The sequence below is a fragment of the Ovis canadensis genome, chromosome 11, assembly GCF_042477335.2.
Source record: "Ovis canadensis isolate MfBH-ARS-UI-01 breed Bighorn chromosome 11, ARS-UI_OviCan_v2, whole genome shotgun sequence".
NCBI classification, from domain to species: domain Eukaryota; kingdom Metazoa; phylum Chordata; class Mammalia; order Artiodactyla; family Bovidae; genus Ovis; species Ovis canadensis.
The window spans coordinates 47,943,107-48,502,670 of record NC_091255.1 but is presented as its reverse complement, the minus strand read 5'-3'; the positions used below and the strand labels follow the sequence as shown (position 1 = coordinate 48,502,670).

Genomic DNA, 559,564 nt, shown 5'->3' with positions numbered 1-559,564 from the left:
ACTGGAGAGTAGCCCCAGCTTGCTGCAACCAGAGAAAAGCCCAAGCAAAGCAACGAAGACCCAGCGGCAGTCAAAATAAAAAGAAATCAAAGGATCACACAAATAATAAGAGATGACGGGAGACAGCTATGCTGGGAAAACACACAGGGAGTTAGGGAAGACTTCTCCATGGAAGTGACAGTTGAGCAGAGGGGAAGTTGTCTGGATTGAAGGATTTGGATTGGTGGATGCGAAGGGGGAGCACCTTTCATGATGATGAAACAAGTGCCAAAACACTTGACAAAAGGGGACAGAGCATGCAGAGGCAGAGCAGGGTGGAGAAGGGAGAGGAGCCCACAGGTGTGGCTGAGCACGTGTGAGAGGTGTGGGGAAAGGCTTTGTACTCAACTGTGTCCCTCAAAGTGTGGCCTCCAAATCTGCCTGGGCTTGTGTAAAAACACAGATCCCTGGGTTTCCCTGGTGGTCCAGTGGGTAAGACTCCTCCTGCCAATGCAGGGAACACAGCTTCGATCCCCGGTCCAGGAAAATTCCACATGCCATTGGGCAACTAAGCCTGTGAGCCGCAACTACTGAGCCAGCCTGCCTAGAGCCCATGATCCACAACAGGAGAAGCCATGGAAGTGAGAAGCCTGGGAATCGCAAGTGGAGAAAAGCCCAAGCGCCAACAAAGACCCAGCACAACCAAAAATAAATAAAATGCAACTTTAAAAAACCAAGCAAACAACAACAAAGAAACAGATCCCTGGGCCCCTCCCCAACTACTGAAACTTGGTCTCTGGGGACAAGACCCAGGAATGTATGGTATTGACAAGCCCTCAGGTGGTTGTTCTGTAAACCAGGTTTAAGAGCCATCCATCCTGTCTGTCCAGACCAGCAGGAACTATGGGCAGAGGCCAGACCCTGCAGGGTCCATCTGAGCTTAAGTAGAGGCCCAAAGGAGCGGGCAGATTTATATTTCGAAAAATCACTCTGGATGTTGAAGGACAGGATAAGTTGGAAAGAGAAACCAGACTCAAGAGGGCTCAGTGCTATAGGAGTCCATTTATATGACTTTCTAGAGGGGGCAGAATGCTAAGGACAGAAAACAGATCTGGAGTTGAGGAGGAGGGAGAGCGGTTGACAGCAGAGAAGCTTGTGAGGAGGTAATGGAGTTGTTGTGTATCTTGGTCCTGGTGGTAGAAGTACAACGGTATGTGTCAGGACTGACAGAAAGGTACACTCCAGAGGATGTGTATTACTGTGTATAAGTTATATCTAAATCTATTTTAAAAAGAAACGACAATGAAAAAGAATAGATTTATATATCAATATGGAGAAGGAAATGGCAACCCACTCCAGTGTTCTTGCCTGGAGAATCCCAGGGACGGGGGAGCCTGGTGGGCTGCCGTCTGTGGGGTCGCACAGAGTTGGACACGACTGAAGCGACTTAGTAGTAGTAGTAGTATATATCAATAGGACAGCTTCAAGAGTCCAAGTAAAAATCCTTACATTTCTGGTCAATTGATTTTTTTTTAAACATTTTAACTTTTTTTTTCATGTGGATCATTTTTAAAGTCTTTATTGAATTTGTTACAATATTGCTTGTTTTACGTTCTGGTTTTTTGTTTGTGAGACATGTGGGATCTTAGTTCCCCAACCAGGGATCGAACCCGAACCCTCTACACTGGAAGACGAAGTCTTAACCACTGGACCTACTGGTTAATTGATTTTTGACAAAGGTGCCAAGACAATTCAGCGAGCGAAAGAATAGTGTTTTTGATAAATGGTTCTGGGACAGATTGAATAGCCACATGGCAAAAGATGAATTTAGATCCTCCTTTACACCAGGGCTTCCCTGGTGGTGCGGAGGTTAAAGCATCTGCCTCCAATGCGGGAGACCTGGGTTCGATCCCTGGGTTGGGAAGATCCCCTGGAGAAGGAAATGGCAATCCACTCTAGTATTCTTGCCTGAAGAATCCCATGGACGGAGAAGCCTAGTAGGGTACCGTCCACAGGGTCGCAAAGAGTCAGACACGACTGAGCGACTTCACCTTCCCCTTCACCTTACACAATTTACAAATATTAACTCAAAACAGATCATGGATTTACAAGTAAGAGCTAAAACTATAAAACTCTAGAAGAAGTTATGGGAGAAAATCTTTGTACCTTGAGTTAGGCAGAGATCTCAGATGCAAATGAGACAGCAAGAGCACAAATGACAAAATAAAAAGTTGATAAACTATACTTGGCCAAAATTTTAAAATTTTGCACTTCGAAAATTAAATTTAAAAAAATACTTGTGGAAGACTGGAGGAAAATAATTACAAGTCATACATTTAATTAGGAACTTTGTATCCAGAATACAGTTGCTCATTGAACAATGCAGGGCTTAGAGGTACCAATGACCCAGAGCAGTTGAAAATCTGAATATAACTTTACAGTCAGCCCCCCATCTGGTTTTCACCTTCAGATTGACACAAACTTGTATTGTGTGGTACTTACTATGTATTTACCGAAAAAAATCCACATGTAAGTAGACCCACGCAGTTCAAACCTGTGTTGTACAAGGGTCAACTGTATATAAGGAACTCCTACAAATCAACACTAAAGAGACAAACAACCCAATTAGAAGTGGGCAAAAGATTTGAATAGACGTTTTTCCAAATTAAGATATATGAATGGCTCATAAGCACGTGAAAAGGTGCTCAAGACCATTAGAGAAATGCAAATTAAAACCTCCTCACTCCCATCAGGATGGCTATAATGAAAGAGACAGACAGCAAGTGTTGACAAGGATATAGGGAAACAAATCATCATATATTGCTAGTAGGAATGTAAAATGGTACAGCCACTTTGAAAAACATTTTGGCCATTTCTTAAGTTAAACATAAACTTTCCACACGACCTAGCAATTCTACTGGTAGGAACCTACCCACAAGAAGTAAGAACACATGTACATACAAAGACACACAAACATTCATGGCAGCATTATTCAAAATACCCCAAAACTGGAAACTCAAATATCCATCAACTGGTATTGAATAAACAAAACATTTCATCCATACACTGGGATATTTCTCCGCAACAAAAAGGAACCACTGCTGCTGCTAAGTCTCTTCAGTCGTGTCCGACTCTATGCAGCCCCATAGACGGCAGCCCACCAGGCTCCCCCGTCCCTGGGATTCTCCAGGCAAGAACACTGGAGTGGGTTGCCATTTCCTTCTCCAATACATTAAAGAGAAAAGTGAAAGTGAAGACTCTCAGTCGCGTCCGACTCTTAGTGACCCCATGGACTGCAGCCTACCCAGGCTCCTCCATCCATGGGATTTTCCAGGCAACCACTAGTACATGCTATAACATGGATGAACCTCAAAAACTTTAAAAGGAGTGCAAGAAGTCAGAAGCAAAAGACTACATAGTATTTCATTTATATGAAACATCCAGGAAAGGCAAATTGATAGAAAGCAGATCCGTGGTTGCTTAGGGCTGGAGCAGGTAGCTGGAAAGATTGAAAATACGCAGGTGGGACTTTTTTTTATGTCGGTGGAAATGTGTGGAGATGGCTTCACAACTCCGTAAGTCACTGAATCGTTTAGAAATGAATGTTTTAAAGGGATGCTAGAGTGGGTGACCTGAGAGGATCCTTTGGTGGGGGCCCAGGGAAAGAAGAGGCAAGGAGACAGTCTCCGTTTCTAGAGCTGCAAAACGGGAATAAAAAAGCCAGCTCGGTGGCGGGGTAGGATGAGATGGGGAGGTGGAGGAACTGGGTGCACGGGACGGCCGCACAAAGCCTGCGGAATAGAAGCCTTAAAGCCTAAAGGTTTCTGAAGGCATGAGACACACGGAAACTACCCAGGCTGTGCCTGCAGTTTAGCGCTTAAGAGTAAGAAGTACCTGAGTGTGTAACTGTGGAATGCTTTAGAATGCCATCAGCAAGACAGGATAAACGGCAACTATTCTATATCATCCGTCAACCCCGGGCCCTCTGCAGTCTAAGATATGTCATTAGATTAAATAAGACCGTGAAGTCCAGCGGACACTAGATGTGGGGCAAGACCAGCGCTCCGAGAACTCGGGCCCGGAAAGGTGGTCTAGGCCGATCGGCCCAGCCCAAGCTCTCCAGCTGGTAGGTAACACGGTCAGAACGCAGTAGCAGCCGCCTGCAGGGGGCGACCCGACGTCACGCGCGGCCCCGCCCCATCACGTGCCCGCGGCGTCGCGTCACACCCGGAAGCAGCGGCTGTAGGGAGCTGGCAGCAATGAGCGGGGATACGGGGACGACGGCCGTAGCGCCCCCTCCCGGGGAGACCGAACCGGGCCATGGGGTCCGCATTGTGGTTGAGTACTGGTGAGCGGCCCCTGCCAGTGACGGGGATCCGGGCCGGACGAGGGTGGGTCCACCGGAGGTACCTTTTCCGAAACCCAACCGGACCTCCGGTATCTTCTCCCTAGCGAACCCTGCGGCTTCGAAGCGACCTACCTGGAGCTGGCGAGTGCCGTGAAGGAGCAGTATCCAGGCATCGAGATCGAGTCGCGCCTGGGGGGCACAGGTGAGGCTGCGGAACACCTGCTGAGTCAGTGTTCTAAATCCCAGCTCCATCACTTTCTAGCTCTGGCATTGGCTGCTTTATAGTGTCCCCAGTACCTGGCACATAGTAAAATGTCCAGCCCGCTTGAGTCCCCTTCCATAGGTGAGGGGAGTCACACTTGAAGCCTACTGGGAGAAACGGGTGAGACCGAAGTGTTGGAGGGAAGGGAAACTTCCATTGAGTTACCAGGTGTTCAAAGGAAGGGCACACGGGTGATGCCTCCCTTCAGTTTCATTGGCTTGACCCTAGGCTAGGAAATGGCTTGAAGAATCTCTAATGTAGCTGAGGGAGCTTGTATGAAGTCTAAGGAGTGTGGAAGGCCCCCTTTTGTAGAACTTCCCGCCTTTTGCCTGTGCTCAGCATACAGTTCATTCATACGTTTATTTAATACTAGGGGCCTTTGAGATTGAAATCAATGGACAGCTGGTGTTCTCCAAGCTGGAGAATGGGGGCTTTCCTTATGAGAAAGATGTGAGTACTTGCAATACCGGGAATAACCCTAGTTCAGCTTGCCCCTCCAAGGGACACATCATCCCATTCCACATCTCTGCCCTCTAGCTCATTGAGGCTATCCGAAGAGCCAGTAACGGAGAACCCCTCGAAAAGATCACCAACAGCCGCCCTCCTTGTGTCATCCTGTGACTGGATGTGATTGTCGGTTCCTGCTCTCTTCTGGGATCCAAGCCTTGGTTGCCCTACTTTGATCCTGCTGAGGGCTCCCCACTGCCTGTCTCACCTCACTGAGCTCCTGGCAGCTAAGAGACCCTGGCCTCCACTTTGCCCCTTTGGTGGGCACCAGGAGGGAGGAGATGGTTCTGTGGTCTTAGGGGTGGAAGAGATGCTCTCCATGGACATTTCCACAGCCACCTTACACCCCTTCCCTAAGATCAGTGCCCACAAAAACCTGCTCCCCTCTCCAGCTTAGCCATACCTGTCAGATGTTACCATAGTTCTAATTTATTTTCCACTGGCCCCAGGCAATGTCAGCTATTGGCAATAAAGTGGCACTGCAAACTCCTGTGCCCACTAGTGTGTGTCTTATGTCCAGTTTGGGACTGTGGGGAGGGAGGAAAGGGGGACAGAGGCCAGCCCAACCTTTGTGCCACCAACATGACTGTGCTGGCTGGGTGGGTGGGTTTTTTCTGGATTTGTTTAGTCACTAAGTCATGTCTGACTCTTTGCGACCCCATGGACTGCACGATTCCCTGTCCCTAGCTACTCTTAAGAAAAATGAGTCAACAGTGCATCTTGTTTCCTCTGTCCTTCCCTGACTCCCCCTACCTACAGAGAGGAAATTACCCCATTCTGGTGGGTGGGTGGCCTTAGGAGTTCTTTTTTTTCCTAAGAATGATCTTTTCAAAGAGCTCTCATATCAGAATCCCAATTCCCAGTTTCCCCGCAACCCAAGAGCCAGAAAACTGGAAGTAGGCTCCTAATTCAAACTTTCCCAAGATTCCTAGCCAGTCCCTCCAGGAAAGATGAACTGAATGTAAGTTAGGAGGTGAGCAGTAAAGGGACAGCTCCAAGCCACCCCTAGACATAGGCTGGTGTCCAGCTGTTTTCCAAAATATATTTGCAAATGGAGAAAGTGAGTGTGGAGGACATCCCTCCCCCAACCCCAGGGATGCCCCTGCTCCAATACCCACTCTCCACCGAGTCCTTATTTCATTTTTAAAAAAAACAAATAAACAAAAAAACATAAGTAAAAACAAAACCAAAAAAGTCTGTACAAAGGCTGGATCTGGGTGCTGCTGCTGCTCCCTCCTTCCCAGGGACAGAGCTGGGTCTCAGGGACAGTCTCTGAATGGGTTGCTGTAGTTCCTAGACACCCCCTTGGGGCCTTCTTCGCACTCGGCCCAGCCTCCCTAAGTCGTTCAGTGCCAAGGGTCTGGAAGAAGTCAGGCTGGGCCGCTCTCAGCCACCTAGGAGTTGAAGTAGGAAAGGAGATTTCTGGCATGGCAGGCTCCCCTGGACGTGATCCAAGGGCCTGCTCCCTGCCTGGTGCCGACGTGGGCCAGAAGTCAGGCCTTCCACATGCCCTGAGGGTTCAGCAGGGCCTCAGTGGCCCTGGCCTTTTGGCTCATACTGGCATGTCCAGGCCCAGGTACTCAGGGTTCTCTGCCGTAGGGGTCCCTTCAAAGGAGCTGGATGGAGTGCCCCGCTCTGATGGGTCCTGGTCCCAGTAGTAGAGGTTGTCAAAGGCTGGGCTGAAGGCTGGAGAAGGGTGGGACTGAGGGGCGGCCCTGCCCCGGGGTGCCAAGTACTCGGGGTTCTCCACGGCAGCCCCAAAGGCAAAAACGTCTTTGACAACCCCATTCTTCCCAGGGGAGAGCGTCTTGGGCCTTTCCAGAGTGGAACCTGCAGGTCGAGGAGGCGGCAGAGGACCCTCTAGGGGTGACGGGGGCTGTGGGCGAACCTCTGGCTGGTTCACGTATTCTGAAAGGACAAGAGAAGGAATCGTAAGAGGGTGAAATCTGTGTGTCCCAGCTGCTACAACTGCCCTGCAGCAGGCCCTGGGCAGAGCACCCCCAATCCCCACCTCTCAGCTCGAGCCTGACTTCATACCGGGCTGGGGGCTGCAGGTCAAGGGGGCAACGTAGCCATCAGCCTCGGGAGAAAGGGGTACTGTGGGGTCCTCGCTGTACCGCTGTAGAGGGCTAGAGTCGTGTTGGGGGAGGGGCTGCAGCCCCTTGGCCGCCCCCATTCCCAAGTCGCCATCAAACACATCAGAGCCTGCCCCTTCGGAAGGTGCCAGCGGAGATCTGGGGGGCTCCTCCTCAGACGGCTCCAGCCCCAGTGTCAGCTCACCACCACCACTCTGAGGATAAGAGAAGGTCAAAAGGGAGGTCATTCATGGATCTGAGATGGAGGTTCCATGGGAAGTGACAGAGTCCCAGGAGATAAATCATCTCTGATGTATGACAGAGGCATGGTAGAAAGAATGGGATCACGGTTGGAAAGCAGTAAGAATCCTTCTTAGGGAAAATGGGGCCTCCTTCATGAGAGGTAACAGCTGGAGGACATCGGAGGAAGGAACCCTGGTCCGCTGGAGTCGGGAGGTAACCAACGACACCCACCCCATGCGATGGGAGCACTAACCCTGGTGGATGTGCTGCGGTGCCTGCGGTGGGCCGTGCCTCCAGCTCCTGGGGCAGGGTCTGGGCAGAAGAAGCCCTGCTGGGGTACCAGGTACTCCTCCGCATCCACCAGGTCGCCCATGTCGTCATCCTCCAGCAGGGAGCGGTAGAAGGTGCTATCCAGGGGGCTAGCAGGGCCCAAGTCTTCATTCTGGGGAGGAGGGAGATGCATGGCAGCCTCTCCCCAGCCCAGTACGCAGCCTCCTAGGGGTGGCTCAGGGAGGGCTAGAAGTCTGATGAGTCAGGCAGGAGCCTGGAAGCCTGGGACCCAGGAATCATTCTTCCTTTCCTCCCTTCTAAGGGAGAGTGCTCTTAGCCATAGGCAGGGATGGGGTGAAAGGTTCAGTACCTGGATGACCACAAAGCGCTGGGGGTCCCTGGCCATGCGGGAGAATTCAGTCACTAACTCCCGGAACCTCGGCCGACATTCAGAGTCAATCATCCAACCTGGGGGTGGGCAAGAGCCTGGCATCTCAGTTCTGGCTGCAGCCTGCATGCAGCGCCCCTCACCCTCACGCCCAGTCTAGACAACACTAGAGTCCAAAGCCCTCTGATGATAGAGAATCTACCAGTTTCTCCTTTTTACTTTGGATCAGTCTTTTTTCCTAGCTGGCCCTCGCTAGCTCCTCTGGACTGGTACTGTAAAAGGGCAGGGAGAGCCTTCTGAGACTCCATTAACCATATCACCATGCTCTTGGCCCATGCCCCTTGTAGGCCCATCCGCCCAGGACCACCCACCCCTCCTCCAAGCAGCCAACACAGCTCAAGAACGTACATTTGACCATGATCATGTAGACATCAATGGTGCAGATGGGGGGCTGGGGCAGCCGTTCTCCCTTCTCCAGCAGGTCAGGAATCTCCCGGGCTGGGATCCCATCATAAGGTTTGGCCCCAAAAGTCATCAGCTCCCACACAGTCACACCTGGGGCATAGATGGGGTGGGAGGACCAGAGGCAGCTTTAGTGTACGGAGCCTCAGAGGCTCTGCCGAAGAGCCTGGCACCATGGGGGAAGGAGGAAAGATGCAATGCCAAAGGACAGGAGATAACTTGGTCTTTTCCCAGTCCCTGGGAAGCACACACACTCTGGCAGCCTGAGGCACTGGCAGCCACTTCCTTCCTTCTCACATTTATACCAAAGGTGTCTATCAGTTCACCCCATCCTTCCACCCACATTCTCCCCAGGGCCATGGCTCCTTGTCCACCCTCCCTACCCACTCCATCACACACCATAGCTCCACACGTCACTCTGGTGGGTGAACCGCCGGCGGAGAATGGACTCCAATGCCATCCACTTGATGGGCACCTGGTAGAGCAGAGAAGGAAGTCCTCCAACCAGGTCTGAGTTCTCCCAGGGGCCAGACCCCACTCCCCCTTGTTTCGGTTTGCTCCTCTAACCTTGCCCCCATCTGCGTGGTACTCTGTCTCGTCAATGTCTAGCAGTCGAGCTAGCCCGAAGTCTGTAATCTTCACATGGTTGGGACTCTTGACCAGCACGTTCCGGGCAGCCAGGTCCCTATGCACGAGCCGCACATCCTCCAAGTAGCTCATCCCCTGGGGTCAGAGGCATCAGTGTGGACCTCGCTCTGCCAAAACTCTCCCAGGAAACCTCCCTATCCAGAGGCTTGCTCCCCAAGGGCACCTGCAGAGCCCTGGCCCCCAAAGTGCATACCTTGGCAATCTGCACACACCAGTTCAGCAGGTCCTGGGAGCCCAGGCGCCCACGGTGTTCTCGGACGTGGTCGAGGAGGCAGCCATAGGGCATAAGCTGTGTCACCAGCTGCACTGTGGATGTCAGGCAGATGCCCAGGAGGCGGGACACATATGGGGAGCCTACACCAGCCATCACATATGCTTCCTGGAAACAAGGGCACACACTGAGAGGGTATGGGAAACCACTAACCCCCAACCACCACACACCCCTCCCAAGGGCTAAGCCATGATAACGGGCCCTCCGCCAATCCAATCCCATTCATCACAAATCGGAACCATGGCCCACAGACTAGGGAGGGTAAGAGCAGACATTTGGGGGAATCACAGGGTGTCCCCCAAAACCCCAGTGAAAAGAGAGAGAGCCCAGTCCCCCATACCCCCAGCTGGACAGGGTGGAAGGGCTTACGTCCAAGATTTCCTTGTTGGCTTTGGGAGATGTGTTTTCCCTCAACACCTTGATGGCCACAGGGATTTTCACATTTTCCCCATCAGGGATCCAGATGCCCTGGGCAGAGAGGAGGATGTGAGCAGAAGGACCGGCCAGACCAACCTGCAGCCGTCCTACTTGGGGTCACTGCTTGTGCTCCCAATTCCCTCCCCAACCCTTGGGCCAATCCCATTATTTAGCAGCAGCCTCACCATTTAGACCCACTGGCCACTCCCAATCCCCTATCCTTAAGTGCCTACTCAACTGCACCACCCGCGGTCCCTGGCTGTTGTCCCAGCACACCCTCCGCCACACCCTGCAGCATCCTCTAGGACCGCCCACCCGGGGACTTTGGCCCCACCCCTGACCTTGTAGACGGTGCCAAAAGCTCCAGATCCTAGCACCTTCACTTTCCTCAGCTCTGTCTCTTTTAAGATCCGCATCTGAGCCTGATTGGGCATCGCTCCGCTGGGCGTCAGGGGCTCCACCAGCTGGGGTGAGGGGGTAGTGGGTCAGTGCTGCAGGTTGGGCCGCAGACCCCAGAGCTCACGAGAGACCCTCAGGTCGCCTCACCTCCGTCTCCTGCAGCAGCCGCCGCATTGTATACTTCCGGATCTTCTGCCGCCTTCGCTTAATGAGGATGCCGAACACCAGCCCCACAAGGACAACCAGCAGAACGCCCACCACAGCGGCAATGATGGATGTCACAGGGCTGGGGGCAGGAGCCAGGATCATGGATTGGGGACCAGTCTGGGGCAGGGGGGATGAAGGGGTCCCACAGTGGGGCGCGGTGGGGTGGGGGGAGGAGGGAGAGGGGGCTGACTGTCACTGGCATTTGGAAAGGGAAGTCAGAAGGGTGACCCACAGGCTCCCATCCTGTCTGACCTACTCTAAAATCTATCTTGGCTCCTTACTGTCTGGGAAATAAAGTCCAGACTCCTTGCTAAGATTCAAAACCCTCTACACCTACATCTCCAAGTTGTCTATGCTCTTGCCCATGGCTCTAGCCCAGGGTTCTTGTCAACCTGTGAGAGTACGGAGCTCCACCCTCCAGAGACTTTGACTGTGGTATGAGGTGGGGCCCAGGAATGTGCACACAGAGATTCTGATGTTCTAGCCAGAATTTTCACCCATAGGTCACGATTTCCAAATCTCCCAGCCGTTGTTATAATACTTCTGCCTGGATCACCATTTCTGCATGAGGTCATCTTTCAAGACTCTGCTTATCCTAGGATAGAAGGATCTCCTGGGCACTGACCCTACATCCTTGTCATCCTTGTTCCCCTCCCTTGCTTAGCCAAGGGCTGGCTTATCACAGACCTCAAATGGACCCTTATGTTATGGACAAATGCTTACTCAGGACACACTCCGATCTTTTTCTCCCTAAAACCCTTCCCAAAACACCCCTCTGCCTAGAAATCAAGTCCAGCGATGGTAGTGATGGACATCACAGGGCCTGTGGCCTCATGGTAGGGGAGAGCCTATGCCCTCCAGATCCGGCCCTGAACTGACTCAGACTTCACCCCCTACTCCTTCCTCTGTGCTTAGTCAGTTACCCACCACAGCAGAATCTTCAGCAAATACATCCTAGACTTTCTGGACACCTCTTACCATGCTGCCTGGTTGCTTTCCTAATACAAGTGACATTTCGCGCCCCTCTTTCAAAACCTAGCTCATGTGCCTGAAGCCTCCCACTGACCCCAGGGAAGTAGTCACTGTCTCTCCCTCAATGCTGCAGCCATGCTCTCTTCTCAACGTGCCTCAAGTCCCAGGGAGTTGAAGGCTGCCTGTGTCCCTTATGAGACCCCCAGCTATACAGGGAGGGTGGGGAGGTGCTGGGTGTCTTCCTACCCCCTGACCCCCAAGCAAGCCGAGCAGGCCTTCCACCCACTGCATGTGTGTGTGCATATGTGCTGAGCCTCTCAGTTGTGTCCACCTCTCTGCAACCCCGTTGAGTGTAGCCAGCCAGGCCTCTCTGTCCATGGGATTTCCCAGGCAAGAATACTGGAGTAGGTCGTTATTTCTTACTCCAGGGGATGTTCGCAGCCCAGAGATTGAACCCCAGTCTCTTGTGTCTCCTGCACTAGCAGGCCAATTGACCCCTGCACCACCTGGGAAGCCCCTCCATCCCCTAGTTGACGCTAACTGAAAGAAGCATCCACAGTGGAAAAGTGGGCTGGGGAGGACACGTGTCATGTCAGGACATGACACCTAGCAGCAGGGACCACCCAGGGGTCAGTGGGGAACTGAGGGCAATGTGGGGTGCATTCTGGGGACCAGGCTGACCTGGCTCTCTGCTCGGCGGGACAGCCCTTGTCATCCAAGTCCACACAGCTGCAGGAGAGAGAGAGTCCCGTCAACAAGGCTGGGAACCACCTCCTGCACTCACTCCAGCCTCACAGGATCCCAGGAGGTGGGTGTGACTGGGTTAGGATCCCCACTTGACAAAGGCAGAAACTGGGTTCGAGGTCACCAGGGCTCTTTCTACCATCCCACGGGGGAGTCCTCCAGTCTGTAAACCCATATCATTTGCACCTCCCTGTGGTGGGAAGGAAGTGGTGGCACTCAAAGGAGCATCGAGTTCAAGAGCTTAGCCATCTCCTCTGTAGAGGAAGCCAGTGTAAACTACTACTATAGTCGGGCAAACTCCTGCGGTTCCTCCTGTCCTCCCAGCGGTTCCACCTCTGGGGATAAACCCTGAAAATGCCAACACCTGTACACTAGGGGGCATGTACAAGATGCTCACTTGTACGTGGAGCTCAAGTGCAATAAACTGCCAAAAAGAGAAAAAAGGAAACAAGTTCAGTCAGTACTCTCAGGCAGGGACACAACCAAATAACCCTACATCCATACTGCAGATTGAGTAGTTAAAAAAAAAGGAATTAGATTGATATGCATTCACAGGAAAGGACCTCCAAGATACATAAAGGGGGGAAGGTGTGGGGGAGCAAAGTGTATATGAGTCAAATAAATTGCTGAGAAATAGATGAGCTAGATGAAACTGTTGTTTCTTGATCATTTTTGACTTCTAAAAACAGCAATCTTATATGACTCAACGTAACATATACGTAAAATGCACTTATGTAAATATGTGCAGAAAAGCCTGGAGGAATGCACATTCCAGAGTGACCTGGTAGTTCTCTCCAGGGAGGGGAGGGGCAGTGGGAGAAAGGGCACTTCTGCTTTACACTGTTTACTTTGATACTGCTAAAAATATGTCTTACAAGAATGTATGCACGTGTTCCACGTGCTATCAAAAACAACTAAGTAAAAAAATAAAAAGAGCAGGGCGGATCACTATATTAGCACATGAAAAAGCATTGCAAGAAAAACTGCAGTGTTACGTGAGAAAAAGCAATTTGCAAACAATAGGTATGGTCTATGCTCCTATTTTTGTAAAAAGAAATATAGACTAGAACGTGCACAGATAAGAATTGGAGAATAAAAATATATAAACATATTTTATATATTATATAATAATACATGTTAGCATGTGCACATATAAACTGGAGGGAAAATATGGCAAGTTATTAACAGTGGAATAGAACTGTTAATACTATTAATTTATCCTTCATGCTTTAATTTAAAAAATTTTAACAATATGTATTACTTTTGTGATCAGGAAAAAAAAAAGATAAAAATGTTAAGGGCCTTGGGGTAAGCAAAGGCAGAGATGTCCCACTTTTTACAATAAGAGCCTCAGAGAGTCTCCTGGAACAAGCCCTTCTTTATATGGGGAAGGCCCTCAGACTCACGAGTGGGTGCAGTTGATGGGGCATGGCTGGCATATGCCCTCCTCATCTGGAAACTTCCAGATGGGCATGAAGGAGAGGTCAGGCTTCACACCACTGGGGCAGCGAGCCACGCAGAAGGGAGGATCCTTGTAGTGGGCACAAGCCACACATTGGTCAGCCTCCTGGGAGGGAAGAAAGGGTTTGTGGGAGGCTGGCACCGATACCCCCGGGGCAGCAAGATCAGGCCCCTGGGTCCCCTTGGTGCTTCCCATGGCCACTCAGCAGCACTTTTCACCTTGCTTTTGGAACAGCCCCAGACCTGCTATGTCTGCTGCCCCTGTTCTGCACCCAGCTCCCTGGTGCTCAGACACAGTGCCAAACCCTATTTTAAGTTAATTCTTACTATATCCTAATGGGGTGGGTACTAGCATAACATTGATTTCACGAATGAGCCAACTGAGGTTGGAAGTGACACCTGGATTTGAATCCAGGTAATCTGATGCCTGAGCGCCCAGGTCTAAGCGCCTTGGCACTGCCACAACCACGCGCACAGGCCTCCCTGGGCCTTCTGCATGGTCGGAAGGGTCTCAGGGTCCACAGTTCTTGCCGTTCCCAGCATCCCAGCCTCCTTCCACTCTCCTGCTGTTCAGGCCTGGGCTTGGAGCCCTCCCCAGGGATATTTCACTGGACTTGGCCAGGTCCCTGGCAGCTGACCCCTCAACCCCGCCCTGCTTCCCACCACTCAGCTCTGAGCCCACAAGCACCTCACCGAGCCAAAGCAGGTCACTGAGCCATTCTGGGGAAGACACTCGGGGTGGCACGGCAGACAGTACCTGTCCTTCACGTACTCCCGGGGAAGCCTGAGGGGAGCACAGCCAGTGAAGGGGTCTGGAAGGAGCCCCTGCGCACCTCCCCCACCTCCTGGCCGCCCCCTCCTCCGCCCGGCGTACCCCTGTAGTCCCTGTAGTACTCGACATTCCTCCACGCATTCCTGGCCCCGAAGGAACTGGCTGCAGTTGACGCACTGGGTGGGCCCGGGACCCCAGCAGTGCCCTTGGGCGCACAGTGGGTAGCAGGCCAGGCCCTCACCCACTGCAGTGAGGAGGAAGGGGTCAGAGGGGACTCTTGGGAAGTTCCAGGTCCCACGGAGGCGGGGGTGGGGGGTGGGGAGCGGGGTTTATGGGCGTGGCTCTGGGCTAGAGAGGCGGGATAGCTGCCGAGCACAGCAGGGAGAAAGTTCTGAGGTTCCAGGAACAGAGGAAAGGGAGGGGAGGGATGCCAAGGCAGTGTGGCCGGACCCAGCTAGAAGCCACGCCGAGAGGCCAGGCCAGCCAGAGCTGGGTCAGCGATGGTGCACCTGGGACGGGCAGTACACATGCACAAGGGAAGTCCCAGATTGCTGCCCCCAGAGGCCCCTGGGCGCACCCGCGCGCTGGCAGACGCGGAGCATGCAGCACCGGGCTGTCTTACCGCACTCATTCTCTGGCCTGTTGGCGCTGTGGAGCAGAGCCTGGTGGGGGTTCTGGAAGAGCTGGTCCCAGGGCACCGTGTGTACGAAGCAGAGGCGGGCGTTGCGGTGGATGAGGGCCAGCCCGCTGCTCAGTTCCCGCAGCGAGCGCAGCCCCAGCCAGCTGATGCCCAGCCCTTGCAGGGTCAGCGAGTAGGCACCACTGTGGGAGGGGAGGTGGTGCTCAAATGCAAGGGGGCAGCGCACCGCTGACCACCCCCATCAGCCAGAACTGCCCTCGCCTTCCTCCTGTCCCCAGCACACACTGCAAACTCCCATGGAAAGGTTGCTGCTGGAGTTCTCGGAGAACAGGAACCCCCTTCTCTTCACTATACATACACCCAAAACTTCTCCCAGGCCTCCCTGGGCAGCTCCTCTCTCGGCACGGACCCCCTCCCCTGGTGCTCACTCATGCAGAACTCGTCCCCGGATTACTCGCAGGTTCTGGAAGACGCTGAGGTCAGGCAGGCTGTCTGGCCACGCTGAGATGTACAGGTAACCTGCAGGCACAGGGTGAGGCTAGGGTATGGGGCCAGGATGAGAACCCCCAGCCCCATGAGAGCAGGCTTCAGAGAGACAGGGCCCACCTGTGATCTCCTCCAGAGACTCAAACACTTTGAGCTGCTCAGCCTGCAGTGGGGTGATGTTAGAGTCTGGGTCCCTAGAAGAAGGATTAGGGAAGGAGTCAGCAGGGCCAGGCGGAAAAGGCAATGGCACCCCACTCCAGTATTCTTGCCTGGAAAATCCCATGGACAGAGGAGCCTGGTAGGCTGCAGTCCATGGGGTCGCTAAGAGTTGGACACGACTGAGCGAGTTCACTTTCACGCATTGGAGAAGGAAATGGCAACCCACTCCAGTGTTCTTGCCTGGAGAATCCCAGAGACAGGGGAGCCTGGTGGGCTGCCGTCTATGGGGTTGCACAGAGTCGGACACAACAAAAGCAACTTAGCAGCAGCAGCAGGGCCAGGAAGGGGGTGGGTACAACCTGCTCCACAAGCTGGCCCTGTCACCCTCCCCCACGTCCCCTCCACTTAAACCCTTTGCCCATCAAGGCTGGCTGTTCTCATCCTGAGCTTCAAAGCCCAGGCCCTAGTTTGGCAGGATCTATCAAAATAATACTTACATCCTTTGATCTAGAAATTCTACTTCTAGGAATGTGCCCTAGAGAGACACTGGCCCCTGTTTCCAGAGGCATGTACAAGGGAGAACTGTTTGTTAGAGGGACAATAAAAAACGTAAAGAAATTAAAAATTTTTTTAATGTTTTAAATTAAATACCTAAATATTCCATCAGTAAATGAGGAGCTGTTAAATGTAACCCTGATCTATTCAGACTATTGATGAAAAATTCACATTTAGGAGCATGTGTTGGATTGGTCAACAAGTTTGTTTGGGATTTTCCATATGATGTTATGGAAAAACTTGAATGAACTTTTTGGCCAAACAAGTAGTATTTTCTGGGCAAGAAAATACTATTAAGAGCTTTACAAATATTAACTCATTTAAACTTTATAACAACCTTATGAGGGCAAGACTATTTCTGCCCCCATTTAAGAGATGAGGAAGCTGAGACACAGCAAGAAGGCCACATGACTAGTAAGTGGTAGAAGACAGGTGTCAAACCCAGGCAGGCTGGGCTCTTAGCTGCTACTGTTGGCTGCCACCTGCTTCATCACTGTTGAAAGAACAAGGCAGCTGAACATGAACTAACTGTCATAACCAGCTCTCCAAAGCTATGGGCAGACAATATTCACAGCAGGCTCACATTTTAAATCAACCTCTCCCCCCCAAAATTATTAGACCTACATTTCTCCGTGCATGCATGTCTATATAGGTATGAATGGTCTAGAAGAATACACACAAACTGTTACCAGTGGTCTCCTCCTGAAAGGGGAGTAGAGGTGGAGGAAGTGAAGAGAATTTTCTCCTTTTTGTAATACATACTTTTACTGAAGTATAATTCACATACAAAAAACCACACAGATTCTTAGTGTGCAGCTTGATGAGTTTCGTCAAATGCATCCACCTCCACCAGTGATTTACAGAATATGTTCATCACCCTAGAAATTTCCTTTGCGTTCCTTTCCAGGCCCTCACCCCGGCACAATCACTGTTCTGATTTGTGTTACCACACAGTGGTTCTGCCTATGCTAGAACAACGGCAATCACATAGTGTGGACCTCTCATCTGACTTATTTCACTTTTCATAATATTTTTAAGATTTTTTTTTGATGTGGACCATTTTCAAAGTCTTTATTGAATTTGTTACAATAGCGTTTATTGTTGTTTATGTTCCTTTTTTTTTTTTTTGGCCAAAAGTCATGGGGGAATCTTAGCTCCCCAGAGATGGAACCCACACCCCCTGCATTGGAAAGCGAAGTCTTAACCACTGGACCACCAGGAAAGTCCTAACATAATGTTGTTCTGTGTATCCATAGGCTGTTTCTTTAATTGCTGAGAATTTCACTCTAAGGATATATCATTTCTTACAGTTAACCTTTGAACAATGCCTGGGTTAGGGGCACCAAACCCGTCTATGAAGTTGAAAACCCCGGTATAACTATATAGTCAGCCCTCTGTATCCACAGTTTCAGATTCAAGCAACTCCAGACTGTGCAGTACTGCAGTATGGATTTACTGGGAAAAGTTCATATTTAAATGGACCCGAGCAGTTCAAAGGCCTTCCCAGGTGGTGCTAGTGGTAAAGAACCCACCTGCCAATGCAGAAGGCATAAGATACATGGGTTCGATCCCAGGGTTGGGAAGATCCCCTAGAGGAGGGCGTGGCAACCCACTCCAGTATTCTTGCCTAGAGAATCTAATGGACAGAGGAGCCTGGCAGGCTATAGTCCATAGTGTCTCAGAGTCAGACATGACTGAAGTGACTTAGCACACACACAAGCAGTTCAAACCCATGAGGTCCAAGGGTAAGCTGGGTTTATTCATTCAGCTACTGATGTTGTTGGTTTAGTCACTAAGTTATGTCCAACTCTTTGGCTACACAGTGAGCTGTAGCCCTCTAGGCTCCTCTGACCATAGGATTTCCCAAGCAATACTGGAGTGGGCTGCCATTTCCTCCTGCAGGGGATCTTCCCAGCCCAGGGATCAAACTGGCATCCTCTGCACTGGCAGGTGGATTCTTTACCACTGAGCCACCAGGGAAGTCCAGCTGTTGATAAGACATTTGCATTCTTTTCAGTTTGCAGCCATTCTGAATAAAGCTACTATGAACTCACAGAGAATTTTACTTTATCTGGATGGCGTAACCTCCATACAAGCAAGTGCATGTTTATAGATAACATGTCATTTATGAGAAAAACTCCAGGAATTCCCTGGTGGTCCATTTAGGACTCCTCCCCTTCATTGCCAAGGGCCCAGAATTCAATCCCTGGTCTGGGCACTAAGATCCAGCCAGTCACATGATGTGGCCCAAAACAACAAACAAACAAAAACCAAAAACAAAGAGAAAACCCTTCCCCCGCCCCCGCCCCCACCCCCCAGCCAAGCTGGGCTTCCCCAGTTTCCTTTGTATCCTGGGTCTCCCACCACCCCCTAGAAACACTGCCACTTCAGGATTCAGTGACTGCCCTAATGCTCTCTCAGGCTGTGAGTCCACCCTTCACTTTGAGTATACTTACCCTGCAAAGCTCTCTGGCAGAAACGCCAGGCTCCCAAAAATCTTCTTGCAGCCGGCAAACTCCTGAATGTTGGCACTGGTGACTGCCTTCACCTCCCGCAGGTGTTCCATGCCCAGACCGTAGCACACTGTGGGGAGGAGGCAGGAGCATTCAGCCTCCACATGGAGCACCAGGAACTCAACCTCCCGGATTCTGTCCACAGTCCCCTCCTGGGTCCACATGCCCCCTCCCCACATTAACAAGAGACACAGGGGAACTTGTGGGAAGCTCGGGGAAGGGCCAGGGGCAATTAGCGGGAGAAAAGGACTGGGTCCCAGGGACAGTCTGAGGAAGGGTGGTGCAGCGGGCTAGGCCAGGCCAGCTGTTTCGGGGGGCAACCACTGGGTACCTGGGGCACAGGGCTTGCTGCATTTCTCACACCTCTGGGTTCCATCCTCAGCTGTCACCTCTTGGTTGTTCAGGGGACAAACCAGGGTGCAGGATCCCACATCCGTAGACAGGTAGTTGTCTGAGGAGGTCAAGATCGTGTGTCCATGTATCCTGGCCTTTCACCCCCACACCCACCACGAGTCGTGTCACCATGCCCAAGCAGTACAATAAGAATGATATCAACTGAGGCTGAAATGCCCTGACAACATGCCTGGACACTCATCCTTTCCTCACGGAAGCCCTATGTGATAGGCACAGTTAGATTACCATTTTGCCAAAAGGGAAATCAAAGCACAGAGTTTCCTGTAAATTACTCAAGGTCATTGCGCTAGAAAGTGGAGGAGCCAGGATGTGAACCCAAATGGCCTGACCCTACACTTTGTACTCAAGCCCACCATGGGAAAGTTATGACCAGCACCCAAGAGCCCACTGCTGTCTCCCACAAGAGGAGAAAAGAAGTCCTCAGATCCAAAGCCAGTCTCTGAATGCTTATCAGTAAACAGGGGAGCTAATAAATCAAACTCAGATCCATCTGACCATAGAATAAAAGTTAACATTTAGGGGTGCTGAGTATTGGCTGGGCACAGTTGTAAGAGCTTCACAAATATTAACTCATTTAAACTTTATGACCACCTTACGAGAGCAGGACTGCTTTTGCCCCCATTTAACAGATGAGGAAACCGAGATGCAGCAAGAAGCTCACATGACTAGTAAGTGGCAGAGCCAGGTCTTGAACACAAGCCTCCTGAGCATGGGCTCTTAGCTGCTCCTATTTGCCGCCACCTGCTCCGCTGCTGTTTAAAGAACTGGGCAGCTTGACACAAACTGCCATGACGAGCTCTCCAAAGCCAGTGGCAGACACTAATCACAACATGCTCCCATTTATATAAACCAAACTCCCCAGCAAAATTACTAAGACTGTGTTTCTCCCCAGCACTTACAAGGACAGGCGGTCACACAGCTGGCACCGAAGGTATAACGCCCCTCGGGGTTGGGCATCGACTCGAAGGTGTCCGTGTTGTAGGTGACCAGAGCTGGGCAGTGCAGCTCACAGATACCGCTGTGGTTGAAGTGGAGGCAGGCCTGGGGGACAGGCAGTGGGTGGGCACTGGGTTGTTTGGCCCTGATGTGCCAAGAGCCATAGAACAACACTGGATGGGATGCCCCTCCCCTTGCAGCCTGAGGGCTGGGGCCCAGGGGGCACATACCAGGCAGTCAGAGTGCTTGGGGCCAGTACAGCCGGCAGCGCACTGCTCGTGGCAGCAGTCGGTGGGCTGTGGGCCCTTACAGCGGGCACAGCCACTGGCACAGACGGTCCGCGTCACTGTCAAGGCGGGATGAGGGCTGGGCGGCAGTCTAGGCACCAGCCCCTCACCAGCACCACCTTCTGGGGAGACTTCCTGCCCCAGGGAAGAGGCCGAGGGCTGGCACAGCCCCTCCCGTGTCACTCAGCCCCCGCCCTCCAGGCCCTGGGCCGCCCTGTAACTCACAGCTCTGACAGTCCTCAGAACTTTCTCCCCAGCAGTTGGGAGCTTTACAAGCTGGAGAACAGGGTGCGCCTGGAGGAAGAAACAGAGAGGCAGTGAGAGAGACCGAGACCAGGACGTGAAATGCACAGTGAAGGGCAGACCCAGGCAGGAAAAGAGAACCTCAAAGCCAGAGGCATGATCTAGAAGCAGAGAAAAACAGGACAGAGACCCACAGAGATGAAGAGATGCAGAGAAAGGGGAGACGGGTGCTGTTAGTGCGGCAGCAGAGGGGCACAAGGAGTAAGCCAGGAGTCTGGGGTCGCTGGGCTGCGTGAAAAAGGGTGGCGGCTGCAGGCAGGGGGCAGCGAGGCTTACAGGCCCGTGAGCGGTTGGTGTCTATCTGCTTGAGGGGCAGCTGGTTGTTCTTGTGGAAGATATCCTCCCACAAAATCGTGTCCTGGTGGCAGAGCTGGGGGTTCCGCTGGATCAAGACCCCTCCCTTGAGGATCTCTGTGGGGTGGGCAATAATCAGGGGCTTCTTCCCCCATCTGGCATCTTATCTCCCCTGGGGCCTGCCTGCCTTCTAAAAGTGGAGCAGGCCTCTGAAACACACCCCAGGTTCCTCAGGGAGCAGAGAACACCCCTTCAGCATCTTTGAGCCTTGTCAATACCACCCACAAACAAAGATCCAGGGGGGAGTGACTTGCCCATGCCGCCGCCTCCTCTCCTCCACCTCTACTGTGTGCTCACGGCTTAGCAATTAAAAGAGTGTGAAACCCAGCCTCACCACCACTACCTAGCTGTGTGACTTATCCTCCATAAACCTGTTTCCTCATTTGTAAAATGAGAACATTGATGTTTCCCTTGCAGGATTATGGCAGGAGTGATGGGATTATGCATGCAAAGCACCGGGCACTCAGAGTCTGAAACACTGTCTGTTTCAGGGCTGCCACGTACAGTTACACAGGTTGTTCACTGTACATGTGCACTCAGCCAAGACGTGGGCAAAAATCCAGCCTGCATCCTAATCATCAAACTATGCGGGCTGGTGCAAGCTGTGACTTCCTGGGAAGAGGGGAAATCTTTTTGAATCTTCACAAGGGCGCCTTTCCTAGTTCCACCTGCATCCGTCCCCAGGACGCCAGTTCTGACAGGACCCCAGTTCTGACTCACAGTCACCCCTTGGCTAGTAGGGACCCCTGGCCAGCTCTCAGTAACCAGCAGAAAGTTTCAAGGATAAAGATGGTCACCTGTGAGGCTTCGCAGCTGCAGCTCCTGCAGCCCTCCTGAGGCCGTGCCCGCAGCAGGGGCAGCACCTTCCAGAAAGTCTCCATTGTCCAGCACGGCCAGGGCGTAGTGTTCCTCAAAGAGCTGAGTGCCTCGCACGATTCGCAGTCTCTGCAGTGGGACCTGACTCACTCGATTGTGAGCGATGAGCACATAGCCCTGCACCTCCTGGATTTCCTGGAAAAGGGACAGAGGAGGAGAGGGCTGAGGAAGGTCAGGCCCTGGACCACTACCATCCAACCCCCAAGACCTCCTCAAGGTCCCCTGTGCTTGGGGATCTTGGGCAAGGGCCCAGCTGCCAAGCAGTCTGCCCACCACCTCCCCAAACCAGGTTCTAGGACCAAATTCTAGTATGATCAAGAAAGAAAATGAGGGGGTGGGGGCAGCACTCTGTAAACTGTGGGCACCCCACCCTCTCTACACCTCAGCTGTTCCATCTGTAAAGGAAATGCCTGGACGTGATGATGTCTGGGATTCAATGGACTAAGTGTCGCACACCTGGCCCCACGCTGGGACACAACACAGAGGCTGGCTTCCACTCGCTCGCCTGTTCCTGACCCTTTCACATATATTTCCCACATGATATTCTAAATGGGCTCCCCAGGAGGAGTCCAAGTATGCCTATGGCTCCCAATGTAGTATTAGTCACTCAGTCGTGTCCAGTTCTTTGCAACCCCATGGACTGTAGCCCACCAGGCTCCTCTGTCCATGGGATTCTCCAGGCAGGAATACTGGAGTGGGTAGCCAATTCCTTCTCGAAGGGATCTTTCTGACCCAGAGATTGCATCCGGGTTTCCTGTACTGCGGGTGGATTCTTTACCATCTGAGCCACCAGAGAAGCACTCATGGCTCCCAATATACAGACAGGGAAACTGAGATCCAGTGAAACCAGGGGCTAGACCACATTCACAGGGCTTGTCAATGGCAGAACTGGACTCAGAACCTGCCAGGGCTTTCATTACTCCAGATAGGAGGGGGACAGTGGCTGGGACAGTTGGACAAGGGAAGGTGATTGTGCTGGTGAGAGAGCAAAAAATATAGCCCAGGAATAGATGCATTCCACCCAGAGATGTCCACAGTCAGCCACACTGTAGACAGAGAGTCAGCTGGTCTTAGTGTAGGACAGATGGGGTGAGACATCAGAAATGACTTCCCGGTTCAGGAGCCACAACGAAAGAGAAAATGTAAGGCGGGGAACCTTCTTCTACCACCCATCTGCAGGCAGAGGGCTCAGCCCAGCAGGAAGCAGGGCCTGGCTGGGTCTTGCCCATGGGCCTCACCTGCAGGAAGGAGAGGCTGGCATCAGCAGGCAGATAGGTGAGCTCCAGGTTACCCTGCACCACCTGACAGCCTTGGTAGAGGTGGCGTAGCATGTCCAGGTGGGTCTCGGGACTGGCTGGCAGCCGCAGCTTCATGTCTGTGCCCGTGCACACTGGCAGAACAGAGAAGATGGGTCAAAAGGCCTGCGCAGTGAGCTTCTCCAACCGGCCACGTGCAACAGCAAAAGAAAGTGTGCAAGTTTGGGAAAAGGAGGGAAATCAGAGAGGAGGTTCCCCCCGCCAACTTGCCCCATCCTGAGCATCCAGAGGGGGTCCCACTGGGCCAGCCTTAGGGAGCTTGCCCATTCAATCCAGGGTGTTGGCTGGCAAAGAAAGCCTTCTTTTGTCCCAAAGGCACGACTCAGGGCCAATGGGTAAAAATCCCCCAAGAGAGGCGATGATGAATCATGAATCCTCTGGATACCCCCTGCCCCTTTCCCGAGCAAACAATGCCACTCACATGCCAACCTCCTGGCAAGGCATACCCACCCCCGCAATGCCACCCAGAAAGTGGGGAAGGAGGGTCAGCTCGAGTCATAGTTGGGGCCTGGGGACCACCAGTGGCCTGGTCACTGCAGGGACTTCTGGGATTTCCCCAGGCAGAGCAAAGGAGTGTCAGATCCCAACTGGGTATCTGGACCCAAGCTGCAGACGCTGAGCCAGAGTGCTGCCTGCTCCAAAGCCTCCTCTGCTGGTACCTCACCCTTGTCACCTCTTCAGGGCAAGACTCCAGAACCAGCTGGCAGAATCTGTGCCACGAAACTCCTGCCACAAGGGCACTACGTCAGCCCTGTGTACCTGCCCACTGTCAACCACCAGCCAAGCGGCATCAAGACGAACTGCTACCCAGCCCACCTGGACCACAGTCCAGTGTCCCTGAGACCAGAAGTACCCACTAAGTCCAGGGACACTAGAAAGGGTGAACTACCCCTGGTAAGGGGGCACTCTGGCAGCAGCTGGCACCATGCCTACCAGCAGGGGGGAGATTAAAGGGCCCAGTGGAACTCGTTTTTCTGCTCTGGTGAGAAGATGAATCACCTGGCGCGTCCTGCCCAGGAGGGTGTGCCGGGGGAGGTGGGTGGAGGGCACCCCCTGATCCACAGATCCACAGGTGCCTGAGCTGTCTGGAATTCCTGTTGGTCTCCACTCCACCTCCCATGGACTACGTGCAGATTCAGGGGGACAGCACAATGGCTGACCATGGGGTCTGACACCAGGGCTTCCTTCTGCTTTCCCCACAACTTGGAGCCTAAGGTCAAATCCTGAGAGGTAATAAGAGATACCCTCTGCCCCCAGAAATCGGAGGAAAGGCTGGGGAAACAAGCCCCAGGGGTCCGGCCTGGGTCAACAGCTACAAGCGGGCAGCCTCCCAGAAACACCCAGAGTGGTCTCTCTTCCCACCCCTCTGGCCAGGGAGGGAAGGAAGCAAAGAGGGAGGAAGGGGAGGGCCCAGAAATAGAACTTAAGGGTCCCTCCCCGCAGACTTCCAAGAGAAACAGGATCCGGGGGTGGCCGGCCAGGCCCAAAATAACGCCCGCTGCCAGGACCTCCCCCGGCCTCAGCAGCTTCAGCTGCTTTGTAGGCACAGCTGTCTCCAGGTCTGGACCCCAAGGCCCTAGCCCAGGCCAGGGACAGGGACCGCCAGAGCTGGGGCAGGGGCCGTCTCCACCCCCTGCGGCCTCTGCCGCCTGGAAGGGACACACCAGCTGCGGTAGCCGGGCAATAGGAAAACAACAACAGGAACCCTGGGGGCAACAGGGGCAACTGAGCATGTACTGTGTGCTGGGCAGGCACTCTGGGTGGAGCCTCAGCCCCCAGAGGCTGGGATCTGCAACCCTGATTTTGCAAAGAAGGAAACTGAGGCTGCCAGGAATTATGCTTCCAAGATCATAAAGCTGTGAGCAATAGAGGCATGATTTGAATTGGAGTCTGCCCGACTTTAGATCCCACATTCCTTCCACTAGGCCTAACTGCACACACGCCCCACCCCACACCCTGTGCAAAGGTAAATACACACCAGCTCTGTTGATGCCACTGATTACAACAGGCTCCAGGCCTGAGTGGCTGAGCTGGGCGGGAGGACCAGAAAGAGAGGGAGCCCCGCCCCACGGGTTTGTTTGTGGCCGTTTAGAATCTGATTAAGACTAAGTGCTTGTGGGAACTTCCCTGGAGGTCTAGTGATAAGACTGAGCTTCCAATACAGGGGGTATGGGTTCGATCCCTGGTTGGGGAATGAAGATCCCACATGCGGCCAAAAAATAAAGACTAATTGTTTGCAACAGGTGGTAAAGTTGGGACTCTGAGACCTACTCCCTGGAGGACTGGGGACTAATAACCCCCAACCTGACATGAAACCAAGAAGCACTCCTACACCCCCATCTTCTCACTCATATCCTCTCCTCAGTCCTCACCGTGGTCCCCAAATCCACTCTCCCTCAGTGATTTCCTCCAGAATAGGAGGTCCTGTCCCACACAGGAGAGCTTTGTCTCCAGAGCACCTGCCCTTCAGGAGCCAAATCTCTGGAGCAAAGACAGTGTGAGGCAGGACCAGACCAGAGCCAAGAACACAATGAGCCCTGGATAAGTGTTTGTGGAATGAAAGAATGAACTCCAAGCAAGAGTCTCCAAACCAGCGCTTTCCTGGTGGTCTGTTGGTTAAGAATCCACCTGTCAATGCTGGGGACACAGGTTCAATCCCTGCTCCAGGACGATCCCACATGCCACGAGGCAACTAACCCCGTGTGCCACAACTACTGAGTCCGCACTCTACAGCCTGTGAGCCACAACTACTGAAGTCCATGTACTTTAGAGCCCGTCTTCCACAATGAGACACTACTGCAGTGAGAAGCCTTAGGTCTGCAACTAGAGAGTAGCCCACTGCTCACCGCAACTAGAGAAAGCCTACACGCGACAACCAAGACCCAGCACAGCCAAAAATTAATTAATTAGTTAAAAACAAAAAAGAGTCTCCAAACCAAAAGGGACCAGCTGAGGTCACTGTGACCAGCCCTCTGCCCAGAGGCTGGTCACAGCCCCCAAGTTTCTCTAACTGAATGTCAGTGGTCAGGTCCCAGCTCTAGGGGGCTCTCAAGTGGGTTCTCTCCTTTTCACCAGCCTTCAGCCTCACCTGCCTCTCTTGCTCACCAGCACAAAAGCCAACACTTCTTTTTTTCCATGAACACTGCCTGCGTCCCCAAAGCTCACCTGCCTTAGACCCACGGGGCCAGAGCCCATTCCAGTGACACCAAGGTTCACCTAGCACACACACCTGGTGGATCAGACCGGGGCCTGGGCTCAGCTCATTAGGCCGGAACCCTGGAGGGGCTGCTCACAGTGTAACCCTGATAAAGTCCCTGGATTTCCAGGGCAGAGGTCAAATCAGATCCATCTGTATGCCTAGCAGTGCCTATGACGTAGCAGGTGCTCAGTGAATATTTGCTGACCTGACTGGCTGTAAGGCGAGGATAATAAACAATAACAACTCTTACTCTCTGCAGAGAAATTACATGAAAGTTAAATGAGATAATGAATCAAGAAACAGTGTGCAAACATGACAAGCCTTTGTCAACAGAGCTGGGGCAACACAACCATTGGCTATATTTCTCCCACTCCTTAAGAGAGCACACACCCCTCTCCCTACCTTGCCTCTCATCCCAGGGATGGGGAGAAAAGGTGGCCTACTGAAAGATGGAGGTGTCAACATGGAGGGGCTTCCCACAGGACAGACGGGAGGAATCTCTTTGCCGATCATGCTAGCACCAGGGGAAGGAACACCCAGCCTGGCCCTATACCAGCCCCAGCGCCAGCCCAACACCGGTCCTTCCCTCGCCTGCAGCCCTGTCGGTCCCACTGGCCTCTGCCCCACTCTGGCCTTCCATCCCCTGCCAATCCTAGAGGGCACAAGAGGAGGGCAGACATGGCCTGGACGTGGAAGGGAGGAACCCCAAAGTCAAGAGGGAAACTAGGGCTGGGGGCGCAGCTCAGCCTTATTTTCACCACAATAACAAAACAGCACCTCTGCCCTAGTCTGGCCACCTGACTGCCCCTGAGGCTTTGCGTAACACTTTGATCAACAATTTTTTTTTGGCTCTGTCTGGTCTTAGTTGCAGCATGCGGGATCTTTCCTTGTGGTGTGTGGGCTTCTCTCTAGTTGTGGCGTGCTTGGGCTCCAGAGTGCAGGGGCTCTTGGGCTCACTAGTTGCCCCGAGACATGAGAGAACCTTAGTTCCCCAAGCAGAGATCTAAGGTGTGTTCCCAGCATTGGAAGGCAGATTCTTAACCACTGAAATACCAGAGAAGTCCCTCTGATCAACTCTAATGACTCCTCACCAGAGTCCCAAAATGCCCTGGACATTACTGGGTTGCTGAGAAGCCTTGGCTAAGTCACTTTGTTTCTCTGAACTTCAGAGAAGTTTCTCATCTGTGCTCCTACTTCACAGGATTGTTGCAGAGAAGCAATGATGCTGTAATGGATGAGAACTTGGCAAATAGGAAGCATGCCGCACTTTTCTAAAAGTTAAGTCCATAAAGCAGGAGTCTGGGTAATTCCAAACCAAGAGAAAATGAAAAGCGCTTTGTATTTGACTTTGTAATACAATGTATTTTCTCTTTTGGCATTTGAGCCTAGCTTTCAATTATTATTTTTTATTGAATAGTAGAACGAGGTTACTTTCTCTAAGTATAGCAAAAACAAGGAAGGAGGCTGTGGGGGAGAATCCTTCAGGAATTAAACTATGGTCTGTCCAAGATGTGTTCGCTGCACTTTACAAAACCTTGACTGTAAGAAAAGAAAATCCCAGACCCCTGGGCTTTTCCCCCATCTCCCTTTCCCCCTCAGCCTGGCATATAAGGGGAATGCTGGAGGCAGCTGGGTGGGTCTCTGCCATTTTAGCCATCCCCCTGCACAACATGCCTCTCACAGCACCCAGCACTGTGGGCCGAGGAGTGAGGAAGCCTTGAGGAGCCCCCAGTACCCAAAACTGCAGCAACCTAGCTGGGCTCCACCTGCTCAACTCCCAGGCCCAGGTAAGGAGGGCAGCGGCTCGGCCTGGCAGCCCAGACTTGCCTCACTCTTCTCCGCCAAAAGCCCGCCTGGGAAACAGGGAAGGAATGGGGAGGAGGCTCCTTGCTCAGAGAGAAGGTGGCGTGGGGCCACCTCCCGCTGTTTACAGCAGCTCTAGAGGGAGTTCCTTGAGAGGGCAGAGTTCAGCAGGGTGACCGCCGTGAGGCCACACAAAGCCCAGACACACAAACACATAGACCACACAACTCAAGAACACCCTGACACAGCAGCCCCTCAGATAACACAGCAAAGCTCTGACAGAGGGGCCCTCGGGCACACACAAACAGGCCAACACCCACCCCTTCTCCAGACTCCCTGATCGGTGGAGACCAGCCTCCACTCCTAATACATTCTCATTCTGGCTTCCCCACAACCCGGCGATGCAGGGCCCAGTGTCCCCCAGTGTTCAAGGTAGATGAATACAGTGCTTTCCAAGGTGTGGCTGGGGGTCCAACTGCCTGGATCTCATCTGTTGTTGTTTAGACACTAAGTAGTGTCCGACTCTTCTGCGACCCTATGGACTGTAGCCCACCAGGCTCCTCTGTCCATGGATTTTCCAAGCAAGAATACTGGAGTGGACTGCCAATCTTCCTGACCCAGGGATCGAACCTGCATCTCCTGCACTGGCAGGTAGATTCTTTACCGCTGAGCTGGTGGGGAAGCTGGAGTCTAATCCAGGACCCACCAATTACTTGCTGCCACTTCACCTCTTGAAGCCCAGGTCTTTGCCTGGAAATTGGGAACACTGGTAGGACTTCTCTTATAGGGTTGTGCTGAGGATAAAAGGAGGGAACCCAGGCAAACATGCACAGCACCTAGTACAGGGTGCATTTCCCATACGTGTTAGCTTTAATCATTATGCATCTAGATGGACAGATGGGGAAGACACATAGTCCCCCCCCCCCCCACTTCCCTACATACAGCATAAAGGAAAAGCAGACGGGCCTGGCGCCCAGCACACCTGTGTCTCTCCCTGTTCCTTAGCTACCCCCTCTCCCTCCCACTGCCCAGCAGTCCCTCCCTCAGAATCCTCCCGTTTTAATGCCCCAGACCAGAAAACACACGGCCACCCCACCGTGGCCCACGCTTTCCAAGTGACAAAGCACACAGTCCCTAGGTCGGCCCTAAGGAAACCTGTTCAAAACAAACTTCTTCCCCTTCCCCCACCCCCGGCTCCGGTGAGGCAACGCTGCAGTCGGACTGGCCACCCTCGGCTCCCCGGCTCCGACTGGACAGGTTGCTTTCCCCACCTCGCCCTTCCGCACCCCAATCCTGCCCGAAGCCGGAGTAACTCAAGCCACTTGGCCGAAAGGGGGCGGGGAGGGGGCCGGGCAGAAGGGACCCCCAGGAATCCAGCCCAGTCCAGTCTGGAGGCGGAGGTTGCCAACTGGAAAGGCTTTGAGAGAGGAGCTTGAGGGGCTCGAGAAAGGGGAAAACACACACACACCATGCAATTCACCCTTTGAGGGAAACTTTCTGAATAACTTCAGAGAACTTTTATGACAAGTTCACGGAGCTTGCAAAGCGCCGCTCCCATCTAGAGTCGCTCCGGCGTAATCGCCCCCTTACCCCACTTTCTCTGGCCCCTCCGAGCCCAGGGCCGGCGGCTCCGAGCGCCCCGACTATCTGAAACCTGGGATCAGGGAGCTCCGATGCCCCCCGCTACCCGCGCCTGCCCGGGGACATCGGCAGGGATCCCAGGCGGCAGGGTCCCCAGGCGGCAGGGTCCTGTCGCCGCTCCCTGCCCTCCCCACCCCAGACCCACCTTGGGTGCCCGCGGCTCCGGGGGGCAGGAGGGCGAGGAGGAGCCCCCAGCGGCACCAGGCCGCCAGCTCCATGGTGCTCACTGCCGCTCCTGCCCCATGGCTCCGGCTGGACCGGGCGGGGAGGGCGCCTGGCGGGCGAGTGGCGGGGGCCGGGCGCTAGCGCCGGAAAGGGCACCGGGCCCTGGAGCGGTCGGCGGCCTCAGCGGCTCGTCTTGGCTCCGTGGGCACGACGGAGGGGAATCTCAGCTCCACAACTTCATTCTTGTACTTCCTCAAGGCAGCCCTCCTCCTCCTCCTCCTCCTCCTCCTTCTCCTGTGCTTGGGAGCAAGCGCGCTCTCAGCTCGCCCCCCCCACCACCCCCTCCAACCGCATTCCAGCAAGTCCCTGGGAGTGGCAACTCCCAGCTTCACTTTCTCCCTCTCTCCGCGCAGGCCTGGGTGCGTCGCTCCCAGCGCCTGGACGCCGGCAGCAATTTTCGCCCGTTTCCATGGAGGAACCCCCCCCATCCCCCAAGAAGAACCCCCCCCCCAAGGAGAGGAGGGTGATCGCGCCTCCCTTCCCCGAGAGTCTGGGGCAAACACTTCAGCTTGCCATCCTGAACTTTCTTTTAAATCACAGGTTTTATCTTAAAACATTCCTGGCCGTTTGCATCCTACTCCATCAGATGCCTATTTAATACCAAGTAATGGTTTTCCTAGCACATCCTCAAGTGAAAATGTTAGTCAAGGAGGGGGATGTTTTGCCTTTAATCTGTGGCATCCAGGACTCACTGGCATACCTTTCTGGAATCTTTTAGGTATATTTTCCACTTTGAAAAGCATGGTTTTAAGGGAGTCTACAAGTTTGGAGATGGAGAGGGCAATGGGGGAGCCTGGTGGGCTGCCGTCTATGGGGTCGCACAGAGTCGGACACCACTGAAGCGGCTTAGCAGCAGCAGCACAAGTTTGGAGAAAGAGTCAAATTGGAGAAACCTACATCTCAATCCTTCAAAGAGCATCCTTGTTACTTTATGGGGCACTCAGCACCCAACTCATCCAAGATTCCTTCTCTGACCTTTGTCTTTTATTAGCCTGCTCCATTCGACCTCCCCACCCCTCATTCTACCTGGAGCCCCTGACTCAGTTGCTAAGATTGGGTGGAGGGTGGAGTGGGGGTGGGGATGGAAGGAAAGCTAGGTTTTTGTTGGGAATGCCAACAAAATATTGCACGAGATATACCTGCCCTAACAAATGACTTGTTGTCTATCTGAAATTCAAATTTAACTGGGCATCCTTATTTTTATTTGCTAAAACTGGCAACTCTAGTTGGAATGCTGAAATGTTCAGCCTAGAGCAGGACTGTGCTGCTCAGAGGGGATCAGAGGCACTTACTGGGGGTGGAGAAGAAGGACATTAGCATCTCTTAAACTGCTTCCTTATTCCTAGCGTGGTTCTAGGCCAGCACTTTCACGGTAAGGTCCAGAGAACAGGGCGGTCTGGGATCAGGATGACCTCAGTTCAAATCTCAACTCCACCACGTGTTAGCTGTGTGACCTTGGGCAAGTGACTGAGCCTCTCTGTGTCTCAGCTGGCTCACTTGTAAAATAGTATCTGACAGACTACTAGGGGTTAAAGGAGATAATACTCCCGAAGCTCTCAGCATAGTATCTAGCACATAGTAAAAGGAAATCAAACCCTGAATATTCACTGGAAGGACTGATGCTGAAGTTCCAATACTTTGGCTACTCAATGCAAAGAGTCAACTCATTGGGAAAGACTGTGATATTGGGAAAGATTGAGGGCAGGAGGAGAAGAGGGCTACAGAAGATGAGATGGTTGGATGGCATCACGGACTCAAGGGACATGACTTTGAGCAAACTCCAGGAGATCATGAAGAACAGGCAAGCCTGGCATGCTGCAGTTCATGGGGTGGCAAAGAGCCAGACACGACTTAGTGACTGAACAACGACAACAAAACTGCCCAATAAGTGGTCTCAGGTTTAGTTATACTGGGCAAACCTAGGTTCTGTGGGGCCTGAAGTTAGGAAATTTGAGGAACTCTCTTTAAGAAAAGGAAAACAAAGTTGTTAGTACAAAATTAGACACATACATGCAGATGAGGAGCCTGAAACTTACCCCACTTTATTTATTTTTTGGCCATTCCCTGTAGCAAACAGGGATGGAACCCATGCCGCCTGCAGTGGACTCAAGGAGTTTTAGCCACTGGATGACCAGGAAAATCCCCCTTACTCCTCTTTAAGACCATAGTAAGTCCACCTCCGGCCCTAACCAGTAATGTTCAAACAACTGTAGATCAGTAAACACTGGGTTGGTGGTGAAACTAATTTCAGTAATCAGGACAAAAACTTTCTTGTTGTTGTTAAGAAATAGAATGCAATCGAAAAGGTTCACTACAAGTAAGTGGGGTAAGTCATGGGTGTCCTGGGTGATGAGGTACAATGGATTTATTCTTTGGAATACAGTCACATATGTTCAAGAAATACTGCTGTATGGGGGGACACAGTGACCCTTCATAATGGGCATCAATAATATCCCTATTTTCTCTAGGGGTGAGGAAACGGTGGCTCAAACACATTAACAAATTTGCCCAAGACATTGTCGGGGCTAACGAGGGAAAAGCAGAACAGCCAGCACAACCAGCCCCTCATTCTCACCCCAGCCCAGGCCCTAGTCAAGGAGCTTCTCAGACCCGTGGCCTCTCAGCCCTTCAGAGAGAGGAGGCGCTGCTCTGGCTCCAAGAGTCATTTGCTGGCCACACGCAGGAGGGCTTGCACCTGCGCCAGGCACCCAAGCTTGTGGCTTCAAGAGCATCAGGGTGTTAGAGTCAGGGCTGAAGACGCCCCCTGGCCCCCGGGCCCAGTGCTCCCTGCCATGGTGGAGGGTTCATCCTGCCAGCCAGATTGCTGTGGTGCCGCCTTCACGTGATCCCCACTGTGTGCCACCCTCTGTCTCAGAGCCACACTCCTCATCTCTCTGAGTCCTCGGGCACCAAGAAAGGGGATGTTGTCCTTCCCCATTTTGCAGAAGAGGAGCCCTGAGACTTTGGCTTTATCCATTCAGCTCCAGAGCCTTGAACCCACTCTCCCTGAGGTCCCGACAAAGGAGTCAAAGGAGGCTCCTCCAAGAAATCCGGGGAAAAACTGGTCCCTCCTTCCACAAAAATTCGCCTCCCCACCCCCTACTCCGGTCTGGCCACACAAGCCCACCCTCTCTGCATCTCAGATCTCAGGGGGAAACTTGGGCTGGAGACAATGCCCGGTCCTGGAGGGCTGCTGGGGGAGGGCGGAGTCACTGGTGGGGGGGCGGTGGGAGCCGGAGTCGGGGGGAGGAGCGGCGGGGGGTGGGGGTGGGGGGGGTGGCGGTGGGGGTGGGGGGTGGTGGCGGTGGGGGTGGGGGGTGGTGGCGGTGGGGGTGGGGGGTGGTGGCGGTGGGGGTGGGGGGTGGTGGCGGTGGGGGTGGGGGTGGGGTCAGAACTTCACGCCCCGGGAGGAGGCTCCAGAGGGGCTGAGTTTCCCAAAGAGAAAGAGCCCATTCAGAGCCAGGAAGGAAGGGGAGAAAACCTTGTCTGGTGTTTGACAAGAGGAGAGGAAGGGGGGCAGGGGTGGGCGCTGCTGATTCGCTTCTCCCCTCAACTGCCCCTCCAGCAGGGCCTGGCAGGACAGCCAAGGAAAGGGGATGTCTGAGGGACAAAGACAGAGGGGGGGCCTCAGGGGGAGCAAGGGGGGCTGGGGACTGCTGGGGTTGCTGGAGGAACCTGAGAGTTTGCCAGAAGGATCTGGTGAGGGGCCTGGGGAGTCAGAGACAATTGCAGAGGAAGAGGGTGACTGAAGGACAGAGGGCAGCGCATCAGATCTGCCTGAGCGGGTCTTTGGCTGCAGGTACTGGGTCCACAGGCAGTGGAGGTGACCACCAGCACTGAAGAGGCAGGAAGGGGCTCTGGCTCAGGGAGGTGACCTCGAAGGGTCAACAGGCTGGGGGCTGGAACCAGCAGCCTGTGAAATACCAGTCAATCATTGACCAGCCACTGACACTGGGGGCACAGGAGGCCTTGTGTGTGTGTGTGCATGTGTGTGTGTGCACGTGTGTATGTGTGTGTATGCATGTGTTGGCACCAGAGTCTCGTCCTCTCTGGCTACCTCAACAGCCAGCCTGGGGTCAGAGGACTGAAAACAAACAGAAAAAGGGAGGAGACGCAGGCCACAGTCCAAGGTCCAGGTCACAAACTGGGGCCTACCCCACAAGGCCTCTAGTCTGGGGCAAGGTTTGCTGGGGAAGTATCTGTATGAATTAGTTTGTTGGAAGGATTCCCCAAAAGTAGGCACAAGGCCTCTCTGGGGCCACAGGAGAGTAATTTGGAAGTTTCTGGTCAGAAAACCTATCCTTAACTTGCAACCTAACCTCTGGGAGGCCAGTCTGTTAACCCCAGTCCCCAGGTTAGCAAAGGGGCAGAGCCCAGAGGGACACACCAGACATGTGAGGCACTGGGCTTGCCCGATCGCCTCCCTCAGCCCCTCAGCCCCTCTCAGGAATGCAGGCCAAGGCCTGGGGAGTTGGCCTTCCTCCCTCTCTAGGCTGCCCGAGCTCTCATCTGGCTTTGATGCAGATGCATGGAGCAGCCGTGGCTTCCATCTTGGCCTGGGCACGCACAGCTGTCCCGGCTTATGATCCCGTGTCCTGTGCTATCAGTGTGTTGGTGCTAACTGCTCACCGTGTGCCTTAAGTGCATCTGAGGGGCTGTCCTCAAGTGGTAACTGGGCTGTGTGGCCTTGAATAAGGCTTCACTTTGCCATCTGAAATATGAGATTTGCCCTGAATGGTTCCTGGTCACAGTATTGTGGGTTTGGTGTGGGAGTAGTGACCCTTTCAACCCCTACAACTTGTCCCTTGAAAGCACCATTGAGTCATCTTTTTGGCGGATTCCAGATTCCTTGTTTCACAAGCACTGGGTCTTCATGCTCTTTTCAAGCCTTGAGGACCCCATGCACACCCCACTTGCTGCTGTAGATACAGACGACTGGGGTGTGAATGAGGACATTCTTACCTCTGGCTTTCGGTTTGGGGAAGAAGAGACTAGGAGGCTTTCAGAAGCATCAAGCTGTGGCAATCATGAAGTCTTGATACGGGGGGTGGGGGGTAATTCCAGTTTCAGATGATTTCGTTGACTGAACCCATGCCTCTCTTTCCTTGCACTTCCCATACAGTCATCTTTTAAAATCCATCAATTCCTCTTCCAATTCATCTAATCTTTTCCCAATGCCAGCACCAGCTGGTCTAAGCTTCCATGAGTTCCATAGGCAAAAGCATGGGTCTGTGATCTTGGATCTTGCCCGCTTTCAATCCTTCCTTTCTCCCATACAATACCAAAGAAAATGTTTTTGACATAAATCACATCATTTCATTAGCTCCGGTGCTAAAACACCTCCTAATGGCTTCCTGTTGCCTAAACTTTTCACCTTGACCTGAGACCTGCCAGAACCTGGTCTCAGAGCCTTCCAGTCATGCAGCTTTCTTTTCTGTCTTTCAAAGATGCCAAGCTTGTTTCTGCCTTAGGGCCTTTGCACCGGCTGTTCCCTCAGCCTAGAACAATCTGCCCCCAGGGGTTAGCATGGCTGGCTTCTTCTGGTCAAGCAGGTTTCAGCTCAAATGTCACTTTCTCGGAAAGGTCTCTGACCACCTAATCCAAAGTGGCCTCCTCCTCCTCCCTCCTTTGCCTTCTTCCCTCATTCAGGTTGTTTTCCAATTATATTACTCAGTGCTTGTGACTATGTGAAACGGAGTTTTTACGTTATTCCTGTTTTCAAACTGATGACATACAAATGGCACAAAGTTTTCAAAGGACAAGAATAAAAAACATCTCTCACTTCCTTGTCACCCAGATACACAGTTCCACCTCTCCCCAGAGGCAACAATTATTTCCACTTTCTAAGTATAGTCTCTAAAAATGACAAACATAATATATGTACTCTTGTTTTTCCTCACACGAGGTAATGTGTAGACACACACATATTGTTCAGTATTTTGCTTTTTTATACTTACCAAAAATATCATGATGGTTTTTCCATGTCAGGATATTATAAATCTGCCCCATTCTCATTAATTTCTATTTTGTGTTCTATGATAATTATCTGGATCTTCCTCAATTTATGTAATTCATTCCCTATAGCTGGACATTTAGTTTTTTCTTTTTTTTTTTTCTGCTTTGAAAATAATGAATAATGCTGCCTTGACTAGCTTTGTACTTTACCCCATTTTGCACTTGTGCAGGTATACCTAGAGATTGTGTACATGTAGATATACCTAGGAGAGAAATTGCTGGTTAGAGAGTCTATGGAAATTATTGGATTAAAGGGTATGTATATTTTACACAGTGCTAAACAGTCCTACAAGGAGATCCAACCAGTCCGTTCTAAAGGCTATCAGCCCTGGATGTTCTTTGGAAGGAATGATGCTAAAGCTGAAACTCCAGTACTTTGGCCACCTCATGCGAAGAGTTAACTCATTGGAAAAGACTCTGATGCTGGGAGGGATGGGGGGCAGGAGGAGAAGGGGACAACAGAGGATGAGATGGCTGAATGGCATCACCCGACTCGATGGGCGTGAGTTTGAGTGAACTCCAGGAGATGGTGGTGGACAAGGGAGGCCTGGCGTGCTGCAATTCATGGGGATGCAAAGAGTTGGACACAACTGAGCGACTGAACTGAACTGAACTGAAACAGTCCTACATAATGATCATACCAATGTGCTCTTGGTATTAGCAGTTAAATTATCCTGGTCTTTTGTTTAACATTCATTTATTGCCTGTCTTCCTCCTCTGACCATGGGAAAAATGGTACCTTGGTCATTGCTCTGTCCCCAGAGACTTGCACATGGTAAACTGCAATACCTATTTGATAAATTAGGAGGAATCCTCACTGTAGCTGCTGCTGCTGCTAAGTCACCTCAGTCGTGTCTGACTCTGTGCGACCCCATAGACGGCAGCCTACCAGGCTTCACTGTCCCTGGGATTCTCCAGGCAAGAAGGAGTGGGTTGCCATTTCCCTCTCCAATGCATGAAAGTGAAAAGTGAAAGCCTCACTGTAGACTATCCCTCAATTTTTTATTCTAAGAATATGGTCAGTTTGCCTATGAGCCCTCAGTACACTGTAATGTTTGCTCTTGTCTTTCTCCTCCCTAGACTTGGAAGGATTTCTGATTCATTTATTTTTTTCCTAGTGCAATTGCTAACACCCAGTAGGGCTCAATAAGGCTGAGTTGAAGGAATGAATCAATGACTTTGCAGGCTGTGACTCACATAAAAAACCAAATCCAAGTTAGGAAACAGATTAAGATGAGGGAGCTCTTGAGCAAGGAAAGGAGGACCTCTGGGCTGAAAAGTGGGGCGATGGAGAAGCCTGGTAATTGTTTCTTCTGGCAGGAAAAGTTCTCAAGAGATGTCCCAAAGAAACATCTCGTCTCCCATCAGGACAACATGACAGACCTCTCCACCTTTAATCTAGGATTGTTTTCTCCATTGGATAGCCATGAATTTTCAAGGACCTAAAAAATGTTTGAGGCGTGAAAAAATTTTCAATGCTAGCTCCAAAATACGATAAGAAAACTGCAGAAAAACAATTAATATTTTATTAAAGATGTACAAAATATAGCAATATGTAAACTATTTACATAAACTCAATTCAATTTATATATCAGTTCAGTTCAGTTCAGTCGCTCAGTCGTGTCCGAATCTTTGCGACCCCATGAATCGCAGCACACCAGGCCTCCCTGTCCCTCCAAAGTAATCCCAGGGCTGATCTCCTTTAGAATGGACTAGTTGGATCTCCTTGCAGTCCAAGGGACTCTCAAGAGTCTTCTCCAACGCCACAGTTCAAAAGCATCAATTCTTCGGTGCTCAGCCTTCTTCACAGTCCAACTTTCATGTCCATACATGACCACAGGAAAAACCATAGCCTTGACTAGACGGACCTTAGTCGGCAAAGTAATGTCTCTGTTTTTGAATATACTATCTAGGTTGGTCATAACTTTTCTTCCAAGGAGTAAGCGTCTTTTAATTTCAGGGCTGCAATCACCATCTGCAGTGATTTTGGAGCCCCCAAAAATAAAGTCTGACACTGTTTCCACTGTTTCCGCTCTTTCCCCATCTATTTCCCATGAAGTGACTATTTATAATTTTTATTTAATGTGCATGCTGCCGCATTTTAAGATGTTTGATATAGGATGAGGCTTCCTAAATTGGAACCTTGAAAGTTTTAAGAGCTCTGTTTCTCAGAAGGAGAATCCGTACTCTGTCAGTATTACATCTTCTTTAATCCTAAATTTCCTCATTTTTAAGTGGGGATCTTAGTAAAAATTTCATCCAAGCGTTATAGTAAGGACAAAATAAAATATTGTATTATAAAAGAACTAGTCTATCACACATACTTCAACTATTTTTAACTTTTAAAGGGAGTGAGAAAAAAGAAAGAACTGATCCATCAGATGCAAAACAGTATTAGCACTCGATTATTTTCAGTCAGCTCCTGGAGGGCTGAGTGGTTATTTTATTCATTTCAGTTTCCCAATCAGTATCAAACTGGGTGCCCAACTCCAGGGGACACTATTCATGTCATATTGAACTGAAAAAGGTACCATTTGCTGGAAAATATAATGTGAATGGGCACCCCTGAGCGCCATTCACAGAACATAAAATATGAATGGTGCCTCCTGGAGCTGGGCCTTACCTTGGTGCTAGGGCTAGGGGCTCAGGAAATGTTTGCTGACAGAGTGAAAGAGTAGAATGCAGGGACTTCCCTGGTGGTCCAGTGGCTAAGACTCCGAGCTCCTGGTGCAGGGGCCGTGGGTTCAATCCCTGGTCAGGGCACTAGATCCCACATGCCAAATCAAAGACCCGCTTCAGTCAAATAAATAAATCAATTTAAAAAAAGAAAGAATAGAATCCAGAGAGTGGAGTGGAGGAAAAGGCAATCATTACACACACACTAATTATGCTTCAATCCCTGGGTTGGGAAGATCCCCTGGAGAAGGGAATGGCTACCCACTACAGTATTCTTGCATGGACAATTCCATGAACAGAGGAGCCTAGTGGGCTACACAGTCAGACAGGACTGAGCAACTAACACTTTCACTTTCACTTCCTATTCCCAAAGATCCTCTTAATTTTTCTTGAAATAGGATATCTCTCTTATCTCAGAGTAGTCTGAATCATGCTGGTGATTTGATAGCCCAGCTTTGGCACCCAAATTCTTATGATGAATTACATTGTTCATTCACTTAAACAAACACAACACCAAAAAACTCCATGTTCGGTCTTAGCAAGTGCCTTTGTGTGTGTGTGTGTGTGTGTGTGTGTGTGTGTGTGTGTGTGTGTGTACTCAGTCGTGTCCAACTGTTTGCAACCTCATGGACTGTAGTCCACCAGGCTTGTCTGTCTATGGAATTTTCCAGGCACAAATGCTGGAGTGGGTTACCATACCCTTCTCCAGAGGATCGTCCCGATCCAGAGATCAAACCCGTGTCTCCTGCATTGGCAGGCCAATTCTTTACCACTGAGCCACCTGGGAAGCCATAAACCAGGTTTAATAAAATTCAAAAGAGATGACCCCAAAAGCTTTCTCATTATCACTTTGTGTGGTCCATAGTCATCTAGATTATGCATATATCCACCTTCACTCTATCATGTCCCTCCTTTGTATGCTTCCCAATGGGGGACGTGTTCCTTCTATTCGAAAAACACCTTTTAGTATCCCTTTCACTAAAGGTCTGCAGTGACAAATTCTCTTTGTTTCTGTTTGTCAGAAAACATAATTAGTCTTCATTTTTGAGTCATATATATTTTTATATATCAAACTCTAGGTTTTAACAGTTAATTTTCCTTCTGCATTTTAAATATGTGGCTCCATTGTCTTCTGAATTTCATTTTTACTGAAAGTCAACTGCAAGTCTTAGTATGGCTTCTTTCAATTCAAATGTCATTTTTGTTTTTTTCAACCGTTTGTTGATGATAGATGCGATCTCCTGCTAGGCCTACCCTGAGGCAAATTCTGTACTAGTGCTGGCAGTAGAGTAGTAAACAAGACAGCAAAGTCCCCCCACAATCTTGCCTGGGAACAGAGACCACCATATGTTATATTCCCTCCAGGTGTTATTACTCCTAGAAGCAGTGTTTCAGTTGAGACTAAAAGAATCAGCAGGAGTAAGAATGATATGGACGAGGGGACGAGGGAAAGCCAAGGGTCATGGCCTCTTGAGGGAAGTCTGGAGCAGAGAAGTGAGGGAGATCAGTAGGCAGGAGTCAAGATTATGCAGGGCTTGTGGAATTATGATTTTATCTTGAGGCAAGTAGGAGCCAGTAAAGAATTTTAAGGAGAATGATATGGTCAAGTTTCGATATTTGGAAACGGAGCATGAGCTGGAGGGGTGTAAGCAGAAGTAGGGGGTTGTGTTAAGAGGATACTTTGGATGCCTGGACGACAGATGATGATTTCTTTAACTGGAGTGGTGGTGCCAGTGGAGTTGGAAGATAAATAGACACTTCCAGGTACGAGTGCGGAAATCCGATTAAACTGGGGACAGAAAAATAGCCCTAGCTCAAACAAAGAGGTCCTGGAGAAGAAAGAAGACAGATGTTGATAAAATACCACTTTATTTTGCTTCTTAACCTATCCGGTGTCTCCCTTACCCTAACCCTGTCGCCTTGTTATATGCAGATAACATCTAGGCGAGGGGCGGGGCAGGCGCAAACAAAAACCCGGGAACTTGTATTTAAACTGGGGTGGACGTCAGAGGAGAGCAGATGAAAGAACACAAGGCACTTCCGCTTACTCCGGAAGTGAAAGCTCCTAAGCTCCTCCGCAGGCGGAGGGCCAGGGTGGAAGGATGGCCGGGCGGACTGCGCGGCTGGTACTGTTGGCTGGAGCAGCCGCGCTAGCAAGCGGCTCCCAGGGCGACCGCGAGCCAGTGTACCGCGACTGCGTGCTTCGGTGCGAAGAGCGGAACTGCTCGGGGGGTGCACTGAAGCACTTCCGCTCCCGCCAGCCAATCTACATGAGTCTAGCAGGTAAGCCACACCCCGCGGTAGGCCCCGCCCAATGATCTTGGCCCCGCCCCCTAATGCCACTCTGTAATGATGTACCTTAGTTCCTCCCTCGGGTCCATTATGGGTGTGAGTGAGTGGAGCCCCAGAGTGATGATAGCCTGTCAGCCAGGAGCTTCGTTTACTTTTTATTCATTCAGTCAAATGGGCATTTACTACCGCCTGGGTACAAAGTACTGGAATGACACCGAAATCAGACCAGGGTCCTGCCATTGGGGGCTCATAATGCAAGGAGACGGCATTTCGAGCCCCCAGGGATTCTTAGATTAGATAGCATGTAGGGAGGAAGGAATCATTTCTGACTTTGAAGAGCTGGGGACACTGATTATCTTGGACATTCCTGAGAGGAAGGTCCTCCCGATGGATGCATTAAATTTAGGCCTGTGGCCATAGTGGGCACTTAGAGTGTGACAGGTGTCAAAATAGTTATTTTTCACAACAACCCTTTGAGGTTGATTCTCTTAACCTGATTTTTACAAATGAGGAGACTCAGAGAGGTTAGGTGTCCTGCTCAAAGTCACACAGCCAATAACTAGTAGAGTTTTCAGTTCTGGTCTGTTTGACTACAAGTTTGTTCTCTTTACTGTCCTTTGTTAACCAGACAGAAAGAACAGAGAATGGAGGCCCTGGGTAGATATGGACACATCCTGCAGCTTGGTTTACTCAGGGTGCAGGGTGCCTGAAAAGGAGTCATGGGAAATAAAGTTTAAAAGGCAATGTGGGGCCTCCAAAGTCAGAGTGAAGAACCTGAACTTCATTTTCATAGGCGGGGGTTAAGATGACAAGGGTTTCTCCCTGGGGAGTGAGAGCAAATCCTGTATTCAGGAAGAGCAAACGTGAACCCACATGTCCACAGATGAGTCCATCAGATGCCGAAATCTCCATCTTGAGTGAAAGAAGAGACATCTCTATTTGCTCACTGTACACTCTAACACACACACACACGCACGCACCTTTCCCTTGTGTGTATGTTGCACCATCACTCATCCGTCCAAGCAGAAAGTTAGAATTTTCAGATTTCTTCTGGTTTTCTCCAACCTGCAGGCCCTCTTGGCTTGTGTTTGGGTTTGAGCCCCTTTCGGGCTATCTCTGTGCCTCCCCATGCTGGGGAATCCACCAGGCCATATTTATCTGTTTCAGGTTGGACCTGTCGGGACGACTGTAAGTATGAGTGTATGTGGGTCACCGTTGGCCTCTACCTCCAGGAAGGTCACAAAGTGCCTCAGTTCCATGGCAAGGTGAGCTGGAGGGTCAGGTTAAGTATATGGTGGGAGTAAGATGCCTCTAGCTGGATCACGCTGTTGAAGCAAGCCAAAGTGTGGGGTGATGAGTGTGTGTTTCCCATCCTCAAAACATGCTGGTTTTCCTGTTATCAGATGGGAACAATGTGTCCTGCCTCTGGATTTGAGGTAACAAGATCTGGGAGGTTTTGGGGTCTCCTCAGGGAGTGGTGCTGGGCTGCTTCGAGTGGTTGAGATGCCCACCTTTCTACAAGGACAAATTCCCAGAGTGTCCTCTTGGTATGCTCTCTGTTGCTTCTTCAGTAGGGGTCTGGATTTAAAATAAAAATACCCCTCAGATTGCCCAGTGAGGCACAGAGGCTCAGCTTGCTGATACCCTTTGATCCAATAAGATCTTATTCTAGACTATTGCAGTTGGTAAGAATTATTCTCCCCAGCTTCTCACAGAGTAAGGTGAGGCTCAGAGGGCTGTGGTCAGTGGTAGAAGATGGATTAGTTCTTGTGTCTTCTAGATGACAGGTCTGTGCTGCTTCCACCAACTATACTGAGGCCATCAGCACTGGCCTGCCTGGTCTTCCCGGTGCTGTGAATGCTGACCAGGATAGAGGAATGACTCTCAGCCAGGGAGCGCAGGGGAGCTCGTTGACCTGAAGAGGGACTGCATCTGAGGCTTTGGCCAAGGTCCAGAGCTGAGGAGCTGGCTGGGGACCTGGGGATGCAGCAGGTCAGGCAGAAGTGGGTGGGGCCAGCTGGGCATCGCCTGCCCCTCAGGCCCCCTCCATGTGCTCCTTTTACAGTGGCCCTTCTCCCGGTTCCTGTGCTTCCAAGAGCCAGCTTCTGCTGTGGCCTCTTTCCTCAATGGCCTAGCCAGCCTGGTGATGCTTTGTCGCTACCGCACCTCCGTGCCAGCCTCCTCCCCTATGTACCCCACCTGCGTGGCCTTTGCTTGGGTAGGTAACCTGGCAGGATTCCTGTTCTACACCCTCATCTGAGAAAGAGGAAGCCTTAGATCCCCATTCTCACCCACCTCGCTTCCCCTCAATTTTCCAGGGTTAAACCTGCAGCTGTGGGGTGGTCCAGCCTAGGGAGAGCAGGGAAGGTGCTGAATCAGGCCTTCACCTTCTAGAAGATCCTGGGTCAGGCTGTCTGAGGGGGAGGGAGAGAGGAAAGAGACCTTGATCTCGTCCTGAAGCAGGAAGCTGCTCAAACACCCAGTAGGACAGTTAACAGACACAGAAGGGAGATGGGTGGTAGGAGCATGCTGGGACCACAGGTCTTTCCCAGGACCCCTGTGGAGGGTTCAAAGCCCTGTCAACCCCAGGCGGGGCCTAGAGGCAGTGGCAGCAACAGTACTCCATCTAGAGCTTAGACCATCCCTGGAGAAGCTGAAGTATGTTCCATCTGAGTATCCAGAGAGGTCTCTGAGCTTCACAGAGTGGCTGGTCAGAAGAGCCAGCATCTGGGGCCTGGAGCTGCATGAGCAACAGGGACTGTGGTACAGATATGAACCACAATCACCTTGGGGAGGGCATGAGAGGTTGCAATGGATGTCTCTGGATCAGAACTACCATGGTAAACCTTAGGGAAACAGCCCCCACTCACTCACCTTGCTTCCATCAAAGCAGCCATTTGTTCAGGTGTTGAGTGCCTACTATGTGTGAGAGATCCAAAAGCATATATTAACACATGGGTCGCCACCCTCCGGTACCAGTCACATAAGTACACGGTTGAATGTAAAAGGTCAGCTATGAACAAGTCCAGTGAAGGCTAGATCAGGGCTGTGGGGGGTGTGATGGGGTCTAGACCAGCACGGGGCAATCCAAGAAGGCTTCCGTGAGGAAGGGGTATGTGAGGTCAAATCAGAATGATGGGTGAATATGCACTGGCAGGACAGAGTGCAGGTTATCTGAGGACATGAACGCCAGGAGGCTGACCAGGCAGGAAGCTGGGATGGGGTGTGAGCCAGGCGAGCGGGTGGGCAGCAGCTGGAGCCTGGAGATGGATAGAGGTGGAGAGCCTGCAGGCATAGTAACACTTTAGATCTTGACTCTCAAAACCTCATAGTAACACTTTAGGTCTTGACTCTCAAAACCTCATAGTAACACTTTAGATCTTGACTCCCAAAACCTCAGGAAGCAATGAGGGCTGCAGAGAAGGAGCTTTGTGAATACATTTGCCGTTCTGGCCTCTGTGTAGAGGCCAGGTTGGAGGGGGCAGGAGTGGATGCAGGGCCTATTTGGTAATTTTCATGTAGGGCACAGTAGCTAGGCTAGAGAAGTGGCACAGATCTGGGGAAGAAGGGGCATTAAAGAGAAGTGTGTTTGAGCTATGTTTTGGAGGTAACATTAAAATTTTTTCATGTGTTTCTTTAACAAGCCCATACACAGCTCTTAGTCTGTGCCAGGTATCATTCTAAGCATTTTATAAATATTAACCTTGTCAATCCTGTAAAAAGCTTATGAGGTAGGGAGTATTATTGTCCTCAGTTTACATCAAGGAAACCAAGGACTGGAAAGTTTAAATTACCTGCCCCAGGAGCCAGGGTTTGGCCTGGCATCTGGCTCCAGAGCTTACACTCTTACACCACCTTGGCTGTGAGGCGACCTAAGATGAGAAGTGAGGAATCAAGGACAAGTCCTGTGCTTCTGCTTAGAAGACAGTGATAGAAACTAAGTGTGGATGTCATCACCGGGGGGAGCTTGGTGAGAAGAGAAGGGATCTGGGATGGAGACCTGAGAAACCCCAAAACTTAACGGCTGAATAGGGGAGGAGGAGCCAGCAATGCAGACAGAAGGAGTGGCCAGAGGGGCAGGTGGAAAACCACAAGGCCATCATGTGGCCGGGGGAGCCCTGGGACAGGGATAGGAAGGAGTCGGCCATTCTCCTGAATTCTGCCTCAGTCAAATAGGATGAGACTGAAGGTCTCTGCGGACCTTGGGGAAGCTGATCGTGTCAGGGGCCGGACGTCTAGGCCAAACCTTGGACTTCAGAGATGGGGACTAGAAGGAGGACCAGAAGGAGGCTGTGGAACCTCTGGGAAATGGTGCTCCTCCCTAATACTTGCCATTCATAATCTTTATCAGTTATAGAACTCAGATCACAAGATGGGCATGGTCCTAAGTTCTATACGTATATTTTCTCATTTAATCCTCATGATACCACTGCAAGCCCTGTGGAAGGCTCAGAGCGGGGAAACATACCCAAAGTTATCAGCTCACAGGGTGGTAACTAGTGCAGACAGGCTGGCCCCCAGGGCTGTCTGGGCCTGAGCACCTACCCCTCTGGGCTGTCTCCACGTGTGCTGCTGCATGTTTGCTGGGTATCTGCTGTGGGTAGAGACAGGGGTTCGTGCTTGTGGTGGGTGAAGCCCCCATCCCAAGGAGCTGAGCTGAGTGGGAGGTGCAGGCCCGGCCAGTCTGGGAGGCAGGGTGGAGGCCGAGGCGAAGAGGGCTCAGGGAGCGCGCGAGCGATCTATGAGGTGGAGACCACATGGTCTGCGTGGAAGAGTCTCTCAGGGAAGCGCAGGGAGGAGGGGAGCCTGCATCTCCTTCTACAGGATCTGTAGGCCTGGTCAGGCTTAGACATGTGCCCAGAGGGGAGAGGACGTTGGATTCCCACCTCCTGAGCTGGGGGCCCAGCAGGAGTGAAGGTGCAGAAGCTGGTCAGTGTGGGGCCCGGACCAGCATCCTTGGGAAGGTCAGCCTGACCGCTGTGGCTGGCTGAAGGGCAGACGAGGGAGTTAAGAGGGAGCAGAGAGGGCTCTGAGTGCCAGACTGAGGGGCCAGAATTCTTGTGTAGACTGGGGCCTGGCATCATCCCAGCCTGTCACCGAGTGGGACAGAGCCACCACTTCCTGTTTTCGGCCTCACGCAGAGAAGCGAATTTGGTTCTGGCTAGACGGTGACTCCTTGGAAGGAAAGTTATGACCAACCCAGACAGCATATTAAAAAGCAGAGACATTACTTTGCCAACAAAGGTCTGTCTAGTCAAGGCTAGAGTTTTTCCAGTGGTCATGTATGGATGTGAGAGTTGGACTGTGAAGAAACCTGAGCGCTGAAGAATTGATGCTTTTGAACTGTGGTGTTGGAGAAGACTCTTGAGAGTCTGCAAGGAGACTGCAAGGAGATCCAACCAGTCCCTCCTAAAAGGGATCAGTCCTGGGTGTTCATCGGAAGGACTGATGTTGAAGCTGAAACACCAATATTTTGGCCACTTGATGGGAAGAGCTGACTCATTTGAAAAGACTCTGATGCTGGGAGGGATTGGGGGCAGGAGGAGAAGGGGACAACAGAGGATGAGGATGAGAGGGTTGGATGGCGTCACTGACTCGATGGACATGGGTTTGGGTGGACTCCGGGAGTTGGTGATGGACAGGGAGGCCTGGCGTGCTGCGGTTCATGGGGTCGCAGAGTTGGACACGACTGAGCAAGTGAACTGAACTGAATGCAAGCAAGAAAGGTAGGGAAACTGAGGAGAGTTCACTTGTCCCCTTTCCCTTGGCGTCTTCCAGGGACACAGATGCCTGCCCTTACTGCCCCCTCGTCCCTGCCCCTGTTATCACAGGACAGTGCTGCCTGAACTGTCGGAACCAAACTCAGAGCCTCCTTGGGTAGACACGCTGGTCTGAGGGGACCTCAGAGTTCCTGCCTTCATCTTCATAACATGTGCCAGAGGCCGGTGGTCACTTCACAGCTCTCACTTTGATTCCGCCTGATTCTGGGGCCTTTCGTCTCACTGGCACCTGCCACTCAGCTTCCGTCTTGGTGAGGATCATACCTCCCAGGTGTGTCCTGCAGTCCAGCATGACAGGTGATACCAGGTTGGGAGAGGACAGATACCTACAGCCTGTGTCTTAGGACACCCTGAGGACATGCGGCCCCCTCTCCGTGCCACCAAGAGGCGCTCGAGGGACAGAGTCTCAGTGCCCACACTCTCTTTGATGATCCAGTGTGGATTTTACCCTCAATCTTTAGTCCTGCGTGCATTTGCAAGAGGGAAAAATCCCAAGCTGTATGGAGGTTGTAACTGTGGACTTTGTTGTAGGCTGGGTTTTCTGGAGCGACTGGGGCTCCTGATTTTTAGTGAGTTGGGGTGGGAAGGCCCCCCAACCTGCTCCAGGTGAGGTCTTGGGGATGGGGAGGGGTCTCTGCGGCTTTTTCTCCAGCACTTAGCAGTGCTGACGAAGCTTTGGCGTAAGAAGTCAACCCTTGCCTTGACATTTAGACCTGGACTTGGGCTGGGCAGCAGCCAGGCTTTGGAGGAGCCCACCACAGACCTTTGACTTCATGGAACTGGGGGCCCCTGCTCGCTGCCAAAGCTACGAGGCTAAACCGGTTCTCTGTCCCTTCATCCAACAAGGAAAGGTCCTTGGGGTAGCGTGAGGATGGGGTGCCAGGAAAGGCCAGACTGTCTCTTCAGGGTGATTTATGGTGGTGGGGACTAACTGTACCCCACCTCTGCTGAGGAAACTGGGAGAAGAGACAGCAGAATGATGGCTAGACTTCTGGGGATGTCCCTATGCTCAGACAAGCGCCAGTGCAACAGGCAATGGCAGGAAATCAAGGAATCTTTTTTGATGGTGGAAAAAGTCCCCCTCCTCCCGTCTCCATCCACTTCTTGCCCACTTCTCTCTCAGGAGTGAACTGGGGCTGGCTTGCCCTGCCTGAGGCCTTGGGAGAGGGGGGCAGGATGGCAGCAGGCATCATATTTAACATTCTGCCTCCCCCACTTCTGAGACAGCGAGCTATTTAAAGACCCACTTGTCCCCACCGCGGTGGTGTCAATGACAGCCCCGAGCACTGGGGCTTAGCACTGGGGTCGAATTCTTGACAGATCTGGCTCACTTGGCATCCAACCAGTTTCACGGCTGTGATATTTTTGTCTCAATTTTCTTATTTTCCAACAGACTGAAGCAGCCTCCTGCTCTCCACCCAGCCTGTCGTGTCCCCTCCAGTTCCGCCCTCCTGGGCACCCTGCCCCTGGCCTCCCCCTTTCCTCAGTGTTTATGCAAAGTTCTTGGCGCCCATGGCCTTCCTGGCCTGCCTGATTGGCCAGTTACCACCCCCCACTCCTGGCTCCCCCATTCTACTCAGGCTTGGCCGAGGAGCCTGGGAGCAGCCATACACTTGGGCCCTCCCGTCCTTCACATCCTTTTGTTCCTAAACTTGAGCCTTAATGACAAACTCTGAGTGAAGAGAAGTAGTCTCTTTTCAGTGCATCCTGGGAGGGTCGCTCAGGAGCAGGGAGAAAGGGGCTCAGAGGGGGCTCTTCCTACAGCTGCGGCGTCTGTGTACTGGGACCAAGAGACCCTGGGGCTCCGTGGTTTTCCCTGGAACATTGTGACCTTTGAGGAAGGGCAGTGGTGGTGGTCAGTCCCTGGACATGATGAAGGAAACAGATACTTCTGGGCTACCTATTGTGTTCCAGGCCCAGGAATAGCCACCACGTACTGAATGGTTTTGTTGTGCCTGGTATCTTGCAGACATCATCCTCAGGACCCTCTTACGCAGCAGGTGCTATTCTGAACCCTGTTTTGTACGTGAGGCAACTAAGGCTCAGAGAAGCTATTATTTGCTCAAGATCACACAGCTGTTTAGGGGCTGAGACAGAATTTGAACCCAGAGTCCATCTCATGATGGAGGCTCCAGACATCCTGCCCCCAGCCTGGAACTGTGGCTGGGCCAAGGCAGATTTGGAGAGACCACCCTTTCTCAGACTAGACTTCCCTGGCCACCAAGGAGAGTGGGAGACAGACTTGGGCTCTTTGGCCTTGGTTCTGTGAAGGGGTGTGAGAATCCTACGCTGGTCAGCAAGGTAGGGAGAAATAAGTCCTAATGTTTAACCCTGTCCTGAGCACTGTGCTGTACATTGTACTTGTTTTGTTGGTTAAATCCTTATCATTACTATGACTATTCCCATTTTACAGATGAGAAAACTGAGGCCCAACAAGGCTAAATAACTTGCCCAAGGACACACAGGAAATGCAGAGGCAGGATTTGAACCCTGGCAGTCTGGCCCTAGGGCCTGCACTCTTAATGACACTATCTCCCCAGTCTGAGGAGAGGGTCAGAAGAGGAGCCCCCCATAATGAGATACTCCCCAGGGGAAAGGGGACTTTTCAGGGTGCAGAGTCCAGGCTTCAGGTGGGTCTCTGTAAGTGGAAGGCACCCCGGGGAGGCAGTTGGACAGGGGACCAAACAACCCCAATCCCTGTCCCATAGAGCGAAAACAACCCCAATCCCTGTCCCATAGAGCGAAGCCCTAGCCCTGTGCGTTCCCCCACAACCCTCCAGGCCACTTAGTCTGCCTGTTACCTCCCCCTTCCTGCCACGGGTGACAAGGAGACCTGGCTGGCTGCCATTGCCTGCTGCCTTCCCCTCTGCCTCCCTGTCACGTTGGCTTTCAGGGCCACTTCCCTCCCCAAGGATGTCCCTGAGCCTGGACTGCCCAGGAGACCTGGCCCACGTGATCACCTGGGCCCCGTCTCCAGCACTGAGCCTGCTTCTCTCCCTACTCTGACCCAAGCATCACAGACTTCGCAGAAGCAGAGTCTGAGGAAGGACTTCATCCTGTTCCATTTTCCAGCCTCCAGACCAGCGCCCATTACCATCTCTGGGGAAGGGGTCCAGTCTCCAGGGATGGGACAGGATGGCTGTCCTCAAAAGACCTGGATTAATCACCTGACATCAGGGTTGGAAAGGGAACAGAGGATCACTTTGGGTGCCCCCTGATTTGTCCCACGGGGGAGCTTGGGCCCAGAAGGGCAGGGCCTGTGCCCAGGTCATGAGGAGCAGAAGCTGCAAGAGTCAGCCCTGAACCCAGGCCAGAAGGCTTCACCAGGCCCCCTGAGCCTCCAGAGACTTCCAGGCTTGAGCAGCTTTGCAGTAGAGCTTAGGCCTCCACCCCATTGCTCTCCCCATTTCTTCACAAGCCCCCTCAAGCCTGTGTTAGGGAACTCATCCTACCACCTACCTTCCTGCTGCATACCAGGAGGAGAGTGGGTTTTTTACCCTGCTCCCTTTGTTTTCCTGGTACACTGGACCCAAGTGAGCAGCTCCTGGCCTTTACCCATCTCTGGCAGGACTGTACCACCCTAGCGCATCCCTCCCCACCCCTAGGGCCTTCCAGGCCAGACCTTGGCCGTCTCTTCCTTTGACTGTTTTCCCAGCCCTCTCACCCAGCCCAGTGTTGTGTGTCTCCACCCCAGCCCACCCTTCTTTCAGTAAGTTGGGTTTCAGCAGTCCCTGAAAAAAATTGCCACCACCAACTCCACGAGAGTGAGGGCTTATTTGCCAGATGATTTGTACTCTCTCCTTGCAGTTAATTTCCAGGAGAAAGGCCTCCAGCAGTCCCTTGGGCCCTTGCCCACCACAGCCCCTCCAGCCCTGCTCCTCCGCTCCTCCCAGATCCAAGCAGCAGCCACTGGCCTGGCGGGTTGGGCCGGCCCAGCCAGGGGAAGGCTGGGCTTCCTCCTCAGAGACTTGGGCCCAGTGGGATCTGCTTGATCTCCCTCCCTTGCTTGCTTGCTCCAGACACACCCCAAGCTGGCTCAAGCCCCTCCACCCCACCCACTTCATTCCCGCCCCCAGAGGCTGAGGTCACCGGCTCCCCTGGCCCGGGTGGGGCTGTCATCACCTGCCAGTTGGGGCAGGAGGTGAGGTTCCCTGGGGGCTGTTGTCTTAGCCATTGAGTAACCAGGGAACTTGACTGCCGGAACTGGTTCCCAGGCCAGGCCGGAACCTGTGGAGGCTGCAGCGTCGCAGCCTTGGGGGAGTTCAGGGGTGGGAAGATTGAGTCTGAGGGACCCAGACTGGGTGGGGTGGAGGGGCATGGGTTTGTTCAGGACCCAGGGAAGCATGTTGTTTCTCAGCTCCCCTTCCCCAAAGTGAGATGGAGGTAGACCCTCTGGGGGGTCTTCCCCGCCTCTGGGCGCCATGCTCACTGGCTGCCTCTCTCCTCAGGTCTCCCTCAATGCTTGGTTCTGGTCCACAGTCTTCCACACCAGGGACACCGACCTCACAGAGGTGAGCGCCCTCCCACTCCATCTTCTGCTGGGGACAGTCCCGGAGGACCAGGGACAGCGGTGGGGCAGCCCTGGCTCTTAGTTCTCCTCCTGACTGGGTTCACAGGACACTTGCTTTGTGCAGAGCCTTTTCAGCCTGTTAGTGCACTTGAGCCTCACTTGACCCTTGTGAGGCAGGTGTGATCACTAGCTCTTCTTAACTGATGCGGCAGCTGAGCCTTTGACAGGTGAGATCACTTGCCCAGGATCCCTCAGCCAGTGAAGGGGGGCAATCCAGACTCAAGCCCACAGCTGTTGAACCCAGACTGCACTCTGAAGTCCGCGCACGCTGTTCCATTCTGGAGTCTTGGCCGGCACACCTCTAAACCCTTGCTGCTGAGTACATTTTTTTTTTCAATTGTATAATGTGAATACAAGGGTCAGTCTATTGAATTCAGACATAAAACAGCGATAGAGGAAAGGAACATGAGACGTCCCCACTGGCCGTAGACCTGGGACTCCCACAGTCGACTCTGGCTGGCTCTCCGCCACCCCCATCCCTGGTGGGTCTTCTCTGGGCCCTGCCTTCCATGAAGCCTTGTCCACGGCCTACTGCCCTCACACTGGCCCCTCATCCAGCTCTCCTTGCCCGCAGAAAATGGACTACTTCTGTGCCTCCACTGTCATCCTGCACTCCATCTATCTGTGCTGTGTCAGGTGAGCCCATTCTGGCTGCTCTGGGGGTAAAATCAGGCCCCGGGGGCGGAAAGTGGTCACCAATCTCCCGGCCTGCTGGGGTTGCTGTTCCAGGGCTTTCACCACGCATGCACATAGCATCCAGATGGATCTGGAGGGGACTCCGTGATGGGATGGGGGCCCTGGCTCTTTCCAAGGAGCTATATAGCACAAGGTCACAGGCTGCCCCTCGGGGATTGGAAGCCTGCCCTGCTGGCCTGGCTCCCCTGCACGGCTGCTGGGGTGAGGGGGTGCTTCAGGGCATGCTGCCGTGGGGACAGGCCACTCAGTCTGAGCAGCTCTGGGCGGCGGGGCAGGACCGTGGGGCTGCAGCGCCCGGCCGTGGCCAGTGCCTTCCGGGCCCTCCTGCTGCTCATGCTGACGGCGCACGTCTCCTACCTGAGTCTCATCCGCTTCGACTACGGCTACAACATGGCGGCTAACGTGGCGATCGGTGAGGCGGGATGGGCTCTCTGGGAGGGCGGGGCCGTCTGCGGAACTGCTGCCTCGGGGTGGAGGTGGGCATTGGTGCCCACCAGAGAAGGAGGTTCTAGAGAGACCCTTAGGGTGAAGGAAGAGGGAAGAATTTGGGGGTGGGAGAGAGGGGCAGTTCGGGGGGAGGCTCCTGAGGGTGGCCCTGGGGTCACAGAGGGGAGACTTGGGGAGGAGAGGAGGAGGCCAGGGAGTGAGCCTCTCCCCACCGCCGCCCGTGCCCAGGCCTGCTGAACGCGGCGTGGTGGCTGGCCTGGTGCCTGCGGAACCAGCGGCTGCCGCATGTGCACAAGTGCGTGGCGGTGGTCCTGCTGCTGCAGGGGCTGTCCCTGCTCGAGCTGCTGGACTTCCCGCCTCTCTTCTGGGTCCTGGATGCCCACGCCATCTGGCACATCAGCACCATCCCGGTTCACGTCCTTTTCTTCAGGTGGGTGCCTCTCCCTGCCCAGCACTCACCTCCTCTGTGCCTCTGCCTCCCACCCACCCAGCCAGCTTGCCTGCACCACCCGCCCCCGCCCCCAGGGGACGCTCTCAGAGCTGTGCCTTGCCTCAGTGGGCTCCCCCCTCCACCCACAGCTTCCTGGAAGATGACAGCCTCTACCTGCTGAAGGAGTCAGAGGCCAAGGTCAAGCTGGACTGAAGGCCCTGGAAGCAGATCTGCCCTCTTGAGAATCCTGTCCATCCCTGCTGGCTCCCCTTCTTCCCCGAAGTCCTTGAGATGATTTGTTTTCCTTTCAGCATCTTGAACTTGGACATGAAGGGTGTGGGCCCAGAATCATGTAACCTGCCCACCCCTTGCTCACCCCCACATGACCCCCACAGGCCTTGGCCTCCCAGCAGACCTGGGCTAGAAAATGGGCAACCCCTCTGGTCCCTGGAGCTGAACTGGACTGGAACTGTGTTCTTAGCTCCACCGAGAGGAGGCTGTCTCTCCCTCCCTGTCAGCCTCCTCCTCACATCTCCTCACTGCCGGGGTGGTTCCCAGAACCCTCTGTCTAGCTGGGAGACCAGGTACCATGGCCTTTGGGGATATAGTGAGGTCCCTTCTGTTACCCCTGTGCCCTCCTCAGGGCACCGCTAGGTGGCACTAGATGCTTGCTCTTCAGCTGCCCAAGTTTCCCAGCAGATCTTCTCATGGGATCTAGAGGCAGTAAGCTGTTGGGACTGGGGAGCAGTCTCATTCAGACTTACTCCAGTCAGACCCCCGGGAGGCCTCACCGCACTCCCTCTTTGGAGCCAGGACCCCAGAGACCGTAGGACAGGAATCCCTCTGGCCCCTGAGCTGCTCTTCTGGTTGGGAGCCCACACATGAGTGTGTGAGGGAGAACAAGTGTGTAGGTTGATGGGGTGGTGGGCACAGATCTGGGGTGTGTGGGATGCGGGTGGGGTGGTGAGCATTGGCCTTGCTGCAGTGCGGATGTGTGTGAGTGGTCTTGAAGTGTGTGTGTTGGGGGACAGGCGGGTTAGTGTGGGTTAGGGGAATGTGCAGAGACTGAACGTGAGTGCAAGGGAGTGTGAGTGGGGGGTGGGCAGGATCAAGTCATGTGGCCAACCACTGACTGAACACCAGCTCTGCACACAGCCCAGGCCAGGCAGAGAGCCAGGCTGTCCTCAGATCTGGCAGGGGTAAGGGTGTCCAGGTTGCATGTGTGTTTGTGTTCCTTTCTTTTGCACTCCCCTCTCTTTACAAACCTCATAGGGCTCCCACACAACTCAAGATCACCCCCAGAATCAGCCCCTTGGGAGGCAGAGGGAGGAAGGAAAATGGGGATCCTCCTTGCCTAGACATGGTTCGCCATCCCCTACTCCAGTGCTCTGCCTGCTAAGCCCCTTTGCCGGTTCCTGAGCCAGGGCAGGGGGTGGGGAAGGAGCAATCTGGGGGCAGAGGGGAGAAGACCTCGGCTGGGTCTACTCTCTGATCTTCCCAGAAGCAGGCAGGGGCAGTGCTGTGTCTACGCTGTGGCAAAGGTGACCCCTGCCAGTTGCCAGCAGCCATAGCACATTCCTGCTCCACACGGATAGAACATGGAGCTCCAGAAACTTTCCATCCCACGGCCGTCTCTGATTGGAGCAGGGAGTCTGCTCCTCTTCCCCTCCCTGGGAGTAAGGGCGCTGAGCTAGGACTCCAACCTCAGGGACTTGGGCGGCCTGTGTTAACTTCTTTTGATACTAAGAACGATTTTAAGGTGAGGAGGGTGGCAAGGGACATTCTTAATAAACCAATTCTCACCTCACCTACTCTTTTCGATCTCATTTGTGTGAGTAGGATGGGCTGGAGGGAAGAAGACAGGGCTGGCTGGAGGCAGCAGAGGGGCAGAGGGGTCTCCAGCTAGGAACATGGGCTTGGGGATGGCAGGAACTAGATCCAGGGCAACAGCAGATATGGATGGAGCTCCTGTCCCACTTATCCTGGGGGCTGGAGGAGGGAGCTGGTGCCTCTTTTTCTCCCCTGCCATCGCTGCGTCTTTGGGACTGGATGGAAGCTCCACTGGCCACAAGTGCCACTTACATCTGCCTCCCCTTCTGGGTTCCACTAAGCTCCACTACTGTTTATTGGTTCTTAACTTTTCTGAGCTTCACCTGCAAGTAGCGTACTGCTGAGTGTGAGGATGGAAGGGAACTAGCAGGTGCGGGGCACACGGCAGATGCTGAAGGAGCTCCCTGTGACCCCAGCCTTCCTTAGTTTGGAAAGAATGAGTGTACAGAAACTAACCTTTCTGGAAGCTTCCAGGGAGGGAAAGGCCAGGGCCGATGCCTCCCATACCCCCACAACACAAGTCAGAACCCTTCCCTGGAGAGCCACAGACGGCACTTACACCAACTGACAGGGACTTATTTCTTTATTAGAGGCCACCTCAGACAACAGGGAATCTAGGCAGGTGAGGGCCATTGGCCCTGCGTGCACAGGGGCCTCACACCCCCACCTTCTTCTGGGCCCAGGTGAAGAAGATGCCCTTGACATCGTCTACACCCGTCCGAAGGTGGGCAGGCATGGTGTAGGTGCGCAGATCCCGCAGCTCATAGCCGCTCCGCACCAGGGCCTCCCTCACCTCCTCCTCGCGCACGGGCACCACTGCCAGCGTGGCTTTCCCAGCCAGGTACCATGACTCCTCCAGGGCCCCGATGAGGAGGAGGTGCCCCCCAGGCCTCAGCAGTGTGGTGATGTGATCCAGGGCCCGCTGGAAGCTGGCCAGGTCTGGACTCACAGCCTCCAGGCAGAAGGCAGAGACCAGGGCGTCGGCAGGCAGGGGTGCCAGGCCTCCAGCGCCCAGGGGCTGGGGCTGGTGCACATCGATGGGCAGGATCCTCTTTACCCTGGCTCGCAGCTGGCGCTCCTTCTCCTGCCAGGATTCCCTGTTTGGGGGCAGAAGGCAGGGTCAGGACCAGGGTTCCGGCCCCCCACACTCAGTTCTCTGTTGGCTCCCACCAGCCACTCCCGGGAAACCCCCTACCCAACCCTCACCCCTCAGCCCTTACCCCTTGCCCTCGATGAGACAGACATGCTGGCTGTACACGCTCCAGTCGAAAGCCCCAGGCTCTTCTCGCAGCCAGAGCCTCAGCTCCTGGCGGTTCACCTCCAGGAAATCTGTCATGGTGATGTCCTCAAAGTGGGCACAGGCACTGAGCAGCTGGTATATAGTGGGGCCTGAACCGATGTCAATGAGGGTGCAGCCAGACACCTCACCTGGGTGGGCAGAGGAAGCGGGCCCTGGTGCTAGGCCTGCAGCCCCCAGCCTCAGTCACTGCCTCCCTTTCCTGCTTCTTTCCCGCTTCTCTCTGTTCCTTCTCCTGGTGGTGCTGCTGCTGCTAAGTTGCTTCAGTCGTGTCCGACTCTGTGCGACCCCATAGACGGCAGCCCACCAGGCTCCCTTTTCCCTGGGATTCTCCAGGCAAGAACACTGGAGTGGGTTGCCATTTCCTTCTCCAAAGCATGAAAGTGAAAAGTGAAAGGGAAGTTGCTCAGTCGTGTCCAACTCTTAGCAACCCCATGAACTGCAGCCCACCAGGCTCCTCCGCCCATGGGATTTTCCAGGCAACAGTACTGGAGTGGGGTGCCGTTGCCTTCTGGTGTTAAGTGAGTCTCTATGTGGAAAAAGAGTTAGCTCTGGAGTTAGACGGACCAGGGGCTGAGTCCTGGCTCTAGGGACGGCTGACTTACCTTGGGAAATGAACTTAACCTTTCTGAGACTCAGGTTCCGCAACCATAAACTATGCCTACCAGTGAGGATTAAGTTGGGGGAAACTCAGATGCCTGGCAGCGCCTCTCCTCCCGCCTCTCCTCTGCCTGCCCCCAGCGTTTGCCTTCCCCACCTCTCCTCTCAGTTCTGTGTTCTCAGCTCCGAACCCCTCTCCTCATCTCCCTCCTCTCACGTGAGGGTTCCTGCTTCTCTTCCTCTTCTATTTCACCTCTTAATTTGACCTTGGGCTCTCGCGTGCTGCCCCTCTGGTTCCCTGATGACTTTTTGTCTCGTTTCCCCCGCGCTCACCGGTGGCGAAGGTCTGAGCCAAGCAGCGCAGCTTCCAAGGCCCGACGCCGTCGGGGCAGCTCAGGTCCCCCCTCGGGGGCGCGTAGTTGTTGCTGAGGTAGGCGCGGGGCTCAAAGCGCTGGTAGGCCGAGGCGACCGCCGCCAGGCCCGGGTCTGAGTCGGGCACCGCGCCCGCCGCCTGACTCCGGTCTGTCCCGCTCATGCTGCTGCGGTGGCCGCCCTTGTGCCCCGCTCGCCTTTATCTGCGGCCCGACCCCCGCCCGCCCGCCCTGGCCCCTCCGGTGCGGGGGCGGCGGCTGAGCGATGAGCTGCCTGGGGCCACGCGCTGCGTCTTCCCTATCCCATCCATCTCCTTTAATGTCCCAGAAGCAGACGCACGGGGGTGGGATGGAGGGGAGCATCCGTCCCCGCCCCTGCTCCACCATTGCTCCCGGCTGCCCTCCACTCTTTGCCTCCCCTCCCTTCCAAGACCAGCTCCAGCGCCCTACCCCTCAGGCTTCCTACCCCCAGACTCCATAGACCCCCGCAGCCGCCAGTCCCAGGACCTCCATGTCGCTCTTCTCCAGTCTCGCATTCACCCCTTTTGCCTGGCATCCCTCCCCTTCTCTTTTGCCAGGGTTCAAATTAGCCCTCTCCCCAGTTCCCAGCTCCCAGCGCTCTCCACCAAGGGCCCAGTCCCCCGCCAGGCTCCCCATCTCCGGGACACCCTGTCCAACATCTACCCCCTTTCTTAGTAGGGCTCCCCCAGCTCCCCTCCTCCAGGCCTCTCTTCCGTCCCAGCATTCTCTAGCATTCCCATCCCACCCCCGCCCCGTTCCCCACCCTGACTCCAGAAAGGACAGTCCGTTCTGGCCTCCCCCACGGTCTCGGTAGCCCTGGAGCTGCACAGTAGAGCTCCAACCCCGCCCGTCAGATGGCAGTGATGATAGGGGAGTGGGGCTACTGCACGCAGCGGAGGGAACAGCCCGGCCTCCCCTGCAGGCCCTGCGGGCTTCCAGCCTCGTATCTCGCGGAAGGCTCAGGATGTTCCCGACACAGGGCGAGGGGCCCAGGTGAGGACGGAAGGGCGCAGGGTGCATTCTCCAGGCTGCCAAGGCTCCCAGGGGACACGAGCCCAGCCTCGGACGCCAAGGGATTAGGTGTGTCGCCTGGTCTGGAGTCTGACCCCTCTCATCTCACAGCCCAAACTCCAGCCCCCTCTGGGGGAGCAGGACCAGGCCAGGCCTGCAGACTGCTTGGCACTCCAGGTATCAGACTGTCAAGATGCCAGGTTCTCCCCTCCTATCCCCGCAAATAGGAAGTAGATTCTGCAGAGGCCATCTCCATGGTCTTCCTGGAGTGGGACCCCGCTCTGACCAAGTCTAGTGCCTCTCCACCCTGGGTGGGCTACCAGTCCCTGCCAAGATGGGGCCCAGGCCTCCTCCGTGCCACCCGCCCCCCACACCTTGTCCAAGAGAAACTGTCTTCTAGTTAGGCCGGGCAGCCAGGTTGGGGCATGAGTTACTGCAACAGCTGCAGAGGTCACAGACAGGAACCTGACCCTCTACACACTCACCCTACCCCCAACAACCCACCTTGGGCTCCCAGGCCAGGGAGGGTGGAACACCTGACTCCAGCCAAGGATTGATTCTGTCTGGATTCAGAACCAAGAGACCTGGGGTCACTGACCCCATCCACACCCTGGCACAGCTGACAGTCCTGGTGCCAGCCCCCTCCTTATTCTCCATGAGATCATTTCAATAAACCCTGGATGCCAACTGGCCTCCTGGGCACTGCACAGTGCCAGAGGACTAGAGGCAGAGGCCAGGGCTCACGGCAGTCAGGGGGCCTCGGCAGATAGCCACCCTGTTTACAGCTCTGTCCCTACAGCCCCTCCCCTCAAGCATGGGGTGACCCACTAATTCTGCCATATTTAGCTGAGATGCAGGGCCTGTTCCCAGAAGCGAGCACTGGGGGGGACACCAACGGGTGGGCCCCTCAACCACAAGGAAAGAGACGAAACTCTGGCACGTGATTGAGCATTTATTGCAGCACTAACAGAGGGTGCTGGGGGCTCCACCCTGCCTCTGCCCTCTTCACGTCCCCCTCCCTCCAGTCTCCTTCCCAGAGCACTCCAGATCCTCTTACAGTTTTTCTTCATCCTTTTCTGAAGCTGAAATCTGGACTGGGGTTACTCCTCTCAGGAACCTCTTGCCCTCATCAGCTTCTTCAGCCCTTCCTCCTAGGGCTGGGGGTACTTGGCTGTGCTGGCCCCCAGCTCTTCACCTTTTGTGCCCATCGTCCACTCCCCTCCCTCCGGGAACTCAGGAGATCCAGGCATCCTGGCCTCTGGCTCCCTCCTCCCCTAGCCCCCAACTCTGGGCAAACTACGAAGCATCCGTGACCAGCAGCTCCCCTCCATGGTCCTAGCCAGGAAGGGCCCAGCCCAGGGCAGGCACAGTGGAGCCCAAGTCACAGTCCCTCTCAGCCTCTCTGTGCTTCCTGAGACATGGAGCGAGACAGGGAGCGACGAAGGGTGCCGGGCTTGCTGACAGGCACCACGGGAGGCAGCTGCTTGGTGATCTCGGCCACGTCCTGGCGGTCCACACACTGGCCTCCCAGGGCTGTTTCCAGTGCCAGCAGCTCCTGCAGCTGGATGGGTGTCTCCTCGCGCTCCTCCTTGGTGGCGCCCACCTTGGCGGGAGTGAAGATGGGCAGAGGCAGCACCCGCTGGTAGGGCAGCTGGTATTCCTGCAGCCCACGGCCGAGGATGCCCATCCGCATCACCAGCCAGGGGGAACGCTGCACCAGCGCCTGGCACTGCCCCTGCCGGTGGTAGGTCTCATGGCGCTGGGCATCCTCCTCATGCAGGGAGCAACTGGGAAGGAGAAGCGGAGGGACACTCAACCCCTGAGAGCTGCTGCCCGCCACTCACCGGCGGGGCGACAGAGCTCCCTGGGGCTGCTGGAGGGGCGACTCCACTTTCCCCAGCAGGCACCCTCCTGGCCCCCACCCCCAGAACCCCTCAGGCCTTGTGCTCTGGTCTCATGAGTCTCAGGAAGGGTGCTCTGAGGGAGAGGACGGGGCACTCCTGACTGGCCAGCACTCACCCCTCCTCAGGCCTTGTGGACAGCGTCAGATCCTTCCACTCCGCCCAGAAGGCCTCTCGGCGCTCACAGTTCTCCTCCGACAGCTGGCAGCTCAGCTCTGAAGTGGCCATGATGGCTGCTCACTCCCTCTGGGCTCTCCTCCTCCCAGGCCCTTTAAATAGCCCCCTCCTCCCCCTCTTTCAGGGGCTATTTTCAGCCCCTCTGGCGTCAGATGCTATAAGCAGAGCCAAGACTCACTGATGGGGGACTCTGAGCCCAGGGCGGGGCTGGGGGGGTACCTGGATTCTGGCTGCCCCCAGGTCAGAGGTCAGCTTCTGAAGAGATCAAGATGCTCCCGTGGGGGCGGGGGTCCCCAGAGTGACACCTCCAGGTGTCTGACACTCCTCAAGACACTACCCATGACCAGGCACATGCCCAGCCTCGTGCCACCTTGGCACTTGCCGTCTGCCCCACCCCTTCCCCTCTCCCATGGAGGACATGTCTGTAAACAGAGCGGGAAACAGTAGGAACCAAGGGCCCCTCTGGGCGCTGTACCAGGCCGTCAGGTCCTGTCCCTGCTGCTCTCCTCTGCCTGGGCTCAAGGGCACATCACCCCCTGGACCGTGCCCCCCCACCGAAAGGGACAGTGCCATTCCTCAGGCGTCTGCCCCCAAAGGCCTGGCTCCCAACTGCCACCACCTCACTGGCAAGGGCATCGGAAGTTAATTCCACCCCTGGGATCCTGGACACGAACGAGGAGGGAGGCGGCCCCCGACTCTACCCCACTCCTCAGCTGGGGTGAGATGGGACTCCAGCGGTTCCAGTGGGTGGCAGCCAGTTCTGGCTCCAGCCCCCAAATCAGCCATAATGAGGCTGTGGAGTAGGGGGCGGCGTCCACCCGCTCTGGGCCTCGTTTTCCTCACTTTCTGTTCACAGTGGCCTTACCAGAAGAGCTCTGGGGGCTGCCAGCTCCAAGGTGCCACCAGGCGGGGCCTGGCTCTGGTCCCCAGGGAGCAGGCCAGTTGAAGGGCTTGCAGGGACAGCCCCGCCCCCCAGAGCAGCAGCATGTGCGACAGGAGGCTGGCACACAGGGAGGAGGGCGTGGGGGAGGAGCAGCGGGGGTGTCACTGAGTGGACAAAGCAAAGGGCACCAGGAAGGCCAGGGGCAGAGGCTGTGATGAGACCCTAGCAGGCAGGCCCGTGGGCACCCTCTTGATTACTGAGCACTATACCCGATCCTTGGTGCCTTCATCTTACACAGCTTTAGCAAAGTGGGAAATGGAGGCTCAGGCAGGCAGACCTGCCCGGGGGTCACATGCCTAGCCGGGCCCAAGAGGCAACACCCCCACCCCTGAGTCTATGCAAGTTAGCACCTCAGGAAGCCTGCAGGGAGGGAAGGAGGGCCATTCCCTGGTGGTCCCAAGTGTGACGGGCAGAGAGAGGAGGTGAGCAGAGCCCAGAGGTGCCTCAGTGACCCAGAAGCCCAGGCCTCGCCTCCAGGCTCCTCCCAGCCAAACCTTCAGACCCCAGTATCAGCTGAGGCCTACTCTGGCTCCTTCCAGGTCTCCCCCTACCTCCCGCCTCCCCATCCTGGGCTGGAGACCTTAACCTAACCTTCCTAGCAGGAGACCTGGCTGGGAGGCAGGGAATTTTTACCACTTATCTATCTGACCAGCTGAATGGGGCGGGGGCGGCGGCGGGGGGGGGGCCACTTCGAGAACTGGGTCCCCAGCTGGCTCTATTCTGGCTCTGAGTGGGTAGGAAAGGGTCATGTGTAGGCTGTAGCAGGGTTCCTTCCCCTAGGCCCTAAGTGCTGCCCTTTTTTTTTCACTCTCAAGAGGCCAGGCTGCAGGGGCTGTGTTTTGAGTTCCTGTTTTTAATTGGCTCAAATTACAAAGGTCCCCAAGGAGGCACTGGGGGGTGTGGGTGGAGGACCGCAACCTGGAGAGAACCTGGGAGGCGCAGGCTCCCTGCCAGTGCCCACCACCCCCACCTGCCACCCACACCCCTACAAGTGGAAGTGCAAGTGGAGAAAGGTCCCAGACCCTTTAAATAATCCTAAAAAACCATGATGAGCGCGGAGCTCCCACACCTTCACACTGGTGACGAGCTGCCCCAACTTCGGTCCTGCCCAGGGTCCTCTCCCGCTGAGCCCATGGCTCCCATTCCAGACCCTGCCCTGGGCCAGGTAGGGGACAGTGGGTCTCTTCCTCCCAGAGGCAGGGAGGCCGTGTAACCATTGGCAGGAAAGACCCATTCGGCGCAGCGGCAGAGTCCCAGAGCTTGAGCCCTCAGCCGGCTCATGGCCGCCCCCAGGCGCAGTGAGGCTCGGTGCAGGGCGGGAGCTCAGGTCACAGCGCAGCTGTGGAGGAAGCTCCCCCCTCCCCACTGCCGAGGCCAGGTCCTCAGTGGGCAGCGGGAAGCCCGAGCGGTGCCCCCTCTGGCTCTGGAGGCCGTGGCGACAGGACCCTGGCCCGCAGGGTGGCGAGGAGGCACCCTTATGCCCGGGCACCCAGCTCTCCGATGCGCTGCCGCAGGTGGAAGGCAAATTCGAACATGGTGGCTGCGAGGCTCTGGTGGATGAGGTACCGGGGCAGGCGGCCCTGGGGGAGGCGAGGAGAAGTTCCAGGAAGGCTGGCCCTCGGCAGGGGCTCCCCCTCAACAACTGGCGCCCGAATGCAGGTGCAGCTCTGGCATGCAGCCGAGGCCGCCCTCTCCCCCACCCCTGGCAGGAAGAACATGCTGTGCCCGGGTCTTGGCAAGAGTCACACAAACAGACCTGGGAGGGGGTGGGCTGGCAACCTTTCCTCGGGCCTCAGGAGTCAGAGGTAAAGAGGGGAGGCACAGGGCCTCAGGGCGAGAAGACCATCTGGACCCTGCCCCCAGTTTCAGAGGAAGAAAGGAGGCGGAGAGCAGGGACGCCCAAGGTCACACAGCACAGTCCCCTCCACTCCGCAGAGCCTGCTTCGGGGCCCCAGCACGCCCACCTTGAGATCTGTATTAAGGATCCAGATGAAGGTGCAGACTCGCGGGTTACTGGCTGACTTGAGCACGATGAAGCCCCCAGGACCATTCTCTCCCCTGAGGAGAGAGGCATTGGTGGGGGACCTTGGAGCCAGGCGAAACCCCTGATTCCTGCTCTGCCCTGACCCACCTTGGACTGGGGTAGAAGGGGGAAGGGAGCTGCTGGTTTGAGCAGGGCCAGAACGGGTATCCCAGAGGCCACAGGATACAGGCCCCCACCCCACCTGCCATGGGGTGCTCGAATCCTCCTCCAACAGTCGATGTTTGCACAGCCCCAGGGGCAGGGCGTTTACCACCTTCCAGCTCCAGCTCTGGGAGCAGTGCAGAGCCGCGGGGCTCCACGAGGGGGCGCCTTCTTGGGAGGCCTCAGGCCTGAGCGGTAGGATTCCCATCCCATCAGCTCCCCTGCCTCCACAGATAAGGGAGCTGGCGCCAGGAGGGGAAACAAGCTTGCCCATCACCCAGCAAACACTGTGGTGGTGGTGAGACCAGAGCCCCGGGCTGACACGCAAAGAACAGCGCTCTCTGTGGAACCCCAAGACAGAAGGGTATGTGGGAGGAGGCCACCCACAGCGCTAGGACTAGAGACCAGGAGGGGCTGGAGGAGGCCGTGGAACAGGCAGCCGAGGACTCATGCTTCTTCCTTTGGGTACCTCCAAGCACCATGAGGGTAATGCAAGGCCAAGGGACGGGGAGAACGGGATGAAAGGCAGGAAGGTGATGCTTCAGAACACAGAGCCTCCTGCTGTGCTGGTCCCCTAGACCAGCCACCTCATGGCTCCCAGCCCTCTTCCCGGCTGGTCCCTATTCATCGCCATCCTTGGTCTACTCTGGAGCTCCCCTGAGCCTGGTGGTGGTTCCAGATAAGCAGGATTAAGGACAGTGGGACCGGGTACAGGAAGGCGCCCTCAGCAGGAGAAAGTGCACAGCTGTATACACCAGTCCTGCCCTATTCTCACGGCCACGAGGGGAGGAGCCAGTGCGCATGACCCTAGGCAAAGGTCAGCTCACCTGACGTATTTGTGCGTTGGGGGCTTGGTACAGTGCGTGGTAGCGATGCCCGAGGACAGGTATCGGTCTCGGCGCCGCTCGATGCGTCGGACATTCACAAAGTCCCTGGAGGGGGATGATTAGATGATGATTAGATGATTAGATGCGTAGAAGGTCCAAGGGCAGGAGGCCTGCCTGAGGGGGCGGGTAGGGGGGCTTACCTGGGAGAGACCACGCCACCCGCGGCCCCTGAAGACACATCATAGGAGATGAGGGTGTTGTCTTCTACTCGCTGTAGGATCTGCGGGCATCAGGGCTGACGTAAGGTGCAGCCACCCCCAGGAAAACCCCAGGGAAGGGCCCAGCATCTCAGGAAAGCCCCCAGGTCAGACGGCTCTCTGCTCAGGCCCCATAATTAGGAGCCACTTCCATTCACGGGCGCTGGGACCAACACTCTGAGCATTTCATCCTTCCATCTTCTGGACCCTCTCTTGGAGGAAACTATTACCACCATCCCCATTTTACAAATGGGAAAGCGGAGGCCCAGAGTAGTTCAGTGATGCGACCCGGGTCTCCAGGGGGTTCACTGTTCACACTGGACCACGCCCTCACCTGCCACGTGGCTCTGCCCCGAGGGGTGCCGGGCCTGGGCTGCCGGCTCAGCTCACCTGGCAGGCGGTCACAGTCTTGTTCCACAGCACCATCCTCTCAGGCTGTAGGATCACCTCCTGATATACCAGCTCCGCGGGGCAGGGCAGGAAGGTCTGGGGCGGGGCGGGCAGAGGGCTGGATGGTGCCAGATGTACTTGGGCACACCAGCCCCTTCCTATTGGGTGGGAGAAACCTGCAGGAGGGTCCCCACACCACCAGGCCCTTCCTGGAGTCCCAGGCAGAGCAAGAGGCTCCAGAGCACTCTTTCCATCACCCACCTTCAGAATGAAGGTCTTGCCGTGAAAGGGAACCTCGATGGTGTACACAGTGTCCCCATATTCCTAAGGCAGGGACAGAAGGGCAGCAGGGAGGTGAGTGGAGGGCAGAAGAGAGCCGGGGTGGGGCAGGAATGGGTGACGGGCAGGGCAGGATTTTAACAGCCCAGAGGAGAAAACTTTATAGGAGTTTGGGGGATGTCTGAGCAGCCATTAAAAAACATTGGTTCTGACAAATGTCCTGCCATGAGGAGAGAAAGGCTTTTGATATCAAGTTAAAAGGTAGGAGCACAGCTGCAGCTGCAACCACGAAGGCCCGTGTCTCCGGGCCGCCGAGGCTGCCAGGGGAACTGGCCAGAGAAAGGGACCGGGATGTTTTCCCCCTGTTTTCCAAGCTCTCTGCCATCTTTCTAGATAATATTGTTTTGATCATGAAACAAAACACCGGACACAGCACAGAAGCCTGGCTTCCCCTTCAAAGCTGGAGCTGAGGCAGCAGAGCAGCAGGGGCGGGGCCGGGGGGGGAGCAAGGGGAGGGGCGCTAGAAATGTCCAATCCAGGCCAAGGGGCTGACTCCAGGGCCCAGCCCCCTCCCCTGGGCAGAAATAGGGTTCCAACCCGCGCAATCTTTGGGCTTCTTTCTCAGGCCTCGGAAGAGGGAGGGAAAACGCCCTACAAGCCAACTCTCAGGGTCCCGTGGGAGAAAGGTTTCTTACGTTATTCTTCTCAAACTTCCAGTTCTCTTCTTGGGCCAAGATCTGGTCCACCACCGTCATGGCCTCCTTCCCCTGAAGGATGTACTCCCGTTCCTGGCCAGGGAGGGGAGGCAGGAAGCGGTCAGCCTGGGAGCTGCACCCCTCTGGGTCTTTCTCTAGACACTCCACACATCTCTTTCAAAGGCCTGATTCAGCTGGATGTCCAGATGCAGGGTCTGGGCTGGTCTCCTGTACCCTGTGAGCTCCTGGGGACCAGGTGCTGTAGTTGTTACCCCGGGGACCAGGTGCTGTAGTTGTTACCCCGGGGCCCAGGCAGGAAGGAGACCACTGGGCCTGATTGACGGTGAGCCAGACACTCAGATGGACACTGACAGGCCTTCAGGCTGCCTAAGGTCTGCCCTCCTCTGGGAAGCCCCTGCCCACCTGGCCGAGCCCAGTTCTGGCTCCTGTCTGGGGTGCCCACCCCAGGTAGCGGTAGGCAGCCAAATACCTGGGCAGAAAAGCTTTTCTTCCCAACAATTTCTTCATCGGATTCATTGTCAGACCCTGCAGAAAAACAAGTATGGGGGACAATGGGAAGAGGTGGGGAGGAGGGGTGGGGAGGTGAGGGATTGGGGTACAAGTGCAATGGTGTATAGGGGGATAAGATAGTGTGTGGGAGAGGACTGCTCGCTCTCCCCAGGGTGCTATAGGACGAGAAAGCATAGACCCAGCCATCCTGCTCCTCATAAAGCCCCTCCCTGGAGGTAGTTCCCCTACCCACCAACCCTCACCTGCAAAGGATTCTGGGGGTGAATAGAACTGGCCCTCAGACAGAGCGCCGGAGAAGAGCAGGGGTCCTCGGGCAACAGCAGCCTGGGCGGCAAGGTACCCTGGGGGGCAGACATGGGCAGCCATCGTCCCAGACCAAGGACAACCATGCCTTGGCAGCCTAGGGTCCCCCGGCCCGGGCTCTCTTTAAGGCTCTTGGAGGCAGAGTTGGCAAGAGAGCTCAGAACTGGCCCTCATGCCAGAAACTCTCCTCTCTTGGGTGGGGGTGACCCTCGCTGCATCCCCTCACCCCCCAGCACTCACATCGCTCCTCCTCAGCCTCCTGAGGTAGGACTTTGAAGTCAAGGAACCAGGTCTCCAGCCAGGCGAGGACAAAGGAGACGATGGGGAGCAAGTAGCCGAAGGCCCCTTTGCTGAGCAGCTGCGGAGGGAGGGGGCTGAGCGCCACAGCCGGGGGTCACCCTGGACCCAGAGCCCCACCCCGGAGCTGCTGACTCTGGCCTACACCCCACTCCTGGTACCAGCTGCTTGGGCACCCCCTGTGGCACATGCCTCTGAGATGGAGGGATTAATGAATTCTACAGCAAGATACAGTAAGGTCAGGCTGGAGGAGGAACTTTTTGTTCTTAGGGTTTCCGCAGGGCAAGTGGGAAAAGCCAGTGAAGCTGACCCCTTAGAAAAAGCCAAGGGCAGGAATCCCCCTCACCCAACCCTGACAACAGGAATAGAAACCCGAAGTCAGAGAAGCAGTCCCTTCTTGGGACGAGCCCATCCCACAGGCTGGATGCCCACCAGACCAGCCAGACCCCGAGCCACTGACCTCAGAGAGGATGACCTTGACGATGAGGAATGCACTGGACACCAGTGTGGTGACCTGCCCAGGGGAGGGAGAGACAAACAGACAGAGCAAAGACGGAGCCTGGGGAGTAAGTCCTCCTCCATCCCATCCCATGAGCCAGCCCCACCAGGGCCCGAGAGCTGCCAGGAAAGTGGCATCTTACCGCAATCACCCACCAGTGCCGGAGCCGCAGCACGGCATAGCCCAGGAGCAGTCCGGAGAAGCGGAAGAAGGCCAGGACCTAGCAGGGGAGTGGGGGAGCCGTCACAGGCAGCCACGGGCCCCACCTCGGCTGAAGGCTGGCCGCCCCTCCAACCTGCTCCCCCAGGCTCCCCAAGCAGTGTGCACGCCCCAGCAGAGAATGGCTGAGGCCAAGCCAGTGCTTCTTTGGGGATTACATGTGACCTCCTTGGACGGGGGTCTTGTCTTCCCCTCCCACTTGGGGCTCTCTGAAAGCGGGACCTCATTTGGGAACAGGCTTGAATACAGAGGGCTCCCTGATCAGATTAGGATGCGTGCTGCAGGAAGAAGGAAATCCAGCCAAAGACCCCTGTCCCTGCTCCCTCTCTGCCCGCAGGATCTCCAAGGCCACTCACAAAGATGTCAAAGAAGGAAGTTTTAAAGTTGTAGTTGATGACCTCCTGCTCCAGGTTCTTCTGGATGCCTGTGTTGGTCTGGAAGAGAGAGGTGGGTAGGACCAAGTCCCCAAGGCTGCCCTTTGTCCTCCCAGAGGGAGCAGGTGGAACTTGGAGGAGGGGCTGTAAATGCTCAGCTACCACCGAGGAGCCCTGAGGCACCAGGCGAGCTCAGCCAGGGGCCTGAGACCCCAGTGCTGAGACTGTTCCTCTAAGGATCCAGGCAGTCCAGACAGGCAGAGCTGAGCCTCCTGACACTCGTGAGCACACTGCCTAGGAAGGGGCAAGCCTGGAGGGCCTTGGGAGGTGATGGGCCCTATGCAGGCGCTATGCTGGCAGACAGGGAGCTGGGAGCCGGCCTCTCCCATAATTTCCTCTCCCTCCCACCGGTGCAGTGCTCCATCTTCCCAGGCAAGCATCCATCTGGGGTGACGGGGGCCAAGGGTGGGCAGTGGTATCAGACGGAGCCCCAGGTGGCAAATCGATAGATTAGGTTTGTACTTAATGGGCAAAATCCATCAAGCTGCTAGAGAGGATGGCATGCAGAGTGAGCAGCCTGGTCCTTGCCTCTGCCCCTGCCCTAGCCACCCACACATTTTCAATGGGATCCCTGAGAGCCTGGCTGGGGAGTAAGGAGTCAGGATGCCCATTGAGAGCTAGACTGCAGCCTGATGCCTCAGGCAGAATGGGGTGGCAGGCCCGTGCCTCTGCAGGTGGGGTGCCAGCCCCCAGAATAGAGGGGTACAAGGGGACTCTGGGGGATGGAGTTTGGGAGCCCTGAAGGGGAAGACCCTTCACGATTACCTAGATCAGGGCTTCTGATCTCTGGAAGAGGATCTGAACTGGGGCGGTGGTGGGGGGATGAGGTGTTAAAGATACACAAGGTTGAGACACTGGGTCTGAATCTCGGGGTGAGCTGAGCATCTGGAATGGCTGTAAAGCTCCTGAGTGATTCTGATGCTCAGGGCAAAAGCCAGCCATCTGGACAGCCCCTCACTGAGTCTCGAGCCCTGGTGCATCCCCACCCAATGCCTCAGCCTCAAGACCATTCTGCACCCCATGGGGTCAAACGCCTTGCTGACATCACAACCCACCCCAGCCTGATCCTCCTCTTACTCCTCAGACTACGCCCTCTTGGGCTCCAGAGTCACTGTCCACAGAGCTCTCTCTTCCATGGTTTTTCTCTTTACAGAGAACTCTCCCTTGCCTGCATACCCACTGGCCAGCCCACTGCATCAGGACTCAGGACAGTACAGTTCCTGCCCGTTTTGCCAGCTCTGGCTGCAAGACCTTGGCGCTGGTCCTACAGCCTGGTCAGGGTCCTTGCATACACTGGGCAACACACAGTCTGATAGAAAACTGAGAACAGGGGCTTCCCTGGTGGTCACCTGGTGGAGCCGCCAGGGAAGCCCAAGGGGGTCGTCCAAAGGAATAAGGCTTAAGACCTCAGAAACTCTTCAAATGGCCCTGAACCTCGCTGAGCCTCCTCTCTCATCAGTAAGATGGTCCTTAAGGACCAGTGGCTAAGAGTCTGTGCTCCTAATGCAGGGGGCCTCGGCTCAATCCCTGGTCAAGGAACTAGATCCCATGTGCCACAACTAAGACCCAGTCAAATAAGTGCGGTGCGCTCAGCCGTGTCCGACTCTTTGCGACCCCATGGACCGTAGCCCACCAGGCTCCTCTGTCCATGGCATTCTTCAGACAAGAATACTGGAGTGGGTTGCCATTTCTTTCCCCAAGTAAGTAAGTAACGTCAAACTAAGTAAATAAATATTAAAAAAAAAAACTAAAAATACATGTTTCAAAGTATGAAAATGGCAAAATTGAAAAACTAGTAAAACTTTAATTGGCCACCAAGAGAAACATGATGTTAATTCTATGAACTGTTAAATTCAGCATTCTGAAACTCTTTGTCAAATTTGAAAATAACTTGGACGTTAGATTTTCTCACTCCACAAGGATTTTCACGTCTGCATGACGACTGCTGAGCTATTACAGCCAGTATAGCCATACCGTTGCCAAAGTAAAATCGCCAAACATTTTTTCAGCTCTTTTCTGTCAAGAAAATATTATACATACATTTAATGAAGGATGTGTGTGAATTTTAGTGCCCGCTTTGACGCTGGAAAGCAAAAGTGTTAGTTGCTCAGTCGTGTCCGATTCTTTGTGACCCCATGGACTGTATCCTGCTAGGCTCCTCTGTCCATGGGATTCTCCAGGCAAGAATACTGGAGTGGGTTGCCATTCCGTTCTTCAGGGGATCTTCTCAACCCAGGGATCAAACCTGGGTCTCCTCCACTGCAGACAGATCCTTTACTAGAGAAGCCCAAGGGGATTGTCCAAAGGAATAAGGCTTAAGACCTCAGAAACTCTTCAAATGGCCCTAAACCTCGCTGAGCCTCAGCTCTCTCATCAGTAAGATGGTCCTTAAGGTCACGGCTGTGGCTCCTTCTGGCTAAAGGTGCCAGCTCACCTCTGTGCACAAAGGAGCATCACCCTCAGAGCCTTGCCTTGCCTTCCAGCTCAACATGCCCAGAATCAAACTTCACCCCTGAACCAGCTCCTTCTCTAAGCTCCTCCTTTGTAACAACAGTCATTGTTTTCCTGACCCCTGAGATTGAGACGGAGGTTTGTGACATTGTACAGGGAGCAGTGATCAAGACCATCCCCAAGAAAAAGAAATGCAAAAAGGCAAAACGGTTGTCTTAGGAGGCCTTACAAACAGCTGTGAAAAGAAAAGATGCAAAAGGCAAAGGAGAAAAAGAAAGATACACTCATTTGAATGCAGAGTTCCAAAGAACAGCAAGGAGAGATAAGAAAGCCCTCCTCAGTGATCAATGCAAAGAAATAGAGGAAAACAACAGAGTGGGAATGACTAGAGATCTCTTCAAGAAAACTAGAGATCTCTTCCAGAAAACCAGAGATACCAAGGAAATACTTCATGCAAAGATGGGCACAGTAAAAGACAGAAACAGACAGAAACCTAACAGAAACAGACGATATTAAGAAGAGGTGGCAAGAACACACAGAACCACACAAAAAAGATATTCATGACCCAGATAATCATGAAGGTATGATCATTCACCTAGAGCCAGGCATCCTGGAATGCAAAGGCCTAAGGCCAAAGGCCTAAGGTAGCACCACTACCAACAAAGCTAGTGGAAGTGATGGGATTCCAGTTGAGCTATTTCAAATCCTGAAAGATGATGCTGTGAAAGTGCTGCACTCAATATGCCAGCAAATTTGGAAAACTCAGCAGTGGCCACAGGACCAGAAAAGGTCAGTTTTTATTCCAATCCCAAAGGAAGGCAATGCCAAAGAATGCTCAAACTACCACACAATTGCACTCATCTCACATGCTAGCAAAGTAATGCTCAAAATTCTCCAAGCCAGGCTTCCACTGTGAAATTCCAGATGCTCAACCTGGATTTAGAAAAGGCAGAGGAAACAGAGATTAAATTGCCAACATCTGTTGGCATCCATTGAAAAAGCAAGAGAGCTCGAGAAAAACATTTGCTTTATTGACTACGCCAAAGCCTTTGACTGTGTGAATCACAACAAACTGTGGAAAATTCTTAAAGAGATGTGAATACCAGACCACCTTACCTACCTCCTGAGAAATCTGTATGCAGGTCAAGAAGCAACAGTTAGAACCGGACATGGAACAACAGACTGGTTCCAAATAAGGAAAGGAGTATGTCGAGGCTATATATTGTCACCCTGCTTATTTAACTATAGGCAGAGTATATCATCAGAAATGCTGGGCTGGATGAAGCACAAGCTGGAATCAAGACTGCTGGGAGAAATATCAATAACCTCAGATATGCAGATGATACCACCCTTATGGCAGAAAGCGAAGAACTAAAGAGCCTCTTGATGAAACTGAAAGAGGAGAGTGAAAAAGTTGGCTTAAAACTCAACATTTAGAAAATTAAGATCATGGCATCCGGTCCTATCACTTCATGGCAAATAGATGGGGAAACAATGGAAACAGTGGGAGACTTTATTTTTTTGAGCTCCAAAATGACTGCAGATGGTGACTGCGGCCATGAAATTAAAAGACGCTTACTCCTTGGAAGAAAAGCTATGACCAACCTAGATAGCATATTCAAAAGCAGAGACATTACTTTGTCGACAAAGGTTCGTCTAGTCAAGGCTATGGTTTGTCCAGTGGTTATGTATGGATGTGAGAGTTGGACTATAAAGAAAGCTAAGCACCAAAGAATTGATGCCTTTGAAATGTGGTGTTGGAGAAAACTCTTGAGAGACCCTAGGATTTCAAGGAGATCCGACCAGTCCATCCTAAAGGAAATCAGTCCAGAATATTCATTGGAAGGACTGATGCTGAAGCTGAAACTCCAATACTTTGGCCACCTGATGTGAAGAACTGACTGATTGGAAAAGACCCTGATGCTGGGAAAGATTGAAGGCAGGAGGAGAAGGGGATGACAGAGGATGAGGTGATTGGATGGCACCACCGACTCTATGGACATGAGTTTGAGTAAGCTCCGGGAGTTAGTGATGGACAGGGAAGCCTGGCGTGCTGCAGTCCATGGGGTCGCAAAGAGTCAGACACGACTGAGCGACTGAACTGACTGAGCTTGAGACCTGGAGGAAGGACACGTGCCATCCATAACTCTGACCCACTTTGCACAAAGAGAACAAGGGGAGGCTCGGAGAGGCTGAGTCCCTCGCTGAGCTCACACAGTTGCTACAGAGCAGAAGCTGGGACAGGGGACCAAGCCCAGGATGCCCTCTCCATGCTCCTACCTCTGCATCAGGTCCTGCTCTGCCCTGTCAGCACCTGGAGATTAGGTCCCACTGCCAGCTGGCCAAGCACTGCATGGCAGGGGTTGGGGGTGGTGGTGGGGGGGTGGGCAGACTCCACCCTGACAGGCAGCTCTGTCTCCAGACCATTAGGTGGAATCTCACCAAAACCAAAAGGCCAAAACTGGGGACACTGGAAGAATGCCCAAGGTGGGGAAGGAAAGCTGGGCGTCACTGGGAGTCTTTACAGATTGCCACCCACTGTTCCCTCTGCGTTCGGCACAGCGCCTGGGACACAGCCGGGACTCAGAAATGTTTGCTGAATGAATGAATGAACTAAGCCAGAGAGCAATGTAGGGCAGAAAGAAGACAAAGGCTCTGATAGCTCCACGAGAGCCCTCTGGGATCCGCCTCCTTTCTCAAGTGTGTCCACTAGGGGCCAGTGTGGTGCAGAGGTGTGAGTTCTGGGGCTGGAGTCTGGGTTCAAACCTTGCCTTCTTCACACGCTTGCTGAGAGACCTCCGATAAGCAACATAACGTCTCTGTGTTTCTCTCTCTGGAAAATGAGAACCGCTATTCTTCTAGTCTCATTCTTCATTTTACCCGGAAATCAATACACCCCCAGATGCAACCCTCCAAGGCCCAAGCAATACCCCTCCCCCAACCTGACCTGCGCCCCCAGCCTCAGCCCCACTCACGTTCAGCTCAATGATCCAGAGCAGGGAGATGAAGAGCAGGTCGAAGGTGACGAACAGACAGAAGGTGCGGCGGACGTCGGAGATGGCCCGGCGCTTCTCCGGCAGTGGCGGTGGGAGGAGGTGCGAGGAGAGGCTCTGGCTGTGGGATAGCGATGAGCCCAGGGAGGCCACGGCCGGCAGGCTGCGCTCCAGGTCGCGGCCCAGCAGGTCCCCGGACAGCTTGCTCATCCTGGTGGGCCCCCACCTCCAGCCGGGGTGGGCTGGGCCTCAGTAGCAGGGCTGCAGGGAGGCAGGGTGGCTGGTCAGGTCCTGGGGTCAGGGTCCAGGAGTGCCCGGGAACCTCCTTCGTCCGTTCGAACACAGCCCCAGGACCCCCATTTGTTTCCAAACACATCTGCCCCCAACCCTCGGCCTAACTCTGTGGCCCAGGGCCCTCTCTGCCTCATTTCCCTCTGCCTGACTTCCAGGCTGGAGGCGTCTGAGCATCCTTCTCCCTCTGTCCTGCTTCTTCACCCCCCCACCCCAGGCAAAGTCCTGCAGCCCCATGGTCACCCTTTGGGGCCTCCTGGGTCTTCCCTAACGTCTGGGGCCACAGCTTGCTCCTGCCAAGCCCTGCCCTGTAGTTCAGCCTCTGGGCCTGTCAGCAGCCTCTGGGCCGGCCCCCACCCCCAGGAGAAGTCAGCCCCAAGCTCTGTTCTTTGTTTTCCAAGCACAAAGCCACATTCCCTCCCAGCAGCCAGCCCTACCCTCCCACCCCCTGATCCATGGCAACTGGGAGGGACTTCCTAGAGCAGTGTCTCTGCACAGGCCAGCCCTGGAGGAATGGTGGGATGACATCTTGGTCCCTTCTCTCCGCCACCCCCGCCTCAGGCCCAACCAGCTCTCTCCAGCATGCTCCTAATGGGTGGGCGCGTCTCCAGGCTTTCTCTCCCCCCACCCACAGCAACCACCTCCACGTGACAGCCAGAGAAAGCTTTTCAGAACATGAATCAGATCCTGCCATTCCCTGTTCACAACCCTCCAAGGGCTCCCCGCTGGTCTGAGGATAATACACCCTCCTCATGGTGGCCCTCGCAGGAACGAGGCCTGCCTGGTTCCTCTTACCGCTACTCTTACAAGGCAGGGCCCCATCATCTCACTAGGACAGCCACCCTGGCCTTCTCGGTCCCTTCAGGCGGCAGCCTGGTCCTGCCTTGGGGGCCTTACACCCAAGTCTCCCCAGTCCTTTCAAGCGGCAGCCCCAAGGCCCTCTCCTCAGAGCCTCACACCCTCCTTCCCCAGTCCCAGTGAATTTACCGGCATTCACCTTCTCCCCTGGTGGCTCAGAGGTTAAAGCTTCTGCCTAGAATGCGGGAGACCTGGGTTCGATCCCTGGGTTGGGAAGATTCCCTGGAGAAGGAAATGGCAACCCACTCCAGTACTCTTGCCTGGAGAATCCCATGGAGGGTGGAGCCTGGTAGGCTACAGTCCATGGGGTCACAAGGAGTCGGACACGACTGAGTGACTTTACTTACTTGCTTGCTTACTTCACCTTCTCCAGTCATCTCACTGCGTTCCAGGTCCACACAGGGCAGAATGGTTCCTCCTATCCTCACACAAGACAGCCAAGGCTCCAGGAGGTGAATGGATGTGATCATCCATCCCTTACCTGCCCGTGTGACCGTGAGGTTGAAATCCTCATAAACACGCGAGACGAAGTGGGCAGTGGGGCACTCCCTCCCTGCTGAGCAGCCCCCAGGCCTATGGTCCTTGCCCTAGCAGTCTGCTGGCAGGGGCCCTCAGAGGCCCTGTCCCCCAGGCGGGGGAAGGAAAGGTTTAGGCTAGAGCAGAGGGGAGCTGAAGCAGCATGGTGGGGCCTGAGTCTCTGGGACCCCATGAAGAGTCTCCGAGTCTTCCCACATGCAGAACCAGGGTGCAGGTCTTGGGGGCTACTGGAAGGGGAGCCCTGGATCTTTGTGCTTGATCCTGGGAAGGCCAAGATCTAACCGGTCCCCGCTCCATAGCCGTCCGTCCTCTCCACACATTTGCTGTCTGGTCTCTTCCATGCTTCAGCTACTAAGTCGAAAACAAGCCCCCATTCTGTGGCCAGCAGGGTTTCTGAGCAAGCCGGCTCACCCGTCCCTCTACCTCCGTGCCAACCCAACAGTCAGGACCGACTGTTCTCCGCAGAAGCACCAGCCGCTACTACTCTTTCGAGGTGCCCATGCTAAGCTCATCTGGAGGACGCTGAAGGAAAGCTGGACCAGCTCTGGAAGGCGGGGCCAGAAGAGGCTGCTGGCAACAGGACCCCCCAGCATCTATCAGCCGGATCTGGTGTCAGGCCCCACGCTCAGCACCCCTCACTGTGACACAGCCGCAGCCCTAGGGCGGGTGACATTTCCTTGTCTCCAATAGCCCGCTTGTCTTCTGCTAGACCTGTCTCCATCTCTCCTCTCTCCTGTCTCTCTCACAAGCCACCTCTTCACCATTCTCTGGAACTGTCTCTGTACCCCCTCCCACGTCTGTCTTTATTCCGCCCCCTCTCTGGGTCTTCCTCTCCACCTCTCTCCCATCTGCGAGTGTCTCTCCACCCCCATCAGATTCCTCTCTGGTTTTCTCTTACGTGTCTCTCTCCTTTCCTACCTGCCTCTTCCCTGTCTCACTGCAGGGCGCTGTGGCCTCCCCACTCCCCCTCTGCCCCAGGGTCTGTCTAGTCTTGCCCCCTGGCTTTCTCCCTCGCTCTCTGGGGACAGGACTTGGGTGGCAGCAGCTTGGGTGTGAGACTCACTTGGAGTGCAAACAGCACTGACACTCACACCTCCAGACGTCCACGTGGAAGTGAGAGACACAGAGTGGGGCTGAGAGCAGAGGTGTTGGGGGAGCCCGAGAGAGCTGCTGACGCGGGGGGTGGGGTGGTGAGGGAGCCAAGCACCGGGGGCTCTACAGCAGGGGTGAGGGCTTCCAGCCAACAGTCGGAGAGAGCAGGGTTCTGCGTGACCCTCCTCCATGAAAGAAACTGAGCATCCAAATAAGCAAGAGCTGGAAGAGGTGAATGAGTTCAGGGGCAGCCATTAGCCTGAATAACTTTGGGCAAGTCCTTCTTAGCAAGCCTCCATTTCCCTATCTCGGAGAAAAGTCCTTTTTTTTTTTTTTAATGTATTCATTTTTTAACTGTAGGATAACTGCTTTACAGAATTTTGCTGTTTTCTGTCAAACATCAACACGAATCAGCCACAGGTATACATATGTCCCTTCCCTCTTGAACCTCCAGGGAAAAGGTCCGGAAAAAAAAAAAAAAAAAACCCTTTTAAACAAGAGAAACTTAAAACAACATCAACCAAAAAACCTTACCTAGGATCTCAATATATAAAACAGATACATTTGCAGGGCAGCAAAGGAGATGCAAACATAAGGAATCGGCTCACGGCCACAGCAGGTGCGGAAGAGCGTGGGATGGCTTGAGAGAGTAGTATTGAGAGAGACCATACGTAAAACTGATAGCCAGTGGGAATTTGCCCTATGATGCAGCGAACCGAAGCTGGTGCTCCGTCACATCCTAGAGGGGTGGGATTGGGAGGGAGGCGGGAGGGAGGTTTAAGAGGGAGGGCACATGTTTCTACTTCTGGTTCATACTGATGTATAGTAGGAACCACCAAAATATTGTAAAGTAATTATCCTCCAATTAAAAATAAAATGATTTTTTAATTAAAAAAAATAAATGTTGATGTTTGGCAGAAACCAGCACAATTTCTGTAAAGCAATTATCCTTCAATTAAAAAACAAATTAATTTAAAAAAAAGAAAACAGATAAAAACTGGGAATTCCCTGATGGTTCAGGGGTTAAGACCCCACACCTTCACTGCCAAGAGCGCATGTTCAGACCCTGGTCGGGGAACTAAGATGCCACAAGCTTCGAAGTGCAGACAGTAAATAAATAAAATGAATAAAAACAGGACTGTATAGGTCCTGCCATAGGATGTGGCCACAGAGAGCCCCACAAGTCAGCCTTCCCTCAAACTCCATCCAGGGTCACCCTGAGGAACCTCCATGGGTGTGGTTTGAAAAACTCACTCAGATGACATCAGAAAGTTTTGAGTTCCCTGAGACCACCTGCCAGCTCCAGATATGAAAACCACCTTGGCCTAGAACTGCTCTCTACAGTCCTCAGAACACTGGCCTGGGGGGATGGAGGGAGGCGGCTGCCGGCAGAGCAGGCTGGCCTCCACCCTCCCGACAGGGGAGGCAAGAACGAGGGTCAGGGGGCTGCTGCCACCCAGCCCCCTGGGAGCAGCGCCCCCCTGCCAAGCCCACCGCCTGCTGTCACCAGCCCCTCCCCAGCACCTTCAGAGGTGTCAGGAGGGGAGCAGCACGTGTGGCGTGAAGAAGTCGGCCTGGGCTGGCTGCAGACAAGACACCTGATGTGCTTGTGGAAGCTCAGCTGCTTGGAGAGAGTGGGGTAGGCGGGGTGGGCGGACCGGTGGCTTTTCTCATCCTGGGTCAGAAGGGTAAGAGGGGTCGGGAGGAGGCGGCCAGGCAGGTCTCTGAGCACAGGGAAAGCTCTGGGGGCCCCTCACGCCCCTTCCCAGGCCTTCTCTGACTGGCCCCAGGAAACGCTAGCCTGGGGGCAGCAGGAGCTTTTGGGTGGGTCCCCACTCAGCAGAGGACAGCAGGCAGCTGGTACCTCTGAGGCCGGGGTTTGAGTCTCGGTCCGCTCTCACCAGTCTTGCGACTGGGGCAAACAGAACATTCTGAGAATCGGCTTCTTCAGTTGCATTAAATAAGGGGAATGATAATATACTTAGTGCCACAGAACTGTCCACTTAAAAGTGGCTAAAATGGTAAATGTCATGCTATGTATGCTTTCCCACAATAAAAGGCAGCATCTCCCATCTGTGATTGCTACCGGTGATTGCTGCCCCATAGGCATTTATGGATGGAGAAGGCAATGGCACCCCACTCCAGTATTCTTGCCTGGAAAATCCCATGGACAGGGGAGCCTGGTGGGCTGCAGTCCATGGGGTTGCTAAGAGTCGGACAAGACTGAGCGACTTCACTTTCACTTTTCACTTTCATGTATTGGAGAAGGAAATGGCAACCCACTCCAGCGTTCTTGCCTGGAGAATCCCAGGGACGGGGGAGCCTGGTGGGCTGCCATCTCTGGGGTCGCACAGAGTCGGACACGACTGAAGCGACTTAGCAGCAGCAGGCATTTATAGAAGTGTCAGGGGAAGGATGGCTGCTGTTTGGCCAGTGGGGGTGGAGATGGAGCAAGCGAGTGGGCAAGGCCGTTCAGGTGAGAGGTGTGGGGGCTTACACACGACAGTGATGTGTAATAAACTGCCCTCAAAGGCCTGAGTTGAAATCTGAGCTCCACAGTTCATGTGCCGGATGTCCCAGAGCAAGCTGTCCAAGGCTTCAGTGTAGGCTTCCTCCTCTGTGTGCACTATGGGCCAAGTTACAGAGGCTCCAGGCAAGCGTGAGCTCCTGGGGAGGGGGGAGGTGTCCTGGCTCCCTGCACAGGCTCTCGGGGGAAGCCCGGACTGACCTCTGATGCTACCCCTTCCCACTTGTGCCTGCCCCCTCAACCTCCCCCAGGGCCCGATCTCCAGTTCTTGGGTGGCTGGGGCACAGACAGGGCCCTTCCCAGGCCTCAGTCACACCCTGGGCTGGAAGCTCCAACCATCTCTCTGCCAGTCTCTGGCTGACATTTCCTGACCAAAGCAAGTCTGTAATGTGCCTATGTCTGTCACTCACTCAGCAAGACTCCAAGGCTGCACCTGGAAACGGGGACTGGGGGATACCTGTATGGACCCTGGGCCGCCTGGTGGATCAGAGGAGACAGCGGTGAGTGGAGAGCTCGGACAACAGCCCCTGACGCCACAGAGTAAGGCCTTCATAGATGGGAGCCATGGCCACCGCCGCCACCTCTGTGGGCCTCTCCCCCTCTCCTGTGCCCAGCTTTCCACGGATGGTCAGGCCAACCTACACAAGTTCCAGCTAGAGCTCCCTCCACCAGCTCTGTGACCCTGAGCAGACGAACACCTCATCTATGTCCAGAAATGATTCTCACCTCAGAGCAGTGCAGCATCTCCAAACCCTCTCCCCAGGCCAAGGGGGCAGGAGACATGGGTTCAAAACATGTGCCCCCCCTTGTATGTGCGAGCATGCTGTCGCTTCAGTCATGTCCAACTCTTTGCAACCCTGTGGACTGCAGCATGCCACACTCCCCTGTCCATGGGATTCTCCAGGCAAGAATACTGGAGTAGTTGTCACGTCCTCCTCCAGGGGATGGTCCCCACCCAGGAACTGAACCTGGGTCTCCTGCGACTCCTGCATTGCAGGTGGGTTCTTTACGGCTGAGCCACTGGGGAAGCCCGGATTCCCACCTTACTAGTCACTGAACCTTTCTGTGCCTCGGTTTTCCCCTCTATAAAATGGGATAATGGTAGTATCTACTTCTTAGAGGTATTATAAGGTTTAGGCGACTTATTACACGTAAGGACCCAGAACAGTCCCCGACAAAGAGTGACTGCTGTGGAAGGGCTAGCTAACGTGGCCCCTGTCTTATCTTAGGTGGAAACAGTCTCGAGTTCAGCCTCTGTGGGATGGCTGCAGGCCAGGGCTGGGGTTGCTCTGGATTGAGACTCTGATGATGCCCAGGTTAATGGAGAATCCACAGATGGGCAGGAGACAGAGGCTCTGGGTGCGGAAGAGGCTGGCCTCGGGTTGTATTCTGCCACTGGCCAGCCTGGGAGGAAGCTGGCTCAGGGAAGGAGGACAGCAGACCAAAGAGGCCGCACACCACCCAGACGGGCCAGGAGAAAGCAATCCGGCTGGCAGTGGCCCCGGCCGGCCCCCTGCAGACATCCTCTCCTTCACTCCTGGCGTCCGTTGCCGGGAGCTGTGGAAATGACAAGACTGGAGCTTGGAGAGGCCTGCCCACAGCCTGCCCTGGACAGGGCGGAGCCGACCCCAGGGGCACGTGGGCTTCCCCCAGTGCTGGGCTAAACCCAAATGTGGCCACCTTCAGGGCCTGTGGGGAGCGAGGTGTCAAAAGACCCCAGAGCCTGTAGAGAGCTCAGCGCCTTCCCCTCCACACCCGAACCATGAACAAATCCTTCCAAGTCTAGCCAGTGTCCGCTGCTGCTCACCACTAACAGCACCCTGCCTGAGCCACCATCTCACATTTGCTACAGCTTCCTGACTGCCTCCTTGCCCTGGTCCCAAGTCTGTTCTCAACACAGCAGACAGAGAAACCCCAGTAAACGTCAGGCTGCACCTCCTTGACATCCCAAACTTCCAACAGCCTCCAGCTCCCCCACAGTAAAGGCCAAAGTCCCTGCCCTGGCCTACAAGCCTCCTCTTCCCCTGGTACCTTCCGCTCCAGCCACACTGCTCTGTGGACGCGTCCAGCACGCTCCTACCCCAGGACCCTTGCTCCTGCTGTCGTGTCTGGATTTCCTCCCCTTGGTCTCTGCAATGTTCCCTCCCTCTGGAGAGGCTTTCCCTGAACCCTCCATTCAGCCACATCCTGTATCCCCTCACCCTGCTTCCTTCTTGACAGCACCCATCACCGCAGACATTATACGTTTACTGGTCTGCTTCCTGCCTGTCTTCTCCCACTGGATCAGGGACACCCTGCCTGCTCACGGCCGCTTGTCCGGTTCCAGCACCAGTCTCACAGCAAATACTGAGGAAGTGTGCTGAACGCCCGCAGCGTCACATGTACAGGTGCTCCTGCACACACTCACACCCAATCCTGGAGGAGCGGCCCCACTGGACCAGCCTCTGCTGGACTGGACTCCACCCTCAGTTGGAGTCTCATGTTACCCAGAGCCCGGGCCCTTCCTCCACCAGCAGGCAAGGGGGAGGACTGGTTTCCCAGGCAGCCTCAGGCAGGGTGGCTGCTCCCCTCCTCTCCTCTGAGCCCAGACTCACAGGGACAGGCCTGGGGGCAGGTTTAAACCCCTAGGATAGCCACTCCTCTCTTGTGACGGGACTGACACCCCTCCCCCAATACTCTCCAGACACTGGCTGTTCCCAGGACACCCCATGGCCACTTGGTCTCCCTTCACGCCTCCAGTTCCCCAGGGGTGGGGTGGGGGGGGGACACTCTTAACTCTTTAGAGACCAGTTCAAACGTTGCCTCCTGGACAAACCTCACTCTCAGCGCAGGCTTCCCCAAGCCCAGATCTCGGGACCCTGGCTCAGCCCTTCAATCCCCACAACCCTAGACTTGAACCTCAAACTCATCTCTCCTCCAGCCCTTGAGGCCCAGGTCACAGTGTTTGGCCATGCACACGTCAAGTAGGTTCACTGGCCTGTGGACCACCCTGGAATAAGGGAAAGGGCACAGATTTGGGGGTTGGTCAGGAGACCTGGAGTCAAAAGCCAAAGGCCATTCTTTATTATACTGTGTGCCTTTGAGTCTCTCTGAAACTCAGTCTTCTCATCTGTAAAACGGGGATGGTAGAGTGCCCACATCACAGAGCTATTGAAAGAATTAGAAATGACAGCTGCAATGTGCCTGTGTTTAATTAACAGCAGCTATGACTACCATCGGCGGCCATGGGAACAGTGTTAGAGGCAGGGCCCTGCGTCAGGCACATGCAGCACGGCACTCTGCCCAAACTGAGGGTCCATCAGTACTGCTGGATGGCAGGATGGGCCCTGATCTCAGGGAGCTGCCCCAGGATGATACATATTAGGCTCTCCTGTAGTTCAGGGATCGGTGGCCTATGCCATCAGCCTCGGCACAGTTGGCTTCCCGGTCCCTACTCTGCCCCACCAGAGGGCTTGGGAAGTTCCCTGGAGAAGCAGGGAACTGTGTCCCTAGAGAGCCCAGGACACAGCAGCAGTGACAAGTAAGATCTCAGAGGCCAAGCCGGGCTCTTTCCCTTTTCCTTCTGAGGAAGTGAACAGGCCCCAGTCAAGCCAAAAGAGAAACCGTACTCATCACGGGACGCTCCCACACTGCCCTAGCCCAGGAGGCTCTGAAGTACAGTTTACAGGGCTTTCCTTGCGGCTCAGCTGGTAAAGAATCCACCTGCAATGTGGGAGACCTAGGTTTGATCCCCGGGTTGGGAAGATCCCCTGGAGAAGGGAAAGGCTACCCACTCCAGTATTCTGGCCTGGAGAATTCCATGGACAGAGGAGCCTGGTAGGCTACAGTCCATGGGGTCGCAAAGAGTCGGACACACTGATCCACTTCACTTTCACTTTCTTTCACTTTCACTTACTGGAAAATCCTATCAAACTGAGATCTACTCAGCGCTTCAGCTCCCTCCACATGCCAGGCCCTATTAAATGTCAGAGATGTCCCTAGCTCTGTGACTCTATAACCCCAGCCTACTCAAGGGCTGGTGAGTCAGGCCCCACCCCACCCCTCAGTGCTGTTGGATAAAACAGGACTAATGAGGTTGAGTTCTCAAGGTCAGTTTGGAAAGGGCTGGTCCATCTTCCAGGGCAATCTCAGTCCTATGAGCCTAGATGACAGAAGGCCCTGCAGGGGTGGGCGTGGTTCAGAACAGACTCTTCCCAGCACTGGCCCTGACCAGCCCCTTCCCAGGCAGAAAAAGCTCAGAAAAGCATACAACAGGCAGGATGGTATACCTCCCTTGTCCCTTGTCCCACTGATGTGGCAGCTGTCCCTTTGGGGACTGGGAGCCCAGGGCAGTTTCTGGGACATGATTGTAGACCAGCAGTCAGAAGACAGTTCCTGCTGAGTGAACCTGACCTCACCTCCCAAGTCTCAGCTTCTCTGTCTGTAAAATGGGGACAACAATCTCTGTCGTTGAATGCAACAAGCGTGAGCTGTCAAATGTACAGAATTTCTGGTCTCACCCACACCCTTTCCCCTAAACAAGTCTGAGTGTCGGAGAGCTCGGTTTACCACAGCAGGTAAACTGAGAGCCTACAGCATGCCAGCCACTGTGTTGGTCCCTGGGGTTATTCACTCAGGGGGTCCGGGTCTGGGAAGGGAGGCTGACAGATAAAGGCAGAGTGCCACGCTGCGATCAGCACTTTCAGGGAGGGATGAACAAAGGACTGTGGGCTCCCAGAGAAAGGAGCATCTGACCCAGGCTAGAGTTGGGGAGGTCGGGAAAGCCACAGGGAGGAGGAGCCATCTGACCCAGGCTTCTGCATCTATCAGCCGGAGGCAAGGAAGATGGGCACTCCGGGCTTGAACAGAAGCCCAGAATCTGGCTTATAACACAGGTCCAGCCCACAGGCATGCGTGCTGACCTTACCCCTAGGGCCCTGCCCTCAAACTTGGGTACCAAGCCTCCAGACCTCCCCAGGGCATGGTCTCTGCAGGTTCCTAATCTAAGGGGATACTTCTTCGTGGCCAGGTGAAGAAAGGAATCTGCCCTCATGCCCACCTCAGCCCCCTCCCCTGAAGGAGCTCTTCAACTGGAGGATACAGCTTTCCTTTCTTTGAGCCCACCCTGGTCTCTGCCTCCCGCTGGTACTCATTCTCTCATTGAGGGCCCCTAACTGTCAGCTCCTCTGGAAAGTCACTCTTGGCCTTTTTCTTCCTTGGGTTCCCAGAGTTCTGTGTACATTTCTCTAGAACTCATGCTTGAAAGTGAAAGCAAAAGTGAAGTTGCTCAGTCATGTCCGACTCTTTGCGACCCCGTGGACTGTAGCCTACTAGGCTCCTCCATCCATGGGATTCTCCAGGCAAGAGTACTGGAGTGGGTTGCCATTTCCTTCTCCAGGGGATCTTCCCAACCCAGGGATCAGACTCGGGTCTCCCTCATTGGAGGCAGACGCTTTAATCTCTGAGCCAACAGCTTGGCCTCTAACATTTATCCATTTCCAGATTCATTTCCTGAGCAGAATGGCATGGTATCTAGGTCTTCTACTGTTTTGAATCCTCACCAGTCAAACCCAGATCCTGCCCCTAATGCCCTCTACCCCAGCATTTTATTTACTGACAAAGAGTCAGGCTTTGGAGCTCTGAGACAGAATGAGAAGCCACATCAACTGTTCTCAGCAGTTGATAAAATTAAAAGTCAGAATCACTGTTCTTTATCCTTCTTATGTAAACAGTAATAATAGTTAACACTCATTTACTGAGCACGCCTGTGCTCACTGTTTTAAGCCCTAAACATACACTATTTCATTTAATCCTCATGATAACTGTACCAGATAGGCACAGAACTATCTCCATTTGACAAACAAAACTGAAGCACTGCCTTCATCAATATCATAATAGTCCTGCGACCCAGGAAGTCCAGTTCAGGAGTCTGTATCCTCCATCATCACGCTATTATGGACAGGGTGCTGCAGGGACTCAGATGGGACAATATTTAGCCTTGGGCAGGGGCGGTGATCCAGAGGTGATGCTGCCTGAGCAGAGCACTAAAGGTCAAGTAGAAGGTAGACAGCAGCTAAGAGGAGAAGGGACTTTCTAGGCAGTGGGGCTGGTGCCTGCAAAGCCATGGAGACACAAAATGGCAAGGTGTAGGCAAGCGCATCCTGCAATGTCATATTATTGGACCTCAGGGTACACATAGGGTAGGAAAGAGAGCCGTGTAATCTGTGCTAAAGATTCAGCCTTTCCCATAGGGACTGGGAAACCATTCAAGGGTTTTAAGCAAGGAAGTGACGTTATGAGACATCTTTTTCAAGGACCACAAGAGTTACAGTTGGAAGACTGGGTTGCAGGCGGCCGTGAACTGGAAGTTCCTGCAAAGTCACCGCAATAATCCTGGTCAGAAACATATCAACAAGGGTGCTGACAACAGGGCCAGAGGCATGGGACCAGGTGCGAAGCATTTTAAGGAAGTTACTGGACTAGGTCACCTCTTAGATATGAGAACTGAGAAAGAAGAGGAAGTATAAGATAATTCTCAGGTTTCTGGCTAGGATGGGGTAGTTCAACTTCAGACAGACTGAGTGGCAGCTGAAGGAGAGCCATCCAACTGGTAGCTGGATGGCCAAGCCTGAGGCTCCAGGGAGGGGCTTGGCTGAAGCTAGAGATCTGGGTGCCTTTTTGGTACCCTAAAGTTGAAGCTAGGCTTCCCAGGTGGCTCAGTGGTAAAGAAGAATCCGCCTGCCAATACAGGAGCCGCAGGACACTCAGGTTCGGTCCCTCGAGGAGGAAATGACAACCCACTCCAGTATTCTTGCTGGGATAACCCCATTGACAGAGGAGCCTGGAGAACTACAGTCCAAGAGGTCACAGTTACACACGACTGAGCCACTGAACACAGGGACGCAAAGCTGAAACCATGAGAGTAGACGGGACCATTCAGATTCAGTGTACAGAGTAACGGGCTGGGGCAAGAGGAGACTGTGAAACGGTACTTCTGCAGTCAGAGGAGTGGGAAGAAAATAAGGGGATGCTGACGCGGAGGAAGCCAAAAGGGGGGGAAGGGGCACATATCCACTATTTCAATTACGGGTTAGTGTCACTCGTGTTATGCACCTTTAAGAACTCAAGAAAGATATCCAAGAGCCCTCCTGATGTCCATTAAGAAGTCATTCATTGCCATTTCCAAAGGAAGTTGAGGGAGCCCGGATGACAGTGAGACGGAGACCTACAGGAACTTGCAGATATTTTCCTGCTCATTCTTAACCCTGACACCTCCCCATAACCAGTTCTTGCTCTTAATACCCAGACACCACCCCCTCACAGTGAAAAGAAAAGCTATGGAGGGCGATCCGGAGCGCCCTTCCCGGACTCTTTCGAGTGGGCGGGGCCGCGGACTGTCAGCGCCGAAGACCCCTGAACCTCGCGCGGGGTGGAGCTGAGGAAGGGGGCGGAACGTGGGGCGCAGGGGGTGTGGGAAGGGTCGGACGGAACCAGGAACGGACACCCGCTAGGGAGACGGGATCCGCTGGCAAGACGTAGCTCTCGTACCACCACCTGGTCCCAGTGACCTCTTGCGGACCCACCTGCTCCATGTCAGCCACGACCCCAGCTCTTCCTACCCGCAACCGCAACCTGACTCCGCCGCCCCAGCAGCGCCTCCGAGCGGAAAGGGATCTCCCGACGCCACTTCCGCCACTGAGTCCGCCCCCGAGAGCGATCCGGGACGTGCGTAGGCCTGCAGCCCCGCCCCTTCTCCTCAGCCCCGCCCCCAAGCCCTCGGGCCCCACCCCCCAAAGTCCGGAAGTGGGGACTGAAGCCAAAGTTAGGCTTGAAAAGAGCTTCCTAACGGTAGGGGGAATTGGAAAGAAGCCCAGAGACATCATCCTTGTTGGGTCACGAAAGCCTGGCACTATGGAGAAAAAAGGATCTTCCCCAGGGGAGGCCTGTGGGGAGCGGGGTGGGGACGGGTCCTTTGTAGGATTTCTTTTACTCTTGAAGGACTCCTCTCCCCCACCCTCTTTCAGCCATCCTTAGCGGGATCTAGAACTCCTAAGGTCTTTCCCAAGAGGGTTTGGAGCTTGTCTGCAGTCAAGGCTCCAAGTTAGAGGACTGGACACTAAGGGTCGAGGACCTGACTCTTGGATGACCACCACACAGGGAAACCTGTTACCTCCTCCCTCTCCTTTCCCCTGAAAGAGAAGTCTCAGCACAGTTATTTACAAAGATTTATTACAGGTTCAGGCCGGGAGTCAGGGAAGAGGGGAAGGGGACAGAGCAGCTGGAGGACAAGGAGAGCTTGGCTCCCCCACCATGTGCCCCCCTAAGGACTTATTATACTAGGCGACATTCCTGGCATCAAAGCACACATAAAATGCGACAAAGCAGTCTCTGCCAGTCCATCTTCCAGGCACCCAGGCTGGGGAGCAGGTGATAAGGGGAAGATTTACCAAAAGCTGAGGCCTGAATTCTGGGCCCTGGTAGAAGGCAGTGAAGGGATGATGACTTGGAATTGCCCAGGGAATGGAGAAAGATCTATGGGCACTTACAAGTTCTCAGTATCCCTTTTGCCCAGATCTTAGGGTCCTGCCCTGTGGGTTTCCTATGCCCAGGGGAGAGGGTCTAGGGAGTAGAATTGTGAAGGATGGATCTTTGTCCCCCATTTACTGGATCTCCCAATGCAAGCTCTCCCATCCCACCTCCCGCTGGGTGTGTGGGGGAATGACTGGCAGGGGCAGGCATCAGGCAGCAAGTGCCCAGGGACTCTGGGCATCAGCCGAAGTTGGGCAGACAAGCAAACACAGACCAGCCTTAGTCTTCTAAAAGTCAGAAGCCGCAGCCCTAGCAAGTGAGAAGCAGGGTACAAAATCGGGTGTGAACAGAATGGATTTCTGGAGAACATCAATGCCTCCTCCCACTTCCTTCCAGGAGATGTAGGGCTGGGTGCCTATGTGCCAGGCTCAGGGTGGGCAGGGCGCTGTGGCTCCTCCCCAGGTTCTGCAAAGCAAGCAGAGGGACTTAGGGCCTGGCCATGCCCACCAAGATCCCAGCCCTGCCTCCTCAGCCCCCAACTCCCAAGTCTCACCATTCAATGCTGGGTCTTCCACTTGGTCCTCAGAGCTTCCGTCTCTCTGGGGCCCATCCAGAGGAGGCGGGCGCTCCCAGGGACCCTCCAGACCTTGGCCATAAGTTGTCTTCTGCCCAGCTGGGGACAGGAAAGAAGGGATAAAAACACGAGCTCTGAGTATCCAGCTGGCTGTCCTAGAACATGAGCCAAGTCCAGCTGCTGGCTGAGACTAAGCTTTCTGAGGGTGTCACAGTGTAGTGGAGTGAGCACTGGACTAAGACAGTGCCTCCAGTGACTAACCGCATGTCCTAGATAAGTCATTGTTACCTCTCCGAAGGGGCTGGTAGGAGGGAAGTTCTGTAGACTGCCTTAAATAAGATAATAGTTAACACCCAGTGCCAGCACCTAGGAGCTGCTCCAGGCTGGGTGGCAACTGATATTTGTTCCTTGGTCATCTTGCCATTTGACCCACTACCTTGCTGCTTTCCTGAGAGAACAGTCTCCTCTCACCTCCTCTTCACCTGTTCTGGGAGTGTCAGTGGGAGTCAATTCAACTCTTCCAGCTGAAGAGTGTGCATTCAGAGGGTTAGAAGTGGCCAGGCATGGGAAAAATAGCCCTGGGAGGGGCTGAGATCTTCCTGCCTAGGAATTCTTTGGGTCTTGGGACCCGGCTGTGTAGATTTTGGGATCTGGGGTGTCTAGCTCTGAGGCCTTCTGTGTAGCTCTTAGGCCCTTCACTGGCCTCTCTCTTCCCAGGCAGTTGGGGTTGGTTCTTGAATCCTAGATTCTCCATCCAGACACTAGAGGGCACCCTCTCACCTCCAGCCTAGGAAATTAGAAAAGAGGGAGAGAATCACAGGTTCCTGGAGAAATCAATCAAGCAGTCCTATGTCTCCCAGCAGAGACCACATCCTGTATCCAGAAATGTAGGCGATGGGGGCCCTGGACACTCTTAGTCCTCTATCCCTCATCTCTTTACACCTCCCAACGGCCATGGATGGGAAGTCCTTTCTTGGGTCTAGCCTCAAACCTCATGTAGCCTTGCCTTAATTCTTAGGGAAGAGAGGAATTACTAGGAAAAACCTGATAGGGAGAGGGACAGAGTCAAGGATGGGAATAGCCCAGGTGTCAGGTAAGGCTGACTGCGAGGCATCCTGTAGGGTGAAAGAGTGAGAAGGCCCTTTACACGTGGGAGAAATTGTAAACTGGGAGAGGTGTCCCAGGACACTCAAGGAGGACCCCACCCAAGCCCATGGTTGGTGAAACTCTGGCTTCACAGCCCCTTCCGCTTACCAGACCCCCTGCTGCCCTTCAGGACTTCCGCCTGGCTGTCCTCCTCCTCCTCCTCTTCATCCTCCTCCTCTTCCTCCTCCTCTTCCTCTCTCGGGTAGCCCAGTTCCCGCAGCTCCCCCAGCTCATCCTCCTCCTCCGAGGCCTGGTTCTCACCCACATTGCTGATGGACTGCAGGTGAGACTCAGCAATGCGCTGCACAGCTGGCACAGACGGACCGGGAAGGCACAGGTCAGCCAGGCCCGAGAAGCAGCCCACGGCGCAGGAGAGGCATGCGGCCCAACCCCCAGCCTCCTTCCTGGGGGCCTGGGGCAGAGCTCACCCCCTCAGGGGTCTAGTTCAAACACTACAGGCTGCTGGTCAGCCTGCTGGGGGCCAGACCAGGGCAGAAGCAGCAGGGGGTAGACTCTTGATCATGTTTTGCTCTTAAGCTGTCCACAGATGCTGGGCCCCAGAGGCCAGCCCCAGGCATCTCCCCACGCCATAGGGTGCCAAGCTGGACAAGACCAGGCGGGCACAGCAACAGCTTAACATTCCTTGGCTGGGGAGCTTGTCTACCAGCTATGGCCGCTGGAGAAGGTACTGGACTGGTGGGCCGGGCCCTGGGCCATTTGTCCCTTTCAGTTTCTAGGGGAGTGCCCAGCCTGCTCACTGCTCACCCGGATCCTGCCTGCCACCCCATACTGGGCTTGGTCCCCACTCCCTGGCACCGCTCCATCATAGATGTTACTCCACACACCCCTGCCCCAGGCTCTAAGAGGCAGGAACAGTTCTGAGACTGAGGACATAACAGTCTGCAGCCAGTGACGTCCTTGCCTGGGGATGCAGCCTGCTCAGACAGGGCCCCCACAATCTTGACCCACATCCCCAAGCTTCAGCTCCCTGTGCAGTGACCTAGAAAGCGGCAACCACCACCCACCCCCCCAACACCACCAAGGCCTGCTGGGATAGGACCTAGGAAGGGAACAGTGTGGGCAGCTGGAGAGAAGTTTCCAAAAGATGGAAAGGACGAAGGGGTTCAGAGAAAAAGGCCAGGGCTGGAGGACTCTGGGAGAAAGGGAGGGGTGAAGGGGACCCTGGGAGGCGTGGCCAGGGCAGAGGCAGCAGGGGGCCAGGAGCTGGTGGGATTTTAGGGCTACTAAACCAGATGCTGAGGGGCTAGGGGCTGGGGTTGCTGCAGCTGCTTCCTAATCCGTAGGCAGCCCCTCCCCTCAGAAAGCCCGAGAGGGCAGATCCAGGCTGGAAACCTCCTGTACAGGGAGCAGGGCCTGGCGCTCCTGCCAACTCGGGGACAGGCACAGAGGGTGTATTGTGCCTGCCTGCTGCCCCGTCTGGCCCAGACCTCCACCCGGTGCTTCCTGCTAACTCTGGGCAAACTACCCAGGCAATAAAAGTGCAATAAATTGCCCTGCCCTGTCCTTGGGGACTCAGCAAATCTTCACCTTGAGCCAAGTGCAAGAGCTCGGCCTTGGAGAGCCCCCTTCAAGCCAAGACTCGGCGTCCGCCCTTCCTTGCAGACTCTAGGCTTCTCCCCCAACAAATCCCCTGCCAGGGGCTTTCCTCTGCCCAGAAAGGGGCGAAACCCACAACATACAGTGCCCTGGAAGTTCAGAAGGGTCCTCTGAGGGTTGGGGAAAGGAGGAAGAGGGAGAGGAGGTGCCAGCTCAAGCAGCCGGGGGAGGAGAGTTCAGTTCTTCAGTTTGTGAGCCGCAGTGACAATAGGTGCGTGCAGCCCTGTGCAGCGCCCCGTGAGAGCCTCCCGCGTGCCTCGCCTGCCTCGTGCCTCTCAGGGCTCTCTGGGGTCTTCCCCCCTCTCCCTCCCGACTACCTCCTTCTCACTCTGTCTCCAGCTCTGGGACCCTGAACTCTCCCCAACTCAAGTCTCCCTTTTGGAAGCTCCAAGGTCCCCAGCACAGCCCCTCTCCTGGCCCCCTCCCATGGCCCTGCTTCTCCCTACTCAGACCCTCCCAAGTCGCAGCCCAATGGGGCCGTGGGCATGGGGCGGGGCGGGGGGGGGGGGCACATTTCTGGCCAAGGGAGGCTGCCTGGGAAGCACCCTGGTCTGTTCTCTTTACCACCACCCCCCCACCCTGCTCACAACCAAGAGTCCAAGGGTGGTTCTTCCCTCTCACGTCCACTTGCCCCCTACTCAGCCCAGGGTGCAGAGGAGAGAGACTTCTCATGTTCTCTCCTGAGAAGACGGCACCTCCTCCCTCATGCCTCCTTCAGGGGCTGGCCTTCCCCACATCCCCACAGGTTGGAAGGCCTTCCAAAAGTTACACCCAGTGCCCACTTGCCGTGTCTCCGCATCCCCTCTCCTCTCCTCTCCTCAGTCTCTCTGCCCCCAACTGAGGCAGGCAGGCTGACAGCTGCACCTGTTGACCTCAGCCGGTGGTTGGGAGCTCACTAAACCCAACAAAGGAGCTCTCAGCACATCCTTCCAGCCTCCCTCTCTCCCTCCATGGGAGGAGGGGGCCGGCCAGGCCAGAAGAGCTGGAGCTGAGCTGGGGGTGGGAAGGCATCCTAAGGCTTAGCGAGGAAGGGACCCTCCCCACACCCCCACCTGGCCCACCTACTCCACCAGGTGTCTCTGCCTCAGCTCCTCCGCTGGAAGCCAAGTCTCCAGGCAGCCCTGAAGACCCCCTGTGATCTCACACCTGCTCCTCCCTCTTCCTGGAATACCCTTCCGTGCCTGGCTTGCCTGTTGAATTCTTATCCATCCTTCAAATCCCCTCTCCCAGATGCTTTGAGGTGAAGGGCCCCAGCAGGGCTGAGGCTAGATCTTACCCTTATTCCACCCCCACCAGGGGGGCCTGGCATACACTGGGTGCTCCATAAGAGAGTGCTATAGGAATGACCTGCCTTTGGGGATTGAAAGGAAAAGCAGGAACAGAAGAAGCATTGGTGTGCAGACCTGTGCAAAAGGCCTGGGAACGGGAAGGGAGAGCAAGGGGTGTGACCCAAAGAAGGTGCCCTAGGAGCGGGGAGGCGGTGGAGGTGGTTCAGCGCATGCTTGCAAAGGTGGCAGAGAGCTGAGTCTCTATCTCGAGGCCTACTTGTTGGGCACCTCTTTTCTTTCAACCCCGAAACCTGATTTTCAGACCCACACCACCCTTTTCAGCCTCGGGGCGCCTTGTTTTTCCAAGGCCACATTAAGAAAGAATTGGTCTCTAGTAGGGGTTGGGGTGGGTGCACAGGACAATCCCTCCCCATCAACAAAAGCTCAGTGCTCCCCCCACCCCGCCCTGCACACCCAATGTCAGCCCAGTTCCAGGGGTCAAGGGGACAGGCAGACCATGGGTTGGGGGAGTACCTTTCAGCGAGGGGGGTGTGTAGGCACAGGGATTGGGTCTCTTCGACTTGAGGTGGTGCCCCTCTCCTGAGGCTCTCTGCCGGGGAAGTGCCAGGTTAAATGGGCTCACAGAGACCCTTCCTGTAACCCTCCCTCCACTCCATTCCCCCCGACCCCGCCAGCTGCCCAGGGCAGCTGCGTTGACTGGTCCAGCCTTGGCTCTAGGTCCGGCGCTGCTCCCACCCAGGCTGAGGCCGCCTGGTGGCACCATAGCCTGAGCCAGGCTGGGACCCTGGATTCTGGAGGCCCAGCCTGAGTCTGAGCAGAGCAAAGACAAGGGGTGGAGATCTGCATCCTGGCACCAGGCGTTCTCACCAAGGTGCCAGTTGATATGCTAATGTCTTCCTGGGTGGCACCGTGAGCTAGCTGGGAAGTAATCCCCTCCATCCCATCACAAAGGGCCTGGCGGCCCTCCTTCCAGCTGCCCCTGGAAACTCACCTGGTGGGGTGAGGCCTCCTCCTCTGAGGGAGGCCACCGGTGACCGAGCCAGGAAAAAGAAGAGAGAAAGAATCCGAATTATTGGTATTTTCCCCCAAATTCAGTCAGTCTCTGGGCCCTTTCCTTCCTAGTGTTGGGAGGTGCCTGGTCAATAAATGAGCCCAGTGGAGTTGGGCTCCTGAACCTTAACCCCCCATTCTCCATTCAGTCTCCTACTCAAGGGACTTTGGCAGGGGCCCCCAGAAGGCATCACAGTTAGGGTGGGGCCAGGACTGGGGGGCAGGGAAGGGGCCCACCTGGTGAGGAGTGCTCTGAGAGCCGGAACAGCATGGCAGGCGTTGGTCTCCTGCGCCGGATCTAAGGAGACAGAGACGGGAGAAGGGAGGGCAGGACAGACCCTTGCAGCCCGCTCCCCACCCCCACCCCGGCAGCAGGGAACAAACTGTGCTTTGGAGTCCCCAGGGAGCCTTTGAATCAAAGACTGTCAGAGCTGAAAGGGACTCCAGAGCTCACCGAACCCCCTCGTTTTACTGAGGTGAAAACCCAAGGCTCAGAGACTTTCCGCAAAGAGCTCAAAGCCACACAGCATGCCAAGGCAGAGAAGAGCAAGAAAAGCCCACCAGTGGCTGCCAGCCAGTGCCCATCTCTCTCCATGGCTACTCCAGATCCACCTCCCTTCATATCGTCCCCTGCCATGGCCCTCCCTCTCCCCGTTATGAAGACATCAGACCTCAGGACCCGATGCTGACTGTGGAAGATGGCATTCACGTGGCCCTGCCCACCTAAGGTCGCCTCAAGGGCTCCAAAGAAACCAGACCAAGCTGCAGAGGGAGGCTGAGCCTGAACAGCAGGCACCTCCAACCTCACTCTGAGGCTCAGGTGTGCGCCTGAGCCCCGGACTGCCCTGGGCCTGGGTCTGGGCCCCTCTAGCAGTATCACTCAGGCTGTGGAACTCTTCACCCAGTCCTCATAAAACCTCCAAAGTCGCCCTCCTTGGTACATGAGCCAAGCTGAACAGTGGAGGGGGGGGGCACTGAGTACTCCCAGTAACTCCCCCACCCTTCCCCCTAGCTTGGCAATCAGATCAACAGTCAGTTAATTAGGTCCTCTTTGAGCTCCAGGGAAATGCACAAAGAGAACCAGGTGAATTAAACTGAAACTGCCACCTCCCCCTGCCAATCTCCCAACACTGCCCTCCAGATCAAAAGCTGCTTGGGCTGGGGATCAAACCGGTAGCCCAGGCCCACCCCCTCTCCACGCGGTCTCTCTGCAACACGACATGCCCCTGCCCCCCATCCACTGCTCTGTTGGGTGCCAGCTGCTTCTCAACAACAGCAACAAGTGAATGGCTAAGTGGAAGAGGGGAGGCGCCCGCAAAAAACTCATGTCTCTTTCCCCATCACGCCCCACATCTCATGCCCACCTTTGGAGGCCTCTGGTACCCAGTGCCCAGGAAGGCTGTCCAGAGGACTCAGATGTCTGTGTGAGGACTTCTGGCTTCTGGGATGACTGGTCATCATTTCCCTCTCCACCCGCACCCCCCGCCCCGCCTATGTTGTGGCTTTATCTAGAGGTCAGGACAAAGCTCGGGTGATCCCAGCCCAGGTGTGCAGGGTGGGACTAGAGAGATGGCCAGAGCGCGCGGCAGGCGGGCGCAGGCCCGCTCTGTGTAACGGGTCAGGGGGCCATGTTTGTCACACCAGTGGTCCCCGGGGGACCCCAGGGAAGGAGGACACTGCAGGGTCCAGAGGACAGTCCTCCCCCTCCAGGGCCGCCAGGGATTCCCCAGCCCCGGGATCAGGTGCGAGGCCCCGGGAAAAAGTTACAGGAGTCTCCGGCGAACTTCACGCGCTGCCCCGCGCCCTCGCGCCGTCAGAGGCGGGCCGGGGGCCCGCGTCTCCCAGGCCAGTTCCGATCCCGGAGCGCAGAGGAGTCGGGGAGAGGGGGTTAGGGTAGGGGGGCGCTGCCAGGGGTGGGGCGCAGCCCCCTTACCATCTCCACCTGGCGGGGGTCGAGCTGGCTGGGGGGCGCGGGCACGGAGAACTGGATCTTCTTGCGGTCTTTGGGGTCCATGGCGGGCGGGGCGCGCGTCGTGGGGTCTCGGGCTGCGATCCCGGCTCCGCTCCCCGGCGCTGCTCCGGGCGCCGCGGCGGCAGCGGGTTGAGTGTGGCAGAGAGGAGCTGGAGGGCTGTGCACGCACAGATAAAGATACCGCGCCGGCGAGGGGAGGGCGCGCGGGGGTGGGGGGCGGCCGCCGGCTCGCGGCTCTGGGGCTCCTGGGAGCCTCGGTCCCCCGGCGCCCGCGCCTCGGGCTCGCGGGGCTGGTCTCTGTCCCTCCTTCCCTCGCTCTCTCTGTGCCTCTCCAACCTTCCTCTATCTCCCTTGCTCCCTCTCCGCGAGTCTCCCTCCGTCTCTGCCTCGCTCCGTCTCTCCGGGTCTCGCCCTCCGGCCCCAGCCTTGGGGTCCCCAGCCCGCCCCCTCGGCCTGGGACTGGCGCCCGGGCGCTTGGTGGGAGGGCTCAGGAGACAGTGGCCAATGAGCGCCGAGGAGCGTGTTCTCGGCCGGGAGGAGGGCGGGGAGTGCGAGCCGGGACCGCGGGAGCGGCCTGGGGGCCCCCTGCCGACTCCCCAGAACTTGAAGCTGCATTATTGATGGAGTCCAGCAGGGAGGATAATGGGGGGAGCCCGAGGGGAGAGGGGCCGCGGGGACCTGGGACTCTGACTTTAACCCCTTCCTGGCCTGGGTGCTTGGAGTTTCATGGGGAGGCTGTGAGGTCGTGGAGAGAATAGCACCAGCGTGTCACGCTGTGAAGGGGGGTATCCTAAAAAGCGAGTGAGCGTGAAGGAGCGGGGTGTGCGTGGGAGGACACATGTCAGTCATCATGGCAGGGAGTGTGTGAAAGTGAGTGCCAAAGGCCCTTGGTGCCTAAAGCTGGGGAGTGTGTGTGTGTGGTGGGGGGGGGGGGGGCGGTCTGTGTGGTGAGAGAGTCTATGTGAGTAAGTGTGTCAGAGTGTCAAGGATGCAGGTGTGAGTGGCAGGGTGTGGGAAGACCGTGTGTGCACGGGGGAGGGGGCAGAGTGGGGGAGGATGTCAGAGGCTGTCAAGGTGATGGGCAGGCTGTGCCAGCTCGCAAGGGGGGTGGGAGTACCCTCTGCACAGGTCCAGCCTGAAGAGTAGAGGGGGGTAAGGTTGTGATCCTGGGAGGGCTCTCGTGGGGGCAGGGGAATGTGTCCATGCTGTGAGGTACCCTGGATCCACGTGTCTCCTGCCTGTTCTCCCCAGATATGATGTGGGGGAGACAGAGCCAGCTCAGGGGGATAGAGTTGGGGGAGTTGGGGTGTACACGTGCCATCACGTGTGAGTTTGGTGCAGGAATAAAGCAAGGGGGAGAGGTGTGTGTGTGCTCATTTCAGAGGTGTGAGCCTCTCTCTCTGCAGAGGTGTTTGCATGTGCTCTGAAGGGGGGAAAGGGGAGGAGATGGCCCTGTCGTTTGGAGTGTCCCTGTTTATTTATCGTCTGGTGCTGGATGCCTTTGCAGGAACCAGTGTTTCCCTCTTCTTTGGGCCTGGGGGCGAGGGTCTGAATGCCGCTCTGAGCGGGTGTGTGTGTGTAGACTTGTACGTGTGTGTCTTCCTGGGACTCTGTTTGCCTTGGCTCTCTCCTCTCCTGGTCACACTTAGGCCTGGAACAATCAGGAGCCCCCCTCCCCCAGCCAGCAACTTTTACACTCCCAGGCCAAGCATGCTGGGCCCTTGGCAGAGCGAGAAGGAAGCAAAAGGCCAGTGGAGTCTTGTGAAAGTGGGGTCAGGGGCACGGTGCAACACCCCAGAGTCAGCGCCTACCCTGGGGATGAGGCGAGGGAACGGGAACACAGAGCTTTGCCCATGGGTGCTGGGAGGCCTGGCCGCGGGGCGCACTGCTCCCCCACCCTCAGGCCTGGCCCAAGTCCTGCTGTGTTTGTTGACTTCTATGCTTGTGGGGAAACAGCCAGATGCCAGGTCCCTAGCCCTGGGGTGTTGCCTCCCTGGCAGTCCCTGGCTTGGCCCAGACCCCTCTGTCAGAGGGTTGTGGTGGGAGGTAGTAAACACCAATTTGGCAGTGCCCTGGGAGGCAAATGAGGAGGTCACGAGGGTCAGAAGGGGCACAGGAAAGGCACGGCCCAGGCAGTAACCTGTGTGGCCACTAGGAGAGAAGGCTGAGAGGTCTGTGGTTTCCAGTGCTAGGCAGGTAGGAAGGTCCAGTGTAGGGTGAGGGGGACAGAAGACAGCTGGACAGTTAATGAGGGGACAAGGAGAGGGAGTCATCACTCCCAGGGGAACCTCAGGGCCCATTGGAGCTGAGAGGGCCTTTGGGACCACGGTTGATGAGGCTCCTTTGGCCAGGGAGGGCCTGTTGACAGAGGTTCTGCCGAAAGGATTGGAGTTCTGGGTGGCCCTGAATCAGGAAAAGTTCCCTAGACCCAGGCTGGGGCAGCTGGAAGGGAGACTCTCCTCTCCTGGGTAACCCTGAAAGAGGGGGTCTTTGCTGTTTCTTCCAACATTTACCCAGGCACCTACAGCTCTGGCTGCTAAACCCTGGGGTCAAGCGGGATGGGGGAACTTGGCTCACAGGGGTACAGGCACAAGGAACAGACAGAAAGGAGAAGGAAGGAAGGCAGAGACAGGAGGTGAGAGAGAGAGAGGAGGGGGAGGTAGGAAGTGTGGAAAAGAAAGAGCGAGAAAACACATGTGAGAGATGGAGAGACAAAGGGAGAGAGAGGAAGCCTCACGACAGAGAGAGGCAGGAGACAGAGATGGAGAGAGTAAAAATAGCTCCGCATTAAGATAATTGCAGCTCACAGCTCTGCCCTCCGTTAGGAATTAAATGAGGTTTTATTACTTTGATTTTTCTCTCCTGGATCCTACGCGACTTCTCAAGAACTTGGGGAAAAGTTTTTCAGGTGGGCGGCCAGGTGGCTGGGGCTGCGTGGGTGACAGAGGAGGAAGGGACAGGGACTTCTGGGGGCTGAGGGAAGTGTGGGCAGGGGCAAGGAGTGGGGAGGGTGTTGTGAGGATGGGGGAGTCCAGCTGGGGCTGGGAGAGGTGGCCAGGGTCAGGCATATCCCAGAGCAGCTGAGAAGCTAGGGGCCAGGGTGACCTCCATTCTCTCTTAGAATTAATCATATGCAAATAAGATGTAAAAATAACGTGCCACTCCTTGGTTATTATTCTTGAGTTAGAAGCACAGGCAGTTGGGTCCAAGGAACAAATTCAAGACCTTGTTTGACTTAACTCCAATTAAACAATGGGTCTTTCTGCTTGGACTAACCAAAAAAGCTTGTCATAGGGTGTCTGTTAATGTACAGAGCAGGTCTGATCACACTATTTTGAGCTCACCATTTCTCTCACATCATTGCCTGTTGCCTGCCACAGCGCCCGGCATACAGAAGGCACTACATTCACCTTCTCTGGAAGCCTGAAGCCTTTGCTGTCTTCTGGGGAGGTAGGGAGAGTGGCCAATCGTGAATATTCCCTCCCTTCTCCCAGGCAAGATACAGTCTCGTGGACAGAACATAAACTGCGGAATTGGACAGACCTGGGTACTGTGTGATTTTAGACAATAAATGTCTTAGCCTCACTGTGCCTGTTTCCTCCTGCCCCCAAACCTACCTCACATGGTACCTGTGACGATTCAAAAATATAAAATTAATACAGTCCCCAGCCCAATGCAGGGCTCCTGGTCAGTATTCAGTAAAGGTTCCAGCTTCTCTAGAGGGTTTCTCTGATGGCTCAGATGGTAGAGAGTCTGCCTGCAACGCAGGAGACCCGGGTTCAATCCCTGGGTCAGGAAGATCCCCTGCAGAAGGGAATGGCTACCCACTCCAGTATTCTTGCCTGGAGAATCCCCATGGACAGAGCAGCCTGGCCGGATACAGTCCGTGGGGTCGCAAAGAGTAGGACACAATTGAGCGACTAACACTTTCTCAAGAGCGCTATGGATGCAGTTCCGGAAATGGCCAGCAGGTGGCAGGGTTGACCAGGGTTTGGGCTGCCGAGCTGTTGGCATTGCGGGTCGGTGGCTGGACATCACACTCCTGACCTTGGCACCACGGAATTGAGTTTAGCTGGCTGGGTTGACATGTGGCAGCTGGAAAGGAGGTCCCCCGAAGTCCTGGGAAGCAATCTTAGAGAAGCCAGGGAGCGTTAGCAGGGCACACTGGGGCATCTTTCCCTGCCACTGCTGGTAATGGGGAGGGGGAAGAGGATGTTGGGGACTCCAAGACCCGCCTCTGAGAAAACCCCTGGACACCGAGAGGATAGAGCAAGGGCACTCGCAGTAGGGACACTGGTGACACCAAGACAGGTGGCAATCATCTGAGCATTCACTGACACACTCATTCATTCATCCATCATCCAACCCTTGGCCCATTCAATAAATTCACATTGAGTGCTTTTTAAAAAAACTATTGAATTACAGTTTATATACTATAGAATGGATCAGTAAAATGTAAATTAAAAATACATTTCTATGAGTTTTTTAAAATTTTATTCAACACATGACCACTAGCAACATAGATACAGAACATTTTCATCACCCTCAAATGTTCTCTTTTGGCCTATCCAAGTCAATCTCCCCTCCCCCCTTCACTGGGTGTATCTTAACTCTTAGCACACTATTTGGAGACATGTCCTACCCACTATCCGTCTTTGCATCATCACCTTCCTGCTATAATGCCCAGAATATAGCAGCACAAATGCTGTAGAGGCAATGGCTTGAGGAGTGAATCAATAGATAAACACATAAGTCATAAAACTGGCAACGCATGGCATATAGAGAGCACTACTCTGTAGTGGACACTGGGCTAGACCTGTTATATGCATTAGCTCATTTAATCCTCAGGAGATTCGCTCCATTTTACGGATGAGGGAAATGAGGCTCAGAGCTTCTGCCCACAGCCTGGGTTCAAAGGCAGACCATCTGACTCCAGCATTCCCACTCTTACTGCTCTTTAATACATTCAGGATGGGCGAGTAGAACTCTTACATGCACTGAACTGGGCTTCTGTCTTGCTCAACATTGGTCCCAGTTTCTCTCTCAGCCCAGGTTGGACAGATCTGGGTGGGAAGCAAAGATCAATGTGTGGAGGCTGCCCTCTGGTGGCAGATATGAGTACAGCGGTATCTGTGCCCTCTGGCGCCCCCAGGTGGGATGCTGATGAGAAGAATGAGCAAGCCGACAGCCCACAGCGGGGGCAGCCTCGGCCCGGGCACCTGGAGACCCCCTGCTCTGGCCACTGCCTGGTGCCCCCCGAGGTGCCAGCTGAGGCTGCCCCCAAAGAACGCCAGCTGCCGGAGCCTGCCGCCTCCCACCCCCTCCACCAGCCTCACACACACTCCAATCCCGGTCCAGTCGGCTGCTTCCATTCCCTGAAGAAGAGGCCCTAAAGTTAAAACAGCTGTTAATTTATAAACCAATTTTTCCGTGACTGCTTAATAAATCGCCAGCAGCTGCTCTGCCCCCCCTCCTGCCCAGGCACCCGGCCCCGAGGGCTGCATGGAGAAGCTCAGAGCCGCCAGCCTGCCCCTCCTGCCTCCTTCCCCCAACTCCCTAACTTGCCCCCAATCTCCCAGGACCTGGGCATGTGTGGGGAAAACCCCGATGAAACCCCAGCTTCTCTGGGCTTCAGTGGAGTGGAGAGGGGAGGGGGATTTTTCTGTAGCCCAAAGGCCATTCCAATACCCTCTAACCCCCAACCCACGACTGCATGTTCCAGAGGGTAGGTGTCAAAAGTTTCTTAGTTCTTGGGGAGATGCAGTGTCCCTATCCCCTAGAGAAGTTCCCTGAGCAACTGGGAGGTGAAGGGACCCTGGACTCATCCCTGAGTGCACTGGAATCTCAGTTCCCAAATCAGGGTGGTCTCCCTGACAGATGCTAACAGACTCACTGACCCTGCTGTTCTCTCAAGGCGGGAAATGGTGGGGGGCGGGGAGAAGGAATGCTGAGAGAGCTCCCCGTTCTGGGGAGATGCCCACACACACTCAGTCCCAGGATAATGAGAGGAGGGATCTGGGGCTTTAGAATATACACTTTGCTCAATTTCCACTAGCATATAAAAGGCACCATGAAAATCCACACGGGGTCAGGGGTGGGGGATCTTGTAAATGGCAGACAGGAGGCATGTTCTTTTTATCTGCAAGTTCCAGGTGAAATGCCTGCTGCTACTGTATTCTGCTACTGACTCTGCTAGGCAAAAGGGTCAATCCGGCCATGCCCCTGTAGATACAAGGAGCTCAGCTGGAAATGGGGAATTGTGTAGTAAAGCACATCAGATTGGGAGTTCGAATCCCCGTCTCCCACCTACTAGCTGTGTGACCTTGGGCAAAGAGCTTCTCTTTCCTTCCTCAGTGTCTCCATTTATAAAATAGGGATAATAATTACACAACTGTAGTGAAAATCAGAGGCATACAAAGTTCCTGGCACATAGTAGGTGCTAACAGTCATGTAACAGTGTTAGCTTTCTCATCCCTCTGCTGAGAAGAGAGCAGAGATTGGATCTCCTAGCTCCCCACAAATAGCAAATCTTGGGGTGGGGGTGCTCGGGAGGTTTCCAGGGGTTGGGGCAGATAGGCTGTCTGGGGACAAAATTAAGAAAACTAACCAGGATTTCTGACTTCTATGGTTCTGACTGGGCTCTCTCATTCTGGGCCTTTCTGTTCCCTCACACTCCTCTATCCCCACCTCCTCCTGACTCAGGTAGCCATGGCCTTTCCTGAAGGAAGAGCTTCTACCCCACCCTACTCCTGGAGCCCACACCTCTCAAAAACCAAGTTGTTGAAATGAATCGCCAGTCCAGGTTCGATGCATGTCGCAGGATGCTCGGGGCTGGTGCACTGGGATGACTCAGAGAGATGGAATGGGGAGGGAGGTGGGAAGGGGTTCAGGATGGGGAACACGTGTACACCAGTGGCGGATTCATACTGATGTACAGCAAAACCAATACAATATTGTAAAGTAATTAGCCTCTAATTAAAATAAATAAAATTATATTTTTTAAAAAAGCAAGTTGTCCCCACAGTCTGTCTAACTGAAATCCCTTCCATTTCTTCTCTTGTTCTAGTAGCTGTCAGGCCCTTTCCTGCCCCACCCCCAGAGACCTGCTGGCCTCCGTGGCTCACGGCCCGCAGTGTGAGCCTGGCTGACTACATCCTCCCTGTGTACCCAGAGCAACTTAGTCACCCTCTCTGAGCCTTGGGTTCCCCAGCTCTAGATTGGGGAGAATCCCAGTCCCTCCCTCTTGGGTTGCATGAGACACCACCCATGAAGTTCTTATCCTTACCACAGGGCCTGGCTCTCTGCAGGTGCTGAGGACATGATGGTGGAGAGAGAGGTGGCAAAGGGTGGCAAAAAGAACCTGGCTGTCAAATCCCACTCCACTCCTCGAAGCTGAGTGACCTTGGGCAGATTGCTTAACTGTCTTGTGCCTGAGTTTGTGTTTCTCCATCCATGAAAGGGCCTACGTCTACGTCACTAGGGCGTTGTGAGCCACCTAGAATTCTCAGAACAGGTCTCCAGCTGAATAAATGTTCCCCCGAATTAACAGTATGGTGAGCTGCTGTCACTATTACGGGCCCCACTAGAGCACTGATTCTCTTTAAGCCTTGCCCCACTAGGGGCATGCCGATGCAGAAGGTTGGAGGGTGGGTAGAACTGGACTAGAGACTCTGGTATTGGGGATCCTGGCTCAGGACAGGCCCGAAGCCTCCACTTCCTCAATGTTCCCACCTCTGACCTCCCCCTAGACCCTGGCTTGGGCTCAGTCAGGAGGCACAACCGTCTGCCTCCCTGAGTCAATGCTCCTATGAAGCTGCCAGCCCCCTTCCTGTGCTGAGGTCCTGACTACCTCCCAGAAAAAAAGAAGAGTCCCAGGGGCCCACTCAAGCCTAGGACTGCTCTGCCAGGGTGCCAGCTGGTGCCCATGGGGGCGGGGCAGCAGCTTGATCATGTGGAAAGGAAAAGTTGGAGGTACCCCCAGCCTTGGTGGCCCCCATCAGAGACAGGACAAAACAAGATTAGGGCACCCAAGACATCCTAGAGGCTTTCTGCCCCTGGGGATCCGCTGGGGTGAGAGCTTAGCTTGGCCTTCCTGGTGCCTTAGTTTACTCAGCCATCCTGGAGACAGAGTCTTCATTTCTGTTTTCCTGGGGCCCCAAAGGCCTTGGCATTGGCCTCTCACAGCTCCTTGCCCTCTTTCCTTTCTTAAAGCAGCCAAGCTCAGCCTCCTCCTCCTCCTCCTCCTCGCCAAGATTGTCTCCTTAGAAAGCACCCAGGAGTACCCTTAGCCGGGAGGGGAGGAGAAAAGCCAGCCCGGTGCCGGAGACCGCCTCTGCAGGGCGCAGGGCTGCACCTGCGAAAGTGCCCTGGGCCGGGGTCGCCCCGCGCTCCGTGCCCCGTGCCCCTTCTCGCCGCCACTGGCCCTTTAAGAGCCTCTCCTCGCGCTGCCGTCCCGGATCAGCCAGAGAGACCATTAAAATTTTATGCAGAATGAAAATGGGCCAGGTCTCCAGCTTCCTCGCTCCCATCCAATGATTTATTACTCGCAAATACCACAGAACTAATTAGTATAGTAATTAATTAATACGCATTTGCATATTTGCATGTGCAATTAGTGCAGTGGAGTGATTACTGGGAGAATGAGGGGCCCCGGATTGTCAGATGTGAGGGGGAAGTGGCCTGGAAAAGAGTTAGTGGGAATGAACTTTGTAGGGAGCGCGAAGGCGGGGAGGGAGAGGGAGGCGAGCGGGGCGAGGCGGGGGGACGCCGGGGCGCTGGGCCACCTCTCGGGGCGCGGAGCGGCCGCGCGGGGCAGCGCAGGGTCCCGGCCCGCCCGCGGCCACCGGACGCCGGTCGAGGGTCGCGACCTGGGCGCCCCCCGGCCCGCCCGCGGCCCCGCCCTCCCCCGCCGCGTGGCACAGCTCCAAGTGCGCGCCTGATTGTTATGCATTGTGTTTCTTGTTGCGAGCGGAGCCGGGCGGAATGGGGCTGGCACAAGCTGTTTCCCTGCCACGCGGCGGTGGCACCTTAAAGGGGCAGCGTCCTCTTCCCGCAGCCGCCCGCTGCCGCCTCCGCCCACCCCACCTCCCAGCTGCCCGTCTGACCCCTTTCCCGGAGACGACTGGCGGCCGGAGCCGGGCTCGAGGCGAGAGGGCGCGTGCCGAGGCCTCCCGGGAGGCGACGCGGCCCCACGGGGCTCGGGGCGCGTGCCGAGGGAGCCCAGCGGCGGTAGGGCAGGCTGCGAGCCGGGAACCGGCGGCCGGGGCGCGCCAGGTCCTCTGCCGGGCGCGCGGCGGGGGTGATGAGGAGAGATCCGGGAGAGAGCTGGAGTAAGAAGGACAAGCAGGAGGAGTGCCCGGAGCTTCCTCATAAGACACCGCTTGGCTTCCAGTCCTCACAAAGATTCTGTGCGGCGGGGCTCTTTATTCCCATTTTACAGAGGGAGAAACAGAACGACCTGGCAGGTGGCTAGTGACCAAGCTGTAAACCCGGGGTTCCAGTTGGTCCGTCCATCCCCAGTGCTCAAGTTGGAGCCAAGGCCAGAGGAAAGAACGACATTTTCCCAGGGGGCATCAGGGAGGACTTCCTGGTGAAGGAAGCATCTCACCAAACCGGCAAAAGTGAGGAGGGCACCTCCTAAAGGAGCTGAAGGAACAGGGATACTGGATGTATAAACCCCATGTTTGATGTGACTGCACCTTTCACTGTTCAGAGGAACACCCCCCACCACCACCACCTACCCATGAATAGAACTGCAGAGACCCAGGCAGGGACACTGGCTCCCATTATGTGGGGTCCTGGACAAAAGGCAAACTCTCGGCACTATATCTTCCAAGGGCACCCTCCTTTCCCTCTCTACTGTAGAGTCTACTGGTTCCACGTGCTAAGCCACTTCCGTCGTGCCTGACTCTTTGCTGCGACCCTATGAACTGTACCTGTCCAGGCTCCTCTGTCCATGGGATTCTCCAGGCAAGGATACTGGAGTGGGTTTCCGTGTCCTCCTCCAGGGGATCTCGTCTCATGTCTCCTGCACTGGCAGGCGGGTTCTTTACCACTAGTGCCACCTGGAAAGCCCACTGGTTGGTCCCACCGGGTAGAGATAACCTGGGTTTCAGAGAAAGGAACACCGTATGTAAAAGTGAGCAAGGCTGGACTCAGGCAGAGCTTGGTTCAAATCCAGGCTCTGCCACTTACTAGCTATGTGACTTTGGCACAGCAGCCTTAACCTTAACCTCTCTGTGCTTCAGCGTCTTGTCTTCAAGTGGAGTTAACAGTCATCCCACATCTGAGGTCATGGTGAGAATGAAATAAGATTGTATGTGAGTGAAGCCAGGGCCCAGCACCGATAACTCTACAGCTGTCTTTTCATTATTATGGATTATGAAATATTTCATTATTACAGAGAGCGCTGAAGCCTGAGGGACAGGAGGACCCACAGGAGGTAATCAGGTCCTCATTTCTAGTCCCAGCTCTGTCACCACTTGTGTGACACCAGGCAGGTTGCGTCCCCTCTCTGTGATGTGGGGTTTTTTTATTTGTAAGGTGGGGCATTGGGCCACGAGGCTCCTACCCCTCAGCTGTTCCCTTCTTTCCTCATGCCCCCTGACCCTTCAGGGTACTGAACTAAGGAAGTAACAGCTAAGTCTCATTCACACTGTCCTGGGCTCCAGTTTCCCAGGGTCTAAACCAGGAGGTTAAATTATGACCTCCTGCCCTGCTGGCCCTGCTCTCTAGGTGCACCCTCCATGCATGGCTTTTTGAGGCAGTGGCCACCCACCTCTGCAGCTGTGGGTCATCTGTGCCCACTGCCAGCCTCAGGTGCCACCATGCACCCATAGGGGCTCAGGCATCTGAGAACTTTCCAGTGCCAGGCTCCCACGAGTCCCCAGCCCAGCTCCCGGGTGGTTCTGATTTCCAGGGGAGGAAATCAGAACATGCCCAAGTCATGGGCATGTCAGAGAGCCTGGCACGCACACTGTCCTGGGCTCTTCCCACCGCCCCGCACTGCCCCGTTGGGTGCCCACCCACCATCATTCAGGAGTTAACCACCCCGAGTGCTATCCTTTTGTCCCCCCATCAGTGCTGAGAGAGGCAGCAGGTGGACATGTGGCACTATTCCCATTTTACAGATGAAGCAGAGGGCTACGTGATTTGATCAAGGTTGAGACCCTGCTAAGTCTGGTGCTCTTTTGCCTACCTTGAGCTCCCTCTTCGTCTGATTGCCTTCCTCTGCGGGCCGGACCCGTGGAGGGGCAGGGGCAGGGGCAGGACATCCCAACTGCTCACTTGGAAAAGTGACAAGAAAAGCAGAACAAAGATGTGCTGATGAACAGAACTTCAGGAACAAAGTTTTGGTTTTTTTCTTAAATACAGTTGATCGGGAGCTTGAGGCCAAACCAGCCAAACCTGGATGGGGCAGTGCTGGATGAGGCAGCACTTCCACACCTGTTTGTTCATTTGATGCTCAGCAGGCGTCTTATTGTAATGATCACGCCCATTTTACAGAGGGGAAGGCTGAAGTTCTATGTCAGTGCTGGGGTTGGGGGGAGACTGAGGGGAATGGAAGAGGAGCTTCCCACAGGCCGGTGTCCTGCCCTGGCTCCAGCATTCAGTTTCTGGGCAACGAGGGGACAGGCCTTTGTTGCCACAAACACTTATTGAGGATATCATGGCTGTTAGGCCCTTTACCTACTTACTGCCTACCGGGTGAGAGAGACCTGTGCGGCAAAGGTCATGGCCTGCACCTCCCTGTCATCATCATTTAGTTGCTGAGTTGTGTCTGACTCTTTACCATCCCAAGGACTGTAGCCCACCAGGCTCCTCTGTCCATGGGATTTTCCAGGCAAGAATACTGAAGTGGGTTTCCATTTCCTTCTCCAGTGGAGCTTCCCGACCCAGGGATCGAACCTGTGTCTCCTGCATTGGCAGGCACATTCTTTACTGCTGAGCCACCAGGGAAGCCCGTGCCTCCCTAGAGGTGTGCAAAAGGCATTAGGGGAGTCAGAGGAGGGCATCTAACCCAGAGAGGCTTCCTGGAGGAGGTGATGCTTAGGCTTAAAAGGTGAAGAACGTGGAGGGTGCTCCAGGCAGAGGGGACAGCCTGAGCAAGCTCACAGGCAGGAGGCTGGTGAAAGCTGGAGGAGCTTAGAGTGGCTGAGGCGCAGAGTTCAAGGCAGGGACAAACGTACACAGAGAACGCCACAGCAGTAGTGGCGTAGTAGTCCAGATTCAGTAGTCCCTAAGGAGCAAGGCCTGATCCTAGGGGTGATGGGGAGCCACTGAAGGTGCCCGACAAGGGGAATACTACATTCAGATTTGACTTTTCCATAGAATGGGCAGGATGAACACCCCTAGTCCTTCTGAGGAAGCTAGAGGAGCAAGGGCCTGTGGGAAGTCAGAAATTTCCAGGGAGGAGAGGCTGAGCCAGACCCACAGAAGAGGGTTGAGGTAGTGGAGGTGGCTTTGGAGAGTAGCATCAGCAAAGAAGAAACGGCAGTGGGAGTTGGACAACTCTGCGGCGTCCTGGGACCTCATCTCCCGTCCCTGTGGCAAGCTGCCTTTACCCCATGCAAGGAAGGTGTGGGGTATGACAAGGGGTAGGAGAGGGGCTCTGAGCCTGCTGAGAGATATGAGGCCCAAGAAGGGGATCTGCTGCTGGGCAGGAATCCCCCAGGAGGCGGAGGCAGTGAGGGACCTCATGTGGCCTGAGTCTGAGCTTCGTGCCCAGGGAATGGGGGCCCAGCACCCCCAGACTCAGCCTCCATGCACGGAACCCCCCTCTCTGAGAGCCACTAAAAGGAAAACCTGTGACCCAACCCCCCATCCCAAGTCCTCCTCCCCAGACTGAAATTTGTGCAGAAGGCAGGAGGAGGGGTTTGAGGGCTCCAGGCTTGACCTGAGACCTTAGAACTTAACTGCTTTAGGAGATTCTCTGGAGAAAGGCTCCAGTACCCCAAACCCTCTAAGTCAGTTAGGCATTAACACAGGGAGCATTTATTGAACACCAACTCTATACAACCTGTGTGAAGCCCCAGACTACTGAGATATAAGGTAAGTAGCCACCACTGTCAAGTCAGGGACACATGGGTGAATGGTTTGTCCTAACAGTGGGTGGTAAGTACTGAAGTTGCCAGGAGGAGATCCAGGAAGACACCCAGGAGGAGGTGTCCAAGCAGGACCGCTCTTGGTGAGGAATGAGAATGAATTTGAAGAAAAAAGAGACTCAGAGACTAGAGCCCATTAGGGAAGGGCCCAGAAGCCAGAAGGCAAAGGTTATGGGGCACAGGTCATTGTACTTTTGGAGCAAGGGAACAATCCTGCGGGGGCTGGCTTTGCAGGAGGGCTAGTGGGTCTCCTCATGGCCCTCTGTCCCAGTTTAGGGAGATGTGCAGCAGGGGTCCGACTCAGGACTTTCAGATCAGGCCTGGTGCTATGGGCAGGTGCCCACCTATCTTTGGATGGGGCCTGGGCCCAGCACATGGGAGCCCAGGGTGCAGGAAAAGGAAGTCAAAGAAAATCCTAGTGGTGAGCTGGAGGTCAGGACAGGAGGTCAGCACGGAGGATGGGGGCTACACCTCACTGGTCCTCCCCCGCCCCCTCCCCGGTGGCACCACAAGGCACGCAGCCGCATATCACCCGTGCCAGCCCTCACCTCCCGGCAACGTCGCCGCATTCTCAGCCACGCCATCTGGCGTGCCCGCCGCTCCCCAGAACACTGCGGCGGGCGGGGGGAGGGGGCAGGTGCCCACCCCAGAGCCAGGAAGAAGCGGCAGGTTCCCCTCCCCCACGTCCTGTCAGACTGGAGGTGGACAGGGGGCTGGGAGGGGGCGGCAGGCTCTGCGGGGCCTTGGGACTGAGGGGAGAGTCACCGCGCGGGCAGTGCCAGCCTGCCCCCTCCCCTGCCTCCTTCCCCACAGCACACTCAGTGCCAGGAGCACGGGCCCTCCGAGGATCCCCGCATTCCTGCCCTTCACCTCAAATCAGAGCAGACAGCCCCTCCTTGCGCTGCTCCGGCCCTCACTCTTCACCTGCCGACCACCTCCGCCTGGGAGGCCCCGGAGATGCAGTGAAATGGCTGGGGGGATGGACACCTGGGCTCTCACTCACTTGCTCCCCACGGTTGGCCCTTTGGTGGGAAATCAAGTGCCCTTCCCCAGCACACTTGCCCCCACCGGTCTTATTTGGAGCATGGTGATGTTGGTGGCAAGTGTCTGGCTAGGTGTCCTTCTGGGTGTCTGAATGGAATGGAGGTTTACAGATTTATGTGTGGGTTTTTTTTTTTTTGGTGTAGCAGGGGGCGTAATGAGAGCAGCTTTATAAAACATTCTCCAGTCCTCTGAGCAAGATTCCCTAGACTGCTCAGGAATGACCCATCCCCTCCAGCTCTCTCCCCTCTACACCCCCAAGGCCCCACCCCCCCAACCCAGGACCTACGCCTGCACAAAATGGCCGCCACCCCTCTGAGGCAGCCATTTTAGGTGCCCAGACAGTGGCCTCCCCTGGGATGGGGCTATGTCTCCATGGGAACCTCAGACCCTCAGCTTCCGGCTCCCTGGATGGGGGTGGGTAACAGAAATGGGAATCTTCCAGGCCTGCCTGAGATGCCTACCCTTCCGCTTTCCCTCTCAGAGACCCAGAGGGGACCAGGCCCCTCACCAACTCCCTTCCCCCAATGCCAGGGGGAGGAACAGATGGCATCTCTGGGTGTCCTTCTTCTTCCATCTCCTTCCTTCCATTTCTGGCTCTTTCTGTCTCTCTATCACCGCATCTCTGAGTCTCTGGGTGCACGGAGAGGAGCACGGGCGTCCCTGTCTGTTCATGCTTGTTCGTGTGTATGTGGACACGTGTGTTTTATACCTCTTTCAAGCTCATGTCTAAGGCGGAGGGCCCATCCCACACCTCCCTCTGTTCCAATTTTCCCCTGTTTTTTATTGTATCTTCTAAAAAAAAAGTTGAAATGTGTCGAGTGAGAAAAACTTGTTCCATTTTTCTGAAGGAAGAAAAGACAGGGGCAGCAAACAGACTGAGAGGAATGAACTTTTCCATACCCCCAGGCACATCCCCCCAACCCCTCAGGCCTCATTCTCCTGGGGTGGGGGGCCCTGAAGCGGGATGAGGTCATTCCTGAAAGGAGATAGGGGAGGGATGGAAGCCCTCCAAAGGGCTCTGCTGGAGTAGAAAGCAGAGATGGTAGGGGCCTGTGAGGCTTAACCCAGGCTTCAGTGTCCAAAGGAGAGGGCAGGGGGTATCTTTCAACCCCAAGGAAGCATTAATTCATGCACTCATCCATTCATTCACACATTAATTCAACAAAAACTCAGTTCCCATGTAGACAAAGCAGTCTGAATATGTATGTATCAGGGGGTATGTGCAAGAAATTATTAGTGTAAAGCATATTACAGTTTAAAAAGTGCTTTAAGGAAAAGGAGAACTGGCATTTACTGAAGGTGCACTCTATTGCTAGCCCCATGCTCAACTCAATACACCCATTATCCTATTTCGTGCTAACAACAGCCCTATGAAGTGTAGCATAATTGTCCCCATTTTACAGATGGGGAAATCAAGACTGAGAGCTGTTATGCAACTTGTTCAAGGCATTCAGCATTCTTTAAGGACGGTAAGTAGGGTTGGCCAGGAATTGGAGCCCAAAGCATATGCATGGAATCAAAATGCCATATGACTGAGGGACTCAAGAAGGGCCGTGGGTCTGGATTGAAGACCCCCAGCCTCAGTGAAGAAATAGGAAAGCCTTGGAGGCTGTGCCCAGAAGTGGACAGGGGCCTGGCCAGCACTGCCGAATCTCTGCCCCACCTGAGGTCTGTCCTTTGGCCCCCTCTGCCATGTCCAGAGTGACCCCAGATCATGTGCCTTCCCAGGACCAGGATGAATGAATGGAGGAAGACTTGACATGGGCTTCTCATCCTTGGGGCGCCCTGAGGCAGACTGTGGGACTATAGAAGGAGCTCTAGGTTGGGAGTCAAGTCCCTGGGTTCTAGACCCAGTTCTGTGTTCCACTGCGTGGTCCTGGGCAAGTCAGTCCCCCACTATGGGCCTCAGTATAAGGACATTTGGATTCCCTGCTGGTTCAGACGGTAAAGAATCCGCCTGCGATGCAGGAGATCTGAGTTCAGTCCCTGGGTTAAGAAGATCCCCTGGAGGAGGGAATTGCAACCCACTCCAGTATTCTTGCCTGGGAAATCCCATGGAAAGAGGAGCCTGGTGGGCTACAGTCCAGGAATCCAAAGAGTCAGACTCAACTCAGTGACTAACACTCTCACTTTCACAGAAGGACGCTTTGAGGTGCCTTCTGGTACCTGGTCAAGTGCCTCTGAGCCTCACACAGCGGCAGCCCCCTTCTCCCAAAGCTTCCTTAGCCACTGTGTACGCCTCTGTTTAGAACCTAATTCATTCTACCAGACACCGAATCAGTGTCTTCTCAGCCCAAGACCCCTTTTTGAAGTCCTAGAAGGAGAAAAGTATTCCTGTGCAGACTGAGAACAAGACCCCTGCCTTTGCCCCACCCAGTGCTTGGCACGTGTTTGCCATCAGAGTGAGTGTGGTCAAGTATAATTGAAGTTGTCTTAGCATATGGAAGCTGGAGGATGGGGAGGGATAGGATACGTGGGTCTGAAACCCACTAGGAATTTCTGAATAAAGGTGTAGACCAGGGTCTCTCTACACCTGATTGTGACTGCCTGCTTACACATACGATTCTATCTGAGTAGGGGTGTGTATCCATTTTTTGTACACAGAGTGAGGAACAGGTGTGTGTGTGCCTGTGTGTGTAAAGCTTCCTCCCTCAATCCATGCATCTGTGTCTGGCCCAGGGAATCTGGGTTGAAAGGTGAGCTGTAAGATAAGACTGTAATTTCCTACTTTCCTCACCAAGGCGCCTGTTTGACCTACCTCCCCCTGGTCACTGGTGGACTGCTGGAGTTGGCTTCTCCACTTTCAGGATTTTTTGAAGGGGGAGGGGAATGCTTGCATCTCCTCCAGGAAGTTCCCCCAGCCCAGCCCCCTCCTCCCTCAAACAACCAAGTCAGAGGCCAGGAGAGAGACAGACTGGTGGAAAGGCTACTTGTCTCCCAGGGGGAGGGTATGTGGGGCTGGGAATTGGAGGGAGAGGAGGGAGAGGTTTCTGGGTTAGGAATCCAGACCCAACCCTCTCCCCCACCCCCAGACGGTGGGTACATAGTCTTATCCCAGGGGCTGCTTTCCATCCGGATCCCAACCTACATGTGCTCCCAAACACCCAAGAAAATCTTTCCCATCGGCTGACTCCACAGATACACACACATGTCCCCACAGACACACACACACACACACACACACACACGCCCATGCAGAGGCACAGACATCCAGGCAAGTCTTTCCTTTTCTCTGTCTTTCCCTTGGTTTGAATTTCGTTCAGCCACATATGTTGTGTGTGCGTGAGGGTGGGTGGGGGAGGGGCAGACAGGGATGAGGGATGGCACGGTGCCAACATCTACCTATGGGGCTTAGGCCAGGGACGCCCCCCACGCCCACCCCGGGAAGAGGCCTCAGCTGTCCCTTTGTGGTCAAGCAGATCCTCCTGGGGGGGGTGTGGGGGCAAGCATAGAGGTCCCCTCTCCAGACCCTAGGTTCTGGTTCCTGACCCACCTTTGGGGGCCTGCAAGGAAAGAAATGGACAGAGCAGGGCCCGGGAGGGAGCATAGAATTGGGAACATCAAAACCCCCCAATTTCCAGCCTCGCCACCCCATTGTTCCCATGTGGGGGACTCTACAACCAAGGGGGGCAACTCCTCCTGCCTCCCTCTCAATCCCTGCTTTCCCTGCGTTGGGCGGGGACGGGAGGGCGGCAGAGATATTTATTTATTTCCTTTATTTATTTAATTTTTTTTTTTTTTTGGAGTAGAGAGTGACAGATGGCGGCGGGTCCCGGGGGAGCCGGCTCTCCCCCAATGCAGACGCATGCCAATCACCGTCTCTCATGTGATAGCTGCTGCCCGTGACGTGCCAAGCCCATATGGCCTGGCATAGAGGCTGGTACCCCGCCTGGTAGAGATGCCACACTCGCTCCGCGGTTCGCATGGCGCTCTGAAGACGCCGGCGCCTGCCGCCTTGAGGAGCCGCTGCCCCCGCTCCCTGAAGATGGGGGAACAATGAAATAAGCGAGAAGATTCCTCTTCTCCCCCCTCTCTCTCTTGCCCCCCTCCCCCCCCTCCCCTCCCCTCTCCCCTTGACTCCTCTCCGAGGTAAGTTGTCCGAAAGGGAGCTAGATCTGACCCGCTGGTTGGGGGGGTGGGCAGCTTCTTCGGCCGACAAGACGGTCCCCAAATCCCCCCTTCCTGGGATGATGCCCCCTCATGGGGTGGGCATCGGAGGAGCCCCGGGTTTCCTCTCGCATAAGGGGCTGCAGCTCAGGGGGCTGCGGAGGGAGGCGTCTCTGCCCGCCTTGGGCTTGGGGAGGAGGGGGAAGCAGGGTCATGGGGGGCGTGAAGAGCCAGAGATGGGAACCCCCTATGGTTGTCCCGGAGGAACCTTCGGCCTTTCCCTACCACCGGAAAAAAAGAGAGAGAAGCAAACAAACAAATTTGGATTTTTTTTTTCCCTATCAATCTCGAAATACAACGAGATCTGAAGAGACGTGTGGGAGGGAGGCAGTTTAAAGGGGGGAAGGGGGTCCCCGACCGCAGGGGAGACGGACGGGGCTCGCTTCTCTGCGTCTCCTCCCACGCCAGGGTTTCTCAGTCCTCGCCGCCCGGAGCCGGCTCCGGGAGCTGGGGACGCCGGGCTAGAGGAAACGGTCCTCCCGCCTCTGGAACTGGGGCTGCGGGGGTGGGGGCCGAGCCGAGGGCGGCGCGCGGCCAAGTTGCAAATTGGATTAGGGAGCATGGGGGTGAGAGCCACGGGAGGGTGAGGGAGCAGGGCGGAGGGGCCCGGGCCGCCGGCGCCGCCGAGCGGGGCAGCTGTCCCCACCGGCGGCCGCCCAGCCTTCCCCCAATGCCGGGAGAGAACAGGCTTTCCGGGCGATCGTGCCGCCTCCCCCCGGCGAAGAGATCTGCCCCCTAAAGCCTCAGCTCCGTCCCCAGCCACACCCGGAGATGACCCGGCGCGGGGAGCGGCCCCTCGTTCAGGCGAGGGGTGGAGCCGGGGCCCAGCGCTGGGGAAAGGGCCTGGGCCGAGATCGCGGGCGCGCGGCCGGGGCAGGGCTGGGCAGGCTCGGGGTGGGGCAGGCGGAGGAAGTGGGCATCCAGGGCCCCCCGGGCAAGAACCCGCGCTGGACTCGGGGGTGGAGGCGAGTGGAGGGGGCGCGGCGTGAACCCAGCGCGCCCCTAACTCTGTGTCCCCTGTCTCCCTTTCCCGCCCGCCGGGCGTCCTCAGGCACCATGCTGACCCGCCTGTTCAGCGAGCCCGGTCTCCTCTCGGACGTGCCCAAGTTCGCCAGCTGGGGCGACGGCGACGACGACGAGCCGAGGAGCGACAAGGGCGACGCACCGCCGCCACCTCCGCCTCAGCCGGGGCCCGGGGCTCCGGGGCCCGCCCGGGCCGCCAAGCCCGTCCCTCTCCGTTCCGACGAGGTGCCGGAGGCCGCGCTGGCCGAGGTCAAGGAGGAAGGCGAGCTGGGGGGCGAGGAGGAGGAGGAAGAGGAGGAAGAGGAAGGGCTGGACGAGGCCGAGGGCGAGCGGCCCAAGAAGCGCGGCCCCAAGAAGCGCAAGATGACCAAGGCGCGCCTGGAGCGCTCCAAGCTGCGGCGGCAGAAGGCGAACGCGCGGGAGCGCAACCGCATGCACGACCTGAACGCGGCGCTGGACAACCTGCGGAAGGTGGTGCCCTGCTACTCCAAGACCCAGAAGTTGTCCAAGATCGAGACGCTGCGCCTCGCTAAGAACTACATCTGGGCGCTCTCGGAGATCCTGCGCTCGGGCAAGCGGCCCGACCTGGTGTCCTACGTGCAGACGCTGTGCAAGGGCCTGTCGCAGCCCACCACCAACCTGGTGGCCGGCTGCCTGCAGCTCAACTCGCGCAACTTCCTCACCGAGCAGAGCGCCGACGGCACGGGCCGCTTCCACGGCTCGGGCGGTCCGTTCGCCATGCACCCCTACCCGTACCCGTGCTCGCGCCTGGCGGGCGCTCAGTGCCAGGCGGCGGGCGGCCTGGGCAGCGGCGCGGCGCACGCCCTGCGGACCCACGGCTACTGCGCCGCCTATGAGACGCTGTACGCGGCGGCGGGCGGCGGCGGCGCGAGCCCGGACTACAACAGCTCCGAGTACGAGGGCCCGCTCAGCCCCCCACTCTGCCTCAATGGCAACTTCTCGCTCAAGCAGGACTCGTCGCCCGACCACGAGAAGAGCTACCATTACTCTATGCACTACTCGGCGCTGCCCGGCTCGCGGCCCACGGGCCACGGGCTGGTCTTTGGTTCGTCGGCTGTGCGCGGGGGCGTCCACTCGGAGAATCTCTTATCATACGATATGCACCTTCACCACGACCGGGGCCCCATGTACGAGGAGCTCAATGCGTTTTTCCATAACTGAGACCTCGCGCCTGCCCCTCCTTTTTTTTTTTTTTTTTTGCCTTTGCCCGCACCCCTGCCCCCAACCTCCCCACCCACCCAGCGCAGGGGCATCCCCACCTACCCCGGCGCGGGGTGCGGGGAGCGGGCAGTCTGTTCTGCCGCTCTCCTGGGCAGCGCGGTCCTCTTATCTGTGGGTGCCCGTCCTAGGGGCCTCGCTTCCCCCAGGGGACTCGCCTTCTCTCTCCCCAAGGGGTTCTCTCCTCCTCTTTCCCAGGGAGTACTTCTACAGGGACCCTCTTCGGGCACTCTCTGGAGACCCCTCCCCCATTCCCAATTCCTGCACTGTCTCCTCTTCCCCTTTCCCCCTGCAGGCCCAAAGGCTTTGGTAAGGGGGGCAGCTGAGTTGTGGTATACTGTTTTCCTCCTATTATTATTATTATTGAAACAGTCACCGAGCTGCTGAGGAGCCGGGCGCCCCCTCTTTCTTGAAAAGGGCATAAGTCTGGGCTCCAAGCCTGGACCTGGAAGCCCTTATCCCCAACCCCTAGTCTCAGCGTTTTGTGAATTTAATTTTGGCGGGAGGGAACGTGGATTGAGAGGAAAGAGAGAGGCCAAGATAATTTATAACTAGAGTCCATTCCCCCCTTTTTCCTTTTTTAAACAAACATACATACAAAAAAAAATAAATAAATCTGAGGCGACGGAGGCCGAACGCAGAGTCCGGATCAGAAAAAAACGCAGTAAGAACTTTTAGAAGCAATAAAAGGCAAAAAATACTACTACCAATAATAAAAAGACACAAATATCTATGCAAGGAGGTTCTGACTGAGCCTAGCGGCCCGGCCCGGCCCCGGAATGCCCCTCCGGGCCCGCGGGCCGCGCCGCCCAAGCGCGGATCTGTGCACTTTGGTGAAGTGGGGGCCGGCGCTGCCCCCTCCCCTCCCCAGGTTCTTACAATCAGAGACTCCGAGATTTGGGGCCCCAGTGCCACTGCCCTCCCCCGCCCTGTCCCCGTTGTGCGTCATGCTGTTTTTTAAAAATCTGTTTCCAAATTTGTATGGAATGGCAAACTGTTGGGGGGTCGGTTTGGGGAGGGAGGGTTTGCATGAAAGACACACACGCACACCACACCGCACGCACACGCAGGCCCAGAGCTGGCGTCGGGGGGCAGAGGGAGGAGAGCTCGCTGCCCCCCAACCCCCCTCAGGCAGCTCTATCCCTTCCCGGGACAAGGGTGGAGACCCAGACCTGAAGGCAGCCCCGCCTCTGCCCGACTGTGCCTCTTTGGGCCTCAGGCGCCCGGCGATTTCCGGTGGCTGGAGAGGGAGTTTTTGTCCTAGGCATCCTCTTGGCTCTGGCTGACAGGTGGGCAGGGAGAGGGCTGGGGACTCCTTCTGGAGGTTTCCCAAAATAAAAGGGGCAAAAGGAGAACCTCTCCCCACCGGAGGCAGGAGATCAGACATCCAAACACACGATGCAAAAATGCAAACCCACAGGCGAAACACCCACACACTCACACGCAATTTTACCTTCCTCTTGTAGAGAAGATGAAACTCCCGTCGGACACCCGAAGTGCATTGCGTGTTTCTGTTCAGTTTAATGACGATTAATAAATATTTATGTAAATGAGATGCAAAGCCGGACCGGTTTTTCACGGTGGCCTCGTTTCATTCCGGGCATTGAGCTGGGATTCAGCGTGATGAAAAAACAGTCAATGACTGTGTGGTGGCCAGGTAGAGGAACCCTGGAAATTCCTGGGTAGGATTCCCACACTACAAACCCCCTCACACCCACCCACTGGGCACCGAAACAGCTGCACTTGCTGCCCCTCACAGACCTTACACAGACTTACAAACGCCCCCCAGCACAAAGCATTGCGCTAATCTCATTACACTCCTTCAGTTCCCCAACATGCACACGCACCTCTTTTGAAAACAAAGTATCTTTTCATCACTGAAAAATAACTAAGATGAGAGCAGTCAGTCATTTTACAATCTTTTGCCCACTGTTGCAAAAAACAAACAAACAAACGAGTGTGTAGAACTCAAGAGACAACCATTTGAGCCAGACAGGGATGCTTGTAAATAGAAAAACTATCAGGTTATGAGGATGAAATATTAATGGAAGAAGTCTTTCCAGTCTTAAATTTAAAATTTCAGTGGACTCAAGGGAATCAGCCATTTTCAGCCTCAAGAATATTGAAATTTGTAGAGGTGTTGATGGAGTTGATGGAACACCCCCGGAGTTCTGTGAGGGGGCCTGAGTCTAGGAGCTCACCAGGTAGATAGAGTGGAGCTTGACATAGCCACTAGCTTCCCCTGACCAGACAGCGAGAAGCCTTCTGATACACACCGGGACAACCCCCTTCCTGCCTGGTGCTGCTCCCGGTAAAAGGAAGCCCTCAGGCAGACGGCCCAAGCTACTTCCTCCTCTCAGGCAAGGTAACCTCAGGGTTCTCTGTCTCTGAGCCTCAGGAGCAGAAGCTGCTCTGAACTGACTTCCTCCGCAAAGAACAGCAACCCCCCCCACTCCAATCCAGACGCCAGTGCTCACTGGACTATTTGGAGAGGGGTCTAAGTTCCAAACACTGGCCATCCCAAAGCCTGAACACACTTAGGAGTGCCACAACGGGACTGTTTCTGACTCTGCTTATTTAAATTATTTTTTCAAAAACACTTCTGCTCGTTTTAGAGCTGAAATGGAGGTTGTAGTGTTGAGTTTGGGGCTTGAAGTCAGGCATACTGAGGCTTTTAAAGGTTGGCCCCAAGACCCCAAAATGAAAGCACCCTGACAAAGGAGGAAAGGGAAAGGCGCTTGAAGGACTCACTAGGCGCGAAAGGGTCCATCGGATTATACTCTGTGACCTTGAACTCCGCGGCTCGCATAAAAGACCAACCCGAGAAGGCTGGAGGCGGAGCTGCGACCGGGCCGGGAGCTGTCCACTCCCCGGTGCTGACTCCCGTCCAGGCTCTCGCTGTCCCTCCCCAGAGGGAGGCCGAGCTTCCCTGGCCCCGGGGAGCGCCACACAGCGTGAGGCCCCTTCCCAATGCCCGGTATGCTGGAATTCTGGAAAGAATTCTCCCACAGTTTTTGGAGAATTTCACTGGAATCCTTTCAAAATTACACCTCCTTCTCTGGAATTCTCATAGGATTGCTTCTCTCTAGCGTGAGATTTAGAACTGGGCCTTTCGTTCTGAGGATTCACCCCTGTCGGTGGTCTAAGGGTGGGTGTCTTATAGACCTCAAAATCATCCCTACTTTGGGAAAGAAAGAAATCGGTTCACCTTCAACCTCCCTCATTTCTTACGTGGAGTATGGACCAAAGTGATCATCTCAGACCCAAATCTGGAGTCAGATCTGTTCATGGCATGGGGCATGGCCTGGCAGGAAGTGGGAGAGAAAAGGAACTCAGTACACATCCAGAGGCCTGAGTCTTATCCTGCTCTAAGAACAAGGTTAATTGGGTTTCTCTCTAAAAGCTAGTTTTCTAGAGCCTGCTCTGAAGTCCCAGTCTAGGCAGGATTCAAGTGGTTTGGGACCAGAGGCAAAAGATCCCTCTACTTGGCTCCCCTGGGCAGACCACAGACTCCAGAGCTCTTCACTCTTCCGGCTCCTCCAAGCAGCTTGATTCTGTTTTTGAAGCCGGATTCCAGCCCACTCCCAAGGATGCTGATGACTCTAGGGCCACTGTGTCTGTGGTTGTTACTTCTGGGGAGGGGTCACTTTGGGGAGGGGATCCCTAGTGCCTCCGCTTCCTGCGAATCCAGCTTACTCACAAGCTGCCCCTTTCCCAATTACTGACCCTTCCCCCACACTCTGCTCTCTAGATACGATTTGTCCTCCCATTGCCCCCCTCCCCAACACTCAGCTTCCCTGGTGAGATGGCGAGGTGAGCAGGAGAAGAAGATGCACGCCGACACGAGGCCCCAAACTCCCCCTCGTAGGTCTTTTCCTCTCCCGCTAGTGCGCGCACAGACAGTGAAGCTCCAGGAACAGAAGGACGTGTGTGTGTTGGGGCGGGGGCTGGGCGGGGGGAAGGGGTCAGAGCGGTGGGAGGGAGAGGGCAAGGGGAAAAGTTGCCGAGAGGACACCCTCCTCGCGCCTTAACCTGAGCAAAGGAATCTCCAAGCAGGAGCTAGTCGGCTCGGCTCAGCTCCTGGGGCTGGAGCTGAGATCAGTCTGGAGGGTGTCCTCCCCTTGGTTTTCTCACCCCTGTTCAAAGTTCAGAGTTTGGAAGCGACTGAGAAATAGAAGTGTCTCTGTGTCCAGGTCATTTGTATATCAGGGGAAAAAGAGAGGAAAGCACTGCTGATTGTCTCCTCTCTGTTTAACCCTATTCCACCCAGGATCTGAACACTGACCCCCCCCCCCACCCAGTGAACCCCTAGCTCTGGTTTTATCACCCGAAGGGACAGCTCAAGAAATCACTGAGTACAATCCAGGGAAACTGAGCCCCACTGGCATCAGAGACAGGGAAGTCCTGACTCTCCCTAGATTCCGCAGGCTTGTGTTTACTTTTCTCTTCTTCCCTTTTATGGGAAGTCCACAAGCTGGGGGATGCAAGGATCTTTCACAGAAGTCAGAGATTTCATTCCCTCTTGGGCAACTTTGCTTCCTCCTCTTCCCTAAATCTTTAACCTGAAGTTACCTGCTCCTTGGAGAAATCTGTTGATTTGAGGGAACATTGGGACTGAGGGATGGTTCTAGATTCCACAGTTTAATTCTCAAGGAAGGTGGGAAGAAAGAGACGATGGAGGCCAGGTCTGACCAGCCTTGGTCTTGACCTCCACTCTCAGGTTCACTGTGTGACAACAGGGGTCAGCCCAGTATTCCTGCCCCTATGTGCTCAAAGGAGAAAGCTTTTTCTTTTGCTGAGATGTTGGAGGGGGCAAATGGGCTCAGCCATCACAACAGGCTTCTCAGCTCACAGCCCAAGACATGGTCACTTTTGTTTCTTTAGTACTGGGTGCCCAGGCACTGGCCACACAGGCCCGTGACGACCTGGGATGTGAAAATAACCTAAAACACTGCTGCTTTTCCAGATCCTAAAGTGGCTTCTGCCTTTCTATTCCACATTCATTTAAAATTCTGGACCAAGTTTTCCAATTTGAGAAACAGTAAGAAAATATGCAGACACCTTGGGAGGGTCATTTTGCTCTCTGAAGTTTTCTCCACCCTAAAGCACTAGGGTGGGAGCTCCTCACTTGCTCCAGAGTGCCAGCCTGAGAAGGCCCTGACCAAGTCTGGGCTCACAAGCAAGAAGGCAACCGTTTCCTGTGGGCAGATGCCAAGGGATGGGAAACTCAGCCCCTTAGTGCAGGGAGAGGAAGCTGGGGTGCTCAGAGGGGGAGAGAGCCAGGGAACCCCAGAGATGTTGCTGTGCCAAGGGAGCTGGGACACTGCGTTGGGTGGAGACGCTGCCCAGATGCGCGCCTGGGTGTGGCTCTGGCGCCGCCAGCTCGCCTGCCTGCTCCAGCGCAGGAACCCGGCACAGTCTCCCAGGGTTGACTGAGGCTGCAGGGTTCCACGGCCGAGTGTATGCCTGTTGTTCCGTTTTTCGAACCTTTCTGGGCTTCTCTCCACCTCTGTCTGCGTCTCATTCCTCTTTTTGAAATTAATTGAATTAGGAACGGGTCTTTCTGGGGCGCTTCCGCTTCTCGCCTGAGGCTGCAGCTAGCCAGGAGGCCAAGGCTGAGAGGTCAGGTCCCGCCAGGGCCGAGAGAGCCCCCGAGCCCCTTTGGGGACCCGCGTGCCAGTTCCTACCCTCAGCCAAGTCTTCGCCAAGGGCACAGCTGGGCGGGGTCTGGGCAGTCCGCCCGGCTTGGGACATCTGTTCTCGCCAGAGTCGCATTAAAGGCGAGAGGTGGGGGGGGTGGGGGCTCAGAACCAACCCCTCATTCCCAGTTGATACCTGCTTTTTGGACCGCAGGCGGCGGCAGCAGGGGACACTGGACTCAGAGTTTTTTCTTTCCCCTTGGGAAATGCGAGCGAATCGTGAGGGGCAAGTGCGGATTTCTCTTTTCCTTCACCTCTCCTGCTTCTTAATCAGATGCCACATCTGGCCTCACTCCTGGAGGGCAACAGGGCACTCCGGCCTCGCGGGAGTTGCCCGGGAATCCCCAGAGGCGCCGGCGCCCAGGATACCACCGGCCGGCCGTGTGCGGAACGGATCCCGCTTGCAGCGAACTAGCGTTCGGCTGGGCTCTGAGGCAGAGGCCGGGCGCGGCGCGGGGGGTGGGTTAAAAACAACTCAATTAAAACATCGAAAACATTTGAATTTATACTGGGGGGAGGGATGTGCTTTTTTTTTTTTAAATCTGAGAACCACACAGCCCCTAAACAAAACCAAACAAAATCCTTAACTACTGATCCTTTTGTAGAAAAAGACAGAAAAATTCCTCAGACACTTCTCCCTTGATGCTTCCACGAGAAAAATTCCCGACTGGCCAAGCCCGGCGCCTGGACACCTCTTTACTACCCCAGCGCCCTGGCGACGAGCCCAGGTCGCCCCCTGCCCACCCTTCGCCCGAGCGTTGGTGCCAGTCTGTGCCACTCAGCCGGTGCCCAGTGCCCGGTGCCAGGCGCGGGGGGGAAAGCGGGGAGGAGTCGAGGCTCCAGCTTAAATTCCATGGCATCTGTTCATTATTATACAGTGAGGATTTTTATATGGACAGCTAAATTAAAGACAGATTTTTGCCAGAATTGCAGATCCCATAAAAATGATGACACAGGATGGGGGCTTTTTCTTTAAAAAAGAAAGAAAGATTAAAAAACACAATCCAACAAACCACAACCCAAACCTGTGCCCTCTCCTCCAACATCGAGGAGTTTCTTTGCCCCCTTTGCCTGCCTTCTCTTCCTCCACCAGCATGAGCTGCCCCAGGAGAACCAAACCCCAGCGGCTCTTCATGCCCATCCTGCTCGCAGACGCCCAGTGACCAACCAGCTTGCTCCCACAGCCGCCGGGGTAAGGGTGGAGGGAAGACAGGCAGAGGTGGGATAGCCAGGTCAGATGTGGAGGGTCAGGATGGGAACTGTTGCTGGGAAAGAGTGCCAGAAAGGGGAGGAGTCAGTTGATCTGACCTTTCCACCTTCCTCATTCAAAGGGCATGCTGCATTTTGGGCTGGTTGCCAAGGTTGGGCTTTGTCTGGTGAGTACCAGACATGTGGGGTCCTCCATTCCAGGGCACCAGACAGAGCCCAGGTCTCCCCTCTTTAATGGAGAAGGTGATCCATGGATTGGGCACTGGACACAAATTGCCCTGGAGCGGGAGTTCAGGAATTTTGAATTTCAGCATTTCTAGAAGGCTGGAACCTACACCTTGGTGATACTCTAGAACTTGCAGGGATTTAGAAATTCTGAGTCCTGGGTTAGGACCCAGACTTCCCAGACTCGCTTGGCTCTGGTTGCACTGACTCTAGCTGCCGTGTCCTGAAGTTCGGATATGCTGCTGTGGGGCCCTGGGGGAGACTGGGAAAGTCTAAGGAGGGGAGGAAAACCAGCCGAGGAGGGGAGGGGTGAGGACCACTCCCAGGAGTTCAGACAGGTCCCCCCAAATTAGTGGGAGTCTTTCTTATTTCTCTTTCATTCATTTTTTTTTTCAGGGAAGAAAAATAAATACCCGTGGAGTTCTGTGTCCTCCAGACAATCGTGCTGTCTGTATCTGTGTCCGTCTGTAACTGTCTGTGTGGCTGTCTGCTCATCTCCCTCAGATTTGGAGCTGACAGAATTCATATCAGAAGAGTGAGCGCAGGGACATCTGTGTGCAGAATGACTGTGCCTACTCGAACCTGCCAATCGCTCCTGGCACGAGCTGGGTAACAAATGCCTGTTACCTCGGAATGCTGGCGGGTGGGGGTGGGGTGGGGGAGGGCGCCTGGCGCCACCCGGCTGCCGAGCCCTGCCAAGGCCCCCTCCTGCCCTCAGCGGGCCCCGCCCCCTTCCCTGAGTTGAGGGTCCACGGAATTGGATTGCTCATTAATTAGCAGTGATTAGAAAATTTGGGTGTCTCTCAGCCCGGGCCGGCCGGCATCCTCGGCCTCCCTAACCTCGAGCCCCGCTCCCCTCCTGCCCTTTCTCCACGTTCTCCGGATTAACTCCGGGTTTCCACTGAGGGCAGGCAGGCGGCCAGCTGGGGATGGGGTGGCTCACGGAATGCAGAGAAAGGGGTCTCTGGAGGGAAGAATTCCGCCGAAGTTGCCAGGAGGAGTTTCCGTCGCGAAGTGTGAGGTTCTGTGGGGAGGGGGTTTGCATAGACGCGGCTGGGCGGTGGGGTGGGGTAGAGAGACCGTAGATCGAGGACGGAGGACTGAAGAGAGACAGGGCTGGGGAGATGCGGCAGGAGGGAAGGAACCGAGAGGCCGGGCAGCGCCGACCCGGTTCCCTCGGCGCCGGGAGTCTCCGAGACTCCGCCCAGCCTGCGGCCGCGACCCCGCGGGCCTCCGCAGACCCCGGGCCCAGGCCTCCGGCCGCGCTCCCCGATCCATCAGCCGGTTCTGCTGTCGGAGGTGGGGGAAGGGAGGGCGCCACAGCCGGTGCCAGCTTGGGGTGGGGGGTATTGCTAGGAGGGGCGGAGAGCACATCGAAAATTCCGAGACATCTGTTCACCCACGGAGGAGACACCGGGCGCAAGAAGGCTGGGCGCCCCCACCCCGCCGGCTCTGCCCGCGGTTCCAGGGGCAAGGGCGGGACTCCCGTCCCCACCTCACTCCCCACCAAGCTCAGCCAAGCCCCCTACCCCCAGCTATCAAAGCTGGCCTGCAGAGCGGGAGGAGGGGGCGCCAAGCTTGGGATCAGACTGGGGCTGTGGAATTCAGGAGCTGCCGTCCTACTGGGGGGTCCCCAGAAGGGGAGAGTCAGGGACCAGGGGAGGGCTGAGTAGGGGGGAGATCCTGAAAAGGAGGCGCGTCTGTCAGAATAGATCTCCACAGAGCACACACAGACCCCCCTCCCCCCGCCCACACACACACACACACACACACACACACACACTCGGATATGGATGCTCCCATTCCTGAAAAAACACAAAACTGGCCCCCTTCACACTCAGTCAATCACTTACGCATTCAAGCAGTTTTACAGATATTTGGTCTGTGCTGGGGCTGGGCTAGATACTAGGGATACACCTTCTTACCCACCGGAAGCTGTGAGCACATTCAATACTCAAGTGCACAGGCCCAGTGCTGCTCTGACATTCACACAGATTCTTAGTGGGAGGGGCACCTGGAGGGAGGAGGTTCCAGGGGCAGCACCATCCTCCTCCTCATAAGCAGCTTTCCCAGGGGAAGCCAGGACAGGGTCTAGGAGCCCCAAAGCTGGGTGGGCTTGGGGGTTCCAGATTCACTGATGACAGGCACTTGTCATCTTCTTACCTACTCCTTATTGGCAAGAGTCCCTGCACCCAAATTTTCCCTGAGCCAGCTCCAACCCCATTTCCTATCAAACCTTGAGGACCACCTCTCTCTTTTCCTGCTTTGGCCTGGCACCTGCCCCTCCTCCAGGGCTGCCCTCACTGGGCCGACAGAGGCCAGGCCTCTCAGCTGGGAAATGTCCATGTGGTTGCTACTTAAAAACTGATTTATGAGGCCGTGGCGGCGGCGGAGGCTTGGCCTGCAGTCCTGGTAGTAATCAAGGGCATATGCCCATCTCGCCTGGCACTGCCCAGCTTGTGAGCCCAGCCCTGGCCTCTGCTCTCCTGCTGAGAAGGGAAAAACATGAAAGATATCAAGTCTTTTCTCTTTTCAAGTCATCTCTCTCCTCCTCCACTCTCTTCCTTTTCCTCCTCCTCCTCTTCCTCTTCTTCCCTTCCCTCTCTCCCTCCTCCCTTCATCCCTCCTCCTTCCCTCCCTCCCTCTCTCTTCCTTCTCTCCCAAGTGGCACGGACCAGCCTGTGTGCCGGGCTGGCGCTCACAGCTGCAGCCCATCTGCTATGATTGAATGATGACAGTGATGAGACAGGAGCTGGGGGGAATGAGAGGACATGGGGGCTGCCCTGCCACCCCTCACCCCTCCTTGTGCCAGCCCCCACAAGCTTCCTTGACCTCCAGAATGAGAGCATCCATTTGGCCTGTGAAGGGTGGGGAAATCCCGCCCCTCTCGGTAGTGAGGAAATCCCCTTTCCCCCAACTAGATTCCTAAGAAGAAAAAGGGAGACAAGAAAGAAACAGAAGTGTAGGTAGAAAAAAGGCAAAGGGGTCAGGGTTGGAAGAGCAGTCTGGAAGAAATGCTCCACATGTCCACATTCAAACAGGCTTAAGCATTGCTGGGGCACCAGCACTGAGGAGGGTGGAGTGCTGAGGCTCCAACCTGGGCAGAGAGGCACTGATGTAGGCCCAGAGTCCAGATTTTTCAGGAATCCAGGAAAACATCCTCAATGGCCATCAATGAGCACTCTGTTCCCAAGACCATGAGGTTCCCCCCTGGACCCCAGAAAAAAATCCTGGCTCCTTCTCTTCAGAAGTAAAGCTGAATAGCTGGAAATATCACAGTCTTCCACAATGCCTAAAGTTTGGACCTGAGACTGTAGCAAGAAGGTCTAGTCAAATACGAAAGATTTCTCAACTGATCCTAGTATGAAACCAACATACAACGACAACATGGAAACTAACATATATTTGGAGTCTATTGTGTATCAGTAACTGACAAGCATACATGAGCTGACAATCATCTCAACCACCCTATGAGGTTGGGACTCTTGTTATACTACAATAAGGACACTGGGGCACATAGGCCCAGATTTTACCCTAGCTTCTGCTTCTTTTCCTTTGATAGGAAGAAAGAAACAATAATTAAGTCCAAAAATTTTAGGACTACAGCATCCTTTCTTCCCCACTTACTCCTCTCCTTCTGCCTCTCTTCTTCCTCTGTCTGCTCCTCACCCTCAGTTAAGTATCCACTCTCCAGTGAATATCCACACATGTGGCTTTCTCTTCCTGCCACTAGTGCAAATAGGTGTAAATACTCCCAAGGAGGCACCTGCTCTTCCCATCCCACCCACGGGGAAACCACAGAGGCAGATTTGATTGCCTCTGACTCCACCCATCCTCTTTGCTAGGGCAGCTGCTCCTCACATCCATAGTCCTGGTCCATGGGGTATTTCTGCTTGAAGCCCTGGGTGAAGGACGCCATTGTGAACAGCTGCAGGACCAGGCTGGACTTCCAGTCTAATCTGGGCCCCTGGGACGCTTGAGGGAAGCAATTTGCTCCACCTGGCATACTTCCCCTGACCTTTCCCTGTACACTGGAGTCTGTCTGGGTCATTCATGCCCTCTTTCATTTCTGCCATCAGCATCTCCACCCTCCCCCTTCCTCTTTCTCCAGTCTCTATCCTTTTTCCTTCCTTCCTTCATCCTTCTGTCCATATTCACAATTCTTTCTCTTCCCCTCTTTTTTCTCTCTCTCATCTTCTCCTTCATTCTCTCTTGCCTAGATTATATGGTAAACATTTTGGCCCTTGAAATCCTTCCCTTCCAATCAGGAACCTGGACATTATTTGTGTGCCATAAATTTCATGACTAAGATGCTGCCGGTGGGAGATCCATTCTTACTAGACAGTTCCACTAGAGGGAAGTTTTTATCTCTTGAGAGGGAGATAGGAACCCATAAGCCAATCTTGTGGATAAGCATTAAGCAGTCACTAAATCCCTGCAATCCCCAGAACAAATCCAGATCAACATTGTTGTCCACTTGCCCAACACAAATTGGGATAAGGAATCATGTAGGGAGCTATTTGCAGGGTCATTATTGGCTTTCCCTGGGGTCTTTCTCCTTCCTCTACTATTTTATGATCCTCCAGGGCAAGAAGGCACCCTGAAAAGGACAAGTTGAGGTCAGCAGAAACCACGCATCCTGGATCCCTCACATGTCATTGCACTTCTACCAAACTCTTCTCATTCTTGGCCCTGAAAGGCAAAGATAGATAAATACTTGAGCCTGATACTGCACTTGGGCAGGAATGGGGAGGCTGGGATCACCTTATGTTTATCATCTCCCTCTGCTAATCCCAGCGTTCACAATACTTTGGTTCCCCTGGTATCTTCTAAACTACCTCTGTCCCTTTCTCTTTCTCCCTTTCCCCTTATCGATGAATTTCTCTCTCCCTTCTTTTCTCTCTCCTCCATTTTTTCTTCTGGTCCATTTCCATCTCTTCTTTCTGTAAGGAGGTCAGTCCGGTTTCAGCACCACGGACAGAGGCCCAGGGTGGGTTTGCCTGACCCGGGCCAGAGCCCAGCCGGTCTACTGCCTGCTGGGATCTGTGCAAGTGGCGACTGCCCACGAGTTTCTTTCAGGGCGCGCGCGCGTGCATGCGTGTGTGCGTGTGACCGTGCCCAAGCCTGTGTGAACGCCTGTGTCTGTGCCTCTCTGGGGCGCACGCTTGTGGGCGTCTCCGGGTGCATCTGTGTGTTTGTATCTGTCTGTGCTGTGTCCCCGCCTGCTCCCTGTGTCCCTGGCTGAGAAAGGGGACGGGATGGGGACGCTCCGTTCTGGAGGTGGGGGAGGCAGCGGGTGGCTTGCTATCCCAGCCGGGCCTGGGGGCGTCATCCTTGCCCAGACGTGCGCCAGGCACCATGTGGCATGTGTGCCAGCCGGCACAGGCTGAGGGCACTCTGCCCGGCAATGGGGGGAGGTGGAGGGGGAAGCAGGGAGCTGGAGACAAGCAAGAAGAGGTGGGGAACTGAGCTCAGAACTCAACTCTGGGGCCAGGCCCTTTCCATCCTGCATGAACTCCACTCACAGTTACAGTAGTGAAGAAATGTACAATTTGCCTTCATGAGTGCCTAGCGAGCCAGATAACCATCTCACACACATATATCCTGAAGCAAACGCACGGGAGGCAAAGCTTTTCTTGCTTGCACACATGTGCGTATCCCCTGGCCCTTTTAGTACCAGGTGCTATACAAAGGCACACAAACTCCTTAGCCATTCTCAGCAGGAGGAGGCAAGAACCACCTCTTTGTGTCAAGAACAGGACCCCTCATCATGTAGGTGGGCACTTCCTTCCAGCGACACCAGGCAGTCACTATTAGTGTCTGGGAGCTCCTATAGCAACTGCTCCTCCCCCAACAAATGGTGCCCTGGGGTTGTCATCAAGGGCACCTGCCCTCTACACCCAGGTGAGTCTGGGAGGATAACGCTGCTTCTGTGCTTCAGCTGGGACAGAATGAGTGAGAGGGAGGGGAAAGACATCCAAATGGCAATTCCTTCCCATCAGTCATGCAGTCCTCATCCCCCTCCGAGAGGCTGGTGCATTGGAGACAGTCCTTGATGACTCATCTTGATTTCAATACTAACTCACTCTGTGACCCTGGGCAGGTTATTTCTCAGTGAGATTTAAATATGACAGTTTATGTAAAAGGCTTAGCTCAAGAGAGCTGTCACTAAGTGGTCACTGTCAGTATTATTATATTAATACTATGGTTAAGCCAGATTGGTTGAAATAATGTAGCTAAAGCTTCCAGCACAGCGTCTGACCCTTAGTGGGTGTTCAATGAATACAAATATAGTACGGATTTAGTGGCAGAATTTGAGGAATTTAGGTAGTTAAAGGGAATTGAGAATGACAGTATTCTCTCTCCAAACTTGAGAGGCATGCACTCCCTAAGCACAGCAGGAGGAATGGAAGTTAGACCTGCAGAGAGGCTGAAGGGCAAGCTAGGAAGCAAAGGAGTAGGGTAGTGAGAGGGAATCCTCTTGTTGTGGGGCATCCAGATCTCTGCCCTTCCTAGATTTTCAGAAGCCTCTAGAGGGTCTCCATTCCAAGTCTGAATCCATTGTCCATGTGCCTTCCCTCTTGTTTCTTCTCTTAGCTTCACTGTCAGTTGATGGCACCACCCAGTTAGTTGCTCAAGCCAGAATCCTGAAGTAATCCTTGAGTTCTCCTTACCTCTCAATCTCCATAGACTCTCACCAAGAACCACTGATGGACCCAAAGTCCAGATTCTTCTCTTCTTCCTCAGTGCTTCCCCGCTAAGCCAGGTCACATCACTTCTCATCTGAGTCTCTGCTCCTGTCTCCCACCTTGCCCCACTGCACTCTAATTTCCCAGAGCAGCTAGGGTAATCTTTTAAAAACATAAGCTGGGCCTTCTCCTCCTTGTCTTAAGTTCTGCAGTAGCTTCATAGGTCAGAGGGTAAAGAATCTGCCTGCAATGCAGGAGACCTGGGTTTGATCCCTGGGTTGGGAAGATTCCCTGGAGAAGGAAATGGTACCCCACTCCAGTATTCCCGCCTGGAGAACCCCATGGGCAGAGAAGCCTGGTAGGCTATATAGTCCATGGGGTCGCAAGAGTTGGACACGAGTAAATCACTGCCACCAACTTTCTTAGCACATAGAATGAAATCTAAACTCCTTACGTGCTGGGTCTGGTCCCTGGTCCCCTCCCCGTGTTGTTTTCTGCCTCTCGCTCTTCATGCTCCAGCCCCATTGGCCTTTCTTTTCACTCTGCAAGCACTGGAAAAGTCACTTTCCCACCCTAGGGTCTGGGTTGCTTTCTTGGCCTCATCCATCTCCTTGCCTCCTTTCCACTCTTTTTTGGACCGGCTCCTTTTCACCCTTCAAGTCTCAATCTGTCCCCTCACTCACAAGAAAAACCTTTTTGGATGACTTTATCCAAAATGGTGCCCTGGCTATTCTCTAGTTCAGCATCCTGTTATTTCCTTTGCAGCACTTAACTCTTGACTTGGTTTTTGCCTGTCTCTCCTGTTGGCATGTAAACTCTCTGAGAGCAGGCTGGACTGAAGTATCTGTTCTGATCCCATGGGAAACTCTGGGCAGAGCATGTAATAGGTATTTAGCCAATGAGTTTGAATGGTTGAACTGATGAGGGCTTTGACATCTTCAAAGTGGGCAGGGAGGGTAAGCAGGTCCTATAGCCTGAGCTCCAGCCTGCCCCATTAGGGGCCTGCTTCATTAGGGGTCTGTCTCATTTCTCTTTCTTTCTCTCAGGGGACCTGTCTGCTGGCAGCCTCCTAATTATATTTTACTTGACTATAAATCTTTTTGTTAAATATAATTGAAAAATACACCTTTCGAATCATCACATTAACCTAGCATCCACTCTGAGGCAGTAATTAAAGGCTTTCGAGGATCTCCCACTGGCTTGGGAAGAACTGGCTCAGAGAGCATCCTCTGCCAATCCCAAATGTGTCAGCATCAGCCCTCCTGCTCCCAGAGAAGGTGGAAGCGCAGGACACACACTGCCCTCAGTTTAGTTTCAGGGGGCCTGAGATCTACAGCACTCCTCCTCCTCATTCTCTCCTGGGCTCCTGGCTCAGAGCTGTATCAGGTGAGGAAGGAAAGGGAAAGAGAAGGAACAAATGCTCTCCCAGTACCTTAAATGAGTCAGGTCCCAATCCATCTTTGCAGCTCCCTGAAGACAGGCTGAGAAAACTGATGCTGTGGAAGGCTCTGCAATACGGTAGGGATACAGTCCAAATTAAAAGGCCAAGTTCTTAGAACCTAACTCATAATATTGCCTCCTTTCAGAGTCCTGGTGGTGCCTTTTGTCTAGCCCCTCTCCCTTTCCAAGACTCTAGTTCCTCACCTGTTCTGGTTTCCTAAACCCCAAACTCTGGAGTCATCCTTGACAACGCCCTTTTACACCCCCATCTGATTCAACAGCAAATCTGTCTGCTCTGCCTTCAAAATAAATCCAGAATCTGAGCGCCTCTCATCTCCCCTCTGCTACCACCCTGGGCCAAGCTGCCATCCCCTCTCTCCTGGATGTGTACAGCTTCTGTCCTTGGTCTCCTTCAGTCTATTTTTGGTGTAGCAGCCAGAGTGATTGTTTTCTTTTTTAATTGAAAGACAGTTGTGTACAATATTACAATAGTTTCAAAGAATAGCATTAAAAAAAAAAAAAAAAAAAGAAGAAGTAGCTTTAGGGAATCTGTTGGTCCTGTGGTTAGGACTCCATGCTTTCACTGGAGGGTGCCCCAGTTCCACTGCTGGTCTGGTCTGAGAATTAAGATCCTGAACTTTAATTCTTACATGCATTCCCAAAAAAAAAAAAAAAAAGATCCTGAACAAACCAAATAACAGCTTTATGAAGGTATGATTCACTTACTTAAAAGTATGCAAGTCAATAGTTTTTTAGTATATTAACAGAGCTATGTGACCACCACCACAATCAATTTTGAACATTTTCACTGCTCCCTAAAGAAACCTATACCCATTAGCAGGCACTCCCCATTTCCCACCTAAGCAACCAAAATAGAACATCACCTTCTCTAAGAAACTTTTCCTAGCTCCCCACACCCAAAACCACACCTCCTTTCCCTTCTTCCTTCTTTGCTTTGCTTTTCCTTTAGGGTGCATTGCCACCTAAAGCACTACATATGTTACACATTTATTATGTTCATTGTCGAGTTTCCCCACTCCACATCATACACAAGGTCCCAGTGGGTGAGGGCCTTATTTATAGTAGCACTCCCAGCACCTAGGACCAGGTACATAGCACTCAGTAAACAAATGTTGCGTGAGTGAATGAACTCAATGATTCAGACGCTGAGATCAGGAATTTCTAAAGTGCCATCCATTCTCTCTAGGGGCTGGCAGTGAAGACTCATCCAAAAAAAAAAAAAAAAAGACTCACTGGGGCCAGCTCTTGGTGACTGGATTTCTCTTTCTCCTCCCTCTTCCTTGCCTCCTTTTCTTTCCTGCCTCAGATGCTATTCCCTCCACCCTCTGGGCAATTAACACAAACTCCCTAAACTGTAGATTTGAACTTCCTCCTCCTCTCTGTCTGCTCTGACCAATCCCTGGCTCTTCCCTGTCTCAGTCTTCAGACTCAATCCTGGAGAATATCAAATGGACAGTCTTTGGCAGGCTGTTGGGAGAATAGTCGGCTTCATTGCTTGAGTCTTTCAAGAGGGATGAACCCTCCAGTAAGTGTTCACTTACTGTGCACACAACTTGGGCCAGGCCCTGAGTTGAGAACTTTGGAGCAGTGCTTTCAGATATAACTTTCTGCAATGATGGAAATGCTCTATTTCTTAAAATTTATTTCAAGCATAGTTGATTTATAGTTATGTGCTAATTTCTGTGTATAGCAAAGCGATTGCTCAGTTATGGTTTATCACAGGATATTGAACAGAGTTCCGTGTACTATATGGTAGGACCTTTTTGGTTATCTATTCAATATATAATAGTTTGCACCTGCTAATCCCAAACTCCTGTGCCAGCCCTCCCCCACCTTCTTTCCCCACTGGCAACCAAATCTGTTCGCAGTGTCTATGAACCTATTTTGTAGATAAGCTCATTTGTATAATATTTTAGATTCCCCATATAAGTGACACCATATGATATCTGTCTTTCTGTTTATGACTTATACTTCACTTAGTGTGATAATCTCTAGGTCCATCCATGCTGCTGCAAATGGCATTATTTTATTTTTTCTCTTATGGGGGAGTAGTATTCCACTGTATACATGCACCACATCATCTTTATCCATTCATCTGTCGATGGACATTTAGGTTTCTTCCCATGTGTTGGCTATTGTACATGGTGCTGCTATGAACGTAGGGGTGCATGTATCTTGTCAAATTATCATTTAGTCTGGATTTATGGCCAGGAGTGGGATTGCTGGATCAAATGATAACTCTATTTTTAGTTTTTAAAGGAATCTCCATACTGTTTTCCATAGTGGTTATACCAATTTACATTCCCACAAACACCCTTTTCTCTATACCCTCTCCAGCCTTTGTTAGGAAATGTTCTTTCTTTGTTCTGTTTAATATGGTAGTCACCAGGCTCTTTGAGATTATTAACCACTTTAAATGTGGCTAAATGTGACTGAGGAAATAAATTTTAAATTAAATTAAATTTAATTTATTTTTTAAAAAACCTAAAGACCCGTTTTTTTCTAATTTTTTTTTATGGTCCATTTTTTAAAGTCTTTATTGAATGTGTTACAATATTGCTTTGGTTTTATGTTTTGGTTTTTTACCCATGAGGCATGTAGGATCTTAGCTCCCTGACCAGGGATCGAACCCCCATCCCCTGTGCTGGGAGGTGAAGTCTTAACCACAGAATCACCAGGGAAGTCCCATAAATTTTATTTAATTTTAATTCATTTAAGTTTAAATAGTCACATGTGGCTAGTGGCTTCCAGTTGGGATTAAGCATGTTATTTTATTTAATCTTTACAATTATCTTGAGGAATAGGTATGGACGTCTCAATTTTACAGATGAAGAGTAGCTAAAAGTGGGTGGTGGTGGTGGTGGTTTAGTTGCTCGGTCGTGTCCAACTATTGCAACCCCATGGACTGTAGCCCGCCAGGCTCCTCCATCCATGGGATGGATTCTCTAGGCAAGAATACTGGAGTGGGGTGCCATTTCCTTCTCCAGAGGATCTTCCCAACCCAGGGATCAAACCCGGGTCTCCTGCATTGCATGCAGGTTCTTTATCAAGTGAGCTATAAGGGAAGTCCCACACTGGGGGGACCTACCCTTCAATCTAGATCACCTTTCCATGGCCTCACCCCCAACCATAGCATTTACTATCTTCTAATATTAATATTGGAGAAGGCAATGGCACCCCACTCCAGTACTCTTGCCTGGAAAATCCCATGGACGGAGGAGTCTCTTGGGCTACAGTCCATGGGGTTGCTAAGAGTCGGACATGACTGAGCGACTTCACTTTCACTTTTCACTTTCATGCATTGGAGAAGGAAATGGCAACCCACTCCAGTGTTCTTGCCTTGAGAATCCCAGGGATGGGGGAGCCAGGTGGGCTGCCGTCTATGGGGCCACCCAGAGTCGGACACGACTGAAGCGACTTAGCAGCAGCTTAGCAGCAATATTAATATTAGAATGGCAAACCACTCCAATTTTCTTGCCTTGAGAACCCCATAAACAGTATGAAAAGGCAAAAAGATATGACACCAGAAGATGAGCACCGCCAGGTTGGTGGGTAACCAATATGCTACTGAGGAAGAGTGGAGAAATAGCTCCAGAAAGAATGAAGAGGCAGAGCCAAAGCAGCAATGACACTCAGTTGCAGATGTGTCTGGTGGTGAAAATAAAATCTGATGCTGTAAAGAAAAACATTGCATAGGAACCTGGAATGTGAGGTCCACGAATCAAGGTAAATTGCATGTGGTCAAGCAGGAGATGGCAAGACTGAACATCAACATCTTAGGAATCAGTGGACTAAAATGGATGGGAATGGACAAATTTAATTCAGATGACCATTTTTCTACTGCTGGGGCAAGAATCCCTTAGAAGAAAAGAAGTAGCCCTCATAGTCAACAAAAGAGTCCAAAATGCAGTACTTGGGTGCAATCTCAAAAATGATAGAATGATCTTGGTTCTTTTCCAAGGCAAACCATTCAGCATCACAGTAATTCAAGTCTATGCCCCAACCACTAATGCTGAAGAAGCTGAAGTTGAATGGTTCTATGAATCAGATCTACAAGACCTTATAGAATTAACACACAAAAAAGATGTCCTTTTCATCATAGGGGACTGGAACACAAAAGTAGGAAGTCAAGAGATACCTGGAATAACAGGCAACTTTGGCCTTGGAGTACAAAATGAAGCAGGGCAAAGGCTAAGAGAGTTTTGCCAAGAGAACACACTGGTCATAGCAAACTCTCTCTTCCAACAACATAAGAGATGACTCTACACATGGATATCATCAGATGGTCTTTACCAAAATCAGATTGATTATATTCTTTGCAGCTGAAGATGGAGAAGCTGTATACAGTTAGTAAAAACAAGACCAGGAGCTGACTGTGGCTCAGATCATGAGCTCCTTAATGCAAAATTCAGGCTTAAATTGAAAAAAGTAATGGAAACTATTACTAAATCATGTATGACCTAAATAAAATCCTTTATGATTATGCAGTGGAGGTGACAAATAGATTCAAAGGATTAGATCTGGTAGACACAGTGCCTGAAGAACTATGGATGGAGTTTTGTGACATTGTTCAGGAGGCAGTGACCAAAACTATCCCAAAGAAAAAGAAATGCAAGAAGGCAAGTGGTTTTCTTAGGAGGCCTTACAAATAGCTGAGAAAAGAAGAGAAGCAAAGGGCAAGCAGAAAGGAAAAGATATACCCAACTGAATGCAGAGTTCCAGAGAACAGCAAGGAGAGATAAGAAAGACAAGCGAACAATGTAAAGAAATAGAGAAAGACAATAGAATGGGAAAGTCTAGAGATCTCTTCAAGAAAATAGGAGATACCAGTGGAACATTTCATGCAAAGATGGGCACAATAAAGGACAGAAATGGCAGGAACCTAACAGAGCAGAAGATATTAAGAAGAGATGGCAAGAATATATAGAACTATACTAAAAAGGGCTTAATGACCTGGATAATCACGATGGGGTAGTCACTCATTTAGAGCCAGACATCCTGGAGTGTGAAGTCAAGTGGGTCTTAGGAAACATTACTATGAACAAAGTTGAGGTGATGGAATTCCAGCTGAGCTATTTCAGATCTATAAGATGATGCTGTTAAAGTGCTGCACTCAATATGTCAGCAAATTTGGAAAACTCAGCACTGGCCACAGGACTGGAAAAGGTCAGTTTTTATTCCAATCCTAAAGAAAGGCAATGCCAAAGAATGTTCAAACTACTGTACAATTGCACTCATTCCACATGCGGCAAGGTAATGATCAAAATCCTTCAAGGTAGGCTTCACCAGTTATGTGAACCAAGAACTTCCAGATGTACAAGCTGGATTTAGAAAATGCAGAGGAACCAGAGATCAAATTGCCAACTCCCACTGGATTATAGACAAAGCAGGGAAATTCCCGGAAAGCCTTTGACTGTGTGGATCACAACAAGCTGTGGAAAATTCTTGAAGAGATCAGAATACCAGACCACCTTACCTGTCTTCTGAGAAATCGATATGCAGGTCAAGAAGCAATAGTTAGAACCGGACATGGAGTTTGAACAACAGACTATTCAAAATTGGGAAAGGAGTATGTCAAGGCTGTATATTGTTACTCTGCTTATTTAACTTTTATGCAGAGTACATCATGCAAAATGCTGGGCTGGAAGAATCCCAAGCTGTAATCAAGATTGCCAGGAGAAATATCAACAACCACAGATATGCAGATGATACAACTCTAATGGCTGAAAGGAAGGAAGAACTAAAGAGCCTCTTGATGAGGGTGAAAGAGGAGGTTGAAAAAGCTGGCTTAAAACTCAACATTAAAAAAAAATGAAGATCATGGCATCCAGTCCCATCACTTCATGGCAAAGATGAGGAAAAAGTGGAAACAGTGACAGATTTTATTTTCTTAGGATCCAAAATCACTGTGGATGGTGACTGCAGCCATGAAATTAAAAGACACTTGCTCCTTGGAAGAAAACTATGACAAACTTAGTGTATTAAAAAGCAGAGACATCACATTGCCTACAAAGGTCTGTATAGTCAAAGATATAATTTTTCTTGTAGTCATGTATGGATGTGAGAGTTGGACCATAACGAAGGCTGAGTGCTGAAGAACTGATGCTTTCAAATTGTGGTGCTAGAGACTCTTGAGAGTTCCTTGAACAGCAAGGTGATCACACCAGTCAATCCTAAAGGAAATAAATTATTAATATTCATTGGAAGGACTGATACTGAAGCTCTAATACTTTGGCTACCAGATGCAAAGAGCTGACTCATTGGAAAAGACCCTGATGTTGGCAAAGACTGAGGGCAGGAGAAAAAGGGGGCAACACAGAATGAGATGGTTGGATGGCATCACTGACTCAACAGACATGAGTTTGAGCAAATTACAGGAGATGGTAAAGGACAGGGAAGCCTGGCATGCTGCAGTCCATGGAGTCACAAAGAGTCAGACGACTTAGGGACTGAACAACAGCAATATTAACATGAATATTATTTACTAATATATTATGCCTGTCTCCTCAGCCAGAATATGTTACCTGGAGCAAGGATCTTTGTCTGAAATATCCCAGAGCTTCAGGAAGTACCTGGCACATGGCAAGATATCAGTGAAAATCTGTTGGATAAGTGAGCGCACCTGCTCCAGGTACTTCTGCTTCTGAAGGAGTAGGACTGGATTCTCACTGGAGCCCCTTTGCTTCCAAAGTCGGAGTTCTTTCCCTTGAAGTCATTCTCTCTCTCTCTCTATTATTATGTATTCATTTCAGCTGCACTGGTCTTAGCTGCAGCTCACGGGAGATTCATTGTAGTACGATGGCCTCTTAGTTGCACCATGCTTGGGGGATCTAGCTCCCTGACCAGAGATGGAACCTGGTCCCCCCTGCACTGGGTGTGTGGTCTTACACACTGGACCACCAGGGAAGTCCTGCCATTTTCTCTTAAGTATTCTCTCCAGCTCCCTCCCAAAGTTCTCTTCCTTAGGGTGACCCTGGGCTGACCCAGGCGTTCCCTGCTCCTGTGATTTCTAGCCCAGGCAGAGACGTGGCTTCTTTTATATGCACTTGGCTATGATACCCATGAATTTTGCTAATTTTTTACCCAAATGCAGCGATCCTCCTCCCTCCAAGGCAGGAGCCTTGGATCTGTTTTTTAGGCTGTTGCGCCAGCAGGTCTCTCCTTTTTCTTTCTCCCTCATCAGACACTGCTGCTGCTGCTGCTGCTGCTGCTAAGTCGCTTCCGTCGTGTCCGACTCTGTGCAACCCCAGAGATGGCAGCCCACCAGGCTCCCCCATCCCTGGGATTCTCTAGGCAAGAACACTGGAGTGGGTTGCCATTTCCTTCTCCAATGCATGAAAGTGAAAAGTGAAAGTGAAGTTGCTCAGTCGTGTCTGACTCTTAGCGACCCCATGGACTGCAGCCTTCCAGGCTCCTCTGTCCATGGGATTTTCCAGGCAAGAGTACTGGAGTGGGGTGCCATTGTCTTCTCCGTCAGACACTGCTACTCCTCCTGTTTGAGGAAGAGGGGCTGGACCAGGTGGCCTGGTCATTTCTTCCTCTCAGTGGGATACCCTGGGGAGCCTAGCTGCCTCCACCCCACCTCTGGGGATGCAGTGACGTGAAGGTACGTAGGTAGAACCTTCTCCATCCCCTGACTCCCACCCCAAGAGGAAGATGATGAGATACGTCCCCATGGCTGGATGCAGGGCCTCTTCTCTGAAACTGGCAATGGGTTATTCATGAGGCCTACTCTACTCTGGCTCATTGGAAACGACCCTGCTGCTGGGAAACATTGAGGGCAGGAGAAGGGGGTGACAGAGGATGAGATGGTTGGATGGCATCATTGACTCAATGGACATGAGCACACTCTGGGAGAGAGTGAAGGACAGAGAAGCCTGACGTGCTGCAGTCCATGGGGTCGCAGAGTCAGACGTGACTAAGTGACTGAACAACAGTGACCCCATTAGGAGAGACGGAAGTTAGACAGCAGGAAGGACTTCCCAAAAGTTAGGAAATGAAGTAAAGGCATGAAGCCTCTTTCCCACTTAAGGCCTAAGAGAATTAAATGCACTCATCTCCCAGTATACCCTCTTGTACATCTTCCTGAATGGCCAGTCACAGGTAAAAATGGCTGCCAGCTCTCCCCTCAGAGCGCCAGAGCTCATCCCTCTCCAGTTTCTCTTTTCTCCTCCTCCTCATCCCCTTTTCCACATCCCTCAGCTCAAGGCCACTTGCTGGGATAAAACAGAGGGCCAGCTCCCTGTGTATCCCAGGGAACAGTAAGACATGTCAAGAGGGAAGAGATGACTTCTGACATGTGGCTTAACCACCTTCTGGGAGTGAGGTGGGAGGGCTTTAGGCCAGTTCTAGCTCTTCCAGATCATAGCTGTCTTGTCCAGAGAAGTTGGTCAATCTCTCTGAGCCTCAGCTTTCTCATCTGTAAAATGGGATTAACAGTATTAGCTCCATAGCCACAGCATTATATGAGTTGGAGATGGCTCATGGGAAGTTCCTGGCACAGAGTAGGCACTTAATTATAATTATTATTACTTAGGCTCCAAGAGGCCCTTGTCTTCTCACCATCGATGAGGGGAGGGCCTTCCCCTTCCCAATCTTGTTCTCCATTTAGACCAGAGCAACGATTTCCTTACTGGCTTCTCTGCCTCTAGTCTCACTCTATTCCAATCCAGTCTCTATACCCTGCCAGAATCCTTTTTCTAAAACTCAGTTCAAACCCATCAATCCCTTCTGAAAATTCCTCTCAAGTTCCCCACTGCCTACCAGCACACAAGCAGCATAGTGGATTAAGAGCGTGATCTCTGGGGCCAGACCTGGGGGTTGGGGGTTATCTGTTTATTTGTTTGTTTTTGGCTATGCTAGGTCTTCATTGTGGCATGCAGGCTTTCTCTAGCTACAGTGTGCAGGTTCAGTTGCCCTGTGGCGGGTGGGATCTTACCTCTCTGACTAGGGTTCAAACCCACGTGCCCTGTAGAGGAAGCATGGAGTCCTAACTACTGGACCACCAGGGAAGTCTCAGAACTAGGTTTGCTGCTCAGCTCTGTTGCTTTCTAGCTGTGTCTCTTGGGCAAGTTATTTTTAATAACTCTGAGCCTCAGTTTACTCATCTTAAATATAAAATTACAGTACCTGCTTAGATGAAGAAACAAGGCAATAGGTATAAAGTGTTTGACCCACGGACGATGCTAACTCCACCTATTATAACAATGTGAAAAAGTCGTGACTCCTAAGAATGGCACGCATGGCTGTCTAAACCAGTTAGAAAAAAGGAAAGACTCCCGGTTTATAGGGCAGGAGTATCATGATGAAGCAGCGGGTCTGCCTGTCCAACCTTGCTTCTCCCCATCCTCCCCACGCACCCCACGTTTCCGTTGGCAACTGCGCTACCCTCCCCATGCTGAGGCTTCTTTCAGTGCCTTTGTCCCTGCTGCTCTGCTGTCTTGAATGCTCTTTCTCTCCTCACCTTCCTGGTAAACTCCTCCTCATCAGATAAGACCTCATTCAAGCCTACTGCCCTCTGCGAAGACTATCAAGGCCGCTGAGCAGGCTGGGTCATATTCTGGTGTTTCACCATTCTAGGCCTGACCTCTGCTCAGCACTGGGTTTAGAATCACATACTCCAGGACCAGGTTGCCTGGGTTGGAATTCTAGCTCTGTCACTTCTCAGCTGGGAGACCTCAGGCAACTTGCTTCACAAGTCTGGGCCTCAGTTTCCTGATCTGAAAAGTGGGGTAAGGATAGCAGTGCCTCTCTGATAATGGTGGGAGGAGCAAATGAGTCACTATGTATAAAGAATTTGCTCCCACATGTGGCGAAGAGTAAGTGCCCAGCAAGGGTAAGTTGTCATAATTATTTTTCTAGCCTTTCTTGCTTTTCGGGGCAAGGTTTGGTCTACATGCGGGTCTCCCTCGCTAGACTGTGAGCTCACAGGACAAAGGCAGGAAATGAATCATAGGCTGGTACAGAGTGGACATTTGGCACCTCCACTTGGATGGACAGTCACGAAGGCTCTCCTTCATCAAGAACTGTCTCGTTTGTCCCTTAGAGTAATTCTAAGCTGGGTACTAATATTCTTCCCATTTTACAGATGAGGAAATTGAGACCCAGAGGTAAATGCCTTAGAGCCCAAGTAAGTGAGAAGCAGCAGAGTCAAGATCTACTCTTGTACCCAGCTGACTCCAATCAACCCCTCCTTCTCCCACCCCTGAGCCTTAATTTCCTCATCTCTAAAATGGGGTGATGGCTATTCTTCCCATCTCTCAGGTTTATGGTGTGGGTCAACATAAGTAAATGTGAGATCTTGAGGAAGAATAGGTTGGGATCCCCGTTATCCCCGTTAGGAATGGGATAATGCTTTGTCTAGGATAAAAACAAGAACTTTTCTAGGGGTGAAACTGAGGAGTAGCTGAGTCAAAAGGCCCCAAAGCCCCAATTCACCTCTCTCCCTAGGGTTTGTCTGGAGCCTGGGGCCAATTCAACAACCTGGGCCCACTGCCAGCCCCTCCACCCCTTCCCCCCAACCCATTGCCACCGGAAGACAATGGTGGGCAGGCCCAGCCTTTGTGAGAGGGGTCAGGCCAGTTAATCGTGGGCTGGGCTGGGGAGGGCCCGTAGTGGGGACAGGGAGAAGGGAGAGGGGTACTACTCGTGGGGACAGACAACAGAGGGTCTGTGAGGGTCGGAGGATGTGGGAGGCCACGCGCCTCAGGAGCAAAAGCTTGAAATAGGCTTTGGGGAGCGTTTCCTCCGAATGTAGATTTGAGCTCCTATTAAACTTGCCAAAAATTTGTGTTAGCTAATGGATTCTTAATTCTGTCTAAAATGAGAGAGGGAAAATTATGCCATTCATCTTGTATTGGTTTGAAATTACATCTGACACCTAATCGATCATACTGTGGAACATTAACTCTTTGGAAAAGACCCAACTTTTCCTCTCTCCCTCGCTTCCAGTGCTCTCCAGCCGCCCCCACCCTCGATCCCTTCCTTTGTATTTCATTAACTAAGCAAAGCTCTGGCTGTCTCTGGGGGTGAAGGGTGGGAGTCGGGGAAAGGGTTCATTTGAATCAAAGCAGATAAGCAGGCCCCCAATCTTTTGCCCAAGACCAGAACTCCAGCTTCTAACCTTCAAGTGACCTCCTCTATCTGCCTGCGTTTTCCTGTGTGTCCTGAGATCTGGAAACACGGAATGGAAAGCACTGGGGTGTGGGGTGACCTCAGAGCCACCTTGGGGGCACCAGGGAGAGGCAGGGAGCCAGGCAGAGCTGAGCAAGCACCTGGGGCTGGGGCAGGGGCTGTGGCAGGGGGCTCACCTGCAACTTGCCTGGCAGATGGGTGAGGAGGAGGAGGGCAGATGACAATAGATTTGCCTCTGGGGATCCTGATAAGCTGTGACTGAAAACCCCAACCCCAGACCTGCTTTTCCAGGAGGAGGACTTTCTGGCAGCAGGGAGAACCCACTGGAGGCCGACAGACCTGGGCTAGGATCCTGGCTTCACTGCTGATGAGCTGTGTGACCTTGGGCAAGTTACATAATGCCTCTGAGTCTCAGTTTCCTTCTCTGTCAGAGCAGGATAATAACACTGGCACAGGGCTTGGGTGGGGACTGGATGAGACAATCCAGGTAAAACGGGATTTTTTTACCTGGATTTTTTTACCCACCGCCTGGCACACAGTAGGTTCCCAATAAAGCCGACAGTCAGAATTCAGTTCACTTCTGCTTCCCCTCCTCCCTTCCCCATCCCCAACCCCATCCTTCTCTCCCACCTCCAACTCCCCAGCCCCTCCCTCAGGCAGACACGGCGCTGGGAAACCAGGTCAGGTCAGGTCATAAGGGCCAGTCAGTATCTCCTCCTAAGAGGACATCCAAAGGGGCCCCCAGGTCTCTGCAGGACTCCCAGACCTCTTCCTTCCCAAGCTCCTTTGTCTCCTCCAAAAGTTGCCAGGGTTGAGGCTTGCACGGAGAGCTCTCTTAGCCATCCCCTCCCTGCCAGGAAGGTAAGGTCTCTTGAGGAAGGGGCTCTCTGGGCAGTGAGACCAGGAGGAGGGGCACTCCAGCTGGGAGAGAGCCACTTGCTTCTGCTCAGGCATCTCTGAACTCTGTCTGTGGACTCCCAACAGCTCCTCCAAGGGTGTCCCTGATCCGGACACCCCATATTTATTGGGGCAGGGGTAGATTGGGTCAGGAGGGGGCTTGATCCCTCAAGAGGAAGGGAAGGCAAAGGGAGCCAGGTGGGTGTGAGAGAGGGGACGGGGCAGGACATGCCGCCACCTCTGTTCCCCAAGGGGTACCATGGCCTCTCCCTTCGGCTGACTTGGGCACTGTGGGAGGAAAAGGTTCCAGGCCCTTCCAAGTCAAGGGGTAATCATGGAAGGAACATAGCGTGCTGATGCTCCCTGGTGCAGGACAGCCTGGGGGGCTGAGATGCCCCTCTTGTGGAATCTGGGCTGTTGCTGGACCCTCTCAGTGTAGACTTCACTCCTGTTACACACCCACAAATATCAGAATAAATAACTGTGCAGATTAAGGGCACAGGCTGCCTTAAGTGACAGTCAAGGTCACACAAGAACTCATTAGCTCCTGTCAGGTACCTGCTCCAAAGACAGGAAGGAATGGCCTAGAATTCCCTCATGTGTTCTTGGGCTCTGTGGAGGAGCACCAAGGCAGGGACCAAGAGGGACCGGGGAAATCTCATCCAGTGCCCTCATTCTACAGAGGAGGAACCTAGGACTCAGAAAGGGGGTACAGCTGGCCAGGGCCGCAGGGCGAGGCAGGCAGCTGAGGATGCGGGCCTCTGGCTCTCAGTCCACTGCTCTTCCCCACCCACATCACGAGTCTGAAGGGACATTCTCCGGGTCACTTGTCCAGCAGAACCTACACTGTTTCTAGGGAGTGGGCTGGGGCTTTGGGAGTTAGTGAGGACAGGGGCTGAGGGAGGCTTCCCCTGAAGAGTGGAGGGCGGAGGAGGCTGGGTGGGGGGTTCCTTAATTCCCTCTCCCACCCCAACACACACAAACACACAGAGGCAGAATTTTATTTCCAAATGTCCCTTCTCTGGGGAACTTGCTGTTTCCCAGGAGACGCCTGGTGGAGATGCCCCTTCCTGCCAGCCTCCCTGGCAGCCACTAGGCGGCTGTGGCTCCCTCTTCTGCCTAGAGACAACGACGAGGACGCCACAGTAAGGGTCCCACGTGGTCTGTATTAATAGACAGTGAAGCCCAGGCCTATAAGCGCCGAGGATGGAGCGGTCCAGCCAGGGGCAGGTGGGCAGCTAGTCAGTAGGTAGACTGAGGAAGCAGCTCACAGGGCCACACTGATCAAGGCCCTGGACAGCCTGGCACACCTTGATACATGTGCTGACCTGTCTCTGGTCACCAGAACGGAAAAAAATCCTCCCTGACATCTTTTTTTTTCCCCTAAACTGGGAATGTTTTTGACTGTGTTTTTACCTTGAATATGGAAGTAATACATGATTGTTATAGAAATAAGATTATCCCAATAAAACAAAATAAATAAAAGCTCCAGGCTCAAATTTCAGGATCTGTCTTTTCCTTTGAAGGAAGGTAAAGAGCCTTTGGCTGAAGAGTCCAGGGCAAGAATCTGCTGTGTTTGGGAAGGGTGGGGGAAGCATCATGACACTGTGGACTGCTGTATAAACTTGAAGTAACTACCTTTGTATTGGAGAGGCTGACGTGTGTGTCTGTCTGTCTTCCCCCCAGATCAGTGGCTTCAGAGTAGAGCTCTTCCCACCTGCTCTGTGTTACTCCCACACTCCCACCTGCTAGGTGCCGCAGTGTGGTCACCCAAGACATATGAACTAGAAGAATAAATTAATGAACTCACCGATAAGGAAACACCCTCAGAGATAGACACTGCATTGCTAGAGTGGCTCAGGTCAGGTTCACAAACGAGACTGCCACAGGTCTGGAAAAACTGGCCTCCAATCCTTCACCAGCTTCCTCTTTCCCAGGGCTGAAGAAAGCTAAAGGTTGGAGTATAAGTTCTTGCATAAGAGATATTCTAGTTTGGGCCCTGGGATAGGACAGGGCCCAGGCACTAGAGGGAGACTGTCATGGTTTGCAGGAAAGAGGCCCCACTCAGAGAGGCGTGGACAGCCTGGTGTGAATTTAGAAATAAAGTCTACACTGGATTAAGCTCCTCAGCAGGAAGATCTGACAAGCTTCTGGGCTGATGAATGCATCCATGTGCCGGGAAGGTGGTGCACCCTAGTTCCACAGGGACCCTTCTGGACCTTGCCCTGGGTACCTCTTCATTTGCTTTCCGCCATTCTTTATAATAGACTGGTAAATGTAAAGAGAGAGAAAGAAATTAAGTCCATACCATGCCAGTGAGGTGGAGCGAAGTTTTGCCCCTCCACCCTGACAAGGAAGTAGCTCTGGTTGGCATGTTCCAGGTGTTCTTGCAATTAAAAAGGGATTTAAGCATAGGAGGTGGTGCTAGTGGTAAAAAACCTGCCTGCCAGTGCAGGGGATGTTAAGAGACATGGGTTCAAGGGAAACTTACCTCCTTCAAGGAGAAAGCAGGTATCCACCCAACACAGCAGCAGGGATGGGAAACCAGTCCTTCATCTCCTTTTCTCTTCCTTGCCAGAGAATTTAAGTAGGGTCTGGCCATCAACATATTATCCCATTCAGCCATCGACAACTGTCAGGGAAGTTTTAACCCCATTGGACAGATGAATAAACGAAGGCTAAGAAAGGTAAGGAAATGGCAACCCACTCCAGTGTTCTTGCCTGGAGAATCCCAGGTACGGGGGAGCCTGGTGAGCTGCGGTCTATGGGGTCGCACAGAGTCGGACACGGACGACTGAAGCGACTTAGCAGCTTAGCAGCAAGAAAGGTAAAGTGACTTGTCCAAATCACAAACCAAGTTGCTGAGCAAAGAAGACCCTCTAGTCTCAAGTTTGGCCCCCAGATGCTCTTTCCACTGAAGCCTCACCTCAGCACTTGGTTTCCTAGGGGCGAAGATTTCAGCCAGACCACCCCCTGCTAGATGTGGAAACAGGTCCTCTAGAGGCCCCTGGCCTTCCTTTGAGCTCAGATCCTTGAGTGTCCCGTGTGGTTTGTGCAGACCCTGTCCCCACTTCCCCTAAGAACAGTACGTAAGGCACCCAGGGAAATAGCTGATAAGGCATGTGCCGCCCTGTCTTGGCCCATGGATCAGTGCTCCTCGAAGATGTCACCTTTGCCATTTTGCCAAGGTTTGTTCTACCGAATTTCTCAGTCCATCACTGTGCTCCCTCCCCACCCAAACCATCTGTACCCTCCTGGGGAAGGGGCAAAACCTTTGCTGAGGGCAGGCCGGGAGGCCGGCGCGGCGTTGTTCGTTGCCCACAGAAGGCATCTTGGATCCTTGGACGGGAGTACAGAGCCGGACTCAGCTCCGCTCCTCGCCCTCCCCGCGCACCAGGGGGTAAAGGCCGGCCGGCTCTCCCTCCCCGCCCTGCCTGGCCTGTCGCAGCAGAGCACCGGCAGCCCGAGGAGCGACTGGGGGCAAAGGCCGGGGAAGGGGCCCGCAGATGCCGCCTCGGCCCCCCTTCCTTGGCCGGGGCCCCCACGGTGTCGGAGAGCAGGAGGAATCAATCAGGATAATGAAGCCGCAGCCTGCCACGCACCGCGGGGGCACTGAAGAGCCGGGGCCGGTGCCAAGTCCGCCAGACGGTTCGGAGGAGCCGAGTCCTGCGCGGCCCGGCGGCGGCGGCGGCGGCGGCGAAGACGACGAAAGCCGGGAGTCGGCACGCGGAGGCCGGACGCAGCCCTGCGCAGGCCCCTGGCAACCGCGCCTTGGCAACCGGGACGCCCAAGAGAAATCTTAAAGCTGCAGCGCCTCTTTCCTCGCCGCCGCCGCCGCCGCCGCCGCCGCCTCCGCCTTCTGGATCCCAGGAGAAAGGGTCGTGCCCTTGGTGGTGGAAGTCAAGCTCTGTGCCTCTGGGAATTTGGGGGTCCGAATCATACCCTCACTAGTCTGTTTGTTAAATTTAAATCGAGCCTATGCGCCCAAGCACGGGCTAGACACTGGGGAGGGGAATGGGCAGTGATTAAAAATTGAACGAGGTTCTGCCAAGAGGAGTTCACAGTCTAGCGCGCAAGGCAGACCAGACTGGCTGAGGCGAGCAAAGCCTTGTGTTACCCAGGATGAAGGGCTTCGCTGGAGGGCTGAGGGGCTGTTACAATATATTCTCACAGCACCTGCCTTGCTCCAAGCTATGAGTTAGCTGCTTTCTTGTTACCCACCCCCACCAGCTCTGTGAGATGGTATGATTATCCTTACCGATCCCATTTTAAAGATGAAGAATTAGAGGCCCAGAGAGGTGAAGGGACTTAGTAAAAATCTCATCGTACGTTTTGGACAATCTAGGACTGATTTACAGGACATCTTACCCTGGCCACTTTTCATTACATCATGATGTCTAGAAAGTTAGACTTGAGTGAGGACTTCCCCACACAAGTCGTGTAAGAAGTGAGGAGAATGGGTACCTGAAATCACACATGGCTACTTCTCCCTTCTGCTTCCCACTACCCTGACCCTGTCTGCCCTGTCCTCATGGGTAGACCTGTGTGTGGGCAGAGGGCTAGAAGCAGTGACCTCCAGATGTCCCTCTGGTTCTGTGATTTGATATTTCCTGCCTGAAGTCCAGGCATTGTGCCACCCCTCTGGGCAGCAGTAGTTGGCAGGGGGCTACAAACTGGGGGAGATTCCAGGCTTCTGAAACAAGGGGTCAAGGGTGATGGGGGAGGATTAAAGAGGAGGTAAAGGATCTTTGGCAAAAGAAAACCTGAGTCAATATCATTAGGAAGGCTGGGCCTCATCTTCCTGTCTCTTGCCCACCTATCTTTCTCTTTCTGCACATTCATTCAGGTAAGAAGTCTGTGCCAGGCCTGAGGTAGGCTCTGAAGCTGTTGGTGAGGCAAAAATCATGCCATCTTTGGAGCCAAGCTCATCTGTTTTTTTTTTAATTATTATTAACTATTAATAATTTATTTTCCTTTTGGCTGTGCTGGGTTTTTGTTGCTGCATGTGGACTTCCTCTAGTTGTGGTGCCCGGGCTGCTCATTGTGGTGGCCTCTCCTGTTGCGGAGCATGGGCTCGAGATGCACATGCTTCAGTAGTTATGCCATGTGGGGTCTAGAGCGCAGGCTCAGTAGTTATGGCACAGCAGCAAGACCAGGGACTGAACTTATGTCCCCTGCACTGGCATGCTGATTCTTAACCACTGGGCCCCCAGGGAAGAAGTGCAAGCCCCTCTGGTTTTAGAGCCTGCTCTGTCCAGTGATCAGCTATGTGAGTTTGGCCAGAGGACTCACTCTCTCTGAGCCTTATACAGTTTCCTTATCTGTGGAGTAGAGGCATTACTATCTACCTGTCATAGTACCTTCACCATGAGACCTAAATGCAGTGAGAAAAATGTCTGTCTGGTGTCTGGCGCGAGGCAAATGCTCGTCAAATGGCACATTGAAAGCCATCTTTGCTTATTTGGTAGTCTAAAGATGTGTCCCCATCCTAATCCCTCAATCCTGTGACTGTGAATGTTACCTTATCTGGAAAAAGATAAGGTAACTTTTGCCACTGTGATTAAGCTAAGAATCTTGAAATAGAGCATCCTGGATCATGTGGGTGGGCACTAATGCCACAGTGTCATTATAAGAGAGAGGCACGGGAGATGACACACAGAGAGAGCAGAACGCAATGTGAGACAGAGGCGGAAATTGGAGTGATGCACCCACAACCAAAGGGAGGCCAGCAGCCACTGGAAGCTGAAAGAACAGACTCTCCCTGAGAGCCTACAGAGATAGCTCAGTCCAGCTTCCACCTTGATTTTGGCCCAGTGGAACTGCTGTTGAACCACTGGCCTCCAGAAATGTAAGCGAATGCATTTCTCTTATAAGTCACCAGGGTTGTGGGAATTTGTTACAGCAGTCTGGGGAAACCAATATACTTGCATTGGAGATTCCTTCTTGAACAAAACCCAGTACCTGCCCTCTAGGAGTCACATTCTAGTGGGAAATGAGAGAAGTACACAATGCATAGGGATGCCCAGAGCGTGGAAGAGTAAGGTAGGAAGGCTGTTGCAGTTGGAGAAGTTACCCAGGTGAAGGGCTAAAGCAGGAAAGCATACAAACAGAGGAAGCGGTGTGGGTAAAGGCATGGGGTAGGAGAAAACATTGCCATCAGGAAACTGCCCGCGTTTGGAGTGGCTGGTGCGTGGGGATGCGGGGGTGGCATGACAGAATTGCTGAGATGGGCGGCAGGGGGGAGAGAGCCAAGTAGCTTCCACCCCTGAATGGAATCAGCCCCTCTGTCCTGGACTGGCACTAGGCAGCAATCAGAGAACCCCAGACTGTCGGTAGTGGACAGAAGCCTTAGATTATCCAGTCCAGCCCTGCCATTTCATATGTAAGGAAAGTGAAGCCCAAAGAGAGAGTCCATGCAGGGAATAATCTAGAACAAGATGGCCACACTCTGGCCTCTCTCTCTCCTAATGGCATCCAGGATCCTGCTTCCCCAAACAGGGACTGAACCCATGCCCCCTGCAGCAGAAGAGCAGAGTCCTAACCACTGGACCATCAGGGAAGTCCCACTCTGGCCTCTGTGGAGCCTGGGTATCCTATGTCTGAGGGTCTCAGAGACACTGCCTGGTGGTCCCTCTATAGCCACGTCCAAAAAAGCACAGAGTCTTTGGTCTCTAAACAAAGAGGGGGTTATTTGCATGTAATTTACATGTTGCTAATTAGATGAGAGATGCAGATTCACTCAGCCCCTTTGCTTCATGTCCCCCTGTCCCATCTCACCCCTATTGAGTTCTTCACCCTCAACCATCTCTTGAACCTTAGTAACTTCTCCCATAATTCCAGTCCAGGCCCTCAAGTTCCCCTGTATTAAGTGCTTGGTCCTGCCTGGAAAAAGGCAGGACCTGGCGCGTCTTTAGTATCTTTGGCCTGGGTGGAGGATCTTGGAGCATGTTGCAGTAGAAAGGGAGGTGATGGGTTTTTTCAGCTCGAGTTTTTCTCTGAGAATGGGGAGTGGTGAGCTCTGACTCCCTGTAGCCCAGGGACCATCTAACTGGAGCTGCGGAGTGAGGAAGAAGGTGCTCCTTGGGGATCTGGTGGGCAGGTGCCAGCTGCATGCCCCAGGCCTGCCCCAAGCCTCTTGGCTGGCAGCCACACCAGCCCACAGAGGAGCTGGCTCCGTCTTTGAAGGAGGGGGGATCTTGGAGAAGGTCAGGGAGCATCCCTTGGCCTGGCGGCCTAACGTGGATAAGGTTGAGGTGACTGTGTGAGTTACTGTGGATCCTCCAATGGAGACAGCGCATCCAGATTCTGGGGCTGCCATAACCCAGTGCAGAATATCACGAGGCACTGCGTGAACTAAGCACAGTGTCTCCCTGAGGGCAGGCACTCAATAGAGGCTTTCTGATAATGGGGGAGACAGGTCAGCAGGAAAGGGAGTTACAGAGAGGCGCAGATTCTGTCTCCCTCACTTCCCATCTGCCCCCTCTTCCCTCTGAAACCAAGGCTATGCCTAGAACCTCTCTCAGATCTCTGAGAGAGGTGAGATCTCCGAGCCTGTCACTGGTGGTCACCAGAGAAGGCACCACGCTGCAGCCATGACAGGTACAGAGGATGGGCTCAGGTGCCCCCACCCCTGTCCTGGCAGAGTTGCTGTGGGGCCGTGTCACCACTACGGCAGACTCAAGGTAGCTGCCAGGGGAATGTTAGTGCATTAGGATTCTTGGTAAAACCTGAGCCACAGCTCTGGCTAGCAACTTGCAAAAGCCAGCTTGCCCTGGTTAGAACAATGGACTGGATATGGGAAGAAGGACTCCTTGCACATGTGAATAATTTTTCTGCTCAGATGCGTAATGTACAAGGTACGTGTGTAGGTGCTAGGTGACATACAAGGCGTGTGTATAGGTGCCACAGGGAGACGCAGGAAGCATTCCGACCTGCATGCCTAGCTGTGTGTACATGTCCCAGGGTGCACAGGTGTATGCGGCATGTGAGTGTCTTCATGGGATGCCACCTTTCTCTCTGCTCTGCTCTGGGCCTTCACTTCTTGGTTTTTGGTAAAATGGGACATGAGGTAGGAATGCCAGTCTCACTGTCCCGAGCCCTGTTCCCTTGTGTAGAGCTTCTCTGCTTCCATTTGCCCATGACAGCAAGTAGTGAATCCCTTCCCAGTCCTGATCAGGGGAGAGGGAAGTTTCCAGCTCCTTACTGGCCTAGATGACTCCACCTCATACCGATTCCTTCTTTGACTAGTGTGTCCAGTGACGCTCCCTCTTCTAGAGTCCAAATGAAGGGGAGAGGTGGGAGGAAGTGAGGTGATGCTATGGGAGTGGGGGTAGGAAGGGTGGATCAGATACTGTTCGATTTCGCCTGGGTCCCTCTGGAGCACTGCTGCTCATTTAAAATTCCGATTTAAAGCTGAGCGGCTCTTTAAATTTCCACATTAGCATGCCGCCCTGATGCCAGGCCAAGATGTTGGGATGGATTTGGCAGGAACGCCTCCAACAGCGGCAAGCAGCAGCATTTGCCAGCAATAAAACAACGCATGAATAAAAGAAGGCTGGCTTGGCAGCAGCAGCAGCCCAGGTAGCTGAGTGAATCAAGGAGGGGCCCTTGCGTTCAGAGGCTCAGAGGCATGAAGGCCCGCCCGGGCAGGGTAAGCATGAGTGTAGGCCTCTGCAGCTGTGTTGGCCCTCATTCTCAATCTGTGCCTGCGGTGGAATCTGGGGTGAGGGCCCAGGCAGGATGGGGGTTCCTACCCTGTGCCTGTCTCACCACCTCCCCCTCCACAGGATTATCTTCTTGGAGGGGACAGATGTTGCTTTTGATGAGGACACAAGGACTTGGCCCATAGCCTGACTTGTCCTACTTCATTAGGAGCCAAGAGAACAGGTAGGGTCAGAGAGCAACACTGCCTAGAATGGCTTCCAGATCCATGACCCCAGGTGCCCGCTGCTGAGGGGCATGGTCAGGTTAAGGGGGCTGGGTGAGAGGCTGCCATGGGGACCAGGTATTGGTCCTGAGTTGGGTGGGAGAGATGCTCTGGGCTAGGTGATTGGCTAGAATGAGGAGTGGCCTGGGAGAGCAAAGGGTTGCTGGGCTTGGTAACTCTAACTTTCTGCAGACTCAGGAATATTACTTGAGGTCAGATGGCAGGGGCAGCAAAGAGGTCAGATAAAGGCCTGGACTGAAAGCTGGCCACTCCTAGGGCCCATTTTGGCCACTCCCGCTTCCCAGGGTCTAGAGAGCTCAACTCCAGAGGACTTGAGGTTGTGGATCCTGTGTTCCTCTGTTCCAGTCACCTAGCTGAGGCTCACCACCAGCACCCCCGACCCCCGACATTGCAAGAACAAGCAGACTGTCCTGCTCTTATCATTCATCCCTGCCACTTGGTCAAACCATCCGCTTCCCTGAAGCCCAGGGGAAGAAGACGGAGGGGTGGGAGCTGATGGTCTCTACAGTCTCAGCTAAGGCAGAAAAGAGAGCTTTTATGCAGAGCACCCTTCCCCGGTGGAACTCCTCCTTCCGTCATGAGTGACTTCTGGCCCCAACATCCAGAGACGTTGTTAGGACCCTGAATTCTTTTAGTGTCTAGAAAAGCTGGAAAGCAGATAGGCAGAGCCAGGTTTCGGCAGAGCAAGGGCCCCATATCCAGGACCTGCCCTGGCCTGGCCTGGCCTGATAGCTTTTTCCAGGGAGAATGAGGTACCTGGCCTCCCAGGCACCTTGCTGCCTGTTCTACCCATTGCAGGAGTCAGCTCTGGGTGGGGGAGTAGCTAGGAAGCTGAGTTTAGGCCAGAAAGCTTTTTGTCCTTTTGTCATTTTTTTTCCCCCATTCATTCAACAAATATTTACTAAAGAGCTGCTTTATGCTAAGCACTGTGCTGGGCACTGGGAGCCACTGGTGAACACGGACACATATAGTCACTGTCCTTGCAGAACTTTCCATCTGGAGATGGAAATAGGATCATTATTCAAATGACTGCACCAATAAGTATGAAATAACTGTGCTAAATGCAATGAAAGAAGGATGTACAGTACATGAAAGTACATAGTCGGGGGACTTGGCTGAGTCTGAGGAGTTGAGGATGAGCTTGCAAAGGAGACAGAGAAAGAGCAGCCAGAGCGGTGGGAGACTGGCACTGACATCACAGACTCAGAGGAGGAGGTGGTCAACTGTGCCGAGAGAGGCTGCGAGCTCGCAGGACACCTATTTGCCCTGACTGTTCACCTGCTAGTTGCGAGTACAGGTATGGAAAGGCACTGGCGTGGTGCCTGGCTCACAGTTGGCGCTCTGTAATGTTAGCTCCCTCTCCCCCCTCCCTAAGCTGAGCCTCCTTCCAGGGACCCCCGATTTCTGGAACAAAGGAACTGCCTTGGCTTAGTCTCCTCTGTCAACTCAGGCCCCAAACCCCAGCCATCCAGTCCTCAGTGAAGGACTCTGGGTCTCTCCCTGCCTTTCCACATTAACCACTTTACATAGTGCTCTCCCATCCCCCAGCCCTTCTTCCTTTGCCCTGGTCTTCCATGAAGAGGGGCTGGGGTCTAGGTCTCTGAGAAAGATGGCATTCTGGCCCTGTGCTTCTGGGGCTGAGTCTGAGAAGAAAGTTGGAATCCTCAGCAGCTCTCAAAGCTGCCCGGGGTGAATCTGAGTGTCTTAGGTAGGGAGAGGGAGTAGTGGGGAGATGAGGAGGGGGGCTGCCCACCCAAGGCGGCGTAGAGCCCAGAGCCTTTTCCATTGCAGACACCCCATCTGTCTCCCACAGAAGGCTCGGGTTGGAGGAGGTGCCGAGAAGGGGGGTATAGAGGGTGAAATTGTACAGTCTGTAAGCGAGCACAATGGCAGGGGAAATGCTGACTGGGGATAAGGGTGGAGGGTCACAGTGGGGCACTGCCAAGAAGAACTAGAGGTCAGAGGTTGGGAATGGAGGTGGGGGGAAAGGACACCATGTGCTACTCTCCTTCAATAGCTTTGCTTTTGATTTAAAGCTCCCTACCCCACCGAGGAGAGGGCAAAGAATCACACTTTTCTGGCCAAAAAACTAAAGGTGTTCCTAAGCCCAGGGCCAGGCTGGACTCATGATGCCTCCCTCTTCCCAGCAGTCAGACCTTTGCCAAACTTTAAAATAATATTTTAGTTAAATCTGATAGCTTCCAAGGTGTTTCCTTTCACATTACGACTTTAACTGATCCTGCTAAAGTCCAGGGAGGTAAACGTTATTTTTGATCTACAGATAAAGCAACAAGGAGTTTAAAAGATGAAGTGAATCACTTGGATCACAGGACAATAGGAGAGGGGACCTAAACGCAGGTTTCCTGACGCTACCTGCAGCCTCTAGGCCACTCTTGGGCCTTCCGTGCTCTTCATTTTTGCCCATTATTGTACCGTTTCCCCTGCCAGGACAAGTCTGCCAGGTTTTCTAGTGGAGAGCTCAGAAGATCGTCCCTGAAAAACCCAGTTCTCACTGGACACACATCCACACGGCACCCTCTTCCTGGACACCAAAATCCAGACATTAGAAAACTGGACATCCCCAGAGGGATGACCCTGCCGTATACAGAAATACAAGAGTGCTCTAGCCGGGATGTGGTGAGGATAGAGGGGCAGGGCAGGGTGTGCCAGGTCAGGAAACATCCATTCCAGGTCCTGAGTGGACCCTTGGGAGTCCCTTTGGACACCCCCTCCCCACATTCCAAGTCCTAAATACTATACTTTTTCCTCTCTCTATACTTAAGAGAATACGATCTCACAGCTTTCCTACCCACTCCCCTCTGTTCTCCTACTCTTCCTTGTTTGGAAGTTCTTCCTCAGGTGTAACTTTATAAGGCTGCAGCTTATTCCTTCTAAAACAGGTGCCAAGGGAACCCAAGACAGGGCTTCAGCTATTAAATATAAATAGACAAGGGAGGGAAACTGAATATAGAGACAGATATTATATCTCTCAGTCCCTGTGAGTTATTAGGAAGAAGGCACCAGTGGTTGCTAAGCAACAGGTCTCCATAGAGGACAAGGCACCTAGAGGAAAAAGGCACCTAGAGGAAAAAGCCTCCTTTGACGGAATATTGGGGTGAGAGGGTAGGGAAGGTGGGGTTGAAGGGCTATAGCCTGGCAGGCAGGTTTTCTGGGGAACCGTGGGTCTGTCCTCCAAGACCAGCCCTAGTCCCCAGGCCTTAGCAAACTCCGCCTGTATAGCCTTCAGGATTGGTGGAAGGAGGAAGGCCTCAGGCACTCCTCCCTTCCTGCCAGGAGGAGGGAACCTGGTTTCCATAGCAACCCAGAAACAATCCTGGCCTTACTTTGCTATGGCTTCTCTATAACCCCCTCACGGAGCAGCACCTCTCCTACACCCCTTTCTCTGACCCCCAGCTTCTGATTTGAGAGGGGAGGGCACATACGAACGTTATGGGTGGGGATGCCACAAAGCTGGTCACACTTGGTTTATTAAGTGACTTATTAAGACTCTAAAGGGGGAGTGACTTTTAGGAGAAAGGACCTCCAGGTGTCCTCTGACCTCTGCACCTCCTAAGAGGTTGAAAAAAGCAGGGGCAAATGGTGGCATCCGATGCAAATTCTGGGCCCAGCTTTCCTTTCTAAAGGGCAAGTACAGACTGGGGTTGGAGGTCAGGAAGAAAGAAAAGGCAGGGTCTTTTTTTTTGCCCCTTGGCCCCCCAGGCCCCCATCCTCCGAGACCTGAAGTCCACTGTCGTCAAGCCGGGAGAATGGAGATACAGAACATTAACGTATGTCAAGTATAAGTGAGTGGCACCGAGGGGCATAATCTGTTTTTCTAATATGACCACAAGCAGAGTGTTAGAAGAATTAGGCCGACAGCTGCTGGTTTTCCCCCTCCCTTCCTACCCCCCCTCCTCGCGCTCCCTCTCCCTTCCTCCTCGGCGTTTGCACACACCAATGGCAGCCGAGCCCTGCTCGCGATTTCTCTTAATCTTCCTCCGCCATCCTGAGCTCTTTCCGCAGGCGGTGCTGCGAAGCCGGCAGAGCCCCGCGTCACACCTTACTGCTCTCTGAGATTGCTCCACAGAGAGCTCAAGGAGATGGCAATTCGGCGCTGATGCCGGCTGGCAGCAGTTGGGAGAGGGGAAGGAGGAGAGAGGGAGGAAAGAGGGGGGGGGGAAGTTGGCACGGATACCAAGTTTTTCCCTCGAGAGACGTGGTTGGGGGGGCGGGAAGTGGAGAAGAAGGAAGAAAATGACACAGAGAAAAGGAAATAAGGAAAAAGAGGCAGAGGAAGAGAATATTAAAGTTCTCTCATTCACAAGTGGGCGTCCTTGGCCCACCTCACTCATGACCCTCTACAAATCATACCACCTAGTTGGCCTTCCCACACTTCTCTCTCTCTCTTCCCGTCAGCCAACCTGGAAGTCAAAGCGGCCTAGGCATGTTGTGTGTAGTGGTGCAAGCGTGTGTGTGTGTGTGCGTGTGTGTACGCCTGTATGTTGTCTCTGTTTTGGATCGCAGTAGAATGCAGTATGTAAATGAGATGGTTATTACCGCAATGTTCATCAAGCTGAGCCGAGAAGACATTAATAGCCTGATGAATATGCATGTGAATTTGTTAATTAAGTTAATTATTCTGCTGAAAATGCATTCGTCTTCCAAGGACATTTTCCCAATGATTTTTACATGCTCTAGCCATTAGTCATGCTATATTTTATCAGGGAAATGAGTTTGCTTAAGTTGTAAAAAAAAAAAAAAAGAGGGCACAAGAAGAGAAATAGAGAAAGGAAGAGGGAAAAAATGAAAGAGGAAAGAGGAAAATGTGTTCAAGTTGAGAGTCGGAAGGCATCTGAGGCCAGCCTTAAGTTTGAGGCCCAGCTGGGCTTTTGAAGCCTGTGCTCGATTTATGGGTATCTCACTCTAAAATTTTTGCCCTTTTTTTTGATGACAAACTTTTTTTTTTCCAGTGCCAAATTTCCAACACATTAATTAATTGTTGTAGCCAATTAACTGTAGTTGTGCAAATGAGTTTAGCACTAATTACCATGCAGTGCCTGTAATCACATAAAAAACTTGCTGAGAGAGAGAAAAGAGGAATGGGAAGGGAGTGGTGGCAGGAGAGGAGAGTACCTGGAGTGGAGGGGCAGCCGAGGGAAGGGCAGAAGCAGAGGTCTTGGGATTTCCTGGTTAGGTGCCATCTTGGCTTGAAGGGCAGGTGGCTGTTTCCACATTCCAGATCTCTGTAAAAAGTGGCCTCCTTTTGTCTAAGAACTTCTACCCAGGGAATTTCCTGACTGTCCAGTGGTTAGGACTCTATGCTTTCACAGCCAAGGGCCCAGGTTCAATCCCTGGTGGGGGAACTAAGGTCCTGTAAGCCTCACTGTGGGGCAAAACGACAAAAACAAACAAATTAAAAAAAAAAAAAAAACCACCAACTTCCACCCCCAAAAAAGGTTTAGAATGGATATCTCTGATTATTTCAAGAATGCAAAGTACTCCTTATAAATTCTGAAGCCCTCAGTGTTTATCCCCCATGGGTGGAATTGTTGGATAAGGATGGAGGGTGTGTTGGAAGATTTGCCATTTCTGATGGGCCAGGGGAGATGGAGAAGAATGATATGTGCTCTCAGCTTGGTTCCTGAGCTGTAAGTAGACAGGGAAAGTTGTTATAAGTCCACCACAGCCACTGGAATAGGCCAGGGGAGCAATGGTAACAGCAACTGTAAAAAAAAAAAAAATCCGGTCCCAGCAGGAGGTGGGAGGAGGCAGCCTTTGGCCAGACACAGCTCCCAGGAGGAAAGCCAAGCTTTCTCTCCTGAAAGCTGGCATCTCTGCCATTCATCACGTTTGGGCTGACTCTAGGTTTCCACCTGTCAGCTTCTGCCAGTGCCCAGAGGCTTAGGGATAGACCAAATGATTCTCTAGCTCCTTCTGACTTAGCTGTCCATGATTTGGAAAGAAACAGCAGTGGTAAAGGGAGGACTAAATGTGAACTGGCTTTTATTTTAGGCAGATAAAGACTTGCTTTTTTTTAATTGAATGAGTGATGCTTGTAGTTGCCAAGGCCACTATGTACAGAGAAGAGGGGGAGAATTTTCTTAGTTTCTTCCTTCTTGGACAGAGTCCTTATAATTTCCTCCTTCGTGGCCTTGAGCCGCTCTTCACGGTGCTTGTGGGCTTCCTTGGTCTTCAACCTGTGGGCCTCAGCCTGGTCCACCAGAAGCTTCTTGTAAGCCTAGTCTGCCTTCAGCTTGCAGATATGTTCCACAAGAATCTGCTTGGTTTTTAACATTACCCTTCACTTTAAGGTACAGGCTGTGATACATGTAGTGGTCAATCGTCTTAGGTTCACAGTATCTTCTGAGAAGCCGGCACAGAATTCTCAGCTTCCTCATCCAGGAGCACTGGCAGTACCCTTTCCCTTACCTATGCCTATGTGCATCCCATTCCAGTGGGTCAAGGTGTCTTTCCAGCATCAAGCCTGGGAATGGACCATCATAGTCTTCCAGATCATCAGCCCATCTTTGATCAGCTTCTAGAACTGCTGATGTGAGGCGGCACTGGTGATTTCATTAGTCTTATTGGGGCCTAATCAGACCTTCTTTTTGCCACAGCGGAGGATGCTGAAGGCAATCCTCTTCTGAAGCCTGAACACACTTTTGGTTGCAGCCGCAGAGGCAAAATGATGAACTGGCGTTTTTTTTATTCCACTCTGCTTCCCTCGTACCATGTCCCAGACACTGAGCCTGCCCAAGGTGTATGTGTCTGTGTGTAAATGACCTATAGTTCCCCACCACACTAAAAAAAAAAAAAAAAAAAATTAAAATGCTATTTCTGCCCTCCACCTGTCACCCCAGAATAGAAAGCTCACTTGTCATGGGACTCAGTTTCCTCAGACCTCATCAGAGACACTCAACTTCACATTTCCAAGGACAGCCTTGGCTATTTATCCTCTGATACATACCCAAAGGCTGAGTTTTCCCTTTCCCATTCCAGGTCCCAGGTCTGTGGAAAGACTGCTCACAGGCTTCATCCACTTCAGCCTTGAAGTGTCAAAGGGGAAATGATTTCAAATGCACAAGCTATGTTGCCCCCTGCTTCAGGATATGGGCACTTGGCGTGATCAGTTGTGTCCCAGTCTTTGTGACTTGTGGAGTGTAGCCTGCCAGGGTCCTCTACCCATGGGATTTTCCAGACAAGAATACTGGGTTGGGTTGCCATTTCCTGCTTTAGGAATCCCAACCCAGGGACTGAACCTGCGTCTCTTGCATTTCCTGCATTGGCAGGCAGATTCTTTATCTTCATGACACTGCTCTTATAACCTATGAAGCAAAGTTAGCAGTGAAGACCTGACTGACCCAGGCTGCTCCAGTGTTCTTCCTGCCTCTGACATCTCTCTTTTGGTTCTGCCCACATTGTCTTCCCAGCAACCTTAGTCAAGGTCTGAGAAAGCCTGCTGTAGTAGAAAGAGCCCTATTGTCTTGAGTCCCAAGCTCTTCTTTTGCCATTTAACAGCATGTGAGTGTGGGATAATCACTTATGAGCCTCAATTTTCCCTGTCTATGAGATGGAAGTAATAGTAGGTGCCATGACTGAAGGGTTAAGAAACTTAATAATCATGAATATAAAACAACACTCAGGACACCAAGAATAGGCTTTTTCATTAGTTGCTAAGTGAGTACAAAGTCAGAGCACAAAGTGTTCCTTTTTTCAAAAAACTTTTAATTTTATTGGAGTATAGCTGATTTACAATGTTGTATTCAGTATTCTTTAACAGACTAATGATTAAACATGGTACATCTGTGGTACTTCCATATCTTGAAATAAAATAAACTACTGATATATTAAAAAACTCGGATGGATCTCCAGAGGATTATGCTGAATGAAAAAAATTCAATCCCCAAAAGTTACACAGTGTATGATTCCATTTTCAAATGACAAAATTTTAGAAGTGGAGGATATATTAGGGGTTGTCAAGGGTTAAGAAAGGGGTGACATAGAAGCGTGATCATTAAAAGGGTAACATGAATCCTTGTGGTGCTGGAACTGTGGTAGCAGATTTAAGAATTTACAGAGGTAATAAAATTGCATAGAACTTAATATATACACATATACAGGTAAAACCAGGGAAGTATGACTAAGACTGGTGGATTGAAATAATGGCAATATTCTGGTTGTGATGTTATGCTACAGTTTTACAAAATATTACTACTGGGTCAAAGTGGGCAAAATGTATAAGGGAACTCCCTGTATTACTTTTACAACTGCAATTACCTTAATTTTTAAAAAGGATATGATAGATTATTAATGTTTCTGCTGGGTATAGGAGAGAGAAGGGCCTGCCCTTGTGTTCCCACTGCAGAATTCCAAAGAGGAACATTAAAAAATATTATTCTCATTGCATCAATAAAATGATTATAACTATGGGGAATGGGGTATTTGTATCTGTTGTACCAGTAATTCCACTCCCTTGAATTTACTTTAAAAATTACAGGAAGTTTTTCACAAGAAAAAAAAGAATTCTGTAACTATTATGGTGATGGATGTTAACTAGACTCCCTGTGATGATAATTTTGCAATATATACAAATACTGAACCATTATGTTGTAATCTGAAACTAATAAAATGTTACATATCAATTCTACCTCAATAAAACATGAACAAAAAACCCACAAAGTTTTATGTGATAGGATGTTCATCATGGTATCATCTGTAACAGTAAACATATCTAAATGATTAAAATAGTGGATGAGCTTTATAATTCATGACATATCCAGGTGATGACATAGTCTATAGACTTTAAACATACTTAAAAATATAATACACCAAGTACAATGCCAGGTAGTTCTTCATTTTACTGAGATGTTCTGGGTATTTAAAAGAGCTAATATAGGTAAACGCACTTACAAACTATAAAGTGTTTGGCAAGTGCTCTGTGTTGCTGTCTTTTTATTTTGGCTGTGCTGCACAGCATGTAGGATCTTAGTTCCCTGACCAGGGATGGAACACACATGCCCCCTGCAGTAGAAGCATGGAGTCCTAACCACTGGACCACCAGGGATTTCCATTCCTGTGTTGTTATCTTACTGGCTGTCTCTCCCAGTTCCATTCTAGATGAAGTTGTACAGAGGCAGGACACCACCCGAGGAACTCCTAGCTGAAGTCATGGGTATGGGGAAACTGACTTCTTCTGGAGTGTGACTCAAAGAACTGGGGCTACTTCCTTTCCAGGAGACTGCCACCCTGTTTCAAATCATCAATAAAACTATGGACATTACCCCCAGCATTTGCACAAACTCACATTTGGCTATAATTCCAGGGGATGCATAAGAGTCTGAAGAAATGTCAGCCCTGATGACTCTGAAAAAGTAGTAGACTCTACTGTATCAACTGCTAGTGACTGAGCACCTACTCAGTATCAGGCACTTTCTGAGGTACTTTACACCTATTATTTCACTAAATTCTCCTCACCATCTTAAAAGGTTATCTGCATTTCACAGACAAGGAAACTAGGCCTAAAAGAGGTTAAGGGATTTACCAAGGTAGCACAGCTAGTAAACAGCAGCACTAGCTTTGGAGCTCAAGGCTGTCAGCCCGTAAACTTAACAATCTTACAAACTTACACCACACATACTAGGTTTAGAACTGAGGAGGAAACTGCACTGAGGTACATGTCTGGAGGAGCCCCAGAAAATTACCCCTGTTCTTCCAACGTCCCTTGGGTAAATACAGACTTAAAACCATCCAAGGCGAAAGAAAAGTCTCTAAAGAGAAGTAGGTCCATTCTGAAGTCTTATATCCCATGAGTAAGTTTTTCCATATATCTAGCCTCTATCGTCTCTGCTAAAATCCTATCCCTTTACCTCTCTTGTTTCCAGTGGGGATGGTGAATATATGACATGACGCCCCTCCATGAAAGGTCCTGGGACCAGAGGGGATAGAGGAGTTTCTCTTTCCCCAGGACTGTTGAGGCCTTAGTTCCCTGGGATCTTCCCCAATGTATCAAACCAAACAATGAGCAGGAGAAAATGGATTAGGAAACTAGACCAAGGAGATGAGCTTGGAGGGTGGCCTGGGACTCCCTCAGAACCTTAGTGCTGCGCTCGGGTGAAGTTAAGGTGGGCTGTTTTACCCACCAGGCTCAGCAGCCAGTTTCATGTTTGACATCTACTCAGCCGTGGAGGTCCAGCCAGCGTCGTTCATGCCAGAGCCTCTTGTTTGACTCAATATGACATCTCTATAGAAAGGAGGGGTCCAGGGGATTCTGCCACTCTGCATTTATTCCTCCTGTGTCAATACTACTTTGCTGTACTTGCTCAGGAGCAGCCAGTCCACTGGGGAGGGCAGCACTTAGAGATACCCAGGGAAGAGAATAATCTTGTGAGGAGAAGCCTGGGATCCTAAGACTTTTCTCTCAACATGACAGTCAGGAAGGAAACTGGGGCCTGAGTCCAGACATAGATTGGGAAGAAGAGGTGTCTTCCATCCCTCTGTCTTTCCTTCCCTCCTCCATGCACTCTTCTACCCTGCTGGGACCTAGGCACGCCCACTGCTCACTTTGGCTTCCCTTGGCCCACCTCTCTTATGGACAGGAGAGAGTTAAAGAGATGGTATGGGCAAGCCATAAATTTCCCATCAGTGTGGGGAGGGGAGGACTGTTGGCAGGGAGGGGGGTAAGCTGGGGGGGCGGGGTGGGGAGAGCTGGGAAAAAGCCAGGAGGTTGTCTCTAGGTAACAATAAACACTGCAAGCAAGGAGCAGCTGTTACACTTACTCTCCCTGCATCACAATGCTGAAATAACACTAATAAACCAGTGTGTCCAATGCACAGGCATATACACACTCAGGGCCAAATCCTGCTGTACCCCTAGAGCTGCCCTTTGCTTCAGGTCAGGGGCCTTGGTGCCAGTGGACATACTTGTCTTGGCCTTGCTATACTTATGTGAAAGATGAGGACTGGTGAGTCAGTCTCAGAGCCAGAGTGGCATTCTCAAAAGAAAGAGGGTTTCAGAGGCTGGGGATTCTGGGTTCAGAACCGGAGGGCTTTCACTGATGGGAAGAGGTCAAATGGGGTAAATCTTGGCTGGGAGTTGGGAGGAGCAGAGGAGAGTGACAGAGAAAAAAGTGTAGCGAACAGACAACTACTTACCGTGTCTTCTCAGACTGGAGGGCAGGAGGTAGCCAGAAGTGGAGTCAGCTAAACGGAGGTGGAAGTTGAAGGAGGGTTGAGGAGAAAGAAGGTTTAAGAGGTGGTATTGGGGAGTGATCCTTGTATCTCCTGAGGTTGAACTCCCCACACCTGCCTACACCCACCTGGTACGCCAAGCCTCCCTCTTACAGCACCACTTTCATAGCAGAGCCAGGTGATATGTCAGTTCAGTACAGGGTTGAGCTTTATTATGGGTGTTCCAGCAGGGGTCCCTGGGTTTCTGATGCTGCCAGGAGGAGCTGGGGGAGTGGAACTGGTCACATCTCCCTACACAAAGAGCAGCTGGCCTGTCCCTTTGTCCAGTCAAAACTGTCTCTGGATTCCAAGGAGCATCCCAGCAGAGGGGGCCCTCATCTCTGCTGGACGGCAGAGCTGCCATCAGTGACAAGAATAGAAATAGGCAAATGAAAACTTAGGTTCTCTCAGAGAACTCCCCTCCACTTCTTCTCTGAGGTTAGGAGGAAGATGCTTATTAAGTGTCTAGATACACTTGTATCCAAGATCCCTATTTCCTTTCGCTGAAACAGGGAGGCCCCTGGGACTGTGGTCTGGGGTATGGCTAGTTCTCCTGGTCCTCTTTCTGGCCCTGTGCTGCTGATGTGACCTTAAACATAGTATTTTATCATCCCCCTGATTCAGAAAGTCTGGAGAAGATGCACATCGGCTACTTGGCCTGTAAGGGAAGAGAAAATCAGCACCTTTGAAGACCACAGTTTCTGTTTCCAGCAAAGAAAGTATAAGACCAAGTGGTAATCCTTCCAGGTTCCGGTCTTAAAATAGTGTCCCTCTACTTAAAAAAAATTTTTTTTGGGGGTGTCAGCTGGGTGCCCAGAGCTGTGGCAGGCAAGAGAGGACAGGGAACAGTAGCTGTGACTGCCCAGGAGTGCTGAGCTGCCCAGCACATTACCCTGTGTGTAGCCCAGGGATACAGTAGAGTAAGACTAGCCTCTCCTATCCTTTCCTCACTGAGAAGCCTCTCCCTGGGAATGCTCAGCATTCCCTGCCATCTTCTCTCCCTTTTCCCTCTCTTCTTTCTTAGCTGGGATCTCTCCTTGCCCGACAATCCAGATGAGAGACCTCTATCCACAGAGCACAGAGTTGGGGAGAAATGGGGCAAAAGGGAGTTCTAACAGGCCTGGATGCCTTCTCCTCTTATTGTTATGAGTCATCAGAACCTTGAGCTCAGCTGAGCTGCCAGCAGCCTTCTCCCTCCCTAGAGCCACTCCAGCCGGGCAGACAGGCACCTACAGGACCCAAGAGCCCGCCATCTTCCTACTTCCAGGGCCACAGTCCCCGTCTTCATCCCTAGGAATCTGCACCACAGACACACTGAGATGAGTTAGAAAGAAGTGTGAGAGACCCCAGCGTGTGCTCTGTGCTGTAGCAGAGAGCCAGCTGCCTGTACGGCAGAGCAGGATCACCAGCCAGGAAACCTGGCACAGCATGGGCACAGAGCCTTGTCACCATGTGAGAGGGTGCGTGAGACAGGATGGGGTAAGGAGGCTTTTTCAGGAGCAGGCATCTCCTCCTGGCACCCTCTCTGGTCACTGTCTCTTCTCCATGGCTTATCTCCCCAGGTATTGATGGACATCATGGCACTGCCACCTCTGAAATGTCTTCCTTCACCTCCTCCATGTCTTTGGGAGTTCTGCATGATAACCTTCGAGGTGTCAAGGTGGGAGGGTCAGACATCCAGCTCTCTTACCAACCAGTGGGACACACTGACGGAGAAGGAGGAAAGGAGCCCCAACAGAGTAAAAGTTAAACCTGGACCAACACAGAGTCCCTCAGCAACCCCTCTTCTCTAGAGTGCAGGGGATACTGGGTACTGCTACATCTGCTTTCACTTACTTCAAGTCTATCCCTCTTTCCCAGCAAAAGCTCAGGGTTACTTCTGGATTCCAGAGCAGGCTCCAGGCTCTGACTCCAAGGCTGTAGATGTCATACCCTTGGTTAAATATTGAGAGTGTGAGGCAGGGCTAGTGGAGATTGAGGGGAGAGAAGTCTTGTTCCTGAGAGAAACATCAAGAATCTATCAATAATTGAATGGTTTAAGGGCCTTTTAGCTCCTTCAGTATACCTCTAATCCTGGAGTAGGGGTAGACAAAGGGTGAGAAAGAAGGCCTTCAGAAAGCCTGACACCTCTTGTCTTTCTCCATGGAATGCTCTTCTATTGCTCTGTTTCCCTAAATAAGAGCCATCTAATAAATCCCCTCAACAACACTCAGTATGAATAGCCTGCTTTAAGTTAGGTAGCAACACCCCAACCAAAGGTGGGACTATAGGCCTCAGTTTCCAAATTCCCCCTCTCTATCTTCCCTCTTTCTGGCTTCTCCCTGACCTCCGCCACACCTCTTCCTGCAGGTTCTTGGAAGCAGGGGCAATGCAAGGCAGCCTTCTCATCTTGTTGGTAGTAGAAAGGGCAGAGAATCAGACAGCCAAGGAGATGGCTCTGAGGGTCTAAGAAAAGGGCAGAATGAGCCTGGGGGCACTTAGAAAGGCACATCTGGGTCTTTCCTAGGGACTTTGGGGATATTAAATGTTGAGTGTACTGAGATGAGAACATATTTCTGGGAGTAGGGGATACGTGTTGGGGGCTTGGAGAGTGTGACAAAGTCTCTAAAACTCACACAGCTTTCCAAGCTCTCTGCCCATCCTTGTCCAGACCTCAACTTAGTCCCATGAAGCACAGAACAAACAATGTTGAATTTTTTTTAAATGTTGACTTTTTTAAGGAAGGAAGGAGATGCCAGGAAATACCCTCTTTGGCAACGTAGTGGGCAAGTCACTTCTCTCCATAAGTCCTTCTTAACTCTAGCATCTGAACAGTGAAGGAGGTGGGGGTGGGGACAGCTGGAAACATGCCCCTCTCTCCAGTGTTCATCAATACCTTATAGAATTGGACGGGGCTTCACTAAGAGCTTTGGGCCATCAGTTCAGTTCAGTCGCTCCAACTCTTTGCGACCCCATGAATCGCAGCACACCAGGCCTCCCTGTCCATCACCAACTCCCGGAGTTCACTCAAACTCATGTTCATCGAGTCAGTGATGCCATCCACCCATCTCATCCTCTGTCGTCCCCTTTTCCTCCGGCCCCCAATCCCTCCCAGCATCAGGGTCTTTTCCCAGGGTCTTTGCATGAGGTGGCCAAAGTACTGGAGTTTCAGCTTTAGCATCATTCCTTCCAAAGAACACCCAGGGCTGATCTCCTGTAGAATGGACTGGTTGGATATCCTTGCAGTCCAAGGGACTCTCAAGAGTCTTCTCCAACACCACAGTTCAAAAGCATCAATTCTTCGGCACTCAGCTTTCTTCACAGTCCAACTCTCACATCCATACATGACCACTGGAAAAACCATAGCCTTGACTAGACGGACCTTTGTTGGCAAAGTACGGTGCTGCACAAATACAGGGGCATTTCTGACTCAGCTTTCAGGGCCTTAAGTTTTAATTCTCTCTTCTTGGCCTAGACATACGACAAGACCACGCCTTGCTATATTTTGGGGCATAATTTTCTCTACCAGTTTTTACTGCAGCAGAAAAATCTGTCATAAGATCTCAGAAAAAGCTCAATATTTAGTCGCCATTGGGGAATCTATATCTTGGTTAAGGAACTGGGGAAGTTGATGTATTTCCTCCCCTGTGCCTTTTAGAATACAGTAAAATCTCATGGGAGTGGGTAGTTCTGGAGGATCTGTCTACAAGAAAGCAAGGGAATGGAGATGCCTTCTGGAACAGACTGTAAGAGGGAAATGTCCCCCCAGTAATGCACCCACCTTACTCCCTTAAGTTACTTTCAAAACTCAGGGGTCAGAGACAGGAGACTCCAAGAAACGGAAAATAATACGCTGCCAAACCTTTCCCCTTGACTTTGCTCCCAATACCCTACCTACCTACATTTTCTGGTGTTCCCAGGAATTCCCCAAATCCAGGAACAAAAGTAACTCCAGGACAAGATTCAACTGTTTCCCTTCTCTGGGTCTCTGTTTCCACATCTGTAAAACGAAAGGTTTGAAAAGATGAGCTCCAAGTTCTCTTCCTTACAACAGTAAGGGTCTATGATTCATATCCCAAGGCATCAGCCCTCATTTGCATGTAATTTCCATGGCACTTATTTTATGTCTAAACGCACAGAAATATCTCTGAATCCTGCCCCTCTCCTCCCTCTTACCAGAGTCTCCGGGTCTTTGGTCCTTAGCTCTTATCTTCACCCTTCAAGGACCTCAAAGCTCTGTCCTCACCTTCCTTTCACAGTTTTACAGCACTCACTGGGACAAGCTCAACTGCACAAAACTCGGGAACAAGAAAATAGCCTTACCTAATATTCCTGGCTGCAATATGGGGGCTCAGAAGTGAGTCAACTGGTGAGGTTCCATCCTTTTTGAAGGTCCTGGCAATTGGGGGAAAATCCCAGTGCCTCTCCTCCTCCTCCACCTTGCTATTCTCCATGCCAGAACGCAAAGTGGCCAGTGATTGATGGGCCTGGGTTCCTGGTAACCGCACCCAGTGGCCCAATCCTCCTCCCCTACCCAATCTCTCCCCTGTCCCTATTCAGAGATCAGATTGTCTCATGTTGGTCCCTGCGGTCCCATTAATTAAAAATACATCCAATTAAATGGCAGGTGAAAACGTGCTATTGGAGCTCTCCACCCCCCTGCCCCAGCTTGGCCCCCCCACCCCCCTTTTAAGGCTCAGCTGTGCTTTGAGCTGAGAAAAAAAAAGAGAGAGAGAGGAAGAAAGAGGGAGAGAGAAGAGGAAGACATAGAGGTGGGGGTATGGGGGAAAGCTATTTGAACCTCTGCCAGGGTAGCATGTGCCAGCCTGGGAGGGTGGCACTGTGCCCTGGTGTCTAATTTCTGGAGGTGTGAGTAGGTTCAGTCAGCTGGGTACCCACTTCCACTTCCCTTAAAGGGGCAGAGGGAAGTCAAAGGTTGCGGCTAGCTTTACTGCCCTCCTTCTGGGTTCGGTGAATGAAAGGTAGAAGTGTAAATGGTAGACGGCCCTTAAGACAGGGTGTGATGTTCAGGGGTTGCAAGAGGCTGAGGCTTCTATTCTTGGTATACTGCTCTTCCCCAAACTGCAAAGAAGATAACGAGAAGCATGGTGGGACCCAGGTGGCAGGACATGGCAATGCTCCCAAGCCAGGCTGTACCTACCCCTGCCCACAGGAAAGCTGAGAAAAAAATGGAGGGAGGGAGGAAGGAAGGAGCCATGATTTGGGTGGGAGCAGACGAGTCAAATAGGATAAAATATACCAGCATGGACATTTGCGTGGGCAGCACCTTATAAGTAAGAGGCTCTGGAGGGACCTACTTGTTCTTTCTCTGTACAAAAAGAAGCAGAAGTAGTACAAAGTCACCTCAATCTGGCAGGCTGTGGGTAGGGCATCTTTTCTCCTTCACATTTATGGTGTCCCCAGCATTTTGTAAGGCATTTGTCCTGTCCTCCACCCCTCTAAACCCTTCCGGCCCCAAGCAAGGCAAAGTTAATAGGCACTGAGAGCTGTTGGGTGAGGAGCTACAAAAAAAAGAGTAACCAAAAGTGGTACTCAGAATCCAGGCAGTACTGGGAGTATCTGCCAACTGAGGGCCCCCTCCTGGCCTCCCTGGCAGTCTCAGTACCTCCTCACTTCACTTTAACGCTAATTGGAGATTTTAATCTGCGCTGCTGCTCTGCTCGGGGTGCTGGGGGGAGCGCCAGCTGTGCAGCAATTCCAGCAGCACCGACTGTTTAATCAAGCTGTCCTCCTGGGGAGGGACCCTCGGGCATGGGGGTAGGAGGGAGGAGGAGAACCTCTGTCATCTCCCTTAGCCTGTTCAGCATAGAAGGGTTTCCTGGAGACTGAGGACCAAATGTGGGAGACCTTATCCCCACAAGGGCTCCATGGCCCTTGGATCCTTAGTGGAGCCAATACACATATGGGAGCACCATGAGGCTTAAGGGCCGAAGCAGTCCCCATCCCATCCTGCTTTCTGACACCTTTTTTGGCACAGAGCCCCAGAGTGTCCTGGGTGTCCTTTAGGCACGCAGGCTGTAAATATCTTTCAGATCATCTGAGCTCTGCAGGTTTGTGCTGGGAGAAGTGATGGGGGCATAGAAGGTTGAACTTTGCTACTCTCTCAGTCTTCTCAGTCTCTCCCTTTCTCTTAAGAGAGCTAACTCTTTAAGAGCTACTTCTCTTGAAACAATTATCATAAGAGACTTTTTTTTTTTTCTCTCTCTGAAAACCCAGATACCTCCAAACTCTGGGCTGGAAAGTGACTGTCTAGAGGCTGACGACAGGTGGAGCTTGTTACACCCCTAAAGAAAGAAACACCTGTACAAGGTGTTTGGTGCCTAAAACTAGGAGGCTTCTGAGGTTTGACTGGGAATCGACATGTCAGTCTACTAGGAAGAGCATTCAGGGTCTCAGGCCATTTTTAAAGGAAGATCAAGTGCAAGAACAATGAACTATTCTTCTGGCTCCTTGGGCCTCTGAACTCAGGCTCTCTGGGTATTTTTCTCACCTCTGTCTCAGGGAAAGAGTGTGGTGCCCCCTTCTCCCTTCACCCAAATGCTGTCTGCTAAGGGGCAGGAGTTTTAATTGGTCAGCAGCGCCCTCGTGTGGCAAAAACCAAGGCTATAGCAGCCCAAGTGGCCCAGAAGCTTTGAGGGATCAGACATCCAGATTGACAGAGGGGTAGGCACGGTACTCTAGGTACCCAGTACTTCCAGAGACATTTCCTACTTTCGAACACCTAACTCTCCATCCATCCCACCCTAACTGCCTCACCTCCAATTCAAGGTATGTGCCTACCAGGGGAGGGGGCACCTTACCCAGAGCTGGCATTTGCTTAGGCCTACTGCTTACACTGTCTGGATTGCAGGGGTGAAGAGCCATTGCTGACAGAGGAGATCTAAGGTCAAAAGGGTAAGCTGATATCAACTACAATGGCAGGAGAGGCTCTGGAACCCCTGCCAACTCCCTACAGGTGCCAGACAAGAGCTGCCTTCTGAGCTGGAGACTGAGTATTACTTACTGATGGGTTCTGCCCTACAGTGATCCATTTGCTACTCCCTGGATGTGTCTGAAAATGAACAGGGACAGACTCTTAAGAGTCTGAGATCCTTGTCCTCAGGAATGGACACAAGATAAGAACCTTTCCCTCAAAAGATTCAAGTTATTCCCCAAGGTTCCAGGCCATAGGGAAGAATGCACATTTGGGACTTCAGGCTTCCAGCCCTAAGAGAAGGGCTGCCTGTCATTAGACCCTAACACTATCCATTTACTGTTCCCTTCTTCCCTCACCCACTAAATGGGAGAAATGGTTTTGAATTACAGAAAAGAGGACGGTATCTAACATTAGGAATGCCGCTCTAAAAATTAGGGCTGGAAGTCACCAAGCCAGAGAGCTAAGTAAACATGGCCTTCCCCTTGTTTGGAGATATTTAACAATAGAGAGAAATATTTCCAGAGAGAAATATGATCCTGTTTGGGGTTGAAGGGTAGGGAGAGGAGAGGACCTACCTCGCCAGAAGAAGGGTAGGGGTAGGCACTGTAGGTTGGTGCCCGGCTCAGTTCTGGGCACTGAGGATGGGAATAAGCAGGCTGGCAGACCTCTACTTCTGGTGTCCTGCACAGTGTGTGGACAGGGGGCATGGCCCATCAAACCTGGGAAGGATGTGGAGAAATTGATGAGAAGTAGTAAAAAGGGACATCAATGTCCTATCCTCAGAAGAAAGAGAAAATAGCTTTTGAGGGAAAAAGAAGTCAGGGCTATATGTGAATGACATAGTGGATGAGTGAGGCAGGTGTTGTAGAGAGGCTGAGAGTAACAAATATTAGCATCACGTTATTGAGTAATAGCTGATCAATAGATAAGAACAGGGATGAAATGACCACTAATGTCAATAAAGGGGGTTACCCATTCTAGCCAGGAGGGAGGAACTGCTAATCAGAAGGTAGGACACTGGACTTCCCTGGTGATCCAGTGGCTGAGAATCTGCCTGCCAATGCAGGGCACATGAGTTCAAACCTTGGTCTGGGAGGATTCCACATATGGTGGGGCAACCAAGCCTGTGTGCCACAACTACCGAGCCTGTGCTCTAGAGCCTGCATTCCCAACTAGAGAGGAGAACCCCAACTAGAGAAATCTGATGCACAGCAACAAAGACCCAGCACAGCAATAAATAAATAAATAAAATTTTATTTTAAAAAGAAGGTAGGACACCATGGTAGAGTCAAAAAAAAATTTAAAGATCTCCTAAGGCAATAGAAATAAAAGCGAAAATAAACAAATGGGACCTAATCAAACTTATAACCTTTTGCACAACAAAGGAAACAATAAACAAAATGAAAAGACAACCTACAGACTGGGAGAAATTATTTGCAAATGATGTGACCAACAAAGGCTTAATTTCCAAAATATACAAACAGCTCATACAACTCAGTGACAAAAAAAACAACTCAGTCCAAAAATGGGCAGAAGACCTAAATAACCATTTCTCCAAAGAAGACATATAGATGGTCTACTGACATGTCTCTATTGATACATGAAAAGATGGTCAACATTACTAATTATTAGAGAATTGCAAATCAAAACTACAATGAGAGACTTCCCTGGTGGTCCAGTAGTTAAGAATCTGCCTGCCAATGCAGGGGTCATGGGTTCGATCCCCAGTCTGGGAAGATTCCATATACCATGGGGCAATTAATTAATGTGTCACAGCTACTTAAGTCTTCATGCTCTAGAGCCTGTGCTCTGCAACAAGAGGAGCCACTGAAATGGGAAGTCTGTGCACTGCAACTGAGAGAAACTCCCGCTCGCCACAACTAGAGGAAGCCTGTGAGCCACAACAAAGATCCAGGGTAGCCAAAAAAAATTAATTAATTTTTAAAAAACCTACAATGAGGTACCACCTCATACTGGTCAGAATGACCATCATTAAAAAGTCTAAAAATAACAAATTCTGGAGGGTGTAGAGAAAAGGGAACCCTCCCAACACTGTTGGTGGAAATGTAAATTGGTGCAGCCAAGATGGAAAACAGTATGGAGGTTCCTTTAAAAACTAAAACCAGAGTTATCATTTGATCCAGCAGTCCCATTCTTGGGCATATATCCAGACAAAACTATGATCTGAAAAGATGCATACACCCCTGTAAGTTCATAGTAGCACTATTTACAATAGCCAACACATGGAAACAACCTAAATGTCCATCAACATATGAGTGAATAAAGAGGATGTGGGACACATATACAATGGAATACTGCTGCTGCTGCTGCTAAGTCGCTTCAGTTGTGTCCGACTCTGTGCGACCCCATAGACGGCAGCCCAACAGGCTCCCCCATCCCTGGGATTCTCCAGGCAAGAACACTGGAGTGGGTTGCCATTTCCTTCTCCAATGCATGAAAGTGAAAAGTGAAAGTGAAGTCGCTCAGTCGTGTCCGACTCTTCGCGACCCCATGGACTGCAGTCCACCAGGCTGCAGAAGGCATCCATGGGGTTCTCCAGGCAAGAGTACTGGAGTGGGGTGCCATGGAATACTACTCACCCACAAAAAAGAATAAAACAATGCCACTTGCAGCAACATGGATGGACCTAGAGATTATCACACTAAGCGAAGTAAGTTAGAAACAGAAAGTCAAACACTAAATGATATCACTTATATGTGGAATCTAGAGTACAGACTTGCCATTGCCCAAGGGGAAGGGAGAGAGATGGATTGAGAGTTTGGGACTAGCAGATGCAAATTGTTAAATACAGAAGGATTAAACAAGATCCTATTGCATAGTACAGGGAACTATATTTAATATCCTATAATAAACCATAATGGATAAGAATTTTTTAAAAAAGCTAAGGTAACTCCCCTGGAGATCTTTGGGACTAAGAACTTCCCTGAGACTGTATGTGTGTGTATATAAGTGTTAATCCCTTATAAAAGCAGCCCAGTGACCTCTGATTAGCTTAAGATCCCTACCTGGCTCGAAACTCTGTGAAAGAGAGTGAATTTGCCAGGACTCCGGATGTCAGGTAACTAATGGACATTACCAAATTCCTCAGGGGCCATTCCTCCTCCTGCTGCTGTCACCTGTAAAAGAAAATGACATGTAACATTAGACATGAGATAAGGGGCCAGACACCAAAAAGGGTATATGCTCTTTCACTCAAGGAGCATGGTCCTAGTAGGTAAAGTGATGACGATGATCACCACTCTACTTTACAGAGCTGAGAAGGATTCAGATGAACCTTAAGTACATGCCCAAGGACAGTTTTAAGTTTTCTAAGATTCCTAACTCCAGGCAAGTAGCTCCCAGTCTAGTAAAGTAAAAACTATGCTTCCTATAATTAAGAGAGAAATTGGGAATTCAACATAAAAGGAAGCTCTGAAACCCAGAATTATAAAGGGCAATGAAGGTTCGACATGAATGCAAAGTTAATGCAAGAAAGTGACTCAAAAGAGGATAACTAGCTTTAGATTAGATAATCAGATTGTTCTGAAGGCTCTCTTGTCTAAAACATCTTGAAGAAAGGCTCAGGACTTCCTATGACACAGAAAGGAGGTTTGTGGGACAGTAGATTTGACACAGTTTGGGCAGGTAGGTTTGTATATTCCCTATGTAGGGATGAATCTGCATGGGGACCAACTTCACATTTCTCCTGTCTATCAACCACGGTATGATGGAGAAAATGTAAAGATACGTACTGGGATCTATTTGTCATCAGCAATCGAAACTCATTTTGCAACCCCCATGCCTCTCTGACCTATACCTATAACCTAGACCTAGATCTATCTCTAAGCTGCCTTTCTCCTAAGATTTTGCTTCCAGTTTAGGAACTAGTTAGCATTCCCCTCCTGGCTCAGCAGCTCCCAGACTCATATACCCAGAAAATAAGCACTGGAAGGGACATCTGGGAGAGGTCCAAAGAGGGGAAGGGAGTCTCAGCACCAGAGTGAGATGACTTTAGAAACTTCCATGCCTGTCAGCCCAGTGAGCACACTATTCAGGACTTAGGTCACTGTGGAGCACACCACCTTCCTTCCGCTCCACCAAAGAAGAAAACCAACAATCCAAAACTAAAAAATAAGGGAGAGGACTAGAGCTCCCCTAGCCCCCAATTTGCCTGTAATCTCAGAGTATCTTATTTTACTAAGAGTTCTATAATCCCTTCTTTCATTCAGCAGCTCCCCTTAGTTTCCCAGCAACTGAGATGTTTTCTTTCTCTTTTCCTTCTGATTATTTTCAATATGCTTTATTATAATGCAAAGGAGCATGAGTTGAAATTTAGGGTAAATTCCTCACAAAATCTCTGAGGATCTTTTCATACTATGCAACCCCTGGATGATGGCTGGCAACAAGCTCCCTGAATTTGGGGTAACTCTGAGGCATCAGGATCTTTGGTTATGACTTGCCACTTGCTTCCCAACGAGCCAGAGTTCTTGACTCTAAATAAAAATTAGTCATACAATTTGCATGTCATTGGGTCTTTGAGGTAAAAACATATAAAGCTTCCCAGTTTTTCTACTAAGTTTTTAACCTAACTTTCTTCCTCAATCTGTCCTTCCCCTCCTGACCTGCCCCTCAAATCTCACAGCCTTACTTTCTTGAGGAAGCATAGGACTGTCAGGAACTGATGATCTTAAAATTGGAGGCTCTATACTCAATAGGTTAAGATCCTAGACTCTTGGCTTCTAGTCTTGGCTGGCTGCCGCTAACTCACTGTGAGACTGTGGACAAGGCATTTCCCTTCCCTAAGCCTCAGTTTCTTTCTCCATAAATTGGGAAGTTGAATTAGATGGTCTTTAGTTTCCTTTCTAGCTCTGGTCATCTATGATTCTATCAGGAAGAAGACATACTGTCCTTCCATCAGGAAGTGAAATATTCCTGCCCTTCGTACTTTTCTCTCAGGGCTACAGCATAGAGAAGCTCCTCTGTAGATACCTGCCTTCTCAAACTGGCTTAAATTAAGGGACAAACAAGTGAGTTCCAGCAGGAGGCCAAACTCCTTTCATTATGAAGAAATGTTAAAAAGGTAATCTAATTCTAACCCTGAATCTTGACAAAGCTGATTAGACAAGGTGGGTATGGGGCACAAAAAAAGCATGACACCCACCCTGCCCCCAACACACAACTTATGACTGTTTAAGAGTCTGAGCACACATTTGGCCTTGCCCTAGGGAACTCTGTATAACCAGTGACTGCTTAAGCCAATACAACTGTGTGTGGATGGAAGAAAGCAAGGACATGTGTAAATACTTCCAGAGCATAGGTGTAGATGTCCAATCAATACACATACACTCATCCTGTTCTCTCTTACTTAGGCCTATATGTGCTCTTTGAGAAGCTATTGTGGGAGGGGACACCGCATCCTGGTCTTTCCCCTCCCCAAAGTCAGAAAGGAAGAGACAGTGAGGCAGGAGCTACTTGGCTTCCTATAAATTGTTTTGTCCTTCCTCACAGCTGCAATCAGAAGCTAAGGGCTCCCGCAGGCCTTGTTCTGATCTGCTGCAGGCGATGGAGGGTTTTTGAAACCGAGAGGACTTGGCTGCAGCCCCGTTTCAGCTGCCATTGGGGCTGGCTAATGGGCTCATTCTGGAAGACCCCCGCCTGCTGCACTAAAGAGTCCCCCGCCGACCCCCTCCCCAGTCCCAACCCAATTAATAAATGGGGGCTCCCACTTTATGGCTCTGGGAGAAGGAACCAGAGATACAAATGACCCCCAGGGAGGGAGAGAAAAAGGCCTTCCAAGAATCAAGCCAGAGAATTGTGCATCCACAGGCACATGCTGCCACAGGCTAGTCATATCTCATTTTCAAAGCATTAACGGGGAAGAAACTGGCAAAAAACTGTATTTTCTTTCCCAGATCCAGAGTGGGATAGCATTCTTGAAGTCTGAGGGTACACCCCAGGCATCAGCTCTCTTTCACCTGGTTCTCCAATCTGAAAAAAGGCAGAGTACAGGTGACCATCTGGGCACATAGCACACACTCAACTATTTTCCAGGGGCTATCTCTCCTACTAAACTCTGCAATACTGAACACAGACATATCCCATCAATATTTGGTTAATAAACATTTTCTACTTCTTAAAAACAAAGCAGCTACCTCTTTCCAAAATCTCATCACCATGAACAGTATAAATATGTCCTGAGGTTATCAACCTTAGCCTATCTTTTTAATTTCTCTCCTCACATCCAAACTATCATCAAGCCTAGCTAATTCTACTGACCCCCTCCCTTTCTTCTCCTTCCCCTTGTCTTACTCTAGTTGCCGCTCTTAGGGCCTTACATCTGGACAAGAACAATAATATCCTAGCAAGTTTTTCTGCTTCCATGACCTAGTATAGCTGCAAGTCCTGAACATTGTGTTCATCTCATCATGCTCTATTCTGTTACTGCTTACCAAATCAAATTCAAATTCCTCATTCAGGCCACCAAGATTGTTCCTTCATTTCCTAATATTTTTTCCTTTATTATCCTGACTACTCCATTCATAGCCCTCTGCACAAAACACAAAGAAACTTTCTATAAGTTTTCTCTCTCCAATCACCTTCCTCCCTCTGTTTCATGTCCTCTATCTTCACTACCTTCAAAGAATCTTTTCTGGTTAACTCTGCATTTTTCCCATTATTTCTTTGCTTTGCTTCCATCTGTACTAGGTTATTGTTTTATTTTATAACCTGCATCAGTGTGTTCACTTATAAACACCAATCTCTCCACTTCCCACTCAAGTTTAAGAGTCATCTCTCACTAGATCCAGAAGCTTCCAAAGATGAGACCCTCCCATAATCTTCCCCAGAAGTTGCCCTGTACTCAGGACGTGATCCAGCTAATGATATTATTGCTTCCCATAGAAGCAACCCTCATGGTATAACTCTTGGAATATCATATCAAACAACTACATCAAATACAAACTTATTTTTGTACAATGTCAACTCTCAGGCTGCCATATGCCATTATCAACATTGAACTTGGTACTGAGTCTTTCCAAAATTACAAATTGTTTCATGACTTCAAAGTGTGTTGCAAAACAAAACAAAAATATTGAAAAAAAAAAAAAGTACAGTAACCATAGAACTTTATCTTCTTAATGCATAGTATATATACTGCTTTCTTTGAAGCCCCCTTAGGATGAGAAGTCCCATTTTGTTCCCTAAGGTTAATCCTATATTCTCAGGTCATGACCTGATTTTCTAGAATGCAAATCAATCCCAGAGGCAACAGTAAGGTTGTTTCCTACCAGCCTTGCCTGTAGCTGGTCTCTGACCATCACATTTTTAGAAGGTCCCTTGGAATAGAGAAGTTATTCATGAGTCGTCTCAACTACTTAGGAAGTACTTCCTGAGAATAACTTCACTTCCAAATACTGACACCACTTCCTCTGGTTTAGCCCTGTGTGATTTTGTTGTTATGTCGCTAAGTTATGTTATGTCACTAAGTCGTATCTGACTCTTTGCAACTCCATGGACCACAGCATACCAGGCTCCCCTGTCCTGTGATTTGACAGGAAAAAGTGACCTGCTACCTCCTTTTATCTCCTACATATTGCTCAGAATAATAAGGACTTGCCTTTTATCCTTTCCATTCTTTAGCCTCAAGGTGCTTAATAGTCTAGATAATAAAAGCAAAGGTACTGTGATACCTAGTATATAGTAGGTTCCAGACAACGTTAGTCACCATTTTCTCCCTTCTTACTCCCAACACTTTCTCAACCTTTCTGGGTCTGTTTTTTCACTGCCTAACGATGCCACTAAACTAGACAAATTAATGCCCTTTTGTAGCTCTAGCATTCTCTGACTCAAATTCATATATTCTGGTTTGTTTGCTCTTCTATGCATCATCCTCACTTGTATCTAAAATGAAGGGGAGAGGAATAATATTATAGTTTCCAGGTTGACCTAAAACATATACAACCACCTGCAGGGGAATGTTAGTACTCCAAGAATACAAATAATTTTTAGCTTGATATATCCATATCATTTCCTCCTTAATCCTGGAATATTCTCTTGAACTACGTAGATAGCAGTGCTAAGCAAAAGGTCCTAGATATAAATTATTTGCTTAATATAATCTAGTTTCCCGAGTGAAACTGTCTGCATAGCATCCCCCAGTTTAAGGGTTTCAGGCCGATCCTCCAACCATAAAGGTAACACTACTGTAATCAAGGGGACGCTTTACTCTCTAATGGGGCCTCCTTGAAATAAACTGTGAATCTTTAATGCAATTATTCCCTTTCACTACCCCAACCACAATTTTACCTACCACTCTCATATCTTATCTCTTCTTTATAAGCAATTATACACTGTTTCTTTCTGCAGCCCCATTACCAGACTTCTCCAGTTCTCCCTTCTTTCCTTTATTTCCATTTCCTTCTCATATTGCTTCATTTTATATGAGAACTTTGGTCCCCTAACAGAAATTGTAAATACTAATTCAAGGCCAAACCTAGAAGCTCCTGAATTTATAAAAGGGATCAGACTCCTAAGTTTTCTCTAGCTCTCTGAATTCAGCCTCTTTTGTCCAGTGTCAAAAGCATTCAAAATTGCATTAGCCTCGGTGGAGAGGGTTATCCGTCCACAAGCTGATCCTAACCAAGGGTGTCCCTCATCAAACACAAGAAGAGGGATCCTTTCCTTAGACAATCCATCAGAAAGGCTCCTAAAAGACAAGACACTTAGCTGGGCTCTTCACTTTGCTCTGCTACACTGTAGCCTTTTAAAGGTCTCTCCATGCTGCTTCCCTCAGGGGTGATTTTGGACTTGGATAAAATGTCCTTCACTCTTTTGGAACTATCAACATGATCTTCAAGTTACAACCATACCAGAGCACAACATCCCCAAAACCAACTATTTTCAGGTCCAAAGGAACTTATGTCTAAATGAGTTTATTTCATGGTTATACCTTCTCATTCCAGAGAACTATTGTGTGGCTGAGGGCTGCATACGGCTTTATTAACAACTACCCACTTCAGTTCAGTTCAGCTCAGTCGCTAAGTCGTGTCTGACTCTTTGCGACCCCATGAGTCACAGCATGCCAGGCCTCCCTGTCCATCACCAACTCCCGGAGTTCACTCAGACTCACGTCCATCGAGTCAGTGATGCCATCCAGCCATCTCATCCTCTGTCGTCCCCTTCTCCTCCTACCCCCAATCTCTCCCAGCATCAGAGTCTTTTCCAATGAGTCAACTCTTTGCATGAAGTGGCCAAAATACCCACTTAGAGAGTATTACAGACTAACTGCACATCAATCTCTCTTTCAGCCTTGGACTACTAATTCTTGAGATAAGAGATATGAGAGCAATCCAGCGGTCAAGTGTTTTGGCAACCTAGTGGTTAATCATCAGGGCATCAAAGCAATCCTCATGTGCTCTCTCTTTCACCAAGCTTTACTTCCTAGAGACACCATCTGCAACTGAGCTATTAGCAAAAGCAAGTTTCAGTATATAAGGGAAGAGAATGAAGTGAAGGTTGACCAGTTAAAGAATTTCTTGTACTCCACAACACAAAGTACTGCAATAATTATAAAGCTCCTTTCATAGCTCTTAGCAATAAGAAAGTTATTTTGCTTTTTCTTTCACCTTTCACCCCATTAAGTTTGTCTCCTGAATTGCTTCTCACTACCCTTCAAAACTACAAAGCAGCAGTAATTCTAAATTCCTTGCAGGATTAAGCAATCAATATCTCTGGCAGGACTAAAGCATGAGAATTGGGAAGTGAGTGGAGAAAAGAAAGATAGGAAATGCAGTGGATGGACAGGAGATGGAGAGCTAGCTGCACATGAGAGGTGTGGTAGAGTACCACAAGTGATTCCTTTAGGTGTCATACTTCCCCCACTGGCTTGGAGTAAACTCTCACTTGAGTTTATATAGGAACTATATAGGCTATATAGGAACACTAGAAATGCCACTCCTGGACAGAAAAATTAAAGTGTCCAGGAATGCTCACCTTGCCTCTCAGGACAACCAGAAGACTTAGCAGTTCATTTCTCCTTTGGAATGTTTGACTATTTACTTGCTTGAGGAACTCCCCACATCCATTTCCCCTAGCCCTTCAGGATGACTAAGTTGTGAACAGAGAAGTAATTCAAAACCTTAAAAAAAAAAGTGTCAAGCTACGGGGCAATCTTTAATAACAACGAAAATCCCAGTTCAGCAAAAACTGTTAACTTACTTGAGGCATTAACCTTACCACACAGTTAAGGATGCCTATCTTGGAAAAGACAGTGCCTAAGAAATTTAGGTACTGAACAGTATGGTTCCTACTTAGAAATAGCCTTGAGTGTGATGGAGAAAAAAAGTCCAGCTTAGATAGGGCCTCAGCTTTCGGCCAAGAATTGAAAATGGTCACTGCTACGAAGTAGAAATAATATTCTCTATTAGGTTGAAGTTCACACTCCTAGTCATGAACTTGCAGTATAAAAAGACTGAAAATGAATTCCTTTTCTCTGGAGACTAACAAGAAACACAAGACTCCAGGAACTGGAACAATCTTGAGCTCCCCATTCTCCTTGGGTAAAGATATGACAGCCCACAGGCAAGGGAACATCATACTTAAACTGTGGGGATTCAAAAATACACTGGCAATCCTCATCATCACCAGTTTTTGAATTATATTTCTTCCTAATTTCCTTGTTCTGCTGTACTCCTTAATCTTGTGATTGCTTATTCCACACACAACTTCCTGATACCTATGTCCCCTCTTCTTGTCTCCTGATAGTTTTTTTCCTGTCCTGTCTACTTATGTCCTAACTAGCAGGACTGCAGCAGACATTACAAGGGAAAGTTTAGTCTTCTGTATCTTAAACCATGACAGAGAAGGGAAAGCAATTTTCTCCTCAGTTGGAGACAGGAAAAGCTTTGGAAATGACAGGAATTTTACCCCTATCAACAATTTTGACTTACTTCCTGGATTGGCAATGTATCAGGAAATCTCAACAGAGCTGGGAACACTAATCCATCCCCATGCTGATCCTACTCATGGTAACAGAGGAACTGGTGTGGGGATGAGGGTCTCTGATTGAAGAGACTATTTTTTGGTCTAAACAGCCCCATACCAACTTCTTTTGATGATGGTTGAGCTCAAACCCACTTACCTCTCCTTTCAGAAGGAGTCAGGGTACATGAAGCTCAACTCTTTTGACAGCCTGGCACCATCATTACTTTTGTACAATGGTTTTCTACTTTAGAAAATCACATCTTATGGTTTCCCCCAATTCTTGTTTTCTAGTTCCCAGTATAATGTTTTGAAGCACCTCTTCAAACCCTAAGAACTTCTTCTTCTGGTAGTCTATGAGTCTATAGAGATTCTGAGACAAAGCACCCCTAGGATTAAGTGGAGGAAAAATGCCCTTTATACATATAATTAGATCTGCTCAAAGGGTACAAATTAAGAAGTAAATGCAATGGAGCAAAAGTGGTATAGTAACAGGAAATATTTAATTTTCCAATCTCCACTTTCCATTTTTATAAACTGAAAGAAAAAATTTAATATATTACAAAATATCTGTACATAAACAAAGTAAACCCAATGGGAGGCAACACAGAGAGAGAAAGGAATACAGTGTCAGTAACCTAATCGGGAGAATGAGGTCGCAACTGACACTTTTCTGATGCAGCATTCTCTCTCAAAACCTGCTGGTAACCATTTTAGTACTGTAACTATATATGCATATTACACACACACACACACACACACACACACAAGTGGTTTGGGTGATGTCTATGGCATAAGCTACAAGAAGTCCTACTTACAAGTTTGTGCTAACTGCCCTGCTTTTAAACTTATAGATTTGATGTTTTCTTCAAATTCTTATCATTCCAATGGACAGTTGAAGAAGAAACTAAAGAAACTGGGTCAAGCAAATTTGTTTTCAAAACCACAAAAATGATCATGGTCAAACCAGTTTTGCCTCTCACTTGTGAACAGAGTCAGATTTCTCATCTGTTCAAAATAATATGTTTCATGGACTTAATATCTCCCATGGTTCAATAATCAAAACCACTTCTGAATATAATTAATTTGGTTTGTAATTTTCTAATACCCAAGTAGAAATTCTGCCAAACCTTTACTTCCATCACATTTATAGATAACATAGCTGAAAAATTAACCAATACCTTTTCTTCCTCCACACAAGATATTCCAGGATATTTGAGTTTCTTTGTCCCTTTGCCTTTAGAAATAGTCAAAATTGCCAAATCTTTTCTTTTCAAAGGTTAGACTCCCAAATTGGGGGTGGGGGTTGAAATGGGATCATACATACACACAAACACACACCACACACATACACACTCACCCCATTACCTAATAGAAGGGATAGGGGAATGGAGACTTAAGTATATTATTTAGAATATTTGGCATAATTAAAAATAAGGGTTGGGGAGGGAAAAACATTATTGGTGACTGCTGATAACCAAAATACAATTAAAATACATAGAGATTTTATTCATATTCGATGGAAAACCAATTTTTCTCACTGGATACTTTTGAAAGGATCCAGGCTTAAGTTCTCTAGTCAAAAATGGGAGAGTTGGGCCCAATGTCTTTAATTCAAATATTCTAAAATACAAAGGCCCATGTCTGAGGACTAAGAAGTCAACAGACAAAAGGTTCAGATGAACTTTAATGCAATTTACCAACAGCATGTCAGTGAGCCTAGCAAATCTAACTGGACTCACCGGTAAGAAAAGCCATCAATGCCAAAATGGCTAAAGTTTCTCTTTTTAATCAATGATTGGCCCTGAGGGCAAGGCCAGACCAAAACCCAGAGGATAATAAAGAAATACACACACCAGATATCTGCCTATTTCAGTAACAGGGGAAAATAGTCTTCATGTAAGTATCAGAAGAGGATTCTTCTTTCTTTACATTTTTTTTTTTATTAACGCATCTCTCTCTCACAAGTATTGTTTATTTTTTAATATATGAACTTGGCATTGAAACATAAAACTTTACTTGAGTTCTGTAAACTCTTCTCCAAGATGCTGAAACACATTTTGCCTTTTCTTTGTAAAGGGGGGCTAACCTACATTCCACAAGCATCTAGGTCTGTGCAGATAATTTCTATAAATGTGTATGTTTTAAAAACACATTATATGCTGGTACTCACACACAACTGGAAGCCAGAATGAGAAACCTCCCAGGTTATCCCACCCTGAAAGCCTTCCCCTCTTTCATTTTCTGATAATAAAGCAAAATTCTTGCCATGAAGTTATAATTTAACCCCTTTTACCAAAACCAAATCTCTCTAGAGGAAAATCTTTAAAAGAATTGACAGGATATTCATGCTGATATGTGTGTATGTCAATACTGTTCTTTCTTATGGGATACTCTTTTAAAATTACTTTTTTTAAAAAAGGTCTCAGGTAGTGATATATCTTCAGAAAAATATTCACCCTATACTAAGTTACATTTCCATGTATTTTCAGGATGTATTTTTTTTTCCTCTTTGACAATATTACAATGCTCTGTTTCAAAGGTTTTTTTTTACATAAAAAAATATGTGTAAACAGTATGCTAACTGATGTTACTAACCCTCCAGGTATGGAGGGATCATCTCTAACCCTACCTCAGCAGCAATGTCCTAGGCTGTTTGTATCTACAAATCAACTTCACCATCAGAACATGGTTTAAAAAAAAAAAATTTAGAATTGAAGATTTACAGAGAACAATATAGGAGTTTGAATTTCCTTTCCTTTATTTCAAAAAAAGTAAAGAATTATCCCAGGTTCTTGGGCATCTCAACAATTAATTTTTTTTCCAAACAAATGCCTCAAAAAGAGAGCGGTAGAGAGAAAGAGAAAGTCTATAAAGATGGGATAAAAAAGGTAAAGAGATGGGATAAAGTCTACCTACTTGCCCAAGAATGCCACTTTCTACAACCTGCTTCATGTGCAGGGAGGGGGGTGGGGGCATGTCTTTTCTCAAAGTGGAGCAAACTTTAAGAATAAGCAATTTATTTGGAAAAAAGGTATGTTCAAGATGCTCAATGGGTAAAAAAAAAAGAGTTCACTTGAAAGCAAAAATGTGAGATGGTGGAGAGGAAGGAAACATTTATTTAAACCAGCCAGTCACTCTGTTTCCCTTAAAGCAAAAGCCTAAGAGCAGCTCAAATTCTGTGAACACTATTCTCTTAAAAAATAAAAAAACAAAAAGGAAAGAAACCAAAAAACCTAAATTCAAAAGAAACCATTAAAAAAAAAAACCTTTAAGAACCTCTCCTGAGCCATCTCAAAATTGAAACTGTTTCCTTCTTCTGCTCAAGAAGCACAGGAAATGAACTAATTAAACATTTACTTTTCAATTTAATAACCCTCTCCATATTCTCTACTTGTATTTACTAGGTAGAGTTGAAGTAAATATTCTGACTATATCCCATCCAGGAGAAACTGGTGCCAATATCACTATTTTATAAGTCGCTTGCTAGGAGCAAGTGAGCAAGGAATACAACAGATAGCTTTGCAATAGCCAAATGCAGATGATTACCTCGCTCTGGCAAATTATTTCATTAAAGGTTCAGAGGACTGGATGGAAGAATGGATAGGGAAGGGATCTTTCAGGACTCTGAAGTTTCTAGGTTAGTAAGGAACTCCTCTCCCTCTTCCCCCTCTTGGAGGGACTCTTGTAGGCCCCCGATACACTTTGCCATAAGCAGAAGACTGAGCTGAGGACCCCCAGTTAAGGCTTGCTCCTGAGCTGCTGGTCCCAGTGGTTCCTGGCCCCAGCTCCCCATAGTTTTGCAATTTGGTCTCTGCATGTACCACAGAGTTGCTGCTTCCCTCAGCCTTCAGGAATGGTTGCCCGACCACTGAGTGTAATGCTAAGGGGACCCTGGCAAAACGGAGGTCCTGGTCCCCTGGGAACTGCACTGACCCTGTGCCCTGGTAACTGCTGGACTCCCCAAGGTGGCTCACAGAGCCCGAGAAGGTCCTGTTCTTCACCAGGGTCTGGGCCAAAGATTCTGTCAAGGCTGGACCAGAGTTGCGTTCATCAGTGTCAGTGGCACTGAACCCTGTTTCAGGCCCGTCAGTGTTTCCGTAAGTCCTGTTAGGATGGGGTCGGGTGGAGTAATCCATTGATCTCAAGGCCTGGTGCTCATGTGGCAGGTGGCCAGGAGGCTCTGCTTCAGGCTGGGATAAAAGTTGCAGCAAGGCGGCTGTCACGGCTGGGTTCAACTCCTGGGGGGCGCTGGAAAGATCGCCTTCAACCAGAGGGGGTGGAGGTGGCGGCGGTGGAGGTCCGGGGGGCTCAGGGGGCCTCTTCTCTGGTGGAAGAATGTGAGGAGGACATGCTGTGGAAGGGTTACTTCTTTTAAACACCATCTTAAAAATCACATGTGATTATAAACACAAACACACACACACACACTGCCCAACATAAACAAATATCAATACAAGTAACCAAATATATATATAAAGCAAAAAACCTTGGGATCAGGAAATCGCAATTTATAAATAAAATCAAGCGATTAAAAGTAAAACAGTTGCATTTTGGATCTAACAGCTGGTGTTAAAATCATGTATTTCAAACGATTGTCCTGATTTTTGTCTGAGATCTCCTCCATTTCCTTCCTTAAGGAACTGTTCTAATATGTAGGCTGTTGGTAGCCTCCCCACCCCTTTTTGCTGTTGGATCAAAACATTAATGAAAATAAAGTAGAAAGAAGGAAGATGAGAGGAACAATACATATGCTGTGGTCACATATCTAGGACATAATATTGCTGTACAACAGGAAACTTTGTATGGACTTAGCTAACACATTTTACAGAATGTTTGATGATATCAGGTTAACACGTAAAATAAAGCTAGAAGAATATACAGGTGAGATGAAATTAGTAAAAACCTTTCATTACCATCATGTATACATATACACTTGCTTCTCCCAGTTTGAGCTCCTTCTCCCCATAATCACAGTCTGAGGAAAACCACCGTACTGTCATTCAGCTTCCTATGTACAGTAATTATAAAAAGTCACTACAGCAATGTCATGCAGAATGGGCTGTTGATAAACATTTGTTTATCTTGGAGACAGTGAGAAGAGTATTTAGAAATGTATTGAACTAATACTATACTCTGTCTTTCCAAAGGTCTTACTAGAATCATTCCCTAGACATTTTGTTACCCACAACTGGATTAATTTGCCTAACCATGGCAATCATTGTCTGATAATGAACTCCTGCCAAGGCAGAGACTAGAAATGTAAAATGGTGTGAGTTTGAGGACACACAAAACCAAGTAGTCAGAAGCATGCCTTTAGAGTTGGGAGTTACCTTGCTGAAGAAAAAACTGTTTGGGGATATCTTTCAAATGACTGATTTTTCTGTTCCCTAATGAAGCATATTTTTAAATGTTCATATAATCAATTCTTTATTATGAGACAGTGATATAAAGTCATTACTCAGGCAAGCCAAAAGTAGTTTTTATAACAATTAGGTATTTTGGTAGCATATATACCACAATTCTATTTTGCAAAAACAATCAGTAAAGTAAGCATACCCTTAGTGGGCAGATGAAAGTATTCTGAAAATACTACAAAATTGTTGAGCAGTGGAGGATAAGGTCAGGTGCTATATGTAAATACAATTAGGGTGACCAAGAGTCCCAATTGCCTGAGACTGAACAAGGTTCCCAGGTTTAAAACTTTTGGTTTTAAAACCAGGACAGTACAAGGACAAGTTGATCATCCTATATACAGTACCCACTCAATTTTTTGTTAACAGACTGGCTGGCTGACTAGATGGTAGAGAAAGCTAAATTAAAGGATGAAAAATTAGCTATAGAAAACTCACAACTTGAAAAGTAGACATCCAAAAATAGGAGAGCTAACTGGACTACAAAAATCTATAGATTTCAGAGTTTTTCACTATCAACACTACACATCTCACTACATAAGAACATCACAGTACCAGTTATTTTAAAAAGTATTTTTGGTCTATACATGAAGTGGAACACCAGTTTTTTTGTTTTTTTTTGTTTGTTTGTTTGTTTTAACTAAGGGCAAACAACTTTAAAAATGCCTAACTGCAAAAATGGACAAAGCTAAACTTATTTTCTTCCATCTATACTACATTTCATATTCAAACTTTGCCTTTCATACAAATAGTTTTAGTTGTATTTCAATAGAACTAATTCTTGAGCTCACATTCTTTCACATTTATGAGAGGATGAAAACTACTTCAAAATAGCAAAGGCAGACTGGTTGCAAAGAACTACTAAAGGCTAATAAAACATCTTAAGAGTTAAAAATAAAAATCACATTAAAAAAAACATAGTTATAAGATTTGAAGTGTTAACAATATTGCCAACCCTTAACAGTCTGTACCAGTGGTCAGAGGGATCAATGAAATATACAAATAACTGAAAATTTCACTTTAGTAATTAGATTCAACCATAACCATTTCTCAACAAGTACAGAATAGCTAAGTGAAGTGAAGTTGCTCAGTCGTGTCCGACTCTTTGTGACCCCATGGACTGTAGCCCACCAGGCTTCTCCGTCCGTGGGATTTTCCAGGCAAGAATACTGGAGTGGGTTACCATTTCCTTCTCCACAGAATAGCTAAATAGTAGCCAAAGTGATAGATTTTTACTTTCTCTGGCTAACTCAGTCTGCCCTCTGGTGGAAGTGCTGATGAACAGCAAAACAGCCACATAAGAGGTAGCAGGAGCAAGATAGAGGCACAGGAGAGTCACCAACTGGATAATTCAGAAGTGACTGGAATAATTAGAGATGGCATTTTTACTCTCCTCTGAAAAGTAAATCCAGTAATTTCTGGCCATGAGCTAGGCCTAAACTTTAGTTCATTTTCACCATTTGGCTGATAGCTTGACTTAATTACTGGGCGAATTTCTTTCAATCACTATGCCATTTAACTTGAGTAACTTCTTTCAGTTATTGATCATAATTTTTTTTTTTTTGGTTGGTGAGGGGGTGGGTGGTGGTACAAGGGAGGAGAGTATGAGAGATGAGACAAACAGACCTGCTTTAATTCTAGATTTGCTTTCTCTGTTATTCTACATCCCAGAGTCTCTTAAAAACTATTGAAATTGTTATGACAAAATAGCAAAGTGAATTAAGAAACACATTCATTAAGAAAGTACAGGAATTCTAGTTCTGTCTCTGCCAATAATATGGTGACAGTAGTGGGACCATAGATAGGCTTATTTAAATTCCCTAGATTGCAGTTTCCTTATCCATAAAGTAAAGAGGGTAATTTATTTGTTATCTTTTTTTTTAAAACTTTACATACAATAACTTATTTGATCCTGTACCAGTGGAAATAAGGCATATACTCTGCACCAACCAATTTGAAACGTGAATGCAACACCCTAAAAATTGAAGGTTAGTGTACTCCAACAGCCCTTGTACATCTTCTCATTTCCCCAATTCATGGGGTCTTCATGGACAGCAAAAATTTCCAAGGAGTTGAAAGCACTTACAAATAAGTAAAGATTTTAGAAATAAAGACTGTGAATCAGAATTGACTAGAAAATTTAAACTTCTTTTCCCTCTAATAAATTGCATGCTGTGCTTATGTAAGATCAAGTTATACATATTTCCTTTTTTCGATTTAAAAAAAAATAATAATGTTCAGTTTCTAATCTGGGGTCCATTCACTTATCCTTCAGGAACACAGATTTAAAGAAATCATTTTTATATGCTATTTTTTGGAAAGGAAATGTACGGTGTTAATTACCTGCTTAGAAATCTTCTCAAATCATTCTTTGGGAGATTAACAATGATATTTTATTAGGGCTTTCTTGACTGTATGTTTCCAGGAACTCAGTACCTAGCATCCACTGTTCTAGAGTACAAGTGGCTATTTGTACAATCTGATAATGATTTGCTTGGAAGGCAGATTTTCAAGTGCTAGTACTAGTTGACCACCACACACACAGTGGTTCAAGATGCATCACTAGCTACGGCTGTGGTTTTCTTGTGTGAGAACACAGGGACTTTACTTACCTACTTCCTAGGAAATGGAAAAATGGAAAAACAATCAGTATACAAAAGGTGCTTTAAGAAGCTTTGAGACTTAAATAAAAGAAGTTGGGCAAGAAATACATCACTTGGTGCTATGTTCTTCTGTAGACTAAGTTACAGAAAAACTGAAACTGAGGCCACTGATGTGAAAAAGAAAACATTAGAGACTTTTAAGAGGATCAACAGCACCTGAGCTCAATGAGATTCATGACCGGTCTGTTTACCTGCTGCCTCCTCCTGTGGCATTGTGGGAGTTCTTCGGGGCCCCTGTGGCCCACTGTTCTTGTCACTGTTGCTTTCCTCCAGGTTGCCTGCTGGCTCCTGGGTTTTCATCAGTTGACTCAAAAGAACTGCCAACATATTCTGCATGTCAGCTGGTGTGCTTGAAGCTTCAGGGGTTGTCTGTTCTGCTGAAGGTTGGACCGCTGGGGCAGGGGCTATCTCCTTCAAAGATTCCTCTGGGGCTGTGGGCTCTGAGTCCTGCTGTTGGGAAGTGGCAGCCGTTAGGGCACTGATGGATTGGTTCAGGGCCTCCAGCTGCTGTTGCATCTCTGGGTTGGAGTGGATGTTAAGCAGCTGCGCCATTTGAGGGATGCTCAGGTCCGTTTGGCTCTGCAGCAGGTTCAGTAACACTGCCAATTCACTTTGATTCAACTGCTGTGTGATATCACCGAGGCCTGTGGAGAGACAGTGGAGCCAATATAAGAGGATGAGGCAAGGCAAGGCAAGGACCTTTGCCGTCTTCAACTGACAAGAGCAACTTACAATATCCAATGAATGAAGTTTCATTTTGAATATCTCATTTTTCATGCCTCCAATTGTGAAACATTTGTTACTCTTTATATTTTCACTTAAAAATACAGGGACTAATTAAAATATCTCTGTATTGTGAGTAAAAGTGACTTTATCTATATTCTTCAAGGTCAGTGATTTTCAGCCCTTACTGTACATCAGGAGAGATTTAAAATTCAGAAGCCTTAGGTCCTATCCCTAGAAATCTGGCAATTGTTCGGAGGTGTTTATGTTTAAAGCTTTTTAGATGATTATAATGTGTAGCCAGTGTTGAAAGCCACTGTTTTAAATAGATAATGAAGGAAAAGTGAGCCAAGGAAGGAAGTTGTAATTCAGAAAAAACAGTTGTACCACAGGAGAGCTACTTTGTTGCTTATAAAAATTCATTATTACACAGTTTTGGATATATTTAGATCAAATAACAGTCCACAGAACTAACTGCATTTAGCGACTATGATTTAACATGATTAAATTCTAAGGTCTTATCAAATCTAACACAGACAGGGCTCTAATTATATGTTAGTGAGCCATGGGTAAACTAATCTTTAAATTCAGCTTACCTAATTTCACTAATTTATGCCACACACTGAATTGAGATATTAGTTTTCAGGATAGGGAAATAATCTATTTTAAGTTTTCTAGACCACACGTATAAAACTGGGCTTATCTCCTTTTCCCCTTACATAATGAGGATACCAAACTCTCTACTAATTTTTCAGTGGCTAAAAATTAAAACACACACACAGACACAAATCCTTACACTTGACCTTCAAAATCTGCCAAGTGCTTAATAAAAGCACTGACCTATTGCATCCCCAGCCCCAGGTTCCACCTTGCCAGGAGCAGGCTGAGGTGGTGCTGGGCTGCTGTTCTTTACAGGCTCAGCACTTGTCCCTGAGATAGTTTCTTTTCGAGAGGCTTTGGGTGGAGGTGGCTCTTCTACCAAAACACCACTTTGTCGCTGCCGTCGCCGTTTCTTACTCCATAATTCATGGCAATCCTGCCAGTGGGGGAGGCTGGAAAAAGACAAAAGGGGAAATGTGTGTGGGAATGTGCACTACTGAGTGAATGGAGGAACAAGAGATTAAAATGGGAAGGCAAAGAGCAAGGGGAAATGGAAAGGATAAAGAAAATATTAAAATAAGCAGAAAAGTTAGTAAACAGCAGCAGCGTAAATAGAATCACGGCATATGGTAGTCTGAAGAACTAAAGATCCAAATGCCCAAAGGATTTCTTTCTACAGTGAGAAATGAAGATCTTGCTAATAACAGAGACACACCTGCTCTATAAAAATGTCCATATTCCAGTCAAATGGTTAAGTTTTATAACTGTTTGTGCTTAGCATAACAAAAATTAAGGAGACTTTTTTTTTCTTGGTCAAATTTTAATAGGGAATAAACAGAACAAAGGTGACTGCCTTCTTAATATTTACAAAAAGCCCAGGCAAGGTAGTAATTTAAATCTTGGAACCACATGAGCACATTGTAATTAAACCATCTCTGTGTAAAATCAGTTTATGTGTTACTTGGTCTCTAAGGACCAAAAAACTGGTTCTTTTTTCTTTCTGCCCACTGAATTTCCATGACCGAATATTTTCATTTGTGAGGTTTAATACATTTCTGGACTTTCCAATACTCAATAAATTCCAGTAAGTTAAATCTTACCACAACACAGATTACCACAGCCAAAATTTCCAATTTTTGCTAAAAAGCTTACATACTTCAGCCACATTCAATGCATCAAAATTCAAACACAATAAATGAATTAAGATATTTCTTTGGATTATCAGATTTGTAGTTATTACCTGTTCATATACTAACATCTCATACATTTAAGATACAGTATTCCTATAAGAAAGAAGTGCCCGTAAACTCGGACGTGAAAGTTATAATGCTGTCAGTGAAAGTCCAAAGGTTTCTATCAGAATGTGAGATGGGGAGTGTAGAACCTCTGAGGATCCCATACAATAGAGAAAACTAACAAAATTCTGATAGAAGAAAGACACATTCAGAGACCATGTTTTCTATATAAAAATTCAGGACATATGGCCTGACAGATAAACTACTGGTTCGATCCCTGGTCAGAAAACTAGATCTCACATGCCACAACCAGAAGTTCTCATGCCACAACTAAAGATCCCACATGCCACAACTAAGACCTGGTGCAGCCAAACAAATAAATATTTTAAAAAATAAATACATAAAATTAGGACTGTTCTTGCACATATGGGGTAACATGATCATTGCAGATATAAGGAATTAAAAAAGATGAAATGTTTAAAAACCTCTCTATGTGGTTGGCCACTGCAGCTTCTTTTTTAAAAAATCTATTATTTTTAGTTTCTCAGGCTTAGAGTCACTACAAGGCCACCAGCACTTACTCTGGAGGATCCATTTTGCTGAGCTCAACATCTTTAAGGAAATCACTCTGTAGAGTCTGTTCAGCTGTACAACGTTTGCTAGGATCTAACGTCAGCATGTGGTCGAGTAAATCAAGTGCTGCTGAAGGAATGCTGTGGAAAGGAAGAGCAAAAGAACAAGTTCACAATGACTCCAGTTCTTAAGCCTGTAACTTTATGCCAAAGGTCTCTGAATTTCCAACTCCATGTAAAAAACCATGGGAAGGGAGTTGGAACCTGGCTAAACAAGAAAGCAGATTTGCTTCCACACAGGATTCAAGAAATGCAATAGTACCACAGGTAGAAAACATGAAGCCTTGAATGCAAGACTATGATGAAACTCATAATGCTCAAAAATAAAATGTTTTCCTACAGTGTGTTGGCATAATAAACTGGGATAGCACTAATTCCCCAGGACAGGAAAAAGCTAAGTCCAAACAACAGCCAAACACATAAACAAATAGATGTACATATTTGTCAAACTCACAAAGAGAATTCTTCTCGTAGGCGCCTTCTATATTGCTTCTTCGGTTTCATTGTATTGAAGTAGGGCAGCTTGATAACATCAGGCCACACAGCTGGACAAGGGCTACCACAGAGTCGACTGAAAACAAAGCAAAAAGCAAGAACAAGGAAGTGAGTGAGCATTATAAATTTTAGCAGTTCTAGAAGCAGAAATGATTACCCGCTCAGGTATGGGGGCTTTTGGCTTATTAAACTAAAAGGCATGCAGAGAGGTAAAACCTGACCTCACTGCTTTAAGGACAGAAGAGTTGGTTAAAAAATAGTAATGAGAAAATACTGGCACAATAGTCTAAAATGATTCACATATTTGGCTTTGTAAAACATGTTCTTAATGTCCCACATAGATTTTCATTACCAGTTTTGTTCTGTTCAGTTAGCATTAATTTCAAAGAGCTGAACTGGTCCTATAACATCCTTGCTGAACTAGCAGAGGAGAGCTTAAGACTGGAATTCTGATGGAAAACTGAGTTTACTGCATAACACATAATGGGTTATACACTACCTTTTTAAAAAAGTGATATTAGCTTGTCATATTCTTCTCTTTAATCTTATTGCAAAACAAAACAAAAAACAAAATTCAAATTCCATCCCAATCCCAGACCTTACCCAAACCCTCTATTAAAGGCTCTTTTTTATAACTATCTGTTTACATGATGCATCACTTACTAAACTCTGAGTTCTTTGAAGGCAGGGACCTATTTCTGAATCCTAAAGTTAAACAGTGTTAGGAATTTGTTAGAGAATAGGCTCAGTGAATGTTTGCCGAATAAAGTTGATCTTAATCTAACCTAAATAAGAATAAACAACTACTCTGAAAACAGCATGCTTTTACATGAAGAACTAATAAAAACTATGCAAATTAAGTAACTGAAATACACTTACTTTTATATATATAAGTATGTATATGTGTGTGTATATGTGTATGTATATATATATACATATACATACATACATACTTTTTGTATACAGCCCATGACAAAATATATGGTAAACCTGACTGAAGAGAAACTTACTTGGACATAAGGAGCATAAAATCATTTAGTAGAATGAATGAAAAGTATTAGAAATTAGAGGATGAGATTACTGATCAACCTTGGGCACTCAGAGCACATACACAGCTATACCTGATCAGTTCTAGCTGAGCCAGTTCCAGATTGGCTTGAAAAATAGGCTTCTTTGTGAATAGTTCCCCAAGAATGCATCTAGAAAGAACAAAATTGAGAGGTCAGAAGAGAAATCCCTGGAGCTTATTTAAAGTGTATTTCAATTAACTTCAATAGTGTATCAGGTTGCATCTAATATACTAAAAAAGCCCAAAACTAAGGGCCTGACTTTCATAAAAGAAAATAATTCTTATGGTGAAAATAATATTAAAGATTAAGATTTGCTGGTAGATCAAATTTTTGCCACCTATAAAAGACAGTCTATAAGTAGAAACAAGAAGTCAAGGGACTTTCCTGGTAGTCCAGTGGTTAAGACTCTGTGCTTCCAATGTAGGGGGCATGTGCTTAATCCCTGGTGGGGGAGCTAAGATCCTACGTGTCACATGGTGTGGTAAAAAAATAAAGAAAAAAGGAGTCAAGAGTCCTTTTCTACCAATTCCACTGTAAATTTAAGGAAATAGCTAAACACTAAAAAACTCCTCACTTCAATTTTACAAAGATGCTGAGCAATTCCAATAAGAATAATATTAGCCTTTTTCTTCATCTACTCTGCAGAATGGGCACTATATACAGCCCTCTTGACATTATATTTGTAAAGTTCATTGTCATCAGTTAGAATCAGTTTCAACAGGACTTTCAAATATGCTTAAATTCTTTCACCATTTTGAAAAGGCCTTTCAAAACTATATTGACATATTTACACAGTCTCCAAGTATCTCTCGATAAATTATTTATTAATTATAAAAGGAAAACTAGTAACTATTTAGTAGTAAAGAAAACAACACCTTAGCTAAGTGACCAAAGTAACATCGCCAGAAAAAGGTAAGCAGGGTTCATGTGAGTACAAATGTAATACCATGAAAAGAACACTTCTGAAATATGAAAGAATGAAATTCTGCCATCTGCAACATGGATGGACCTAGAAGGTATTATGCTTAAGTGAAATAATTCAGACAAATACAGTATATTACCATTTATATGTATAATCTAAAACATAAAACGAATGAAAGAATGTAACAAAGAAGGAACAAACTCACAGATACAGGGAAAAAACTAATGATTACCAGTGGGGAGAAGAAACTGGAAAAGAGCAATCTAGGGGTAGGAGACTATGTATAAAATAAATAAGCTACAAGGACAGGAATACAGTCAATATTTTACAGTAACTTGAAATGGAATATAATCTACAAAAATTCTGAATCATTATGTTGTATACCTGCAACTAATATTTTAAATTAACAAAACTTAAATTTCAGCCAAAATCAAAACCGAAAAAAGCCAAGTAACTGTTCCAGATTAAGAATGAAAACTAAATGTAATATGTGCTACTAAACTGGATCCTCTATTACATGAGGTATCGTTGCCAGGACATCATGAGCGTACTGACAAAATTAGTGTGTGAATATACAGAACTACTGGAGAAGGAAATGGCAACCCATTCCAGCGTTCTTCCCTGGGAAATACCATGGACAGAGGAGCCTGGCGGGCTACAGTCTGTGGGGTCACAAGAGTTAGACATGATTTAGCAACTACACCACCACCACTACCATATAAAATTACTTTCAAATGGTTCTGGAAAAAAGATATATATATATAGTACACATATACAAATATACATTTTATTCTATGAATATACTGTATATTACATATAAGTACATATATATATTATATATACATACAACACACACACATATATAGGTATAAAATATATGAATATAAAAGAAATGTAGGGCTTCCCTGGTGGCTCAGTGGCAAAAAAATCTGCCTGCTGATCAACGCAGGAGTCACAGGTTCAATTTCTGATCTGAGAAGATCCCACATGCTGCAGAGCAACTAAGCCTTTGCACCACGATCACTGACACTGTGCTCTAGAGTCTGGGAGCCGCAAGTACTGAAGCCCATTAGAAACCACCACAATGAGAAGCCTGAGCACTGCAACTAGAGACTAGCCCCCGCTAGTCACAACTAGAGAAAAGCCCATGCACCAAGAAGTCCCAGCATAGCCAAAAATAAATAAATAAAATTATTTAAAGAAGGAAATGTGGCAAGTTAAAAATCAGTAAAACTAACATAAATAATCTTAAAATAATTATGTTGAGTAAAAGCTGCCAATGTGAAAAAAGAACATGTACATTATGCTTTTGTTTACCACAAAATTCTAGAAATATAAATCAATCTAAAGAGCGAGCAGAAGAGTGGGTGTGGGGAATGGGATGATGTGGACAGTAAAGAGGGACTACAAAGGAACACATGGATAATTTTGCAGCACATTACTTTGGTTGTGGTGATGGTTTTACCAATGTCAAAACTTAAATTATACACGTTAAATATATGCAGTTTATTATAAATCTCAATTGAAAGGTTAAAAAAAATAGTAAATCTGAATAAAGACTATACTAACATTCTTCGTACTATCCTAGTATCTTTTCTAATTATTTCAAAATAAATTTAAAACATGAAAAAAATTACGCCAATACTCTATACTTTTTTATACCTGAAATATTTTTTTCAAAATGTGAGGGAAGAAAAAAACAAAAAAAAGGACAACAAATCTCTTTTCTGGCCTGTGTTCTGAAATGAGATTTATTTACAAATACTTCTGAAACCAGTGTTTACAGTCAGCCCTCCATATCTGTAGGTACCATATCCACAGATTAAACCAACCATGAACTAAAAATATTCAGAAAATAAATTCCAGAAAGTTTCAAAAAATCAAAACTTAAATTTGCCACGCTGGTAACTACTGGAGCATTTACAGTGTTTAGGTATTATAAATAATCAGAGGTTATTGAAAATACAGTGGAGGATATGTGGGAGGCTGTGTGTAGGCTATATGTAAACACTATACTATTTAATATAACACACTTGAGCATCTTGTAAACACTACACTATTTAATATAACACACTTGAGCATCCCCAGGATTTTGTGTGCAGGGGGTCCTAGAACCAACCCTGCTGTGGGCACAGAGGGATGACTATAATACAGTTTAACTTTGAAATTCTTTAGCTTGACAAAATTTAAGAAAGCAAACAAATGTAGCTTTTAAAGTTTTCAGCAACTTTCTTTTAGCATTTGTTAACCTCAAATTCTTACTTCCAATAGTCTCTCAAACCTTATCCATAGAAAAAAAAGCATAAGCAAAATTTGTTTCTAATATGAACTGCCAAATCAAATTCCAAATACAGTGTTATCACAACAGGTAAAATAAAACACAGAAAGAACAACCCTGCTGAGTTTACAGACTCTAGGTACAATGTGTTGTACTAGTCTGTGTGGTTTCTCCCTTGATTTTCACCCTGAACTGCTCTGTTCCATCGATTAATTCTGCCAAGAACATCCCACAAAAACATCTTCAGAGAGACTACCACAATCAACAAAGTATTAAGTGCACATCAAAAGTCAAGCAAAATCTCAGTTCAATGAGTCACTGAGCTTTTAAAGAAAGCATAATTTTCTACAATTTTAATTTGCAACTGTGTTTTTGTGTTTTCAGTTTCTAGTCCTTCAGTGAGGAAGACATTGTTATGTAATCAACACTTGGCTACTGCATTGAGGTGGTAGATTGCACAGAAATAATAGTAACAGAGCTATGAACTTTCCCTGTGCATCTTAATGGGGCGTTAACTTTACAGCCTAGCTGTGACAATTTAAAAGCTAATACTGTTAAAGCAAATAGTCCAGAACACAAACACACCCAGCTTGAGTCAGTAAAATTTAACTAAAGCTTCATTTGAGTTGGGTAGGCTACTACAGAAATTAACCTCTTTCTCCATCACCCTTTTCAATTTTGAAATAAAAGCCCCGTAGTTCTCCTCTGAACGAATGACATTAATAGAGGAGAGAAAGGATGGAAAAAAGTGATATGCTCCCTGTTTAGTGTATGTGTCAGAATCCTGAAGTATGGAGGTCAAGGTCAGTGTGCATAAATAATACAGCTTAAGAAACAATTAACTAACATGACCCATTTAAAATGTTTATGCCCCTAACATACAAACTGTGGTCTCTAAATATAATTTTCTACTAAAAGGACACCTTAAGAGAAATGGCCGATTCCAGGTCTGTGGCAGGAAATGAACTAGATGAGACTAGAACCAGAAAACAATAGAGGCTATCAATTCCACTATGGTTGAGTCAAAAGGTCCCAAGAATTAACCTGAATAAACTCCCAATGACTGAAGTCTAGACAGTTTGAAGAGGAATAAGGATGATAACTCTAATGAATTAAAACATGTCAAATATGTTTAAATCCATGAGTTCATAATGAGACTAAAAACCAAACCCCAAACAACCTCTTCTTTGGTCATCTTTGGAGGATAACAGTAAGCTATCTTATTATTTTGAAAACTAGTAAATAAAATGAAAGATTTAAACCGTTAATAAAACCCTTTAAAAAACTTTTTTTTTGGCCCCACCCAGGTGGCTTGTGGAATTTCAGCTCCCCAACTAGGGGCTGAACCCATGCTCTCACCAGTGAAAATGTGGAGTCTTAACCACTGGACTGCCAGGTAACTTCCTAATTAAGCCTTTTCAATATCATTTGTACCCAAGGTTAGCCAAATAGATAACCTTTCTCTATTCCAAGAAAGAATGAAATGATTAGAATATCATACCACAAAAATCCCAAATGAATTGATGGATGCAGACCACTAATAGCTAACAACACTTCCAAACGAGACAATTATATATTATTACATAAAGTGGTGTGTGTACATGTAACTCCACTCCAATAGGGATGAATATTTTATTAGACATTGTTTAGAACTGCCTGTGTAAGAGGATAATAAAAGTTGACTAATTTGCAATGAATTTTTAATTGTTTTTAAATTTTCTACAGATAATGCACCCAGTTATTGCCTGTACTCTGGACAAGAGGCTCCCACCGCTTTCTACCCCCAACTAGGATATACAAGTAACTATGTGATCTGTCAGAAGTATATAAAACCACCTGTAAAATAGTTTCAGGGTCAGTGGGTATTGGGAATCAGACCTGCACTTACCTACAATTTATAGGAAATAAAAATAGAGAACTATGCAAAAAAAACCACCATGAAGATGTAATAATCAGCAAAGTCTAGATGGTGAGAAACTCTATAGGACAAGTAAACCAATTTCTTCTAAAAAAAAAAAATTATAAGGAGGGGGGACCTAAGAGAGATGCAGGGGGAATCTATAATTAAAAGATGAGATATCAATTGCAGTCTATGAATCTTATTTGAAACTATGTGTCTGATATGAAGAAATATTTCACAGATTTCTTTGAACTCTGGCTAAAAGTTGATCCCTATCCTTCTGAACTTAAAGAAGAGCTGCAAAAAAACAAATGGAGAGATAAAACATGATACAAGTTCATCAGTATGTGAGTTACAAACAAAAAAAAGATGAAAGGAATCTTACCCACAGCTCCAAACATCTATCGCTGGTGTATAACGCTCCTCTCCCAGCAGAAGTTCTGGAGGTCGGTACCACAGAGTAATAACTTTGTTTGTATAAGGACGGCTGAAAAGTAAAATACAATCATGATATAAATTTATAATGGTTTCTGATGAAAAATACTTATATAATTAAATGCAAATTAAAACAGCTGTCAATTGGAGATGGGATCATCAAAACAGCTCCATAGCAACCCAACAGTTCAAAAGTAAACTGGACAGAAGATGATGAAGAAATAACTTCCATTCCAATTTGGGTTGATTTATTTCAGTCTAAAGCAGGTTCAAGAATTCAGAAAGAATTAAGTGTCTGAAATCTAGGTGGTAACACATTTAGAAAATTATGGAACTCTTCAGTTACTGCAATTTACAGAATACTAGCATATCCAAGAATAAAAAGGACTTTTTCCTATTTCCCATATGTAATTTTGATGAATGACTCACCTCTCTTCAGAATTATAGAGCCGAGCAAGTCCAAAATCTGCTAGTTTGATCTGACCACTGTAAAACAAAAATAATTATTTTCATAAGTAACAACAGGAGCTTCCAAATTACACTTAAAAAGCCAAGTGCTGGAACTTCCCTGACAGTCCAGCAGTTAAGACTCAAGAGTTTCTGCTTCAGGGGGCACAGGTTCAATTCCTGATCGGGGAACTAAGATCCCACATGCAACAAGATGAGACCAAAAATATAAAAGTTAAGTGCTAATTTAGGAGTTAAAGAATTACAAAAATGAATTTTAACCTTTTAGTTCTGCTCTTAATGGTAACTCTCCCAGATTAAGTTTCTTTGACCACACCACTCCGCAAAGCCTAAGGGAGTTTTTTTTAAGACTACTATTATGTTTTTGGATTTGATTCCTTAACTAAATATTTCTTTTATTTCTTGGCAAACAAAAGTGACTAGAACCTGCTAGATTAAATACTTACGGTTGGGAAAAAATTGAATGGGCTATTTCAGATTAAGGGAGATTTAAGAGGCCTAACAACTAAATCCAATTCATAATCCCTGACTGATTCTGGTTTGAACAAATTAGCTCCACAAAAGACTGTTTTTTTATTCTGGCCACACCATGGGGCTTGCTGGATCTTAGTTCCCCGACCAGGGATTGAATCTGGGCAACAACAGCAAAAGTGCCAAGTCCTAACCACTGGACTTCCAGGAAATCCCTACAAAAGATATTTTTGACATAACTGAAAAAATATAAACTATGGACTGTTAGAAAATAATATATAATAATTTTGTCAGAGATTTAGAGTCAAACATCCTGATGTAATTTACTTTAAAATAAGTAAGGCAGAAAAGTAAGGGAGCAACTACAGCAAAATGTTAATTGTTATATAATGTTAATGTTAAAGAGACCACATCCATGTTTCACTCTGCTAAATATCCTTCCTTTGACATTGAATCAAGTAATATTTTAATAAAATGCAACACAAAATTCTGGGAAACTATTTAAACTATAATTAACTATTGGATTAATCATACCTATCTCAATTTTTGTGTACAGTTTGTGTTACCTCTTGGGGAATGAAAAGCCAGTTGACTTTTTTTAAAGGACTGGGGATATCTCAGGTGTTTGATAGCTCAGATCTAGCAGAAAAATGAGATAGAAGAGGGGGGAAAAGGCTATTCTATGAGGTGCTCCTCAAAATCTGAGCAATAGGACAAAATATTAAAGCCAGGTAACTACTACCAACAAAATTTTACATTAAATCAACTCAACATTCCTAGTAAAGATTATGGGCACCTTACCCACTTGTCCCATACCTCATCACATTTTAAGTTCAATTTATAAGCAATTTTTGAGAAAAGCAAAAAGGAAAGAAATAGCTGTCTTGAGTCCTATATTGAGACAAAAAGGGTTCCTCAAATTCCTTGGCATCCTTACTTTGACCCCAAGACTCAAGGGAAGTTCTACTATGGTACGACTTAAAAGTTAAAATGGCAATAGAGGCACTTTCTCGGTGATCCAGTGGTTTAAGAATCAGCCTGCCAGTGCAGGGAACACGGGTTTAATACTTGCTCTGGGATGATTCCATTTGCAGCAGAGCAACTAAGCCTGTGCACCACAACTACTAAGCCCACACTCCGCAACCAGAGAAGCCACCACAGTGAGAAGCCTGCACAGTGCAGCTAGACAGTAGCCACTGCACAGTGCAACTAGAGAAAGTCCAGGTGTAGCAACAAAGACCCAGTACAGCTAAATAAATGAATAAAATCAACAATTAATTAAATTTAAATAAATAAAAATTTTAAAAAGATGGTGGAAATGATAAAATATATTTTAAAAAAAGCAATAGATATATGGCTATGGAAAACCAGGCTAGACCTAAATATTACCAGAACCTATTTATTTCCTAATCCATCCCCACACCCTCTTACTCTCAGTAGATAACCTTCTTCACTGGAAACATGTCATCTGTTAGGCGGGAGCTATTTAACATTGTTTTACCTATACTTATTTACACCTCTAACTTTGTTTTCTCCTTTTCCTTCAATTACAGAAAAAATGTGTCAATCTCTTTTCCTGTTCAAGGATAATCCATACTACCACCTCTGGCTTTGATGCCATCTCCTCTAAAATCTCAATCCTTTAAATTACTTTGGTTCTTTCCTGAATCATCAACTTTCCCCTCTTTACTGACTTTCATTTTCCTTAGCATTTAAACATGCTCAAAGCTCTGCATCCTTCATAAAAAATTAACAAAAACAATTAAAGTCACAATCACCTTCCCACTAATCATGCTACCCACCCACTTACCCCACATTTTCACCACTCACCTTTTTTATTCTCTTCTTGGGTCCTAAAACCTATTTATATCATCTATAACCACTCATTCCTTAAACCTGCTAATTTTGCATTCATGATATTTCCTTATTTTCTTCTGATCTATCTGACCAGTTTCTCAGGTTTCATCTTCTCATATCTTTTCTATGCTTGGTAACTCCTGAATCTACACTGCTAGTTTGAAACTCACATGTGATCATATGCCTACTTGGTATCACTACCCTGGATATATTATAGTACCCTGAATATATTATAGTATGGGGTTTCCCCTTTCACCTCACGCATTCTGTTCTTCCTGTATTCCCTATATTGACCACTGTGCCACCCATCTAGATGTTTCTCAAGTGAGAAATCTTTGAGTACACTGATTGATTCCCCACCATTCACTCTCTCAAGTCTACTGATCTACCAAGTCCATGCTGTCCATCCTCTACTAGCAACGCCTTAGTTAGTTTAAGTTCAGACCATTTCTTATGACGTTTTTAATAAGTCTATGTGCCCCCAGTCCACACCCTATATAGTGACCATTCAGTGATTTTTCTAAAGCAGAAGACTAATTGGTCTCTCCTATAGCTAAAATAATTTGGTTTCATTTATAGTTGTGTAATTAAGATAAACATCACGAAGCCCAACCCCCCTCTCCTCCCTCTCTCATCAACTGTTTTCCCTTCTTCATCCAGCTGAGGACTCCTCTCTATGCCATCTCACTCAAAAGTCTCTGTGTAGACACTGAATGGGCAAGAGCAGAGGCTGGTTGGATCAGACTAGACTATGAGACTCCTGCAGCCTGCTTAGAAAACTGAAAAGAAAATTCACTTTAGTCTAGAAGCTCACCAGCTTCCTGAACTTGGGAAGTTAGGGACAGAGAGGGGCTGGACCCACCAGAATGGACACCAAGCAGGACTGCAATTATTTCCTGGCCTGACACATCCCTCAACAGAAGAGCAAAAGGAACAGACGAAAGTATATTAAAACTATAGTCCAGAAAACTGAAAGATGATAACCATCATCATTAAAGTTTTTGATGCATTATTACTGTATATATAACTGGTTTTTAAAGTGCAGCTTTAATAAGAATTGTGGTGGGTCACAGATATAGTGATAGAAAGGAATCTTTTAATATCACGTTTTATCTCATAAAGGTATTTAAGTATAAATAATAATTTTACAGTAATTTGGACAATTAATGAAATGCATTAATTATATAATTTGAAAACAAAAAATTAACCAGCACCTCTGAATGGCTGTCTCTTATAAATAAAATTTAAATTGGCTTCTTGCAACTGTCCAGCTTCATCTCGCCATTATGTGTTTCACTCTTCTTGCCCTAGCAATACTGACTCCTTTTTCAGTTTTTCAAACATGCTATGTTATTTTCACATTTATGTGCTTTTGTAAATTTTGTGAATCTGTAAATGTGAATTTGTAAATTCAATCTCTTTTGCCTAGAAATGTAACCCTCTGTTGTCATTCTTTCTGGTAAATTCCTGTTCATTCCTTGAAATCACATCTTCCCAGATGCTCCCAAGTCTGGGGGTGGGGGGGAGTTTAATAAATGTTTACATAAATAAGCAATTTGTTCAGCCTCCCTACTAAATGCAACTCTCCAGGGACCAACCAACATGGGACTTTAGGTGCTAAAACCAGGACAGTCCTGGGCAACCCTGAAGAGTTGGCCACCCAACTCCACAAAGATAGGAAACATGTCATAGTCATTCTATATTCCCATCTATTAATAGATAATGTTTGTTAAACAGAACTGAACAGAAATATTTAATACAAAGGGTGCACTGGACAAGTTCAGTTCAGTTCAGTTGCTCAGTTGTGTCCGACTCTTTGCGACCCCAGGAACTGCAGCACACCAGGCCTCCCGGTCCATCACCAACTCCTAGAGTTTACCCAAACTCATGTCCATTGAGTCGGTGATGCCATCCAACCATCTCATCCTCTGTCGTCCCCTTCTCCTCCTGCCCTCAATCTTTCCCAGCATCAGGGTCTTTTCATAGGAGTCAGCTCTTTGCATCAGGTGGCCAAAGTACTGGAGTTACAGCTTCAACATCAGTCCTTCCAATGAAAACCCAGGGCTGATCTTCTTTAGGATGGACTGGTTGGATCTCCTTGCATCAGACAAAGATGGTTATGAACAGCCTAATTACCTATAGAACCAACACTGGCCTTATTTCAATGGTTCCAGACTTGCTTTTTATTCCTCAATATGTAGGGCTATTACTCAAGGCTACTGTGAGTAACAAAGGATATCACCAATTCATTTTAAGCAAATAGCCAAAGAGGAAGGAAGCAGATGATAAAAACTTCTGAAGGATTAACACTGTTCTTTACCAAATTCCTGTCCGTCTATACTATTAAAACCCAGGAGTAAGTGCTGGCAGTGGAGGAGAAGGGGATGACAGAGGATGAGATGGTGGGATGGCATCACTGACTCAATGGACATGAGTTTGGGTGAACTCTGGGAGTTGGTGACAGACAGGAAGGCCTGGGGTGCTGCAATTCATGGGGTTGCAAAGAGTCAGACATGACTGAGCGACTGAACTGAACTTGACTGAGCGACTGAACTGAACTGAACTGAAGTGCTGGCAGAAAGGTCAGTCCCCAACTACATCTGTGTTTACTCTGAAATTTGATAACTAAGAAAGTCTCAAAAGCAGCTATAAGAGCAGGTTTCTCTCAATGAAACAAAGGAGAATTTCTTTAACTCAATGTGTGTGGGAATCTGCCTAGGACCACAAAAGTATTAATGACTATGGCAAAAGCTCTCTGAATATTCCTGTAGGATGTGAGTGATTCTCTAAAATGTTTGCATTTAAAAAAACCTTTACAAATAAAATAAAAAATACCTTTATAATCCTATCTCCTTTAGCTCCTTACCAAGACTGAGTCTGAGACTCTGCTGATAAAAGTATCCCATCACAAATTGTTCCTAAGGTACAGACATCAGATGTACATAAACACAAACACTGCATTATTGGGTCTATCTATAACTCTTTAATTAATTAGCTGAAACTACGTGTGTCATGGACGGAGAAACCTACACAAACACTGCATTATTGGGTCTATCTATAACTCTTTAATTAATTAGCTGAAACTACGTGTGTCATGGACGGAGAAACCTGGTAGGCTGTAGTCCATGGGGTTGCTAAGAGTCGGACACGACTGAGTGACTTCACTTTGACTTTTCACTTTCAATGCATTGGAGAAGGAAATGGCAATGCACTCCAGTACTCTTGCCTAGAGAATCCCAGGGATGGGGGAGCCTGGTGGGCTGCCGTCTATGGGGTCGCACAGAGTCGGACACGACTGAAGCGACTTAGCAACAGCAACAGCAGCAGAAGGGTGTCAGAAGAGAGGGAGAAAATGCTTAACCTCATATGGTTACTATGTTACCTGTTGTTCAGCAAAATGTTAGAACACTTAATATCCCGATGCAGGAAATTCTTTTTGTGACAGTAATCCAATCCTTCCATTAGCTGTTTCATGAATGACTTGATATGGTCCTCAGAAAAGTGCACCAAACCAGATTCCAGAAGTCCCATTAAGTCATGGTCCATATATTCAAATACAAGGTAAAAGGCTCCTACACAGGATGAAAGAAAAAATTTAGAAAAGAGAAAAAGGATGCTGAAATAACGATGCCTTAATTTTTATATAATTTTTGAGTTGCCCATAAGCTCTCTAGAAAAAGATGTTTAATTCTATATACGAAAAAACTAAAACTCCAGCAATTGAGTAACTTGCCCATTTTAATAATAAATAAAACTACTATTTGAATTAATCTTCTGACCTACAGTCTGGTGCTCTTTGGACTACTTACGTCTTAAAGGGGACAACTCCCCCAGTTAGGTTGTATAACTAGTCTTTTATGATCTAAATCAGTTGGCAAATTACAGACTGCTTGGGGAAAATCCCTTCTGTCTACTGCTGTAAATAAAAGTTTTATTTGTAACACACAACCATGCCCATTTGTTACACACTGTCTGAGACTACTTTTGTAGAAGTCTTTACAGAAGTGCTAACAGCACTCACATAATATGCCAGGGGTACAGACTATTAATGAAATTTATAGTATTTAAGAATTGAAAGAAAAATGAATCATCCAATTCAACATCCTACATTTAAAAGTAGGTAAAAGGCTAAGAGAATTGTAAAAGATTTGAAATCCACATTATCTTTACACTTTCAGCATGGTGCATGATACAGGCAAATTCTGTAACATAAGAAACACTAGACCTTCTATCCAGTCTAAAATTCTTCTCTCAGTAACATAAAGGCATGGATTCTTAGTCTAGAGGGTAGGCTTCAAGGACTCTGAAATAGCATATAACATTTTAAATTTTTTTGAAGAATGAATCCATGAGCTATTTTAAAAGGTCCACAACTGTCAAAAAGTTAACAACCACTGGATTAAAGGTATACCTTAGCTTTAGTTAAGCCCTCCTACAAAAAAAGAAAACTAAAATTGCAAAAGAGGAGTGGATAAAGGATACAAACGGACAACTCAAGAAAGAGAAAAATAAGCAAAATTCATAGACAAGGGAAAAAACTGAAATGCAATCCAAAATAATGGTATCACTCATACTTCACCTCAGATGACAGTTTTTTAAAAAGATAAATTCAACATTATGGAGGATTAAGTGAGATAGGACTCACTGGTGGGACATAAATTATTATGCAATCTACAATTCAATATGAAAATTCCTTTCACCAAATAATTCTATTTCTAGGAAACTATATCAAGAAATAAATCAAAATGCAAAGATTTATGCAAAGATGCTCAATGCAGTGCTATTATAATATTTTTTTTAACTGACAACTAACTGCTCAACAAGGACTGGTGAAATTAAAATTTGGATTCATTTATCTTCACGTATAGTCATTGAAACATGTTAATGATACAGGAAATTACTTATGACAAGTTATAAAACACTAAATACACCTTGATCTCAGTTATGTTAAAATAAATACAATATCTATGAAGTACCAGAAAGAAATATGCCAAAATATTAGTACTATATAGTGATCTTCTATGGATGGTAGTATACTGGAAGGGAGTAGGAGAGAAGTGATTGCCATTTCCCTTTTCTTATTCATCTATATTTTCATTTCTTCCACAATAGGTATGCATCACATCCATTCATTCACTTATTTTTTTGTAATTAAAAAGAAATTTATTTTTTGGCCATTCCACAAAGCATGTTAGTTTCCCTGACCATGGATTGAACCTGCGCCCACTTCAGTGAAAGCATCGAGTCCCAAGGAAGTCCTCAATTATTTTATGATTTGTTTTTTTAAGAAAAAGAATTTGAACAGTATATAGTAAATTACTTATACAGTACAGAATGATATGGATAAAAGCAAGCACCTGTCCAAAAGCAACCAATTAACATTTTCTTATGCATCTTTACTCTATATTATTTTTATAATCAGAAAAGGTTAAAAAACACACCCAGAAATATACCTAGTATACTTAATTCTATTCCAATCTAACTTTCATAAATTTATCTAAGCAGAATTTCCTTTTCTTTAAAACTACTTCTACCAAACTCAAGAGATACTACTCCCTTAATGCTAGTACCTCTGAGGCTCTGTAAAGAAGTACAACTTAACTTTAACCAATACCCTTCTAATTTTATGTATTTCAATCATAATTTCTCTTAATATCCCAGGGTATATTCACATATGCCATCTCTTTACAGCTGCCCATTTCTAAACCTTCAGATTTATTTTAACAGAAGTTGGCTGGATGTCATAGATAGACTACAACAATTTTACTGCCCAAAGACAAGTTACAAATCCAGGAAAACCACAATGTGACCTGAAGAAAATTGTTTTAGAAATACCTGCCTTTTAAACTGTTAGCACAAAGCTACGTTTAAAAAAAAAAAAAAGCTTTAAACTGTTAGCACAAAGCTACGTTTAAAAAAAAAAAAGATGCATATAAATGAAGGAGGGCTTCCCAGTAGCTCAGCCAGTAAAGAATCCAACTGCAATGCAAAAGATCCCGGTTCTGGGTCAGGAAGATCCCCTGGAGAAGGGCTAGGCTACCCACTCCAGTATTCCTGGGCTTCCCTGGTGGCTTCAGATGGTAAAGAATCTGCCTGCAATGTGGGAGACCTGGATTTAAACCCTAGATTGGGAAGATCCCCTGGAGGAGGGCATGGCAACCCACTCCAGCATTCTTGCCTGGAGAATCCCCATGAATACAGTAACCTGGCGGGCTATAGTCCATGAGGTGGCAAAGAGTTGGACATGATTGAGTGACTAAGCACAGCATAAATGAAGGAAGGATGAAAAATTGAGAATAACTGTCTAATCTGGGTTTTAACTTTCATTACTATTATTATAATTTGTGAAAAACAAAACAAAACAAAAAGAACACTTCAAAATGTTGCTGGAGGAAAATCTTACATTTTTTTATGTGCTCGCCTTATTAGGTGTTACAGGACTCTAATTGCAATGATGAACAATCATTTCAAAGTGTAAGAGTACACTGATGAGGATGGACGGACATTTTATAAAATATGCACTGTTCAGCATAAGAGCAATGTAATAACATCTTAATTTTGATATGAATTAAAGAAGCTGGATTTGTTTAGTACAACCTGTTAAAAAACACAAACGTGCAAACAAGCTAAGAAAGGGAAATAAAACGTACCAATCTACCATACAGAAACATGATTCTTTGCTAGTACCTTTGTCCTTCTTGAAATCCAGTGCATCCTGCTTATCTGTGACAATTTCCTTCATGTTAACAACACTTCGGTGGATCAGCTGACGAAGGATTTTGATCTCACGAATGGCTGTGATTGGGAAGCCCTCTTTTTCATTGTCCAGTCTCACCTTCTTCAGGGCCACTAGCTCTCCTGTTACAGCAAATTCAAACAGTTTTATCATAATTAGCATTTTCTGGCCACCATCATCAATCAACCAATATATGCTCTTGCTCTGATAAACACAATGCCTACTTTAATGCTACATGCAAGATATTTTATATTGTTTTTTTTTTTTAATCCCCAGGTTCCCTTTCTTATCTTTGATTTTTAAATGACTTTAAAATTTTAATTCAATATTCAATTAGGCCTAAAAATTTTGGATTATTAAAATATACCAAAAATTCAACTACTTCATTTTATTTTCAAAGACTAACTCCTTACCAAACAAAGAACAACTTACAAATTTTATTTTTACCTTTTCTTAAATCTCCCAAAACATTTTCAATGGACAACCAGAAGGAAGGTTTTTAGAGGGTAATAATCATATTATGCTTTTGGAAAATTCTGGTCTATTTGTAACTTTTGGAGACCAAATTAGAACTCAAAGTTTACTTTTGCTAAATCCACTTAAAGCAGCAGTACCACTAAATTTTTAACCTTCTGACATCTAGAATTTTTTGGCATTATTTACCTGTGTCTTTGTCCTTGGCTTTATATACCTGGCCATAAGTTCCCTCTCCAATAATCCCAATAATGTCAAACTTGTCCACACAGCGTTTCCCCCAGTCACTTTCTGTTTGTCTTCTTTCTCCGTAACGCGGACAACAAATTCTAAAAAAGGCAAAACAAAAAATAAAACAACCAAAAAAGTTGCTCTAAAATTTTAAGTGTTTTTTTTTCTTTTTTTCCTGCATCACACAGCTTGTGGAATCTTGTTTCCCAACCAGGGATCAAACCCATGACCTTCAGTGGATGCTTGGAGTACTAACCAACCATGCCAAGGAATTCCCTAAGTGTATTCAAAAAGAACAAAACAGAATTCTTTTATGATGATTTCTCTGATTCCTGGGTCTTTTATCAGTTTCTTTATTAAAAAGGCAGGAATCAAATAATATAAAATAAATAGTAAACAGTCTGTCACAGTGGCTAAGATTTTTCCTTTTTTTTTTGCCTCAGGAAGACATAAGATCAAGTAATAGGATTGCTGCTTACTTTCTAACTTCTTACTGGCTTCCTCAACTATAGAATGGGAAAATAATCCGTACATCATAGGGTTACTATAAAAGTAAAATTTAAAACTTTGGCAATAATATATGTTCAATAAATGGCAACCGTTTTTTTTACTAAGAGAAGGCAGCTAACAATCAGAAGATCAAACTCAGATTCTACTACATTATGACATGGCAACTCATGTAGTTCAGGGGGAAAAAAACCCGCATCTATTAATTCCTCATTAATATGTACATGGTTGACATCCTCTGAATAAAACGATTTTTTTCTTCTTTAATACTCTAAGTAGTATGAACTCAAAAGATACTGTGGGATCAATGTTCATGGCAAACTTGAACTTGGGAAATTATTACTTTTCTAAAAAACATGACAAAGTATCTGGGGATGTAGATCAAAGAATTTTATCTGTGAAAATAAAAAGAGCTACATTAGGCCCAATCCTCTATGATCCTAATGGTGTAGGTTATGGTCCAAAGGTAGGGATGGATCCAGCCCAAAACTCACTTTGGTCTCTTTTTGTATGGTTGCTGAGGTGGTGTGATTGCCTTTGGTTCTGGAGAGTCTGGGGGAGATGGATCCCCACCAGGGAGCTCTGGAGGGAGAGGGAGGTCTGTGAGTAGGTGACGTGGTCTTTGTTCTTTCTCTTTCTTCACAGGTTTTGAAGGTAGAGTTTCTTTCGGACTAAACAACAGAGAGGAAAAAAAGAAAAAGATCACAATTACTTAAAGAATGTGCAAATAAAACTCAAAGATTGTAATGTCTGGTTAGTAAAAGATTACAAAGATTTTACTTTTAAAGGGAAAGCCCCTATAATATAACATAAAGAAATGGAGTTTAGTCACAGTTAAAGAGACTTGGATTTTGCAAAAAGAAATCTATAGTATATTAAAAAAAAAACAGAACTGGGATATTATCTGTGGAAACTTTAATAAACTTTTAATGTCCTCCCGAAGAAGCTATCTGGATTTTTATTGAGATGAAATAAAATACAGGAAGTTATAATCTTAAATTTGCAAAGCACCATGGCAACCTGCGTAGTCACCAAACCTGCTCTAAAGATTTCAATAATGATGGAAAGCCCAACAGTGTAATACTATGTTACTAAAGTTGTGGAGAGAAACTTGGAAAAAGCAAAGAGTATTTTAGAGTGTTTTGTAAGAAATACAGCTAAGCTGGAAATCAAAATAAATGAAAAATTCACTGATTTATTCTACTGGTTGGGAAGAAAAGGCAATCATAATCAACCACCCAAAATGGATAAATAACCCTCAAACTAAGAATCTAAGGAGAACGAGTCCAAGAGACTATTTCAGAATCATTAAAGCACTGGTGGCTCAAATGGTAATGGTTAAAGAACCTTCCTGCCAATGCTGAAGACACGGGTTCAATCCCTGGGTTGGGAAGATCCCCTGGAGAAGGAAATGGCAACCCATGACAGTATTCTTGCCTGGGAAATTTCCTGGAAAAAGGAGCCTAATGGGCTACAGTTCTTGGGTTCACAAGAATCAGACACGACAATGACTAAACAACAACAAAGTACTGGCAGCAGAAAGCCTCTCCAACAAATTACAATAGTCAGTGGGGGAACAAAAGGGATGGCTTTTCTGGAATAGATTATAAAATTCAATTTTCAGATCCAATTTTTTAACCACCTCTACTTATGAGTAAAAGAAGGATTTTGTGCCATGCATGTCCTCAGAAAAAATAGGCAGCATACTAATTCATGTCTAGAAATAAAACCATGATAGTCTTTTGTATTCCATCACAGTACCAGAAGATTAAAAAGGATCTGAGAATCCTAACCACAGTAGGAACATCTTCTATTTTTTCAGCAAGTGGTTATTAAGAGAAAATTTTCATAAATACTTCCATAGAACCATAAACACATCTAAGGGATAATACAGACATCCCTTGCAACGTATCTTTTTAAAGCATACTGCTACCTTCAGTGTGTGAAATACAATCTCAAAAGCTACTACTTCCTATTATTTTTCATCATTTTAATCTCAAAAATCATATAAGATAACAGAATCTTGTTTGTACCATATTAACCAGAACTGGGGTAGTCAAGGTAGAGCAAAACCATCATCTGAAATTTTCTGTTAAATTACTGATAGTGATGAACAAACACCAACTTGCAGTAAGATTTTTCTACCGTGAAACAAAGTCTTAAAAGAGTTACCAGAAAACTCTTGGGTCAGGATGTCATATAGATTTTTAAAATTTCCCCAACTTTTAAGACATTTAGAAAAGAAAATTCCTAGTTTTTCAATTACTGTGTCAAAATACTTTTTATAAACTTCAATTAATGATTCAAAAATAAAGTCTAGCTTGGTTCTGTGTCACTAGAATTAAATTAACTGAATTCTTTCACCATCATTTCATGTAAGTTCATTCTATATTTTACATTTACATCTTATTTTCTCCAAAATTTACTTTATGAGTTCAAATATTATTTGCTATTGTGAAAATGTACATTGCTTCTGAAAAATTGTATTTCAGTCTGTTATTTCAAGAAAGAATGAGTGTTTGATGGGATATGTACTACCAGTTTAGAGCACACAAGTTAAACAGAGGTTAAATTTTGTTTCAACAAATTCCACATGTACCAAAAACCTTGCAATAATGATGCATAAAATAAAAATGATAAAATTCCAATGCTTAGCAATATTATGGTCTTTAGCCTTTAGTGTAGGGTACTCACTAAAATAAAGCTCTACATAGTTCTGAGAACATATGGTACATGCAGAAAGGGTCTAACATAGTGGAAGAAATATTGTTGGAGAAGGCAATGGCACCCCACTCCAGAACTCTTGCTTGGAAAATCCCATGGACAGAGGAGCCTAATAGGCTGCAGTCCATGGGACTGCTAAGAGTCAGACACGACTGAGCGACTTCCCTTTCACTTTTCACTTTCATGCATTGGAGAAGGAAATGGCAACCCACTCCAGTGTTCTGGCCTAGAGAATCCCAGGGACGGCGGAGCCTGGTGGGCTGCTGTCTCTGAGGTCACACAGAGTTGGACACAACTGAAGCGACTTAGCAGCAGCAGCAGCAAGTCATTACTTGAAGATTCAGTACCAGAAAGAACAGATTCACCCTATCAATATCAGTATTTCCTGCTTCTCCATTTATACCAGCAGATGGGTTCACTCATGGAGACAAGGTTGCATTAATGCCTGGGTATAATTTTAAAAAAAAAGTCAAATCCCAGAGTGCTCAAATTTTAGAATATGGATAGCCTCTTGAAATTTATGATGCTGAATTTATTCTGTAGGTACAATGTAAACACCTCTGAAAAGTCTTTACTGTTAATTAAAAAAAAAAAAGAATTTACATATGAACTACACAAAAAGAAAATTAACTTTATTTTGGGCCATGTCACACAGCTTGTAGGTTCTCAATTCCCTGACCAGGGATGGAACTTGGGCCCACAGCAGTGGAAGCTTGGAGTCCTAACCATTGAAAAGTCAGGGAATTCCCCAAAATTAATTTTTATAATCTTCAAAATTTAAAATAAACTACTTTAAATATCCCCATCCCTGATGGCTCAGTGAATAAAGAATCTGCCAGCAATGCAGCAGACATAGGAGTCATGGGTTCGATCCCTGGGTTGGGAAGATCCCCTGGAGGAAGAAATGGCAACACTAGTATTCTTGCTTGGGAAATCCCATGGATAGAGGAGACTGGGTGATTAAACATGCACTTTAAATATGGCCATTTATCTCATTCCTCTTAAAGAAGGTTGTTTAAAAAGTGATTTACTTTTATAAACTTTTATTAAAATTTGAATGAACACATTAAAAACATTCTATTAGCAGTCTAATAGAATAGAAATAGAAAACAAGCATTCTATTAGCAAAATCCTAAATTCAAACCTGAACGTTTAATAGGTCTTTTATACAAGAGTTCAGTATTTTAAAAATACAGCCTTTAAGAATCCTGTAGACTTAGACATAGCTGTTCATGGGGATATGCTTCTTTTAAGGAGATCATCCATATGCATGCGGCTAAATTGCTTCAGTTGTGTCCAACTCTGTGCGACCCTATGGACTGTAACTCCCCCTCCTCCAGGCTCTGTCCGTGGCTCTGTCCATGGGATTCTCCAGGCAAGAATACTGGAGTGGGTATTACTCTTTATTCTTTTATTTATTCTTTATTCAAGTCTGATAAAACTTCAGATGAACCAGGCTATCCAAAAAATAGAGAAGAAAACAACATTTTAAAAACTCTCTATGGTTAATTGAAAATTTAAAGAAGAGTATAGAGATGATTGGACTTCCCAGGTGGCTCAGTGGTAAAGAACCTGCCTGCCAATGCAGGAGACATAAGAGATGCAGGTTTGATCACTGGGTCAGGAAGATCCCCTGGAGGAGGGCATGGCAACCCACTCCAGTATTCTTGCCTGGAGAATCCCAAGGAGAGAGCCTGGCGGAGGAGGGAGTTACAGTCAATAGGGTCGCACAGTGTCGGACACAGCTGAAGCAATTTAGCCGCATGCATATGGATGATCTCCTTAAAAGAAGCATATCCCCATGAACAGCTATGTCTGTGAAGAATGCATTATATCAAAATGGATGTTTGGAAGCCTTTGCTTCTAGAAATCAAGAATTGTAGACTGTGAATCAGAAAGGTTTTTGCAAATATCATTAATTAAAATTCACTCTTCTATTATACTTCTGCTCAATATACATACTATACACACACACACATACACAGGCACACACACACATTTGAAAGAGAGATTAATTCTTTTCCCAAAAGGACAAATCCTCTAATGCAAGCTTTATATCATCCATGTGACAAATAATTTCTTAACTACATGCCCAATTTCATTTCACACAAGCCCTGACCCTGGTTCCTTCAGCAGTTTTACTTATTCATATAATCAATATTTAATGACTACATTCTATGTTTTATGTTTAAAGTACTATAGGCAATAAAAGGAGAAGGCAATGGCACCCCACTCTAGTACTCTTGCCTGGAAAAATCCCATGGACAGAGGAGCCTGGTAGGCTGCAGTCCATGGGGTCACTAAGAGTCGGACACGACTGAGTGACTTCTCTTTCACTGTTCACTTTCACGCAATGGAGAAGGAAATGGCAACCCACTCCAGTGTTCTTGCCTGGAGAATCCCAGGGACGGGGGAGCCTGGTGGGCTGCCGTCTCTAGGGTCGCACAGAGTCAGACACGACTGAAGTGACTTAGCAGCAGCAGGCAATAAAAAGATGTATAAGTCACATTCTCAACATTTAAGCTCCTGCAGTCTCCTATGAGATAAAGTACAGAGGAACAGAAGTTCCATTCACAACTTTCAGATTTCTTCCTAAAAAGTCTTCTTACATAAAATTATTTTTTCGGGACTTCCCTGGCAGTTCAATGGTTAAGATTCAGCGCTTCCTATGCAGCGGGCACAAGTTTGATCCCTGGTTGAGTAACTAGGGTCCCAAATGCCACACGGCCAAAAAAACCTTTTTTTAAATTAATAAACAAATGTTTTTCATGTGAAAGGTGCAGCTGTACATGGAAAGGGTGCACCAAATAAGTAAATGAAGACAAAAACAGAAAAGCCATCTTGAATTTTAAGTTAGTACATAGTGAAAAAATAAAATTGACATTGGAAGAAATCTTCACTTCCATTTTTCTACCTTTAATAAGGACTATTAAATGAAACAGTTATACTTTTGGAACCAGAATATGTAACAAAAATAATTTTTCTCACTTCTCTCTCACGAGTGTTCTTAAAGACAGCTACACATACTCAAATAATCACTGAATGATCTTACTTTACCCTTCATTTACAATCTGAAAGACAGAAATCTCTATGTGCCTTCTATCAAAATTGTTCCACCTCTGCAAATCTGCACTCTACCGTGACTCATGGTAGATAGGTTCAGTGTCTACTTGGTTAGCCAAGTAAACATTTCAAAAGAAAGATTCCTAGCCACACTGATATGATTCTAGCCACTATGTAAACTAATATTTAAACAAGGTTCCTGTGGAAAGATAGTGGCCTAGGTTCCCTCGGGATGACTTCTTTTTCAACAAAACTACAAAAATATATATTTTGTATCTATGATAAGTATATTGTGTACCTCAAACAAATTTTTCTACATAAATTTCAGGTTCTTTTCTTCTCCTTTGTAGTTCTCAGGATGTGGCAGAATTCATTAACACCTATTAATATTAGAAAGAGCATGTGGAATTTTTCTTTAAAATCATATTTACGACTATATATAGTAATGGAGCCATTCACTTAAATAGTCTCTTTTCCCATCATTTATTGCACTTGCACCTTCTAAAAAAGCACAGAGAATAGTCTGAAAAAATATAGACCTAAAGGGCTGAAATGTATCACTATTTAAACTACTGCTATCACCTGGAAAGTAATGGAAGCTTGGGAATTGGTCTGGGATGCACTGACTGATAATATTTATTTCTGTGCTTACGATGAAAACTTGTTGTATTAAGTGAAACTCATATTCTCTATAACAAGAGGGCAGAATCTCCATAGAAAAACAATAACCTGAAGACTGCCATGGTATATGTCACTGCTAAATCAAGTTTGTTTGGTTGTACTTGCCTAGCTAGGTCTGCCAAGAAATTAAACAAATATATTTCCCTAATGCCTTCCATGAAATCAGATTCATGCTTCAAATCATTTCAGGTCTCAATAGTCAGAGGATTCATTAAAATGAAAGCTCTTCTTATCACCACACTGTGAATTTATATTCTAATTAGCAAAGACTCTACATATTGTTCTTTTGTTTCTTAAGTATAATTTTTTTAAAGCATCAAGATGGAAAAAAGTCGATATAAAAGACATTTTTGGGACCACTTAGGATATTAATATTATTATTATTGATATGCTACTGATATTATTCAACAAATGAATGTTTTTTAGGGTGATAAAGGTATTGTGATTATACAGGAAAGTGTTCTTGTTAGGAGAGACATGCTAAACTATTCAAAAATGTCATAATGTCTATAGTTTAAAAAAATATGGCAAAAAATTAACAACTGGTCAATCTAGCTGAAGGGCATACAGGTGTTAATTTTTCTGCAGCTATGTAATACTGAAATTTTCAACATAAAAATTTAAGGAGAAAAACATGATTTTTAAAACTTTAAATCAAAATTATTGATAAATACTCTTGTGAGAAAAAGGATTACTAGACCTCAAACTGTAATTCTCTTTTCCTAATCATGTCATACATAAGGACTTTTTCCACTGAAAACCAAACATCACAGGTATTTCCTATTCATGAAAGCATTATAAACAGACATACATCAGAAGAATTTTGACAATGCCTTGAGAACAAAAACTACATTACACTTAGATCAAGAGGGTTAAAATTTCCCAATTAACTACAGGACTTACCTATCCATGTCATCATCTCCCAGTAATAAGGGTGGGAGGGGCAGAGGAGGCAACGTTGAAGTTTTTAGGTGTGGAATAGCAGCTGTTACAGATACTTGAGTCTTCACAGAAACCTGTACAGGGGGCTGAGAATTTGCCTGAGAGGACAGAGTAGATGTCCTTGGATGAACAGAGGGGGGCAAAGCTGAAGTACTTGAAGAAAGAACCTGACTAAATGTTGGCTGGGGAGGAGGCAGAGGTGGCTGCTGTGGAATAGCTGGCAGTGGAGGCAAAGGTGGCAAGGGGGGTGTCTGTGGTGGAGGGGTAGTAGTTGGTAAAGGAGGTGGAGAAGTAACTGTGGGAAGAGGTGGAAGGGTCTCCTTTTCAGATGTCTCTGTCTCTTTTGGAGTAACAATCTCCTCTTTCAGGGGTACAGGTTTAGAGTCTCTTGTTCCCTGTACTTTCGTATCTTTAAGAACAGGCTGCTTCTCAAAGTTCTCATCCAACTTCACTTTCCCTGTATCTAAAGAATTTTTGACCTCTGGGTTAAGATGTGTTACATTCACCAGTTCAGTATCTGGGGCAGATTTTTCCAATTTTACACCTCTGGGTAACTTTTTAGGCTCCAAGCCTGAATCCTTAGCCTCCACTGAACTGTTCTCTTTTCTAGGCAAAAATATAGGTGAACCCTTGGATTCCTTCCCATCCATTTTTGCTGCTGCAGCAGCTGCTGCTCTTTCCTTCTTTTTCCTACTGAGTTCAGCTCCCAAGCTGGAGTTCAATGGAAGCCTGACAGGTGAGATACTGGAATGTCGACTGCGTGACCCGGATCTCTTCTTTTTACTATGAGAAGATGAGTGTCTTGAATATGCAGGACTTCTACTTCTAGACTTCATTGATTTTCTACTGGAAAAAGAAAAAAAAATTAAATCGATAGACTACAGCAATATGGAAGAAAAAAGATTAGTTAAACTATGAAGAATTGTAACTAAAAAAACCCAGTTTGAGTACTTAGCAATCTTAAAAATAGATTGTTGTTGTTGTTCAGTCACTCAGTCCTGTCTGACTCTTTGTGACCCCATGGACTGCAGCACACCAGGCTTCCTTGTCCTTCACTATCTCCCAGAGTGTGCTCAAATTCATGCTCATTGAGTCGGTGATGCTATCTAATCATCTCATCCTCTGCCACCCTCTTCTCCTCCTGCCCTCAATCTTCCCCAGCATCAGAGCCTTTTCCAATGAGCTGGCTCTTCGCATTAGGTGGCCGAAGTATTAGAGTTTCAGCTTTAGCATCAGTCCTTCCTATGAATATTCAGGGTTGATTTCTTTTAGGATTGACTGGTTTAATCGCCTTGCAGTCCATGGCACCCACTCTCAAGAGTCTTCTCCAGCACCACAATTCGAAAGCATCAATTCTTTGGCACTCAGCCTTCTTTATGGTCCAGCTCTCACATCCATACATGACTAATGGGAAAACCATACCTTCGACTATACAGACCTTTGTCGGCAAAGTGATGTCTTTGCTTTTTAATATGTTGTCTAAGTTTGTCATAGCTTTCCTTCCAAGGAGCAAGTGTCTTTTAATTTCACGGCTGCAGTCACCGTTTCCGAAGTGATTTTGGAGCCCAAGAAAATAAAATCTGTCACTGCTTCCATTTTTTTCCCCTTCTATTTGCCATGAAGTGATGGGACTGGATGGTACCATCAAATAATAATAATAATAATGTATCAATATTGGTTTATTAATTATAACAAATATAAGATATTAATATTAGGGGAAACTGAGTTTGAGGATATGAAAGAATTCTCTGTACTAGCTTCAGAATTTTTCTATAAATTTAGAAATGTTCTTTACTCTAAAAAATGGATTGGAAGGAAATAATCCTTCATGGTAACATATTTCAGTCATATAATCTAAAAATTATCCACTACTTATTCAAGTGAAAGAAGATGGATGGATATTTTTTCCCATATCCATATTCATGATTACTTTTAGAATTTTGGTTTAAATATCTGATAAAGTGAATACATGATCTTTAAAAGTCACACTTAATGCTAAACGTAGTAACTAGCACACTTCACTAAAACCTAAAATTTTAAACTAGAGAGCTATCTAATTGAGAAATCCCAGGAAAAGATTTTGTTCCTGAATCCTCAGTTTATAGTTAAGTTGTGCCTATACTAAACAAACTCCCAAGATACAAGCCTTAGGATTTACAAACTACATAAACTGGAGAAACAGTCTTGACAAAATAATTTATTAGACGTTCTTAAAACTATGATGACTTCTAGTACTTTTAAATATAAAATGATTTCCAATAAACATTTTAGAAATTCATAAAGCAAGGTATTATTGCATGCTCAACTTGTTTTCTCCATTATTAAGAAAGGATTGGAAAGTAAAATCTGGGACTCTAAAAGGCAGATTATTCTAAATTAAAATCCAAGCCCCTCTTAATTCTTTTTGCTTTTTAATGAAGTCAAATGTACTACCGGCCTTCTCAGGTAGTGCTAGTGGTAAAGAACTTGCCTGCCAATGCAGGAGACATAAGAGACGCAGGTTCAACCCTTGTGTCAAGAAGATCCCCTGGAGGAGGGCGTGGCAACCCACTCCAGTATTCTTGCCAGGAGAATCCCCATGGACAGAGGAGCCTGGGAGGCTAAAATCCATGGGGTCACAAAGAGTCGGACACAACTGAAGGAACTTAGCAGGCACACAATGTATCAAGTATGACTGGACAAAACATAATTTGCCCAATAGTCTAAAACAAATTGTTCCCATTTCAGATCTTCAATATCTCCCTTTTATGGTTGATCATTGGTTAAGACTGATGTGATTCAAAATGTTTCAAACCAAACAGCATATACATGGTAGGGGAAACAACTCACATGATGTTAGTCATGATTTTCTTATACCCATAATGCCTTTTGAAAATTTCTTCCAAAAGTTAATTAATATATAAAATAATCACTAGAATCAAACAACAACATTTATATGAACATGAGGATACAAGACAATGAAACTAGTTAAATGGATTCACTAAATACCCAGTTACTCTTAAGAAAACTAATACATCTGTAAATAAAGTGGCTAAAACAAGAGGCTTTCTCTAAATTACAGACTGGGTTGAAACTAACATTATCTTAGGAAAACACTAAGTAATGTCAGAAACATGCCCTACAACCCACTGTTTCTTTAATCTTTCAGCATGACTAAATCTTCCTAAAGAACTCTGCTACAAATCCTCTAACTTCTGAACAGAATCTTACTGTAATAGGACATTTGGATGGCTCTAAGTTACATAAATGTTAAAGCTGAGGTCCAGATCCACTCTTTAAGGGAAAAAGGGGGTAAAAAGGGGACAACAAATAGGTAAATTGTCTTCAAAGAGTGAACAAAACTGTCTTCAATAACAAATGTATTTTTTCCCTGAATTAAGTTAGGTTCCACCCATTTGAAATGAAATTGCTACTATTAATCACTACTAATTTGGTGGATGCAAAGATCTTCAAAGGTTCTCTCAAAGCATTTTCAGTCTTTAAAAATGATATCACTTGTTTAATTCTGACTATCTCTCTCAAGGCAAAATAAATAAATAAATAATAATAACCCAGAAGACTATAAATCTATATGTTCCCTACCCTAAGAAACTGAATGAGGAAAAATATGTACATATGCACATATCGCACACCTACAAACATGTAATGCTCTTTACCAGCCAACTAAAAGTGTGCGTGAGACTCCAGGATTATTATTTAGTGTTTATATTTGTGTCCTATAGGATCATGTTGTGTTTTCAATTCTTTCTTGATTGATTTTTACCATTACTGCACTAATTTCAACTAAGTGAGTATAAGCTTTGTGCAGTGGCAGTATCGTAGCCAATGAGGTTTATCCGAGGCATGATTATTGCTAATTGAAAACTTTTCTCAACTGAGTATAGGAAGAGAGAACTTGAGATTTGAACCCAAAAGGAATTATTGCAAAAGCAGCTTGTTTTTACTGAAACTTGTTTCAGCCTCAATGTGATTCTAAAATATTCTGAGACTATTTCTTAGGCATCCTTAAAAAAAGCTAAGCAATTTTACAAATAGTACACTTAAGACATCTACCTCACTGTATATAAATTGACTTCTCATTCCTCCAGAAAAAAAAAGTGAACTCTAGCTAACGGTGTACATGCTAAAGTGTTTATAGTGAAGTATACTGATGTACGCAACTTACTTTGAGATGAATCAAAACAAATGAAGATGGCTTGATGAAGAGATGGATAGAAATGATAAAATGTATATCAAGTATTAATTGTAGAATCTGGGTGGTACATATTTGAGTCCTGACTACAATAATAAAATGCAGGGGGAAAGCCTAAGGAACTTCATACTCTGACAGCTAGGAACTCTTTTAACTTGATGAATTCAAACTAGTTTATGAATAATTATAACTTTAAGTCAGCAAAAATTACTCACATTTACATATAAAAGACATGGCATGGATTTTTTTTCTAATTTCTCTACTAGTTTTCAACATTTTTCTCACTCACTGATAAAATTTACTGAGCAGGCACTGTACCTGACTATGCACTCATATTTACTAATTAAACCTCACAACTCTAGAACTAGGTAGTTATTACTCTCATTTCACACACAGAAAAATTAAATTATATGTCAAAGGTTACAAAACAAGATTAGGATTCCACTCAGATGTGACTCCTAAACTCAAGTTCTCCTTTTGTGGAAAATGATAAGACTACAAATAGGGAGGTACATACACCTCATCACTTAGGAACAAGAACAGTTTTCCATAGACAATTCACTCCAACTATTAAATTTTAAACTAACATGGCTTTATCACCAAAAATATCACAGTGAAGATACTATTAGCATTTTTTAAAAGAAAGATTCTGAAAACTGCTGTGGTCACAAGATAGTCAATGGTGATGCTTGTAAAGAAAATCAAAGTATCCTTGGAACCAATTTCTGCCAGGTTATAACATAAAAGGGAAGAGCTCAGCTTAATTCCCACTAGAAACATCAAAGATAGGAGTCTTTTGTAAGTTATCAAAAAAACTGTCTATAAAGAAATAAACTTACAGGTTTGGAGACAGTGGATGGACAATGCAAATGGTAGATGACCTAGGAAAACAGCCTCAAATAACACAAATGAAATCTCCAATCAGGTCCAATAAAGCCTAAAGCACTAATTCCAAAGTGAATTTTGAAAAGTTAAGACAAAGCAACCGAAATAACTGGATAAACTCTGGGAGCCAGTATCAACTCCACGCATTCAGTAAGCAGAAGCCTATGATTTTTCTCACATAGGAGCTTACAGCTGAAGGTCCCAGCACTGGAAGTACCTACCTTTATTTAGCAGCTTTAGACATGTGAACTCTGCTCTTCAATTCTGGGTTAAGGGGAGACCAGTCTCACCTACATTATGACTAGCCAACAACAAAGTGTTCTAGACAATGCCAAACACTGGGGGCTTCCACAAAATGTTAACAGGTCTAATCCCCAGTTCCTCATAAGCCACAGTAGGAAAGAACGGACTGTTAGACAAATAGCTCACCTGGGAAGTGGGCTCCGGCTCAGAGAGCGCTTGCTCAGAAAAGGGCTGCTGGACCGCCTTCGACCGTAGGGACTGGGTGATCTCCCACTGTAAGAGCCACTCCTTTCATAGCTGGAAGAACGTCGCCGGCTATAGGGACTCACAGACCTCTGTCGTCTACTGTAGGGACTGGGTGACCGAGTGCTGGACTGGTAGGCGGAAGGCTCCTTGTAAGGTGGGCTGATTGACTGCCTTCTAGAGGTACTTCCCGGACTCTTCTTGTAGGAGTCATAATTGCTAGAGGTGTGAGATCTCGGGGGACTAAGGTCATAATCTTGGCCGTAAGAAGCTCCGGAGGGGCTATCATCTTGCTTGGGACTGTCGGACCACTTCCGGTGGGGACTCCTGGATCTCCGTTTAGGGCTGTCCACGGTTTTGTAACTTTTGGGTGTTTCCCTTTTCCGATGACTTTTACTTCGGTCTTTGTGTCCCGATTTCAACTCACGTTCTTTCCGGGTCTTCTCCTTATGGAGTTTGGATGACCTGGATTCCTTGTTGCTGCTTTTCGAGATCTGAGCCTTCCCGTGGTCATCATTCTCCTCATTTGAACGCTTTGAACTTCCTGATATCCGGTCCTTCGTCGAGCCCGACTTGCTGGAGGCTTCCAGGTTTTTTTCTTTCTCTGTCTGCTTAGTTTTTAATAAGTCGCGAGTACGTCGGTGCTGGTGGTGACGGTGTTTATGGAGGCGGTCACTGCGATCAGTCCCGCGACGTTCATCATTTTCCCTCCGGTCCAGTTTGAAAGCCAGGTCGTCAGAAAAGGTATCGGAATCAGAGCTAATGTCATCATATTCCACCAAAGGTTTGATAACTGTGCCCAAAGGTGCTGCTTCGGGTGTCACCAATCCCATGTCTTTGGAGTGCTTGGACTTATGCCGCTTGTGCTTCGACCCCAAGCGGTGACGCTCTCTGCTGTTGGAGCTGCCACCTCCCGATGACGGCTGCAAAGTTCCAGAAGCTCCCCCACTCCCGTCCTTCTTGCCCCCATGTCTCTCTGGATTGGGCATTCCCTTTCCCCTGGCCTCAAAAAGGGGAAAAAGTTCCCCAGCACTCCAAAAAGTAACCCCCACCCTCCCCCCCAGCCCCACGCCTACCAAAGCGCCCCTACAAGGGGGTGGGGAGGGAAGGGACGGTAGTCCAGGCTCCTCCTCCCTCCCGTCTCCTCAGCACCCTCCTACATGAGGTGGGGGTGAAGGAGCCAGGGAAGAAATGAGAGTTCCTCAGCAGTGGAGTTGCGAGACAACGAGTAGCTGCTCGAATCTGTTTCTCCTCCTCCCCACGCCGAGCCAATCCTCAGGCCCAGACGCCGGGGAGGTCGAAGAAGTAGGAAGCCGACGGCTCGGTGCTGTGTGGCCGACTCTGGCTCTGGGGCCCTGTGAGGACTACGCGGGCCCTTCCCCTACCCGGTAGCCCGGCTCGGGGCGGCTTCCTGTCGCTGGGGTCCCGCGGCTTAGGTGCCTCACGCCCCCTTTGTCCCTCGCTCCTGAGGGAGCCCCTTTTCTAGCTTCCGCCTCACCTAAGTACCTCACACACTCGGCCCCTCACACAGACTCACAGTCACACACTAGGTTAAACCGAAACGGCACTAGGAGGAAGGCGGGGGGAGGGGGTAATCCCAAGAAATACCGCGAGAATCTTCAGTAATCTCGCGGTATTTCGTGCTTCCCTTTCACCTCTCGCCGCTGCTAGCTCAAACAACGCGAGAGCAGGTCTCCAGCCAGAGGAGTATTCCGCCAGATTCTCGCGATAAGAATGGGGCTCTTGAGCAAAACTTTATTAAAACGAACCAGGGAGAATTTTTTAATTTGAAACTTTATTGATAACTCATTGAACAAATACATAATCCGCTTCGGCGCAAACTAATTTTCGTGTGCGTGTGTGTGTCTGTGTGTGTGCGTGTGTCTGTGTGTGTGTGTGTGATGCTTAGTCGCTCAGTCTTGTCCGGTTCTTTGCGACCTCTTGGACTATATCCGGCCTCTGTCCTTGGGATTCTCCAGGCGAGAATACCGGAGCGGGTTGCCATTCCGGTCTCCAGGAGATGTTCCCCACCCAGGAATCGAACCGGGGTCTCATGCATTGCAAGTGTATCTTTAACGTCTGCACCACCAGGGAAGCCCCAATTTTTGCATACTCTATACAACTTCTTTAAGTATCAGCATGTTAATATTGTCAACTGGATAAAGGGCGAATGTGGTGCTATTTCAACCCAAGTCCGTAAGTATTAACAATTCTTGCAACTTGTGTAGCCTATACAGCTACGTGCTAAATTATTACTGACTCCCATAGTACCCTGCAAAACACGATTTGCCTCATCCCTGTTTTAAAGATAAGGAAACCAGACTCAGATGCTCTCACTGCTAGAATCCCCGGTTCTATCAGTGGTGGAGGAACTAGGATCCCACAAGCCATGCATCAAGGCCAAAGAAAAAGGAAGACCTAACCACTTTTTAATCATCTGTAGAAGTAAAATTAATACTGTCAAGAAAAGAGAAAGAAAAAAAAAGTATACAATTTAGTACTTGAACGCAGGTGCGGTGACTTACTCATTGCTGCAAAAGGGCCTGGATGTGAAGGTCTCCACCAGTGTCTAACATTGATGGCAGATGGTAGGAAATTTAATGAGTCAATTAGACAAAGTGACTGGTCAGCTTTATTAAACATTGGCATGAGTTCAGCAAAATTACTCTGATCTTTTTTTTTAAACGAGATCAAGTATTTGACCTAGGATGCACCCACAACAAAATGGAAAAGTGGAGATGACAGAAGTAATTGTGATGTGTCAAATAAAACCTTGAAGAATAAAATTCATCATCCAAATTAATCCACCGTCATATCAGCAGTAGAAAATTTGAGTGATGGAGCTGAATTTTATTATTTCTTTGGTCAAGTAAATCCTTTGTTTTTAATTATTTTTATTTGGAGGATAATTGCCTTACAGTATTGTATTGGTTTCTGCCATACATCAACATGAGTCAGCCATAGGTATACATAGTCTCCTCCATCTTGAACCTCCCTCCAACCTTCCAACCTGTCCCACCGCTTATCATTCCAGCAGTAGAAACTTTTATTTTTTCAATGTTAGGTTAGTTTCTGCTGTACAGCAAAGTGAATCAGTTATACATTTATATATGTGTGTGTGTGTGTTAGTCGCTCAGTCATGTCCAACTCTTTGCGACCCTGTGACTGTAGCCCGCCAGGCTCCCCTGTCCATGGGGATTCTCCAGGCAAGAATACTGGAGTGGATTGCCATTCCCTTCTTCAGAGGATCTTCCTGACTCAGGGATACAACCCTGGTCTCCTGCACTGCAGGCAGATTCTTTACCGTTTGAGCTACAGGGAAGTCCACGTTTACATGTATTTACTTTTTTAGATTTGCTTCCCACTTAGGCTACCAGCCACCACTGATCACTCAATAGGGTTCCCTGTGCTATATGGTCAGAGAAGGCAATGGCAACCCACTCCAGTACTCTTGCCTGGCAAATCCCATGGATGGAGGAGCCTGGTAGGCTGCAGTCCATGGGATTGCTAGGAGTCGGACATGACTGAGCGACTTCACTTTCACTTTTCACTGTCATGCATTGGAGGAGGAAATGGCAACCCACTCCAGTGTTCTTGCCTGGAGAATCCCAGGGACAGGGAAGCCTGGTGGCCTGCTGTCTCATCTCTGGGGTCGCAGAGTCGGACACGACTGAAGTGACTTAGCAGCAGCAGCAGCAGCAGCAGCAGCAGCAGCAGTGCTACATGGTAGGTTCTCATTAGTTATCTATTTATACATAGGAGTGTATCTTTTGGAGAAGAAAATGGCAACCCATTCCAGTATTTTGCTTGGAGAATTCCACGGACAGAGTAGCCTGGTAGGCTACAGTTCACAAGGTCACAAAGAGTCGGACATGACTTAGCAACTAAACCACTACCACCACAGTGTATATATTGTTGTTCAGTCACTCAGTTGTGTCTGACTCTTTGTGACCCTGTGGACTGCAGCATGCCAGGCTTCCCTGTCCATCATCTCACGGAGCTTGCTCAAACTCATGTCCATCAGGTCAGTGATGCCATCAAACCATTTCATTCTCTGTCGTCCCCTTCTCCTCCTACCTTCAATCTTTCCCAGCATCAGGGTCTTTTCCAATCAGTCCACTCTTCACATCAGGTGGCCAAAGAATCGAAGCTTCAGCTTCATCATCTGTCCTTCCAATGAATATTCAGGGTTGATTTCCTTTAGAATTGACTGGTTTGATCTCCTTGTAGTCCAAGGGACTCTCAAGAGTCTTCTCCAACACCACAGCTCAAAAGCATCAATTCTTTGGCACTCAGCCTTCTCTATGATCCAGCTTTCACATCCATACATGACTACTGGAAAAACCATAGCTTTGACTATACGGACCTTTGTTGGCAAACTGATGTCTCTGCTTTTTAATACGCTGTCTAGGTTGGTCATAGCTTTTCTTCCAAGGAGCAAGTGTCTTAATTTCATGGCTGCAGTCACCATCTGCTGTGATTTTGGAGCCCAAGAAAATAAAGTCTGTCATGTTTCCATTGTTTCCCCCATCTATTTGCCATGAAGTGATGGGACCAGATGCAACGATCTTATTTTTTTGAATGTTGAGTTTTAAGCAAGCTTTTTCATTCTCCTTTCACCTTCATCAAGAGGCTCTTTACTTCCTCTTTGCTTTCTGCCATAAGGGTGGTGTCATCTGCATATCTGAGGTTACTGATATTTCTCCTGGCAATCTTGATTCCATCTTGGGATTCATCCAGCCCAACATTTCACATGATGTACTCTGCATAGAAGTTAAATAAGCAGGGTTACAATATACAGCCTTGACATACTCCTTTCCCAATTTGGAACCAGTCTGTTGTTCCATGTTTGGTTCTAACTGTTGCTTCTTGACCTGCATACTGGTGTCTCAGGAGGTAGGTAAGTTGGTCTGGTAGTCCCAACTCTTTCAGAATTTTCCACAATTTGTTTTGATCCACACAGTCAAAGGCTTTAGCATAGTCAATGAAGCAGATGTTTTTCTGGAATTCTCTTGCTTTTTCCTGTGATCCATCAGATGTTGGCAAGTTGATCTCTGGTTCCTCTGCCTTTTCTAAATCCAACCGGAACATCTGGAAGTTCTCGGTTCACATATTGTTGAAGCCTAACTTGAACACTAACTTGCTAGTGTGTGAAATGAGTGCAGTTCTGTGGTAGTTTGAACATTCTTTGGTATTGCCTTTCTTTGAGTTTGGAATGAAAACTGACATTTTCCAGTCCTGTGGCCACTGCTGAATTTTCCAAACTTGTTGGCATATTGACTGCAGCACATTCACAGCATCATCTTTCAGGATTTGAAATAGCTTAGCTGAAATTCCATCACCTCCACTAGCTTTGTTCATAGTGATGTTTCCTAGGCCCACTTGACTTCACACTCCAGGATGTCTGGCTCTAGGTGAGTGACCACACCTTCATGGTTATCTGGGTCATGAGATCTTTTTTGTGTTGTTCTTCTGTATATTCTTGCAACTTTTTCTTGATATCTTCTGCTTCTGTTAGGTCCATACCATTTCTCTTTTATTGTGCCCATCTTTGCATGAAATGTTCCCTTTGTATCTCTAATTTTCTTGAAAAGATCTCTGTCTTTCCCATTCTATTGTTTTCCTCTATTTCTTTGAATTGATCACTTAGGAAGGCTTTCTTCGCTCTCCTTGCTATTCTTTGGAACTCTGCATTCAGATGGGTATATCTTTCTTTTTCTCCTTGCCTTTCGCTTCTCTTCTTTTCCCATATATTTGTAAGGCTTCATCAGACAACCATTTTGCCTTTTTTTGCATTTCTTCTTCTTGGAAATGGTTTTGATCACCGCCTCCTGTACAATATTACAAACCTCTGTCCATAGTTCTTCAGGCACTCTTGTCTATCAGAATATCGATCCCAGTCTTTCCCCCACCCTTTCCCCCTTGCGAGTCGTAAGTCTGTTCTCTACATCTGTGGCTCTATTTCTGTTTTGCCAATAAGTTCATCTGTACCATTTTTCTTGAGTCCACATATAAACAATGTTATACAATATTTGTTTTTCTCTTTCTGACTTATTTCACTCTGTATGACAATCTCTAGGTCCAGCCATGATTCTGCAAATGGCATTGTTTCATTCCTTTTTATGTCTGAGTAATATTTCATTGTATATGAACCACATCTTAGTCCATTCCTCTGTGAAAGGATGTTAAGTTGCTTCCATTTTATTTTAAATTAATTTTATTGGTATGTAGTTGCTTTACAGAAACTTCCTAAAATATTTTATTTATCTACGTATTTGGCTGCCTCGGGTCTTAGTTGCGGCACTTGGGGTCTTCATTGCATCATGCAGGATCTTTTGTGGAAGCGGTCAGACTCTCTAGTTGCACCACAATGGGCTTAGTTTCTCTATGCCATGTGGGATTTTAGTTCCCAGACCAGGGTCAAACCCTTGCCCCCTGCATTGTAAGGTGGGTCCTTAAACATTGGAACACCAGGGAAGTCCCAAATCCTTTCTTAATTATCTGTTTCCTGTTGAAGCAGACTAGAAAAACCCCTAATGAATGAATAATTAATGAAGCTTGTTATTTTTTATAATACCTTCCATTTCTACAGCACTTTTCAATTTTCCACAGAAGTCTTTTAAACCTGTCAATAAATACCAATTAAACAAATAAATAACCTGATGAGGTGACCAGGATGAGTATTATTATATGCAACTCCTAAAGGCTGAAATTGAGACTCAGAAGGAGTTGGAGCACATTTACACTAGTAGTAAATGACAGGAGAAGGGACAGCTCTTTCTGTAATCCTAAGCACTGCATTTTTCCCCCCTCTTTTTTGGCCACACTGAGGGACTTTCAAGGGATCTTTGTTCCATTCCATATATAATAGTTTGCATCTGCTAATTCCAAACTCCCAGTCAAACCACCCTCACCCATCCTCCCATTGGCAACCACAAGTCTGTTTTCTATGTCTGTGAGCCTGTTTCTGTTTCACAGATAAGTTCATTTGTGTCATATTTTTTTTCTTTTGCCACACCTTGCAGCATGTGGGATCTAAGTTCCCCAAACAGGGATCCAACTTGTGTCCTCTGCAGAGGAAGCGAAGAGTCATAATCTCTGTACCACCAGGGGAGTCCCTGTGTGGTATTTTAGATTCCACATATAAATGATATCATATGGTATTTGTCTTTCTGTTTCTGACTCATTTTGCTTAGTATGATAATCTCTAGGTCCGTCCATGTAGCTGCAAATGACATTGTCGTTTGTTGTTGTTCACTCACTCAATCGTGTCTGACTTTTTGTGACCCCAGGGACTGCAGCATGCCAGATTTTCCTGCCCTTCACAGTCTTCCAGAACTTGCTCAAACTCATGTCCATTGAAACTGTGATGTTGTCCAACCGTCTCATCCTCTGTCGTCCCCTTCTCCTCCTGTCTTCAGTCTTTCTCAGCATCAGAGTTTATTCCAATGAGTTGGCTCTTCACATCAGGTGGCCAGGGTATTGGAGCTTCAGCTTCAGCATCAGTCCTTACAATGAATATTCAGGGTTGATTTCCTTTAGGACTGACTAGTTTGATCTCCTTGCTGTCCAAGGGACTCTCAAGAGTCTTCTCCAACACCACAGTTCGAAAGCATCAGTTCTTCGGGACTCAGCTTTCTTTATGGTCCAGCTGTCACATCCACACATGACTACTGGAAAAACCATAGCTTTGACTATACGGACCTTTGTCGGCAAACTGATGTCTTTGCTTTTTATACACTGTCTAGGTTTGTAACTCAGATTCGAAAACTCAGCAACGGCCACAGGACTGGAAAAGATCAGTTTTTGTTCCATTCCCAAAGAAGGGCAATGCCAAAGAATGTTCAAACTACCATACAGTTGCACTCATTTCACATGCCAGCAAGGTCGTGATCAAAATCCTCCAAGCTAGGCTTCAATAGTGTGTGAACCAAGAACTTCCAGATGTATAAGCTGGATTCAGAAAAGGCAGAAGAACCAGAGATCAACTTGCCAACATCTGATGGATCATAGAAAAAGCAAGAGAATTCCAGAAAAACATCTGCTTCATTGACCATGCTAAAACCTTTGACTATGTGGATCACAACAAACTGTGGAAAATTCTGAAAGAGATGGGAATACCAGACCAACTTACCTGCTTTCTGAGAAATCTGTGGTGGTGGTGGTTTAGTTGCTCAGTTGTGTCCAACTCTTTGTGACCCCATGGACTATAGCCTGCCAGGCTCCTCTGTCCATGGGATTTTTCAGACAAGAATACTGGAATGGGATGCCATTTCCTTCTCCAGGGAGAAATCTGTATGTAGGTCAAGAAGTAACAGTTAGAACCGAACATGACAGACTGGTTCCAAATCAGAAAAGGACTATATCAAGGCTATATATTGTCACACTACTTATTTAACTTCTATGCAGAGTACATCATGTGAAAAGCTGGGCCGGATGAATCCCAAGCTGGAATAAAGATTACCAAAAGAAATATCAATAACCTCAGATATGCAGATGATACCACCCTTATGGCAGGAAGCAAAGAAGAACTAAAGAGCCTCTTGATGAAGGTGAAAGAGGATAATGAAAAAGTTGGCTTAAAACTCAACATTAAAAAACTAAGATCATGGCATCTGGTCCCATCGCTTCATGGAAAATAGATGGGGAAACAATGGAAACAGTGACAGACTTTATTTTATTGGGCTCCAAAATCACTGCAGATAGTGACTGCAACCATGAAATTAAAGACACTTGCTCCTTGGAAGAAAAGCTGTGACAACTTAGACAGCATATTACAAAGCAGAGACATTACTTTGCCAACAAAGGTCCATATAGTCAAAGCTATAGTTTTTCCAGTAGTCATGTATGGATGTGAGAGCTGGACCATAAAGAAGGCTGAGTGCCAAAGAATTAATGCTTTTGAGCTGTGGTGTTGGAGAAGACTCTTGAGAGTCCCTTGGACTACAAGGAGATCAAACCAGTCAATCCTAAAGGAAATCAACCCTGAATATTCATTGGAAGGACTGATGATGAAGCTGAAGCTCCAATAGTTTTGCTACCTGTTGCGAAGAGCCAGCTCATTGGAAAAGACCCTGATGCTGGGAAAGATTGAAGGCAGGAGGAGAAGGGGATGACAGAGGGATGAGATGGTTGGATGGCATCACCAGTTGGCATCATCAATGGACATGAGTTTGAGCAAGCTCAGGAAGATACTGAAGGACTGGGAAGCCTGGCATGCTGTACTTGATGGGGTCACCAAAAGTCAGACATGACTGAGCTACTGAACAAGAAAAGTTTGTCATAGCTTTTCTTCCAAGGAGCGAACGTCTTTAAATTTCATAGCTGTTGTCACCATCCACAGTGATTTTGGAGCCCACGAAAATACAATGGCATCATTCCATCACACACACGCACACACCCCACACGTCTTGTTGTTATCCATTCATCTGTCAATGGACATTTAGGTTGTTTCCATATTTTGGCTACTGTGAATAGTGCTGCTATGTCCAGATACATGTCCAGGAGTGGGACTGCTGGATCAGATGGGAACTCTAGTTTTTTGAGGATCCTCCTTACTGTTTTCTATAGTGGCTGCACCAATTTACTTTCCCACCAACAGAGTAGGAGGATTCCCTTTTCTTTAAGTCTCGACAGGATTTGTTATTTGTTGCCTTTCTAATGATGCCCATTCTGACCAGTGTGAGGTGGCACCTCATTGTAGTTGGGGTTTTTTAAACATTTATGTATTTATTTATCTTGTTATTTGATTGTGGTGGGTCTTTGTTGTTGCATGTGAGCTTTCTTTAGTTGTGGTGAGTGGGGACTACTCTTGTTTTAGTGTGAGGACTTCTCATTGCAGTGGCTTTCTTGCTACAGAACACAGGCTTTGTGCAGTCTGCCTGTGGGTTTCAGTCATTGTGGCTCTTGGGCTCTAGAAAGCAGGCTCAGTAGCTGTGGTGCATGGGCTCAGTTGCTCCACAGCATGTGGGATCCTCCTGGACCAAGGATTGAACTAGTGTCCCTTTGCACTGCAAGGTGGATTCTTAACTGCTGACCCATCAGGGAAGCCACTCATTGTAGTTTTGACTTGCATGTTTCTCTAATAATTAGCCATGTTGAACATATCTTTCTGTGCCTGCCTGTCGGCCATCTGTGTGTCTTCTTTGGAGAAATGTCTCTTTAGTCTTCTGCCCATTTTTGCTTGGGTTGTCTTTTCGTTATTGAGTTGTATGAGCCATTTATATATTTTGGAAATTAAGCCCTTCTCAGTCTCCTCATTCTCAAATGCTTTCCTCCCAGTCTATAGGTTGTTTTTTTATTTTATGGTTTCCTTTGTTGTACAAAAGTTCGCAAGTTTGATTAGGTCCCCTTTTAAAAATTTTTTGTTTTTATTTCTATTGCCTTGGGAGACCGACCTAAGAAAACATTGGTACAATTTATGTCAGAGAATGTTTCGCCTGTGTTCTATTCTAGGAGTTTTATGATGTTAGATCTTTAAGCCTTTCAGCCATTTTGACTCTCTAAATTTTTAAATACAAAACATACTATAAACTGCTGGTATTGGTCCAACAAATGGTGAGGACTGTGCCTTTGTAGAATAAGGATTGCTTCACTCTACAGGAAAACTTTGAACTCAGAAATTCCAGGGCTACATGATTTGTTTGTTTCATGATCTCCCAGGGCAGGGAGTCAGGGTAACTCTGGGAAGCCCAAGTGGCCAGTCAGGTGATGACTGTAGTTTCCCTGTAAGTCCCCCAAAGCAAGTCAGAAAGCTTCTCTTTAGGCTCTACACAAGAAGAAATACTTAACTAAAGTTATAATAATTTCCCCTCACCCCAAGTCCAATTTGTTAGTTTAGATTTTGGTTTTAAGAGCCTTTGAAGTCTCCCTCAAAGCTTACTCATTTAAAATCTGTCCATGGTCCTCTTCTTGGTGTGTGTATACCTTGAATTACTTTTTGTATTTAATGACATGTCTGTCCTATATTTTGACTTTTTGTTTTATAAAAATCTGTTTATTTTTATTTTTGACTGTATCGGGTCTTAGTTGCAGCATGGTGATCTTTGTTGCAGTGCTCAGGCTGAGTTGCCCTGTGGCATGTGAGATCTTAGTTCCCTCACCCACTGGGGATCAAACCCATGTCTCCTGTCTTGAGAGGCAAGTTCTTAATCACTGGACCACCGGGGATCTTTAGAGTACAAATTTTCAACAATGTCATTTCATCTGCATTTTCAGATGAAAAATAGTAACTTCTCATTCCATTTTGTGACTAAAATTTGGTAAAGTTTAGTCTGTTTTCAAGTTTTATATGGTTTAACAATTCCTAGCTACACTAGTACAGTATTTATTGTTCATTTGAATAAAGAGCTTGCATGAGAAACTATAGCTGTGTATTCAACAGTCATGCTTTGGACATGAGTAAATTAACAAAATATTTTTGAGTGCCTACAGTTTCAGTGACCAGTCATATTTTCAGAACTCTGAATCAGGTGAACCCATCAAGGGCTAGGGCTGTGTCGTCAAGTGTATATTACCAGCTTCTAATACACAGGTATTAGGACTCCACAGATGCTTGTTGAAACAGCATTTTAGTTTAGTTTTTGTTTTTATATTTTGGCTGCACTGGGCTGTTTGTGGAATCTTAGTTCCTAAACCAGGGATTAAACCTGGGCCCTTGGCAGTGAAAGCATGGACTCTTTAACTACTGGCCCACCAGGGAATTCCCACAGCATTTTAAACATGAACTATCTTTGGAAATTCTTAGTTGGATAAATTCTCTCTGTACTTCTTCAATGTTAATATTGCTAGATTTATATTCTATAATATTTGGAACATACTTTTGTACTAAAAAATGTAATTATTTAAAATTAAAATTTAACTGAGTGTTGTTTTTAAAAAATCTGACAACCCTGTCAATTTGCCTCTACATATGCATTGAGTCTCTGACATCTGTCAGGAACTAGGCTAGGCAATATCACTAGACTAGACAGTAGTGAAAGAAATAGACCCAGTGCAGCCGCCCTCCTAGATTTGATAGTTTAGCAGGGAAGACAGACATTGAATACATCATCATGTACTTAATTAAGTACTGAAATAGTATAACAGAGGACCTTATTAAGTCAGGGTTTAGAGAAAGTTTGCATCTCTAGTCCAGATCAAGAGACATTTACTTTGAGAACTATATAAGAGGGCCTCAGTGAGATGAGGGGTAATGGAGAAGGGGAAAGCCTTCCTGCAGCTAAAAAGGCCTGTTCAAGGACCTTGGGAGAGAAAGGAGTGAAGGAATTGTCTGCAGGTGGAAGGTCAGTGTGGTTGGGATTTGGCAAGGGGAGAAGAGCTAGATTGAGAGAGGAATGTTAGGACCAGTAAAAGATTTGCCTACTAAGCCCAGGTACAATGCTAGGTAGTGTGGATTTCGAAATAAGAAGCAATTACTGCCTCAAAAAACTCTCTGTGTAGTGACTGAAAGGAATGAGGGTAAGAGGAATAGACAAGAAGTAAATTTTAATTCTACTTTCAAGGAGCATGGTTATATATATCTTTGTCGAAATAAACATGTCACAAATAAAGATTTGTTCTTATCTGTCTGTTCATCTGAACTGTAGTTACCAGCAGGAATTGTTTTGGAGGATGTTTGCATATCATTTTTGAAATATGGGGGAAAAGTCTGAGACTAAAGAGCCAGTGGAAATCCATTGCTAAATATCCTTACAGCAAATTAGGTAAAATTTCAGCAGTTATTCTCAAGGATGTATTTCAAAAAATAATAATAATAATAATAAAGAAAAAAAAAAAAGAGTAACCTTAACTATTTTAAGAACTTCCACCCAGAGCTAGTAGAATTGTATTTTAGCCTGGTTCTTGTTCCAATGGGCAGGAACTTCTAAATTCTCAGCATTAATCCAGATTTCTCTTCGTGAAAATTTACTGATACAAGAGACAGGACCACACATTCTTTGTGATTTGTAGTGTAGAGTGTGAGCTAACCTGCTTGCTTTTACTGACTACAAAAAAAATACAATCCATTGTGAACACCTTTGGGATCCTAAATATAATCGATGACTACTGAATATTCATTGGAAGGGCTGATGCTGAAGCTGAAGCTCCAATATTTTGGCCACCTGACTGACGCGAAGACTCCACTCATTGAAAAAGACCCTGATGCTAGGAAGGGTTGAGGGCAGGAGGAGAAGGGGAGGACAGAGGATGAGATGGTTGGATAGCATCACCGACTGGATGGACATGAGTTTGAGCAAGTTCTGGGAGTTGGTGATGGACAGGCAGTTCATGGGGTCTTTAAGAGTCGGACACGACTGAGCGACTCACCTGAACTCATGACTGTTGCAAACAAGTTTTTCTTAACTCAAAATCTTCCACGTCCTCAGAAATATTGAAAATGCTCAAGAAAAATATTTCTGAAATTAAAAAGGAAATTCGGTAATGGAAATTAAGTGTACTGGGCTACTTTGGGACGTCGTGTTACAAAGACCCAACGTCTAGTATCTCAATAAAGGGAAAGTTTTAATAAAATATTCCTAACAGCAATATTCTTCGAAAAGCTAGCATTTCAGTAAAGACAGCTGGGGCTTTTACTTTGCAAACTGCTTGAAAGCCAAATCGAAAGTGCCAACTTCCACAGAGGTGTTGAACACTAGCACTACACAACCTCCACGCCTAGCTCTGAGAAGTCGGAGACAAACCAAAGAGCAGGCAGGGTGGGGATAATCTCGCGAGAAGCAACGTATAAATCATTTTTCGCGATATTTGGTGCCCAGCCCCTTTCCCCCTTCTCTCTCTCGCAGGATCACGGTTAATCTCGCGATCTTTTGGAAGTTCCGTTGGGGAAGATGGCGGCGGCCGCGAGCACCCTTCTCTTCTTGCCGCCGGGGACTTCAGACTGAGTCTTCCCTGGAAGAGTGGGACTGCAGGTTCCCTGCGTCCCGGGAGCCCGAACCAACTTGGTTCCTCCATTACTGGTGGGGAAGGGCATATCCTCTTGTGTAGGACTTAGGCCCTCCCCGCCGTCAGGATGAAGGCTCAGGGGGAGACCGAGGGTGAGTGACTGAGGGGGAAATCAGGGGGCGGGACACAGCTGGGGGAGCCAATGCCTCCGCGGGGGCCACTCTCCCGAGGGCTCAGGATCTAGGAGGCGGGATATGTCTGAGTTTTAGATTCTGACTGCCTTCCTTGGTGATGGAGAGCTTCGACTTTGGGGAGATGGGGGCTCCCAACTTGAGTGTGAAGGTTTCCTATTTGGCAAGGGGCAACATTTGGGCCTCAGGGCATTTTTTAGCCTAAAGAGATGGGAGACCGGGCAAGTGAACGTAAAACTTTCTTCTTCAAAAGAGAAATCTGAATGATGACATAAAACAATAATAGGACGCTATATATCAAAGTACTGTAAGATGTTTTGTCGTGAATGAAATGATTAGGTCCTTATGGTATTAAAAGCCAGTAGTTTTAAAAAATGTCGCAGCGTTCATATCTTGTAGTATTGTATATTTTTAAAATGCTTTTAATTTCAGTCTTTAAATATCTGAACTAAGAACTGTTGAAAAACACTTTTCTGTGTAACTTTATATTCTCTAAAGTTCCACATTTCAGCTTAGATGCTCCGTTAGCATTTTGGACATAGTTCTGTTGATACAGGATTATTTTTTTGTCTTCTCCAATGTGCTCTGAGCTTTGTAGAGCAGGATCTTGCCTTACTCATCATTGTATAGTCCTGGGCCCATAATGTTGTGTTGTTGTGTTAGTCACTCAGTCGTTTCCGACTCTGTGACCCCACGGACTGCAGCCCACCAGGCTCCTTCGCCTATGGAATTCTCCAGGCAAGAACACTGAAGTGAGTTGCCGTTTCCTTCTCCGGGCACATAATAGTTGCTCAAAAAAACGTTTCACTGAAGCATTTTTGTAAAGATTTATCGTCGGCCGCCTTCTTTTTTTAATCATCGGCCGCCTTAAGGGAGAGAAGGGAGGTGTGTTTGAAGGAGAAAGAAAAAAGGGTGCAGAGGAATGACTAGTGTAAGTGGAATCTTAGTGAGGCAGGAATTTTGTCTAGTTTGCTCACTGCTGTATCTCTGAGATGTAAAATAGTGCCTGAGTGAATGTCTGAAATATGGGAATTGCCAAACATTTCTCCAGAATTATAAACTGAATGAAACAGCCCCAAGAACAGTTTTCCAGAAGATGAAGGCCTTGGAGGGAGGAGTTGAATCTCGATCTGAAGATGTCACTACTTCATCTTTGATTGCTGACATTCTATTCATCTTTCAAGACATCTTTTCTGTAACATCCCTAAACTAATTACACACTTTTCCTCCTTTGAATTTTGATAGTAATGTGTCTCTATTTTTAAGAGCATATTTCATTTTGCTTTGTATGATGGTTATTTTCACATTAACTTATCCACACCCCCTCACAGATGTCATCTCAGGCATATTGTATTTTTGCACTGCTGGTCTCCAGCACAGTCCTTGCTCATGTTAAGCAGTTAAAAGAATTACAGGAGTGTTGGAGGTTATAGGAGGTTCCTTCAAACACTATCTGGGATCCATTCTTTTCTACCTTTCTCTTACCTTTGCCTGAAACTCATCCTTTAGTCACTTGACATTTCCTTTGTTCATATAGTTTGAATTCGAACAGGAAATAGCTGAATGGCAAATGAAGCTTGTTTTCTTGATAATACTTACAAATTGATCTCTTAAAATTATGTGAAAAAATTAAGAAAGTCTCTATTTTCACATTGAAAACCAACTAACTATAGTAAGGCCATGTTCAAATGTATGCTCTGCATATGTCATGCAAAGGATTTCATGCCTATCATGAAATTATTTTGTCATTAAATAGTAGTCTTGATCCTCAGGACTGGAGGTGGTTCTTTTTTTGCTTCTCATTAAGTCTGAAGAGAAAGCAGTCCCCTTCTATAGTGTTGTTAGATTAGGCCCATAATTTCTGTCTACTTGTTATTAGAAATGAATTCTTTGTGTATTTTGAAGTAAATGATATTGGATAAGATTTTAACTTGAGTTCGTACCGGGATGAAGTATGGGAGTTTTGTTTGCAAGAAAAACTGTGGAAGGTCTTGAAAGAAGAGTTGCTAATAATTTTTTCTGATTTATATCTTAGAGTCGGAAAAGCTGAGTAAGATGAGTTCTCTCTTGGAACGGCTCCATGCAAAATTTAACCAAAATAGACCTTGGAGTGAAACCATTAAGCTTGTGCGTCAAGTCATGGTGAGGACTATGGTGAACTGGATAAAGTGTTGTGCTTAGAAAATTATTTGATAAGCTAAGTTACCTATGTAGACTTTTTCTAGCTAGTCATTATGGTGTGTCTTCAGTTTTATTTCTCATAACATGATGGCTTTCAACTTTTAAGTCTACCTAAGAAGAAGATATGTTAATAGAATTGTGTTAATCATGAGTTATAGTAAGCTGGGATATTTTAGGCAAAAGTTGTAAGAAACACTTACAAAGCGTAATTAGTTTCCTAGTGACCTAGTGTTTAGGATTCCCAGCTTTCATTACTGTAACCTTGGATTCAATCCCTGGTTGAGGAACTAAGATCCCACAAGTCCCACAGTGCTGCCAAAAAAAAAAAAAAGATACATGTGATAGCCTGATATAGAGAAACATTTACTTTTTACTTCCTGTCAAGCTCCTTGATTCTAATGTGTTAATACTTTCATTGTATCTATACTGGTAGAAGAGTTTGCAATCATTTTTATTAACTTCACTTGTTTACTCTGTGACTTCCTCTACAGTACTTTCTCCTTCCTGAGGCATTCACCAGTATGGGGAGCCCTTAGTTAAGTGGTATACAGGGAGTGGGGTGAGTGTATAGCACAGCACTAGTAAGAGAATTGAATTTGCTGTAAGAAAAAGCTTTATTTTAATCTTGATTCCACTACTACCTGTGTAACCTTGGACTAATTGCTTGTTTTTTCCTACCCTCAATTTCCTCATCTAGGAGGTAGAGACACCAGTTTGAGTAAGATGAGCAACACCAGTTTGCTTTTTCGCACAGTTTTGCTGTAAAGATCAAATGAGATAATGAACACCAAAATGTCATGTTGCTTAGAGATTTCCATAACTAAGTTCTACAGACATCTTCTGGCTCAGGATTGTATACATAAAAAAGATTTGTAGTTTTTTTTTTTTAAGTCTTAATGAGAATTTTTCCAGTCTGGGTATTCAGAGGTTGTCATTTTTGTACTAGAAGGCAGCCATATTCTAGTTTGAGATACCACCTCTAAATGATATTATCATTAGAGAAACATCATGAGCTAGAGGACTCCAGGTGGCTACTACGACCCTCTCTTGGGTTACCAGTTCTTGGTTTGGTCACCAAAGTTTCCATTGTCTACTTGTCACTTTTGCAGATTCAGAAACCTGCTTTTATTGGTATGTAAAAGATTTTGAAGAATTTTCAACAACTCTGTGTGTGCATGCTAAGTCTCTTCAGTCATGTCCAACTCTTTACGACCCTATGGACTGTAGCCCACTAGGCTCCTCTGTCCATGGGATTCTCCAGGCAAGAATACTGGCGTGGGTTGCCATGCCCTCCTCCAGGGGATCTTTTAAACCCAGGGATTGAATCCATGTCTCCTGTGGCTCCTGCACTGCCGGCAGATTCTTTACTGCTGATCCACTGGGGAAGCCGTTTTAAAACTGACATACTAACAAAATCTCAGTAGATTAATATGAAAGTCAGAATGCCAGTTTATTAATGAGGGTTTGTCTTTCCAGTTACCAAAATACTGGTATCCATTGCCTAGAGCAATGGACACAGTCCTTGTCTATTTAAGGTATAAAGGAATCTGGATTATTAATTAAGCAGATGTTTGGGAGCATGGAATTAGAGCCAAGAAAGATGGATTTAGGGCGTGGAAAAGCCTCAAAACCTATCCTTGTATCATAAAACTGCTGACACTTCTGGGGACTAGAATGTTGTACAGAGAGAAACTGCTTCCTTGGATAGGTTTAGAAAAATTATGCTAAATTTTTACTCTTTGGATTTTTGGATTATGTATCTTGTTTCCTAGAGTCAGTCTGTTGGGTGGGCCAAAAATTTCATTCTGGTTTTTCTGTAACATCTTATGGAAAAATCCAAATGAACTTTTTAGCTGGCCCAGTAGTTTAACTAAGGTTTGGTTGTATTTCTTAGATTACATGCATATCACCTTATTAGGTTTGGGAATTGTCAAGTTTGAGCCACCCCATTGTGAGTCTTAGGATATAGTCATCTTCTGCAGGAGGCTGATTTCATTTATTACATTTTGATTCTTCTAATTTTTCCCTGAAAATTATTTTAGATCTGGAAATACCTTTGTTGTAGACTTTTTTTTTTTGGTTGCACTGTGTCATGTGGGATCTTAATCCCACAGCCAGGGATTGAACCCACGTCCCCTGCTTTGGAAGCATGAAGTCTTAACCACTGGACCACCAGAGAAGTCCTAGATGTGAAAATATCTTTTTCTCCTTTCATGGATACGGATATGGTGTATCTATGTATTCTGTAGATTAACCTTTCCTCTTTTGGATAGATGGACAAAATAACAATTAAAAATTTATAGATTATCTAGAATATATAAGAAATACAGAGTATATAGACTACTTCATAATCTGTAGACTATCCTGAAATATTATTTCTAGAATAATATATGTGTTTACCAAAAACTATTGGCTTGGTTAATTTTTACCTCAAATGTTTTCCTATTTTAATATAGGAGAAGAGAGTTGTAATGAGTTCTGGAGGGCACCAACATTTGGTCAGCTGTTTGGAGACATTGCAGAAAGCTCTCAAAGGTTTGTAAACATTGTTGAAATATGCTAACTTCTTAAAAACGCTCCAGTTTAGGAAAGACTTTTATACTTATACTAGAAATATAAATTGAGATAGGTGGGTGTCACTCTTGATTTCATTATGAAGTTGAGATGAACTTTTACCTGAACTTTTTTTTTTAACCTGAACTTTTGAAACATCTATTTTTTATTCTATTTTGAAGGCTGGTAGAGACTCAAAAAATAATTGATGAAGGGTAACTAAGATAGCATATTGGAGGGGAAAATTTTTTTCCTTTACATGTTCTCTCCTAATTAACTCAATAAGAAGATGGACTTTTTGACTCTAAGACTTTTACAGTATTTATTAACAGTGTTTTCATAAGAAAATGAAAAGAGGAAAGAAAAAAATGTTTTTAGGAAAGCAAACATGAAATTTAAGTCATGAGCTTGATTATTCAAGCTTATAATTACTACTTCTGTCTGGTTTTGAAGGAAAATGAAAGTAAAAACAGACAAACAGGTTTTACACTGATTATCACAAATGAGCTGGGATTGAATCCATACCCGCTTTACCACTAGATGACCAGCAAGTCCCTAAGTATGTCTTCTTTAAAGATAACTTGTCCCAAATGAGTAAAGAAAAAGAGAAAGGAGAAAGGTCCAGTTTTTTTCATATAGATCTTTTTTTTGGACCCTTGTTGCTTAGGCTGCAGCTAAACCTTATCAGTGAGCTTTGTGCAGATTATAAGCATTAGAACTATAGATGAGCTTTGTGCAGATTACAAGTATTTGGACTACTGAATGTGTTTATGGCTTTGGAAGGACAGATATACTCCTCAGGATGTTTCTGTCTTTGAAGAATACTATTTAAGTTATTTGGAGTATGCTTTGTGATTTCCTTTTTTTCACCCTTTTGTAGTAACATCTTTACCAGCAATGACCGACCGTTTGGAGTCTATAGCAAGACAGAATGGGTAAGTAGTATATCTGTAGGCAGAAATATTTAACTTAGTGTTGACTTTGGGTGGCTTTATTTATGTGTCTTCTATTAATTTTTGTTTTGATTTGTTCCTGCTAGACTGGGCTCTCATCTCAGTGCCAGTGGCACTGAATGTTACATCACGTCAGATATGTTCTATGTGGAAGTGCAGTTAGATCCTGCAGGACAGCTTTGTGATGTAAAAGTGGCTCACCATGGGGAGAATCCTGTGGTATGTGTTGATATTTCACTGGAATCTGTGGGGTTTACTTAGGGACATTAATTTTTAAAGAAATTGTTGGGGTTTGAAATAGCTTGGGTTTAGGTTTTTTCACGAGCCACTGTAGAGATGATGTGATGGGCTACAACATCAATAGCTGTAGAGTGGAATTTAGAATACTCTGGGTCCATCTCTGACATCATCCAAAGGCTTTGACAAGAAGAAACACCAGAGGAACTTTTTCCAATTCATATCAACAAACATGAGCCGCAGTTGAACAATAGGTGCTGGGGATACAAATAATTTAAATTCCTATCCTCAAAGAACTTATAATCAAGAAGGACAGATAATCTTGTATATAGCTAATGTCTCTGAAAAGCCCTGTAATAGACAGGAATGTAAAAGGTGTATAACCAGACAATTGGATATGAATTCCAAGGATGGCTTTAAAGAGAGGGCCTAATGTTTTAAACAAGCAACTGAAAGTTGATTCCTTTATAAACTATTTCAATATATTTGATTTTTAATTTCCTGACCCAACCCCATGGTTTACCAAGTAGGAAGAAGATGTCTTTGATATCTTAATATAAGGACCTTCTATAGTTTTAATGTTTCTGTTATAAAGCATGTGTTATTAATAAAAAAGAAAAAAACTTTTGATGTCTTCAAGCATCTTAAAGTAGTTTAGAGTTTTAACATAATTTCTTTAATTTCAGAGCTGTCCAGAGCTTGTACAGCAGCTAAGGTGAGCAGCTGACATTTACATTCCCTTTTATTGGCAGACAGTGCTGTTCTTTATAGTTACATTTTGAGAATGGTCAGAATTTACTTTTCTAAGGAACAACTTTATTTTCTTGGGTCAAGATTTTTCAAAGTCTGTACTTGATCACTTTTAGAATTGACTTAGCTTTTTTTTTTTTAACACTCTATTGCATCTGTCCTAGGATTTCCCAACCTTGACAGTATTGCCATTTTGGGTTGGGAGATTCTTTGCTCTAGGGGGTTGCCCAGTTCATTCTTGGATGTTAAACAGCATCCCTGGTTTCTCCCAGCTAGTTAGGATCTATGATAACCTCCTGATCTGTGACTTTGATTATCTATGATAATAAAAATATCTCCAGATATTGTCAGACGTCCTTTGGAGGACAAAATCACTCCTGGTTGAGAACTACTGAGTTAACCTTAGGAATTCTCTGTGGAACAAAATAAACAGAACCTAATTATTGAATTAGAGAAAGCTTGAGAAAATTGAGTCTATACTATGGAAAGAACTTTTTTTCACTTTGAGAAAAATTGTTTTATATTTAAGGTTTATGGGTCCCAAATCATAGTAAAGTGCTAGGCTTGAAGACAGTCTCTTTTAGTAATTGATGTTTTTTTGTCATTAGCTTATCTTTTCTCCTTTAATTGAGTGGAGATTTCCATGCTTAAATTTAAACCCAGAATTAACTCTGGAAATTTGAGAAAGTTGTTACATCAATTTTATGTTTTAAATATAGTGAAGTTATCAGATACGGAGGAGTCTTAAGGGTTTAACATTGAGAAATAAGTTTTACACTCAGCTTTCCAGTGATCACTTTAATGTCCTTACAGCCAAATACACCAGATTTGAATGAGCTTTGAAAAATTGCAATGCAACATAAGAAATAACCTTTTATGATTTCATTTACTCAATAAGTCTGGCAAAGATGTATTATCAGAATAGTCCAGGAAACCAGTATTTCTGGTTCTAATGTAGAATAGGAGACTGTACCAGTTTATGAACTGATGGTGTTCTAAAGTTAATTTGTAAGCATGTTTGGAAGTGGGAACCTTAGAAAGAATATTAGTCTTTACCAGGTATTTTTAATCACTCTGTATAGATGATGATTTTAAGGTAAGGAATATATTTCGCTGTTGCTCTTGTTTCTTTTTAGTGTCTTCATGGCACTTTGGGCAATAAGTATTCAATAAATGCCTGATCAAGTATCTGACATTGTCAGAGCAGTACAGTTTTCAACAGACATTTTTTTTTTAAGTTTGAAAAAGGATATCGAGACTTAGAATTGTTGAGTTGTGTTGGATTCCTGCCTATAAAAGCTTATTTGACTAAGAATCCACCTCTGAATGTTAGGTTTTAGGATGCCAGAATTCCTGGTACTAGTTTCTTTTTCCTGGGGTAATTTGTTATAGGAACATTTTAAAATATATCATTTGCCTCCACACTACCTATTCTGCCTTTGCTTAGGTCTCCCATCTCTCTTCCACTGTTCATTTCCTTTCTCTGCTCTTATTGTATACATGAAAGTGTCCTATCTTCCTAATTTATTTACTTCCTTTTTCTCTCTAAAAGATTTTTTTTTCCTCATGACATCCAGTCATCTCAGTTACAAATTAAGAGGGGAAGTGATTTAAACTAAGTCTCATTACTTAAGAACAAATTAGTATGTGAGGTAACAGGTCTTTTTGACTATCTTTTATACTGTTTATTAGCACCTTCTCCCAAAAAATGGAGCAGAGAAAGGAGAATATTGTATTTTCTTTTGCAACTTTTGACCGATTCTAGAAAACTCATGGGGGGGGGGGGAATTAAAGCAAATTATTAAGATTAGTTTTATATAGCCTTGATTTTGGGGACTTTGCTGAGAAGATTGAGTAGTAATTGTATGTTTTATTCTCTTCCCTCTCTCCTCTTCCCTGAACATCTCACAGGGAAAAAAATTTTGATGAATTTTCTAAGCACCTTAAGGGTCTTGTTAATCTTTATAACCTTCCAGGGGACAAGTAAGTATTTTTGCTTTTGTTTGAAAAAATTTTAGTATAAATCTATAAATCATTTTGTACTTAGAAATTTGCCAAGTCTTCTGCCCTAGCTCATTTCTGATTTCTATTCATACTGACAGTCTATAACTCAGCTTCTAACTTAATGTCTTTTAAAGGTATTTTAAATAAACAGTATCTGGATTAATGATTATAGTGCTAGAAGGTAGCAAGGTATAATCCTTGAGGAATCTTCAGCATATTGATTTCTAGGCTGAAAGAAATTGTCGTGGGACTGGTTTTATATTTTTAACCTACCTGGGATTCTGCTTACTTGCTTGGTCTTTTAAGTAGAGATAAAAATTAGTTTTGGTAGATCACTAATGATTTAAAAAAAAGATTTTTTTTTTTTTAAAGATCTAAGTTGCCTCCAAGGTAGATTTGCTCTCTAGGCTTTCAGTGTTTGTGTTTATGTATATTTGTTAACTAATTCTTGTTCTGTTTACTTTCTAGCAAATTGAAGACTAAAATGTACTTGGCTCTCCAATCCTTAGAACAAGATCTATCTAAAATGGCAGTTATGTACTGGTAAGACTGGCTAAAGTATCAATTCTGTTTGACCTTGTTCTTAAAGTTGTTTTGTCTATGGTTTACTAGGCTTCTGTTATTTAAAAAATATGTATTATAGATGTATGTTACTATGCATCTGTATTTTACCTGTACTGTACATCTTGTCCATATCCTTTCACTTCCCAAATGATTGCATTTCATTTTCTGAATATCAGTATCCCTAAGTTGTTGGTTGGTATTCCATAGGTTTTATAAGAAGACTTGTGAAACCTGGCCTCCCTTCTGATAAATAGTATAGTTGTAATTTTTGTTCACCATATTATACACTGGTGTATTCTCAGAAATAATCCCTTCACCTTGAGGGTGAAATATAATTGTTAAATGCCCAAGATAAAGTCATTAGGATAGAATTAAAAGATGTGTAAGGGCTGAACTCATTATCACATTGTATACTAATATCTTCAGGGCTTAAATGTAAATAAACATAGATCATTTGTCTTGCAGGAAAGCAACCAATGCTGGTCCCTTGGATAAGATTCTTCATGGAAGTGTTGGCTATCTCACTCCAAGAAGTGGGGGTATGTGATGCTATTTTGCTTTAGAAAAAAACCTAATTTTTAGTTGAAAGATTACTGCTTAAAATTTCATCTTGGTTTTATAAGCAGAAGGTGAAAATTACTAGTCATTTGTGATGGTTTTCTTTTTGTTTAATTGAAACGTAATTGATTTTCAATGTTGTATTAGTTTCTAGTATATGGTAAACTGATTTAGTTTTACATACTTTTATTCTTTTTCCCATTCTTTTTCCTAATAGTATTTATTACAAGATACTGAATGTAGTTCCCTGTGCTATACAGTAGGACACTGTTGTATAAGTTTGTATCTGCCAATCCCAGACTCCACATTTACCCTTCTCTCATTTGTGTATTTTTCAGTGGTTTCTAAGGTGTCAATACTTGCCCTCCCCTAGTTTTCTTATTTTTTAATTGTGAAGTTAATTGTTGCTGCTAGAAATAATACTTATGCTTCTGTCATATTTCACAAGCTGCTTTGGATCATGAGTTCTCATATTTTAAACTATTTTCTTGTATATAGGTTTATAGGAAGGGAATATTTTTCTTTATTTGTAAGTTACCTGATAAAGTAGTGATAAGTTTTATTTTTCATAGGTCATTTAATGAACTTGAAGTATTATGCCTCTCCTTCTGACCTGCTGGATGATAAGACAACATCCCCTATCATTTTGCATGAGAATAATGGTAAGACTTTAACTATAAAGTAACTAAAGGTTTTGCTCAGTGTTTAAAAAATATTTTTAAAAAGTTGAATGCCCAGACCTGCCTGTACTTTATGGTTTGCTACTCCCAAGTGAATATGCCATCCCTATCAAAGTTTTCCATTTCTACCAGAGTTTGCTTCTGATACAGACATACACATTCATACATATATACACATGTATATATACATCTGTTGTCGTCTAGTTGCTCAGTCATGCTCGGCTCTTTTGTGACTCCATGGACTGTAGCCTGCCAGGCTCCTCGTCCATAGGATATACATACATAATAAGAAAGCCTAATTGGTCCTTTCGAATGAGTAAATGAGTGAATGAGAAAATGTAAATGATCTGACTTGAAATTTGCTTTAATCATTACTTTAAAGGTAAAGAAGTTAACCAACTTACTAAAGAACTAAAATAATGGATCTTACTTTCTATTTGCACTTTTTTTGGGGTGCACCACATGGCTTGCTGGATCTTAGTTCTTTGACGAGAGATGGAACCCCATGCCCTTTGGAGTAAAGGCTCAGGGTTCTAACCATGGACTGCCAGGGAATTCCTGTATTTGCATTTCAGTAGACTAAAACCTAATGAAAAATGGCCTAATACCTCATTTTGCTCCCCTTTTAACTTCAGTCATTGACTGTCTATAGTCATAATTCTATTTAAATGCATTCTGAAGTTGGAGAAAATGAGTTAATATTGGTAATCAGTCTTTAAATGTTTTTTTCCTTATACTGCATTGTTTCCTATATTTTGTATTATTTACTAACAGAATTATTGGTTTGTTAGAAAGGTACTTGTAGCATTTCTAGGTTATATAGGTATAGAATCTGATAATTAAGGCTGACAAATTACACAGAAGCTAGCTTTTTTTTTTTTATGTTGAGATCCTTATAATTTGTGTTACTCTGGAGAATACCTTTTTTTTTCTTTTTCCCAGTTCCTCGATCTTTGGGCATGAATGCATCAGTGACAATTGAAGGAACGTCTGCTATGTATAAACTCCCAATTGCACCATTAATTATGGGATCACATCCAGTTGACAACAAATGGTAAGTGAAATATAATTCTAGGGTAGCAAAGTCCATTTTTTTCAACTTTAAGCCCAGTAAGAAACAAGTATTACTTTGACTTGGCTCTTCCCACACTTGACTTTCTAGGGGTGGGCTTTTTGTTTTATCCATTTGATTTCTCTTTTCGGTATTTGCATGCTCCTCTTTGAAGTCTGCTCATAGAACATAGCTTTATCGTGAGAGAGAAGAGAACTGTGCTACTTCCACTGGCTTAGTGGTTTAGTGGTTGCTCTGTGGGATTTTCTTATGGGACTTTATGTTGATCTGGAGCTATGTTGGAGTAATATTAATAACTACAGAATGTGTTTCAGGATAGATGTTCAATAAGATACTTTAGGGTTAACAAATAGGATATTTTGGAATTGGGGGAAGGAAGTTCAAAGAGTGAAGTTTGATAGCCTTTGTATGTGTTTATATGATGCAAATGTGTCTTGAGTGTTGAGATTTTTCATTTTTACATCAATTCAGTATCCCAATCCTCCACGTTTTTTTTTTTTTTGAAGGACTCCCTCCTTCTCCTTAGTTACCAGTGCCAACAGTGTTGATCTTCCTGCTTGTTTCTTCTTGAAATTTCCCCAGCCACTTCCAGTATCTAGAGCATTTGTTCAGAAAATTCAGAACTGCACAGGTGAGTTTTAAGAAGCATCAGAAGCTAACAACTGTTACAAAAGTGAAAGCAAACTTCAAGTTCACATTATCTTAGCCCTCTTTCAGTCTTGACTTCAAAAAACTAGTGATAGGTATAGATATCATGGTGTTTTGAACTACTCAATGCTTATTAGTAAGTACTTTTTGAATAAATGGGTGAATGAAGGGAAAACTGAGCTGTCAACATTTTCATTTTACTGTGATTATATTGATCTTTGCTGTTCCAGGAATTCCATTGTTTGAAACTCAGCCAACTTATGTACCCCTCTATGAACTGATCACTCAATTTGAACTGTCAAAGGATCCTGACCCCTTACCTTTGAATCACAACATGCGATTTTATGCTGTAAGTAAGGCCTTATGGATTGTTGTAGATTATGCTTGGACCCAAGATCAGAATCTTCCTTTTATAGCATACCTGAGATCAGAAGACATTCTTTTGGCTTACCGGATCATGTCCTGTTTTCTCAGTCAGGCAGGAAATTACAGGTATCTTTGAAATGTACTGAAAAAGAACATAACTTCCAAGTTAGGAAACAGTGTACATTGAATTGTTGAAATTTCAAATGAAAGTCTCTTAATGGTATTCTAAACTTTTATAAGCTTATAAGTAGGTATTAAGAATTCTTGCTGTTTAATCCTTTCAAGTGCTGTGAACTTCTGATCTACAGAGTACTTACAGAGAAGAAAAGTACTGGAATGAGTGAATTAAGGATGGTTTTAAAACCACATCTGAACTTGAATTTATTTGAATGTTTGACAGTAGTCTAAAGTAACAGTTCCTTAATTCTGGCTCCATTATAACTGTATAGGATGTTATTAAAAATAAAAATTTTGCACTTACTGTTCAGGGACCCTTTTTATACAGATTTCTGAGGTAATTTTTATGTTAGCTAGGTTAGGAAACCACTGGCAGAACATTTACAAAAAAGGGGTCTTTTCAGCCGAGTGAGTGATTGGCATTTAACGTCAGCTGACTAGTAATTGACTGTGGAGCTTTACTGTTCAGCAAGAAATTGCTGATTTTTGAGGAGTAGGGTGTTTGTTTTTTTTTTTTTTCAGGATAGTTTGTGGTTGGAGTACAGTGGCTGAGTAAATAGCATTTGTTCCCTTTGTTCTTTTTCCCCAGGCTCTTCCAGGTCAACAGCACTGCTATTTCCTCAACAAGGATGCTCCTCTTCCAGATGGTAGAAGTCTACAGGGAACCCTTGTTAGCAAAATCACCTTTCAGCACCCTGGCCGGGTTCCTCTTATCCTGAATCTGATCAGACACCAAGTGGCCTATAACACCCTGATAGGAAGCTGTGTCAAAAGAACTATTCTGAAGGAAGGTACTGCCTTTTCTTTTGCTATATTTACCAGTAAATGGTACTGATTACTCTAGTAGTTCTCTAATTTGGTGGCTCATCATATCACCTGTGGAGCTTCCAAAACTACAAATATTTGGTTTCCATACCAAATGAACTTAATTAGAATCTCTGTGGGAGGAGTTGGGAATCTAGTTTAAGCTCTGTGGATAATTTTGATGGAAGCAATCTGTACATTGGCATATGGAAACTACTGAGTTTTTTTGCAATGGACTTACTGTTTTTCTGCATGCAGTGGTGTAATTGGGTACCTAGGGCCCTGAATCTTGCAGCAGATATATAAGGTATAATTTGAGATTTTGTAGGAAGAGAGTTCTTGACACCTAAATTTTAGGTTGTTAGGCAGTGCTTCTCACGTTTTAATCATGAGTATATTTTCTCCACCTTCTTTGGAGAATTTTGTCATACAGCTTAAAAACAGGTGAGACCTGTGCTTTTTCTTTCTCTCCCAGGATTCTGGAATGCTGATGTTTTTCACAGTTTGCTCTTAGAAATCTTGATATGAATTTTGGCTGCTCTAAGTTGATCATAGTTAATTTTTTACATTAGTTGTAAACATTTCGGTGATAGAACTGTGCCAAATGGTAGGCAAGAAGAAACCCAGAAGGTAAACCAGGACATATATTTTATGGGAATGAGAATTGTTCCAGAAACGAAAAATTTTGGAAAGTTGAAGTAATGACACAGAGCATGTGCAAGTATCCTTATGACCCTTCTGTTTCATGTATCTCAGTCCTAGGAGATTATCCACATAGCTTTAGAGCATTTAAAAATGAGTTTTTGTGAGATAGTTATAAAGTTAGTCCTACAGAGGTGCATACTTTTTCCAAGAAAGTATATAATTCTTGTCTCTGGGCTTTCAGCATGTTTGGCTTAGAAACCAATGATGATAGTTATATGTAAGTGTATTTCGCATAAATATATCATTTTAGATTGTATTCTCTACACCCATGTTTACCACACTATGGAATGTATAGCTAACAGCTGTATACTAGTAGAAAGCAGGGTTTATGACAGTGATTCTGATGTCTGCTTATCGAATAGAATGAGAAGCTCCTCTTGGCCACATTTATTTTCAGCATTGATTTTCAAGGCAGGATGTTTATATCTGCCAAGGACTCTATCAATTTAGGGATTAAATATCTTCATTAAAAAAAACTGAAGTTTACTTTGTTTAAGAGTATTTATAACATAAACTGTTAGATTCTTAGGAATCTGATTTCTTCAATCACCTGTGAGTGCCAGTGGGTTTTATGTTTTTAAAAAAATATGTGGGATTTAGTTTCGGTGAGGGAGAGAAAGGATTTCATAATTAATGATTACTATTTACATATCTCAAGTCTTTTTATCTGGTTGATTATTTTATGATCCTTTTCTTTGCCTTTTAGATTCTCCAGGGCTTCTCCAATTTGAAGTGTGTCCCCTCTCGGAGTCTCGTTTCAGCGTGTCTTTTCAGCACCCTGTGAATGACTCCCTGGTGTGTGGTGAGTTATGTGGGTGGCTAGCACCTCTCTCAGGGTAGCAGTTTGGTCCTTTTATCTCTTCTTGAAAAGTCAGAAACTGAAGCCAAACCCATCCTAAACACCTCCTATATGTTTTGTTTTTCAGTGGTAATGGATGTGCAGGACTCAACACATGTGAGCTGTAAACTCTACAAGGGGCTGTCAGATGCACTCATTTGCACAGATGACTTCATTGCCAAAGTTGTTCAAAGGTAGCACTGGCCCTTTTTCATCAGAGTACCATTAAGAGGTGTATAAAGAATGCTGTTTTCAGTAATAAATGAATTAGAAATTTAGGAGGAAGGCATTTAGTCACTGCTTTGAATTCACACATCTCTGCTTTTGGAACTAGAAGCAATATGAGTTTTTGATTTTATAAATCTCATGAGCGTAACAGGAAGTAAAGTAGGTAACTTCAGACCCAGTGTTAGGGCTCTTTTATGAGGGAGAGAGCTGAAAAAAGATGTAGATCTTTTTTTCACTTTTCCTCTGTGTCATTTTTGTAAAAAAACACATGTAATACGTCAAACAGCAGTATGTGGGAAGATACTTTAGCCATTCAACTTGCTGGAAGCATTAATATGTAATTTCAAGATTTTTTAGAGCAGGTATGAGTGGTCTGTTTAGTAAATAAAAATAAATTTTATTGACACATAAGACATGCCTGTAAATGAACATGTGCCTGTTCCTTTATATACTGTCTACGGTAGCTTTTGAGCTAAGATGGCAGAGTAGTTGGACAGAAACCATATAATCTTAAAAAGTCGTCGTATTACTATCTGGTCTTTTAAGAAAGGTTGTTGACATAGTCTAGAGCAAATTGTTTTCAAACATGTTTATAAACATAAATTTATCTGTAACATAAAAAGTGCTTTGCTTTAAAATAAAAAGGATTTCCTGCCAGTGGTGGTACTTTTCACAGTATAGCTTTGGGGTGATTTAAGCTATTTAAGTATAGAATTTGATGGGTCAAGAGATTTTTCTAGTGGTTCATCAATTAAGATAAATTGTATATACCGTTACACCATTAATCATATGTGACATCCCCAAAGGAGGGCATTTTCTTACTGAGGTCATTATTAACCAGTTTTATTTTAGTTCAGTATGGTATCTAATTATTTGGACTTTTGTTTATAATTGGTTTGTTTTTGGTGGCATGTCAAAGGAGGTTGATGATTGCCTCCTGGTCCAGACTTTTTTTTTTTTTTTTTGTGGCTGCTCTGTGTGGCTTGCAAGATATCAGTTCCCCATCCCTGGGCCCGCAGCAGTGAAAGCTTGGAGTCCTAACCACTAGACCACCAGGGAATTCCTTCCAGATTCTTTTTATTTATTCATTCATTCATATAAAATATTTATTTGGCTGTGCCAGCTCTTAGTTGTGGCATGTGGATCTTTTGTTGTGGCATGTGGGATCTAGTTCCTTACCAGGGATCAAAATCAGGCATCCTACGTTGGGAGTGTGGAGTCTTACCCACTGGACCATCAGGGAAGTCTTCCTCCAGATTCTTGGGTATATCCAAAGCTCTGGCATTTTACAGAACTGCTCCTGCCTTACAGGGTATCTGCCTTACCTGAAAACTGTTTATTGCAAATCTTTACTTAAGACAAAAGTAAAGCCTTTATCTCAAATGAAAAATTGGTTTAAGCAGCAGCTAGTGCATTGTTCATTTTGTTTTTTCCATCTTATTTTACAGATGTATGTCGATTCCTGTGACGATGAGAGCTATTCGGAGGAAAGCTGAAACCATTCAGGCCGACACCCCAGCACTGTCTCTCATTGCAGAGACAGTTGAAGACATGGTGAAAAAGAACCTGCCCCCGGCTAGCAGCCCAGGGTATGGCATGACCACAGGCAACAACCCAATGAGTGGTACCACTACACCAACCAACACCTTTCCGGGGGGTCCCATTACCACCTTGTTTAATATGAGCATGAGCATCAAAGATCGGCATGAGTCGGTGGGCCATGGGGAGGACTTCAGCAAGGTATCTCAGAACCCAATTCTTACCAGTTTGTTGCAAATCACAGGGAACGGGGGGTCTACCATTGGCTCGAGTCCGACCCCTCCTCATCACACGCCGCCACCTGTCTCTTCGATGGCCGGCAACACCAAGAACCACCCGATGCTCATGAACCTTCTTAAAGATAATCCTGCCCAGGATTTCTCAACCCTTTATGGAAGCAGCCCTTTAGAAAGGCAGAACTCCTCTTCCGGCTCACCCCGGATGGAAATGTGCTCGGGAAGCAACAAGACAAAGAAGAAGAAGTCATCAAGATTACCACCTGACAAACCAAAGCACCAGACTGAAGATGACTTTCAGAGGGAGCTATTTTCAATGGATGTTGACTCACAAAACCCTATCTTTGATGTCAACATGACAGCTGACACGCTGGATACGCCACACATCACTCCAGCTCCAAGCCAGTGTAGTACTCCCCCAACAACTTACCCGCAACCAGTACCTCACCCCCAACCCAGTATTCAAAGGATGGTCCGACTATCCAGTTCAGACAGCATTGGCCCAGATGTAACTGATATCCTTTCAGACATTGCAGAAGAAGCTTCTAAGCTTCCCAGCACTAGTGACGATTGTCCACCCATTGGCACCCCTGTTCGAGATTCTTCAAGCTCTGGGCATTCTCAGAGTGCCCTCTTTGACCCTGATGTCTTTCAAGCCAATAATAATGAAAATCCATACACTGATCCAGCTGACCTTATTGCAGATGCTGCTGGCAGCCCCAGTAGTGACTCACCTACCAATCATTTTTTTCCTGATGGAGTAGATTTCAATCCTGATTTGTTGAACAGCCAGAGCCAAAGTGGTTTTGGAGAAGAATATTTTGATGAAAGCAGCCAAAGTGGAGATAATGATGATTTCAAAGGATTTGCATCTCAGGCACTAAATACTTTGGGGGTGCCAATGCTTGGAGGTGATAATGGGGAGACTAAGTTTAAAGGCAATAGCCAAGCTGACACGGTTGATTTCAGTATTATAGCAGTGGCTGGTAAGGCTTTGGGTCCTACAGATCTTATGGAGCATCACAGTGGTAGCCAGAGTCCTTTATTGACCACTGGGGACTTAGGGAAAGAAAAGACTCAAAAGAGAGTAAAGGAAGGCAATGGTGCCAGTAATAGTAGTCTGTCAGGGACAGGATTAGACAGCAAACCAGGGAAGCGCAGTCGAACCCCTTCTAATGATGGCAAAAGCAAAGATAAGCCTCCAAAGCGGAAGAAGGCAGACACTGAGGGAAAGTCTCCATCTCACAGTTCTTCTAACCGACCTTTCACCCCACCTACTAGTACAGGTGGATCCAAATCTCCAGGCAGTTCAGGACGATCTCAGACTCCCCCAGGTGTGGCCACACCACCCATTCCCAAAATTACTATTCAGATTCCTAAGGGAACTGTGATGGTGGGCAAGCCCTCTTCTCACAGTCAGTATACCAGCAGTGGTTCTGTGTCTTCCTCAGGAAGTAAAAGCCACCATAGCCATTCTTCCTTATCTTCTGCTTCCAACTCAGGCAAGATGAAAAGCAGTAAATCAGAAGGTTCATCAAGTTCTAAGTTAAGTAGCAGTATATATTCTAGCCAAGGGTCTTCTGGATCTAGCCAGTCCAAAAATTCATCCCAGTCTGGGGGAAAGCCAGGCTCCTCTCCTATTACCAAGCATGGACTGAGCAGTGGCTCCAGCAGCACCAAGATGAAACCTCAAGGGAAGCCATCATCACTTATGAATCCTTCTTTAAGTAAACCAAACATATCCCCTTCCCATTCAAGGCCACCTGGAGGCTCTGATAAGCTTGCCTCTCCAATGAAGCCTGTTCCTGGGACTCCCCCATCCTCTAAAGCCAAGTCCCCTATCAGTTCAGGTTCTGGTGGTTCTCACATGTCTGGAACTAGTTCAAGCACCGGCATGAAGTCATCTTCAGGGTTAGGATCCTCAGGCTCATTGTCTCAGAAAACTCCCCCATCATCTAACTCTTGTACAGCATCTTCCTCTTCCTTTTCCTCAAGTGGCTCTTCCATGTCATCCTCTCAGAACCAGCATGGGAGTTCCAAAGGGAAATCTCCCAGCAGAAATAAGAAGCCGTCTTTAACAGCTGTCATAGATAAACTGAAGCATGGGGTTGTCACCAGTGGCCCTGGGGGTGAAGACCCAATGGACGGCCAAATGGGGGTGAGCACAAATTCTAGCCATCCTGTGTCCTCCAAACATAACATGTCTGGAGGAGAGTTCCAGGGCAAGCGTGAGAAAAGTGATAAAGACAAATCAAAGGTTTCCACCTCGGGGGGCTCAGTGGATTCATCTAAGAAGACCTCAGAGTCTAAAAATGTGGGGAGCACGGGTGTGGCAAAAATTATCATCAGCAAGCATGATGGGGGATCCCCCAGCATTAAAGCCAAAGTGACTTTGCAGAAACCTGGGGAAGGTGGTGGAGAAGGGCTTAGGCCTCAGATGGCCTCTTCCAAAAACTATGGCTCTCCACTCATCAGTGGTTCCACTCCAAAGCATGAGCGTGGCTCTCCCAGCCATAGTAAGTCACCAGCATATACCCCCCAGAATCTGGACAGTGAAAGTGAGTCAGGCTCCTCCATAGCAGAGAAATCTTATCAGAACAGTCCTAGCTCAGATGATGGCATCCGACCTCTTCCAGAATACAGCACAGAGAAGCATAAGAAGCACAAAAAAGAAAAGAAGAAAGTAAAAGACAAAGATAGGGACCGGGACAAAGACCGAGACAAGAAAAAATCTCATAGCATCAAGCCAGAGAGTTGGTCTAAATCACCCATCTCTTCAGACCAGTCCTTGTCTATGACAAGTAACACAATCTTATCTACAGACAGGCCCTCAAGGCTCAGCCCTGACTTTATGATTGGGGAGGAAGATGACGATCTTATGGATGTGGCCCTGATTGGCAACTAGGAACCTATTTAAAGCAAAAATATGGCCAGAGAAGAACTAAGTGTATAGGCAAATCACCATAAGGAGTGAGTCAGACAGGTCTGATTTTGTATTTAAGAATCTTAAATGGCATGGCTTTGACACCAAGTGGGATGAATTTTGAAAGGCATAGCCGGACCCTACTAAAGAGACCATAGGGTTTGATTCTGGTTACCACAAATCACTTGTTCCTTTGCCAGGAAAAAAAAAAAAAGTTTTAAAATATTTGCTTATGAAAGGGAGGGGGTGGGAAGGGCTTAGGGAGAGGGAAGGGTGGGAAACAGTTTTGTGGGAAATATTCATATATATTTTTTCTCCCTTTTTCCATTTTTAGGCCATGTTTTAAACTCATTTTAGTGCATGTATTTGAAGGGCTGGGCAGAAAATGAAAAAGCAATACATTCCTTGATGCATATGCATGAAGGTTGTTCACCTTTGGGTAGTTGTCCATTGAGGCAGGGGCAAATGAAGGACTTGGGTCATTTTGGACACTTAAGTAATGTTTGGTGTCTGTTTCTTAGAGGAGTGATTGGGGAGGGAAGATGATTTTAGCTATTTATTTGTAACATTTTAACCCTTTATCTGTTTGCTTTTATACAGTGTTTTTTCTAATTCTATGAGGTTCAGGGTTCAAAATGATGGGAGGCAAGGAGGCTTATTTGCTGGTAGGGAGCTTGTGGCTTATGCTGGTAATGTAGTATCAAGCTGAAGCAGATCAGTCAGAGCCCACCTTTGGAGTCAAGTAGAAAACCAAAATGGTGTTTTTGTTATAGGAGGTTTTTCGTAGGGTTCAGACATCATAGGAATATTAGGAGTTATCTTTCTGTGGAGGTATTGATTTATAGTTTCTTTTTGCTTTAAAGAAAGCTCGGCTGGCTTTTTGGGATGTAAACATGTTTTCAAATGCAGTAAAGTTTAAAAGTGGGATAGCCTCCCTGACCCAGTGGCATGAAAACCATTACAGAATTCATAGTTCTCCTATTTCTACAATGTGCCAAAAGTCCACGTCCCAGCATTTTGTTTGTAGGAGAACTGATGCCATTCCTAAGAACTGGGCTCCTTGTTTCCCTTCATCACAAGGATAAGGAGTCCAGACTTTAATCACTCCACTGTATGCTCCCTTAGATAAAACAGTAAAAAATCTGCAGCCATAGTTCACTTAAAACAGTTTTCAAGCTCACTTGAAGTAATGGGGGCCTGGAATGCTAGGTGGGCATGAAGATAAACCCTTGCTACTATGTAGCAACACAATTGGACCTTTTTGGAAGAACAGGTCTGAGTCTGGATTCTGGGGGACATCAATAAGAAGCCCTTCTCATACATATAGAAATCCAGGAGACCATTTGAGTGCAACACAAGTTCTCAGTATTTGGAGGGTCCTCTCAAAATTCTGCGGCCTTACTTTGATTTTGACACCTGCACTGTGCCATTCCTGATGATTCCATTCAGGATCTGTATCAGCAGGATGGGGCACGATCCCCAGCACAACTCTTCTGGATTAAAAAAAAAAAAAAAAAGCCAGGTGATTCATTTGTGTGTGTGTGTGTCATAAGTGGAGTGACTTCATCAGATACTGAAGATTTCTATATTCAGCTCTTTCTGCAGGTTGGAGTTAGCATAGAGTTGGAAAATCAGCTTTGGCTTTCTTTCCTGACTGTCTCTGATTTCCTTTAGTGTTCTCCCTTTTCTGGTCATCAGCTCTCAACAACTCTGCCACTTTTGTGTCCCAAGGTAATAAGAAGTAGGAAACGAAACATTGCACAGTGGAGCAAGAAAAGTTATCGGTTACCGTATCAGAGTCAAATGTCTTGGGTGACACTAAGGAGGACATGGGCAAGGTGATACCAGAGTGCTTTATCTTGTGATGCTGATACAGTAGCAGCCTCTCAGACATACAACCAGGTTGGATTTCTCACAAGTTTCTCACCTAGTTTGGAATCTTATCCCATTGGTTTCTGCAGGAAAAAAAAAAAAAGTTAAAATGGTTTTAAGTTTGGGTGGGGAAAGTATGGGGAATGTACTGCATAATATCAGGGGCTCAGCTCCCCCAAGTAGAGCCAACAAATACCAAAATGAGTAAACTGGGAAGCTTTTTCTCTCTTTCTGTCTTCATCCCAGATCAAAGAATTCCGAGTTAGGATCTGGATGAAGGATAAGCCCCTGAATTGTCGATGGGCACACCCCACACACTGACCCAGCATCTGAACTTGCTTAACAGGGAGCCGGGGCTAAACTGCTTCACCCTGCCTGAGAACCAGGGAGCACTGCATTTCTCCACAGGGTGGAGGAGAAGAGGCAGAATAAACCAAGCCTGGGACACCTCCCTCCTGTCTAGGTGTACTCATTCTTCTGTTTCAAAAGACGACAAGGACATGAAGTCAACTTCTACCTATCTTCTGCTGCTGGTGTCTTATGTATTCTTAGTTTGACCTGATTCCTCTTGTCTTTTGGCTTCATGTTAGGGGTTCTTGGTCAAAACCTGCTCTGATGTACATGAAGATTCCAGGTTCAAAAAATCAGTTTCTTTTAAAATAAGTATGGGGGGAGGCATGAAATGAAACAGGATATAATTGCCAAAACTAGGCTTGAGGTTGGTGGCTCTTGGAAGGATTTACCTTAAGGCCTAGGTCTGAAAATACAGGGCAGCACTATCATGAATTCTGAAAAGAAACCTTCCAGGGAGCCAGTGAGTCATAGTATCCAGCTGAGTCACTTAAAGCAGATTCCAGTATAGGAAACTCATTCACAATCCCTTGGCAGTCTCATTTTTTTAACCTTTTGTTCCTAAATCTCCCTCCCTCTTTATTTCTACCCTTAAAGTTTTTTTGAGGGGTAGGAAGTACCTAACATCTCAGAAGCTAGGTTGGGAAACATGCTCAGTTGTAGAAAAACTGAGCTTTAAATTTTGCGTTTTTAAAATGTACATCAGGAGCAGTTGGGGAGGGTCTTTTCTAAAAAAACTTTCAAATTTGATTTTCTGTGCATATGGCCGTTCTGTAAATACTTTGGGGTTTTTCATTTTTTTGAAAGTAGACAAAAATCTGTGGGATTTTTTTCCCAAAACATTACAAAAATGTGTTTATTTACATGCAAATAAATTTCTTTGATAAAAAGCATCATGCGTATGTGTAATAAATTTTTAACTTTTGAATGCTTTTGTTTATTCAGCTTTTAAAAAATCCAATCAAAAAAATTTAACAAAGTAAAAAAGTCTCCTGAGTAGTACTTGATAATGGGTTAACTGGAAAGGATAATTGAAATTAGAGAAAAACCTGTGGAAGTTTTCATCTGACTTATCTTGCTCAAGCCACTTTTACTATCTTTTGCAGGCCTCTGTCACCAAATTCATCAGTAGTTCTTAGAAAACTCTAAGATGCTGCTGCTGCTAAGTCGCTTCAGTCCTGTCGGACTCAGTGCGACCCCATAGACGGCAGCCCACCAGGCTCCCCCGTCCCTGGGATTCTCCAGGCAAGAACACTGGAGTGGCTTGCCATTTCCTTCTCCAGTGCATGAAAGTGAGAAGTAAAAGTGAAGTCGCTCAGTGTGTCTGACTCTTAGCGACCCCATGGACTGCAGCCCACCAGGTTCCTCTGTCCATGGGATTTTCCAGGCAAGAGTACTGGAGTGGGGTGCCATTGCCTTCTTCGAGGCTGTAAGATGAGATGCAACCATAAGGTTGTTTTTATTTGATGGACGTGAAGCAGTAACATTAACAATGTCTGGGACAAGAGGAGGCTGTAATATCTAGACCTGGGTGTCTGGGCTTGAGAATAAGTTTCTGAAGCTGGTTTCCTTGCTTAGGAAGTCCTTTCTAAGATTTAAAAAAAAAAAAACAGTTAATTTTTAAAAAGTGCTTGGAAGGATAAGCCTTTCAGGTAAAATGTGCCCGTTGAAAAGATCTCTGCGCTTGTTCTTAAAGTAAGCTCATCTCTTAAATCTGACATTCATAATAAGCCAGTCACTGAAAGTGCAAAGGAAAAGTGGTAGGAAAACAAAATCATCTACTTCGGAATACAATTAGAAGTGGTCCAGCCAGGACTGCTAGAATTTGTGATATAGTTTCTAATATTTTATCTTTGGGATATAATTCTGTGGTTTTCCGCTCTAAAAGTAAACATTCCTTATTTCATAGAAATCAGATCATAAGTTTCGAGACCTGGAATTGCTAAAGTATACTATGACATACCATGACACAACCCAGCTTCTATGGAAAGAGAGAGAATGTTAACCACTGGGCAAGTTGTCCGTCCCACGCTCCCCCCACCCCGCTCCGCGCCGCGCCGCGCCGCACCGCCCCGCCCCGCCTACTCGTTCAGACACGCTTGTTTCTCCCGCCAAAGTGGCGTCAGGATCAGGCTCTCACCAACCAGAGCGCTGATTGGAGGGCGGGTAAGCGCTAGAGCCCATTGGGTGCCAGCGGCGGTCGGGCGGCGGAGGGGCGGGGGAAGCCAAGGCCTTTCTGTCTCACCCGCCCCCACCTCCACCAAAGCGCGCCCATCCCCCAGCTAAAGAAATGGTCGTCCAGCTTCTGCACTGCATCCCCTGACCACAAGGCACAAGGTGCGGCCTCGCTGCTCGTCCCCAGAGCAGACGGCAACGCAACTGTGCCCCCGAATCCATGCACAGGGAGATCCACGCCCCACAGCGGCCCCCCAAGCCTCACTGCAACACCCGGTAATGCAATCCACGGAGGCGGGGGAGGCGGCAGCAGCGGCGGCAACAGCGGCGGCGGCGAAAGCAGCAGCAGCACTGCCCCAATCTAGAAACTACCAGAAAGGAGGAAAATGGCTCCGAGCAGGGACCGCCTGCTACACTTTGGGTTCAAGGCGACAGTGAGTGATAGGGGAAGGGAGCTGGGTGGCTGGGAAGGACATGTGTACCAACACGGGCTACTGGGAAGCGACAAGACTTAAGGGGCTGGGAGGACAAGACAGCTCAAGTGCTTGGTGGGTTGGTGCGTGCTGTCTGTCGCGGAGGGGAGAGGTGGGGGCTCGGGTGCTGTGTGCAGTTGTCCTGCTTTCTTCTCTCTCACCGGTCGGCGAGCACGCGCGCACTCGCACCCGCCCCACAGCCCCTCCCATAGACAAATACACACAGACACATAGGCACTTCCCTGCCTCTCCTTCTCGCGGTGGGCTTGTCTGCCTTGGAGGCGAGAGCGGGCTCGCGCCGCCGCCACCGCCGCCGCCGCGCTCCCGTAGCTCTTGGGCTGACGGCCGCGGGCTCTGCCCGGGGATGGGGGAGGGGTGGTCCTGCGCCGCGGCGCGCTCCTCCTCCTCCCCCTCCCCACGCTGTTCCGAGGCCCGGGCGGCTCTGCCCAATGAGGAGCGGCGTTGCTGGCAGGTGGGGAGTGTTTTTGTTTTGGGTTGAAGTTGAGGCTGAGAAGAGAGAAGAGCTAGCGACGAGCAGTCGTCGCCACTACAGCGGCAGGAGGAGGAGGAGGCCCTGCTGGAGTCGAGAGGTCTCTCCTCCCCGCCGACGGCCCCATCCCGCTGGTCCTCTGCCTCGTCTCGGTACCGGAACTCCGGGGCCTGCCCGGGGCCCCCAGTCTTGCACGCCGCAGCGCCCGGCCCCGGCCGCACCCGCCGGCCCCATGAGGAGGGACGTGAACGGAGTGACCAAGAGCAGGTTTGAGGTGTGCGCTTGGGGCGGGGGTGGCGGGGGACGGGTACTAGGGTCCCGTGAGGAAGACTATTTGCGCTCTCATGCCCCGGAAAATTCGCTCCGCACCGAATCTCCTCTCTCGCCTGGCGCCGTCACCCACTGGCCTCTGGGGCTGCCACACTTCTCTCCCGTTTCTCGCCACCCAAAAGCTCAGTGCAGCCCGGCTTCCCTTGTCCTCCCGGCTGGTCGCCTCCTGCGTCTTCCACTCGAGGGCCCCGACGGGGGATTAGCTCTGGCGCCCTAATTCCCCCTCCCCCCAATACCATTCAGGTTTCCATTCTTCACACAACCCTTGGCTTGCCTCCCTTCACCCGGCAGAAAAAGCATCACAGCTGCGATCGAGCGGAGGGACCTCGTTTCCTTTCTTTCTGCCACTTTATTCTTGAAGCGAGGGGGAAATTATGGGCCTAGGACTTTTTCTCTGAGTTTGAGAGGCTGGTTAAACTAGGGGAGTAGGGGTGGTAGACTGAGATGATAGAAACGTCCACGGGTTTTCGGTGCTCTGTGGTCTGGGTATTGTTCTGGTACTTCCTCTTCTTTCCCGTGTGGTCCGTACTTCTGTAGCTCATTGTTTCTGGGAACTCTTAGATGTGTACAGGCTTTGAGGTTGGGACGAAGGTCTGAGAGACTTAAGAAAATCCTTTCAAGTCCCTTTGTCTCTGAGAACTTTTCCTCTGACAAGGAGAGATTTATAGTAATGGAATTACGGAATGGATGAAGAAATAAAACATCTGAAAGTGTCTCTAGGGAGTAGGCAGTGTTGGGAAATGATTCCTTTGGGAAGTGAAGTATTGTAACTACAGGTGAATTACTATAGTATAGTAATATACGGGGAGGTTTGTTGAGTGGACAAGAAAGAAACAACAGCAAGAAGAGTAAATGTTACTTGGCCTTTTTGGACAGAGAATCAGGCTGACCTGGAATTACTCACATTCAGTGTACATCTCACTTGATGTTTTTCTTCATTTTCATTCGAAGGATGAAATTGTAATACAGACAAAAGTTTTAGGAAACTTGCCAACTAAGCGTAGAGGATGAAATCGCTACCTAAGGGTCTTCAGTTTAATCTTTTCCTTGATCTCTTTTTATGCTTATGGAGAAAATACTTTAATTTACCCACAAAGGTCAAGACAGGAAGTGTTTGGGGAGAGTTTAAATTCAGAGCTACAACGTTACTACAGCTCCAGGAGTGGAGAAAATCAAGTAGTTTATGTTTGTGTTTACTTTAATAGAACTTTATGTTGCCCTGATGTAGAGAGACCCAGAAAGCTTAATTTATGATGGTTTCATATTCAGTACTACTATGAAAGTCCAGACTGTCGTTAGAATTACCAAATAGACATTTAACAGTTAACAGAAATCTTCAAAGGGAAACCCAAATACCGAAGAATTGAGTGGAGATAGCCTTTTGCCATTGCAGTCAGCTCTTTATCATTTTGCTATTCACTTTTAGGTTGTGTGAGTAATTGTTGGAAAGAGTTCTTTTGTAGTTTGTGCTTTAAAATTGTACCACTATATCCTGTTTTTATACTTATATTTTAATTTGTAGTTTATCTGTACTGGTGGTTCTAAACTAATAAAATGTATTGCTTTATTAAGCATATCTGTTTGTGTTGATTGGTATTAACTGGGAACCAAAGTTTTCTGAAAATGTCTGAGAAGAACAATAAGAATGAGGGAGGGAACACCACTCCTTCTACAGTGTTTGTGATTAAAATATTTGTTTGTAAACAAAAAGCTACTCTTACTGTGATGTGAAGTGTTAATTTTTTTTGTTGTTCATTCTCCAAGTCTGTATCTGACTTTTCATGACCCCATGTAAGTGTTCATGCTGGAATACAAATGAGAAGGGACTGCAAATGAGTTTCATTATCTGAGTATTTTTTAAAATCATGTACCCCTTAATGACCTAATTCACAAGTAATAAAACAATAAACTATTTGGTCTTTCATAAAATAATACACTTATTGCTAATTCATTGAAAACATTTAAAATATTTACTTTCAGTGGATAAAAGATGTAGATAAGATAAACAGGCTTTCAATGTCTAAAAATTTACATCACATTTTTTAAATTTCTCAAAATCTCAGAAGGTTTTTAAAAGACTGATAATTTATAATTGTAAGTAGGTAGCTTTGAGGATTTTTCTGAGTGTAGGTAATGTCTGTAGCAAATATATAACAACTAATTTCAACTTAGGTATGGTTAATACAAAACATGAAAGATTATTTTGCTTGGCCACTTTTTTGGGGGGGATAACTAAAACTTTTTTGTTTAATTATTTGAAGTCTTTTTATAAGGAATATTTTTGTGTATTATGCTTTTGGGTGTTGTAAGTGCTGGCCACACACTTTAAATCTCACACTCAGAACAGTAAAAAGCAAAACAAAATATTTTTTTAAGTTAAATCAGGGGAGAAGGGTACCTATTAGGCATCTATATAGCATCCTGTGAAATAGCCAAGTAGATGACTGTTGGATAAAAGAGTTTAGAAAAAATATGCAGATGTGAAAATTGTTTTTGTTGTGTCACTTTGGCATTAGATCAACACAGTAATAACCCTTATAAGTTAAAATAATATATACTAAATTGTTTTAGTCTTTTATTTGAAACTCATTCAAATACTTGTATGTTACTTGTTGTAGTACACTTTGTTTTGTGGCAACTTTTGATAATTTCCTTTCAAATTTAAAAATGATTGTTCAGTGTATCCTGTATGTCAGGTGCACTGAGCTAGATGTTTTTACCTCTGTTACTTCTAATTTTCACAATTCTATTTTGAGGAAAGCTAGGGCCTGACAAGTATTCAAGTTGCACAGCTAGTACATTGGGAAGCCAAGATTCCAATCTGCATTTTTTTTTTACTCCACTCTATCATTCTGGTCTGTTTTTAGCATTACATAGCATACAAGCTCATAAAATGTGAAAAAGAGCTTTTCTGAAGTTCTTTATCCAGCATGTTTTATTTTGCTTTTGCTATTGAGATAATATAGCTGTCCTTCATTTTAAGTACTGTAACTAGTACTATCTTAACATAGTGACATTAATGACAGACACATGTCTGGCTAGCCCTTGAATCCAAGTTTAGATTTTTTTCAGTTAAGCCTCTCCACTTTATCATACTCTTACTTAGCTCCATTATAAGAATGTAGTAGTATTGGAGGAAAATACTATCTTATTTGGATTTATTAAAAAGTATAACCTAAGGAAAGTATAGTAGTAACGTTCACTGACATTCTCATACTATTTTTCAATTTAATCAATGCCTAGAGAAGTTAAGAGTCACATAGTTAGGAAGTGATAAGTTCCAGTTTGGGTATTTTGAAACACTGGGCATTATTTTATTTTTTTTCATTACACATCGCTGCTGCTCTGATAAATCTATAGTACTGAAGTTTGCTTGATTAGGTTGTAATATTTCTTTACCTGCTTCATTTTACTTCATTTTGTCCAAAATTAGAAAAATCATAAACTGTTTTGTGGCAGAAAGAACATACTGCATTGGGAGTTACCAGAACTTGACTTAGTTAATCTTGATTTTTGTCAACCAATTGACTATAGCATTGGTCATCTCTTTTCACTTCTCTGGTTTGGTCAGTTACCTCCTCTGTAAGAAAAAGAAGCTGAAATCAATTACTGAGGTTCCTTTTATTCCAGATCCTGTGAATCTAATTTTTTATTAAAAGCTGACCTTGGTCATTTCTTCTGAAATAGCCACTCCAGTATTTGTTAAAGTTTGTAGGCTCAGTCACACAGTTTAGTTAAGACTGCAGTAATGACCCTTTTTTCCCTTAAGGTTTTATCTTCTAATCTAAAGAACATTCTGCATAGTAAATAACCGTATTTTCCAAATTGGTACATGTGGAAAATGTTATATATATTTTCCAGTGGGTGAGAGTCACTTGTTTCACTCTATTTGAAAGGCCTTGCAATGAATGGGAGGAGAACTAGTAAAAATAAGGAATTTTGTTTTTAACACTTTAGAGATTAGTTTGAAAGCAATTACCTATTACCAAACATTACTATAGAAAATCGAAATTAGGAGTGTTCTTTTCAGGCTCATTCAGACAGTCTGTTCTTTTTCGAATAGTGTTATTGATGTTTCTTTATTTTACAGTCATAGGTGCTTTTGAAAGCACAGTACTGTCCTGTACTTATATTGTGTTCACTCGTTACTTAAAAATAAACATATGTTTGTATCTTGCTACAGTATACATAAGATAAACAGCTAGGTACTGGCTGCTGCTGCTAAGTCGCTTCAGTTGTGTCTGACACTGTGTGACCGCATAGATGGCAGCCCACCAGGCTCCCCTATCCCTGGGATTCTCCAGGCAAGAACACTGGAGTGGGTTGCCATTACATTCTCCAATGCATGAAAGTGAAAAGTGAAAGTGAAGTCGTTCAGTCATGTCCGACTCCTAGCGACCCCATGGACTACAGCCCACCAGGCTCCTCCGTCCATGGGATTTTCCAGGCAAGAGTACTGGAGTGGGTTGCCATTGCTAGGTACTGGAAATTATGCTTAATCCATTAAGTCATTAAATTTTTTAACTTGGCAGAAACTTTACAAAATGTATAGTTGATATTTAAGTCCTACATTATAAGATGTAATCTGTTTCTACATTGAAGATTTTCATTCATTAAAGCAGTATTTCTGTTAGAAGTATCCATACTTTTAAAGTCATGTCTTCATGTTCTAGGCCGTTTGTCAGTTTTTAGCTGTTGGTGTTGTTTTTTAATCTTAATTTTAAAAATCTTTCTATTTTCATCTTCAGAGTTGTATCTTTTCAAATTTTGGTATCATTTTTTTTTTTTTCAGATTAATGGGTGCTTTTTTTTTTATTCCTAGCCCTTAGATTACTGTTTCTCAACTGGTGACAGATTGGAAACTAAATTAAAAATTTCAGTAATCTAACTAGTACTGTGGTTTTGCAAGGGTATTTTTAGATGTCCAAAATAAAATATTCCGTTATACTAGGAAAATCCAAGGGAGGGAGGAAGAAGAAAGAATGCCCTTAAACTGACCAAATTTAGCTGCTTGTGCAGAGTTGCCTTTACACTGTTTTCCTAGTTAATATCCCAGAATTCATAAATTCTTAGATCAGACCCCCACCCAAAAATCGCCTCAGAAAAATGAAGACATCCAACTGTGGTTTGTTTTTTTTCCAACTGGTGGTTTTATATCTTAATGCACTGGGACCCATTTGATAAAAAGATTTTAACTTAATAATAGCCACTAACAGTAGGTGGTAGTATTGAACTACGCAGTAGTATTTGTGCTTGATTCATGTTGCTTAATTATATAACGTTAAAAAATATATGTATTTAATGCAATAAATCCAAAACAGATTTGCATTAGCTCTTGAAGACTTTCTGTTAAAAGAGTGGCACTGCTGGCTAGTTATTTTCAGCACATATCAAATAACTATTTAGTAGGCATGTGATTTAAAGCTATAGGTAAGTAATCTCTTTATTCCCTAATTCTATTTCCTCTAATTTGATTTTATGGCATTTTGTTGTCTTTATTAAGCCTCATATTTGACAGTTGTAATCAGGTGGAAATATAATTAATTTAATCCATTTTGCTGTCTTTTAAGTTTCTATGAAGTAAAAGTCACCTATTTGTAAAACACGGTAGAAAGGATTTAGTCAGTTATGAAACAGATATTGGCTGTGTTTTCTGTCATTTTTGTCCTTGATCCCAGGAGTTTCTAGTAAAAACTAAAAAAGGGAAATAGAACACTGTGAAAATAAATAGTATATTGATCTTATGCATTACTTTGGTGCTAAGACACAAGTCATATCTAATAACAAGGAGGTGAAGATAGGCAATATATCAAATGCCTGCCCAGTTTTATATTATCAGATATACCACCTGTTATGATATTTGCTGATGAATGAAACTTTCTGATCAACCGAAGTATGCAGGCAGATATAATTTCACAAGCATTTAAAAGTAAAAAATGGAAAAGCATTCTCAGTTTCTTACTTGTAATTTGCAATAGTAAGAATATGCCATAAGGTAAGGTAAGGTGAAGTGGCTGTCACGTCCGACTCTTTGCGACCCCACAGACTGTAGCCTACGAGGCCCTTCCATCCGTGGGATTTTCCAGGCAAGAGTACTGGAGTGGGTTCCCATTTCCTTCTCCAGAGGATCTTCCTGACCCAGGGATTGAACCCAGGTTTGCATTGTAGGTGGATGCTTTACCATCTGATCCACCAGGGAAGTCTATGGCTATTCTTGGAGAAGGAAATGGCAACCCACCTCCAGTATTCTTGCCTGGAGAATCCCAGGGACAGCGGATCCTGGTGGGCTGCTGTCTATGGGGTCACATAGAGTCTGACATGACTGAAGTGACTTAGCAGCAGCATGGCTATTCTGAGTGGCTTTGAGTTTGTTTTACTGTATGCAAAATGAAAGAATTTATGTGACAGGAAGGACAGGCAGAAAGAAAGCAGTAAAATTTCTAGATTAGGGCAGGCTTTTAAATGTAGAATACCTCTTATCTTATGCTTCCCTCTAGGGAAGATCATTGCCAACTGCTTTTATTCTGAATTGCAGTTACCAACAAAGAGCCAGATTTGTTTTATTTTTTTGTCTTTTTTTGCTTTGTTCAGATGGGTGGGGTGAAGAAAAAGAGAAGAGATTTACAGTTCCTTGAAAATTAACAATGTAATGTTAAGTATAAATGTTAGTTAGCTACACTTCTCTGTTGGAATATGTTATCCTTTTTTGTCCTCTTATTTTTTGAGCCATATCATCTATATATTTTAATGTTCTAATTTTGAAATTAATTTGAGTAAGGAGAGAATGAAAACATTAAGATATCTTTAGGGTTTTATAGAAAGGAATAATTTCTTAACTAGGAAACATATGCATAAGTATTTTATATACACATATACATGTGTGTCTGTGTGCCTGAGGGTAGATTGTCTCTGTACCTCCATTGTCTAAATTCTAAGGTTCCTTCCAGCATGGAGATCATATGATTCTCTCTAAATAAGTCCCCCAGGTTGCTGTGAGTTGGAGATTAGATATTCAGTTTATTGCCAGTGTTCTTAACATTTGTTTCTATTACAGTAAACACAAAACAGCCTTTGTGACCTGCCCCTATATTTATTTATTAAATACTACTATATATAAATATTCTTTATTTTATGTACACTTTATTTCATTTTTGGCTTTGCTGAGTCTTTGTTGCTACATGGGCTTTTCTCTAGTTGAGGCCAGCAGGGGCTACTCTTCAGTTGCAGTGTGGGCTTCTCATTGCAGTGGCTTCTCTTGCCATGGAGCATGGACTTTAGAGCATGGGCTTCAGCAGTCTCAGCACATGGGCTCAGTAGTTGTGGCTCCTAGACTCTAGGAGGAGGAGGGGATGACAGAGGATGAGATGGCTGGATGGCATCATCGACTCGATGCACATGAGTTTGGGTGAACTCCTGGAGTTGGTGATGGACAGGGAGGCCTGGCGTGCTGTGATTCATGGGGTCGCAAAGAGTCGGACGCGACTGAGCGACTGAACTGAACTGAGACTCTAGAGCACAGGCTTAATAGTTATGTCACTGGAGCTTGGTTGCTCTGCAGCATGTGGGGTCTTCTCAGATCAGGGATCAAACGTGTGCCTCCTGCATTGGCAGGTGGATTCTTTACCACTCAGTCACCAGGGAAGCCCCTCTGAACCTATACGTGTATATCTGTTTACAGATATGGTGGTTGTTCAGTTGCCAAGTCTTGTCCGACTCCATTTCCCAGAGTTTGTCCAAGTTCATGTCTGGTGAATCGGTAGACCATCCAACCATCTCATCCTCTGTTGCCCTCTTCTCCTTTAGCCTTCAATCTTTCCCATTTTCAGGGTCTTTTCCAATGACTCTGCTGTGTGCATCAGGTGGCCAAAGTATTGAAGCTTCAGCTTTAGCATTAGTCCTTCCAAAGAGTGTTCAGGATTGATTTCCTTTAAGATTGACTGGTTTGATCTCCTTGTTTTCCAAGGGACTCTCAAGAGTCTTCTCTAGCACCACAGTTCGAAAGCATCAACTCTTTGTCGCTCTGCCTTCTTTATTGTCTGGCTTTCACATCCGTACATGACTACTGGAAAGATCATAGCCTTGACTATATGGACCTTTGTCTGCAAAGTGATGCCTTTGCTTTTTAACACACTGTCTGGGTTTGTCATAGCTTTCCTGCCAAGAAGCAATCATCTTCTAATTTCATGGCTGCAGGTCACTATCCACAGTGATTTTATAGCCTAAGAAGAGGAAATCTGTTGCTGCTTCTACCTCTTCCCCTTCTATTTACCGTAAAGTGATGGGACCAAATGCCATGATCTTAGTTTTTTGAATGTTCAGTTTTAAGCTGATTTTTTCACTCTCCTCCTTCACCCTCATCAAGAGATTCTAGTTCCTTTTTGCTTTCTGCCATTAGAGTGGTATCATCTGCATATCTGAGGTTTGATATTTCCTCATCAAGAGACTCTAGTTCCTTTTTGCTTTCTGCCATTAAGAGTGGTATCATCTGCATATCTGAGGTTGATATTTCTCCCAGCAGTCTTGATTCCAGCTTGTTTGTGCTTCATCCAGCCCAGCATTTTGCATGATGTGCTCTGCATATAAGTTACAGGATGACAGTAAATGGCCTTGTTGTACTCCTTTCTCAATCCTGAACCAGCTAATTGTTCCGTACAGGGTTCTAACTGTTGCTTCTTGACCCGCATACAGGTTGCTCAGGAGACAGGTAAGATGGTCTGGTATTCCCATCTCTTTAAGAGTTTTCCACAGTTTGTTATGATCCACACAGTCAAAGGCTTTAGTGTAGTCAGTGAAACAGAGGTAGATGTTTTTGTGGAATTCTCTTGCTTTCTGTATGATTCAGTGAATGTTGGCAATTTGATCTCTGGTTCCTGTGCCTTTTCTAAACCCAGCTTGAAAATCTGAAAGTTCTCAGTTCACATAATGCTGAAGCCTACCTGGAGGATTTTGAGCATAACCTTCCTAGCAGAGGAAATGAGTGTAATTGTCCAGTGGTTTGAACATTCTTTAGTACTGCCCTTCTTGGGAATTGGGATAAGGATTGACCTTTTCCAGTCATGTGGCCATTGCTGAGTTTTCCAAATTTGCTGACATATTGAGTGCAGCACTTTAATAGCATCAGATATGTTATACCTCTCTGAATGATTTTTGCCAAGGAGTGAGGAATAGGTATGATTGCGTGATATCCTGGAGTTTAGTGTGTTATGATTCAGTTTTTAATATTTTTGGAATTTATATATTTGTATAAAGAGAACTTATTTAAAAGCATTAGCTTTGAAGTCTGAGTTTGTACCCTGGCTTTGCCATTTACCATCTGTATGACCTTAGTGTGCATGTGTGCTTGGTTGCTCAGTTGTGTCTGATTCTGTGACCCTGTGAACTGTGTCTCACCAGGCTCTTCTGTCCATGGGATTCTCCAGGCAAGATTATTGGAGTGGGTTGCCGTTTTCTCCTCCAGGGGATCTTCTTGACCCAGAGATCAAACCTGGGTCTCCTGCATTGGCAAGCGCATTCTTTACCACTGAGCCACATGGGAAGCCCTGTATGACCTAAGACAGGTCATTTAATCTCTCAAAGTCTCAAATTTTCAATATCTAAAAAATGGGTACAAAACCTACACACTGGATTATAAAGATTAAATTCTATGATGTTTTTATAACATTGAGCAAACATTGTACATGATCTATTGTATGATAAGGGCTCAAAAAATGATGCCTATTATTTTATTACTTTCTGGAGTGAAAGTGGTTTTGAGTAGACTTTTTGTAAATCATTGTTTTAAATGCTTTAAAGGAATATACTATTTAAAGGAAAAAGTATTATAAAGGAAAGAACGTAACTAATGATTTCTTTTCATCTGATTCAATTTTATACGTTGGGTTTATTGGACTGGAACACATGAATTTTAATCAGTGTAGTTGAACCTATGAAGTTTAATCAGTAATAATTTGATGATGTTTATATGGAATTTATACTGTAACTATTATTGTGTTCACTGTTAGGCAGATGTGGGTAAATGTCTCCTAAGATGAGAATCTGGAACCAAATTGTAAGTTGACATTTAAAACAGTCAGCTTTTACTCAAGAAACTGGTCATTCTTCTTTTTCTGGTTTGTAGAAAATAAAGCTATGGCATGACTGAACATGGAAAAGTAAGTAGAGATGCATTTATTTATTTATTTTTAAGAGCACTGCATTGCTAATACCCTTTCCCCACACTCATCAGTTTTTTGAAAGTTATTTACATGCCTTCATGTAAAGACACTTCCGTTGCAAAAATCACATCATAGCTTGTTTCTGCAGTCCATTTGTAGGAAGGAAACCTGATATATTTTGGAAGTGTCCTTGAATAAGTTGAAGCATTTATTTAATAATGTAACTTTCCTAACATCATGAATGGTAACTTCAGGAAGATAAGGGACTTAATATTCAGTATTCTTAGTCACAGCTGACTGGAGTTATACAAAAGCAGCTTCCCAAATCTAGATCTACACAACAGCAAAATATCCAGCTTTACCGAGGTTAACACATTCTTTAAGAAAGAATAATTGTATCTAGATTATTTGCCTCAAAAGGCATTAAAGGCCCTAAATGACATAAATTTCATCTGAGCACATCAGTTTCTGGTCCAGACAGAAAAATCTGGCCTAAATGTGGAAGTCAAGAACTCAAGGGACTTTCTCTTTGCACTACTGTAAACCCACACTGCACACTGGGGAAAACTGCTTACTTCTCTGTCTTTACAGCTCTTAAATAAGGTTTCCAGTATCTGTTTCCCTACCTTATTACAAACTGGATTAATACAATGTTTTATGCCCATTATACCTCTGTTGAAACAAAAAAGATTAAACCTAAAACTCTTACTTTAAAAAAATTTTTATTTTTTTTTCGGCTGTACTGGGTCTTCGTTGCTGCACAAGCTTTTCTCTAGTTGCGGCGAGCAGGGGCTACTCTCGATGTGCAGGCTTCTGTAGATGTGGCTCAGTAGTTGTGGTTCCTGGGCTCTAGAGCACAGGCTGGATAGTTGTGGCACACGGGCTTAGTTGCTCCTTAGTTGCTCCTTGGCCTATAGGATCTTCCTGGACCAGAGGTTGAATCCGTGTCTCCTTCATTTGCAGAGGGATTCTTTACCACTGAGCCACCAGGGAAGCCCCTAAAATAATACTTCGTGACTTCAATGGACAGCATTAAGGAGGAATAAATGAAACTGGATTTAATTTATGGCAACTGAATTGCACAGTAGAGAAATAAGTAGCAATCTGAATTAGACATTTAGACTCACCAGTGCAGTTTTTTGTGCAATACTAATCCCTTGAAAGAATACAAAGTTAATTTGTATTTACAACTTGAACTCCATAGGGAAATCAGTTTACATATCATGGATTTGCCATCATAAAACCAATAGCTCATTTCAGGTTTCTGTCCTGTCCTAGATGTTTCAGCCCTAGAAGCAAGGGCAATAGCTAATGTATAGCACCTAACATATGGTTATTTTACAACTTGTACGTTTTACAACTGAAACACATTCAGTTATACTGACGAAACTATCATACCACGCTACAGCCTCTCAAACTACCAAGAACAAATATATCTGGGAACTCAACAAAGCTAATCTGACCCTGTCTGGGGCACAGAAATTCTCAGTCTAGAAAACCAGGGCATGCTGTTGGTAGAAGTTCTGTTTTGTTTAAATTTTATTTAGCATTAGTATGTGTTAAATACTGATAGGTGTTAGAAATGCAGAACTGCTCCAAAGCAACGTCTCTTCCTCAGGGAGTTTGTAATCTACATAGGAAGAAAACTGGATGAGAAAAATAATTTAGTGGGTTCTGGCAGTGTTAGCTATGTGGGAGAGTTAGAAGAAACAATTTTATTTCTTGGGAAACAGAGCAGTAGGATTACTAAAGAGAGAGCTAGTCAGAGTAACTGCTTTTTTCTAAAGCTGAACATTTCTCAGAAGTTTAAGCAGAAATTAATCAAGGTTAGAAAAAGAGTGGACATAGGGAGAGGGGAGGAGAGGGTGAGAGTGTACGGAGAAAGTAACAGGGAAACTTCCATTACAATATGTAAAATAGATAGGGAATTTGCTGTTTGTCTCAGGCAGCTCCGACAAGGGCTCTGTATCAATCTAGAAGGGTGGGATGGGGAGGGAGATGGGAGAGAGGTTCAAGAGGGAGGGGACATATGTATACCTATGGCTGATTCATGTTGATGTTTGACAGAAAACAACAAAATTCTGTAAAGCAGTTATCCTTCAATTAAAATTTTAATAACATTTTTAAAAGTAGAAAACTAATAACAGGAAAATGACACTTCCACCAGTAGTTCCAGGAATTCATTATATAGTAAGTAGTTCCATTTGTTTTTAAGGCAAATAATAAATATTTTTAAGGAATTTATAAAGGATTAAAAAATGCTGACCCTTGTATATGGAGGGCATCCTGCTAACTTCCCTTTAGTAGGACAGATATTTTGAACTATCTTAAGTAACAGCTTAACACAGTGTTCTACACATTAAAGAACATGTTCCCGTTTATGATTTCATTTGAACTTAGAAAAAAGTCTCGTGTAGTAGGTAGAGGATATTTTTCTGCTGTTTATCGAGAAGAAAGCAGATGCTTTAAAAGGCTGTCATTTTCCTCATTAAATAGCTAAGTATTTAAAAGCCAGAACTTTAGTCCAGTTGACTTCTATATGTGCCTGGAGGGCATGCCAACTGAGAATGGGTTGTTTTGAAAAATTTCTCCATTGTTAGTTACTCTTTTGATCCATAGCAGGTATTTATAAGATGTTTGGTTAGGATTGACTAACACTTAAATTTGTGGCCAAAGAATTGAGCAGAGTTAATTTCATGTGAACTGAAAAGCGTGGGCATTGAACCTGTTCTTTGGTTTACTAGCCAACTTTAACTCTTTAACAACTGTGAACAAATATTCTGTATAAACCCTACCAAGTCTTAAATTCCTTTTAGATACCTATGTAATAAAAATATACCACTGTTGAGTGAAAAATAATAAAAATTCAGGGTACAGTATTTTATGAATAAACATACATTTCTAGGTCAAAGATCAACTAGGCTTAATGGAATAAAAGAGTAATATCAGGAATAATACTGAGAAACAAAAAGAGTGTTTAAATTATTTATTTCAATAATTTGAAAATTGCGTTTAAAATAATCCCATCCATAAAGTGCAAGGTGTTTTGGAGTTATGGCCAAGATCTTTCTGACCCTTCTCCAGGGGAACTTCCCAACCCAGGGATCGAACCCAGTTCTCCCACACTGAGGGGGATTCTTTATCAGTTGAGCCACCAGGAAAGCCCAGGAATACTGGAGTGCGTAGCCTATCCCTTCTTCAGGGGATCTTCCCAACCCAGAAATCGAACCGGGATCTCCTGCATTGCAGCTGAGCTACCAGGAAAGCCCCTCCTAACATCTGTCAAATACATGTTCATATGAAATGCGTGATATTTCATTACATTACCTTTCTAGTCTTGCAGTACTACACACCTACCTAGGATCCAGCTTTATTTTTCTAGGTTTTACATATTCTGACTGTTGTCAAATGACTTGTCAGTATTTCTAGTAACAGTATTATTTCAGAGATGAATTAACAGAATGAAAATGACAGGATTCAGTTCAGCATTAGGCTGGGATCCAGGGGAAAATATATATGCTCCACATTATCTTAACTGGAAATAATGTTTTTCTCTTGTGAAATTAGGCCTGGATACACATTCAGGTTGAAGGTGCATAGCCAGCCAAATAGTTTTTGTAAGCAGTTGTTTTGCTTAATGCCAGTGGTACTAGAAAGGAAATGATCAGATTTAAATCTTACGTATAATTTAACCAAAAATTCCCTGGTGGCGCTAGTGGCAAAGAACCCACCTTCCAGTGCAGGAGGTGCAAGAGACATGGGTTCGATCCATGGGTTAGGAAGATTCCCCTGGAGGAGGAAATGGCAGCCCACTCCAGTATTCTTGCCTAGGAAATCCCATGGACAGAGGAGCCTGGTGGGCTGCAGTCCATAGGGTCGCAAAGAGTTGTTCACGACTGAGTGACTAACAAAAAAAAACAACCAAAAATAAGCTCAGTAAACCTTGTAGCTTTTATTTGCTAAGGCTGAAGTTGGACTGCGGCTGATTAAATGACTGGCAGTCTCTGAAATGTACCATTATTTTAGACGAAGTCAGCTTGAGCATTATCTGCTTTGGCTGTCCTAAAGTAGCCTCAGGTTTCCTAGTTTAATGTGTTTCAGGGATGGGTCTTTCTTCTGCCCACTTCTGTTTTTGCAAAACAGAAGTTACAGGCCTTTGGTTTAATTTGGGACTGGTGTGTGTGTGTGTGTGTGCACGAGTGCTAAATCGTGTCCGACTTCTGCGACCCCATGGACTGTAGAGTGCCAGTCTCATCTGTCCATGGGATTTCCCAGGCAAGAATACTTCAGTGGGTTGCCATTTCCTACTCCAGGGTTTCTTCCAACCCAAGGATTGAACCCTTGTCTCTTGGGTCTCCAGCATTAGCAGGTGGATTCTTGACCACTGCGCCACCTTTGCTTTAGTATTTGTTCTTGGAAGAGAAGTTAAGTTATAATTAACTGTTCACTATAAAGGGAAGCCCTAGTAGCTCAGTGGTAATGAACCCATATGCCAGTCCAGGAGATGCAAGAGACATGGGTTCAATAATTTTATAAATGTATGTATCTATTATTATGTATGGACATGTTCACATTTTATGAATGAACAAAATTGTTGGACATATGGTTTAGAACCTTGCTTTTTCTCTTTTAAAAAATTATAGTAAGTTTAAAAAAATTATAGTGTTTTAATTTATATAAATACATGCATAAATTTTTATTTAAAAGCTAAGACATTTCGAGTATGATAATTCCTTCTTATACTGCCCCTAATTCTGATCCTCTTCACCTCTATAGATAAGGAGCAGATAAGCAACCAAGTAGTACTTATAGCACAGAGAACTATATTCAGTATCATGAGGTAAACCATAATGGAAAAGAATTTTAAAAAAAGAATGCATGTATATGTATAATGAATCATTTTACAGTGTATAGCAGTGACTAACACAATGTTGTATTAGTAAATCAACTATACTTCAATAAAAATTCATAAGAAAGAAGTTTTTCTTTCTTCTTGTTTATTTTATTCTCTGTTAAATTTTGAGAATTAGATTGTGTCTTTTTTTTTTCTTTTTCTTTCTAGGTATTCTTTGTATTGGATACTGATCCTTTATGTACCCATGTATTTGCAAAGGTTTTCATTGAATAGTCTTGTCAGTTTCCTCTTGGTGTTTATTTTGAAAAAGTGTCCCTTATCTCAAGATTGGGCTTCCCAGGTGGCCCAGTGGTGAAGAATTCACCTGCAGTGCAGGAGTCACCGGTTCACTCCCTTGGTCAGGAGGAGCCCTTTGAGAAGGAAATGGCAACCCACTCCATTATTCTTCCCCGGGAAATCCCATGGACAGAGTAGCCTGGCGGGCTATAGTCCATGGGGTCATAAGAGTCGGACACAACTTAGTGACTAGAGAATGACATCTCAAGATTTCCTTATATTCTTCCATGAAGATGAAAAGTGAAAGTGTTAGTGACTGAGTGTTAGTGCTCAGTCATCTCAGACTCATTGCAATCCCATGTAGTGTAGTTTTTAACCTACCTGGAGCTTGTTTATAAGGTAGAGTTTTCTGTTTGTTTTATAAGATAGAGTATTAACTGAACTTTGATAGCTAGTTGTCCCAACATGATTTAGTTCATCTTCTCCCCACTAGTTTTGAAGTGCCATTTTTATCATAAAATTAATTAAATGAATTCAAAGGCCTTTTTGGAACTGTGTTCTTTCATCTCTTTTTTATTGCCAGTACCACAGTTTTAATTAATGGGCTTTACATATTAATTTGAGGGAATTTATATCTTTATTATAATTTCCTTCTCATTTGTGAATATGATAAGGAGTACTTCCTATAAGATCTTACATGGTTTTTGTTCTTTTTATTTTTGCATACTTGTTGTTGATGTTACTACAAATGGGCATTTTTTTTGGTTACATTTCTTTTCTTTTTTTTTTAATCCATGGGATTCTCCAGGCAAGAATACTGGAGTGGATTGCCATTTCCTTCTCCAGGGGATCTTCCCGACCCAGGGATCGAACCCGGCTCTCCCGCATTGGAGGGAGACGCTTTAACCTCTGAGCCACCAGGGAAGGGTTTTTTTAAACATTATTTAATCATTAATTCAGTCAACAAATATTTGAGCACTTTCTATGTGTTTGATATTGTTAGAGATGCTGAGAGTGTAAAAGTGAACAGAACACAAAATCCTGCCTAAATAGAGTTTAAAATTTAGTGAAGGGAAATTGACATGAAACATAAAAAAGTAAATGCATAATGTGTCTGATGCTGATAAATATTATGGACAGAAATGAGGGATAAGAAAAAGAGGAAGGAAGGGAGCTAGGCATGGTTCATATTTTATATAGAATGGTTAAGGAAGAGCTTGCTGGTGGTTAATATTTGAGCAGACTTAAGGGAACAATGGAGAAAATTGATACAGGCAAAGGAATGCAAAAAAGAAGATGGGAGTATTCTTGATATATTCTAGGAACAGAGTGAACAGGTCGGTCACTGTGGCCAGATCATGGAGAGGTTGGTTAACTGGTAGGGAAGAGGTCAGAGAGTTGTGAGTTAGGAGTAGAGGTGAGGGTTGGGAGGATGGGAGAGCAGGGCAGATCATAAATGGACTTACTGACCATTTTGTCCTTTGGTTTCTATTCTAACAAGGGAAGTCATAGGGATTTTTGAGCAGAAGAATATTCAAGCTTTGAATGGATCACTTGCTTTGTAGAGAAGTAGTATATAACTGGTATTAAAGGTTCTTTGAGTAATTGAGAAAAGTAGTAGTGGTACCTTGTATGAAGTTGGTTGTGATGAAGATGTAAGAAGTAATTGAATCCTGGATATATATTAAAGGTAGAAATGATAGAATTTACTGCCATTAGGGAGCTATAAAGTTGTTGATTTTTGTATATTCATTTTTGTGTCCAGTTAGCATGCTTTGAGCTGCACAGTAGAAAACCCTTTTAATGGCTTAAAGAATTATCCCAAATTATGAGTCCAAAGCAAAGCTTTTCCCCAGGATTAAGAGCCTTGGTTTAGAGAGGTGGTTTTTCAAACTTCAATATGCTTTACAGTTACCTGGAAAACTGGCAAATTACCTGGGCCCGTGAATTTGCTTTTCTGAGTACCACGGACTTCCCTGGTGACCCACACAGTCAAGAATCTGTCGTCTTTGCAGGAGATCTGGGTCTGGTCCCTGGGTCAGAAAGATCCCCTGGAGAAGGAATAGCTAGTATTCTTACATTTACTTTTACAGGCAAATGAATATTCAGTATTCTTGCCTGGAGAGTTCCATGCACAGAGGAGCTTTGCAGGCTACAGTTGCAAAGAGTCGGACATGACTGAGGGACTAATGCTTCACTTTCACCACACTGGGTAACACAGTCTTGGAGCCTGATAAATTAGGACTTTCGGGTTTGAGCAAGACAGTGGGACCAGATCAACTGGGTTCAAATCTCAACTCTGCTATTTCCTGTCTGTATTTTAAAATCTCAGGTATATTGATCTCGAGGGGCTATTTTGTTGTTCATTTGTAACTTTATTGCATTATATGTAAGTGTATTAGTGACTTATATGTTAACAGATTTTTGAAATTATTTCTTTGTGGCCAAGTACATCATCAGTTTTTGTAAATATTCTGTGTTGGAACAAAGTAAAATTTTGTTTATTAAATGCTTGGTTAGGTTTGATGTAGGAGAAAGAAATCAGACACAAAATTTTTAAATGAGACTGCCTTTTAAAGGGCCCATTGCAGGAAGGAAGAAGTGCTTACCCATCAGACACTGGAGACCAGAATACCCCACTTTTTTAACATTTCTTAAAATTATAGTTTTTCTGTTTATGTCTAAATATAAAATTGTGATGGATCAACAGAAGAGTAAGGCCTCAGAACTCTTAAGTAAACAAAAGAATACTCTTAGGTAGATGAGGGAAACATCTAATGATGAACCCTAAGTACACACGGGACCTCATTTATGACTGACAAAATTTTAAAAGTGGGTTTAAACTTGGAAAACTTCAAAAGGAGTGATGACGATTTCAAAAGGGCTGATGACACTTTTGAAAGGGATCATGCATAGTGTTTATCCAGTAAAACATTAAGAATCTGTTATTAGGGCCTTAATGATTCCTAATTATGACATATAGTACTGTCAAATTATGGCAAAGGTATAATTTGTGCATTTTGACTGAGATCGCTATTTACAGTGGTGAGACATTGGAATACATGTCATCTCTGCACCTGTTTTTTAATAAGAAAATGGAGACAGTAGAATCTATCCAGGGTTGTTGTAAGAGTTAATTGATGTATTAAAAATGTTTACAAGGCTGCCAAGTATACAATATGCATTCATTAAATTTAAGTTACTGTTATTATTTGACTCTGTTCATTACACATATCTCAGATCAAGCTTTGATATTCAGACCCTCTAGGTTTTTATTAACGTTCTGTCTGTTTTGTCTCTTGGTTTCATTGGAAGAGTATTAAAGTTCTCCGGCCATCTCTATATGTGTTTATTTCTTCTTATAGCGTGGTTTCTGCTCCATATGTATGTTTATATTTTAAATAATTTTATTGTTTGTTTACTTACTTTTGGTTACCCTGGATCTTTGTTGCTGTGCGGGCTCCTCTCTAGTTGCAGTGTGTGGGCTGTTCTTCACAGTGGCTTCTCTCGTGGAGCACAGGCTCTACCCGAGTAGGCTTCAGTAGTTGAGGCACACAGCCTCCAGAGCACAGGCTTGGTAGTCCCACAGGCTTAGTTGCTCTGTGGCATGTAGGATCTTCCCAGATTGGGGATTGAACTCGTGTTCCTGCATTGGCAGGTGAATTCTCAACCACTGCACCACCAGGGAAGTCCAAGGACTGATAGTTCTTTATGCTGTTTTTTTGCTCTTCCATGCTTTAAGAAAATCTGCCATTATTATTTCATCAAATTTTCAGTGATCTTTACAAAGTTCATGAAAATAATCTGGTTTATTACTCCTATAAGCAGAAGTACCTGTTTCACTTTTCTTCTGAAAGCGGATCCTTTTAAAAAGTCCTTTTACTATGGACTTGTGGATGATGAACTTACCTAATTATGTGTGGAAGCATCTTTTTTCTTTCCTTATTGCCTGGGTCGTCTAGGGTGGACTAGGTACAAAGTAGCAGTTATTTTCTCTGAGCACTTTAAAGATTTTTCTCCCTTGTCTCTTGACTTCTGTTTTTACTGAGGAGAAGTTTACTATGAATTTATTTTACCTTTCTTCAAAGACTTTGTTGAGTACACAGTTTTAAACTATATTTTTTATTGAGATAATTTACATTACAAGAATGTTCTCCTTTTTGTAGTATATAATTCAGTCACAGATATTTGCTGACTATCACCACAGTCAATTCTGGGGAATTTTCTGCACCTGAGAAGGAAACTGACAACTTTTACGCATTACTCCCTATCTCCTATCACTCCCTTGTTCTAAGCAACCATTTATCTGCTTTTAGTCTCTTTAGATTTCTCTTTGCCAGACTTTCATTGCAATGGAATCATATGGTGTGTGGTCTTTTTTGACTGGCTTCTTTGCATAATGTTTTCAAGGTTCATCCATGTTTTAGCATGTTTACCTTTTGTTTGACTGTATAGTGAATGCATTGTATGAAAATACCACATTTTATTTCTCCATTCATTTATTAACAGATATAAGTATGTGTTTGAAACCTTTTTTCAGTTCTTTTGGGCATGTGCTTAGGAGTGGAATTGCTGGGTCGTACTGTAATTCTATATTTAACATTTTGAGGAACTGCCAAGCTATTTTCCACAGCAGCTGCCCATTTTACATTCCCACCAGCAATGTGCTATGGTTTAGCTTTCTCCATATTCTTACAGTTATTCTTTCATTCCCCACCACTCCTCTTTTTCTCAAATTATAATGTCTTAGCGTATATGGGGTGTTATCTCATATAGGCTGGTTTATCTTTGTATTATATTTCCCTAATGAATGATGTTGAGCATCTTTTCATGTCCTTGTTGGCTATTTGTATATCTTCTTTGAACAACAATTTATTCATATTCTTTGTACAGTTTTTAATTGTTTTTTTTTTGTATTTTTACTGTTGAATTGTGAGAGTTCTTTATTTTGAATACTAGACTTTTATCATATAGATGATTTGCAAATTATTTCTTTGCATGCTTTGTAATTTTTTGTTGAAAGCTAAACATTTTGAATGTTAAAATGTGACAACTCTGGAAATCACATTCTTTCCCCTCCTGGTTTTGATGCTGCTGCTTATTGTAGTAGTATTGTTTGTTTTGTTTAGTGTCTTTTTCTGAACTAATTCTGTAAACTCTGTATTCTTTGTTGCGTGTGGCCACTGAAATCTCTGTTCAGTTAGCTTAGTAGTCAGCTCATGATTATGCAGAGTTTTAAACACTTGGAACCAGTCTTTGCTGAGGGGCTCTTTGTGCGTGTTAGAGCATGACTTCAGTACTCAGCCAGGCAGTTTACAGTTATGCCTTAGCCTTCACTTCCTGTTTCTGCAACGCCTCCAGATCAACCAGAAGTGACAGCTTAGGGTCTTCTCAGGTCTTTCCTGAGTGTGTGTGCAATCCTGGATGTGCATGTGATCTTCTGGATTCCCAGGAATATGTTGAAACTTTCAATACCCTTATGGGTATCTCATTCTCTAGCCCTTTCCCCTTAAGCTCTTTGGTTAGTCTATTGTCTTCTCCAGTTATCTGTTCCTTAGGCAGCAGTGACTAAACATTTGCCTGTAAATGTTTTGAACAAAGTAGAGTAATTTTTTTTAGCATTAGGCCCCTTTTAGTTCATGGGGTCATAAAGAGTCAGGCATGACTTAGTGGGTAATATCAAAAAACAACCCTTTTAGTCCAGTAAAATAAAGACAGACCTTTTGAGCTGGTCTTACAGGGAGCAACCAAACAGTCAAGACTTTGAAAATGAGATCTATTCTGGTTCCTCGTTTACCAGCAACACAGGCTCTTATTTTCAGGATATTGCTACTGCAGTTCTGGGGCTTGGAGTAACTTAAAATGCCACAAAGCTCTCTGTTCTTCGTGAAATCCAGGCTTTGTGCTTGAATATACAGTCCTTGGATTGTTGGAAGCCTTCGGTTAGTTCAAGAACATTTGATTTTGCCAGGTTTTGGTTACTTTTATGGAGAGGTGGGGGCTCCCTGGTGGCTCAGATGGTAAAGAATCAGCCTGTAATGTGGGAGACCTGGGTTGGGAAGATCCCCTAGAGGAGGGCATGGCAACCCACTCCAATATTCTTGCCTGGAGAATCCCCATGGATGGAGGAGCCTGGCCGGCTACAGTCCATGGGGTCACAAAGAGTCAGACATGACTGAGCGTCTAAGCACAGCACATAGAAAGGTGCGGTTTCAAAATTTCTTATTCCATCATTTTTGCTGATGTCGCTCTGAGTACACTTTTGATCTGAAGTTTTAGAAGAAGACCTGATTCTGGCTTCCTAATTTTGAAATATTTCAATTATACTAAAAATGTACTTTGTCAGTTTCTAATCTTTATTTTGTAGAAGAGTGACCACAACCACTAGTTTGGCCATATCGTGTCTAATCATGTCTACTAATTTTTTAACAGCTACTATCACTGATGATGATATATTAATACAGTGAATTTGAGTGGTTATTGTCTTTGTCAAATAGAAAGATATCTTGAGATATTAACTTAAATTCTATCCATTTCATTTGAATTCATCTCCTCAGTGTAAGCCAAATTATTTTCAGTTTTACATTTATAAGATGTATAACTAGCTTTTAAAAATCCTAGAGAATGCGGGCAAAAAACAGGACTGGTGATAATGACCCAACATATTGTAGAGGAAATTTGACAAGGAAAAATAAAATCTTAGTTATAAGATTAATTGTAGTCTGACAGTCTTGATATGTGGTTGCTGTGACTTTAGAATGAGTAGAACCTGAAATAGCAAGAAACCACAAATTTTCTTTACTTTTAGTTTAGAGAAACATTTAGCCTTTCAGTCAGTCAGTACAACAAAAATTTATGTTATGATTTGCTATGTGTATGGCACTGTGGTTAATCCACTTTCTAAAAGCTTAAAGTTTTATAGATTAGAAGACTGTCAACATAGTAAGACAAAATTTAAGATCTATAATAGAATTATAAACAGAGGTGCTGGATAATAGGCAAGTAGGAAATACCTAAAGCTTGTTGGAATTTCTGAAGAGGTTTCAAGTAAAGCATCCTTTATCTTTGCCGAAGTTCTGAACAAATGGGAGAAAACAAGGGTGGCGCGTAGGTTCAAAATACCACTTTTATTACTAACAGAGACCAGGTTGAAGGATACAGCTTTCAGTATGTGAGCCAAACTGTGCCTTTTAACTGAAGTCCTTTAGGGAGACCCCCACTTCCAGGCTGTGCTTTATTGACTCAAGCTTCTCTATGCAAGGGAGAGTCTGGCCCTGAGTAAGTGGTGAATCCTTGCTCCACAGCTTGAAAAAGTAGAAGCACAGAGATGAACCAAGTTTGCTCTTCATTTTTGTGAGATTAAGTAGTCACATAGGTTTAGATGATTTACCCTGTGTCTGTAAGTAAAGAAGTACAGAGAAGTCAGGAGTGAGTTTATAGAAGATTCTTCCTCTGGAAAACCTCAAGTGGGAAAAAGGCATTCCCCTCTAGGAGAGAGAATCAGTGAAGCTTTCCTGAAGGATATGAAATTGGAGAATATTTTAAAAATGAATCAATTTCTAGGTAAAAGATATAAAACCATAGAGATGAGAAAGTATAGGCTCTGTTTGAAAAAGAGGTAGTAGTCTAATTTAACAGAGCATTTGAGTTTTTGGTTTCAATTGTGTTATCCTTTGGGAGTTATTATCAAACATAAACACTTAGCCTTTGAAGAGTAGTTGGCTCTATTTCAAAGTTACTTGACTTAAAAGATTACAAAACCCATCCCTTTTAAGACAGCAAAGTAAAATTACTTTCAGGCTTTTTTGAAAATCATCTGAAGACAGGAATATAAGCTCCCATGTTTTAAAGGATGAGACATCTGTAATCCTACTTCTATAGGAAGAAGGAAAGCAAGGAAAATTAGTTAAAAAGTAAGTAACCTAACAGAGGAGAGGAAGGTCAAACTCTATAGAGGAGAATACTGGCAGGAGACAGATCATCATGATTTGTCTGCAGGACCCCTGAAAAACTCATAACATAAAAGTACTGTATATTACAGATGAACGCTGAGAACAGGGGACATTGGAAATCTTTAATGGGAGATGGACCTGAGCTGCTGCTGAGCTCGTGGTGCCACCACCTCCACACGCATCCCTTTCATCCTAATCAGTTGAACAACTGCCATCAACCTTACAGAAGTCAGGAGATTATTCTTTGAAGAAACAATGTGAGAAGTTCAGGACCTTGAAACCTAAACCCAGAGGAGAATGAAGCTAAGATGCCACAGCGAGCAGTGAGAGTTCCTGGTTTCCTTCCCTCACCTAGTTGCAGAATTCCATCAAGCAGGTGAGAGATTAGAATCTCCCTTCTAGCAGGAGAATGCCTGGAGAAGAGAGAGCTGAATTTAAAATTCTGCTTGTATATCAACTTTCTTATGCCTACCAGTGTTTATTTTTTTAATCTATAAACATATTTTTGCTTATTTTTTATGGCTCTTGGCAGGCACGACGTTCATGACCAAATTCTTCAAAGAACTGTCCATAAAACATACATTCTAGGATGTTTACAAAAGTCTTGGATTGGTAAAATGGGGAGAATAAAAGGTGGGGGGCTAACTAATAAAATGTTGCCAACATTTTTTTAAATGTTTCCTATATCATTGATATTTTAAAATGAAATACAGATTAATTTATACCAAATCTGAAGAGTGTAATTCTAGCATTTAAAAATGTAACCCATGTAGATTTATGAAAAATATCATTGTCCTAATTGTTTTTGTTTAGTCTTGAGTCATCACTGGTTTGGGAATATGAGATCAAGCATACTGCCAAAGAACAGAGTTACCAAGCTTGTGTGCTAGCTAATTTGTTCATACATCTAGTAATGACACTGGCCTGCTTTTTCCTCAATTTTCATTGATTTTAATTTTGATTCTTCTTTAATGTTTAAGAACAAATAACTGGGGCTCCCTGGTGGTCCAGTGGCTAAGACTCTGTGTTCCTAATGCAGGGGGCGTTGGTTTGAACCCTGGTCAGGGAACTAGATTGCACATGTCACAACCAAGAGTTCACATGCTGCAACTAAAAGACCCTGAATGTCACTAAGAGCCTGAGCTGCCAAATAAATAAAATAATATTTCTTTAAAAGAAAAATAACTAAATGTAAACCTACTTTATTATAGTCTATGTGCATATGTGCTAAGTTGCTTCAGTCATGTCTGACTTTGCTACTCTGTGGACTGTAGCCTGCCAGGCTCCTCTGTCCATGGAATTCTCCAGGCAAGAGTACTGGAGTGTTTCCTTGTCCAGGGGATCTTCCTGACCCAGGGATTGAACCCACATCTCTTAGGTCTTCTGCTTTGGCAAGCTGGTTCTTTACCACTAGTGCCACCTGGGAAGCCCAGTATATTCTATACTTCTATGTAAATTGCATTTATTTATTTGTGTTGGTTCCCTCTTTGGTCTCCTCCTTCCTTCCTTTTTTTGTATCCAGCTTTATTGAGATATAGTTGACATATTTTAACACTATGTGAGTTTAAGGTGTACAACATGGTGATTTGATATATGTGTATTTTGCAAAACAGTTGCCACAATAAGGTTAGTTAACACAACCATCATCTCACATTGTTAATTATATTGTTTTGAGTGTATTTTTATTTTGTTATTTTGGCCCTGCCACACGGCACGAGATTTTAGTTCCCTGACCAGGGATCAAACCTGTGTCCCCTGAAGTGGAAACCCCTGGGCTGCTAGGAAAATCCCAATGATGTTTGTTTTGTGGGAGAACATTTAAGATCTCTCAGTACTTTTCAAGTGTACAGTACTTATGTACAGTAATGTTCAGTACAGTAACATATAGTAATGTTAACTGTAGTTATCACGCTATAGACTAGATTTGCAGAATTTATTCATTTTGTAACTGGTATTTGTACCCTTTGCCCTCCCTCTCCAATTTCCCCTACTTCATAGGCCCCTGGCAGCCACCACAGATAAGTGAGATCATACCGTGTGTGTCTTTCTCTGATTTGACCTAGCATGATGCTTTCAAGGTTCATGCATGTTGTAAAAGGCAAGAAAAAGTTCCTGCTTTTTTATGTCTGAATAATATTCCATGGTGGGTATGTATATGTGTGTGTTTGTTTATATAAACACACCTATGTATGTGTGTATACATGTATACATGTGTGTATGTGTTTTCTTTATCCATTAATCTAAGTGACAGACACCTAGGTTGTTTCCGTATCTTGGCTACTGTGAAAAGCTGCAGTGAACGTGGAGTTGCAGATAAGTGTTTGAGGCAGAAATTTAATTTCCTTTGGATATACACCTAGAGTGGGGTGGCTGGATTATATGGCAGTTATGTTTTTAATTTTATGAGGAACCTCCATGTTGTTTTCCATGGTGGCTATACCAGTTTACATTCCTAAAACTTCACAAGTGTCCTCCTTTTCACCAGTACTTTTTATGTCATGTCTTTTTTTAACCGTGCCAAATGACATGTGAGATCTTAGTTCTCTGACCAGGGATTGAACCTGTGCCCCTTGCATTTGAAGAGCAGAGTCTTAACCAGTGAACCCCCAAGGAAGTCCCTCTCAGTTGTTTTGTCTATAGCAGTTCTAACAAATGTTGAGATGGTATCTCAATGTAGTTTTATGTTTCCGTCCCATTTTATAGGTTGCCTTTTCACTTTGTTGATTGTTTCTTCTGCTCTGCAGATGTTTTTTAGTTTGATTTAGTCCTGCTTGTTTTTTGCCTTCTTTTCTTATGCTTTTGGTGTCATTGCTAAGACAAGTGTTCAGGAGTGTTTTCACTATATTTTCTTCTAGGAGTTTTAGGCCTTATATAAGTCTTTAATTCATTTTGAGATAATTTTTGTGAGCCAGTATAATATAGAGGTCTAATTTTATTCTTTCACATGTAAATATCTACTTTTCCCAGTACCATCTATTGAAGAGACTCTCTTTTCCCTGTTGAGTATTCTTGACTCTCTTCGAATATCTGTTGATCATATATTTATGGGTTTATTTCTGGGCTCTTGGTTCTGTTCTGTTGGTCTATATGTCTGTTTTTATGCCAATACCTAATATTTTGAGTACTAATGCTTCTTAATGTAGTTTCAGATCAGGAAGTGTGATCCATCCAGCTTTGTTATTCTCCCTTACAATTGCTTTCGCTATTCAAGGTCTTTGTGGTTCCATATTAAATTTTAAGATTTATTTTCTATTTCTGTGAAAAATGTCACTGGAATTTTGATAGGGATTACATTGCCCATGTAGATCACTTTGGGTGGTATGGACATTTTAATATTAATTGTTCCAGTCCATAAAAATGGAAATGTTTCTATTTATTAATGTCCTCAATTTTTCTAATCAGTGTCTTATAGTTTTTATGTATAGATCTTTCAGCTCTGTGGTTAAATTTATTGCTTTGTATTTAAAAAAAATTTTAAATGGAAGTATACTTGATTTATAATGTTGTGCCATTCTCTGCTGTAGAGCGAAGTGACTCAGTTTTAAATATATACATTCTTTTTTCAATATTCTTTTCCGTTATGGTTTATCCCAAGAGATTGGATACAGTTCCCTGTGCTACAGAGTAGGACCTGTTATTTATCCTTTCTAAATGTAATAGTTTGCATTTATCAACTCCAAATTTCCAGTCCATCCCTCTCCCTTCCCGCTTCCACTTGGCAACCACAAGTTCTGATCTCTGTGTTTTATAGATAGGTTCAATCGTGCGATATTTTAGATTCCACATATGAGTAATATCTATGTGGTACTTGTCTTTCTTTTTCTGGTTTACTTCACTTAGTATGATAATCTCTAGTTGCATCCATGTTTCTGCAAATAGCATTATTTGTGGCTTTTTAATGAGTGAGTAGTATCTCATTGTATTACACCACATCTTCTTTATCTTTTCATCTCTTGATGGACATTTCAGTTGTTTCCATGCTTGAGCTATTGTGAATCGTGGTGCTATGAACAAAGGGATACGTTTATTTTTTGGAATTATAGTTTTATTTGATTATATGCACAGGAATGGGATTGCTGGGTCATATGATAATTAAATTATAGTTTTCTGACCCTCCATACTTTTTTCCATTGTGGCCACACCAACTTACATTCCTACTATCAGTGTAGGAGGGTTCCTTTTTCCTCACACCCTCTCCAGCATTTGTTGACTTTTTAAATGATGGTCATTCTAACTCCTATGAGGCTATACCTCATTGTATTTTTAAAAATTTTATTTATTTGGCTGCACCGGATTTTAGTTGCAGCGTGTTAGATTTTCGATCTTCATTGCAGCATGTGAGATCTTTAGTTTTGGCATGTGGGATCTAGTTCCCTGACCAGGGGTTGAACCTGAGCCCCCAGCATTGACTAAACTCTGGTGAGTACGGAGTCTTAGCCATTGGACCACCAGGGAAGTCCCCTCATTATACTTTTGATTTGCATTTTTCTAAAGTAATTAGTGATGTTGAACATCTTTGCATGTGTATACTGGTCACCTTTATGTCTTTGGAGAAATGTACATTAAGGTATTCTGCCCATTTTTCAATTGGATTTTTTCTTTGCTATTGAGTTGTATGAGCTGTTTGTTTATTTTGGAGATTAAGCCTCTGTTGATTGCATCATTTGCAGATATATTCTCCCATTCCATAGGTTGTCTTTTATATGTGTGTGTGTGTGTGTGTGTGTGTGTATTTATATATATATATGATTTCCTTTGTTGTGCAAAAGCTTATAAGTTTGATTAGGTCCCATTTGTTTTCATTTTTATTTGTATTGCCTTGGGAGACTCACCTAAGAAAAATTGGTATGATTCATGTCACACAATGTTTTGCCCATTTTTCCTTCTAGAAGTTTTATGATTTCATATCTTACTTTTGTGTCTTTAAGCCATTTCCAGTTTTTTTTTTAATGCATAGTGTGAGGGTGTGTTCTAACTTCATTAATTTAGATGCACCTGTCCAACTTACCCAGCACCACTTACAGTAGGGGCTTTTCCCCATTTTATATTCTTACCTCTTTTGTTAAAGATTGTTGACCATAGGTGTGTGAATTTATTTATGGGCTGTCTATTCCGTTCCATTGATCCATGTGTTTGTTTTTGTACCAGTACCACACTGTTTTGATGGGCTTCCCTGGTGGCTAAGACAGTAAAAAACCTGTCTGTAGTTAAGGAGACCCAGGTTTGATCCCTGGGTCTGAATGATCCCATGGAGAAGAGAATGGCTACCCACTCGTGTTCTTGCCTGGAGAATTTCATGGACAGAAAAGCCCAGTGGACCACAATCCATGGGGTCACAAAGAGTTGGAGAGGAACTGAGTGACTAACACTTTCACTTTCACACTGTTTTGCTCACAGTAGCTTTAGAGGATTGTCTGAAGTCTGGGAAGTTATTAGGTATTTTTTTAAATATTATTTTAAGTGGGATTGTTTAATATTCATCTAGTTTGTTCTTAGTGTATAGAAGCACAACTGATGTTTGTATGTTGATTTTGTAACTTGCAGCTTTAATGGATTTATTAGGTCTGATGTTATCTACAAACAAAGATATTTGTACTTCTTCCTTCTGATGTGGATGCCTTTTATTTCTTTCATACGTAATTGCTCTGGTTAGGACTTCTAGTACTATGTTCACTAGGAGTGATTAAAGTACTTTCCTTTTGTTTTTGATCCTGGGGGAAAGCTTTTAGCCTTTCACCATTGTGTCAGCTGTAGGCTTGTTGTATATGGCCTTTAATATGTTGAGGAACATTCCTTTAGTATCCAGTTTTTTCATGAAACAATGTTGGGTTTTGTCATTTTTTTTTCTGCATCTATTTAGATGGTCGTATTATTTTGGTCTTTCATTTTGTTAATGTGGTGCACCACATTGATTAATTTGTATGCCTTGAACCATCCTTGTATCATAGGGATAAATCCCATTTAATCATGCTGTATGATTCTTTTAGTGTGGTATTGAATGTGGTTTGCTGTTATTTTACTGAGAATTTTTGCATCTAAATTTGTCAGGAATATAGGCCTATAGTTTTCCTGTAGTTTCCTTCTCTGGGTTTGGGTAATGCTGGCTTCATAAAATGAGTTTGGGAGTAATTTTTGTCTATTTAAACTTTTTACATCTTTATGATTCATTCTTGGAAGTGTTAAAAAAAACTGATGCACATTAAAATTTTGAAGAGTTTATTTGAGCAAACATTGGTTTGAATTTCGAGCACCAATCCAGAAGTGATTTGGATTTAGAAGTGCTCCATGCCCAAGAGCTATGGGCAAGGTTTTTATAAATAACACTCTGAAGCAAAGTGATCAGCTGTATCTTAAGCATTTGCCTTATTTGAGATTGTTCTTAAGTTTCATTTTCTTATATTCCAGTACACATACACTGGCTTAGATTTTGGTTGCTACGTCAGCCAGCAAGACTTTAGAGCCACCTCAGTCTAATTGCTTAGTTATTTTTAATAATAGTAAGTGGTCATGTTTCTAGGAATTACCCATTTCCTGTAATTGTTACACTATAATTGCTTAGTTGCATGACTCCAAAACCACTGCTCCAAAATCACTGCAGATGGTGATTGCAGCCATGAAATTAAAAGACGCTTGCTCCTTGGAAGAAAAGCTATGACAAACCTAGACAGCACATTAAAAAGCAGAGACATTACTTGGTCGACAAAGGTCCGTCTAGTCAAGGCTACGGTTTTTCCAGTGGTCGTGTATGGCTGTGAGAGTTGGAACATAAAGAAAGCTGAACACCGAAGAATTGATGCTTTTGACCTGTGGTGTTGAAGAAGACTCTTGAGAGTCCCTTGGACTGCAGAGAGATCAAACCAGTCCATCCTAAAGGAAATTAGTCCTGAATATTCATTGGAAGGACTGATGATGAAGTTGAAGCTCCAGTACTCTGGCCACCTGATGCAAGAACTGACTCATTGAAAAAAAAAAAAAACCGATGCTGGGAAGGATTGAAGATGGGAGCAGAAGGCAACGACAGAGGATGAGATGGTTGGATGGCATCACTGACTTGATGGGCATGAGTTTGAGCAAGCTCCAGGAGTTGGTGATGGACAGGGAAGCTTGGCATGCTGCAGTCCATGGGGTTGCAAAGAGTTGGACATGACTGAGCAGCTGAACTGACCATTTTTATTTCTATGGTATTAGCTGTGAAGTCTCCCCTTTATTTAGTTTTATTTTTTATTTACAATTTTGTTTTGAGTCCGCTCCTTTCCTTTGATTAGTCTACCTATAAGTTTGTCATTTTGATTATCTTTTTAACGAACCAAGTGTTCACTTTTTATATTGATTTCCTTTCTCTATTTCGTTTATTTCTGCTCTAATCTTTATTTTCTACTAACTCTGGGCTCAGTTTGTTCTTTTTTCTAGTTCCTTGGGGTGAAATGTTTTCTTTTTGGGATGGGGGATCTTTTTTTCTTTTTTTAATGTTGACATAGCTATAAACGCCTCTTAAGACTGCATCCCATAAATTTTGGTTTGTTGTGTTTCCATTTTTGTCTGTCTCAAGATATTGTTTGATTTCTCTTTGGATTTCTTTTTTGACCTATTGGTTGTTGAGTAGTGAGTTGATCAATTTCCATGTATTTGTGAATTTTCTGATTTTCCTTCTGTTACTGACTTCTAGTTTCATGCCTGTGATATTGTGATTTATAACATTTAAATGTTTTGGTCTTCGTTCTTGATTCTTGACTCCCCAAACCTTTGTAATTTCCTAAGTGATAGGAGCAGTGGAAACATCTTTTGTTGTATATGTGGGCTTTTGTCCTTAGTTAAGAGCCATAAAATGGGCTTTTGTCCTTAGTTAAGAGCCATAAAAGTGAAATGGGTGTCTTTTTGTTACAACAGGCCCTTTTCAATCAAACTTGAATTTATGTTAATAAGGTGAATTTTTGAAAGCCCCTAGGTAACCGAATGATGCAGGCCAGTTGCTAGGGGAGCCAACCATGATAAAAGGATTGGAACTTTGTCCTCTTGGGAGGAGAGAGGAACTAAAATTGAACCAGTCACCAGCCACCATTGATCTAGTTAATTATGTCTGTGTATTATGACGTATGGAGCCTCCATTTAATAAACCCAAAAGGATGATGTTCAGAGATCTACCATGTTGGTGGGATCCATATGTCAGGAGGGTGGTCCACCCCACTGCTTATGGGGACAGAAGCTCCTGCACTCAGGACCCTTCCACCTTATGTACCTCTTCATCTAACTGTTCGTCTGAATTTTTTATAGAACTCTATAAACTGGCATAAACATAAGTTAATGTTTCTCTAAGTTCTATGAACCAGTTCTAGCAAGTTATTTAAACCTGAGAAGTGAATTGCAGGAACCTTCAATTTATAGCCAGTTGTTTAGAAACACAGGTAACGTCCCTGGGCTTGCAATTGGTGTCTGCAGTGGGGGCAGTCGTGTAGGATCAAGCCCTTAACCTGTGGGAACTGATGCTGTTTCTTGGTAGATCGTGTCAGAATTTAGTTAAATTTGTAGGCAACCCATTCTGTGTCTGCTGAGAAATGGGATATTGCTTGGGTATTGGAAAATACTCGTCTGAGTGCCATTATGATCAGGAAAGATACTTGATACAGTTTCTCTCTTAACTAGTTTTGTCAAAATTTGTTTTCTGGCCTAACATATTTTCTGTCCTGGAGAATGTTCTGTGTATGTTTGAGAAGAATGTGTATTTTGCTGTTAATGGATGGACTGTTCTGTGTGTGTTTACTAGATTCATTTAGTCTAGGATGCTATTCAAATCTTGCTTCCTTATGGATTCTATGGAAGATCTATCTGTTGTTGACAGTGAGGTATTAAAATCTCCTGCTACTGTTGTTTTGCTGTTTGTTTCTCCTTTAGTTCTATTTGTTAAATATTTAGGTGCTCCGGTGTTAGGTTCATAAATATTTACGTTTGTATCTTATGGATGAATTGACCCCCTTTATCATTATATGACATTTTTTGACTCTGAGTTTCTTTATTTGTCTGCCTTTCAGTCAGTTCAGTCATGTCCGACTCTTTGCAACCACATGGACTGCAGCACGTCAGGCTTCCCTGTCCTTCACCAACTCCCGGAGCTTACTCAAACTCCTGTCCATCGAGTCAGTGATTCCATCCAACTATCTCATCCTCTGTCGCTCCCTTCTCATCCTGCCTTCAATGTTTCTCAGCATCAAGGTCTTTTCCAATGAATCAGTTGTTTGCATCAGGTGGCCAGAGTATTGGAGCTTCAACTTCATCGGTCCTTCCAATGAATATTCAGGACTGATTTCCTTTAGGATGGACTGGTTTGATCTTCTTTCAGTCCAAGGGACTTTCAGGAGTCTTCTCCAACACCACAGTTCAAAAGCATCAATTCTTTGGCCCTCAGCTTTCTTTATGTTCCAACTCTCACAGCCATATATGACCACTGGAAAGACCGTAGCCTTGACTAGACGGACCTTTGTTGACAAAATAACATCTCTGCTTTTTAATATGCTGTCTACGTTGGTCATAACTTTCCTTCCAAGGGGCAAGCGTCTTTTAATTTCATGGCTGCAGTCACCATCTGCAGTGATTTTGGAGCCCCCAAAAATAAAGTCAGCCACTGTTTCCATTGTTTCCCCATCTATTTGCCATGAAGTGATGGGACCGGTTGCCTTCATCTTAGTTTTCTGAATGTTGAATTTTAAGCCAACTTTTTCACTCTTCTCTTCCACTTTCACCAAGAGGCTCTTTAGTTCTTCCTTGCTTTCTGCTGTAAGTGTGGTGTCATCTGCATATCTGAGGTTATTGGTATTTCTCCCGGCAATCTTGATACAACTTACGGACTAACACTCACTTTTCACTGACCTCCCCCACCCCAAGTGTGATAGGGAGGCCTAGGATCCTAAGCCTCTGCCCAAAAGATTCCAGAGCAGGAATTACCTCCCCACACTCCATCCTTCCCTCCCTCTCCCAACCTTCCAAATCCCTCTAATTTGAATGATCCAGTGATCTATCCACCCCGAGGAATGAGCTCACTTTGCAAATAAGGATGGAACTGTTTGCCCTAAAACCTACCTATGTCATGTTTGTGACTCAGTGAAGCTTCTCAGGCTGAATTTAGCATTTGTTCACATCCAGATGTAGATAATCTATACAGCACTTTAACAGCATTATCTTTTAGGATTTGAAATAGCTCAACTGAAATTCCATCACCTCCACTAGCTTCGTTCATAGTGATGCTTCCTAAGCCCCACTTGACTTTAGATTCCAGGATGTCGGGCTCTAGGTGAGTGATCCCACCATCGTGGTTATCTGCCTTTAGTACCAACCTTAATGTCATCTAGTTAAACTCTTTCTCAATGAAAGAGTCTGCTGTATGACATCCTTGATATTGTAAAGGCTGGCTGAACAGTAATGGGGAGATTATCACAGCTTTACACATTTATTAAGCCAAATCTGTCTTAACCACACTATCTCCATTTCTCCTAGGTTGGTTATCTTGAACAATATAGAGCTATTTGATCTTAAAGGACAATTCTTCAGGTATTCGATAGCAGCTATAATGTTCTTCCATTCATCATTTTGAATATTCCTCTAATCTTTGCCATTTTCCACAAAACTTAATTTTAGGCTCTCTCAATATCCCAGAATCCCTTTTCTAAATGATATTTAGGTGACTTCCTTTCTTGTTAAAATTATTGACAAGCACTCAGAATATACAGTTGTTTTGTCTCCTGGTCTGGTCCTCTGCTTTCATTAATATATCCTAAGATTATAGCTTATTTCCTTTTAAAATTTGTTACAGTAAATCACAAATAAATCATGATAAATTAAAATTCCCTGTTGTGTGTGTGTGAAGCTAGCTTTCTAGTTTCATATTTATATAACTAGTAGTTGCTCAATCTAAGACTTTTTCAAATTTACCGTTTAGTTTCCTCTTGATACTGTCCTTTTGAAATCATGTTGAACCCTCATTCTGTTACTGTTTACCCTAATGAGTTTCATGGTATCCAGAAATTTTGTTAAATATACTTATGACTTTATTTAAAATATCTAAAACTGTTGCATGGGACTTTTGGTTAAACATGGGCGTTTAACTTAATACATTATTTCCTTTCTTTTCAAATAGCACTGACATTACAATAAAAGAATAAAAAAGTATAAGATCACAGGGATAAAAATGACAAAAATATTTTAGAAGATAAAAAATTAGTAGAAGAGTGTTAAATGATGTAACCAAGTGGAAGGAGGTACACTCTGAGTTGTCTGCGGAGACTAGCTAGCAGGTTTACAAAACCTTCGAAAAGACTGAACACTTGGTAGTAAAAAGTGAAAATACAAGGATGAGGCTGGAGATTAAAAGTAGATAATAGCTGTAAAATGTCTTAAATGAAGTGGTTGAATCCTCCATAAACTATTTGCCTTTCTAGGAAACTGGGCATTATTTTTTCTCCAAGAAAATGGAGGCTGATATTCTGGATCCAGGTATATCAGATGCATGAAAAGGAAGGGACATGGAGCCAAACTTGCATATAGTTTCTTAATGTGATGAATAGAAGTAGACAGCCATGGATAACCTAACATTTGTGGACAGCCTCCAAGATGAGAGGGTGAACAAATAAAAGAGACAAGGTAGAGAGCAGAGAGGTGGGCCAGAGGGGAAGGGGTATTAATCTGTTAGAAATGAAATGTTGCATCTTCAAAACTCTTCTTTGAACACTCTTTTGAAACTCTTTCAATAAATAAGAAATAACTTTTGGAAGTAAAAAATGATACCCCCCAAAAAAATTAGTACAAAGATTGGAGGCAAAGTTGAAGCAGTTTCATAAAGACACAGATCATAGGTACTGATTATGATTTCAGTAAACTGAGGATACAGAAGTCGATAATAAAAATGTCCGGAAAGAGTACCTTGAAGTTACAGTCGTGTCTGACTCTTTGCGACCCTCTGGACTGTAGCCCGCCAGGCTCCCCTGTCCATGGGGATTCTTTAGGCACAAATACTAGAGTGGGTTGCCATGCCCTCCTCTAGGGAATCTTTCCAACTCAAAGATTGAGCCGTCGTCTCCCACATTGCTGGCAGATTCTTTGCTGTCTGAGCCACCATGGAAGCCCAAGAATACTAAAGTTGGTAGCCTAAACCCTTCTCCAGCGTATCTTCCTGACCCAGGAATCGAACCGGGGTGTCCTGAATTGTAGGCGGATTCTTAACAAGCTAGCTACCAGGAAGAAATTGTCTAAATGTGATAAGCATATTTTAAAAAACAGAGGTAAATATCAGAACTCACTACAAGATTTGTTAGGTATAGGGAGGATCCTACTGGTTTGCTAATGTTCTTTTGTCTTGGTTGACATTTTATATAAAAATTCAGTTGAGTTATATGGTATAGAGACTATATATATATATAAATTAATAACAACCAGATATCTAGCTATATCTGACAGGCTTTGTTTAGCTGTCTTGTTCTTAACAGTGCCACTGTCTTGTTCATCAGTTCAGTTCAGTCACTTAGTCTTGTCCGACTCTTTGTGACTGCATGGACTGCAGCACACCAGGCCTCCCTGTCCATCACCAACTCCCGGAGTTTACCCAGACTCATGTCCGTTGAGTTGGTGATGCCATCCAACCGTCTCATCCTCTGTAGTCCCCTTTTCCTCCTGCCTTCAATCTTTCCCAGCATCAAGGTCTTTTCAAATGAGTCAACTCTTTGTATTACTTGGCTAAAGTATTGGAGTTTCAGATTCAACATCAGTCCTTCCAGTGAACACCCAGGACTGATCTCCTTTAGGATGGACTGGTTGGATCTCCTTGCTGTCCAAGGGACTCTCAAGAATCTTCTCCAACACTCCAGTTCAAAAGCATCAATTTAATATGCTGTCCAGGTTTGTCATAACTTTGCTTCCAAGGAGCAAGCATCTTTTAATTTCATGGCTGCAGTCACCATCTGCAGTGATTTTGGAGCCAAAAAAATAATGTCAGCCACCGTTTCCACTGTTTCCCCATCTATTTGCCATGAAGTGATGGGACCAGATGCCATGATCTTAATTTTCTGAATATTGAGTTTTAAACCAACTTTTTCACTCTCTTTCAGTTTCATCAAGAGGCTCTTTAGTTCTTCACTTTCTGCCATTAGGGTGGTGTCATCTGCACATCTAAGGTTATTGATATTTCTCCCGGCAATCTTGATTCCAGCTTGTGCTTCATCCAGCCCAGTGTTTCTCATGATGTACTCTGCATATAAGTTAAATAAGCAGGGTGACAATATACAAGCTTGACATACTCCTTCCCCAGTTTGGAACCAGTCTGTTGTTCCATGTCCAGTTCTAACTGTTGCTTCCTGACCTGCATACAGATTTCTCAAGAGGAAGGTCAGGTGGTCTGGTATTCTCATCTTTTTCAGAATTTTCCACAGTTTATTGTGATCCACACAGTCAAGGCCTTGGCATAGTCAATAAAGCAGAAATAGATGTTTTTTTTAAAATTCTCTTGCTTTCTCAATGATCCAGCAAATGTTGGCAATTTGAACTCTGGTTCCCCTGCCTTTTCTACATCCAGTTTGAACATCTGGAAGTTTACGGTTCACGTACTGCTGAAACCTGGCTTGGAGAATTTTGAGCATTACTTTACCAGTGTGTGAGATGAGTGCAATTGTGTGGTAGTTTGAGCATTCTTTGGCATTGCCTTTCTTTGGGATTGGAATGAAAACTGACCTTTTCCAGTCCTGTGGCCACTTCTGAGTTTTCCAAATTTGCTGACATACTGAGTACAGCACTTTGACAGCATCATCTTTTAGGATTTGAAATAGTTCAACTGGAATTCCATCACCTCCACTAGCTTTGTTCGTAGTGATGCTTCCTAAGGCCCACTTGACTTCACATTCCAGGATATCTGGCTCTAGGTGAGTGATCACACCATTGTGATTATCTGGGTCATGAAGATCTTTTTTGTACAGTTCTTCTGTGTATTCTTGCCACCTCTTAATATCTTCTGCTTCTGTTAGGTCCCTACCATTTCTGTCCTTTATTGAGCCCATCTTTGCATGAAATGTTCCCTTGGTATCTCTACTTTTCTTGAAGAGATCGCTAGTCTTTCCCATTCTCTTATTTTCCTCTGTTTCTTTGCACTGATTCCTGAGGAAGGCTTTCTTACCTCTTCTTGCTATTCTTTGGAACTCTGCATTCAGATGCTTTTATCTTTCCTCTTCTCCTTTGCTTTTCACTTCTCCTTTTCACATCTATTTGTAGGACCTCCTCCATTTTGCTTTTTGGCATTTCTTTTTCTTGGGGATGGTCTTGATTCCTGTCTCCTGTACAGTATCATGAACCTCCATCCATAGTTCATCAGGCACTCTTATCTATCAGATCTAGTCCCTTAAATCTATTTCTCACTTCTGCTGTATAATCATAAGGGATTTGATTTAGGTCATACCTGAATGGTCTAGTGGTTTTCCCCACTTTCTTCAGTTTGTCTGAATTTGCCAATAAGGAGTTCATGATCTGAGCCACAGTCAGCTCCTGGTCTTGTTTTTGCTGACTGTAAAGAGCTTCTCCATCTTTGGCTGCAAAGAATCTAATCAGTCTGATTTCGGTGTTGGCCATCTGGTGATGTCCATGTGTAAAGTCGTCTTTTGTGTTGTTGGAAGAGGGTGTTTGCTATGACAAGTGCATTCTCTTGGCAAAACTCTATTAGCCTTTGCCCTGCTTCATTCTGTACTCCAAGGCCAAATTTGCCTGTTACTCCAGGTGTTTCTTGGCTTCCTACTTTTGCATTCCAGTCCCCTATAATGAAAAGGATGTCTTTTTTGGGTGTTAGTTCTAAAAGGTCTTGTAGGTCCTCACAGAACCGTTCGACCAGCTTCTTCAGTGTTACTGCTCGGGGCATAGACTTGGATTACCGTGATATTGAATGGTTTGCCTTGGAAACCAACAGAAATCATTCTGTCGTTTTTGAGATTGCATCCAAGTACTGCGTTTCAGACTCTTTTGTTGAATATGATGGGTACTCCATTTCTTCTAAGGGATTCCTGCCCACAATAGTAGATATAATGGCCATCTGAGTTAAATTCACCCATTCGAGTCCATTTTAGTTTGCTGATTGCTAGAATGTTGACGTTCACTCTTGCCATCTCCTGTTTGACCACTTCCAATTTGCCTTGATTCATGGACCTGACATTCCAGGTTCCTATGCAATATTGCTCTTTACAGCATCGGACCTTGCTTCTGTCACCAGTCACATCCACAGCTGGGTGTTTTTGCTTTGGCTCCATCTCTTCATTCTTTCTGGAGTTATTTCTCCACTGATCTCCAGTAGTTCATATCAAGGTCTAATAGATTTCCTTGGTCTATTAACTTGGTATCACTCTTCCTTAATGCCTTTCTTACAAAGTTATTTCTTCCTTTTCCCTTTTAAGGAATCTTTCTAATTTAGCATATTGTTTCTTTTTGTTCCCTTTAAATCTAAAATATAATTTCTGGCATGCAGTTAGGATGTCTTGGGTACTGTGTACTTTGTTTCTTACATTATCTAAAACAGGGGAATACTTTTTCTACAAATAAGTAACATGGCTGTATTAAAATACCATTGCTTTGGAAATATTTCCATAGCAGTAAGATGATTTAGAATGTGTGTTTATGACTGAGTTGTAAAATTACTATCTGACATATGTCTTGGAAAATTCCACACATCCTGCCAGTTTTCAGTTTCTGGCACATTGACTAAAATTTGTACATGAGGAAATCAAACCCTACTTTCCCTTGATTTACCACCCCCACTGATAATATGAGATTCAGTTAAATGCTTGCTAATCCTGAGTCAGATCCCATCATGGCCTTTTTGTATCTACTAGTTCTTTTGTGTGTATGTAATGGGGTAGAGCTTCCAAAGAATCCTCTTGCCAATGCAGGAGACACGGGTTCAGTCCTTGGGTCAGGAAGACCCCAAGGAGGAGAAAGTGGCAACCCAAAGAACAGAATAGAAGTGTGTACTTATATTCTGAATATTGAATTGGTAGTGGATATTGATTTTGGTTAAATAAGCAGAAGTCAAGATAAAAGAAAATCTTGGACTATTTAATCAGATATTAGAAGGCATCCAAAGCAGAAAGTTTGACCTGTTAAGTAATGTATCTGTTTTCTAAATGTATCCCTTCTTTGGTGCTTTTATCTAGGGATTTCTTTCTTGGGATAAATTTAGTCATGAGATGGTAATGCACTGGCAGCAGTTTGCTTCTAAAAAGCAATTATATTTCTACTAAGGACAAGATGTTGGGTGGAGGAATTACATACTTATTTGGTTTTAGGTTTATTTAGCCATACAAAAATGTTTTTCCTCTTAAGATTTTGGCAAGAAAATCTAGCCGATTGGAAAAACATCTGGTGTTGGTTGAGTGAGGGAATGGCATAATCAGTAAAAATTACTTATAGGAAAAAATTGTTTAAAAAAACTCTGCAGCTTCAACTCTGGACTTCTCTATGGCAGTTCATCCTTAATCTCTCCCAGAAATTTTCTTCCCACCGAAAGATTTTACCTATGTTGGGCTACTTCTGTATATCTCTAATTTTATTCAAATCTTTGAAATTTAGATCACAAGTCATACACTTTTTAAATGGAGAACCTGTTTTCACAGCTTTTGCTATCTAACAACCACTCTGAAACTTAGTGGCTTGAAACAGTTATCCAGCCTGGCAGTTCTGCTAGTCACTCAAAAAGATCACTGGCAAGGCTGCAGTCCTCTGGTGGCTTGGCAGGGGCTTGAGCATCTAAGATGGCCTTACTTATAGTCTGAGATCTTGGTGTCACTGCCAGCTGGTACTCTTTCCACAAGGCCTGTCATCATGCAGAATGTTATCTTGGGCTTTCTAACATAGTAGCAGGAGTGTTTCAAGAAGGTAAAGTTTCCTCTAAGGCTTACTTGGAAATCAGTGTTATGTTCATGCACACACCGTTTTTTTGTTTGTTTTTTGTTTTGGTCAGATCAAAAATCACATGAACTCAGATGCAAAGGGTGGGAAAATAGACTCCACTTATTGAAGGGAGGTACAGCAAAACCCCATTGCAGAAGGGTATTGTAGCAAGGAGATAAGATTCTTTGGAGGCCCTTATTATAAGGTTCTACCATGGTCTGCCCTTTGGCTCCAGTGATTCACATTCTTGTCACATGCAAAGCATTCTCTCCCAAGACCTCCAAAATCTTATCCAAAGACAAATAACCTGTTAAAAAAAAAAGTTTAAATAAACAGTGGTGAATACCTGTAACTTATCAGTATCAAATTTAGAGGTGGATGAGGGTACTGATGCGAAGAACTGACTCTTTTGAAAAGATCCTGAGACTAGGAAAGATTGAAGGTGGGAGAACGGGATGACAGAGGATGAGATGATTGGATGATATCACCGACTCAATGGATATGAGTTTGAATAAACTTCAGGAGTTGGTGATGGAGTGGGAAGCCTGGCATGCTGCAGTCCATGAGGTCGCAAAGAGTCAAGACTCAGCTGAGCAACTGAACTGAACTGAGGGTACTTAACTGCAGTTCCTCTTGATCCAGAGACCTGTGAACTAAAAAGAAAAGTTATCTGCCCCATACACACAACATACACTGTTACTCACAGAGATAAAGTAATGGTAATATATAGTCCCCCAAAAAGGGGGAGTAACAGGAGGCAAGGGCTTCCCAGGTGGCACTAGTGTTAAGGAACCTGCCTGCCAGTGCAGGAGACATAAGAGACTCAGGTTCCTGGGTCAGGAAGATCCTTGGAGGAGGGCATGGCAACCCACTCCAGTATTCTTGCCTGGAGAATCTCAGGGACAACGGGGCTAGCCAAGCTATGGTCATAAGGTCATAAAGAGTCGTACACAACTGAAGCAACTTAGTATGCACACATGCTCACATCAGCCGTGAAATGTAGGAGACATGTTGTCAGGGTCACGTACTGCAGCTGAAACAGAGCAGAACCCTGTGGTCCTTCTCCTCCATGTCCTCTGCCTGCCTTTTGTCTGTAGAAAATCTTTAGCTGAAGAGTAAGTTTAACAGAGAATCAACAAAATGCAGAAGCAAAGGAAAACAAACAAAACCAATAATTGTTCAGTTGTTAAACAAAGTCAAGGGTCTTAAGTTCCTCTTCATGGGCGATAAAATCAAGATGGCATTGACGAGACCATTGCATAACCAATTTCAGGATGCCTGTCAGAGCTGCCTGTAGCCCCCTCCCTTGGCCTATAAACACACCTGAAACTCCCCTTCAAAAGCTCTTGCCCAGGCACTTCCCTGGTGGCCCAGTGGTTAAGAATCTGCCTTGTAACACAGGGGATGTGGGTTTGATCCTTGGTTGGGGAACAACATTGCACGTGCTGCAGGGCAACTAAGCTCGAGTGCCACAACTATTGAGCCTGCATGGTATAGCTGGAAAGAAGCTTGCACGCTGCAATGAAAGATCTCGTATGCGGCAACTAAACCTACCGCAACCCAAAAGTAAATATTTTTTAAAGTACCAGTGAACAACCCATCCCAAACTAAATAAATCAGATAGCCAAATAAATTGCATATCTGAGGCTGGGGTCTAATAATTCAATTAAGGAAAAAAAAAAAAAGCCTCTTGCCCACTGATTGTCAGTGGTAAGTTGGCCTTCTGACATGAGTCTACTCTGTCCCCTGGTTGCCTGCCTCTGAAATAAAGCATTTTCCTTTCCACCAACCTTGCCTCTCAAGTGTTGGCAAACAGTTGGATCTGACTTTTGGTAACACAGGAGCAGGAAGTGTGCCTTGATTGGGGCCCAGTTCTACTTCCTGGGAATGGTTCCCTAATCCACTGTTCTCTGTGATTCCTAGTACTGTGTCATGAGCTCTTAACACTGCTTTCTGAGAGGTTCTCCTTTTACATAAGAAATACCTTATGAAGCCAAGTAGCTTTCTCAGGGTGCTTCCTCCCTACAGAAAGTTGAGAGTCAAGAGGTCTCTTTTCATTTTAAATAGTCTCTGTCCCTTGTTGTAGTTGTACCCAGCAGGTACAACTTCCTTTAAAATTTCTGGGATTTTCTATGAATCTGATTTGTGTTATTCTATGTCCCAAAAGCTACATCATGATAACTCTTTTTAAGGCAGACCTCTCCCTATTTTGGTTGTGTCTGTCTGCTGTGGCATATATTCCTTCTAGCTGCTTAGAGGCCATTGTGTCTGGTTGAGTCAGCTAGGCATGACTTTAAATTTTTCTGAATTAGAAGACAATTGCATAACCTTCGGTTAGGCAAAGTTCATATATATGATTTCAAAAGTATTATCTGTAAAAAAAAAAGATAAATTGGACCTTATCAAAATTAAAAACACTCTTTTAAAAAAGTATTCTTTGAAAGATATAGATTAGATATAGATAAAGACACAGATATAGATTAAGATATAGAAATAACACAGAATGGGAGAAAGCATTTACAAGTCATAGAGTAGATAATGAATGTGTATTCAAAATATATTAACATAAAGAGCCCCTAAATCTAAGAATGGATGTGAGGGTTGGACTGTGAAGAAGGCTGAGTGCTGAAGAATTGATGCTTTTGAACTGTGGTGTTGGAGAAGACTCTTGAGAGTCCCTTGGACTGCAAGGAGATCAGCCCTGGGATTTCTTTGGAAGGAATGATGCTAAAGCTGAAACTCCAGTACTTTGGCCACCTCATGCGAAGAGTTGACTCATTTGAAAAGACTCTGATGCTGGGAGGGATTGGGGGCAGGAGGAGAAGGGGACGACCCAGGATGAGATGGCTGGATGGCATCACTGACTTGATGGACTTGAATCTTGAGTGAACTCTGGGAGTTGGTGATGGACAGGGAGGTCTGGCATGCTGTGATTCATGGGATTGCAAAGAGTCGGACCCGACTGAGCGACTGAACTAAAATCTAAGAAATTAACTCAAAAGGGTAAATGATTTGAACACACATTTCACCCAAGAAGTCATTTGAACGGCCAAAAACCACATGAAAAGATGCCCAAAAGCATTAGTAATTAGGGAGACACAAATTGGTACCATAATAACACCCCATTCAATTCAGTTCAGTTGCTCAGTCATGTCCGACTCTGCGACCTCATGAACTGCAGCACGCCAGGCCTCATTGTCCATCACCAACTCCCAGAGTTTACCCAAACTCATGTCCATTGAGTCGGTGATGCGATCTAACCATCTCACCTTGCTCTCCCCTTCTCCTCCTGCCTTCAATCTTTCCCAGCATCAGGGTCTTTTCAAATGAGTCAGCTCTTCGCATTAGGTGGTGCCAAGTATTGGAGTTTCAGCCTCAACATCAGTCTTTTCAATGAACACCCAGGACTGATTTCCTTTAGGATGGACTGGTTTGACCTCCTTGCAGTCCAAGGGACTCTCAAGAGTCTTCTCCAACACCACAGTTCAAAAGCATCAATTCTTCTGTGAGCCCTCTTTATAGTCCAACTCTCACATCCATACATGACAACTGCAAAAACCATAGCCTTGACTAGATGGACCTTTGTTGGCAAAGTAATGTCTCTGTTTTTTAATATGCTGTCTAGGTTGGTCATAACTTTCCTTCCAAGGAGTAAGCGTCTTTTAATTTCATGGCTGCAATCACCATCTGCAGTGATTTTAGAGCCCCCCAAAATAAATTAGACTAGCTGAAATAAAGTCAACATTAGACTTCCATAGAGGTCCAGTGCTTAAGACGCCTTGTTTCCATTGCAGGGTTCAATCCCTGTTTGGAGATCCCAAATGCCCTGGATGGTAAGATACAGACAGACCGGAAACCTTATACATTGCTGGTGGGAATATAAAATGGTACAGCTACTTTGGATAACAATTTAAAAGTTTAAAATAAACTTAACCATATGATACAAGCCATAAACTCTCCATTTTAGATTTTATCCAAGAGAAATGAGAACCTATTTCAACCCAAAGCAAATGTAACAATTCAAATGTTGTTAGCTAGGAATGAATAAACAAAATTTGTAATTTCATAGGCTGGAATACTATTCAACAATAAAAAGGAATGAACTACTAGTACATGCTACAACATAGATGAACTTCAAAAACATGTGGAATAAAAGAAGCCACGTCTAAAAAATTGCATTATTTTATGATTCTATTTTTTTTAATGCTCATTAAAGGAAAACCTACAGAGACAGAAAGCAGATGAGTAGTTACTTAAAGATTGATTGCTGATGGGCGTGAATGATATTTTGGGGATGATGGAATTCATCAAAACTGAATGGTAGTGATGGTTTGACAGCTTTCTAAATTTACTAAAAATTATTGAAGTGTACACTTAAAACCTTCCTGGTGGAAGGTTTTTAATGTTTCCCTGGTGGCTCAGATGGTAAAGCGTCTGCCTGCAATGCGATCCCTGGGTCGGGAAGATCCCCTGGAGAAGGCAATGGCAATCCACTCCAGCACTCTTGCCTGAAAAATCCCATGGACGGAGGAGCCTGATGGGCTACAGTCCATGGAGTCGCAAAGAGTCGGACATGACTGAGCGACTTCAATTTCACACTTAAAACCAGTGAATTTTATGCTATGTGAATTATGCCATAATAAAGCTGCTAAAATTTCTGTATACAGATGAAATATCATACCGGTGAAAACTTTGCAGTTATTACAACTATTTTTTAAGCAAAGGGATATAAGTTGAGTATCCAAACTTTTTTCTTCATGTGTTTTACTTGTTATATTTTATAATATTATTGTTATATTTTATAATATTATTCAGTCTGTTGCTGAAATAAATTCATGTCATTTGCATGTTATTTGATGAATTTAGAGTAACATCAATTTATTAAATTCCTTTTTCCCTCCCTTCCTCTCATCTCCCTTCAGAACCATATCCTTCCTTTGCCTTTGTCTCCCTTCCCCTCCTCACCACCACCAAGATACAAAGTGAAAAAATCATGGAGTTCTGCCGTGAATTTGCAGTCAAAAAATATTTCCTGATCTGTTTGGTTAAAAATGACATTCATTGGTTCAGGAATTTATAGGCATTGTGTTGTTTACTGACTGTACTGTGGTGAACTAAACGGACAAGGCCCCCTTCGTTATTATATCAGAGCTTACAGTCTGATGTATTGGACACCATACCAGCCCAGGGTGCTTTGGGATTTTATCTGAGAAGGCAACAGTCACATCCAGTTAGGATGATTGGAAAAGGTTTCATGACACAGATAACATGTCCAATGGGCATTAATCGATTTCTTTTGACAGAATAGGCAAGTTTGGTTGCACGGTTGCTCTAGAGAAGGTAGCATGAACAAAAAGCACAGAGCTTGTTTGAAGAGATGCACATGGTTCTTCATTTTTGTTTTAGTTCTGTTTTCCTCCTCTTGGTCATACTGTAATTGCTATCTGTAAATAAAAGTTGCTGCAATTTATAAAATGCACCATTATTTTATATATCACACACAAAAAAGCTTTTGATTTTGATTGTAAGATGCTTCCTAAATTCAGAAACTTTAAAATGTGAAAAAAGAATCTTAAAAATTTTTAATTGTGGAAAAATACATATAAAAATTGCCACCCTGTACTTTTTAAAGTGTGCAATACATTCAGTATTGTGCAACCGAATTAAATGACTTAAATATGATAGGAGTTTATTTTTCTCTCATATGTAAGTCCAAAAGTATGGTGTCTCTGTAGTCATCTGCAGGCTTTTTCTAGTTTTCTGCTTATCTCTAAACTGTAGTCTTCAGTTTCATGATACAACATGGAGTCCAGTCATCCTGACCACATTTCAAACAACATAATTGAGGAAGGAGTAAAGAAGGGGCACACCCTCTCTCATTAAGGACACTCTAAGCCTCCGATACTGTACCCATCACTTTTTCTTATATCCCATTGGCCAGAATGTAATAAGAGATAAAGTCTTTGCACACAGCCATGTGCTAGCTAAAAACTGGGAGTTCTGTTACTCTAGATGTGTAGAGAGGATATTGGGGGATACTAGTAATCTGTGCCAAAATGTGTATTAAATTTTTATTTCCTCTATAATGCTTGAATAATATAGGTCAGACCTTTTAATTTCTGGCTTTTGGAGTTGTTAGCTATACTTTAATCAGCAGGGGTCACTGTTGAAAAAGTGTTTCTTTTCCTATTTTCTTTATTAAACCCAGTTGCCATTTCCCACTCAGATCCTGGATTTAAAACCTCTTGAATTGGTTTCCTGTGTCTTTGCTATGTGCTGAGCATTTAAATTCATTGTTAGTAAACTAATTCCCAGAGTTTGCCAAAGATTTCAAAACTGATCAGGAAAGCTAAAATAATAGCCAAAAAATGCTTCTTCATTTTATTCAGGAGCTCTTTGTTATAATTACAGTTTATAAAAAGTAGTTTCACAATTATATTCCTCAACTAGGTAATTTATAGAAAAACAATTACAGTTTTACACAGAGCAGTAATAAATGTTAATGTATGACAAACCAAATCACTTAGATTTTTAAGAACCTGAATATATAAGAATGTCCTATCCCTATATACAAGGGATATATTTATGTCCCTTATATAAATATATAAGAATGTCCCTCCCTGTAACAGGAGGGCTATTACAGTATCCATTTGTTTAGGGGATGATGTCCTACCTTGAAACAAATAATTGAGAGAGAATACTAGAGAATACTATAGTTGCTCTCATGTTCCCACACCACCCCCATCCCCACATCCTTGTAATTGTTTGCAGATAGATTATTAAAATATGTATTATATCCTTGATGACTCAGACAGTGAAGAACTTGCCTGTGGTGCAGGAGATGTATGTTCAGTCCCTGAGTCTGAAAGATTGTCTAGAGAAGGGAATGGCAACCCACTCCAGTATTCTTGCCTGGAGAGTTCTATGGACAGCAGAGCCTGGTAGCTATAGTCCATGGGATCACAAAGAGTTGGACATGACTGAGCAACTAACACTATATATCCACACATTAATATGAAACAAGATAACTAAGAATATCAGATGTTTGAACAGTGACTTCTCTAAAACTAATATCTAAAACCTTCACAAATTTTTCTGATTCCTGTATCCTTGGTCTAATTGGTTTTGACATCTTTATATGTTGTATGAGAAATCTAGAGTTTGGATTCAGCTAAAATAGTAAGATGTCTAAAACATACATTCTGTTGCTTCTCTGATAATGAACTAGAGTGGAAGCCATTTGGATTTCCTAGGAAGCATCTAAAATTAATGTGTGTCTACCTCTAGGATTATTTTCTAAGTTCCATTGTTATGTCACTTTAAATAATAAAATATTCTGTGTGTTGTAGGGTCCTCAATCCGTTTTTTCTGGTCCATTGGTTCTCAGACTTCAGGAAGCATCAGTATCACCTGGAGGGCTTGTTAAAATACTGGTTGCCTCTCTTTTCCCTCCAGCACATCTGGCACTCTGTTTCTGATGCTGTAGGTCTGGGGTACAACCCAGTTCAGTTCAGTTCAGTTGCTCAGTCGTGTCCAACTCTTCACGACCCCATGAATCGCAGCACACCAGGCCTCCCTGTCCATCATCAACTCCTGGACTTCACTCAGACTCACGTCCATCCAGCCATCTCATCCTCTGTCGTCCCCTTCTCCTCCTGCCCCTAATCCCTCAGCATCAGTCTTTTCCGATGAGTCAACTCTTCGCATGAGGTGGCCAAAGTACTGGAGTTTTAGCTTTAGCATCATTCCTTCCAAAGAAATCTCAGGGCTGATCTCCTTCAGAATGGACTCGTTGGATCTCCTTGCAGTCCAAGGGACTCTCAAGAGTCTTCTCCAACACCACAGTTCAAAAGCATCAATTCTTCAAGAACTTGCATTTCTAACAAGGTCCTGTTTGATGCTGATGCTGTTATTTGACCACAGTTTGTGAACCACTGATCTTTGTCTGCTTGGAGTAGGATACATGTATGCAGAAGGAAGAGGAGGGAAATACAAATCTGGACTGGTGTCTTATACACATGATCTTTCCCAGGTACTCCCAGAACACTATTCCTTTTCTTGTTTACTTTTTCATATACCTCATGTTCATATAGAGACAACAGCGTTTGGCCTATTTAGACTGAAGGAGTGTAGTGAAGGTCACTGTCATGTCCAAGTCTTTGTGACCCCATGGAGTACACGGTCCATGGAATTCTCCCAGCCAGAAGAGTGGAATGGGTAGCCGTTACCTTCTCCAGGGGATTTTCCCGACCCAGGAATCAAACTGGGGTCTCTTGCTTTGCAGGCAGATTCTTTACCAACTGAGCTACTAGGGAAGCCCATTTAGGCTAACTTAGGGGAAAAAATTGCTACTGGGTGTGATTTTTGTTCCTTTTTAAAAAAAATCTAGAGCTGTACAAGTTGTGTGAACAATACATAGCAGATTTTTATTTTTTATCAGTTTAATTATTGTCTATATTCAAGTGAGCAGAAAGTGCCTTGCTGGGTATTTAATTAAATACTTTGAATATACAAGATAAAGAGTTTAGCATTTCTACTACAAAAGTGATTATCTTTTATATTTTGTGGATTTGAGTTGGGCATAGTCTGTTATGTTTGGTGCTTTAGTGATATTTTATACTTACAAATTTAATTTTTTCCAAAGATCTCAAGCTTAAGATACATATTGTATGCTAAGAAGTCCCCCAGGCAGGTCTCAACTTTTGATACATTTAGCTGTCTTTGCAAGACATTGTTATTTATGTCATCAACCCTAGATGATTGAGGGTATACTTTATAACTCCTTCATGCATTCCTTCCCATAAGTGTACCAGTGAAGAATGATGATGGAACTTCCCCAGCAGTCCACTGGTTAAGACTCCATGCTTCTGCTGCAGGGGACACGTGTTGGATCCCTGCTGGGGGAAGCTAAAATCCTACGTGGTGTGGCCCAAAAAAAAACGAATAATCATAATAGTCAAGAGTCTTAGAAAATTAGAAACAGTGAAATTTGAGATTTGTTTAGGAGGAAATGTAATGACTTCATTTTGAAAGACTGCTTTACTGAAAAGGAGTATGATTTTTTTCTTAGTAACTTAGTTAATGGATAGAGATTTTAGGGAAGCAGATTCTTCTTTGATGTCAGGTAATTTCCTGAAGCATGTGATTGTCAGTCAGTGGCTTTATTATAACATAGTGTATTTGCTGCACTGAAACTTGATAGATGATCCAGCTTTCCACCGGCAATTCTGTAGTTTCCTTAAAATTCCTTTTTTCTCCAGCTTCTTTTTTTCATTCCCATTGTCCCTTTAATCTTACAGAGATCTGTGTCATCTTTTACTTAACTATAATTTTAACATATTTCTAGCTTATCTCCTTGATGCCAGTCCAAATTTAGTATTTGCTTATTTCCATGTTCTTCATTGTAGAGCAGGAGACCCTTAAGTACAGAGATAACATCTTACTGTCTTTGTATTTCATTGCCTAGAAAGGTGCCTAATACTTAAAGATGTTCAGTAAATGTTCACTTCGTGAAGTCAAGAGGCGTCTATGTAATACTTAATAGGAGGGACTGAACATACTCCTCAGTTTCAGTGATATGTGTGTTGTCTTTCCTGACTTTTTATTGGATATATAGGTATTTGATTTTTAATGTAGCTTACTAGACAAGCTTATAGTGGAAGAAATTGTGGGTCTGTTTAAAAGTACCCTTTGTGAGTTATTTCATTAATTTGAATGATCCTTTGTGCATCCAGAATGCATATGGTTGTGGTTATGAAGCATGATTAGTTTTCTGCATGATTCATAAAACTTGAAAGAGAATGTTCCCTATCCTAGGTTTCTGAACAACTCCATGAACAAATAAATATGAGTTAGATATGAAAAATAACCTTGCCTTAAGGTTTTTCAAAGGGTCACTCTGTACTGATAAAATTTTAAGCAAGTAAGCTTTTTGTAGCTCAGTTTCCGTATATATAAAATGAAGATTAAGGGTCATAAGAAGGTTCAATATATTAATACATAAAAAAGACTAAAAATAGCACCTGGCACATAATGTCAACCTTCTGGCTGCTATTAGTTAATTTTTTTCTAAAGATAGAGAGCAAATTAAATGTCTCAGTTTCTGAAAATATGACTTTGGTTTATAACATCTGTTGTACTTATTCTCTTCTCTCCTAAGAGGATTACCTCTAAACTGTTGAAGGGAAGTGAAGTCGCTCAGTCGTGTCTGACTCTTTGTGACCCCATGGACTGTAGCCTACCAGGCTCCCCCGTCCATGGGATTTTCCAGCCAAGAGTACCAGAGTGGGTTGCCATTTCCTTCTCCAGGGGATCTTCCCGACCCAGGGATTGAACCTGGGTCTCCCACATTGTAGGCAGACACTTTACTGTCTGAGCTACCAGGTGGTAGTCTAAATTGTTGAGTTAAACATAATAAAATGTTAAGTAGCACTTGACACAATGATTTTGTTTTTGCAGATGTTCTCAAATAGCGATGAAGCTGTAATCAATAAAAAACTTCCCAAAGAACTCCTATTACGGTAAGTCTAACTTTATGGTGGTTTTCTTGTTGTGTATCACATTCACCTGTTTAGAATAATCTTAGAGTTTTCGCTCATTTTTGTGTATCTTTAGGATCTGGATTATCTGAATTTTAAAATTTATTGATGCCTTTATTAAACAGTCTTATCCTAGGAATTACAGCCTTTTAAAAATTTGCTTGAAACTTTCCTCTTTTACACTCGGGATTTTATTAGAGTAGCATAACTGAAAAAAGCACATTCTCTTTGCAAAATGTTGGAAGTTACTGTGCTCAGGGGCATCTTCTTGCTCGTAGCTGCTACTGCTGTCTAGCCCATAACCAGTCCCTGCTTCAGGATGAAAAATATCTCGCTCTAGTGCTGGTAGAGTATTTCTGGCATTCCTAAGTATTTGCATGCTGAGTCCTCCACTAGATTGCAAGATCTTTGGAAGCAGGGATTAAATACTAGGACTTAAACTTTGAAAATGTTAAGAAAAAAAGAAAAGAACTGAATTGAACTTGAAATGGATTTTTTCCAAAAAAGTAAAAATACGAGCTGGTTGACTATAGTTGAAAGAACATCCTAGACTACCAGAGCCACTGGAAAATGCACTCTGAATATCTTGAGTATCCCATGAATTTCAGTGAAATTTTAGCTATCTTAAAGAAGAATATTTTGAAAACAGGTTATGTTCTTCATTGTTACCATAAACTGAGTACATTAAGACACACTTATTTTTAATATTGGGCTTCCCAGGTAGCGCTCCCTGCCAATGCAGGAGACTCAGGGGACACAGCTTCCATCCTTGGGTTGGGAAGATTCCCTGGAGTGGGAAATGGCAACCCACTCTAGTACTCTTGCCTGGAAAATTCCATGGACAGAGGAGCCTAGCAGGCTGCAATCCATGGGGCAGCAAAGGGACGGCTATGACTGAGCGATCATGCTGTGATCATACTGTGTTTTTGTTTTTATATTTTATTAGAGTTTTTCTGTTTCTGTCATGAAACTCTAGATTCCTTACAGTGGTCTACGAGACCTCTCATGTTGTGGCAGGGGGATAATATGATCTGGTTTATATTTTTAAAGAATTAGCCTGGGTACTATGTGCCAACCAGATTGGAAGATTGGAGTGGAAAGCAATAAGAAGGCTATTAAAGAAATCTAGGCAAGAAATGAGGGTAACACGGATAACATCTTCTGTAATTCTTTACATTGCACCATTGCCTGCCCTGGCCCTTTCTAGCTTTAGACACCATTTCTCATTACCCTCCCACTCCTTCTCCTCCTTTCTTTTTTTAGATGTAATTGACATATAATCTATTAGTTTCAGGTATACAACATAATGATTTGATATTTATTTATATTGCAAAATGGTGGTCCAGTGGTTAAGACTCCATGCTTCCACTGCTGAGGGTACAGGTTCAATCCTGGTTGGGAACTAAGATCCTGGATCCCACATGGTGCAGCGAAAAAACAATAATAATATATGCAGGAAAAAAAAAAATATATATATATATATAAAATGATCACCACAGTAAATATAGTTAATATCCATCACAACCCATAGTTAAAAATTTGTTGGTTTTTTTGTTGTTATTGTTTTAGATGATGTAAATTAATGAGATCTTACAGTATGTTTTTCTTTCTGACTTATTTCATGTAACATAAGTACCCTCAAAGTTCATGCAGGTTGTTGCCTATGGCAAGATTTCCTCTTTTTTGTGGGGGCGGAGGGGAGCTGAATAATATTCCATTGTACGTGTGTGTATCACATTTTCTTTATCCATTCATCCATCAGTGGAAACTTAGGTTGCTTCCATCTCTTCAGTTCAGTTCAGTTCACTCAGTCCATCCGACTCTTTGGGACCCCATGAACTGCAGCACGCCAGCCCTCCCTGTCCATCACCAATTCCCAGAGTTTACCCAAACTGATGTCCATTGAATCGGTGATGCCATCCAACCATCTCATCCTCTGTCGTCCCCTTCTCCTCCTGCCCTTCCTGCCTTCAGTCTTTCCCAGCATCAGGGTCTTTTCCAGTGAGTCAGCTCTTTGCATCAGGTGGCCAAAGTATTGGAGTTTCAGCTTCAACATCAGTCCTTCCAATGAACACCCAGGACTGAGCTCCTTTAGGATGGACTGGTTGGATCTCCTTGCAGTCCAAGGGACTCCCAAGAGTCTTTTCCAACATCACAGTTCAAAAGCATCAATTCTTTGGCACTTATTTATTTAGTTATTTATAATGGTATAGACTTGTGGATATGTGTTTTATTTTATGAGTCATATTGTTACTGTCAGTACTTATTGGTCAGATTTTTTGTGTGGCTTCTAAATTTGTGGGTGTGTGTATTTGGAATTTCATACCATGTCTGTGTATTAGCTGTTTTAAAAAATACAGTTTAGTAAGTAGCATAGACTGTTTGGCTTGGTTAGATTTTTAAGTTACATATTACATTATTTGATCCAACATGTAACGTCTACAAGGGGCAAACTTGTGTTGCTAGGGCCAAATTCAGAGCCACAGCCAATTTACCAATGAATTAAGGAAGCGTTCTTGTTTTTTCTTAGCTGTAGCTTACTTTAACTTACTAATTTTCCTCCTTTCCTTTTGAAACAAAGTTTATTAGTAATGCTCCAGCAGGCTGGAATCCACTGCTTGCATAATGTGAAATTCAGTCAGAATTGACAGTACTTCCTTTCAGAGCAGAACCATGTGCATATCTTTAGGAGTACCTCTTAAAAAATGAATGTGTGTTTATAAGACAGAGACTCTTCTGTTTTCCAAGAGCTAATGTAAAGTGACTTGTTTCTCAGGATTCCTTCTGAGGATGATATTGATAACTTTAAAAATAACGTGAGTGGTAAGTAAGACTGTTTGAACCCACATATGCCCTTTTAGCTATGAAACAGAATGAAAATTTCAGAATGAAGATTATTATTATTTACAAGAATCTGAAACTTTCTTCATTAATTTTTCGACTCTTGGGGTGTTGACTCAATTATCATGTAATATGTTATGTGTATGTATGAGTTGGTAGATGAATTTTCTGAAGTTAGATGGAAAGAATGAATTGGCTGGAGTTGTTTGTCTAAAGTAAATAATCATGCTGTATTGGGTCCCTTGGAGTACTCCTAAGTTTGATGATTTTCTGGGAGGACTCAAGGCTCAGCATATAGTCATACTTATAGCTATGATTTATTACAGGGAAAAGATACAAAGCAAAGTCCGCCCGTATGTCTATCCAACATATTGTACTCTTTTCCTCCTACTAAATAAAACTTCGCTTGTTTCACTAAAAAAAAAAAAAAAAGGCTGAATGGAGTGAAATAGGAAACCAGGTTTTGCCTTTAAGAGTCCTTTCCCAGTGGAGTCACACAGGGTGTGCTTAATTCCTCCAAAAATAAGTTACAACAAAAAAGTAAAATGTCTACCAAGGAAGCTTAATGGGGAATAGTGGAAAACCTCTGCAATCCAAATTCTCAAATGCCATCCAAGGTGCAACAGTGCAAGCAACATTTGAAAAAGGGCCTTTCTAATAAGGATAGGCCTGCTATGTTAACTCTTTTCTGTATACATGCTGTCTTATTATATTCTATTCCAGGAAGCTTACAACACTGATGATATCTAGTATTTTCATTCACTTTAATTGCCAAGAGTTCAGGGTGGATAGGGGAGTGTGTTTTCTTACTTTCAAGGGCATACTGGTTAGGAACATCAACTCTGAAATCTGAACACCTGCATTTTGTCATTTACTAGCTGTAAACTGAAGGTTTTAATACCTACCTTTTAGGAAGGTACTAAAATCCTCCCTAGTGACTTAGTGGTAGAGACTTCGCCTGCCAATGCAGGAGAGGCAGGTTCAATCCCTGGATTGAGAAGGTCCATTAGAGAAAGAAATGGTGAGTTACAGTCCATGGAGTCATGAAAGATTTGGACACGACTTGGCAACTAAACAACAATAAACAAGGATCAAAAGGGTTGATAAATATAAAGTACTTCCTAGAAAGCATGCCCAGCACATAGGAAGTGCAATAAAATGTCATGTATATTACTGTTAATTCTATTTTTTAGTCATAAACCATAAAATGATGTAACTAGATACTCATACTACCAAAAGTGATCATCTCTCACCTTTAAGATGCATTGGCAGATGTTCCTGAATCAAAGAACAGATGTTTCTGAATCAAAGAAATTGCTCTTACTGACCATTTTGTTTTCTAGTCTTCTCAATTATCCAGAACAAATCAGAGAAACAGAAAGCAAGCTGGAAGATCAAATGTGCATTTTACTTGAAGGATACATGCTAGCTATTTCTCAGTTCCCATTTACTCATTATTTATTTTTTTCATTAAACACAGTTAACACAAATTCATTTATGAATATCCGTAAATAAAAATGGGATCAGAAGAGTTATGTTGATAGAAGGTCACTGAGTTTATTATTAGCAATCTGGCAATAAGAGAGAATATATAAAAACTAATTTTAAAAGCAAGCAAAAGCAGGGAACTTTTCTGGTGGTTCACTGTTTAAAGCTCTGAGCTTCCAGTTCAGGGGGCACCTGGTTGGAGAATTGAGATTCTGTGTGCTGCACGGTGTGGCTTAAAAAAGGAAAGGAAATGAGAAAGAAAAAAAAGAAAAAGAAAACCAACAAAAACAAACATGTAGGATTGAGAAGAGTAGTGGTTCTCAGATGGGAAAGATATAAAGGGGGTCGGTCAACTGTATGGTGAATTAATGGAAAATAAATTTTGGGTGGTGAGCGTGTGGTAGGGTATACAGAAGTAGAAATACAGTGTTTTACACATGAGGCTTACACAGTGTTATTAATCAGTGTTATATCAATTAAAAATTAATAGTAACATTCAAAATTACAGTACAGGGTTGTTTATTTAATGAAAAGAGGTTTTAGTCACTTAGTTACTCATGAGGATTTTACTGAATAGAATGATAATTGATGTTCTTTATGAAAGCCACGAGATACCAAAAAATAATTAAATTATGTCCCCTTAAACCTTTGAGGGGGGCAGGGATTCATGTGATACATTTTGTTTCATACCGATTTTTAACACAGTTACATACATGACTCTTTATAAACATAAGCAAGTGTTTAGGCTGTTTTTTGCCATACCAGTATGCATGATGCATTTTCATTTAAGTTTGCTACTGCAGTTTCCTTGCTGAGAGAATAAAAGAAGTGTATTTTTATTCTACATTAGCAGAATGCTGAAGTTCAATAATTACTATAGGCCTCATTCTTGTCCTTTGTAGTCCTTCAACTTTCTTTCTTTCTTTTAAAGAATTTGTTTCTGTAGAGCAGTTTTAGGTTTACAGTGAAATGAGAGGAAGTTAGAGAGGTTTCTCATGTGCCCTCTTCACACATGCAGGCCTCCACCCCCATTATCAACATAACCCACCAGGATGTTTTTTGTTTGTTTGTTTGTTTGCCAAAGATGAACCTATATTAACACCTTATAATTATCTTAAGTCTGTAGTTTACCTTAAGGTTCACTCTTGGTGTTGTAGATTTTATGAGGTGAAATGAAGTCGCTTAGTCGTGTCCAACTCTTTGCGACCCCATGGACTGTAGCCTACCAGGCTTCTCCATCCGGGGATTTTCCAGGCAAGAGTACTGGAGTGGGTTGCCATTTCCTTTTCCATAGTTTTATGGGTTGGTACAAATGTGTAAGAACATATCCATCATTACAATATCATACATAGTGTTTTTACTGCTGTAAAAATCCTTTCTGCTTTGCCTGTTTCTCTCTCTCACTGTTCATCCTTGTTGTTCAGTCACTCAGTCGCGTCCGACTTTTTGCGACTCCATGGACTGCAGCCTGGCTTCCCTGTCCTTTACCATCACCCACAGCTTGGTCAAACTCATTGAGTTGGTGATGCCATCCAGCCATTTCGTCCTCTCTCGTCCCCTTCTCCTGCCTTCAGTCTTTCCTAGCACCAGAGTCTTATCCCAGGCAACCACTTTTTTTTTTTGTCTCCATAGTTTTGCATTGTCTGGAATATTACATAGTTGGAATGTCCTTAAACCTTACTGTAGGAGACATGCAGAGTACCAAACATTATGTTGGATATAGAAATAAACAGGACTTTTTGTCCTCAAGAAACTCAGTGAGTAGTAGAAAAGACTGACAGGAAAATAATCAATATAAAGGTATGATGGAGGTTTGCCTAGAGCAAAGCTCACGTGTAGGACATTACAGCCAACCTTAGAGAGTTCAGAAGATGCTTCCAAAGAAATGAGACATGAGCTGAGTCATAAAGGGGTAAGTAGTGATTAACTGGATGTTGCAGGAGAGTAAGAAAGAGCATTTCAGATGAGATTATTGTTTCCTTTTTGTGGACAGAGGCAAAGGGTTTTTGATTCAGGTATGCTACAAAGATTTGAAGCTCAAGCTCTTTTGCATAATATACAGTATTGTAGTTTAGGATTTTTTTCCCCTAAGGCTTGCCTGGCAAACAAAAACTCTTCTTTGTGATATTGTTTATATTGGAGAATTCGTGCACTTTGCATATACAGTCCATTAATAAATTGGATGCTGCCTGTCTCAAACTTCATCTCTTGCCTGGTTTGTGTGTTTCTTCATAATTGCCATTTGTTTGTTTGTTTGTTTGTTGGCTATGCCATGTGACATGCGGGATCTTAGTTCTCCAACCGGGGATGGAACCTGTACCCCCTGCAGTGGAAGCAAGTCCTAACCACTGGACCACCAGGGAAGTCCTGCCGTTTGCTGTTTTAGTATTTCCAAGCCTAACACTGTTGCCTGGAGGAACTACAACAGCAGTAACAAAATACTCTTGGGGAGTGAATTGGCTGTTTTATTTTAGTTCTGTTAGAGACTTCAGCTCTTGCTTGGCTCCAAATTTTCTTAGCCAGTAACAACTCTCCACTGTTGCCTTGTTGTCTTGGTGAAAGTTACTCAGTTGTGTCCGACTCTTTGTGACCCCATGGACTACACAGTCCATGGAATTCTCCAGGCTAAAATACTGGACAGGGGAGCCGTTCCCTTCTCCAGGGGATCTTCCCAACCCAGGGATCGAACCCAGGTCTCTCATATTGTAGGCACATTATTTACCAGCTGAGCCAGGAGGGAAACCCTGATATCTTGGTAGTGATGGGCTATTAATAAGATATGTATTAGGCACATTGCCTTTATATAGGTTATTTATGTATGTGGACACAAAGCTGTTTGTCTTTTGAGACTGAGAGCCACTTGACTATGTGAAGATACTTTTTTTTTTTCAAGTCCTTTTTGTCTTCCTATCATTATACATCCTAGTACATGAACTCCCACCAGGCTCAGCTTGATGTTGTGGGGCCAGTTTTTAATCGCCCTAAAGTCATGACTCTGTCAAGATTGGGGCCATCTTGAGGACCAAGGAGCATGAGTATCCTGGGAATATAACCCTAGAAGAAAACATTATTTGGAAAATAATCTTTTAACAATCTCTTTGTTTCCTGAAGTTTGTGTTTTCTCTGTGTTAATTGTGTTATTGTTCAAGGCTTGGGTGCAGGAGTTAGCTTACAAAATACAAGATGACCCAATTAGATATATATAGCTGATACTAAGCCAGTGGTTATTATATGTATTTTTACTTCTTGCCACTCCCTTGAGTTTTAACATATTTTTTACTTCTTTTTTTCCCCTTTTTGTTTTTAAATTATTTTAGATTTACTGAAAAGATTCAGAAGTAGTTCAAAGAAATTCCATAAAACTTTTACTTGGATTCCTCAAATGTTAACTTTTGACATTTTTTTCTTTAACTATTTGGGTTAAGTTGCAAACCATACTTTTTACCCAAGACTTCACTGTGAATTTTCTAAAATCAAGACTTTCTCATTTATAAACACAGTACAGTAATTGAAATTACTGTAATTTTGAAATACACGTTGATGTGATACTATTATGCCGTCTATAGACCTTAGGCAATGGCACCCCACTTCAGTACTCTTGCCTGGAAAATCCCATGGATGGAGGAGCCTGGTGGAGTGCAGTCCATGGGGTCACTAAGAGTTGGACATGACTGAGCGACTTCACTTTGACTTTTCACTTTCATGCATTGGAGAAGAAATGACAAGCCACTCCAGTGTTCTTGCCTGGAGAATCCCAGGGACGGGGGAGCGTGGTGGGCTGCTGTCTATGGGGTTGCACAGAGTCGGACACAACTGAAGTGACTTAGCATTAGTATTAGCATAGACCTTGTCCCTATTTTACCAGTTATCCTATGCATGATCCTATTCTTTGTGTTCTTTGTAGTACAAGGCAAGAAAAAATATTTTTCTTTCTGATTCAAGTGGCAGTCCAAGATCACAGGTTGCATTTACTTGTCGCTTCTCTTCAGCTGGCTTTAATTTTGAATAGGCCTTTAGTCTTTCTTTGTCTTTTATAGCCATTGGCAATTTTGAAGATTCTTTGCAGAATGTCCTTCATGACTAAATTCAGTTGGCACAATTTTGTAGGAATACCACAGAAGCGATACAGTATCCTTCTCATTGTTTGTGTGCTGTGCTGTGCTGATCGCTTCAGTCATGGCCAACTCTTTGTGACCCTATGGACTGTAGCCCGCCAGGCTCCTCTGTCCATGGGATTCTCCAGGCAAGAATGCTTAAGTGAGAAGCACTTAAGCCCTGCCCTCCTCCAGGGGATCTTCCTGGCCCAGGGATCAAGCCCACATCTCTTATGTCTCCTGCATTGGCAGGTGGGTTCTTTAGCACTACTAGCACCACCTAGGAGGCTCCCTCGTTGTTCATATCATAAGCATAAGATGTCTCTTTGTCCCATTACTGTTGATGTTAACTGTGATCATCAGGTAAAGGTGGTCTCTGCCAGATTTCTCCACTATAATGTTACTGTTTTCCCCTTTCTCATTAGTAAGTGTCCTGTGGTGAAATACTTTGAGACTATGTGAATATCTTGTTTCTCATGAGACTTTAACTCAGTCAGTTAAAGTTTTTGTTTCTTGCTTGAAGCAGTTATTATTGTTGTGGTTACCAAACGGTGATTCTCTTAATTCCACCTTTACTTCTACATTTTACTAGTTGGAATTCTTTAGTAACATCTATATATGCTCATGAATTCCTGTTTTATTCAGTGTGTGGTAATTCCATTTGGATTCTTGTTTTCTGCTCAAAACATTTCAAATTTAGCCAGTGGGAGTCCCTTATGGTTATATTCTATGTTCTTTGAATATGTCCCATCATTCTTTGAATATATCCTTATTTTTCGGCACAAGATACTCTAGGATCTTCTTGTACTTTTCCTGACCCAGTCCTGGAATCAGACATTTTTGCAAGGAGCTCAGGGATGATTTTGAGTGGAGAATGGTATTTAGAAACGAAGATCTCTACCCTAGCTATGTTTATTGCTACTGGACATAATTGCTTGTAGATCTTCGCATCAGATGGAGCTAAGAAATACATGTTTGGAGATGGGTAGTGCATGAACACATCTTTATGCAATTTTATATCTGTCTCTATATATAGATGAATAGATAAATTAAACATGACAATTCTGTTACATAACCAGTTTATACTAACACCTCCAATCCTAGTCTAATACCTTCAGGCTCATTTTAGCTCTCCTTTCCATATTTATGGGTGTAATATGACTGTTCTTCTCTAAGGGAGGAATATGACTCTGTCTACAATATAATTACTTATTTACTTAATTTTAGATTGCACATGAAATAACCCATTACACTCTGAAGAATCTAATTAGAGTTCATTATTTATAGTTTTTTGCTATGGGTTCGTTTGTTTTTGGTCTTTTGCCTGGTGATATACAGAAAATACAGAGTTCAAAAGTTACATTGGTTCTCTTTTTTTACATTATTCATTTAAAGTATTTTAGTTCATTTTATTCATCTCTGTGTATTCAGTTTGGAATTTTATTGAATGTATTTATTTGTTTGTTTTTAGCAGATAGGTAACTTGGCTGCCCCCAGACTACAAACTTTGTGTCCCATGTTGTGGGTGGCCCCTGAAATGCAAGTTCAGTTCTTCTAAATTTACCAGCTTGGAGTGTTTCCACCACAGGCAGTAGTCAGAGGTCTCTTGGGGGTTTGGACGGAATTTGTGTTCCCTAACATCATTCTAACTCCCTTTCTCTCCTCACTTCCTGTTGCCTATGGTTGCTCCAAACTCTGCTCTTGATTCCCCTTCACAGGTTTCTATTCAAGTTCTAAGAGCCCCAAGTACAACCTATCCTCAGAATAAAAGCCATGAAAAAAATAAAACACCTGGAGAGTCGCTTGTTCTCTTTTCCCCTTTAATAACTGCCTACATTTGTTCATCTCTGTTGCCTTCAGATGGTTGTTGTTTTTTTTTGTTTGTTTTGTTTTTTACTCTTTTGGCCATACCACAGGGCATGTGGGATCTTCGTTCCCCCACCAGGGATTGAACCTGTGCCCCCTACAGTAGAAGCACAGAGTTTTAACCGCTGGACCACCAGGGAAAGCCCAGATGATTGTTTTTATGTTTTGTTCACAATTTGATGCTGTATTTAGAAAGTTAGTCCAGTGGAAACTTACTCAGCCATGACCAGAATTTTGTTTATTTCTGACTTTATAAAACAAACATGATCAGAGACTAGATAGATCTGTCCAACAGGAGATATGTCCCTCCTTCTGCCCCATCCCCATCTTTCTTTTTAAATCTTTAAAATGAGTTCTGACTGAAGAATGATTCTTGACTTTGACTTCTTTTGAGTATTAGATCTCAAACTCAGGCAGATGCCATCTTTGACATTCATTTTTTGTTAGTGGATATGGATTAACCAAAAAATTCCTCTTCATCTAGAGATTTGAATTTGTAAATTAATGAAAAAGCTTTGCTGTTATTCACTGTTGTTATCTCTCTACCCTGGTGTATTTCAGTCCATGATCGAGGGGTTAAAAACATGAAGGTGTAGTTGTCTGCAGTTTGCTTTAAAAATATCTGAATTGCACATCTTTTATAAATGTTTTTGAAAATCATAAATTATCACCTTTATATAATATTCATAAGAATCACCTGGAGAAATTGGTTTTTTAAAAAAATTCTGCAGATATCTGGGCTCCACACTCAGAAATTCTGAATACCTTCTGAATACTTTCTCCAGGACCACGCGCATCTTTTTTTTTTAATATGGCAATAAGATCTACTTATAATTAGACCCTAACTTCTTCCACATTATATTTCAGAAACCTAGCCAAAATCTTTTTGCTTAAATGGGGAAGATGAGGCCTACTTTACTTAAACTTGGGTGGCCTAAAGCTAGGCCAGTTTTTCAACAATCTCTTGATAAGACATGGGGAAAGCCTTTTATTGAAGCAGTCAAGTAGGATCCTTCAATAGTAACAGACCTTTCATTCTCCCTCAGTTTTCTTATCTCTTTGATCATAGCCATTCTGGTTACGGATAATAGGTATCCTCAAGAAGGAATTGTGTAAAGGGTTGCATTGTAAAGTACCAAGCCTGAAGATGATGAAAAGCAGTATAGTGTAGTTTTACTGTTCTTGCCTGTCATATAAAAATAGCAGTATCGTTTCACCTTGACTTATCCTACAAATGCATACTTAAAATTACAGTGATTTTTTTTTTAGTTTAAATTAATGTTAACCATATTTAGAAGGGTAAATGCTCTCTGTGAGCCTCCTCTTCACCATCCTCCATTTCCCCAACCAGCCTCTCCCCTTCTCCAGCACCCAGTCACTGTAACTGAAACTCTAGCATCTTATCCCATCAGTCCCTATATTTGGGTTTCTAAAGGTAACTGTCTCTCCTGTCAACTACATAGGATGAGTAGAAGTCAGAAGTTACTAAATAATAGCAGACATTTAGATAGACTGTGGGGTAGTTGAAGGGATTTAAGCACAGAGGCTTATCACATCCATCTTGGGCTTCCCTAATAGCTCAGTTGGTAAAGAATCTGCCTGCAATGCAGGAGACCTGGGTTTGATCCCTGGGTTGGGAAGATCCCCTAGAGAAGGGAAAGGCTACCCACTCCAGTATTCTGGCCTGAGAATTCCATGGGGTAACAAAGAGTTGGAGATGACTGAGTGACTTTCACTTCCAAGCACAGAAGCTTATCACATCTATCTTACTAGGAAGCCAAATCAGGACTGGAAAGTCCTAACTGTTGCCATAGAGGAGCACAGAGACTGTCTTCTTTCTCTCTTTAATGTAGCATAATGTCAAACCCAGGTGAAAAGCCAACTGAAGGGAATTTTGACATTAGAACCCCAGACAGTACATTCTAAGAATGGAATTATGATTGTTGGGGTATGTGCTTCAGAGAGTCTCCTAGGTCTACATTTGACCTCTAGCCTGAGGTTTCATGTCTGTCTATTATGCTTTATTTTGTGGAGAACCTTTCTGTTGAAAGGTTACTAAACCTAGTCTAACAAGGATCCATTATCTAAAATTTCTCTCCTGTGTCCCCGCCATGTGTAACATTATATTTATGCAAATTACTTAGGGATTACTGGTAATTTGGCAGAAATGGCATCTTGAGGAATCTCTACAAAAACGATAATATATAGTGGATGACAGGGAAAAGCAGCAGCATTAAGCAGTGTAAGAAGGTTTGTTGCATTAGGTAAACTTACTGTTTTAGAAATTGAAGTACCTAGATTGATAGTGTATGTATTTATTTGGGAATGGAGTTTGTAATCAGTATTTAAAAAGATGGAAATTTTATTTTATTAAAGAGAGTCATCAGGGCTGTAGCAGGGTCACCTCAAGGGATCAAGAAAGGCATTCACACTTTCCATCTATGGACAGATGTAGAAAATATGGTATATGTATACACTGGAATATTATTCAGCTTTTAAAAAGTAAGGCAGTTCAGATACATGTAACAGCGTGGATGAACCTTGAAGACATGAAATAAGCAGCCTGTAACAAAAAGGCAAATACTGGATGATTCCACTCATATAGAAGTGTGTGTAGTTAAATTCATAGAGAAACAAAGTAGAGTGGTGGTTGCCAGGAGCTGGGGGAAAGGGAAATGAGGCGTCCTTGTTCACTGTGTACAGAGTTTCAGCTTGGGAAAATGAGAAAGTTCTTGAGATGGCTAGTGGGGTGGTGGTTATGCAGCAGTGTGAATATACTTCATACCGTTGAACTGTACATTTAAAAGTGTCTAACTGGTAAGTTTCATGTTATGTATATTACCCAAATTAAAAAATAGTTTTAAAAAACTTTGTTTACAAAATATACATAACTTTCTGTCTGATATAATTATTAACTCAGTCTATTCCAAGTTCTAAACTGTGATTGACAGCCTCTAATCAGCAAATAGTTTGTTCTGTTACAGTAACTTGGAATAGAAAATGTAGCCTTCATCTCCAGATCGATGCTTCTTGACCTCCATTTTGTAACACTCCAGTATCTCCAGCTATTTCAAGGAATATCATCTTTAAAGTACATGCTATATTGTACCTTTTGCCACCTGCAGAAGAGCTTCGCTTGTTATTCAGATCAAAATGACCTTTAAAGGTATTCATGAGTAAAGAGACCTTGAAGCTCAAGTGACCCATTCACTTTATTCCCAGGATGCTCTGACCTGTTTTTATGGGTGGCTTATGGTATAGAGAGTTATCGTTCTTTAGGCAAGTTAATTATTTCAAATAATAATGCTTCAATAACATAAACTCTCTAAGAGAGTCTCTACAATAATACTAAACTGACTAAGACTGAAAAAATTTAGCTGGTGTTTCCTGACATTGATGTGTTACTGAGTTTTACAATTTCCCAAATTGGAATTAAATACATAGAGATTTAACATTTTATAGTTGCTAATTTTTAGGTGTTGCCAATATTTTATTTTTTTCCCTTCATAACTGTAAAATTCTTTATAAAGATAACCCTCTCCTAGCCTCTTTCTTTTGATAATCATAGTGTGGAAATTGTCTTTTTACTTTAAAAAATGTATTAGAAATATTTTATCATCCTTCGATGTGAATGACTGAACTTGTACTTAAACATAACATTATCAGGTAAAAGGTGACTTTTTCCCCTATGTTTTATATGGGTAGTATAAATTGCTTCAGCTTTTTGTGTGATTATTAAAAGGATTTCTGTCTTTTTCTGCATGTGTTAACATAGCCAATTATTTATAGGCAAAAATCAAGAGAAACTCCTTTGTCATATAATGTATAGTAAAGTTTTTCTCCATCTCTTTTTAGGATATTTTCTTTTCTGGATGTTGTTACCTTGTGTCGCTGTGCTCAGGTCTCCAGGGTAAGAGTGGCTGACATGATGAGAAGAGCATTCCTTCCTGACATTAATGATAATCAGCTTCTGTAGCAGACGAACCATTTACTTCAGATGGTAGTTGTGTGTTATATTTCCAAGGATGTTTTTGCACCCATGGCATATCTAAACCCATGTTAATTCTGCAGTGGAATTCTACTATATATATTGTTTCTAACTTTAGTTTTTTGAAACTCTTGACTATTCCTATAATATGTACAGAGGAAGCATCTTCAAGGAAAAAGCATATTAAACATGCAAATTAAAAAGATTAGACTTTACTTAGAACTGTAATAATACAGTGTTTCATTATGTTTTCCTACTTCATTTTATGTATATACATGGAAACCTTTTGATATCTCCTGGTATTTTTTTCTCAAAAGGTTATAACTAGAATTTAATTTTAAGAAATTATAGCACAAACCAAATTCCTTTCTCAAAGTCAGTTTCTGCATTATTCTTATTTACAAACTTTTGACAATTGACATTACTGTGACAAAACAGTGAAATATCATAATCTTATTGTTGCCTCTAATACTAAGAATAGAATCTCTGTTGTGGGAAAATTAACGTTATGAACCATTCCTAGTCTCTTTTGTAATATAGATATATAATAAATAATCAAATGAGTGAATACATATAATTACCACCTTTTTATAAAATGGACAGTGGCTTTTTGATTGTATAACAAATATTTATTGAGAACCTACTATATGCCAGGTATAGTTGTATGTGCTGAGTATGTAATATGGTTGGTTATATCAGAGTATTTATCTTTGTAAAGACAGATTTTCCTTCAAGTTTCCAACACCAATTTCCTCAGGGGAAAAAAAAAAAGGCACAAAACTTAGCATAGAAAATTCATGTTATCTTGCTAACTTTAATATAATTTCTACATCCTAAAAGCCATACTGAAACTTTATCAGCTATTTAGGAAACAGGCAGTCATATTTTGATGATTTCTATTCATGACATTTCTGTTCCTGGTGTCTGAGTCGTTGCCTTAGTCATAGCTGGTACAAATGAGTTGGGATTTCTTTTCTGTCTACATTTGAAGCTGAGGTCATCACTGAGAAACAAAATGCCCAGACTGGTGTCTAAACCGCTTCAGTAGCAGTCTCATCTCAAGAGTGTTGATTTGAGTGAGTTTTAATTGTTGTTTTCATGTTCAGGTTCTTCTTCCTTCTTAACGTGTTTTAACTTAAAAGGAAGCACAGTGCCAGTCTTTGTTAAATCTGTACAGTTGGTTCATCAGTAGTTAGTCTGTTACTCTCCACACTTGAAGTATTTCGTTAATGTGCTTTTGAAAGAAAAAAACTCTGGAGAGAAACCTGTCATTCCTAATTTTAGTCTCAGTTTAGCATGTTTCCTCTTGCTGGAAAAAGTAGTGTGAGGAAATGAGAAATATCAAGCCAAACCAGAGGTATATTTAGCCTGTGAATCTAGCGAACGCATGATCTTTACAGGTTTTATTTCTTGTCTCCCATGGAGCCATTTAAGAACCCATTGGGGGCGTCCCTCGTGGAACAGTGATAAAGAATCCTCCTGCCAGTGCAGGAGACATGGGTTTGATCCCTGATCCAGGAAGATCCCACATGCCACAGAACAACTAAGCCTGTGTGCCACAACTGTTGAGCTGTGCTCTAGAGCCCGGGAAGCACAACTACTGCATCCTGTATGCCCTAGAGCCTGTACTCGGCACCAAGAGAAGCCACCACAGTGAGGAGCCCGCACACTGCAACTTAAAAGTGGCCCCCACTTGCAGCAACCAGGGAAAAGCCCACACAGCAACGAAGACCCGGCACAGCTGATAAAAGATAAATAAAATGTCTTAAAAAAGGAGGAAGAAAAAAAATAGAAAAATATGAAGCCACAAAATGAGACGTTGAAATCCTAAGAGAACCTTAAAGATTTCTAGACTAATAACTCTGTTTTCTCCTGTACCCCTGGCGTATGTCTTGTTGGTTGTATGACAGTTACCTGGGACTTAAAAGTGTACCTGCAGTTTCCTTTTTACAATTTCAGTATCGAATCTATGTTTTGAATTGTTGTAAAAGGAGATGATATTCTCAGTTTATGACTTAACAGGATTAACACTTTGCATACACTTTAAATTTAATAAGGAAAACTTTTAAAGGCTTTCTGATTAAAATACAATGCAGAATGATCCACAGCAAGTTAACTCTGTGGAGTCATTTTTCACCTTATCCTGAAAAGTTGAAAAGCTTTCTTGCCTCTCTTTAGCTAATTAAAGAAATGTATTACCATTGAATCAAGTTGAAAGGAAAGATGACCAATTGGAAAACATGCCTGAGTGAGCTAATTGGTAATGAGGAAAGCATTAAAGTCTCTGTCACGTATATAGAGAAATGATAGTGTCTTTTGTAAATCCCAGGTCAGTTTCAGATCCAAACAAGTGATGCTATGGATTAGCATATTTTTATTGAACATGATATATGTATTGAACACAGTACATTCAGAGTCCATCTTCTTTTTTTGGTTTCTTCCTCACCTTGTTCCTAGAGCAACAGGCTTTTTCACCAGTTGGATCGTCTCATTTTGAAATTAGAAATTCCAGTTAGAAAACAGTCTCTGACTATGGTACTTATTACAACCTGTCCTTTCCCCAGCCCCCTAATGTAAGATCTTTCACAGCTGCTAATTTCTGTACCCGCTCATTTATGAGATAATCTACTTAGAGAATAAAACATGAATCAGAAATGAGACTCACCTTTTGGGAGTTAATGGTGGGGGTGCTGAGACATTTTTTTGGACAATTTCAATCATTAGTAGGTTGATTTTTGAACTTGAACTTTGCTGGCTTTTTCCCTTCATTTCAGCTTCTGCTTATTTTGTGTCTTTTTCTTCAAAATAGGCCTGGAATGTTCTAGCTTTGGATGGCAGTAACTGGCAGCGAATTGACCTGTTTGATTTCCAGAGGGATATTGAGGTATAATTATGTGGTGTGTGGCCCCATTTCTCTTGTTAGAATGTAATTACAGCATGGAACAAATTAGCCTCAGCTATATAAATCTCCTTTCCCTGGAGAGAGAAACTATTAATTTCAGTGCATCTGAATTTCATGAGAGTCTGCAGTGTTCCCCAAGAATTTGATCAGCTTTTGAGAATACGCAAAATTATTTTACTGAAATAATAGTAAATTATTTATTACCAAGTTTTTGTTTTTATTTTTGTTGTGGAAATATGGACCTGTGTTTGCTCTTTTTAGGAAGTCTTTTTATATCTGTTTATGGAAAAATAAGTGGAGTTAAGAACTTACTGAGGCATAATATTTGCATGAATTCTTCTTGATGAGCATTTTGGGTTCTAGGAGAGCCTGCAGATAGTTTTTCTTTAATTCTCCAGAAAAATGTATTGGATTACTTATGCTGTGGAGAAATTTTTTTTTCCCTTCTCATTTCTCCCTCATATTTCATCCTTTGGTATTTACCTGTTTTCTCAGATGGAGTATGGCTTAAGCTTATATTATTTTAACCTGAATTTTAACTCTGTGGTCCTTGGTTCTCTCATCTGGAGAGTGCAAATCATAGCTTCCTCACTGTGTTACAAGGATTAAGTAAGATTTAGGTTTAGATTTTTTTTCAACTGGGTTGGGTTTTTGTTTTTGTTTTTAAAGTACTATTGGAGCTTAGTTGTCTTGAGGATTCATGTAAGAAGTTTAAGAAACCTCACATGAGCTTTCCATTATCTTCAGAAAGTATCGTCAACATGGTGGATTTTTGTTTTTCCCAATTCTCTTTATCTTCATGGATGTAAATGTTTAAAGCAACATAACCCACAAAATCATTCAGCAAGCTTTTGTTAAGTGTTCATTGAGGCTCTGCTGTATTTAGAGTACTATAGTAAATGTACCAAAACAGTAATACAGTGACATAAGAGAACTACAGAGCACCGTTTCCTCAAATATAAAGTATCTTAAAGATGAACAAAATAAATAACAATATAGAGTTTAGGCATGTTTTAAATAGACCAAGAAAGCTCATTTGATTTAATTAGGTTTTTTAAATGAGTTAGAAGCATTTTAAAAATGAGAATGTGTTCTTTTCAAAACCGATGTGGTGGCTTATCTTTTTGTATATCTATCTTCTCTTTTTTACAGGGCCGGGTAGTGGAGAATATTTCAAAAAGGTGTGGGGGCTTTTTACGAAAGTTAAGTCTTCGTGGGTGTCTTGGAGTAGGAGACAATGCTTTAAGGTAAAAACATAACTACCGATTAACTGATCTTACTGACTGAAGTAAAGAACAACACGAGACACAACAGCATCTCACCCAGAAAAGGCTGGGATAGTTTTCATATTCTTAAGCTGTTCTGAACCCAAATACACATTCATTGCTTATCATTACAAATATCCAATAGTGGGGTGTGTGGTTTGGGGAATAAAACAAGAACATGTGCTTCCCCCAAAAAACCAGTTTCCCCATATTATAAATGGTTCATTTGGAGCCTTGAGTAAAGTAAGTTTGTTTAATTCAAGCTCGGATAATTTTAACTTTGGTTGACAAAAAGATTGATATTTAAAAGTTTATGGTTGAACTTAATGACTTTTATACTAATATCCAGTTTTGCCATTTTGTATCTTCTATTATTTTTTTAATGCTGAGAATTGTGCACATTTTGCCTCAGACTCTTTACTGTTTCTTTCCTGTAAAGAACCTTTGCACAAAACTGTAGGAACATTGAAGTACTGAATCTCAATGGGTGTACAAAGACTACAGATGCGTAAGTATTTTATATTTTAGAAGGGTAAGTCATAGCCCATTGTGTCCTGCCTGTACTAGCTTTTAATGCAGGCTGCTAAATATATTTAGTAAATTTCATTTTGGTTTTATAGAGAAAAGATGTTTCAAGAAAGAGAAAGAGACTTTAGAAGTTAGAAATGGAACAAGAAGCTTATTTTGGAATTTGGCTCAAATTCTGCCTCGAAATTTAAAATAAAACTTAAGTTACTTGATATTATTTAGTAATATTGCTAGTTCTGTTTTCTCTATACCCCCACTCTTTTATCTTATTCATTTTATCTTTTTGTGAAAAATTCCTAAACAGTGTAAATATGCATTTCTTTCTTTGCACTGAGTCTTCTTTGCTTTTGAGCAGCCTTTCTCTAGTTGTGGCAAGTGGGGGATACTCTTTGTTACAGTGTGGGCATTTCTCATTGTGGTGGCCTCTCATTGCAGAGCATAGGCTCTAGGCACGGGCTTCAGTAGTTGCAGCACGCAGGCTTGAGGGCTCTGGAATGAAGGCTCGCTAGTTGTGGCACAAGAGTTTAGTAGCTCTGCAACATGTGGAATCTTCTCAGGCCAGGGATGGAACTCGTGTCCCCCACATTGGCAGGCGGATTCTTATCTACTGCTCCACCAGAGAAGTCCCAATATGCATTACTAAAATAAGCATTTCTGGAAAACAAAAGCTTTTAACATAAGCACATTAAATTCATAAATCTAAATATCTTAAAATCATCAAATAACTACAGTTAATGTTCAGAATTTTGCATGTTCTAATGACTTTAGCAGTATATTAAATATAGTTTAAAAGAAAAAAAGATACAGACTTTAAAAATCAAGGGTGGCGACCTCTGTTTCTGGTAACAACAGTCACTGCCCTCCTGCTATAAACGGCTCTAAAACTGTACAAAACATAGAAAGCAAGCAGTCTGAAATGTTGGACAACATGCAGAGCAGAACTGAGAAACAAATGAGGTGAGCCTTACGATTGTCGTGGCCTTCTGCTTGGTGGCATTCTTGAGATAATGGTATAGGAGAAGGAATGCAAGCAGGGTGCAAAGTTCTGTCTGATTTGAAGAGAAAGAGATCAAAGTTCTGGGAGACCAGGATGAATAAATAGGTGTCTGGAAAGAGGGAAGCTACTCAAATAAAGACCGCAGAAATCTTTATAAATTTGGTTGAACAGTAAACTATATATGCACATATTGAGACCCCACAAAGCTGGGCAAAGAATATCTAAAACGGAAAGAACAATTGCTGGGAAACTGAACTGAAGAAGAATTGCCAGAACTTAAATAAGGCAGCCATAAAGAAGGCTGAGCGCCGAAGAATTGATGCTTTTGAACTGTGGTGTTGGAGAAGACTCTTGAGAGTCCCTTGAACTGCAAGGAGATCCAACCTGTCAATCCTAAAGAAAATCAATCCTGAATATTCATTGGAAGGACTGATGCTGAAGTTGTAGCTCCAGTACTTTGGCCACCTGATGTGAAGAGCTGACTCATTAGAAAAGACCCTGATGCTGGGAAAGATTGAAGGCAGGAGGAGAAGGGGACGACAGAGGATGACATGGTGGATGGCATCACTGACTCAATGGACATGAGTTTGAGTGAGCTCTGGGAGATGGTGAATGACAGAGAAGCCTGACATGCTCCAGTTCATGGGGTCACAAAGAGTTGAACATGACTGAGCAGCTGAAGAGCAGCAGTATTGATAGATCTATGATATTTATAGTAATATATAAAATACGTTAGAACATACGAAAATAATAGCACAAAGGGTACAGCTGATATAAGAAAACAGTAAAGGAGAGACAGAAAAACAAACTTTACGAAAGCATGAAACAAACAGAAAAAGAATGGGATAGAAAATGCAACCATACCAATAATTTTACTAGGATTTCCTTGGTGGTCCAGTGACTAAGACTCCATGCTTTCAATGCAGGGGTTGCTGATTGGATCCCTGGTCAGGGAGCTGAGATTCTACATGCCATGCAGCATATCGCTGCACCCTCCCCCACCCCCCCCCCAAAAAAAACTGATTAAAAAATAATTTTTATTAAATGTGGACAGACTGAACACTTCACCCAAAAGACAGATTGTCAGTATGGGTTAAAAAACAAGACCCAGCTTGTGCTGTCTATAAGAGACAAGCTTTAGATTGAAATACACAAATAGGTTGAAAGTAAACAGATAGAAAAATGCATACTGTGCAGATAGAACACTCCACCCAATGATTACAGAATAAACATTCTTTACAAACATACTTGGAACATTCTCTAGGATAGAGCATAGATTGGGCTACTAAATAAGTCTTAATTTAAGAATTAAAATCATTCAAAATATATTCTTTGACCAGAACTAGAAAATTAAACTAGAGATTCTCAACAGAATCTTTGGAAATTCAGCATCATGCTTCTATGTAATTTTGAACTGAATGAAAAGCTACCAACATTTATGTGATGTGGCCAAGATAGTAATACAACTCTGCAATCCTGTGTCACAAAAGAGGAAAGAAAGCTCTTATCAGTAACAGCCTTCAACATTGAGCAATTAGAAAAGGACTTCCCTGGTGATCCACTGGTTAAGAATCTGCCTGCCAATGCAGGGGATGAGGGTTGATCCCTGGTCTGTGAAGATTCCACCTACCGCAGACCAACTAAGCCCGTGTGCTGCAACTACTGAAGCCTGCTCACCCTAGAGCCCATACTCCACAAGGGACACCACAGCAGTGAGAAGCCGACACACCACAGTGAAGAGTAGCCCCTGCTTGCCCCAAGTAAAGAAAGCCCACGTGCAGCAACGAAGACCCATCACACCCAAAAATAAATACATAATTTTTTTTTTTAAGTTAGCAAAAAGAGCAAAGCCCAAAGCAAGCAGAAGGAAAAATAAAGATTAGAATGGATATCAGTGAAACAAGAAACAAAAACAGTAACACAATTAATAATCATTGAAAAAAGTTTTTTTAATTGACAAACCTAGACCAAGAAAATAAGAGGGTAGACTCAAATTGTCAAAAGCAGACAAGATGAAGTGTTTGTCAGGTAATATCATAAATTAATCAGACAACCTAGGTGGGATGGACCAGTTCCTGGGAAGGTACAGATTTACTCTCTAAATAAATCTACAGAAGTAAATACAATAATTTAAAATTGTCCCCCACAAAAAAACTGCACAGGCCCATATGACTTCACTGGTGAGTCCATCAAAAGAAGGAAGAATACTAATATTCAAACTCACTCATAAAGTAAAAGGAAATAATTCATAACTTGTCCTATGCAGCCAGTATTTTTCTGATACCAAAGCCAAGCAAAAACATCACAATAAAAGGAAGTCTACTATATTCCTCAGACACAGAGGTGGAGAAATACTTAATAAAATATTAGCAAACTGAATCTAGCAACATATAAAAGGGTTGAATATTATCTAAGTGGGATTTATCCCAGAAATACATGGGGTTTAACATCTGAAAATCAATTAATGTAATTTTTCATAATAATTAGAATAAAGCAGAGAACAACAAACTTTTCTGTATAGGGCTGATAAGGAAATATTTTAGGCTCTGTTGGCCATGTAGTCTCTGTCAGTGTCAACCCTGCCAGTGTTTTACAAAGTGGCCACAGATAGTACGTTAACAAATGAACATGGCTCTGCTCCAATGAAACTTTATTGCATGTTGCTGAGACTTTAATTTCATTTAATGTCACATGTCACAAAATAGTATCTTCTTTTGACTTTCTTTCAACCATTTAAAAATGCCAAAACCATTCTTGACTTCCTGGACATACAAAAATAAGCAGCTGCTGAGATTTACTGTCCTCTGGAATGAATAAAGGACAAAAACCACATGACCATTTTCATTGTGATGGGCAGCTTCTAAACTGGCCCCCAGATAATCACTGCCTCTTCTTGTTTGCACTTTTGTGTAATCTTTTCCCCTTGAGTGTACACTGGACATAGTGTCTCATTTTCTAACAATAGAATACTGCAAAAGAGATTGGGTATCACTTTGGAGACTAGGTTCCAGAAAGACTGTGTCTTCTATCTTGCTCTACTTTCTTCTCCAGCTGGGGAAGCATTCTGCCCTCTTGTGAGTAGCTCTGTGGAGAGGCCCATGTGGCAGGAAACTGAGGTCTCTGGCCAACAGCCAGCAAGAGCTTGAATTCTATCAAAAACCAAATGGGGAAGCTTGGAATTGGGTCATCTTAAGTCTGCCAACCTCCACTTAACCTAAATGAGCTTGGAAGGGAATCAGTATCTAGCTACCTTTGAGATGATTCCAGCTATGGCTAGTATACCTTGATGGTAGCCTTGTGAGAGATCCTGAGTCCAAGTCACCCTGCTGTGCTGCCTGTGCATGTATTCCTGACTCATGAAAACTGAGATAATAAATAATAATTATTTTAAGCTGCTCAGTTTTAAGGTAATTTGCTATGCAATAGTAGAACTAACTAATGCTTCATTAGATGCAGTAAAAGCACATAACAAACTCTTAACACTCATTTATGATAAGTTTTCAGCAGGGAATCTCCTAGTGGTTCAAATGGTTAGGACTCAGTGCTTTCACTGTTCAATCCCTCATTGGGGAACTAAAATCCTGCAAGTTGAGTGGCACAGCCAAAAAAAAAAAAAGCAACAAAGAATAGAAAGGAGTTTCCTTAACAAGATCAAAAGCTTCCATGAAAAACCTACTGAGAATAAGAAATACCAGATTTCTACACTGAAAACCATTAAATTATGTATCAAGAATATATAGAGAAAGCAGAAGCAGAAGATATTAAGAAGAGGAGGCAAGAATACACAGAAGAACTATACAAAAAAGATCTTCACTTCCCAGATAATCACGATGGTATGATCACTCACCTAGAGCCAGGCATCCTGGAATGTGAAGTCAAATGGGCTTTAGAAAGCATCACTACGAACAAAGCTAGTGGAAGTGATGGGATTCCAGTTGAGCTGTTTCAAATCCCAAAAGATGATGCTGTGAAAGTGCTGCACTCAGTATGCCAGCAAATTTGGAAAACTCAGCAGTGGCCACAGGACTGGGAAAGGTCAGTTTTCATTCCAATCCCAAAGAGAGGCAATGCCAAAGAATGCTCAAACTACCGCACAGTTGCACCCATCTCACACACTGGTAAAGTAATGCTCAAAATTCTCCAAGCCAGGTTTCAACAGGACATGAACCGTAAACTTCCAGATGTTGTAGCTGGATTTAGAAAAGGCAGAGGAACCAGAGATCAAATTGCTAACATCCGCTGGATCATGGAAAAAGCAAGAGAGTTCCAGAAAAACATCTATTTCTGCTTTATTGACTATGCCAAAGCCTTTGACTGTGTGGGTCACCACAAACTGTGGAATATTCTGAAAGAGATGGGAATACCAGACCACCTGACCTGCCTCTTGAGAAACCTGTATGCAGGTCAGGAAGCAACAGTTAGAACTGGACGTGAAACAGCAAACTGGTTCCAAATCGGGAAAGGAGTATGTCAAGGCTGTATATTGTCCCCCTGCTTATTTAACCTACATGCAGAGTACATCATGAGAAACCCTGGGCTGGAAGAAGCACAAGCTGGAATCAAGATTGCCGGGAGAAATATCAATAACCTCAGATAGCAGATGACACCACCCTTATGGCAGAAAGTAAAGAGGAACTAAAAGGCCTCTTGATAAAAGTGAAAGGGGAGAGTGAAAAAGTTGGCTTAAAGCTCAACATTCAGAAAACGAAGATCATGGCATCTGGTCCCATCACTTCATGGGAAATAGTTGGGGAAACAGTGTCAGACTTTATTTTTTGGGGCTCCAAAATCACTGTAGATGGTGATTGCAGCCATGAAATTAAAAGATGCTTACTCCTTGGGAGAAAAGTTATGACCAAACTAGATAGCAAATTAAAAAGCAGAGACATTACTTTGCTAACAAAGGTCTGTCTAGTCAAGGCTATGGTTTTTCCGGTAGTCATGTATGGATGTGAGAGTTGGACTGTAAAGAAAGCTGAGCACCAAAGAATTGATGCTTTTGAACTGTGGTGTTGGAGAAGACTCTTGAGAGTCACTTGGACTGCAAGAAGATGAAACCAGTCCATCCTAAAGGAAATCAGTCCTGAATGTTCATTGGAAGGACTGATGCTGAAGCTGAAACTCCAATACTTTGGCCACCTGATGTGAAGAAGTGACACATTTGAAAAGATCCTGATGCTGGGAAAGATTGAGGGCAGGAGGAGAAGGGGACGACAGAGATGAGATGGTTGGATGGCATCACTCACTCAATGGACATGAGTTTGAGTAAATTCTGGGAGTTGGTGATGGACGGGGAGGCCTGGCATGCTGCATCCATGGGATCACGAAGAGTTGGACACGACTGAGCAACTGAACTGAACTGAACTGATACAGAGAAAGTTCTTATAGTCAATAACAACAAGGCAATCCAGTTAAAAATAGGCCTGAGACTTCCCTGGTGGTCCAGTGGTCAAGACTCTGCACATCCATTGCATGGGGCACAGGTTTGATCTTTGGTCCGGGAATGAAGATCCCGCATGCCACACAGTGTGGCCCCCCCAAAAAATCAATTGAAAGAAAAGAAAAGCCCTAAGCACTTAGATAGACATTTCACCAAGGAAAGAGATGATTGGCTATGTTCAAGAAAGGGTGTTCATTACTAAACTGCAGAAGGAAACCACAAGAGGAAGTTTGACAAAGGCATTTATGATACATTTGGGAAAAGTTTAACACAGACTGGTTGTCAGACATTAAGGAATTAAAATCCTTATATGTTAGAAATATGTCCTGAAATATTTACAGGTGAAATAATATGTCTGGGATTTCCTCTAAAAAATTGGAACAAGAAAAAAAAGGAAGGAAATAGATGAAATAGCAATAGTAGAATATTGGTAAATGTCAGAGTTTAATGATGGTATATGTGCATTCTCTGTTATTTAGTCTTGGGAGTATATTTGAGATTTTCCATACCTGAAAAAAAAATTTAAATGAGGAACTTGACCACTGTGAAAAAAGAGCTTTTAACAAATTCATGAAGGAAAGCATGCAGTAATATTACATAACTTAGTTTCTTTCAGCCTAACACTGGTCCATCCTCAGTATACCTTGCAAAAATCTGATTGTTAATGCCATGCAGTGTTACCATGAACAGAAAGAGATTTAAGTGAAAGAGCAGAGACAGCTTTTGGTTTTCATGTATCACAACTTGCTAGCATGTTCTAGCTAGCTTTCTGGTGTTGTGAATTTACAAAATGCCTGTAAATCTCTTACCAGTGCAAATGTAGTTACTGTCAATAGCTATTAATGTTTCCAAATGTGAATCAAAAACGATCTCCCCCCTCCACCCGCACCCCCCTGCCCCATGCAGATTCTTACACACAGCGCAACTTTTTTTATCCTTTGAGAACCTACCTCTTCCTCAACGTCAAAGGTCCCTGGATTTATAACTACTTTTTATTAATATTTGGTGTATGGAAATTTTACAGTTTTTGTAACACGTGAGAATCATGTATGAAATTCTAAGGATGTGTTCTTATTTGTTTATTGAAAATTGTGTATAATATGCGTAGTAGACTGTGTTCATATTTGTTTATTATTTTCTCCTTTTTCAGTACATGTACTAGCCTTAGCAAGTTCTGTTCCAAACTCAGGCACCTTGACTTGGCTTCCTGTACATCAATAACAAACATGTCTCTAAAAGCTCTGAGGTAAATTTCTTATAACAAGAATGTCCAATAATCAGAACAAATACTTATTTAAGTTGGAATTGAAGGAAACTTGTTTTATAGATATGTACTGTGGTTCAAAATTGACCCTTTGTTTTACCACTTGCCCAAATTATAGGACAAATTCAGGTGAAATGACTAGCAGTAACTAGGATTTCTGAACAGAATAGTAGTTTGTACATTAATGAAGTGCTTAGCACAGGATTCTGTATGTAGTAAGCACTCAGTAGGTTTTAATTGTTTTAATGTGATTGTAATTTTTAAAACTACATTATAAAAAGATATGTCTTAAAAGGAGGGTGAAGTACCCATTCTCCTTGTACTTTTATTTTTTTATCAGCCTTTTATAAATGATTATGGTCCCATGCATTAGTTACATTTATGAATAATAAGAATTAAACTGTTAAAAGAAGAAATTAAATTTAGTTAAGTAGAGTGTAAGTAATATGAAAATGTGGCTCCTTCTATACTTAAGAACACATGTATCTAAGGCTTGTTGGTATAGTAAATAAGGTAGTATAACAGTGTTCATAGTTTATAGCACTTCATGTAAATGAGCTCATTTATTTGAAAATCTTGTGAGGTAGACACTTTTCAGATAAAATCTAAAACACTTCTGAATGCCAGTTATTGTGATTCAACCATGGGAGGTAACTGAATAAGATACTGTTTCTACCCTTAAGTTTCTCAGAGTCTAGAAGAAGAAAAAAGACACTTAAGTATGTTGTATTACAGAGGAATAAGTGTCAGGGTAAAAATGAATGCTTTAGTTTGAGGAGAAGATAGAAGGACTATTGCTAATCTTGGTCTGAGCGAGGCTCTGGCAGACTTCCTGAGGTGACTGCCTGAAGTCACACTATTAATGTTGAAGAATGAACTTCAACCAAGATCCCTGGCTTTATTTTATAAAACAAAGCAGTATTTTCCAAAGAATGCCCTAGAGCTTGGGATTCTTCTATAGTTTAAATGTGAAATCAAAAAATGAAATAGTATTTGATAGAAGGCAGAGGTCTAATATCATATATCCAAAATCAGCCTGTGTAAAATATACCCTAGATATGTCCCAGAAAAGAGAATTTTGCAGATCCTGTGTAATTTTTAAAAGAAAATTTTCCATGTCCTCATTACTAATGCTTTGAAAAGTGCTTGAATTGTTTGATAGAAAAATTTGAGATTGAATCTGATTCTTCCTTAATTACTCTGTTAACTTGAATGAATGAATCACTTAATTTCCATTTCCTGTCTGAGACCGTTACAGTTGTGATAAGTGCAGAAAGAATATATTTTGAATATCTGGAAAACAACATTGTGCTTGAGCTTGTTAAGGTAGATTTGAGCTAGTCCTCCTGGTGGTATCTCCCACGTGAACACTGCAAGCATTGATAAATGCACCTTTTGTTGTTATGGAGTAACCAATAAAATGAGACATTGGTGCCTTTGGAGTTGGATTTAGTCATATGTTTGTTTCATTTTGTTTTATTCCTAAGTGAGGGATGTCCACTGTTGGAGCAATTAAACATTTCCTGGTGTGACCAAGTAACCAAGGATGGTATCCAAGCTCTAGTGAGAGGCTGTGGAGGTCTTAAAGCCTTATTCTTAAAAGGCTGCACACAGGTAATAATAACTCCCTGTCTTAACTTTAGATTGATAGAGGCACCATGAGCTTGGTGGGCAGCCCAAGATGTTGGCTAGAGAGATACGTAGTTGTGTGTTACTGACCAAAAACCCATGCTTACCAAAAATTATTTTCCCTAGAGTGAAAAAGTAGAGGAGGGAATTCCTTGGGCGCCACACTTTGGCTGCAGGGGGCATGTGTTCAGTCACTGGTGGAGGAACTAAGATCATGCATGCCATGCATGATCCCACACCCCCACCCCGGCCCCCCAAAGAGGAGAAGAATTAACACCTGACCAAAGATAAAATTTTTGAGGAGAGGCAAAGATGAGGAGATAAAATCATATAGAACAGGTGCTGTTGGCAAGAAGGGTTTCATGTAATTTAATCTGAAAAGAAAACATGCTAGGTTATCACTGCCTGAGACTTTGAGCTGGATGTGCAAAGTTTATAGCAACCTACATTTTATAGTGTTGATGCTTATTTCCTGCCAGTCACATCACAAATCTAACATATTTTGTCATTAAAATTTTTAATATCTCAGTGTTTTAGAGTGGGGGAAAAAGGAATTGACATGGTAACAGCATGTGAAAGGAAATGATCAAGAGTGGGTTTAGAAGTGACTGACAAAGTAGGGCTATGCTCTTATTCCCCCTTTTTTATATTAATGTTTGCTAAAACCAGGCCTTGGGTTCTGTTTTTTTTTAATGCCCTCATTCTTTCACCATAATGGGAGGATTTCCCATTGTTTGAAACAGAGCTTCGAAAGTATGACTGCCTTAAAACAACAGCTTGAAAGTCTGGTTATTTATGGAACCCTGAAAAATATTGATTGGGATGCATCATTATAGTCAAGTTACTTACCATCTGGTCTCAGCACTGTACTCATAGCAGTGATCTTCCAGCAGCAGATAAGCTGCAGATTCCTTTCTCAGCTCCTGCTCCCAAAAGTTTGTTAAGGAACTTGACATGGAGTATAGAAATGTGAAAGTTACTTTAGTTTCAAAATCCTTCAGGAGAAAGCCATGAAGCATATTTAATTTATCAGAAGAAATATCCATGAACACTAGGCAGTGTTTATCTTTCCCTTGATTTGGTGATATGAATTTAATGTGGCCCAAACTGATGACAAAGACTAATAATTGTACTGATCATATGAATTGCACTTTCATATGGTCATTTGAAACTTGGTTAGCTACATTTAAAATGTATTGATGACTGTGTACACTCTGTGTGTGTATGTACACTCTTAAACCTTTAAGATTTTAAAGTTTTAAAATACTAAACAATATCAGTAATAGTTTTTTCTCTCTCTTTTTAATTTTTCTAGCTAGAAGATGAAGCTCTCAAGTACATAGGTGCACACTGTCCTGAACTGGTGACTTTGAACTTGCAGACTTGCTTAGTAAGCAGTCCTTCCAACCACTCTTTTGTGCTAGTAATTCATTTCAGTAATGTTATTATAAGAGTTTCAGTCATAATGACCAGCAGTTTGTCCACTTCATCCCTGAGGATTCAAGTAAACATCATGCTTTTTCACATGCTCAGCAGTGCTCACTCCTAGGGCCTTTGACGTAGATGAGATAGAGAGTAGCTTATACAGAATTCCAAGTAAGCTCAAGTATAACCTCACCCCTTTCTCTTCTACTTAGGAAAACTTACCTTTTAGAAGTAAATTATTCATAAACTTTGGCCTTTAAAATATTTTTGGTAAATTAATTGCAGTCACATCAATTTAAGATCTATCAGTGAGTCATGACTATTGGGGACCACTGATATAAGTAGATGACAAGCAAAGTATACCCTTTAAATTATTCTCTATCAACTTTTTTGTGTCTATCACAGACCCCCTGGCTTTTGCTCATAGAATTAACTGAAACCATTCAGGATCCTAGAGCAGTGACAGTACACCTTTAACTTTGCTCTCTTGCCTTAAAAATTACATATGTGTGTTACTTTGGAGTAAGAGCCTCTCATTGCAGTGAAAAAAGTTAGTGAGGGTTTTCCTTCTTTTTGCTAAACCTTCTGGTTATTATACTTTCTGTTTATTCTTTGGTCACTTGAGACTTAAGAGCACAGTGGTCATTTTAGGGTGACACATACAGGGCCATGTTTTGTGCAGTTTAAGCATCCTGTCCTTCCAGCCCTTAAGCTGCTACTGCTGCTAAGTTGCTTCAGTTGTGTCCAACTCTGTGCGACCCTATAGACGGCAGGGATGGTGCTAAAAATAATCTGTTTAAGGTGCTCCTAGAGACTGAGTTAAGGAGATGATATTTTGATTCCCATAGTTGCTAACTACCAGAAATTTGCCTACTTTCCATTTATGAAACTAAAGTATTTGGCCTGAAAGAAAGATCTTACACAACTTTTGTAAACATGAAACTGTCATGTTACAGTGATGGGAAAAAACTTACACATCTTCAGATTTTACTTACGTACACATGCACAGATACTATGTTTATGTCACATACATATAAATACATACACACCATTCCTACCATTTACCGTTTTAGTTTCATTTCCTCTACCCTTCTGGCATAAAGAACCAGCTCTGTCATGTGTTTATTTTACTGTTTACCTTCACCCAGATCTCAGGGCATGAGTCATTCCATCCGTCATTCCTGTGCAATGTGATGAAATGATTCTCAGCATTCATAAGACTTCTTGAAGTTTCTGCCCGAAGCTGTTGAAGTGACCAAAGTATATACTTAATGCAGTCTCTTTTTCTTGACTAATATGAAAACATAAAAGTTTAGTAGATTTTTACTCTTTTTAAAAATCATGAGTATTGGTAATATGACTTTCTTCATCTTTTTTCCTCAGTAATCCCTTACAGACTTTAAAACATGAAGGAAAAAAAGGCAGCACAGCCCTCACAATACTTTCCTGTGGATATATGCCTTATCAACTCATTCTTATGACAAATCTTGTATCTGTCTTTGCATCCATTTTTCAGTTGTATGTTCTACAATACTGAGAGCATACTGATTTAAGCAGTGAATAATTAAAGTGTGAGGGTTTTTTGTTTGTTTTTTTTAGTTGTCCTTACAACCGAAGAATACTGCTTGATTAAACAGAAATGACAGGAAAGCTTTATTCTGAGGCTTAGCAAAATTAGTGAATCTATCAAGATAAGGATAAATTAAAATATTGATCATATCCAATACAAGATGTTTATACATGACATCTTTTTTTTTAATGTAACATCTTCTGTGTTCTTTTTCATTTTAAAATTAAAATAATAATTTGAAACATACAAAATTTGAGTTGGATACATCTGTTTCCATTAAATTAGGATAGTCTTTATATTATAAAACAAATTTAGAAATAAATGGATCTATGGTTGATGTTAGACTGTAGTAGCATCATCCACAAGTAACTTAGTATCAATTTTGAACTTGTAAATGTGTTTATACTGTTAAAATACTGCTGTTCTTATCTGTTTTCTAGGTTTTAAAATCATTTAATTGAACCTACACCAAGATGCACCCCATGCTGTTCCCAGTCCTGTTACTCCCATTAGGTTAAAAGAACCCCATTATAGCTTCTTCCCTTTGCACCAGCAATGAGCACAGATTCTCTTGAAAAGTAAATCAAAAGGAACTGGAAGGAAGAAAGAAAGTGTTCATTTTCTTTTAGGTCTGCTACGTGATTAATGTCAAATCCGCTTTTATTTCTTTTGGGCACTTACTTCACAGAGGTAACTTTTTTTTGTCTTTATCTTCTGCTAAGTTACTGATAACTATGGGTTTTTCCCTCTTGTTTTTTTAGCAAATCACAGATGAAGGTCTCATTACTATATGCAGAGGGTGCCATAAGTTACAGTCCCTCTGTGCCTCTGGCTGCTCCAACATCACAGATGCCATCCTGAACGCTTTAGGTCAGAACTGCCCTCGGCTTAGGTAAACATTTCTTGTTTATCTCAAAAAAAAATCAGAGAAAAGGAGCAGCGGCTTCCACTCATGCTCATTCCTTGGAAACTTGAAATTTCTAAGGTAGACTCTACAAGGCCACTACTACGTTTTCAGATGCCCACCTACTTGCTTCCTACCTCACTTGATTACATATAATCGGCCTGAACCTGGGAGTAATAGTCCCATTTTCTACTTCTTGCTGTCCATACTAGAATATAACTAGTACTAAAATACCAACATTTTATCTCATTACTTGAGAAAATAAATAAAGGGATAATCTCTTATTAATGCTTTCATGTAATTTCTTTCTGAAGAAAATTTATAGAGGCCTATCTATTCTATTGTAGTAATGATGTCAGGTACATAGCGGGGAATATTTAAAGCAAAAAAACAACTCCTCTTTTGTACTGATGGTTTTAAAGCAAACTTTATTTCTCTGTGGCTCCTGTTCTCTACCTGAGTACAAGATTAGCTGAATATTTACTAAGAATGCTATGTTAGCAGACATGTGGTATCAAGCCCATATTGATTTTTGGTCTTTAAAACAAAGCTTATGTTGTACTTACATATTAAATGTGTCAGCCATTGTAAATCATCGTAATGCCATGTAAGCACTGTTATTACCTCTATATTATAGATGAGAAAACCAGAGCACAAAGAGGTCAAATAAACGGTTCAAGGTCTCACAGTTAGTAATGGCAGGAATAAGTGTTCAGTCCCAGGCAGTCTAGCTCCAAAACCTACAAAACCACTTTTCTTACCTATAACAATCATTGTAAACCAATAAAAACTTTCTCAAAATTTTTTTGGAATGACCTGGCCATGGGCCTTTATATGGTTTTGTTTTGGTTTTTTTGTTTGTTTGTTTGTTTTTTTAACTTTTTTAGTAATTTGTAAGCAAACATACAGTGTTCTCCAGTACTGTCATACAGACACCACCAGACTTTGCACAGAAAAGAGCTACTACTTTTGATTCCCCAAGCCTGTGGTTGGTGTTTAGGGTTGTGTTCAGCAGTTCCTGAATAGGAGAGAGACTGCCAGCTCAGCTTCCTTCTCTGCTGGGCCTCCCTGGAAGTCTGTGGGAGGAGGCAGGAATCTTAAGGATATTTTTTTCATATATATGGAATTTCTTATTTGGGACAGGCCTGTGATTAACCAGTCCCTTCATCGTATTTTTAAAAGCTGTTTAAATCTGAGTGAACCTACATGTGAAATAGGGAAAGAGAATAATTTACTTTAGCAGCAAGATTAACTGAAACAGAGTATTTATCTCCATTCCATTTGTTTTCTAGGAGCAGGCTGCCCTCTGGGGGTAAGCAGTATGCTATCATGAAGGCTTTTTAGTGCATTTATCATGCATTTTGGTATTAACTACAAGCTTCTATTATATTCTTCTGATTGCGTCACCCTGAAATATATTTACAGGATCACTTTTTGATGACTCCATGAAAGAGAATGGCAAGATCTGTATACAGACTTGCTTAGCTGTGAATGTCATTCTGTGTTACATAGATCTTAGGGAATAGGAGGTTGTTTTCTTAAATTCTTGCTCTTTTAATAGATCCAGTTTTCAGGGACCAAGGGGTTGACTTTCACTTTGTTTTTTTAACAGAATATTAGAAGTGGCAAGATGTTCTCAATTAACCGATGTAGGCTTTACCACTCTGGCCAGGGTAAGTGTTTTCTTCAGATTCTGTAGGCTTTGTTCAGGATTTTTAATTTCAGAAGAATGAGCAACATAGGGAAATGTAGGGGGTAGAAAATTGAGGTATGGGATGTGGGAGAATATATCTGTGGTTGGTGTTCCTGAGCATTCTTGGGCTGAAGCTTCAGGCAAATGCTCTGGAAAGGTAGACATGTGTTGGAGAGCATGACACTCCTTCAAGAGACTTGATTTTCCACTTTTTCATAAGATGCTAGGTTAAACTGAGCAGGCATTTCCTAGTGCTTTGTGAAAGAAATTTACTTGGTTATTTGGTATGTAACTGGTGAATGAATGTCGAAAAAAACATGTAAACCTAATCTAAATGGAGAGATTTTAAGAGATTTTCTGTATTCTCCACAAGATATTAATACATGAAGGGGCTTTTAAGTCACTGTATAATAGTATTTAAAAGTATACCATCTTTGACCAGTGTAATACACCACGAGGAAGGGCATTTGCTTTCAGGGCAGATCAATGGAATACTAATGGGGGAGGGAACAAGAGGCAGTACTTGGCATAACTAGATTAGGACACAGATTCCCTTCCTAAACCTCCAAAGAAATCATTTTCACTGAATTGTTTTTGGTTGAAAGGATCTCTAAATCTCAGTGAATATTCAGGAAATTTATTCCTTTGGACTTCTAAGATATTAGACACTTTAAGTGTGGAATAATTGAGAAATTCACTATGATACAGTCCTTTTTAAAAAGTGTAAGTAATGGAGTAAGGTAGGAAGTGGTATTAAAATGACACCAGTTCTGAAGCTCTTGAGATTTCATTGTTATATTTAATACTATTTCTTAGTTTTCTGACCTTAATTTTTTCCTATATTTTTAATGTTTTTTCTATAATGTTGGGTTGTTTGTATTTTGTAGAATTGCCATGAGCTTGAAAAGATGGACCTGGAAGAGTGTGTTCAGGTAAGATTGTGGGTTTTTACTTGTAAATACAGTATAATAGAAATGTACATATACATGCATGTCGAAACATCCAATTCCCTACCGTCTCATATTGTAGAGCCTACTGGCTCTCCATTTATTGAGGTGTCCTCCAGGCATACCAGGCACAGGTGCTCATGCAATTTGTGCTAGGAAAATACATGTCATTAGTAAGGTTGCCATTAAAAAGAAAGAAGGATCAGGCATTCAGATCATAAAGATATTAAGATATTTCTTTAGATCTACAGGGTTATGATACTAGTAAATAATTAAAGCCCCACAACACTGATAGATATCTGTCCCTTTTTAGCTTAATTGGACCCAGAACCTCATATGTCATTAATCCTAGAGACCCAACTCTGTGTGGAACCCTGTCCTTCAGGCAGGCAGACTTACTACCTTATTAACACTTTCTTTTAGGACCAATGTTAAGAGCTTCGAGTTTATTAGTTGGGTAGGGAGAAATTTTAAAGGGGGACTCCTGAAAAGAAGATAGAGGACTTCCCTGATGATCCAGTGGTAATGAATCTGCCTGCCAATCCAGGGGACATGGGTTTGATCCCTGGTCCAGGAAGGTTCCACATGCCACAGGGCATCTAAGCCCATGCGCCATAACTGCTGAAGCCTGTGTGCCCCAGAGCCTATGCTCCACAGCAAGAGAGGCCATTGCAGTGAGAATCCCGAGCACCTCAACGATAGTAACCCATGCTCACCAAAACTAGAGAAAGCCTGTGCACAGCAACGAGGCCCAGCACAGCCAAAATAAAAACTTAAAGCAGTGAAATTTTTTAATGGTAAAAATAAAGAAGAAAAGATTCTTCAATAACTATAGCAGCTATATATTCAGTAACTATATATACTCCAGGTAACTGTTTGTTACCTGGACACTACTTAGTACCTATTAATCCTTATTAAAATGTGTTCACACATGTCTCTTGCACATGCCTGTGTGTCCTTTCTGGTGTCCACTCTTTCTGAGTGATGCATACATGCTTGCCCACTATAATCCCCTACCCCCTGCCATTTCTTAGCCCCTGTGGAGTTATGTGAAAAGAAATGCTGATTTACTTTTCATCCTAAGATAATTATGAAAGACTGTTGTTTCTCAGGAGTTTTTCCTTATTGAATGTTTGTAGTTAACCCAGCAGCTTCTTTCTGCCATCCTTGAGGAAAATAACTGACATGCCAGTTACCAGTCCTGAGTTGTGGCATTGCTTATAAAAATATGGGTCAGATATCTAAAAACTTGAGGATGTTCCTACATTAATCTTTTTTCATGGAACAATGTCTGACTCACTTCTGTGATGGCTCTAGGGAGGTCAGACAAAGTCCAGTGGATAAAAGTTACGAGGGGACAAGTTTTCGTTTATTTCAAAAATAATTTTCAACAGACCTGTTCAAAGATGACTAGGTGAATTGAAGTCTAGCCTGGATAGATTCTCAAAAAACAGGTTCTGGTAGCTGATGGGATTTCAACTTTAAGATTCTGTTGTTTGATGATTATCAGGATATCAGTCTGGAAGTGTAGTCAAATGTGGTATGGCCCATGAGTTTTTTGCAGTTACACCTAAAATAAACTTATATGTTTCTTCCAGATAACAGATAGCACATTAATCCAACTTTCTATACACTGTCCTCGACTTCAAGTATTGGTGAGTTTGACTTTGGAAATTTTATGTATTTATTGGATTTACTCAAAACTGAGCTCTATTGGTGTCTGGTTACCATCTTGGGAAAGTATATTTCTCCAAATTGTCAACCTACAGAAGACCACGGGAGGACTTGTCTAAAGGGAGAAAGATAGAAACGGGAAAAGTTAAATGTTTCCTCTGTCAATGCTTAGAGACTGAAAACTGACAAGAGATTTTCTCCCTCCTGCGTGAATTACACTCCAGCCTGAATGATGCTTAAGTTTCCAGAGATCCAAGAGATGAGATGGCCCCAAATACAGTCTGCTTCTCCCTGGGACTAAATGTTCCTGCAAAACAGACCAGTCAAAGCTTTACGTTGAGGGTGTCTCTGCTCCTGCTTCCAGTAACACTGTGAGAAGGAATTCAGGTTGTCTGTTCTGTGTCTAGGCTCATTCTTGGTGTTCTGTGGCACATTAAACCATGTTTCAGTCAGGGGTTCTGGGTTTCACGTGGAGGAACCAGGGATTTAAGGAAAACTTGTAAAGTTAACAGGTGACCACATCTTACAGCTGTAAGAATCATCTTCAGGTAATAAACTATTCGGGCATGGCCTGCATCAGGTATTCAATATTGAGTCCAAATTTCAAAAAAATTTTTACAGGAAAAGCTTGAGCCCCGCCTTGTCCCAGTAAGAGAGGAAAAGTATTAATTAATAATTTGTATGTCAAGAGGGCTGTGGGAGATGTCTTATTTTGTTTATGAACTATTCCACAGTCATTATAGGAATTCACAAGATGTATTTAGAATCACCCGGAGAAATGTTGATCATTGATTATCAAAAGCAGAACCCCACCGACTCTGATAGGCATTCTTCATTTCACCACATGGCTCTAGTGATGGCTTGATACATTTCAGAATCAAACCAGAAAGCTCTTTTTCCTGATTACACCCAGGCCTCTGATTCAAAGAATGCCATTAAGTATTTCAGTGTCCTTCCCTGCTCTATTTGCCTGCAGAGTCTGTCTCACTGTGAGCTGATCACAGACGATGGAATTCGTCACCTGGGGAACGGGGCCTGTGCCCATGACCAGCTGGAGGTGATTGAACTGGACAACTGTCCCCTAATCACAGATGCGTCCCTGGAGCACTTGAAGAGCTGTCACAGCCTCGAGCGGATAGAACTCTATGACTGCCAGCAAATCACGCGGGCTGGAATCAAGAGACTCAGGGTAAAGATGGCAGCATCACCCTCTGGCTCTAGTTTCTCAGCACTCTTTCCTTTTTTCCCCCCTCCATTTCATCTTCTAAGGTTTAGATTCCTGTGATATTTGTATTTACTTGGATTTTCAACAAAGAGAAAAAAATATGGCAGGCAAACCTAAGGGTAGATAGTTCTTTCCTATTGTTCCTGATGGAAGTTTAGCAGGATGAAAAGAAATCATGAAAAAATATTTACTTAAATGGGGTTTAAATTTTTTAATTGTATAGCCTTTCATATCAAACTCTTGTGCTGGGGATCTTTTTCTTTTTAAGACAGCAAATGGTGGTTGGATCACCGTTTTTTACCTTTTCTTTTTGCCCCATCCTTCTTAACAGACTCATGTATAGCCAAATCACTGAAAGACAGGTTGCCAGCAAAGAGGTTATAAAAGACTGGATGAATCTTGGTGTTGGATTGTTCTGCTCAACAGACATTTATTGGAACATCTGCTCCACACCGGTTGTGGGAAAGGCACTCTGCTTAATTTGGCCCTTACAACCAACCTTTAAAAATATCTGTGTTGGCCTTAATAGTATCTGAGTGCATAAAGGAGCAGCAGGTTTAAGTTGAAGTTCCAGTTGACCTCAGTTCCACCTCTCCCTTTAGACCTGGAGGATGGAGGATGTAACTGCAGTGGGAAGGCCTCGCATCCATATCTCTTCTTTACCGAAAGAGGAAAGCCACAGGTCATCCAGAGCTGCTTCTGTGGCCTATGGCCCCTAGGCCTGCCTGGCTGGATTCCACCCCAGCCAGGGATTCCACCTCTGAATCCTCAAGAATCACTTAGCACTCTTCTGCTGTAGCTATCTGTGTGCATGTCTAAACTCCTAAGTTCCCTAAGAGCAGGATCTCTATCTTGACCATTGTCCCTTTACAGAACTAGCACAATGCCTTGAACATAGTAGGAGTTTAGAAACCATTTATGTAGTAAATGTTAGAAGCATGTTAGTTAAAAGAGGATAATGGGTTTTTAAAGATATCAGAGGAAACATTGTCAATGATGGCTTAGAAAAAGTTAATTTTTAAGTTTATATAATTTCTTCCAGCTATGGGAATCCGACCAGGAATCCCTTTGGGACAGGTTAAGAGATTAGCATGACTTTTCCCCCCAGTTTTATTATTATAGAAGCAGCGACCAAAAGGTATATGAGCTGATATGGTCTTTGAGAATAACCTGCGATGGTATGAAGTAGAACCTGGGTCTTGACCTGCTGTCTGTGCTCAGCCTCTGTTCTGCCTTCATGTCCACTCAGTCCCTCTGGTTTTTCTGAAAAGCAACCTTGCTGTTTCTGTTGAAGGCCTCCCTCTTAGTAACGTTTCTGTCTTGTTGCAGACCCATTTACCCAATATTAAAGTCCACGCCTACTTCGCACCTGTCACTCCACCCCCGTCAGTAGGGGGCAGCAGACAGCGCTTCTGCAGATGCTGCATCATCCTATGACAGTGGAGGTGGCCAGCCTTGGTGAACTGAGCATTTAATGACACTTCTAGAGTTACGGTGGATCTCCATTGGAAGCAACCCCAGTGTTCTGGGCAAAGGTTACAAAGAGAGGGCGGCGTCCAGATCCCCAGAGCCACACATAAATATGCATACCCATTCTCACCCTGACCCAGTCTGTCTCTGTGACCAGGGGACTGAGTTCGTGCTGGCTTTATCATGTGGATTGGTAAAACTTAACCATTCCTGTTGGATGTGCCCAGAAGAAAATCATAACCAAGGTAGATGGAAGGGGGCATTCCAGCAAACCCAGTGTTACTGCTACTGTGGTTTCTTTATTTTGTTAAGGGGTTTCTTTGGCAATTTTGGAACAGCAACTGCAGCCCTCCAGGGTCAAGGAAAGCATAGAAAAACAATACATGTTGTATCAGGGACCAGAGGGAAAATTTCTTTGCATCCTATAAATGGTAGCCATCCATTGTGAGATGACTAAAGAGCTAATGTGCTTCCTTGTTCCCATGCCAACATGCTGAGCATGCTCACAAAGAAGGCTTGTCCATTCCTCCTCCTGTGTTGTAGTATTTGGCCCAGAGGTTTGCTAAATGGTTGCATTGAAATCACTGTGGTCCAGATGTGATGACTTATTCACTCAAATCGTCAGCCTCTGTAGCACACTGTGCACCTGTCTTTCATTCTCCGATGCTCCCTCCTACACTCTTGCTCAGTCTGTCATCTGTTCATAGTCTGCTCACTCACACTCAGTTGTTACTCTTTTGCTGCTGTTGTGTTTACAGTTTGCATTTTGGATGATTAGTTGGGGTTACCAAGCATTTTTAAAAGAGACATTATCAATAAATATTTTTTTAATTCTAAATTTTACCATTAGGGGACCCTGCCTGAATCTTTGCCAGTCAAGAAAAATTATGAGAAGAAGTTGAGCTAAGACTATTTTGATGAAAACAAACTTTGCCTTTTGGTTTTTGTTGTATCTTGTGATAAATGATAATATGCATGATACACCCAGTATTCCCCCCTGCACATTTTTCCTTCCATCTAACTTAATGAGGAGAGAGAAATGCATTATTAGGAAAGAGTGGAATGGCAAATCCCAAAGCTGAAACCGAAAGCCACTGCCACCAAAGCTCAAATATTGTGTATTGACCAAAATCTAGGTGTGATCAGTGGCATCTCTTGATTTGTGCCTGTGAGATTTGTCCTACTTTAGCAGGAATGCTGCTCGAGGAGTTGTGCGATTGAGCTGGGCTGTTTCTCTTTTTTTCCTCCCATTTCAGCTTATCAGGGATGCGAGAATGACCCTATAACAGCTGGTCAACTGTACATCAGTGTTTGGTATCATATCTAATGTTGGAGCCTCAAAGGACTAGAACCTTTTCAGAACCCATCAGCCATCTCTCTCTTGAGCTCCAGGCTTTCCATGAATGAAATATCAGAGAAGCCAGGTAAAGGCATTGGGGTGGCAGAAAGAGAACATTGAGAGGAAGTAGGGGGTTCAGTGTCTTGGGCAGCCTGGTCACCAGAACTTAGAGCAGAGTATTCAGTGCCCATGACTCAGAGTCAAGAAGAAGGTCCCCTCATCAAAAAAAAAAAAAAAATCATAGAGGATGAGGGAAGTAAAATGAGTTTCTGAAGTATAAGAAGTAGATTTCTAAACATCAAGGTTAGAGACCTTGTGTGATTTTTTTAATAGGATGACTTTTGGTTTTTTAGGACATTAATGTGCAGCCCACCACAATCTTAGGTCATCTTCTACATGATCCAAGCTGTTAAAAGGCTTGTTTTAATGCTGCAGGTGTTAGTAATACAAGCATATGTAAGAATAAAATGTGATTTACTTTTCCATAAGCAATTAGTTGAAAAGGTCCTAGGAATCTACTATCCACCATTAGTTAGCATGTTAAATTTATTTTAAATCTTATTTTATTATTACACCCTTTTAAAAGCTTAAGTTATGTGTATTTTTCATTTCCTTTCCCTTATCCTCTTTTCAGGTTACCGCATAAGGAATATATTTTTTTAAAGTGAAACCCACTCTCCTGGCTATATCCCACATATATACATATACACATTTCCACACACACTTCTAGATGTGGTTGAAAATATTCAGATCCCCAGGTAACTCACTCAGACAAAACTAATATATATATGTATGTGTGTATATGTATTTAGGGGGCAACAGCTCTAACGTACAAAGTTTAAAAAAAAAAATAGTGCCTGAATAAAACCTTGATTTATTAGTGAGTGTGGATTTTAATTTCCCAACAGTTGAAGTTCTTGAGGTACTTTATTTAAGAAAGGAACAAACCTATTCACTAGTACATGAATGTCTTGAAAATGCTGTTTCTCTTCTCAAAGAGTGCACCCATGTGCAAGTCTCTCTGGGCTTGTGCGGGTGAGAACAGTGAGAGAATAAAGGCCCTGGAGTGTGCAGCACTGGTGTGTATATGGTCAGGCAGGAGCCTTGGTCTTTTCTCAAGAAAACTTGGGACCCATAAAGCTTGGAAGGACATGTATTTTTATGTCAATCTGAAACCTGTGTCAGTTGATACAGGACTTTGAGAACCCATGGTTAGTTTTGGTCAGGTGGAAAGGGGCCTGTCATTTGAACGTAATATTTCCTGACTCAACATTAGGAAAAACTTAGGTCCCTTTGTCTGATTCCGGAGTGTGCCTTCAATTAAAAAAAAAAAAAAAACAGAGTGAAAAGTGAGAAGAGATTTGGGCAAAGTAAGAAGGTATCCTCAAAGTTATTACACATCCAGCTCATCTCTTTTCTAAGCATCCTTTTCCCCTTATGTTTTCTAGCATCATCAGTATCTTTTATATCTTCATTGACCCTCCCTATGAAGGTGATGATTTCCAGCTTTTTTTTTTTTCATAGACTTCTCCCATTTCCTTTCTATACCCATCCTTACCTTCTATTTAACGCTTCACTCCCAGTGATACTGCAAATTTATTTCCATGTCTTCAATCCAGCTTCCTATCTGAATTCTTGTCCTGATCTGGGCAACCTTGAATTCAGTAACCGTAAGGCAGCTCAGGCCATTTTTCACTGAGTGATCTTTGATGTTTGCTTACTGAATTTGAAATCAAACTGTCAGATATAAGGAATAAGGGAATCTGGCTTCTTCCCTTTTTTCCAATATTTGGAATATGAAAGCACATTGTGCTTTTATGTAAAAAACATTTCTCATCTTATTCTGCTCTTTAGTGGATGTGAAAGTATTTCTTAAGTGGTTTTTATAAATTTCCACATCCATTAAGTTGATTTAGTAGACATGTAAGTCAGAAATTTTTCATATTCCTTATATCATCTTTTAGAGGGAAATCTGGTGAATATTTTTATGATGCTTTATTTCAGGCTTTCCAAACTGTTTAAATGGTTCAATATAGCTACAGTGCTGTAGCAGTCAAGTTCTTTTATTTCTTCTAATTGCCTTGTAAAATGCATTGTTACTGGTTTGATAACCCACAAATGCCATGGGAGGCTAAACAAAGTATGAGTTGGAACCTTAGTTTGAAATTGTTAGGAAGTGTAAGAGTATCCCAGGAAAGAAGAGTTGGTTTCCTGCCTGCCTATGGGCAGCGTATCCTTGGTGACTATGTTATTTAGAGCAAGGAACACTTGGTCATGGTGGACCCTTGTCCATTTAATGTTTATTGGGCTGAAAGTCAGATTGCTCATGACAGCTGCCACGAGAGAGGAAGGGTTTAAAGGAAATCGGTCTGTTCTGCTTTTTCCCCCTCCCTGTGTGCATGATTTAAGGTTAATTTTCTATCCCTGTTGTGCATCCTGGCTGACAGACTTCCTTCAGTGGTATGCTTTGAGCTTCTGGAACATTTTATTAAAAAATTGCCTTCTCTATCTGCCCACCAGTTCTAGGATCTTTAACCACCTCAAACCTAGGCCATGTGAATTAGTCAAGTCTTGTTTGAGAAGACAGACAGGGTGTTTCATTGGAGGTCGTGAGGCAGAACCCTCCTCCTTACAATGATCTTGGACCAAAGAACCCTAAAGTGGTAGGAGGGTGAGGGGAGTTAAAAAGTCTCAGCCTCTCACCTTTATTTCTATCATAAATGTTAAGTAGAAGATTGGAAGATACAGAAAGCTGTATACAACCATTTCAGTAGGGTATAATTAATCCAAGTAATTTGGCTTGTATTTGCTGTGTCCAGATGTCCAAACATAACATGTTGACATCTCCAGCAAGAGAGCATGCTGCTCTAACTTGCCCTCTCACTTGAAACTTTCTACCATTTGAGGCAAGTAAGTTTTCTGCATGAAGGGCTTCTGCAGCCCACCCACCCCCCTGCCCCATATCCCAGGGCAAGTCTACCTGTTTTGCCCATTTTTATCCTTAAGAACATCAGTTCCACATCTCTGGAGCCTTTAATCCTTAGGAAAGTCAGTAAGAACTTCTCAGCTGAGTCTGAGTGAATCTTTGGAGCCCAAGAGAGTTATAGTTAATTTTCAGCAGGAAAAAAAAATTGTTGGACAAGTTTACATGGGTGTTAAGAAAAAATGCCATAATGCAATTCTTCCATCTCTGCCTCCTGTTTTTGTTGAGTAACCTTGGTAGAGGTTAGTTCCCAGGTGTTGAGACTCAGTGCTTCCTCAGGCAGGTTGGTTCACTGCCCTTTTAGGAAAAAGAACCATGAACAACCAAAACTATCAGTTGACCCTTTTTGTTTTCTGTATTTTTCAGTGTCTTGTTTTGAAGAATCAGGGTGGGGAAATGGTAGTTGCAATTCAAAGTAAAGGAGAAAATTGGTTCTCGAACTGGGGTACTTTGCTTCAGGTACGAGCATCTGTTCTGAATATGTACAAACAACTGCCTCGCATGTGAGCAGATTTACTTTCCATCTAATGAACTCCATGCCCTTCTTCCTGGCAAGGAGGGCTTCTACTTTGCACACAGCAGACCAGTGTCACCCAGAGGGGGATCGGCACCACTGAACACCACCAGTGCTTCCCAGCAACTTCTGGGCGTGGTTTCTACCAGAGCAAGAGCAGGTAGGAAGTAAATGAGAATCCCCATCTCAGGGAGAGATGAGGGAAGAGAGCTGTCCAGACACATGTATTCTCAACTGCCGTACCCCCAAGAACCCAGGAAAACCTTTGAAGTAATTTTTTTTTTTTCTAATTAAAGTGAAGGAAGAAAGCTTTGCCCCACTAAGTTTTGGCTTGCAGTGTCTCATACTGTTTGTTATTAATTCAGATCTGTCCCACACTGCTGCTCACATACATGTATGTGTTTGTTACCTTAGCCTAACCCTTCTCATCCCCTGATGTCATTATTCTTTGTTTTCTTTTTTTTTATGGCACTAGTGAATGAGAACCTAAAGTCTTAGAAAATCCGAACGTGAAAAAGGAGTCTCTAACTGGCATGGTTTGATTAATTCCTTTACCTTTCCCTGCCTAAAGACTTGAATGATTTTCTTTCCTAGTGCTATATAATAGACCTATAATAAGTGAAACCTTTGCTGCTACTTTTCTGGGTTTACATCAGTTTTTAAATTTTTTTTCCTCCCCTTCCCTTAAGAATAATTTCTTATCTGTGTTTCTCTGATGACTGTTAATTTCTAATAAGTACAGGAAGAGGTGAGCCTGAGATTTCTTCTCTCACTTCCCTCCTTACTCTGCCCCTGAAAAATACACTAACCGCTAACATATACAAGATCTGTGAGATGGGGCTCATCGTAAGATACTTGGGGATTTTTTTTTCCCTCACCATGCTGCAGCTCTCAGAGCTGGCCCCTGAGGATCTGTGACTACCCAGTCTGAAGAGTTGCTCTGGGGAGAGAAAGGCCTTAATTTTGCCTTTCTCCCTTCCTGTTTTATGATCACCCTTCAGATGCCTCCCATTCTGGCTGCCTCTTTTTTCCTCCTCCCAGGAATTTTTTTCCAGGTAACCTGCCTCGGTCATTTCCCAACTCCTCTCCTCACCTTTGCCCACCTTCCAGTGACCCTGAGAGCACAGCCCTGAGAAACAGGCCTGTGCAGAGCTCAGAGAACTGTGAGGACTCCCCCTGCCTGTCAGACTCTGCCTGGGGACAGAGATGGATGGGTAAATGGTGCTGTGGGAGAAATTTTACCTTCAGATCAGGCTGTTTGACCCTTGCACTGCCCCGCCTCCACCCCCACTCCCTGAGGAAGGGGTAAAATGCAGAGAATGGCTGACTGGCAGGGTCTGATCCCCAGCATCGCTGTCTGGCCTAAGCCCTGTCCAGCCATTCGGCCTGCCCTGGAGTGAGAGCGTCGGTGTGTGGGAGCTGCTCTTGCTTGTTTCTCCACCAGGCCTGCCCCAACACTTAGCCAGTCCCTGGGGCCAACACAGTTCCTCTGTGGTGACTTAGAAGCTTCCATTAGCTGTCCAAGCAACTGTGTTTCCACCCAGTACTTTTGGCGCTTGAGATTGGGGGGTGGGGGGGAGGGAGGGTTATTTAAAATAAATAAAATCCAAGGTGGCAGTAGAGGATTCCTTTTGCTTTAAAAATCTTTGGACTAAAAAAAAAAAAAATGTTTTTTATATATAAATATATAAAGTAAATTGTTATGTAACTATTATTGTTTCCTGTATGTTCTAATTTCTGTTTTATGATGTAATTAAAGGAAATAAGCTGTGAAGACTTTTCATTTTGCTGCAGAAATAGCCTGACTTGTAGCTAAGATTCTTAACGTCCTTGAACCCTTGGTGTGTAAAGGCCCCCGAGGCTCAATCTTTTTGGCATCTTTATTTTTTTTTTTTTTACTATCCTTTAATTAGTACTCTTCATTAATTTTTTTTAAGTATTTAGTATCTTTTCAATAGCCTTATTAATATACCACTCCACTTGTCTCTAAGAAGAATGGAAGACATAAATCAGAGTTTCTAAACAACATTTGTCTTAATTAATTTGATAGTTCAATCTGAGTCCCTTATCTGTGCAGAGCACTGCCCTTAGACTAAAAAGGAGTGAGGGAGTAGTGTAATGGTTAATCAAATAAATTCCATGTTGACCCCTCTATCTCAGTTCTTGGCCAGTTAACCCCTCTATCTCAGTTCTTTGTTGGTAAAGTAGGGACAACAGTACTTGTAGAGTTGTGAAGATTAAAAGCAATAATAGTGGCATACAGTAAACATGTTACCTGCTTTGATTTCTTCATTTCAGTATCTAGTCTGCTTGGAGGCTCCTAGCTTGAAAGATAAACAAAGGCTAAAGGCAGTGGTGCCCCTATCCTTCTGTGAAGAGAGGGACGAGAAGTAGAGCCGGATCAGCAGCCTCGATTTAGATCTCAGGGTGTCTGCCCTGCCCTGAAACACCCCTGGGGAGCCCTGTGGAATCATGAGCCTCACTTGAAATCACTCATGCTGCATGAGGTAAAGGCCTAGTCTGGATTGGTCATCTGGGGCCGACGGGGTCCCACACTCCCTTCCAGGGGCACAAGCAGATGCCTGCCTGCTTCCTTGTCCTTATTGAGGCAGCCTTGGCCTTTGTGGGAGGCAAGTTCTAGGTCTTTGAACTTCAATATGCAGATTCTCCCTTCCTGTCCTTTAATCCTGTTAATCAGTTCAGTCAGTGTTTAAAGTCTTCCTCCTGCCTACCCTCCCTAGCCAGAGGTCAGCAGGTTTAGGACTCACCAGAGATGATCAGTAAATGACAAATGGGGTAAATGATTAATAAAGGCATTTGGGTCTGTCTTCCACACCATGCACACATGGGTTTTTCTTTACAGTGTGTTTAAAATTTTCCATCAGAAAGTTTTAAGGGGAGGGGGGAAGGAATGGAATAAAACATGGTTTAATATCACTTACTAAAAAGTACCTAATTTAATATAAAGTTGGTTTTCTACATGGAAAAAAATACACAGAAAATTAAGTTTCAGGTAGATGATAAACCTAAAAATGAAACACAAAATTAAGATTTTAATTCAACTACATTACAAAATAAAGCTCTGTAACCTCACTGTTCAAGAATAGCTATAGTTGAGCAGCTTGGGGCAAGAGTTCCTTATCCATGTTGCCAGGGTGTTGGCCTCACAGGCTTAGCCAGCTCAGCTCAGCTTGTCTCGAGTTCCAGCGACTTGCTGCTGAGCAGAAAGAAACATGAGCCTGGGGCCTGCTTGTAGAACACATGATGGTTTAGCTCTTCACCTGAACCCTGGTGAAGCATCTGAGGATTTTAACAAGGCTTCTGGTGAACATAGGACCCCAAAGAACCAGGCTGGCACCAGTCTCCTCCTCTTGAGCAGGGCACCTCTGGGCCTAGGTCAGAACCAGGTAGTAGCCATCTGGATTCTGCACTGAAAGCAGTTAAAGAAGAAGGGGCTCTAGTGAGATGAGAGATCCCCAACCTATTGTGCTGCTCCCAAACATCAAAGCAGCCTGTGGTACACCTGCCACATCAAGTGTTCTTCCAGGGCCCCTGAGTCCAGCTCTTTAGGACCTCCCTGGGTACAGGAGCACAGAGGAGGGAGAGAGGGCAGACAGTGAATAACCAGAACCACCAGCCTGCTGATCAGAAGTGCTCTGCTCCAGGTGATGTCCAGCAAGCACCTGCTCTTGTGACCCGTATGACTGTTGATGGGGTTGAGACAGTGAGGTGGGGAAAGCATGGGCTTTCCCTCCTAATAACTCCCTGAAACTCGGGCATTTTCCCCTCATGAGAATATTGTTACTTTTTACTGAGCAATGAGTAGCTTTTCTGAGCTATATGACTCCTTTTGACACAAAGCTGGCGTGGAGCAGATGTTCACCACTTAGCCAGGGCACAGTACCCACGACACACCTTCAAGGAAACTTTCAATCTCATTTAAGAGACAATATAAGACAATCTTAACCTTTCTAGGGCCTGCCAGGCATGCAACCTCTCCCTCTGAAACCCCTACCTTTCTTCACCACAGCCACAAAGTATGATTCATCCTTAAGATTCTGAACCACCTGCAAGGGAGAAGGGGTCACTAAGAATTCTGTTCTTAGAGCCAAACAGGATAAGCTAGGGCAGAGACAGCGAGACTGGGCCCGAGGTTGGAAGAGTATTCCAGGCTTTGTGGGACCGTGCAGGGAACCACTGCCTACTTTACCTGGTCACTGAGGAGAATGAGGATGCCCCCGGGGCCCTGATGGAAAAGACGATGGATCTGATTGGCTGGGAGGGCCAGGAGTTCAGCCAGTTTCCCCAGGAGCTCTACAGCACTGAGTTCATCCAGAGAGAGCTCCTGATAAAAGCCTGGGGGTGTGGGCAGCACAGGGGCAGGAGTCAGTGGAGGGTGCCACTGCCCAGAGGGCAAAGTAACAGCTCATTGGGAGGCACCCAGATGGGGAGAAGGAGTAAAGGAAAAAAGCTGATAAATCCACTTCCATTTTCACTTCCCATTTCTTAACCTCTGGCAAAGCCTCAAATTGAGAGGAACCTCCAGTTTAAAGACTCGATGGGACTGAATGACTAAGCCCGAATACAATAACAAGATTATAGGGTTCTAATCCCTTGTGCTAATAGAATGACAAATTTGGATGGAATTTGTGGAGTGAGAGTGTAGAGCATGGAGGAATAAACCCAGGGAGACATACTGGAAGGAGAAGACTAGTCAACTCATGGAAGATGAGAATGCCAAGGGCATGCTGGGTCCCAGACCAGAAGAGGTTTCATGCAGCTACACCTGGCTTTCTTTTTTCTCAAGAGGCCAGAACCTCACCTGAGTCAGGGTTCTTAGGAGCCTCGTCGTCTTGCCTAGAGGTCTCCTGAGCAACATACAAGGTCAGCCGGTGTCGGATCGGCCTGGGCAAGAGAAAAGTCTACATTCATACCTGAACTAACAGGTCCCAGTTTTAGCCCCTTTGGGAGAACCCACCTCCTCCCAGGTGTCTAGGGAGAGAGGTCACCAAGATTTAGTGAACACTGGACCCTGTGGAGAGAGGAGAGAAAAATCCACCTTTACCCCCAGAAACTGAGTGATGTACACGGGATGGGTACAGAAGTCACAGCAACCTAACAAGCCCAACTCTGCTAGCCTTGCTCTGACCTCAGGCAGCAGGTTGCCCTCAGTTTTCTTACTGTCCTCCTGAGTTTCTTACTTTGTAAAAAGACTTGGGGTTAAGTAGTTTTTCAGGTGCCTTCCATTTAAACATTCTATGAAATGACTGCAGCTGAGTTGGTAAGTATAGCTACACTGGAAGGGCTTCCCAGGCAGCCCTAGTGGTAAAGAACTTGCCTGCTGTTGCAGGAGACAAGTTCGATCCCTGGGTTGGGGAAGATGCCCTGGAGAAGGGGCGTGGCAACCAAGTCCAATATTCTTGCCTGGAGAATCCTATGGACAGAGGAGCCTGGCAGGCTACAGGTCATAGGGTTGCAAAGAGTCAGAGGTGACTGAAGTGACTTAGCACGCGCACACTATAATGAAAAGGGAACCCTGGTCGGCAATGCCCAGCACCTGGCTTTGAGAGTATTGAAAAGGCGGATCCCGTCAGCAGCTCCACAGATCTGAATAAGGTCCTGGCGAGTAAGCTTCAGCAGATCAGTGCCTACAAAGTCAGACAGGGCTAGATTAGGGGAAGAGAGGCCAGGCATCAAGGATGGCAAGGGATACAACCCACTGTAATCCTAGTATATCCAGGCATGGCAGTCAGATTTGGATTCAAATTCCACCTCTGTCACCGACTAGCTATGTGCCCTTGGGCAAGTTATTTAGCCTCTCTGAGCCCTGTTCTCAAGGGTAATGTATAAATTGTATGAGCTAATGCACAAGAAGAGAGTCTAGCAAGCATTGTGCTTTTTCAACAATTAGTTCTAAATAAAAGTTGAAGGACACAGAGCAAGCTAGGACAGACAGGCTTCCTGCCTGAGTGCCCTCAGTCCCCTGCATGTCTGGTCACTACCTGTGGACCAGATCCCAGCCTCACCAGTGAAACTGGCCAGCAACTGGCAGTAGCTGGAGAACCGGTGCCGATGCAACCACTGCTGTGTCTCTAGGATGGAGGCTCCGGGATTCAGACCCTGAGGCATAAAGAGTGGTCCAAGTAACACCATGGACCCAGGGGCTGACAACAAGGTGGAGGGGAAACATCCCTGCCCTTGGGGGTCCCAAGTCTGAGAAGGGAGGCTCATCCTGCGGGAGGGACATGCCCAATGCCATCAGGCAACCATTTTGCGATCTGTGGCCATGCCACATCTGTCCACCAGGGGGCAGGGCCACCCTATTATGGAAAAAGAGGGAGCTGCTGAGAAGGCTTTGGAAGAGTCGGGGGTGGGGGAAGACTCACAGGAGCTAGGCTGCCCCCCAAGGTGTCCAAGGCGAATGATGGTGAGGAGCAGAGCCTATGGGGGAGCAGAGAGTCTGGCTCGGGAGAGCAGGATGGCCAGTCTCCTGCCCACGGTTCCCTAGGCCTGTCCTGGTGTCACCCACATGTTCCCCAGAAGCTCTCTCAGTGGCACCCCTGGGCCTGCCCCTCGCTGGCCTCCTGAGTTGAGGGCTTCTCTCTTCACTCTCACCCCAGGGGCTGATAGGAGGTGTTTATCCTGCCTCACCTCTCCGGGGACAGGAGCTTGCAGGAGTGGGGAGAGGTCAGAGCAAAAGGGCTCGGAGGCGGGTGGGCCCCTGAAATGGGCTCTGGCCACGGTGAACACTGCGGGGCAAACAAACAGCAAGGTTAGCCTGGACATTCAGGCATGCGGTGGTGACTGTTGGCAGGCCTCGGGCCAAACTTGGTCCCCGCCCCAGGAGCCCCTCACAGGTAGATCAAATTTCCACACAATGAAGAGAGTTAAACTAGCCTCAGGTCTGGCTGGGGGAGTCGGGGAAGGCTTCCTGGAGGAGCTACAGCAGCAAGGGAGATGCTCCAGGACGAGGGAGCAAAAGGCGGGTGGTCGCAGCAGCAGGGCACAGGAGAGGCAGCCTGTGAGAGTCCGCTCCGGGGAACCGTCAACTGCAGGCACTACAGTCGCTCCGGGGAACCGTCAACTGCAGGCACTACAGTCTGTCCTCGCAGGAAACGGGGACTCACTGGTGTGTATGTGGGGGTGCTGATGGTCCTGCAGCGGCCGCAATACCTGAAGCCTCAGTCTCCCCACATGTACACTGAGGATGTTTTCTCCCCCCGGCCCCCACTGACCAGCACACATACCTCCATGAAGACGGTGCTCTCACAGGCTGTCTGATACTTGTTTCTCTCATGCACGGGCTCTTTCTCAATCTTCTCCCGGTCAGTTTTCAGTTTCTGGTCAGCTCCTTTGGGCTGCAGGAGGGTGACAAGGAAACGTCATAGTTCCCCTCCTTACCTGCCCACTTCTCATTGACAGGAAGGGCTCTGAGAAAGAGACCAAGCCCCATCCGTCTGTGTACAGAGAAGAAAACAGTCCCAGGTTCAGGGCCTGCAGGCTGAGTGAGGGTCCACCGCAAAGCCAAGTCAGATCCACACAGCCAGCAAGGCAGGGTGACAGCTCTGAGAGGGAGGGAGGGAGGGGAAAGGGCCCCGTGCTGCCCGTACCTTAAACACCTTGACGAGGCAGCCAGCTGAATGCAGGTGCTCCAGCGGAAGCTCCTTGTCACTGGGCTTGAAAGTGTCGATCTGGAGGCGGAAGGGGACGCCTTTCTCCCCACCTTTTTTCCGAGGAGTGAACTCAGTGCTGATGCAGTGAACCTGAGATGGGAAAGAAGGGTGACTATCCAGGTCCTGCCCACATTCAAGGGATCTCACCTGAAACCTGTTACCTGTCAGCCACAGCAACGTTCCATCCCCAACCAGTGTCTATTCTTAAGGCATAACTTATTAGGTTCTTTACCTGGTCCAAAATCCTTCAGTGGCTCCTTAAGACTATGAGAGGAGAAGCAAAGTCCCTGACTGTGGCATTCAAGCACCTTAAAGAGTCAAGCCTTTCTGCCTGGCTGCTCTTTCTCCCATCAATGAACCCACTGACCCACTCATCTAGCCTACTTATCACCCCAATACACCTGCATAGCTATCTCTAGAGTCCTCTACTGGGAAAGCTCTCTTTGCTCATACTTGAGCCCATACATTTCATTCCAGGGTAGGTACCAGTTCAAAATTTATCTAAATTGAGTGTCCTGTATTTTATTTGCTAAACCTAGCAGTCTACTCTAGGAAGCCTTCCTGACCTGCACAACCACTACAGTGGTTGTGATTGCCATCCCGCAATCTTGTGAAGAACAGTTAAAGAATCTAACTTTACAGGTAGGGAAGCTGAGGCTCGTAGAGATTACATTATCCGGGCAAGGTCCATGCCAAGAAGTAGTGGAACTGAAATTGTGCCATATCCACCTGGCTCCTCGTCCAGGTGCTTAGAGTACAGAGGACATTCAAAAAAGGGACTTATATGTGAATTTTGACAATACTTTTTATTATAAAAGGAAATCTATTCAACATAGAAGATGCAGGGGGGCTTCCCTGGTAGCTCAGCTGGTAAAGAATCTGCCTGCAATGCAGGAGACCCTAGTTCAATCCCTGGGTCGGGAAGATCCCCTGGAGGAGGACATGGCAACCCACTCCAGTATTCTTGCCTGGCAGGCTACACAGTCCATCAGGTCGCAGAGTCAGGACTGAGCAACTAAGTACAATATAGCACTGAAAAAGTGCAAAGGATACGGGCATCTCCATCACCCCACCTCTCAGAGAGAGTACTGTTAACATTCAAGTATTGTTTCTATATTTTCTCTGTGCAAGAAAAAAACACAACTTTTATATACACACTTTTATTTTTGCAAAACAGAAATCAAACATTAAACACAAGTCTGCATTCTGCCTTTACGTATGTGAAAGCAGTTTCTCTTGTCATAAAATATTTCCGAAACATCATTTTAATGGCTACACAATTTCCATTATAAACTACTAAACACCTATTTCAAAGTCCACCCTTATCTGATGGACATTTTGATTAATATCTTTTAATATAAAAAATGGCAGGGGCATGAATAGCGGCTAAAGGTATGTTTGTGTACTTATTCAACACTGCATTTCTTGAGGTAGAACTACTGGGCAAATGAGTATGAACATTAAATTTAATAAAATTTGCCCACATACCTACAAAACAGATGCATCAATTTGCATTCTCGGGACATGAGGTTGTCTGCTTCTCTAAAGCTTACCAAGAATAGTTTTAAGAGTCTTTGCCAGTGTGTATATGTGTGTGTGTGTGTGTATATATATATATATATATATATATATAGTTGTTTAATCGCCAAGTCATGTCTCTCTGTGACACATGGACTGTAGCCCGCCATTGCTTTGTCCATGGGATTTCCCAGGCTAGAATACTGGAGTAGATTGCCATTTTCTTCTCCAGGGGATCTTCCTGACCCAGGGATTGAAGGCATCTCTCCTGCATTGGTAGGTGGGTTCTTTACCACTGAACCACCAAGGAAGCCGTGTGTGTGTGTGCATATATACATGTAGTTTTAATTAGCATTATTAACATTGTGTGAGTTTGAACTGTCTACATTTATTATCAATTTGTATCTTTCTTTATAAATTGCTTATATCCTTTGCCCATTTTTCTATTGAGCTTTCATCTACTTTTTAATATAGGAGAACTTTTTATGTATTTAAAATATAACATTATATACGTTATATGTGGCAACTGTTTCTCCCATTTGATATCTCTTTTTAATTTTGCCTATACTTTGAAGACCATTACTTTCTATGAAGCTAAATTCTGTCCTGTTTTGTCATTTCTTCCATCACCTTAATGTTTAACAAGTCCTTCCCTATGGTGACATTCAATCAACATTTGTCCACCTTTGTTCCTCATGGTGCTTTCTGGAAGTGATTCATTCTTATTACCTCCTCTGACCTCCACCCAAGCTCACTTTTCTTTTCCATATAGGCTGCTGCCACCCCCATCCGACTTCCAGCCTCCTTCCTGTCCCAGCCTCAGACTCACCTGCAGGAAGAGAGAGGTCCTCTTGGTTGGGTCCCAATAAAACTCCACAGTGTTCAGTTGTGAGGGCAGCACTTGAGGTTCCAGCACCCCCATGGACAGTGGGACATCTGCAGGCACAGATTGGCAGGCAGGGAGCAGGGCTCAGCCACCTCCCGTCCACAGGGGCCCCTAAGCCAGACAGCAGCCCTGAAGGGCCCTGGACCCTCCCCAGGCACCTATGTCCAGGATGCGGTCCCCAGGCCGGCTCCACCTCCACCCGTCCAGCTGCTGCTGCTCGCTGTACTACAGGCGCCGGTCGTGGAAAACCACCCGCACCACGCTCTGTGGGCACAGGAGGGCGCCGGGGCATTTGGGAGCCAGCTCCCACCTCTGGGACAGGCCAACCTTGCCAGCCTCCCCCTTACCTTCCCTCCCACCTGCAGGGGGCAAAAGGACTTAGAATAACTAGATCTGCGTCCAGAGGCCACCTGCCACTCCACAAGCAGTGAAACTGAGGAAGTAACCTAGAGCTTCCGTTTCCTCATCTGTAAAATGGAGGTGTTAATCCCTTTGCACTCAGCCACTCTTTCTTCGCAGCACTTAGCAGTTTGCGATTTGTAAATCAACTTGTAATCTTATCTAAATTGTTCAATGACCTGTTTGTCTCAGTAGAACGCAAGTCCCCTGAGGAAGGAAGCCACATCTGTCTCTTTACCTCTGAATCTCTAGTGCATAGAACAGTTTCTGGCAAAGAATGGGAGCTAAATAAAAACTTTTTTTTTTTCCCTGAGAGATGGAATCGTGTGTGTGAATAATGCTATGTAAATATATTTCTAAATCCTGGTTCTGCTACTTACTGGCTCTGTGTCCTTGAGAAAATACTTCACCTCACTGTGCCTGTTTCCTCAACAATTCCCGCCACCACTGAGCTGTTGTGAAGGTCAAATGAAAAGGTGGACGCGAGAGGGTTCTACTTGAGAATGACATCACTGTTATGACACTGGCTTCCTGCCAGAGGGAGAGTCACAGCCGGCCTTTGCCAGTTCTGGGAGTGGAGGCACTTGCCTTCAGCAGCCGGGGCTCCTGGGTGGCATCGACCAGTTTGGGGTTGCAAAGCATCCGTACCTCATAGGACTGGCCTAGGAGAAATTGAGGGGAAGTGGGCACCCCTCTCAGGGGCAGAGCGGCTGCCTGCCACCCCCAGCCCACCCCGGGTCCAGCCTCCCACTAGCACCCCGCTAGCCCCTCTCCATGCCCAGGCCCAGCGCACCCTGGTTCAGGTAGGTGAGGGTCTCCTCCTGCTGCTTCACGACCGGCGAGGTGGCCGCGCAGAGCACGTACTGTAACGCGGGGCAGGGCTGCTCCACTCGGAGGATGTTGGCCAGCTCTTCCTGCTTCAGGTAGGGTAAGGGCAAGGCCTCCCTGCCAGGGAGAGGAAGGCACAGCTGGCTTCTGCCCTGTCCACCCCCTCCTCCAAGAGGCTTTGACTCTTCCTGCCAGATTCTCCTTCCAGGGAGCCTACAATTTGCTGAAGCAGGTACCCCTGCAGCAGCCAGGGCCTAAGGGGTCCCCATTCAGCTCCTCTGGCCTCCAGCAGACCTCCCTTAAGGTGCAAATCCCCAACACGACAATATTTGCAAACATCTGCCATCAATTACTTATTTGCAACCGCAAGGCCTGCCTGACTGCCAGTGACCGCCCAACATGTGTCCTGAGCGGGTGGGTGGTTAGGGTGTTTCGAGATGTCCTGGGACCCACTAAATTCCAGGTACATTTGACCATTTCCCAGTGGGTTCGCAAAGAGTTGGATATGACTGAGCGTGCACGCACTGACCAACCACCCCCCAAGAGCAGGAAGCCCATCATCTCCAGCGTGAAACAGGTGGCCCTACCGTGCCCATCACAACTCAGACAGGGCCTTCCTGAGGGCTGGAGGGACATCATCTCCAGCGTGAAACAGATGGCCCTACCGTGCCCATCACAACTCAGACAGGGCCTTCCTGAGGGCTGGAGGGACATAATCTCCAGCTTGAAACAGGTGGCCCTACCATGCCCATCACAACTCAGACAGGGCCTTCCTGAGGGCTGGAGGGACATCATCTCCAGCGTGAAACAGATGGCCCTACCGTGCCCATCACAACTCAGACAGGGCCTTCCTGAGGGCTGGAGGGACATAATCTCCAGCGTGAAACAGATGGCCCTACCGTGCCTATCACAACTCGGATCAGGGCCTTCCTGAGGACTGGAGGGAGGGGTTCTGGCCCTTACCTGAGCAAGCTGCTTGGTGGCCCAGGGTACAGCTCCCCAGGGCTCGGCCACAGGTGCTCCGGCTGGTTGTGCCAAAATAGCATCTTGGAGAGTGAGCAGGACCAGCTGTGTCGCAGAGAGCTCAGCACAGGGTAGGGCTGAACCCCTTGAGCCATCCACCTGGGGCCCCAGGCTTTATACACAGGCAGGGACACACAGAAGGGTGGGGCAAGGCTTCGACCCCTTATTGGCTGAGCAACCAGGGCTCCAGGAAACTCAGGACCTGTTACGTAGCCCAAGCTGGGAGGGAATCGGGAAATGATGTCCCTAGGGCTCCCCACCAATCATTAACTCAAAGGGGAGACAGTTTTGCAGCAAAACCAGTCACAGGGATGGATATCCACTAACCCCACCTTCACCGTTCCCCAAGAGGCCCAGGAACCATGAGGGGCACCCTGGGGCTAAGAGATTAGCTCCAGATACATAAGCCAAATTGATTCCTGGAGACCCACTGCCTGGACCCCTCACAGGACGCTACAGGGGACAAGAGAAACAGACACACTGCATCACGTGGACCTACAAAGGGCCTTTGCTCCCCCTGGCCTCCCCCCAGCCTCCCCCCATATAGGGGCAGTGATGGCCCAACACCTGTCCTGTCACTGGGGGCTGCCTAGCTAGGGGACTGGAGTTTACAGAATATAGTTCAGCTTGCTGTGGAAACAGCTCAGGGGGTGCTGATGGGAGGGAGAGCACACCTGTGAGGAGGGGGTGGGCCTGGGAGTGCCCCCTCCTCAGGGAGGTAGAAGGAGAGGAGGTCCAGCTGGGCTGGTCGAGCTGCCTCTCCTCTGCCCTGGGGCTGGGGGAGACTGTGTTTACGGACGGCCCCCTTCCTCAGGCTCAGCCCCTGTTGTCTCTGTGCACAGTCAGCCCTGGCCTGCTGCCCCCACCTCCCACTACTGTGTTTGGTGTAAACAGATAAGGGCGTTTCAGAGAGCAGAGACAGGGCTCCAAAGATGTGGCCTGACCTCATGCGACCCTAACTATCCAGGCTTTGTGATTCTGGCAGCCCCTCCTCAGAGGAAGGGAGAAGGAAAACCAAAGAGTATGCCACCCTCCCCGCCCCCACCCCACCCCACCCCACCCCACCCCCCAACCCCCCACACGAGCTGGGTTCCTCCAGGCATCTGGCCCCGGATCCTGTACCTACATTCTTCTCCTATGAAGCCAGACCGAAGGAGAAAAGGGGATGGGAACATTCCTGCCAATGGGGGCCAAAGAAACTTTGAGTCCCCAAGATCCCTGTTGAGACCCCTAAGACTTCAAGACTCACCCACTGCCCAAAGTTGGATTCAAAGCCAGAAGATCCCCACCATGGGACCCTCCAAGGTTGGACAGAGCAAGATACCAAGAAGGCCAGAGGCAGGGACTCGGCAGGGTCAGGAAGGGTCAGGAGGCAGGGCGTGGCCCTGGTCTGGGTGGAGCAGGATGAGGGAGTGGCAGTGGGGAAGGAAAGAGTAGGCGGTGGGAGGTGGTTGTTACAGAGGATGGAAGTAGAAAAGGCGGAGACTGGTGTGGGCCCTCAGAGGAGACCACCAGGAGCTGGTTTGGGGAGGGGGACGGCACCACAGGCATGCAGTATCTTAATTCCCCCTCGAGTGACTGAACCCGTGTGTGCTATAATGGAAGCCTTAGCTGGACTGCCAGAGAAGTCCCAAAGCATGATATATTTTTTTAAGGTGGATTTTTTTTCACATCCAAACAGCTCTGTCATTGTCTAGGCATGGCATAACTCGATCCTAGTAATACCCTTGGAGTTATTCCTTACCCTAAGCCAAGGAAGTAACTAATTTTTTTTCTGTAAAAATTGCTAAGGAATAATTCACTGTCTTTCTCCGATAATCAAAATTTTTTTTGTTTTGTCTTTTATCCCAGGCAATGTTCTTACCTGAAGAGTTAGAGTGTAAAGCCTACTGCTCTGTCAGAGGAAGAGGGGCTGAGAAGAGTGTCCCTCATCCATTCACTGAACCTACCTTTTAGTAGTAAGTGAAAGTTGCTCAGTCGTGCCTGACTCTTTGAGACCCCAGGGACGGTAGACTGCTTGGCTCCTCTGTCCATGGAATTCTCCAGGCCAGAATACTGGAGTGGATAGCTGTTCCCTTCTCCAGGCAGGGACTCTTCCTGACCCAGGAACCGAAGTGGGGTCTCCTGCATTGCAGGTGGACTCTTTACCAGCTGAGCTACAATTATAAGCCAGTAGTAGCAGGGTGATTTCCTTTCCCAACAAACTGTTTCTGAGGCTTCCAGGTGCGCAACTCCACAAGGCATCATACTGAACAGCAGCCCCCTAGAGTTTGAAGATGCACAGACCTATCTTTGAGTCCCCAGTCTTGTATTCCTGAGAGTTCTCACCATCAGGAAGTCTCACGTTGGAAAGGTATTCGGTTCATGTTTCAAAGTTACCGCCTCCTTTTTTTTTTAATAATATATTTTAAAATTATTTATTTATTTTTGGCTGCACTTTGTTGCTGGGTGTGGGCTTTCTCTAGTTGTGGAGACTGGGGACTACTCTTCGTTGCAATGCGCAAGCTTGTGCCGCTGGGGCTTAGTTGCCCTGAGGCATGACTCATGTCGCCTGCATTGGCACAAGGATTCTGAACCCTCTACCACCAAGGAAGTCCACTTCCTCCTTCTTAAAACCCTTCTGCCACACAGCCAGTTGGCATTTATGTTCTCCATGTGTCTCAGCCCTTCACCAAATTCCTTCACATCTGACATGCAGTTTTTCCTTTGTTCACTTTGCTTAATGTTTATTTCCCCATCAGAGTGGAAGTCCCTTGAAAGTAGAGACTAAGAGGTGGGTTAGTGTTTAGGTTTAAGACTGTTTCTCAAGACAGACCCTGAGTGCAAGCACAGCTGTGTGGCTTTGGGCAAGAAACTAAACCCTTCTGAGGTTCATGCTGCAACTATAAAAAGGGGATGATGAGAACCTCTACCCCACAGGGCTGGGTAATAATGAATGAGATAATAATTGAGCCCTCAGTAAATATAGGTGTTTTTTTATCTATTTGTTGTGGCCGCACTGCATAGTGTGTGGGATCAGGATCTCAAGCCCCTGACCAGGGACAGAACCCACATAGCCTAGAGTGGAAATGGGGAGTCTTAACCAATGGACTCCCAATATAGATGTCCTTTTCTCTGTATATTTCCAGTGCCTAGTCCATTATACAGGTTAATTTATTTAACACTTGAAAGCGTAGGTTTATTTATATAACACAGAAATGTAGAGGGTCTGCTTATTTAACAAACAGCTCTTTAGTGCTCAGTGTGACTTCAGAGCGCTTTTCCATCTACCTTCTAAGATAAATGCTATTTTTTTTCTATTATTCTATTATCACTGCCTCCCTCCCCCCAGTTATACAGATGGGGAAACTGAGGCTCCAAGAGATTAAGTAGCTACCTCAAGGTCACACAGCTAAGATAAGACACAGCCAGGGTTTGAACCCAGGCTGCCTGAACTACAATCCTTTCTCCTAATGACTGTACTGTATGACACACTCTGCCTGACAAATGTGTATGGAATTCTGAAACGAGTCTCCAAGCAACATTTCAACTTGAGGAGCTGGAGAGTAAAGTCTACTCCCCCTCCTGAAAAGAAAGGGGCTGATGTGGGGATCTGAATGATTCATGCATTCATTTATTCAACAGCTCTCAAAGAAGTATTGGAACCTGGATTCTGATGAGAAGAAGGACTTCTGACCTTTCTGAGCTTCAGCCTCTCCAGCTGCAAAATGGGGACAAAATACTTTCTGTTCCACTCCTGGCCCATGAGCTCTGAAGATGGGCAAATATGAATGATAGTGGCTGGGCTGCTGCGGTTGGTTTTGTAGAATGGGGGTGGGGGGGCTAATGATGGCAGAGAGACAGGATACAGGATTTTGATTTCCTCAGGTGTGGCTATGACTTGAGAATTCCCTTGGGATGAGTAGCAGTGAAGGCTGCAAGGAAACAGCTTTTCTGGGGTATTCGGTCTTCCAGGTCCCACTGCATGTTACAACCACCTCTTGAGGTAAGAAGGTCCCAATTACAGTCTGTGTAATTTGCCCAAGGTTATTAGCTAGTGGCCAATACTTTGGCCACCTGATGCGAAGAACTGACTCATTGGAAAAGAACCTGATGCTGGGAAAGATTTGAAGGCAGGAGGAGAAGGGGACGACAGAGGATGAAATGGCATCACTGACTCGATGGACGTGAGCTTGAGCAAGCTCTGGGAATTGACGATGGACAGGGAAGCCTGGCACACGTGCTGTGGTCCATGGAGTCGCAAAGAATCGGACATGACTGAGCAACTGAACTAAACTGATTAGCTAGTGAGAGTGGGCTGGACCCTGAGTCACCTCACTGCCATGCACCCAGGCCAAAACAGGACTCGTTCCTGGCCATCCCGTTAGAAGGCTCCTAGCCCACTACTCTGGCTCTGCTTCCATGTTGCTACCCCTGGGAGCCAGAGGGATCTTCCTACGACACAAGAATGACCATACCATCATCACTCTTGGTGACATTCTCAAGCTGGGCTATGAAAACCCCTGGGTAACCATGCCCATCTTCCAGGCATCAGTGGTACACAGCGGTTAATGCTTAAAATCATTAAAAAAATTTTTTTTGGCTGTGCTAGGTCTTCATCATGGCACTTGAGCTTTCTCTAGTTGGGATATATGGGCTTAGTTGCCTCATGGCATGTGGGGTCTTAGCTCTGTGACCAGGGATTGAATCCGAGTTCCCTGCATTGGAAGGTGGATTCTTAACCACTGGAGCATCAGGGAAAGTCCCTAAAATCATTTTTTAGTGGGAAAACTAATATGGATATTCTTGGAGTCAAAAGGAAGGCTTGCACAAACACTTAATTTAGAGCCATGTCTTTAAATTCCTTTCCAGTTCTGAGTGAACCACTTTGCCCACCTGCTCTCTCCTCACGCCCCATGATGCTTGTTCACCTGGGTTCCCATGAGTGAGTCTGAGGAGCCTGTTTGTGCAGGAAAACCCATCTTCCTGGCCCAGCACCCACAGCCATTGGTCCACTTTCCTCTGCGTTTCCCTCTCACTCCCCCTCTCCCTTGCTTACAGTCCTGCAGCTTCCAGAACAGTCTGTTCTATTTCACAGCTGGGCTTTGCCCAGGCTGTTCCCTCTGCCTTCCAGCCCTCTTGATGGCCTCTGTCAGCTCAGCTCAAGGCACATCTCTGTCCCCACTGCTCCCTACCCCCAAGTCTGTTCAGAGGGACCCCCTGTATTGTTGGCACTCTCTGAGTCAGGATTTACAAGAGGGCTTCAAACGCAGTAAACAGGCACCCCCGGAGCCCAGAGCCTCTCTAGGCACTTAGTAGGACCCCATGGTTTAGATGTCACAAATGCAGACTGTTAAAGGCCCCACCTACACCTGCTAAATCGCTTCAGTCATGTCTGTTTCTTGGCGACCCTATGGACTGTAGCCTGCCAGGCTCCGCTATCCATGGGATTATCCCAGCAACAGTACTTGAGTGGGTTGCCATTTCCTCCTCCAGGGGATCTTCCCGACGCAGAGATCGAACCTGCCTCACTTGTGTCTCCAGCATTGGCAAGCAGGTCCTTTCACCACTGGCGCCCCCTGGAAAGCCCACTAAACACTCCTACCCGAAAGATATCCAGTGCTGTTTTCTGTGTAGCCTGCAGGGGGCGGTGTGGGTCCAGCCTGGCCCAGGGAACTCCAGCGGCTGTTTCAACGGTCCCCAGCCAGAAAATCTCTGCCCTGGAGGAGTTAATGAGCTGAACACTAAGGGAGGAGTTTCAGGCGGGCCCCATCCTGCCTGCCTCAACCTCTCTTTAACATCATCACCCTCATGCTTCTCTCACTTAATAAAGCCAGTCACCCTCTCCTCTAACACCCGGATCCTGTTCCTTCCACACTTCATCCTCCCTCTTTCCCACCAGCTCTCAGTAGCAGTCTGCACCCCAGTGTGTGCCCAGGGCCCCTCTGCAGCAAAAGATCCTCCCTTAAGAGTTTGGGGGCCCTCGGTGCTCATATCTCCAAAATTCTAACCCCTAACAGCTCCACCCCATCCACTGGGCTCCACCTCTTTGCTCACCCAAAAGTGATGACATTGCTGTTGCCTTGGTAACAGATGCTTTGTGGGTGGGTATGGGGAGACTTCAGGACATCAGAGGCATGGGAGAGGGTGGTGGGCAAACTGGCATAGGGCCTGGGAGGGGCAGCCAGGGGTTATGACCTCCCCACCACAGGCTGCCATCAGCCTTATGTCCCCAGCCTCAAGGAGAACAGAGACCGAATAGAAGGGGCATCTTCTTGGAAAGAGAGGCATTCTTATTGGAGGAGAGGGAAACATCCCCCTCCTGTGAAAACAGGTCTCTGGGACAGTTCAGCCTGGTGGGGTGGGGGAGGGGCTTCACATGCTGGAGCCCATGTTGTGCCCCTCCAAGGAGCCTAAGGCACAGAGGGAGGGGGCAGCTCACTCAGGGCGTGTTAGGGACAGTGCCACAGGCAGTGGAAGGGTGGCTCTATGCCAGTGTCCCGAGCTCCAAGGGGTGGAGAGGCCCTCCTCCAGGCCCTGGGGACTTTGCTGTCCCAGAAGCCACAGCCAGGAAGTGTGTCAGGCACTTGCGTAAGAGCCTTCTATATTTCCATAAAATCATAATTACCGATGCCTGCCACGAGCCTTAGCTCATTAGAGCGGCATCTGCCTCTGGGGCCCATGGGGTGGGCTGGCAGGGGGATGTGAGGGAGATGGGACAAGGCCAGGCCTCTCACTGTGTTCTCTGCATTCCCAGCCCCACTGACCCTGGGCACTTTTCCTCATCCCCAGCTGGAGATGAGAACCCAGGCTTGGCCTCAACCATGACAAACTCCCCAACTTGGGAACCCCGATTCTAAAGCTGGAGGGAAAGGCCAGCCACTCGTGTGCTGAGCTTGGGCTGTCCTTGACAACCCATGAGGGCAGAGGCCAAAGCAGGGAGGGGCTTGAACTGAAGGTGTTTACAGGAGAAAATTGGTCAGTCTTATGGAATAGTGGTCAAAGAATCTCAACCCCCCAGTGGAGGGCCCTGGCGTCTTTCAGGCTGGTGATTCTTAATCTTGGGGGATCTTAGATTCTCTGAGGAGCAGAGGAAAGCTCTGGACTCTCCTCCAGAAAATGCTTATCCTCCAGAAGTTGATATAACTTCGAGGGGTTCATGAACTCCCTGAAACTCAACTACAAACCCAAGGTTAATAAGAATCCTTAAAATTTTTTAAAAATACAATAGTAACTATTATGTACTTTCTGGGTCCAATCATTTACTTATATTAATTTATATAATGCTCAAAAGAACACTAAGAGACCGACAATTATCCTCCGCATTTAATCCAACTCCCCGTTTCAAAATAATCTAGTCCAATTTATCCAATCTAAAGAGAAAGAAACTAAGGACCCTCCAGAGATGATGGACAGCTCTCTGCCCAAGATCACAGAGTAGGAAAAAAGGGCAGACCGTGGTGAGGACCAGGTTCTCTTAGTGTGCTGAACCTTGGCCATATGCAGATTTGAAGTCATCTGTCTATCCCATCATCCCCAGGCTCCTGAGAGCCCAGCAGCTGTGTTCATTCACTCAGCTCTCCTAGCAAGAGGCCTCCTGGTAGTTCTGTTATGACTTCCGGTCTGAGAGCCCTTTTGAGAGAGTGACTGCCACTCATCCTCCTGGAATGCCTTGCCCCTTGCTCCACCCGCCCCTCATTTCTGCCCTCCAAATCTAAGATGGACAGTGTGCCCCCAAGAGAAGCTAGCCCCGTTGCTCCCGCCCCAGCTCTGAGCCACTGCAGTGGGAATTGTCAGCACTGAGACAATGACTCAGACTTAGTTCATGAAAGATCGCTCTGAAACACGAAGGCTGTCAGCCAGAGAGGACATCCAGAGGTCATGGGATCCAGCCCCCTGCCTCCTCCATATTTGCTCTACCTTAGGCTTCTATTGCTGAGACCAGATGAGCCCCAGAGCCCACCGACTTCCCTGCCTTTCCTTGGTCCCCCATACCACTGATTCCCCTGAGAATTCTTTCCCATGTCTAGTCAGGGTCTCCTTCTGGGTTAGTTCTTCCATGACATAACAGGCTCCAAACAGCTGAGGAAAGTGAGGAAAGGAAGCTGTTTCTTCTCTCTGCCTCAGAAAAAGACCTAGGAAGAGACAAGTCCCCCGGAAAAAAGGAGAGAAAGAAGAAAATGAAAACTTTCTGTGTCTGCCTTTCCTAGGCTAAGTGGTATATTGCACTATCTCATTCATCCTCTGAACAATTAGCTGGGCAGAGTCTCCATTTTGCTGATGAAGAAATCAAAGCTTTAAAAGTTACCTACCCAAGGTCGAGTGAATTAGTGACTACCCAGTTATTGGACTCGAAGGAAGCCAGAGCCTCAGTTCTTTGGGGGGAAATAGAGGTACCTTCTCGGTGGCTCTAATGGTAAAGAATCTGCCTGCAGTGCAGGAGACCCGGGTTCAATCCCTGGGTTGGGAAGATCCCCTGAAGAAGGAAATGGCAACCCACTCCAGTATTCTTGCCTGAAGAATTCCATGGACAGATTAGCCTTATGGGCTATATATAGTCCATGGGGTCACAAAGAGTTGGTCACAACTGAGCAACTAACACACACAGAGGTACATACATCCCTCAGGAGGTCTCCAAACACAGAAGAAGCTTGTTTGTTCCAGCTCAAGAGTGCTAGAGATAGAGGCCTGATGATACCATCTAAAGGTGCTCCAAGCATTCTTAAGTCTGGGTTGCCTAGGGAGAGGTTGTTGGGCTGACCTGTGCTGGGCTGGCGGGAAGAGGGTGGCCCTCAGAGGCGAACAGGAGAGGCTGATCACGAATGGGCTTTTGGGGAAACTGGACTGAGGGCTGAGGTCAGGTTCTGTGGAAACTCCTTTTAGGAAAGCGAGCACTCAGAGAGTCTGCCATGTGTGGATCTGGAGGGGGAGGAGACTAAGCCCCCACAGCCACAGACCCGCCTGTCTGCCCTTGTCCTACTTCTGCCACTGGCAAATAAATCTCTTTCCCTAGATGCTGTAACCTGAGCAGTGCTCCAACTCCAACGTGAGCTCATCTTCAAGAGGCGGGAGAGCACGTGAATGGCTGTGTGCACGGGGGGGGGGGGGGGGGGGGTGGGAGGAGGGACACAGGGTTCAGATCCTCCTCCAGGGCTGGCATAAAGGCAGGACCCTTCTGAGTGCTACAGAGATGAGGAGGAAGGAGACTTAGACCCAGAAGTCTCTCCACCCGCACCCAGAGAAGGATTCTCTCAGTCTCCAACCTCCCTCCATTTTCTTGGACAGGCCCAGAGATGAAGGGCCAGAAGGGCCAGGAGGGGAGAGCAGAGAAGTTGAGGAAATGGCAGGTGAGCGACATGCATTAGCAGAGGTGGCTTCAGATCAAGTGGACAGAAGACTCTTTGGAGGGTCCACCTCTCCCTACCCCCATCTAACTTCACTTGTGGTAGGATCTTTAGGAGGGGGAATGTCTTGGAGAGGTTTGGGGACCTCAAGTGTGGGGACTGAGGCCTCTTCTCTGCTGATGTCCAGACAACAGGATTGGAAAGCCATGTCGTTGGCCTGCTTTCCAGGACAGGGCTGGCCTTTGACACATGGTGTTAAGTTGTCTATTATTTGCAGAAGAAACCCCTACCGCACAGTCCAAGGATGTGTACATTTGGAGAGAAAGTCTCCAGGGCAGAGAGACATCCAGTTAATGGGGTGGAAGGATCCCCACTCTTCACTCTCAGGAAGTCCTACCTTCATCTCATTCTCGGCTCTCCTTCCGCAAATCCAACCTATTTCTATCCTCCTCTAACCCTTCCAGACTCTAATATGATCTCCTGAACCTTCCTTCAACCTTGTCATGCTCCCCCACCCCCATTCCGGATTTTTCAGTGTGAAACTGCCCCCTCCACTTCTTTTGCCCTCCAAGCTCCTCCCCATCGTGTCGAGCCCCCCCCAAGCTCCGCCCAGCTCGCCCTCCTGGCCACCGCAGCAGCCAATAGCTTAGAACCTGATTTGCATAGCGGCGCGGGGGAGCGGCAGAGGGAAGGGGGAGGGACCAGGCGACCTCCTAAATCAAAGTTGGGAGGCGAGGACTGGGCGGAGGGGCCGCCGGGTGCCCGGCTGGGGCCGGCGGGGGGAGGGGAAGGGGGAGGGGGTGGGGGGCGGGCGCAGAGGACAGCGGAGCGGGCCGGACACTGACAGCTCCATCGCTCCCTCCCTCGGTTCCTACCCGAGTCCCCTCTTCCCTCCTCCCATCGCTCCGAGCAGCATCTTCTTCAGACCCCTGATCCTCACTCCTGGGGTCGTCCTGCTTCCTAGGCTCCGTATAATTGCCTCCTCTCACCCACCAACCCAGGAACTTTCTCCGCCCGCAGCCGGGAGTGGGGGTTGCTTTGCCTGGGCGGGTTTCTCCAGGGGTTCACTGGGTTGGGGGGCTGTCTCTAAGGGCTTCAGGTCCCGGAGAGACGCCTGCCACCCTTAGCCTGCTTCCAGGTGGGCTGCCGTCGGGTCTCGGCACCCTCTCTTCCCGTCTCCCCTAACCATGACCGAAATGAGCGAGAAGGAGAACGAACCGGATGACGCTGCCACCCACACCCCCCCGGGGACCGTCTCTGCCCTCCAGGAAACCAAGGTAACTCGAGAGGCGCGAGGCCTGGACCCCTGCCCTGTGCGCCCCCAGCCGGGGCATCCTCCTCCCGACTCAGTTGCCACTGTGGCCTCCGGTGCCCTGGAGTCACCGTGGAAGGGCCCGTGTGGTCCCTAACGCTCCGCGCGGCGACCCAGGGGCAGTAGGTTCGGATGAGGGACCGCAACAGCTCCCGTCACTCAAACACGACACGCCCTTGCGCGCGTGATGAGCGGAGCTCCCCCGCGACCCTCCAGGGAGGTTGTAACTCGGCTTTGTTGGAGGGAGTCGGCGCAGCGAAAGCGGAGGGAGTGTGTAGCGGTGTGTAGCGGGTGTGGGCCGGTGTACGCGCCCGAGTGTGCGCGCCAGGCGCACCTCTCCTGTATCCGCCAGGTCTCCGCCTGTAGCTCAGTCTGTCCCTCTCTCTCTGCCCGTGTCTCTCTGCCCGTGTCTCTACAACCTGTTTGTCTCTGCCTTAGTATCTCTCTGTGCGTCTCTCCCGGGTTCTCTGCGTGTTTATCTCAGAGTCTCTAGATGGCTCTCTCTGACCCGCCGCAGTCCGACATTCCCTCCTCCCAGCCCGGTTAGGCGACGTGAGCCCGCGGCCCCGGGGTGCGCAGCTTCCGAGTTCGCGCTGGGTGTTGCGGCAGCGCGGGCCATCAACGGGCGGGGACCCGCGGACTGTCGTTGCGGCTCCGGAGCAGAAAGACAGGCAGACCCACCCCCACCCTACCAGCGGGACGGGGGCTGGGTGGTAGTGGGGGCGTGGGGAGCGGGTAGAAGCAAAAAGGGAAGTCATCGTAATTAATGAATGTCATAATTAACCCTAATTACTCCTGCGGGAGTCACAATGAATAAATTATTCCCCAGTGAAGTCAGGCGCAGCTCAGACTCCTGGCGCTGAAGGGGCTGGGGGCGGGGAGGGGGACGGAGAACACAAGAGGGCTCACATTCTGCAACCCCCACCTCTGATCTATCTGCTGCCTCCCCAAGTTCTAGATGCTGACCCGCAAGAAGTTATGCGGGAAGCAACCTGAGCAGGGTCCCTGGGGATGGGGAGTGCTCTCTGCCCCCTCCCCAGACTTCAGGCCAAGGTTACCCTTTCCTTTCCACCCTGGTAATTGGTTCCCACTTGGCTTCTGTTACCCAGATGAGGAGGAGGGCAGCCCGGACCAGAAATGGGTGCCATCTTGGGCTCCCCGTGGTATCACTAGTTCATCTATAGCTTTTTCTCATGCCCATCCTCCTCCTAATTCTGTCTGGACTACTTCCCAGGATATGAGGTTAATTCAAGGTCAAGGTCATCCAGGGAATGACCAAGGAAAGATGAGTAAGGCCAGAGTGGATGGAGTCTGGCTGAGGCACCCCCAGGTAGGCTTCCTGTCCCTAAACTGGAGGGACCCAGTGGGTCTCCATGTCCAAGACTTCAGATTCACGCTTGACCTCCTGCTTCCTTCTGAGAACTGGAAACCCTGGGCTCTCAGGCCACAGAGTTAACTCCCCTTCAGAGAGTCAAATCTACTGGGAGAAGAATGAGGTGTTGGGGTGGGAGGATATTGCTTGGAATAACTGTGACAGTTTCTTTCAAGCAGAGGGTCCCAGGAACAGACCCCATTCTGACCTCAGTTGCCTTCTTATCACCCTGGACAGAAACATACAACCTCCCTGCTTGCTTCCCAGAGCACTGGGGGCCTCTCAGGTCCTGCCCTGTTTCCCACACAACGGCCTGGCCACTCCGCCCCTCCTTAAGGGCTTTCTGAAGGCAGGCAAGAGTGCTGAGCAGCGCTGCCTCAGCAATCTGCAAGCTCAGCTGTGTGGGGAGGGGCCTGCCAGGGCCTGGCAGGTCTGTGCCTCCTTTCTCCCAGCCCAAGGACCACCTCATTCCATCACCTCTGGATCTGAGCCATGGGGATCTGAGGAGCAGGGAAGGAAGGGAGTGTATACCTGACCTGGTCCCTCTGTACCAGGTCAGTTGGATCCCTGCCCCTTTGCCCCCCTCCCTGTACATCGCTTATGAAGGGCTCCGTAATAACAACACGGGCTGGGCTTTGGCTTTGGGGGGAAGGCACTCAGGAGAGCAGAGGTGGGCAGAGAGAATTCAGAACCTTTGCCAGCCTCCTTCCATCCCCCCATCTCAACTTGTCCAAGGAAGCTTCTGTCTTCAGACTGTAGGGGTGGAGGGGAAGGAAGGGAGAGGGTTGGTTGCTGCCCACCCAGCTCAGTTTGAGGCAGGTACGACAGAGGACGCTGGTGCCTGTTAGGCTGTGAAGCCAACATTCCAGACTTATTTATCAGTGTTTGGGGGTCCCTGGGAATTTCTTGCAGCCCAAATTCAGCCTCCTGCCCACTCTAAGCCTGGTGTTACTCCTAAACCTAAGGTACTCAGTGAGCTTCCTAGTGTCAGCATTGCCCTCTCTGGGTCCCCATCCCATCCTACTTCATGGGGTCTGCCATCACCCCTCTGCCATTCTTGGGAAAACCTTGTCATGCCAGCTCTGCCATCTGAGTCAGCTTGTGTCACATCTGCCATTTGCCTGATACCTTTTCAGGAGCTGGTGGGAACTGAGGGAAGAAAGGACCATCCAGGGTGTGGAGAGCCGGGGAGGAGGCAGGCAGGCCAGGTCCTGCCTCCGAGGGGACTCAGAATGACAGGCCTGGTGGTCCAGGCTCCAAGCCAGACAAGCTCCTGGTGCTTTGGCGGTGATTGGGTGGGAGGTGGGGAGGAAATGGGATGCAGATGTGCCCGTTTGCCAGGGTATATGGCAACTTTCTCCTGTCAGGGAATGGGTCCTGGGACAGTAGGGGCACCAAAAAGATAGTGGTGGGGAGGTCTTCCCTGGAAACTAAGAGTCCCAGGAGTGGAAATACCTGGCCAGGCTGAGTCCAGATGGGTTTGGGTGGCCAAGGCTGATGTCTCTGGAGTGGGCAGGCATTAAGCCATTTAGCAGAGATGCCTGCACCTGCCCTCCAGCCACAGCCTTTGACATCCGCCAGCCACCCCAGGTGTTATTCCTTCCTGCCTCTCTACCCTCCTGGGATCTGGGGCAGAGTCAGGACTGCCCCAGTGCTGGGGAACAGTCTGTTCCAGAGGCCTCTGGTCCCCTGCAGCGGTGGCTTCTGGCACTAAGGCCAAGCAGGGACCAGGAAAGGGCACAGGCTGGACAGAAGGGAAGCTTGAAACCTCATCCTGTGAGGATTACTTTGGAAGTAATGGCCTCAGAAGGGGGGAACATGATTGATGTCTTCAAATATTTGAAGAACTGATGTGGGGAAGCGGGAGTAGCCCTTTCTGGAGCCAAGGGAGGAACAAGGGCCGATAGGCAGGGAGGCAGGTTTCAGCTCTATATAGGGAAGCACTTTCCAGCGATTGCAGCTGCCCAAAGATGGAATGACTGTCCCAAGAGAGGGTGTTCTTGCCATCACAAGAGATGACCAACAGAGTCAGACGGCAGTTCCAAGGGGCTGTGGCCAGAGTGGTGCAGGTGGGCACTGCTCCAGGTGGCCACTCTTTCTAAGCTTACATCTCATGACAAGCCCGTGGCACAACTGAGGGGCAGAGGTGAGGGCCAAGGCAGAGGGCGCCTTACTCCTTGGGCTCAGTAGCCAAAGCCACTAGTTCAAGTCCCAGCTCTGCTCCTTAGCAGCTGAGGACGCATGATGAGTGAGTAATTTAACCCCTCAGTTCCTCATCCTGAAAAGTGGGACAATAATTGTCACTACCTCAGAGGATGGTGGAAGGTTAATGAGATGCTACATATCCATTCCAGGACTCTGATAATAACCACCTCTCATTATGTTTATAAAGTTAGTTGTTTTGTTTTTTAATATTCATTTATTTTGGCTGCACTGGGTCTCCATTTTAGTTGCATCATTCAAACTCCTAGTTGCGGCATGTGGGATCTAGTTCCCCAACCAGGGATGGAGCCTGGGCCCCCTCCCTTAGCCACTAGACCACTAGGGAAGTCCCCCATACGTTTAGGTTTTTGCTTTGGGGTTTTCAGGTTCTTGCTTTCTGTCTTGCTTAGAAAGCACCTAACGCTGACTCCTTCCTCTTGCCTTCAGCCGCAGGTTTCATTTTGCCCCCTACCCTCAGCTCGTCCTCCCAGAGGCCTCCTGTGCTCAGTGCTTACAGCCCCTGGGCAGAGCAGCGGTTGGTTCACCAGCCTCCAGGCCTGTCAGAGCCTCCAGAGCCACGTTTGGCCCATAGAACACATTTGTGTTCTAATTAATTGTCCCTCTGGGCCTCCACCTCTGCCCCAGCACCCTGGCATCTGGGGCCTGGGGCCCTGCTTCTCAGAGACACACAAAGAAGCCCACAGTGCTGGCCAGGAAACTGGATTTGGAAGGAGGTGGGCAACTCAACATGCCAGTCACCCCAGGGCTCTGTCTGGCCTTTCAGCTGGCACACCAGGACCCGCCTCGTGCCCAAACATTTCCCCCTCTGCTTCCCCTTTGTCCTGTGGCCTGCTGGCCTCCCCAGGGCTAGAGGGGTCTCCACTTCCATCCTCTTGGCATGGCTGCCAAGCTGGCAGCCATGGCACACAGGTTGCCTGGTATCCCAGCTCGGGAATCTGGGCCAAGTCTCCCCGCCCTATGTCCCCTCCCCCCATCTTTTTTTTTTTTTTTTAATCATTGGTGGAAAGAAGTGGGCAGGAGAAAGGGCTCTGAACAGGAGGTGAGTGGGGCAAGGGTCTGGGTAGGGCGGTCCAGATTTCATTCCAGGCAGAATAAGGGTGTGTTTGGGTGAGCAGTAGAAATAGCTCTTTGTCATTGTTATTCCGACACTAAATTGTGTCCGACTCTTTGCGACCCCATGAACTGCAGCACACCAGGCTTCCTTGTCTTTCACCAATTCCAGGAGCTTGCTCAAACTCATATCCATTGAGTCAGTGATGCCATCCAACCATCTCATCCTCTGTGGCCCCCTTCTCCTCCTGCCCTCAATCTTTCCCAGCATCAGGGTCTTTTCCCATGAGTCAGCTCTTCACATCAGGTGGTCAATGTGCTCCGGCCTCATGCAGAATCCACCCTATGCTCCAGAACATGCACTCTGTTTAGGGTTCAAGCCACTTGCTCATCATTTATTCCACAAACATGGAATGAGCATCTTCTATGTGCTGAAGCCCATTATGGGGATTTGAAACAACTTTCCCTGCTCTCCAGGGGCTCACAACCTCCTGGAGGAGTGAGAAGTAAATGACAAAACATAAACCTGATCAGAGCTCTTTACTAAAAGGAATCCCTACAGAAGAGATAGCTCCCCCGAGGAAGAATAGTCACAGGAAACCCTGGAGGATAGAAAGTGAGACATAATTGGGTAAGTCAGAGAAGAGGACAAGCATGTCAAACACTCAGAGGCATAAAATACAGATGAGTTCAAGTCATTATGTCTGAACTCAGGTGGAAGGCATGGGGTGGAAGGGTGGGTGTGGCCAAGTAGTAGTGCCCTGGCAGGCACAAAGGCCTTGACTGAGTCCTGAGGAGCCATGCATGGTTTTTGCATCGTCAGGGGTCACCTTCCTGCTGCATGGAGAACAGGTGGGGATGGGCCAGGTGGAGGCAAAGAGTTATAGCCTTGAACAGACTGAGGGTGCCAGAGCCTGAACTAGGGCAGGGCTCTGGGGGTGCTGAGAGGTTGCAAGGGATGGGCTGGAGAGGTGTTTCAGGGGGAGAATCAACACTGAGGAAGAGGGTCCAGAGAGACCACTCCCCTCTTCCTGTGCAAGAACTGAGGACCTGGCATGTTTTGTTTGGCCCCCAAAGTATTATTTTGTTAACTCAAGTAAATGGCACACCCATTCAACGAAATTCCTGTGTGGCCATAGAAAAAGAATGCTGAAACTCTTTGTGTACTGGTATGGAATGATTTCCAAGATTTACTGTTAAGTGAAAAAAAGCAAGGTACAGGAGAAATAGTATACTACCATTTCTGCAAAGAAAAAAAGGGAATAAAATCTCTTGAATTTGTTTCTATTCAGTTTCACATAAGAGTCTCAATTTCTTAACTGACTTTTTTTTTTTTTTGGCCACGCGACATGGGGGATTTTCCCAAGACCATCCCTCAACCCCCTCATCACCCCCAACCCCCATTCCCCACTGTGGAAACACAGTCTTTTTTTTTTTTTTTTAATATTTATTTGGCTGCACCAGGTTGTAACTGTGGCATGTGGGATCTTTGATCCTTATTGCGGCAGACAGACTCTTTTAATTGTAGCATGCTGGATATAGTTCCCTGACCAGGGATCGAACCTGGTCCCCCTGCATTTGGAAGTTAGGTATCTCAGCCACTGGACCACCAGGAAGCTCCCTGGAAACGCAGTCTTAACCATTGAACCACAAGGGAAGTCCCTCTTAACTGACTTTAAATCTCATAAGTTCATTAAGCGGATTAATTTTTTTAATTAAAAAATCACATTTATATGGAACTTCCCTAGTGATCCAGTGGTTAAAACTGTATGCTCCAATGCAAGGGGCACAAGTTCGATCCCTGATGAGGAAACTAAGATTACACATGCAGTGTAAAATAAAATTACCAAAAAAAAAAAAACTTACATTTATAAAAAAAGTCTAGATTTCTTTTTAAAAATTGAGAACCCTAGCAATGCTGAGCTGCTCATATAGACTAGCCTCAGCTGGTAGAGGAGACCAGCAGCTACTTGCTGGCCATACAGTTTGCCACAGTCCCCACCACTCCTAATTATGCCTGTCCAGTCAGAACTCCTTTGCTAGAGGAGTTTCCCTGCCTGGCTCTTGTGGGCACCTGGGGTGGTGACCTACCTTCGGGAACTTGGCAGCCTCTCTCTCAGGAGAAGCTTTGTATCACCTCTGGCTCTCACCTTCAGGCTGCTGCTGGCCAAGGAGAGAGCCCCGGGAGCCAGCTCCCTCCAGGCTCACCATCCCTCTTCCTCTCTCAGCTCCAGCGGTTCAAGCGCTCTCTTTCTCTCAAGACCATCCTCCGAAGTAAGAGCGTTGAGAACTTCTTATTTCGCTCCGGCTCTGAGCTTAAGTGCCCCACCGAGGTGCTGCTGACGCCCCCGACCCCGCTGCCCCCTCCTACCCCACCACCAGCCTCCGCAGACCGGGGCCTGCCCACCCCCACCCCATCCCCCTGCCCAGTCCCACGCCCCTTGGCACCACTCAAACCAGTGAGGCTGCACAGCTTCCAGGAACACGTCTTCAAGCGAGCCAACCCCTGTGAGCTGTGCCACCAGCTCATTGTGGGTAGGTGCTTGGGTGGCAACAGAAGGGGCCAGGGTGGGTGTGGGGAATGGGCCCATGCAATGGACTGCCTGATGTCGAGGCTCCAACTATTCATGGTCCCCAGACCTACCTTTGCCCCTCCACGTGGGCGGACACATAGCACCCTTGAGGGTGGGTGGGGTCTCAGGATTTACTAACAACTCAGGCTTCAGAGTCAGCTCCACCCTGACTGTACCGGGGTCCGCGCTCAGAGCTTGGCCCCAGGCTGGCATGAGGAAGCCCAATCCCTTGCTCCCCCCACGCCCTAACCTACCTCCTTTGCTCCATCCCCATGGATGTAGCCCATCTTGATTACCCCCTGTCACTGACCACCCCTCTTGTTCTTCCCAGGAAATTCCAAGCAGGGTTTGCGGTGTAAGACATGCAAAGTCAGCGTCCACCTCTGGTGCTCCGAGGAGATCTCCCACCAGCAATGCCCAGGCAAGACGGTGAGTGGGGACCACCTGGAGATGGCTGACTCATGCTCCCAGGCTTGGCTTCTGGGGCTCTGAGTGCCACTCAGGGCTGATTCCTCAGGTCGAGGGGTGCTTGGGCTTGGGGAAGGCCAGGCTCTCGGAGGCCGTGACCTCTCCATACCCTCTCTCTGCCTGCTTTTGCCACAGTCCTCCTCCTTCCGCCGCAACTTCAGCTCCCCACTCCTGGTACATGAGTCTCCACCAGCCTGTGCCGTGAGCAAGGAGTCCCCACCCACTGGTGAGTGTCCAGCATTGCCCCTCATCCCTGCAGTGTGAGGAGAGACCCACACACTCCTCAGATGGGCTTTGAGTTACGCTGGCACTGCCTGTTCTTGGCACTGCTACCACTCCCTTTTAATTTTTTTAGATTTCTCTTCATCTTCCCCTCCCCCTAATTCTTTGGATGTTCCTGTCCTGAATGTAGAGTTGATTCATCTGTTCATCCATCCATCCATCCATCCTTCAACAAAAGCTTTATAGAGCACCTGCTAGGCTCCAGGCACTGTGCTAGACACAGGAATGCAGTCTTAAAGAAGGTGGCGCTCATGGTCTAGTAAGGGAGCTAGACACACAATAGTCACACAAGTCATCAGTTAGCCATTTGGTGAATGCCTGAAACCGAAGGATAGGAAACAAAGGGAGGATAAAAAGGCATCCACCTCATCCGCAGAGACAAAGAAGGCATCCAGGAGACCTGAAGGGAATAGGGAATTAACCTGAGGATCTGGGGAAGACCAGTGTGGACAGAAGGCAGGCCGGAAGCAGAAAGGGGCAGAAAAAGGACAATGAGGCTGGGAGTGAGCAGGTGAGATAGAACTCTGGGTGCGGGGCCTTAGGGTCCCTTTTAAGAGTGTTCTTTGAACTTTATTCTTTTTTTTTTTAAGTTTAATTTATTGAAGTATAGTTGATTTACAACATTGTGTTAATTTCTGCTTTACAGAAAAGCGATTCAGTTATATACATTCTTTATATATATATACATTCTTTTTCATATTCTTTCACATTATGTTTTATCACAAGATATTGAATATAGTTACCTGTGCTATTCAGTAGGACCCTGTTGTTTATCTGTTCTCTATATAACAGTTTGTATCTGCTAATCCCAAACTCCCAGAGCATCCCTCCCCCCACCCCTCCTCAGTAACCACAAGTCTTTGAATTTTATTCTAAGGTCAATTTTTGTGTTTTTACAAGAGCATTCTGGCTACTATGTGGATTGGAGGGGCTGGAGAGAAGCAGGGAGACCATGGGGAAGCTAGGATGGTTGCCAGTTTGGTAACTTGGATCAGGCTGGCAGTCATGGAGATGGAGAGAAGTGAGCAGATGCTAGACTTGTTTGGGAGGCAAGAAGAGGTGATGGAGTGAACATGGGCAGTGCAGAGGGCGAGGGGTCGAGGAGGCTTCAGGCTTGTGCCTGGGTACCATGGGAGGACATGGAGTTCTCACTGCAATTAGGGAGACCTGGGAGGGGCAGGTGAGGGGCATGCAGAATTCATTTTAGGGCTGGCTGAGCAGGGCAGCCAGCAGGGCGGCCAGCAGGGCAGCCAGGTGCCTGGCCTTGATGGTGACTCCTCGGCAGGGGCCAGCGGGAAGGTAGACCCTGTGTACGAGACCCTGCGCTATGGCACCTCCCTGGCCCTGATGAACCGCTCCAGCTTCAGCAGCACCTCTGAGTCCCCCACAAGGAGCCTGGTATGGGGAACACCAAAGGGAGGGGGCAGGGGTCCCAGAGGGTCGGGGGCTGAGCCCTCCCCTCTCTGTATCCCCAGAGCGAGCGGGATGAGCTGACCGAGGATGGGGAGGGCAGCATCCGCAGCTCAGAGGAGGGCCCTGGCGACAGCGGTGAGTGGGGTTGGGGAGCAGGGGCAGGAGCGGAGCACAGGGGGGCCACCACCTGCAGCCTCACACTCTGGCCCCACCCTGGCATCTGCAGTATTCACAGCCCCAGCCGAGAGCGAAGGGTCAGGACCAGAGGAGAAGAGCCCAGGACAACAGGTGAGGTTGGGGTGGCACTGAGCCTTGGCCGGCCAGGTGGAAAGGGGACATCCTTCTCCTTGTCACTGATCCCTAGGTGGGTGAGAGCATGCTGAATAGGAGTCTCACTGTGCCATCATTTATCCTCAGTCTACAGGGATGGGCAATGCTAGGGTCAGTAGGCATGGGAGGCAGGGGTGTTACCCCTCCCAACGCTGACCCATGCCTGTTGAGCCCACTCCTACTCCCAAGGGTGGGCAGTTCCAGTGCAGCAGGCAAAGGAGGTGCCCCCTTCCCATCCCTGGCCCAGTCCCTCAGGGGTGTATGGGCACAGCAGACAGGAGACTCTGACCTCTCTCTGTCACTGTCCCATATCCTAGCCCCCGGGTAGGCAAAATCAGGGGAAGGGGAGAGTGGGTGGAGTAATAAAGGTGTCCTTCCCCCAGCCATGACCCTGAGCTTCTTCGCAGCCCGCCAGGCCTGCCCTCCGGAAGGATGTGGGGCCCATGTACTCCTACGTGGCGCTCTATAAGTTCCTGCCCCAGGAAAAGAATGACCTGGCTCTGCAGTGAGTCCCCCAGCTGCCCCGCCTCTCTCCCACCCCTACCCCGATCCCGGGGGCTGCCTGCCTCCAACCTCAGGGCCCTGCGCTCCCAGACCTTGCAACATGAGTGTGAGGGGGACTTTCAGGAGCCTCTGCCTGGCATGCTGGAGGCTACTGAGCCCCCAAATGAGACAGAGGGGCCAGAGTCCAAGAGGCTTGGTACTGATGCCAGGCCTCTGTCCTAGATAGTGCCTGTGTACCTATGGTCACACAGAGGCCATCGAGTGCCCTTGCAGGGGACCTGGGGGTCTAGGACTGTTGGGATGCAGGGTGGGCAGGTCCCTCCTGCCCCACATGCTACCCCCTCCCCCCCCACACTCTCTTGTCCCAGGCCTGGAGACCGGATCATGCTGGTGGATGACTCTAATGAGGACTGGTGGAAGGTGATGTGGCAGGGTGGGGAGCAGAGGGTGAGCGGTGGTAGGCACCCGACTAGCCCAGACCCATGGAGGGCACTTTCCCTAACACCCACCCCCCTTCCTCCACGACCTAGCCAGGCCTAGGCTCACCCTCAGGTCTTGCCTTTACTTCTCCCCTCCATGCCCCAGTCTTGGCCCTCTGCCTACCTACCTTGTGCCCTTCCCAACCCAGAAGTCCCCCAACTAAGGGCTCAAACACAAATAACCCAGGATCTACAGGATGATGGCATTGGCTCTGAGTGGATATTAGGTCTAGAGAAAGCAGTTGGGGTTGGGGCAGCACAGCGCTCACTGCCAGCCTCATTCCAGGGCAAGATCGGCGACCGGGTTGGCTTCTTCCCAGCTAATTTTGTGCAGCGGGTGAGACCAGGCGAGAACGTTTGGCGCTGCTGCCAACCCTTCTCCGGGAACAAGGAACAAGGCTACATGAGCCTCAAGGAGAACCAGGTGAGGACCTGGGCCCTGCATGGCTGGAGAGGCTGGCGTAGGAGGCAGATAAGTGGCAGGAACGTGGGCGAGCACCCTGGAGGAGGAGGAGGCTTGGAGCCTGGGGGCAGGAGGGAGGGCAGATTAGAAGCAGTGGGACAGGGGACTTCCCTGGTGACCCAGTGGTTAGGATTCCAGAGTTTCACTACCATGGGCTAGGTTCAATCCCTGGTTGGGGAACTGAGATTCTCACTAAGAAAAGAGAGAAGAAGCAGCAGTGAGACTGCTGGGAACCGGGGCTGGTGGCCAACACAGGCATGGGCTCAGTTATGTTAGTTAGAGACAGCTGGGGGAAGAGCATTGGTGTAGGAGTCCAGAGGCTTAGGTCTGAACGTTATTGTCAACCACGGGCAAGTCCTTTCCCCACTGTTACCTCCTCTGGGAAACGGGGAGTTTGTCAGGGGCATTAGACCAGCTGATCTCAAAGGTCAGCCCCGAAGTGCTGCTCCGTGTCTGCTGTCCGCTTGGTTCTTGCTGCTGTGCCCTGGATTCTCATGGGATCTGCTCCCATCACCCCGGCTCCAGCCGCATCTGATGCTGGTCCCATCATCCCTTGGGATAGGCCCCATGGGAGGCATCAGCAGGACTCGGGGCCAGGGAGGCAGGCAGTGCCAGGCCTCAGCGTTGTGTCTCTCCCGCTCAGATCTGTGTGGGTGTGGGCAGGAGCAAAGATGCTGACGGCTTCATCCGCGTCAGCAGTGGCAAGAAGCGGGGCCTGGTTCCAGCCGATGCCCTGACCGAGATCTGAGAGAAGCCAAGAGGACCCAGAAGCCGCCTCTGCCCGTGCCCAGCCCTCCTAGCTTCTGGCCCCTCGGGGGGTTCCCTCTGCTCCTCTCCCAGGGGCCATTCACCATGGCGTGGGAGCTTTCTGTACTGAGAAAGGTGTTATTTCTGGGGTCCTGGGGTGCCCTGAAGAGGTTGCAGCTCTGAGACTTGAGGGTGGGGAGGAGGAGAAAGTGGGAGGCAATGGCAAAACTCCAGGTGGGTCCCCCCGGTCCAGTTGCCATGCAGAGTCCACAGCCCTGAGAGGAAGTTCCTGAGGAACATCTGGGCTGCCTCTTCCAGAGAGCCTACCCCTGCCCACCACACCTTTGCATGCCTGACACCCCTCTCCTCACAGAGCCTCTGCTTGGGCCCTTGTATGTGTGACCCTGCAGCTGTCACTTTGGGAGTGGGGCCCTCCTGGGTCCCTCAGCCCCAGCTCCGGGTGGGGAGGGAGCTCAGGGCTGTGGGAGGACCCTGGTCTTATCACCTCTGTCACTCCATCAACTCTCAGGAAAGTTCTGTGGCTCTCTCTCCTGTTACTTGAAACTTGGGTGGACAGAGGAGGGGAGGGCTGAGGTCTGGGGAGAGTGTGGCAAATCAGAGGCTGTCCCCTCCAGTAGGACAGTCACCACAGAGCAACCTCACTCTACCCTTGTTCACTGGGAGAGGACACATCCAAGAGCGGCCTGCACACAGAAACGCACCGGCCCACCTGATCAAAACAATCCCCATTTCACTGTCAGGACTCTGAATGCTCAGTTCCTGTCCCAGGCCTTGCCAGGCCTGCCCCAGGAACCCCACCCTCAGGACTGACCCTGCAATAGCCCTCCCTTACCCCCTCCCTTGGGGCTTTGTGGGGGACAGGGCTGCCTTTGCAGGGGGCCCTTTTTCTGGCTGCATCTGGTCCCTTTTCCAGGACACAGCCCTGGGAGGAAGCAGGAGTGGGAGACAATGAATTCTGTTTGACCACCAGAAAGGGAAGGGGGTAGGCATGCTGGGGGAAGGGGTGTGTGGGGACACGCAAGAGGACCCCTCCCTTGCAGGCTGGTTTTCTCTGGTGCCAACCTCCCTTTCCTCCCCAAGCTCTGAGCCTCCTCTTGTGCCCTTGATCGTGCCAGCCAATGCCACCCCCATCCTGGGCACAGTCACACCCTCCCATGTGGTGGGAGGGGCACACGCTCCTACCCACTGGCCCCTGCCCCACCTCTCCCTCGCAGAGGGGAAGGAACTCAAGCCACACTGCCCTGTTTGCTGCCATGAGGCCCCCCGCCAGCAATATCCCAGGGTCGGGCCCAATGCCCACTGTACATGAGGCTGCATGAGGAGTCTGCTGGGGCACTGCTGAGTCCCCAGACTCCTAATTAAATGTTTCTTGTCCCAACCTGGCTGTTCTATGTATCTATCAGCTTGGGTCAGAGGAAGGGAAGGGGTGGGCGGGGCCTGGGGGGTGTGGTGGGTGTGGACCAAAATAGGAGAGAGTCTGAAGGTGGAGAATTCGTTCATCTCTGAGAGGAGGGATACAGGGGCTGGGCTGGCCCTGACAGTGAGGGTCCCCACGCCTCCTCACTCCAGATCTGAGGAAATGGAGGAGGAGGTTTGGGGGACGCTGGAGGGAGAGAGAGTGGGGCTGCGGTCATTTTCTAGATCGATGTGGACCTGCGTCGCTCAGCGGGCGGGCATGCACCTCCGCGTTTCTGCCCACCCAGAGGTGCTTCCGGAGACCAGCCGAACCCAGGGTCTGGCGGCCTCAATATCCACCCGAGATCAGCCTCGCCCCCGCAGCCCCCTAAGCCCGAGGCAGATACGTTGGCGGACCGTGCGGCCCTGAGATGACTCAATCACGCCCATCATTGGGAGCCTGGCACAAGGGGGCCCCAGTGGCGCCCCTCCCGCCGCAGTGCCCGCCGCCCACCTGCTCGGCAGAGCCGCCTTTCCCCTCCGGCACGCCGGGGCGCGTCATCGCCCAGGCGAGCACGTCCTGGGCTATTTATAGACAGAGGGGCGCGCGCCGAGGGAGGGAGAGGCGGGCTGCGGAGGTGCCAGGGCAACCGCGTGCCGCCAGAATGCAGAACGGGTGGGGGCCCTGTTCCTCCGGATAGCCACCCATCCAGTTCTGCCCTCCAGACCCCCACCCCCAAATCAAGATGGGCCAGGTGAGACCAGTCCCTGGGTCCCCAACCATGCTTGCTTTGGTCCCTTTCATCCAGGAATGATGGGGGTGGGGAGGCAGCAGAGGAGCAGGAGGAAGGTGACTCCCCTTCCTAGGACCCTTGATGGTGGGATTGGATAAAAGGGTCACAGACCCAGTGGAAAGGCTTATAAAGAGGGGAACTCACACAAATAGACACCTACTGTGTCTGGGAAACTGTGCCAGGACTTATTTTATCCTCTTAAGGACCCAGTGAGGAAAGTGGTGGTGTCCCCTTTTCACAGATGATGGAACTGACTTCTAGAGATATTAGGTGGCTTGCCCATGGTCAAACAGATTATCCAGCCCAAACTTGTCCCTTTTTTACACGGAGCAGCTGAGGCACAGAGCAGACTCATTACTTGCCCAAGGTCACCCAGCAAATTAATGGTCGAGCTGGTTTCAGAAATTCTATCTCTTGCTTCCCAGTTCAACTCTTCCCCAACTTGATCCTGGGTTCCTCAGGGCCTTAAACCAGTATGATGGAAACAGAGACCCCTGGAGATGCTGGAGGGGCTCCGGGGGTCAAGACTTCACCCCCTGGAGACAGTCAGAGACTTTCAGCCAAACCTTCTGAACACTCGCTTGCGTCCGTACCAGCCGGCAGCTGGCCTGGACCCCCGCCTCCCGCCAGCTCATTTGCTGCACTGCTGAACACAGCAGCTTTCTCGGGTGGCTGAACCACCCTACAGCAGGCTCACAGCCTGGGGGCTGGGAACAGCTGGTGCCCCCGCTGTAGCCGCAGCGCTCCTCTGTGGCCACTCTGGGGGTGGCAGGAGTAGCAACACCATTGGCCTGGGGTGGAGGATGTTCAGCAACCTCCTGGTGGTGCCCACCCACCATTTGGCTGTTGTCTGTGCCCTCTGTCCCCCCACCTCAGCCGGAGCTTAACCTGGGCACCCTGAGGGATTAAGGTTATCTAGGTTTAGGGGAGATGCAAAAAGGGGGGAAGTCTGAGGGCCAGAAACATGAGGCCTAAAAGGGCAGAAAGATGGAAACCAGAGATGGAGGCAGGGAGATGCAGACAGAGTAAGGCCCCCCCATCTTACTAGCCATGCTGCCTTTGGCGCCTTCAGCCTTCCCCCCGCCCCCACCTCCTTAACACCCCCTCCCCAGTGCTTAGGATGTCGGGGTCACCTGCTCAAGAGTGCGAGGAAGACAGCGCATACCTCCAGCCTCCTCTCTCCCTGTGCTTTGGGGAGCCAGCCCAGGTGGTTCATCTTTCCACCTCAGAGCGAGCACCAGGGACCTCAGCCTTTCTCCAGGCACAGCAGCTGTGCTTGTACCTGTCAGGTGCAGCCCACTCTGAGTCACCCTCCCCCTCACCCATGCACATCTGAAGGAATCAAAGGTGGGTGCTGGTGTTCAAGCCAAGCTTGGATTCTGGGGGCCCTTCCAGGCTTCAGTTTCCTTCTCCAGAAATGGACTTGCTTAGGGAGTCTTTACTTGGGGCCATGAACCCCTTTAAAGGGTATGCAAAATTATATGATGGGCCCAGTTGCAAGCTCTTGAGAGAATGGATATGTCTTTTTCTCTTGGCTGTGTTGGGTATTTGTTGCTGCGCGCGGGTTTTCTCTAGTTGTGGTGTGTGGGTTTCATTGCAGTGGCTTCTCTTGCTGCGGAGCACAGTCCCTAGCGTGCGAAGGCTTCAGTAGTTGCAGCGTGTGGGCTCAGTAATTGTGGCTCATGGACTTCTTTGTTCCGCAGCATGAAGAATCTTCCAGAACCAGGGATCGAACCTGTGTCCCTTGCATTGGCAGGTAGATTCTTAACCACTGGACCATGACGAAAGTCCTGAATGGACATGTCATTTCATTAGAAGTTCTCAAGTCTCCAGGACTGGAAGAGATCCAGTGATTACTTTAGGGGATCTGTCTGCTGAGGGGGCCCTCCAAGGCACTGCCTGGAAAGGGGTTAGAGGCCGGTGGTGGAAAGAGGTAACCTTAGCCCTGGAGTGAGCTTCAGAAAGAAGTGATTAAATGCAAGCCTTCCCAAGAGATAGGCTCCTACAACCTAATTCGTCCCTCCCCCTCCCTTCAGCCCCTCACCAAAGTAAGGCAGTTTCCTATATCTTCAGTGACCTGTGGTCTGGCTTGCCTTGTGGCTCAGATAGTAAAGAATCTGCCTGCAGTGCGGAAGACCTGGGTTCATTCCCTAGGTTGGGAACACTCTGGAGAAGGAAATTGCAAGCCACTCCAGTATTCTTGCCTGGAGAATCCCACGGACAGGAGCCTGGTGGGCTACAGTCCATGGGGTTGCAGAGTCAGACACGACTGTAGGACTACCACTTATCTTCGTTTCAGTGACCTGTGAGGGAATAGCACCATCTCCTGGTCCATGATGGCAACCCTTTTCTGTGCGGGCGACTCAGGAGCCCCAGTGAAGGTTCTAAATGTCCTTCCTGTCATCTCTTTCTTGCCTGGAGAAGGTGGAGGTGGGTGGCCTTCATGCCCTTCCTCCTCTGGTCCAGGCATGGGAAGGCGTCTCATGCTCCAGGCAGCTTGGGGATAGCCCTTCCTCCAGGCCACAGCTTCCCCATTTAGACTGACAGGCTTACAGCAGGTCCTATGGACACACTATGCACAGGCTGGTATGGCGGGAACCCCAAATCAGTGTTCTCTCAGCCCAGGTTCTGATGCACATGGGTGGTGGTCGAGGTTGTTATGACTATTGTGTCTGCGCCTCCCTGCCTTGGGTTACCCATCTCCCTACCTGTCCAGACTGGACAAGACTACAGGCAGAGATGGGGACAGGTCTACTGCCCTCAAGATCACTTTAGCCCTGGCTTTTCCACACCAAATGCAGATTATTACACACCCTGAAGACCCCTTCCTGGCCTTCTCATTATTCCAAAAGAATTCCTCCTGAAGACAGGTGGAAGGCAGGGAAGTAACCAGGAGGGGCACCAGTCATAGCTGTTCCCCTTTCCTTCCCACTTCTCACCGGGGCTGACACTTCTGCATTTAATCGGTTGACTGATCCCTTCCACCTGGACACCAGTCCCTCAAACTGTTACCCACTCAAGATATTCAAGTCAGCTCTTCCAGGCATCCTCCACTGTGACTGGATCCTTCTGACCATCAAAGACATCTCTTGCCGTCTTCCAAAGCTTGAGGCCTGGGAACTAAGCCAGGTTATTCATCTCAAATTCATTCTCCCCATCCCTAACGATGCAACACTAATTCAGGCTGAACGGGTGACTCCCAACACGTGGCTTAACCTCTTCTCATCTGAAAATGGAGAAGCAAATACACTATAATGTTACAGAATCAATGCAAGTCGATGTAAATGCCTCAGTATTTTAGCTCATAGAGCACATACTTTATTGAAAAATTTATTGGTTATTACTACCATATAACAGGGAAAATAAAACCTACTTCTCATTTGCAGAGCATAAAGTTAACCCAGAGTAGCTTTGACAAGTGTGCGTATGTGCCTCTGTTCCAACTCTTGCCAAGAAAGTCTTTTTTGGACCTTTTGATGGGCTTCCCTCGTGGCTCAGCTGGTAAAGAATCCTGCAATGCAGGAGACCTGGGTTCGATCCCTGGGTTGGGAAGATCCCCTGAGCAGGGACAGGCTACCCACTCCAGTATTCTGGCCTGAAGAATTCCATGGACTGTATAGTCCATGGGGTTGCAAAGAGTTGGACACGACTGAGCAACTTTCACTTTGATGGTTATAAAGCAAAAAACAAAAACAGAAAACAGTACTGATAAGGACAGGAAAGAAAAAAAGGTTTAGAAATTTAAAACAGGGATGCTCAAGATTATGGCTTCAGTTCTATCTTAATAAGTCTGTCTAAAGAGCTCAGGCAGCAGCCAGCGGTTCGGTTCAGATACCTTCTGGACCAGTGGTGGTTCAATCCCCACTGTCCTGGGGTTCCAAGGCAGCAGACTGCAACTTTGAACCTCAGTGCAGTTGAGGAGCACAAGCATACTATTTTCTGTCGCTTTTAATTAATGTGACAACTCACAACTGAATACCAACCAAAAACCAACATCTGAGGCCACTCATACTCTGCTGTAAAGGGCAGTTTTGAGGCACAATATCCGAAGCCTGGGTAGAAGTCATTCCTCCCCTCCCTTCAAAGTAGGCCCCACATGCCATGGATGGAAGGGGCATGAACCTGACCAGAGGCTAGGAGTCAAGGAAGCAACACACCAGGAACCCAGGGAAGGGTCTGTATCCCAGTCCTCAGTTCTGGTCCTGTAAACAGTGAAAACCCCACTGAAGACTTTGGAAGCAGAGAGTTAGGCAGATAAAGGCTTGTCTTTTATTGAATGAGTGATCTATGCAATTGCCGAGGCCACTATGTACAGAGAAGAGGGGGAGAACTTTATTTCTTGGTCTCTTCCTCCTTGGACAGAGTCTTGATGATTTCCTCCTTCTTGGCCTGGAGCCGCTCTTCACGGCGCTTGCGCGCTTCCTTGGTCTTAGACCTGCGGGCCTCAGCCTGGTCCCTGGAAAAGAGAAGATGGGTGAGCTGCTGGGGACACCAAAAGCTGAGTCAACTAACCAACAGCCCCACACTATCCCAACACTGACGGTGGGTGGTGCGTGGGTGTGTACAAGACACAGCAGTATGTATCTCTAACACAACAGCTGGGCAGACTGCATGGAAGTTAAAACTAGACATTAGCATATTTTAAATGCCTCAGAACTTACGCCAGAAGCTTCTTGCGAGCCTTGTCTGCCTTCAGCTTGTGGATATGTTCCATGAGAATCCGCTTGTTTTTGAACACGTTACCCTTCACCTTCAGGTACAGGCTGTGATACCTGTAGGGTACAAGGGTTATTAAGAGGTTCTGGTCAGCAATGGCATCAACAGAGGTGGGCCTGTGATCTGCTCTTCTACACAAGGCCCCTAAGCATGTAGAGTTCCTGTCCTCTCCCCTCTTGGTGCAGAGGATTCTTTCCCTCATCCAAAACTTTCTGCACAATTAGGAGACAGAAAGCTCACTTGGCAGATCTTGGGCTACCCTGATGGTGTATGCAGGAAGGATCAAATGGAAGAACTTTCCTAAGAAAAGTGTAAGACACATGGCTCTCCGCCCAAGGCCAATGAGAAAGAGCTTGCATCTGTGTAAAGAACAAGTCATCAAAGCAGCAATGGATCTTGGTGAGCCCAAGAGAAGGCACTTACATGTGGCGGTCAATCTTCTTAGATTCACGGTATCGTCTGAGCAGCCGGCGCAGAATTCTCATCCTCCTCATCCACGTTACCTTCTCGGGCATTCGAGCATTGGCAGTACCCTTTCGCTTACCTAGGAGGAAGAAGAGTCAGGATCACCATAGTGCATCTGGGTTACTAGAGCCAGCTGACTAGTCGCAACAAGAGCAATTAACTTCTGCAACACTGAGTCATGTACCTAGAGTCGTACCTCATCTTAAGTAGCATTATTTCCATTTTACAGATGATCTCAAGTATTAAACTTCTTTCATTTACTCAATTTTCAAAAAAGCAGAAACAAAGCAATTATCTTTCATTCAGTTCAGGCAGAATGTAAATACTCCAAGGCATGCACTGAGGCAGCCTGCACCGGGTAAGCTGGAAGATCTTAAAAGGCAGTGTGACCTTCATCTCCCCAGATCATGCTGACTTTACAAAGTGATGTTAGGATTTATACGATGACATTTCCCAAGTATCCAGTAGAATCCTTGGCAAGGTATAGGTGCTCAATAAATAAGACCTCTTTACCAATACCATCAATTCCCACACCAGTGCCAACATTCTGATTTGCAGACAGAAAAACACACCAAGCATCATGGACTAAGAAAAGGGTTCAAAATAAGTCAGAATGGGGAAAGACTCTGAATCTATCCCAGACTAGATTTAATCACCTATCTTTCCCTGAGTCTTGGAATAAACAGAACGTACTTACCTATACCCATATGCCTGCCCTTCCGGCGAGCCAAGGTGTTTTTCCGGCATCGAGCCCGGGAATGGACAGTCACAGGCTTCCGGATGATCAGCCCATCTTTGATCAGCTTCCGGATCTGCTGGCCTGGGAAATCACAATATACCTGGTCAGTCCAGGTGGGCCCTAATCCCACCAGGCATAACTCAAGAGTCCAAACAGGACATGACAGAGGCATGGCTCACATCCCTGGTTTTCAAAAATGGTCCAAACAAGGGGACCTTCTATTTCTTTCCTAAAAAAACAAAAACAAAACAAAAAAAACTTCTATCCTTTTAGATGCTAACAGCACTCAAAATATACGTATTGGGGATATGTGATCAAAATAGTATACAGATATGACCTAGTCCTTCAGATTCTGTTTCACCTATTAGCTACCAGTCTAAAATAAGGGTTTTCTGAGCACATATTACAATACCACAAACCCAGACAGAAAAAGAATTTCCCTGATACTGACAAAGATTCCTGCTATAACTTTCATCAGCTCCTGAAGCTTCTCACAGGCCAATCTGTACACTTCCTTAAAGAATCCGGTTAGGTCAGTTCAGCCAGAAACCCCCCTAACCTGCTTTCTCTTAAGACTTTTCTTTATTTAAAAAAATATTTATTGTAGTTGACTTACAATGTTAATTTCTGCCGTACAGCACAGCGACTGTTGTACATATATACACACACACACGTTTTCATATTCTTTTCCATTACAGTTTGTCATCCTCTTAGTAATTTTTCATCCACTGACCCCCTTCACCATGCTCCTTGGCTATAAATTCCTACTTGCCCACTGCATATTCTAATTTGAACTTCCCAATTCATCACTTCTTTTCCTCGGCCATCTCTACACCACAGCCACCCCTGCCCCTCCAGCCGAGTCCCTGTACTATCTCTCCAAAAATTTCTCACATAGCTATAAAACAGAACATCCACTCTAGTGATATTTATTAATGTTAACACAGAGTGGTTGCCATCAATTTCCATCCTGTCATTCTGACAAAGGTCAGGAAGAGAACCTCTGGCAATCCATATTTTCAAGACTCCTCCATTTTATGAGACCCGCCCCCCCCCAACCCCGGGCTGTAAGCTAGCCTATGCTAACAGTCAACATAGTTGTCACCTTTCACTGCACAAAGGATGAGAAATGGGGAGGGTAAAGAAGGAACGCAGACCCCAAGAACTCACGGGAGTTGGCATTGGCGATTTCATTGGTCTCATTGGGGTCCAACCAGACCTTCTTCTTGCCACAGCGAAGGACACTGGAGGCAAGCCTCTTCTGAAGCCTGAGCATACTGTGACGAACAGAAAACACTCTCAGGTCCTGGAAACCATACCTGGGCGCTTCCCCAACAAAACCTGCTCACCCCACGTAGACAACGTCTGTGGGTCTGTTTTCCCCTCTAGAAAATAAGATTAACGAATAAAACTGGAATGTGGAGTGGGCTGACGCCTTTTCTGGTACCCAGCACGAAAAATAGTGTTTAACGTGAAGAATCTGTGGCCAGTGGACTGTTTCCTCAGCTCGTTTTTTATCTCAGCAATAAACTAGCTTTAAAAGTTTTCTTAATGATGGTTCTAAGGGGCAGAAGACATCAAAATGCTAGGAAAGCCTCACTTATGGCAGGCAGAGGCTTGGGGCCTATTTGCGGCCTGTCCTACGTCACATGGAAGCAGAGATGGGCTCGGAGTCACAGACTGCCCCAGCGAGTTAAGGGGGCCACGGCCCAGTCCCCACCGCCGCCTTTCCTCTGCCCGAGTGGGTCGCCTCAGACACGTGCAGGGCGCGTAGCCAGCCCTCCCACCGCCTAGAGTTGCCGGGACGTCCCCCTACCCACCTCCCCTCGAGGCCGGGCGCTAGTGTGCTCCGGTTACCCCAAGCTCCAGGACCAGCCGCTTCAGGGAAGCCTCTGCCCTGTCTTTTCCCGTATGCGCCGCGGTACCGAGCTCCGCAAAGCAAAAATCAACCAGAATCCAGCACCCGAAAGCGCTTACCTCATGGCCGCGGCCGCAGCGGCGAAAGGAAAGAACTTGCCCTCGCTAGGCTCCTCCCATTATCTGTGAAGGGGAGAGTCCATCACCCGTTCCGCTTTCGCCCGTATTCCCGTTCGGTCCTTTCATATTCCGCCACCTTATACTTACTTATATATTCTGAAAAGACCCAGAGTAATAGAAGTCTAACATCAGGAGTCGGTTTTAAACTTTAAAACATGGAAAATATCCCCCTTCGGTATGCCAAAGTGGTATAGTCCGACTTCCTATTAGGCATGCGCAGCGAGGGTACCCGATGACGTGCGTAGTGGAAGCCGGAAGTCAGCTGGATTGCGCAGGCGGGATAAAGGGGCTTTGCTAGAGTGGCCTACTCCTCCCAGGTGTAGTGGGTTCTGTGGAAGGATGTTTTATTAATGGGGGTAGGGGGGCGGGGAGCGGGGGAATGAAGCAAGAGAGAATGAGCTCAGATACCAGACAAAAGCAACTATTTATTCACTCTCCCAGTAACTGGAGAGCCCTGGAGTGCAGGACATTAGTTTTTGAGCCACTGTGGTCCTTAATTACTTAGTGCCTCCATTTCCTCCTCTGTATAGTGTACCTGTATAGTTATATCTAATTTGCAAAAGAAGGCTTTAAGACAAGCTCCATGATGGCAGGAACCAGTCTTGGGTTTGGCTCATACAGCTTGGCACATAAGTAGGCACTTGAGAAATAGCAAGTGAGTGAGAGAATAGTTGGAAAGTCTTTAAAAAATCAAACGACAGGACCTCTCATAGTTCCTTCTTCTTGCTTCGGAGAACCGAAGGCTTGGTTAAGAACCCAAGGAGAACATTCCCGGGTCCAAGAAACATAAAGCTGAGTTCTGGTTCTAACTCCTTACTTTGCTCCAGCTGGTAACCCCATATCCATCATCTGAACTTTCCTGGATGCTACATAGAGCATGCATGCGAAGTCGCTTCAGTCTGTCCTACTCTTTGTGACCATTTGGGCTGTAGTCTTCCAAGTTTCTCTGTCCATGGTATTCTCCAGGCAAGAATACAGAAGTGGGCTGTCATTTCCTCCTTCAGGAGATCTTCCTGACCAGGATATCGAACTTTCTTCTCTTATGTCTCCTACATTAGTAGGTGGGTGCTTTACCACTAGGGCTAGCTGGGAAGCCAGCTAAATAGTACTGATGAGGTCCAAAAGAGGAAGGGAAAGAAATTCCCTGATGGTCCAGAGGATTTGACTCTGTGCTTTCACTGCCTGAGGGCCCAGGTTTGATCCTTGGTCAGGGAACTAGGATCCCACAAGCAGTGTGGTGTGGCCATCCTCACCCCCTCAAAAAAAAAAAAAAAAAAAAAGAGGAAGGGAATGAAAATTTATGCCAATTTTTCACAATAGAGAAATTGAAAACCCAGGTCTTTCTACAAAACCCAGGCCTTCTCTCTCATACCAGGCTCTCTTGTGTCCAAGGGAAAGATGGGAGCCCTGCTTAGGGTTGGATCTTAGGGCTGACCCACACCTGTTGCAAAACCCAGGGTGAGAAGGAGGAGTCAGTGTATTCCACAGACTCCCCTCCAGCAGAACACAGCAGGTTGGCTTACTTTTAGAAGGGCCAGTTTTCAGGCTCTTAGCTCCCCAGTCAGGGATTAAACCTGGGCTTCCCTGGTGGCTCAGATGGTAAAGCGTCTGCTTGCCATGTGGGAGACCCCGGTTTGATCGCTGGGTCGGGAAGATCCCCTGGAGAAGGAAACGGCAACCCACTCCAGTACTCTTGCCTGGAAGATCCCATGGACAGGGGAGCCTGGTAGGTTATGGTCCATGGGGTCGCAAAGAGTCAGACACGACTGAGTGACTTCACTTTCACTCAGCAGTGAAAGCATGGACTCCTAACCACTGGACTGCCAGAAAACTCCCAGCTTGGCTTATTTTTAGAGCCATCGAACCTGGGCAAATCTCCATTCTACTTCTCATTTCTCTTTTTTGTGGAGCCTGGGAAGGGGTCAAGTAAGGTGGTAACAGGTCCTCCTGTCAAAATTGACACTCTCCCCTCCCTTCCCTACCCCACCCCTGCCCTGCACAGCATCTTACAGCATCTCCAAACATCTCAGAAACCCATCACTTAATTTCCTCTTCCTCCCAAAAATCCCAGGTGACAAAGACACCACAGTACCAGTAAACCCATTTTACAGGAGAGGTGTACTGATGTGCCCAGAGCCACACCACCAGAAAGAGCCTGAACCAAGTTGGCACTAAGGCCTCTTGCCAGAATCCTCTACTCCTTTTAGCTTCACAGATCATGGTGGTTGAGGTCCAGGCCTTGGATATCTGTCCCCAAATAAGGGATGAAGGGGGGAACAATTCCAGGTCACAGGGCATTAGATCTGATTTTCGCCACTCTCCAGTCTCAGCTCCACATTTCTTCCTCCTCTTCCCTCTCTACCCAGGAACACAGACCTCACACAAGCCACCCCTGGCCTTTTGGAAAGGCTTGGGGTATAGCTATTAGCGCTAGGGCAATAGGACTCCTGAATCCCTGGGATTTCCTGTTGCTGTCTCTGCTAAACTCTGTTTGGACACCCTCCCCACCCCAGCTTCAGCCTCCAGCCATCCGGCACCAACCTATTGGGGAGGGAGGGTCCTTTCTGTTTGGCTCAAGGCGGCCTGGGACAACAATGGGGAGAAAGGAGTTAAAGCCGGGTCCCAGGATCACCAGGGCTGGGAAGTTCCGGTGGCCCAGCCTGGAATGGAATGGGGAGACCAGCTAGGAAGAGCGGTTTGGGACGGAAGCGGGGGGCGGTGCCAGCCATGCTAATCCGCGCTTCGGTTCCATCCGCGCTTGGCATCCGCTGGTAAACCGCACCCTCTCACCCCCCACACTCAGCCCCTTGGCAAGGTTTCTAATGTCCCCCAGAGTGGCCACCCTCACCCTAGGCCAGTCGGAGACCTGAGCTCGCCGGGAGAGGCGTGCGTCCCAGCAGCCTCCCGCCCATTGTCTGTGCAGAGCGAGCGGAGGGGCTGCGAGGGGCGGGGCCACGACTGGCGGAGGGAGGGAGGGAGGGAGGGACGGGTGGGAGCGGAGGGGGCGGGGGGAGATGCTGAGCCTTCAGGGGCGGAGGAGGCGGCGGCGGCAGAGAGAGCGGGAGGAGGGAGGGAACGCAGGAAGAGGGCAACCGAAGGCCGGGCCAGGTGGCTGGACCGGGTGCTGGCTACGCTGCTCTCGGTTCCGACGGCCTCTCTCATGCGTTGAGGGCGCCCGGCTGGGCCGGGCCGGCGGCCGGAGGGAAGCCTCCTCTCCATGGTCCAGAAGACCAGCATGTCCCGGGGCCCTTACCCATCCTCCCAGGAGATCCCCATGGAGGTCTTCGACCCCAGCCCACAGGTGAGGTGTGATGGCTGGGATCGAGGGAAGGGGGCCGCTCCCGTAGACCTTGTGGGGTCGGATCGAGGGGGGACCGGGGAGAAAGGGGTTATATGCCCGGCGTGGAGGGGAAAAGGCTCTGCGCCCCCCATCCCTGCCAGTGAATGATTGATGGGCGCTTGGCTGGGAGTTATGCTGCGGTTTTGCAGAGCGGGGAGGGGGCGGTCGGGCCGCCTGTCACCCTCGCCTCCTCCTCTCCCCCGCGTCAGGGGCTTTGCTCCTTGGGTACCGGCTCCAGTGGGTCAAGAGTGTGGGTGCTGGCGGCGGGATCCGGGGGTTGAGGGAGGCTAGAGAGGGAGCTCAGGCAAAGGGGGCGACGCAGAGCACGCTCAGGGGCTCCGGGCGGGTGTGGGTGGAGTTGGGGTGGCACTGGGAGATGGCCGAGGCGGTGGTCAGAGGGCGGTGCCAGCAGGCCTTCAGAGCTGCGGACACTGGCCCTCGAGGGTGGGGAAGGGACCAGCACCGAGCTAGGCCCCCGTCCCAGCCACTTCAATTCCACCTCTATATCAGACCACCTCCCCTCCCCCGACACCCGTGTTAGCCCTTCTCGACCCATCCCCCTAGCCCCAGAAAACGCCTCCAAAGTTTGGAAAGTTGGACGGATGCCAACTCACTGTCCTGGAGGGGAAGAAACTGTGTTACCTGGGGAAAGGGGGGGGGGTCTGCCTCCCCACCCCCACTCACACTTTTCCTGTACCCACTGGTTACCCCCAAGAAGGGATATTCTTGAGGTGGAGGGTGCCGGTGGAGAAATCAGCAGAGTCTGGGGTGGTCGTGCCCAAGAATTTCTCTGGGGCATGTCCTTTTCCATTCTGGCAACACCACAAGGGCTAGGACAGCATTAACTCTTTTCTTGCTGTGGCCAGCCTGGAGCAACTGTAACCACCATGATAGTATGGCTGATGGGCGCGTGGGGCGGGGGGTGTCAGATCAGACCTAAAAATACTTCCCTTCTCCACCCCAGGCCCCTTGGAGCCTAGGAGGCAGCTGACTGGGGCCTTCCTTTCAGCTGTCCCTTGTCCCTCTGGGTGCCACTCCCTTTTCCTAGCCTGGGATAGTGGTGATGTTGTGAAAGAGAGCCTTGTGCTCACTGGGGGAATCCTCTTAAATTCATAGGGATCCTCAGTCCTAGAGGTTGGATATATGTCTGGTTTGAGAGAATGTGAGGGAGGGAGGATTCTTGAAGAGTTCCCAGGTGTCTCGCCCATCTATCCATTCCATCTCCTTGTACTCAAGCCCAAGGAACCAGAGCCTCTAGTCTGATTATGGCTTATCTAGCTTCTTTGGCAAAGAAACTCTAGGATGGAGGTTGTGGACAGCGGCTTGGAGGGCCTGGACCCTCAATCATCCCCTCTCACTCTAGATTGCCTGGGGGCCGATGTGTATATGTGAGTTGGGTAGGGCAAAGAAGCAGCCCCCTTCCCAGGAGGTCTGGAAATACCTGAATGGGTGGCTACTTGAGAGGTCAGGCAGTGTCCACACCACCCAAGCCAGGAGCCTAGCCAGCGAGACTGAGCCCGGCTTCCCGGAGGCCCTTCAGGGGCCGTGTCCTCGGTTTCTCTTGGGGGAGGGCCAAGGGGCATTTAGATTTATGCAGCCTGGTGGGCATCATGGGACAGGACGTGGGCAGTGGCAGCTGAGGGCTAGAGGGCTTGATGTCTCTTGCCCTCTTGGGAAGAGGTATGATCACTGTGATTGTGAAAAGGGGGCTGAAAAAGAGTCCTACCAGGATGAGGGGTGTGCTAAATCTTCCCCCATGGGTCAAGGTTGGGGTTAGATATTTACTTTCCAAATACAGTTTCATGTCCCCTCCCCTCCTCCCTAGAAATCTAATCGTTTTAGGTCTCTAAGACCAGAGAGCTGCAACTCCCCTCCCCGCTCTGCAAAAAACAAGGCAAGAGTTGGGCTCAGGAAAGCCAAGCTGGGCCTGGGTTGGCGATTCCTCTTCTCTCTGGGGGCTATAGGCACATTCAGCCCCGGTCTGCTCCAGCTGAAGTGGAGAGGGAAGGGGACTTTCCCGGGGGCTCTCTCCACACCCCCAGCACTGCAGGCAGTCTCTCCCTTCCCCCCAGGCCTCTGCAGCCTGCCCAGCATCTTAATTAGCTTTGCTGCCTAATGAGCTTCCAGCTTCTCAGCACCTCCCCCTTCCCAACCTCTGACTTGGTTTGGGGGTTTCTGTGTGTGCTTCCTAGGGCTCTCTTGCTCTGTCCCCCACCCCATGGCTGTGGTCTGGGCCCTCCTTCTCCCTCGGGCTGTACCATCTCAGGAAGAAGATGGAGGGGCAGGCTCTTGAGATCAGGGAATGATATTGCCAAGGCTTGGCAGTAGTTCTGGACTTGATGGGATGAGGGCTGGGCAAGGGTCTTTGAGATTCTACTCTTGTCCCTTCCTGGCTTCTCCAGGGCAAATACAGCAAGAGGAAAGGGCGGTTCAAAAGGTCGGATGGGAGCACATCCTCGGATACAACATCCAACAGCTTTGTCCGCCAGGTAATGGGGAGGCTGGGTTGAGAGGAGGGAGGTGGCTGGTTGGTGGAGACCAGGATTGGTGAGCTGGGTCTGAGGCTTTCTCCAGGCACCCTCCCCCACGTCATTTGTTACCTGCCTAGAACCACCCATCACCCTTACACCCCATGACCTCCTCTGCATATACTGTCAGCTGTACCCACTCCCTCAGCCCCCGCCCAGCCCCTCCCCCAGCACCAGGCACCAGCCCCTGCTGCCTGCCTGCGTCATCTCATTCAGGGACAGCCTGGCCTGCCTCCTTCTAGCTTGCTTCAGGCTGTCACCCACTCCCCCTGCCGGCTGTCTTCTTCCATGTCCTCCCCCAGAATCTGTGACAGCATGGGGTAGAGGGAGGTCCTACAAAATGGGGAGCCAGGACATTTGGGTCCCTGGAGCCCTGATTAGGTATGGATCGGGGGAAACGCCCTCCTCACATCCAGTTGTGACTGTTCTTTAATATGCAGAGAGAACATGTGTGGGGGGTGGCGGAGAGGCAGCAGGAAGTTGATTTTAGAGAGGACTTCAGCCCAGCACCCCTGAATGAAAGGGCAGGGGGTGTAACTGAATGGCCTTCTGGGGTCTTCTGTTCTCAGTCAGGAAGTTGCCATTCTCATCTCTGTTCTAACTCTCAACCCCAGGCCATCTCAGGCTCAGGGAGAAGCAGTGAGAGAGCCATGTGGTTGCTATGACTACAGAGCATCTCAACAAAGCCTGGTACCCAAAAAAGGCGAGAGGGGCTTACGATCAGACAAGGAAGGAGTACATCGAAAAAAAAACGAGCAGGCACATGCGGACAGAGGACAGTAGGAAAGTCAGCCACCCCCAGGCCAAGAGAGAGAGGGTGATGCCAGGCAGATCCACTACTGACTGGAGTGAGGCCCTTCTTTTTGATTCTTATGTCTCCACAACACTTGGCACTCGAAAGCCCAGGCCTGACTTGAGAGGGTCAGGAAAGGGACCTTTCTTCCCAGGATTCCTAAATACACATACAAGTGGGAAGTCTTTTCTTTGATCTTTCCCTCATCCCCTGTGTGTGTTGTAGGACTGGGGCAGGACCAGGGCCAGGGCTAGGAAAAATGACGCTGTGCTCAGTGGAGCCCCTCTTGACAGAAAAGGGCCTCATTCCTTCAGTGTTTGCCAACCTAGGGGATCAGACCCCAGTTTCCAATCCTTTCTCCTCTCAGCTCCCCAGCTCTGACCCCCAGTAGGTGGCAGGGAGTGGGGGGGCAGGCCTTGCCACATTTCTGAGCTAAATATACCCTAGCAGTTTGCACATGTAGCAACTCTGCTTGTAACCTGAGCCCCCTGGGGGAACGGGCAGTTTGGGCCACCCCCTAGGCCAGCAGGGCCAGGCTCCGAGGGCGCCGGGATGGAGGCGCCCAACCAGACCCTCGTAGTGGTGAGCTGGGGATGGAGTGAAGGCGGGGGTGGGGGGCGGGAGCAGCCCCTCAGGAAAGCTGGTGGGAGGCCTTCACTCCAGCCTGTTTCCTTGCCTTCTCACTGTTGCCTTGTCTCCTGCCATTTCTGGTATGCACGCATTTGTGTGTGTGTGTGTGTGTGTGTGTGTGTTGGGGTCAGTAAGTGCCTGTCCCTCTCCATCTCTGGGTCTGTTCCTCTGGCTCTCCTGGTGGCTGTCTTCCTGACTATGAGTGCTCAGGAGGGATAAAGAGTAGTTGATTCACTGGTTTTCACTCTTTCCTTTGTATCACTTTTCCAGCTTCTATGAAAACCCCACCTCACCCCCCGGTTTTCCTCTCAGAGTCTCCCATTTTCCTGATTTGGCTGGGAAATGGATGGGCCACTGCACTGGCTGATGACGAGGGTGCTCTGGGGAGATGGGACCTGGTCTTCTTTCTTTCCGAGGTCCCCTCCATACCAGGCTAATGGGCATTCCTGGCCAAGTGACCCTTTCCTGTCTTCAGAAGAAAACCCTCCCACCCCTGCAGTTTTACCCTTTCATCACATCCCCTCCGGCCCTTTGTAGCAATAAATCCACACCTTCTGGCTCCTGTCCTCACATGCCCTTGGGGACACAGACACTGAGGGTGCCCCCCTGCCTCTGCCCTGTGTGCACACACAGGGACCTGTATGCATTCAGTCATGTACCAGGACATACTACAGACCACACGCTCCCAAACAGACTTGAAGTTGCACATACAAGTATATCCATGAATGAACATGTTCATTCACCTCCTGGGCTATGTGTGCCTTACACATGTGTCTGCATTGCTGAGGGAGTTCCTTGTGCCCTGGGATGGTCTGTGTGGTCAAGGCCAGCTTCCTGGCACACCCAGAATTCTGAACCTGCCTCAATGCTGGCAGTTGGCCGCCCTAATGCAAGGGGAAAGCCTGCTCGTATTCTTCTCTTGATGTGTTTCTCCTGTCTGCTCCACCCCAGGAACCTTGGGTTCCTTTTTGTATCTTATAAGAGCCTAAGGGTTGGGGCTTTCCACCTTCTGGCAGGGGAGGTAGGATTCTGTCTTCCCTCACCCTTGAGCAGAAGGTAGCAAATTTTTGTGTGGCCCTAGCACATGGAGCAGGCTGCTCATGGCCACCAGTGCAGAGGGCTCAGACCTAAGCTGGTGGCTGTGGCCCCTGGAAGGACTCACTGGGCCTGTGCTGAGTCTGTCTCAGCGGGTTCTGGGAGCAGGGGAGGGAAGGAGGAGTAGGGAATGGAGACTGACCATTGGCACTCCGCCTCTGCACTGCACCCTATCAGGTTCCCACCCCTCCCTGGGCCCCAAGCAGCTGTCCTTGGATCTGCCATAATTCCCTGCTTGTTGCTATCACCCTTTCTAGGGCCACACTCTTCCCAGGGGCCTGCAGACCTCATTCTCAGGCTCTTCCTGTCTAATACCATCTTCTCCTAGCCCTTGTGGTCTCACGCTGGTGCCTTCTGCGGCCCAGGAGCTGGGGAGGCGGTGTTGGCCCTGAGCTGGCCCTGTCTATTTTCAGGGCTCAGCAGAGTCCTACACCAGCCGTCCGTCGGACTCTGACGTGTCTCTGGAGGAGGACCGGGAAGCCTTAAGGAAGGAGGCAGAGCGTCAGGCGTTAGCCCAGCTAGAGAAGGCCAAGGTGAGAAAGTTGGGAGGGGCTGTGCTGGCATTGTTTCCCTTACCTTGTGCCTTAGAGACAGCCTGGACAGACCCGAGTCAAGTCTTGGCCCAGCCAGCCACTTCCGGCGGACGTACGCCTCCCATGTGCCTCTGTCTTTCAACTGTAAAAATGTAAGCTATAATACCTGCCTCCTTATAAAGTGTAATAAGTGCCTAAAACTCTTTGCACACATAACAGGAGCTAAACATTTTCACTCTTTCTGCGTTGACTCTTACTAGCTGTGAGATCTTAGGCAATTCACTTAACCTTTCTGAATTTTAGTTTTCCCATTCATTCAAGTGAATATGATAATAGCACTTTGTAGGATTTTTGTAATGAATAAATAAGATAATGGATGTGAAACATGTAACACAGTACCTGGCACACTGAACAGTAGCTGCTATCATTATGACTACTATTATTATTATTACTATGACTATTCCTTCTTGGTATCATTATGGGGTCCCCCACCACCTATACTTATTCCCTGATGCCCCCTCCATCCTGAGAGGACTGAGTTCTGTTTTTTGCTTTTTTTTTTTTTACTGTGAAATTTAATATACACGTAAAAAACTGCATAAGCCATTCAGTGTATACTTTTGTTGTTTTAATAAAATTTTTTTGATGTATAGTTGATTTACTATCTTATATGAGTTTCAGGTGTGTACAGCAACATGATTCAGTTATACATGTATATATATTCTTTTTCAGATTATTTTTCATTATTGGTTATTACAAGATTTTGAATATAGTTCACTCTGCTGTACAGTAGGACTGTGTTTACTTTGTGTATAGTGGTGTGTATAATGTGTATCTTAATGAAGAATTTACAAAACAAACCTCTCCATAATCACCACCCGAGTCAGGAAGTTGTACATCCCATTGTGATTTAACTCTCTGCTTGTCATCCACCCTGGGTGCCTCCTCTAGACCAAGCCAGTGGCATTTGCTGTGCGGACAAATGTCGGCTACAACCCATCTCCAGGGGATGAGGTGCCTGTGCAGGGAGTGGCCATCACCTTTGAGCCTAAGGACTTCCTGCACATCAAAGAGGTGGGGAGAGACCGCTTGGCATCTGGAGGGAGGGCAGTATAGCGTGTGCCAGGAGAGGGGCAGTCAGAGCTCTAGTGGAAAAAGACTTCTGAACCAAGCAGAGCTGAGCTAAATCTGCTCTGTGATCTTAGACAGATCTTTCCACTTCTCTGAGCTTCAGATTTGTCATTGGCAATGTGCGATGGTAATACCTAGGTTGCAGGGTTGTTGGGAGGGTTTGTGAAGAGGACTGTTGGTGGAGTGGCAGTGTGCCAGGCATACAGAGGTGTCAGCATTTACTTCTCTCCCCACCTTTCCAGAGTCGAGCTGACACATGGCGGGAGGAAGGACTCTCAGAACAGGGATGTGCTTGGGGTGGGGTGGTCCAGGGCACAAGAGGATGCTGGTCCTAGAGAGCCCTGAGAATTGGGAGCTGTATTCAGAGGCTGGTGCTGGGGCTCTTTGAGGGTGCCATCCCCTGGGCAGAGAAGGCAAGATTGGGGGTGGTATCCCCTGGAGCTGGCTGCTGGCTTGTACCTCTAATCTCCTTCTTGGTCTCCCCCACCCCACCTGCCGTTGTTTGCAGAAATACAATAATGACTGGTGGATCGGGCGACTGGTGAAGGAGGGCTGTGAGGTTGGCTTCATCCCCAGCCCTGTCAAACTGGACAGCCTGCGCCTGCTGCAGGAACAGAAGCTGCGCCAGAACCGCCTCAGCTCCAGGTGTCTGGCTGGGGGCGGGGCACTCCCACCCCCTGGAGAGGCCAGCCAGCCAGGAGGAGGCCCCAAGGGTTGACCTCATATTCTGAGGACACAGAGTTGCCCGAGGCCTCGCCCGTGGGGCTGGCGAATGAGGGCCATGGGGCGGGGAGGGGCAGCCTGTGAGAGAACAAGATCCCCCGCCCTCACACCCACCTCTTTGCTCACGGCTCCATTTGCCTCTCTGCCCACACAGCAAATCAGGTGACAACTCCAGCTCCAGCCTGGGAGACGTGGTGACTGGCACCCGCCGCCCCACGCCCCCTGCCAGTGGTAAGAGCTGCTGCCACCCCAGGGGGTGGGGTGGAGCTCCTGGGTGGGGTGGTCTCCCCATTGCCTGTCCCTTCCTTTCCCTGCAGTAAGGGGTATCCCAATCCTGAGTCCTCCAAACACATCCAGTGGTACCCTCTCCATGAAGAGCAGGGCACCCCCCAAGCTGGGCTGGTCAGTCAGCACCCATTCTCTCATGTCTGTCCTCTCCCATTTCTTCGGTAGCTCCATCTCTCCTCCTGACTCCCCCACCCCCTGCCCCCCATTCATTTCTCCCAGCCCTGTTCCATTCACCTCTTCTTCTTTCTTTTTTCCCCATCCCATCCCTGCGTTCTGTGCTTGTGTCTCCATGTCCATCTCACTCCTCCCCACCTCGCCTCCTCCCTCCCTCAATCCTGACTCTCCGGTCCAGGTAATGAAATGACTAACTTAGCCTTTGAACTAGACCCCCTAGAGTTAGAGGATGAGGAGGCAGAGCTCGGGGAGCAGAGCGGCTCTGCTAAGACTAGTGTTAGCAGTGTCACTACCCCGCCGCCCCACGGCAAGCGCGTCCCCTTCTTCAAGAAGGTAATTCTTGCTGGGTTCTTGTGAGTGGGGAGGTCAGGGCCCAGCTCTTTGGTGGGTGGAGGGGGGCTGGAATGGATTCAGATGGGGTATTGGCCTGATTCTGTGGGGATCAGGCCTTCCTGCCGAGGAGGAGGGAAGGGTAGAGTGGCACCAAGAATGGGCACGGCTGTCTCCATACACAACCCCACCCTGGCCCTCTTCCCCGGAAGGGATGGTTCTTGCCATGAAAGCAGCCCTTCCAGCCCCCGCCCCCCAACTGAAAGCAGATCTGGTTGTTAATGAAACCTGATGTTTCCCCCTCACTACCAGTGGCATATTCCATATTTGCCCTCGCCCCCACACGTGAAGGGGAAGGTGGAATGGTGACTCTTCTTTGCCCTTTTCAGATCCCATAGGGTGCCCAGGGATCTCCTGGCTGCAGAGCAGGACAGTTAAGGGAACCCTTACAATGGGCAGGTTGGCCTGCACTGGGGCCAGGACATGGGCACCAAATTAGGGGCTATCACTCTTTCCAGCTTTTTTCCAAGACCCAGAAATGGGGTAGAGGATGTCTGAATATTCCAAAGTTCACTGAACTGGCTGTCAGTCCCACTCCTGGCCCTGATTCAGGGCCATCTCTGGCTGCCCCTTGGCATGGGGTCCCATCCCCTCTCTCTGGCTCTGTCTGTCACTAACACGCATGCCCTGTTATCTCTCCTCGTCCGCCCGCTCTCCCTCCCTCTCTTGTCCTGGCTCCTCCCTTGCCCTCTGCCCCTGCCTGGGTACCCTCCCCTTTCTCCTCCCCCTCCCCCATCTTGGCAATCTCTGGACCCAGCCAAACAGAAGCAGAAGTCGGTGAGTAGCACAGCTTTCTATGTTTCCCTCCCTACCCTCTGGGATGAGCTAGGGGGACCTTCTAACACCCATTCCCATATCTGCCCCCATTTTCCCCCCACCATTCCTGGTTCTCCCTAGCCACACCTCCCCACCCCCACCCTGATCCCCCTACATCTGGGCTTTGGGACCAGGGGGAGGAAAGGATGCATGGGGGAGCCTGGAGGTGGGGGGAGAGGGGCTAATGCCATCTCCACTCTGGGGTTTCCCCTCCCTGCTTCCCCCCAGACAGAACACGTGCCCCCTTATGATGTGGTACCTTCCATGAGGCCCATTATCCTGGTGGGACCGTCGCTCAAGGGCTATGAGGTAGGAGCCCCTAGAGGGGCATAGGGACCAGCGGGGCCCAGACTGCCAGAAAGACTCTGTAAGGTCTTGAGACTCCAGTGACATCCCCCAGCAGGGTCTTCCCAGGATTTCCTCCCCAGAGGGCTACAGACCTTCAGAGACCACCCCCTTCCCCAGGGGAACCCCAACCCATGGGGAGACCCACTCAGAAGGGTCTAGTCTTCTCAAAAATACCCAGAAAAGTCCTCCTAGAGGTTCTACCTGAAAGGATCTCTGAATCAGAGACCCCAGTAGAGGCCCCTCAAACTCAGAAAGATCACTTCCTCCCCCGAACAGGGACATTCATCTCGGGGATTAAAGAAGAAAATGGAATGTCAGGGGGCAAATACCTAGCAGTCTACCCTTCTTGAGAGCTTTAAACACCTAACTTCTCCTCCTCCTACTCCACCCCCTGCCCCAACCTCAGGTTACAGATATGATGCAGAAAGCTTTATTTGACTTCTTGAAGCATCGGTTTGATGGCAGGTAAGCCCTTCGGAGCTGGCTCTCCATGCCCAGCATGGTTCTCTGCTGCTGGGGTTGGGCAGGATGGCTTGAATGACAATCCTGGAACTCTTGGACTGAGGGCTACAAGGTTGGCCTGGAGCCTGGGGAGGAGGCAGGACATTTTAGCCCACCCTGACCCCTGACTCTTTACTCTGCCCCCCAGGATCTCCATCACTCGTGTGACAGCGGACATTTCCCTGGCTAAGCGATCAGTCCTTAACAACCCCAGCAAACACATCATCATTGAGCGTTCCAACACACGCTCCAGCCTGGGTGAGCCCATCCCTTGACTCCACCCCCACCCTGCTCTGGGGCCAGATGTGGGAGTGAGGGGGCATCTCTAGAAACGCTCGATCTGCCCACTGCCTCCTGGGAGACTCCCTTACATTTATCCCTTCCCCATGACTCCACTCGCCTAGCTGAGGTTCAGAGCGAGATCGAGCGGATCTTTGAGCTAGCCCGAACCCTTCAGTTGGTTGCTCTGGACGCTGACACCATCAACCATCCAGCCCAGCTCTCCAAGACCTCACTGGCCCCCATCATTGTTTACATCAAGATCACCTCTCCTAAGGTGGGTACAAGACCCTACTGGGGACAGGAGTACTCTGGGTGGGCTGCCTGTGTTTAAGCCCCAGGTACTTCTTACTAATCATGTGACTTCATCTCCTCAAGCCCAGTTTCCCTTCTCCATCAAACTCCATTGTCTGGATATTGTGAAGATTCAACCTAATGTGAATACTTGGCACTTAGCAAATGATCTGGTATAATATACCTCATCTTGTATCAGATGTTTTAAATATTACTATTAGAGTTGTACAGGTTAGTCTCCTGTCTCTACTTTGTTGACCTCCCATCCTTAGCCCAGAAAATAGAAAGAATTCTGTGTTCTGCCTCAGTGTCACTCAGCTACTTGGCAGTTGGAAAAAGACCTCTCCTGTCTTTTTTTTTTCTCCTGTCTTTTTATTTCAGCCCTTTTTGCTATACTGCCCTCATTTAGACCTTGATAGAGATGAACTCGGTAGGAAGACTGATTTACTTCTTTGTCATACAGCAGCTCCATCAATTCCCCCCGCTAGACATTAGGGGTTTTGAGAAACGTGGAAGGTGAGCTAAGTTGAAGGATTTTTATAAAATGTTGCTTTATTTATTTGACTGCTCCGGATCTTAGTTGTGACATGCGGGGTCTTTAGTTGTGTCGTGTGGGATTTTTAGTTGCAGCATGCAAACTCTTAGTTGTAGCAACTGGGATCTAGTTCCCTGACCAGGGATCGAACCCAGGCCCCTTGCATTGGGAGTGCATAATCTTAGCCAGTAGATCACAGTGGAAGTCCCTAAGTGAAGGATTTTAAGTTAGAAGGTTAAACACCTGACTTCTCATGTTAACTTCTTATGAGGTTCAAATCCTAGCTCTGAGTGGCTTATTTTAATTAATTAAAGTTTGTTGTTGTTTTTTTGGTTGTATTTTATTGAGCTTTGGATCTTGGGGAGATAATTTAGCTTTTGCACAATTTCTTCACCTACAGAATGGGAATTATAATCCTTCTCTTGAGGTAGTGATGTAAAGAGCCCAGAGTTCTGTCTGACTGATGAAGGCAATCAGGGGTTAACATCGCATGATAGCACCCTATGAGCTAAGCACCCAGTTTCTAATGAGTATAAAGGGGAGGATGGGATTTAAGTACTTCCTGAGGTGGTTGAAAGGATCAAATGAGATAATGGATGCAAAAGCACTTTGTGAGCTAGAAAGTAAGACACACTTCCATTGCCCTCACTGAGCACTCACTCTGAGGTTAAGGGTGGGGACTCTGAAGCCCAGCTGCCTGGGTTTATGTCCCACTGCTGCCACTTACCTACTGGCTCTGCGCTCTTTGGGCAGGTCACCTGACTTCTCTGTGCCTCAGTTTCCTCATTTGGAAAATAGGAATCCTTAGGTGATGTTTGTGAAGATTAAATAAACAAATTAACCATGCAAAGTGCCTGGTACCTATTAAGTGCTATATGTGTTCAATTCTTAAAGATTTTTATTTTGAAGTAATTTCAGATTTATAGGAGAGTTGCAAGAACAGTACAAAGGATCACCTTTGAATACCCTTCACTCAGACTCACTACTTTTTTAATGGCTCTTTAGAAATAAAATTCACATGCCATTCAATTCAGCCATTTAAAGCATACAATTTAATTTTTTTCAGACTCACTAATTTTGAACATTTTGCCACATCTACTTTATCTTTAGGGCTTCCCCCATGGCTCAGCAGGTTAAGAACCTGCCTGCAGATGCAGGAAGTAAGAGATGTGGGTTTGATCCCTGGATCAGGAAGATCCATGGAGGAGGCATGGCAACCCATGCCAGTATTCTTGCCTGGAGAATTCCCATGGAAGACTGTAGTCCATAGGGCCACACAGAGTTGGACACGACTGAAGCGACTTAGCAGGCACACACTTTATGTATGTCTGTATTATGTATATATGTGCTTATATATATCTTTTTTCTTGAACGGTTTAAGTTGTAGCTCTTGTATTTCTTTATCCCTCAAAATTTCAACATGTATTTCTTAAGAACAAGGACATTAACTTACATGTCAAATTCAAGAAATCTCACTAAAATACTGTCTATCTTCAGTTTTCACCAGTTGTCCCCAAAATGCCCCTTATAGCAATTTCCCCTTCAGTCCAGGATCACGTGTTGCATTTAGTTGCAATATCTCTTTAGTATTTTTTTCTTCTTTATTTCTTTTCTCCTTAGTAATCTTTAAGCTAAAAACTTTCCTGAGCTTTTCTTCAATTCTCATGAGACTATCATTTTTGAAGAGTACAGATCACTTATTTTGTAGATTGTTGCTCAAGGTGGGTTTGTCTGATGTTTCCCTGTCAACAGATTGAGGTTTTGCATTTCCAGTAGGAATATTACCCGAGTGATGTGTCCTTCTGAGTGCATTACATCAGGAAGCGTAGGATGTTGGTTTGTTGTATTGTTGGTACTGTTAACTTTGTTAAGGTTGTAGCTTTATGTTTAGCTATTATTATCATTATTATTGTTATCATTGAGAGGAGGATTATAATAGTGGCTGCCTAATGGCATTACTGTCAGGACTAAATGAAAAGAAGGACTTTCCTGGTGGTGCAGTGGTAAAGCTTCTGGCTGGCAATGTGCAAGTCATGGGTTTGTTTCCTAGGCCAGGAGGATCCCCGGAGAAGGGAATGGCAACCCACTCCAGTAGTCTTGCCTAGAAGACTTGCCTGGAAAATCCATGGACAGAGGAGCTTGGCGGGCTACAAGTCCATGGGGTTGCAGAGGAGTTGGACACGACTTATCAACTAAACAACAAAATGAAAAAAAGCACAGACCAAGGCATAGCAAGTGTCCCTTTCAAGGATGGCTGCCTGTTGTTAACACGAAGGGGAAGTTGGCTCAGAGAATGAATGAAACCTGTAAAGAAGGTTACAGGAGTTGGGAACAAGAATCACTTTCCTTCATACAACCACTGTTGGAATGTCCCAGGAGAGGCTGGCATGAGACCCAGGAGAGAGCCTGAGCTTTGTGTAGGATGGACACAGGGCTGGTGAGGTCATTTCTGAAAAGGCATCCAGGGCTGAGCATCATGGAATGTTCCCCCGGCCCTAATACTGTCTCTCCATGTTGGCTCCAACCAGGACCTGCCTCTCCAGGTTGGTGCATTGCAGGGTCCTTCTAGCTCTTCTTTTCCCCTTACCAAACAGGTTCTTCAGAGGCTCATCAAGTCTCGAGGGAAGTCTCAGTCCAAACACCTCAACGTCCAAATAGCGGCCTCAGAGAAACTGGCGCAGTGTCCCCCTGTGAGTGCTCAAAGGGAAGGGAGGGCATTTGGGTTCTCCTGGTTTCCTGCTGAGAGAGTGACCAGGAACATCTGGGTCTGGTCCAGAGGTGCAGATGGATTTTCTAGGAAAAGAGGGCTGGACAGGCAGTTAGAGACTGTGTTCAAGTCCCAGAAGCACCACTTCTCTATGGAGAGTTAAGCCCCTCTCCACCCCTTGGCTACCTTATATATAGAATGAGGGAGCTGTAATATATAGGTGCTAAGACCTCCTTATATGTATTTAATTTACATATCTGAGAGCCCTCCTCTTCCTGAACATCCAGAGGTTTCTTTTTAACTTTGTCCTTCAACCCCTTGACTCCACCCACTGCCCCCAGGCCACACCCTCAGCCCTTGGTCATGCCTAGCTCACCCCAGCCCTGCCCTTAACCCCGCCTCCACAGGAGATGTTTGACATCATCCTGGATGAGAACCAATTGGAGGACGCCTGCGAGCACTTGGCAGAGTACTTGGAAGCCTATTGGAAGGCTACACACCCGCCCAGCAGCACTCCACCCAATCCGCTGCTGAACCGCACCATGGCTACTGCAGCCCTGGCTGCCAGCCCTGCCCCTGTCTCCAACCTCCAGGTACAAGTGCTCACCTCACTCAGGAGAAATCTCAGCTTCTGGGGCGGGCTAGAGGCCTCCCAGCGAGCCAGGGCGGTGCCCCAGCAGCAGGAGCACACCGTGTAGGTGCCCCGCCCGTCTCCCTTCCCGCCCAGGGCTCGGAACTGAGTGCAGGGAACTTGGGGGAAGGAAAGGAAAAGTTTTATTTTGTAAAAAATGTGGTGAGTGGCAGCTTCTGGTGTCTGTGGTTTTTGATGGGTTTGGGGCTAGCTGGTGGGGCCTATCTGGGCCTGGTCCCATAAGACTATATCTGCTGCCTTGGGGGCTTCTGCTTTGGGGGCCTTGTAAGATAAGAGACTAGGAAGAAACAGAGGAAAACCAATGTATGTTTGCTGGACTCTGCACCCATTTTAGACTCAACAGAGGTCACAGCATTTTAGACGCAACAGACCAACGGCCCTCAGACCCAGGGAGTCCCACAGAGCAGGGCCATTAAAACCAGACAGACTGCCCCCTACTCCAGAGCCCTAATCTCCAGTGGTTCTCAGAAGAGACCCAAAATGAAGCATGTTCTATGAGTTGATATAGAACCTTCCACCCTTCTTCCAGTTAAACAGATTCCAGGGAAGATCCTCTATGGGTGCCCCACCCTACCTTGATCTCCCATGGGAGCTATGGCCTATCTCTGAGGTCAAACCATTAAGTATTGAGTTCTAGATTAGAGCCAGAAGAAACCCAGGAAATCATTCTAGACCACTGCTTTGCATATTTATTTTCAGCACCAGAACCCATTTGTTCACTGAATGTTATGGGAAGTTCAGTGTGTAAATAAGGCATCCTTGCTCTGCTTGGAGAGGGCTAGTGGCTTGGCCTCCACTTTACCTCCACGGGGACCCCTGAAGCACTCTGTCCGGTCCATCCACCCCAGAACCCCAGGGAATGAAAATTGTTGCTCTAGCCTAATCCCCATCACAGCACCACAGAGAAACTGGGCCACTGAGATGGGAGTCACTGCTCAGGGTCACACAGCTTGAAGTGGCAGGGGATGCACTAGAACCCAGGCCTCCTGGCACCCCACCCAGCAGCCTCCATGGCCATCTTCATGTGACATTGGTGCTGAGGACACTGAGCCATCTCATCGTTGCCAGTGGGAAATACAGACCCATCGGCCTCCCCCAGTACTCTTGCCTAGAGAATCCCATGGAGAGAGGAGCCTGGTGGGCTCCTGTCCATAGTGTTGCAGAGTTGACACAACTTGAACGACTTAGCATGCATGCATGCATTGGAGAAGGAAATGGCACCCCACTCCAGTATTCTTGCCTGGAGTATCCCAGGGGCAGAGGAGCCGGTGGGCTGCCGTCTATGGGGTCGCACAGAGTCGGACACGACTGAAGCGACTTAGCAGCAGCAGCCTTCCCCAGCCTGAAGCTTTGAGTCTGTTGAGGGCAGGGAAGGAATCCCATGAACCTTGGAGACTGTCACCTGACTCAGAGTGGAGTAGGGGGAAGTGTGGAGTTCTGGACGCCTACGATTAGGGTCCCATTGGGCTGAAGGAGCTGGATGAAATTCTCTCTAGTATATTTGGGGCAACGACTAACCCAATCAACCACTAACAAGTGGCAATACTAATGAGCTGTTAATGATGATTTAGCCCAAGATAGTGTTCATGAGTGCCTTGAGGAAGTGAAGACTAATTGTTCATGGGCTCTCTACCATGGTTACCAGGAGTCAGGCCTTCTCACACCTAAGAAGGTTGGGCGCCCCCTCTCCTAATGGAAGAACAAATGCCTTGAGTTCTGTCCTCTGGCTGGGCTCCAGAGCCGGTTGCCCAGCTGCCCAAACCCTAGGGCCAGCACCCTCCTCCTTCAGCCAGGCTGGGTGTCTTGGTGCCCTCACTAACCTGCCTTGCTTTGTTGTGTTTCTCTCACTCCTGCCTGATCTGCATGGTGTGTACCGTCTGTCTGCTAACCAGGGACCCTACCTTGCTTCCGGGGACCAGTCGCTGGAACGGGCCACGGGGGAGCACGCCAGTGTGCACGAGTACCCGGGAGAGCTGGGCCAGCCCCCAGGCCTTTACCCCAGCAGCCACCCGCCAGGCCGGGCGGGCACCCTGCGGGCACTGTCCCGCCAAGACACGTTTGATGCCGACACCCCTGGCAACCGAAACTCTGCCTACACGGAGCTGGGAGACTCGTGTGTGGACATGGAGACTGACCCCTCCGAGGGGCCAGGGCTTGGAGACCCTGCAGGGGGCAGCACCCCACCAGCCCGACAGGGATCCTGGGAGGATGAGGAAGAAGACTATGAAGAGGAGCTTACCGACAACCGGAACCGCGGCCGGAATAAGGCCCGCTACTGCGCGGAGGGCGGGGGCCCAGTTCTGGGGCGCAACAAGAACGAGCTGGAGGGTTGGGGGCGGGGTGTCTACATCCGCTGAGGGGCAGGGGCTACACAGTGGGAAGAAGGGCTCTTGAGCCCAAGGGAGGGGAGGGACAGGGGGGCTCACCACGGAGGTGTATCTTGCCTCCAGGGGGCGCTGTCTCCCTCCTTTCAGATGCCTTTGCTCAGATTGGGGTTTCTTTGGTGGTAACCTTCCACCCAGCTCCTGGGACTCCCTTAAGCCTCAGCGGCAGGTTTTTACCTACCTGCTGTGGATGTATGGAGGATGCCCACCTTTCTGCAGTATCCCCTTCTCCACCTCAGGGGGCTCTCTCCCTTCACCCAGAGAAAAGGTGCACTTCCTTAACTCCTACTCCGGGCTCTAAAATGGTATGGCCCTTTCTTTTCCACCCTGGAGTATTTGGGAATGGGGGGGGGGGAGGGGCTTTTCCTGGAGAGGGAGACCAGAGACTCTCACATGAGGGCTCTCTTCCCCAAACCCCAGATCTGGCGTCCTTTACCATGAGCCCCGCCCCCAGCACCTGCCTGCAGCTTCCTGACTTCATTGTCTGGGAGGTGAAAGCTATAGCACTGGAAGCTCCGTGGGGAGCTGTCTCACGGAGTGGTCTGGAGTGGTCTGGGCAGATGCTGGCAGGCATCAGGTGCAGTGCCCTGTGCCTGCCCAGGACCTAGAACCCTGAGGAGGAGGCCACCCCAGATACTGCTCCCAGTCCCACCACCTCCATGCCTCAAGCCTTTGCCTACCCCAGGAATGAGCTTTGCCTACAACATCCCTTGCCTGCTGCCATCAGAAGAGGGGGCCCCTCTGCATCTGAGCCCCCCCATCCTGTCGTCACCTGGGCCCATGGAACACTCTGATCCGCCTCATTTTGAAACCAAAAAAACTGCTCCTTCATTCTCACCCTGAGGCCCCAGGGAAGAGGCCCAATGATTGGTGCCCCAGAGTTAATCACCACCCCAGGGGTTGCCTCTGGACATCAGATCTCCCCTGGAGGGGTGGGGGGCTTGGCTGCTGCTGCTGCTGCTCTGTATTTGCCTCTTGTGATCCTGTCCTTTACCCATGTCCACTGCACCCAGGAGAGGCCTTGGAACGCCCTCTGCTCTGGAGTGTCCCTCTGCCTAGCATCCCATTGCCCAGCAGCCCTGCCCCCCAGCACCCAGCTGGGCCAGAGAGAGCCGATTGTGCCAACGAGGACTGGGCCCTGCCCGGCTGCCCGCCTCAGGGATGGGCACCTCATGCCTGTCTCGCCACCTCCTGTGCCAATGTTGTCCCACCCCACCCTCCACCTGGGGTGGGGTGCAGCTTCCACTTACCCGTTAGAAGAGACCACTGCCCAACCCCTCCCCTTTCCTGTCTGGTGTCCTGTGCCCCCATCTGTCTGTCTGTTCGTCTGTACTACCCTAGAAGTATTTTGCCACATATAAAACCGCCGTCCTGTCCTTTGCGCCGCCTCCCAGGCCTGCTTCTTTGTCCCCATCACTGCTACTCGGTTGCCAGCCTAGGTGTGTGGGAGCTGCTGACCTGCAGGGAGGGAGAGTGAAGCGGTGGGCGCGGGAGTCAGCGGCGCCCTGAGTGATTTGCTCAGCTGGAGAGATGGTGCTTTGACTTTCGACTCTGACACATTATATTCAAGCCTGATAGGAGCTTCGTGGCCAGTCTCAGCTCCACTCCACCCCAAGCTCCATACCTGTCCTGTCTCCCCATAAGTAGAGCCAGGGAAAACCAGAAACTGTAGAGGGAAGTGGAGTGTCCCGGAGGTCATTCAGGGGGTCAGATCCAGAGCCACTGGCTCACAGTCTTGGAAGCATGTGTGTTTTTCTGCTCCTGGGTTCCTCAGGGACGGAAGGGCTGAACTTCCAGCTTCTTCCACTGATGCCTCCACAACGACCCCTACCCCAGTCACGGCTAACTAGCCTTGTGAGAGAAGGAAGTCTGTTTGTGGGGGGTGGGTAGGGAATTGGGAACTCCCCCAGTCCCAGACTGAAAGAGAAAAAGCCAGGAAGAAAGTCAGCGGGTGAGAGTGACAGTTCCTGCTGTCATCACGTGGCAGGATGTGGACTTGTCTGCCTCGCACAGCACCCAGAAACCATTTCTCTACTCTCCTGCTTCTTGTTTTTGGGTAGTAGACCCAGATAATCCTGTCCAGAGTGTGCATGTGTGTGTCTGTGTGTGTATAGAGGGCAACGGACATTCAGACCCTCCAGATGAGGGGTTAGCAAACCCAAGGAAAGAGGAACTGGACAGGCCCACAGGTTGAGTGACTGGCTCACGGTCAACAGAGAGTTGATGGCAAAGCCAACACTGCTGGGACTGGAACCCATTCTGCCTCCATGTGGTGCTCTTCCCCTTGCATTGCAGTGGAATCAATCTTTCTTTCCTGTGTTTATTCATTGAGCAAACATTTATTGAGCATCTACTATGTACCAGGCACAAGTCTTAAATGGGAGCAGCAGACAGTTCATAAGGGAGCTCTCTGATGTGGGAAGCAATGGGTCTTAGGGGAACCTGAAAGAGAAGTCCCCGCCTTAACCTAGGGAGATCAGGAAGGGCTTCCTAGAGGAGGTGAGACTTGAGCAGAGTCTAGAAGGCTGGTTAGGAGTTAACCTGCAGAGAACGAGGGAAAGTATTCAAGGCAGAGGAAGCAAATGACATGCATGACACATTCTTGACACTTCACTAGCAAAGGGGGCTCTCAAGGTGAAGGGAAGAGTGGGGGTCATAGGAGCATAGATTTGAGGCAGCCTAGCTGGGAAACAGCTGCAGTGCTCCAGGTGAGAAATGAGGGTTTGCAGTGGAACAGGTAAGGAGGCGGTGGCTGCAAGAGACAAATAGTGTTTAGGATTGAGAGTTCTTGGAGAGCAATTGGAGGTGGCTAGTGAGAGGGAGGCATTTGGATGACTGTGGGTGATGGTCTTCCCAGACATAGAGGAAGCAAGTGAAAAAACCAGGTTAGAGACAGACATTAGTTTTGGACAAAGTGGGCACAAGCCTAAGTGGGAGCCGCAGACAGCTCCTCCTGTGGGAGGACATCCAAAAGGGAAAGCAGAAAACAGGCTCCGTCTGGGGCTCCACAGAGAACTCCATCTGCAGTGGATCCTGGTACTTTCAATCAAAGGCAGGGATCATTGGCTTCAGTTTACAGATAAAGCTCTGTGAGGTTAAGCAGTTTGTTCATAGCTACACAGCCATCAAGCAAGGACTTGAACTGAGATCTTCAGATTTCAAGTTCTGTGGTGTTCATGACCCCCAAGTCTTGTGCTGATTCCCCTGGCCCAGAGTGCCCTGGTTTCTGCAAGGGGAGGGGTGCGGGGCAGGAAGAAGCAGATGTCTGAGTATGTTTCTGTCTTCTCGCCGTATGCCTTCTGCTTGAAATTACATTCGCCCAGAACTTGCAGGCAGGGGCATGTCTAGGTGGTTTGGAGATATTGAGGGATGAGGGGAGAGAGATTCTTGTCTCTTGGTAACCACCAACCCTCAACCATCACACAACAAGCATGTTGGTGGTTGTCAACGTGAGGATTTCAACGACCATGAAGTTGGTTGGGACTAGGCCCAGAGAGGCTGATTCTCCTACCGCAGCCACCTCAGGGACTCAGGAACTGAGATGCTGGGGACACCTCCTACCTCCCTCCTTGACTGCTTCTGTCATTTCAGTAGTTTCTGCCCCAGAGTGAGCTGAGGTCAGAGAGGCTGAAGGTTTCCCTCATGCTAAAAAATGAGAGCTGAGTTGTGACCACCAGGACCTAGGAGCAGGGTAGAAGATGGGGTGGTTTCCAGCTGAGTAACCTCAAGAAAAATCTCATCTTAGCCCCAGTAATCACATCAGCAGACGAGTGTGCCTTGCTGCTACTGCTGCTGAGTCACTTCAGTCGTGTCTGACTCTGTGCGACCCCACAGACGGCAGCCCACCAGGCTCCCCCGTCCCTGGGATCCTCCAGGCAAGAACAGCTCCCTTCTAAATCAGGCCTTCCCCCCACTGTCTCTTTTTTAGTTGTTTTTTGGGTGCGTATATTTGTCTCCCTAACTAGATGGCAAGCTTCATAAGACCCGGACAGGCCTGTTTTGTCTGCTTGGCATGTTTCTAATTCCTGACTCACATTTGTCAAATGAATGAATAAATGAATGAGTCCCCCCTGAAGAGCCTACCTCTGGGCCTCACAGCAGAGGCAGCTCATGTCTGTTTACTGAATGTGCTCCAGTGAGCAGAAACAGTCACTTTCAATTCTGCAATTGATGGTGGGGGCAGAGTGCACTAAGAGGTTCCTTCCCTCTTCCCACCCTCCAACCCCCCCAGGAAACAGATGGTAAAAATGCTTTAAATATTGCTGCTTCCCCTAGCACATTTCTGAGCCTCTACCTTACCCCACCCCAGCGCAGCCCAGCCCATTTTTAACTAGTGCAGAAATGGAATCAGCCTAGATGGGCTCTGGTAGTCAATTCTCCTTCCATCTAACTCTGGGCACCACTCTGGGTGGGATGAAAATTCTGTATTTAGTGAACTTTTCCCTCTTCTCTCCACAAGCTACCCAGCCTTCTTCAGTCCTCTTCAACTTCCGTTCATACTCCTTTTTAAATACTCCAAACACAATTTCTCAGGCTGTAACTTAGCTTAAAGCCCTTCAGTCCAAAAGCAACACATCCCCACTGTGCACCAGGCTCTGGGCTGATGGAGAGTGGGTGGTGGGGAATACACAGGTGAGAGAGACAAGAGCCAGCCCTCTAGGACTCACAGTTGATTGGAGAAAGCAGACAGACCAGTTATCATCTCAGTGTAGAAAGGAAGCCCCATTTGACTGGAGAACCAGGCCAGGGCTTGGGAAGTAGGTGGCTTATGTAGTGGGCACTTGAAGGGATTTAGGAACCCACCTTTCTGAGAAGGTGAAAGGCGCTCAGATGGAGGAAACGCAGAAGCAAAATCATAGCTGGGCATGTGCGGGCAAGAACCATGGATGCAGAGCACGGGGGATAACCCGCAAAGGCTGCTGGGGCGTTGTTCTTGGGGGTTCTTCAATGTCAGGAGAGGAGATGGATCTGAATCCAGTGGGCAACAGGGAGCCATGGAAGGTTGATGAGCTGTGGAGTACCAGACTCTGAGCTGTGCTTGAGAAAGGTTAATAGGGCTGTGAGGCAGATGCTCTAGGTAAAGGGAAGGCAGGGAGACCAGTTAAAAAGTTGTTCTCTTGAGGGAGAGGAGCACTGATGGGCTGTAGGTGGGCAGTGGCAGTGGGCTGGAGGAAGATGAGTCTCGTGTGGTGATGGGTCTCTCTTAACTGCCCCCTCCGCCTGATGTTGGTTTGCTTTCTTCACATCTCCTTTTGTCTTCTGGTTTCCCCCAGTTTATGCAAAGAAGGAAATTCACACACAAACAACAACAAGCAGTTCCCCCCTTCCTCTGTCTCCTCCAGCCTGGTTCTCTCTTGGCCTGGGCTCTCCTTCGCTGGGTCTCAGGATCCTGGACCCCTTTATAGGGTCTCTTCTTGGCTGAAGGCTCTCTCTTTGCTCCATCCCTATCTTCAGATGCCCACTGTTGGGAATCAGAAAGCTATGTCCAAGCAGGCGGTTTGCCAGCAAATCATGGGAGGAGTACTGCTTTACTCCTAGGAGTTGCCCATCACCAAGGAGCCTGCAGAAGGAGAGGACACCCAGCCCTCCCTAAGGGAGCTCACTCGAAGGAGGCCGAAAGGCCCACACTGATGACACAGCTGGAGACCTGTTGAGGGATGGAACATTCTCCCAGCCCAGAGAGGATCCATGAGCCCTCTCTGCCTCACACAGCTAGTAGGTACAGAAGGTGGGTAGCTTAGGGTTTTGCTTGTTTTGAGTGCCCCAGACACGGCACTTGGAGAAGCGAGAGCTGGCATCTAGTGGGCCCCTGTGCTAGGTCTCCTGATCTGCAGGGGAGACTAGTCCACCCAGAGAATTCAAGGGTTTCCTCAGGGTAAGGGGGAAGATGTAAATTCTGGACCCCGTTTTCCTTGCACCTCCAGGGCTCTGGACAGGTAGCTCATTGCCCTCCTGGGGCCAGCGTCCCAGGGGATTCCCAGGCCCCTTAGGGGATAGACTCGCGCGGCTTCAGAGACCTCATAGGCAAAGCTTGTGAGAGCCGCACCTGGGCTCGACCTGGGGCCCCGAAGACCCCCGAGTCCTAGCCCCGTCTGACTCAGGACGTGCCATGGGACAACTGATGGCCAAGTTGATGAGCATCTTCAGGGAACGGGGTAAGAGGCACATAAGTCATCCAAGTGACCACTTTGACCCAGCTCCCACCTGCTACCCGCCCCCTCTCATCCCCCTCAACCTGTGGGGTGGTCTGGGAAGATGCGATGGGGCACCTCAGGCTCAAAGAATCCTGCGTGGGGGCTCCCTGCCTGCTCCGAAGTCTCCCCTGCCCCCTCCCCGCCCACTCCCTCGTCGGTCGCGCGCTTCGATGCATCCCTGGGCGGCCGGCCCGGCGAGCCTCCTTCCTCGGGCTAAACGCCGCCGCCGGTTTCCTACGGTCGCGACTTCACGCTCAGCTCTTTCTTCAGACCCCTTCTCTTAACAAGAAGCCCTGAGCTCTCCGGACTTTTGCACAATCATTTTTCTGGAAATGTGGAGAGGCGACAGTGGGGCTCAGCTCTCATTTCCGCTGTCCCGAGGTGGCTCAGGGGTCCCGTCCCGGTGGGAAAGAAACCTGTCCTGTTAGTTTCTCGTGGGGGCAGGGGGCGCGGGAGCAGAAGTAGTACGGTGGACCGAGGTCCCCCAGCTTGCTGGGAACACTTGTCTCCTTCCTGGGAGGCCTGGTGGGGCACACAATCCCTTGGTCATCGGGTTTGGCCCTGACCTTGCCCTTCCCCTGGATACCTCCAGAGCACAAGGTTATCATCGTGGGACTGGACAATGCAGGGAAGACCACCATTCTCTACCAGTTGTAAGTGACTCTCGGATACGGAGGGGGCTGGGCCTTCCTACTAGACTGACAGGCATTTGGACCAATGACCGGAGCCCTTTCTTGGGTCTCTTGTAGCCAGGAGAACAAACAGGCGGAACGCTAGTGTGACCTTCCTGGTACAGGGGCCCCTCAGTTCAGTGGCTTCTGGGTCAGGCATTCGAATCCTGCTCGGTATGAGCAACCCCACTGCTCCCCGCCATCTACCCGCGGTCCCTGCCAAAGCCGGTTGTGAGCTTAAAGCTGTCCAAACCTGACCGATGATCTCTTGCTTCGCTCCCCCTAGCGTCAGGTCTCTGCTCACTCCGGCACCCCAGCCTTGTGTCTTCATTTTTCTCCCCCTTTCAGTCCCTTTTCAGACTGGAGAAGGAAATGGCAACCTACTCCAGTATTCTTGCCTGGAAAATCCCATGGACGGAAGAGCCTGGTAGGCTACAGTCCATGGGGTCGCAAAGAGTCGGACACGACTGAGCAACTTCACTCACTCACTTTCAGACCCAAAAGGGAGGGCCGGCTTTGGGTCTGGCTGGACTCTGTAGGTCCCAGTCTAGCAGAGCCTGGCACGTGTGCGTTTCCCGATATTTACTCTCTGGATGGCATCTCTCCTGTTTGGAACTTCCTGAGTATTTACTTAGGAAAATTCTCCCTGAAAAAATATAATTTTTCCTGAAGAAAAGAGAAGTTAGAAGAAAAGAGAAATTCAAACAATATGAGCATATATATAGTAAAGTTCCCTCTCACCCCTAACTTCCAGTTTTATGTCCCAGGTTTTCCACAGGTATTTCCTACATATAAAAACATGTGTTTTTTTCTAACTCACTTTAAACAAAGCCCCTCTCTGAAGGCCCCCACTTATGTCTGTCTCCTTTTTTCAATCACTTGCTACTCGAACTGTGGTCCACAGACTGGCAGCACTGACATCAGCTGGAAGCTTGTTAGAGATGCAAAATGTTGGGCCCCAGTCCAGACCCTCTGGATCAGAATCTGCCATTTAGCAAGATTCAGCTGCATATTAAAGTTGGGGGAGACTGTTCTAATGAGTCTCCCCTCTCTGGGGTCCAAGTCAAGCAGGACTTGATCTCACTCCTGTCTGCATTCCCTCATCCCCAGCAGAGACTCTGTCAGCCTGGGCTGAGTTGCTCTGAGTTCGATTCAGCCTGACTTAAGGTGGGGGCCAGAGCTGACAGTGGGCTGGGCTGAATGGTTGGTGCCCTCTCGTACCTCCCTAGCCTGACAAATGAGGTGGTCCATACATGTCCCACCATTGGTAGCAACGTGGAAGAGATTGTTCTGCAAAAGATCCACTTCCTCATGTGGGACATAGGAGGACAGGAGTCTCTGCGCTCCACCTGGAACACATACTACTCCAACACTGAGGTGAGGAGGCGGCCTGGGCTGGAGGGGCTGTGTGTTATTAGCCAGCCACTTAACCTCTCTGAGCCTTGGTTCCCCCATTGTCAGATGGAAACTGTAATAATGACCTCTCTGGGACTTCCCTAGTGGTCCAGTGTTTAAGACTCTGTGCTTCTACTGCAGTGGGTATGGGTTTGATCCCTGGTTGGGGAACTAAGAGCCCACATGCCGTGCAAGTTGACCAAAGAATTAAAAAAAAAAATGATCTCATGAGTTGTGAAAAATAAAAAATTAAACAAGAGCTGATTCAGATGTGTTGAATACTTAATGCAGCAAAATGCCTGTTAAAATTTTTGAATACTTCCTGGCAGCTTTTTTTGCTTGCTGGCAGCTTTCTGTGTGATGCATCGGATGGGGTAAGCTCTTTGTCTCTGGGGGCCTTACTTTCTCACTCTGGCAGCAGCAGAATCCAGTGGTTTCATTCCTGGAGTGAGAGCTGATTTCAGGCTCCAGTGCTACCACTCTTAGGCTGTATGGCTGAGGGCAAGATACACCACATCACCTCACCAACCTTCAATCTCCTAGTTTGTAAATGGGGATAGTAACCGTTCCAGTTCCACAAGGTTGTGGTGAGACTCAAGTGGAGTCACAATGCCCAGGACTTGGCATAACCTCTGGCACACAATCAGAAGTTGTGCTCTGTCCACCCTGGGTCTGGATAAAAAGGGAATTCAAATGGGACTAGGGCAGTGAGGTCTTGAGACTGGACAGTTTGTTTTCTGTGGGGCTCACATCAAGGTGGAGTAAAGTGGAAAGAGACACATTCATGGGATGAACGAATGTGTATCATCACTCACAACTTCCCTCTGCTGGCCAGTTCATCATCCTTGTGATTGACAGCACAGACCGGGATCGGCTGCTGACCGCTCGAGAGGAGCTGTATAAGATGCTGGCCCATGAGGTAAGTTCCCTGCAGTTGGGACCCGGGGCACTAGCTACTAGCTGTGACCTCAGTCTACTCACACAGCTTCTTGAGTATCATTACTGATGTCCCAGTCTCTGAGCACCTTTATCCTAGCAGCTTGGGCAGGGCAAGATTATTCCAGATGAAGGGCGATAACGCCTTCAGCGCAACTGATCACAGAATTCAGAGTTGCAAGTGCCAGGCCTGACCTCACTTGTCACTCACTGTGGTGGGACCCCACACGAGTGACTGCACTTCTTTAATTCTCAGTTTCCCCAAGTGCAATATAAGTGGGAAAGGTCATCAATTCCTACCCCCTGGGATCACTGTAAGGATTCTAGGAGCTGGTTGAGAGGCATTCCATGAACTGTTGGTGTCGTTTCATGTGGTTGTTACTGTTGGGCAGGGCCTCCATACTTGCCCCACCTGGGCATGGGGCTGTCTTGCTGGGAAAGCAAGAGAGCTGGAGAGGGCTCATGGGGCAGTGAGAAGGGAGGCTGGGTCTTGGCAGGCTGACGGGGGCTGGGTTCCTCTCTCCACAGGCTCTACGAGATGCTTCCATCCTCATCTTTGCCAATAAGCAGGACATGAAGGACTCCATGACCATCGTGGAGCTCTCCCAGCTCCTCACCCTTAGTGCCATCAAAGACCACCCGTGGCACATACAGGGCTGCTGTGCCCTCACCGGGGAAGGGTTAGTGGCTGTCCTAACAGGACCTTCAGGGCCTGTCCCAACCAGCTGAGCATCAGAAACTTCTCTCATCTCTCTCCTGTCAGAATCTGACTCATAGCATCCCTTAGCATCTGGGTCAAGACAGCTGAACACCTACCCACAGTTACGATGCTGTGGGTAAGCAGTGAGCAAGACAGTGTCTCTGTTCTCCAGGGGCTTGTTCTACTGGGGAGAGGGGTGATGCTCCGGTCAAACACAAACATTTTCAGTACTGAGAAATGCTACGAGGAAAGTGAAATTGAATAACAGGGGTGTGTTTGCTAGAGCTCTGGTGGTCAGGGGCCTTGTCTACTAGGAGGTGACTTCTAAACTGAGACCTGAGTAAGGAGACAACCATGGGAAGACCTGGGGGACAAGCCTTCCAGGCAGAAATCACTGACTCTGGCCTTGAGTTTCCTTATCTGTAAAGAACGCTGTTTCCTTCCAGTGTTTCTGTAGAGAATAAATGATATCATTCAATTAACATTCACTGGGAACCTACAGTTGTTCCTCCATATCCATGGAGTTCACATCCTCAGATTTAACCAACTGTAGATTGGAAATATTCAGAAAAAAAAAAAGCCAGACAATTCCAAAAAGTGAAAATTGAATTTATCATGTGTTAGCAATGATTTACATAGCATTTATATTATATTTACCACTTTTTACATATCATTTACAATATATCAGGTATTATAAGTAATCTAGAGTTTATTTAAAGTTCTGATTTAAATCAGTGACTAGGTTATATGCAAATATATGCCACTTTATACAAGGGGCTTGAATGTCTGAGAATTTTGATATCTGCAGGGGTCCTGGAACCCTGGAACTCCATGGATACAGAGAAACAACTGTACTTTGTGCCAGGTACTGTTCTAGGCACCTGAGAAAAATTAGTGAACAAAACAGATAGAAATCCCTGCCCTCACAGAGCTTACTTTCCAGGAGGGGAGAAAGAGACACTGAACAATAAAAATAAGAAAAATGTACAGTAAGTTAAAAAGTGATATGTGTGAAGGGGAAACATCAATAGGAAAGGGAAGTTGGATGTATGTTGGGGAGAATGTTGTAATTTTAGATAATGTGTCCAGGGAGGGGCTGCTGAGAAGAGAGCTGCTAATTAAATATCTGAGGATGTGAAGGAGCTAGGTCATGGTCACACAGAAGGGGCCTTAAATCAGGCCTGGAGAATCCCCTGTCCTCTTCCCTCTCAAGTGGATTGGATGCCTAGCTGAAGAAGGGGAGACTTTAGGCAGGCCAGCATAAGGAACCACATATTTCTGGCCATGTCCTTCTAACTCCTGGGTCAAGAGGAGCCCCCCACCCCCGTCTCCATCCCATATTCAGTTCAATTCAATCAGCATTTCCTAAGTAACCCTCATGTGCCATGCTCTGTGCCAAGTGATACAGACATGACCGAGACCCCATTCTTGCTTGGAGTTGCTCACAGTCTAATGAAAGAACTTGCTTATGGAGCCTCTTCGCAGGCTTTTGAAGCCACCCTGGCACTGACCCAATGATGGAGTGGGTGGACAGGTGGCACTGGAGGCTTGCCCAAAGACATTGCTAAGGTGGGTCTCCAGGTCTCTTTGTCCAAGAAGCCCTCCCTGACTTGCAAACATCCAGAGGTCTCTGTACATCTCCTTTCTAAACGTTATCACAGTATGTAGTTATACAGTTATTTGTTTGACCATCTGTTTAATATCTGTCTCCTCTGCTAGACTGCAAGCCCTAGAGGGCATGTCTATTTTTTCACCAGTAACCCCTGGCATAATACCCATTGCACGGTTCATTTATGTTTGTTAACTGAATGCAAAACTAGATATAAATTTGGGCGTTCAAGCAGTCAGCTCTGGGCAGGGCTGGGGGTTGGGAATGCCATCAGCCTCATGGGATATGCTGATCCTTGCCCTGTTCTTTCCTTCCTCAGGCTGCCTGCCGGGCTGCAGTGGATGCAGTCTCAAGCCACTGCCAACTGATGTCCCAGCCTGAGGCCAACCAGAAACTTGGAGGGTTTTGCATGGACTATGTGGGTAGAAAACCCAAGTGACTATTATTTTTCTATGATGCTCTAGTGACCAGGGGTATCTATGGATGGTGAGATTGCCACTGTACACCCAACCCCCCCACTGAGGAGCTAGGTGAAGCACCCTGAGTTGCTGTAGACAGGACAGCAGAAAAAGCTGCCCTTCACTCCATGGAAGCAGGCATCCTTCTTAAAGACACCAGGAAAGCTGTTGGGGGATCAGGAAGTGGAGGCCCCTCCCTCAGTCCTCAGCCTCTCTGTAGGAAAAATGGAGGGCAGAGTAAGAGACCCCTGGAATTGTTCTTTATTTCCTAGACCTCTACCCCAACCCCTTAACCCCCACTCCAGCTTTCCGGCCCCTTAGCCATCTTTGTCCCATATACTTGGGTCAAAGGAGATTCCAGAAAGGTGAAGGGGCTGGCTCAGGGGAAGGAAAGGAAGAAAGGAAAGGAAGAAAGTAAAGTCGCTCAGTCCTGTCCATGGACTGTAGCCTACCAGGCTCCTCCCTCCACGGGATTCTCCAGGCAAGAGTACTGGAGTGGGTCGCCGTTTCCTTCTCCAGGGGATCTTCCTGACCCAGGGATCGAACCCGGGCCTTCCGCATTCCAGGCAGACACTTTAACCCCTGAACCACCAGGGAAGAAGGGCAGAGTCAAAACCTGAGAAGGGAGAGGGTGGAGGACCCGACCTTCCAGCCAGAGACAGTTCCTCACACTGCAGGGGGTTCCACTCCTTCCTCACCTTCCCGTTCCCTCTGAGATGCTGCGTCTGACCACAGCTTTTGAGCTTTAAGCTACCCCTTCACTCCCAGTGTCCTTCCAGTGTGAATCCCACTCCTCCCAACATCCCAGATTCCTACAGCATTTGTTTATCTTGTCTTTTTGTAGTGATTTTTCCCCCATACTGTAGTAGGAATTTTATGAAGGTATAATAAATGCCATTGAAAACTGCTCACCTTTTATTGCTGCCTGCTCCTTTGGCTGCACCTCAAAACTGACTCAGTTTCATACAAAGTTCTCCGGCAGGGGAAATCCACCTAGGAAATGGAAAGGGGCTGCCTCAAGGGTCTCTATGGGGACTGGCCCTTCGGTCCTGGGCTCTATAGCCCTCTGCCAGGTGACTAACACCAGGTTTGCCAGCACTCAGAGCTCTAGGCTCTGCCTGGGCCTAGGGGAAGGAGGGGAGTAGGGGACTTTAGGGGTTGGAAAAGCCCAGGAGTCCTATCAAAGTAGAGCTGAAAACAGGATGGAAACCCAGGCTGCCTGTCCTGTACAGGGAGCAGTGCTATTACCCCCCAGAAAACCTGGGATGGTCCTGAGGTCAGTGGGTATGTTCTTTTCGAAAGTCAGGAAGTGCACAACCCTGTGAGAGTCTGGACACAGAAACAGTGGGCTCAAGATTTCTTAACCCGGTGGTTTCCATAAAGAGTGATGAGGGGGAAGAACTTAGGAAGTCTAAATGTCTCCATTCAGATGCCGTCTTCCTTCCATTAGGTTAGCTACAAAGAAGAACACAATAGGTGAAAATTAATAATTCCCTTATTCCGTAGAAATTCACCCTAGCTGGCAAGGAGCACTGGTACCACGGGGGTATAGCTCAGTGGTAGAGCATTTGACTGCAGATCAAGAGGTCCCCGGTTCAAATCCGGGTGCCCCCTCTAAGGCCTAGTTTGTTTTTCCTTCCCCGGCTTCTTAGTCCTGCAGTGCTCCTCCTGACGTTCCCTTACAGGCTAAAGCGGAAGGGTCCTTCAACATTGCGGACCTCTTTTGCCGGCGATCAGAGTGGAGCCCCAGGTCCTGCCAAGCCACGCCCTCAGCCTCTTGGGGGCTTGTACAAAGGCCCGCGCTCTTGATGGTAGGGTGGAGGCGTGAGCCCCCGCACGCAGATCTACGTGTCCCGGGATCTCAGCTGCCCGGGATCTCAGTCTGTTGGAAGACAGACTGAGTTTCTAAGGGCTGGGCTTGGGACAGGAAGGACTGGAGGTGTCTGTGAGCGTGTAGGAGAGAGATGGGCGCCAAGAGAATCGCTAGGGGCGCTCTGGCAAGGTAGGAAAGGCGGACCCAGGCCCAAAGGAAGGTCCAGGAAGTGAGAAATCTAGGGGAAGTGAGGGGCTTCCCCTCCCGCAGTCCCAAATTGCTTTTTCTTACATCATTAGAATTCTTTAGTTCAGAGTTTCAGGAAATAAACTCTGCATTCAGATAAGTAGTCTCTCGAGATTTATAGTCTCTCTGTCTCTTGAAAATACTGGATTCCACTTCCGTTTGTGGACGCAGTCACAGCGCCTGCGCTGGAGTAGCACTAAGAAGTCATCCGCAGGCGGAAAACCAGCAGAGGGGGTATAGCTCAGTGGTAGAGCATTTGACTGCAGATCAAGAGGTCCCCGGTTCAAATCCGGGTGCCCCCTCGTGTACATTTTTAAGGATCCAAATTCAGATTTTCCCAGCCACCACTTTTCTTACAACTTCCTACTTCCACGATTTTGTGTTGACATTTATTTCACCACTTCTATTTTGGGCGAGATGAGGAACGGCGAAACAGCAAAACAAATTTAGAGCAGAGGTTCTCAAAATGTGTTACTGAGAACAGCACCACCAGCTGGGAATGTGTTAGAAATATGGATTCTCGGCCTCAGAACTATAGTACTTGGGGGTGGCTCCCAGAAATCTGTGTTTTATAAGCTCCTCCAGGTGATTCTGATGTACACTCAAGTTCTAGAAGCTTACATTAAAAAAAAAATTGACACGTCATTTGCTTCTAATTATTTCCAAGTTGCTGTTTCAGCCTGAGTCCTTTATTAAGAGACTTAAAAACAAACCGCGCGCGAGGCATCCCGGACAGGGGACTGTTCAAAAAGATCATTGCCGGAGCTGAAATTCCGTCCTGGGTCCTCTCACCTTGATCTCTCGGAAGGTAGGGGCAAGGAGATGTGAACCCGCCTGGCTGGAGTCGGAGATAGCGCGAAGCACGTAGGCAGGTCTGGAAAATCGAGGAAAACCGCAAAACACACGCGTTGCGGCTCGTCACCTGGCCACTAGAGGGCAGCAAGAAGCCGCAGCTGGAAGCAGCAGCCTTTTTGATCCTGAGAGTTGGCAAAACCGCAATTTAAATGAGACAACAAGAACTTACAGACAGGCCTAGCCTTGTCCCATTGTAAGTGATTAGGGGACGTCGGGCTAAAGGAGGTCGGTTCTGGGACCCTGGGTCCTGAGGAAGAACGAACTGGGATTCTGAAAGATTAGTCTTTAGGGCCCCAGCCTGTATATATCAGGGCGTCCCCTTCACCCTCATTCTCCCTCCATCCAGCGCTGGATCTCCTTGCCTTCGCACGAATTAGGTCGAGGAGGGAAGAGGCACCTCCGGGTCCTGACCTGATTCCCTGCCATCTATTAAATCTCCTAAATTGAGGGTATTTTTATTCTGTTCTGGTAGGGTAAAAAAAAAAAAAAAAAAGTTATCTATTCCCAGAGCCTGCTTATAAGGTGGTGGCAGTTGGGGTGAGACATTTCCTTGCTCTCCTCTGAAGATTGACTGAGTCGGGCCCTGTGGAGGTCTGGGGTCCCCAAAGAGGAGGGTGACCTCAGTTACTTTCTGGGGGTGGGAAGAAGTCCAGGTTATTTCAAAGTAGGGATGATTCAGGTCCCCTCCATCCCCATGTCAGCGGGGTGGGATAAAGTGGAGAGAAGCCATAAGAGGGCGTGGAATTCAGGCCTCTGCTGCAAGGGGAGACTCCTGGGGTGGGGATGGGCATCAGATCCCTACACAACTCTGTGCAACAGCCCAGAAAGTCGGGAAGCCTGGTGGAAATGGGTCGGGTGTGGATGGTGGGAGCGCAGGGTCTGAGGAAGGGGCGCCCACTGTCCCTTCCTGGGATCTGGCCCTTCGAGCCTTCTCTCCACCGCTTTCCCCCAGGGAGTGGAGGAGGGGAAGGCAGGCAGAAGCTAAGGTGCGGTGTAGGGGTAGCTGATGCTCTTCGGGGGTTCTCCCAGCCCGAGGGTTCCCCGCCCTGTCCCCTTCCTCCTCCCGCTACCCTCTCCCCCCGCCTGGGAAGCGGCCGCGGGAGCTCTCGGGGAGCGCTCGGGCAGGGCTGGGAGGGCTGGGGAAGACTCGGGGCGAGCTCCGGAGGCGCCGCGCCCCCCCCCCCCGCCCCGCCCCCTCCCCAGTCCCCGCTCCGGGAGGCCGCTCGGCTCGCTCGCCGCCCGCTGGCGCTCCGCCGCTCTCACTGCTTGCCTGCCCCGCGCTCCGCTGCCGCTCCGCCGCCCACCCCTCCGCCGGCCAGCCCGGGGGACCGCGCCGCCCGAGCCGGGCCGGGACAGCTGCGGGCCGGGGGCGGGTCCTGGCCTCCACCATGCGGGCTGAGCTCTGGCTCCTCGTGCTGGTGCTCAGGGAGGCTGCCCGGGCTCTGAGCCCCCAGCCCGGAGCAGGTAGGACTGGCCAGAGTTGGTGGGGGTGGGTCAGGGTCGTGGGTCAAGGGGGCAGATGGGCGGGCGTGGGCATCGAAGGTACCGGCAGGCTGGCGATGTCAGAGGCGCCGGGGGTCGTGTCCGAGGGAGGCCAGGAGCGCTGTGGACGGTGGCAGGTGAACAAGGACCCCTACTTTCCTAAACACACAGGGTGTGTGAGTGAGGGTGGAAGGATCAGACCCCGATGCCCCGATTTCTCCTTCCCTCCTGGAAGGACACTGGAGGGACCCCAGCAGAGAGGGAATCCACAAGGCACTGGGCTCTGGCCCCAAAGAGGACGGTGGGAGAGTCACAGGGTCCCCTGGCCACACTGGGTGAGGCTGAATTCTGATGAGATGCGGAGTCTGGGATGTCTCTTGCTTCAGTTTTGTTTCCTTTTTCTCTCCGCTGCCCTCACTCCCAAGCTGACCCAGTCTGGGGGCTGAGTGGCAGTAGCCAGGAGGATGGAGGAGACCCACCATCTCTCCTCCAGCAAGGGCAGTGGGGAGCTTGACGGCCTCTCCTCTCTGGTACTTGAAGAGCAGCGCTGGGCCCAGAAAGAAGCAACTTGCTGCTTCCCCACCCCCAGCCTCTAGGGTCCTCCAGTCACTCTGGCTCTACTCTGCCCTGGCGGCCCTTGGCCTTTAGCTGTTCTGGCTCTAGATTAGGAGGGTGGGGTGTCCTACCTTCCCCACAGCAGTTCTCTGCAATCATTCTCCCACCTGGAAAGTCCTTTTGGAGATCTACCTTGAGTCTGTCCTGTTATAAAGGAGAGCCATTTTTCAGCAAGTAATTTTGCATTCTCCTCTTTCTTCCTTCTGTATGCAGGCATTCTCTGGGGTTGGGGAGGTGGGTGATTGCAGTCAAGCCTCTTGACAGAATTGGGAAGATAGAGTTCCGTGCCTCACAGGCATAGATGTCCCCCAGGGTGGGATGGAGTAGGTGGAGGGTTTGTCCAGGGGGATGCTGTAGTTGGGCTGCTGTGTCTCAGAGGTCTGTGGGCATCAGGCGCAGCATCAGGGACGGCATTCTTGACTTTAATGGTCCCTGAATATAGTTGAGACAGGCCTGGGTTTCTGTTGAGAAGGAGAGTGTGGGCAGAGGGCAGCGGAAGCCTAGGTGGCAAGAGGCTGCTGATGCAAAACCACCAGTTTTCAGAGAGACCACACAGAGAGTGGCCAGAGATGTGACTTCTAGTTCCAACATCTTGCTTGCTGTGTGACCTTGAACAAGTTACTTTCCTTCTCTGGGCCTGTTTCCTCCCTTATAAAGTGAGGCTGTGGGCAAAATCTTTGTGGGATTATAGGATTATGAGAGATCTTTTTTATGACTGTCTCTCTTTTTCAGATTTGTTATGATGTGTATGAGATAATTGCAAAAAGAAAAAAACAAAAATTAAGTCAATATAAAAAGGAATGGGTTGGACAGGTCAATTTTTTAGGTCTTTTGCAAACCCATCCTGATGAGATCTTCTGAACTCTGGATATGACTGGATTGATGAGGGATGGCTCTGAACCTGACTGAGATGGGAGATCCACGGAAAGGGGTGGGGAAGAGGGCACTGGAAGGAAACAAGGATGGGCAATGCAGGGGCCAGAGCCAGGCTGAGCTGAGGGCTGCCTCTTCAGAGGTGATTGGAAGAGGAGATACCCTGGGGGGCCAAAGAGGGTGCAGGCAGAGATTTGAATCACATCTCTCAGTAGAAGATGCCCTGTCTCCTCAGCTTTGGCAGATTCAGCCAGGAGAAATGAACTTTCTCTGCAGCAGGGAGACTGGTGAGACTGAAGGAAGCCAGTGGGGGCGCTGCTGACTCTGTGTCGAGCTTATTTTTTTTCACGACCAGACTGGGTTTGAGCGGGCCCTGTTTGGAGGCAGGGGTTGTCTTCTAGGGAGAACAGATGTGGGGGTGGGACCCTCTGGGAAAGGGCTGCTCCGATTGGTGGTGGAGCCCTGGTGACAGGTGAGAGGGCAGTTGGGAGCTGGACCTGAGGGGTGGGTGCTGCCATCCAGCCCCAAGGCTCCAAGTCCTCTGTGCTGTGTGGGGAGAGGGGATGTGGGTGGGGAGTGGAAGGGGGCGGGGCTCGGGGGGAGCTGAGATCTCCCCTCCCTCTTGATGAACTGGCCTTGAAACTTCATCTGTCATTAAAACAGGAGCAGGAGAAAGATGGATGAGTGACCCAAAGGTACAGTCAGGTGGTGAGGGAGACCAACAGAGGCTGACAGGCAGATAGACAGATGGGGAGACAGGAAGATACTAGGGTGCATGGTGGGAGCTGGGGGCACCCTGGGGTCTGGGCTGAGTGAAACTGGAAGTGCCCACATCAGACAGAGAAGGAAAAGGCCACTGGAGGTGGCATCCTGTCCTGGGAGCTAGCAGATCAGGCCCATCTCCAACCCTGGGTGACCCTGGCCGCTTCATCCTTTTTCTGCCCCTTGGATTCTCCATCCATAAAATGAAGTTTGGATCAGATTGCCTCTAGGGCCCCTTGTAGCCTTGACTCTGCTTCCAGCCTTCTCCTTGCTCACCAGGGAGGGATCTTCAAACAAATGGAGACTGAAATCCAATCTCCGCCCAGTGGCCATTGGACAGCCTCTCCCCACCCCCACCTCTGCTCGCACTGCCCCAAACACTCAGGCTGCTGTCCCCTGGGATCGCCAGGTAACTGGCTTCTCTTCATCCGGGTCTCAGTCAGCTCAAGGGCCACCTCTGAGAGAGGCTCCCTAAGGAGCCTGTCCAGAGCAGAAACAACCCCAACCCTTCCGTCCTTCTGTTTCCTCCACAGTCCTTCTCACCATCTCACATTGTCTTACTGGCTGAATTACTCATCTTGGTTATGTCTTTCCCGACTAGAATCTTCATGGGCACAGGGCTTGTGTCTACCTGTTCGCTGTTTTTGCCCCAGCACTCACACAGTGCCTGGCACATAGTGCGTGCGTGCCAAGTCTCTTCAGAATCTTTGTGACCCTATGGGCCTTGGCTCTCCAGGCTCCTCTGTCCATGGGATTCTTCAGGCAAGAATACGGGAGTGGGTTGCCATGCCCTCCTCCAGGGCATCTTCCCAACGCAGGGATTGAACTTGTGTCTCGTGCATTGACAGGCGAGTTCTTTACCACTCTTGCCACCTGGGAAGCCCTCCTGGAACACGGGGCTCAATAAACGTGTATTGAGTGAGTGACTGAATTGGAGGAGCTCACAGACCCCATTCTGTCCTTTTGAGAGAAACTCAGAGAGGCAGATTCTTCTTTTCTCCTCTCCTCCCCTCTTTTCCTCTGAGCCACCGGCCATCCCTCGCTGCCCCTTCCTCATGCCTCCCTCTCGCTCCCCAGATCAGGGTCCTCAGTGAGTCTCTGCCTGCCTGCAGGAGGGAAGAGAGTGCGGTTGGCGGCTTTGTAACAGAGAGGAAGGATTTCAATTTAGGGTCTGGAGCCTTCCAGAAACCCCTTGGAAAATTGGTCCTCATATGAAACCCAGGAAAGGCAGGAGGACCCTGTTGGATGCTGTGTGTACAGTGTTTTGTTAAAGACTCACAATGACTTGCCAAGTGTGGGTTTTATCATTTCCATTTTCTAGAGGAGGAAACTTAGAGATTGTGCGATTTGTTGAATGTCGTAGTCAGTAAGCGATAGATTCAAGGTTCAATCTCAAGCTTATTTGATTCCAAACTTGTGTTTTTATTGCTGTGATAACAAGGAGGCTTTCTGGGGAGGCTGTGCCCCAAGAGAAGGGTCTTCTAAGCCCTGTGGGTCTCAGGAGTTCTGAGAATTTAAACATGCCTGCCTTCCTTCCTTCCTTCCATCCATCGTCACCTGTGTGTGCTTGACCAGCATCTACTCTATGTCAAGCACCTAGAGCTTGTGGTTGCCCAGATAGCAGTGATTTGTCAGGATCAGGGCTGGGACTATGCACATAGCATTTGGGGTGAGGCACAGAAATGTCAGAGAAGGCACTGGGAAGAAGCGACATCTCGTGAGACTTGAAGGATGAGCAAGAGCTCGTCAGTTCCATTTATTTATGGAGCAGAATGATCTAGACTGAGAAAGCTGCCTGTGTGAAGTCCCATGGCCAGAGAGAGTGGGGCTGAGTCCTGGAAAGGACTGGGGGACTGAAGAAGCCAGCAGGGATCTGATCACGAAGAGGCTCCAGTGCTGAGTGGGAGAGCTGGGCTGTCAGCCGAAGGGTCATGGCAAGAGGGGAGCACAGGAGGGATGGAATGGAGTTTTTCCTCTGGACAGGATGCTCTGGCAGGTGTGTGGGAGACTGGCCCAAGGGCATGAATGGTAGAGGCTGAAGTCATCACCAGGAAAGAGGTGATGGTGGCCACAACCGAGTGGTGGCCGTGGGGCTGGAATGGCATGCTTGGGTGACGGGTGGGATGAAGGTGGCTTGGCTCAGGCACTGGGATGGTGTGACCAGGCCTCCTGAAGTCAGCCCATTGCTTCTTGCCCTGGAGCAGGGCAGAGGCACCAGAAGAGGGTTGGGGCATGGCCACTGGGTTGCCCCTCTGCATTCCAAGGGGTACAGTCTGCCGGGGAACCTCCCAGGTTCGGGCCCAACGGCACCTGTGCATCCTGCCCTGGGGCTGCCCTGCACCTTAGAGAATGGCCTTGCGTGTGAGTCACCTGGTGTACCGTGGTGTGAGCAAACCTGCACTTGCTGTGCCTGAGTGCAAACCCCCTCATGGACTGGTCACGTGACCTGGGTTTCCCAGTTTGTAAAATGGGTCTACAACAGCACCCCTCTCATGAGGCAATTGTGGAGATTAAATGAGTTAGTGGGTTTAAAACCCTGGGAATAGTGCCAGGACAGGGTAAGCATTCTCTAGAAGTGAGCTATTATTGTTATTACCCCTCACAGTGCGAACACTAGACTTGTTCGCTACTTGGGGTCATGGGTGGTGGAATGGATGAATACATGGCTAGCGGTGCTCTGGAAGCTTCTCGCCATCACTCACAGGCAGGTCCCCTCACATGCAGAGGCAGGGGATGGGTGCTGGGAGGAGGGCAGAGCAGGCGGTAGCCGGGGGTTGGAGCCCACAGGAGGAGGACCCAGGCCTTCAGGCAAGTGTGTGTGTGCACATAGGCCCTTACATACGCACGTGCAAAGCCAGCTGTGCTGGGGGCTGGGAGGGCGAGATTCAGGGTTAGGTCAGCGTGGGGCAGGTTCTCGGTGACCACCTCCTCTGTCCCTTGGCCCTTCCCCTTTCTGGATACTTGGTCTCTGGTCCTGGCCCTGAGTCCTCCTACTTATAAAATCGTATTTTTGCTTCTTACTGTATGCTCATGGTGGCCTGGGCCATAGGCACAATTGTCATTCCCATTTTCTACTTCTACTTAGACGAGTAGACTGATGGGTCCGAGGTCACACAGCCTGTGGGTGTCAGGTGTGCCGTCCCTGGCCACGCTTCTGGTGAGGCCCTCTCACCAGGCCTCGCGCCACACCGTCCAGGCTCCTTCTGTCTCGGATGCAGGACTATGATGCCTGCAGATCCCTAGCAGCCCTTTCCGGGCCAGCTCAGCTCCTCTGCTTGTTCTGCACAAGCTCCTTTCCTGTTCTGGCTCCTGCCCAGGCCTGAGGGCTGCTTGCAGGAGGACCCAGGCAGCCCAGCACAAATAGTTCTGACTCCAGAGACAGCTGTGGGCCCCACCCGAGAGGGGCAAGACAGCCCTGCCTTGGGGTCTGAGCCACAGGCAGGCTGCCTTCCCATTATTGGGTTCAGGTCCATCTCAGCCCGTGGGCATCTTGGGGCAGGGGTCTGGAGACCACCCTTTCCCCATCTTCTCCAGAGCATCTGGTTGCAATTAGGGGCAGGGGAGTGAAAGGGGGCCGGCAAGGATCCAGCAGGCGCCAGCAGCCAAGAATGACTTAATTGGATAAAATGTCTAATGACAAACCAGAGCCCCACAGCAAAGAGTCCTGGCCCTAGCCCCAGGCCTGGTCCTGGCCAAGCCTTTTCTCAACCTCTGTCCTTGCTGGCTCCCAAGTTACCTTCAGTATCCTATTCTCAGTTGTGCAGTGATTGAGCACCCACTGTTTGCTAGGTACCAGGATGCACATTTACGGTAGGTGGCAGAGTCCTGGGGGAACCCAAGTCTACCAGGGAGACGGGCACATAGTTGGACCACTGGCGGGTGCTGCAGGAGAGATGGCTACCCCGGGAGCTCTGGGGACCAGGTGGGGCAGGGCATCTGATACAGCACAGGCCTGAAACTGATGGAGGTCACAGGGAAGTTCAGCTCCTCCCATCTGGTGCATATACACGTCCATAATAGGTATGGCATTTGGAGAAACAGGATAAGACACATCTTTGTGGGCATCCATGACTCTTTTTCTGAAATGGGAAGGCATGATTTCTGTGTCATTTGGAATACATTTAATGTCCAAGAGGGAACTGGAGAGAATATTGGGTTGAGGAACGGCTGCTGGATGGCCTGGGTGCAGCCGCTCTTCAATCCTGTGCTCACCGCAGACATTGCCAATTGATCGTGACCATCTTTCCTGCTAAACACAAATGGAGCCTCAGAATTCTTCCCAATTAGAGCATTCCTGATTCTCACTAATCCATTGGAGGTGGCTTTTGAGATGAAACCCATTTGTTATCCTTAATGGATTTGTATAGCTCCTTGTTTCATGGGGAAAGTGACTTGCTCAAGGTAGTGATAAGACTAAACAGTGCTCCCCACTATGGAGACATCTTCAGTTGTCACAGCCTGGGAGGAGGGGCTACTGGCATCAAGTGGGTAGAGGCTAGGAATGCTGCAAAAAAAAAAAAAAAATCCTGCAATGCATGGGACGGTCCCCCACAACAAGGAATTATCCAGTTCAAAATGTCAGTGGTACCAAGGATGAGAAGCTCTGAACTAAAATAACTCTGCTCTCTGGCTTCTAGTCCCTGGAGTCCCTTGGAAGATGAGATTATGTGCCATTTCTGGCAGAGAAATAGGGAATTGGTTTGGAAAGTACTAGAGCGGTTGTTCTCACCCTTGTCTCCCTTGTTAGGTCCAGGGCTTTTCAAAAACTCTCCTGGGGATCATTTAAGTGTCCTCATGCACAGGCCACACCACAGACTAACTACATCAGAATCTCTGGGGTGGAGAACCCAGACACCAGGAATTTTTAAAGCTCCCCAGATGATTCTAGTGAGGTTGAGAATAATCAACCCTTTAGGGGCAGATCAGCCTGGGTTTGAAACTTATCTCCATCCCTGATCTGCTCTATGACCTTCTTTAACCTCTGTGAGCTGCTGATTCCTTTCCGAAAAATGGAGAGCATCAGATTTTCAGTGGAGGGCTGGAGTGAGGGCTCAAGCGTTCCGTATGCAAAGTTTGTGGGGTGGAGCTTGGTGCATGCTGGGTGTCTCCTGCCCTGGTGTCAGTGTCCCCAGAGTCGATGATGGTATCAGAGGGGGTCAGGGCTTCTCAGAATAAGTGGGCTGATCCCCCTCCTGACCTTCACTCTGACTGCCAGGACTCAGCTTTCTGTCCCTTTCTCCCAGGTCAGGATGCAGGCCGAGGCTCTGGAGGGGCCACCCAGGGAACCGCGTGGGGCTGGAATCGGAGAGCCCGAGAGAGCCCTGGCCAGGTGTCGGAGATGGACAGGACTCAGCTGAGCCAGGACCTGGGTGGGGGCACCCTGGCCATTGACAAACTGCCGGATAACGGGACCAGGGTGGTGGTGAGTGCTGGAGGGACACAGAGGGGGAGGGAGGTGGTGGTGGGGGGTCCCCAGGTGCCCCTTGTAAGCTTGTCAGAGCCACAAGTGTATCCTTTGGGGTCGATCCTGGAGGTCAGCATGGAGAGAGGGCTCCCAGGGGAGGCGATGGAAGCCTGGCCCAGCCTGGGTCAGAAAATCTTAGCATCTCAGAGCTTCACAGGCTGCCTACCTCCTTGTGGACTCAGAGAGGGGCAGTGACTTGCTCAAGGATGCACAGCATTACCACAGGGTTCAAGACACTGGACTCTTCCATGTCTTAGGGCCTCCACTGGAAGCAGAATGAAGGTGGCTATTACTAGCCACACTGACTGCCAGCTCTGGCCCTGTGCCTACCTCATTTCTGTACCATCTACAGACCACATGGCCTCAAAGGGTTAATGGTGTGACTGCTCAGCCCCAGGGCAGGACACTCTGAGCGGAGAAGGCAATTAGGGTGGTGCAGCTGATGCAAACCTCCTCTGCCTGGGGCAGTCCTGGGGCTGGTGAAGCAGGGAAGACCTGGAGACTGCAGTAGAAGAGCTGATGGGGGCTTCTGTGTCTGGGAGAATCTGTAATTGCGTGTGTGTCTGAGGGTTACTGCGTATTATGTACCTTTGCCTGTGTGTCTGTCACCGTGGGCTGCTGTGTCTGTGATGAGTGTGAGTGTATGAGAGAGACTGTAGGAGCATGGGTATGAGCGGAGGCAGCCACGGCTGCAAGTGAATAGGGTGGATTCTCAGGAGGCGGAAAAACAACGGAAGGAGAAGCAACAAGAGGATGGGCCTTTCTTTATGTTTCAATAACTCGTTTTTTAAATCCAAGACACGCACGCAATCAAAAAGGTCAAATAGTCCTGACGTCAGAAAATAAAACACAGCAGTCCGCCCCTCCGCTCTGGACCTGCCCATCCCTTGCTCAGAATATGGCACTTTGAGCTTTTTACCTGGCTGTTATCTCCGTGTTCCTAAGTAATTTCCTTATGCAGCTGCCTCTTGATAAATCTGTTTAGACATTATATGTTGATTGCCCGTTGTGTAGATGAAGATACACCTTCTGTATACTCCCCCAAACGTGGTTTAATGCTCTCAATATTGTTAAATCCATAGACTCTGCTTTTTATCTTTATCAGGTAAATATTGTTCACTACTAAGCCAATCAGGGCACTATCACTGTTTCCTTTCTTGCATCATTTTTGCTTTTCCTACCTCCCACCCCCACCTATTGCACCAACAGCATACGTACTTCTTTTTTAATTAAATTTTTTTAAAAAAATCCTTTGACTTCACTGCACAGCATGTGGGCTCTTAGTTCTCTGACTAAGAATCAAATCCACATCTCCCTGCAATGGGAGCACTGAGTCTTAACCACTGGACCACCAGGAAAGTCCATAGCTCTGTATTCTTAAACATTCACTGGCCTCAAACATAATTTTTGGTATGGTCAAACCTGTCTATTTTTTTTTTTTTTTTTTTTGAATCTCTCTCCTGTTGTCACGCTGCTCCAACCTGGCCTGGTGCTCGCCTGCCTGCCCGCAGCCATCCTGGAACTCCCTAATCTCTCTCTTCACTGGGTGCCCTGTCCTCTTGATCCTGTGTCTTTTCTTTCCTGCTTTGCTCCTTCATTTGTTTAGCTTCCTGAGAAAGGTTATAGAAGAAGAGAAATTCTTTGCAGAACTTGCACGTCTGAAAATGCCTTTATTCTATCCTCACACTTGATTGATGGTTTGGCTGAATATAGAATTCTAGATTAAAAATAATCTTCCTTCACGAGTTTGCAGGCATCTCACATGGTCGTCTGGCTTCTGATGTCACTGTTGAGAGGCCTGATGTCGTGCTTATGCTCATTGTAGATAGCTGCTTTCCCAGAAGCTCTCAGAGTGTTACCTTAAGTTAACCCCAGCCTTCTAAAAGTGTCTGTCCTGTCTTTCTCTCTCACAGCTCTGGACAGTTGACGGGCTATTTCAACCCAGACACTTATATTCACCAGTTCTGGAAAATCTTCTTGTTTTATTGCTTTGACTATCTTCTCTGTACTACATACTCAGTTCTTTCTTCCAGATCCCTTGATTAGATGTCCATCTAGGGAATTGATTCCCAAACTTTCTTCTCTCTTCTGTTGTCTATCCCTTTGCATTTTTTGTTGCCTGTTAGTTGGCTTGTAAGTGTTGTTGTTGATCCACTTTCTGGGATTTTCTTTCTTTTCTTTTTTTTTTTGGTATTTATTTATTTGGCTTTGCTGGGTCTTAGTTGCAGCCCATGGGATCTTTGCTCTTTAGTCGCAGCATGCAAACTCTTAGCTGCGGCATGTGGGATCTAGTTCCCTGACCAGGGATCAAACCCCTGCCCTCTGCATTGGGAACACAGAGTCTTAGCTACTGGACCATCAGGGAAGTCTCCTCGACCTTATTTTCTTAATGTTACCGATTTGTTTTCTACTATCATATTTTTCATTTCCATGAGCTATTTATTCTTTTCTTTAAAAAAATAGTCTCCTAGGGTTCTTGTGTCATGGATGTAATAGCTTTTCTAAGGATATTTTTTGAAATTTAATATTCTTTTCCTGCAGCATTTCTTTCTTTCTTTCTGTTTTTTTAAAGAGTTTAATGTAGGAACAGTATACACAGAGGGGCCAGGAGTGGGCAGGGTGAAGGAAGAGAAGATGTTAGGAGAAGCTGCAGCAGGGAGCAGCTAAAACTGTGCACATGAGCCTGAGCTGGCAGAGAGAGAGGCTCCTCAGAGGAGGGAGAGCTGTGCCACTCTGCCACAGAGGCTGCTGGACCGGGCGCACCAGTGTGCGTGGGAGAGGAGCCCAGCCTCTCTGCAGCCTGGTAGGGAGGGAGCAGGGTAACACACGCTCTGAACTGTCTTTCTGCATTGTTTCTGTGACTTATTTTTCCCTCTACCTCAGCCTCCGATGTGGCTTGGCACCATTACTGATCCTGTCTTTATTTAAAACATTAACCTTTTGTTCCTCGTGGACTTTTTGGCATCAATTGAACTAATTAATTTGATTTAAAAAATATATGGCATTAAAATATTCTCTTGATGGCTGAGTTTGTTGATGCCACTTTATTATTTAAAAAATTTTTTATTGGAGTCTTGTTGATTTACAATGTTGTGTTAGTTTCAGTTATGTGTGTGTGTTAGTTGCTCCATCGAGTCTAACTCTTTGCGACCCATGGGCTCTTCTGTACATGGAATTTTCTAGGCAAGAATACTGAAGTGGGTTGCCATTCTCTCCTCTAGGATATCTTCCCTACCCAGGGATTCAACCCAGGTCTCCTGCATTGCAGGCAGATTCTTTACCATTTGAACCACCAGGGAAGCCCAGCTCTAGGTGTATATACAGCATAGTGATTCAGTTATACATACATATTTTCATTCTTTTTCAGATCCTTTTCCCATATAGGTTATTACAGAACATTGAGTAGAGTTCCCTGTGCTATCGTAGGTCCTTGTTGATTACCTATTTTATATCTAGTAGTTTGTGTGTGTGTTAATCCCAAGCTCCTAATTTACCCCTCCCCACCATGTTTCCCCTTTGGTCCCCATAAATTCATTTTTAAAATCTGAAAGTCTGTTTCTGTTTGGTAAATAAGTTCTTTTCGCTGGTGCCATTTTAAGGGTTAGACCGGAAGTCGGGGCCTCCCTCACCTCACCCTAATACCAACCCTGACGTGGAGCCTCAGAGAAGGCAGTCCCATTCACTTCCCAACCTGCCCTGTCTTCTTCATCCAGCAGAACCATGGAGCCATGGTGGGGTGATGGGACGGAGGGCCAGGGCAGGGAAGGCACCCTGAGGAAGGGAACGCCTGGAGGCTCACTCCTCCCCCAACCTCCAGCTTTGTTGGGCCATCAGTTAAAGAACTGGTATTTGCTCTGGGCCAGACACCACGGTCAGAGGACCATGGCCCAGTTTGGGCAGAGAGGCCCTTGCGGAAGAGAGCCACAGAGACGTGGCCTTCTGGAAGCAATTGTCTGTGGGCGTTCGGAAAGGGCAGTGGGGATCGTTAAGAGCCAGTATGGATTCAATAACCCCAGAGCCTAAAAAACAACATAAATTCTCGGGCTCCACCCGGAACTGACTGGTTGAGAAACACTGCAGCTGTCCCCCCATATGATACTGATGGTTCTCTACGTGTGGGAACTTCTGAGCTATAACATTCCACGCCCATTTTAAAATCCATTACCAGACTGATCACCGGAAGGGGAGGCTTTCTCAGGTGCCATGCGTCTGTACTTGATCACAAGACTTCCACCACCCTGGGGGCTTTGTGGCCCCCTCCACACATCAGGAGTCCACACGAAGGAGGACTTCTCGGTGGTCTGATGGTTAAGACTCCGTGCTTCTACTGCAGGGGGGCAGGGGTTCTATTCCTGGTTGGGGAACTAAGATCCCCCATGTCATTTGGTGCAGCCAGAAGGAAAAAAAAAGAGTCCACGTGAAGGAGCACGGCCCCACCCTGGAAAGCCCCTCTGACTGCAGTAGACGTGTCCCTAGCTCTGCCCAGAAGATTGGAAAATCAAACTTCTAGATGAGACTTCTCTGACAGTCGGAAGAGAGTTCAGATGTCAGATTAGGAACCAGAAGCCCTCCTCTGTAGGCTGGATGATAGGTGGCCTCAGGCCGGATGAAACTTCCAGGACAAATATAAATCCTGGCACTTCAGCTTAAAATCAGGTGGGAGAGATGTGGCTTAGCAGCAGTTCATGAGGAAAAGAGTTGGAGCTCCTCACTGCTTGTGGGCTGGGATGAGTCAGGAGTGTGGAGTGGCTGCCAAGGACGGAGGTGGGAGCCAGCTGTGTTCATGGAAACCCACAGAAACCCCGGCGACAAGGGTTGGGGCTCTGGGAATCCTGTGGTGGGGAGGGAGGGTGTTTCTTGCCTTGACCATGGCTGAGGGGCTTGTGTCCCCTTTCAGATGGTTATGTAGAAACCAGAGTAGTCTGAATGGTTGAAGGAGCCTGGAGTATTTAGCCCGCAATAGAGAAACTTCTAGATGTGGCTATTTTCTAATAGCTGCAGGGTTGGGACTGGGGCAGAGGGAAAGGATTATTTTTCTCTATAGCTCATATCCCTTCCTGTATGGAATTCTCTGTTTGCTTGTATTGCCTCTCTTTCCCTGAAACCGAGGCACATGAGATCTGAGACTGTCTTATCGCTCTGTTACCAGTGCCTGGCCCACAGTGGGCGTTCCTCCTTTGAAGGAACAAAGGAGGCAGGGATTTCCCATCTCCAGAGGCCTTGAAAGACAGGGTTGGTGAAGAGAAGAGGTTTTGCCTGGGGTGAGTCGTTGGACTTACTAGCCTCAAAGGACCCAACTCTACTAACTTCTGGGTTCCCACACACGTAAGACAATGTCAGTGCTTATATACCCTGTACGCACCGGAACACATGTACACACACTGCGACCTGGCGTGGGGGCCTCGTGCCTGAATCCTCAGAGAGGTCTGTGCTCCATTCCTACCTGGCCTTGAACCCATTAGGCCTTGCCCTGAGCAGCGCTCAGTGGAGAATGGTAATGACTGCCTCTCTTCAGCACAGCCAGACCTCCACACCCCCCGGGCTGTGTGCTCACCCTACCCTGGACAGCAGGCCCTCTTGAGGTGTCCCGGGAAGGGGCCCAGAGAGGCCTGCTTCTCCTGTGTCTCAGCATCTCTGAGAGCTGGATTCTCCTTGTCCAAAGGAAACTCCATCTTGGCAGCAGAGGGCTGAGCGAGAGGGAAGTGGCAGAAAGGGGACATTTCAGCAAGCTAGATTTGGTCTGCTTCAGAAAGTTCTCTTCGGCCTCCACAGGACATTTCCACCATTTATCCACATCACAGTCTGTTCTGTGCCAAAAGGAACCAGACTCTGGTTCCCTCTGCTCGAGAGGCTGAGGGCCTGGCACCTGGGCTACCATCCCTTTTGCCCCCACCCCCACCGCCCCACCCAGAAGCCCCCTCATTTCCCTTCATGGCTCCTTAGTCCGCCCTCCTGGCCCCGGCTTCCCTGCTGGCCCAGCTCCCTCACCTCAGCCTGTCTGCCCAGCCCCCATTCCCGAACTTCTCTGCCCAGCCCCACCGCCCCCACCCCCGTCTTCCTGTCTCACTCCTTTCCTTTGGCCTCACCCCTTCTTGCTAGTCCCTTCTGCCCAGCACCTCCTGCCTGGCCACCTTGCCATAGTGCTCCTTCAACTCGGACCTCTTGCTTTGGAAACTTTGAGGCGTCTGGCCTGTGTTCCCAGGGTGGACTCAGAGCCATCTCCTTGGATTTTATTCCCACGCCCACTCTGCCACCATCTACCATCCTATTTCCCCGTGGAAATAGGATTCTTGTCTGGACTCAAGCTTTCCATAGATTTTCCACCAAGGCCAATCCTGAGGCCCTGGGGACACTGGAAATTTTAGAGGGGAGGGAGGGATTGGGGAAGGCTGTACTGCTAAGTCAGAAATCTGGGAAGAGGCACAGTTTATCCTCCAAGAGGCTGGCTGTCTTCAAACCTGGGGATTTCCAAATCCAAATGAAGGGTTTTCTTGGTTCTGTGGTTCATGTCTGGTACACAGTTTGGAAGGAACCAAGTTTAAGAGCATTCAGATTTGGGAGTTCCCCCGTAATAGAACAGTTTTACTCCATAACAAAAAATTCTGACTCCCCACCTCTCACCCCAGTATTCCCCCTGGCCTCCCTTCCCTGAATTCCTCTCCTCTCTCTCTGACCCAAGCAAAACTTCCCAGCTCATCCAACCGCCCTGGCAAGCCTAGGAATGCTGAGGAACTGTGCAGCTGGGCAGGACCACAGCATTCAAGACAGTTGGGCAGCAAGAGGGACAAGTGGGCGCATCTGCCTGGTTTCTACACTCGCCCAAAGGAGGCAGTTCCCAAAATGAAACCTCTAGAAGGCCCCCTCCCCAGACCTGAGGGCCTAGGGAAGACAGGACAGACAGACTCGAAGCAGGGACACAGGAAGAGCCCCAAGCAATGGCTCAGGGAAGAACCCAGGCATGCCAGTGCCTGCACTCAGGGGCAGGGGTGGGGTGAGGAGGCTGCTAGGGGAAGATTCCTGAGGGTAAAAGGTGAGGTGGGTGGAAGGAAAGTTGTGAGCTGAATTGCAAAGAGAGAGAAAATAAGAGATATTGTGAAAAGGAGGCGTGTCCTGAGAGGTGAAAGATGGAGTCTGGACATTCAATCTTCAGCGCTGCGGAAAGAGTACCACCGTCCTGGCCTCCCATCTGGCATGCACCAGCGGCAGACCTTGGGCCGGGCACTTAAAAACCTTCAGTTAATGAACCTGGCATTTCAAACCCCTACTAGCTTCAGATTTCTCAAATGGAGTGGGTAGGTACTGATCTTACAAAGTTGAGACTCAAGAGCAAAATGCCAGGCACTTGATGGGTTCTCAGTCGGGGATGTCGCCCCTGCGTGGCTCGGTAGGTGTGCCACAGCGCCCTCTGCTGGCTGCTCAGCCTAAGGCCGTCTGCCTCCCACGCAGGTCCCTTTCGTTGACCCTTTCTCTTTCCCTTCAACCTGCTAGTTGGTCGGTCGGCCGGTCGGTTGGTTTTCTTTCTTTCTTGTCGAGGTGAAATTCACATTAAAAAATTAACCATTTTAAAGTGAAGTGCTTTTAACACGCCCACGGTGTTGTGCGACCATCATCTCTATCTAGTCCCAAAATATTTTCATCCCCCAAAAGGAAACCCTGGATGTAGGCTGTCGCTCCACAGCCCACGCCTCCAGTCCCAAGTAACCCCCAATCTGTGTTCTCTTTCTATGAATTTACCTGTTCTGCATAGTTCATATATAAATGAAATACCATATATGATCTTTCATGTCTCGTTTCCTTCCCCTGGCATAATGTTTTCACGGCTATCCATTTTATGCCTGAATAGTGTCTTCCATTACATGGATATACCACAGTTTTGTTCATCTGTTCCTTAGTTGATAGACATTTGGGTTTTCTCCTTTTGGCTATTGTGAACAGTGCTGCTGTGAACATGTATACGTGTACTTGTTAGAGTACATATTACCAGCTCTTTGTGGTATATACCTAGAAGTGAAATTGCTGAGTCATAGTGTAATTCTATGCTAAACTCTTTGAGGAACTGCCAGACTGTTTTCCACAGTGACTGAACCATATTACATTCCCACCAGCAATGTATGAGGGTTCCCATTTCTCCACATCCTTGCCAACATTTGTTCTTTCTCTCTCTCTTTTTTTAATTATAGCATCCTAGTGGGTGCGATCTAGTATCTCACTATGGTTTTGCTTTGTGTTTCCCTAATGACCTAAATCAAATCCCTTATGATTATACAGTGGAAGTGAGAAATGGATTTAAGGGACTAGATCTGATAGACAGAGTGCCTGATGAACTATGGACGGAGATTCGTGACATTGTACAGGAGACAGGGATCAAGACCATCCCCATGGAAAAGAAATGCAAAAAAGCAAAATGGCTGTCTGGGGAGGCCTTACAAATAGCTGTGAAAAGAAGAGAAGAGAAAAGCAAAGGAGAAAAGGAAAGATATAAGCATTTCATGCAGAATTCCAAAGAATAGCAAGGAGAGATAAGAAAGCCTTCCTCCATGATCAATGCAAAGAAATAGAGGAAAACAACAGAATGGGAAAGACTAGAGATCTCTTCAAGAAAATTAGAGATACCAAGGGAACATTTCATGCAAAGATGGGCTCGATAAAGGACAGACATGGTATGGACTTAACAGAAGCAGAAGATATTAAGAAGAGGTGGCAAGAATACACAGAAGCACTGTACGAAAAAGAGCTTCATGACCCAGATAATCATGATGGTGTGATCACTCACCTAGGGCCAGACATCCTGGAATGTGGAGTCAAGTGGGCCTTAGAAAGCATCACTACGAAGAAAGCTAGTGGAGGTGATGGAATTCCAGTTGAGCTATTTCAGATCCTGAAATATGATGCTGTGAAAGTGCTGCACTCAATATGCCAGCAAATTTGGAAAACTCAGCAGTGGCCACAGGACTGGAAAAGGTAAGTCTTCATTCCAATCCCAAAGAAAGGCAATGCCAAAGAATGCTCAAACTACCGCACAGTTGCACTCATCTCACACACTAGTGAAGTAATGCTCAAAATTCTCCAAGCCAGGCTTCAGCAGTACGTGAACCGTGAACTTCCAGATGTTCAAGCTGGTTTTAGAAAAGGCAGAGGAACCAGAGATCAAATTGCCAACATCCACTGGATCATGGAAAAAGCAAAAGAGTTCCAGAAAAAACATCTATTTCTGCTTTATTGACTATGCCAAAGCCTTTGACTGTGTGGATCACAATAAACTGTGGAATATTCTGAAAGAGATGGAAATACCAGACCACTTGACCTGCCTCTTGAGAAACCTATATGCAGGTCAGGAAGCAACAGTTAGAACTGGACATGGAACAACAGACTGGTTCCAAATAGGAAAAGGAGTACGTCAAGGCTGTATATTGTCACCCTGCTTATTTAACTTATATGCAGAGTACATCATGAGAAACACTGGGCTGGAAGAAGCACAAGCTGGAATCAAGATTGCCGGGAAAAATATCAATAACCTCAGATATGCAGATGACACCACCCGTATGGCAGAAAGTGAAGAGGAACTAAAAAGCTTCTTGAAAGTGAAAGAGGAGAGTGAAAAAGTTGGCCTAAAGCTCAACATTCAGAAAACCAAGATCATGGCATCTGGTCCCATCACTTCATGGGAAATAGATGGAGAAACTGTGGAAACAGTGTCAGACTTTATTTTGGGGGGCTCCAAACTCACGGCAGATGGTGACTGCAGCCATGAAATTAAAAGACGCTTACTCTTTGGAAGGAAAGTAATGACCAAACTAGATAGCATATTGAAAAGCAGAGATATTACCTTGCCAACAAAGGTCCGTCTAGTCAAGGCTATGGTTTTTCTAGTAGTCATGTATGGATGTGAGAGTTGGACTGTGAAGAAGAATTGATGCTTTTGAACTGAGGTGTTGGAGAAGACTCTTGAGAGTCCCTTGGACTGCAAGGAGATCCAACCAGTCCATCCTAAAGGAGATCAGTCCTGGGTGTTCATTGGAAGGAATGATGCTGAAGCTGAAACTCCAATGCTTTGGCCACCTCATGCGAAGAGTTGACTCACTGGAAAAGACTCTGATGCTGGGAGGGATTGGGGGCAGGAGGAGAAGGGGACGACCCAGGATGAGATGGCTGGATGGCATCATGGACTCGATGGACGTGAGCTTGAGTGAACTCAGGGAGTTGGTGACAGACAGGGAAGCCTGGGGTGCTGTGATTCATGGGGTCGCAAAGAGTCGGACACGACTGAGCGACTGAACTGAACTGAACTGAACTGAATAACTAATGATATGAGCTTCTTTTCTTGTGCTTGTTGGCCATTTGTATATTTTCTTTGGAGAAATGTCTACTTATGTCCTTTGCCCATTTATTTTTCTTTTGCCCATTTGTAGAATTGGGTGATTTGTCTTTTTGTCTTAGGCAGGTTTCTTAACCTCTCTGAGCCCATTTCTTCATTGTCACATGAGGATGCTATTGCCTAATAGCAAAGGTGTCATACACTAACTTACATAAAGGGGCCCGGGGTTGGGAATGACAGACATTAGCTGACTCTGAATTAGGCTCTGGTTGAGTGACCAACCATCTGTGTTTTCCCGAGATGGTGCTGTTTTTGGCACTGAATGTCCAGCATCCTGGGAGACCCCTCAGTCTCAGGCACATTGGGACAGTGGGCCATCTTAATCTGGTCCCAATATGGTAAATAGTGTGTATCTTTGCTGATTGTCACTCTAAACCTCGGTTTCCCCACCTAAATGTCTTGTAGAGTTTTCATAAAAATCAGTTGAGCTAATTGACTGAAAGTTAATCAGAAAGTTCTAGGAAAAATGAGTAGTGGTTTCTCCCCAGATCTTAGCTGGAAGTACAAAAATGGGACCCCAGGCACAAAGGAGGATTTCCTGGCCTTGAAGCTTTAGGGGCTACTCTTCATATTATCACAATTACTCATTGTATAGTGGGAGCTTGTTAGGAATGCAGTTGCTCAGGCCCCTCAGACCTGCAGAAACAGAATCTGACTCCCAGGTGATTCTTATGCACATTAAAACTTGAGAAGCACTGCTTTGCATCAGAGGCTTTGAAGCAGGGATGATAATTCCAGATATGAAAAGTATATCAACAAATTCATCAGAGTAGTATTTAAAATAGAAAAATAGAGCATAAAAACTGGAAACTAAGTGCTCCTGATTAAGGAGATAGTTAAGAAAATTATGTGTTTTCTTCTGAGTAGATGGTCATGACTCATTTACAAATGATTGTTAAAAGACCATGTTCAGCATCAGGAACTGCTTCAGATATCATGAAACATGACAGAAGCCGGCCACACAACTGTAGTCAGCAGGATTATAGCCACGTGAAATTACATCCAGATGAAAAAGACTAGAAGGAAATATGCCAGAATGGGACCAGGTGATGGGTGGAGGAGGCCTGTTTTTGTTTTTGTTTTTTTTGTTCCTTGTTGTTTTAATTCTCTGTGGTTACATGAAATATATTGATGCTGTCAAAATCTCTGGTTGACTGATAGATACTCCTCCAAAAGCCCACATACTGAATCAGTGCCAGGATAAGATGATTCTTCCATTTCCATGAAGTGTCAGGGGATATTAAAAAATACTTTGTCTAGAAAGCCAGTTCACACCCTCTTTCCAAGCCTAGTCCAAACCCCTCTTTCAGCACCTTCTCAGGTCAGCCTCACGCACCCTGACACCTCTTTACCCATATGGTCTTCAGCACCATATCAAAGCCTCTTTGTCTAGCCTGGGTCTCTCCCTTTCCAGGCTAGCCCACGGGACCTACTTTCTGCAATTTTGTGATGACAATGTTCCATGTGGTTTATTTCAGTCTGAGGCTTGAATGCCTCAAGAGGGCAGATCGAGGTTATTATGTAGGTGCATGAGGTGAGGGAGACTAAAGGAGCCCTCCCTAAGAGCTGGCCTCACTCCCCGGCCTTCCATTTCATCCACTCAATGACAAAGGTCAGTGTAGTCAAAGTTGTGGTTTTTCCATTAGTCATGCATGAATGTGAGAGCTGGACAATAAAACAGGCTGAGCACCAAAGAATTGTTGCCTTCAAACTGGAGTGCTGGAGAAGACTCTTGAGAGTCCCTTGGGCAGCAAGGAGATGAAACCAGTCAATCCTAAAGGAAATCAGTCCTGAATATTCATTGGAAGGACTGATACTGAAGCTGAAGCTCCAATACCTTGGCTGCCTGATGGAAAAAGCCGACTCGTTGGAAAAGACCCTGATGCTGGGAAAGACTGAAGGCAGGAGGAGAAGGGGATGACAGAGGGCGAGATGGTTGGATGGCATCACTGACTCAATGGACATGAGTTTGAGCAAGCTCTGGGAGTTGGTGAAGGACAGGGAAGCCTGGCATACTACAGTCAATGGGATCACACAGAGTTGGGCACAACTGAGCGATTGAACAACAACACTCCAGGAAGCAAGTGTGTCTAATACTATCTGGGAACAGAGACCTAAAGTGCTGGGCAAAGGTTGCACAGCTAGTGAGTGGCAGAGCCAGGATGAGGACTCAGGTCTTTCTGTCCTCGGAGACCTCAGAGACAGAAACGAGTGACATGTTGGTCCATACAGAGGGCACGTCTTGACCAGAGCTTTTCAAACTTTATTGTGCCAAATAATGCCCGGGGAAGCTTGTGTAAATGTGGATTTTGATCCAGCAGTTTCGGGGTTGCGTCTGGATTCTGCAGCTGGCACTACTGGTAAAGAACCCGCCTACCAATGCAGGAGACATAAGAGATGTGGGTTCAGTCCCTGGGTGGAGAAGATTTCCTGGAGTAGGAAATGGCAACCCACTCCAGTATTCTTACTTGGAGAGTCCTGTGGACAGAGGAGCCTGGCGGGCTACAGTCTATAGCGTCGCAAAGAGTCAGACACGACTGAGGTGATTTAGCACACATGCACCTGGATTCTGCATTTCTGGTGAGCTCTCAGGTGAATCTGAAGGTACTGGTCCCTGGGCCACACTTTGAGTAGCAGGGATCTAGAAAACATTTCCACTGGCCTTGGAAGGCCTCCTAGAGCTGTGGAGGCAGGCAGTGGGATACCCAGTAATCCCCTCAGCATGTCTTGGGTTGGACCCAGCTGCCTGGCCCACCATTCTAACCAGCTCGGCCAGCCTGGCTTCTTCAACAGGCCCTGCAGGGTGCACTTGGTCACCTGCCCCAGCATTTCCACCTGCCAGTTGGCTGGCAGGTGATGGGCTGATGGTGACAGCTTAGCCAGAGTTTCTGTCCAGAAACGGCTTGAGCTCAGCCAAGGTAAATGCTGCCCCGCTGTCAGAAATGAAGTGCCTGGCAGGCTCCCAGCATGAATAATTGAGGCAGAAGAGACACTGAGACAGCAGGCGCTGAAGATGGAGCTGGGGATGGTTTTGAGGAGGCAGCCTCCACAATCAAGACCTTTCCTGGAAAGGTTCAACAGATTCATCATAACAGCTCCCACTTTTCAAACCCCTACTGTGGCTGCTGGGTTAAGAGCTGTATGTGTTATGTTTTGTCTAATTCTTGCAAGAGCTCTGTGAGAAAGGTTACTGATGAGGGAACTGATGCTCAGAGGGGAGAGGAGTGTGTGGCACCAACTATTATATAGTGAGGCTAGTTGTTGAACTTGGGTCTGCTAACTCCACAGCCCCAGCCCTTGAAGAGTGGTTTTCAAGTTGCAGTCCACAGAACCCTAAGGGTTCCCAGAGGTACTCCAGGGGCCACCGTGGATGGAGGGTGGTAGAGAGGGAAATAGAAGAGCAGGCTGGGTTCCAGGCCTTCTCTTTTCTCCCTGCAGAGTGCTTTACTTTGATGTAATTTATGTATTGCGCCGCCATGGAAGGTTAATTGGAAGAAAGGGTTTCATGGCCAAAAAAGTTTGAAAGCCACGTCATGCTGCTTCCCCAAATGAATGTGGTTTACCCACTGGGGCTTCTTGCAGGCATTTCAAGGAAACACGGTTCCCTCTGGCGGACTTGCCAAGTGGTCTGGCTTGTGCTGTGCTCTCTGCCCTTCTGTAGTGTCAGGTCACCCCCATCACAGCTTCAAGCCTCTGGCCACAGTGCCTGGAAGGCTGCCCTCCGAGGCAACAGGTCTGCCCCACAGATAGCAGGTCAAATGCAGTGTCAGCTGTGAAGTGTGTGAATTCCTCAGGTGAGTTCACTGCCAGGCAAGCCTCTAAGTCCTTTTCCTCTGTTGTGCCCAGTCACTTCATCTGTGTCTGACTCTTTGTGACCCTATGGACTGTTGCCTGCCAGGCTCCTCTGTCCATGGGATTATCCCAGGAAAAATACTGGATTGGGTTGCCATTTCCTCCTCCAGGGGATCTTCCCGACCCAGCGATCAAACCTGCAGCTCCTGCATTGGCAGGCAGGTTCTTTACCACTGAGCCACCTGGGAAGCCCTTTCAGGAGACATATCTATGTGGAAAACAGTGAAGAAGGCTTCAGACTGAGTGGCCTGAGGAGGCCATTTAGAAGCTTGTATTAATTAGGATACAGATTCAGCTGTTGTAAAAATGACCAACTGACAAGGTACTTGGACATGAAAGAGGTTTATTCCTCTCTTCCATGTAATAGTGTGAGCATAAGTAAGCAGGAGTTGCTGTAGTGTTTCTATGGTGTTAGACACCCAGCTTCCCTCTACAACATTTATCTCTCATGTTATGGTCCAAAATGGCTGTTTCAGCTCCTGCCATCACATCTGCATCCCAGCCAATGGAAACTAAGAAAGGCGAGAGCCTCTTCATTCCTATTGAGGGGAATCATTCTTCTCATCTTCCATTGGTCAGACATAGTCATATAGCTACATGTAGCTGTAAGGAGGGCAGGAAAATGTGATCTAGCTGGATGCCCATGTGTCTAACAAAAACTGGGCGATTCTGCTACTGAAGGAGAGGAGGAGGATTACTGGGAGACAGTTTTCAGGGTCTACCATGAGTGGACTTGCACCATCAAAACTGCATGCCGCTGGCACATGCTAAGGGACCTGCAGTGGCAGACAGGAAGCACCCCCATGGCTGGTGAATCCCAAGCCACCACCAAGCCCAGAGGCCAGTGGCGACTGACTTTGTAGAAGGAAAAACATAGCAGCCAAGGAAAAGTTCTCCCAGAAATTTAGTTTCTCATTTCTCTCTTTCCATGCAGATTCTTGCTATCTATGCTGGTGAAGGACTATCTGGGCTATCCCTCAAAATCCTTCCTCTGATCACCCCTAGAGCACAGCTGTTCTCTTTAGGGCTCTTTTGGTTCCAAGGAGCCATTCAAGCTGTCTTGGGAAAGGTTTATAGAGAGAGTTCAGAGACCTGCCATGGGATCCATGGGCTAGAGATGAAGCCTGACCTTCCAGCCTGACCTCGGACCTAGAAAGCCATCAGGAACCAGGACTGCTTTTTCTGTCTTTCGAGAACCTCCTCAACTCGGTCTCTTTTTCACTTATCCAACATATATTTACTGAAGCCCCATGTGAGGGCTGGCTTCCTTCTCCTTTCTGTGGAACAGCAGTCACACTTAGGAGAAGGCCCTGATTACAACAGAGGCCCTGTGCTCCTCACTTGCTGCCCTGCTGCCCTCTCAGTCATGTGACCGAGTACACGTCCTCTGGGTCTATTGTTGCGGCTTTTGGTCAGGTGGCAGCATGGGGAACCTCCCTGCCCAGGAATTGAATCCGTGCTGCCTGTGTTGGAAATGCAGAGTCTTAACCACTGGACTACCAGCACCTGCTTCGAGTCTGAGCAGGTGGGATCCGGGTTTCCTTACATGGCCTGAAAGCATCTCCCTTGTAGCTTCACTTCTTTGGAGAAGAGCTTGAGGAATTAGGCGACTTCCTTCCTTCCTTCCCTCCCTCCCTCTCTCCTTCTTTCCTCTTTTGACAGAGAACTGTTTTTCTCATCCTCTCCCCTTGCCTGCATCTCAAATTCCTCCTACCCTGCCCCACTCCAGACAGGAATACAGCCCAAGGGATGTGCTTCAAGCTGCAACTGTACCAATTCAGGTCTTTTGACTGGAAGGGCCTCCTCAGGTACGAGCCTTTGGGGAGGAGAAGACGGGGAGCTGGAGGCACCTTCCCCTGTGCCTGATGTCCTGCCTGTGGGAATGCTGTCCAGAGACTTGCTTCCTTCACAAGTGGCGCTTGTGTCTGTCAGCTGCCATCAGTGATGGGGGAGGATGCCGTCCTTGTTGGAGCTTCAGCTTCAGCATCAGTCCTTCCAGTGAATATTCAGGGTTGATTTCCTTTAGGACTGGTTCGATCTCCTTGCTGTCAGTTAAGATGTGCCATTGGAAGGCTTCTTGGGAACGCCAAGAATGAGCTGACGCTGTCCCAGGATCCTGCAGTAGCACACAGCCTCCTCAGCGGAGCAGCGCTGGCTAGGGTGGTGGGCTGTTTGTCCTTCATGGGCAGAGGACTCACAGTAACAGGCTGGTGAGACATGTCCCCAGTCACCCCACCCTTTGCCTCTTAGGTGACATAGCAAGAGATGTGTCAGCGTCTGTTTGGGCTTCACAACTGCAGAGCGTGGCTTCTGTGCAGGGCTCTCATTTCCAGTGCTTGGAGGTTTGCTGAACAATGTCACCAGGTGAGTCCCAGGGATTAGGTGATGGAAACCAGACCCTTTTCCAGGCCTCCAGGCAGCTGTTTTAAACCTGTTCCCCATGAGCCTCTGTCTCGCTTTGTTTGGTAATAACATCCCATCCTGCTCACTAGAATGCATGGCAATAGCAATAAAATAAAGGAAGAGTAGGCTTTCAACAAACTATGCTTTGAAATTATGAATGGTTGGTCATTCACTTATCAACATATCCTCCAATCGAACGCATACTCTGCTTAAACCCCAGAGGTGGGACTTCCCTGGTGGTCTAGTGGTTCACACTCCACACTCCCAATACAGGGGGACACGGATTGGATCTCTGGTTTGGGAACTAAGATCCCACATGCTGTACAGCACAGCCTAAAAATAACCCACCATAGGTAAAGGCTGACCTTACTTGTGAGGAAATTCTTCTAGGAAAGGCAGGTATGGAGATAACAAGTCTAAAAGTCAAATCAGTCATCGCAAGTGTGCAGCACATGGAAAGGCAGAAGACCGAGGTGTGGTGAGAGTGTAACAGGGACATCAGGAAGCCACTCCTGGTGAAAGAGCACCTGAAGAAGTGACCACTGAACTGAGGTCTGAAGGACCATGAGGAGTCAGCTTCTGAACCGCATGAAAAAGAGGTTTTGAGGCATAGGAAGTACCAAGGTCCTGAGTCAGACAAGCACTTGGTGATTTCAGGCATTGAAAGCCCAGGTTCTGTCTAACTGTCCACTCCACTGTCCTATCTTATCTTTATTGCTTCCCTGGTGGCTCAGATGGTAAAGAGTCTGCCTCCAATGCAGGAGACCAGGGTTTGATTCCTGGATTGGGAAGATCTCTTGGAGAAGGGAATGGCTACCCACTCCAGTATTCTTGCCTGGGGAACCCCATGGACAGAGGAGCCTGGCAGGCTATAGTCCATGAGGTTGCAAAGAGTCGGACATGACTGAGTGACTACCCTTTCACTTGTCTTAATGCTCACAAGATGGCTGTTGAAGCTCCAGTCATCATATCTGCATTCCAGGCAGGAATAAAGAGAAGGGGAAAGGCAAGAGGGACGAGCAGTCAAATTTGACCTCTTGTAGAAGGCTCTGCTAGAACCTTCAGTATATCTCATAAGCCAGCCTGCATCACATGGTAAGGCTTAAGTCATCCAGGGAATGAAGTTTTTTAGTTGACTACATTGCTGCTTGCTACAAAATCAATGTGCTATTAATAAAGAAGCGGGATAATGAATATCGGATAGGCGAAGTCTAGAGTTTGCCTCACAGGGCCTTGGAGGTCATGGTAAGGAATGTGGCCTTCAATCTGAGTGCAGCTGGGAAGCCACAGAATGTTCCAAGCTGGACTGTGACAAGAAGAGGGAGACATTGAGGGCTGCCCCCTGAGGCACAGCATCACACAACTGTGGACTTGTGAATTAGCCTCCTAGGGCTGCCATAGCAGAGTATCACAGACTGGGTGGCTTAAAACAATAGAAATTATTCTCTCACAGTTTTGGCCAGAAATCTGAATCAAGGTGTCAGCAAGGTCACAGTCACTCTGGAGGTTAGGGGAGATCTTCCTTGCCTCCTCCCAGTTTCTGGTGGCCTCTGATAATCCTTGGTGTTTCTTTGTAAACTGCATCACTCCAATCTCTATCTTGTCACACGGACTTCTTCCCTGTGTCCTGTCTGTGTCTCTGTATCTAAATCTCCCTCTCCTTTCTTTTGTAACACTCATATAACAAGCCTGTCATTGGATTTAGGTCCAACCCTAATGCAGTAGAATCTCATCTTAACTTGACATCTGCAAAGACTCTCATTTCCATATATGGTCATATCCAAAGTACTGGAGGTTATGAGTTAAACATAGCTTTATGAGGGACAAAATTAAACCTTCTGTGCATTCAAAAGGACTAACCTGGTTAGTTCACCAGGTCAAAGAGGGACTTTCTTGGTGGTCCAATGGCTAAGACTCCCAACTTCCAATGCAAGGGGCCTGGTAGGGTTTGATCTCTGACCAGGGAACTAGATCCCGCATGTCGCATCTAAGACCTGACATGACCAAATAGATTAATTAAATTAAATAAATATATTTTTTAAAAGGACTAGAGTGCCACCTAGACCCTGTTTGGCTCTGTTGGCTGCTCATGTCCTCCTCCCCTACTTTTTATGAAAAGACAGCCCAGGAATTAGGGAAGCAAGTTTACTTCCAAAATCTTGACTGTGCTAGGCGCTGGTCCCTCTTACTTCTATAAAAGGGCAAAAGGAAGGTTCTGGGCTCCCTGCACGCCTCGCCTCACCTCAGCAAACCCTTCTCAGGCATCAAGGATTCAAGGATCCTGAGCCGTGGTGCAGAGGTGATTTTGCCTGTCCCTCTGTGTCAGGGGCTCAGAGTTTGAGGCGATGGGGTGGAGGTTGGAGAGGACATCTCAATGGTGGGCTGAATAGCATCTAAACTAGGGTTTCCTTTCTTCAGGCAAAATGTTAGGCCCACTGATGCTGTTTACGAAACCACTCCTTTGCTGGACCCAGTGGAGATAAGAACTGAGTGATGGCTGTGTCTGTGGCAGGCGGTCGCAGCTGAGCCTGAACTGGCTTCAGAGTTGCGGTCCTGCAGACTTTTAGGTGCAGAGTGTTGGTCAGGGCCCCCTGTGGTTGTTCTTTGAGGTGGAATAAAACCCACTCACCACGTGATTCCTGGAAGCAGCTTGGGGGCCTTCGGACTCTTCTCGTGGGCATATTTGTTCATGTGGGTTTGCATGAGTTGGTGTGCGAGGGGCTTTCTTTCTTGGCAGGTTTTTTTTTTTTTTTAATCGAAGTATAGTTAATTTACCAGGTTTCCCTGGTGGCTCAGTTGGTAAAGAATCTACCTACAATGCAAGATACCCAGGTTCGATTCCTGGGTCAGGAAGATCCCCTGGAGAAAGGAATAAGAGAGGAGTCTGGCGGGCTATAGTTCATAGGGTCTGAAAGAGCTGGATACAACTGAAGCAACTTAGCATGCATGCATACATAGTTAATTTACAACGTTGTATTAATTTCTGCTATACAGCTAAGTGATTCAGTATACACACACACACACACACACACACACACATATATATATGCATTCTTTTCTATATTCTTTTCCATTATGGTTTGTCTCAGGATACTGAATCGAGTTCCCTGCGCTATACGGTAGAACCTTGTTTATCCTTTCTATGTGAAATACTTTGCACCTGCTAATCTCAAACTCCCAGTCCATCCTTTCTGTACACCCCTTCCCCTGTGGCAACCACAAGTCTGCTTTCTATGTCCATGAGTCCGGTAGATCGGTTCATTTGTGTCCTATTTTAAATTCCACGTGTAAGTGATGTCATAGGGTAGTTGTCTTTCTCCTTCTGACTTCCTTCACGTATATGATAATCTCCAGTTGTATCCATGCTGCTGCAAGTGGCATCATTTCATTCTTTTCTGACTGAGTAGTATTTCGTTGTATATATGTGCCACGTCTGCTTTACCCAGTCATCTGTCCACGGACATTCAGGTTATTTTCATCTCTTGGCTATTGTGAATAGTGCTGCTATGAAGATAGGAGTGCATGTATATTTTTAAATTATAGTTTTGTCTAGATACATGCTCAGGAGTGGGATTGTTGGATCATATGATAATTCTAGTTTTTGTTTTCTGAGGGACCTCCATGCTATTTTGCTTAGTGGTGTCAGGTGATTTTGGGGGTCGTTTTTTGCTTTTTTTTTTTTTGGTGGTCAAGGTGGGGGTACCAGCAGAAATGACTGGGGTAGGAAACTTGGAGACCCAGCGGGGAAAATGTGACTTCTAGTTTGGTAGGGGGTGGGATGAGGGAAGAAGCAGAAGCTGAGGGGGCTGCTTTCTTGAGGGAGGCCGTGAGCACAGATATTCCAACACCTGTGGACAAGCTGAGATGCAGTGCTTCCTCCTCTGGGCATCTTCTAGGACCTCAGGGTGGATGACTGTGGCCGCAGTGGGAGGCAATATCCATGGGCACCCATGGTTGGTGGCATCAGGTTGGCTCCCCCTCAGGAGGTTTCATGAGTAAAACCAGAAATCCAACAAGCATGGGCCCAGGTGACTCTCACAAACAGTACCCATGAGTCACCCCTTGAGGAGTACTGTGGATGGTGGAGGTCCTCACTGGGCAAGTCGGGGGAGAAGATCAATAAGGTGATCTTTAAGCTGAGCATTGAAGAGGAGGGATCTGCCAGGGGAGAAAGCAGAGTCATTCCAGGCAGGAAGATCAGCATATGCAAAGGCCTGAGTGACCACTGGCGGCCTGAGACTGCTGGGGAGTTGGTCTGGTGAGTGAGCGCCCAAGGATGCAAAGGTGAAGGAGAGAGAGCGAGAAGGGAAGCTAGAGAGAGGGTGGGGCGGGCTCCTGGTGGAACCTCATGTGCAAGGCTGAGGTTTGGGTTTTCGTCTCCAGGGCAGTGGGAGCCCCAGATGGCTTATGAGCAGAGGAGTGTGGCCTCATGTGTTTCCGATTTGTTTAGATTTGCTTGATGTCCGTGCTAGGAATGGGTGGAGGGGCCGGCAGTCTAGAGGCTGGAGGGGAGGAACCAGGCAGTGGCCAAAGGAAATCTACCCCCCACCCCCACCCCGCCTGGCCCCGTGTTTCTCCTGCTCATCTTCCCCCAGCCCTGCCCCAACCCCAGGCCCCAGAGTGTGTCACTTGTCAGAAGAACAGAGTCTGCCTCTGGGCGGGTGGAGAGAGCAGGTGACCCTCACCCTGCTCGTGCTGGGACCCGGGCAAGGGCTGCCTGGGCAGCTGGCAGCTTGGCAGGGAGAACATGGTTAGCTCTGCTGTGTCTGCAGCCACTGCCGCCCGACAGCCTGATTAATGACCCGCAACGCCCAGGGCTCTGCACGGGTCAGCAGCCCCGTGGCTGTGCAGCGGCCAAATGGACCTGCCCGCTGTGCCTCCGCTCCTCCTCGGCTACGCTCCCAGATGGGCTGAAAGGCTTTGACATGGCCTCCTCCCCAGGCTCTTCTGCTCTTTCTGCTGATTGTTTCCCAGCCTCTCTTAAATCCTGCCCCTAAATGCTCCCTTGCAGGAGAGGCTTTACAGAATTAACTCCCAGCCCTCTGGATTCTGGCTTGTTCTTTATTTTGTCCCAATCAGGCACATAGTAGAGCTTAAGCATATGTCTTGAAGGCATCATTGCTGCTTCTTTCCCCATTCTGAACTCTTTAGTGACTTGTATGGACCCTGTCTTATCTCTCTGCTAGAGGGTCTCTGTTTGCACGGGTCCCACCTCCTCCATTAGGCTAGCAATGCCCAAGATCAAGGATCTGCCTCCGTCTTTAGATGGGTAGCTTCCAAGATTCAGATTTTTCTTCTCTGTTAAACTGGGTGCTCCCCAGGGCAGGGGGCTGTGTCTCCCCCTCAGTCTGGGAGCTCCCTGAAGACAAGGCTCTCTTAGGGGCTGCCTTATCTGTTGCTCCTTCACACCCCGAGTTGAGCTCTGCCTTGGGTGTGCTCTGGGGCGGGGGTGAGGTAGGGGGGAGCGGAACTCAGGGCTCCAGGAAAAGCCCCCTGGCCTGTCCTGGGGATGGCAGAGTGGAGCACAGGTATAGCAGGCATGGATTTAGCTGGAGCAGAGCTGTTGGGGGCATAGCTAGGGGGCAGGTACTGAGCTCTCCAGGGCCAACGGCGTGCAAGGGGCTCCCAGGCCAAAACCAGCTCTTCTGGGCTATGGTCTGGGAGGACCGTGGATTCTCTATCCAGACGTCTGGATGGAGGAGGTGCAGAGGGTGGTTGCCAGCATGCTGTCTCCTCACCCTCCTGTGGACTCTGTCTTGGGTAACGTAGGAGGACAACCACAGCTACTATGTGTCCCGTCTGTACGGTCCCAGCGAGCCCCGCAGCCAGGAGCTGTGGGTGGACGTGGCCAAGGCCAACCGGAGCCAAGTGAAAGTTCACAGAATCCTCTCCAACACCCACCGGCAGGCTTCGGTGAGTGCCCCAGTCCCTGGCAGCGCTGCCCCGGGCTGGGAGGCTGGGGGCCAGCCCACTCTGCCTGGTCAGTGGGCATGGCTATGGTCTGAGGTCTGGGGTCTGGGGAGTGCCTTCCCAGAGGATCCTAGGGGGCTTGACCAGAGTTGGGGTGCCCACCTGTGGTCCTGGGGGCCTGCCCTGGACATGCCTACCCCCCCACCCCATCCAGATAAGCATGGGGCAGTGTGACTGCCCGGCTACCTGGCCTGCAGGTTGGCCCTGCTGACTCTCTCCCGTCCCCTGCAGAGAGTGGTCTTGTCCTTTGATTTCCCTTTCTACGGGCATCCTCTGCGGCAGATCACCATAGCAACCGGAGGTAAGGCCTTGTCTGTGGGGCTGGGAGAGGGTGTGGAGATTTCAGCCAGAACCTGGGACCTAACTGGGAAGGTTCATGGGAGACAGGGTTTTATAGATGGACTGGGGTGGGTCCCACATGTGGCTCTCTCTTGGGACCCCACTCTCAGGTGAGAGGTCATGAGTGTTTCAGACCACCTCCCTCACGTCTGCTGACTCAATTGTGTGTGTGTGTGTGTGTGTGTGTGTGTGTGTATGTGGGTGCATGTGTCTCCCTCTGGGTCAGCACAGGCCAGTGTGGGCAGTCCCTTGGCCCTTGTGCTTCTGAGTCTGTGAGTGAGAGGGAGGAGACTGCGCTGAGAGCCTGTTTCCTGGGACCAGGCTCCCTGTTGATATGAGGGAACCCATCTTGGATTCCTGTGCACTTTCCAAGGGACAGAGATGGGTGGAGGGGCAGAGAGAACCTTCTCTAGTCTGGGGCCCTTTTGCTCTGTATATACCAGACCCATGCCCAGCATCTGATGCTGGAGGTCAGAGGTCTAAGACTCACTTCCAGCTCCATCCACACTACTCCTTCCTGCACGAGGAAGCAAGTCCATCTCTGATGACTCATCTACACTTCTTCCCACCCCAGGCTTCATCTTCATGGGTGATGTGGTCCATCGGATGCTCACAGCAACTCAGTACGTGGCCCCTCTGATGGCCAACTTCAACCCTGGCTACTCTGACAACTCCACAGTTGCTTATTTTGACAATGGTGAGATCAGAGCTCAGAGTTTAATTCATCCAGCTGCAGGGATCCCTTGGTCTAGCCCCTTTAGAGGCACCCAAGGCCCGGAGAGGGCAAGGGACTTGCCCACAGTCACACAGCACGGCAGCTACCATACCTTTGTGTTCATTTTCCTCACCTGGGGACAAAACGCCTGCTATCTGCTGAGAAAATTAGATGAAAACATTTGGCTCTCGGTAGAGGTGAAATAAATATTAGAGACCTTGATTGTTTCTTACTCTCACCAGGTTGTCCCTTGGGAACCTACCTTCTGCCCCAGGAGAATAGAAGTTTCTACTGTTTCTCCTCCTTTTCATCTCAGGGGGTCTGGATAGGCAAGAAGGACAGGGCCGTGCTTGGGGTTGGAGATGATACAGGTACAATCACAGTACCTAGTTGGCGGCGGGGAGGGTAAAGCAGGGTCTCCTGGCTCCTCTCCAGCTTGGGAGGCAGACTGTGGGCTGCCCAGCTTCTGCCTCCTGTCAAATTTGCAAACTGCCCCCATCATCGCTAAAGGCACCAGCTGGTGTCCCATCCATGTGGGCCACCATTTCTGCAGGGCCCTGCTCCCCGCATGACCTCCCTGACCAGCCAAGTCTCTGCTCTCCTCACCAGGGACAGTCTTTGTTGTTCAGTGGGACCACGTCTACCTCCAGGGTCGGGAGGACAGGGGCAGCTTCACCTTCCAGGCGGCTCTGCACCAAGACGGCCGCATTGTCTTTGGCTACAAAGAGGTGAGTGGGCCATTCTTTCATTCAACAAATATGTTGAAGCCCTGAAGTGCGCCAGACTTAGGGTATGGTGCTAGAGATACAGAAGTTCACAGGATGGCTGCCGGCCCATCTTCGTGCAGCTGAGAATCTGGCTCGGGGGATAGACAGTAACTGTGGGGGCAAGTGCTCTTAAATAGTGATGTCAGGAAAGCCTTTCACGGGACTCTTTACCTGAACAGGAGCCTGGGAGGCTCTCCTGAGGAAAAGAGTTGAAATCTTCAGAACGTGTAGGAGTTAAGGAAGCAAAGAGGAGGGTGAAGTGTGTTCTGGGAGGGAGCAAAGCGTATGCAAAGGCTCTGTGGCAGGACTGAGCATGGCTGGTATAAAGCACTGAAAGAAGGGGGCCTAGGGATTTCCCTGGCAGTCCACTGGTCAAGTCCAGGTGGTGTGGGTTCCATCTCTGTTTGGGGAGCTAAGATCCTACATGCCTCCCAGCTGAAAACCAAAACAAAAACAATATTGTAACAAATGCAATAAAGACCTTAAAAATGGCCCACATTAAAAAAAAAAAAAATCTTGAAAAACACCCTGGCTTCAAAGTGGAGAGCAGAGGGCTGGGACTCAGAGGGAATGCCGGGAGATGATGCAGAACGGGCCAGCTTGGGGTGGGGTGGGGGTGATGGAGAGAACTGGATAGATTTGAGAGCCTGTTAGCAGGCCAGTTAACAGGATTGGAGATGTGTTTGACAGAGGAGGAGGGAAATGAAAGGAAACTGGGAGAGGCTGAGGGTGACTCCTCCATGGAGGTGCCATTCACAAAGAGAAAGAAAAGAAAAAGGAAACGTGTTTGGAGATGATGAGGGGAAGACTTGGAATTTGGATGGGTTTGAGATGTCTGAGCCCTCCAGGAGCCAATGCCCACCAGGCAGATGGGTCTGAAGCTCCAAGGAGAGCTGGTCCAAGAATGTTTGAGGGGTAGACGGAGCCTCTTCTTCCCCGCCTGCAGATCCCTATACCCGTCCTGGAAATCAGCTCATCCCAGCACCCTGTCAAAGCAGGCCTGTCAGATGCCTTCATGATTCTCAATCCATCCCCAGATGTACCAGGTGAGACCCCAGGGACCCACAGAGATCACTGGACGGGGCTGAACTCAGCTCCGATTGAGCCAGACTGGAGGGGGAGGGGGCAGTGGCAGGAAGTGGTTGGGGGAGTGGGGAGAGTTAAGTGTGGAAGAAAAGGGACAGAGTGAGTTCCAACTTCTCTTCATTTGAGCTGAGGAACCATTTCTCCAAGAAAATCTCCAGTGGGAGGCACTGCTCTGGTGGTGGAGGCAGGTGCGGAGCCAGGGCCCTTCCACTTAGCACGCTCTCCACTTAGAAAAATCTCCAAAGACACCAAATTAGGGTTTATTAGCCCTCCCAGAACACAACCATAATTGCCTCCCAAACCCAGATGATAGAAGGAGCATCACAGGGGGCTTCAGGAGACAGGAAAATTAGATTTCTCTCCTGTCCCTGATCCTCGTTCCCAATTCCCCTTCCTGGAGGCAACCAGGGCCACCAGGATATTTCTATAGCTACCATCCTTCAGTAAGTATACATAAGTGTATTTAACATGAACAATGGCATAAGATGTCCTCTGTTCTGCTCCTGAATAAAGTATATCCTGCCCATCTTTCTGGATCACTCTCTTTAATGACTGTATACCCCTTGCATGCTGCTGCTGCTGCTGCTAAGTCGCTTCACCCCTTGCATGGATGTACCTTAATTGAACCAGTCCCCTGGGCCCAGACTTTTCAGTTGTTTCAATCTTTCATTACAACAAATAATACTGCAGTGAATATTCTTACAAATATGTACTTTTATGCTCTTGTGTGAGTATTTCCATAAGGTTAATTCCCATCACTTCACCTGTCCCTCCACTGTCCCTTCTCCCACCCCCAAACTCCCAGCACTCTAGTGAGTGGCTCAGACCCTGCTCTGTTGCACCAGTCAACTACTCTAATTGGTTAGTTAAAACCTACACTGAGCTAGTTATGAGTTTCAGTATCACCCTGATTGTATTAGTTAGCTACTGCTGCATAACAAATTGTGCCAAAACTTAGAGGCTTAAAACATTATCTCAGAGTTTCTGTGGATCTGGAAACAAAATAAGACTTAACTGGGTCCTCTGGTCTAGACTCTTTCACAGGCTTCTCCCAAGGTGGTTGCCAGGCTTGCCTCAGTGACTGCTGGGGGGACATCTAAGAGCTTTCGTATGGTTGTGACAAGATTCAGTTCCCCCTTCGGTTCTGGCTGCTGAACGTCTCCATAGGACAGTTCATAACGTGGCAGCTGGCTTCCATCAGAGCAGGCAAGAAGACAGCAGTAGAGGGTGAGCGAGAGGGAAGCCAGGACCTTCTCATAACCTCATCACTTTTGCTACTTTCTGCTGGTTGGAAGGACATTCCTAGGTCCAGCCCACACTCAAGATGGGATTAAACAGGGTGTGAATCCCAGGAGGCAGGGATCACTGGGGTCATTTAGGGGCACACTGATTATACCCCATCCCTGGATACTGAGCTTACAGTTATCTTATTGGGTTATCCTGCAGCACTGTAATGAAGTCTGTGCGTTTGTCTCTTTCTAAATGAAGTCAAGGAGGCTCAGAGAGGTGGCGTGACTTGCTTTTACACAGCTCTGAGGGTTAGAACTGAAACCCAAATCTTCTGTTAAACCCTAGTGTCCACCATTGGGGCTTTCTAAATCCGACCAACTCCCACTCCATCCAGAGCGGGGAATCCTTCCCTCCTCAGTTCCCCAAACACCCACAGCACCGTGTGCACACACCCAGGCTGCTTTACAGGAAGGACTGCTCTGGGTATCCATGCCTCCCTGCCCCTCACCACCACCCTGTTTGATGCACCTCGGGGGTGGGGTCTGTGCCTCCCTCACAGGCCCTGTGCCCGGTGGCAGGAAATGTGTGTTGGATCCAGCTGCGGAATGAGGGTGAGTTAGAGGAAGTCAGATCCCCCGAGAGTGTCTGCCTCTGAGGCTTCTCTGTGGTTCTAGAATGAAAGGCTGTTTTAGAGCAAGCCAGGGCGATGTGGGGAGGTGGTGATGAGGAGCGAGGGAGGAAGCAGAACCCACCTGAAATAACAGGAGGGCGGCTGCGCCTGTTCCGTGAGAACTGGAGGAGATAAAAGGGCTGTTGTGGGCTAGATCAGGTGACTCCAGCTGTGGTTCATGAGGCGTTGAGTCTACCAGCCAAGGGAAACCCACGTCTGACTCAAGACACTGCCCAGCAGCTCCTGGCCTCCAGGCTCCTGCCCCCTGCCCCCTGTCCCCCTGCTCCTTGTTGTCACTGCCAGACAGAGCTGATCTTGTCATTCTCTGGCTCCTTATGGGCCAGCATCAATTCAGAGTTCTTAGTGTGGCACTTGAGGCCTACACAGCTGGGCATAGCCTACTGTTTTGTTTTTCTTTCAATGTCATTGAGTCGTGTCCTACTCTTTGCGACCCCATGGACTGGAACCCTCCAGGCTCCTCTGTCCATGGAGATTTTCCAGGCAAGAATATTGGAGTGGGTTGCCATGCCCTCCTCTAGGGGATCTTCCCAACCAAGGGATTGAACCCAGGTCTCCGGCATTGCGGGTGGAGTCTTTACCGTCTGAGCCACAAGAGAAGCCATATAGCACTGTGTAACTTTCAGGTGTTATAGCGTAAGGATCTGACTTACATACATCATGAAATGATTACAGTAAGTTTAGTCAGCATCTCCCATCTCAGGAAGATGCAAACCTAAAGCATAAAAAAAAAAAAAAAGATTTTTTTCCTTGTTATGAAAACTCTTAGGATTTATTCTCTTAATAACTTTCATGGATAACACACATAGTGTTCATTATATTTCTCACATGTATTATGGGCACAGGTCTACCTTTGTGGGCTGGTCTCGGAACCCTCCTGTCACCCACCACTCCGTCCAGTCAGCACTGGTCTGCATGCCTTGTGTTCCCCAAACATGCCAAGGGGGAATCTCCATCTTTCCGATGCAGTTCCTCATGTAAAATGCCACTCCCTGCCCTAGTCCTTTTACCGCTTGGCACAATCCTACTTATTCATTGGTCCAGCTTCCTCCATGCAGCAGAATTCACGTTCCTCCTCCATCCTCTGGGTACTTTGTTAAGAGCTTTAATATAGAACTCATGACACCATCCTGCCTCATTCGTCTTCTCCCCAACTAGCTGTGAGCTCCTCGGGGCTCCAGCACTTAGCCCAGTGCCTGCAGCAGAGCAGGTGCTCAAAAAATGAGCCCCAGAACGGGTGCTGAAGAGGCTGGGTGTGGTAGAGACCGTGATGTGATGCCTAGGTGAGAACAGAGCCTGGCATCTGAGTTTAGGGGTGAGTGCTCTGATAACCCTGGAGAAGGAAATGGCAATCCACTCCAGCACTCTTGCCTGGAAAATCCCATTGACTATCTGTCAGAGACTTTTCAGCTTGGGGATCACGTGTGGACTTGAGAGGAACACTGAGGTGTGGGTGAAGTAAATCACGTGTATGCGTTTTTCTAGGGCTGTATCCATGGACTTCAGTGGATTTGAAAATAGGCTACAACTCCTGCTTTTCAGAGTGATGGCTTTTATGTGGCTGAGAGATCAGATTCCTCTGGGTCTGATAGTCAACCCAGCAAATAGGGAATTCATTTGAATTTGGTTGAGATGCAAATATTGGGTTGGCCAAGAAGTTCATTTGGGTTTTTCCATAAGATATTATGGAAAATGAACTTTTTGGCCAACCCAATAACAACGTATTTCAAAACACCGTGATAGAAGTTCAGGGAGAGGCCTTTAGTCCACAGACAATGTCACTGTGATAGTCACTGTGGATATTCCTGTTGTCCCAACCCACCTGTCCTATAGAATAGGTGATGTCCCCGCCCTGGCACCCAAGCTTGCCTCCTCCCTGCCTAGGGTGCTGTGAGGAGTAGCATTTACTCCTCACTATTCAAGAATCCCCCAGCCACTGAACCATGTCTGGGGGACTCTTTCCTTCCCCTAGGCTCCCAACACTTTCCTCCCACCCCTGTCTGAAGGTACAGGGAATTCTGTACAGTCTCATTCCTGGGATTGAGTGAGGAAAACAGGCAGAGTTTCTCTTACCATCACTTCCTTGCAGAAACCACTCTGCAAGCTTTGGAGCAGAGAGTCTGCAGAGTGTGCTTTGTTGCAGAGAAAAGATTCAGATTAGTAGCGTCTGTTTGCAGAAGCAGGCAAAACATACAGAGTAGTTGATACACTCTTTATTTGACAGGAGGGGGGCCCAGAAGTCAATATAATTTCCTGTATTCATTTAAGAAACCCTGTCTTTCACGGACAGTATAAAAGTAACTTTAGGGTCTCCAATATCAAAACTGATAGATTCTGAATTAATGGAATCGATTAATGAGGATTTCCTTATTAAAAGCTCCAAATGGCAACCTGCCACTGGCTGGCCCCAGAATAGCCTTGGATGGCCCAAGCACTGGAACCTTCTCCTGTTCCAGAACCTTCCTTTCTTTGCAAAGGCAAACTTGAGGAATGTGGCAGAGGCCCGTGCTGTACCTTGGTGCTGGGTGGGGAAGAGGAGGCCCGGGAACTGGCAGCAGAGGAGTGAGAAGGAGCAGCCAAGTAAGGGCACGGGAGGGGGTGTCGTCACCGTGCCCATTTTGTCATCTCCCTGCTCCTGATAGGGATCCTCCATGGTGCTCTTTGCTGTGGCTTTTTATCCATCCTGGTGCCCTCCCCCAACCCCGCCCCCCGGCCCTGATTTTTTACTTGTATTTTCTGTTTTTCCTCCTACTCTGCTCCCTGAGCGTTTCCTTTCCTTGTCTCCTCTCCTCCCTCAGTCCCTTTTCTACTTTGCATCTGTGCTGAGGGGCCTCCCTCGCTGGGCTGCAAGCTCCTTGGGGTATAGGGTTCTCATTGTATTTATCTCTGGGGTCCCCTGCTAGGGCTCGAGTCACGATTATTAAATGAATAACTGAATGAGCAGAGGAAGATGTGAATGAGTAAATGAAAAATTCCTCCTGATCCCCCATCTTCCATTTTTTTTTCCCACCATCTCGGAGGGAAGTTTGTGGCTGGATCTGTCAGTCCGATTTCTTCTGACCAAACCAACCCTCTCCCACTGGTGTCTGGTGTGGAAACAAAACGGGACATGCCAAGCTCTCCTCTGAGCCATGGGCGTCTCTTGATTGCATGGCAGGGCTCTCTGGGTCTGGATTTTAGCATTTCTGAATGTTTGATGAGCAGAAGCAGAGATAACACAGAACGTCTCAAACTGCCAGGAATGTGGCTCTGGGGCGGCCACCGTCTCGGTTCTGGGAGGGATCTGTTGGTCATGAAGACGGACGTCATCATCTTTGGGCGAGCCCCAGATGTTGGCAAGATAATCCAAATGCAAGTAACACAGACTGGGATACTAAGGGTTCTGTTTATTGAGAAATAAAAGTCTTACCAAATCAGACACTTAAACAAGTACAAGTTGGCCGCTGAAGTGAGCAAATATTTTTAGTCAGAGAGATGTTTCCGTCCACCCACCCTCCTCCCCCTTCTTACCACACACATCTCCCCTTCCCTGCTGGTGGGGCTGTGCTGGGTTTTGGAGGATATATCCCATTATCTCTGGCTGAACCCTCACTTGAGGCACATCCCCACTCCCCAGCTGGCTGGTCGGAGACCCATCCCTAGATTCTGGGGTAGGGTTTACTGGGAGCCCTGGCTTCCCCAGCTGCTGCTTGCTCCTCTCTATCCCTAAAATCGACTCTCTTGACAAGTTCATGCATCTCTCTTCATGCCTCAACACTGACCCCTTTGTCCTATTTCACCTTCCTTCTAACTGAGGTTTGATTCCTGGGTCGGGAAAATCCTCTGGAGAAGGGATAGGCTACCCACTCCAATATTCTGGCCTGGAGAATTCTATGGACTGTATAGCCCATGGGGTCACAAAGAGTCGGACACGACTGAGCAGCTTTGGGGGTGGCCCTCTTGAGAAAGGGCATAATCTGTGGTGGGCTGGGGAGGAAAGGTGTTCTTCCTTTGTGCTGCGGGCTGAAGTTATGATAAACTGCTAGGGTTTTCCTGACTATTTGTAAGCCATTCATTCATTCACAGTCCTTTCTCAAGACCCTGTTGTGTTCCAGGCCTGGGGCGAGGGGCTGGGGGACAGAGAGGTATAACTTGCAGGCTCTGCCCTTGGGGAGCTCACGGTCTCAGGGGGTGGGTGGCCAGCAGAGTAAATGTTTGTAAAGCAGGTGATGCAGGATGGGGCACAGGGGGCTGTGGCGCTCAGAGGAGGGGCCACTAACTGTGTCCCTGCTTGGGGGATGTCTTCAAGGAGGACCTGTCGTTTGAGTTGAACCTTGACAGAAGAGGCAGATTAAGGAATAAATGTTTACACAGAGTCTAGACTCCAGGGCCTCAGGCATCTTGGAAGACCTGGTTTCACATTTACTTTTATCCTATTCCATTTGGGTGTTGAAGGGGGTGATTTTTTAGTAGAGCTGGCCCCTGGGGGTGGCGGGTGGGATGGAGCTGTGGAAGGCTGCTGGAAGTTCCCCATCCTCCAGCTAAGGTCTCACATGGCCCAGGCTCAGTCAAGTTCAGGCCACCTTTGCAGAGAAGTTGGTGTCACATAGGGAGGCCCCTACCACACCTGTGGGCTGTTGGGTGAATTGAAAATTGGAGACTCTTCTGAGCAGATAACCTCTCACCTCAATCTCTTTCAGACCCACCCCTGCTTGGCAAGGGGCCTTTCTTATATCAAAAGAATCTCGTGTGTGTGTGTGCACGTGCAGGCACTCACACACACACATATGACTCTGTGTGTGTGTGTGTGTGTGTGTGCAGGCGCTCACATGCGCACATGTGAGTGGGTGGTACTCACATTTCAAGTGTAGACCTTTGAAATGGGGCTGCAGATTCCTCTTTAGTTCCAGGGGAGCTTTGTGGCCACCGACGCCAGAGCAGTTTCCTTTGTGTTGCACAGAATGTCTCAAGGACATTCTGTGGTTGCAGACATTTCAGGGACAGAGGTGTCCCTAGGCTCTGCCACAGAGCAGAGAGCACAGTGGAAAGAGCATGCTTTGGGGTTATCACCTGGGGTTCAATCCTGGCTTAAGCAGAAGGTGTTAGTTGCTCAGTCGTGCCCGACTCTTTGTGACCCCATGGACTGTAGCCCACCAGGCATCCCTGTCCATGGAATTCTCCAGACATGGTTTGCCATTCTCTTCTCCAGGGGATCTTCCCGAACCAGGGATCAAACTGAGGGTCTCCTGCATTGCAAGTAGATTCTTTACCATTTGAGCCAAGCTATAGATTGAGGATAAATAGATGATAGAAACATAACTGAAATGTTCTTTTGAGCAGTATATGCTGCCCTAGATTCTTCATTCAGGTCGGGGTGCCCAGCGGTTGCACAGGACACCCTCCTTTTTATGGATGCCCCTACTGAGTTCACTCCAGTGTCCCTTGGAGAATCCCAGGGACAGGGGAGCCTGGTGGGCTGCCGTCTATGGGGTCGCACAGAGTCAGACACAACTGAAGCGACTTAGCAGCAGCAGCAGCAGCAGCAGCAGCAGCAGCAGCAGCTACTGATTCTGCCACCTTAGGAAACTTTCCTTAAAATCACCTTCAGCTGGAAGGAAACTTATATCCTCACCTATTCTGGGTTTCTAGTGGCAAAAAAGCCAGCTGAAACTAGTTCAGCTGAAAAGGGGTGCATTGGGAATACTGAAGTAGCCCAAAGAACCAAAGGAAGAGCCAACACTGGGAAGATAGGACCAGGGCAGATCCGGGGACTCCAGGGACTGGGATGCCGCTAGTACTCCATGCTTCTTTCCACAAGGTGGCTTCATCCTCTAGCTTTCCCCGTGAGACTGGAACTGTGGCCATTCATGGACACTGAGCTTGCATCTTCTCAGCATTATTACTAGAGAGCAAATGGCTGCATGGTTACAATTAAAAAGTCCCAGGGAAGGTCTCTGATTGGTCCAACTTCATCAGATGCCCAACCCTGGACCAATCACTGTTGGCCAGGGAGGCAGAGTCGTGAAAGAAGGTACAGTATAGACCACATGTAGGAAGGGGCTGGGGGCAGTTCCTTCTGTTTCCAGAAGGAAGAAGGGGTGCTGGGTAGGCCAAATACTAAGTGACCCTTTCCCCTCATGGGAAAACTTATTCATGAAACTCAGCTGCTTGCAGCCTGTGTTTTGGAGCTGAAGGAAACCAACCACAAGTCATGGTTCTTGGGTGGGCATGGGGGAAATATCAGAGCATCTCAGACTGCCATTTTAGGAAAAGTCTTTCTATCTACAATTCCAGCTTTTTCCTCGCAAGGGTGTTGGGGTAGTAATGTTCTTCTACTTCACAGACAAGAAACTGAGGCCCTAAGGGTATCCAACTTGTCAGGAGCAAAACTTGACTCAGAATTCAGGTCTTTCAACTCTGAGGTCCCCTAGGAAGTTTCTGCAGGGACTGAGGCAGGATGTCATCCTGACTCTGGCCCTTGAACCATCGAGGAGGGGAGAGGATCTCCGAGGTCAGCCTGTCCATCTGCAGACATTTGCAGAGCACTCACTGTGGGCCAGGTTCAGGACCAGAGATCACAGCTGAGTGGTCCCCACCCTCCAAATTGATTATCATGACCACATAGTGCAAGGAGTGCAGTGGGAGGAGGGCCTGGAGCAAAGGGAGGGAGCTGGTCAAGGAAGGCTGCTCAGAGGAAGTGACCCTGAGTTAGGTCTGAGAGAGTGAGCTAGACAAGAAGAGAAAGGGTGGAAGAGTGTGATGGGTCAAGGGAACAGCAGCTGTGAAGGCGCAGAGGGTGGACTCCTGTGTTCTGGCCCCAGTAGCAGCTGGGCCTCTGCATTTTCAGCCTGCTTATGACACAGAGCTCACCCCTCAAAGTCAACTCCCATCCTCCTGTCTCTCCAGAGTTTCAACAGCATCATCCCGGGATGATGGTTTTACTTCCTGCCCTCAGAGGTTCCTCTCACTACAATCTCCTGCCCCCTGTCAGGCTCCAGGTCCCAAAGCCTATGAAATGCTCCCGATGACAGGCTCTGTGTCTGTTTCAGAATCTCGAAGAAGGACCATCTTCGAATACCACCGTGTGGAGCTGGACCCCAGCAAGGTCACCAGCACATCTGCCGTGGAGTTCACCCCATTGCCAAGTAAGTAGGGCTTGTCCCCACTGATGGAAGAGAGGCATTCCACCATCCTGGAAAGAGCACTGAAGTCAGACTGAGTTCCATCCCAGGCTCACTAGGGTCCCCTGTCTAGACACGGCCACCTGACTTCTCTGGGCCTCCATTTCTCATTTGTGACATGGGCCTCACACTGCCTCCTTCCCAGGGCTATGTTATGGGTGAGAAATGAAAGTCCAGACACTCACTGGCACATCCCAGGCCCAGGGCATGGCTTGTGCTTGATACATGACAGCTGCTGGTATTAACGGGCTTCCCCGGTGGCTCAGAGGTAGTCAGCCTGCAGTGCAGGAGCTGCAGGAGACACAGGATTGATCCCTGGGTCTGGAAGATCCCCTGGAGGAGGGCATGGCAACTCATTCTAGTATTCTTCCCTGAAGAATCCCATGGACAGAGGAGCCTGGTGGGCTACAGTCCATGAGGTCGCAAGGGGTTGGATACGACTGAAGCGACTTAGCACGCAGGCGCTGTTATTAACAAGCGATACCTCTGATAACTTGGATTGAGCTCATAGAAAAGATAATACAGGAACTGAAAGGAACCATAAGTTTATCACTGCATTTTCTTCAGAGGAGGCGTGATGCTGGCATCCACAGGTAGAAGGCAGTGTCGGGATTTAGCCAGCAGCCCTCCAGGATCCAGGGGGCTGGGTCCTGTCACTCTTTTGCACCTTGCTCACCTGCTGTTGAAGGCACACGATGGTGGAGGCCTCCCACTGCTGCTGCGGAGCCTGAAGGATACAGTCAGGGCAGATGGGGAGAGAGAGGGAAGGACAGTGCTCCTGTTCATATATATATATATATATATTTATATAAACTGCACCAGGTCTTTTATCTGCCTCATGAGCTTCAGGAGTTATGGCGCATGTGTTTAGTTGCAGCATGTGAGATCTAGTTCCCTGACCAGGGATTGAACCCAGGTTCCCTGCATTGGCAGCGTGGAGTCTTAACCACTGGACTACGAGAGAAGTTGCCACCCGCCCCCATGCTTATATTTTTAAAGACAGTTTTAATTTCCTCTCCTGTTTCATGATACCTCCCAGCTTCCCTCTGGAGCCATGGCTTTCTCCCTGCCTTCTGGGGCTGTTCTTGCCTCTCTTTCTCCTCTCCCTTTTCCTTGGAGGTTCTGGGAGCAGGGGGTGAAGAAAGAAGAGGAGGAGGAAGGGTCTTCTCAAATGCTAGGCCATGTCCCAGCAGGTGTCCTCCCCTGATGCCTAGGGACAGGGCTGGGACCCCTGGGGTCCCAGGCTCACCTCCATCCCAGTCGCCCTCCCTCTGGGCAGAGCTTCCTCTAGGACTGGTGAGAGCAAACCTCGAGTCCTAGGAATGACTAAATTACATTTGGGAGCAAGGACATCCAAGGGCAGGGCTAACCACCCAGGCAGAAGAAGTGAAACAACCTGGGAATGCGGTTTCTGGGACACGTCTGTACATTTAAGCCTCTTTCCACCCCTCCAGTGAATTTTGTGAGCATTTAATAGCACACAGGACATCTGAAATGCAGATGAAAGTAAAGGTCAGTGTGTTTTTTTAATGTCTCATGAGGCTCCTAGGCATTTTTCTCAGTTTGACTGGAGCCATTTAAGGGGCCTCCAGAGTCACTTGGGAATGACCAGGTCACGGGCTCCCAAGTCCAGGAGGGAACTGCTACCGAAACTGTGATTTAAACTCCTGGAAGCTGGTTTGCCTTGTTCTCATAAATCTCTGCACCCCACAGCCCCAGGTTTTCTCCCTTGCCTTTGGGGGTCAGGGGGACTTTGCCAAAATTCTTCCAGAGATGTGGCTCTTCAAGCCATCATGTGCCATGGCTGGTCCTTCTTCTAGAAGAGACTCCTGAAAAGGTGGCCTGGCATGAAGGTGGAAGCTGGGGAAGGGGGTCTCCCGGGGGACCTCAAGGCTAGGAGCTCAGGTTCTTGGCTTAGACAGACCTTGGTTCAAACCCAGATCTGCCTCTCTTAGCTCTGTGACTCTCTCCAAGCCTCAGGTTCCTCCTCTGTAAAATGGGGATGAGAGCAACTCTATATCGATCCCATAAACTTTTGTTAACTGCCTACCACATGCTGGGCACTGCTGTAGACCCTCGGGGTGCACCAGAGAAGAAAATAGCCAGAGCGCTGTCATTCTGGGGTCAGGCCAGTGCCTGCTTATTCTCTGCCTACGGAGTTCCCTCCACCCTTCCAAAGCCTGCCAAGCCCTGGAAAGCACACAGTGCCCCCTGCAGCCAGTCCCTCCCACAAGGCAACCAAAGGTGACCATGCTGTGCCCGAAGCAGCTTTTCTTCCCCTCACAGAGGGCTGGTTCCCAGATGCTGCCTTGCTGGGGGTCCACAGAATGCAAACTGGTTCCCTAATTAATGGATTGTGGTCCAGGCCCATGAAAACCCACAGAGTGAAGAAATTCCTTTTGAATAAGTCGTCATTTTCCTGTGGTTAGCGGTCACTTCTTGCTGTTACCAACGTGTTCTGTTCAGCTGCTCATCAGATGAGTCCTCAGACTGCATACAGTTATTCTGGGTCAGTGCCTATTTGTCCTTATAGTAAAATGGATGGATTTTGTGGCAGCTGCTTGCCACTCCGAGGTCATTTAAGCCGGCAGCATTTGAGCAAGTGAACAACTCTTAAAATCCAGCTCCCATTCTTCCTGTTCCCCTGGCCCTCTCTGCTTTTCTGGCTGGCTGATGATAGAAGGGATCCACACACCCTCCAGCCACCACTTGCACTAACTTCCCTGCTTTCTACCCCTGCCTTGCCCAGCAAGGCCCCAGCTGCCATTCCTCCTCATTCCCACCACCTTCCACCTCTCCACCCTGCAGAGTGCTGCCTGCTGTTGGGAGCACCCTGGAACCTACTCCTCCTGGGCCTCTGCCCAGGGGGGTCCCTCTGCTTGGACTTCCCCCCCAGGAGAGTTGCCTGCTGGCTTCCCTCCTCGCAGCTCCTCAGAGGCCTTCCCCAGCCTCCCTGAGTAAAACACATCCCCCGCTTGTTCTGCTCCACTTTTCTCCTAGCCCTTCTCACCACTGGAAACCCCAATGTAATGCGCTAGTTGCTCAGTCGTGTCCGACTCTTTGCAACCCCATGGACTATGCCCCACCAGGCTCCTCTGTCCATGGACTTCTCCAGGGAAGAATACTGGAGTGTGTTGCCATTCCCTTCACCAGGGGATCCTCCCGACCCAGGAATCAAATCTGGGTCTCCTGTATTGCAGGCAGTTCCTTTACCATCTGAGCCACCAGGGAAGGACTCAAGTGAGGGTGGCCTTATAAACGTCTAGGGTCCCTGCTGGTCAGAGCCTCCGGAGTTCTGTAAGGACCCAGCATTCAGGGAAGTCGCACTTCTGGAGGTCTGTGGCGGGATTGGTGCTGAGTGACTGCTGCCTTCTTCTTCTTCGCAGCCTGCCTACAGCATCGGAGCTGTGATGCCTGCATGTCCTCAGACCTGACCTTCAACTGTAGCTGGTGCCACGTCCTGCAGAGGTTTGTACCAGGCTCACCCTCTGGTTCCCACAGGCAGACTGTGCGGGGGCAGAGGGTGGCACCGCCCTGCTCCCTGCCTCAGGTCTCATGGCCAACATGAAGGTAACTTTGGCCAGTGCTACTCAGATGCTTAGGACAAGAATATTACAGCAGTGAGTGTCTCCCTGAGGCTTGTGACCCATCAAGGTGACTCTGTCACCCTGCAGTGACTCTAGACTTTGGAAGACCATGCAGAGATTCCAGCTACTGCAGCTCCCTGCTCACAACCGGGACGGTTGGTTCATTCTCTGGCAGGCCTTTTCCAAGAGTGGTCCATAGCTGTGAGCATCCCAGAATCAGCTAGGGCTCGAGCTAAATGTGTAGATTCCTGGGGCCTACCCCTGGCCCCCCACATCAGGGTCTTTCAGAAAGAAGCCAGGGAGCCTACATTTTACCTCATTGTCTCATCTGTAAGCAAGCATGAGACCTGCCAGCTCAGGGGTGAACCTAAGACACACCGTCATTGGGCGAGAGCCCCACGATCCCGAAACCGCACCTCAAGACTGTTCTCAGGCTACAACAGGGTTCCCTGAAATCCAAGGGTGTGGACATTGCAGGCATCTGTGGAAAGCTGGGGCAAGTTACAAAGCTGTGTTTGTTTGGTTTTGGAAGCAGGGAAAATTCTGGATGAGATTCAGTTTCAGGGATAAAGTTCTTAAATCCTACTCATCTTCTACTCCTTGTTCTGAAATCATTTCCTCACAGATTAGACTCAAAATTTGATCCCTGTTCTCCTGTCCAGGATAAATAAATGGTGGGGGGAGGGGAGAATTGGGGGGAAAAAGACTTTCTTGGGGGACTAGAGCTCCCATGAGATTGGGAAGACCTATGAACTCCAAGAACCTTGGAATCTTGAAAATTGCAAATTACAGAGGCTTTGAGTTCCGTGCACCTGTCCTGCAACTGTCAATATTTCCTTTGATCCTTTCCAATGTCCTGGTGCAGAAATAAAAGCCACTGCCTTTACAGGCGGCCTGCCTAGCAGACAAGACACAGCTCAGGGCCAGGAGGAGAAAGCGGCCCTCATCGGGCCTCCCAGCTGTTCTTCCCACCAGCTGTGCTCTTATTCACTCTCTTGCGCCCTCAGTTTATTTTCCCTGTAAAATGGGCTGGGGTTATGTGATTCAGGGAGATGTGGGTGAGGAACATGCCTGTTATTTTAACTCCTCAAATACCAAACAGAATTTTTGCAAAGTGTTCAGAGTCCTTCGCATGAGATGCACAGAGCCTCAGAGAGAGTACACGGGGGAGACCCGAGATTGCGTCTTCCTGGCATGGAGACTTGCGGTGTGATCCATCTTGTGCACTTTCAAGTGTGAGAGCCCCGTGTGAGTGTGAGGCGATAATCCAGATGACCTCAGATGAGCCCTGGAATGCTGCGGCCGGCTGCCACCATGTGACTCAGCACCGTCCAACAACAGCTGAGCCATGAGGACTGCAGAATGGGTCAGATGAAAGCAAAACCCTAGCTTGCTACACCCCCACTTAATGCATATGCCCATACCCAGAAAACCATGACAGTTTAATGAGAGTTGGTCAGGGGGAGGGCAGGGCCTTGGCTGCAGACATTGTCTTTGCTGGATTATGTCAACTAGAGGACAGAAAAGCTCCATCAGGGATCCTGTCCCCAGATGTACATGGGCCTGGGCTCACCCGAGCCAGGCCCGTTCCTTGCTGACAGATCTCTGGAGCCTCAGCTGAGAGCTGACTCCAGATTTCTAAAAAGCCAGAGATCAGGGCTGCTGCAGGGCAGTCGGCCACCGTGGTCTCTCCCACCAACTGCTGCTTGAAACCGCCTCATGGTTCTTGGCTTTGCCTCCACCTGCTTTGCCCTCTGCAGCCTTGCAGAGCCTTCCTTCCCTGCGTGGGGGCCGGATCTGACTCAGATGATTTCGCTTATCATGCAGGTGTTTTCCCTTCGTCCCACATTGTCCCCTAACGGCTCACCTTGGAGTCTACAGGTGACCCTGACTCGAGGATTTGGCTCAGATAATGAGCGTCATAACCCTTGCTTTACAGTGTCATCGCAAAGGTCCTGTGAGATAGCACAAGGGCAGCATGTGACTGGGGCAACACCTGGCATTCAGCAGACACTCAAACAATGGCAGTTTCTCATGCTTTTCTCCTTTGCGTCTGGGTTGGTTGGCCCCGGGCTTGGAATGGGGTGCTTTTGGACCTATATCCAAGGCTCAGTCCTTGAAAGAACCAGTTAGTTTGGCCTAAAGGAAACTTCAGTTCCCAGCCCCCAACGGTGCCCCTAGTCTTCCACGCTTCAAAGGAGGGGGCATGGAGGACCCAAGACAGGGGGCTGTGGATGGCTCCGCTCAGTGTCCCTGCTACAGGAAGAGCAGCTCAGAGGCATCTTCGGAAGGAAGGACTCACAGAGCCTGGAAGCCTCGGCCTCGTCAGATCTTGGACAGATGGGCAGGCAGTTGCCGGTGCAGAGTTCACCAGCCTGGCATCCTTTCTCAGCACTGGTAGCTGGTGATACTGGCTTTCCATGCAGAGATCCCTGCACTTGAGTAAGACTTGGTGGATTCTCCTGGCACCAAAGAGTGAAGAACGGAACTTTGAGTATGACGCTGAGGAGAATATTCTCTGGTTCATCCTCGTACCCCACCCCTTCCCTAAGGAAGCACTTGATGTCTTCCAGCCCAGCTGAGCTGTGTGGTGTCCTCTCAGGGGACCCTGGTCAGCCAAGATCTCATCTCTCCCAGTCTCTGGCAGGACCTCACCTCTGCCCTTCAGTGACCACATGGTGGGTGTTGGCCAGATTGGCTGATGTCCATCCTTGGCCCTGCCCCTCCTTGCCAAATTTAGGCTCCTCCACAAAGAAGGGGGGCTCAGCAAATGAGCAAGACTTTCCCCAGATGAGAACATGTGTGTGAACTCCCTGGTTTCTCAGCAATTTCTGGGCTGCCCGGAGTTGCAGGGTAGGGCTTAAGGTCATTAGAGGTCATGCAGTCTGTCAGCTCTATAAATACAGAGACACATACAGACACACAGACACACACACACACATGCATCTGGGTGGGTGTGGCCTTGGTCCTGGGGAGCTGGGTCAGGAGAAGGGTGAGGATGCCACAGATAGCTTCCCCTCCTTTGGGGGAAGGAGTAGAGGGGGCAGGAGGGGCTTGATCACAGCCACCTGGTGCCGGGGCACCTGCTCAGTGGTCTTGGGGAGGTTCACCTCCTCCTTGCTCCCCTTGGAGAGCTATTACTGCATGGGGGTAAGGGCGGGCTTCTCTGTCAATCCCATCACACCTCCGGCCTCTTGATTCCCCCTGCAGATGTTCCAGTGGCTTTGACCGCTACCGCCAGGAGTGGCTGGCCTACGGCTGTGCCCAGGAGGTGAGAGGCTGAAGTGAGCCTGGTGGGGAAAGGGCAGGGCTGCAGGCTCGCCCCTTGCCTGGTCTCTCTTCTCTTGGTGACATTCTCCTCTCCACCTGGGGCTCGCCTCCCTCTCTGCTCTGCACCAGTGAGACCATTGTGGGAGGTTTTTGAGGGCTCAGTGGGTCCTTGAGACAAGCACTTCTCCCAGTGACTTGGCCCAGAGCGGCAGTTCTCCAGGGGCTCTCTTGGGCCTTGCAGAGGGTATATTGGGTGTGGCCTTGGCCACACTGGAATCTTCTAGGAGACTGTGTGCCTGGTAACATTCAAGAAGTGACTGCCCCGGCTCCAACTTTTAGGCATTTAAGGAAGGCAGTCATTCACCTCCCATTTAGAATCCCATACAGGTTCAACCCCTGGGTTGGGAAGATCCCCTGGAGGAGGACATGGCAACCCACTCCAGTATTCTTGCTTGGAGAATCCCATGGACAGAGGAGCCTGGCGGGCTACAGTCCATAAGGTCTCAGAGTCAGACAGAGCCGAAGTGTCTTAGCACACATGCACAAGCACAGGTTCCTTGTCACTTGGAATTTTCCAGAGTGCTCAACGCTTTGGATGGGTAATGTCCTATTCTCACACCTTTTACTGACACAGAGAGACCCACTCACGTACGCATCCTTTCCCCTCCCTTCCTCTCACTTTCCCTTCTTGCAGGGCAAGCACATGGCACGTGCCCAGCATTTGCTCTGATTTAATCCTGTCATGGTCCCAGGAGCTAAGGACCAGTGTCCCCACTGATCAGGGAAGGAAACTGAGGCTCAGAGAGGTTCAGTGACTTGGCTTGCAGCTCACAGCTGGTGAAATGGTGAAGGTGCTGGGCCCAGCATTTAAATGTGAACTCCCAGAATTACCGCTAGGCTTTCACTACCATCTGTTTTATCAGTGAGGCTGGGTGAGCTGTTTCTGGTCTTCAAAAAAAAAAAAACACCCCAAAACCCCTTGTCCGTCCAGCAGCCTGTTTCTAACATTGGCTGTTGGTGAATGTACTCATTCGCTTTGTTTATTTAAGATTGGCATCTCAGCTCCTTCAGGAAGGATTCAAAGCGGCTGACAGATAAATTGCCCTGTAAGATAAGACACTTTCAGGATAAAGCGGAAAGCTTAAAATGCATTCAGAGCCCAGCTTTGGTTAGATTACCATGCTTGGACCACTCACTGGAATCTTAAATCTTCTGGCCGCTGAGGGATGAAAGCACCCCCAGGGTCCTCCTGTGTGCGACGTAGCTGCTGGCAAGGCCTCTGTCCATCGCAGCACCGGGTCTCTCTTGCAGGCAGAAGGCAGAACATGTGAGGATTTCCAGGACGAGGACTCCTACTCGTCCTTGCCCGACAGCTCCTTCAGCCCCTTTGACGGAGACTTCACCACCACCTCCTCCTCCCTCTTCATTGACAGCCTCACCACGGAAGGTAAGGGTGGGGAGGAGCCGTGGCCCTGGAGCATCACTGCCCCTGATGGGGATTATCTCAGGGAACATAGTTGTTGCACCCTGTCACATCTGAGGCTCCCAGAGCAGAGGTCACTTGCCAGTGAGACACAGAGCTAGGTTTAGGACGAGTGGACTCCATGTGCGTGTCAGAGTTGTGGAACAGAATTCACTGTGGTGACGGGAAAAATTACTGTCCCAGCACAATGCCAATTTGTTTACATAATAACTTGATTCATCTTAATAGCAATTCTCAGAGAACCTGTGAGATCTTAGCATCCTGGTAGCAGGTATGAACTCAGTCCCATACACTCAGACATCAGAGAAAGATTGCATAATTTTTCTGTTCCCTTCTGGTTCCCACTCCTCATTGGGCTGGCGGGGTGGGAAGTTCCACCCCCACTGTGCTGGGGCTTGACTTACCACTCCTGTGATGTCCAGGGGGTAGAGGGTAATGCAGGACAGCTCTGACCGTCTTGGGTTGTTGCTGAACTGCTTCTTCAGGCCTGGCTGTCCCTGGGGACTTCTCTGCCATCCTCATGTTACTGGTGGAATGGTGATTCCTGGGTTCTCGTCCTCACAAGGGAAAGAAAGCAATCTAGAGACATGGAACAGTTTTAAGCAGCAGGGGTTTTAATAAGCAAAGGAGAATGTACACTCTTGAGAAGGGAGGAGAGCAGACTGGGGGCCAGAAGCAGCCCCACAGTGAAGGTAGAGTTGGGTTGTTCAGAGTGATGGGAAGTCCCTCCCTGTGTCCTCCATTACTGGATTGATGAGTTGATTGACAGCTTTAGGTTACATAACTTTTCTCCTGTGTGCAGCCGCTTACCCATAAGCACCCAAGTGGAAATGGGTTGAGGGGGTGTTGGGCAGGGAATGGCAATACTAATTTATTATAAATACTGTATAATGAACCCCAGGCTATTCCAAGTCACCTCTTAGGTCTTGTTGCACCTACACCAACCAGTACTGGCGGTTTGGAAAGCCCCGTTGGGTTTTTGTTATCTGACTTGGTCCTGATAAGGCTGGAAATTTTGCAGTCCTTAACCGCAAAAATGGAGCTCTCTGGGCATGTTCTGGTCACCAGAGTCCAGGTCAGGCAGGGAAAGGTGACCCTGTCCAGGATGGGGTAGGACCAGCTCATGTCCGACTGGCTATCTACCAGTCTTCAGTTCCAAGGTCAAGTTGCTTCCATTTCTTTGAGGCCAGTTCTCGGAACTGTGCAGTCATGGCTGCAGTCTGCTCAGCATGCAGTTAGCTTCTTCCACCTGGTGGAGGTTGTGGTGTCCAGAGGTCCTTGACTGTGCCTAACGGCTGTATTATCACTTAGTCTTGTTGAACTGTTTTCCTGTGTTTCCGTGTTTTCTCACCTCTCTGACTAAACTTATTCCTTGGTTAAAGTTTTTCCACAGAGAAAAGGTAGGCTGAGGACATGCGGGGCAAGGGCCATAGGATCCTGCTCTGTTTCACCCAGGCCTAGGGTTTTATCGAAGCTGCCGGAGGTCCATCCACCCTGTGGGGAAGACCGGGCAGGGTCCCTGGATTCTTTGGCTATCTCTGAGAAATTCCTCCCTCATCCTTTTTTGATACATGGCATCTAGATTTTAAGCCCTTGCCCTAAGTCTACGACTGAAAGACGTATGGGGTCTTCCTGCCTCCCCTGAGCCCAATTACCTGTTTGAAAGGAGCAAACGGAAAGGAGAAAAAAGTTGGTATTTTTAAACATTATTCATCCACAACCCCATTTTATAGACAAGGAAATGGGCTCATGAGGGGCAAAGTAGGTTGCTCAGCAGTGGAATATTCTGAGGTCTCTGCCTGCCTTTGAAATGCAGCGTGCTGCTGCTGCTGCTAAGTCGCTTCAGTCGTGTTCGACTTAGAGAACCAGAAAGCAGGAACCCATGGATCTGGCCGGAGGGAAGCGAACAGTTGATAGAAAGAGCAAACATTTGAGGGGACTGACCATGGGCCAGGTAGGGTGCTGACATTGTGTATCCATTAATACTCAATCCTCCTAACTATCCTGAACTTTGATGCTCTTTGATCCCCAGTTTACAGAGGAGACACTATGGCTAAGAGAGGTTGATGGGCTTACCCAAAATCACACAGCCAGGAAAATGTGGCATCGGGTCTCATCTGGTTCCCAAAGCAGCACTCTGGCTCGCTCAAGCCCACTGCCTTTATCAGTGTTGAAAGGAATAGAGAAGGGTCTTCACGGGTTCAGTGGGTGGGAGAATAGTGAAGGGTGAGCAGTGAAGCGGGAGATTCAATACATTACATGAAAAAGGGGCAAGAGGAGACCTTGCCCTCAGGAATTATAATGGAGTTCAGGGGTGACCTTCCAGTTAAAGGAAACGCCACTTAAAAGAGCCCCCTGGCCAGTCACCCTTGAGTTAACCCTATGTGCTACTGGGGGCTCAGTCTGAGAGGTGAGAACCCAGCCTTTCCCTCAGGGGCTTATGTCTGGGTGAGCCACGGTGCCTGAGCCCAGAGGAGTGGCTACAGCGGGCATGGAGAGAGCCCAATGTCTGGCATCTGGAGGTTGGCTTCAAGCCCTGTCTTGGAATTATTCTCCTTTAGTCCCGGGCTACTGCCATGAAGGGCTGTCCCCACCCAGTGTGTCCCGTTGATCAGTTTTATCATGTGTGTGTCTCCTGTCAGCCCAGGAATGTGTCCCTCCTGTTTGCTATGTAATAAAATTCCACATGGGAAACATTAATTAGAGTAAGGACAATTATGGCTCTATGGCCTTCCAGTCCTGGAGGAGGTAATAAAGATTAGCAAGTTGCCTTTATAAGAAAAAAATGTGACAAGGACTTGTCCCCGCAACAAACTCTCAAGGTGTCTGGAGGGACAGGTTTGGGTCACCCCCTGCCTGTGTTATTACAGCCTACACAGGGAGATGACGTGCTCAGGGTCCAGGAAGGTGCTGTGAACGAAGGGGATAGAGCACTTCAGCCAGGGGGACCCACCTGGTCAGGGCAGGGGTGGAGAGCAGAGCAGTTAGTGGGAGCAGCTGCTGAAGGGTCGTGGACCCCTCCTCTCCCCAGCCAGCCAGAAAAGCAGAAAGGGCCAGGGAAGCAGAAAGTGTGGGAGCTGGATTTTAAGCTACTTACTTGCTTAAATGCTGCTCACTTAAATGAACCAGAATGACCTCAGAGTGGCGAGCAGCTGCCACAAAATCTATGCATTTTATCGTTAAGGATAGACAGGCACTGACCCGGAATATCTGTGCAGTCTAAGGACTCATCTGATGAGCAGCTGAACAGAACATGTTGGTAGCAGCAAGAAGTGACTGCTAACCACAGGAAAATGACCACTTATTCAGTAGACATCACACACATTTCTTCACTCTGTGGGTTTTCATGGGCCTGGACCACAGTCTGTTAATTAGGGAATGAGTGTGCATTCCATGGACCCCTAGCAAGGCAGCATCTGGGACCCAGCCCTCAGTGAGGGGAAGAGAAGCTGCTGTGGGCACAGCATGGTCACCTTTAGTCATCTTGTGGGAGGGACTGGCTGCAGGTGTCTTTGTCTATCAAGACTACATGTGGCTTGGGCTACAATGTATTTCCAATGGTCTAGATTCAAAACAAGTTGATTCAAAAAATCAAGTTAATTCATCCAATCATGTTTAGGATTACTTTGGTCAATTTCGAGTAATCAATTCATCATTTTTAACTTGTAGTAAAAAAAACAGATTCAGAGGCATATATAAATACCTTGTGTATTGCAATTCCTGAAGAAAACGTACCTTTCTATTATAAGTCAACAATTCTCTGTTTTGTTTTACTTTGAATTTTTAGGGTGTTTCTATAATTTTGTTCATTTATTTTTGACCCTGCTGGGCCTTCGTTGCTGCGCAGGCTTTTCTCTAGCTGCCGCTTCTCGTTGTGACGGCTTCTCCTGCTGCAGAGCACTGATTCCAGGAGGTGGGCTTCGTTAAGTTGCAGCACACGGGCTGAGTAGCTGTGGCTCCTGGGCTCTGGAGTGCAGGCTCATTAGTTGTGGTTCACAGTTGCTCCACAGCCAGGGGGATCTTCCCAGACCATAGATCAAACCCATATCTGCTGCATTATCAGGCAGATTCTTAACTTTCTGAATTTAACTTACCTGATGTGAACAGTCAACTCATTGGAAAAGACCTTGATGCTGGGAAAGATCGAAGGCAAAAGGGGAAGAGAGCAGCAGAGGATGAAATAGCATCACTGAATAGCCTCGCTGATTCAATGGACTTGAACTTGGGCAACCTCCAGGAGATAGTAAGGGACAGGGAGGCCTGATGTGCTGCAGTCCGTGGGGTCACAAAGAGTCGGACATGACTTGGCAACTCAACAACGATGACAATACATGATAAACAATTAAATGATTCCAAAGTCAAATCTACAAAAGCAACTATATCCAAAGAAGCTTAGTTTCTCATTTTCTTCCTCCATTCTATTCCCCATTTTCCCTGTGAAAGTGAAGTGAAAGTGTTAGTTGCTTAGTCGTGTCCAGCTCTTTGTGACCCCATAAGCTGTAGCCTGCCAGGCTCGTCTGTCCATGGGATTTCCCAGGCAAGAATACTGGAGGAAAGAGGAGTGGGTTGCCATTCCCTTTTCCAGGGGATCTTCCCAACCCAGGGATCGAACCAGGGTCTCCTTTGCAGGCAGATTCTTTACCATCTGAGCCACCAGGGAAGCCCCTTTCCTCTATGGGGTACTATTTTTAAATTTTCTTATGGTTTGTTCTTCTACTGTCTAGTGTGATTTTTTGATATTTGAAGATTTATTGGAAATGCATAGCAGAACCAGGTGCTATATTCAGGTACTGGGAGCGTAAAACGGTTGGTTGCTGAGAGGCTCATAGTCTCTACAAACAAGGGGACCCAAGATGCTCCAGAAACCGATCAAATGGCATGGGACACGGGGGAGGACACACCCATCTATCCTCTGGGAAGTGACAGGGCTGGGACCAGGACTAGGCTGAAATAAGTGACACACTCAATGCAGATATAAAAGTTAAGGAGACATACACACACACACACACACACACACACATGCACACACAAAAGCAATAATTAAGAGAAATAATCTTTTCATGCAATATTTGCAAAAATCAAAAGTAATGCCAAGAATCACGGTAAACAAAATATCAAAACATTTTTAAAAAGACAGAATCAGACCCTGTTTCACTTGTGTCACCCTAGCCTCAGCCCTGCAAGAGGCATTTCAGGAGCGGGACTTTTGAAAGAGGAGTGGTGAAGGGGAGGAAGGGCATGTCCTATAGGAGGAACAGAATACGCAGCGACTCAGAGATCTGAGAAGACCCCGAGGTCTGGAGAGCCTTGTGTAACTTGTTACACCCACTGTAACAAGTGCTATTGAGTTGGCCCGAGTGACAGAAGAGAAGACTGGGACAAACTGCCAAGGGTCTTGAACATCTGTGATCAAAGGGGAGTCAGTGGGAGCTCCGCTTTGAATGAGGAGAACAGTGGAGGGGGAGAAGGGACGCAGAGCAGGTTGCAGGTCCTACATTGTGCAAGGTTCCATTCGTTTAATGTTTGATGCTTGAAGCAGTAATCTCTAGTCATCTAGAACATTCTCCTGACGTGGAAATTTTTGCTGTCCTTTCCCCACAGGAATCTGTGGGGAAGAACCACAGGAAGGGTCAACCATTGGAACTTATTTAGGAGGCTGCAGGGTATACTCCTTGAGGTGTAGAGGGAGTGTGCTGGCCTGGAAATCTGTCTCCCACATTGTACCCTGGGGGTCTTCAAGCAGATTTGATCTTGTGACTCACACACACCCACCTCAAATCCTTCCTCCCCTTCCTGCTGCCCCTTAGGATACTGTGAAAGGCCCTGAATTTGGCTTTCCAGGCCGCTGTCCACCCCCACCCCCAGCCTCACTCACTCTCATCACCCCCTGCTCACAGCCTGTCTGCCCTCCAGCTGCACTGAACTGCTCTTTATGCCTCTACTGGCCAAGTTCTTGCTGACTCCAGCCTTTGCCCCACTGTCTATTTGGGACTGTGTCTCAGCCCCACGTCTCATCCTGCCTTTTTGACTGCCTTTGTGTGGACAATTTTCATCGTCCCTCCATTCGCCACCCCCCACCCCCACCCCATGACTTCCCTGAGGGCAGAGATCACATCTATCACAGTACTTACTCCCTGGGCTCACCTCCCAGCAGACACTCAGTAAGTATTTGTTGAACGAATGAATACTGGGGAAAGTTGGCTTGTCTGTGGCCTTTGACCTTTAGACTGCTGTGTGACTTTGAGCAAGCCACCTCCCCTCTCTGGGCTTCAGTTTCCTAGCCTTCAGAATGAAGGGCTGAACTGAACCTCCCTAAAGTCTCATCCAATCCAATCCAACGGGACAAAGGCCATTGTGATTCTGCTAACCTTGCACCTTCTCTCCTTTCCGTTTGAAGACGACACCAAGGTGAACCCCTACGCAGGAGGAGACGGTGAGTACAGAGACACCTGCCCCTCTTCATCACTGTGCTTCCTCTTGGACTCACCCCCCAAGAGGGTGGTACAGCCTTCACCTGGCCTCTTTGCTTTTACTCCCTGAGTGGGGGAGGGGGAAACAGCAGCAGCCTGGGCTTCTCCAACCTCCTGCTCGGTGGGAAGGTGCAGGACGTGGGCGGGGGCTTCCGGGCACACACTTCCTAGGCTGAAAAAGCAAATCTACGTCTAGACATTTCTCATCGCAGGCGGGAACCTCCTGCAGTTCTTCTGACCACAGTGCTCTTGAGTATTCACTGCCCTGAAAGGAGTGAGAAGCAGAGGAGAGGCTGAGCTAGGGCAGGCATGGCCATGGACCTGTGGCCCTGGCCTCTGTCCCCAAGGGGCCTCCCAACCAATGATGGGTGGAGAGTAGATTGTCTCGTTAAAGTTGTTGCAGGAAGGGGGACCCCTTCCAGGGCCCGAGAGTGAGCTCTTGTCTAACACTCTGAAATGAATTGTCCGTGGAGACACATGGGCTGACAAAGCAAGAGATTTTACTGGGAAGGGGAGCCCAGGGGAAGGGCAGCAGGGTAAGGGAACTCAGGAGGATTGCTCTGCCATGTGCTTTGCAGTCTCTGGTTTTATGGTGATGGTGTTAGTTTCTGGGTTGTTGCTGGCCAGTCATTCTGCCTCAGGGTCCTTCCTGGTGTAATGTGCATCAGCCAAGATGGGTGCCAGCCAGGATTCTGGGAGGTTGGTAGGGTGCATGAACTGGAGTCTCCTCTCTCCTTTTGACTTTTCCCGAATTCTGCCAGTTGGTGGTAGCTTGTTAGTTCCACGTTCCTTACCGGAACCATGAGTTTAAGATAACTCATCCAAGTGGGCACTATGGGGTCTGGCCAGGGCAGGCAGCTTTGATCAGTGTTTGCCCTAACAAAGTTGCCTTTGATTCCCAATGTGGGTTGGCAGAGAGGACACAAAAGTTGTCCACCACAATTTTACACAGCTTAAGAACGTAGGGTCCCTGCTACCAGGACTGCCTGGGGGAATAATTTCCTCTCTGGTGATGTGGAGTCTGGTGATGTGGAGGCGAGGGCGGCCATCTCCCCTGGCCTTTGCTCAGAGCCAGCTTAAGCCCTTGCTGCAACTACCACAAAGGGGAGATGGAAGAGCCTTCCAGCTCTAGGGGCTGGGAGACTGTTAACCTGGCTCCAGCAGGAGAGGAGGGACTGTTAACACAGCACAGTTTGATGGTTTCTCCCACCAGAGATGGAGCCATTGGTCATCTGTGGGCACCAGGTGTGAGAGTGCATCTGTGTCCATTGGGCTGAGGGGAGGCAGGGGGCTCTGAGCCACGTTCGTTCCCCTTATTCCACACCATGTGCTCGTCATCCCAAGCCCTGCCCTCAGATCATCAGGGTCACTGAAGGCTGTGGGCTGATGGCCTGGTCAGGAGAGGCCAGCTTGGGGTGTGTCCTCTCCACTCCTCCAGTTCTTGGCAGATACCCTGGCAGTGCCCCAGCGTAGTTTCTCTCCTAAGCTTTTTCCTCTTGAAGAGAAAAGGGGATGGGGAACACAATGACTTTGGACGTATGCAACATTTTATTAAAAATCCCCACCCCTTGTTGATTCCCATCACACCCACCAGCGAAGTAAAACAGACTTCAGTACTTCTGTTGCTCGCATGATCCTCTGTCTTCTCTATGTCATTAGCCCACATCCTTTTAGGATATAAGGAGAAGCAGCAAAAAGCCACCGCAGGTAATATTAGCGAACTAGGCTTCTTAGCATCACCAACTCGATGAACATGAGTTTGAGCAAGCTCCAGGAGCTGGTGATAGACAGCCTGGTGCGCTGTAGTCCATGGGGTCTCAAAGAGTCGGACATGACTGAGTGAATGAACTGAACTGAACTGAGGCTTCTTAGTGACTGGCACTAACTGTGTCCTTGGATGAATCCCTTTACCTCTCTGTATTTCCATTCCTTCAGCTGTACGAGAAAGGGTTGGGCTGGATGTGCTTCCAGCTCCATAGTCTATGGAAAATATTCAGCCTTCTCCTTGGGCTGTATTTCAAACGCTTGCAATGTTCTCAGAGAGTGTTTGCTGGCTTATTAGCCCTTAGAGGACCTAGTTCATTTCTTTTATTGAGTTCCTCTGATGGGTCTGCCATTTTTTGTAAGAGTTGAGGACACTGAGATGAATAAGACACTGTCTCTGCCCTCCAGGAGGTCACAATCTGGTAGTGGACAGTGACGGGTAAAAATGTGGTCATTTTGCTCTCATAATAGCTACACTTATTGAAGTTGTCCCAGAGACTGGCTGTGCTCCTTAGCAGTTAACATGAATTATTTCATTTTAATCCTCACTGTAATCCTATCAGGTAGTTATCATTATTATCCTGTTCTATAGAAATGATGACCGAGACACACAGAAGTTAAATAAGATGCCCAAGATTACACAGCTAGTAAGTAGCAGAGTCTGTATTTGAAACCAGACAGCCAGACTCCAGACCCCACAACCATCAGATCTCTTAACCATCACATGCCCTTTGTGAATTCCTTAAAAGGACCTATATGGGATGGGTATTAGAGAGAGCTTTTATGATCCCTAGGAGACATTTGGGCAACTTTTAAGTGATTTTGGGAAACCACCTAAATTGTGCTAAGAACAAAGTTAATGTCACCCTCATTATAGTTCCACCCGATCCACCCTTTCATGTATTTGATAAGTAGACCTGAAGGTTCTGTCAGCTTTCATCTCTAGGACTTTGTCAGAACCCAGGACTCCACAGTGCCCCCTTCCTCGATCCCCTGACCTAATGGTCTCTTCGCAGGCCTTCAGAACAACCTGGCCCCCAAGACGACGGGGTCCCCTCTGCACCTGGGCACCATCGTGGGCATTGTGCTGGCCGTCCTCCTGGTGGCTTCCATCATCCTGGCTGGGATCTACATCAATGGCCACCCCACCTCCAATGCTGCCCTCTTCTTCATCGAGGTCCGTGCGGGGTGGGGCCACCCCTCTGCCATCCCCATCTGTGTCAGCATTCCCCAGCCATTCAGTCCCTATCTCTCCTTATTTCATCCCTCACCCACCTCACACCAGGCTCCTGTTTCCACTTGAGGGGCTTCATCAATTCCATCCGGGCTTATCTCCCACTAGCAGGCGCTCTCTGAGTCCCTAATCCCCAGGGCTTGGCCCCTCAAGACTCCTCTGGCCTGCTTGTCCTGTCGAATGGCCTCTGCTTTGCCTCCACCATTTGTGGAATCAGAACAGTGACCATCCCCAGAGGAAGGAGAGAAAACCACAGATGGCTCACATGCCCTTGAGTGGTTATGTGACCATCCCCAATGATTTGTGGTTTCTCACACCCAAATTCCAAGGCCTGGGGCTTATCCAAAGCCATAATGAAACTGAGGTCTTGCCTTTTGGCCTGCTGTGTGCGTTTTTCTATTAGATTTGACAGGCCATAGTAATCATAAGAGTCGCTCTGTCTGGGAGCTTTCATTGAGGATACTGCAGTATCCTCAACGTCTCAGAACGTCTCAGAAATTCAGAAGAGCCAGCCTGACGTGCAGCGTGGGAAGCAAGGCCTGGGCTCCTTCACTGTGAGCCGCAGAGCTCAGGAGCCCCTGCCCACCACCCACCCGTGGTGACTGACCAGCTCTCTGAATCCCACAGCAGGGTGGCCTCTAGGTCCACAACCCTCCACGTGGGTCACATGCCCCTTGACCTCATCATCCAGAGGCCTGGGTGGTTCCCTCCCCTCTGGTTCAATGCCACCTGTTTCTTACAAATTCTAACCAGTCATTAGTAGGTTAACACTAAGACCTGCCAAGGCTAAGACCTACCTGGTTTCATCTGGGGAACCTGCAGATCCCCAGCCACAGGGATGCAGACAGGAAGGTCTGAGACCTGGGAATCTGCGTTTTCTTCAGTTCCCCACCTCTGATGCAGGACCTGTCCTGTCTAGAGGGTTATCTTGGCATTTCCAGAACCTCCCAGATCATTCCGTCTCTTACCCATTCCCTCACTTTCTGAAGTCTTAGGGCTCCACTCTGTGTATTGCTGAGTTTTTCACCTTGTGTCCTGCAGTCCACATGGCAAAGCATCAGATGACCTCCCTCCCAACCCCTGAGGCTCCCAGCGGGTTTCCCAGCGCGCCAAGGATCACAGCCGGAAGCCTTCTGGGAAGGGGGTCTACACTTCACCTGGCTCACACACAGGAGCCCCTAAGAGCCCTTGAAAAGTGCTCAGAGCTCTCCCCCTGGGTGAAGGGGAGAAAGAGGGGAGGGTCCCCAGTGGGTGGGATCGCGCCCACTCACTCTGCGTCTGTGCCCCTACAGCGGAGACCTCACCACTGGCCGGCCATGAAGTTCCGCAACCACCCCAGCCACTCCACCTACACAGAGGTTGAGCCCTCAGGGCACGAGAAGGAGGGCTTCGTGGAGGCGGAGCAGTGCTGAGAGCGCCAGGTCTCCCTTGGAAGGGTACAAAGGAAGACCCGGGGACCTCAAAACACATGAGTCAAAGCAAAGCAGAGAAATGACTTTTCTTGGCCTCCTCTGAACACACTCTGGCTGGGAAAACGAGCCCGTGGTCTGCGGTGCCTGCACTACAGTTTGGCCATCATACCCCAGATATTGAAGCAGGGGCAGAAAAGCCACAATAACCAGTAGCAATCACCAGTGCCAGGGGTCTCCCATTCTGAGTCTCTCAATGGTCTACTCTGGAGCTGCCTCAGAGGTCCCTTCCCACCTGGAGATGGACAGATGCCCTGCCCCCATCGCCTAATGCCCCCGTGTACGACAAAGAGAACCCAGCTCTTGATGGTGGCCACCGCATTCCAGGGTCCATAGATTCAAGAGCGGGTCCTCATGGCTATGGATTCAGCGTATTTTGCCCCAGCTTCTGTGGTCTAGAAGTCTGGAGAAGGAGTTCTCACCATCTGTTACACACAAGTACGGCTGCTCCCAGCGCTTTCGGCAAAACACTGATTGGCATGCTGGCATCTGAAGAAAGCCAAAGGAGAGGAGAGAGAACTTGCGGGCAGATTGCATTTTTAGGCTTCGCTCCCCCAACTTGCCCTGTCTGCTGAGAACCAGTTAGTTTCTGCATTGAACATGTGTGTGGCCCATGTCACGGGCTTTATCCATTGGCAGCCCAGCCCACCAGGTGAGCCGTGCTGTGCGTGGCCACATCCACCAGGTGGGCTCCTCATTCCAGTGGCACGCTTGGGTGTCCACTGTCTTCACTGGCCTGGTCTTCCATCAGTGCCAGTCAGTACCTCCAAAGGCAGGGCCTGCATGATCAATACTTTTGCCTCCTCTGAGCTGGAATTTTATAGCCATTAAAGAGAAATAAGGTGGGGAGAAGCTTCTTGAAACATACCCAACAGGGAACTTCAGTTGGATTCTGTTGAAAAGCAAAACCTCTAGAACAACTGGGACAGAGGAAGCTGACGCGGGAAGGAAGGACTTTATATCTGCCAGAAATTCTTGGGGCAGAGAGTTTAGGCTCCCAAACCTAATCTGGTTTTAAGTGAGTTCTGCCCTAGAGATGAGTTGGTGTTGCTTCTGAAGAGCATTTCAAATGAAAACCTATAGTTCACCCTCATTCAAAGTAAAAAATATCAGCAGCAAATAAACAGTAAATCATCGTCTCCACCGTCCTTTGTTGTTGTTTAGTCACTAAGCTGTGTCAGACTGTGACCCCATGGACTGCAGCCTGCCAGGCTCCTGTGTCCATGGAATTTCCTAGGCAAGATTACTAGAGTGGGTTGCCATTTCCTTCTCCAGGGGATCTTCCCAACCCAGGGAGCAAATTCATGTGTCCTGCATTGGGAGGCAGATTCTTTACCGCTGAGCCACCTGGGAAGCCCTCCACTCTCCTTAGTCATGTCCTTTTATGCATATCACCAGCATGCTACCAAAGAAAGAAGTTTATATACAAAGCCTCCTGAAGGGGGGTAGGGGGTCTGCAAGTAACCGGGCACATACGAACACTGGACTGATGGTCTTGCAGATGCTCCATGGTTTATCCTTGGTGAGAATGCTAATAACCATTGGAGTGGGAAACATGCTGGACCTCTGCTTTCCATAGGTATCCTTCATAAGCCAGGCAAGGAAGAGCTATGATTTTGAGAAACTGTATCCAAATTTGAGAAAGTAAAAGGATAATGCAACAAAGAGAATAGAGTTCTTTTCAAGCTTCTGAAGGTATGAAACAGAGCCCTCCTAATGAGAGAATCGTAGCCAGGCACTGAAATACTCAGGGATTCCAGCACTGCTGGCTGGCAGGAGGGTGATTTTTGCCCTTGGCTGACAAGCAGAGAATCTATGACCTTTATGTGTCTAAAACAGCCAGTGAGGAAGTTCCCGCTGTGACAAGATGCAGCGCACAGCATCACAGGTCCCACTCCCAAACTCCAGCACGCTTCTTCCTAACGGGGGCTCTTCCGATCAGGCTGATTCCTGAAGGGAAAGAAGACTGAGGATGAAAAAATGGGCAGTGATGTGCTGAGGCCTCTACTAGAAACACTGCAGGTGGAGAGAGAAAGCACGAGATACCTCGGGCCAGTCGGAGCAAGCCTCGCTGGCCCCTGGGATGACAGTGGTGAGGGCAGCAGAGCTGTTTGTCAGAAAGTAGCCTGGTTTGTTAACAGCAAAAAAGAACTAAAGCTGTGTCATTCAGAGAGGTCCCTGGCCATGCAGAGTGCCTCAAGTCAAAACAAAGCGCTCCCAAGAAACAGCCAGTAGCTCACAGAATTAATGCTGGTTCTCACCTGTCCTTAGGCTCTCTCACGAGATCAAGCATCTCTCAGACCCGAGAGTTTAACTCCAAGGTTTAGAGGGGGTTCACCGGGTAGCTGCAGAGTGAATGACCAAAACGAGACATAGCGGTTTCATGGTCAACCAGCAAAGGAGTACTTTTGTGCACCATCAACCCACAGATAGCTTGCAGACTTCCAGTCCTCTCTGACCCACAGGCAAACAAAATCACCCAGGAGAGCAGGTGCTCAGCAGATCCTTCCCTATGTGGTGCCTTTGGGCATCCTCACAGTGAGCCCGCTGGAGAGGGGTTGAACGGGTCCATGAAAGCTCATCACTGACAGAAAGCTTGAATCCCGTGAAACAGCTATCCATGTGGTACCCAGAAATCAGAAGCTCTCTGGGAGGCTCTGTTTTACATCAGAACTCTTAAGAGAGCCAACAAGAAAATGAGAAGGAAATCTGCTAGCAGTCCAGAGGTTAGGACTCTGCTTCCACTGAGGTGGCCGGTCAGGAAACTAAAATCTCCCAAGCCACAAAAGAAAAAGAGAAGAAAAATGCAGAGGCCAAGTATGAGGGGGGAATCCCTGGATCAGGGTGTGAGCACAACTTAATTCCCCTGTAATCAGCTGCCCTTACATTTGTGGATTTGTCCAATAAGGTCCTTGGGGGTTTCTGATTCTAGAACATGAATGCATATAAGCCCAGCCAGCAATTCTAGTACCCAGGAATGGCCCAGGTGGAGCAGATGGGGTTTCCAAGCTGGATTAACACACCATCTCCCTCCTGCCTTAATCAGGTTGTCACCACCCACTCACCCCAGCAGGCCCTTGACTCTGGAGACTGCCTCTTCATGTCTTCAGGTCTCAGCCTGGAGCCTGAGGTTGAAAATGTCCTTTTGTCACTATTAGAGGTTCTCGATGGGCCTATGGAAGCAATTTTTTAAATTTGTGTGTTTTGCCAGGACTCTACTGTGTAATGGAGCCTCTGTGTATGTATATACATTTATACAAACACACATAAACATATATGTAAAACTGCTAAAAACATTGGATGAAGCTTATAGCTGTGCTCAGCCTGTAGCTTGATGTGTTAAGACAGTGGGAAAAGCTGTCAGTCAACCACACTATGTGAAAAGCAGAGTATTCACTTGAGCTGTTCACTTATCTCATTGTGGACAGAGCTAAGACTGTCTTCTCTGGGTGCTGGAGCAGATTTGCACAAAGCACTGATCAGAAGCCATATCCAGACTCCCCACATCAGGTAGAGTCACAAATCAAATCAGCCTCTCTGTCTCTCACCATCTTCCATTCTCCCCTCCCCCAGGTACCCCGCCTCGAAAGAAAAAGACACCTGAGCTTACAGCACAATTCAAAGGATTTGGGATATGAAGGCACCGTGTGTGTGTGCATGTGTGTGTGTGTGTGCCTGCGCGTGTGCGCGCGTGTGCTCAGTCATGTCCGACTCTTTGGGACCCCATGGACTGCAACTCGCCAGGCTCCTCTGTCCGTGAGATTTCCCAGGCAAGATTACTGGAGTGGGTTACCATTTCCCCCTCTAGGATATCTTCCCAGCCCAGGGATTGAACCCATATCTCCTGCGTCTCCTGCACTGGCAAATGGATTCATTATCACTGGCTCTACCTGGGAAGCCTACCTGTTTTAAATGCAATCTATTCACATATTCAGCGTGAGAATTCTTTGCACAGATTCCCAGTGTTAATAATAAAAGGCAACATTCTTTATAACTTCTGCCATGTGCAAAATTAAGTGCAAAAGACTTTGAATGACATTCTGCAAGTCATCACACGGCCCTTAGTCCTGCTGACGGCCTTCTCTGAGGACCTACCCTAAGGAGCAGGGGAAGAGCCTCCAGCAATCTGCCAAGCAGTCGTGTTCTTCCCAAACTCCTGTCCCACCTCAAAGAGAAACAGCCTGGAAAGAGATTCTAGCTATTTATTTATTAGAGGTTTGTAAGTCCCTGGAAGTAAACTACATGGGTTTCTAATCTACTATCTAGAGACAGAAAATAAATCTGCTAAGTTGATGCTGCCACATTTCTGGAGATTTTGCATTTGAACTGCCTTAGCAGCTTCGCCGTGTTTTTGTTACTTCTCAGTTTTGCTCACAAAACATGGTTAAGCAAATCAAAACAGAAAGAGGAAAAATTTGAACTCCTCACAGCCAAACTCAGCTGTGCCAAACTTCAGGCTCCAAACAAGCCAGCTTATAAATAAACATGCTGTGTTTGTCAAATAAAGAGGGGTGTATTGGAGAAGGTGATGTGGATTGATGAGAAAGCCCTGGGTTACTCCACAGTGCTTCAGAAGGTGGGAGCTTTGGCCCCTGCCCCACCCCTGAGAAGCTGTGTGTTGTTGGCCAAGTCATCCAACTTCCCTGGGCCTCTGCAAAATAAGAAGTGGGAGGATTAACTGAATTAAGGAGAGGATGTTTTCCTCTCCTTAGCAAATACGCTCATCTGGTTTTGTTCTTTCCAATTAACAAGCAGCTTGAATGGAAGCATCCCTTTGGTTTCCATTATCCTTAATAAAGTGACCAACTTGTTCTAGTTTGCCTGAGACTTCCCGACTTTAACACTGAGAGTCCTGTGTCCCGGGAAACCACTCGATCAAGAACCCACTGGGACAGTGGTTAGTCTATCCTTGGAGTCTATCCTGAACCCATTGGTTGAGGAGATGTTAACAATCTCAAGTACCAGTAGAGTATTAAAGTGTGGTCCATACAGGCATCCCCTGGGGGTTAGCTGGTAATGCAGAATTCAGGCCTACCCACCCTAGACCTACTGAGTCAGAATCTGCAACTGACCAGCTGCTCAGGTGACTCAGGTGAGATGCATGAACATTTGAGAAGCATTTCTAGGAAGCAGTTTTACTGACGTGATCACAGCCTGTTGCGGAGGCATTATTTCTCCATCTCTCAGATGAGGAAATTGAGACTCAGAAGGTTTCCTTGTTTATCTACTAATTCTCTCCATACTTATTAAGCACCTACTGTGTGCCAGGCATCATTAAGTGGCTTGCCCAAGGTCACCCAGTAGTTGAGAGAATTCCCAAACCCAGGACTTTGGGTTACCATCTGGGGCTGTTCCTCTAGGGTGGGGCAGTGCCAGAGCAAGTGGCCACAGTTTAACTGGGGAGCAGGGACTTCCCTGGTGGTCCAGTGGTTAAGACTGTGCTATCAATACAGGGGGCTCTGGGTTCAGTCCCTGGTCCGGAAACTAGATCCCACATGCTGTAACCAAAGATCCCAGATGCTGCAACTAAGACTCGGAGCACCCAAATAAATAAAGATAAACAGAGCCATCCTAGGCCTATAAGAGTCTTAAAAAGATGCAGAACAAGGACCTGCACTCTTATTTCCTGAAACTGTGAGCTTATCAGCTATGTATTTACACAGTCCAAGACTCACTGTTCTTGCCTCCTCATCCGGATCCCCTACTCCAGTCACACTCCCTCAGGAAGATCTGGAAAAACTGTCCTTAAAGTTTTACAGAATACAAGGCTTGCCCTGGGGCTTATTTTTTTTGAATGGAAGACAATTGATTACTTCACTGTCCCCAAGGGGCTGGAGAGAAGGGAGATGGGAGGGGAGGGAGAATCCTTACTCTAACTGCTGACATCAAAGAAATTCTTCAGGGGATGGCTTTTCTGATGTTCATAAAACATTTTTACATTTGGTCCCAAGAGATGGCTGAATCATACCCACAGTTTTCCACAAAGCTAAAAGCACAAAGAAACATCTGAATGTAGGCCAATAAAATCTCATCATACATTCCCAGTCTTGGGTGAGAAACTTCCTTTCCAGCTTCAGTCTTTCCTTTTCACATTTTTCTATTCAGAAGGTGGCTGTCACTACATGGGGTATCCAAAAGGTATAAGAATCACCGTAACCAGCTGCGAGAAGTCTGAAAAGCCTTAAAAAATAACAGATCCCATCTCTCCCCCATTGATCCATCTTACCATCTCTCAGTTTAGACCCTATTTGGTTTTTTTAAAGTTTTTATTTTTAAATTTTTATTTATTTGACTGACCAGGTCTTAGTTGTGGCACCAGGATCTTTAGTGGTGCATGTAGGATCTAGTTCCCTGACCAGGGATTGAACCCAGGCCCCCTGCAATGGGAGCACTGAGTCTTAGCCACTGACCACCAGGGAAGTCGCCTAGACCCCATTTTGAATGCAGAGTTTTGCTGCTCTCAACTAACTCAGGCACAGTGGAGGCAAGGGTCTAGTGGTGATCTTTTGTTCTTACTGCCCCCACCCCAAGGAATGGTATGTATTAATTCCAAGATCGCCCCCTCAAGTTCAAAAGGGCAGCCAGCCCCAGCTTCACTCCCACCTCCAGAGCTGCAGACACCCCGCTGTGTTCCATGGGGCTTGTTGGGCTGTACCCCACAGGCCTCCGAGGCCTGTGCTGCCCAACTTCAAGACCGAAGAAAGAGCCCAGAGTCAGCATCAGAGTTATGAATGGTTTCATGAATGGGGAGGTTACACGTCTGAAGCAAGGTCCTGGGGTGATACCCTACTGTGTGCAGCAGATGGCAGTGGGCAGGACACGGTGGTAGTCTTCACTGCTTCCCAAGGGGAAGGGGAGCTTACCGGTTACAAGGGAATTGACATCAGGTGGGCTCATTAGTTACCACAGAAACCAGCAGTGGGGCATGCTCCTCATTGCCCCTTTGACAAGAATGATGACTCGCTAGGGCCAGGGGCAAGCACATGGAAAGGTCAGTTGTGTGGGTAAGACAGAAGTGAAGCAGACACTGGTCGGGCAGAAGATGTGCAGAGAGCCAGAGAATGGCCATCGAGTAGCCCGACCATACAGAGTTCTTCCCCCCAGGCCCTCTGTGCTTACAGTTCCTTCTGCCTCCAGAGACAAGCATTCAGCCCTCCCTCACTGTGAAGGAGGAACCAACCCAACAAAACCAGGCATTAGCAAAGCTTACTTACCAAGACCCTGATCTATTTACTTTTGAGATGATGATCACACAGGTGACATTTGCTAAGTACTGTGTTCCAGGCAGTGATTTATGAGAGTTATTTGTATCATCACCTATGGGTCAATGCTACTGCTATATCTATCTACTTTACCTAGGAGGCGACTGAGGGTCAGAGCATGAGGGAATTTGCTCAGGGTCACCAATGAGGTCACTCAGGCAAGGTATCTAGAACTCGGCAAGGGTAACAGAAGCCTTTGGCCCTCAGCTTTGGTTCCTGAGGCCAAGGTATGCCCACTCTCCTCCTACCCTTAACACCTTGACCCATCCTCTTTCAAAGGCACTGTGGACCCTGTCCTCCACAGAAGACTCATTTCCCAGCCAGGAAGTGAAATTGGGTGGGAAGAGGCACCATTGCCCTAGTTTCAAGTGGAAGTTTTGAATCTCTGAGACCCCACAGATGGGGTGATTAGTCTTTCACCCTGTAGAAATGAACCCTCTTGGGGTGCTCTTCCCATCCTTGGGCCACACATCTAAGAGACTCTTACCTGATGTTTTCTCATTTGTAAGAGCCCAGATTGTAAAAATAACTCTCTTGTCCAGTCTCTCAATCCCTGAGTTCCATAGATGGAAAACTGAAGCTTTAGGAAAGTCAAGAGTCACACCCAAGACCACACAGGAAGTGAGAGAGCTGCCCCTGCTGGTTCTCCAACATGTATGGAGGGTAAGTGGCTCTGATGCTACCACACCTGAGCTGAATCCTGGTGATGCCACATACCACCTCTGTGACTTCACAAAGTTGCTCAATGTCCCTGTATACTTTCTGCTTTGGTTAAATGGAAGAGATGAAAAGAGCAGCACCATGGACTTCCCTGGTGCTCCAGTGGATGGGACTCCGTGCTCCCAATGTAGGGGCCCAGGTTTGAGCCCTGGTCAGGGAACTGGATCCCACATGCCTCAACAAAAGATCCCGCATTCCACAACTAAAAAAAGTGTCCCACATGCCACAACTAAGACTCAGTGAAGCCAAATTAATAAATACAGATATATATTTAGAGCAGACCACCTTACCTGTCTCCTGAGAAACCTGTATGTGGGTCAAGAAGCAACAGTTAGAACCTTACATGGAACAACTAACTGGTTGAAAATTGGGAAAGGAGTAGGACAAGGCTGTCTATTGTCACCCTGTTTATTTAACTTCTATGCAGAGTACATCATGCGAAATGCCAGGCTGGATGAATCCCAAGCTGGAATCAAGACTGCTGGGAGAAATACCAACAACCTCAGATGCCCAGATGATACCACTCTAATGGCAGAGTGAAGAGGAACTAAAGAGCCTCTTGGTGGTTTAGTTGCTAAGTTGTGCTTGACTTTTGCAACCCCATGGACTATAACCCACCAGGGTCCTCTGTCCATGGGATTTCCCAGGCAAGAATACTGGAGTGAATTGCCATTTCCTTCTCCAGGAGGCTACATTTTGTCAGAACTCTTCACTATGGCCTGTCTGTCTTGGGTGGCCCTGCACAGCATGGCTTATGAAGCTTCATTAATTTACACAAACCCCTTTGCCATGACAAGGCTCTGGTCCATGAAGACTCTGATACTGGGAAAGACTGAAGGCAAAAGGAGAAGAGGGTGGCAGAGGATGAGATGAAAATGAAAGTGAAAGTCACTCAGTCATGTCTGACTCTTTGCGACCATGTCCATAGGTCACCATGTCCATGTCTATAGTCCATGAAATTCTCCAGGCCAGAATACTGGAGTGGGTAGCCTTTCCCTTCTCCAGAAGATCTTCCCAGCCCAGGGATCAAACCCAGGTTTCTCACATTGCAGGTGGATTCTTTACCAGTTGAGCCACAAGGGGAGCCCAAGAATGCTGAGTGGGTAGCCTATCCTTTCTCCAGGGGATCTTCCTGACCCAGGAATCAAACTGGGGTCTCCTGCATTGCTGCTGCTGCTGCTGCTGCTAAGTCACTTCAGTCATGTCCGACTCTGTGTGACCCCATAGATGGCAGCCCACCAGGCTTCCCCGTCCCTGGGATTCTCCAGGCAAGAATACTGGAGTGGGTTGCCATTTCCTTCTCCAATGCATGAAAGTGAAAAGTGAAAGGGAAGTCGCTCAGTTGTGTCCGACTCTTAGTGACCCCATGGACTGCAGCCTATCAGGCTTCTCTGTCCATGGGATTTTCCAGGCAAGAGTATTGGAGTGGGGTGCCATTGGCATATTCTTTACCAACTGAGCTATGAGGGAAGCCCCTCGAGGATAAGATGGTTACATAGAATCACCGACCCAAAGGACATGAATTTGCGCAAACTCTGGGAGACAGAAAAGGACAGGGAAGCCTGGCATGCTGCAGTCCATAGGGTTGCAAAGAGTAGGACATGACTTAGTGACTGAACAACATACATATATATGTAAAATAGCACCTGCCTCCTCAGGCTTTGTGAGAGTTAAACATTTCAGTGTTTGGAGCCAAACATAGCAGTTAGTGTTCCAAAAGTCGGATTGTTTTTTACTTGTTAGTTACTGAATGCAACACCACCTATTATCCAGGGCAGTGGATGGATTTTCTGGTGCTTCTTGCTGTCTGTATGTTTGAGCATCACTGCTACAGAGGGAAATGCTCTGCTGGTTAATCTGCTCAGAAAGCATCCGTCTCAGACTGCCTCCCACTTTCCCTGGAGATGGAGACAGACATCAACAGACACCCATGTAACAAGGTGGCTCTGGTTTCTTTCAAGGAAACAGGCATTGAAACTCGTCATTCTAAGCTTTCTATAATTATATTCAAAAGCTCATTTTCGTGTCCTTTAAGGGAAAAAAGGGAATATGAGAAAGGAATATTGCAGAAATCAAACCTTAGACACTTCCCTCAGTGAATAATTTTGAAGGAAGGTCTCAGTACTCAAGGTTGACTTTTTTTAAGTAGACTGGATGAGGCACTGGTCTGGCTTTTCCATTTCCTTTTCTTTTCTTTTTTAGCTTTTCTAGTTCCTTTTCAACGTAAATCAGATTAATTGTTGCAATTTCTTTTTAAAAAACAGATTTAACTAATAAAGCACCCACAATAAGTGTATATTTGCACTTATTTGCAATAAGTGCAAATTTGCGTATTTGTAAAAAAAGATGCATGTAGAAGGAGAGGAATTCCTCTTAACTAGAAACTCTTCCTCACCTAGGAAATCATGGATATTTTGATGAAAAGGAAAAGAATGAAAAGCCTTTAGTGTTTTTTCCAAGTGAGGCCAAAATAAGCCCAGATGTGGCTCTCCTGCAGGTCCACAGAACAACCAGAAAACCCACATTTAGCATCCTCATTCCTCTGATTACCAGCTTCCTCTCCTTCATGAGGGGAGATGTCGAAGTCCCCAGCAATCCCAGAACCAGGACAACAGGTCATTGGACACAGAAGCACTTCCCACTCATATAGGACCCAGGGCTGGGTCTGCCAGTTTCTGGTTGTTTGGGAGAAAAGGCACAAATTAGCTCTCAGTCCTCAGCACCCAAGTACAAGACTCATAGGCAGCCCCCGCACTAGAAAAGGACACAAAATGCAGAGCAAAGTGCCAGAGGCGTTTCTGGAACAAACTCCTTCCAGGCCGGGTCTTTGTAATCTGGTTCTCAATTTCTGGGTAAAATCGCTTTTTGCGGCAGAAACACCCAAGCAGAGTGGGAGGCACGGAAGGGTTCATGGCCCTAGGGGATCAGAGTTAAGCACCAAAAGGCTACAAAGGAACCTTTCCTGTGTTTATGAAGATTTATTGAAAAGTCCCTTTGAGGGAGTCATTATGCCTCTCAGGGCTCAGAGAAGCATAAAAGCTCCCATGAGCCTTCTCTAAGGTTTCTCCTGGTTCTTTTACTTGGAGCTGATAGTTAAAGAAACATCTACCACAGTGATTTCTGTTAGTTCCATGAGTTCCTTCTTTACAGGCTGTAGATCTGACAACCAACAATTACAAGAACCTAAATGAATGCAGCTCTCACAGCACTTGTATTTCCCTATGCTCTAGTAAAACAAAGCTCCTCACCAGTTTGGCATAACGGGGGCTCCCTCTCCCGCCTCCACTCTCACTCATAATAAAAAGATAGCTCCCTTAGGGCTTTACAACTTTCAAAACACTTTTACTCGTTCAAGTTGTATGCCTCGAGGACCATCTGGACCCCTGATCCTGTCCTTGAGGCGAAGTCGCTCAGTCGTGTCAGACTCTTTGCGACCCCATGGACTGTAGCCTACCAGGATCCTCCGTCCATGGGATTTTCCAGGCAAGAGTACTGGAGTGGGTTGCCATTTCCTTCTTCAGAGGATCTTTCCCACCCAGAGATCGAACCCAGGTCTCCCGCAGTGTAGGCAGACACGTTACCATCTGAGCCACCAGGGAAAACCTGATCCTGTCCTTACTCCCAGCCCAACACCAAGCAAGATGCCAAGTTCAGTACTAGTATAATCATACGTGATATTGACAGATCTTCTTGGCTTCTTTCAAAACTCTTTCTCAATATGGTATCTTATCTGAGCAACGTAGTTCTCTTTTGAGATTGGCAGGGTGGAAACTTGCATCTCCTACTAAGGATAAAAGAAACCGAAGCTCAGAACACTGAATGATTTTCCCAGGTCCCACTGCCTCTGAAAGGGAGATCACATTAGAGCTTCACCTCCACCACTGATAATTTACCAATGACAGCTAATGTTTATGGAGTATCATTCATGGTCCAGGCAATACTAAGCATCTCATAGGCATTTCGGCCAGAAAGTAGAAAAGAAGCCAGTGACTTCATTTATTGTTGAATTCCTAAGGACATCAATCAAAGTACATTTTTTAGGCATCAACCTCAGCCCAGTAAAACAGGAGTTTAGAAATATAAAACACAGGGAGTTCCTTGGCAGTCCAGTGGTTAGAACTCGGTACTCTCGCCATCAGAGCCCAAATTCTACCCTAGTTGGGGAACTAAGACCCTGCAAGCTTCGTGGCACATTACTCCCTACCCCCCCCCCCCAAAAAAAAAGAGAGAGAGAGAGAATACAGGAGCTAGTTGTCTTTATGGTACTCACTGTAGAGTCTATCAGAGAGAAGATGAGATGCTTCAAGACAGAAAACAATACAATCTAATTTATATTTATGGCTTAAATTGGTAAGCTTCCCTGGTGGCTCAGTCGGTAAAGAATCCGCCTGCAACGCGGGACACCTGGGTTGGGAAGATCCCCTGGAGAAGGGTAGGGCTACCCACTCCGTATTCTGGCCTGGTGAACTCCATGGATTGTACAGTCTATGGGGTCGCAAAGAGTTGGACACGACTGAGCAACTTTCACTTCCTTTCAAATTGGTAAGCGACTAAACTCTCAGAGTTACAGTAGCTCAAAGGAGAAATAAGATGGAAGATTTAAGATAATTTTTTAAATATTCATTTATTTTTATTTTTGGCTGTGCTGGGTCTTCATTGCTCAGACTTTTCTCTAATTGCGGTGCATGGGTTTCTCATTGCAGTGGCTTTTCTTGTTGTGGCACGCGGGCTCAGCAGTTGCAGCTCATGGGCTCTAGAGTACAGGCTCAATAGTTGCAGCCAAGAAATTAAAAGATGCTTGCTCCTTGGAAGAAATGCTACGACCAACCTAGGCAGCATATTAAAAAGCAGAGACGTTGCTTTGCCAATAAAGGTCCATATAGTCAAAGCTGTGGTTTTTCCAGTAGTCATGTAGCCACTTCACTTTCACTTTTCACTTTCATGCATTGGAGAAGGAAATGACAACCCACTCCTGTGTTCTTGCCTGAAGAATCCCAGGGACACAGGAGCCTGGTGGGCTTCCGTCTGTGGGGTCACACAGAGTCGGACACGACTGACGTGACTTAGCAGCAGCAGCAGCAGCATGTATGGATGTGAAAGCTAGAACATAAAGAAAGCTGAACGCAGAAGAACTGATGCTTTTGAACTGTGGTGTTGGAGAAGACTCTTGAGAGTCCCTGGGACTGCAAGGAGATCAAACCGGTCAATCCTAAAGAAGACAATACTGAATATTCATTGGAAGGACTGATGCTGAAGCTGAAGCCCCAATGTTTTGGCCACCTGATGCAAAGAACTGACTCACTGGAAAAGACCCTGATGTTGGGCAAGATTGAAGGGGATGACAGAGGATGAGATGGTTGGATGGCATCACGAACTTGATGGACATGAGTTTGAGCAAGCTCTGGGAGTTGGTGATGGATAGGGAAGCCTGGTGTGCTGCAGTCCATGGGGCCTCAAAGAGTTGAACAGAACTGAGTGACTGAACTGAACTGAACTGAACTATGGGCGTAGTTGCTCCACGGGACGAGGGACCTTCCCGGACTAGGGATGGAACCCATATCTCCTGCATTAGCAGGCAGATTCCTTATACTGAGCCACCAGGGGAAGCCCCAGATGGAAGACTTAGAGCTGCACTGTTTAGTATGACAGCCACTAGCTACATGTGACTACTGAGAACTTAAACTGTAGCTGATTCAATCTGAACTCTGGATTTTTAAAAATTTAGTACCAAAAAAATTATTGTAAACATGTCATATTAATAATTTTTATCTTGATTACATGTTAACATTATAATGTTCTGTATATGTTGGGTTAAATAAATTAGTAAAATCAATTTTGCTTTTTTAATGTGGCTTCTAGAAAATTTTAAATTACATATGAGATGCTCATTATATTTTCCTTTTTTAAATTTAAGAACCCAGGTCTCCTGCACTGCAGGCAGATTCTTTACTGTCTGAGCCACCAGGGAACCCCAATTTAAGTATAGTTGATTCACAATGTTGTGTTAGTTTCTGGTGTACAGCAAAGTGATTCATTTATACATATACATACAATGCATGTTCTTTTTCATATTCTTTTTCCATTATAGGTTAGTACAAGATAGTGAATATAATGCTGTACAGTAGGGCCTTGTTGGTTGTCTGCTTTATATATGTTGTTGTTGTTTGTCACTCAGTCACACCTGACTCTGTGACCCTGTGAATGGCAGCATGGCAGGCTTCCCTGTCCTTCACCATCTCCCAGAGTTTGCTCAAACTCATGTCCATTGAGTCAGTGATGCCATCCAGCCATCTCATCCTCTGTTGTCCCCTTCTTCTCCTGCCCTCAATCTTTCCCAGCATCAGGGTCTTTTCCAATAAGTTGGCTCTTTGCACCAGGTACCCAAAGTATTGGCACTTCAGCTTCAGCATCAGTCCTTCTAGTGAATATTCAGAGTTGATTTCCTTTAGAATGGACTGGTTGGATCTCCTTGCTGTCCAAGGGACTCTCAAGAGTCTTCTCCAACACCGCAATTCCAAAGCATCGATTCTCTGGGACTCAGCCTTCTTTATGGTCCAACTCCCACATCCATGGGCTTCCATGGTGGCTCAGTTGGTAAAGAATCTGCCTGCAATGCAGAGACCTGGGTTTGATTCCTGGGTTGGGAAGATTCCCTAGAGAAGAGAAAGGCTACCCACTCCAGTATTCTGGCCTGGAGAACTCCATGGACTATATAGTCCATGGGGTCGCAAAGAGTCGGACACAACTGAGCGACTTTCACTTTGTCACACCCATACGTGACTACTGGAAGAGCCATAGCTTTGACTATGTAGACCTTTGCTGGCAAAGTGATGTCTCTGCTTTTTAATATGCTGTCTAGGTTTCTCATAGCTTTTCTTCCAAGAAGCAAGTGTCGTTTAATTTCACGGCTGCAGTCACCACCATCTGCAGTGATATTGGCGCCCAAGAAAAGAAAGTCTTTATATATAGCTATATATATATATGTATGTATGTATATGTATATATGCACATATATATTTATTTATAGCCATTTGTATCTACTAATCCCAACTCCTAATTTATCCCTCCCTCGCCTTTCCCCTTAGGTAACTGTAAGTTTGTTCTCTATCTCTGTGAGTCTATTTCTGTTCTATAAATAAGTTCTTTCATATCATATATTAGATTCGGCATGTAAGTGATGTATTTGTCTTTCTCTCTGACTTACTTCACTTATTATGATCATTTCTAGGTGCACCCACATTGCTGCAAATGGCATTATTTCATTCTTTTTATGGCTGAGTAGTATTCCATTGTGTGTGTGTACATCACATCTTCTTTATCTAAATACCTCAGTAGACATTTAGATTTCATGTCTTGGCTATTGTAAACAATGCTACTATAAACACTGAGGTACCTGTATCTTTTTGACTTAGAGATCCATCTGGATATATGCCCAAATCCCACTTGTTTATTTTTGCTTTTATTTCTATTGCCTTGGGAGAATGACCTAAGAAAACATTGCTGCAAATCATGTCAGATAATGTTTTGCCTATGTTCTCTTCTAGGAGTTTTATGGTGTCCTGTCTATATTTGAGTCTTTAAGCCATTTTGAGATTTATTTTTGTATATAGTGTGATGGAGTGTTTTAACTTCTTTGATTTACATATAGCTGTCCAGCTTTCCCAACACCACTTGAGGAAGAGACTGTCTTTTCTCCATTGTACTACATATTCTTGCCTCCTTTGTTGAAGATTGATTGACCGTCTATGTGTGGCTTTATCTCTGGGCTCTCAGTTCTGTTCCATTGATTCACGTGTCTGTTTTTGTGCCGACACCATGCTTGCTTGGTCACTGTAGCTTTGCGGCATCCTCTGAAGTCTAGGAGTGTTATGCCTCCAGCTTTGTTTTTTTTTTTTTCCTCAGCGTTGCTTTGGCAATTCTCGGTCTTTTATGGTTCCATATACACTTTAGGATTATTCATTCTAGTTCTGTGAAAAATGTCATGGTTAATTTGAAAGGAATCACATTAAATCTAAAGATTGCTTTGGATAGTATGGCTATTTTAATTATATGGATTCTTCTAATCTAAGAGCATGGTATATATTTCCATTTCTGTAAATCATCTGCTGCTGCTGCTGCTGCTAAGTCACTTCAGTCGTGTCCGACTCTGTGCGACCCCATAGACGGCACCCCACCAGGCTCCCCCGTCCCTGGGATTCTCCAGGCAAGAACACTGAAGGGGGTTGCCATTTCCTTCTCCAGCGCGTGAAAGTGAAAAGTGAAAGGGAAGTTGCTCAGTTGTGTCTGATTCTTCGAGACCCCATGGACTGCAGCCTACCAGGCTCCTCCATCCATGGGATTTTCCAGGCAAGAGTACTGGAGTGGGGTGCCATTGCCTTCTCCGAAATCATCTTCAGTTTTCTTTATCAATGTTTTATAGTTCTCAGTGTATAAGTCTTTCACCTCCTTGGTCAGGCTTATTCCTAAGTATTTTATTCTTTTTGATGTGATTTTAAAATAATTTTTTTTTGCTTTCCCTTTCTGATATTTCATTGTTAGTATAAATAAATGCAACAGATTTCTGTATGTTAATCTTGTCACCTTGCTGAATTTTTTTTTATCAGTTCTACTAGTTTTTGTGCGGAGGCTCACATAATAGTCTATGGGACAATGATGGTTTTGAATAATGATCAGTTGTCATTTTTAGATGCCTAACTAAATGCTAAGCATTTTATGCGCATTCTCTTATTTAATTATCTCCACAATTTTATTTGTTATTCTATTTTATGAATGAGGAAGCCATGGCTTAAAGGAGTAAATTATATAACTACGAGAAAAGGATAAGTTAAAAATTAAATGTATTACAATGGAAAATGTCCACAATAAATTGTTTTTTTGGCCATGCTGGATCTTAGTTCCCCACCCAAGGATCGAACTGTGCCTCTTGCATTGAAAATGCCAAGTCTTAACCACTGGACTGCCAAGGAAGTCTCTAAAAAAATTTTTTTAACAATTATCATCATTATAAAAAAATAAAATATACCTATATCACTTATTTTAAATTAAGACATTAAGAGACTTGCTTGTGGCCGTCCAACTAACCACAGGGCCAACACTTGAATCCTGGGCCTGTGATGACTCCAACTTCATGTTCTTATCCCCATGAGGAGCCATAGAGATAAAAAGGCTTTGGAGGGCATAGGAGCTAAATGACCACACATGACAGGTCTTCTTTCTGGAATATTCTTGGAAAGTGGCCAGCTAGCCCCTGCTTGAATACCTATAGTAATGGAGAGTTCCTTACCTTCCTAGGCAGCATGCCCCATTGTTGACTATTTAGGAATCTGTTCATCCTAAATTCTGTCCTTAAGTTTGGAATGCTCTTAGTGGAGGTGGCCCCCTTGAGCTAGACTGAAAGGATAGGCTGGTTTGCACTGGTCTCTAAGGAGAGTCCAGCATGTTCCTCACTGCTTCACGGGGATGGGAGCCCTAGTCTGCCTCCACCCCTGCTCCCACCTCCCAGACCCAGCACTTCCTGTGGACTGACTCAGGTAAACCTTACCAACTCAGCATAGGCTGCCTCCCTCGTGTGGCTGCGGGGCCACAGCTGATGCAAATGCCTGAATTTCCATTCACGGTAAAGCCTCCCTCTGCTGAAAGGATAATCAACTCCCTGCTCCACTGACAGGTTCTCATTGGGTGAGGGCTGAATGCTGGGTCTTTAGAAAAGACACCAGAAAAGGCAAGTTCTTGTCCCAGCTTTGACAGATTCCCTCAGCCACTTTAAAGGGAAATTGCTGGGATAAAGATTAGGCAGTGTGGGGGGCGGGGGGGAGGATGTATAGAGAGGAAAGAAGCAGAATCTGGGATGCTAATGAATTTCCTGTGATCTCACTTTTCTTCTTCCAGCACAGGCTCCTCTACAACATGTATGGGGCTGCCTTGCCAGCCAGGGCCTGAAAATGCACCCAGGTGGACAGAACCCCAAGTCCCTGGACAACCTGTGAAATGCTAGCTGCCTGTGAACAGATGAAAGGGAGGACAGGCAACTGTCCTGGAAGGACGGATCTGCAGACAGGACCTCCCCCAACTTTGACCGTGTACATCGCGGGGTCTGCTTTCCCAGTCTGACCCCTGCCAGTGACAGCAGAGCTGTGAACCCTGGAACACTGACAGCCAAGAAAAGTGGCATCATCAAACCCCTCCCAGCGCCTCTTCTCTCCTCTCATGGCTGCTTTCAACATCAAAGAATAATGAACTACTCCACTGCACATCTGAAACTCATACAATATTTCAAATCAACAATGCTTCAGTTTTGAAAATTTTATAAAGAATAAAAATGCTGTAAAAGAAATGTCCCCCAGGAGTTATAGTAAAGGGTCTGAAGCCTATAATTTGATCTCCAGTTCCATTCCATCTGCCAAAGCTGTGACGGACCCTGCGGTCAAGACAGCGGGCCAGCCATCTGCTTGCAACCATACCATGATTGCAGGTTGTTCCTAAAGTTGGTTTAACTAGAGGGTTAGGCTCAAGGAAACTCATAGTAGCATTACTGATTGCCAAGCATGTTTTAGGCTTTGCCCTAAGGGCTTTATGTACTTGCAGCAAATTTGTGAGCCTGGAATTATTCTTACAAATGTTTTAGGAATTGGAGACTGGACTCAGAAGCATTAAATGCAAGATTGCCCAGCCAAAAAAACAGCAGGAAGGGATTTGAACCTAGATCTGTCCTGGGCTAAAACTCTGTGCTTTAAAATAAATAAATAAAATTAAACAAATCATAACAAAACAAAACGTTTATTATGGAACATTTCTAACATACATAAAACCACCACGAACTAGTACCATGAACTGCCATATACCCCTCACCAAGTTATAATGACCATTAACACAGGGCCATCTTGTGGCAGCTCTGCGTCCACCTGTGCTCCTTTATTGGGTTATTTTGAAGCAAACTTAAGTTGTACCATTTTATCTGTAAATAGTTCAGCCTGTGTCTCTATTGGAGAGGGATGCTCAAAATCTGTGCTCTTGACCTCCTCAAAATAATGACCCAATAATGAGAAAGTACCCCCAAACATGCAAAATTTCCATTACCTCCAGAGGGGAATGAAGCATTCTCTGGCTGCATCTGACCTTTCCACATAATGTGGGGAGGATATAGTCATTATCTGCTAAGTCCAGGAATGCCCATCTGGCAGTCCCACATCATGGGGACTTGGCCACCAGGCCACGTGGATAACATTCCTGCCAGTTACCCCTGAATAACATTTATCTGCTGGAAAATATTACCTAACCAGTTCTCTCCAGCTGCACTGTCTCACAACTTGTTACCTTGTTGGCTGTCATGTGCCCATGGAATAACATTAACATCAACTTGGCACACCTACCATATGTCAGACACTCAGCTAGGGGCTTCCTTCCTTATGTGTCTGGAACCAAACGCATGATTTTTGAAAATTTCAGTCTGATTTTTCTCCGCTCAAATTTCCATTTGGAGACTTCCTTGGTGATCCAGTAGCTAAGACTCTGCTCTCCTAATGCAGGGGGCCAGGTTCGATACCTGGTCAGGGAATTAGATCCGGCATGCCGCCACTAAAACCTGGCACAGCCAAATACGTAAATACAAATTTTTTAAGAACAAATTTCCATTTGGTTCAGAATTCCATCCTGCACTGGAATATTATGGAAAGGAGTCTATATAATCCCTTCAGGGGCTGAATCCATCAATCAGCAGCATTTCTGGAGAAGGTTCACGTTCATAGAGGTCACCCTATGAGTCACCATAGGGGGTACTAAGAATAGAATATAGTACCTGCCTCATACTACAGAGCAAGACATTTCTCTGTATTCAAGTCTGCAAATTACTTAGTAATAAGACAAAATATACAAATAAAAAGATCTATAAAGAGGAACATACCAACTGGCACAGCAGATGTAAAAATAACATGTCCAGGGAGTTGAAAGGCGATAGCCTTTGTGCGCGACTGAGGGAAACCTGGAAACTTTGGTGGCCGAGGTGCAAACAGATTGCTTCCCAGGACTTGGTGCAGTTCACTGTGCATACCCCAAGCCAGCGACTCTAGAGGCCACACACTGTGCTCTCCGCATCATGACACTGGCGATGGCCCTTACTGAGTGTAGCTGGCTTTGGTTCCACTGCATTCTTATTCCATGACTCCAAGGTGCCCCTGACTGCTCTGGACTGCTGTCTCTCCCATGGAACCCTAGTTGCTGCTGCTGCTGGCTCTCAGGGTTTGCTTGTTAACCCCAGAAGGCAGAGTGACGCTGCAGCTCTCTGCATCTCCAACAGATGTGTTTGCTCATCAAACCATCCGTTTTCTGAGTATCGGGAAGATGATAAGGCGGTTTGAAGCTCTATTGGAGGAGTTATACCTTCTAGGGTTGGGAGGTATATAGGTTGGGGGTCTATAGGCAAATAGACCCATTGTTAAGGTTTTTACAGATAGAAGTGATGGGAGAGGTAACTAAAAGAAGAAAGGCAGAGGCAGGATATTTCAACTGGTGGATGAGCTGCAGTGAAGGGCAAGATGGGGCAAACCATGGAGGGTATCTGGAGAAGCAGGCTGGGGCATTTTGTGAACACCGTAAGAACATGTTGAGGACTTACATTAGCAATGAAGAGCTAATGAAGGGACCTGGCAGAACTGTCACTGTACCTTAGGAATGTCAACTGGGCAGAGCAAGTGAAATGGATTGGAATGGAGGAAATAAATGGAAGCCAGGAGACCAGTTAGAAAGAAGGCCTAGGGTCTAGCCTCTTTGCAATTATCTGCTTACTTACCCCCACTGGGAAGTAGTCCTCTTGAAATAAGCCTTCTACTTGTGTTGCAGGAAAGAGGACTCTTTCCAGGGCCTGAGAGTGGGCTCTTGTTCAACATTCAGAAATGAATTGTCTAAGGAAACACATGAGCTGACAAAGCAAGAGAATTTATTGAGAAGGGGTGCCTGGGCAAAGAGCAGCAGGGTAGGGGAACCCAGGAAGACTGCTCTGCCACGTATCACAGTCTCAGATTTTATGGCAATGGTGTTAGTTTCCAGGTTGTCTGGCCAATCATTCTGACTCAGGGTCCTTCCTGGTGGCATGCGCATGGCTCAACCAAGATGGAATCCAGCCAGAAGGATTCTGGGAGGTAGGTAGGATATATAGACTGGTGTCTCCTTTTGACCTTCCCAAATTTTTCCAGTTGGTAATGGCTTGTTAGTTCTTTACTGGGACCTCCTATCATAGAATAACTCATGCAAATGGTTACTACACTGCCTGGCTGGAGCAGGCAGTTTCAATCAGTGTTTTCCTTAATACTTGCTCTAAACATCTTGAGGAATGGGTCTGCACTGTGTTAGTTTTTTGTTTCCCTAGTGCCTGACATTAGTAGGTATTCAATAAAATTATTAGCACCTGGCGCATAGTAGGTGCTCAACAAATAATGTTACAAGAAAGAAAAAAGAGGGAGAGAGGGAAGAAGGGAAGGAAGAAAGGAAAAAGTCACACTTGTGATAAGCTATGAAGACAGTTTAGGGCTCAAGTACTGAGACCTATTTGAAGGGGTGGCTGTAGTAGAAATGGTTAGGTGGGGGAGCCACAGTATTTCAGCATGAGCATCTAAAAACCTTGGCAAGTGACTGGATGTGGGAGGAAAGCAAGAGCAAGGACTCTAGGATGGAGGAGAGAATGGGAAGACCACTGGTAGAAATAAGACAACAAGGGAGAAGCCTGTCAGTGGGAAAAGACAGGGTTGTTACCTGAAATCTGGGTTCGCCTCGGGTGGGTGCCAAGCCAAAAGACAAGCAAGCCAAAGAACAGGAGGAGGGATTTATTTACTTGCAGAAAGTAAGAACACCAAGGATCTTTCCCAAAGCAGTCTCTGAACAGCAAAATTAGGGAAGTTGTGAGGTAAGGATACAAATAGCTGAGAAAAGAAGAGAAGTGAAAAGCAAAGAAGAAAAGGAAAGATATATCCATCTGAATGCAGAGTTCCAAAGAACAGCAAGGAGAGATAAGAAAGCCTTCCTAAGTGATCAGTGGAAAGAAACAGAGGAAAACAATAGAGTGGGAAAGACTAGAGATCCCTTCAAGAAAATTAGAGATACCGAAGGAACATTTCAGGCAAAGATGGGCACAATAAAGGAGAGAAACGATATGAACCTAACAGAAGCAGAAGAGATTAAGAAGAGGTGGCAAGAATACACAGAAGAACTATACAAAAAGATCTTAATGACTCAGGTAACCATGATGGTGTGGTCACTCACCTAGAGCCAGACATTCTGGAGTGCGAAGTCAAGTGGGCCTTAGGAAGCATCACTACAAACAAAGCTAGTGGAGGTGATGGAATTCCAAATGAGCTATTTCAAATCCTAAAAGATGACACTGTAAAAGTGCTGCACTCAATATGCCAGCAAATCTGGAAAACTCAGCAGTGGCCACGGGATTTTAAAAGGTCAGTTTTCATTCCAATCCCAAAGAGAGGCAATGCCAAAGAATGTTCAAACTACCACACAATGGCACTCATCTCACAAGCTAGCAAAGCAATGCTCAAAATTCTCCAAGCTAGACTTCAATAGTACATGAACCGAGAACTTCCTGATGTTCAAGCTGGGTTTAGAAAAGACAGAGGAACCAGAGATCAAATGGCCAACAACTGTTGGATCATAGGAAAAACAAGAGAATTCCAGAAAAAAGCATCTACATCTGCTTCATTGACTATGCTAAAGCCTTTGACCGTGTGGATGACAGCAAACTGTGGGAAATTCTTAAAGAGATGGGAATACCAGACCACCTTACCTGCCTGCTAAGAAATCTGTATGCCGGTCAAGAAGCAACAGTTAGAACCAGACGTGGAACAACAGACTGGTTCCAAATTGGGGAAGGAGTACGTCAAGGCTGTATACTGTCACCTTGCTTATTTAACTTATATGCAGAGTACATCATGTGAAATGCTGGGCTGGATGAATCCCAAGCTGGAATCAAGATTGCCAGGAGAAATATCAGTAACCTCAGATATGCAGATGACACCACTCTTATGACAGAAAGTGAAGAAGAGCTAAAGAGCCTCTTGATGAAAGTGAAAGAGGACAGTGAAACAGCTGACTTAAAATTCAACATTCAAAAAACTAAGATCATGGCATCTGGTCCCATTACTTCATGGCGAACAGGTGGGGAAACGATGGAAACAGTGACAGACTTTATTTTCTTGGGCTCCAAAATCACTGCAGATGGTGACTGCAGCCATGAAATTAAAAGACGCTTGCTCCTTGGAAGAAAATCTGTTACCAACCTCAACAGCGTATTAAAAAGCAGAGATATTACTTTACTGACAAAGGTCCATATAGTCAAAGCTTTGGTTTTTCCAATAGTCATATATGGATGTGACAGTTGGACCATAAAGAAAGCTGAGTGCTGAAGAATTGATGCTTTTGAACTGTGGTGTTGGAGAAGACTCTTGAGAGGCCCTTGGACAGCAAGGAGATCAAATCAGTCAATCCTAAAGGAAATCAGTCCTGAATATTCATTGGAAGGACTGATACTGAAGCTGAAACTCCAATACTTTGGCCACCTGATGAGAGGAACTAACTCATTGGAAAAGACCTTGATGCTGGGAAAGACTGAAGGTGGGAGGAGAATGGGATGACGGAGGATGAGATGGTTGGGTGGCATCACTGACTTGATGGACATGAGTCTGAGCAAGCTCCAGGAGTTGGTGATAGACAGGGAAGCCTGGCATGCTGCAGTCCATGAGGTCCCAAAGAGTTAGACATGACTGAGTGACTGAACTGAACTGACTGAAGGATATATACCTATTCATGAAGGGGCTTGGGCTGTAGGTAGTGTCTAAGCTTTAGCTGATTGAAGTTACAAAGGTCAGAAAAGGTCACATCGTCCCCTAGTTTCCAGTTGATCCAGTTCCAATGGTTGAGCACTTCAGGCTAATATTTACTGTTGGAAAAAGGACTGGGAGTCTTTACAACTGATATATCATCTGCTATTGTTACTTCTTTGCCTGATAACAGGTAGAGTTCCTGCATTCTTTTGTCCACTTAAGATAATTAAATACAGAGATATGATATATTATCTTTGCTATTGTTACTTCTCTTGCCTTTCCTGGTGTCTTTTCCAAAACCCAGCATTCAGCCCTCACCCAATGAGAACCTGTCAGTGGAGCAGGGAGTTGATTATCCTTTCAGCAGAGGGAGGCTTTACCGTGAATGGAAATTCAGGCATTTGCATCAGCTGTGGCCCCGCAGCCACACGAGGGAGGCAGCCTATGCTGAGTTGGTAAGGTTTACCTGAGTCAGTCCACAGGAAGTGCTGGGTCTGGGAGGTGGGAGCAGGGGTGGAGGCAGACTAGGGCTCCCATCCCCGTGAAGCAGTGAGGAACATGCTGGACTCTCCTTAGAGACCAGTGCAAACCAGCCTATCCTTTCAGTCTAGCTCAAGGGGGCCACCTCCACTAAGAGCATTCCAAACTTAAGGACAGAATTTAGGATGAACAGATTCCTAAATAGTCAACAATGGGGCATGCTGCCTAGGAAGGTAAGGAACTCTCCATTACTATAGGTATTCAAGCAGGGGCTAGCTGGCCACTTTCCAAGAATATTCCAGAAAGAAGACCTGTCATGTGTGGTCATTTAGCTCCTATGCCCTCCAAAGCCTTTTTATCTCTATGGCTCCTCATGGGGATAAGAACATGAAGTTGGAGTCATCACAGGCCCAGGATTCAAGTGTTGGCCCTGTGGTTAGTTGGATGGCCGCAAGCAAGTCATTTAATGTTTTAATTTAAATAAGTGATACAGGTATATTTTATTTTTCTCATAATGGATGATTATTGCTTTTAAAAAAAAATTTAGAGACTTCCTTGGCAGTCCAGTGGTTAAAACTTTGCACTTCCAATGCAAGTGGCACAGGTTCAATCCTTGGTTGGTGAGCTAAGAGCCAGTATGGTCAAAAAACCAATTTACTGAGGCCACTTTCCATTGTGATACATTTATTTTTAACTTACCCTTTTATCATAGTTACATATAGCTCCTTTAAGCTATGGCTTCCTCATCTGTAAAACAGAATAACAATAAAATTGTGGAGATGGTGGAAAGATCAAATAAGGGAATGCACATAAGGTGCTTAGCATTTAGTTAGGCATCTAAAACATGGTGACTGATTATTATTTGAAACCAGCATTGTCCCATAGAATACAATGTGAGCCTCCACATAAAAACAAACAGAACTGATAAACAAATTCAGCAAGGTAGCCGTATACAAGATTAACATACAGAAATCAGTTGCATTTATTTACACTAAAAATGAAATATCAGAAAGGGAAAGTAAAGAAAATATTCCTTTTTAAATCACATTAAAAAAATAATACTTAGAAATAAGCCTGACTGAGGAGGTGAAAACATATGCTGAGAACTGTAAACATTGATAAAGGAAACTGAAGATGATTTAAAGAAATGAAAATATATACCATGCTCTTGGATTGGAAGAATCAATATCATTAAAATGGCCGCACTACCCAAAGCAATCTACAGATTCAATGTGATTCCTATCAAATTACCCATGACGTTTTTCACAGAACTAGAAAAAATAATCCTAAAATGTATATGGAACCATAAAAGACCTAGAATTGCCAGTGCAATCCTGAGGGGAAAAAAAACAAACCTAGAGGCATCACCCTCCCAGACTTCACATGACCCTGCAAACCTAGAGTAATCAAACAAGCATGGTATCGGCACAAAAACAGACATATGAATCAATGGAACAGAATGGAGAGCCCAGAAATAAAGCCACACATAGACGGTCAATTAATCTTCAACAAAGGAGGCAAGAATATATAATACAATGGAGAAAAAACAGTGTCTTCGTCAAGTGGTGTTGCAAAAGCTAGACAGTCATACGTAAATTATTGAAGTTAAAACACTCGGTCACACTATACACAAAAATAAGCTTTTTCTAATTGAAGAGAGCAGGGGCTCTCTTCGTTGTGGTGCATGGGTTTCTCATTGCAATGCCTTCTCATTTAATCCTTGTGATAGGCATGTTATTATTATTTCTACTCAAATATAAGGAGGTTAAAAGACTCATTCACACAGATAATATACAGAAGAACTTGGGAACAAGAAATCAATCAAGAGACACTCACTGATTAAAATCCCCAGCACCTTGTAGGTGCCAAAGATCCCAAACAAACTAGGAAATAGCTCCCACCCACAAGAAGCTGACAACCCAGTAGAGTGAGCTCCATGGTATAGACAGAGGCTCTAAGACATAAAAGTGCTCAACAGAGGTGCTAATTCAGGAGGAGGAAAGGAGAGGAATTATGTGTCAAGGGAGCTTTACAAGGGGAGGTGATGCTGAGCTGAGTCTGGAGGGATAAACCGAAATGAGCTGGCTGAGAAGTGTCAAAAGGAGAAAAGTATTCCCAGCAAAGCACACTGGCCTGGGGCCTTTGGGAACTGTCAGTTATTCAGTCCGCCTGCACACAAGGGCAGGTGTGGCCAGGAGAGGCCAAGTGCCAGGATAGAAGCAGGGGAGCTTGCATGCTACCCTGAGGGATTCTAATGTGTCTTGAAGGTAAGTGCCCCAGTGAAGGATTTTAAGCAAGAGAACAATATCCTCAGATTTGCATTCTAGAACCTTCATTCTAGAGGACCCCTGGAGGCAGAGTGGAGGGTGGATGCCTAAGCAAGAAAGGATAAGGGCCAGGCTGAATAGGGCAGTAGCACTGGTAATGGAATAGAGAATGAATAATATCATATCATGTTATTTGGATTAATTATGTATATTGGAGAAGGAAATGGCAAACCACTCCAGTATTCTTGCCTGGAGAATCCCATGGACAGAGGAGCCTGGCAGGCTACTGTCCATGGGGTCGCAAGAGTCAGACACGACTGAACTACTACTACTACAATTATGTATATGAAGAAAGAATTGTCAGCCTTAGAGGACAAAGGAGATAAGGGAAAAAGGATACAGAATGATGTAGAATTATTGCCAGATTCTGGCTGAAACAGAAGCAGGAAGAGAAATGGATACTAGTGGAGGTGGGACAGCTGAGCAGAAAAATGAGTTTGGGAACTTCCCTGGTGGTGCAGTGGATAAGAATCTGCCTGCCATGCAGGGGACATGGATTTGTTCCTGGTTCCAGAAGATTCCATATGCCTTGGAGCAGTTAAGCCTGTGAGCTACAGCTACTGAAGCCTGCGAACTCTAGGGCCTGTGCTCCTCAACAAGAGGAACCACCACAATGAGAAGCTGGCGAACCGTAATGAAGACTAGCTCCTGCTTGCTACAACTAGAGAAAGCCCATGTAAAGCTATGAAGACCCAGCACAGCCAAAAATATAAATAAATGAAATTGTTTTCGAAAATAAAAATAAGTTTGGGACACACTGGGTTGAGAAGACCTCAGGCCATCCAGGAGGGGGTGTTCAGTAGGTAGTCGGGTATGGGGATCTGGATGGAGCTGAAGTGAAGGCTGACCTGGAGCTGTATCTTTGTGAATCATCAACAAATGGAGGTGGATGGAGCCAGGGGCGGGGGTGAGTGTTTGGATAAAGAGAAAATGGTCTCTCACACAGCCTTGATGAGCACTGGCATTTCAGGAATAGGTAAAAGAAAAGAGCTGGGAAATCGGTGAGAAGGAGAAGCCAGAGAGACAGGAGAGCAAAAAAAGAAGAAAATGATGTCCCAGAAAGGACTGGGATCTAAGCAGGTCACCTGGGAGGATGCTCCTGAAAGTGAGAGCAGTCCCATTTTTCTTCCCTTTCTGAAGGATGGAGGATGGCTTCCTCTAAGCTGGGTCAGAGGTTTTAGCAAATTAAAGATAAGTGAGAAAAAAGAAAGGCCCCTTTGAGTTGAGAAATAGAAGAGAGAGTAGAGTCCATCTCCTTTCCTCTTTGCTGTCTTTTCTTGCTCTTGCTGCAATAATCAGAGCACTCATAGAAAATAAATCCTGTTATTTGATAAAATGTGGAGAATCAGATGCTCAAAACGCTTCTTCTTATGTGCTTCAAAACCAAACATGCTGAAAATGGAGACCATCCAATTGCTCATGCTGTCCTTAAAAATGTTCCTTTGATAAACATTAAGCTGTTCTGTTTACCAGAAATGTTAAGGAGGAAAATAAACAGGGCTATTTAGAAGTATTTAAAAATTGAAGTTTAAACCATAAGAGAAAACAAGAGGCAAAAACTGCATGAACATTGCAGACCTCAGCTGCCCTTGAAATCTTTTTCTCTGCCTAACGTTACATAATTCTTCATCAGCCAAAGATATCAGTTTCGCATGCTAAAATTCAATGAGTATGTGTCATGCTTAAAGGACAGGGTATTGAAAGGAAAGAATAACATAAAGGGATGGAAAAAAGGTTTGGCACATAAAGGCAATGCACTTAAAAGCCTAAGTATTTTCTAAAGAAACTTTATGAATATAATTGAAAAATAAATGATGCAGGTTTCCATTTCAGATTGATGGGGACAGAATGGGATAGTTAAACAGGTAGTTGCAGAGGTCCCAGTAGGGGACTGTGGATAGAGAAGGAAACCTAGGAAATGCTGGGAGATGACTATAAGTTAATGATCATTCAAGAAAGCTATTGGAACCCTGTGGAACAAAGCAGACTTAACTATAAAGCCATAAATAAAAGAATGAGATGTACCCCAGGTCCTTGGGTGAAAGAAAAATGTTACCACCCTTCTGTTGATTTGAATAAGCGCTATGATAATCCTAGTTTGACCTCATATGGTCAGAAACTCTCAGCCCAACATGAAGGAGGAGCTAGTGATGTAAGCCTGACATTTACATGAAGAAGGTGGTCTTTTCGCCCTCCCCTACTTTCCTTTGTAAACTTGTAGCCCACTTAATCCTCAGGGCAGTGCCCCCTCCCCTGCTCACTTGCATCTCTCACAAGCATCTTACAGTAATAAATCTACTTCTTGCCTATTACTGTGCCTCTTGCTGACTTCTTTCTGCATGGAGACACAAAGAATTTGAGTCTCAGTAAGTCCAGACACCAGATGAGTGATTCTAATTAAAAGAACATAGTCCAAGTCCCAATCAGGGTTTTGGCTGGGTTCAAGTCTCAATCTGATTTTAAGATAGTGTCATAAACCCAGATATCCTAATTCCTCTGCTGAAAACTAAAAATTTGGGATAAAATACTGAAAATACCTTCTAAATTCATTAATAAAAATAAGGAATATCAGCCAAAACCAAGTGGTGGTAGGAACCCCGAGAGATAAGCGGAGAAATTATCAAACCATGTAGCTCTCAGTTTTCAAGACTTCAAGGAGATCAAGGAATAAGACAGAGCCCCAGGTCTGCCTAAGGTGGAGATTCTAATTGATACCCCCTTTCACTTTTCACTTTCATGCATTGGAGAAGGCAATGGCAACCCACTCCAGTGTTCTTGCCTGGAGAATCCCAGGGACAGGGGAGCCTGATGGGCTTCCGTCTATGGGGTCGCACAGAGTTGGGTACGACTGAAGCGACTTAGCAGCAGCAGCATGTAGGTGAGGCACTTAAAGTCTACACTTTCACTGTTAGGCTAATCCAGAAATATATCTAATCTTTCCATCTGGAAGATCTGCAGCTAGAAGGAGCTGCCTTGATTCTTGATACCACAGGAAAATGAAACAAACTCTGGAAAATGTATAACTAAAAGCTAGCCCTAACACAAATCTGCAGCACAGATTCATATTAGTTGGATGGTCTGAAAAGCCTCTAGCAGAAAATGTAATGTAAAGTGATCCTAAGTGCTGAAAGAGCAAATACAAAGCCTCTTAGGTGAACCCACCTTTATCCTTGGCCCTACAAAATTCCCACAGATAAAATTTTAAGAAATATTAAATCACAGTCAAAAATCATAAAACCCACAAACAATAAGATCCTATTGTATAGCACAGGAAACTATACTCAACATTATATTCAACATCCTGTGATAACCATAATGGAAAAGAATATGAAAAAGAATATATATATAAATAACTGAGTCACTTGGCTGTATAGCAGAAATTAACACAACATTGTAAACCAACTATACTTCAATAAAATTTTTTAAAAATAATTTAAAAAAATCACAAAACCCAAGGAAATTATCACCAGAGATGAAATGTTATACAGGCAGCAGAATCAGATTTATAAAAACTTTAGATATAGGAATGATCAGAAACACAATATTAAAAACCTATTTAAGAGCTTTGAAGAAGGAAAAAGAAATAATAAAGTAAATAAGAAGAGCTACAAAAATGATTAAGAAGTTTTAAACAAATGGTGGAAATGAAAAAATGTAATAATTAAAATTTAAAACAGTAGACAGAATAGCAGATTAGACACACTGAAGAGAGAATTATTGAACTAGAAAACACCTGAAGAAATTCAGTGAGACAAAGAAATGAAATATGAAAGAATACTCAGATTCAAGAAGCCCAATGAATTTCTTTTTTAAAATATTTTTATTTATTTATTTGCATTTTCTGTTAGTTACAGCATGTGAACTCCTATTTAAGGCATGTGGGATCTAGTTCACCAAGTGATGAAACCCAGGCTCCCTGCATTGGGAGCCTGGAGTCTTGGCCACTGGACAACCAGAGACATTCCTCCAGTGAATTTCTAATAGAAATAAAAGGAGGTTTGCAGGGACTTCCCTGGTGGTCCAGTGGTTAAGACTCCATGCTCCCAATGCAGGGGGCCTGGGTTCAAATCTTGGTCAGGGAAATAGATCCCACATGCCTCAACTAAGACTAGGGTAGCCAAAGAAAAAAAGAAAGGAGATTTGCAATCCAGCACATCATAATAAATTGCAGAACACCAAAGACAGACCAGATCATAAAAGCAGAGACAAAAGTCAGATAACTTCAAAGCTGCAACATTAGACTGATAGCCAGCTTCTTAATCGCAACAATAAAGGTAAGAAGATAATGGAAAAATATCTTCAATGTGTTGAGAGGAAATTACAATCAACCTAGAATTCCATACCCACTGAAAATCTATAAAGAACAAAGGCTAGAAAAGAAGGAATATTAAACAAATAAAAAGGAGTGTAGAGTGGTAAGGGGTAAAATAATTAATCAAATATTGACCATCTAAGCAATTGACTACATAAAACTATAGTAAGTTTCTAAGGCATAAAAAAAACAAAAAGAGGATATCTGTGGTCATCTGGCCCCAGGGCCTGCAGTATAGGTCCAGCCACGGCTCCATGCTACCCCATGTCGCCATGGGCTTAACAAGGGCCAGAAAGGGACCAAGGTCATGACCCAACCAAGACACAGCTGTGGCCTTGGGCACCTCATCAAGCACACTACCAAGTTCTCTCAGGAAGCGATCCAAGAAGTGCTCAGCTCTGCGCTAAATGAGCAACATGGCACAGAACAGTTCAAGGTCTCCAAGGACAAGCAGGCCCTCAAGTTCATCCAGAAAATGTTAGGGACACATATCTGCGCCAAGAGGAAACCAAGAGAACTGAGCAATGTCCTGGCCACCACGAGGGAAGCAGTTGCCAAGAGACTGAGTCCCCTCCCTGCTCTGTGCATAATAAAAACTTCACAGGAGAAAACAAACTCAACTAAGGTAGAGCCAAAATACACAGCCCAGGAACATATAAGTCAGAAGGTGGGTGATTGGAATTAAAGTGTTTTAAGGTTCTCACAGTGTTTGGAAAAGGCAAAAGAGTAATGATTTACTTTGGACTTTGATGAGTTAAGTACTCATAATAAAGTTTTAGATCAAACCACTTAAAGTCTAGGAATAAAATATTTAGCTTCTAAACTAATAGAAATGTAGTGATAACAAGTTAGCAATCAAACAAACTTAAGAGAGAAGAGAAAAAATAATCATAAAAAGAGGAACCAAAGAGACAACTAAAAAAAAAGTATATCAGTAATTGCAGTAAGTATAATGTAATAGATGCTTCAGTTAAAAACTTGTCAGAGCAGTAAAAAATCCAGCTTTATATACTTTTTAAAAGACTCATCTAGAATATAAGGATACAGAAAGGCGGAAATCAAAAGAATGGAAAAGACACATTAAGCAAATACTAAGTAAAAGAAAGCTGACAAAACTACATAAGTAACAGACTAAATGTACTCGAAAGCCAAAAGTACTATTAGATATGAAAAGTTCACTACGTGATGATGAAAAATATACAAAAACTGGCAGACTAAAAGATGGGACTGAACAGTCATCATAACAAGAGACAGCAATATCCTCAAGTGATCAGGAAACCAAGCAGATAACCAAACAAAGCAAACTCAGTAAGGATTTATGAAATTTGAATAGAACAATTACCAAGCTCAAGTTAATGGACACATTAAATTAATTTAAATTTAATTGATTAAATTAAAAACAATGTCAAAGCAACCTTGTAAACCATTACAAGAATAGCACAGAAAGGAAAATTATATGCCAAGTTCACTCACAAACATAGATGCAAATACCATAAGTAAACTATTAGCAAATTGAATTCATCAGAGTTTAAAAGAATAATACGCTTTTCTCAAATTGGATCTACCCCAGGAATATCTTGTAGACTGAATACTAAGAAGTCAATTAATTATTCATTTTCCTAGGTGTGATAATTTATTGTGTTTTAATAGGAAAATGTCCTTTATATTTAGGAGCTATATGCTGAAGTATTTTATGGGTGGTATGTCATGATATTTGCAGGTTATCTTTAAATAACTGAGAAAAAGGATACAGGGAATTCCCTGGCAGTCCAGTGTTTAGGACTCTGTACTCTCACTGCGCAGGACCTGGGTTTGACCTCTGATTGGGGAACTAAGATCCCACAAACTGAGAGGTGAAGCCAAAAATAAATAAATAGATAATAAAATGTGTGGAGTCAAAGTTAAAAATATATATATACAGCCTATTCCAAAAAAATCTATGTAGACATGTATGTTACTTATATGATACATGTGTTAGTTGCTCAGTCATGTCTGACTCTGTGCAATCCCATGGACTGTAGCCCACTAGACTTCTCTCTCCAGGCAAGAATACTGGAGTGGGTTGCCATTTCCTTCTCCAGGGGATCTTCTCCACCCAGGAATCGAACCCAGGTTTCCTGCATTGTAAGCAGATTCTTTACCATCTGAGCCACCAGGGAAGCCCAGATGGTGCAGAGATAAAGCAAAAATAGTAAAATTTTCACAATTTTTATGCCTAAGTCATAGGTATACGTTATGTTCGCTGTACCATCCTTCCAACTTTTATGTACATTGGAAAATATTCATAATGCAAAGTAATGAAAAAGGAAAACCAAGCAATGAAATGTACCACATTAACTGAATAGGGGAAAAAAGTTTTTGACAAAATTGAACATATATTAATGATTTTTAAAAAGAAAAACTATTAGCAAACATAATGGTGATATATAAACATTTCCTTTTTTAAGACTGGAAACAAGAATGGCTGATTTCCAATACTGTATTGAAGACCATCAGAGTAGCAGCACATACAAAAATTGGACTGAAAGAAAAAAACCTGTCATTATTTGAAAATGATAAGAGTATTTACAATGAAAATCTTAAAGGATGTACATGTATATTTGTAGATTTAATAGGAGAATTTAGCAAGCAATTGTATTAGAAACAAAATCAATAAATGATATCAAGAGGACTTCTCTACACCAGCCTCTAAAAGAAATTGTACTTTTAAAGAGATATCATTTATAATAAAGTTAAAAATAATGAAGTACCTAGGAATAAATCTAACAAAAGATGTTCCAACTTGCTATGGGGAAAAATTGTAAATCTTTGTTAAGCGCTATTAAAGAATACTAAAATAAACAGGGGCTTTATTATGTTCATAAACTGCAAGATTTGCATTAATAAAAACATCTGCTGCTGCTGCTGCTAAGTCGCTTCAGTCTTGTCCGACTCTGTGCAACCCCATAGACGGTAGCCCACTAGGCTCCCCCGTCCCTGGGATTCTCCAGGCAAGAGCACTGGAGTGGGTTGCCATTTCCTTCCCCAGTGCATGAAAGTGAAAAGTGAAAGTGAAGTCGCTCAGTCGTGCCCGACTCTTAGCGACCCCATGGACTGCAGCCTACCAGGCTCCTCTGTCCATGGGACTTTCCAGGCAAGAGTACTGGAGTGGGGTGCCATTGCCGTCTCCGAATAAAAGCATCAGGTGTCCTCAAATAAAACTTTTAGATTCATGGCAGTCCCATTCCACAGATGAATTTATTACCGACTAGACTTCTTGGCCTTCCCCAATCAATAGAAAAATAGAAATTGACTAGAGACCCGACAAGAAATTCAGGCAAGGCCTTAGTGGGGCCTCTTCGAGAACAAACAACAGTCTCCTTTGCTTGCTCCCTGGTGGACGGTGGGGGTGGGGGTGGGCAAGCTTGTTCCTTATATAGGGTGAGGGTATGGGTGTGTCCAGGAGTCAGGCTGAAGGAGGTGTTTTGTCCACCTCTTAGGTGGTGGTGTGTGCAGAGGACATACGCAGTACGCCATGTTTGCTCCAGACCCCCTGACTTTGCTCCAGGCTCCTCCAAAGTGGCAGTTGGGTCTTTTAGTCTCTTGTATCTTTTGTCCAGAATTTGTCCCAACTGCGCAAGCACACAGGCATTTTTAGTCCCATGGAGTTTCTTTGTATTTTTATTGCTTGAGAAGAGGTGTGTCCAGGTGCAAGCACTGCAGTATTGCAGTGAATGGTCCCAGGTTCTAGGCCTATCTCAAATTTAAGCCTCTTTTTAAAAGGAAGGATATTTTGACACGTGTTACAACATGGATGATGCTCAAAGACTTCAGGTTAAATAAAGGATTAATAATGTATTGATAAGATTCCATGTATATAAGGAACTAAAGTAGTGCAATTCATAAATTCATGGGTGCCAGTTACTCTTGCCTGGAAAATCCCATGGACAGAGGAGCCTGGTAGGCTGCAGTCCATGGGGTCGCCAAGAGTCAGACATGACTGAGCGACTTCACTTTCACTTTTCACTTTCATGCATTGGGGAAGGAAATGGCAACCCACTCCAGTGTTCTTGCCTGGAGAATCCCAGGGACAGGGGAGCCTGGTGGGCTGCCGTCTATGGGGTCGCACAGAGTCGGACATGACTGAAGCGACTTAGCAGCAGCAGCAGCAGCAGCCACAATCTGTGGGGAGGAGAGAATGAAGGGTTAGTATTAATGAGTACAGAGTTTCAGTTGGGAAAATAAAAAAAAAAATTCTGGAGATGGATGGTGGTGATGGTGGCACAACAACATGAAGGTACTCAAGTTCACTGCATTTGTATATTACACATAGTTAAAATTGTAAATATCATGTATATTTTTAACACAATAAAAGTTGTTAAATCACCACGTCGTGTCCTACACTTTGAGACTCCATGGACTGCAGCATGCCAGGCTTCCCTATCCCTCACCAGCTTCCAGAGTTTGCCCAAGTTCATGTCCATTAAATCGGTAATGCGATCCAACTATCTCATCCTCTGTCACCCTGTTCTCCTTCTGCCTTCAATCTTTCGAAGCATCAGTGTCTTTTCCAATGATTCAGCTGTTCACATCAGGTGACAAAAATATTGGAGCTTCAGCGTCCTTCCAAAGAGAATTCAGGACTGATTGCCTTTAAGATTGACTGGTTTCATCTCCTTGCTTTCCAAGGGATTCTTAAGAATCTTACCCAGCACCACAGTTTGAAAAGTTCAGCTCTTTGGCGCTCTGCCTTCTTTATTGTCCAGCTCTCACAATTGTATATAACTACCAGAGAGACCATAGCCTTGACAACAAAAAGTGGTTAATATTAATTCAAAGCTCCAGATTAATATTCATCTCTGGGATGAAGAAAGGAGATACAATCGAAGAGAAGTAGGGTCTTGACAATGTTCCCTCTTGGCCTGGTAATAGACTCATAGGTATTCATTGCTGTTTTTTAAACTAAAAGACTGTATTTTCATGCCTGATACTGTATGCATGCCATATTTCTCTTAAAATTTTAAATACACATATACATATAAATATCAGGAATATAAATGTATGTGGCAAAACTATCATGAAAAACAGGGGAATTTATAAACACAAATTCAAAATAATGGTGAGAGGGAAGAGGAGAAGGGAGGAGAAGGAAGGAAAGCGATCTGGAAAGGGGGACCCTAGGGGACATCACTGGTCATGATGGTTTTTGTTTTCTGGTTTTTTTTTCCCTAAAATTGGAGAGGTGAGATATACACAGGAGTCTATTATCTCATGATTCTTTTTTCTTACACATATTTTGCAAATATTCTTTTTCATTTATTCTGTATTTAATAAATGTAATTTTTTAAAAGATCCCTAACAGTATATGTTTTAGAGGTTTGGCTTTATTTGTAAATCTGGCACAGCATCAAACACTGAGGCCAACCGCTTCATGAGACTGGTCTAGGCTACTTCTATCCTACTACCTTTGTGGTGCCCTGAGACCATCACAGCCGTCTGAAGAAGTACTTGTAATGTGATGAACAGACAGCTTTAGTACATAATAAACCATAACTCTCCTTTATGCAAGTGGTTGAAAGGAGAATGTGCCCTCCTCTGGGCTATTAAAGTTTTGCTGTGGCTCCTCCAGTTCCTTACAGGGTAGAAAGCGGGCCACTATGTCCCTTGGCTGCATTCATTCCATTAACTTTCTCTGCCTTTTCCCCAACATCAACAAGGGAACAATACATAAAATACAGCCATATAAAAGATCCTGTCATATTTGACAAAGGAAACCTTTTTCCAGGATAAAGTACCAAATATCTCTACTATTATATTAGAAAGTAAGTGGGCTTATTATGGGGGACCAGAGGGCTGTTTGGCAGAGCCCTTACAGTTTCAAGGAACCCCAAATTTAGATCTTTGACCTCATCTCCAAATAAGATTACAATACAGTCACAAAGGCACACAAACAAGAGTTTTAAAAGACATTTGTTATGTAACTTGAAGTGTGTGTCCCAGTAGCAGGCCAAGTCCCATTGTTATCTTTTGACGAGAATTTGTAAAAATTACATTTCTTGATTCAGCATTCTAATTTATTAAATGTAAACTTGTTAAAATTTATAATTAATTGTATAACACCGCTTTGGTGTTTCTTCATTTTGTAATAAATCAGGAGCCTTTAAAATTTATGATACAGGTTTAGCAAAGAAAAATACAGAAAACCCAGTTAAATTTTAATTTCAGATAATCAAGTAATTTTTAGTGTGAATATGTCCCATGCAAAAATGAAAAGGTTACACCTTTTCAGTGTAACCATGTCCCAAATTTTTCATGAGATGGACTCATACTAAAAAACTACTTATCTGAAATCATAAAATTCAACTGGATGTCCTATATTTTATCTGGCAGCCCATTAACGTACATACCCAGCTTCTCCACCTCTGTGTGCCCCACAGTGGGTAGAAAAAGAAAGAAATGTTTGTTGAGTGTTGGCTCCATATGAGCCCAGTACATTACAACTATGATCTCATTTAAACTTTACAACAACCCCATGGGATACATATTACCATTCCATTTAAAAGCGAACAGTATAGCACAGGGAACCATATATAACCTAGAAGGGAAAAGAATTTGAAAAAAAGATCTATGTATGTATATATATAGATATATAACTAAATCACTTTGCTGTACACTTTGTTTAAATATATAAAATAATTTTCAAAGATAAAAAGAAAAAAATTTTAAATGAACACAAAGCTTGTGTAAGTTATTCAAGATGAGGCAACAGAAATGAGGTAGATGAAGCATCAAATTCAGGCTTGCTTCCCAAATCTGTACTTTTTCCCTCGGTGCACCTCCCATTTTAGAAAGCTTTCAGATGACCTTCCTTTTTTCTTTTAAGTTTTAACCAAAAAAGGAAAGCGTTCTGCAAATACTCCAAACAAAGGCTTTCCTATCATAACTTAATATTTCATATGAAATATACTTTTCATATCAAATTAATTTGTTTGCTTTGAGTATAAAGTAATTATAAGTGAAATTTGCATAGCCTAGTGAAGAGTTTTGCTTTAAGAAGGTCAGATAATCTCTTGCAGCTCAATTTCTTCATCTATAAACTGAGAGTGTTCTGTGCTAAAGCTCTTTCCAGTTCCCCATCTTCAGGATTCCACTCATTTGAGAAAACATTTAAATTTTACACAGCTCTCTGCTGTCACCTGCTGGAAAAATTACAGAACCTGTTTCTGCTTGAAATGCACTCTTTTTCAGTAGCCATTGAATTCTCTAGATCCTATGGTTTGTTTACTTAGTAATTTCAGTCGATTAATGAGAATTATAGATTTGCAAGTTTTCCCAGTTCTAGCATTTTGCATTCCTTGGGGGGAAAAAAGTAAAAGTGAAAGTTGATCAGTCGTCTCTGACTCTTTGTGACCCCATGGACTGCAGCCCGCCAGGCTCCTCTGCCCATGGAATTTTCCAAGCAAGAATACTGGAGTGGGTAGCCATTCCCTTCTCCAGGGGATCTTCCCAATCCAGGGATCTCATTGCAGGCAGATTCTTTACCATCTGAGCCAGCAGGGAAGCCCTGTTTTCCATTTTTAAAACATTCCAAATGAATCAAGCCATCTGAGTTGACCATCTAAAAATCAATTTCCAATACCTAAGACATGGAAGCAACGTAGATGTCCATCAACAGATGAATGGATAAAGAAGCTGTGGTACATATGTGCAATGGAATATTACTCAGCCATAAAAAGGAACACATTTAAGTCAGTTCTAAGGAGGTGGGTGAACCTATAGCCTATTATATAGAGTGAAGTAGACCTAGATAAAAACAAATATCACATATTAATGCATATATATGGAATCTAGAAAGACAGTACTGACAAACCTATTTGCAGGGTAGCACGGGGGAGCCTGGTGGGCTGCCGTCTGTGGGGTCGCACAGAGTCGGACACGACTGAAGTGACCTAGCAGCAGCAGCAGCAGCAATGGAGACACAGACCCAGAGAACAGACTTATCGACATAGGAGTGGGGGGAGGAAGGAGAGAGTCGGACTAACGGAGAGAGTAATGTGGAAACATATACCTTTTCCCTCTCCAAACATATACCCTACCATATGCAAAATAGAGAGCCAACGAAAATTTGCTGTATGACTCAGGGAACTCAAACCTGGGCTCTGTAACAACTTAGAGGGGTGGCATGGTGGGAGGTGGGAGGGAGGTTCAAGAGGGAGGGACATATGTATACCTATGGGTGATTCATGCTGATGTATGGCAGAAACCAGCACAACATTGTAAAACAATTATCCTCCGGTTAAAAATAAATAAGTTTAAAAAAATTAGTTTTTAGCAGTTTTTCCCATAACACCCAGTGTTTTGCAATGACTGTCCTCCCAAATCTACTCAAATAAAATTATTTACTGTTACTGCTGCATTTATGAGATCTGATAAGAAGTACTCAATAGAACAGAAAAAATGTTTTTGTTAAAGTATCTTATAAAGATTTTTGAGATATTTAATTTTTGTTTTCTACAAACACTCAACTATTTTCACACACTCACACATAATCTGGAATACATATACCTATTTTTAAAATCTGCTTTATATCTGGAAAGTCTAGTTTTTTTTTTAAATTATAACTGGAAAAATGTTCCTAAATTAAAGACTAATTGTTGGCCTTAACTTTTTTACATATAGAGTTTTTTTTTTTTGAGCAGTTTTAGGTTCACAGTAAAATTGAATGGAAGGTACAGAGATTTTCAATATACCTCCTGCCCCTCGCCTGAGATCCCCTGCTCACAAAACAGCCCTGAGCATCAACATTTCCCACTAGAATGTAATATTTGTTAAACTTGATAGACGCATCATTGTCACTCAAAACAAAGTTCAAAGTACATTAGGTTTCACTTTTGGTGTTGAACATTCTAAGAGTTTTGACAACATATAATGACATGTAGGAAAAGGAGTATGTCAAGGCTGTATATTGTCACCCTGCTTATTTAACTTATATGCAGAGTACATCATGAGAAACGTTGGACTGGAAGAAGCACAAGCTGGAATCAAGATTTCTGGGAGAAACATCAATAACCTCAGATATGCAGAAGACACCACCCTTATGGCAGAAAGTGAAGAGGAACTAAAAAGCCTCTTGATGAAAGTGAAAGAGCAGCATGAAAAAGCTGGCTTAAAGCTCAACATTCAGAAAACAAAGATCATGGCATCTGGTCCCATCACTTCATGGGAAATAGATGGGGAAACAGTGGAAACAGTGTCAGACTTTATCTTTTTGGGCTCCAAAATCACTGCAGATGGTGACTGCAGCCATGAAATTAAAAGACGCTTACTCCTTGGAAGGAGGAAAGTTATGACCAACGTAGATAGCATATTCAAAAGCAGAGACATTACTTTGCCAACAAAGATCCGTTTAGTCAAGGCTATGGTTTTTCCAGTGGTCATGTATGGATGCGAGAGTTGGACAGTGAAGAAAGCTGAGTGCCAAAGAATTGAGGCTTTTGAACTGTGGTGTTGGAGAAGACTCTTGAGAGTCCCTTGGACTGCAAGGAGATCCAATCAGTCCATTCTGAAGGAGATCAGCCCTGGGGTGTTCTTTGGAAGGAATGATGCTAAAGCTGAAACTCCAGTACTTTGGCCACCTCATGTGAAGAGTTGACTCACTGGAAAAAGACTCTAACGCTGGGAGGGATTGGGGGCAGGAGGAAAAGGGGACGACAGAGGATGAGATGGCTGGATGGCATCACTGACTCAATGGACGTGAGTTTGAGTAAACTCCGGGAGTTGGTGACGAACAGGGAGGCCTGGCATGCTGCGATTCATAGGGTCGCAAAGAGTCGGACACGACTGAGCGACTGAACTGAACTGAACTGAACTGAATGACATGTATCCAGTATTGTTGTTGTTCAGTTGCTAAGTTGTGTCTGACTCTTTGTGACCCCACGGACTACAGCATGCCAGGCTCCCATGTCCTCCACTACCTTCTGGAGTTTGCTCAAATTCATGTCCATTGAGTCGGTGATGCTATCTAACCATCTCATCCTCTGCTTCTCCCTTCTCCTTTTGCCTTTAATCTCTCCCAGGGTCTTTTCCAGTGAGTCAGGTCGTTGCATCAGGTGGCCAAAGGATTGGAATCTTCAGCTCCAAAGAATATTCAGGGCTGATTTCCTTTAGGATCAACTGGTTTGATCACTTTGCAGTTCAAGGGGCTCTCAAAGTCTTTTTCAGCACCACAATTTGAAAGTATCAATTCTTTGGCGCTCAGACTTCTTTACGGTCCAACTGTCACATCCAGTACATGACTACTGGAAAAATCATAGCTTTGACTATACAGGCTTTTGTCAGCAAAGTGATGCCTCTGCTTTTTTAATATGCTAAGTTTGTCATAGCTTTCCTTCCAGAGAGCAAGTATCCTTTAATTTTAAGGTTGCAGTCACTGTCTGCAGTGATTTTGGAGCCCAAGAAAAGAAAATCTGTCACTGTTTCCACTTTTCCCCTTCTATTTGCCATGAAGTGATGGGACTGGATGCCATGATCTTCTTCTTCTTCTTTTTTTTTTAATATTGAATTTTAAGCCAGGTTTTTCACTCTCCTCTTTCACCCTCATCAAGAGACTCTTTAGTTCCTCTTCACTTTCTGCTAATAGAGTGGTATCATCTGCATATCTGAGATTGTTGATATTTCTCCTGGAAATCTTGATTCCAGCTTGGGATTCATCCAGGCTGGCATTTTGCATGATGTACTCTGCATAGACGTTAAATAAGCAGGGTGATAATATACATCCTTGCTGTACTCCTTTCCCAATTTTTAACCAGTTTGTTGTTCCATGTCTGGTTTGAAATGTTACTTCTTGACCCACATGCAGGTTTCTCAGGAGGCAGATAAGGTGGTCTGAGATTCCCATCTCTTTCAGAATTTTCCAGTTTGTTGTGATCCACACAGCCAAAGGTTTTAGCAGAGTCAATGAAGCAGATATTTTTCTGGAATTCCCTTGCTTTCTCTATGATCCAGCAAAGATTGGCAATTTGATCCCTAGTTCCTCAGCCTTTTCTAAACCCACCTTGTACATTTGGAAGTTATTGGTTCACGTACTGTTGAAACCTAGCCCAAAAGATTTTTGAGCATAACCTTGCTAGCATGTGAAATGAGTGCAATTGTTCAGTAGTTTGAACATTCTTTGGCATTGCCTTTCTTTGGGATTGGAATGAAAACAACCTTTTCCAGTCCTGTGGCCACTGGGGAATTTTCCAAACTTGCTGGCACATTGAGTGCAGCACTGTAACAGCATTATCTTTTAAGATTTGAAATAGGTCCACTGGAATTCCATCACCTCCACTAGCTTTGTTCATAGTAATGCTTCCTAAAACCCACTCGACTTCACATCCCAGGATGTCTGGCTCTAGGTGAGTGATCACATCATCATGGTTATCTGGGTCATTAAGTCCTTTCTGTATAGTTCTTCTATGTAAGCTTGCCACCTCTTTTTAATCTCTTCTGCTTCTTTTAGGTCCCTACCATTTCTGTCCTTTATCATGCCCATCCTTGTATGAAATGTTCCCTTGATACCTCCAATTTTCTTGAAGAGATTTCTAGTCTTTCCCATTCTATTGTTTTCCTCTTTTTCTTTTCATTGTTCACTTAAGGTTTTCTTATCTCTCCTTGCTATTCTTTGGAACTCTGTATTCAGTTGGGCATATCTTTCTCCTTCTTCTTTGCCTTTGTGTCTCTTCTTTCCTCAACTATTTGTAAAGCTTCCCCAGATAACCACTTTGTCTTCTTGCATTTCTTCTCCTTTGGTACAGTTTTGGTCATTGCCTCCTGCAGAATATTATGAACCTCTGTCCATATTATGGTATCATAAATAGTTTCCCTGCCCTAAACATCCTCTGTGCTCTGCCTGTTCATTCCCTCCTCCTCCCTAGCCCCTGGCAACCATTGATCTTTTAACTCTCTCCATAGTTTTACCTTTTCCACATGTAATATAGTTGGAACTATACAGTATGTAGCCTTTTCAGATTGGCTTCTTTCACTTAATAATATGTGTTTTAGCTTCCTCCCTGTCTTTCAGTAGCTTGATAGCTCATTTCTTTTCAGCACTGAATAATCCGTTGTCTGGATATACCACAGTTTATTTATCTGTCACCTACTGAAGGACATGATTGGTTCCAAGTTTTGTCAGTTATGAACAAAACTGCTATAAACACCCATGTGCAGGTTTTTGTGTGGACATACGTTTTCAGTTCCTTTGGGTAAATACCAAGGAGTGTGACTGCTGGATCATATGGTAAGAACATGTTCAGTTTTGTAACGAATTGCCAAACTGTCTCCCAAAGTGGCTGTACCATTTTGTTTTTCTGCCAACAATAAATAACAGTTCCTTTTGTTCCACAGCCTCACCAGCATTTGGTGTTGTCAGTATTTTGGAATTTGGCCGTTCCAATAGGTGTGTAACGGGATCTCACTGTTGTTTAAAATTTGCAATTCCCTGAAGACGTGATGCATGGCATCTTTCATATACTTGTTTTCCACTTGAATGTCTTCCTCTTTCAATACTTTTATGTTTTGGCCACATTGCATGGCATGCGGGACCGATGTTCAGATCAAACCTGTGCTCCTTGCAGTGGAAGCACAGAGCCTTAATCTCTGGACCGCCGAGAAGTCCCTGTGTATCTTCTTCGGTGAGGTTTATCTATCTGTTCAGGTCTTTCACTCATCATTTAATTGGGTTGTTCATTTTCTTACAATTTTAAGAGATTATAGTATATTTTGGGTAAATTTCCTTCATTCAACATGTCTTTTGCAAGTGTTTGCTGCCAATTTATGCCTCACTGGCCTTAATTATTTAAGTAATTAAAACCACTGTCCAGAATTCTCAACACAATGCTAAAAGTGCAACCTAAATAATTCAATCATGAAATATAAAATATAGGACTAAATGTATTGCTAGTTGGACATGAAAAAGTGCTCAACAATGATAATTATTAGGGAAATGCAAAACAAATCACATTGAGATATCACCTCAGACAGGTCAGAATGGCTATCATCAAAAAGACTACAAATAATAATTGCTGGAGAGGGTGTGGAAAAAAGGGAACCCTCCTATACTCTTGGTGGAAATGTAAATTCATACAGCCAATATGGAGAATAGTATACAGGCTCCTCAAAATACTAAAAATATAGCCACCATATGATCCAGTGATTCCTCTCCCAGGCATGCATTCAGAAAAGATGAAAACTCTAATTCAAGGAATTCCCTGGCAGTCCAGTGGTTAGGACTCCATGCTTCCACTGCATGGGGCATGGTTTTCATCCCTGGTTGGAGAACTAAAATCCTGCAAGCCATGTGGTTTGCCACCCCCCCCAGAAAAGACTAATTAAAAAAGATACATGCACCCAGTAGTCATAGTAGCACTATTTACAATAGTCAAAACATGAATGTAACCTAAGTATCCATTGATAAATAAATGCATAAGAAGATGAGGTACATATATACAATAGAATATTACCCAAAAAAGAGAATGAAATAATGTCATTTGCAGCAAAATGAGAGATGAGCCTAGAGATTATCATACTAAGTGGAAATAAGAGCAAGACAAATATTATATATCACTTACTCGTGAAATCAAAAAAATAATACAAATGAAGTTGTTTACAAAACAGAAACAGACTCACAGACATAGAAAACAAACTTAAGGTTACCAAAAGGGGAGGGAGGAAGGGATAAACTGGGAGTATGGGGTTAACAGATATACCACAATATATACAAAATAGATGAACAACAAGGATTTATTTACTGTATTGCACAGTGAGTTATAGTCAAAATCTTATAATAACCTATAGTGGAAAATAATCTGAAAAAAATAACTAATTCACTTAGCTATATACCTGAAACTAACACAATATTGTAAACCAGCTATACTTCAGTTTTTAAAAATTTATTACCAGTTGGGATTGAGTTGGCTCCCAAGGGTCGGAGCCAATAGCCAGTCCCTTCATATCTGAATCCACAGTATCTAGGGGTTTCTTGGTACAGCTGCCTGGACCTTGATGCAATCTAAGAAGTAACAAAATCAGAATCTTGGGGAATTCCTTGGCAGTCCAGTGGGTAAGACTCTGTTCTCCCTGCCAAGACTAAAATCCCACAAGTCGAAAAGTCAAAAAAAAAAAAAAAATCAGAATCCAACACCTTTTTAAAAACTAATCTTGGAGGAGGGCTCCTTTTGAAAGGAGACTGGAAAAAGATTTTGGGAAAAGTTGGGTAGTGCCCACTAACTTCTCTGCTATTTGTTCTTCTGCCTCATGATTTCCCAGACAGCTATCAACTGGCTTAAATATTTGAGTATATTTATTTATTGATATCTTTCAGTTGATAATGATCCTCATTAAAAAACATCCAAAATGACTTTTCAACCTTCTTCCATCTCTTCCATTTGTCCTACAGTAATATGCAACAGTGTATATTTTAAATAATGCTTTTAATAACACAAATAATACATACTCAATACAAAGAGCTTAGAAAACCCAGAAATGCACAAAAGAAAAAAGAACTTACTTAAATCTCCCTTAATATTGCCATGCAAAAATAACTACTGTACTACTCAGGAGAGCTTCCCAGGTGGCACGGTAGTAAAGGGTCTGCCTGCCCATGCACAAGGCTCAGGAGACGAGGGTTTGATCCCTGGGTTGGGAAGATCCCCTGGAGAAGGAAATGGCAACCTACTCCAGTATTCTTGCATGAAGAATCCCATGAACAGAGGAGCCTGGAGGGCTATAGTTTATCAGGTCTCAAAGCGTTGGACATGACTGAGCATGCATGCATGACATACGACATATTACTAGTGGCATTTCTTCTGTTACCTGAAAACTGGGTTCACCTCTTAGTGGGTACTGAGCCAAAAGAGACACCCAAGCCAAAGTTTGGAGGAAGGAGGGAGTTATTACTTGCAGAAAGTAAGAACACCGCAGAGGATCTTTCTCAAAGCAGTATCTCCCCAAACAGCAAAATTGGGCAAGGTTTTAAGCCAAGCATACATACATATTTTTGAAGGGACTTGAAAAGAGAAGTCAGCATAGAATTGGGGTAAAGGACAACAGAATCCAAGTTTCAGTTGATTAAAGCCATGGAGATCAAAAGGGGTTAATACAATCATCATTTAGATTCCAGTTGCTTTGGTGCTGAGGAGGTTTGAATTCTACAAAACAGCTCAAGAAAGTGCTTCAGGCTGATCCCTACCTTTGAAACAGAATCTGAAATCTTTATAACTGATTTGTTATCTTTGCTGCTGGTACCTCTCTTGCCTGCTAACAGATTGTTCTTTTGTTGCTGCTGGTACTTCTCTTGCCTGCTAACATATTGTTCTTTTGTTTCCTTAAGTTCATTATTACTGGGCTTCCCTGGTGGCTCAGAGGTTAAAGCGTCTGCCTCCAATGCAGGAGACCTGGGTTTGATCCCTGGGTTGGGAAGATCCCCTGAAGAAGGAAATGGCAATCCACTCCAGTATTCTTGCCTGGAGAATCCCATGGATGGAGAAGCCTTTTAGGTTCCACGGGGTTGCGAAGAGTCGGACACGACTGAGCGACTTCATGTTCATTATTACTGAGCCCTGTTCAAAGGCGAGCACTGAGACCAGGCTTAGATTACAAAATGGCTTCTCTTATGTCAAAAAGCTATGCCTGGTTCTCTTTCTCCAGGGAGCCCCTACCCTATCAGCTTACACTCCCAGCATTTTATATACTCATGAATACATTTTTTTCATTTTAAAATAGTATAACACTATGGCAGTCCACTCCAGTACTCTTGCCTGGCAAATCCCATGGACGGAGCAGCCTGGTAGGCTACAGTCCATGGGGTCGCGAGGAGTCAGACATGACTGAGAGACTTCACTTTCAATTTTCACTTTCATGCATTGGAGAAGGAAATGGCAACCCACTCCAGTGTTCTTGCCTGGAGAATCCCAGGGACGGGGGAGCCTGGTGGGCTACTGTCTATGGGGTCGCACAGAGTCGGACACGACTGAAGCGACTTAGCAGCAGCAGCAGCATGCACATTATAGTAGACTTTTTTGGCCTCTTCTCCCCCCTTCTTTTTATATAGTAGAGTTTTTGTTGTTGTTGTTAGGCATGTCCAGCTCTTTGCGTCCTGGTGGACTGTACTTCCCTGCCCTTCACTATCTCCCAGTTTTCTCAACTCATGTCCATTGAGTCAGTGATACCATCCAACCATCTCATCCCCTGTCACCCTCTTATTCTCCTGCCCTCAATTTTCCAGGCAAAATTTGACATGACCCAAATGTAATTACTCAAACTGGCTTCATAACAAGAGATGAAAAACTTAGGAAGACACATTTTTTGGACCTTGGTGTCCTTGCCTGAAAAGTGAGGAATTTCTTGCCATTCTGTTGTCAATGCCTATTGTGGGATGAAATCTTGTCACCAAGTTACAGTCTAAGAACTTTATGTAATAGTCTCTGGTTCCATATACCCTTACACGGTTTTATTCTTAGTCTATTTTTTTCTGACTGCCTGATTCAAGTGCCCAAGGCACATGAATTTGCCTTATTATTTTTGCTGGCAATCTTTCTGATTTAGCTGACTAGTCTTTAAGTATAAAAATAAAATTTTAAAAATAAAATAAACATAAAAAAATACCCATCTTTTCTGAAAGAAAAAAAAATGAGGACCAAAGAAATGATTAAAAAAAAACAAACCATCAATTGGGGGACTTCTCTGGAGGTCTAGTGGTTAGGACTTGTGCTTCTAGTGCAGGGGCCATAGGTTCAACCCCTGGTTGGGGGACTCCCCACACACCATGGGGCGTGGACAAGTTTGTTTTTTTTTAATTAGTCAGTGGGCTTTATTTTTCGTATTTAAAGAAATAAATGCTCAAAAGTAAAGGACAGAAATCACTGTGTTTCAATTCAGTTCAATCAGTTAGGCTTTAGTCAAAAAAAAAAGGTAACAAACTTAGGTCCAAATAAAGCAACATTAAGAGAAGATGAGAAATATCCCAGAAGGATGGAATAGGATTTGGATACGCCAAGGAAATCAAACTAGAAAGGAAAGCACTGTCTAAACAAGGGAATTTAGAAGTAGCTTTAATTATTTTCAATGATATAAAAGATATAAGCCAACTATGTGGTCTTCTCTATCAAGAACCAACAGGAAATTGATTTAAGCTATTAGATTAATTTGGACATTAAAAAACTGTTTACTAAGGGTTGGGAAACCAAAAGATAAAATGTACCAAAAGTGGAAAATGTGCTCACTATTTGTACAGGGACTGTTGTTGTACTCTGATAGCTGCTCTTCCCTTCTTATATAGTAATAGCATCCCCTATTTTTAAGCTGGACACAGGGTCTTCCAAGATGTTTCTCAGTTAGGACTGACCATGTTACTAAATTCTGGTTAAATCCACGTCAAGGGAAGGGTCTTTAAACTGTCAGGGAGAAGTCCCTTCTTTCCTTTCCTTCTTCCTGCTGACTGGAATGTGAACATGATAGCCTGAGCTCAAGAAGCCTTCTGGGGCCATGAGGTGGAAGCCACAGGTTGAGGATGTGGAGCAACTAGATAGAAGGGGCCTGGGTTCCACATGTTTGTGGAGCTGCCACACCAGTCCCAATTACTTATCTCTAAACTTTATTTATATGAGAAAAATAAACTTCTATCTTGTTTAAGCTACTATATTTTGGCGTTTTCTATCACTTGAAGCTTTTCCTAATTTTAAGTGATAGCCTCTTACAACCAAAATTTTTCAAAGTTTATCCTAAAATGAACGTACAAAGTTCTCTTTGCAGGATTGCTTAATATAAAAAAATTGGAAAAAAATAGTGATGCTGAACCAGTTAAACCAATGTCTGATGTATCTTTATAGTGAAATACCATGTAACTAGTGAAAAAGATGATACAGATCTATATTTACAGACCAGGGAAGATTCCATCAGGAAGGCAATGTACCAAAGTATTATTATTGGTTACCCTCAAGTAGAAAAATTAAGTTGATTTTTAAGGGATGGAGGGAAAGAAGACTTGTGTATATTTTTCTTTTTTCTGCACTGAACAATGATTTCTAATAGGAATTTTAAATTAATATTTTAAAAGAAAAAACATATGTATTGGTTTAATCAAAGAAATTTGTGAAATTTCCTTTCCTAAAATTTTTGTGTGATATTGCAAGTAACCACTTGTTTTTGAATACTTTATGTCAGCTCTCCGCTTACTCTGGAATTCGTGAATGAAGACATAATTTGATCACTTAGCTGCAGTTGAAGGTAAAAGGAATGATATTCTAGGCTTTCATAACATAAAGTAATAGTTAATTGCTCATTTTATTAAGTAAAAAATAATGGCAACAGGGGATATATGTATACTTGAGGCTGATTTGCATTGCTGTATGGCAGAAACTTCTGAACACTGGCAGAGGACACCAGGTACCCAGAAAGGCAGCCCATTCTCTTCGAAAGCCGGGTAGGACAAAATATAAAAGACAAAGAGAGAGACAAAAGAGTTAGGGATGGAGACCTGTCCTGGGGAGGGAGTCGTGAAGAAGGAGAAGTTTCTACACAGTAGGAAACCCTCTCACAGGCGGGTCTGTGGGGAGTTTGGGGATCTCAGAAGGCAACATAACCGGGAGAAAAAAAAAACCAACCCACAGAATACACACCTAACCACAGCTGCACAAAAGAGAAATTTCCTGCAAAAGGCTCTAACCTAACAGCTTAAGACGCAGCCTGGCCTGCTCTCAGAACAAAGGATTGAGCGAATACAAAAAGAGAGCTAGCTGGCTGCCTACTGGCCCCTCCCCACCAGGGGAGAGAGGCAGGCTCTGAAGGTAAGCTCTTAGCCCCAGAGATGGCATCTTCCACCAAACTGTGAGCAAGCTCCCAGCTGCTAACCACCTCTTCCTGAGATCCTGGATGGTTGACATCTGCCTGGAGGGTCGCAGCCTGAGGTCAGCTCTCCAGAGGAGAGATTCGGCATACCTGAGACGGTGCTATCACAGTGTGCCCGGGAAACCAAGCGTCCGGGATCAACGAGGTGGTTAAGACACACGGCCAACCTGTGACAATGTGCAAGAAACTGACCCAGACATGCCCGTGAGTGTCCAGGAGTCTCCAGCAGAGGTGTGGGTCAGTGGTGGCCTGCTTCAGGGTCGGAGGCACTGAGTCCAGCAGTGCATGCTTGGGACATTTTGAAGGAGGTCGCCATTATCTTCATTACCTCCACCATAGTTTGGCTTCAGGTCTAGCAACAGGGAGGGAACACAGCCCTGCCCATCAACAGAAAATTGGATTAAAGACTCACTGAACATGGCCCCACCCATCAGAACAAGACCCAGTTTCCTGCTCAGTCAGTCTCTCCCATCAGGAAGCTTCCATAAGGAGAAGGGGACAACAGAGGATGAGATGGCTGGATGGCATCACTGACTCAATGGACGTGAATCTGAGTGAACTCTGGGAGTTGGTGATGGACAGGGAGGCCTGGTGTGCTGCGATTCATGGGGTCGCAAAGAGTTGGACACGACTGAGGGACTGAACTGAACTGAACTGATCAGAGGGCAGACAGAATGAAAACCACAATCACAGAAAACTAACCAAACTGATCACATGGACCACAGCCTTGTCTAGCTCAATGAAACTATGAGCCTCGCCGTGCAGGGCCACCCAAGACGGACGGGTCATGGCGGAGAGTTCTGACAAAATGTGGTCCCCTGGAGAAGGGAATGGCAAACCACTTCAGTATTCTTGCCTTGAAAACCCCATGAATGGTAAGAAAAGGCAAAAAGATATGACACCAAAAGATGAACTCCCCAGGTTGGTAGGTGCCCAATATGCTACTGGAGAAGATGGATAAATAATTCCAGAAAAAATGAAGAGATGGAGCCAAAGCAAAAACAACACCCAGCTGTGGCTGTGACGGGTGATGGAAGTAAAGTCCAATGCTATAAAGAGCAATATTGCATAGGAACCTGGAATGTTAGGTCCATGCATCAAGGCAAATTCAAAGTGGTCAAAGAGGAGATGGCAAGAGTGAACATTGATATTTTAGGAATCAGTGAACTAAAATGGACTGGAATGGGTGAACTTAACTTAGATGACCATTATATCTACTATTGTGGGCAAGAATCCCTTAGAAGAAATGGAATAGCCATCATAGTCAACAAAAGAGTCCAAAATGCAGTACTTGGATGCAGTCTCAAAAATGAAAGAATGATCTCTGTTTGTTTCCAAGGCAAACCATTCAATATCACAGTAATCCAAGTCCATGCCCTGAAAATTGAAGAAGGTAGGGAAAACCACTAGACCATTCAGGTATGACTTAAATCAAATCCCTTACAATTATATAGTGGAAGTGACAAATAGTTTCAAGGGATTAGGTCTGATAGAGTGCCTGAAGAACTATGAATGGAGATTCATGACATTTTACAGGAGGCAGTGATCAAGACCATCACCATAAAAAAGAAATGCAAAAAGGTAAAATGGTTGTCTGACAAGGCAAATAGCTGAGAAAAGCAGAGAAGCTAAAGGCAAAGGAGAAAAGGAAAGATATACCCATTTGAACTCAGAGTTCCAAACAATAGCAAGGAGAGATAAGAAAGCCTTCCTCAGTGATCACTGCAAAGAAATAGAGGAAAACAATAGAGTGGGAAAGACTAGAGATCTCTTCAAGAAAATTAGAGATATCAAGGGAACGTTTCAGGCAAAGGTGGGCACAATAAAGGACAGAAATGGTATGGACCTAACAGAAGCAGAAGATATTAAGAAGACATGGCAAGAATATATAGGAGAACTATACAAAAAAGATCTTAATGACCCAGATAAACACGATGGTGTGATCACTCACCTAGAGACAGATATCCTAGAATGTGAAGTCAAGTGGGCCTTAGGAAGCATCACTACAAACAAAGCTAGTGGTGGTGATGAAACTCCAGTTGTGCTAGTTCAAATCATAAAAGATGATGCTGTGAAAGTGCTGCACTCAATATGTCAGAAAATCTGGAAAACTCAGCAGTGGCTACAGGACTGGAAAAGGTCAGTCTTCATTCCAGTCCCAAAGAGAGGCAATGCCAAAGAATGTTCAAACTACCACACAATGGCACTCATCTCACATGCTAGCAAAGTAATACTCAAAATTCTCCAAGCCAGGCTTCAATAGTATATGAACTGAGAACTTCCAGCTAGATTTTAAAAAGGCAAAGGAACCAGAGATCAAATGGCCAACATCCATTGGATCATCAAAAAAGCAAGAGAGTTCCAGAAAAATATCTACATTTGCTTTATTGACAATGCCAAAGCCTTTGACTGTGTGAATCACAACAAACTGCAGAAAATTCTGAAAGAGATGGGAATACCAGACCACCTGACCTGCCTCCTGAGAAATCTGTATGTGCAGGTCAAGAAGCAACAGTTAGAACTGGACATGGAACAACAGACTAGTTCCAAATCGAGAAAGGAGTACGTCAAGGCTGTATATTGTCACCCTGCTTATTTAACTTATATGCAGAGTACATCATGAGAAATGCTGGACTGGAAGAAACACAAGCTGGAATCAAGATTTCCGGGAGAAATATCAATAACCTCAGATATGCAGATGACACCACCCTTATGGCAGAAAGTGAAGAGGAACTAAAAAGCCTCTTGATGAAAGTGAAAGTGGAGAGTGAAAAAGTTGGCCTGAAGCTCAACATTCAGAAAACGAAGATCATGGCATCTGGTCCCATCACTTCATGGGAAATAGATGGGGAAACAGCGGAAACAGTGTCAGACTTTATTTTGGGGGGCTCCAAAATCACGGCAGATGGTGATTGCAGCCATGAAATAAAAAGACGCTTACTCCTTGGAAGGAAAGTTATGACCAACCTAGATAGTATATTCAAAAGCAGAGACATTACTTTGCCAACTAAGGTCCATCTAGTCAAGGCTATGGTCTTTCCTGTGGTCATGTATGGATGTGAGAGTTGGACTGTGAAGAAGGCTGAGCGCCAAAAAGTTGATGCTTTTGAGCTGTGGTGTTGGAGAAGACTCTTGAGAGTCCCTTGGACTGCAAGGAGATCCAACCAGGATGCTGGGAGGGATTGGGGGCAGGAGGAAAAGGGGACGACAGAGGATGAGATGGTTGGATGGCATCACTGACTTGATGGAAGTGAGTCTGAGTGAACTCCAGGAGTTGGTGATGGACAGGGAGGCCTGGCGTGCTGCGATTCATGGGGTTGCAAATAGTCAGACACGACTGAGCGACTGAACTGAACTGAAATGGACTGCAAGGAGATCCAACCAGTCCTTCCTAAAGGAGATCAGTCCTGAATATTCACTGGAAGGACTGATGCTGAAGCTAAAACTCCAATACTTGAGCCACCTGATTCGAAGAAGTGACTCATTGGGAAAGACCCTGATGCTGGGAATGATTAAAGGCAAGAGGAGAAGGGGATGAGAGGATGACATGGTTGGATGGCATCACAGACTCGATGGACATAAGTCTGAGCAAGTTCTGGGAGCTGGTGATGGACAGGGAAGGCTGCGTGCTGCAGTCCATGGGGTCGCAAAAGGTCAGACATGTCTGAGCAACTGAACTGAACTGATGGCAGAAACTAATACAACATTGTAAAGCAATTATCTTCCAACTTTAAAAAATAATAATAATTGCAACAGATAGTCCCTCCCACACATGGTACATATGAGAGTCAATTTACATATGGATACTGGAAAATTCTGAGTATCAATTACAACACTAGCACCACTTAGGTTTGGGTCGGTTTACATGTGTATATGGGAAGTAGCAGAGCATCAAGCAAAAGACCAAGTCTAGTAACTTTATTTATTTTTTTTTATTTTTATTTATTTTTATTTTTTATTTTTTTATTTTTTTATTTTTTAAATTTTAAAATCTTTAATTCTTACATGCATTCCCAAACATGAACCCCCCTCCCACCTCCCTCCCCATAACATCTTTCTGGGTCATCCCCATGCACCAGCCCCAAGCATGCTGCATCCTGCGTCAGACATAGACTAAGTCTAGTAACTTTAAATTGAGATTTTACTGTTACATCCTTCAAAGAGCTCACAACCTAACAGGATAACTAAGACCTGTACGTAATTAATTATGATTCAAGGCCAAATGAAGTGACCGTTGAGAGTTACTGAAACAAGAGGGAAGGGGGCAGGGCACAACCTTTAAAAAAAATCACATAGGTATTGTTATTGTTGTTCAGTCACTAAGTCTTGTCCAACTCTTTGCAACCCCGTGAACTGCAGCATACCAGGCTTCCCTGTCCTTCACTATCTCCCAGAGTTTGCTCAAACTCATGTCCATTGAGTTGGTGATGCTGTCCAATCTCATCTCATCCTTTGTCACCCCCTTCTCCTCCTGCCCTCAATCTTTCCCAGCACCAGGGTCTTTTCAAATGAGTCAGGTCTTTGCATCAGGTGGCCAAAGGATTGGAGCTTCAGTTCTTCCAATGAATATTCAGGGTTGATTTCTTTTAGGATTGACTGGTTTGATCTCCTTACTGTCCAAGGAACTCTCAAGAGTCATCTTCAGCACCATAATTCAAAAGCATCAATTCTTTGGTGCTCAGACTTCTTTATGGTTCAACTTCCATATCTGTGCACAACTACTGGAAACCATACCTTTGGCTATATGGACATTTGTCGGCAAAGTGATGTCCCTGCTTTTTAATATACTGTCTAGGTTTGTCATAGCTTTTCTTCCAAGGCGCAAGCATCTTTTAGTTCTGTGGCTGCAATCACCATCTGTAGTGATTTTGGAGCCCAGGAAAATAAAATCAGTCACTGTTTCTACTTTTATCCCATATATTTGCCATGAAGTGATGCGACCGGATACCATGATCTTCGTTTTCCGAATGTTGAGTTTTAAGCCAGGTTTTTCACTTTCCTCTTTCACCCTCATCAAGAGGTTCTTCAGTTATAGGACATGACAAAAACTGATTAGAGCTAAACTAGCTCCAGTAGACCCTGAGCCTCATTATATGTTCATTGTAATATGTTAGCTAAATATGACACTGAATATGTCAGTGTTGTGACAGTCCAGAGCTTAACCATAAAAGTCCAAAAAGTGGGCAGTGGCTCAATTCCTGGAAATGCCCACCCTCTCCCTTGCCCCTCCTCCCCACAAAATAGTTGGAATAATCCTCCCACTCATTAGCCTATGAAATAGTCCAGCCCCTATTTCAGGGCCTCTCACCTTCTGAGATGGCCCATACTCTGGAGTCAGTGAGTGAAAGTAGCTCAGTCGTGTCTGACTCTCTGTGACCCCATGGACTGTAGCCCACCAGGCTCCTCTGTCCATGGGATTTCCCAGGCAAGAATACTGGAGTGAGTTGCCATTCCCTTCTCCAGGGGATCTTCCCAACCCAGGGATCAAGCCCAGGTCTCCTGCATTACAGGCAGATTGTTTACTGTCTGAGCTACCAGGGAAGACTCTCCACACACTCTGTGGAGGCCATCCTAAATAAATCCACTTCTTACATATCACTTTGTCTCTCACTGAATTCATTCTGCCAGGAGACATCGAGAACTGAGCTTCATTAGATTCTAAGACCAGGTGTGATCTCAATTAAAAGACTGTAGGTTCAAGTCCCAATCTGAGCTGCACAGTTTCAGTACAAGCAAAGAATGAAGAAGTTTCAAAAGAGGAAAAATATTTCTCATTTAGGAATTTTAAAGCGTTGAAAAGGAGGAGATGGCCTGTGAAATGGCCTAAATCAGTATATATCAAACTTGACTGTGGATTTTCTTAAAATGCAGATTCTGAGGACTTCCCTGGTGGTTCAGTGGTTAAGATTCTGCCCTTCCAAGGCAGAGGGCAAGGGTTTGAGCCCTAATTGGGAACTAAAATCCCACATGCCTCCAGGTGTGACAAAAAGAAAAAGAAAAAAGCAGCTTCTGATTCAGTAGGTGGTCTAGAGCTTCACTGTCTCCCTTTTCCCAATCTCTGAAGATATTCTGTTCTTCTATTGCAGAAAACTCTTAAGTTTATATATCCAACGCAGATTTTTTTCCTCGAGCCCCCAGATGTAATTCAACTGCCTTCTTGACGTCTCCCTTGATATCTCATAGATACACCAGACTTACCATCTGCAAAATTAAACTTTTTATTTTCTGCTAGAACAACTCCAGCCTTGAGTATCTCAGTAAATGAAATTAACATCTATCCACTTATGGAAGTCAGAAGGCTAGGAATCATCCCTATCTCCTTTTTCCTCCCTCCCATATCCAATCCAGCAACAAATTCAGGTACTTTTATCCCCCCAAAATATCTCTAATCTGTCTTTCCAGGGCAATCACTCCAACCCTGCACAACAATTCTAATAGATCTTACCTCTTCTACCCTCATCAGCCTCATTCATTCTCCACACAAAAGCCAGCGCAATCTTTAAGTGATGTAAGTCAGATTGTATCACTCTCTGCTTAAAAGACCTCCATGACTTTCCATGACATTGAATAAAATCTAAGTTTTTTTTATCACTGTGTATCTTTGTATCCATTAGGCACTAGAGTTGATATCTTGTCATGGACCTAATAAAAAACAAGAGGAAAAAAAGAAGTAGCTCCAAAAATCTTTTTTTTTTTCTGTCTAGTCTTTTAATTCACTTACATATTTAAAATGTATGTGTGTGTGTATATATATATATATATATATATATACAAACAGAATATTTAAATTTGGAGTCATATCATAACTTTCTTAAAACTTAATTTTATATCCTATGTCATTTTTCAATGAAAAATCTTTAATGAAGATTTTTTAATCTTTGAAAGGATATTGTTAATAATGAACAAAATTGTAGTGTAAAGAGGCATAATTTATTTAGTCATTCTCATATGATGAATGTTTGCAGAGTTTTCGCTGTCTTGGGGTTACTGTTCTCATGTATAAACCTTTTATAGCATCTCTGATTTTTCTTATAAAAGGTTTCTAGAAGTGGGATTACTGGGTAAATAAGTATGAATATTTTTGTGGTTCTTGATGGATCTTGCAAAACTACTTTTCAAAAGTGCTCATTTGCTTGACAACTGACCCTCTGGACTGTCTGGAGATTTGGCAGTGTGTTCATCACGCTGCAGAACAAACACGTCTTTCTACCTAGCTTATGGTGGACACTGTGGGCCCGCGGCCACCTTCTCCTGTGTGGCCCTCCTAACAGAGCCCTACAAGCACAGTTCACACAGTACTTGGTTCTCAGAGCCAGCAATCTAAAGGGCTAGGTGCTCTAGAAAGAAATGCAGCTGCATGAGGTGACTTGGTCCCAGTCAGCTCCATGAAGGGCCCCAGAGAAGACTGCAGAACCAAGAACCAGGGGATGCTCCAAAGAGCTCACATTTTAATAAACACTGCATGCTCAGTCCCTCAGTGGTGTCCAACTCTGCAACCCCATGGACTGTAGGCCGCCAGGCTCCTCTGTCCATGGGATTTCCTAGGCAAGGATACTGGAGTGGGTTGCCATTTCCTTCTCCACAAAAAACTTTGTAAGTCAAAATTAATGAATGTCTGTGACTACATGATATATGTCAATTAATCCTAAATTTCATCTCAACCTTTATGAAGTTACTTATATATTTTATTTTACTGAGGATGTGGGTACATCTTAATTTCTTGCATATAATGTGGAGTGGGTCTGCAAAGACAGGAGTTTGTGCTGTCTGACTCTTAGCCCGCCAGACTCCTCTGTTCATGGAGATGCTTCAGAAAAGAATACTGGAGTGTGTAGCCTATTCCTTCTCCAAGGGCTCTTCTGACCAGGAATCAAACCAGAGTCTCCTACACTGCAGGCAGATTCTTTACCAGCTGAGTTACCAGGAAGAGCCTACTGTGTTCTAAGTTGGCTCTCATTTAGGGCCTTTATATGACATCCTGCACATCCACATCTGTCCTGCCTCTCCAGGATCTCCATAGAGTCACTCCTAGTTGCTTGCTAAACTCTGCCAGCCAGGCCTGCAAATACCTAGAACAAACCGAAATCTATATTGCTGTTCCCTTTTCTCCCATCCCCTCTCCTGACTGGCTCCTTCTCCATTAGCTCTCAAATTAAATGTAACCTCTTCAAAGGGATCTTTCAGACCAGTCCATCTAAAATAGGTACACACTCCCTGCCTCCAACTTTCATATTTTGTTTGCCTTATTTCCTCCATAACATTGCTATCTGTAGTTTATTTTGTCTGCTCATTCTATATTTTCCATTAGACTAATGAGCTCCAGTAAGGCAGAACACATATGACTTGTTTTCGGTTGTATCTTTAGGACCTGATCCTGTGACTGGCCCAAAGCAGGTTTCAATAAATTGCCGATGAATGAATAAATGAATGAGAACTTATTCTTCAAGGAAGGAGGAGGACCAAGCAAGGAAGATTTGTCTTGGACTCCAACTTGAGATGCTGGAGGCACTCATCCTTCTTTGTTCTAGGCACACCCAGATAGGTTTAAAAAGGAACATTGGGGGTTTTCCCCAAAATGAGTTTTCACGAAAGCTCTTGTAACTTCGTAACTTACCCTCTTGGCTTGGGGGTGGGGGCGGGGTGAGGGGGAGTGAAAGTGGCTCAGTGGAGTCACTCTGTGATCCCATGGGCTAGCCTGCCAGGTCCCTCTGTCCATGGAATTCTCCAGGCCAGAATACAGGAGTCCGTTCCCTTCTCCAGGGGATCTCCCCACGGCATCAAACCCAGGTCTCCTGCACTGCAGCCGGATTCTTTACCGTCTGAGCCACCAGGGGGTGGGGGGCGTGGATTTAAAACCCGGTTTAAAACTAGGTTAAAAGGAAAGGAAATTGTTTGGAACAGATGTGCGGTTCACCAGATTGGGGCTCTTCATTTTGCATCCTCCCCTCCCGTTTCTGGGCTTCCCAGATGGCGGTAGTGGTAAAGAACCCGAATGCAGGAGACTTGAGAGACGCCGGTTCGATCCCTGGGTGAATGGCAACCCACTCCAGTATTCTTGCCTGGAGAATTCCATGAACAGAGGAGCCTGGCGAGCCACAGCGCATGGGGTCGCAGAGTCTGACGC

The 559,564-nt window shown here is 46.8% G+C and overlaps 17 protein-coding genes, 1 long non-coding RNA gene, 3 other non-coding genes and 1 pseudogene across 55 annotated transcripts; 12 read left to right on the top strand and 10 right to left on the bottom strand.

Moving 5' to 3' along the window:
• Nucleotides 1–4,186: 4,186 nt before the first annotated feature.
• On the top strand, nt 4,187–5,582 carry MIEN1 (migration and invasion enhancer 1). The gene is made up of 4 exons (XM_069543353.1): nt 4,187–4,327; nt 4,432–4,529; nt 4,963–5,039; nt 5,127–5,582. Exons 1-4 carry the CDS (start codon nt 4,239–4,241, stop codon nt 5,208–5,210), a joined length of 348 nt encoding a protein of 115 aa, XP_069399454.1. The 5' UTR covers nt 4,187–4,238; the 3' UTR covers nt 5,211–5,582.
• Nucleotides 5,583–6,118: 536 nt separating this feature from the next.
• ERBB2 (erb-b2 receptor tyrosine kinase 2) lies at nt 6,119–30,478 on the bottom strand. Its single transcript, XM_069543333.1, has 27 exons — nt 30,053–30,478; nt 23,187–23,338; nt 21,870–22,083; nt 20,995–21,129; nt 20,641–20,709; nt 20,359–20,474; nt 20,092–20,233; nt 19,110–19,229; nt 18,722–18,848; nt 15,672–15,745; nt 15,494–15,584; nt 15,048–15,247; nt 14,528–14,669; nt 14,347–14,437; nt 13,599–13,759; nt 12,130–12,177; nt 10,417–10,555; nt 10,212–10,334; nt 9,823–9,921; nt 9,376–9,561; nt 9,102–9,257; nt 8,934–9,009; nt 8,481–8,627; nt 8,055–8,152; nt 7,668–7,856; nt 7,134–7,386; nt 6,119–7,004 (listed from the first exon to the last, which is right to left on the bottom strand). Exons 1-27 carry the CDS (start codon nt 30,123–30,125, stop codon nt 6,649–6,651), a joined length of 3,777 nt encoding a protein of 1,258 aa, XP_069399434.1. The 5' UTR covers nt 30,126–30,478; the 3' UTR covers nt 6,119–6,648.
• A 10,340-nt stretch (nt 30,479–40,818) lies between these two features.
• On the top strand, nt 40,819–54,845 carry PGAP3 (post-GPI attachment to proteins phospholipase 3). 4 transcript variants are annotated; one of them, XM_069543326.1, is made up of 8 exons: nt 40,819–41,106; nt 42,283–42,380; nt 43,181–43,333; nt 51,344–51,406; nt 52,040–52,101; nt 52,437–52,573; nt 52,837–53,038; nt 53,188–54,845. In XM_069543326.1, the coding sequence occupies exons 1-8, from the start codon at nt 40,926–40,928 to the stop codon at nt 53,249–53,251; spliced, it is 960 nt and encodes a 319-aa protein (XP_069399427.1). In that variant the 5' UTR covers nt 40,819–40,925; the 3' UTR covers nt 53,252–54,845. The 4 variants fall into 4 exon arrangements, with proteins under 4 accessions (XP_069399427.1, XP_069399429.1, XP_069399428.1 ...); XM_069543328.1 differs by lacking the exon at nt 43,181–43,333 and having other exon boundaries at nt 40,846–41,106; XM_069543325.1 differs by lacking the exon at nt 53,188–54,845 and having other exon boundaries at nt 40,868–41,106; nt 52,437–52,930.
• Nucleotides 54,846–55,433: 588 nt separating this feature from the next.
• On the bottom strand, nt 55,434–57,474 carry PNMT (phenylethanolamine N-methyltransferase). The gene is made up of 3 exons (XM_069542423.1): nt 57,099–57,474; nt 56,089–56,296; nt 55,434–55,965 (listed from the first exon to the last, which is right to left on the bottom strand). Exons 1-3 carry the CDS (start codon nt 57,298–57,300, stop codon nt 55,524–55,526), a joined length of 852 nt encoding a protein of 283 aa, XP_069398524.1. The 5' UTR covers nt 57,301–57,474; the 3' UTR covers nt 55,434–55,523.
• A 1,626-nt stretch (nt 57,475–59,100) lies between these two features.
• On the bottom strand, nt 59,101–62,571 carry TCAP (titin-cap). Its single transcript, XM_069543332.1, has 2 exons — nt 60,188–62,571; nt 59,101–59,955 (listed from the first exon to the last, which is right to left on the bottom strand). Exons 1-2 carry the CDS (start codon nt 60,295–60,297, stop codon nt 59,562–59,564), a joined length of 504 nt encoding a protein of 167 aa, XP_069399433.1. The 5' UTR covers nt 60,298–62,571; the 3' UTR covers nt 59,101–59,561.
• On the bottom strand, nt 62,023–86,622 carry STARD3 (StAR related lipid transfer domain containing 3). 2 transcript variants are annotated; one of them, XM_069543330.1, is made up of 15 exons: nt 86,417–86,622; nt 73,532–73,810; nt 68,028–68,105; nt 67,595–67,672; nt 67,414–67,467; nt 66,897–67,014; nt 66,596–66,694; nt 66,313–66,368; nt 65,823–65,915; nt 65,110–65,172; nt 64,849–64,944; nt 64,402–64,481; nt 64,202–64,306; nt 63,154–63,247; nt 62,023–62,769 (listed from the first exon to the last, which is right to left on the bottom strand). In XM_069543330.1, exons 2-15 carry the CDS (start codon nt 73,757–73,759, stop codon nt 62,665–62,667), a joined length of 1,347 nt encoding a protein of 448 aa, XP_069399431.1. In that variant the 5' UTR covers nt 73,760–73,810; nt 86,417–86,622; the 3' UTR covers nt 62,023–62,664. The 2 variants fall into 2 exon arrangements, with proteins under 2 accessions (XP_069399431.1, XP_069399432.1); XM_069543331.1 differs by lacking the exon at nt 86,417–86,622 and adding an exon at nt 75,046–75,558.
• Nucleotides 86,623–87,044: 422 nt separating this feature from the next.
• PPP1R1B (protein phosphatase 1 regulatory inhibitor subunit 1B) lies at nt 87,045–95,474 on the bottom strand. The gene is made up of 7 exons (XM_069543329.1): nt 94,972–95,474; nt 93,276–93,336; nt 92,980–93,002; nt 92,502–92,577; nt 89,191–89,391; nt 87,916–88,035; nt 87,045–87,827 (listed from the first exon to the last, which is right to left on the bottom strand). Exons 1-7 carry the CDS (start codon nt 95,050–95,052, stop codon nt 87,778–87,780), a joined length of 612 nt encoding a protein of 203 aa, XP_069399430.1. The 5' UTR covers nt 95,053–95,474; the 3' UTR covers nt 87,045–87,777.
• Nucleotides 95,475–114,380: 18,906 nt separating this feature from the next.
• On the top strand, nt 114,381–115,529 carry NEUROD2 (neuronal differentiation 2). The gene has a single exon (XM_069542422.1). It carries the CDS (start codon nt 114,381–114,383, stop codon nt 115,527–115,529), a length of 1,149 nt encoding a protein of 382 aa, XP_069398523.1.
• A 28,432-nt stretch (nt 115,530–143,961) lies between these two features.
• LOC138415168 (uncharacterized) lies at nt 143,962–145,500 on the bottom strand. Its single transcript, XR_011247149.1, has 3 exons — nt 145,391–145,500; nt 144,710–145,167; nt 143,962–144,018 (listed from the first exon to the last, which is right to left on the bottom strand). It is a non-coding gene; the product is annotated as an uncharacterized lncRNA (long non-coding RNA).
• A 1,198-nt stretch (nt 145,501–146,698) lies between these two features.
• Nucleotides 146,699–158,579, bottom strand: LOC138415471 (large ribosomal subunit protein eL19-like; annotated as a pseudogene).
• Nucleotides 158,580–165,890: 7,311 nt separating this feature from the next.
• Nucleotides 165,891–225,528, bottom strand: CDK12 (cyclin dependent kinase 12). Of its 15 annotated transcripts, XR_011247142.1 has the most exons (19): nt 222,993–225,528; nt 217,448–218,332; nt 210,571–210,747; nt 209,528–209,667; nt 208,816–208,986; nt 205,511–205,700; nt 199,762–199,818; nt 199,283–199,384; nt 193,849–193,926; nt 192,687–192,803; nt 192,182–192,313; nt 190,606–190,817; nt 189,234–189,686; nt 184,902–185,319; nt 173,015–173,125; nt 170,564–170,707; nt 167,375–167,494; nt 166,950–167,051; nt 165,891–166,454 (listed from the first exon to the last, which is right to left on the bottom strand). XR_011247142.1 is itself a non-coding variant. In XM_069543365.1 (14 exons), the coding sequence occupies exons 1-14, from the start codon at nt 224,036–224,038 to the stop codon at nt 184,607–184,609; spliced, it is 4,473 nt and encodes a 1,490-aa protein (XP_069399466.1). In that variant the 5' UTR covers nt 224,039–225,528; the 3' UTR covers nt 181,450–184,606. The 15 variants fall into 15 exon arrangements, 5 of the variants coding, with proteins under 5 accessions (XP_069399466.1, XP_069399468.1, XP_069399467.1 ...); XR_011247141.1 differs by lacking the exon at nt 167,375–167,494; XR_011247140.1 differs by lacking the exon at nt 167,375–167,494 and having other exon boundaries at nt 165,891–166,402.
• LOC138415618 (U4 spliceosomal RNA) lies at nt 221,283–221,425 on the top strand. Its single transcript, XR_011247364.1, has one exon. It is a non-coding gene; the product is annotated as a U4 spliceosomal RNA (small nuclear RNA).
• Nucleotides 225,529–236,844: 11,316 nt separating the features above from the next.
• MED1 (mediator complex subunit 1) lies at nt 236,845–260,256 on the top strand. Of its 2 annotated transcripts, XM_069543358.1 has the most exons (17): nt 236,845–237,085; nt 239,160–239,266; nt 241,762–241,840; nt 242,739–242,793; nt 242,898–243,030; nt 243,735–243,763; nt 245,710–245,781; nt 246,271–246,345; nt 246,832–246,905; nt 247,497–247,586; nt 248,547–248,658; nt 249,183–249,307; nt 249,555–249,673; nt 250,457–250,658; nt 252,083–252,178; nt 252,303–252,408; nt 253,891–260,256. In XM_069543358.1, exons 1-17 carry the CDS (start codon nt 237,061–237,063, stop codon nt 257,120–257,122), a joined length of 4,731 nt encoding a protein of 1,576 aa, XP_069399459.1. In that variant the 5' UTR covers nt 236,845–237,060; the 3' UTR covers nt 257,123–260,256. The 2 variants fall into 2 exon arrangements, with proteins under 2 accessions (XP_069399459.1, XP_069399460.1); XM_069543359.1 differs by lacking the exon at nt 242,898–243,030 and having other exon boundaries at nt 236,852–237,085.
• Nucleotides 260,257–261,548: 1,292 nt separating this feature from the next.
• FBXL20 (F-box and leucine rich repeat protein 20) lies at nt 261,549–355,130 on the top strand. 7 transcript variants are annotated; one of them, XR_011247138.1, is made up of 17 exons: nt 261,566–261,972; nt 313,426–313,487; nt 327,650–327,704; nt 330,592–330,666; nt 331,837–331,931; nt 332,389–332,457; nt 340,065–340,160; nt 341,666–341,792; nt 343,123–343,197; nt 345,564–345,694; nt 347,319–347,379; nt 348,287–348,331; nt 349,945–350,001; nt 350,997–351,209; nt 352,575–352,960; nt 353,972–354,139; nt 354,689–355,130. XR_011247138.1 is itself a non-coding variant. In XM_069543362.1 (16 exons), the coding sequence occupies exons 3-16, from the start codon at nt 313,426–313,428 to the stop codon at nt 352,680–352,682; spliced, it is 1,269 nt and encodes a 422-aa protein (XP_069399463.1). In that variant the 5' UTR covers nt 262,231–262,775; nt 286,158–286,444; the 3' UTR covers nt 352,683–355,130. The 7 variants fall into 7 exon arrangements, 3 of the variants coding, with proteins under 3 accessions (XP_069399462.1, XP_069399463.1, XP_069399461.1); XR_011247136.1 differs by lacking the exon at nt 261,566–261,972 and adding an exon at nt 262,280–262,775; XR_011247137.1 differs by having other exon boundaries at nt 353,972–355,130.
• Nucleotides 355,131–360,478: 5,348 nt separating this feature from the next.
• On the bottom strand, nt 360,479–370,055 carry LOC138415166 (transcription factor CP2-like protein 1). The gene is given in 15 exon segments (XM_069543363.1): nt 360,479–360,981; nt 361,567–361,618; nt 361,762–361,907; nt 362,374–362,456; nt 363,109–363,199; nt 363,578–363,671; nt 363,938–363,992; nt 364,203–364,300; nt 364,799–364,909; nt 365,162–365,314; nt 367,572–367,678; nt 367,787–367,892; nt 368,616–368,689; nt 368,821–368,972; nt 369,819–370,055. Coding segments are annotated over 15 exon segments (1,515 nt in total). The 5' UTR covers nt 369,974–370,055; the 3' UTR covers nt 360,479–360,943.
• Nucleotides 370,056–380,010: 9,955 nt separating this feature from the next.
• Nucleotides 380,011–393,816, top strand: STAC2 (SH3 and cysteine rich domain 2). The gene is made up of 11 exons (XM_069543324.1): nt 380,011–380,478; nt 387,387–387,693; nt 388,063–388,160; nt 388,335–388,425; nt 389,767–389,879; nt 389,957–390,029; nt 390,121–390,182; nt 390,632–390,729; nt 391,097–391,148; nt 391,494–391,631; nt 392,314–393,816. The coding sequence occupies exons 1-11, from the start codon at nt 380,389–380,391 to the stop codon at nt 392,416–392,418; spliced, it is 1,227 nt and encodes a 408-aa protein (XP_069399425.1). The 5' UTR covers nt 380,011–380,388; the 3' UTR covers nt 392,419–393,816.
• A 5,057-nt stretch (nt 393,817–398,873) lies between these two features.
• On the bottom strand, nt 398,874–405,514 carry RPL19 (ribosomal protein L19). 4 transcript variants are annotated; one of them, XM_069543319.1, is made up of 8 exons: nt 405,451–405,514; nt 405,126–405,244; nt 402,525–402,680; nt 401,718–401,824; nt 400,506–400,628; nt 399,767–399,887; nt 399,289–399,399; nt 398,874–399,083 (listed from the first exon to the last, which is right to left on the bottom strand). In XM_069543319.1, exons 3-8 carry the CDS (start codon nt 402,527–402,529, stop codon nt 398,960–398,962), a joined length of 591 nt encoding a protein of 196 aa, XP_069399420.1. In that variant the 5' UTR covers nt 402,530–402,680; nt 405,126–405,244; nt 405,451–405,514; the 3' UTR covers nt 398,874–398,959. The 4 variants fall into 4 exon arrangements, with proteins under 4 accessions (XP_069399420.1, XP_069399419.1, XP_069399418.1 ...); XM_069543318.1 differs by lacking the exon at nt 405,126–405,244 and having other exon boundaries at nt 405,433–405,512; XM_069543317.1 differs by lacking the exons at nt 405,126–405,244; nt 405,451–405,514 and having other exon boundaries at nt 402,525–403,840.
• A 57-nt stretch (nt 405,515–405,571) lies between these two features.
• Nucleotides 405,572–424,106, top strand: CACNB1 (calcium voltage-gated channel auxiliary subunit beta 1). 4 transcript variants are annotated; one of them, XM_069543313.1, is made up of 14 exons: nt 405,572–405,885; nt 408,327–408,413; nt 411,384–411,503; nt 412,455–412,577; nt 413,143–413,279; nt 413,512–413,588; nt 414,967–414,986; nt 415,254–415,334; nt 415,780–415,838; nt 416,023–416,132; nt 416,279–416,430; nt 419,577–419,672; nt 420,097–420,282; nt 422,234–424,106. In XM_069543313.1, exons 1-14 carry the CDS (start codon nt 405,802–405,804, stop codon nt 422,696–422,698), a joined length of 1,797 nt encoding a protein of 598 aa, XP_069399414.1. In that variant the 5' UTR covers nt 405,572–405,801; the 3' UTR covers nt 422,699–424,106. The 4 variants fall into 4 exon arrangements, with proteins under 4 accessions (XP_069399414.1, XP_069399413.1, XP_069399416.1 ...); XM_069543312.1 differs by lacking the exon at nt 414,967–414,986 and adding an exon at nt 413,998–414,152; XM_069543315.1 differs by lacking the exons at nt 414,967–414,986; nt 422,234–424,106 and adding an exon at nt 413,998–414,152 and having other exon boundaries at nt 420,097–420,492.
• A 3,718-nt stretch (nt 424,107–427,824) lies between these two features.
• ARL5C (ARF like GTPase 5C) lies at nt 427,825–435,595 on the top strand. 4 transcript variants are annotated; one of them, XM_069543321.1, is made up of 7 exons: nt 427,825–428,440; nt 428,650–428,880; nt 429,512–429,572; nt 430,820–430,967; nt 431,821–431,904; nt 432,450–432,601; nt 434,550–435,595. In XM_069543321.1, exons 2-7 carry the CDS (start codon nt 428,835–428,837, stop codon nt 434,596–434,598), a joined length of 540 nt encoding a protein of 179 aa, XP_069399422.1. In that variant the 5' UTR covers nt 427,825–428,440; nt 428,650–428,834; the 3' UTR covers nt 434,599–435,595. The 4 variants fall into 4 exon arrangements, 3 of the variants coding, with proteins under 3 accessions (XP_069399422.1, XP_069399423.1, XP_069399424.1); XM_069543322.1 differs by having other exon boundaries at nt 428,020–428,453; XM_069543323.1 differs by lacking the exon at nt 432,450–432,601 and having other exon boundaries at nt 428,022–428,453.
• Nucleotides 435,596–436,230: 635 nt separating this feature from the next.
• On the top strand, nt 436,231–436,302 carry TRNAC-GCA (transfer RNA cysteine (anticodon GCA)). The gene has a single exon. It is a non-coding gene; the product is annotated as a tRNA-Cys (tRNA).
• A 675-nt stretch (nt 436,303–436,977) lies between these two features.
• Nucleotides 436,978–437,049, top strand: TRNAC-GCA (transfer RNA cysteine (anticodon GCA)). The gene has a single exon. It is a non-coding gene; the product is annotated as a tRNA-Cys (tRNA).
• Nucleotides 437,050–438,809: 1,760 nt separating this feature from the next.
• Nucleotides 438,810–501,808, top strand: PLXDC1 (plexin domain containing 1). The gene is made up of 14 exons (XM_069543311.1): nt 438,810–439,066; nt 446,578–446,756; nt 469,198–469,341; nt 469,630–469,699; nt 470,312–470,434; nt 471,062–471,180; nt 472,166–472,265; nt 481,252–481,347; nt 484,770–484,851; nt 488,181–488,241; nt 489,552–489,687; nt 496,121–496,156; nt 498,974–499,134; nt 500,484–501,808. Exons 1-14 carry the CDS (start codon nt 438,991–438,993, stop codon nt 500,601–500,603), a joined length of 1,503 nt encoding a protein of 500 aa, XP_069399412.1. The 5' UTR covers nt 438,810–438,990; the 3' UTR covers nt 500,604–501,808.
• Nucleotides 501,809–559,564: the final 57,756 nt, after the last annotated feature.

What these genes read in the sequence shown, in the direction of transcription:
- MIEN1 (XM_069543353.1), top strand. Translation starts at nt 4,239, where the DNA reads ATGAGCGGGGATACGGGGACGACGGCCGTAGCGCCCCCTCCCGGGGAG. An exon ending in GTCGCGCCTGGGGGGCACAG is followed by an intron (nt 4,530 to 4,962) that starts GTGAGGCTGCGG and finishes ATTTAATACTAG; the next exon opens with GGGCCTTTGAGATTGAAATC. An exon ending in GCTTTCCTTATGAGAAAGAT is followed by an intron (nt 5,040 to 5,126) that starts GTGAGTACTTGC and finishes TCTGCCCTCTAG; the next exon opens with CTCATTGAGGCTATCCGAAG.
- ERBB2 (XM_069543333.1), bottom strand. Translation starts at nt 30,125, where the DNA reads ATGGAGCTGGCGGCCTGGTGCCGCTGGGGGCTCCTCCTCGCCCTCCTG. An exon ending in CTACATGATCATGGTCAAAT is followed by an intron (nt 8,153 to 8,480) that starts GTACGTTCTTGA and finishes GCCCACCCCCAG; the next exon opens with GTTGGATGATTGACTCTGAA. An exon ending in GACCTGCAGCCCCCAGCCCG is followed by an intron (nt 7,005 to 7,133) that starts GTATGAAGTCAG and finishes TTGTCCTTTCAG; the next exon opens with AATACGTGAACCAGCCAGAG.
- PGAP3 (XM_069543325.1), top strand. Translation starts at nt 40,926, where the DNA reads ATGGCCGGGCGGACTGCGCGGCTGGTACTGTTGGCTGGAGCAGCCGCG. An exon ending in TGCCTCAGTTCCATGGCAAG is followed by an intron (nt 42,381 to 43,180) that starts GTGAGCTGGAGG and finishes CTCCTTTTACAG; the next exon opens with TGGCCCTTCTCCCGGTTCCT. An exon ending in CCTGCGTGGCCTTTGCTTGG is followed by an intron (nt 43,334 to 51,343) that starts GTAGGTAACCTG and finishes CTCTCTCCTCAG; the next exon opens with GTCTCCCTCAATGCTTGGTT.
- PNMT (XM_069542423.1), bottom strand. Translation starts at nt 57,300, where the DNA reads ATGAGCGGGACAGACCGGAGTCAGGCGGCGGGCGCGGTGCCCGACTCA. An exon ending in GGCTCAGACCTTCGCCACCG is followed by an intron (nt 56,297 to 57,098) that starts GTGAGCGCGGGG and finishes CTGCCCACCCAG; the next exon opens with GTGAGGTGTCTGGCTGCACC. An exon ending in TGTCTCATCGAGGGCAAGGG is followed by an intron (nt 55,966 to 56,088) that starts GTAAGGGCTGAG and finishes GCCCCCAAACAG; the next exon opens with GGAATCCTGGCAGGAGAAGG.
- TCAP (XM_069543332.1), bottom strand. Translation starts at nt 60,297, where the DNA reads ATGGCCACTTCAGAGCTGAGCTGCCAGCTGTCGGAGGAGAACTGTGAG. An exon ending in TCCACAAGGCCTGAGGAGGG is followed by an intron (nt 59,956 to 60,187) that starts GTGAGTGCTGGC and finishes TCTCCTTCCCAG; the next exon opens with TTGCTCCCTGCATGAGGAGG.
- STARD3 (XM_069543330.1), bottom strand. Translation starts at nt 73,759, where the DNA reads ATGAGCAAGCTGTCCGGGGACCTGCTGGGCCGCGACCTGGAGCGCAGC. An exon ending in GGAAGTTTGAGAAGAATAAC is followed by an intron (nt 65,173 to 65,822) that starts GTAAGAAACCTT and finishes TCCCTGCCTTAG; the next exon opens with GAATATGGGGACACTGTGTA. An exon ending in AGACTGTGACCGCCTGCCAG is followed by an intron (nt 64,482 to 64,848) that starts GTGAGCTGAGCC and finishes TGATGCCCGCAG; the next exon opens with ATCCTACAGCGAGTAGAAGA.
- PPP1R1B (XM_069543329.1), bottom strand. Translation starts at nt 95,052, where the DNA reads ATGGACCCCAAAGACCGCAAGAAGATCCAGTTCTCCGTGCCCGCGCCC. An exon ending in ACCCCCGCCAGGTGGAGATG is followed by an intron (nt 93,337 to 94,971) that starts GTAAGGGGGCTG and finishes CTGTCTCCTTAG; the next exon opens with ATCCGGCGCAGGAGACCAAC. An exon ending in CACACCCCCCTCGCTGAAAG is followed by an intron (nt 89,392 to 92,501) that starts GTACTCCCCCAA and finishes CGTCTGTGCCAG; the next exon opens with CTGTGCAGCGCATTGCTGAG.
- NEUROD2 (XM_069542422.1), top strand. Translation starts at nt 114,381, where the DNA reads ATGCTGACCCGCCTGTTCAGCGAGCCCGGTCTCCTCTCGGACGTGCCC.
- CDK12 (XM_069543365.1), bottom strand. Translation starts at nt 224,038, where the DNA reads ATGCCCAATCCAGAGAGACATGGGGGCAAGAAGGACGGGAGTGGGGGA. An exon ending in AGCCAAGGACAAAGACACAG is followed by an intron (nt 208,987 to 209,527) that starts GTAAATAATGCC and finishes TTGCTGTAACAG; the next exon opens with GAGAGCTAGTGGCCCTGAAG. An exon ending in GCCACAGGAGGAGGCAGCAG is followed by an intron (nt 185,320 to 189,233) that starts GTAAACAGACCG and finishes ACCCTTCCACAG; the next exon opens with CATGTCCTCCTCACATTCTT.
- MED1 (XM_069543358.1), top strand. Translation starts at nt 237,061, where the DNA reads ATGAAGGCTCAGGGGGAGACCGAGG. An exon ending in CATTTTGCATGAGAATAATG is followed by an intron (nt 247,587 to 248,546) that starts GTAAGACTTTAA and finishes TCTTTTTCCCAG; the next exon opens with TTCCTCGATCTTTGGGCATG. An exon ending in ACAACATGCGATTTTATGCT is followed by an intron (nt 249,674 to 250,456) that starts GTAAGTAAGGCC and finishes CTTTTTCCCCAG; the next exon opens with GCTCTTCCAGGTCAACAGCA.
- FBXL20 (XM_069543360.1), top strand. Translation starts at nt 262,461, where the DNA reads ATGAGGAGCGGCGTTGCTGGCAGGTGGGGAGTGTTTTTGTTTTGGGTT. An exon ending in CAGAACTGCCCTCGGCTTAG is followed by an intron (nt 345,695 to 347,318) that starts GTAAACATTTCT and finishes TTTTTTTAACAG; the next exon opens with AATATTAGAAGTGGCAAGAT. An exon ending in GTCCTCGACTTCAAGTATTG is followed by an intron (nt 350,002 to 350,996) that starts GTGAGTTTGACT and finishes ATTTGCCTGCAG; the next exon opens with AGTCTGTCTCACTGTGAGCT.
- STAC2 (XM_069543324.1), top strand. Translation starts at nt 380,389, where the DNA reads ATGACCGAAATGAGCGAGAAGGAGAACGAACCGGATGACGCTGCCACC. An exon ending in AGCAATGCCCAGGCAAGACG is followed by an intron (nt 388,161 to 388,334) that starts GTGAGTGGGGAC and finishes CTTTTGCCACAG; the next exon opens with TCCTCCTCCTTCCGCCGCAA. An exon ending in CAAGGAGTCCCCACCCACTG is followed by an intron (nt 388,426 to 389,766) that starts GTGAGTGTCCAG and finishes ACTCCTCGGCAG; the next exon opens with GGGCCAGCGGGAAGGTAGAC.
- RPL19 (XM_069543319.1), bottom strand. An exon ending in AATCGCCAATGCCAACTCCC is followed by an intron (nt 400,629 to 401,717) that starts GTGAGTTCTTGG and finishes GTGATTTCCCAG; the next exon opens with GCCAGCAGATCCGGAAGCTG. An exon ending in AAGAAGATTGACCGCCACAT is followed by an intron (nt 399,400 to 399,766) that starts GTAAGTGCCTTC and finishes TGTACCCTACAG; the next exon opens with GTATCACAGCCTGTACCTGA.
- CACNB1 (XM_069543312.1), top strand. Translation starts at nt 405,802, where the DNA reads ATGGTCCAGAAGACCAGCATGTCCCGGGGCCCTTACCCATCCTCCCAG. An exon ending in AAGCATCGGTTTGATGGCAG is followed by an intron (nt 415,839 to 416,022) that starts GTAAGCCCTTCG and finishes TCTGCCCCCCAG; the next exon opens with GATCTCCATCACTCGTGTGA. An exon ending in CCCCTGTCTCCAACCTCCAG is followed by an intron (nt 420,283 to 422,233) that starts GTACAAGTGCTC and finishes TCTGCTAACCAG; the next exon opens with GGACCCTACCTTGCTTCCGG.
- ARL5C (XM_069543321.1), top strand. Translation starts at nt 428,835, where the DNA reads ATGGGACAACTGATGGCCAAGTTGATGAGCATCTTCAGGGAACGGG. An exon ending in ACCACCATTCTCTACCAGTT is followed by an intron (nt 429,573 to 430,819) that starts GTAAGTGACTCT and finishes GTACCTCCCTAG; the next exon opens with CCTGACAAATGAGGTGGTCC. An exon ending in TGTGCCCTCACCGGGGAAGG is followed by an intron (nt 432,602 to 434,549) that starts GTTAGTGGCTGT and finishes TTCCTTCCTCAG; the next exon opens with GCTGCCTGCCGGGCTGCAGT.
- PLXDC1 (XM_069543311.1), top strand. Translation starts at nt 438,991, where the DNA reads ATGCGGGCTGAGCTCTGGCTCCTCGTGCTGGTGCTCAGGGAGGCTGCC. An exon ending in GATCACCATAGCAACCGGAG is followed by an intron (nt 469,700 to 470,311) that starts GTAAGGCCTTGT and finishes TTCCCACCCCAG; the next exon opens with GCTTCATCTTCATGGGTGAT. An exon ending in TTGTCTTTGGCTACAAAGAG is followed by an intron (nt 471,181 to 472,165) that starts GTGAGTGGGCCA and finishes CCCCGCCTGCAG; the next exon opens with ATCCCTATACCCGTCCTGGA.